The sequence below is a fragment of the Camelina sativa genome, chromosome 15 (assembly GCF_030686135.1).
Source record: "Camelina sativa cultivar CO46 ecotype springtype chromosome 15, ASM3068613v1".
NCBI lineage: Eukaryota > Viridiplantae > Streptophyta > Magnoliopsida > Brassicales > Brassicaceae > Camelina > Camelina sativa.
This window is the reverse complement of record NC_141894.1, coordinates 5255019-5760000: the sequence shown is the minus strand read 5'-3', so window position 1 is coordinate 5760000 and position 504982 is coordinate 5255019. Positions and strand designations below refer to the sequence as shown.

Sequence of the window (504982 nt, the reverse complement as noted above, 5' to 3'; positions counted from 1 at the left end):
AAAACTGAGAAAATTGACTAAGAAAAAATCGAAAAGGGAAAGTAAATTCTATAGTGCAAGATGTATAGGAAAGTAAATTCTAATATTTTTTGGTCTATTTAATTCCTTGAATTTGCCATAAAATGATTGACTAACTCGTAGGATTACGGAAAAGGGCGACTGGGCGAGATACTAGTTTCTTTTCTCTTTTTTTTTTTTTTGTTAAGAATTTAAATATTTCATCGAAAATAAAAATAGTTTAGGAATACAACCAAAGACTATAAACCTATGCAATTGGTCCCATGGCAAGAAAAAGAAAAACATATAACTAATTTGGAAACATATAGTGTAACTGTTAAGCAACAAAGCGAACGGGGTCAAATGAAGAGATATTACTTCTAACACCGAAGCTTTTGGTTGTATGTATTGTAGAAGCTAGAGCGAACGGCGACTCTGATGACTCCGGTGAGGTGGGCTAGTTTTTATTAAGAGTCTACCTTTGTTCCCTTTCCTAACCTTAATTATGTTGTTTACAAAAATGCTATGTCCCATAACCTGATCCCCATTGTCATATCTAAGCTTGCCTTTGGAGTTTGAATTCAAATCGTATATAGATGAAAGGAACATATCAAATTATTTTTCTAGTACTATATAAAAAGATTATAAGTAAAAAAATACAGATAACAAAAATGTTATTATAGAGAGACGTAATTCATCCCAAAAAAAAAACCAATAATTATAGTAAAACTAGATAAGGATCTGCCCGATGCCCGACGTGCGGGTTTAAAGTTTTATAAATAAAATAAAATTTAACAGAAATATATTAAAATTTGTTTTACGTTATTTAGAAGTTTTATTTTTGCTATAATATACTGATCTATGTTCATTTACAAATATTTTATTGATGTTACCATTAAAAACATATTTTTTATACCTAAATATATTGTATGTTAAAAATATATTTTTTACCACCATCTAGAAAATATCTGTATGAATACATCAAGCTAACTATTATGTGTCTCTTTACTTTCACTTTTGCATAGTTTTTTAATTACTAAAATTATTGGCTCAAATAATATTTTGAATAAAAAATATGTTACATAGTATATTAATCAATTATGTATCATCACAATAGTGTATGACCAACCATGGAGAGAACCTCAGCTCTGCACTCCTCCCTTATAGAAAGAACCTTGCGTCCAACCTCCTCCACCATGGAGAGAACCTTGGCTCCACCTTCCTCCCTTGGGAAGATATCCTTGCGTCCAGCCTCCTCCACCTTCCTCTCTTGGGGAGATAATCTTGCGTCCAACTTCCTCCACCATAAAGAGAACCTCGGCTTGCTTCGACAACCAATGAACTAAAGATATTTTTCCAACGTCACAAAATCTTTTGATAGTAACTAATGTTAATTTTTCCAATGTATTTGTGGAAGTGTCTTTGACACACCATGATGTAGCCTTTGTCTCTGGAAAGCCCCGACTGCTACCTTGCTTAGGTGAGCCCCATGTCCACTTCTAGTCCATGGGCTTACCTTCCTCAGTGGGCCCCATATCTACTCTTGGACTAGTCATATCCGACGGTCGGTTTACTACGTCTGGTAGACTTTAAATACTTGTTTATCGACCCTACAAATCACCATATGCTCTTTCCTTGTGTTTTGTCCTCACTCGCATAGTTCCGACAATCACTTCCCGAAAGATCACCCATCCTGAAACTACTTCAGCTCAAGCACGCTTAACTCTGAAGTTCTCTCAGGACCCTTGATCGAAAAGATAAATGCACTTTGGTGACATAGGTGGCCAAATCAATTCTTTTAAACCTATCCGGAAACCAGGGTGTCACAATCTCCGAACTCCTATGGATCTATCAAAAACAGTTAATGTTTTTCTAATCTATCTATTTATGTTTGTTGTAAACTTGTGTTTGATTAGTCTATTTTATGAAACCATTAGGTTGATGAGTTTCTACTCCTTATCTCCCTTTGAGATTAAATGAATGGTAACAATTATGTTTGCACAAAAAAAGAGGGTCTATGACCAATCAATCAAGATTGAGAAATTGAAAGAAAATTAATTTGACATAAATAAAGAAATAATAGAAATTTATAAGCACGATAATATTTGAATCTCAAATAATTCAAAGGTGAAAAGATAAATTAAATAAAACAATCTAAAAATAATACATTAAATTTTGAAATACAGTATTAGAAAAAGAAGACGAAAATATTTAATCTTTTTTTAGGTCAACATATTAATCTTAACTATTATAAACTGAAAGATAAAAAAGTAGCAGAAAATTTGGTTTAAAAATATAAGAAAAATTTACCTTTCCATTAAAAAAGTTTTATCAATAGAACAAAATTGAAAGCAATATTTTGAATAAATTATTTTGTTAGAAAAAATATGAGACTATCTATGTTTATATAGAGTGAGTATTTACAAAATTTAGAATTAATAATTAACTGTATATTTTCCTTAATCCCATTTCTATTTTTTAGAATTAATAACTTAAAATTTAAAATAAGTAAATAATTTTATAATTTTGAATTTTTATGAAATATATATATATATATAATCTCCTAATTATTATTTATAAAAAAACTTCTATTTTTTGTAACTTTTTGATAATTATCTTTTTACATTATTAATATTGTTCAAAACAAAATATTATAATCTTGAATCCTTTCTATTAAATATTAACTTTCACATATGTCAAAATTTCATATTGATATAAACTTGACACATGTCAAAATTTTATTTTGTAATTTCTGTAACTTTTTGATAATTATCTTTTCACATTATTAATATTGTTCAAAACAAAATATTGTAATCTTGAATCCTTCCTATTAAATATTAACTTTCACATATGTCAAAATCTCATATTGATATAAACTTTACAAAATTTTGTTAGTCATATAATAAGATAATGTGATTGTCAAAGTATTTTCTATAATGGTCGAGAATGTTTTTTTAGGTCCTATACGTTATGGTACTACTACTTTGTTAAATTTCTATCTTGTAAAATATTTTTAAATCCAAAATAGCAAAATTTTCCAAGACATGGAAACCAAAAAAACATTAAAAAACAAAAAATAGAGAATTCAAAAAGAAAACACCAAAAATAGGGAGAGGTTAAAAACTTCAAAAGTCTTAACTCACCAAATATGGACGAAAGGAGTAGCGAGATGATAGGAGAACCCAAAGAAGATGAGAGAAAACAGGAAAAACATTTATCTAAGAAAACCCTATAAAAACGCATTCAAACATTTCCACAACTCGAAATTCAAACCCCAAAGCATAATTATATAACAATAAACAATTAGTAGTACCCCACCAAAACACATAAAAATCTAAAATTGTTATCCGAACCAGAAATTGTTTATTGTTATGCGAGGGGTTAAACTCTTGGCCGCGTGCCTCTACCTGGCCGCAGCCGCAACATTGGTGGTCCGAGCAGAAGACCCTTACTTCCATCACGTGTGGAACGTGACCTACGGAACCGTGTCTCCTCTCGGCGTTCCACAACAAGTCATACTCATCAACGGCCAATTCCCTGGTCCCAACATCAACTCAACCTCCAACAACAACATCATCATTAATGTCTTCAATAACCTCGACGAACCTTTCCTCCTCACATGGTAATAACATTAGTTTTCAATCTCTATGCATGTTTTTAATAGAAAATTATTTACCCAAGAGTCCGCTCATTCTCAGATGTTTTATAATTTATATTATTTTGCGTTTTAGGAATGGGATCCAACACAGGAAGAACTGTTGGCAAGATGGGACTCCCGGGACCATGTGTCCAATCATGCCCGGTACCAACTACACTTACCATTTCCAGCCTAAGGATCAGATCGGAAGCTATTTCTACTACCCGAGCACCGCATTGCACCGTTCCGCTGGTGGATTCGGTGGACTCCGTGTGAACAGCCGTCTTCTCATCCCGGTTCCTTACGCTGACCCAGAAGATGACTACACCGTCTTGATCGGTGACTGGTACACTAAGAGCCACACTCAGTTGAAGAAATTCCTTGATGGTGGTCGTACTCTTGGCCGTCCAGATGGTATTCTCATCAATGGAAAGTCCGGGAAAGGCGATGGATCCGATGCCCCCCTCTTTACCTTGAAACCTGGAAAGACCTATAGGGTTAGGATCTGTAACGTGGGTTTGAAGACATCTCTCAACTTTAGGATTCAGAACCACAAGTTGAAGCTAGTTGAGATGGAAGGATCCCACGTTCTCCAGAACGATTATGACTCTCTCGACGTTCATGTCGGTCAGTGTTACGGTACCATCCTTACCGCTGACCAAGAAGCTAAAGATTACTACATGGTTGCATCCTCTAGGTTCTTGAAGTCCGTTATTACCACAACTGGTCTTCTCCGCTACGAGGGAGGAAAAGGCCCCGCCTCTTCGCAGCTACCCGCTGGTCCAGTCGGCTGGGCTTGGTCCTTGAACCAGTTCCGATCTTTCAGGTGGAACTTGACCGCCAGTGCAGCCAGGCCTAACCCTCAGGGATCTTACCATTACGGAAAGATCAACATCACACGTACCATCAAGCTTGTGAACACACAAGGCAAGGTCGATGGAAAGCTCAGGTACGCGTTGAACGGAGTCTCACACACTGACCCGGAAACCCCATTGAAGCTTGCCGAGTACTTTGGTATTGCCGACAAGGTTTTCAAGTACGACACCATCACCGATAACCCAACCCCAGAACAAATCAAGACCATCAAGATCGAGCCAAATGTTCTTAACATCACTCACCGCACCTTCATTGAGGTGGTGTTTGAGAACCACGAGAAGAGTGTTCAGTCTTGGCACTTGGACGGTTACTCCTTCTTTGCCGTCGCGTAAGTGAAATAAACAAACAAATGCAATACTTACGTCTATATATTTCTTTTACAACAAGTAACCCAAATACTTTCTTTTACATCAAGTAACCCTTCATTTTAACATAATTATCAAATTCACTTTGTTTCAAAGTGTCGAGCCAGGGACTTGGACCCCAGAGAAGAGAAAGAACTACAACCTCCTGGACGCAGTGAGCAGACACACAGTCCAAGTCTACCCAAAATGTTGGGCAGCAATCTTGCTCACATTCGACAACTGTGGAATGTGGAACATTCGATCTGAAAACACCGAGAGACGTTACTTAGGACAGCAGCTTTACGCAAGTGTCTTGTCGCCAGAGAAGTCACTGAGAGATGAATACAACATGCCTGAGACAAGCCTCCAATGTGGTCTAGTCAAGGGCACACCTAAGCCTAACCCTTACGCTGGAGCCTAAGTTAAATTTTACCGAGAAAAGCAATACGTTTTAATGCAACAAAAGACTTTGGATTCTTCTGTTGATACAATCGGTTGAGAGACGTTTGGCCAACGGATTAATTTTTCTGGTTTTTTGGGTCTTTTCTTCTTAATTATTTTTATTTAATGAAATTGATTTTTTAAAGTATATGGTTTATTCGTATATACATGACATTGGAATGTATGTATGTCTATCCCTTAAGTAATTTTTTTTCCTTCTTTTATAAAGACGCATTAATTTTCTCCTTTTTGTTTTGGTTTTGTTCTTCACTTTTTTGTAACGCGTATATGTAATGTATCCATATTCTTCAACGAAATAAGCAGAGAGATCTTATTTGTCTGACAATATGACATGAAGTTTTTGTTCCTTAATCGCCAAACTTGAGACCTAAACAAATATCAGATACAAGTGTATTAGTTACCAAGAATCTCCATATAACAGCTTCAAAAATCTTATCTATAGAGTTCAATATCAAATTAAAGAAAGGAACACATGTAGAAAGACTTTCAGTATGTATTGTGAATCATCATCACATATAACATGGCTTAGAAAATAATAACAAAATAGAACGAAGATACAAAAACTATACAAGGAAGGAAGTAATTCTCTGTATCCTAGAACGGTAGAACCGTGTGTGGTAAGTAAAAACCTTCAGTGTCGATGTCTGTCATTCCATTTTTCCACATCTAAAGACTTGGATTGGCTGTACTGTTATTATATACACTGAATCACTAACAACAAAAATCGGAAGAAAATAACAAATATCAAATGTTCTTGATCTTCCTGAATTCTACAATCTCTCATCTTCTTAAGGCTCTTTATCTCGTGATTCTTCGACCAACGGCGTTTCCTTGAGCGAAAACTCGTCGAGGCTATCGTTCTCTGTATCCACCTGAACGAGCTCTTTGAACATTGCCATGACTTGAATCATAGTTGGTCTTTTGAACGGCCGATCATCCAAACACTGAGACGCAATCTTCAAGTAATGAAGTAGCTCAACATCCCCTGATTTGTCTGTTACTAGCTCCGGGTCAAGAATCTCAGCTCCTCTGTTCTCTCTGTAGAGTTGTTTTGCCCATCCCACAAGGTTGTTGTCTTCACCAAACTCCTCTGGATCGATCGGTTTCTTGCCTGAGAGTAGCTCGAGAAGTATAACTCCGTAGCTGTACACATCTCCTTTAGCAGTGCACCGGAAACTCTGGTAATACTCTGGTGGAACATACCCAGGAGTACCTGCGAGCGTACTCACGCTCAAGTGAGTATCTAGAGCGCTCACCAACCTTGCCATACCAAAATCTGAGACACGGGCTACGAAATCTTGGTCTAGAAGAACGTTGCTTGACTTCATATCCCTATGTATAATATGAGGAATGCAGCTATGGTGCAGGAAAGCTAGCCCACGCGCAGCTCCTATTGCAATTTTCTTCCTCGCAGACCAATCCAGAAAGATTCCTCCCTTCTTGGTCTTTTCGTGTAAAACAGTCTCTAAGCTTCCGTATTTCATGTAGTCGTAGACAAGAAGTCTCTCTTCGCCGATCTTACAGTATCCAAGTAACGGTACCAAATTTCGATGTTTGATTTTTCCAATAGTTTCCATCTCCGCCATGAACTCTCTATCCCCTTGTCCCGTGACTTGAATCAGCTTCTTGATCGCAACAACAGATCCATCAGCGAATTGAGCCTTGTAGACATCTCCAAACCCGCCTGAACCAATCATACTATCAGCACTAAACCCATTTGTGGCTTCTAAAAGGTGTGCGAAAGTAAGTTTACGCAACGGCTTCTCAAAGGTTGCTACGTTGATGCTCAACGGTTCAGGAACGCTAGAAAGCTTCCAACTGCTGCTACCAGAGGTTGGAAGGCTCTCAATGTATTTCTCTCTCTGCTTTTCCTTCTTTTGAACCTTGCTTACTTTGTAAAGCGCCATAGTAAGCATCACAATACACATGAAAGAAAACACAATCCCTGTGATCACCCAAGTCGCAATACCCCGTTTCTTAGGGTGAGTATGGGATCCCGTGGGACGAACACCAGAGCTGCAAGGTAGCAGAGGAACCCCGCAGAGGCCAGAGTTGTTGGCGTATTTTGTGACTGGGAACGTTGTAAGTTGGCCTCCGAATGGGATCGGTCCAGTTAGATTGTTGTTAGAGACATCTAAGTCACTAAGAAAAGAGAGCCCTCCAAGTGATCCAGGTAAGAATCCTTGGAGTTCATTGTGAGATAGATCAAGCACCCCAATTGCTTTCAATCCCCCGAAGCTATCAGGTATGGTTCCGGTTAACAGGTTATGTCCAAGATTCAAGACCTGAAGGTACCCCATATCACCATAACCCAAAGGAATAGAACCTGAAACTGCATTGTAAGATAGGTCCAAGTAGATCATACTCCCGTTCTCGGTGAACGTGTACATGGTCATACCTGAGTATATCCTAGTCCTGGGACATGAATGAACCATCGGAAAATGCTCTAACCGTTCTGCACGAATGCCTTCAAACTCAACCAAACCACCTGCACCTCTACAATCCGTCCCACCTTCGTTTCTCACAAACGAAAACTGTTTACCAGAGACGCTTCCAGGCATTACCCGTCCAGCCTGACTTGCAAGTTCAGCTGGGAGATTCCCAGTTAGATTGTTGCTGTTAAGATCAAGCCAGATAAGACTCTTGCATTTCCCAAGCTCATGTGGAACGTTACCAGTCAAAGAATTGTTCCCCAGTTGCAGTATCGCTAACTTCTCGAGATTACCAATAGCTACCGGAATCTCCCCTGTAAGCAAGTTACTAGAAAGAGAGATCCAAAGCATGTTGGTGCATTTGGAGATTGATTCTGGTATAAAACCGGTTAAGAGATTGTTGTTTAAGATTAACGTTTCCAAGTTTCCTCCATCAACACAAATGTCTTCTGGTATCCCACCAGTGAGATTGTTAGCCCACATAACCAAGTCTGAGAGCTTCGGCAACGTCCATATCTCTTTAGGAATCGGACCAGTGAGAGCGTTGAAGCTAAGATCTATCGTCTTCAAGCTCTTGCATGTACCAAGCTCTAAAGGAACAGTTCCTGAGAGGTAGTTATTAGCAATAAGTAACTTCTCAAGAACCGAAGAGCTTTGTAGAGAGCAGAAGCCAGATGGTACTACTTCGCCAGTGAACTCGTTTGAGCTCAAATCAAGAACTCGCAGATTACTACAGTTGGTGAGCGAAATCGGAACAGAGCCTGAGATGTTGTTGAAGGGCAAGTAAAGATGAGAGATTCTTGGAAGCTTACTCACCACGGTGGTTATAAAATCGCCGGTGAGCTTGTTGTTTCCCAAATTCAGGTTTTGTAACGAGCCACAGGAAGTGAAGGTTTGCGGAAGCTGACCAGTGAGACTGTTTCCGGAGAGATCGAGAACCTCTAGAGTTGGACAAAGCAGAGAAAGCTCCGGTGGAATCTCGCCGGTGTAAAGGTTGTGTGCGAGGGAGAGCTGTTTCAGATTCTGGAAACTTCCCCAGTATCCATCGCCGGGGATTTTTCCGGTGAGACTGTTCCGAGATAGGTTTAGCGTTTCGAGGAGTTTACAATTCGAGAGACTGATCGGGAATTTGTGGCCGGAGATGTTGTTCTGCGATATACTGAACACGGTGAGGTTCCCACAGGGTCCGAAACTGAGACGAGAGAAGTCGCCGGAGAAATTATTAGCGGCTAAATCGAGGTGTTTCAGAGACGATATGAAAGTCACCGGAATCTCATCGGAAAAGAGATTGTTGGAGAGATCAACAGTGGTGAGTCTCGTCGACGACGGAGAAGTCTTTAATTTCCCGGCGAGTTTGTTATACGAGACGTTAACAGAGACCAGATCGGAACATGTGGAGAAAACGTAATCCACAATCGAAGAGTCTGTAATCGAGTTTGAAGATAAATCCAAAACCTCGAGAGAACATCTTGAAGAAGATGAAACAGAGGAGTCATCACCAGACGAGAACTCGTTCCCTTGTAAATAAAGATTCCGGAGATTGGACAACGCCGTGAGATTATTGAGATTTAGGGTTCCGGTAAGACCAACGTTTCGTAGATCGAGACCAGTGACTTTACCATCGGTAGAGCAAGAGACGCCTCGCCAAGAACATGGGTGACCCGACCCGTAATTCCAATTACCAAGAAAGTTATTAGGATCCGACTTAACGGAGATTTGTTTAAACGCCGTTAATAGAGCAGCTTCTTTGCTAACGTCGTCTCTGAGTAGCCGTCTACCACGAGCGTCTACTATTAGAAACAATATGAGCAAGGAGAGGAACAAGAACTGCCATTGTTGTTGCTTCATATTATTATTTTAGGCACACCAAGTGTTCGATTCAAATTACTTCGATGAGATAACCCTATCCTCCATTAACCCCACCTGAATCCTTCCTTTCACCCCAACACTGAAATAATCCAAAGTGAAAATTAGTTTTTTTTCTGAAATAAGAGTAAAGAAGTTAGCAAAATCAAGACTTTTTTCTAAGGAAGAAGATGAACATACATGTATATGTGCTTGCTTTTAGAGATTAGTTGTGAAGAAACAACAAAAAAAAAGTGGAATCAAAGGCTGGCAGATACGGAAAAAGAGAAAGGAGAAAGTACAGAGAGACAGAGAGAGTTTTGTTCTCCAAGTGAAGAAGAGAAGACAACGGAGATGGTCTTAAGACAGTGTTGTCTCCCAAAGTACGATGTTGCAGAGATGGTCGGATCCAAAAAAAAAAAAAAAATTTGTTGAATTCAACCATAAAAAAAAGGGGGCAGTGGTTTTAAGATTCCACAGCTTTTAGATACACATAAAGGAAGCGTGTTTAGTACGACCGCTACATAAAAACGAATTTTCCCGGAAGTAAAAAAAAGAAAAAAGAAAAGAAGAGAGTGTTTTTTTTTATTATTTTTAATTTGCTTTGACAAGATGAGAAACTGAGAAATTCTCGTGATAGAATTGAAGAAGAAGAAGAAGTGAATGAATCTTTGCTAGAAAAAATGTAAAAGCAAAAGAGAAGAAAAAATTGGCAAAGAGGAGAAGAAAAAAGCTAAAGAAGACAAAACAAAGAGACTAATCTTACGTGAAAAGAGGATATGCATCATCATTATTATTTAAGACTAATTTTTTCCCACTTAATTATTTAATCTCACATTCCCACCTAATAGTAGTAGTATTCGTGCAATTATAAAAAAATTATAATTACAATAGATCAAACTCCACGTCAATTGGTTTTTAGTGTATATGAATTTTTTTACAAGAATCTTTATAAATCTAACGAAAGTTCTGTTTTCTGTGGGGGACTTTTAGATTTGTGTGCTTTTTTTTCAAGTGGTCTCATGTTAATAATGTCAATGAAATCTAACGCTGTATTTGTGCAACATGTAAAATTAGAATTTGTTCCATGCAAGTATCTATGTATAGTTCGGTTTTCATACTTTTAAATTATTGAGATCTCTTGGAACTAAACTTCTTTTTAAAAAAAATCAAGGAACCATATATGAATTGCAATGATGACGTATAGGATTCAAAATCAGGTATACCAAAAAGCATCAACACATGTCTGAGCTTCGAATTTTACAAGTTACCGCAACTAATAGTTTTGCTTAATCAAACTGCTAGGAATCTTATGAATCCTATGCGGCAATGTTTATCATCGGAGTTATCAGTCTGGCAACAGATCACACTCCCCATCTTTATCTTTTGGGTCTTTAATCCCTTTGTTTTAGCTTTTAAGCCTAGTTATGTTTCTTTCTGTTTTATTTCATGGTTTGTTGTATCATGTGTTGTAAACAACATACCATGGTCAAGTCTCCTCCTATGTAAGTTTACTGGTCTGCGTTCGGCTCCCCTTAGAGGAGAGTTTGTAAACCTGTAACTTAATCTAAAGGAGTGTTTGTCGACAAAAAAAAAAAAAAATAATAGTTTTGCTTAATCATCATAAATTCCTTATGATTTATTTGGGTCTATTGAAGCAAAAATCATATCCTCAGGTTACATTAATAGCTGTATTACTCACTCCGCAGGAACGTCTCTCGCTTCCATAAATGATAATTACCATATAGACCTAATTCCCCACCACCATTCTCGTATTTTTCTACGCGTGTATGTAACTTTATAACCCTACACGCACGAAGCACTAGCTTCGTGATATAAAAAAACAAACATGCTCCTAGTAACTTCTTATATCAGAATTATACGCCCCACCCCCACTGGTATTGTTTGTACTTTATGGCCTCACCCCTAAAATATAACACAACTGTCAAAGACTCAAAGTTTAGAATTGGTTGGACAAATAAATAATCGGATCCATAGTTCCATCAATGTCCAACTTTACCAAATTTTGGTTAATATCTCTCTCTGTACGTTTTATATAAAATACATGCTTGAAACGTAATTAGTGTCCTGACCAAAAGAAAAATGCAAGTGTTTTCAACGATTTTACATGATTATCACTTCAAATGTTGACCAATAATGCATGCAAGAGACGTGACAGCAACTTAATTTTGGTAGGTACGAGATTAAGTTAGAACTATGTATTATCAATGACCCGGACCTGTTAAAACTTTAAATTATCCTTGTTCAACTTTTGAAACCTCAACATATATAATCGAAGTTTTATAAAACTACCAACTATTCGTACTTAGAAATTATTTATTAATTTAAAATATTAACTAATTACGTGCCTTCATATAGTTATTGAAAATTTGGATGTCGTTGATTTGTTTATATGCAATGATGCATCGTGCTTGCGCTACTCGTGCATATAATGAATAAATTTGCACTGCTCGAGTAGTTGCGCAGAACAAACAAAAAGAACTTTAAATTTAGAAAAATCAATTCAAACTTATCTATTTCGTCCATATCTAACTCTCACCTAAAACACAATTATAGGTTAATTAGTCTAAGCTGAAACTCTATTATATAATACTCTTTCTGTCTCACAAAGAGTGTGATTTTGACCAATTATACACAAATTAAGAAAAACTTGAATTATACATATATGTTTCTATTTAATGAGCAATTTATCATTTAAATCTAATAGAAAAAGCTTTGGATTAAGGGTAAATTAGAAAATTTGATATTAAAATTACATTGAAAATATAAAGTGACAGTTTTTGTGAAACAAAAAAAATATTCTAGAACGATTTGTGAAACAGAAGAAATAAGTAAATAAGAGAAACTTAGCTGGATATACAAATTTTTATAGTATAAAGTTTTGAAATCCGTGCCATATTAAGTAGTAAATTAATATTAACCGAGACAACATTAATTAATTATTTATACTATATACTAAATTCTGAAAAAAATATAATAAACAAAACATCAGATTGCAAAATCCTTGACATTAACATATACTATTACGAATAAATTTTGGGGGAAGAGACCAAAATGATATCGAAATCGAATTCCTCCTTTCACGTCTTTGCATATTCTATACATTTTTTAAAAAATTGGTAGATGTTAAAAAGGTCCAAAATCTGTATAATAATACTAAAAAGCGAGGGTCCGGAGAGGATGGATTATTTAACAACTCTTGATACGTTTATAAAGCACTGAATTGAGGGGGTTTATGAAAAATACGAGAGTGCGGTCGGGGGCGGGGCCGTAGTAGGCTTGCATCTTTTTGTCAGTTTCTTCGGCCGCACGAGCGCACATCTTGTGACCCCCAAAGATTCCATTTTTTATGATTTCATTTCATGTTAGATTTATTTTTATATATTAGAGTATTATCTTAGACCAATATAACAGAGAAAAACACTTTGGTCCAAAAATGTATAAAGATTTTTGGTTTTTCATACTTTTTGAAGACATATATACAAATGGGGCCGAAGTCTCGAAGAAAAGACGAAAAGTCGATACGATTTGAAAATCTTACCCGTCACTTTCATGCATTTCATATTGAAAATGATATATTTGTTTTCTTGAAATAGCGGAATCATCGCATTCAAATCTGCCTCATTTTTTGTACAACTGTCCCCTTTTCACGAATACTTGTTCAATTTCTCTCCCTTTTTTTTTCTTTTCTTTTTGGTCACATGCATGATTCACATCTTGTTGTTATTGGACTAAAGTAATACATCTCTAGTAGTCTCGTTTAACTTTTTAACAGCATAGAAATATACAGAGACACTCACGAAGACCTATGTGTATATGTCGTCACAAATTAAGTAAATAAGAAATAAACGATCGATAGTTGTACAAACTTTCAACCAATCGATACTAGAAATTAAAACATCAAACTCGTTAGTTACTAGCGAAAAAAAAAAAAAAAAAAAACCGAAGAAATCTATTTATGATAGTTGATTTGATTTTAATACTAATAGTAGTTGCTTCAAATACAAGGCTTCTCTCTTCGCTGTCCAACATACACAAAAGCCAAAATCGACGTATGATACTGATACTTGCTTACTCACAGATAGGTCCCCATTCAAATGGCTTTCTTCTTCTCAATTGTGTAAAACTAGGCGCGTGGAATTCACACAATTGATTCAACAATCAACGCTCACATGAACCTGATCGTTCTTTTCACGCAACCAACATTGGCAAGATCCAACTAAAACAAAGTAAATAAGAAAAAAATATTCGACCACACGGACACAATTTATGACTAAAAAGATAATATTAATTACGTTTGGCTAAAACATGTGATAAATTATAGGAGTATAAGAGAATATCGAGTTCGTGTTGTCGACCTGTAAAAGACAACACATAATTAATAATTTTACCAAAATATATTTACACTTACTAAAATTGTTTTAAAAAATATTTAAAAAGGTACTCACGTATCTCTAGTTTATGAATTATGATATGTTGTTACGCAATTAGTTTCATGGTCTCTTTTATCTGACCTGTTCTTTTAACCTACTTGTTCACTATCGGTCATTGAAAATTTCAAATAGTGAAATAATTAAGTCGAGGAATCAACTTCTGAATAGTACGTTTGAATCAAGTAAAGTCGATATCTACGAAGATTTATGTTGAAATTTCGTTGCTGGCTATAAATCTAACGTTGAATTTACAGGAAACAGAGCATATATAATAAATAAACGCATGCATCATGCAAAAGATATAAACAAATTGAATATCATTTGAGTCACTATTGGTATTTATTAGAATTAATAAATCAACAAAAGGAAAGTAACATTCTTCGTTGAGAAGTCAATCGTCGACCCACGTTGTGTTGTTGACGACGTAGTAAGCCACTCACTCTTCCTCACGGATCTCTTCTTCGGATTATATGATTGATATGTAATGGTATAGAGGATTAACATCACAATTTTCTGCTTGGAAAATGCCAAGCAAACGCTTCTATGTTTATTCTTATCAAACACTTAAATGATTACAAGAATAAATCTAAGCACTTTTCTCTTTTCTATCTAAACTCTCACCAATATAGATCTAAGAGAATATCTCAACACTCACCTTCTTAGCTTTCTTTGATTAGCCTTGAAGTTACAATCTCTCACAAAAGGTTTTTTCGAAATGTTAAAAAACCTACGTCTAAACCCTCCCGGTCTTTTATACTCGACCTCACAAAATTCTAACTAAAAGATCTTCAAATCTTCGTCTAAGGCAATTGCTTGTTTGCCAAGGTCTCTCTTTCCTTAATCGTCGAAAAGGATATTTTCCAAATATATTTTCTCCCGATTCTGCTTTATCTTCATATTTGACCAACACGGGATTAGACACGTCAGCTGTGCTTCCTTGTCATCCTTCACTCGTCTGTCCTCAGATGCAGAGTCCTGTGTCCTTGCAGCTCCTTGTTCCAAACAACATCCTGCTGCGGTAACTACATCTTCATGATATTCTCTATTGTGAACTAGGAATTTTGAACTACTACTTTTTTCTTTTCAACTTGAAATCAATTTTATTATTGTGTGTCAATTAGGATCAACGATTAAAAAATAATAGACTAATTTTGGTATATCATTTGAGTTGTTGTTTTCTTTTTGTTGAGAATGCGTATATATAATTTGAGTTTTTCTAATACACATAAACATGTATATAAGTGAGGAGGTATACATTTTTATCTGAATGCTAAAGAAATGATGTATGTCTATATAATTTTTTCAGTTTTAGTCTATTTTATTTTTGTATTTACACAAATATGTTCAAGTTGTATTTGAATTTGGGATGGTTTTATCTATGGAAGTTCAAACTTGTAATGATTTGTTTTTTTTGACTATATTCATATTTTCTTTTTATCTGAATGCTAAAGAAATAATATGCCTATAAAATTTTCAGTTTTAGTCTATTTTATTTTTATATTTACACAAATATGTTCGAGTTGTTAAGGATATATTTGAATTTGTGATGACTTTATCCATGGAGATTCAAACTTGTAACGATTTATTTTTCTGACTATATTTAATTATATTCTTATTTTTATAAGGAAATTTAATTAGTTTTAGTTAATGATACTGAAAGAGGCTTATAGTTTGGTTTAACCCTACTATATTATAGTTTTGGTGGTGGTGGTACATCATGACCTCTTCCTCGATCATCAGGTCCACTTTTGTAACTTCCATAGATTGTATCCATCAATATTTTTGGTGGTGGACCTGGTGGGCCTGGTGGCGGTACATTGTGACCTCTTCCTCGCTCGCTAGGTCCACTTTTATAGCTTCCATAAATTGTATCCATCGGTATTTTTGGTGGTGATGGTACATCATAACCTCTTCCTCGATCATCAGGTCTACTTTTGTAACTTCCATAGATTGTATCCATCAATACTTTTGGTGGTGGCGGTACATCGTGACCTCTTCCTCGATCATCAGGTCCACTTTTATAGCTTCTATATATTGTATCCATCGGTACTTTTGGTGGTGGTGGTACATGGCCATGGTGACCTATTCCTCGATGGTGACCTCTTCCTCGATGACTAGGTCCACTTTTATAGCTTCCATAAATTGTATCCATCAGTACTTCGGGTGGTGAAGTCAGATCTCTCATATGGGCATAAGATTCAAGACACATAAAACAAATGAGAAATATGACAAATGTTGCCCGTGCCAATCGAGCCATTTTGATGGAGGCAACGAGTAGAAAAATAATTTTTTTTGTTACTATGACAATGAGAGAAGGGTAGTACAATGTTAAGATGATACAACTAACACAATGTGTATATATATATATATATATATATATGTGTGTTTATGATACTATTAGGTATCTCATCAATATAATATTAATTTTATTTGATTATTATTTAATTTCAAAAAATTTTATTTTGAATTTTGATTCATATATTATAAACATAACAAATTACATCCTAAATATATTCTAGTGTTTTAATTAGTTACATTTTTTATAAAAAAATACAATAATAAATCATAAATATTAATAATCTTAATAAAAATAAATAATTAATAATGCAATCTATTATAATAATACAATAAAGTAGCTATTATGTGTGTTACATGCACAAACAATTAAGCAAATCTAAGAAATGTTATGGAGGTAAATCATGAAGATATGAAGTCTATACTGGTTTTTCTCTCAAACGCCGCTCTCCCCCCCCAAATAGTAAAACCCTAGACTTTTCTCAGATCTGTGACTGGGAAGTCACTCCGGTGGTTGGCGCTTCTCGTCCACGCTGTCAGTGGCTTCCCCTTTCGTTTATGCTGTAGTTTTATGGTTCCGCAATTCTGCTGCCTCTTGTATCTCGTTGGAGAAAAACTTATCTTGGTGGAAATGGTAGATCTTCACGGCGAGGGTGTTTGGTTCTGTCGGTGGTCAGCTTCTCCAGAGAGGGTTGTTGTTGGGTGTCCGAGATCTGTTGATCTGTCGGGTGCTCTGTTTTTGTTGGTGGATCTCAAGGTTTGGTTTTTTCGGGAATCCATGGCCATGGTTTCGTCTGTTTCCATTGTCCGGTAAGCCGGCCTTCTGGCCGTTCTTCTTTGACGTTTTGTTAGAGTGAGATGGAATTGCTTTAGTTGGTTGTTGGTAGTGGTAGCTTTATGGTGGTCTTAGTAATGTCGAGCAGATTTAGTAGCTTTCGTTTGGGATGTCTCGGCTCCTATCTAGGCAGAGGTTTCGTTTTTATTTGATTGTGATGGTAGAACCTTAAGTTTGCGGAGTCCTTTCTTCTTCTTGTTGTGCATAGTGGGTGATAGCTTTCTCCTTTTTCGTCGGTTTCGTTTATGAGATTGGTGTTTCTTCGAGAAGTTAAGCCTTGCTCCTCGCGTTTTGAAGACTTCTATTTTGACGTTCATGGGCGTATCAACGTCGTCGTCACTTCCGGAAGTGAGTGGTCTTGCTTGCCGTGTTATGAAGTCCCTGGTTCTTGGTTAGGAGAGATTGGCTCTCATCTTGTTAGGAGATGGTTGATGTTATTCTTGAGTTGGCCATGGGCATCCTTGGTAAATCTCATCCGTTTGTGCGTTAGAAGAAGAGGTTCTATGCTCTCTTGGTTCTATTGTTTCCCTTAAGGTTTTTTAGCCGGTTGTTTCTGCTCTTAGATTAAGGTTGCTGTCCTCTTTCCTTTTTGTTATCAAATGCTGCTTTTATGTATGGTCTTTCATAGTTTCCGGGGAAATCTTGTTTTCCTTCGGCCTTAGTCTCCGGGGACATATTTGTAGTCCGTCGGCTTAAGCCTCTCCTCTTTTGGGCGTAGTATTCTACCTTGTAACCTACCTTGGTTGGAACCAAGTTTATCAATAACATCAGTTGACAAAAAAAAAATGAAGTCTATACTGTATATCAAATGGAAGATAGTAATATACATGATTTTTATCAAAATACTAAAAATGTTGATAAAATAATATCAAAAACATAATTTTTGGATAAGTCTGAAGTTGAAAACACTCTACTCTTTACTCTCTATCTAGTCTCTAGTGCAAAACTTGGATAGTTTAATGGCCTAAAGAAGCGACTCGATTTGATGGGCCTTAATAGCCCAATAAACTGGGCTCATTTACTTGGGTTCTCCGACATGTTGTTCTGTGTACTCCAGAGTCCAGATCGGACGGCCAGCTGTGCGCGCACTGGGGGGTTTATGTCATGTGGGACCCAGGTCTGTACTATGTTGTCCGTAAATCATTCTGTTCGATCTTCTATCAATCATTTCGTTGATGCCAATTCGCAAGCAGCTTAGCTATTAAGTTCCCTTCCGGTATCCTCTCCAATGTCGGCGGGTTTCTCCGTCGCATGACCCATCCGTTAGATTATTCTGTTACTCGTGGAAGCTCTCGACGTTGGATGAGTTTGTCTACTGATTGTATTTAGGTACGCTTTTTTCGATTCGATTCGATTCCTCTTCTAAGTTAGATTTATTAGAATTTTGATCAGATGAGATTGTTGAATTTGGTTCTTCTCATCGTAGTTCGTAGATGAAGTTTATATTAATTTTTTTGAGCTAAATCTAGTTACTTTAGAGAGATCTTAACGGAGTGGTTATGGATTTAGGCATGAATGACTCAGTCCCTGAATCTGTGGAGGAAGACAATGGTAACTCAGTACTTGCTGATCATACTCCAAATGGAAGTGTTGGATCACCACCTCGAAGATCGAACAGCGTTGATAGTTCTATCAGGGTTGAGTCTCCGGGTGGATCGGCGACGAGGAAAGGTTTCGGATTGAAGAAATGGAGAAGGATCAAAAGAGATGGTCCTGTGAAGGACGATGACGCTGCTACTCCTGTTGATGATGGTAGTAGTAAGTTGCTGAAGCGTAATTTGACTGGTTTAGTGAACCCTCCTTCTAAACATGTGGACTTGTCTTCAGTTGAAGCAAGACAGAGTAGTGAAGGCTCTGTTGGTTCTGTTAATATGGTGCATCACTCCTATTGCGGTAATGCAATAGGAGTGAAGGTTGTTTCAGGTAGCCAAGGGAGAATATGGAGTGGTGGTACCGTGAAGAAGGCTAGTGAAGAGCCGGTGGATATTGAGAAGGAGAAGCCTTGTTCCAGCATGGATTCTGACTTGAGAAGTAGTGATTTTGTGTTTTCGAGTGGTGCGGTTTCTGTTGCTAACTACGGAGAGAAAGATGAGAGATTTCATATTGGCGGATTTAGCAAAGATGGTCAAGTTAGGGAGGAAGTTGAAACGTATAGCCTAAGCGAGAATGGGTATATTAAAGAAGAAGATGGAGATGAGAGTAAGGAAAACAACAATCATTGGGCAGACAAGGATCCTTTTGCAGATTCTATCAAAAGTTTTGCAGCTCTTCAGGAAGCTCTTTGGAAAGGTACTATTGCACACACAAATCTTGATTTCAATTATCAATGTTTATATGATATTTCTATACTAACTATGCAATTGAAACATGTGCAGAGGTTCAAACTTTTTAGGAGTTAGGTAAGGAACCTATACCATTACAGTCGAACATAGATGAACTGAGCTCATCAGACCAGCCAAGAAATGAAAATTGTGGAGAAGATAACTCAACATCCTCAGGGCTAAAGGCATTGATCTTGAAGGAGAAGGTACAACATCTGGAACACAAACTCGAGGAAGCAAGAGCTGCTCTCGAGGAAAAAGAAGCCAAGATCCAAGAACTCGAAAACTTGAAGATGGAATCTGAACTCGAAGACATTTTACAGAGAAAGATCGAAGCCGAAATCGAGCATTTGATGCTCACAGGATCTCTGAGTTCACTACAATTACCCCAAGAACCTAAGAAGTTACATTCTTTGACAGAAGATCCTCCTGAATCAAACCGTGAAGTCATCTTAGGGAAAACATGTAAGCTCAGTATCTATATTTTGACACAATTGATCTTGCTTGTCTCCATGCTTTGGTTTCTCGTCCTTCAGTCCTCTCCTGCTTCACAGTTAGTTATACCAACTTGAAAACAATTGGTCATTGTTGTTGTGGAATTATCAAACATTTTTGTTTCTACAGATTTTTCATTTATTGTAATATGTAATAATAAAATGTCTCTTTACCACATTGTCGGAACAGTTAAGTTACGATTTTTAAATTTTCCCAAAGATAATGTTTTGACAATCGGACCGGATACTGATTGGATCACCGGTTCAAGCGGTTTTAACCAGCGAAATAACTCAATTCCAGTTTACAATCCGGTTTGACGGGTTTGGTCTTGTTATCAAAAAATTAGGCCCATTAACCCGAGGAAGATGCTTTTGTTTATGGGCTCGGCTCTCACAGTTAAACTTAGACCTAATCAAAAGTAATTATTCAACCTTGTATTTTAACGGAGTTGGGTGTATTTCAAAATCCAGAGTTATTCAATAACCTATTTTAAAAAGTACAATAAAATATACAATTAAACATTTGTTGGATGATTTTCAAGCACTTGTAAAATCGATGTTATTCAATTTCCAATGGATTTTGTTTCATTTTAAATTTTAGCGTATTTTACATCTAAAACACGAACAAACATAATCCTAACAATTTTGAAATATTTCATCTTTCTCAGACTTCTCTTGATGAAATCGATAATATCTAGTGATTTCGTCGTCCTCTTCATCATCCTTGTGCTTACCGAATCAACCGTCTTACACAATGTTTTAGAGACTTACCTTTTTCTCAAATCCAGTTCAATTGAAGATTTTTACATTAGGTTTAAGCGCCAGAAATGGCACCAGCGAGTTACAAACTGCCATCATTAGTGACTCTCAATATCGTGCTATATCCCTTCCCCGATCAAGAGATTGCAACAATTCTAGACAATTATAGATATGTTATATTTTTTATTTACTTTCAAAAATAATAATAAAAAGTCCACTAGTAATGTCAAAACCATCAGTAATGCTTATCAAATAACCGAATGACATCCAAATCCACGTTCAATGCATTTACAAAACCATTGTACTATGAAATAGTAAAATCTACTGATACTTTAAATCCATTAAAAGTCTTCATTGAATAACATCCCCTAAATTAACCGAAAAATGAAGTAAATAAAATTGGTCTGACTAAAAAAATAGTATAAAATTATTTTCTTATGTGGGTGATTTAGGGCGAAATCTCTTTATGATAAAAAATCAGCGATTCAACAACTCAAATCCAGTTTAAAATAGACAATCCGGTTTAACCGGTCCGGTCTTGTTATTAAAAAATTAGGCCCATTAACCCGGGGAAGATGCTTTTGTTTATAGGCCTCTCACTATCACAGTTAAACCTAATCAAAAGTAATTAATACTAATTAGCCAAAAAAGGAAGTAAATAACTTTGTCTGACTACAAAAAAGAGAAAATAATTTCCCTATATGATGATTTAGGGAAAAATCTCTTAAGATAAAAATCACTCAAAATTGTGTGGTGAATTTGGTTAAAAACCTTATCTTGTTACTCAATATAAATATAAGTGTAGGATTAATAATAATCTTAAATACGGTCTCTCGCCTCAAACTCAATTGCTCTCTTACCTCTCTTTACCCCAAAGACGGCCAAAAAGAAAAAAAAATGTCGACTGATATTTCACCGAACTCTCAAACTCACGTGGAGCCCGTTAATGGTTATCCTTCAGACAACAACAAGAGATGCGACGATTCCTCTGCTCCTGCCAAATACGATGATCTTGTCCGTAACTCTGCTCTCTTCTGGGAAAAGCTCCGAGCTTTGCTCGGTTTTACCAGCAAGACTTTGAAGTGAGTTATTTTTTTTTTTTTTTTGCTTTCTCGTTTTGTGTGTTTTTGGGTTTTGTGAGACTGTCGCGTTCAGTTCAAGATTGTTTTCAGGTTCTGGGTATTCTATTTGTCTCGTCGTGTCGATTGAAATTGAATGGTGTTTCTTTGTTGTTCTGTGGTTATAGGATTTATATTAGAAGATATATGCAATTATGGTTTGTAATTTACTCTTTGAGATTAATTAGGGTTATAGATTTAAGGGCTGAGTTGTTGATATTTTGCTTGCTAAGATTGAAGCAAAAAGCATTAGATTTTTGTGTTTAGTGCAATGATGGTAAATGTCAATTAGGGTTTTAATAGGAATCTGGATTGGTGAAGTTTGTGTTTCGTTAATGCAGTGAGTGTGTTGTGTTATGTGTATCGCCTGTTGAATTAGGTTTATTATCAAACTGGATTTGGTATTTACTAATCACGATATTGTAATTATGATCTATAAACGAGTTTAGGCTTTTATGTGTTGATTTATCTTTGGTTTCCATTAACTGAAAGATTGGTGAAATATGTTTTCTGTCTGTGTAAAGGGTTCCTACTGTGGGAGGAAACACTCTTGATCTGCATCGGCTTTTCATCGAGGTGACATCTCGAGGTGGCATCGAAAGGGTAGGAGGAGTTCATGTTGCCACTAATCATACGGTTTGGAGATTATTTTTGTTTTTGTTGAGAATTGAAATGTTTGTTTTTTTTGTTTGGTTACTCTAGGTGATTAAGGATAGGAAATGGAAAGAAGTGATTGGTGCATTCAGTTTTCCTACGACGATAACAAGTGCATCGTTTGTCTTGAGGAAGTATTATCTCAAGTTTCTCTTTCAGCTGGAACATGTGTATTACCTTGGAAAACCAGTCTCTTCAATCCAATCAACAGGTCTATTTCTCAAACACTTAGAAAAGTTCTTATCGTTGTCGTGCCTTTTCTTTCATTTATATTTGACATGCTGAGATAACCCTAAATTCTTATTCTTTTTTAGATGAAGCAATGAAGAACCTTGCCAGTGACTCTCCAAACCCTGAGGAAGGTATAAGAAACGTTTCTCTAACTTTGTGGCTTTTGTTTTCTTCCCTTCATATCCCTTGTCCAATGCATCAGCTTGTAGAATGTTGTATTTAGTATTCTGTCCATTGAATAGAGTTCACGATAGCTTCTTTGTAAACAAGTCATAGTCTGATTTGCTTTTAATTCCATATTCGGGTTCATTAGTTTTCTCACGGGTTAATTCATCCTGAGTTAACGTGTCCCAAATATGGCGCCATGGCCAAGCTCTCTTAGTTTCATTCCTTTTTAGTTGTATCAGCTTCTAATCCATTTGGTGAATATAAGCCGCAAAATAAATACACTTGTCTTTCCTTTGATTCCATTCCTTATCTGTGTAAGAAGATTACCGCATAGATTCGCCACGTGTGTCTGTCTAGTTAAATGTTTACGTATGTTATGGGACGTGCAGGTATTGATGAACCACAAGTTGGGTATGAGATTTATGGATGCATTGACGGGAAGTTTGATAACGGCTATCTGGTGACGTTTAAAATTGGTACCCAAGAGCTGAAAGGTGTGCTTTACCACATGCCTCAAACGCCAAGGCAGCCCCAACAAATCATGGAAACACCTTCAGCCATTGTACCATCATCACAACGCCGGCACAGGAAGAAAGCAAAGTTGGCTGTAGTCGACTCTCAGAAGCCCAAGTGCCACAGGAGTGGCTACAACTTCTTCTTTGCTGAGCAGTACGCTAGGCTGAAACCTGAGTACCAAGGACAAGAACGAACCATCACCAAGAAAATAGGACACATGTGGAGCAATCTCACTGAATCTGAGAAACAGGTGTCCGATCGAATCATCATTAAATCAAATACATATTTTATTATTATTATTAAAACCAATGTTTTGATCGCAAGTCTGATCGCCGTTACAGGTTTATCAAGACAAAGGAGTGAAGGATGTGGAGAGGTACAGAAGCGAGATGTTGGAATACAAATCTGCACATGACTCAGGAGCTGCTGCTGCTTTTACAGTGGCTCAGTAGTGTCTCTCCCTTTTGTTGTCACCTGTGTTTGTTGTTGTAACATTATCTCTTTTTCGTCAGAGAACTTGTTTAATTTTACCTTGAATGTTATGTTTTTGATCATCTGCAGAATTTGCCATGTCTATGGTTATAGGGTTTAGTGAAGAGGTTACTAACTGCAGACTTGTGTCTTTCTGTAGTTGTTATAGTAAGGGCCATTTTGTAGTGTTACCGGCATAGCCATATATATCCAGGGAGACCAAGTTCTATGTTTTGACTTTTGACATAAAACTCAACTCAATATTTATATTCTCATGTTTATGTATACACAAACAGTTACCAATTACAATCAGCCAAAGAAGTTGGGATCGTAACCATTGCTAGAAGTAGCTAAGATGTAGTAAGCGACGATGTGTCCGATTGATCCCCAAGCGAGAACATCCACAATGTTGAATCCAACTGGATCGTTCGATTTCAGCAGACTCACGTATTCTTTAACTCGATCATCTCCGGCTTCATAGTGAGTTTTCCCGTTCTGCTCAGGGCAACCCCTATTTTGCCAAGTTTTGCTTTGGAAGTTTGAAGAAGACGAATCGGCCTAGGAAGAGTGAGTCCTGAGCTGAGGCTGATCACGACGGAGAGGGATTGAGTGATAGCCGTAAACAGCAGAAATGTAAAGAAACAAAGATTACTTGTAGTCGAATTCTAACGAACAGGGATTATTATTATTATTATTATAGTTTAATTAAGCATCTCCATATTCTAAACTCAGAACAGGATTTAAACACTCGAGTTCCTACAACAACCACAAATACAAGGAACAAAAACAAAAGACTCACAAGCCACCAAACAGAACAGCAACGATCCTTGTATCCCAAACCGACTTTGAACATGATGAATCCAGCTGTAGCACCACCATCAAGTCCTAATCCAGACTGTGCCACCACTGAACCATCCCTTTTTGTACACATCTTCGAAACCGAGCTTGAATAAGGAAGCAACACACCAGCCGGAAAAATGTAACAAAAGACACTAACTACTAGCATTTGCACAACACATCATTTACACCTTCAAGAGATCCATTATGTCGTCTTCACTGGTTGCTGTATGAGCTCTCTTTTATTCCTTGGAGAGGGTTGTGTATACTTCTTTTTGTGCTTAAAGAAACGAATCAAGGTAGGAATAGTTCCTGCGCCGACCAAACTCAAGGAGGCTACCATAAGTGCGGTCCCATACCCCAATAAAGAGCGCCTCTGTGTCAGGGCTGAAAGATATTCCAGAGATCTCCCCAAAGAAGTCGATTTCCTGCTCTGTTTCATACCCGTTTGAGACATCATAGACATGTACGAAGTCAGCCGGTTCAGCCATGGCCATGTACTTTCCATCAGATGTGTAGCGGATTGACCGGATTGCTCCCAGGTTACCCTTCAAGACAGCAACGGATTGAGATAGATTACGGATGTCCCAAACACGGCAAGTCTTGTCCTGGTTTCCCGTTGAGAACGTGACTCCGTCTGGATGCCATGCCGAGGCAAAGGAAAAGTCCACATGCCCTGATAGTGTTTCCAACGTCTGCAGAGGAAATTCCCAAGAATTGACATTATAAAGCATATGCATGGTGACAAGCCATTTTCATACGCTTATATCCAGGACCACAAATATGTACCTTTCCTGTGTTGGGATCTACTATAAGGCCCTCTGGGTTGTCTCCAACAATAGCCAGTAATTTACCGTTAGGACTCAAAGATGCGTGCTGTATCAACAAATTGAAAACAAAAGAATACCATTTTTGTTAAATGATTCGAGACACATATACATTTATCACTTGGATTTGGTTAATTGGATAATAAATGGGGTTATAAAAGCCTAACTGTAACTCATGCTATTTGCCGCAAGTCTAAGTGATCACGAGTTATGCTAAATCCAAAGCAAAACCGAGAAAGAAGCAAGGACTTTACATTCACAGGCCAAGGAAAACGAAAATGCTTAACAAGCTGGTATCTCTCCATGTCAAAGTCTCTAACACCGCAGTCATTATTTGAGGCAGTAAAGTGAAGTGCACCACTGGCATCAGAGAACAAAAACTAAGTTAGATAGAAGCAGTGACTCTAACAACTTTCTGTGGATCCTTTCAGCAAAAGACAATCACAAACCTGGGTTTGTTGTAGATCTCAATAGCGTTGGTTATAGCATTATCATCGTAAGTCGTACGAGAGCAAAAGCTGACACCCGGTCTATCAAGGTGCTGAACCAATATGGAAACAGATAGGCTTATTAATGAAAATGCACGTTCCTAATGTGATAATCCCGTAATAAATATATCTAGACTTACCTTGCAAATAAGTTCTCCTTGAAACCCACCAGCAACTAGAAAGTCATCTTTTACTGCAAGTGTACTCACTTGAGTCTGCGTAAATCCTTCCAGCAAACTTCCAGGATGTTTCTAAATGCAGCAAAAAACAGTTCAGGACCCCCATATAGTTACATTAAAGTAAAACTTTCTACATTATGGCAAAAACTAACCTCGGATGGTGCAACATGACCACGAACATTGAGAACTTCATTCTTTCCGGACGTTAGAGAAGAATAATGTGTAACCAGGAAATTCGACATAAGATAAACGTCGTGCTTAGAAGTTGCCCATACCAGATTCCTCAACTATGACACAGTAAAAATTCTAGATCAGATAGAGAGTTTTAGTAATAGACAAATGTTATCTCGACAATATAAAAACCAAAATCACAAAGAAAAATACGATCAACTAGTCCAAATTAGCAAACTCTCAAACAAATTAAAAAAAAACCTGGAAATGAAGTATAGTAGATTTAATAGATCTTGAGTTCCTCCAGAAGTCATAAAAGAGTCCCCCTTTCTGTGTGACCTTGCAAACCTGAAACCATACGATAAAATAATGTTATTTAAGTAAATTCACCCACCTGAACACTAACAACAATGGAGGATCTAGAGAATATAAACCCTTAACCTTTTCAGAGGATTCCCCAGAGTTAGGGACATTTTCATAATTCTTATACTGTTCTAATCTAGTTTGTCTGTATTTCTCTCTAGAAATACTAAGCCTGTCCCAAGGAATCCCCTGGATATCTTTCCCTTTCCGAGCTTGCTCCGCCGAGGTATCAGCAACTTTAGTATTCTGAAACCAATTAACACAAAAATTACAACATATAGGTAAACTGAACAAGAAAATATTATAATCAAAGTAGCATAGCCAACAAAAACAGATAAAAGCCAAAGCCATGATCAGGCATATATATATATAGTTACAGAATCAACTTCATCAACATCAGAATCTGAGGCAGCAAGATCATCGCCACGAAACTCCTCATCCATATCATCTTCAACATCTTCCATCTCATCATCTACGTCTTCCATGTACTCAGCATCATCTCCTCGATAATTGGACATTTTTTCTTTTGGTAATTAAAATTACAGGCACCTGCATAATAAACAAAACACAACCATATAACTAAATCCACCATATAAAGAAACACTAAATTCCTTACTCAAAAACAGCTTAAGAGTTAAATAATACACATTAACAAAAAAAAACCAAAACAGAAGAAAACATTAAAACATGCAACTCTCACTAGGCTAATTCAATTCAAATGATTCGATGTATAATTGAGGGACAAAAAAAAGGGGTTAATAACCTATATAAACCAAAGCGGACGAAATTGGAAAAAAGAAGGAGAAAACTCAATTAATTCAGAAACCCTAACAACCACAACATCAAAATTAGGCAGTGAAGAAAAGGACTACAAAAATATTAGATCAAAAGGTGGAGGGGGAACAAACCCTAGGATTAGTAGGAATCAGAACGAAAATGAAATCTCTGTTTTACGATCCAGATACGAGAAATTTCAGCAAATAATCCTGAGATATAGTGATAATTTTGGAAGTCACGTGAAATAATATATCTGAAGAGGTAGAGCGACGGGATCGGCCGCCAGAGAACAGAAACAAAAAAAAAAAAAAGTGAAAACGGGAAGAGAGAGAGAGAGAGATAGGAACAGCAACAAATTTTATCTTTTCCCCTTTCACAGAAGAAGAAGAAGAAGAAGAAGAGCCAATTAAACAAACTTACATGAGTGGGAAAGAGACGGTCCGTTTTTTTTCTTTTTTTTTTTCCTTTACTAGATTTGATTAATTTTTTTTTTTTAGTAATTGTATATATATCTACATGATTGTTTGGGATTAAATATTAATTAACCATATCTAGCTAAAAAATTCTATATAGTATATACTGTATATGCCATTTATTTTAGACATATTCACCCCTGAGAAGATACGAGAAAAGATGAAAGTTTTTGGTTATATGAGGATAGGTTTGTCTTTCTTCTCTTCTATAAGAGATTTTTTTGTTTAACATTATCTTGGGAACACAGACACACACAGTCACACTACTTAATTATTATGATATCAAAAAATATCACGACCTCGTGTTTTATGGTCCCATCCAAAAATACGATATTTTTACACTCATTTTAAGACTCCAAATTCTGAGGCACAAATTCTATCTCTCTATATGATATGAATACTAGTACTAGATAGTTTTATTCAGAGATGCAACTTCGAGAAAATTAACTTACAATAAGAATGTTTAGTTTGGCTGTGAAGTGTGAATCATGAAAGTATGTATTTTTACATAATCTTTAGATGAGAAAACTACCGATCGTAAGCGATCCAACCCTAGTTTCACAATTGTATATCATCATCAAGTGGATCGTTCGTAGATTTTCCCAACAATAGCAAAAAACTAACATGTGTTTGGCATGTTTCCTCTCTTGTGTATGTATGAGATATTAATTAATGAAGATGGTTCTGTATATGTATTTTTGACTATTACTCGGTTTTGCATATTAGGAAAATTAGGTTAATTAGGTTTAGCATTCAGTACCTCTCTATATAAACATGAATATATCATCACCTTCAGTCGTCTATGATAAACATGATTATCATTATGGGAGGTTATCTATAAATTTTTCAGTCTTTATCTCTCATCACTCTTATCATATGGTCGGACATGCTTATATTTTGAGTATTGAGACTCTTGACCACCTAACAGAAAAGATTTTAATTTATGCACACAAATTTACATTAGCATTTAAGAGGACTCTGCCTGCACCATCTAATGCTGCTTCATTATCCTAACCTTGTGTTTAGAGATTCAACAAATGCACAAGACGATATGGTTCATGTTATTTTAGACTCCCTGAGATATACTTATACAAAAGATCAATGCTTTATTTATCATGCATCTTCGTTTTCTCGAGAATTTTTTTTTTAAAAAGAAAAAAAAAAACTCAACACACTTAATTAATTATTTATGGAGAGAGTCCATCATCGGTGGTTTCCCTTTCATCACAGAAATTGCAGTAGGTTTTGCTCTTTCACATAACCGTGTAACTTTCTCTAGCTCATAAAGGCATGAATGTATCACTACATGCTCTATAGCATTGTAAGCTTTGTACGAGTTTGTAAGTGGTTATTCACATTTTGTGTTGGATTTGAAGGAAAATTCGCTCATGTACTTTTTTTTGCTAGATGTGAAAGCATATCAGGAAAAATGTAATATCATGTGATATATTCCGCAAGTAAAAGTTATTATAATAAACCACAGAAATTAAATTACTAATGGAAAAAGCCAAAAATCTTCGTAACTGATGAATGAAATTTCTGTCTGGTTTTGTTTGGGCCTTTAGTAATTATTGGTATGGGTCATATAAATAGGCCTTTAAGTCTTGATTCCAGGCACACAAAAGAAAGGCCTGTTGTGGTCACACAAAATTGGAAAAATAATTCGCCGTTGCCGGGGATCGAACCCGGGTCACCCGCGTGACAGGCGGGAATACTTACCACTATACTACAACGACTTTGTTGCTATTCAAAACAAAAAATATTATAAGTATAAAATCTTCAAAATATAAGGAACAAAAAAAGTTAAAATCGCCGTTGCCGGGGATCGAACCCGGGTCACCCGCGTGACAGGCGGGAATACTTACCACTATACTACAACGACCTTGTTGTTTGCTTAGTCCCTTAAACTAATCTAGAATTCAATACCAATACAAATTAAACTTCAACTGGGAGTATCTTAGTGATAATTAGTCATTTAATAACTTTTTAGTCAGTTATTTAGAACGTGGAATCTTATCAGTTATCACAGCTCCGACCTAACAAAAAAAAGAAAAGAAAACTGCAATGTGAATGTCGTCATCATACATGCAATGTATAAAAATTCGATGAACAATAGCTGCATATAATTCCACCTGTTGACAACAAAATATCCATCTATGCGTATGTGTCACCGTACCACGGTCAGAATTTAATTCACAATTTATTGGCCAGAGAAGATTTACTTGTGTGGACAGTAATGCGTTCCAGCTTAGAAAACAAAATGTTGTACGTACGTAACTAGTAGGGCACAAGTAAAAAAACTTCAAAACCTATGGGAGTAAATAAAATTATAGGTAAAACTTACGGGGCCAATTTGAAATACTTATTAGTCGGTTTCCGTAAATTGGTAATTATTGGTATAATACATACCTGCCGCACCTGTTGCCGGTAGCCAGTCAACGGTAAAGTCAATAAGATAATTAATTTAATTAATTTGTTTCACCAAGCTGTATTTCATTTTCTATCATATTGTGTGTGTGAATTGTGTTCATTGTCCTTTTCCTTGGATATGATTTTTCTTGCTTGGAAAGAAAACAAGAGAAGAAAAAAAAACTGAGAAAAGCAAACGCAGCTATATAATAAATTCAGAGTCCGAGAGAGAAGAGAACTACAATCAAATCAAATCTGCAGAGAAAAATTGAAGAAGGGAGAGAGACTGAGAAGAAGAGATGCATCTGTATAATGAATGGTTACCGCCGCCTGTAGCGGAGGAGACGAAGAAGGAGAAAGAGTCCTTCGCTCGTGTCGTCCGTAGCGTCAAGGAGTTGCACCGACCTGATGATCCTGAGTCTGTTTACGCCACTCTTAAATGGATCTCCGTTATTGAACTGTGAGTTCTCGATTTCGCGGTTTGATTGCAAAAAACCCTCGTTCAATTTTTTTTTTCTTCGTTCGAATTGCTTGCTTCTTATTGCGATTTGAAGATGTGGATGATGAATTTAAGAGACGATTAGCTCAGTTTACAATCGATTCAGTATATCGAAATTTTGTTTGCTGGGGTTTTAGGTGTTCGCAATACACGACTAAGACTGAGTTAAATGAACAGTGTGTTAGGTGTTCCAGTTAATTTCTGGTTATCTCTCTATGTAGCTGGGATTGATTGTGTAGTAGCTTGCATCATGTTGTTTTTCAATTTGTAAGTTGGGCATACTTGGTTCTTATGATGCTGTACTTGGCTATTGTCTGATGACGTTTTTTTTTAATACATTTTGCAGCTTTGTTAGAGCGAAAAGTGAATTGTCCGTGGAAGATGTTACTGACCTCGTGGAAATTGGCTTACAAATTTTTCATTCATCTGAGAATAAGTTGTATGCACAGGTTCGAAAACTAATACCTGAATAATCTCAATAGTTACCTACCCGTTTCCTCATATACCTTTTGCTTTTTTCCACTATATTATGCTTACCTTTTTGAGTGATTGTTTCTGGTACAATAGGTTAGATGGGGTAATGTTTTAGTCAGACTGATCAACAAGTATCGTAAGAAGCTGTCTTTGAAAGTTCCGTGGATGCCCTTGTATGATACCTTGATTCATGCACATTTCAGCAGGTTAGTCCTCTTTAATTATCTGGCAGGCATAGTTTATGGGTCATTTTTTCCTAAATACTCATGGAGGGACTTAATTTTTCTAGCTCCGTTTTTGATGTCTTGGTTTTGTTTCATGTTTAATGTTTTCAAATTTGTATCATCTGAAGGAGCCCGGGTCCTGAAGGTTGGAGATTGAGACAACGACACTTTGGGGCTGTTACTTCTCTCATTCGTTCCTGTAGGAGATTTTTTCCACAAGGGGCTGCATCGGAGATATGGTCCGAATTCATGTAAGTTGTTGGCACGGGATCTTTAAATTCATCATGGTAGTGCTATTACTTCTACAAATGCGTTAGTGTATCTAGTATTGTCAAAGAGCATTATTACGACACTATCATGATCCTGTCTGTTTTATCTTGCATTCCTATATGTGAAAGTTGAAACCACTCTGTTATATTGCTGCATTGGACAAAGAGTTGGGAGAAGGGGGGAAAAGTACTGTAGGAATCATCATGTTCATTATATGTAGATCTCTTATGAGGTTACAAATCTTTTCCCTATGGCCGTCATATTTCTCACCAGTTCACTCCTGTATACCACGTTCCTATGATGGCACGTCAGTCTCTGTGAATCAATGCGTAAAGCATCATATCAAAAACTTACTATTAGGATACCTGTATAGATGTCTTCGCTTAATGAAGGTTGCAGTTCCGAGCAAGTCAAAAGTCGTGCCTTCACTAGTAGGGGAAAATGATTAATTCAAGCTTTTCAGTAGAATCATTACAGAAAATACGATATTTGAGTTAGACAATTTAAGACTATGGCTGTAATTAGAGTATATTAGATGCTATAGTGTGCTCACCTTTTTCTTCTACGCACATTCAGGTCTCTTTTGGAGAACCCTTGGCATAATTCCTCGTTTGAGGGCTCTGGCTTCGTGGCATTGTTTCTTCCTACGAACCCCGAAAATCAGGAGTTCTTCTCTGAGTAAGGACAAACTCTTGTTTTGGTAACCGGTGATATCTCTGGTTTTTTTCACATCTTAACGAAGGAATTACTTTGTTTTTCTTCTTCTGACCTTGTAGAAAATGGATAAAAAACTGTCTAGAGCTCTGGGATTCCATACCAAATTGTCAATTTTGGAATAGTCAGTGGACTGCTGTGCTAGCTCGTGTGATAAAAAACTGCAGCTTTATCGACTGGGAGTCCTACTTTCCCATGCTTTTCAGTAGATTCTTGAATATGTTTGAGGTGCGTGAAGTTTTCCTGGTGTTGCTAGTGATTTTTAAGTCTTTAGAATTCCAACCTAAATGTCAAAAAATCTTGGCTTCTGTTTTATTTTGGAAAACTATATATTTTTTCTCTCACGGAATGTCTGGACAACTGAACTGGAAGATAGAAAATTGGTATGCTTGAAAGCAGCTGGGCATGTATAGTCGTATTAATGGCAAAATTTAAATGAGATTCAGATGCTTCTGTCCTGCCTCCTGTCATCTTCCAGATTCTGTATTACCTTTTCTTCCATACACCGGATTCTTATTTGATTCAGTTTTAGGTTCCTGTTGCAAATGGAAGTGGATCATATCCTTTTTCAGTTGATGTTCCCAGAAACACGAGATTCTTGTTCTCTAACAGGACTAATACTCCATCAAAATCAATTGCACAATCTATTGTAAGTTATTGTACATTTTGATTTTACTGCATTTCTCTGCTGTATCTGACTAATAGATCTTAATGGGATGAATTTTCTGGCTTCTGTTTCAGGTATACTTTCTGAAACCTGGAAGTTTGGCACATGAGCAGTTCAAGAAATTGGTCAACCTCTTAGAACAGTTTGTTGACTTAAACCTATAACGCTCTTTTGTTTATTTATTTCGTAAACTGCAAAGTTACAACTGTTCTCTCTATTGTTTAAATGTAGATATTATCATCCGTCTAATGGTGGCCGTTGGACTTATTCCTTGGAACGGTTTTTGCTCCACCTGGTGATAGCATTCCAAAAGCGTTTACAGCGTGAGCAGCAGTAAGAATACAACAATATCACCATATTTAATGCATATAATCATATTGGCAGTCTCTTGATTAGATCATAATCCTACAGGGATCCAGATAGTCTGTCAGCAGTCTGTTTAGGAAAGCCGGAGAGGATAGCTTTTGTTGACGTGGTGTTGAAGCTGATTGATCGTGGTCAATATAGCAAGAATGAACATCTTTCCGAGACAGTTGCTGCAGCGACATCCATGTTGTCTTATGTGGAGCCCTCTTTGGTCCTTCCTTTTGTGGCGTCTCGGTTCCATTTGGCTTTGGAAACGGTTTGTAGTTTGTGTTAGCTTCGTTATCTTACAGACTTTTGTATCATTATCTTACTATATCTATCTATTTCTTGCAAAATGACAGTTCTCATCTATCAATTAACTTCGTAACAAATGTTTATGTATAGTCAGACAACTGCCACCCACCAGTTGAAAACTGCTATGATGTCCGTAGCATTTGCTGGCCGGTCAATCCTGCAGTCATCCATGTCAACTGCTGAAGCACAAGATCTTGGTGGTGATGTGGATGGTAGGATGTTCCTTGATCTTATCGGGATTTCTCTATCAAATGCATTGCTTGGTATGGATGCCAATGACCCCCCTAAAACCTTGGCAACTATGCAACTGATTGGCTCCATATTTTCCAATGTAAGCTCTTTAACCTTGAAATATTTCAAACATTCACCGTTCAAAATACTTGTTTCTTTAACCGATTTTATCCTTGCATGTTGCAGATGGCTGTATTGGACGATACTTCTGATGACTTATCATTCATGACTATGGCTACCTTCTCTGAGTGGCTGGATGAATTTTTGTGTCGTTTGATCGCTTTGTTACAGCATTTGGAACCCAGCAGTGTTATGTGAGTAATGTATTGCAGTCAGGGTTTATTACAAGCCTGCTTCATAATTGTGGTCTCTTCTTCTTTGTTATATAACATTTGATTTCCCTCTCATCTATTATTAATTATGTTAAGATTTTCTGATGCTGTAGAAATGAAGGCCTAAGTTCATCAGCAACATCAGGAACGTTTTTAGTTGAGGATGGTCCTTATTACTATTGCATGCTTGAAATCCTACTTGGAAGACTATCTGGATCTCTATATAGCCAGGTTAGTTTGTCTCTGTTACTCTAGAAACTCCTTATAATTTTCGGTGAAAGAGAAGTTTAGATGCTTGTTTGCGTTAATCTCTAACAGGCCTTGAAAAAGATATCAAAGTTTGTTCAGACAAATATCCTTCCTGGTGCAATCGCCGAGGTTGGGCTGCTTTGTTGTGCCTGTGTTCATTCAAACCCCGAAGAAGCAGTTTCTCAAATTGTTGAACCAATGCTCCTTGCTGTTATATCTTCTTTGAAAGAAATCCCTGTCACTGGGTATGGAGGAAAAGGAAGTGCAGAGACCCTTGTTGTCAATAAGGTGCTACCAATAGTTTTTGTTTGAAGCTTATGCATTCTCTTCAGTTTGCAAAGTAAATAAATATTTTTGTTGCTTGTATCACCCCTTTTCAGAAAGACAAACAAACACTTTCTCCAGCGCTTGAGGCAGCTATAGATTATCAGCTGAAAGTATTGTCAGTTGCCATCACTTATGGAGGCAGCTCACTTCTTCGGTACAAAGGTCATTTGATCGAAGCTATATCTTCCGCATTTAATTCCTCATCTTGGAAGGTATAGATTTTTCCTGAAATGATATTTATGGACTCAGATTTTTCTTTTTGTACCATTTTTTAGTGATGTGTACACTTGTCTTTTGTATACCATTTTTTAGCATGTATGTTTATCTGGCTTGTTTGATAATGTGATGGTTGCCTTATGAAAAGGTTAATGGAGCTGGGGATCATCTTCTTCGATCTCTCCTCGGAAGTTTGATTCTTTACTATCCTATTGACCAGTACAAGTGCGTAATATCTCAAGAATATTTAGCAATATCCTGGTGTGTTTTTTTTGGTCTCGTTACTTAAAAACAATAACTTTCTGCTCTTGTTAGATGTTTGTCTCGTCACCCAGCTGCTCCTGCTTTGGAGGAATGGATCAGCACCAAGGCTTCTTCCAAGAATGAGCAGGTGGCACACTCCAGGTGGCATGTTCCCACCAAAGAGGAAACTCAGTTTGCCAATGAGCTCTTAGACCTCCATCTTCAGTCAGCACTAGATGATCTTTTGAGTATTTGCCAATCAAACATCCACTCTGATGCAGGTAATTTCGGTCATTGGTTTGTGTGTTTCAGTCTTACTTAAAGGATATATACATATTTATCAATCGTATACCAGTTTGGTTTGCATGTTTCATGTTAAAGCAAGGCTGACATTTCTATATTGCATGGGTGATATTACGCGCCGTATTCATACTTGTTTGCTCCAAATATTTTACATGTGCTTGCCTCATTGATGATATTTGTGGTGCAGGAGACGAGAAAACACACCTTAAAGTGACTCTTTTGCGTATAGATTCGACATTGCAAGGTGTTTTGTCTTGCCTACCTGATTTCAGGCCATCACCTAGACATGATATGGTTGAAGATCCGCCGTTCTTTATTGCTGGAGCATCAGGTTCATGTGTTGGCAGTGCTGAAATACGAGAAAAAACTGCTGAAACTATTCATGCAGCCTGCAAGTAATGTTTGTTCAATAGCTGCTCTGCTTACTTCTCTTTAAAAAGCATATATTACTACTAAAAATATTATTTTTTGATGGTTTTGTTATATGCTGTTTGCAGATACTTGTTAGAGAAAAAGTCAGATGACAGCATCTTGCTGATATTAATAATCCGCATAATGGATGCTCTAGGAAACTATGGTACTGCAGAAAGCTTCTGGCTTGCTTTCTTTCTGTTGACTAGCCGCATGTTTTCTCTCCGTAACACTTGTCTTTTGAATGTTTGCAGGCAGTTTGGAGTATGATGAATGGTCAAATCACAGGCAGGCTTGGAAACTGGAATCTACTGCGATTGTAGAGCCTCCAGCGAACTTTATTACAGAGTTTCATTCTAAGGGCAAGAGAAGGTAATTCTCTCTTTTGTTTAAATAAAATATATACACGTCTTGATTTTAATTTCTTGCAAATCTTCTTGTCTTCCAGGCCTAGATGGGCACTCATTGACAAGGCGTACATGCACAACACATGGAGGTCATCACAATCGTCCTATCATCTGTTTCGCACAGATGCGAACTTCTCTCCACCGGAACCCTTGACACTTCTGGTTGATGATCTTTTGACCCTGTGTCTGCACAACTATGAGACTGTTCGAGTGTGAGTACTTTTGTGTCCATCTGTGGTTAAAATATGCATGTCAATGGTTATATGTCTTAGGTTTTGGAAAGGACTAAACATCTCCTAAAATGTTGTCTGTAAAATTCTCTTCCGGGCTTCTACCCTTCTTTCAATACATTAATGACCTGGCTTTGCTTTAAACTCTGGTGTTATTCAGGCTTGCTGGAAAGTCTTTGCTGAAACTGTTAAAGAGATGGCCCCCGTTGCTTTCAAAGTGTGTTCTGTCCCTTACTGAGAACTTGCGAAATCCGGATGTACCAGAGCATGTAGTCCTTGGTTCTTGTGCCATTCTCTCTTCACAAAGTGTTCTCAAGCATTTGACGACGGTAGTCATTTAGTGTTAGTTGTTCTTTGCTCTATTTCGAATGCAAAAACTAATGTTTGTTCTGCTACTCCAGGATCCAAAATCATTTTCCTCTTTTCTTCTTGGTGTTCTTTCAAGGTAACCATTTTACATTTCTAAGATAAATAACATATATTTCTTGCTAAGGACATATATGCGTGTAAAAGTGATATTAAAATTTGTTTTTAATCTTCTGTAGTTCTCATCATGAATCTATGAAATCCCAAAAAGCAATCATTGAGGTAAAGGTCCAGTCTTTGTTATTAGGGTGAAGGCCTTCTTTTTCCTTCAGTTCCTGGCTAATTTTTTTTATGCTTGCAGCTTTTTGTCAAATATAACATTCACTTTGCGGGACTGTCTAGAAATATACTTCGCTCACTGGAAAGCCGTGTTGACGGGTCTACTTCTGGAGATCTTGTATCTCAGATCGGCTCCATGAGTTTTGATTCTTCTAGCTTGCATTGGCGGTATATCTATCCTACCATTAACCTATTTTTTCCATTGGAAAAGCATTTATGTTGACATAGTTAGACTTTTAGCTCCCCAACTCTCAGTTCATAATTTGGACGGTATGGAGACATTATGTTTTTTTACTTATTCCAGGTACAACTTGATGGCTAACAGAGTGCTCCTTCTGCTAGCTATGTCCTCTAGGATTGACCCAAGCTTCTCCTTCAAAATTCTTGATAAAACTGCTGGTACAGATTTTAGTTGGTGGAATATATTGGAAGGCTTTTTCTTCATATTATTTGAGTTTCTCCTTCCTAACTAAAATTATGGTGGTATTTTACAGGCCACTTCCTCAGAAAATTGAAAAGTCAACTTCCTCAGACAAGAATACTGGCAATTTCAGCTTTAAACACGCTACTTAAAGAGTCACCGCAGAAGATGCAAGGCAAGGATCAACCTTCTGTGTCTTCACAAGAAAATGCCAACTCATCCCTTGATTTAGCATTGAGCCAAATTTTTCAAGAAGAAGGATTCTTCAGGGAGACTTTTGAAAGTCTTTCGCATATCCATATTACTGACACTGATAGTTCCTCTAGAAATCACGGAAGTTCATCCTTCCAGAGCATGGCGGACAAGTCAATCACTCGTTTCTATTTCGAATTTTCGGCTTCATGGCCAAGAACTCCTAGTTGGATATCTTTGTTAGGAAGTGATATATTCGACCCAAGTTTTGCTCGTATCTTCAAGCGATTAGCACAAGAATGTGGAGTGCCTGTGTTGATGGCACTAAAAAGTCCCTTAGAGGAGTTTTGTAATGCCAAGGAGAGACCAAAACAGTGCGTTGCTGCTGAAGCATTAGCAGGTGTTATGCACTCTGATGTTAATGGTCTTCTTAGTGAGTGGGATAGCTGGATAATGGTTCAGTTGCAGAATGTTATTCTTGGCCAATCAGTAGAATCCATACCAGAGTGGGCTGCATGCATACGTTATGCTGTCACAGGGAAAGGGAAACAAGGAACCAAAATTCCTGTCATGAGACAACAAATTTTGGATTGTATAGTGGCACCATTACCACCAAGTGCGACCACCACTGTTGTTGCAAAGCGGTATGCTTTTCTTTCAGCTGCTCTGATAGAACTATCTCCACCAAAGATGCCCATATCAGAAGTGAAGCTGCATATCGTACTTCTTGATGAGTTGATCTGTAATATGTCCCATTCCTCGGCACAAGTAAGATGTCTCACACTCATCTATTGTACTCGGCATCAGTGTCCATTTTGTTTTCATGAAAAATTATGCATTTGAGTGTCTTTTGACAAGCTAAAATATGAGTGTCAAAGTAAAATTCTGAAAACCTGTTTGTTTTGTGTGACAATGAACAGATAAGGGAAGCTATCGGTGTAATTCTTTCAGTATTATGCTCTAACATTCGGCTGCGGATGTCATATCAACAAGAATATCCATCTGAAGAAGGGAGAACAGATGTTGATAGCCGACTTAAGGAGGAAAATTGGTTCACGTTGATTAGTGCACGAGCATCTGAAGCTGTTACAAACATTCAACAAGCTAGCATATCAGACAGCTTAGACACTTCAGCAGATGTAGATATGGATAGTGCTCAATCTAACGGCGATTCTCTAGATGATGTTAAATGGATGGAGACGGTACTGGCTGTCTCAAATTTTTTTCGACCCAGTACTTGAGAGACATTTGATACTAATATTTTTTCTTTTTATCCTATCTTTAGCTCTTCCATTTCATTATCTCATCTTTTAAATCGGGGAGGGCTTCGTATCTGCTCGATGTAATTGCAGGATTCCTCTATCCAGTGATATCCTTACAGGTATAACCATTCTATTTTTTTAACTTTCTTTCATCTCAATCGCTTTTCCATGACTGGGAATCATGGAAGATTTATTTCCATCTAGGAAACATCACATAAAGATCTGTCAACATTGGCTAAAGCAGCCTTTGAGCTGCTAAAGTGGAGACTTTTCCCAGACTCTCATCTACAGAAAGTTATTGGAGTCATTCTTTCTTCTGCTGATGACTCTAACTGGCGTATAAGATCTTCAACCCTGACATATCTGCGAACTTTTATGTACAGGTATCATCTGTTGATTATATATGTTACATGTAGCAAAGTGGCAAGCAAATACGCTTTTTACTAATAAAGATTTTTATTATATAACCTTTTCTACTAGGCATACTTTCATCCTCACTAATGAAGAGAAACAGAAAATCTGGAAAACCGTGGAAAAGCTCCTTGTTGACAGCCAAGTAGAGGCAAGTTCCTAGCTTCGTTTTTTCTCCTCATCACAATTATGTTGTTGTCCATTAGCGTTGTTAGTGATTCAACCTTGTGATTAACTGCATATGGTAAGATCAAGTGCGTAGTTTTTTTAACTCCTCATTGATTTTATCTCATCTTCAGGTACGAGAACATGCTGCAGCAGTTCTAGCAGGCCTAATGAAAGGAGGAGATGAAGACTTTGCTGCAGATTTTCGTGATAGATCATATGCAGAGGCAAACTCATTCCAAAAGAGAAGGAACCGGAGGTTTAACTAACCTTCCCTTCCCTTTTAAGCATTTTTGTGTTAACTTTTGTCGCCCATTGTAAAAACGCAATTAACAAAAAAAGAAGCTGTGATTTGCATATATTTTCTTTCATTTTGTTTTAACATGACCTTAGAGTTGCATCGGGTTGTTTCAGGAAATCAAGTTCAACCAAGTCTATTGCGGAGGTGCATGGAGCAGTTCTTGGTTTGGTAGCTTCAGTTTTGTCTGTTCCTTATGATATGCCCAGGTAACATCTCTACGTCAGAAGTGTGTGGCGCAGAGCTTAAGCTTGAACTTGAACTTGAACGTCTTTAACTAAATCTTAAGCTTTTGTAAATGTTTTCAGCTGGTTGCCGGATCATGTGACATTACTGGCTCGTTTCGCGGGTGAACCTACACCTATAAAATCGACTGTGACAAAAGCAGTGGCTGAGTTCCGACGAACACATGCGGACACATGGAACATCCAGAAAGACTCTTTCACCGAAGATCAGCTTGAGGTAATGAGTTTGAATTTACATTATTTTCCTTGATTTATAAATGCATAAAGAGGAAACTTTCTAAAATATATTTCACTTATTATTAAACAAATTTAGCGAATGTGAGATTTAAAAACGTACAAGTAAAAAAGCTAACATGATATTTTGTCTCCCTACAATTGCAGATATTGGCCGATACATCTTCCTCTTCTTCGTACTTTGCTTGATTTGTGTCGGGGAATAGAGTGAGTTTCGTCACAACGACTGTAATACAACTCTTGTTTAAGGAACCACATCTTTGTAACTCCAACCTTTTATTGATTTTTAGTTTTGTGGCCTATAGATTTTAACAATAACAAGTCATAAAACTCATGGTTTCGGTTTTTATTTCACAAGGAAAATTAGATGAGAATTTTTAGATATGGGTGACATATCATTGTGGCATTGCTACTACGCGTGTATTTGAGTTCTCATGAGCAAAGATGAATCTGTGAAATGTTTTCTGTTTCTCAATCGTAACAAACTATACCAATTGTGTATTATATACACTAAACCGATCTAAACCAATTCCTATTGAACCGGAATTAATCTAATAAGCTTAATCAATATATACAATCCCTCTAATAGTTTGTGCAAGGATGAAATATTGAAATATACAAAACCACATGCACCAAAGGCGCGTTGAGCGCATGATACTAGAATCCGTGGACTATGGGCTTGTTCGTTTGGTTGACGCTGGCGACTGCGGCAGCGGCAGCGATTGCGTTTATGTTTTTAACCGCTGAATTGAAACAACGTTTAAAAATATTAGACGCAGGTCACAGCGTTTACCGCAGCGTCATGACGCAGGTACCTGCGGCAAGCAAACGAACAACCATACCTACGTCTACCGCAGCCGCAGGTACCTGCGGCAGCCAAACGAACAAGCTCTATATAACCCTCCGATTTGGGGATTTTTCGCATAAATGGAAAATTAAGAGGACCTGCAGCGCGTGGGTCTGGATTTTTTTTAATTAACATACGTTTCGTTTTTCTTTCAGTCAATAGCTGAAACAACCCCACACGCGTTTGATTGTTGTCTAGATAGACTTTGCCAATAAGATTTGGTAATTTTAAATCTAGATAGACAACAATTATTTCCGATCAACTTTGCCAGTATATAATTAATTGGTAACTGTTATAAAAAGTGTTTGATTTTATGGTAAATATAAATAATTGAGAGACATTTATATCCACAAAAGATCGGGATAATGAATAAAGAGAGAAAGAGACGAGAAAGAATTTTAACTTCTTTATAATTGGAGTTTGCAATGTTTGTGTGTTTTACAACGATCAAATTTGATCGTTTATATAGAAATTAAAAAGTAAGTTACTATGGGTAGTGACGATGAGCTTCACACAAAATAATAAACAACAACGATTTTAACCATGAGTTTTTGTGTTGCCTCTTTTATTGACTTTCACAACAATAACTTTCAAGAATAGCGTTTTTTTTGTTATTAGTTTCTTTTTGCGTTGTTTCTTTTATTGACTTTCACAACGGTAACTTAAACAATTAACTAATAACAAACAAAAAAAAACGCTATTCTTGATTTTTATACTATTATTTCTTACTATTTCCTGACTATTTTTGTATTGTTTACCATTTTTTCCCCGCTAAATTTTGTTAAACCATTTTGTATGCGAGAGAATTATAAAGATTAGCTTGAAATGTATCTATAATTAGAACAAATAATCCGGATTTTCTAGATCAACAATTTGGTTCGTCCGAGATTCAATTCTCTCACACGAAGAAAGTTGCATTTATGTAGAAAACTGAGACCTGTCTATGTTGCTGTGTAGTTGTGTTTTCTGGTCTTAGTAAAACAAACTGAACCGGCTTCTTCCGCCATGGTGCCTAGCCTTAGTTGCTCCTGTTTGATGTTGATCCGAATCACTCAAATTCTTTCAAACAACCCTAACATTTTTTAAAAATTTAACCTTACATCCATAAATTTAAATATAAATAGTATGTTTTCTTAACTTTAACAACGCTACCAACTTTTTCTAATTTATTTCTATGAAAAATCCTGTCGTCCCTTGCACACTACTTCTCTGAATATCATCATTTCAAGTCAAAATGCGATTGTTTAGCACAACAACAAATCTTCAATCTTTCACAGTATCATTGTAACTTAAACAAAACTTGTAACCTTCTAAGTCACTAAGAATGTTGATTTTGGTGTGGGAGGGAAAGCCAAAAAGGAATATATAAGCTTCACTTGTTCGAACAATATTTTTGCACGAACAAGTAAAGCAACATGTTTAACAGATTCGAGTTTGTGGAAACCACTTTAGAATCAGATTTACATCTTCAAATCTCTCTCCCCAACACTTCGTGTTACTGAGATCATCAGCTTTTAATTAAAGACCTTTATGCTTCACGCCAGACTCTTCCTCGGATTTATATACCATCTAACCAAAACAACACAACGAAAACATAAGCAAATTTTAATTAAAAAAAATGCTCTTCTTGAATGCAACTTAGCTCTTCTGGCTTGTTCTTGTTTCATGTCCATATCATGGAACAAGAACAAGCCAATATACCTGAGAAATTGCAAAGAAACTCAGTATATACAAGTGCACTAACCTTGAGGAGGATCTTCGTGTACAAAGAAACTGGCAGCTACTATCAAATAACAAAGAATGAGCATCAATCCTTTAAAGTAATTCGATGTCCCTTCCTGTGTGCATAACAGAGATCATCATTAGTTATAAGTTTTAGAATTTCGTTGCTCTTTATAAACTATGATTTAGCCTTCAGCATTTTTATCAACCTGGAGGAAAAAAGCTACTACTATAACGGTGATGAACAGCATCGCCGTCTCAAAAAGCTGGAAGTTAAGGTCCATCTGTTGACCCATCATCCATCCAATCACCACGCAGAATGGGACCTAATCAAGTAACACAGAGATTATTGAACACAACTTGTTGTCCATATATGATATATTACTGTTCTTGCAATGTATTGTGGTGCATACCGCAAACATGGAAATCTGGATCGAGGACCCAATAGCCACTCCCAACGACAGATCCTGAAGAAGAGATAAAATGTTTAGCTGTGTCTCAAGGAAAAATCTAGTTTGGAATGAAGAGCCTAAAGTTGTTACAGCTCAAGAATGCTTACCAGCTTGTCTTTCATAGCAAACATGATGGCGCCTGCATGTTCAGCTGCGTTCCCGACTATAGGAAGCAAAATGGTACTGATAAAAGAAATTGGTATGTTCCATGAAACCGAGGCACCCTGAAAAAACGGTACATTCATATCATGGTGTTGTGGTGGTTTTCATGCACGGCCAAGTTAGTATAAGACCAACGAATGAAGGCCAAATTAACGATATTTTAATTAGTAAATTAATAAGATCTTTATTTCTCATATGATAAAATGCAGAAAAATGATCGTTCGTTACCTCTATGGCATCAACAAGATAGCCAGAAAGAAGAGAGACCCAAGCAGTCAAGATTGAGAGCCAAATGATAGCTTCCCACTTGGAGATCTCAGGATCTTCATCTTCGGCAGAAGTCTCTTCGTTCTGATTTGTTTCCTAGAGTTCGCAGCATTTAAACAAGAAGGTAAGTCCAGGTTGAATAGAACTACAAAATCCAACTAGTTTTAGGTCTCTTGTAAATGGAAAGATATATTTATGTTTGAATAAAGGAGGCAAGTACTGGTGGCACACAACAAACCTCATCAAGAGGACTATAAGAATTAGACTGGCTCTTTAACTGAAAGAAGAGATAAGCAGCATAAGCTATAAGCATTATGCAACTGCTGAACCTTGACAGGGCTAGCTCCGATGACCCGGCGTGAACCTCACTATGCGTGTAGTGAAGAACAGCAGGGAAGAGTATCCCCATGACAGCCATCAAAAGCAATCCTGAATTCACAGTCGCAGTTCCCTGAATTGCAAAAGAATAGGGCTTAGAAACAAGGTCAAGAATACCAAGAAAGAAAGAAAAAAGGGAGAATATCATGAAGCAGATAAGGATTCCTACCTTGTCAAAGACTTGGTCTTTTTGGTAAAAGACTAGCCCACCGCAAAAGAAGGCACAGCCAAGTACAAGCAACATGTTAGATAGAATGGAGCCTAGTAACGTCAGCTGAACAACACGTATCATTCCATTTTTCAAAGCGAAAATCGATATGATCAGCTCTGTCACATTCCCGAATGTAGCATTTAGGAGGCCTCCAACTGTGAAATATGTATAACACGTTAAAGAATTATCACAAAACAACAAAAGGAAAAAAGAAAAGGAACCGCCGGTTTTAGAATAACAAAGTCATACCAGTTGGACCCGTGTAACAAGCCAGTTGCCTGTTTCAAAGAATCAATATACTTACATATAAGTCTCCCAAACAGAATAGATGATATGGTAAGTTAGTGCTACAAGTGCTAGCGGGGCTTACTCTGTGGCATATCCTAGACGTTCAGCCAACGGTGTAATGCCTACTAAGGTCAGCAAGAACACCCACCCCTGAACCACAACAAGAATCATTTCTTGAGATTCAGCTTTTAAACATGAAATGAAACTACTAGTATCAGTAAATAGTTTACCTTACTATCTATCATGTAGTGCACCAATATGGCAAGAGGACCGAAAGGTAATAACAGATTGAGTTTATTACAAAAAATAACGATCTTGATGCTATTAAGCACGCTGTTCTTTGGAGATTTAGGCGTGTGTTGGGGGAAACTAGTAGAAAGTGATCCTTGCTCCATTAAAGAAGCTTCTTTAGTTTGTGCTGCATCTTCTTCTTGTCTAAACAGGCTTTTGTGCTCAAGTTCATTAACCGACCCCATCTGTTACAGTAACAAACATATTTTCCATTAATCCCAATACAAACAAAGGAACTCAAGACAATATCTGATCGAAAGAGTCTTGCTATCAAGAAATCAAAGATTGAGTTGCTGAGAAACTAACTTACTTCAACTTGTGCTTCGATAAGAACTGGCACTTTACAACAACTCATACCAGAGTGCTACCAACACATGGACCAAAGATAAACTACACAGAGTCCGCTTCTGCTGCAACCTGGATACAGGGAAACTTCTTGTATGAGAGATCTAAGTCATAACCACTTGTGTTACTTAGCATTAGGGAAACATTCACAAACAGCACGGCGTAGCCTTATACATGATCATCCTACTGAGGAAACAAGTACATTAGCCACTCAAGTATCTTTGGAAAAAAGAGCGAATCCAAAAACAAAAATAGCTAAACAAATCGCGACAACACAGCAAAATGAATGAAGTCAAAACTTGTCTTTCGATTAAAATCGCTAAACCCTAATCTATATGAATCCAAAAGAAATCGGAGACTTGGTTAGAGAAAGAAAGAAAGAAAGACGGCAACTTTATACCTTGCAGTCAACGAAGAGTCAGAGAAGAAGAATCAAACAAGTTGCAGGAACCAAATCGAGCATAACTCAAATAGGAAACTTAAAAAAAAAAACGACTTTGAGGTTTCTACTACTTCTTTGTTGTTGTGAATCTGGTGGAGACAACGAACGCAGAGTATGATGCACCCGCTTGATTGATAATATATATCAAATAATAGAAAACGAGATTTGTGATCTGTAAATAGAAGAAGAAGAAGAAGAAGAAGAAGAATCTCTGGTAGATCTAAGATTGTCAGTAGAGAGCGCGAGCGCGAGGAAGTTTCGTTCTTGGTTGAATTTGTTCTTTCATCATAAATTAGTTCAACATCAAACTCCTCCTTCTTTTCTTTTCTTTTTTTCTTTTTTCCTTTTTTTCTTTTACGTTGAAGAAGACAAGGATAACGACGCCGTTTTGCCCATTTACGACAGTTCTCAAGAGATATAGCCTATTTGTCCTAACTCCTAATAATATAAAGAGGGGTACAAGAATTTCGAATTTATGAAACAAAATCACTATTCATAATTTGGTGTTTTTATCATATGTATAAAAAAAATACTCTCATGTTTTAGGAATTTTTCATGTTTCACAAAAATTGATTTTTTGTAACTTTTTATTAACTAATGCTACAAAATTGTATATTTCAAAACTTATTAATTGAGAATTAAATTTTTATGAACTATTATTGGTTAATAGTTTTCTTTTTAACATCTGACTTTTTATTAGATTGTAAACAAGAAATACAAATTGTTAACCAACCAAACTGGTGGAACTGTATATAATTCATACAATAAATTAATAGAATAAGCATGTCGTGAGAGCTTATCTGCTGTAGAATTTCTTTCACGATTAATGTGGTCAATAGACGATTCCGGAAGATTTTGCCATCCAATATCGAATATCAAATAATAATGTTCCCAGTTTCAAATGGTCGCCACCATTATTGATGAGAGTGATTAGTTCTTTATTGTCGCCTTCAAACCAGATATATCGTAATCCGTATTATTGGTTAATAGTTATGAGAAATATGTTACTATATATAAGACTATATTTATAAATAAATATTAATTGTTTTTTAATCTATGAAAAAAATCTTAAAAGTCATCACTGTTTTTAATACAGAGCGAGCGAGTATTGCGTAGTTATAATAGACACAATAATATTTTGATCAACATTAAAAATAGAAAGATACAAAGATAAACAAAATATTGCATTGTATCTCTATTTCGGACCAATTTGTGATATTGGTCCATGGAGTTGATTATTCTTTCTCACGTTAAGTCGATACTGGTCATGACCGAGTTTCAACCACTCACTTTTATGCTATACACCTTAAATATCAAAATTATACTATATAGTATATGAGTATTAGGATTATTTTGAGTTTGAATTTTTAAAAATTATGGGATAAAAAAAAAATAACGGTGTTAATATAGTTGATAGAGGTCCCCAAAAAAAAAGAGACAATTTTCAACAATTTTCTCTTCACATTTGATTTCCACACAATTTAAGTTGTTTAAACACACAAGGAAAGAAAAAAAAAAACTAATATAAAGGAATGTGAAGAAGTGGAGATACAACAACCCCCATTTTATTTAGAAGGGTCAACCGATTTACTCTTATTAACCGATTTGTTCTCATCAATTCAGTGATAACCACATTATCAAATACTACGTTTTATTTTAAATAATTAATACATGAGTTTTTGTAGATTGATTGTTTTTTCTTTCTGCAACTATCCCAAAGGATAAAAGACATCTAAAAATCATTAAAGAGTTGAGAGATCTCTAGGCCTATGAGTAGGTTTCTGGGCCGTAAGCAATGGTATGTACCCAATATGTTTATGCTCACTAGCAATTAGCCCAATTCCTCATCATAAAGAGAAATAAAAAAAAAGTAAAAATTATGCTATATCCTCTAATTAATTAATTATAGGTTTCTGCAGAATCATTTGAAAAGAAGTTGAGAAGTACTTTTCAGTTAAGCACATGGCCGCCAGGTCGCTTCAGACCGACTTGTCGCTCTATTATACGCAGTGTCATTATAGTTTGCTCGTCTACGTTGCTGTTTTAATTAATTATTTATCCAATACTTCTTATCTTGTATTATAATCTAGATTGATGATTAGTTTTTTTTTATAATCGTACCGTGGCTCCAATCGATGATTTCGAGCAAAATATATATAGTGTGATCAGCTAGAGAGAAATAATAAACAGAGTTGCTACTTGCTATAGAGCCAAAACAAAATATCCAACATATATACAATAAACTATATGTATTTGACAAAAAAAAAGAAGCAACAACGATCTATTATGTTTTGGCACTGGTTGCTTGTGGTGGACCTGTGGTTATTTTTGGTGGTGGTGCTTTTTATGATGATAAAGAAATTTTCACTGTTTCCTTCTTCTTCTTCTTTTTATTTATTTACTATTACTAAGTGGATGCTTTAGAAAATAGATTGCAAGAAAACTAAAATATTAGTAGATGGAAAAAAAAAATATATTAGTAGATGGTAGCCCAATAGAAAAATAATTGGTTACTAATGCATATATATTAAAAAGGGAAAGAAGCAAAGAAGAGTTAGAGAGTTTGTGGAACTTGGAGTACACACAAAACATGACTCCCCCACCAAGTTCCCCAACCAAAGCAGTAGTCCCCACCTTTAACTACACAATTGATAAAATCACCATATAATAAACGTTAATTATTGCGAGAGACACTCATTATAAAATAACTACCAAAGGTAAATTTGATTCATTCACTAATAAAATATTGATTACATGCTTATTAGTCACTTGTAATTACTATCAACCACAGGTCCACCCACAGTCTAGAAGCTTATTTCGACACACTTATATTATAAACAAAGTCAAATTTTCATTCATCCAATACAAATAATAAAAAAATCATCCACGCTTACCTTAGCCTTATTATTACTTATCAACCACATTCTAGAAGCTTTTTGGGAGTCATTCATGAAAAAAATAAGGAAAAAAGATGGTTAACTACACGAAGTATTGGAGAGTGCATGGTCACACATACCAAGTATAATATTGTATCATCAACTACACGAAGTATATGTATTGCATGACCACATGTATGAACTATATGACGTTATGTGGTCAACACCATAGACATATAATCTGGTACACCGGTCGAATAATTCCGGTTAAGACCGACGTTGACTCCGGCGTTGACCAACATTGACCAAAAAAAATTGTATTTTAATTTTTTTCTATGAAAAAACAAAATAATAAATTACTATATTAAATTATTTATGAATTTTCATGATTAGAAAACATTCTATTCAATATCTAAATATCTTAGGTATCTCTAATGTATTTATTCTTATAATTAATTAATTTTTTTTTAAAGCTAAAATAATAGTTAAATAAAAATAATTAATAATTATTTTCAAGATATTAATAGATTTTATCTTGATTTTAGGATATGTTTGCAAAAGGATATAGAATAAGAGGATTTTTGCAAATGCCCTTATGTTATATATTGAAAATAATTATGTATCATTATATTTTATCTATTAAAAGTAAATAGTGTTAATTTTTTTGTTATTGTTTACATGTTATTAGGAGTATGTAAATTTTTTTTATACCAAAGAGTATCTAAAATTTTGTATACTCTTTACCATGCAAATTTTAAAGTAAAGAGTCATATACTCAAATCTTTTGCATATTATTTTCTAATGAAAATAGTTGAATTTGATTTTATTGATTCTTGTAGTATTTAAAATTTTAAATAATATGATGATCAGAGATTTATATATATAAAATCATTAATAATTACATATGTTATATATATATATATATATATATATATATATTTCTTGAAAATAATTATTAATAAGTTTATTTAACTATTAGTTTAGCTTCAAAAATAAAAGTAACTAATTATAAGAATGAATACATTAGAGATATAGAAATAATTAGATATTGAATAGAATGTGTTTTCTAATCATGAAAACCCATATATAATTTAATATAACAATTTATGATTTTGTTTTTTAATAGAAAATATTAAAATACAATTTTTTTTGGTCAATGTTAGTCAATGCCGGAGTCAATGTCGGTCTTTACCGGAATCATTCGACCGGTGTACCGGATTGTATGTCTATAGTGTTGACCACATAACATCATATAGTTCATGCATGTGGCCATGCAATACATATACTTCGTGTAGTTGATGATACAATATTATACTTGGCATGTATGACCATGCATTTTCCAATATTTCAGGTAGCTAGCCATCTTTTTTCCTTTTAAACTAACAAAGTTCATTTCCATGCATTTTTAATGTTATAGGTTAATATAATGTCCATTCATCCAATCCAACATACTAATAAAATATTAATCCCATTTTACATGAATTGTATCCACCGATATCAATACTAATATCAATCAACCACAATTTACAAGCTATGACAATGTATTTTTCTTTTATTAAATTATTTCTTCACCGTAAAATTTTTATTCTATGCAGTAACTTTTTAATTCTCTTATGCTTAGATAATCTAAACGATACTATTTTTTAACAAACAAAATAGGATTAACCACTCTATGGATACGGATAGACCATTCTACATATGTGTTTTTGATAGGATGGACTTATAATTCATTATATGTTGTACTCACAAAAGGTTGCACTAATCTATCCACCGTTTATTTTTTGGGTTCGAAGAAATTTGTGAATGGTAGTAATATCATAAAAAAGGTTGGACTAATCCACCGTTCCTTTTTGTTGAAAGGGAGTGTGTTTGTTACTACTGCGCACAAAATGGAACAGTAAAGAGGTTTCGTTGTCTTCTAGAAGACCTAATCCTATCCGTCTTCGTGTCCTCACCTCACCACCACGTCCTTCGCAGACACTTTTCTCTCTCTCTTGTTTCTATACAATAAAACGACTATATACGTTGACAAAAAAAAAAAAAAAAAACCGACTATGGTTTTGAATGAGAAGATAGAAAAATAGCAGATCATCCTTTATCTGCACTTGAACAACCAAATATTTGATCTATTTTTATTATGTTTAATCTGTTTGAACCATTTGATCTGCTCAGTACATTCAAAAGCATTTATTTGGTCAGCAGATAAAGACAAACAAAAAAATGCTTCTAGAAAGGCTTTGATATTTATTAGTCGACAAGTTTACTTTTCTTTTGTCTGATTATCATGTGACGGTACTCTGTTATATTTGTTGGATCTCTTAAATCTCAGCCGTTGATCTGCTCTGCTGGGCAGGGTTCCTTCTAGAAGAACTTTTGTTATTGTTTATGTCCTAAAAATCGAATATATTCTGTACCAAGTGCTACTAAATATAAATCCTTTATTAAAGATCTAAAACGGTACGTACCAATATTATAAACACTCTAATCTCTCGACAGATTTAAATTAATGGTTATAAGAGTTGACTGTTCAAAAAACGTATCCTCTAATTTTATAATTATCTCTTTTAAAATCATATAAAACATGTAAAATCGAACAACTAATTACAAAACAAAAATAAATAGAGTTTTTATAAATTACAGGTGGATGACATATCATCAGTTGAATCTTTATAAGCGAGCCGATTAAAAAAAATAAAAAAAAGTAAAGCCGAGCCGGAAGAAAGGGGTTCTAGAAGGCGAATCTTATTATGAACTGGATGACACGTCATCATCAATCCCTTCCATTAGAATTTTCTTTCATAAAACTGGTGACTGCCACTCCCCACGGGTTTTACCTTTCTATTTTTTCCTTAATTTTCGCTCCTTTATATTTTAACCTTATTTCCTTTTTAACCCCATTTTCTAAGATTACTTTATTAAAAAATCTTTTCAATTGTAACTTGCATTATTTATATTACACAGTTTATGATATTCAAAATGTCGGTAAAATGCTAAAATATATTCTATCCGTTTCAAAATATTAGATGTTTTGGATAAATTTGTTGTTTCATAATATAAGATATTTTCAAATTTCAATACAACTTTTAGATTAGTTTAATATTTTATATTATGCAGTATTGTTTCTGATTGATTAAACTTGTTAAAAGTAAAGACTTCTTAATCTACGTGTTTTGTTTAAAACATCCTATATTTTAAAACGGAGAGAGTATAATCTTTCGGATCAAATTAATCACGACTTTTCTAAGCTCACTATTAGATATTTTAATTTAATTAATTTTTAAAATTGCTGACCGAAAAAAACAGAATAAGTAGTAGAAGATTTATAGATATTTATGTTGTTGACAAAAAAAAAATTATAGATATTATTTCCATTACATAATTAATTTAATAATGGCTAAAAAAGAACAGACACGGTTTGTAAAACCAATCCAATAAATAATAATACACGGTTTCTAAATAAATAACAACGAAAACTTTTTTTTTTTTTTTTTGGAATTTAGAGGAGGTGTCTTTTATATAAAGCCCTTTCTCAATGTCCCCTCTCTCTCTACTTTGTGATTCAACTTCTCTCCTACGAACCTTTCTCTCTTCTAAATTTTATTACTCTCTTCCGAATTTGCCCCTACGGTTTTTTCTCTAATTTGCTTAAGAAAATGGCCGGGACCCTAGTTTACTCCGCCGGTTGTTTCTCACCGGCAAATTCCCTTCTTCCTCAACAACAACAACCCAAGACGACCAGATCATCATTTAACGGAACCGCACGGTTTCCCAACGGAGCTCGGTCGTCTTTTAGGGTTTCATCAGCTCAGACGCTTAACGCCGAGCCAGCTATGACGGAATCCGTTCGTCGGCGAGTTTCGAGCCTTTACGAATTACTGAAAGTGAATGAAACGGCTTCGTTGACGGAGATCAAGACCGCGTATCGGAGTTTGGCTAAAGTTTACCATCCGGACGCGTCGGAATCGGACGGTCGAGATTTCATGGAGATCCACAAAGCTTACGCGACACTAGCGGATCCGACGACGAGAGCGATCTACGATTCGACGCTGCTTAGAGCACCACGTAGACGGGTACACGCTGGAGCGATGGGTCGGTCGGGTCGGGTTTACGCAACGACCCGGAGATGGGAGACGGATCAGTGTTGGTAGTTTTCTTAGTTTTGATTTCGGGTTTTGCAGCAGCGAAAAGGCACTTTTTGACTTCTTTATTTTTCCCCCTTTTTATTACATTTTTTTTTTCCTTGTTGGAAAATTAAGAAGGGGAAAAAATTAAGTTGTTTTTTTAATCCGCCATTTCTGTGTGTTTTTTTTAACTTAAGAAGTTAACAATGTATAAAAAGAGATAATTATGAATAGAGAGTGTGACATATCTTTTACTCTACTTTTTTCAAGGATAACACAAAGCATTTATTTAGACCAAAGTAAGACATCATTTTATTTTGATGTTGAAATATAATTCCGGATATAATTTTCTCGTGACATTTATTGGAAAGACCCATACAGTTTTCTTACTCTTCTGAGATTCTGGTACTCTTTGTTTTAGTTAAGCAAGTAATGATTTTTCTCTTTAATTTTATTGTTATATAGACAAACTTTTTGTTCACCATAACTTACTAATTAAAAAAGAGAATGAATACAGTAGTTTCCTACAACTAATTATATACTAATCATAATAATGATAAAACACTGTCTGTTAGATATTTTAATCAAATTTGTTTCTGTCTTACAAAAAAAAAATATCATTAAACGTATACTGTATGTGCCTGTGTTTTTTAAGAAACCGTGGGTGACTAAAGACGACAACAAGAAATAATTAGTGGACAAACAACCTGTAAAAAAAAAAAATACAATTTTAAAAGTTACAGCTTTAACAATCCAAACATTCATTTGGCTTTTACATACGATCTTCTTGTGAAGAAGAATCAACAGTATTCGTAATAATATGAAACATGCAGATTTTACATTTTCAAAAGAAAGATGGAAAAAGAAATACAAAAATTCAAACCAAAACTGAAAGAAAAAAAAAAAATCAAAATCTAACAAACGTAGAGAAGAGATACAAAGAAGAGTAGTGATTGTTGTTGTTTTCCTATGTTTTATATAAGCACCGAACAAGAAAGAGAGAAATCGAGAGATAGAGAGATATCACTTGCAGCCCATAAGCATGGAGTTGATGACGTGCATTATCAGCCTGATGGCTGAGACATCGCTGCCCGGTGCGTTTCGGTGATGGTGCAGAATCTGATATACCTGTTCGAAGATTGGGCGAGCGTGTACCGCAATCATCTGATCTGATGGGTTTATGGCTGCCACCACATCAGTCATCCAAGCAAGCTTACGAGATGTGTCTTTGCTGATGTCGCAGGCCAGCTGCTGCAGCAGTGAAAGAAGCACGCCTTGGCTCAGCGGAAGCGGATTCATCGCCAGTAGTCCACGAAGATCCACCTGTATTGGCAAAATAGGATCTTATGTTAAACTGACGGTTATGTGATCTTATGATGAGCGAAATCCAAACAATTTTTTCACCTGTGAACAAAGCCATGATACTATAGAGACATCGCTTCTCTGTAGTGCCGAAGTGAAAGATTCTTCGTACTTGCGTTCAGATATCAACCTTGAAAGTTCTGCTGTTGGGTCCATAGGTGCTTCAACCTGAAAGGACATATGTTGCGATAGTCATAACTCAGAAATTAAATCAACTTAGGATTCGGATAAGAAACAGAAATGGTTCTCTCTTTATTCAATCTCTGATTCAATTACACAAGATTAAGAGAGAATAAACTGAAGCCAAGAACCAAAGATGAACCCTAGGATGAGCACCCTAGACTCTCCAAAGCCCAAACCAGGATCCTAGACATGCTCAATTCTTCTGCCTAAACTTCCTTTTAAGATGTTAGTTCTCTTCTCTAACTAACCGACTCAACTATGATTACTGAGCAGCTACAATCCACTACAAGCCACCAAGAGCAACTAAACCAACACAAGATATATGGTTAGTAATTAGTTCCAGAGATGTGCAAACCTTTTCAAGAAGTCCACCCAAATGTCCGCCACTTAGTTGAGTAATCAAAGGATTTGACCCACCAGAATTTGCTCCAGCAGCTGCGAGAGCTAAGAGATTCCTTTGGCTCTCAGCTAATTCACGGCTTAAGGCTTGAGCAACTGATGATGCAGAAGTAATTGTTTCCTGTAGAACAAGTAGTGGCTTTAGAAATAAGAAAGAAAACTAGATTTAACAACCATAACAATGCTGGAAGAAGAATGACTTTCTCTCATACCCTTAAAGTATGAGCAAGCTGTGAGTGTCCAGAGTCAAGCCGTTGCTGGGCTGCATTTGTATGCTCGGCAATCCCTTTCTGGAAAGCTGAGTCTACTTGCTCAAACATGGTCTTGCATGACCTCTCAAAAGAAGGTATGACTGAGGACTCTAGACCCGACCTAAGAGCTTCCTGAAGTTTACAAATGGCAAAACATAAACGATGAACTCCCTTTCCGTCAATCTATGATGCAGTTCAGACTTCTAGACAGTTCAATGAAGTATCGTAAAACTATAGCAGAGTCGATTGGATTAAGGATAGGTGAAACTCGATATTACCTGGAGGGCTTGCCTGCCAGAGGTCTGAAATTGGGCTTGAATTTGCCTAGCTATGGTTGCTTCAAGCTTTAAATTAACAGATTTGTCAAGCTGATTAACTGCTTTGTCACCAAGTCCTCTCTGTATACAAGAGAAAGAAGTTTTTTTTACAATAATGAACCTTTTCACGAATTAGCTCCACATTTTTAGAAAAAATCTAACCTGGAAGGACTCTGTGATTGCAGAAGATACAGTTTTTTCAATAACTGGTGTCACTGAACGTGCTAGGGCTGGACCAATTGCAGCCAATTCCTTCTTTATCGTTTTCTCAAACATGGTATTTAACTCCTTGCTCATGAAGTTCGTCGTTGCACTCACAATTTGCTGTGCATGATCGCGCAATGCCTTTTCATTCTTAGCTGTCTCCTCTTGGAAGCGGGCCCATAGAGCATCAGCATTTGACTTGCTGGATTTCTCAATCATTCTCCCTAAAGCCACTTCTAGTCTCTTACTTTCTTTTACAATAGGGCCAGTGACAGCATTTGATAGTTGTCTCTGCATCTCCTTCTGTGAAGCCATTATCTGGAAGGGAAGAAATGATTTTAAGTCAACAAATTAACCAAAAATAAAAAATTACCAAGGTACGTCTTAAGATGAAGCGCAATAACTTATCATCGATACATGCCAGTTACGAATCAAACCTGATTTTCGTTTTAAAACGAATGTACCAAAGGAACTCTTATGGGCCAAATCAAGGTAACACCAAATTTTCTAGTGTATCAGTGAAATGGTGCAACAGTACTAATTAGTTTCAAGATCAATATGTCACCTGATTCATTGTTTCTTGCATAGCTAGGAACTGAGGAAGTGAATCTGTCATGGGATGACTTAAGCTCTCACGTTGCTCATTGAAGGATTCAGCAAGATTTGAGGATGTAGATGACAGACCGGGACCTTGTGAATTTTTGGCTTTCTGCTTCTTCCCTTTGCTATTTGTAGCTGAGGACTGTGGAAGCCCACTGGATGAACCCGAGTCAGGAAGCTTTGGAGACACACCACTTTCATCTCCAGCCTGTAAAGGTTGTCCATAAGCCTTAGATTCCCCTGGAATGAAAGTTCCCTCTGTACTGGGATAACAGTCTCTTGCCATCTGGGTGCTGAGATTTGAAGCCTGTGAGCAGAAGACTTTTTCTCTATTTTCTGAAGTGCGATTCGCAGTTTCTTCATGATTATTGCTTTCACCATTCTGTGTCGACCTTGCTTCACTTACTTCTTTCACCTCAACTTCTGCGCCTCTTGCATCATTATTTACGTCCTGAATATTTGTATCTCTATCTCTCTTGTCTTCAGTAGTGGTGGAGGCTTCAGCGGACGAAACGCCCATCAATATCTCTGAAGGAGTTACAAGATGAGTGGGGTGTTTAAAAAAAGCTGATGGGCTTCGCATCCCAGACACATCATCATCAGGCTTAACATTTGAGTCCTTGCTTCTTGAGTTTTCTTCTACGGATGACACATCCATATTTCTTTCTCCAGCAGCATCCATTTGCCTATCAACAGAATAGTCAGCAGAAGGTGCTCTGCCACCAAGCTCATGATGAGGTATAACTGGCTCAACAGCATCTACAGGAGTGTTGTAGCCAGAAAGTTTTCTTGATAGTCTGGGACTTAGAGGAAGTTGGGGTGACATAGCATACGCAGAACCTGCACCACTGGTCTCAGATGGCAGGCCAGAAGTTTTAGGTTCACCGTTGGGTGGAGCAATTGCTTGTGCTGTGGCTTCTGATGATGGAAAATTCAACTTATTAGCACTTTCCGATCTATTCACTATAATAGAAGGTTTTGGCACTGAATCAACTGAAGGTAAGTCTGTAGGCTTAAGTCCAGATGGTTCTGACATGCCTTCAACAAGATTTGCCTCTCGTGATACGCTAGAATCTGACTTCTCCAAACCCATATTCTCTATGGGTGGTGGCAAGCATAAGCTTAAGTCCAATGTATACTGCTGGATTGCTAGAGTCTGAACACAATAAACCTTAACAATAGGCTCTTCCGGAGGATCATTTGTTCCAATAAAACTCAATATGGGCATAGTGACTGTAAATTCTGACAGGTAATCCATCCGCGAATCAACTGGAGAAGAACCATAGTCTAAATGCACAGCATATAAGGCGTTCCTTTTTGCGTTTGCAAGTAAAAGCAATCCTGCTTCAGATAATGCTATGACTTGGTTAAAAAATGCCTCTTCAGCTCGTGGCTCAGTTGAACTTTTCAAGTCAAGTGTCTGGGTACACCTCCATGACTCAGCATCAGCTGGTAGAAGCCACCCTTCTTCCCCGGCAGAGACCCAGATTTTCATTTCTCGATTTAGAGGACCCTACGAAGAAAATTGCCAACAATGTCAGAGTCAGTAATTTAGCAGAAAGGAAAGTTACAACTATAAAATGTAAACCCAACACAGCAAGGCCAAATAACATTAGATAGAGCTGAGAAAAGTAAGTAATATTAAACCAAGAAAATTACCCCTGTGATAAGTATGATGTGATCAGGTCTCTCAGGAGACGTCACGAACGTGGCTGAACTGACTGGATGTCCATCATGAGGCCTCAAAACTACAAGCGGTTGTGCTTTACGATCTTGCCATATCTTGATCTGTAGGTTAGTTACAAGGAAGAAGGAGTGAGACTCACGCACACAAAAATACTATTTGTTGCAAAATGTGTCCTGGTTGAAAAGAGATGATATACAGTGCAAGTCTGAGATGAAACTTAGCAAATCTTCAAAAATTCAAAACGTGCCAGAATAGTTTTTGAATATCAAATGCACTAGCAGGACCAAACTAAGAAGGCTGACTAGTTCTAATTACGAAAATGTAATGATTACACCAAGTTTGCAACGTAATCAGTTTAAACACGAGTTCTTTGGAATGGTTCATTTTCAGAAGGATTTAAAGAAAAGTGATGATTAAAATTGGAAGAACTGAGTGTAGCAAAATGATACAAAGAAACACAAACCGTGCCATCAACAGAAGAAGAAACCAGGCGCGTGGTCATCCATTGGCACATTGACAAATCTGTAACTTCCCCATCATGCTTGCCCACAATCTGAACACCATCAATCAGTTTATCAAGGGGACACTGGAGAGGGGCCTCAGCAGAGAATACTTCACCTCTGCCAACTTTGGTAGTATCAATACGAAGCACATGTTTACCAATAGAAACTACCAAATTTTCCTGGAAAAAATAGATTTTACGCAATCAGAAGTATAGACACAATAGATTGAAAACGTCAAGTTCAAAGAAGCAAAATATGCATCTTCCAATGACAAGTGATCAAATACCTGTTTGTGGCAGTGCCAACAAACACGTGGATGTTTGGTGTCTTGCTCTCCTAGTATCTGAAGAGCACAAACTATCTTCCCAGTTATCTGGGGTTGATCATCTCCCTCAGATCCTTCAGAGATTTTCCACACGAAAACTTTTCCATCTAGACTAACACTGTTTAGAAGAAACAGAAAAGTAGAGGTATAATAAACCACAAAGTAGAAGAAGCTAGCCAAACAAATTCTAATAACCAAAGAAGAACTGACTGAGCCCCCTTGTTCCATATATGTACAAATAGTATAGCCTAATTAGACAACAGTCCCAGAACATTTACCTGGCCAACATATGAACATCCTCGGCAAAGAAAGCCATGTCCGTCACTCTCTGGACATAAAAACGTAGTTAGAATCAGATGGTAACAATGATGATGGCGAAGAAGGCCCAGACGGGTAATTCAATAAGTAATTCACAAATTGAATAAAGTATAAGTAAATGAACCTGAGAATGGCCCCGGAACAGAGACCTTAATGCAGTGTTTATATTGAGAACCCTAATGTTTCCTCCTTTCAAGCCGTAGCATATATAGTCCTTATTCACGGCGATTTGCCGGCCCACTACGAGCTGAGGATCTGACCCGTATTTTGTAATCGGAGTCACCTCGAGCTGCGGCTGAATCTCCCCTTGTAATCTCACATCCACATCGTACACCGCGTGTTCACCAATCAATCGCCTTCCTTTTGGAAGCTTACAGCTCGGGACACGAATAGGACCGGAACCACCGGGAAAAGACCGAGCGATCTCGTTGTGATTCACTACCGGAAGCTGCTGATGCGAAGGCTCTTGGTTAGGCACGGCGCCTCCGTTGTTGTTAAGGAGAGCGAGGATGTGGGTACCGGGATTGTGATTGGAACGGGGAGACTGGAGATTGAGAGGTGGCGTGGGATAAGATAGCGTTCTCTGTGGATGCAAGTTAGTCGCGGAGGAAGATACATCTTGAGTGACCGGCGATGGTTGAGCGGCGGAGATAGGAGGCGGAGCGTAGTGCTGCTGCTGATCGTACTGGTTGTTGTGAAGAAAAGGACCTGTGGGCGGAGGATAAGAAGCCGGCGGGGCCGGATAAGGATTGGATGAAGGTTTGAAGAGAGTACCAAGATCAAAAGGAGGAGGAGGAGGAGGAGGATTGATATTACCAGGTGAAGACGCCATGGATTTGATTTGATGCAGATTTTTTAAGATCGCCGAAGCTAGGGTTTGTGAAATCGGATCAATTAGAGAGGTTTGTATTTTGATTGAAAATACTGAGCCTCCCTTGAAATGATTCCACAAAAAGAAGACTCGGCGGATCTGAAAGTCACATAAACAAAAACAAAAAAAGAGAAGAGAGCAAACGCAATAGAGAGAGAGAGACGATGATGACTTGAAAGTGAGAACAGGTAGAGAACTTTTGGAGACTACTTTTTTTCCTTTTCTTTAATGTAGATTAAATTGGGGGGCATGATCCAGATCACAAAAAGTTATGGGGTGATAATCGTGTATATTACTAAAATATGAGGATGCTTCTGTTAATAATAGATTTAGACTTTACTTGTTTGGGCCGTCATTCCCATTACAGGGCCCAATATATATTTCTAGAGATTCACTTGTTCAAGTGCGTAGCAAGACATAAAGTAGAAAGTATTACGCCTTTAATCGTTTTTTTTTCCCAACCTCTTGCTTTTTTACTCGGAACGTCCAACGAATGGGAGAAGAATAGGATAAGGATTCTGATTCATGGTCAGCTCCTTTTATCTCCAAAAGTAAATGGAAACTGAACCCAAAAGCAAAATATCCATCTTGCTTTGCACTCAATTTCTCTGTTTACTGTCGACCAAGAGCGTGTTCGTTCGTGGCTGCGGCAGCAGCAGCGGCAGCGACTGCGGCAAACGCAACTTTTTTGATCGCCGCAACTAATCGACGTCCAAAATTAGAATCAGCGTTCGCCACAGTGTCTTGCCGCAAGCACCTGCGGCAACCAAACGAACAACAACACATGCGGCTGCCGCATCCGCAGGTACTTGCAGCGACGAAACGAACAAGCTCCAAGACTCCCATAATGTATAATCTTCATGTAACATTGTCTTCAAAATCACGTTCTTTAGTAAAAAATCTATATAGACGTAGAAACCAGATTTTACATTTAAAAGGAAATTTGAACAAAAGACAAAAACCAAAAATGAAAAAAAAAAAAACACTAACAAGAGTAAGATGCAGAGAAGAAACGTTTCCTATTTTTTATGCATGTAACTAACGAACAAGAAGAAAGAGAAAGAGTGATGTCATTTGCAGCTCATAAGCATAGAGTTGATCACGTGCATTATAAGTCTGACGGCAGTGATGTCGCTGCCTGCTGCGTTACGCTGGTGGTGCAAAATCTGATAAACCTGTTCAAAGATTGGACGAGCGTGGACCGCAATCATCTGATCTGATGGGTTTATGGCTGCAACAACATCAGTCATCCAACCTAGCTTACGGGATGTGTCCTTGCTGATGTCACAAGATAGCTGCTGCAGCAGTGAAAGAAGCACGCCTTGGCTTAGCGGAAGCGGATTCATAGCCAGTAGTCCACGAAGATCCACCTGCATTGGTACAATGGGATCTTATGTAAAACTGATGGTTATGTGATCTTATGATGAGCAAAATCCAAACAAAAATTTCACCTGTGAGCAAAGCCATGATACTATAGAGACATCGCTTCTTTGTAGTGCCGAAGTGAAAGATTCTTCGTACTTGCGTTCAGATATCAACCTTGAGAGTTCTGCTGTTGGGTCCATAGGCGCTTCAACCTGAAACAACCAGAATTGCAGTAAGCATATATTATACTTGTCAAAACTCAAAAGAGACAACACCATTCAACGGGTCAGTAAATTACACCAGAGATGTGCAAACCTTTTCAAGAAGAGCACCTAAAGGTCCATTACTTAGTTGAGTAACCAAGGGATTTGATCCAACAGAACTAGCTCCAGCAGCTGCGAGAGCTAAGCGATTCCTTTGACTCTCGGCTAATTCATGATTTAGGGCTTGAGTAACTGATGATGCAGAACTAATGGTTTCCTGTACAAACGAGCAGCAACTTTAACATGCGGAAAACAAAAAAAAGAAGCATTTTGCTACCATAACTGGTGATTAACCAAAAAAAAAAAGCTGGAAGGATGATCTTCCATCATACCTTCAGAGTATGAGCAAGCTGGGAGTGTCCAGAGTCGAACCGTTGCTGGGCTGCACTTGTGTGCTCAGCCATCCCTTTCTGGAAGGTTGAGTCTACTTGCACAAACATGGCCTTGCATGCTCTCTCAAAGGACGGTATGACTGAAGATTCCAGACTTGACCTAAGACCTTCCTGAAGTTTACATTGGAAGAAAAGATATGGATATAAGAGACCAACTTATTTTACACTAAACAATGATGCAGCTGATATTGTATGCAAAGGACTTGCATATACATTTTATAAAGTATCATAAAACTAGGTTAAATTCGAAGTTTTACCTGGAGGGCTTGTCTACCAGACGTCTGAAATTGGGCTTGAATTTGCCTGGCTATGGTTGTTTCAAGCTTTGTAATAACAGATTTATCAAGCTGATTAACTGCTTTGTCACCAATTCCTCTCTGTATGAAAATCAGTTTTCGTTTTCAACAATGAACCTTAAAAATGAACCTTCTCATGAATCAACTCATCATATCTCGTAAATTACTAACCTGAAAGGATTCTGTGATTGCAGAGGAAACAGTTTTTTCAATAACTGGAGTTGCTGCACGTGCTAGGGATGGACCAACGGTAGCAAATTCCTTCTTCACCGTTTTCTCAAACATGGCATTTAACTCCTTGCTCATGAAGTTTGACGTTGCATTCACAATTTGTTGTGCATGGTCACGTAATGCCTTTTCATTCTTAACAGCCTCCTCTTGGAAGCGGGCCAATAAAGCATCAGCATTTGACTTGCTGGATTTCTCTATCATTCTCCCTATAGCCACTTCAAGTCTTTTACCTTCTTTTACAATTGGGCCAGTGACAGCATTTGATAGTTGCCTCTGCATCTCCTTCTGTGAAACCATTATCTGGAAGGGAAATAATATTTCAGTTCAACAGATAAAACAACAACAACATTACCAAGGTACGTCTTTAGATGAAAAGCAATAGCTTATCATTGATAAATGCTAGTTATTAATCAAATCTGACTTTCGTTTTAAAACGAATCTAACAAAGATAACAGTTTTGTGTCCAATCAAGGTTAAAACAAGTTTAGTAGTGTATCAGTGAAATGATGCAAGAGTATAAAAAATGATATTTTTAAGAATAGGGTACTAATTAGTCACCTGATTCATCGTTTCTTGCATAGCTAATAACTGCGGAAGCGAATCTGTCATGGGATTACTTAACCTCTCACATTGCTCACTGACGGATTCAGCCTGATTAGCAACATTTGAGGATGACAAACTGGGACCCTGTGAATTTTTGGCCTTCTGCTTCTTCCCTTTGCTATTTTCAGCTACCAACTGTGGCAGCCCACTAGATGAACCCGACTTGGGAAGGTTTGCAGACACATCTCTTGAGTCAAGACCTCTTTCATCCCCAACTTGTAAAGGTTGTCCATATGCCATAGAGTCCTCTGGAATGACAGTTTCCTCTGTAATAGGATGGCGGACTCTTGCTGTGAGATTGGAAGCCTGTGAGCAGAAAATTTGTTCTCTACTTTCTGAAGTGTGATTCGCAGTTTCTTCATGATAGTTGATTTCACCATTCTGCGTAGACCGTGCTTCACTTACTTCTTTGACCTCAACTTCTGTGCCTCTTGCATCATTATTCACGTCCTGAATATCAGCATTTCTACCCCTCTTGTCTTCAGTAGTAACGGAGGCTTCAGTGGATGAAACACCCATCAATATCTCTGAAGGAGTTACGAGATGAGTAGGGTGTTTAAAAAAAGCTGATGGGCTTCGAATCCCAGACATATCATCATCAGGTTTAACATTCATGTCTTTGCTTCTAGAGCTTTCGTCGACAGAAGATACATTCAAACTATTTTCTCCAACATCATCATTTTGCCTATCAACAAAAGAATCAGAAGGAGTGTGATAGCCAGAAAGTTTACTTGATAGTCTTGGACTTAGAGAATGTTGAGGTGAAGGAGCATACGCAGAACCTGCATCACTGGTCTCAGAAGGCAGCCCAGAAGTTTTAGGCTCACCGTTGGGGGGGACAATTGCTGGTGATGTGGTCTCCGCTGATGCAGAACCCGCTGGAAAATTCAACGTATTAGCACTTTCCGATCTATTCACTAAAATAGATGGTTTAGGCACTGAATTAACTGATGGTAATTTGGTAGGTTTCAGTCCAGATGGTTCAAACATACTTTCAACAAAATTTGCTTCCCGTGACACACTAGAATCTGACTTCTCAAAACCCACATTCTCTGTAGGAGGTGGCAAGCACAAGCATAAGTCTAATGTATACTGCTGGATTGCTAGAGTCTGCACACAATAAACCTTAACAATGGGATCTTCTGGAGGATCATTTGTCCCAATAAAACTCAATATGGGCATAGTGACTGTAAACTCTGACAGGTAATCCATCCGAGAATCAACTGGAGAATAACCATAGTCCAAATGCACAGCATATAAGGCGTTCCTTTTTGCGTTTGCAAGTAAAAGCAAGCCTGCTTCAGATAATGCTATTACTTGGTTAAAAAATGCCTCTTCAGCCCGTGGCTCAGTTGAACTTTTCAATTCAAGTGTCTGGGTACACCTCCATGATTCAGCATCAGCTGGTAAAAGCCACCCTTCTTCCCCAGCAGAGACCCAGATTTTCATTTCTCGATTTAGAGGACCCTGTGAGAAGAACATTGCCAACACTAGCTGAGTTAGCAAATTGGCAGAAAGGAAAGCTACATTTACAAAATGTAAACTTAACACAACAGGGCCAAATAACATTATATAGCACTGTTAAAGGTATGTAATATTGATTTAAGAAAACTACCCCCGTGATAAGTATGATGTGATCAGGTCTTTCCGGGGACGTCACAAATGTGGCTGAGCTGACTGGATGTCCATCATGAGGTCTCAAAACTACGAGTGGTTGTGCCTTATTATCTTGCCATATCTTAACCTGTTGGTATAAAGAAGAAGTAAGACTCAAACACAAATATACTAGCTGTTGTAGAATGTGTTCAGGTTGTGAAGACATGATGCAAATGCAAGTCTATGATGAAACTTAAAAAAAAACTCTTCAACTTAGGATGAGCTAGCAGAACCAAAAAAAGGCTGACGAGTTTCAATTAATTGAACTTGGGGACACCCATTAAGCAGCCAAAACAGTTGAAATTTTAGTTCTTTAAATATATTCAACTAAGGTTATGAATATGAGCAGACGGAAAATGATAAGAACAAACACAAACCGTGCCATCAACAGAAGAAGAAACCAGGCGCGTGGTCATCCATTGGCACATTGACAAATCTGTAACTTCCCCATCATGCTTGCCCACAATCTGAACACCATCAATCAGTTTATCAAGGGGACACTGGAGAGGTGCCTCAGCAGAGAATACTTCACCTCTACCAACTTTTGTAGTATCAATTCGCAGCACATGCTTACCAATTGAAACTACCAAAATTTCCTGGAAAAAAATGTGAATTACGCAATCAGAAGTATAGACACAATAGAGCGTAAATTTGAAAAGGTCATGATGTTCAAAGAAGCAATGTATGCATCTTCCAATGACAAGTGATCAAATACCTGTTTGTGGCAGTGCCAACAAACACGTGGATGTTTGGTGTCTTGCTCTCCTAGTATCTGAAGAGCACAAACTATCTTTCCAGTTATCTGGGGTTGATCATCTCTCTCAGATCCCTCAGAAATTTTCCACACGAAAACTTTTCCATCTAGACTAACACTGTTTTAAAGTAATAGAAAAGTAGTCGGTATGAAAGCAAATGTAAACCACAAAGTAGAAGAAGCTTATAGTTCCAGAACATTACCTAGCCAAGAGATCAACATCTTCGGCAAAGAAAGCCATGTCCGTCACTCTCTGTACACAAAGACGTAGTTAGAACTGGTGGGAACAAAACAGTTCAACAACTTTATTAAAAATGCAAAGTTGAATAACAACCTGAGAATGGCCTCTGAACAAAGACCTCAAAGCACTGTGTATATTAAGAACCCTAATGTTTCCTCCTTTCAATCCATAGCATATGTAGACCTTATTCACGGCGATTTGCCGACCCACGACAAGCTGAGGATCCGACCCGTATTTAGTAATCGGAGTCACCTCCAACTGTGGCTGAATCTCTCCCTGTAATCTCACGTCCACATCGTACACAGCGTGTTCACCAACCAATCGTCTTCCCTTAGGCAGTTTACAGCTGGGAACACGGATAGGACCGGAACCGCCAGGAAAAGACCGAGCCATCTCGTTGTGATTCACTACCGGAAACTGATGCGGAGGCTCTTGGTTAGCCACGGCGCCTCCGTTGTTGTTGTTAAGGAGAGCGAGGATGTGCGTTCCGGGATTGTGATTAACACGGGGAGATTGGGGATTGAGAGGTGGCGTGGGATAAGAAAGCGTTCTCTGCGGAAGCAAGTTAGTCGCCGCCGAGGAAGAGGAAGACACATCCTGTTGCGTCAGAGTCACCGGCGATGGTTGGGGTGAGGTACTCGGCGGCGCGTAGAGTTGCTGATTATACTGGCTGTGAAGAAAAGGACCCGCCGGTGGAGGATAAGATGACGGAGGCGCCGGGTAAGGGTTCGATGAAGGTTTGAAGATAGTACTGAGATCGAACGGAGGAGGAGGATTGTGAGGGTTAGTATTACCGGGTGAAGATGCCATTGATTTCAAAGATCGTCGAATCTAGGGTTTGCGATATCGGTATCTAAAAACAGAGGTGTAATTTGGAATGTAGAAAAGAATCCACAAAAAAGGAAGACTCGGCGGATCTAAGGAAGAAATCGAGAGTCACAAAGAGAGAGAGAGGGAAGCGCGAAAAGCAAGAATAGAGAGACGAGAGAGACGATGATGACTTGAAAGTGAGAACAGCTAAAGAACTTTTGGAGACTTGCTTTTTTGATGCTGGGGATGTAAATTCAATTACTAAAATGTATGGGGTGATAATCGCACTTATATTACAATATGAGGGCGGTTCTGAATAAATTCAAGATCTTATATTTCTCAAAATTAGTTTGGGCCTTGTTTCTATTTATGAAGCCCGATAACTTAATAACAGTCCACGTCAGCACGAAATCATTCTCGTCTGATTCTCTTGTTTTTGATGCAGTGAGTGATATTGGTGACTTGGTGTGCGTAGATGGACATGGCACCTTTTGAAAACCTGACAAAGCAAGTGGTTACCACTTACCACACTAGGTTCTTAAGGAACTAGACCAAACAATAAATATCAAGATTTTGCTCTCTAATTGTTCAATTTCTCTGTTTTAATTAGTGTCGTTTAGATTCAACTGATGTCTCCAAATTCACCTATATACATATGGCTGTATAACGTAATGTCACCTTCTTGACAACATCTAGACTTAAAGACCATTTCAAAAAGTTCTTGAACCCTTTTTTCGCTCATTTGCTTTGTGTACTCAAGCGACATGATTCTCTAATTTTATATGCACCACCACCCACCCCTTCAGAAGCCTCCAATACTTTATGACTTATGATGAATTATAAAACTATCCCTTTCTCCAGTAGTTAGTAGGCAACACCTAGCTGCCATCAACGCTTTTCTCATTCTTAAACTTCTCTTAAGCTTACTAGGGAACGAATTTTCACTGAGTCGAGGCATTTGTATAAATTAACACGGGACATATTTCCAATGCGCACCACCATTTATTCATTCAGAAGCTCCCCATGACTATTCGGACTTTTAGCCAAGTCAAGGCATTTGATAAATCAAGACAAACATATACATATCCTTACCATGCACCGCCACTTATAGACCTCAAATAAGCATATGACAAGATTTTTAGCCGAGCCTGAGGCATATAAAAAACATTTTGGGGACCAAGTTTGTATCATGCACCACCATCCACCCTTTTTTTTCCATTAATAAGCTTGACAGTATGGAATTTTAACTACAAAGAGGCATTTTTTATAATTTTATTGACTTTTGGAACAGAGTATCATGTATCTTTTTCCGCATTATTATTAGCTCTTGATGAGCTGAGGCAATTGTAAAAACTTTTTCGGGACAAATTATCATGCATCACCATAAATTTCCCTTTCATAAGCTCTTGATAAACGTATAATTGGGCTTTTAACCGAGTCTCCACCTTTGTGTAGGACAATTTGGGACAAAATGTCATGCAACAACATCAACCGATTGGCTTAAAATGCGTAATTAACCGAGGCACTTGAATTAGACAATCCAGAAGCAGGTTTCACACACCAGAGTACCAGACCAGTTCCCGTACATAAGTTTAATATGTCTAGCTTACAATGGGTTTTTCTAACCGAGAACATTTGTATCATGAACCATACGCTTTCCCATTAATAAGCGTATTATGATTTGCTTACATTGGGGTTGTAACCGAGGCATTTGTATGGACAATCCCGAACCAAGTATCATGCTCCACAGTCTTTCCCATCCCCAAGCTTCTTAAGATTTTGTTAACCGAAACAGAGGCCTTTTTATAGATACTTGGGACAAAGTCTTACATCTGTTTTCCCATTCATCAGTTCTTGTTTCCTTGATGAGCTGAGGCAATTGTATAAACTTTTATGGGCCAAATATGCATCACCATCTACACTTTCCCATTCTTAAGCTTTTGATGAACTTACATTGCCTGTTTTTAACTGAGTCGTAACCGTTGTATGGACATTATGCAACAATATCCACCGATTGGCTTACAATGCGTTGTTTTAGCCAAGGCACTTAGAATTGACAATCCAGAAGCAAGTAGCACGCACTACACCAGTTCCTGTTCATAAGCTTATTATGATTAGCTTACAATGGTTTTTTTTTTTTTAACAGAGGACATTTGTATAGCTTTATATCATTTCTAATTTATACGCTTATTATAATTAGCTTACGATGGGGCTGTAAGAGGCATCTGTATTGACAATCCGGATCCAGGTATATCATGCACCACACTCTCTCTGTCTTTCACATTCCCAAGTCTTTGAATGGGTTTTTTCAACTTCTTCATCTCTTTAACCAATGCATTTGAATATAGAGAATTCGGGACCTAGTATCTCATGCACCACTCTTTTTCCATTCATGAATGTATTGAAATTAGCTTGCAGTGTGGTTTTTTAACCAAGCAATTGTTTAAACAACGAGGGGCTAGGACCAAATATCATGCACCACACTCTGTCTCTGTCATAAGCTTACTAGCTATGAATAGCTTACAATGGGGTTTTAACCGAGGCATCTGTCTGAACAACACGGGACCAAGTATCATGCACCACAATTTCCTTCCCATTCTCAAACTTATTAAGATTAGCTTCCAATGGGTTTTCAAGTTCTACCAAGGCATTTGAATAGGGAATCCGGGACCTAGTATCATGCATAAAAGCTTACTGGATTTAGCTTGCAATGTGGTCTTTAACCAAGGAAATTCTTTGAACAATCAGGAACTGGGACCAAGTATCATAATTCATAAATACACAACACTCTTTCCCAATCATAATCTTATAGTATATTGTGGTTTTGTAACTGAGGCATTTGTATGTGCAATTCGAGACCAAGAAATATCATGCACCACACTCTTTTCACATCCCCAAGCTTTATAAAGATCATCTTCCAATGGGTTTTTAATTTTTGAACCAAAGCATTAAAGTAGAGAATCAGGGACCTAAGCATTAAAGTATATAAGCACCACAGTCTTTTCAGATTGAGCTTACACTTTAATAACTTGGAATGGGGTTTTTTAAGAACAGTCGGGACCAACTTTTATGGGAGACAGGGACGAGAAATATGTATAGATCGATTCCGGACCAAATAGTATGCACCACCCACCAATATATATTTTTCCCGTTTATAACCAAAGCCGAAGCTTTTCTTTTCCAAACCGATCTGGTATTTAAACCAAGTCAATATATATTGAACCAAATCTGGGACTCTTGTCTTATCGGACCAAGCATCATTTACCACACTTTTCCACAATCATTAGCTTATTGAACATAGGATTAGAATGGGTTGTTTATTAACCGAGGGAATGAGGGACGGGACAATTAGGGATCATATATCGAATCGATTTCGGACCAACAAACCAATTTTTTTCTGTTCATAACTAAGCCGACGCTTTTGTTTATACTTTATACCGATGTGTTTAATTATTGAACAATCTGGGACTAATCGGACCAAGTATATCATGCACCACACTCTACCCCAATCATAAGCATAAGCTTTAGAATGGGTTATTATTTATTAACCGAGGGCATCTGAGAATACAAGGGACCAACTAAACGGGACAAGGAATCACAACCATTCTTTTTCCCTTACCGAGCCGAGGCATTTGTATATTCATGAACCCTAGATCGAAAACGACAGAGACCAGCTGCTAAAAAAAAAACCGGCTGCTAAAAAAAAAGGAAACTAAAGAGCCCTAGAGATCGCAGCCGGAGGAGGATTTGTGTAGGTCTCTGATTAATGACAAAATTTCTCTACACACCCCTATGGCTATATATATATATAGATAACTGGATCGATGACAACCACCGCCTAAGCGAGAAAAAGTGGAAATTTTCCAATTTCACTAATGAGGCCCAAAAATATTAAAGTCTCGCAGTCAAACTAGGTTAATTAAGGAATGAACCAATCAAGAGATAAAGAGAAACCTAAACAGAGGAGGTAAAGGAAAAAAAAAAAAAAAGAGACCGTTGTTGTTATTGGGTTGGGAATTTTATTTTATTTTATTTTGATTAGCTTTAAAAGCAAGAAATACTGAAATAGGCGTGTAACGTCCACACAGCACATCACAGGACAATTCCAATTCTCTTCTTCTTCTTTCTTTATATCATCATCATCTCTATCTCTATCTCTCTTTGCTTTCTCTAACCCACTAAATTTATCATCTCTCTCACTCTCTCTCACCACAATTCTCGCCAACAAAAACAACAAACAAAACTCCCTCTCTTTATATAGATAGAGAGAGAGAGAGAGAGAGAGAGAGAGAGAGAGAGTTGTTCAAACCTAAATCAAAGACGAATCTCGGAATCTCCGGAGACAAACCTTTTCAATAAAAAAAAACAGAGACGAATCGGAGGAGGATTTTTTTTTTTTTTTTTTTTGGGGATCGAAGCAAAAAGATGTGTTGCGGAAGGGTATGCATGATATGCACGTGTTTGGTATTGGTGGTGATCGCGATTGGTTTTGTATTTGGATTCGGCGTTTTCAAGGATGGATTTCACAAGATCCAAAACTCTGTTCATCTCCAATGCGATCCCAGATTTGGTTGCGGCTCTCCTCTTGGACGTCGCGGCGCTTACGGTTTCCCAGCTCCGCCTGGTATTTAACTAGCTATATAGTGTGATGTGATCTCATGATTTTGGTTTTTTGTCGTCTTTGAATTCCAAATCTTGGGTATAATAGTGATCGATTCTTTAGGTTTTTTTTTTTTTTTTTTTTTTTATTAACAACCATTTGTTTTGCTTTTTATCTCTAAGTTTCTCTTCTCACATGGACTACTTGTGCATCCGTGGAATGTTTCATTAAATTAGATTGTAGTTTCTTGACCTTATTATTAAAACTTACGATTCAATATTTTTGTCTTTGTTTCGATTCAATTCCACCCCCAAAAAAAAAAAAAAACGTAACGTACTGTATGTGATTCGTATTCATCATATATATTTAAAAGCTTCCGCACCTTTTAAGCAAAAAAAGTTTTTTAAAAAAGCCAATAAATTTATTTCAGATAATGACCACAATTAAAAAGATGCCTAATAATCTTTTTATTCTTATCTATAAGGAACAGTACGATTCTTTATGACCAGAAAAGTAATTATTCTCGCTCGTTACGGCTAAACCTCTTCCTAATTACATAAATAACCCATCTTTATCAATTGTAATTTTATAAAAATGTAAAGCTAAATCTCAAATCAGTCGATGACATTATAAACGGTCGGGCTACTAAATAAAGAAATAAGTTAATTAATAAACCAGGGGGTAGTTCCGGGACTTATCAGAAGCCTCTGTGTCGAATAGCGGGTTCAGGGTAAATTTGGCTTCTCTGATAAGACAGAGTAAAACCATAAGTAAAGCAATCTCTCCTCAGGGAGTCACAGAGTCTCAAAACAATTGACCAAAACTAAGTAAAAAAAAAAAAAAAAAGAGGAGGCCGAGAAAACCCAAAAAAAAAACAGACGACGATTACAAAGATGAGGATCACTGTTATGACCGCCGGTGAACAAATCATCTCTCTTGATGTCGATTCTAATGAAACCGTAAGTTTGTTTTTTCCTTCTGAGAAAACCCTAAACTTTCCTGATTCCTCGGGTTGTAGTTAATCACAATGTACTTGTCAAAATTGGTCCATGGTGCTTCTTGGGGTTTCACTGATTAGTCGACGTTTACGGAAGTTTTGGTTTTTTCTTTTTGCTGATCCTTTAAGTTGATTTGTTCTGTAGGTTGAGAATGTTAAAGCCTTGCTCGAAGTTGAGGTAAAGGGTTCCTTCTCAGATCTCTTTAGTCGATTTATGTTTTGTCGAATTGTGTTTGGCTCTTGCTACTGAAAAAATAAAAAACTCAAAGATCGAAGCTTTGAATTCTGCTGGGGTTTATGGGTTTTTTTAGAACTTAAAGCTATTTTTTTTTTCCCTTGTATGAATGAGCAGTCCAATGTTCCGATTCAGCAGCAGCAGCTGTTGTATAATGGAAACGAGATGGGGAATTCCGATAAATTGAGTGCCTTGGGTGTTAAAGATGATGATTTATTGATGATGATGGTTTCCACCAATTCCTCTTCTGGGTACACTACTACTACCTCTTGCTTCTCTGTTCTGAAATTTTGTAAATTGATGTTTGTGATATATGATCCCTTTGTTTTTGTCTCTTTCTCAGTGGTGCTGCACCAGCAGCAGGGAGTGATTTGGGCATGAATCCTGATGGGTCAGCTTTGAACCCTGCAGCCTTTCAACAACACGTTAAGGGTGATTCTAATCTTATGGGACAGCTATTTCAGGTTTGTATTGATTGTATTTAGCTTGTAACTATGTTGTTCTTCTTTGGCCTTCGTTTTATGATTCCGATTCCTTGGCTTTTTGAATATTGTGAATTGCAGACTGATCCCGAGCTTGCACAAGTGATTTCTGGAAGTGATTTAAATAAGTTACAAGATGTGTTACGTGCCCGGCATCGTCAGCGATCTGTTTTACAGCGTCAAAAGGAAGAGGAACTCGTAAGCCTTTTCTCTAGATAAATGAGTTTCAGTAAATTACATCTACCACTATCAAAGGATTCTGCTTATGTATTCCCCTCCTTGCAGGCCCTTCTCTATGCAGATCCTTTTGATGTTGAAGCACAGAAGAAAATCGAAGCTGCAATTCGACAGGTTATTGGTTCTTACATAGAGTTACATGTACCGGACTCTTGTATTACTTTAGTTGCAATTTGCAAATAACTCTTGTGATTGGTTAGGTTCTTGTGTTCTCCTATTTTGCTTGTTACCTTTTCAATTTCTGACTTTTGGTGCTGTCTTGATACATTGTTCAGAAAGGAATTGATGAGAACTGGGAAGCTGCCCTTGAACATAATCCTGAAGGTTTTGCTCGGGTGGTATGTACGCTTGCGTTTACTGTTCTGAAACTTCTTAACCTCTTTGTACACAAACATGATTTATTTTTTCTGTTGTTTCTATCATTTCCGTAGATAATGCTGTATGTGGATATGGAGGTCAATGGCGTACCTTTGAAGGTAATCTGGCAACCAGATTATAACTTCCTTTTACCTTGCTATCTATTTTCAATATTTCTCGGTCTCAGTGTGCTTAGAGATGTTATTGATCACTCCTTAAATCATCTTGTTGTTCTGAACCTATATTGTACACCATCTCCAGGCATTTGTTGATAGTGGTGCACAGTCGACAATTATATCGAAGACTTGTGCTGAGAGATGCGGGTAAATTGCATTATATATTTCTTCTGGTACTTCTTTTAAAATAGAATGATGGAAACTCACGAGTCTTGTTAAATATGCACTTTCAGATTGCTGAGACTCATGGATCAGCGTTATAAAGGTATTGCTCAGGGTGTTGGCCAGTCAGAGATATTAGGCCGCATTCATGTTGCTCCAATAAAGGCAAGTACATCCAACTTTTTTCTTATAATGAGTTGCCTCGTTTTTCTGGTTTATTATTCTTTGCAAAAGAAATTAAAGTTTCATAACTTGCAGATTGGGAATAACTTTTACCCATGTTCATTCGTGGTGCTGGACTCACCTAACATGGAATTCCTATTTGGCCTGGATATGCTGCGTAAGCATCAGGTACTTCATCCGAAGTCTCCATCTTTTGACTTCGGATATTTTGGAACCAAATGCAGAGCTGTAACTCTCTTCTTCTCTGTGTAGTGCACTATAGATTTGAAGGAAAACGTCATGACTGTTGGAGGAGGAGAGGTCTCTGTTCCCTTTTTGCAAGGCTAGTTTTCTATTACCATCTCATTCTTGAAAATTATGAGCCTTTTTTATGTTCGTTATCTTTGTTTTCAATTAACCTGAAAAAAAGCTGGACTTACTTCAGAGAAAGACATCCCTTCCCGATTCCTTGATGAAGGACGTGTTCTTAACGAAGCATCTGGCTCTGGAGCAACGGTAAGAGCTTTTGCATACTGTCTTTCTTTATAATTGGTTTTGATGAACTATATTTCTAAATAGTTTTTTGTATAAAACCTTTTGGTCCAATAGGTACCCTCTGGGTTTACAGAGAAGAAGAATAACACGGTTGCAAACCCAACGAGTCAACAACCTAAAAGGCAGAACACATCAGAGGTAAACTTTGTGTTTAAAGACTTAGTCTCACTTCTTTTGATACCTTATTGTCTCCATTAATCATTTCATCATGTAATCCATAGGGACCTGAATTTGAAGCAAAGATTGCAAAGCTTGTGGAGTTAGGGTTCTCCCGCGAAGCAGTGATTCAAGCTCTCAAATTGTTTGAAGGAAACGAAGAACAAGCCGCTGGGTTTCTCTTTGGAGGTTGAGGGTTATATTAAACTGGTCCGATAAACCAATGGCCAACAAGTTGTGATTTAAAAGAGAATCTATCTTCACATTCTGCTTCTTTTTCTCATTTTCCTTTTTTGTATTTTATAGAACAAAACATAGGAAATGCAAAGACCATGTCATATGTTATCTCTCTCCATTGTATGCTGTCGAATAATCAGACTTTAGGGTCTACAAAAATGCAATGCAAGTGTTTGATTTGGTTACTCATAGAAATTGATACAACCTTCAAACGAGTTCTCAAAGCAACAACAGAAATCAAATAACTTTCATATAAAGAACACCATAACATTTTGTTTCTGCAAAATTTCATTACAAAGATCACTCGGACAAAATCAAATTAATGTTCCAAAATCTCGCCTTTAAAATATATCTATTCGTTTAATCTAGCAGAGACATTTCTGAGCTTCGAGTAAACTTTCCCAGCTGGAGATCCCATGATAAGACTGCAAAGCGAACTCCTTGCGACTTTAATATTAGTGAAAGCTCCCAAGATATGAATCCTAGAGTCAGCAATCACAATCCTCGTCTTGGTCGAGTTCTCAATAGCAAACCTTGTCTTCCCTCCTTTCCCAGACAATCTCCCAATGGCACGAGACAAATGCTCACCTTTCAAAGTCTTAACATCCTTAATCTCAAAAGACTCAACATACAGCTCATCCATCCTCAAAAGAGAGATAGCATCAGGGATATCAAAACCAAGCATAAAAGCGTGTACAAAATCAGCAGACTTCTGGAGATTACTAATGTCAGGAGTGTCAGCTCGGGTTTTAAGCTCGACTTTGCGGCCTTTGAGATTCATCCTAATGTCAACCTTCATCTGATCATAAATGGGTGTGTAGATATCTAACCATGCTTTCTTGAGAGGCGAGTAACGGTTTGGTGGGACTGATATTTTCCTGAACTGCACTTTACCATCAGACATTTCATGAGCTTTCAATGGCTTGAAGGTTGGTTTAGCCGGTAACGGTGCAGTTTGTGTTGCTGTCTCAACTTCCATCTGAGTAGACTCTGCCATTTCTTCAATTGGTAACTGTTACCTACAAGCTATGAATAAATAAACATCCATAAGCACTATCAAAACTTAAAAATCATGTCTTTCCTAGTAGTTATTAGTTAATTAAGCAGATCTCATAACTCAAGCTACACCATATTGGTTACCCTAAAAAAAAAAAAGTAAATTGAACATAACCCATATAGATATAACTCGAATCGTTACACTAATATCTGAAATTACAAAAATTTCTGATGCAATTAAAATAAAGCTTTCAAGAGATAGAGATTGATCGAAAAATAGGAAGAGATTGAAAAAGAAGAGTACCCGAAAGTTTGATTGGGATCTGATGGCGGGACGACGGAACAACTGAGAGGAGAGCTGCTGCGACGGATGCAGAGGAAGAAGTTTTCTGTTTTATCAAAGGGTTTTAAAGCTTAGGGTTTTATCCAATGTCGCCGGACTTAAACTACATCGTTTTAGTAAATCCCATTTAAATCTACTTATTGGGTTTGTGAAGCCCATAATAGCTTTCTTTAACTTCGGCCCTGATATAGCCCAATTACATTCATTTAGGAATTAGTGATCTAAAGAATATTCTCTTAACAAGTTCTCAATGTGTTACTAAAGATAGGTAATTAAAGGTCACAAGCTAATACAAAATGAGGGTTTCCGACTTATGAAGATCCAAAATTAGAAGTAATCTAATTATAGTAAACTTCAATCAAACAAAAAACCTTCGGTTTAGTTTAGTTCGTTTCACCAAACATTCTGATTTCTTTAGAGAACAATTCCAAGTTCTCAAATCTCTTGAATCAAAAAATATTCAATAATGAGAATTGTAAACCTGAGGCTACGCCTGTGGGTTTTATTCATGTCTCGTTTGTACCGATAAAAGATTTCAAGAAACAAACGACATTACGAGAGAAATGTTTAATCAGTCCAGCTCTGTCTCGTTAATCTACGTTGTTGAAATCGCCAATACAACGCAAAACATAGACGTCACTTGGTCTAAAACCATCTCATCACATTCCTTAACCATCAAAGCAGAGAATCTCAAGGACGAACAGCAAAATCATCATCAAGAGGTGAAGATAGATCTGTCAGGCTCTTCGTTTTGGGCCAAAAAAGGTCTCAAGAGATTGGAAGCTAACGGGACGAGGGTTGACGTATACTGGGATTTTCGTCAAGCCAAATTCTCCAACTTCCCTGAACCTTCATCAGGCTTCTACGTCTCCCTCGTATCTCAAAACGCCGTGGTTTTAACCATCGGGGATCTAAAGAAGGAAGCTTTGAATAGGACGAAGAAGAAGCCTTCAGCCACAGAAGCTGCCTTGGTCTCTAAGCTAGAACACGTTCACGGGAAACGTGTTTTCTACACGCGCACGGCGTTTGGTGGTGGGGAGTCGCGGCGGGAGAATGAGGTGGTGATCGAGACATCTCTCTCTGGTCCTAACGATCCAGAGATGTGGATCACGGTGGACGGTGTGCCGGCGATTAGGATCATGAATTTGAATTGGAGATTTAGAGGGAACGAGGTTGTGACCGTGAGTGATGGTGTTTCTGTGGAGATCTTTTGGGACGTTCATGATTGGTTGTTCGAAACCTCTGGCTCGTCTAGTGGGTTGTTTGTTTTCAAGCCTAAAGCTGGATTCGAGTCTAGAAGTCTTAGCTATAATGGTGGCTATGATGATGGAGATGGTGGTGATGTTGAGGGTGATGTTAATGTTGTGGAGGATGATTCGTCTCCCAAGTATTGCCATGTTCTGTATGCCGTCAAAGTTTGATTAAGAGTTTGTGGAAGAGTCTTTTATTATGTTTTGATGATATAATTAAGAAGCATCATGTCAACAACTAGAAAGTCCATGTATATGATTTGTTAAAGTCAATATTAGTTTTGTTAGCTACGTAAAAAGTAGTTAACTATTTAGCATGATCCTCCTTTGTGTGTTACCTTAATACTGTCTATTTGTAATGTCTTCATAGTGTAGTAAGATCTGTAGATATTCTTGTGATGGTCGTGCGGTCATGTTGACATGGTCAGAACGTAAATTCAGTTTTTTTTTTTTCCTTTCTCCATAACTATTAGTATATGAGTTTTGGTCGGACTCATTTGTAAATTTGTGTTGGCCTATGATTGAATTTTTGCAAAACCAGTTAAAAATTGTACTTTCCTGTCCGAAGCCGGATCACATAAGCATTTTTTCTATTATTTGATATCACTATATCAGTAATTAGGTTAAATCTCTCTACCTCTTCTATGTAATAATCACTAGAGACAGTAATTCAGAAACTAGATGACTCAAGCGTACGTTAGCAGCTAATGTCCCGCGCGTATGTTAGCAGCTGAATAACCAACGCGCACGCTAGCAGCTCAGAAACTTTGGATGTTTAACCAGGACGACGATTAGGTTTGGGAGATTTCAATTGGGAGATGCTGAAACAATGCTTTTTTAGGTTATCGTTTGGCATTCAACATCGCGTCTTCTTTATTCCATGGTGAGTTACTCTACGAAATCGTCGAAATGAAGCGAAAAATTCACTTTTGGTACTTGATTGTTTTGTATTTGTTCTGTTGATCCTCTTCTACTCCCATGGTGACTGTTACTACTTTGGACCCAAGGCATAGTTTTAATCCATATTCTGATATTTTTTTATAGGGTGAAGAAGAGTCACTATGCGCCGAGAATCTTGTGTTCTGGAGAGCAGAGGGAATACTATTCTTCGGGACTGTTTAAGTATGTTCCAAAGAAATCTCGCAAGACTGGTGAAGATTTGACATCTCAGCCTGTTGTTGATTGTTCTGATAATAAAGGTAGATTGGATCATAGTGTATTGGGATCTCAACTGAATGGTAACAGTGAAGAGGCTAGAGAGGGCACATTTTTGGATCTCAAGGATATAAACGTTGCTGGAAGTTACATGAATGTTGTGTCTAGTGATGACTCTGATGAAGGTATTGTCAATTTGGCCAAGGGTTTAAATGAATGCTAGTAGGTTTTGGCTTCAAACCAATCGTAATTGAGACACTCGTTTCTCTTATCCTTTTGCAGAGTTGGAAGAAAGCATCTACGGAGTTGAATCTAGTTGGAAGAAAGGATCAACGACCAGAAAACACAAACAAGCTTATGATAAAGTCAAAGTAGATATGGAGGAAGCTGAGCAGGCTAAGAGTAGCAAAGAAGCCTGCAAAACCACCCAAGAGGCAGAGAACAGCGCCATTCGCTATCTTGGTTTAAGGTTTTGCTTGGAAATTTTGTTTTGTTGTGTAGCTTTAGTTTTAAAATGTTGCAGAATGGTTTATTTCTTCTGCTTCTCTCCTTGGTACCAGAGCATATTCAGCAGCTGAGCTGAAGAAGAAGCTTATTGGAAAGAAATATCCTCTTGAAATTGTTGACAGGGTGATCAATGATTTTCAGATTCGGTAAGGTTCTTCTTGTTTTTGTTTTCAATGAGGATCCATAGCATCATGTGTTTGTTTTCCTTGAACCTAAGGGACTAGGTTGCTTTTCTTGTTGTACCATTATGCGCTTTACCATAATTGAGTAAGAAGAAGTCTCTCTTTCAACTTTTTGCTTGTTTTGTTTCAGAGGTTTTATCAATGATAGCTTGTACGCTGAGTCATTTGCTCGATCTAGATGGTCTTCTTTAAGTTGGGGACCTAGGCGGATCAAGCAAGTAAGTGTTTCCTTTACATTTATTTTCGTGAGATAAGAATTTTGACTGATCTTTCTCTGCTAAAGTGAAGTGAGTACTTTGCGTGTTGTTGATCAGGCATTGTTTAAGAAAGGCATAAGCAACGAAGACTCGGAGACAGCCATAAAGATGGTTTTTGAGAAAGGCCAATGCAAGGAAGGAGAAGAAGCAGAAGAACCAAAGCATGGGCTGTCCAAGGAAGCAGTGGATCAGCTTTATGTTCAGGCATCGAAGCGGTGGCTCCAAGGCCGAGACTTGCCTATAGAAAATCGTAAAGCTAGAGTCATCCGGTGGCTTCAATACCGGGGATTTAACTGGGGTGTCGTTGCCCAGCTTCTGAACCGGTTAGAGTCTACTCGTGAGTCGTGATTCATATATATTTTTACACATGTATCGTTTTGGCCCCTAGGTTTCCTATTTGTAATATTGTTAAGTTTCACTCGCTTAGTCTACCATGTAAGAGTAAGTTATATTTGAAGTGGTGAATTTTTAGGATTCTTTGATTGTTTAACCTGAATTTCCCCATACGCGGGCGGGTTCTATTGTTGCGGTGTTTCGTCGTACTTGTGGTGCATAACAGTAATACGTTGCAGTGAAAGATTTGATAGCTATTAAAGAGTAGACCAAGTTCACCCTTTAACCTCTATTCATGCATCAATGTTATTGTGAACCCCGCCAAGATCAAGTGATCAACAACACTCACAGAATAAACTTTAAAATTAGTCATCATCAGAACTTAAACTCCTTGCTGCTTTATTAACGTGCTTCTTAGTGAATATCTATGATCATTGAACAAACGTGCTTCATTGTTTGCAAGTAGATAGGAATGGTTTCATTGAATTATAGCCGGAACTCTAAAGAGTATCTGTTCTACCTATTCCCACTGTAAGATTGGGTAGCATCATTGTTTCTCTTGTGATGATGTAAATTTGAATATAGGGTTTTAAGTTTGATTGTTTGTTGAATCGAATTAACAAAAAAGTACATACAGTTGAGAATTTAAGGTTGTAAATTGGTCTGTCCATAACCAAATGGGCATGTCCATTTGGACACATACAATTTATGGTCATTTATGTGTCAAAGGCCTAAATACACCAACACCCAAATATGTCCAAACCAAATAGGACCATGACCAATTAGTTTGTCCATTGTTGCAGATTGAAGCAAAATTCATAATCTCATAAACTCATAATTATAAAGCTAAAGGTTTATAAACTCATAATTATAAAGCTAAAGATTTATAAATTCATAATACACTCATAATACACTCATAATACACTTATAATACTCATAAATACACGAAGAAAGAGAGAAGCGGCGAAAAAAAAAAAAAAATCCCCCAAATAGTAAAAACCCTAATTTTTTAGGATTATTGGACAGCCCACGTCCAAACTAGTTTAGACCATATATAAATGGGCTAAATTGGTTTATGGGAATATGATTATTGGACAGCCCAAGTCCAGCCCACGTCAACTTGAGATTATCTCAGTGATCCTTTTATGGGAATATGAATATCAAAGATGTGTGTAAACCGGGCTGAATTTGGATCGGTCTGATTTAGCAAAACCTTAGTCAATTAAACGACATGCAATGCACAATTTTTTTACAAAAGAAAACCCAAAACGGCACGACGTCTTAGACAGTTAGGCGGCTATACAGGAAACGGCGCCGTTCGATTCGTAATAGAGGTGTTTTTAACCTTCGACGCGACACGAAAGCTTATTCTGGTTTTAAGTTCTTTGGCTGAAAAAACAACGAAGGTTAAGAAGAGAGTCTGTAGAGAGAGAGAGAGAGAGAGAGAGAGAGTAAGAAATCTGATGGGGAAGAGAAAAGAGCGTCGTTTCGCCGCCATGAATAGCACCGGCCGTCGTGTCAAGCTTGATCTCTTTGCGGAACCCTCTGGTATGCTTCTTCGAATCGTTTTCTGCTCTTTTTTGTTCGATTAAATCTATTAGATTGGATTGATTTGTGGATTCGATCTCGTTTCTTAATTGGAGAAAGCTAGTTAATGCATGACTTAGTCCGTGAAGCTGATAAAGATTTTATAGTAGGAATTTTCGGATTTGAGTTTGATATATTTTTGTAGGAGATTTGGGTGGCTCAGATGTGCGTGATGGAGTTAAGCGGGAAGTACAAACAGAGCCTAATGAGTTACCCAATTCACCTTCTTCTTCAGGTGGGTTCCATTCCATCAGCTATCTTCAAAACCTGCTATGTAGCCAACGCCCATAAAGTGCTCCCACATGTTAATCCTGCAAAAAAGAAAAATTTGGGAAAAATTCTTATTTGTGTTCCAACACACATGTTATGTTTTGTTTGTCCTCTATAATTCTTCTCAGAGTAGAGTGGTCTTGAGGACATCGTGTGACATCTCAAGTTCAGGCCAAGACACTGTGATTTTTTGAATGAGTTGCTCTATTTTGCAGCTTCAAGCTTTTCTGGGGACTTTCTTCTGGACTTAGCTCCCTAGCGGTTTGTATGTCTCTGGCTGTTTTTGGCTTGCTACGCTTAACTGATGGCTTTGTCATTTATTGTGACAGGTCGCTGAAAAATCTTCCTCGATGCTATTCTCTATTCTTTTCTACTTTATAATGCTACCTGAAAATATCACATAGTCTAGGTATGTAGTTAAATAGTACAGCTTCCAAATTTTTGACGCTTTCATTTTTCTTGTTTTCAGGTCAGAAAACAGAAAACCCTTTGATTTTACTTGGGCAGTATAGTGATGATGAGGTGGAAGAAGATGCCACTGCAGATAGTTCCTTAGCCAATAAAAATGAGCAGGTAACAATAACTAACTTATATATAACGGAGTATTGATGAGTGATGATGTCTTTGTTAGTCTTGATGTGTTTTTTTATCTATATACCAGGTTGATGGATTAATTCAAGAAGGATCCAAAGATACAAATACTGAATCAGGTGCAGACACCAGTATGCAAATGGCTGACCAACAGCAGACAGGGGAGGATTCTTCTGCACATGATTTTAGAGCTGAAGGAGAAAGTGGTTTTGACACAGTGACTAACTCAGCAATCTCGGATGGATTAAACAAGCAGACAGTTCCCTCAGTTCAAGCATCTGGCAGCGTGTCTTTGGAGCACCATGCTCCCACAGATGTTACTTCGCAGTGGAAGATGATTTTACATGAGGAGAGCAATCAGTATTACTACTGGAATACAGAAACTGGGGAAACTTCGTGGGAAATTCCTGCAGTTTTGACTCAAACTGCCAGTGCATATGGGACAGGCTACAATGAGTTTGGGCCCATGGTTACAGATGTGTCCACCTTGATTTCTGGTGTTGAACCAAGTTATTTGCTACCCGTGCAAAATAGTTTCACAGGAACTGACTGTTCAACTTTTCCAACTGTTGCGCTGGAGGAGAGAAACAAAAGTGAAGATCTATATGTCAAGAGTTTAAGAACTGATGGTCATCATGTTGAATCTGTTGTTAATACCCAACCATGTCAGGAGGACCTTGCAAGGCCAGAAAATTCAGATCATGTGCATACTAACTTTGATACAGAAACGGCTACTGACCTCCCATCTCGCTTGTTGAGTCAAAGCGAAGGCTTACTGGAGAAGCTGAGGTCTCTGAAGAGGTAAGCCATTTTAGTTTGCGTCTTCTTGTGTACACAGATCACACTTCTTTATCTTCTTTAAAATATGATTATCTCTAATTTCTAAAAATTTATAGGTCGCATGGCAACTTTCACAGCAATGAGCAGATATCAAAGTACATTCTGGAGGTTGAAGTCAGACATTCTGATATAAAGGCGCTCATATTGGATACCTCACCTTTACTTTCTTTTTGGCTTCACACTGATAAACAACTTAAGCGTCTCGAAGACAGTGTAAACGATGAGATTTACCAGCTTGCCAAGTCTGCAGTAATGGATGAAATTGCAGAGACGAACAAAAGCCCTCCCAGAGAAAAGTTGGTAGCAGATGCTAATACAGAAAGTGAATCCGAGGACAGTGGGAGAGAAGGAGAGTTTGGCCAGTCTGGAAAATCTCTTCATTCAGATGAATCAGCTGATGTGAGCGGCGATGGATCTCCTAAACACTCCCAAAGTCATCCAGCTGGGCAGTCTGATATTACTCCTTCAACTGAAAAGGTTGGCTCCCCAGATGTTGAAGATATTGACATGGATGTTGATATGGAGGTTGAAGAATCAGTTCCAGTGTCTTATGTTCAAGTGATAGATGCTTCTGATGGTAAGATGTTCACAGAGCCATTAAACCTTCATGCAGATGTTCCACCACCTCCGGGTGAGGAATGGATTCCGCCACCGCCGTCTGAGAGTGAAGATGTTCCTCTACCGCCACCAGACAGTTATAGTGAACCAATTCCTCCACCACCTGAAAATGGCGATGTTCCTCCATCTTTATCCAGTAACTCTCTGGGAGTTCCCTACAGCGTACCTCAATCTTATATGCAGCAATCTTCTGATTATGCGACACAATACAGCTTATCTTATCCAGAGTCCAATTATCAGTATATTGGCAATGCTGTTGCTCTAGATCCTAACACTCAGTTCTATGGCCATGTTGACGGATCCCAAGTTTCTCTTCCGTCGACATTTTATTATGAAACTGTTCCTGGTACAAGTGAAGTTGCTCCTGCAGCTGCCAGTGCCAGTGAAGCTTATTACAATTTCAATGGTGCAGCTCCGCTGTTTCCTGTCATTAGCTCTGGGCAGTCCTCGCTGCATCACAGTGGAGTTGCTTCTGCTAATTACAACATTCCAAGCAATTCTTCTACAGTTGCAGTGCCTAGTTCAAGATCCAGCGACTCCGCTGAGGTTGCATCTTTGGGAACTGCTTCTCAATCCACAGACGTTACAGGTGGATCGTCTCTGTTAGCAAAAGGTCAAACCAAAGGTATGATAATTCTTCACTGATCTCTAATCATAGTTTGAGCGTGCTCTTGAGTTTTTTGCTTATAAGTCTTTGGCTTTGGTAACAGTGAAACGGCCTAAAAAGCAGACAGTAGGTGCTACTACATCCACATTGAGGTCAAATAAAAAGGTTTCGAGTTTGGTTGACAAGGTATGTTATTTATTTCTTGAATCTCGTGACGAACAAACCCCTTTTCTAGATTATCTTAGATCTAAAACTTAAAGGTGTCTTCACTTGTGCTCAGTGGAAAGCTGCGAAAGAGGAGCTAAACGATAGTGAAGAAGAAGATGATGATTACGGAATCCTAGATAGAAAAAGACAACGAGAAATCGAAGAATGGAAATCCCGACAAATTGCGAGTGGAGAGGCTAAAGACAACGCAAATTTCCAACCCATCGTTGGTGACTGGTTAGTTTCTCGGTGTAATGCGTAATTTAATTTATCCCGTCCTCCAATAAAACATGAGTTAATGTGGTTGTATGATATGTTTAGGCGAGAGAAAGTGAAACGGAAGAAAGAACGAGCCGAGAAGTCTCAGAGGAAAGCTGACGAGAATTCTCAAAAGAAGGCTGACGAGAAGCAGCAAAAACCTGATCTAACCAAACTCTCAGCAAATCTTCCCTCTGGATGGCAGGTATAAATTAAGTTGTCACCATTTTACTAGCGCGTTTGTTTTGTAAATAGAAACGCGCAGTCGCTAAAACATTTTCACTTGACTATCTCTCTCGCAGGCGTACTGGGACGAATCTACCAAAAAAGTTTACTATGGGAATACAAGTTCATCTCAAACTAGTTGGACACGACCGACTACCTGAATCTCGACTGCTTTCTCGACCCAATTTTTACAATTTTGTCTGAGATACATTAGTTTGAGATTTTCTTCTCTTATCATTATGTAAATTTACTACAGAGCTAGTGTTGTACTATTTCCCAATGCTAACGTAATATTTTATTATAATTTTTTCTCTTTTCACTCTTAAGAAACTTTTATGTGTTACCACGTGTCTCCAAGCCTATTCTTTGAGGAGAAGTGAATGAATGGGTTCACCCTAGGAGTGAACCCAAGAATTGTTCTTCTTTGAGTGATAAAATTTGGAAACTCAAATTTTCCATCTGTTCAAACTAAACGTTTTAAACGTCCGATTTGCGTCGACTAGATAGGTGGCCATGCTGTTCAAATCTCTACTAACCTTGCCGGCCAAACGCTAGACGGATCTCCTCGGGTATGCAAACAAAAATCACGACACTTGAATTTATTTCATTTGTGCAAACAGCAAAGTGAATATCCAGAGATTTATCTACTTATGCATTTTTCTTTGTTGGTATATACACAGACACATACGAGGAATATAAATTGATGAGAAAGAAAGCACATTATATATTGATGATCACTTAGGAGAGCCAGAATTAGAGTCTCCAACCAACATGGAAAGGTTAGACGGAACGGATATGCCACGTGACATCCCAAGTCCAGCGTTACGACGGTGGTAACGGCACCTGAAGGAGCCAGGGTGTGTCGTTGGCGCGCATAAACAGTTTTGCCTCACGCTTGATGACTTGATCATACCGACTGAGCTACCACCACCACCACCACGAGCACTTGTACGTGGAGACATGTTGTAAGCTTCTTGTCTTTTAATGTCTTCTTGGCTTATGTCTTCTGTCCCCTTAAGCTTGATCTTCATCATCATTCTCCTCTTTGCTTCTTCCCCTTTCCCTTCCATTTGTGTTTTTCCTTCTTCTTCTCTTTCCTTGTTTGTTTCTCTACCTTTTTACGAATAGAGAAAACTATAAAAATAGTCGGAATTGTGAAACTGAAGAATAGTTTTTTTGTAGACTTAAAAAAGAGACGTTAATGTAAAAACCCAACATGTGCCTAAAAATAGTATGTGTCCTTACTTCGCGGTTCTGAATGCCCGAGATTGTCGTTTTCTTTGCAGTAAAATCGTTATTTACATAGACATTTTGGAAAATCGTTTCTGCATTTCAAAAATAGATAGAAATGAGTTCAGACTTGAGAGGACAATATACAACCCCTTTGTTACCAAAACATGCGAACCTACGATGCGCCATACTGCTAGGACCGGCCTTAAATTAAGTATCAACTCAGTTTCTCAAATTAGTATAATAGCTCACTAAACAACCAATTTTAAGTTATCAACTTTTCAGTATTTTGTCAAATCTTTTAAATGTACTGTCAAATCATATTTCACTCAGTCTTTTGTAATATATGAAGTTCGTTTCTGACAAAAAGAATCAACTCATTATATAACTCATTAGACGTCATATTCATTTCTTGACTTTGTCCAAGAATCGACTCTTTGTTGTTTGCAATAGTATACATTTAGTCGTTTAGACTGCAATCTAAATCGCGTTGATGATAAATTATAGAGAACAAAATCCGCGTTATATGGTACAACGAAATATAGAACATATATATGTGACACTTGCCCAAAACGCAAAGGAAACGAAAACCATATGAATTTCAGATATATGATTGTTTGACAAAAAAAATATATATATGTATAAAAGGATTTTCAAAAACATTAATTGATTTTAATAGTTTTAAAATACATACAAATTACGAAATATGTCCAATTTGTAGTTAGAACCTACGCAGTTGACAAATATAGTCCTACTTACACATGCACAAGCTAGAATTAATCCACAACTAACTGCCCTCAAAACTTTGTTCGGAACAACAAAAAATCTACGGAGATAACAAGAGACAAAAATCTACGGAGATGAAGCATTCAGCTTGAGCTCTAAATAAATATGAATGCACATTTTGCAGAGCTTCTTAAGCTAATTCGTATGATTGTGCAAACTAAGCTAAGCGAGTGATTAATCATCTAATACGACTACCAAATGATAAATAGGCTTTAGTCTAAATCATTCTTATGGCAGTGACAAAATAAGCTCCAAACCCAAATATGCTAAAGTCTACATACCACAATCTAAGTTAAGAGATAAGACAACACTTGAACACACTAAAATATGTCTAATAAATTTTTTTTGATGATCTTCCTGTCCTTAGCAATCCTTCCTGATGTTGGCGCTACATGATAACTCTACTTTCCTCTAGAATGCACCTAGAGTGATTGGAACAATCTAGAGAAACCTGTGAGAGAAGCTTCTATAGCGTCTACTGATTGCTATTACCTCGGCCCTATCTTGCATACGGATGGTATCGACTACTGTTACTATAACCCCTCCCATATGGACCACCTGCTCCTTCATAACTGCCACCTGGGCCACCAGATTCAAATGCACCACCATAACCTGGCCCACCATATCCCCCATAGCCTTCCCCTCCTCCACGACCATATCCTCCAGGTCCATAACCTCCACTGCCATAACCCTCGCCACCAAACCCACTCCCATAGGGTGCAAAACGACTGGAATAGCCAAGGGGTGGTTCACTCCGGTAACCTCCTAAATTACCACTCCCATAACCACCATACCCTCCTCCAAATTCAGGGCCTACACTACCAGGTCCACCACGACCATACCCATATCCCCCAGCAAACCTACTGGTAGGGCCTCCATGTGACCTAATGGGACCTGGAGGACCATAGCCTCCATCAAAACCCCCGTAAGGTCCACCGTAACCGCCATAATTATCGTTAAAAGAACGACCTCTAGGGTGACTACCATAAGAAGGAGGTGAACGGTTTGAAGATTTCTTTGGTTCAGCTTTCTTGATCTCCACCTACAACAAAGCAACTTAATTAACCTAGCTACGCTAAGGATGCAAACTATAGCTGAGTACTTCCTAGTTTACTGTGACAACCTCCTTACATTTGGTGGGAAGCTAACGGGTGGAAAACTAACTAAGTTTAACGTGTATAACGAAAGGAACAAGCAGAAAAATTCAAATTGAAACCAAGATATAAATAACTTCATGTACCACAGTTCTAGGAACCATTTGTACAAGCTTACCTGAGTGTCTGCCATATCGATCATGTTTCCTTTGGACAATAATTCATCTACAACATCTTCGCTGTCAAAAATCACGAAACCAAAACCTCTGGACCTGTTTGTTTCATGGTCTCGGATAATCTGGTGCTCCACCACGTTCCCATACTTGGCAAAGAAGTCCTTGAGCTCATCTGATCAACAGAACATACAACTAAGCACAGAACGCCAACATAGTCTCTCATGAAAAAAAAGTAAGAATGTGGCAAGAAGGGAGATATACCTTCTGTAACAGTGGAGGGTATACCACCAACAAAAATCTTCTTTGTTTTGATATCCTTGGACTGATTGCCACCAGCACCTTTCGGAATAGTCCTTTTGATCTCAACCTGTTCCATCAAAACAAGGAAAAAGTAATGATCAAAACAGAGGTATCCACATTCTTAAATCCGTAAGTACTAGATACTACTACAGATTAATCAAATCCACAAAATACATCAATCGAATAACAAAGTGTAGGAAATAAAAAAGAGGCGTAAAGAGACCTGTTTGCCATTGATGACATGATTATCTTCAATGACTTTATCAACAACAGAAGAATCAGCATAGGTGATGAAACCAAAACCCCTAGGTTGCCCAGTATGTCGATCACGCATAATGACAGAATCTGTAATCTCCCCGTACTTGCCAAAGTGCTTGTTGAACACAGCTGCAAGTAAACATCAACATTATGAGCAACAAGGAGGCTAAATCAAGACCTAGAACAATCCCTACCATAAACGAAACCTAGAAACTCGACTTGTAAAAACAAAACAAGCAGAAAAGAGACTTACTACTAGTGGTGTCTTTGTGCAATCCTCCGATGAATATTTTCCTAACAAACACAAAATTCGAAACAAAAAAAAATTAAAAACGAAGATTAAAAGTCACAGATCAGGAGATGTCTCTCTAGTTTGTTTTGTTCAAACTCTATGGATTGAAACATGCAAAGATGGGAGGAGGAGGAGGAGGAGGAGTAAAAACGTACCCAGGACTCGCACCATCGCCGGATTGGAAATTATCATTACGAGATCTGGAACCCATCGCGATTCCTAAATTCAGTCAGTGGTGATTATGTTTTCGAATTGAGGATCTCCCGACAAACTATGCTCCGAGGTTAAGAGGATCGTCGAGAGAGAGAGAGAACGCTAGGGTTTTTGCTGCTTATCGACAAGATCTGAGATAATCTTTTTATTAGTTCGTGACTTCTTGTCATGTCATATATATATATATTTTTCCTTTTTCCTTATATTCGGACAATTAAAAAAAAAAAAGTTACAAAAACGAAAAAAGGAGAATGTTGACAGTGGGATTTGAACCCACGCCCTTTCGGACCAGAACCTTAATCTGGCGCCTTAGACCAACTCGGCCATATCAACTTTGATGTCGATCTTTCCAGCATTATAATATTAAAATAGAATAATAATAAAATAAATTAAAAGATTTGGGAACTAGTGACGTAAGCGTATAAAAATACGGAGAGGTTGTATTTTAGCTAGAGGTTGATTTATACGGGGAAATAAAAAAAAATAGATTTATACATATATTTGGATGAAGTCGTATGTTTCAAGTCCCTCTCTGCCTGACCCCATACCAATACTCTCTCTCTCTCTCTTCTCCCACCCCTTCCGCTTCCCTCTCTCTCTCTCTCTAATATACTAACATGACGAGCAGCAGAGGCGATGGCGGCTCTAGGGTTTCGATTCCGGCCGATCTGCTTAAAACCATTCAAAACATCAGAGAGGTTACCGGAAAACAACATTCCGACGAGGATATCTTCTCTGTCTTTAAGGAGTGTTTCAATGATCCACATGAGACCACTCAGAAGCTCCTCTATTTAGGTTCCTTTTTTTTTTCCTTTACACCAACGCTTCGCCATTTGTTCTTCCTTCTTTCCTTCTAGGGTTTTGTTTGATCTTTGTTTTGTGTGGAAACACAGCCCCTTTGTTGATGTTTTAGAAGATATTGTCTTGTGCCTCTCAATCTGCAATTTTTTTTTTTATGAGATTTCGATTTGGTATGTAATATGCTTGGAATGTTCAAATAAGGAATATTTTTTTTTTTTTAACTGATTGGAATATGCAGATTTTGGGTTCATGATTAGGGGACCTCTCGTTTGAAAAATTGGCCTTTCTGTCTTAATCACTGCTTATAATCTTTACCATTAAGCTTTTTAGATGATGAAGCTGTGGAAATAGGATTTTTTCTTTAGCTCTGATTTGAGGTTTAGTGTATATGGGTTTTTGGATTTTGTCTACTGTTTCAATATCAACGTAATGATGTACTGTTGGTTTTTGTGGCACTAACTCATATCGTTTTTTATCATCTTTTCAGATACATTTCATGAGGTGAGACGCAAAAGGGAGAGAAAGAAAGAGGTATGTTTCCCCTTTGTTGTTTTGAATCCGTTCTCTTTAGCTCAAGTGTTAGACTTGGGTTCTTCTGTTTAGCGTGATTTGTGAATTCACCTAGCAACCCTAAATTTCTGTGTATCACTTCCACTAGTAGCTTACATTATATCGATTCTCTTATTCCTGTGTGTATCCCTGTTGCAGAATTTAGTACTAAATACACAAGGAAGGAGCAGGACTGCACGGAGGAACTTTGGTTCAAGTTATACAGGTCATTGTAGTTTATGTTTTTTTTACTTCTAAACTTCTGTACTATATTTCCTGCTTTGGTTTAAGCTCTTTGTTGATTTGCAGATACCAGCAATGGAAGAAGTGCAGCTTTTAAAAAGCAGAGTGGAGCTAATCACATAAAAGGACGTTCTGGAACTGTTTTCTCTTCTCCCAACAATGCAATAAACGACACAAAACCTTCTTCCATAAAGTATTCATACTTTTCCTGTCTATGCCTTTAATACCGTTTCTGTATATGGGTTTCCTAAAGCATTGTATTCTTTTGCAGGTCCCCTAACCCTATAATTTCTCCAAGTGGAATCAGTAACCATAAAATTCAAGAGGCTTCCATCTCCCCTGTAGACAAGGGAGTCACAGAGGAACAGCCTCTCTCCAAGTCTACTTCTTCTTCTGAGGATGTTGTTGAGCCGGATAAGTCTAAAGCAAGTACTGTACCAGTGGCTGTATCCGATTCTGTTGTAGAAAACGACACTCAATATACCGTAGATGGAACTTCTCAGATCTCACAGCAATCATCTATGATTGTCACTTCTAATTACAGCCAGTCAGAGCAAGGTATAGTTGCTCTTTATCTATATAGCACTATGTTTATTCTGTATTCTTCTAGATAAGTTGTGAATGATACCGATTGTTGCCTGAGCTCAGTTACTACCTCTTATTTGATTTGACCTATGGCTTTTTTGGAACAGTCGGTAAAAGTGATGCTGCAGCCAATAAAGGCAAGAATCAATCGCTTCTCGAGTCAGGTGTTGGTGAACGGTCGCACGTAACATTTCCTGTCCACCTTCAGGTTGCCAAAATGCTTGAAATTGGTCTAACATTTGGGAGTTTCGATTCCAATTTTGTGAAAGAGGCATCTTCTGACAATTGTACTATTGGGTCTGATGACTCCAATATCGAGTCTTCTCATGGGACAGCAACTAGGTTGGTACTGATTAAAACTTTAAGTTAATCTTACGCTTTTGCTTGCTGTATTATCCTGAATTGCTTTAACTGTCTCAGATGAGTGAGTTTCTGATATGACATTGAAATGGGGTGTTTCAATGCCATTATTTGGTTTCCAGGAAAGATATATCAACTATTTCTCAAGATGAGGATCATGAGATTTTAAATTCAGCATCTGAGACTGAGCCATCATTGCAGTCAGATCAAACCCTTCACCCTGTAGAAGGTTCGGAAGGAGATAAACCACTCACAGACACTCATCAGGTTGGTTATGTTCAAGAATCCCCATACAGTGTCTTTTTTTGCTTTTTGCCTGAATATTTAAATACAAGTTTAATCACTGTCTTTTATATTTTGTTGATAATTGCAGGCCCCAAATTGTGATGCTCAACCTATCTCCTATCCTGATCAGTACTCCATAGCAGCCTATCAACAGGCAATGCACCTTTTTAGGCAACAATTCCCTCTAAATTTGTTCCCTTACGGTCCCTATCTTCCACCCTTTTATATGCCGCATCCATACATTCACCAGTTCGTGAGCCCAAACGGGTACCAACAACAGTCTTACTTACCGCCGCCTGGAGATGATGCTTCACCACCTTCAGGGGTTAAACTCCCTCTCACTCACATCAAGTCAGGAAGCGACATTGAAAACTCCCCACCTACCACAATTCCATCCCCATATGATTTGTACGCCTTCAACCACTTCCCATCAGCAGCCACTGTAACCTCTACCAACAAAGAAGAAAAGAAGGAAAACATTTACTCAACTGGACCACCGGTTAGTTTGTCTCTACCTCCTCCCTTCTGTCATTGCATGTTCTGCTATAATTTTTTTAACAGGGCTTATTGCATATATTGGCTGAGCAGAGTCTAGCCAATCTGCAGGCCAGTCCCATGTACAACTTACCCTTTCAGTGTCAACCACTAGCTTTCCCGACCATGCAGGCTGGGTTTACGGGAATATACCAACAATCACAGCCCATTCTGGCGCCTCCTACTATATCTGCGAGGACTGAACCCATAGGACCCTCACATATTACGAATCAGCAACCTCAAGCTGCACTAACAAATCAGGGGAACAACTAATAGGTCAAGGAGAATTACTAGAAAGATGCACATTCAGATTGGTAAGAGATGTTGAAGCCTGGATTTTTGAGTGATTTTGTGTACATACTTAGGATACATCATCCCCCAAGAAGAAATTAGTGTGTGGGCAATTTGAAGAGGGGACAAGAGAATTGGTGCCTTTAGTTTTTTTTTTTGTTTTTGTGAGAACCACAAACAAAGTCTAAAGGATCTCGTTTATCTGTAATTCTTCTGAATTTCACTATATAGACAAGTGATCAGTTTATATGATGAAGTGGTGCATTTCATACGTGATCTTTAATAAGTAAACCAATTAGATAAATGTAAAATTATTTTAACCTACCTCATCAGTAACGAGTAATGATATTGATTTGATTTCATTTTCTCCTTGTGCAAGTCAAAACATGCATATTTAAAGGAACTCAAATTCATTTATACAAAGACATTGAAAGAATGTGGTCTACCAAACTAACACCCTGATAAACAGAGAGAGAAAGAGAACACAAAAAGCAAGAAAGTTTCAGGTTTGACACAGTTGATAAACAGACTTCTTCCGTTATATAACACAACCTTACATTCAGATTAATTTTCTTGTGATACAAGAATAAGAAAAACCATGGAGATCAGAAGAACAACAGAAGAAGTTGAAGAGAATCATGTAATGCAGATTACAGGAAGCAATGGCATAGTTCACAACATGGAGTTCATGCCCCAAGCTTACCTCAGAAACCAATACTCATCTGAGATTGACATTGATGAAGATTTCGTTTCCTCTTATCCTCTTGAAGACGCCCCTCTTCCCATCTTTCTCAAGGTTTCTCTTTCTCTTTGGCTTTTGATTTCCTTCTTCGAGACAAAAGTCATTGATTTCACCTCTTTTTCGTAATCTGCAGTTTGAAGATGTTGAGTATAAGGTGAGAAACAGCAAGGCAAGCTCAACAAACCTGGTGAAAACAATGGTGTCAAAGGTGGTAACACATACGAATTCGGATCAAGATGGGTACAAGCACATTTTGAAAGGCATAACAGGAAGCACGGGTCCTGGCGAGATCCTTGCGCTAATGGGTCCTTCGGGTAGTGGCAAAACAACTCTCTTGAAGATAATGGGAGGAAGATTGACAGATAATGTCAAGGGGAAGCTTACCTATAATGACATTCCTTACAGTCCATCTGTTAAGAGGAGGTTAGATAAAATCCTGAGTGGGATACTTCTCCTAACCTGAATATTATTATGCACTTATCTTTCAGTATTCTCCAGAATTGGTTTCGTGACACAAGATGATGTTCTGTTACCACAACTTACTGTGGAAGAGACCTTAGCATTCGCTGCGTTTTTAAGACTTCCAAGTAGCATGAGCAAGGAACAGAAATACGCCAAAATAGAGATGATCATTAAAGAACTCGGCCTTGAAAGGTACACTTTTTTACTGGAATTAGATAGAATAATCCAACTTATAGTGAGTGAGAACTCGTATACTTTGTTTTTGATGATGTCCAGACACATTTCTTGTAAACACTAAACTAAATTTTTATTGAAACAAAAAAAACCATGAAAGATGCCGTCGCACAAGAGTTGGAGGAGGTTTTGTCAAAGGAATATCAGGTGGAGAAAGAAAAAGAGCGAGTATAGCATACGAGATTTTGGTAGATCCTTCTCTGTTGCTTCTAGACGAGCCAACTTCTGGACTTGACTCCACTTCTGCCACAAAACTTCTTCATATTCTGCAAGGAGTAGCTAAGGTATCAGCATTTCTTCTACAATGCAAATAGATTACTAGCTAATTAAGTTCTTGAATAAGAACCAATATGTCTTTTGCAGGCAGGAAGGACAGTCATCACGACAATTCACCAACCATCAAGCAGAATGTTTCACATGTTCGACAAGCTCTTACTGATCTCAGAAGGCCACCCTGCCTTCTACGGCAAAGCCAGAGAATCTATGGAGTATTTCTCATCTTTGAGAATCTTACCTGAAATTGCAATGAATCCAGCAGAGTTCTTGCTAGACTTGGCAACGGGACAGGTGTCAGACATTAGTTTACCGGAAGAGTTATTGGCTGCCAAAACCGCTCAGCCTGATTCCGAGGAAGTACTAGTGAAAGTAAGGATCACATTAAGTCATAGACTATATACGAATGTATTAAGAGTTATAATGGGACTCCTAATGTTGTGATTTTGCAGTACTTGCAACAAAGGTACAAGACCGACTTGGAGCCAAAAGAGAAGGAAGAAAACCATAGAAATAAAAAGGCCCCAGAGCATCTTCAAGTAGCAATCCAAGTGAAGAAGGACTGGACGCTTTCATGGTGGGATCAGTTCTTGATTATTTCAAGAAGAACATTCAGAGAGCGGCGTAGAGATTACTTTGATAAGCTAAGGCTAGTTCAATCACTTGGCGTGGCCGTTGTGTTGGGTCTTCTCTGGTGGAAATCAAAGACAGACACAGAGGCGCACCTTAGAGACCAAGTAATGAATGAAACTACATAATTTTTGTGATTATACCATAGTTATAAGCCTACTAACTATCTGGTAAGTTTGTACTGCAGGTTGGTTTGATGTTCTATATCTGCATCTTCTGGACATCTTCATCCTTATTTGGAGCAGTATACGTGTTCCCCTTCGAGAAGATCTACCTGGTGAAAGAAAGAAAAGCAGACATGTACAGACTTAGTGTGTATTACGTATGCAGTACACTATGTGATATGGTGGCACACGTTTTATACCCAACATTCTTCATGATCATCGTCTACTTCATGGCTGGGTTCAATAGGACAATCCCCTGCTTCATTTTCACCGTGTTGACAATACTACTGATAGCCATAACTAGCCAAGTAAGCACAGAAAAGATCGAGAACTTGTCTCTCTTTCGAACTTAAAACATGTTTTTTTTTTCCCAATGTAACTGCAGGGTGCAGGAGAGTTCTTGGGAGCTTCAGTACTGAGCATTAAGAGAGCTGGTATGATCGCCTCTTTGGTACTAATGCTATTTCTTCTAACAGGAGGTTACTATGTTCAGGTACCACAACTAATAAATTGGAATATGGATTATTCTTTTTAGTGAATCATAATAACAAAGCTGGTTAATAACTGTTTACGCTCAAACAAAAAGTGATGCACTTTTGAACTCGAAATGCAGCACATACCCAAATTCATGCAGTGGTTGAAGTACTTGTCCTTCATGCACTACGGCTTCAGGCTGCTTCTGAAAGTTCAATACTCAGCGGACCAAGTTTTCGAATGTGGGAGCAAAGGCGGCTGCAGGACAATGCAAAGCTCATCATCCTTTGACACAGTCAACTTGAATGGCGGTTTGCAAGAACTGTGGGTTCTACTAGCCATGGCATTCGGCTACCGTCTCTGTGCATACTTCTGCCTTCGCAAGAAAATAAGCATTTGCCATCTTTGATAACAAGATGTACACCAGAAAATGACAAAAGGAGTTCATACAGCTATTTCCAATTTTGAAGTCTCGTGGTTTGAGTGATGAAAGATGACTAAACTAGAAACAGAGGGAGTCGAAATTATCTGAAATGGTCTTAAATTAGATTATAGTGTCATTTTCACGTTTAGTGTTATCATAATCAATATTCAGGAGAGAAAAGTGTGGCTAAACCTTGATCAATTCTTATTTGAAGCTTGTCATAAGACATCAAAGCCTTTTGCTCGCATATATATGCCTTGCCGAACCTTCTCCATCTGAATCTATATGATTTCTTACTTGTCTGGTTCTTATCAGCATATATATATGTTCCAGTATCATTAGATCAATAATACTAACACCGCAAGAAACATCATCACCTACTACATTATGATAATTTTTAAGCTGGAAGGGTGTTGCATAACACTATGTTAACCACTATAGACTAGACTCATTCCCCAGCTTTAACAACCTTCTGCTTCTTCCAGTTATAAGCAGCTTCAAGAATCTTAAGATTCGTCGTATGTGATTCTTCTGGGAACAAATAATCAATGTATTCTTCATACCTGCCAAAGATTCAAACAATTTTTTTTTACATTAAGCTTTAGCATTCGAATCTTACATTTCAAAGATAAACAAATCGGTGAATTATGCAATGCTTACTCTGTAGAGCCGGCTTCGCCACTGGTTGGCTTTCTCTTCTTGAGCTTCTTAGGGAGTTTTGATTGAACGACACTAACATCCCCAAGTTTACCAAATTCCGTCTCCATGTTAAGCCAATCCTCCAAAAGCGTAGCACGCTCTTCTTTCAGCTCCGGTGTGGAGTCTTTGTAGTATGTGTTGGCTCTATCAAAGATCGCTGAGTAGAAGAAAAAAAAAACAGTCAAAACTAGTCAAAAGGAATCATCAAAATTCATAACATAACATGCAGCTTCCAACCTCTGGCACGTCTGATGCTGTCTTTTTTGCATTCAATAGCATCTTCTTCTTCTTCCTCGTCTTCTTTGTGTTCCGCAGCAGAAGCTTCAAACTTTGCAAAGCTAACCCACACCTTGCAATGCTTTGTACGGCCCAAGAGTCGCTCATATAACACACGTGTCCTCTCTAGTTCCCCTTCTGATATCTCAAAATCAATGTACGTCTGCCAAAAACAATATTAAGAATTTAATGATCCAATCGGTTCCAAAATCTGAGAAATCTTCAATTCTTTGGATGCTTTAGACTGAAAAAAAATTTACCTTCCATAGCAGCTCGGGCATGTCTAGAGCAGGCTGAGATATTGCAAGTTCAAAGATAGCTCTAGCTCGTTCTGTTTCAGAAAGAGACATCTCAAACTCAGCATAGTTTCTCCAAGCATAGCAATTCTCAGGAGACCATTCAAGATAACGCTCGTATATTTTTCTACATCTATCTATGTTTCCCAACCGGAATTCGATCTCAATGTATTTCTTGAATATCTGTTTTTCAGAAAGACAAAGTCACCCCAGTAAGTAAAAAAGATGAGAAATAATGTAGACCATTTCCAAATTAACCGTTGTCAGGCTTACCTTATTTTTTGGAGCTTTCCCAATCGCATTTCCTAATATCTGCCTTGCACCCGTGAGATTCAATTGCCTGATTTCATATTGTGCAGCGAGCAACCATATTTTGCCAAAAGAAAATTTGGTGTGTGGGATAAGCTTGAGGCATTCTCTGTAAAGTAAACACTAAACAGTTAGTCTAACCCTCCATGAGTGAAACGTAGATGCATGTAACTTCAAAATTTTCAGATACCTGTAAACACTTCGGGTACGCTCCACATCCTCGGTCTCAATCTCTTCATACAACGCATAATTAATCCTACAACAGTTAGTCACATCAGTGTCAGTGGTTGAGAAAACCAACAAAAGCTTTCCACCGAATGCAAGAATCTGTTTTAGTAGATATATTTAGTGACCTTAATGTGCTAAAAGATAAACAAAGATGATAGAACTAATAGCGGCCTAAGAAAGCCAAACCCAAACACAGTGAAGTTACACGAAGCTAAACTTGGCCTTCTTATGCAAACCTTGATCAACAGTGTTACCAAAATCTGTAAAGGATACGGATAGAATAAAACTCACCAAAGATATATGTATCTTCGCCAGTATCGTTTCTCTTGAGCAGGTGGAACATTAGCAATAGCCCTCTCATAGATTTCTCTTATCCTATCCTTGTTCTTTAGAGTCTCCTCTAACCCAATGTAATCAAACCACAAATCATAGTTCAAAGGGTTCTTCCTCAATTCATCTTCATACTGTATCTTTGTTTTGCTGACAATGGCATCCTCAATCCCTTCCTTATCACCATATCGTTTCTCAAACGCCACAAACTTACTGTACAAAGTTTCAGCTCTTTCTTTAGGAATACGATCAAGAGCAAACTTGTAAATCAACCTCGCCCGTTCTACTTCCTTGCATCGTTCTTCAAATTCAGCAAACTCCACAAAGAGAATCTCAGCTTCTTCATCATCGTATGCAAGCTCCTTCTCCGCGCATTCGAACACTTTCCTAGCAAGCTCAACTTGACCAAGCTTCATCTCAAACTTTGCATAACGAGTATAAGCAGAAACATTCGGATGACAAAGAACAAATCTCTGGTAGATTGATCTAGCACGATAGATTTCACCATACCTAACTTCGAATTTAGTAAAGCAGAGCCAAGCTTTTTGATCCGGTGACCAATTCATCCACCGCTCGAAGATCTCTCTAGCTCCGACGATATTGCCAAGTTTCTCTTCCATATAGATATACTCATTCCAAAGCTGGTCCACTCGAGGGAGGATCGTAACCGCACGATCCCAAACGTTCCTCGCAAAGTCGACAAACTTGTTCTTCATCTCAAACTCGGCGTACTTGACCCAGAGAGTATGGTTCTTATAATCTACTGCTTCTAAGGCTCGTTCCCACACGCTACGAGCACGTGCGTAATCCATCTGCGATTCTTCCCACTGCGCATACCTGACCCAAATTTGGGTGTTACATCTCCCCCGACGGATCTGGTCCTCGAAATCTTTCCGACGACGGAGTCTGTACTCGGAAAGCTCAGTTGAATTAGTAATTGTCTGCATAGGCTGACGGATTTCAGCATCGTGCCTCTCTCGTGCTTCCCTAAGAATTTGCTCGGCGGTGATTTGCACCGGAGCCGGAGTTTTGTTTTTTACCCCCGTCGTCCGTGGAAGCTGCACTTCCGCATCGTTCCGGTTCATGTACCCTAGTTTACGGTCGGAATCTTCGCCGGAGAGCATGACGATCGCGTTTTAATTTTGGAAAAGAGGGAAGTAAAGGGGTTTTTATGAACACAAAAATATAATGGCTTTTTAATGGGCCTAAATACGTTTAATTCAGAGAAATTTTAAAAAGACCAAAGGCCCAATAGAGAAAGACAAGTCAATAATGACCTTAGCGCTGACCGAGAGCATTAAGCGAAGAAACTAGAGCAGTGCGTAGGAGGATGGATCAATGGACCATTGATTGAGCATTTCAGCTTGTCTTCGTTGCTGCTATCGGTCCTAGTTTCCTTGTCAATCAATAATATTGTGAGCAATTTACTTGTGTGAGACGGCCAAACATTTCTATGTCCGTTTTGTTCTTTCCACAATACATAAAACCTCATCTTTAAAGTTATGCTGCTTTTTTTCCTTTCTGAATAAGAGATAAGCAGGAATCCGAGATGTAGCATTTAAAGTCAAATGATATATAGACCATAAAACAGTTGGTAGTTTTGAGTATTGAGAAACATCATAATCCCAGACAGAATAAAAGCTTTAAATCGTAATCATCATACAGACAAAAGTAGCAACAACAGTATTACTCAACAATCACTTCATGTATCTCTGCAGGAATTTTCTGTGGAAGTCACTCCTGATTGTATCATTGATGAAGCGCTTAGGTGCTTTCATTTCACCACGTGCCTGGTTCTTGAAGACAACATCATCATCCCACCTGAAAAAGAGATATAAGTCGTTTTAACTATCTACCTTCAAACAATCTATATATAATCACAAGATATCATGAAGAAAAAAAAAGATTTCAAAAGATGCTAGCTATCTTACCTCCTTTTGACATTAAACGAAGTTGGAGCATTGAGCAGTGGGTTTCCTTTGAGAAGTTCCTCTTCCTTGGCGTTTAGCTCTTCCATCTGCTCCAGCTTTTCCTGGAAAATGCGCACGACATATCAGTTACCAACAAATAGAACATTAACTGTAACAAGACAAATCTTCCTCATGTCACATATGTTGAAGAAAAACCTATCATATCCATTATTTAATAGTAACCTAAGCAGAAACATCATAGACAATACTAGCAACATTACCTTCCTGAGCCTCTCTTCCACTCTTTCTTTCTTTATCTGGTCGAGTTCAGCCATAAGAGCTTCAGTGTCGTCCTCGTCATCATCGTCACTTTCATCATCACTGACAAAAACAAAAAAAAAAAGATTGTAAGATAACTTTGAAAGAACTAGTCGACATAAGTCGTCAAACATTTTTCGCCAAAATCAATTGTATTTTACCAAACTATGGCCCAGATGAAGAAAAGCAATGAGGCACAGTTAAAGCTTAGGTACCAGATTCCCAACCTTGATACTATTAGCGAAATTTAAAGAACAACTGCAAAGAGGAAGACAAGAGTGGAAGAGATGAAGAATAGGCACCTTTCATCGTCACCTTTGTTATTGATATCACCATCAGAATCATCAGCATCTACATTACGAGCATAAATCCGATCTTCAGGATCCTTTTTAAAGCCTAATCATAAGGACATCCAGGTTAGAAAACATATAACCAAACTATCAAATGTGACACAAATAACGTTCACGACATAAGGTGAAATAAAATAAATGAGTTTCTCTAACCTTCAAGTAAAAGCTGACTTCCTCTTCTGCTATCTCTTTCATCTAAGGATTTAAACACATTAGTCCATATCCAGTTCAACCAAAAGGTAGAAGCTTTATTAGCAAAATCATAATGAAAAAGGCTTGAAATTTTTATTAGCTTACCACTGTATGATTTGTCTTTGGAAGAGAAGTGTCTCCTCTCACGGTCTTCAAGCTCATCACGAAGATTCTTCTTCTTGAGTTCCTCTTGGGTGTGTTGCCCTTCCCTCCTGCCCAAACAACAAAATTGTTTAAGAGACATCATGAGTATAGGAATCTATTGAATTTACTACACATCTCAGTAACCCAAAGACAAAGTACTCTATTGAATTTAATAAACCCTAGATTTCTCGACAATCTCATCAAATAAAAAAAAACCTAATATTTCAATTGAATTCACATGTAATCTTCTAATTCACACCGAATCGAGGGAATAGAGAATAGTTTTCGAAATATTACCTCGGCTTTAAAGTTGTGTGAGCGGCGACATCACGGGACGAATACTTCTGAGACGGACCAAAGATCCGAGCACCACCTTGCTCGTTACCTCCCTTAGCTGGAGCCCAGGTAGGTCTTGCTGCAGTCGTCATCTTTAGAAAACAAAAGCCCTAATTTTTCCGATCAGAGAGCGAAATCAACCAAGATCGAGAGATAAGGGACGACGAAGAGGACTCTCAGGCGCGTTAACGAGAGAGAGAGAAGAAGTGGAAAATAAAAATAAAACGAGCCTTCGATTTATATTTTTACGATCCTTTAATTGTGTATTAACCGACCTTAAGTACTCTTATCTTTTTCCTTTATGTTGATCAACCTTAATTAATTTTATTTATAAAAAATTTGTAATCACCGACTTTTTCACTAGAATAATATTTTATAAGTTTGTAATTTGTTGATAATATAATCAAAATTATTTTTTTGATTAGTTATACAATGATGATCGAACCATACAACCTTATTAGTTAACGAACTTTGACCACTACCAACAAAGTGACCACTTCTTCTCCTTATTATGAGTTTACAGATTATTACAATTACAAAAGTGACTAGAGATTCTTTCTAACACTTGACCAAACAACCTTCTTTTGACGATGATCTCGGTTTCGACTTGAGCACTTCCTTTGTTGATTTGGCACACATTTTGGATTCTGCCCAGATCCTACTCGCTGCTTTACGCCTTCGTTTAAGCTCTACATCCACCACATTTGTAGCTTCTTGAGCCATCTCAGCTTTCTTCAACGCGTCTTGTGTTGCTGCTTTTATATCTTCAATCTCTCTCTCACTCATCTCTAATGTCTTGAGTGTTTCGTCTCTGCAAGCTCTTAACGCTTCTGTCTCGGTTAATTCTTCAGTACCACTTTCTTTCACCTCAGCTGATGATGATCTGAAATCAGATTGTAAAACTGCAACATTCAACTGTTCCCTGGCGTGTTTCTCTGCTGCTTCTGCTTCTTGAGCTTCGAAAACAGCAATCTTAAGCTCTTCTTCTAACAGCTTCAGTTCGGTCTTTGCATCTTTGGTTTCCTTCTTCAGCTTCTCAATGGCTTGATCCCTCTCTCTTTGCTCACTCTCTTTAAGCTCTGAATGTTCTTTCTCCACTTTTTGAAGCTCGGGGTTAAGAGACTCCATTAACAAACACAGTTCACTCTCTTCTTCAGCTACTCTATGAATCGATTCCTTAGCAAAGCCTAACTCTGTAGTCACACCTCTCACACTAGTACTCAAATCTAAATCTTTCTCACCACTTCTCACATTCTGCTTGATTCCCAGCTTCTGACTGAGATGCTCAACCGTTTTCTTAGCTTCCTCAAGCTCTAACAAAGCCTCAATCTTGGTCTTCTCAGCATTCTTTATCTTTTCCTTCAACTTGTTAACCTCTCTGTTCCAGAAACAGAGGTTTGTCTCCTCCACCAATACTCCCTGCAATCACAATTAATTCACAAAATATATCACCTCCAAAGAAACATAGATGTTATATAACTTATAAATAGAAGAAGAAACATATACCTGTTCTTTTCTCTTGTTAAGAGGTTTTCCTCCAGAGAAACCAGCGTCAAAGAGCTTCACCGCATCTTTAACAGTATGAAAAGTAGCCATTCAATCCTAAACTTCAACGAAAAAAAAAGATTTGGCTGTCTCTTAATAATACAGACAAGAGAAGGGACCAAAATAAAACACTGATTATGCCCCCAACCAAGCTTTTAGCAGGAATATTTTGTCTATAAGAACTTAAAGGAAGTAGCAATGACCTGAAAAGAAAGTACCCTTTTTTCTTTAACTTCAAGAACCCCAAGAAAAGAAACTGTGTAGTGTGTACCTTCAGAACACTGTAACTCAGCTCAGTTCGGTAAAGTAATGGAAGGAGGAAAGAGGGCAGCTTCGTCTCTAATGTCCAATCCTGCTCACGTGTCACGTACGTGCAAGTGAGAGAGGTCACGGGTCTCTCTACTTTTTTCTTTTTTTTTTACTTTATCTCTGCGCTGAATGCACGTGAAGTGCCTATTCTGAACCACATGACTTCCTCCTAGTTCAATTCTACTGTAACAAAGTGAGAGTTGTAGAATTTTAACACGTTTGAAAATAGTGTAAAAATTTTACCTTTTTGGAAGGTAATAGGTAAAAAAATAGCACTATACTTTTCTATATAGAAGATTAAAATAAATACTTTACCAAAAGGAGAAATGGAGAAGAGAGAGATCCGAGTAGCTTCAGCCGCCTGCAACAAGGGTTACAAAACCCAAAAAAGAAGAAAAAGCTGGGGAAGACGACTGTTGACGTTATTACGGTTTTGGCCTTGGATTAAAATGTAAATGGAAAATATATAGAGTAGAAGGGCCTAAATTAAATCAAAAGCAAATCCAAAATAATATGGGCTTTAGGCCCATTAATCATTGTTTTGATACTCATCCTCTCCCATCCAGAGGAACCTTCCTTTCGAGAAAGAGTGTCTGTTCTGAAAGTACTAGTATGATAATGTTTTTAATTTTATAATCCAAGGTTTGGCTAGCTAGCTCCAGTCTCCAGATAGAGAGAGCATCCATGGCGCAATTGCTCTCATTTCGCGTTTATCTATCTGCTGAAACGCAGAAAGCTTCTTCAGAGTCGTTGAAGCGAACTCAAAAGACACGTAAACCATTTTCGCCTGGTAAAAGAGGTAAATGGTTCAACTGTGTTTTGTTTCCTTAAGAAACTAGAAAACTAATGGCTGTTTTGCCTGTTCTGTCTTCAATCTCTGTGCTTTACTCGGAAATTTCTCGATATGCAGGTCAGGTGGCTCCGCTGAGGAAACCACAGAATCTGAATTTGGAAGTTTCTCCACATAGAGCTGGTAGAGTAATCCATTGCTTCTGTTACCTTTTTACACGCCACTCTGTATGCTTAGGGGTGATATTGTCATAGGATGAAATAGAATTGTATCGTTTAAACGACTAGTTAGTATTTTAGGCTCTGAGTCTTTTTGTTTCAATATAAGTCGACTGCAATTGAGTTTCCCTCATATCTGATATCAGTTTTTGTTTGTTGGAGGCTTAAACAGTATCTGCAGTTAGATTGATGAGAATTGAGTACGGAGGTGCGTTTGCTGATCTTTTGAATGAGAAAGGAAAAGGCTCTGGGAGCAATGAGATGAGTTACGTTGAAAGGACTATCGGTTTTCGTACTCGCGATTTGGATGACCGGGATCTTAGACTGGTTAGTGTTGCCACTCTTATCTTATCTTGTTCCTGGCCATTTAGTATAACCATTGAAAACTGATAGCAACTACACTCAAGTACTTTTTACAATTTGGAAAAGCTGTGTTTTTCTAAAAGTCAGTTAGTTATCTGCAAATGATTAGGTTACTGATGTTGTTGGAGGAACAATACGATGGAGGAGGTATCTTGATCATTTGATTGGTTCTCTTTGCCACAACGAGAGAACATTTCGAAATATGGAACCTCTTCTATTGCAGGTATCATTCCCTTGTGGATTATGATTGTTGCTGTCAGACTTTGCAGACTGCCAGCAATATGGTCAAACTTATAGCGCATCTCCAACCTTAAACCTTGGTCTCTATTGTAGATTCTCCGCATTGGTGTCTATGAGATCATTAAGCTTGATATGCCGTCATATGCTGTTGTAGATGAGGTATGAGTTATAAGTTTTCTATTTATTTTCGTTCTCAATTTCCTCAATAGATAGTTCCAAAGGTAGTTTTTTTTCATGATAGTCGTTCTTCTTTATTGTTTGTTTACTTGCTCATGTGCAGAACGTAAGGCTTGCAAAGGTTGCCCTCAGACCTGGTGCTGGAGATTTTGTCAATGGGATTCTTCGTAAGCTAGTCTCTCTTAAGGTTTCTCTTTCTTAAACTTGTTTCCGTGTTTTTCTCTTCAGTTGAACTTTAATCAAACAAACTTAAGCTTCTATGAATTCTGACGTAGGGATCTGCAGGAAAAAGACGCCCTTCCATTACCCAAAGTGGAAGGGGATGATCGTGCACAAGCACGTGCACTTGCTACCCTTCATTCACATCCCGTTGTAAGTTCGTCTAGCTATAGCCTCATCTTTTCTTGCGGTTAGAGTTATTTAATGGTGTGAAATTGATTCTTTGAACTTGTCAGGCTCCTAGATTACTTGGTTTAGCTGTGAAAATATCTATGTAGTGCTGAACAACTGCAATGAGGCCTCATTTTTTTCCTTTCCTTACCCAGTGGATGGTTAGGCGATGGGTAAAGTATCTTGGGTTGGATGAAGCCACAAAGCTGATGACATGGAATAACGGTGATCCCGGATTTAGCTTAAGGTTAATCTCCAGATAACATTTTGCTTTCACTGAAGGAAAGATAACTTATCAGCAGTCAGGCAGATAATACTTTTTCTATTGATATCAGGGCCAATACGGGAAGGAACATTACAAGGGCAGACCTTGTCGAGCGTCTAGAAAGTTTAAAGGTGTTTTTTTGGTTTAATCTTTCACGTTCTTTATTCAGTGTGGAATCATTATGTTTGTGTAAAACCAGGCAGATGATTTTTCTTATAAGGCTTACTTTTTTACTTCAATTATGGCTTTCCTGTGCTAAAGGTTCCACACGAGCTATCGTTACATTTGGAGGAATTCGTCCGCATCAAAACAGGCTTGCAGGTGTTATATAATGTAACCCTAAATTGCCTCTTGTCGGCAATTTTCCTCGTTTCTCCTAACTCTACTCTTTGCTTTTTTGGGCTGATAAGTTTCAAAATTGATAATTGGAACAGACTGTGGTGCAAGCTGGTTTACTCAAGGAAGGCTTCTGTTCTGTTCAGGATGAGAGTGCAGGTCAGTTTTAGTTTTGTAATTATTTGGTCTGCTCCTAAGAAAAAATACAGTCTCCTCTTCAAAAATTGTTCATGTGTAAACAGATTTAAGGTTATCCCAAATCCTCTAGTTCTTTTGGTATAAAAATATCTACCCACGTCTGGTACTGCAGGACTAATAGTCTCAGTGGTGAAACCTCAGCCAGGCGAGAGGATAATGGATGCATGTGCTGCTCCTGGAGGAAAGACCCTATTTATGGCATCTTGCTTGAAAGGCCAAGGTCCTTATATCTTACTCTTCATTTTCCTAAATCATCTATTTTGAAAAACTTTCTTGCTATAGTTGACTGGTTCCATCCTCTAACTGGCAAACTCGCATCGGTTATAGGTATGATATATGCTATGGATGTGAACGAAGGACGGCTAAGAATTCTTGGCGAGACAGCAAAATCACACCAAGTTGATGGACTTATCTCAACCATTCACTCCGATCTCCGTGTCTTCGCTGTAAGTTAACACTATTTGAGTACCTGAACTTTTCAAGTTTGTAAGCTACTCACATACAGGGCTTGCTTCTAACTTAATGTATTTTTAGGAAACTAATGAGGTACAATACGATAAAGTTTTGCTTGATGCCCCGTGTTCTGGACTCGGCGTCCTCTCCAAGGTTAACATGAGAAGTTTTATCCAACTGTTTCCGCAGCAAGGTTTTCCTTTGCTAGTTGAATTGAACTGATCTGATAAACCTTTTCCCATCAATCTGTGTTTTGTAGAGAGCGGACTTAAGATGGAACCGTAAACTTGAGGACATGGTAGAGCTCACAAAACTGCAGGATGAGCTTCTTGATTCTGCCTCTAAGTATGCATTCTGTACATACATTTTGGTCAGTCACTAGATTAATTCTGCATACTACTATGTGCGGCTTATCTGATACTTTTCTCTGTGACACTCCTGATTGAAATCTCAAAGACTGGTGAAGCACGATGGGGTCTTGGTATACAGTACTTGCTCTATAGACACCGAAGAAAATGAAGGAAGGGTCGAAGCATTTCTCCAAAGACATCCTGTAAGAATCTTTGTAGTCCATATTTGCTTTTGTTTAGAGATGTTGATATCTAACGACTAGTCTCTCTGCTTTTCACCAGGAGTTCTCCATAGATCCAGTAACTAGTTTTGTACCGTCGAGTTTTGTAACCTCGCAAGGCTTCTTTTTATCCAACCCAGTGAAACACTCCTTGGATGGAGCATTTGCAGCTCGTCTGATTCGAGCCTTATGATGTTAAAAGCTAAGCAACAGCAGAAAGCTTTCTTTTCTCTGCCTCCAAAAAGAGTCTGGATTCCATTTGTCTATGATGAGACTAAGGAGAGTAAAAGAAAACACTCTTTTTTTCTTCGTGCATCTTACTTGTAGAGCTCGAGTTTAGGAGAAAACTGTAAAACTCGTTAGATGCTAAATTGTTTTGTCGATATGTAACCATCAGGCTGTCACAAACAATATGAAGGGAATGGCTCATCGTTTGTGAGAGCTTCCTGTGTTTTTATTTTTTTACAAGTTAATCGTTTAGAAAACTTCATAAAATGTTTTCTTCATCCTTGCCAGATTTCTATGTGATGCACACAACCAATCAAAATGGCCGAAGAACACCAACAACGCCCAATCAATTTAAACCGTATAACTTGTAAGCATTTTTGGTCTACTAATCTATTTTTTTTTTTTTTTTTTTTTACTTTTGTTTTCTTAAAATTAAATTTTATAGTAATTGACAAAGTCAGAGAAACCGGTTTAATCCGGTTCAGTGTGTATAGGGTAATGTTTGATGGTGTTTTCTGAATAAATTATACCATTAGAAAGAAAAAAAATTGACGCTTTGTAAATAGCCTTCCCTCCAACGGCCAATATAAAGGGAACACCGCCACAGAGCCAAGGCTCTCTCAGTCTCGAGAACTAACGAAAGATTCCCCCCAAAGATCACAAGAACTAACAGAATCTTCCACAAAAAGCTACAGTTACTGAAGAATCTCATCAATCGCTTACTCGGAGTAGCCATGGCGAAGCAAAAGTTGATCGTCGGATCTTTGGCGAGCTTCACGTCGAAGAGAACCGGAGCGTTCTTTCAGGGAACGGTTTACTTTTACCGTCAAGAGGATGCTAGTTTCGGGATCGATTGTGGTAAGTTCTTTGACTTACTCTGCGATTACGGAGAACGGAGTTGTGTTTTTTCTCGGGAAAATTTTTGTTTTCTTGAGAAAATTTTTGTTTTTTCTCGGGAAAATTTGGAGGCGAACTGAGTTGCTTGTCCAAGAAGATTGAAAATATCGTTGTTTTGTTAGAGTATTTATGTTTCTATATGAGCGAAACTGTTTATTTATGGAAGGTTTCTTTGTGTTCGTGCGATGGATTTTGGATTTTCTCGGGAAAATGTTGGTTTCTCGGGAAAAAGTTTTGGTTTCTTGATGCGATTTCAGTTGAAGAAACTGTTGTTTATGAGTTTGAGTCTTAATTCTCGGGAAAAATAGTGATTTGTGATTTTGTCTACCAAAAGCCTTAATTCTTCGATTAATAACTCTCTGTTCGTGGTCTCCGGTGAATCTGAGTGTTTTCTTTGGCCTGAATTCTATATTTTTTTTTTCATCTCAAGCTCTTCTTGTTATGTGAATGCAAGTGTAATGGGTTCTCGCCTCTGTTATTGTGCAGTATTGCGTGCGGATGTGTCTGGACGTCCTGGTTTTGTTGAAGGCTGTTACCAATTTCTTACGAGTGACATTGAGGTTGGTAAATATGGATTTAATGTTCTTATATATCATCTAAAGTTCATGGTCAATGAAATAGTTTCTTTTCATAAACCAGGACCTGAGGGTTGTTCCCTTTGAGCCAAATTCTACCATCAACGACACTGAAGATGTAAGACTAAAACCTAGAATTGTGAGGTTCTTATGCATGCAAAAGAGATTTACATGTGGCAAACGCTTTTCTTTGTGTTTTGTTCTCAGGATGATCAGAAAAATAAATCCGGTGATGCATTATCATCATCCACTGTAACTTCAACTTCAAAGTACGGTTTCATTACCTACTAATATGATACATCATGTCTTCTCAGTTGGTCAATTCTTACATGGTTTTCTGTTTTTATAGATGTGTGACGAGTGATGGAACGTATCACTGCATCAATGCTGAGGTGAGTCTAATGGCCCGAGAACTGTATTTCAGATAGATATGTCTCTGATACTACTGGTTCGTTAGAATTCATATTAATTATGGTCCCCTAACTATGATTTCGTAAAACTCCAGTAATTTTTAGGTGGTGTTATTTGAGCTTGTTTTAGTTATATCATATACCGTATATGATACATCGTTATTTCATTGACTCTTGCAGATTCTTCAGAAGCTTACTGATTATATGTTCTTGGAGAAGCTTCTTCGTTCTGAGAGCAAAGACGATGCTTTAGTAGCATTTCAGATCGTTTTCCTTCGTCTCTCGAGTGTTATAGACCGCCTTCCAGCTCCCAAGATCAAGACCGGTCTCATAGAAGCAGCCGCTGAAACCTCCTTTCTTCAGATGCCACCTGATATCACTTTACAGATCCTCGCCAGAATACCGAAATACCATTACCCTATCGTCTCTTGTGTCGCAAAGGATTTACATAATCTTCTTAAGTCGCGTGAGTTACACAATGTCAGGCGTCAGTTAGACAAAGAATACATTTTCCTCTGTTTTACTATTGCACCAACTGTGAGTGGAAACTCTACCAAAGCCTGGTTTACTCTGCGCAAGCACAATGATAAGTCGACTAAAGATGTATTCGTCCCAGCATTTGGTCTACCTACTGATGAAGGATTGTCATTTGGAAATATATTTGCACTTGGTTCAGATATTGTGTTGGTTGAGAAAAAAAAGATTAGGGTCTTGATATATGACAGCCGGTCTTCAACTCTTCGCCAAACTCCTAACATTCCGGTGGACCTAAACTACCGAAACTCGGGGCTAGTAGGCCACAAGCTGTACGTTTTTGGAACCCCATCAACAGCTCAATGTATGAGTGAACGCTATAAGGTTCAACTGATCACGTTCGACTTTAAGTCCCAAACATGGGATAGGCCATACCCAACAAAAATGAGGCAGTCATATTCGACTGCAACAGTGGATAAGAACATCTACTTGATCAGAGGACTGGATAGTGTATACTACCACACTAGAGAAGGTACTTGCTTTCCTTTTGATTTGCCTTAGAGAGAGGATAATATGAAATTGCATACTGGAATGTGTGTGATTGAAAACACATTATATTGTTACGACGTTCATCACGGGGTGTGTTGGTATGACACAAAGATTAAGAAGTGGATAGAGGTTTCTGGGATGACACTCAATAAAGTTAGATACTTCTGCGGAGAGTTGGCGCTTGGGAAGTCTGTTGATGACACTGCAATGAAGGAATACTATGGAAAGTTGGCGCTTTTGTGGACAAAGAGGGATGATGCTCGTGATGACACAGTGGAGGTTTGGTGTACCATGATCGCTCTAGAAAGGACTGAAACAGAGATTCATGGAGAAGTGGAGCAGTTTAAACGTTTGGGGACTCTACCTAGGTTGTATGATTTGGCTCATTGTGTCTCAGTTATGATATAGTTAATATCATGATTGAAAGAGAGATTCATGGAGAAGTGGACTAGTTTAAATGGTATTCGTTGGCTCGTTGACATTGTGTCTCAGTTTTTGGTTACTTGATATCATGACATGAATGTGTTTCATGTTGTTTGAATACTTTTTTCATTCCCTTGGTTATTTTCTAGCTTTACTGATTGTTGTAATTGTAAAAAAGTCTTTTCTTTTTTTACCTCTGTTTGTTGCGGCTATTGGACAATTTGAATGTCATAATCTGAATTTGGATGCATATCATGATGCTGTAGAATCATTTTCCAAAAAAAATTCTTGCTGTTGTAGAATCATTTTCCAAAGCAAAGCTACTAACACTCTTTCCAAAACAGACGACCACACTCTTTGTTCTGTTCCAAGAAACCCGGTTCGTACTATTCAATTGAACCGGTGTCGCAATTTTTGATTAAACTCGGTTTACTCAGACCGGTTCCTTTTATCACATATATATATATATAGTTGTTTTTAGGTTCCCGATGAAGTGAGTGGGAACCCAAAACTAGAAGACGACACCCAAATCGGAGCAGAATGCACGGTCGTCCGAGGAAGGCGGCTTCGAAGCCAGCAGAGGAAGCATCAAAAGACGACACCCTTAAGCTTCGGTCGCTCCAGTCCCAGTTCATGTCCAACCACCATCAAAAGATGTACGTACAGTCTTCTTCTTCTCTGTCCTTTCTCTCAATCAATCAATCATATGTTTTTGGTTTTATACTAGTTACACGCAGGAAGCAATTCAATTAAGCGCGAAACTTCTAGAAAACAATCCGGAGGCCTACACGGCTTGGAACTATCGGAAGCTCGCCGTCGAGGATAACCTTTCTCGAATCGACGACTCTGATCCAAGCTTGGTCAACTCAATTCTCAATGAAGAACTTGAAGTCGTGAGTGGAAAGTTTACTCATTAATTGCTGTGTTGCTTCACATCCAATTCATGTCTCATCGAGAATTGCCTGTGATATATCTTCGTGAATTCAGGTAGCAAAAACCCTCCGGAAAAATCTCAAGTCCTATGGGGCTTGGTATCATCGAAAGTGGGTTTTGAGTAAAGGGCATTCCTCCTTTGAAAAAGAACTGCAACTTTTGAATAATTATCAAACGCTCGATCTCAGGAACTTTCACGCTTGGAACTATCGCAGGTGAGATGAGATTTTTAGGGAATTGCTTCACATTGTCAATCAGATTTTGCATATTTCATATCTCGTCGTCGACTTGTTCCTTTTTTCCAGCTTTGTTGTGGAGCTAACCAAGACGTCAGAACAGGATGAGTTGCAGTATACAACTGATATGATTAATGATAGTTTCAGCAATTATTCTGCGTGGCACAATCGTAGGTATGTATATTTAAAGTTGGCATGTGTGGACTTTTATGATTGATGGTCAGATACATATGATTTGTTTATCAACCATATCAAGTTTACATTTTTTTTTTTGTTTGTTTGGTTGGTAAATACCACCAGAATTTATCTAGTATTAATAGAACTAAAGGTTTTGTTACACTATACCTTCTTGATCCAGTAATTTTTATCCACAGTAACAATCTTTTTTTATTCATTATAATAATTCTGCAGTCTACTTCTTTCAAGTTTAGTCGCAAAAATGGCTGATGGATTTATGCCAAAGGAAACGATTCGTCGTGAATTTGATTATGTTCATAATGCTATTTTTACGGACGAAGGTGACCAAAGTGCTTGGTTTTATTATCTTTGGCTTCTTGACCAGACTGTTAAATTGGAGACTCCTCTTCGCACTTCCTCGTGGCCTTCAAATGGTTCCATTATCATTCTATCTGGACCTGGCTGCTTCACTGGCTCTTCTTCTAAGTTCACTACTTTCTGCTCCGAGTCTGGTTCCTTTCCACTGATTCTTTACTTTGACCAAGCCGTCAGTGGAGTAAACTCGTCTACTGTTACTGTTGATTCTGAACTAAAAGGACATGAGGACCTTGTTTGGGAACCCGTTTCAGATAATAACTCTCAAGTGTTTTCTTGTGTATGGGTTGCTCGTCTGGAATTTGACAGTACAGAACCTTGCTCTCGCACGGAAAACAAAGTGAAGGTCAGCCTTGGGAAGTCTCCAGGAATTGTTTCTTCCAGGGGATGTAACATCAGCACTCCTTATGAGTTTATATTTACAGTGCACATTCATGACACTGTCGGAGTGTCACAAGAAGGCATTGTTTCATGGACGGGGGGTGGTTTTGACAATTGGGATGCACAGTCGAAGGATTTGAATTCTCTTATCTCCTTGAATCATTTAAATGCTGATACGGGTTTTGAGTGGCGTAAGAAAACTATAAAGATGGAGATTGAATGTTTTCGTGATTTGCCTGACAGGTAAAGATAATCATGTAAACTTTATTGATTTAATGGAAAAGAGAAGTTGTAGTCTTGACCTTCTGAGTTCTTCTTTCCCTTTTGTAGCAAATTTGGAAAGCTCATTCTTGCAAGGCTTTTAATGGCTGAGGAAACTCTGATATCGGATGATGCTGGTAAGGGTATCCATTATAAAGAAATCCTCCAGCTGTATAACGATTTGATGGCCCTTGATTCTTCGCATGACCAGTACTACAAGGATGAGCTCAGTGTAGCTCTTCTCCACAAGGTACTTACTACTTAGTCTTCCTTTTAGCTGTGAATCTCATGTTGAGTTTCTGCTCTTAGTTTTTTTTCGGATTTGAATGAGTTTTTCAATGTTTGTAAAGATGCCTATTATTTATTAGTCATAAAGAGAAATGTTGATGCACAGGTGACTTCAAGCACCGAATCCCTGTCCAGACACCTCTTTCGGTACAGGAATATGAACAATATTGTATGTCTAAGGCTCAATAACTTAACACTATCTCGGATGGCCGCTGTCGAGAAGTTGCTATTTGTCCAAATGTTAGATCTCAGTCACAATGAGCTTCATTCAGCTGATGGTATGTAGTGTTTTTCTAACGCTTTGAGTCTTTAATATCAATTGTTGCATCTGTGTGATTAAATATGGGTCCTGCAGGATTGGAGACGATGCAGCTTCTCTGTTGCCTAAATTTGAGTCACAATAGAATCAGGAGCTTTTCAGCGCTTGGCTCTCTAAGACTTCTGAAGCAGCTTAGTGTGTTGGATGTTTCACATAACAACATTGCTGGCAAGCACCCAGTGGACACAACAAGGTACCTTTGCTCTTCTCCGCTCTCTAATTCGGATGAAACTGGAAGAGAGGTGCCTAGTAAATACTGGGATGCGTATTTGGTGCTTGGGGATTTAATGAAACTGAAGCAGTTAGATATAAGAGGCAACGACCTAATTGCAGGGGAAGAGTTCAGCTCCTTAGTCCGCCACGTTGTGCCAAAGCTTGTATGGCTCGATGGCCACAAACTTGCAAGTTAAATTTAGGCCAGTTCTTTTTTACTTAAATCTTTTGTTTTTGGTTTAGACCTGACTAAATATATTAAATTATAGAACTCGTGTGGTTAAGTTTGATCTAAAGTAGTCCGGGTTTGATTTGGTTTGACTTGACAAGCAAGTTGCAAACACCTTAAAAAAAGAAAACACAAATTCATATCGGAAGTATCGAATCTTTTGCCCTCCTTGTGTTTGAGATGCCCAATATCATCAACCTCATGGATTAACATTAATAACAATATTGTATGTCAACGGCCGAATAACTCATGACTATCATCTCGGATAGTTGATGTTTATCTAAATGGTAGATCTCAGATTCTCAGTCACAATGAGCTTCATTCAGCTGAACCTGCTGAAGGCAAGTTGTTGAAAATGTGCTTTTTTCTCATGCTCTGAGCCTTCAATATCAGTTGCTGCATCTGTGAGATTATATATGGTGTGTATGGGTCATAGGATTGGAGGCAATGCAGCCTATCTGTTGTCTATATCTGAATCACAACAGGCATTGATTATGTATTATACACTAGAAAAATATTTCTAATATTTTACTGGCTTTCCTGTGCTACAGGTTCCACACGAGCTATCGTTACATATGGAGGAATATGTCCGCATCAAAACAGGCTTGCGGGTGTTATAATATAACCCTAAATTGCCACTTGTTGGCAATTTTCCTTAATCCTCGTTTCTTCTAGCTCCACACTTCAGCTTTTTTTGGCTTATAAGTTTCAAAATTGATAATTGGAACAGACCGTGGTGCAAGCTGGTTTACTCAAGGAAGGCTTCTGTTCTGTTCAGGATGAGAGTGCAGGTCAGTTTTAGTTTTGTAATTATTTGGTCTGCTCCTCTTCAAAAATTGTTCATGTGTAAACAGATTTAAGTTTTTCACAAATCCTCTAGTTCTTTTGGTCTGCTCCTTTTTGTAATCTATCCACGTCTGGTACTGCAGGACTAATAGTCTCAGTTGTGAAACCTCAGCCAGGCGAGAGGATATTGGATGCATGTGCTGCTCCTGAAGGAAAGACCCTATTCATGGCATCTTGCTTAAAAGGCTAAGGTAATATTACAAAGGCTTGAGGTCCTTATATCTTACTCTTCATTTTCCTAAATCATCTATTTTGAAAAACTTTCTTGCTATACTTGACTGGTTCCGTCCTCTAACTGGCAATCATGTAACTGATAGATTTGTTACATGATTGATCATATAACTGATAAGATTTGTTACAATCATCTTTGTAATAAAAAAGAGTTGTCAAATATTCCCTTTTTATAACATCCCCAAAGTATTCTCAGAATACTTTTCTGTAAGAAAAAGAAAAAAGACAAATCGGGCTATAAAGGCCCATAAAATTGTTTGACAGGCCTAAATATAAAAGTTGATATAAAATCAATCATGCAAAACGGACAAAAGTTAATCTCTCTCTTATCACTATTATTATCTTTGTACGATTTACTATTTGTGTCAGAAAATGTTATATTCTTTGACTTTTACGTAATGTTGTTCATACTGAACCAAAAATAACTTTTAACTCTTGTATACATCTCTAGATTTTAAAGCAGAACAGTAGCATGATTTTTCAAACGCGTTTTCAAAAAAACAAAATAACTTCAGATTTTGACGTTTTCCTTGTCAGCAAAGAATCTTTCCTATTTCTTTACGTATAGACACTTTAAAAGAGGAGAGAGAGAGAGTTAGCATTATCTCTTGGATATCTCTATCTCTCTTCACTCTAGCTATCTTTCTCGTGATAACAACACAAGCGTAACAGAGATCTTGGTCGGTGATCGGAGATGGAGTTCCGGGAGAAGCTTCTGAAGTTCAAGTTCCACATCGTCTTGGCTTTCGTTATATCTCTCCTCACCGTGGCTCTCGTCACTTATTCCCCTGGTTTCCTCACTGTATTATCTTACTTCTGGCCACTATTTGTCTCGACAGCTCTCTTTCTCGCCGCCATTTTCTTCTTCGCACGCACCTCCGACCTTCCGTCTTCATCTACCATCCCCGGCGAAGGCGCCGGCTTAAAGGTGGCGACGGAAGGGATTCTTGACTATGTCGTCGGCGGACAACACGAAGAAACTCTCTTTGGTAGTTTCACCAACCTCGACTAAGATCTCTAGCTCTCTCTGTTTTTTAAATTTCTCAAGTACTTTCGTTAGTTTTTTTTTCTTACTAATACTAGAGTAATATTTACAAATGTAATATTATTAGTTCACGGGGAATAAGAATAAATCTTGCTTTATGCTATTTTTTGAAAAAAGAAAGATTAATATGTGAGGTGCGAGGCTTATTTTTAGGTATCTCTCATTTATTTTCTACGTTACATTTTACATTTCATTGACATGATTTAGTAATCAGATTTAGTTTCAAAATAATTCAAAATTTTCTGATATTTGAAAATGCTGAACGACGTTAAAATCCGTGCCTTAACTTTTTTTTTTTTTACTATATTTCCTAATGAAAAATACAACCCACCGACGCGACAGCTTTCCATTTGTTTACTAATATAACGGAAGAAAACAATTTAAATGTTATCACTGTTTGTATTATAGTCAGAAATACAGGATGAGTCCTTTATTTTTTTTTTTTAAAATACGTATCTGATGATCATTAATACGTTTTCAGATAAAATATATGAAAGTAGTATATTCTTACTTGTTAGATTCTATAAATATTAATTAGGTGAGGGGCTATCAAAGAGAAGAAAAAGATCAAATAATTGAATAGCTATCATATAGTAGATTCGAACATGTTGGTACGTTCCTCACGTGCTCGAGCATGTAGCTCACTCACGAACAAATCTCGACCACTGGACCTAATTCTAAATTATCCAAGCTATCTCCAATACTACCGTATGAATTAAAATATGGTTCATAGGACAGGAGGGTGGAGGGACTACTAGGGAGTATATTGGCAGGCATCACTAGCTAGGCTCATTATCAAACATATAAAGGTAGCTATCCAAGTCCGATATTTTTCTGTTTCTTTCATCGATCCATACTCGCAAAATAACTATGGCTGGTTCAATATCCATTTATTTTGTGTTGTTTCTTCTTCTTCTTCCGCATAATCTCACCACGGTCATATATATACGTTGCCTAGATTAGTGAATAGTAATTACCCATGCGTTTCAAAAATAAATAAAAAAACGCAATAACCATGAGGTTCAGACATAACGCATTATAACGCCCAACGTCACGGAGTATTTTTTATTTTAGACAGAAGAAACAAAACGACACGCATTGTTTTGATTTTAAGCTTATAACGGCAAGCTTTTCGTTTTCGCACACCCTCCCACACTTCTCCCGTCTAAATCGTCGCCGATTTGGCATTTATCGGGTTTGAAAAGAAATTAGAGACGAAAGAGATGGAGGGAAAAATTTCGAGTTCAGAAGATACTAATTTGCTTCAAAGGATCAAAGGTAACCCCAAAATAAAATAAAAATCCCCAGAACTCCGAATCGTACTCTAGATTGAATTCTCTCGCTGGTTGATGATTTCGCTGACTCTTCCTTTGTTTTGTTCATCACCATGATTTGAAATTTGAGCAGAATTTACTCGATCGGTCGTTGAAGATCTTGCCGAGGGAAGATCTCCGAAAATTTCAATCAATCGATTTAGGAACTATTGCATGAATCCTGAATCGGACTGGTTTGTCTCTATCTTTCAATTTCTCTCTTGAATTGTTATATATAGAGAGAAGACGGTGTTTCTTAGCCCTTAGGACTTGGATTATGAGTCTGGACTGATTCATCGATTTTTATGTTGCCTTTATAGCTTTTGCAGCTCTGATAAACCAAAGGGTCAGGACATTCTTACTCTTAAGAGGGAACCTCAAACCTACAGAATCGGTGAGAGTCAGGTTTCACAATTCCAGCTGTGTGTGTGTGTGTGTTATCTCTTGGTTTAGATAGTATCATTACAGTATGCAATTTCCACCTTTCAGATATGTTGCTAAGAGTAATGTTGATATTCCAACAACTTCTTCAAGAAAATAGACATGCATCCAAAAGAGATATCTACTACATGCACCCTTCAGCATTCAAAGGTATTTATTTAGTTATGGATGTATCTGGTGATCTCTTCTATTGATAAATTCAACTTCACATTTAGTATGCTTAACTAATGAGTTTGCGTCACTATTGTTGTCTTTTTGGCGTTACTGTTTTTGTCTGCTTCTTTATAGCTCAATCAGTTGTGGACCGTGCTATTGGTGATATATGCATCCTTTTTCAGTGTAGTCGGTACAACTTGAATGTGGTTAGTACTTGAATACCTTCACTTTCAGTTTTTTTCCTTATAAAGAATTATAATCCTCGTTTTTGAGTCTGTGATTCGTGTGATGTTTTGCAGGTTTCTGTTGGAAACGGGTGGGTACTCAGTTGGTAACAATTACACTGCTTCTATCTTGGGAATGTCACTAGTTTAGGATCCAACTCATCGTTCGTTTGTGTTGTAGGTTGGTGATGGGCTGGTTAAAATTTAGGGAAGCTGGAAGGAAGTTTGATTGTTTAAACAGCTTGAATACTGTAAGATTGGAACTTGAGATTTATTTTTTATGTTGGCATCAGGAAGTGTAACTCTGGAATATGACTTAATTTCAGGCATTTCCCGTTCCTGTTCTTGTAGAGGAAGTCGAAGGTATCTTATATCTGCAATGATTTTATGACTCTCCATAGAAGTCAAATCCCTATTTAAGCTGACAACATTTGTGTTAGGAATGATATTTGGATGTCATCTTCATGCTTGCAGATATTGTTAGCCTAGCAGAGTACATACTGGTGGTGGAAAAAGAAACAGGTAGACTCCTCTATTTATGTTGTAACCAGGATGATGCTTTTTTTTCTTCATTTCACCAACTGATCGATCACTTCATCCATTCTACTGTTTATATATAGTATTCCAGCGTTTAGCAAATGATATGTTTTGCAAGATGAACCGCTGCATCGTTATCACAGTAAGCACTGCAGTTGATTTGTTCTTTCTGATTTCAGTTTTGACTAGTTTTGCTTTCCTTTCTTCCAATTTTTTCGGTAAAGGTATGATTGTTTTTTGGCAGGGAAGAGGCTATCCTGATGTCTCAACAAGAAGGTATATAACTTAATCCCAGGTTCTTGGATTACTACCGTATCAGACATGATCTTCTATTGAGGAAATATACTAGTGAATAACACAGATTATCTCCAGGTTCTTGCGACTCCTCATTGAGAAGTTGCAACTACCTGTGCATTGTCTAGTCGATTGTGATCCATATGGCTTTGAGATCCTAGCCACATACCGTTTTGGCTCCATGGTTAGATTCTGTTACAGAATATTAGATGATTGAACTCGAATTTTTTTACCGCTTGCATTGTTTGGTTGTAATGATCTATATGGCATTGACCCACATCATTTTGAACCATTTTCCTTGTGTCGCTTGTTTTCTTTCTGTAAGCAAATGGCCTATGATATTGAATCATTACGAGCACCAGATATGAAATGGTTGGGAGCTTTTCCTTCAGACTCTGAGATATATAATGTACCCAAACAGTGCCTTTTGCCTTTGACAGAAGAAGGTAAGAGCATTAAACCACCTTATCGTTTTAATCTTTGTATTTTTCATTTTTTCATTGGTTACGTTTATGAGATCGGACTATTTTCACTGACAGATAAGAAAAGAACTGAGGCACTGTTGCTTAGATGCTACCTGAAACGTGAACTGCCACAATGGAGGTATCAACAAACTTCCTTGTCTTTGTGTATTTACATTTCATTCAGAGTACAAAAACTAGTCTTGATCAAAACGATTTTTTTGTCTAAGATTGGAACTTGAAACGATGCTGGAAAGAGGAGTGAAGTTTGAGATCGAAGCACTCTCAGTTCACTCACTGTCTTTTTTGTCAGAGGTTTATATTCCTTCCAAGATTCGTCGTGACTTAAATTCGCCTTGAGCTAGTCTCCAACTCAAGGTATGCTCGTTGTTCTTATGACTCTTTCAAAGCTTTTCTTAGTGACAAACACCAAATGCAGTCGGGATCGGATAGGTACATGGACAAATGAACATAAAATTTAATGGAAAACTACAAGTTATGAAAATTCACAGTTTTATACTTTTTAATGATACAAAGTAATCCCATCCCCAAAGAATATGAGTCAATTGTCATTTAAAAACACTATTTCGGTTGCTTTGTAATACAGAAGTAAGGGTTCATTTATCTTCTAAACATTTCCAAACCTAATTCGAAGTATTAAAGTACCCCTGCCCTGACTAAAAACCTCAGAGCACTCCGATCCAAAAAAAAAAGAAAAGAGAAAAAAACCTTGCACACAGCTAAAAACGATGTCGTCGCTCTCCCGCTTTCTCCTCCGTAGCACCTTCAGCTTCAGCACTCCCACAAACCGCCGCTTTTTCTCCGCCGTTACCGCAGCTGCAACAACAACCTCGCCACCCAAACCTTCATCCCTCATCACTCTCGTAAATGACGAACGTGACCCCAAATTCATCACGGAGAAGTTCAAGAAGGCTTGCGAAGTAGAGTGGTTCCGGAAGAATATAGCCGTCTATGAGAGAACCGTTCGCCGTCTCGCCGCAGCCAAGAAGTTTGAGTGGATCGAGGAGATCCTGGAGGAGCAAAACAAGTACCCAAACATGTCAAAGGAAGGATTCGTGGCCAGGATTATCAATCTCTATGGACGAGTTGGTATGTTTGAGAATGCGCAGAAGGTGTTCGACGAAATGCCTGAGAGAAACTGTAAGGGAACAGTGTTGTCATTCAACGCTTTGCTTAATGCGTGTGTGAACTCTAAGAAGTTCGATTTGGTTGAAGAACTCTTCAAGGAGTTGCCTGGTAAGCTCTCGATTGAACCAGATGTTGCATCTTACAATACTTTGATCAAAGGATTGTGTGGAAAAGGTTCCTTTACTGAAGCTGTTGCTTTGATTGATGAGATTGAGAACAAGGGATTGAAACCTGATCATATCACCTTCAACATACTATTACATGAGTCGTATACAAAAGGGAAGATCCAGGAGGGAGAAAAGATATGGGCTAGAATGGGAGAGAAGAAGGTTAGGAGAGACGTCCGTAGTTACAATGCTCGGTTGTTAGGATTAGCCACAGAGATGAAATCAGATGAGATGGTTAATCTATTTGACGAACTTAAGGTTAATGGGATTAAACCCGATGTTTTCACATACACTGCCATGATTAAAGGAAGCGTCGGTGAAGGAAAACTTGATGAAGCCATAACGTGGTACAAGGAGATTGAGAAGAATGGTCTGCGTCCGATGAAATTCATCTTTACCTCACTACTTCCCGCAATGTGCAAGGCGGGAGATTTAGAGTCTGCTTATGAGCTCTGCAAGGAGATATTCAGTAAGCGTTTACTTGTCGATGGAGCCATCTTGCAGGAGGTAGTTGATGAATTGGTGAAAGGGTCTAAGCAAGATGAAGCTGAAGAGATCGTCGAGCTTGCAAAGACGAATGACTATTTGCAGTGCAAGCTACGTCTCTCTTCCGAAGAGTAGTGTTCGTTCATTGGCTTTTTAGTGTGTCTTATTAGTCCATGTTTCCTCTCTTTAGTGTCTTGTTTCAAACTGCGACTTGCGAGTGAGGTGATTGAATAACAGAACTATCTGTAGCTTTGTCGTTTTTGTTTGTGTGGCCTTTAAAAGTTGAAAATTTTTCCCTTTTTATTTTTCTGATTCGAAAAATGGCATGCAGTTAATGGTTTAAAAGTTAAAACGCTGCGTAGTCAAGAAAAACGGCACGCTGTTCTCTTATGTTAAATTAAGAGGTTTTAACTAAGAAGACCTAGACGGAGCCAAAACCCTAAACCCTCTCCTCAGTCCTCACTCACACTCACATTCGCGATCTGCAAAAAGCTATGAGCAAGGTGGGCTCATCGCTGTACAGTCGTCTCCATGGGATCTTCAAAGGGTCTGCAATCGCCACCGCTAAGTCCACAAAACCTAAACGCCAAACCAAACCCAGTAAATTCCCTAGTAAATTGAAGGCACCCACAGCATCTTCCACCGCCGTAGTAGACGGAGTGGAGTCGTCAAACAACGCCAAGGAATTGAAAACTTCGAAATTGACGAAGAAAGTAGAGAAGTTCAAGAAATCATGCGAGTCAGAGAGTTTCCGGCAAGTCCATGGACTCTACAGTGCGTTTATCCGCCGTCTCAGGGAAGCGAAGAAGTTCTCAACGATCGACGAAGTTCTTCAGTACCAGAAGAAGTTCGATGACATCAAGTCTGAAGATTTCGTTATCCGTATGATGCTTTTGTATGGCTACTCAGGAATGGCGGAGCATGCACACAAGTTGTTCGATGAAATGCCTGAGCTAAACTGTGAACGTACTGTCAAGTCGTTCAATACGCTTTTATCGGCTTATGTTAATTCAGGGAAGCTTGATGAGGCCATGAAGGCTTTCAAGGAGTTGCCGGAGAAGCTAGGTATTACCCCTGATTTGGTTACTTATAATACTATGATCAAAGCACTTTGTCGTAAAGGCTCTATGGATAGTATATTAGCCATCTTTGAGGAGCTGGAGAAGAATGGGTTTGAGCCTGACTTGATTACTTTCAACACACTGTTAGAAGAGTTGTATAGGAGGGAGTTGTTTGTTGAAGGAGATAGGATTTGGGATTTGATGAAATCCAAGAATCTTGCTCCTAACATCAGGAGTTATAACTCGAGGGTGAGAGGTCTGACTCGGAACAAGAAGTTCACTGATGCAATTAACTTGATCGATGTTATGAAAACTGAAGGGATCGTCCCAGATGTTCATACATACAATGCTTTCATCACGGCTTACCGCCTTGATAACAACCTCGAGGAGGTTATGAAATGGTACAATGAGATAAAGGAGAAGGGTCTGACTCCTGATACGGTGACTTACTGTTTGTTAATCCCTCTTCTCTGCAAGAAAGGTGATCTAGATAGAGCGGTTGAGATATCTGAAGAGGCCATCAAACACAAGCTTCTGTCTCGCCCCAACATGTACAAACCCGTGGTTGAGCGTTTGATGGGTGCAGGCAAGATCGATAAAGCAACACAGCTAGTGAAGAATGGTAAGTTACAGAGTTACTTTCGGTACCTACCAGACGTGTCTGGTAAGAAGAAGGCCACTTCCAGTCCGGTCTCGTCAAGTCCGGAAACCTCTTCGAGTCCGTTAAGTCCGGAGACCATTCTGTTGTCTTTAAGTCTGGAGACCTCTTCAAGTCCGGACTCCTCGAGCTCGGTCTCTTCAAATCCGGACTCTTCCAGCTCGGTCTCTTCAAATCGGCCGACTTCTTCGAGTGTGGACTCTTCCAGCTCGGACTCGGACTCTTCCAGTCCGTATTCTTCCAGCTCGGGCTCTTCGGGTCTGCACTCTTCCAGCTCGGATTCTTCCAGCTCGTACACTTCCAGCTCGGGCTCTTCGAGTCCCTACTCTTCCAGCTCAGTCTCTTCGTCTGGCTTGTTGGACGATTAAGAGTGGTTGATCAGCGTTTAGCAACTGGAATGCGTGATGATGTTGGCCTCCTATATCTTGTTATCACTTGTTTAGATTTGGTAACCCAGTGGAAGCATGGTTATATTGGTCTCTCTTGTGATTTTGTTTTCAGTTTTTATTTTTCGGAACGTTACTTTCCTTTCTAAATGTTAAAGATTTCTTTCTTTCTTTTGGGCAAAAAATGTTAGAGATTATGTCTTGAATAAAGTTTTAAAATCTTCTTGATGTCTCATTGTTCATACTCTTCTCCAAGGAGATTTGGTATGTCACTATCCTCTTGTGATCATGATGATCATAAATTTGGTTTCTGTGGCTTTGTTTAATTTGCAACACATATTTTATTAACTGTCCTGAGCTTTCTTTGGTTGCTCCTTGTCTTTTTTGAAATGATATGATCATTAAATCTTTGTTATGTCCTGTTCAGAAATTCAGATTCTGTAGAGAGCCACTTATCATCTGCTGCCTATTATTGACAAAAGATTTGAGATGTATAAAGCCTTTTACATCTTCTCTATGGAACTCACTATGGCTATGGAGATTACTGGGTTTCTTGTGAGGATATCGTCTTCTCTGTTATGGTTTCAGATTTATAGGCTGGGAGCTTCTATTATAGACACTTCATTTCCTCGTCAGTCAGATTCAGATTTACGAAATAGCTTCTTAAAACCTCCTCTTCTAGCAAGGCAACGTTCACGTGATCCAGAATTAAGAAATAGCTTCTTAGAGCCCCCTGCTATACCTAAGCCACGTTCACGTTCGGATGAAATCTTGGGAGATTCTGCTGAAGAACCAGCTTTCTACACTCCTCTCCTTGATGGCTGCCAAAGCAATATCACTACGCCCAATATAACACAGGTCTTTCTATTTTCTACCTATTATTTTCTTAAGTAGTTTATGTACTCATTGTAGATGAGATTTTACACTTGTTTGTCTATGTTTTCTGAAATGCATTTGCAATGGGTTTCTAGATGCTTGGTTACTCTGCCAAGATCTCTCGTTAGTGGATGTAAATACCCTTCATAAATATTTTTTTCTGGCTCTTCTTTTGAAACTGCAGTTGATGCAATATAGTGAGAATTGGATGAACCATCTAGAAAATAACTATGGCTTTTGGGTCTTCGTCACTCTAGTCACAGAGAAACAAGAGCCTTATAGCTTTGATAGAACATAATAGTATGCTGCTTCCCTTGTCTCAAGCACTCCTGTAAAACTTACACAGCCATAGCAAGTAGGTTTTCATCCTTTTGTACCCTTTTGTAGGTGGTTAAAAATATCATTCAGCTGGAGATATATACAAAGGATCCCCATCATCTGCTGCAGAAGCCTCTCGAAATAAGTCTCCTTTCTCCAGATCCTTGGAGGCACTTGATTCAAGTCTCCGTTGATGATATTACATCTATTGACTGTGGCCGGTATTGTACTAAGCCTTTTTTTTTTCTGGTGGATATTATTTGCACACATCTATTAAATAGACATAGAAAGAAGCCTTTTAAGCCTCTTAATTAGTAGTGAAAAATTGCAAGTTTGAACAATCCTACTTTGCAGTATTTGCTCGTCTTAGCTTCTCAGATTTGCCTGGTAGTTTCCAATTCGCAGGAAGATAGCTTATGGCTAGAGGAATCTAAAGGCATTCTTTGATACAGTATAGACTTGAAGAATGCAGATGGGAGTTTTACATAGTGGGGTGACACAATTAAGAACCATTTGCCTTAAATCATCATTGATTCTACTCAGAAACTGTATAGATTTTGGTGTCACATATATGGACTAGGAATGTATATAGCAGCATTCTTTTCTGTACAGGAAAAAATACATTCTTTTGAGGTGTATAATTGGAGGATTAGTACAAAGATCTTCTTTCTTTTAATCCAAATATTTGGTATTCATTGCAATTTTTTAGTTTATGCACAGGGAAGCAAAAGGATTGACAATTTCAGATTATAAAGTATCAACATGATTTGCCAATGGTGAAATACTATTGTAAAATCCTTGAGAAAGAACTACCAGCCATTTTTTTTTACTCAAGTTACCTCCTACACAGGATGATGAGTCCGAGTCTCTGATGTATTATAAAGGGCCTGACGTTAAACGACCAGCAGCCCACATAATGTGGATTGCGAAGTTGCATGGTAGAATTACTAATTATATTAATCTGGCGCAGTTAAAAATAAAATAAAAATGATTTCGTGCAAATTAATTGTTTGACTTTGACCTAAAAAGATACGAAATCTTATCCACGTCTGACTAATTTAATTAGCTTTTTCCTTTTTTGTTTGGGGTTTCGAAGAGGTAATCAAAGTATTGTTCCAAATCCGCTGTTTTTATTTTATTTTGTGGGGGTATCGAAAAGGTAAATGATTTTGTTTTCTCAATCTTATCCTAATCTGGCAATCTCTTAATTAGTTAGCATATATACTATAGAATCCATTTCAAGATTATCCCGATATCAAATGATCTTTTCATTTCCCTTCCTATTGGTCCGTAAATAAACGATTTCGGAATACAGTATCCTTCAAAACGCTATTTTGGGAAATACAATATTCATCTTCGATCAAATATGCAGCATTTGCCTTAACCTATAACAATCTATATAAGTTTCAACCCATTTACCCTCTTTTAATTTAGTTTCAGCTGTTAGACCACCACGCAACCAAAGCAAAAACAAAAAAGAATTCACAAGCTTCATCAATAATGGATTACAATTACTGTGTCGATATGGTTAGCCGAACGATTCTGATTTATTAATCCATTATAATTTTATATGTGTTTTTCTTTTTTTTTTAACGATGTTGTTTAATTTACTCTGTAGAGCTGTGTGATGAAAGTGAACAGAAGCTGCATGCTTTGTACGCAAAAAGTGTCTGAAGTAATGCATTGTCTCTACGGTACGTACGTTTGTTTTTGTTTTGTTTTGTTAGATGATTTGTTTTTTTTGGTGATATTTTTTTTCAAATTTTTCCAATATTGTTACAGCTGTTTACTCAATGGAATTCGTCGGAGACGACAACTCAATAAAACTAAAGGCGAGGGTTAACCCTAGTATATTGATGGCGGTAATGGACCGGTACGGCGAACATGGAAAGATCATCAATCTCCGTTTCGACGGAGAAGTTTTGAATCCCCGCGGCGGCGGTTATTACGGTCATTCAGGCTATTTCCTTCCTGCCATGGCCTCCTCCGGTGGTTATAATCCATATTCGTATCCGCCGTCGTATCCGTGCGCTGGAAACTATGCTCCTTATACGTGTAATCAGCAGCGGCAGACGGATCAGGGACCACGGAACCCGCATACAACACCGCCGGTTTATCCTATGCCGATGCCATCGTCAAGATCGGTTCATAGTTACGCTTACGTAGAACCGCAGTATTATACGGGTTCGTCGGGTGGACTTTGCTCGATCATGTGATGCATGCGATGCGACTCTCTCTCTCGTTTGTCTCAGTGCCGCGTTTTTGGTTTATATTCTTGATCGCTGTTTTTTTTAGCGATTGCGTTTATAGACGTGGATTCTGAACTTTTTTGCGTTTTTGGTTTATATTCCTGATCGCTGTTTTTTTTTAAGCGATTGCGTTTATAGACGTGGAATTCTGAACTTTTTCTTTCATTTGGTTTTAAGAAATAATAACCAAGAGCTATCAAACATATTTATCTTTATATTTTGTTTATTTTTTCTTTAAGTAAAATGAGTAGAGTGTTTCATCATCATATTCATTCGAAATACATATGGTTAGATTTTGCCAATGTTGATGAATTTGTTCTCTCTCGACGCAAAACAAACATGGTACATTGGCCTCATAGATCAATGCAGGCTGGCACCAAATTGAACATACCAGTTCTCTCAAGCCATATTTTCAATTCCTTTTTTTTTCTTGCTTTTTTTTTATCTCTTAAAACTGATTTTTTTCATCACATGAATGAGTGATGGGTCCATGAACCTCCCCGTACACAAACTACCCACAGGGCCCGGTGAGCAAAAGTACTGATTACTTCTTACTTCAAACTTGACCGCTCATTCTCTCATCATTTTGCCTTTTTTCTGATTGTCACCAAAAACTTTTTATTTTTTTAAAAAAGTCTTTAGAGAGAGCAATAAAGAAAGACAAAAGTAGAGAACAATTTTTTTCAATTTTTGAGCTTCGTAGTTCGTACCATAGTTTCTTTTCCTTTTACATACTCGAAAACAATTACATTTTTTTGCTTTTTTTCACTCCACTGTTCCATTTAAACTCAAACAACAGCATCTGTACGCATGATCTTTCCCACAAAATACTGATTTTATCTTAGACTTTAGTCTTGTAACATCCTTACGTCTTTTGTTCTCAGCAATTCACGAATATTGTTTGTTATGGTTTTTTTTTTTCTTGGCTTTAGCTTTGAACATTATTGAGCATAGATATGATTGTTGTATTCTCCATGTATATGATGTGGTTTAATCAAATTTCCTCTCAATAGGAATTGGACCCACTTAATATTAATTGTTATAATTTTGATTCCTTTTTTGTTTGTTTCGTTTCTTTGTGCATTGATTGAGTTTACTGTTCCTTCTCCATGTCTTTCGGTTTTACTTTATTTTAAAATTTTGGATTTTGGTTATGTGTAAATAGCTCCATGATTGATCTATACACTAACATTAATTTCTTCCTTGTTAGGTATTTATGGCTTTTTTGTTTCAATCTCTCGTACGCCATTTGGAACCTGTACATCTTATATGGCCGCCCCAAATTGAAAAGTATTAATCGAAATCGAGTGATATATACAAACTAATTAAGATGCATAACGTCGTTCGTTAAGAATACTTACATGTCAAACATGTTGCGATCAAAGCCTAATATCAATATAAACTGACCCATTTATTTATTATCTTATTTTATTGTGTCATGTTTAGTTTATACATGTGAGTCCATTTATTTATATGAACGCGATCGAGTGGAGTACATGTTCCGTTGTGTCAAAATCGTATAGTTTATCACTATTCGATAGATCTTTCGCTCTCGATCATTTTCTTAACTAATAATTAACCAAGAAAAACTAGATGTGTTTGAAATAATGATTACATATTAGTCAACAGAGTGCCGAATCTTCATTTCCAATGCACTTATCATTCCTGCCTGTTTGATACATGTAAACATTACTAAACTCTTCTTTATAGTTTGGTTATTAATTATTATTTCTTTTTGTTTTGTCAGGTTGATAAATTGAATTAGTCAAAATCAAATTTTCTTTTTGAGTAACAACCTCTCGAAAGGCCTAGAGAAAAGATATTATATATCAAATAAAATGGAACGTGATCGCTAATATAGTTGAAACGGTTATAAAATAAGTGAAATCCTAACGCTATATATGTCGACTAGAAGATTCTAAATAAACTTCACAGTAACTCCATTTTTTAATATTCAAAATAAATATTTATTTTGGAGACTGGTGGTGGATAGGTAGGACTAGCTAGGAAGGATAGTGGAAAAACTGAAAAAAGAGGTATGGAGAAGAAAAAAAAACGTAAAAGCAGAAGAGCCGAGAATCTATGGAGTCTTCAAAGCAAACTCATATATTCCCTTTTTAAAAAAAATAAAAAATAAATAAAGATTCGATTATTCGTTGATAATTGTTTCCACTATTTGCAACATATGGATTGATGGATCATGGGATTAAATATATGAACACACTATACATCATTTTGACGTAACATAAAACATTAATATTGTAATAAGTCTACTACTAAAGTCTCTTGAAGTTATCATTTTAGAGTTGGCTAATAGTAACAGAGATAAATGCATATGTATGTACATTTTAATTTTACCAGAACCGTATTTGCACCATTGTTAGGTGTGCCCCTGATATTTCATAAGATTTCATCGGTTCAATCTTTGGCATCATGGTAACGTAACTGATATTTAAAAAAAAAAACATTTTTCATATTAAAAAAGTTATTATCAGATCAAGAAAAGTAAACATTCAAACGATAATCAACTAGCCAAGAAATGAAATCAGGAATAGATTAAGCCATTAAATGTACAATGTTATACGAAAGCACATCGTCCTGAATCTGAAATATAAATATATCCATCATACATTTTTTTCTTTAAGGTTGAAAATTTATTGGTACACGTGTGCATAGACAACATTATTCCCCGAAACCATCGGGTGCAGACAACGCACCGCTAAAAACATGTAGTACATCAGTCTAGGCTATATAGAATTAATAATGGAGATCGATACATATGTTATATGTGTACATATATAGTTGTATGTTTATGTGTTTATGTATGGTCAAATGTTAAATTAATTGTATATGAATGTGGATCCCTACCCTATTACACATGTTTGTTTGATGATCGTTTCATTTTTTGCACATAGAAATGTATATAACATAAGATAGAATGTTTAATAAAAAATGTAATGCGAGAATTAGATAGAAAAATTATTTCATTATAAGAGATGCCTTTGATCAAAAGTACAAAGGCCAGTAGATGAAGCTAGGAATCTCGCTCTATACGAATGAGCAAGTTGCATGCAATATTTATTTTAACGAAACTAATTTAAACTAAGAACTCAAACAAGGATTAAATGACGTCTAGCTTCGATTCTAAGCTCTTCCTTCATCTTTCTGATAAACTCATCGAACTTCTTATTCATCTCCTCCTCCTCCGTAGATGTCAACAATTCTACGTCATCTTGTTCTTCTTCCTCACGAAGATCACACACTTCATCTCCATCATTATCCGCTAATGTGTCGTCCTCTTCGTCGTCATCTTCTTCGGTTTCTTGATGTTTTGTAACTTCTTCAATAGTTGTAACTTCCTCTGCAAGAAAGGACTCTGTTCCTCCTATTCCATCAGCACAGTTATACTCCAGTTCCAGTATCGTACCGTAACTCTTGAAATCTTGATAATCAAAAGTTTTATTAGCATTACTTGTCTCTATTGGTTTTGACGAAACGTTCAAACCAGAGCACTTTGCAACAACCACTAAGAGACCATTGCAGAGGAGGAACATGTAGTTCTTATCTACTGCATGTGTTACGAGTTGAATCGTGAATCTATATAAATAGAAGTTGTGGGTGACTAAAAGAGATAAAACCCATATCGAAACTACTATGAACTTCGTCAATCTCTTCAGAAACTCCGGTTTTATTTGATCCATCGCTCTCTGGCTTTGTGTTGTGAGTGAATGGTGAAGATTATAAGAAGAAAAAGTAAGAAGGAATGAGCAAAGTTAAGTGTGGTTTGTGCAAAGCTTTACACTCAACGGCTTTTGGTATATATAGAAGTTGATTGGTAGATATTTGTGCCAATGAGCATCTGGGGATGATTTGACCAAGCTACCCCTTGTTCTTCATCTGCATGCCACGTGTGGAGTATGGTTTTCCCAATTATGTGGATCGAAAAGAAAAATATCAATGTTCCTAATTTTGTTTGTTTGTCAACTAATAATCTATGCTTCCTTTTGGCATTTTATTGGCTAAAGATTTCATATAAATTTAGTTTTCCAAACTTGTTATAAGTTTTGATTTAATTCGGAATTATATGTCTAAATCGTCAAAGCTATAGATGACAATTATGCAAGAAGGTATCATGATATATTAACTTGGGTATGAGCTAATGATGAAATATGCTTATGATCGAGACAAGTATGAAGTATATGTATGTATAAGCAGAATACAAACGACTGTGAGGGATGATTGGTCTATGAATAGTAAGGGCGTGTGGACAATAATTCTTAGAAGATGTCATTGTCTCTTTTTTTTTCTTCTTTTTATTGGTTCAAGTCATTTTCTCTTAATTGCATTGCTATCATCATGTTAATTGTTATTTGTTAGGCTTTGGATTTGTAACTTTTTTTTCTTTTTCTTTCAGTATGAGATTATGGATCAAACATGTAACGTAAAATTAAAACATCAGTTGCACACACCATAGGTGGTTTTGAATCGTGGATGTGTAGAGAACTCAAAACTCAAACAAAAAAATGTACATATCAAGAAGACACCTATCAGTCACACGGATGAGTTTTCTACGAATCTCAAATCTAAATTGGTGAGAGACCCCCAACCAAAAGATTGTAGCAATAAAACCATCAATTGCATCATTGTGAGAATAGTGAGGAAAAAGCACTAATTATATTGTTTCCTTGATTTATAGTAATATTTTTAGTGGATTAATATTTTATGATTTTATCCAATATTTATCAACGAGTTGATTGTCTTATATGTACATTCTTTTCCACATCTACTGCATATTTTATTAGATTTATTTGTCGTTTTATTCGAAGAAAATTTTGTGAGTTGAATTTTTCAAAGATATTTGTAGAAAATTTAAAGAAATTTCGAGAAAATACTTTAGTTAACAACAATCCACGACAAAAAAAAAACATCGACCAAAAGAATTTGGTTGTCATTGTTATGGTTTTACTATTGGGCCAACGATTATTAATAATAAATGTAGGCCTTTTTTTTGCTAAATGGGCTTCGGATAAATAATATCTCATCACTTAGAAAATATACAAAAAAAAAAAAAAAAAAAGGTTTTGGATAAAATTGGATAACCCTCGAAACCAAACAAAAACAGCTGAAGAAGAAACCTCACCCTTCAAACCTTAAGAAGAAGAGGAAGAAGAGAAATCGAATCCTTTGTTCGGCTAATTCAATGGCGGTTTCTACTGTATCTTCGCTTCTGTTACCATCATTCGTCATTCCAAACTCTTCGCCTTCTTCTACGAAACTCAAAGTCTCTCTCCTACCTTCATCTTCTTCTACCCATAGCGGCCTTACTTCCTCCGTTCTCACCAAACCTTCCATCTCGTTTTCGAAGCTATTCGCTGTTCCTGAAACCCTAGATCCTACCCCAGAAATTCTCGATGAACCCTCTGAGGTACACTCTTCTTCGATTTGGGAATCAAATTCCGAGCTTTTTTGATGTAATTCTCTTAATACATTCTTTTGTTTGTGTGTCTGTGTGATTATTCTCAGGTTCCGAGTTCTTCCTCCATCAGTGTTGACGCAGATAAGGTAAAAGTCCATTGCTTTTGTAAAGTCCATTGCTTTCAGAGCTCACTTACTAGAGATTGATACTTTATGCATTGGTGTCTTCTAGCTTATCTATGTCCATCTTCGTCAAATCACTAGCCTTTTTTTGTTGGTTTGCTACGTTTTCACAGCGTTATCAATAGTCTTATATAATGTGTGTTGTAACTTTTATGTCTATTGCTGTTAGAGCTCACTACTAATAGAAATTGATACGCAGCAGGTTGTTCCAACGATATGTTATAGTTTGTGTTTTCTATGTCCATCTTTGTCCAATTCATTGACTTTTCTTGGTTCACTTCGTTTTCACAGCACTTAAAAGCCTCATTTGTGTGAATGTTCTTACTGTATTTCAATAGGATTCCCCCACACCAGAGTTTTGTATTTCTTTGGTGAAGTTGATTTGTTTTTGTGTTAGCAGATGGCGCCAAAGCAAAAGATTAGGATCAAGCTTAGATCATACTGGGTGCCTCTTATTGAGGATTCATGCAAGCAGATACTTGACGCTGCGAGAAATACCAATGCTAAGACAATGGGTCCTGTTCCATTGCCAACCAAGAAGCGTATCTACTGTGTTCTCAAGTCTCCTCACGTTCACAAGGACGCTAGGTTCCATTTCGAAATCCGGACACACCAGCGCATGATTGATATTCTCTACCCTACTGCTCAAACTATCGATTCTTTGATGCAACTTGATCTTCCTGCTGGTGTTGATGTTGAAGTGAAGCTCTGAACAACAAACGTAACTATAATGGTAACAATATAAATCTCATTCCTCTTTCCTGCATTCTGAATACAGCCTCAAACTGATGTGTTTAGTTAGTGAAAATTCTGCAAATAGGCTCCAACTGAAACTTGTGTGTACTTACCCACACCAAGAATCTTCATCAAATTACAATCTTGCTCTTCTTGTTCTGAACCAAAATAATGTTTTTTTCTTCCTCAGAGGTGGATGGGCGTTTTGCATTGAATGAATAGACTGTTTCAGAGATCAACCACATTGCTTAGAACTGGTAAGCCTTGTTATCATCTTTTTGAGAGAGAGCCTTTGTAATGAAAAATGTAAGTTGTATTATCTGGTCCTAGCAAAGTTTGGAATCTTTAGCGATGCTTGGTTCTTAGTTGATGAACATATATCTTCAATTAAGCAAGTTCAAAGGAATTTGTTTTTTGTTTTACTAATTGCTGTTATGATCAAATTGTTTTCTTTATTGTATTTGAAGTGGAATCTTTCTTTCAATATAAGTATGACTAAGTAATAATATGATACACACCCAACTTGGAGTTCTTATAAATCAGAACGTTGGAATCTTGAAATTCTTGTAATTAACGCATAAGTTCATTCACAAACTCAATAGGGGAAATTATTTTTTTTCTTTTTCTTTGAGCATTCCAAGCTGGTAGGTCTGCCTTGCTGATCTCTGGGTTGGTACTTGGTAGATAAGGTTGAGTCTATAAATATTATAAAGGTGAGCGAATTTGCTCGTCTTTGAAGCAAAAGCTGGCTAGTCTTTAGGATTAGACTTAGACACCATCTGAATAATACCTATAGTGTGTCACGAGTTGTAAGTGTCATTACCTACATCAAAGTATTCGGTTTAATACTCCGATGATTTTATTGTAAAAAAACAAGGAGGTTCATCGCCCACTCTTGAAGACCTGAACTGAAGCTGTAGAACAACAAACTCAACTAGATGGCCAGTCCGACATAACACATATGGAACTAAGGATACTAAGAGTCAGTGGTTTAGGGCGGCGATACGTCACATTTCTAAGCAGCCAAATCTAACAATCATAGCTTTAAATTGTTTGGATTATGCAGAAATTTTCAACCCCAAAACTTGAAGAATATTCTTTTCCACGCACAGTCATTACATACAACTTTATGATAAATGCCATAGTATTTGGCTTCGTAAGTGATTCAATTCATTCATCGTATGAATCATCTATCATCCCTTGACCTGAAAAAAAGAAAAGAATAGTCGCCAAAATTGAATTTTATTTAGGTAAGTGGATGAGACAATGATGTGGCTGTTATATAATAGTCGCTAAAGTTAAATAAGGCATATTCCCACGATATACCAAACACGGACCGTCCATTTTTATTTAATTTCGACTATAGTTTGAGTTTCTCTTAAAAAACTCGAATAAACCAGTAGTAGTAGTACTACTGGAATGAATCATACATAACCACAGCGTCAATAGTCTTTATATGTACGAGAGATAGATTCTATAATAAAAATTGAAACAGTAGTATCATATTGGGTTGTGCTTCTTGCATTACATAGTGAAATCGTATTTGCATCAACAAATGCTTAAACTTTTGTACATATTGACCGACCCTATAAAGTTTTAGTTAAGATCTTACATTTAAATTGAAGTAAAAAACTGTGCTTTTTTCTTCTTCTTCTTCTTCTTCTTCTACGATTTATATACCAAAATTCTCATTCTGGATTAAATATGTGACGTGACGATACACACTGATATGAACTAGTACTATACTATACTACTATCACCTAAAATTTACTATTTTTGCAACTGTGTATTATGGAATTTAGCTGTAATTGATTCGTGATATATATATATCCTGAAATCAATTCTAATTTAGTAAGTCTTGTTGTTTACTAATAGTCTAATCCCAATCGTTATATAAGAAGCATCAAGCAAACAGAGTTATGTTTTTTCAACACTCGAAGAGACAGTTCTTTCAACGGCTGAAATTGAAAGGAAGCAAAATATATACTCTCGTACGCCCAAAAAAAAAAAACATAAGTTCCATTTTCTTTTTCTTTCTTGTGGTTTTAGCAAACTGTATTATTTTGAGACTCATACATAATTTGTCGGGAAATTATTGGAGGGGTCCTCATTGTCATTGATGTGCCATTTTATATTTATAGCTTTTTTTTTTTGCGTTTTTATAATACCAATTGTTCTTAGAAAAAGAAGAAAAAAAACACACACCTTTGTGTTTTGGGTTTTTTTCCCCTTGTTGTTTGGGATGGCAGTTAGTAAAATAAAATATATTTCTTATCCCATTAAAGATTTTTTAATTTCCTTTTCAAATCATCTCACTTGGATATATATATATATGATTAAGTAAGTCACTAATAGCTAAATATCACTGTCTAATCCTATATTAGTTGAAAACAAATTGATAAGATAAGTGAATTGATTGGAGAGAGAGAGATGATTAAATTCAGCTGACCTTGGCTTGAAAATAGGAAGACAAGAAGAAGAAGATGGCTTCACGGATCTATAGCCAAACTAAATAATGTCATTACATACGTCACTCTTTTTTTTTTCTTTAACATAAAATCACCAAGGTTGGTTCATATTATTCTCGAATTAGTTATAAATTTTGGGAAAATCACATTTTAACCTTCAAAGTATCATCGAGTAGCATTTTAAATCTTAAGATTATTTCACTAACACTATAAACATTTAAAATGTTTTTACTAACGTTTTAAACTTTAAAACTAACATTCTTATTTACACTGCTATTAAAAATGACGGAACAGTTATATCCACCAACGTAAAATAGTTAAACTATGCTTGTTTGATTTAAATATTTGTTTAATTTATTTTCTTTTATTATTTATTACGGTTGATAAAAAAAGTTAAAAAACAAAAAAAATATATCAAAACAAAAAAATAAGAAATCAGAGGTAAGATTCAAACATTTGATAAATGTGTAACTGAAGACGACAACATATTTAGAAGATTTATTGGTTTCCAATGAGAAGTCAATCGATTTAATCAGAATCCAGAGGAAATACATTTATTAAAAAGATTAATAATATGAAGAGTGGCGTTGTAAAAGTTTTGTTTACAATGAAGATGAATACAAATTTATCTTTTTCTCTTTTTATTTATTTATAAAAACTAAAACTAATTAAAATTTAAATTAAACCAACATAGTTTAACCATTTCGCGTTGACGAATATTATTATTCCATTATTTTTTATGGCGGTACAAACATGAAAGTTAGATTGAAGGTTTAAAGTGTTAGTAAAATCATTTTGAAGGTTCAAAGTAGCCCTGGGCATATTACCCGGACCCGAAATCCGAAGCCGAACCCGACCCGAAGTGGATGGTTTGGTTCGGGTTCAGATATTGTATAAAATCCGATCGGGTTTAATACTTCTGAGGTTCGGATTCCCGAACCCGAATGCCCACCCGAACTAACCCGAATTAAATGTAAAAATATGCATTCTAGGGGATTTGAACCCACAACCTTGAACATTTTCAGGTGCATCTTTAACCATTTTGCCACTTCAGTTTCTCTGTCTCAAAAAGAAATGTTAAATATTTATATATATACAAGTTTCTAAAATTTTTTAAAAAATAAAAATTAGTTTTTTTTTTTTGTTCATGGTTCGATTGAGTTTGGGTATATCCGAACCCGAACCCGAAAGTATAGAAAACCCAAACGGGTTCTATATGTCTAAACCCGAAAACCCCAAAAACCCGAAACCCGAATGTCCAGGACTAGTTCAAAGGGTTTGAATGGTAACTGCGGTCAGGGCGGTCAAATCTGTCTGCGGTCTGGACCGCTCTATTTTTGGGGCGGACTACAGACCGCTGCGGACCAGCTCTATTTGTATACAAAAGCGGTCCGCAGTTGGTCCGCAGCAGTCTTATCTCTACTTTATTTGGACCGTACCATTGCGGACTATATTTGTTGAATGGTAAATTAAAAGCGGTCCAGTCCGCAGACAGATTTGGCCGCCCTGACCGCTGCAACCATTCACACCCAAAGTGTTAATAAAATCATTTAAAAAGTTTATAGTATTAATGAAAATTTTTTGAGGTTTAAAATGCTACTCATTTACATTTTGAAGGTTTAAAATATAATTTTCCCTATAAATTTTTGCTAACAATTAGTTTGATTTTTCGTAGTCGACTAGTCGTTGTTATTTTTGGAAAAATAATAAGTAAACAAATAAAAATGGGTAACCAAATAAGTAGGTGTCACATTATGAACATGTGATGAGTGAGCTGATGAGCTTCACTCCCCCCAAAATACCACTATACAATACTATTTTTATATACACAAATAAAACTCTGACCACAATTAAAATGACTAAAAAAACATGTGGTATTATTATAATCTTAACCAAACAAGGTGCTAACTTTATTACGACAGGTCGACATGTATTCAAAATTGATTATTTCATTTGCACGAGGAAAAAAAATATACTCCCCTTCAAAATATATGATGTATTGGAGAAATTTTTTGTTTCATAATATAAGATATTTTCAAATTTCAATGCAAGATTAGTTTAGTATTTTATATTATGGAGTATTGTTTTTGATTGGTTGAACTTGTTAAATATAAAGACTTCTTAATCTGCATGCTTTACTTAAAACATACTATATTTTGAAACGGAAGGAGTATATAAAAAAATTGTCATGCCATTTATTTTTAAAACTAAAAATTACACAACATTTTTTTTTTTTGGTAGGAAAAATTACACAACATTTTTAACTAAATAACACATATTTTTATTTATTCATTTTAATTTATATTTCAGGTTTGTGAATTTCTCATAAATTATTTGCCAGTAGCCAGTCTTCACAGTAAACACATTTTAGTTTTAATACAAATAAAGCATTTTGAAAATGTTAAAAGGAAACAAATCTGAAGGGAAGAGAGAAAGAGAGAGAGACAGATCAAAAGAAGAAAACACCAAAATATATAAATTTGTTTACATCCTTCCATTTTGGTTTCTGATTATGACCTAAACAAACCCAAAATTTTCAACCTTTTTCATAAGCCGAGAGAAATTGCAAAAAAAATGTTGCCGGTCACAAGTCGCCGCCACTTCTCAATGTCCCTATATATGCTCCGTTCATCTTCACCACACATCAATAATCTTCCTCATCGTCACTCTTCCTCCTCTTTCCTTCTCCCTTCTTTTGTTTCCTCCACCTTCAAACAACGACCACAACATCCTCCTCCCTCTCCTCCTCCAATGGCTGCGTGCATCGACACCTGCCGTACCGGTAAACCTCAGATCTCTCGTCGCGATTCCTCCAATCCCACCAACGACGATGTTCGTTACATCAATTACTTCCGCTCATCTTCTGCTTCCTCCTTCAATGGAACCCAAACCAGAACCCTCCACACCCGTCCTTTACTTCAAGACCTAGACCGAGACGCTGAGATCGACGACGTATGGGCCAAGATCCGCGACGAAGCTAAATCCGACATCGAGAGAGAACCAATCGTCTCCGGCTATTACCACGCTTCAATCGTCTCTCAACGTTCCTTAGAAGCTGCGTTAGCCAATACCTTATCCGTTAAACTCAGCAATTTGAATCTCCCAAGCAACACGCTTTTCGATTTGTTCTCAAGTGTTCTCAACGAAAGCCCCGAGATTGTTGAATCTGTGAAACAAGATCTGCTAGCTGTTAAAGAAAGAGACCCAGCTTGTATTAGCTACGTTCATTGTTTCCTTCACTTTAAAGGCTTCTTAGCTTGTCAAGCTCATCGTATTGCTCATGAGCTTTGGACCCAAGACCGCAAAATCTTAGCTTTGTTGATTCAGAACAGAGTCTCTGAAGCCTTCGCCGTTGATTTTCACCCTGGTGCTAAAATCGGTACTGGGATTTTGCTTGATCACGCTACGGCGATTGTGATTGGTGAGACGGCGGTTGTTGGGAACAATGTTTCGATTCTTCATAACGTTACGCTTGGAGGAACTGGGAAACAGTGTGGTGATAGGCATCCTAAGATTGGTGATGGGGTTTTGATTGGAGCTGGGACTTGTATTTTGGGGAATATTAGTATTGGTGAAGGAGCTAAGATTGGTGCTGGATCTGTTGTGTTGAAAGATGTGCCGCCTCGTACGACGGCTGTTGGGAATCCGGCGAGGTTGCTTGGTGGTAAAGATAATCCGAAAACGCATGATAAGGATCCTGGTTTGACTATGGACCAGACATCGCATATATCCGAGTGGTCGGATTATGTAATCTGATTAAAAAAGTTGTTGTTGTTTGTTGTTAATGGCTTTTTCATTGTTCTCTCTCGGCTTCTTCTGTTATTGAAGCTGTAGAACTTATGAAATTTCCATAATCAGATCATTTGTCTCTCTGTATAAGATTTGACTGATTAAGATGGGATTTGAATGTAAAACTCGGAAACCCTAGACTCGAGTTTCCTGTGGTTGGTTTCTGATTAGCAGAGACTTTATGTTTAGTATGTAAGTGTTTATTTGGTTAAACCATGGTTTCTATGATCAGACTTGTTGGGAATAAAACGAAGATTCATCATTTGTCTTGAGTTTTGTTTTGCTAACTACAGCTTTATAGGAAATGACAACAAGACCAGTCAGGATCCTGGATTGCTTTCTACAATCAATTAAAACTCTACCTATTTCTCTGTAAGTGTCATCTGCTTCTGTTGAAAATTGTTGTAGAAAAAACGGTAAAGCGAATACAGAGCCAGGTCCCTTTTGTGACGGTAAGATGAGAGGTCTTGGTCTTCTTGGCTTGTTCCCGGGAAATTAATATTCTGTTCGGAAATTTACTATGAGTTTCTGGGAATTGATTGGTGGACGTTGTTGAGACGTCAAGGAACTATAATTTATTCCCTCTGATGAATTTGTCTTCCAAGTAATATATTTATTGACGAGTGTCTTTCTATATATATATACTATCCATCGTGACAGACTCGAACAATTATTCTCGTTTCCATTGCCTAATGAAACAGAGTTATGCAATGGACATTACTATCCATTTTCTCCTCCTCGACTCCAATTACTTTCCAATGTTCTCCATTTTCTTCAATCTGCTTTTGTTGTTTGTTATGTTTGGTTCCTGTGTTTACAAGAAAAGGGTGGCTTGTGACAATAGTGATGGTTTTACGAGTGAGAGATTTAAGGATATGTCTTTAACATACAAGAAACTGGTCGTTATATGTTGTGAGTCTTTTTCTGCCTTGAATTCAGTCTTGTTGTTGGTAAGTTGCTTCCACCTGCATACAAATGGTTGGGATCGAAGTGAACTGATGGTTATTTTAGATCATCTATTTACAGTCCTTTCTTGGGGTGCCATCTCTTTCTACCTTCGTAGTTTATCCACCAATTCTCATGATCAAAAGTTTCCTATTTTGCTTAGAGTCTGGTGGGTTTTCTATTTTATGTTTTCTTTCTACCGTCTTTTGGTAGACATTTCTCTATACAAGAAGCAAGAACTGGTGTCAGTTCACCTTTTACTGTCTGATGTTGTGGCCGTTAGCATGGGGTTGTTTCTTTGCTATTCATGTTTTCAGAAGCAAAGAGAAGGTGAAAGGATCAACATACTCGAAGAACCCTTCTTGAATGAAGGTGAAACTAGAGCGGCTACTCCTGTGCAGTTGGATAAGGCCGAAGATGATGAGGTTGTTACACCTTTTTCGAACGCTGGGTTTCTAAGCCATGTAAGTTTCTCTTGGATGAGTCCTTTGATTGTCTTAGGAAACGCGAAAATCATAGACAGCGAGGATGTTCCTCAAGTTGACAGTAGTGACAGAGCTGAGAAACTATTTGAGATACTTAGGAGTAAGCTTGAATGGGACGATGGTGAAAGAAGAATCACCACGTTTAAGCTTATTAAGGCACTCTTCTTTTCAGTATGGCGAGATATTCTCTTGTCAACTCTGTTTGCTTTTCTCTACACAGTCTCTTGCTACGTTGCACCGTATCTCATGGATACTTTCGTTCAGTACCTGAACGGTCGAAGACAATATACAAACGAAGGGTTTGTTTTAGTGACAACTTTTTTTGTTGCTAAGCTCGTAGAATGCCAAGCTCGGAGGAATTGGTACTTCAGGTTGCAGAAAGCTGGGATTGGAATGAGATCTGTCCTGGTTACGATGATCTATGAAAAGGGCTTGACACTTCCCTGTTATTCTATGCAAGGACACAGTAGTGGTGAGATCATAAATCTCATGACAGTAGATGCTGAGAGAATCAGTGCTTTCAGTTGGTATATGCATGATCCATGGATACTTGTCTTACAAATCAGTTTAGCCTTACTGATCTTATACAGAAGTCTTGGGCTAGGATCCATTGCTGCTTTTGCTGCAACTTTTTTGGTTATGCTGGGAAACATTCCCTTGGCAAAGTTGGAAGAGAAGTTTCAGGGGAACTTAATGGAATCTAAAGATAACAGGATGAAGAAAACAGCGGAAGTCTTACTGAACATGAGGATTCTTAAACTTCAGGGATGGGAGATGAAGTTTCTTCATAAGATTCTTGACCTTAGACGCATTGAAGCAGGGTGGCTTAAGAAGTTTGTGTATAACTCGGCAGCTATCAGCTCTGTTCTATGGGCTGCACCTTCTTTTGTTTCCGCAACAGCTTTTGGTGCTTGTATGCTTCTGAAGATTCCTCTTGAATCGGGAAAGATAATAGCTGCTCTTGCAACTTTTCGAATTCTGCAAAATCCGATATACAAACTTCCTGATACAATCTCCATGATTGTTCAGACAAAGGTATCTCTTGATAGGATTGCATCTTTCCTTTGTCTTGATGATTTGCAGCAAGATAGTGTGGAGAGAATTCCTAGTGGAAGTTCAAATATGGCTGTAGAAATTAGCAATGGTGCTTTCTCTTGGGATGACTCTTCTACCATCCCGATGCTGAGAGACATAAGTTTCAAAATTTCTCATGGGATGAATATTGCTATTTGTGGTACTGTTGGTTCGGGGAAATCAAGCTTACTCTCATCCATACTAGGTGAAGTTCCCAAAATATCTGGAAATCTTAAGGTTTGTGGAAGAAAGGCATACATTGCACAGTCGCCTTGGATCCAGAGCGGCAAGGTCGAAGATAACATTCTGTTTGGTAAGCCAATGCAGAGAGAATGGTACGAAAGGGTGCTTGAAGCGTGTTCTTTGAATAAGGACTTGAGGGTACTTCCGTTCCGTGATCAGACGGTTATTGGGGAAAGAGGTATCAATCTAAGCGGTGGACAGAAGCAGCGGGTACAGATTGCACGTGCTCTTTACCAAGACGCAGATATATATCTATTTGATGACCCTTTTAGTGCAGTAGACGCTCATACTGGATCACATCTCTTCAAGGTAACAATCATTTTCTTTTCTTTCTAATAACTTTGACTTGAAGTACATATACTCTTACCTTCTACCCTGTTCTGGCTTCTGGCCTTCTTCTATGTATTTTGATATGATCTCTCACGCTCATCGTTTACTGTAACAGGAAGTCCTGCGGGGGCTTCTGAGAAACAAGACAGTCATATACGTCACTCATCAACTTGAATTCTTGCCTGAAGCTGATCTTATACTGGTTTGGACTTGGTCGCTCTACCATCTTTCCAAATCATTTAGCTAATCAGAAATTTATGATCTCAAACAATCGTTTTGATAGGTCATGAAAGATGGGAAGATCACACAAGCGGGAAAGTACAATGAAATTCTTGAGTCAGGAACCGATTTCATGGAACTTGTAGGAGCTCACACTGATGCCTTAGCAGCAGTTGATTCATATGAAAAGGGATCTGCTTCAGCACAATTAACTACAAGCAAAGATAACAAAGTTTCCAACGAAGAAGAAAAACAAGAGGAAGACTTGCCGCCTAACCCGAAAGGACAACTAGTTCAAGAAGAAGAGAGGGAGAAAGGTCAAGTTGGGTTCACTGTATACAAAAAGTATATGGCACTGGCGTATGGTGGAGCACTTGTGCCTATTATATTGGTTGTACAGATTCTCTTTCAGATTTTAAACATTGGGAGTAACTATTGGATGGCTTGGGTAACTCCAGTTTCTCAGGATGTTAAACCTCCAGTGAGTGGCTCTACATTGATTCTAGTCTATGTAGTTCTAGCCACTGCAAGCTCCTTCTGCATACTTGTCAGAGCAATGCTGGCTGCGATGACTGGTTTCAAGATAGCTACTGAACTTTTCAATCAAATGCATCGTTGTATTTTTCGAGCCTCCATGTCATTCTTTGATGCTACACCAATCGGCCGAATTTTGAATAGAGTAAGAACTATCTTTGTAGTGACGATGCCAAAAACTTATCCTGCAAAAGTCCTTTTCTGATCACTGTTGTTTCCATCCTGATTTAGGCTTCTACAGATCAAAGTGCCGTGGATTTGAGATTGCCAAGTCAATTTTCAATTCTTGCTATCACTGTTGTAAACATTTTGGGGATTATTGGAGTGATGGGACAGGTTGCTTGGCAGGTCCTTATTGTCTTCTTCCCTGTCATTGCTGCATGCACCTGGTATCGGGTATTCTTCATGACACAACCGCACCTTGATTATAAAGCTTAACCTGATACTTTGGCTTGTATAACTTTTGGAATCATGATAACATAATCAAGGAGACTTAATTTGATCATTGATACAACTCATACTAACGTTCTTGAGGTTCTCACACCTAAGTCTTAATATTGATTTAACATATGTATGCAGCAATATTACATATCTGCGGCTCGGGAACTCGCAAGATTAGCTGGAATAAGCAGATCGCCTTTGGTGCAGCATTTTTCTGAAACACTTTCAGGGATAACAACTATCAGGAGCTTTGATCAAGAACCAAGATTCCGCACCGACATCATGAGACTCAACGATTGTTATTCTCGGCTGAGGTTCCATGCCATTTCTGCTATGGAGTGGCTCTGCTTCCGTCTTGATCTCTTATCCACCGTAGCATTTGCGCTTTCCCTTGTTATCTTAGTTTCTATCCCCGAAGGAGTCATTAATCCAAGTAAGTCACAACCCTTTAATCAGTGTTTTTGTTTTGGTTCAGATTCACAACTAAAGATCTTCCTCGTCATTCTGCTTCTTAAAAGGCTTTGCAGGATTGGCGGTTACATATGCTCTCAATCTAAATAGCCTGCAGGCCACTTTAATATGGACACTTTGTGATCTTGAGAATAAAATGATATCCGTGGAGAGAATGCTTCAATACATAAACATCCCAAGTGAACCACCTCTTGTGATTGAATCAACCCGGCCTGAGAAATCTTGGCCTTCTCGTGGAGAGATTATTATCTGTAATCTGCAGGTGCGATACGGGCTACATTTGCCTATGGTGCTACATGGACTGACATGCACTTTTCCAGGAGGTCTAAAAACTGGAATAGTTGGAAGAACAGGATGTGGCAAATCCACTCTAATTCAAACCCTTTTTAGGATTGTGGAACCTACTGCCGGAGAAATCAGGATTGACGGAATCAACATCTTGACCATTGGGCTGCATGACCTGCGTTCCAGACTAAGTATCATACCTCAAGATCCAACTATGTTCGAAGGCACGGTTCGTAGTAACTTGGACCCTCTTGAGGAATACGCTGATGACCAGATATGGGAGGTTCGTTGGCTCTCTTTATTCTGTGTTTTTGCAGATAGCAAGAGTAATATTTTTATACAGTTTTGTTGCTCGCATTTCAGGCACTCGACAAGTGTCAACTTGGGGATGAAATAAGGAAGAAAGAACTAAAGCTAGATTCCACTGGTTAGTTAAAAAACTACTTCTAAAATGAGTCATGTTGAATCTCTTAAACATATCTACTTAATCGTCTAGTGAGTGAATGAATGAGGCCTAAGCGTTGTTGTGTATTTCAGTTAGCGAGAATGGACAGAACTGGAGTGTTGGTCAGAGACAACTGGTGTGTCTGGGACGAGTCTTGCTCAAGAGAAGCAAAGTACTGGTTCTTGATGAAGCCACTGCTTCTGTGGATACAGCGACTGATAAACTGATCCAGGAGACACTGAGACAACATTTCTCGGACTGTACAGTGATAACAATCGCACACAGAATATCTTCTGTTATAGACAGCGATATGGTTCTGCTCCTAGACCAAGGTTATTGAACTGGTCATCATAAACTTTTCTATTTTACGTTAATTCTATCAGAAGATCTAAGAATGGTTAATCTATGCAAGTGCAGGGCTTATAGAAGAACACGACTCACCGGGAAGATTGCTGGAAGACAGGTCGTCTTCATTCTCAAAGCTTGTGGCAGAGTACACAGCTAGTTCGGATTCAAGATTCAAAAGAAGCTGTTAGGATTAAAGATCCATCCATAAAAGCTTAGAATGCAACATTGTATCATTATATTAATAGATTAATCATCCTGCTTTTGTCGTGTTTCTATAAAAGAAGCGAAATGTAATTTGTAAAATAACAAAAGTTTACTGTTTATGCAAAAAAAAGAAAGAGAGATTAGTCACACTACCTTTGTTGTAATGTGACTTTGTGATGAGGGATTAATTAATTACACTCTCACTTTACCAGCTTAATTTTACTGCAAAGTTTTTTTTGTTTGTTGTCTAATGTTAAATTATTCTGGCTTGTTTTGGTTAGTGAAAAAAGCCAATTGTTTTTTTTGGTTTAACATTAAAAAGAGAAATTGTTTATTTATTTTCTTATACTTAAAAAATGTAGTAAACATTAAAATCCAAAACTCAGAAGTCAAAATATTCGAAATCTATGTTGGAGCCACAAGTTGTGATGTATGTTGTACATGGAGGAGCTGAATCACACACTTGGTGCTCATACCAATTTTGTTCATCGTGTTGGGTCTCAAGACAAAGCTCTGAGGAAGTCTGAAGATGATATAAGGCGTTCGGGAAACAGTGCGGCCATGGGGTTTCCCGATCAGATCCGCCGCGTACGACCGCGTTGCAAAATCCGGCGAGATTTCCAGGTGATAATTAGATTCTGTGATCAAATTGGTGGGAAAAGTTGAAGACTTTATCATCCTAGAGCACTCAAGGGAGTAGATAGATGCTGCTACCATCAGTAAGTATCATCATCTGTTGTTTCTGTGAAAGTCAATTTTTTTATGGATGTTTCCAAAATTGTTCCTTCGTCGTTTCACACTTTTGTCATACGGGAGTTTCTGCGAAGGTGGTCCAAAAGGCTTTTAAGCATTATTAAATTCATCTTTGTTTAGGTTGCTGCGTCGTGGTATGTATATAATTTTATTTTGTGATTGTCTTGGTCTTGCAAAGTAGTATTATTTATTGACTCAGTAGCCTATAAATACCTTGTCATGCGATTGAACATTTTGGTCAACACTCAAATTTCCTCATGGAAAATCCTATAGATTTTCTTCTCCTTGAGCCAATCTACTTTTCGGTGCTCTCCTTTTTCTTGAATCTGGTGTTGTTGCTTCTTCTTTTTGGTTCATGGGTTTACAAGAAGAAGGTAGCTTGTGAATATAGTGATGGATTCATAAATGAAGGGATTAAGAAAGTTTCTTTCTTGTATAATTATAAACTGGTTCTTCTGTGTTGTGTGTCATTATCTGTGTTTTATTCTGTCTTGTTCTTGTTGAGTTTCTTCCACTGGCATACAAATGGTTGGGTTCTCTTAGATCTTCTGTTTGCTGCGCTTGCTTGGGGTGCCATCTCTATCATCTTGCGTGGCGTGAACAATGATTCTCAGGAGCAAAAGTTACCTTTTTTGTTTAAAGTCTGGTGGGTTTTCTATATCATTGTTTCTTGCTACCGTCTTGTGGCAGAATTCATTCTATACAAGAAGCAAGAACTGGTGTCATTTCACACTGTGATTTCTGATTTGGTGGGCGTTTGCACTGGCTTGTTTCTCTCTTGTTTGTGCTTGTGGAAGAATGGAGAAGGGGAAAGGATCGACCTTCTCGAAGAACCACTCTTGAGTAATGTTGAATCTAGTGAGAATGAAGAGGTCATTACACCTTTTGCAAAAGCTGGGATCCTAAGTCTCATGAGTTTCTCTTGGATGAGTCCTTTGGTTACCTTAGGAAATGAGAAAATCATAGACAGCAAGGATGTTCCTCAAGTTGATCGTAGTGACAGAGCTGAGAGCCTATTTTGGATATTTAGGAGTAAGCTTGAATGGGACGATGGTGAAAGAAGGATCACCACATTTAAGCTAATCATGGCACTCTTCTTCTCAGTGTGGCGAGATATCGTTTTATCAACCCTGTTTGCTTCTGTCTACACGTTGTCTTGCTACGTTGCACCATATCTCATGGATACTTTCGTACAGTACCTGAATGGTAACAGACAATATAAAAACCAAGGTTATGTGTTAGTGACAACTTTTTTTGTTGCTAAGCTTGTGGAATGCCAAACACGGAGGCAATGGTTCTTCAAGGCGCAAAAAGCTGGGCTTGGGATGAGATCTGTCCTGGTTACGATGATCTACGAAAAAGGGTTGACACTTCCATGTTATTCGAAGCAAGGACACACTAGTGGCGAGATTATAAACCTCATGGCAGTAGATGTTGACAGGATCTGTGCTTTCACTTGGTTTATGCATGATCCATTGATACTTATTTTACAAGTTAGTTTGGCTTTATGGATCTTGTACAAAAGCCTCGGGTTGGGATCAATTGCAGCTTTTCCTGCAACTATTTTAGTTATGCTGGCAAATTATCCCTTTGCAAAGTTGGAAGAGAAGTTTCAGAGCAGTTTGATGAAGTCCAAAGACAACAGAATGAAGAAAACAACGGAGGTCTTACTGAACATGAAGATTCTCAAACTTCAGGGATGGGAAATGAAGTTCCTTTCTAAGATTCTTGAACTTAGACATATCGAAGCAGGCTGGCTAAAAAAATTTGTGTATAATTCATCTGCTATCAGCTCTGTTTTGTGGACTGCACCTTCTTTCATATCTGCAACTGGTTTTGGGACGTGTATATTACTGAAGATTCCTCTTGAATCAGGGAAGATACTCGCGGCTCTTGCTACTTTCCGGATTCTGCAAGGCCCAATCTACAAACTTCCGGAAACAATCTCGATGATTGTTCAGACTAAGGTATCTCTTCATAGGATTGCCTCTTTTCTCTGTCTGGATGATTTGCAGCAAGATGTTGTGGAGAGGCTTCCTAGTGAAAGTTCAGAAATGGCTATGGAAATCAGCAATGGTACTTTCTCCTGGGATGACTCTTCCCCAGTCCCGACATTAAGAGACATCAATTTCAAAGTATCTCAGGGCATGAATGTTGCTATTTGTGGTACTGTTGGCTCGGGGAAATCAAGTTTACTCTCATCCATACTGGGTGAAGTGCCCAAAATATCTGGACATCTTAAAGTTTGTGGAAGAAAGGCATACATTGCACAATCACCTTGGATCCAAAGCGGAAAAGTGGAAGAGAACATTCTGTTTGGTAAGCCGATGGAAAGAGAGTGGTACGAGAGGGTGCTTGAAGCATGTTCTTTAAATAAAGACTTGGAGATACTTCCGTTTCATGACCAGACAGTTATTGGGGAAAGAGGTATCAATTTAAGCGGTGGGCAGAAGCAGCGTATACAAATCGCCCGTGCTCTTTACCAAAACGCAGATATTTATCTGTTTGACGACCCTTTTAGTGCAGTAGACGCTCATACTGGATCACATCTCTTCAAGGTAAAAAGCTCCCTTTATTTCTGATTATCTTGACTTGAAGTCCATCAAAATCTTACAATCTACTTTGTGTTGGCATCTGATATATGATATGATCTCTCACGCTTATTTTTTATTCGAACAGGAAGTTCTGCTGGGGCTTCTGAAACACAAGACAGTCATATATGTCACTCATCAAGTTGAATTTTTGCCTGAAGCTGATCTTATACTGGTTTGTGACTTATCGCTCTACCGTCTTTCTGATGCATTGTCTAATTACATGTTTATGAATTTAGAATAACTAGTGTAGGTCATGAAAGATGGCAAGATAACACAAGTGGGGAAATACAATGAGATTCTCGAGTCAGGAACAGATTTTATGGAACTTGTAGGAGCTCACACCGATGCCTTAGCAACAGTTGATTCACATGAAAAGGGATCTGCTTCGGCCGAATCAACTATGAAGAAAGAAAACGAATTACACCATGATGAAGAAAAACACGAGAAAGATTCGGGTCACAAGCCAAGCGGACAACTAGTTCAAGCAGAGGAAAGGGAGAAGGGCAAAGTTGGGTTCACTGTGTACCAAAAATACATGGCACTAGCATACGGAGGAGCAGTTATTCCTTTTATATTGGTAGTACAGATTCTCTTTCAGCTTCTAAACATTGGGAGCAACTACTGGATGACTTGGGTGACTCCTGTTTCCAAGGATATGGAACCTCCAGTGAGCGGCTTCACATTGATTCTAGTCTATGTAGTTCTAGCGATTGCGAGCTCCTTCTGCATACTCGTCAGAGCATTGCTGGTTGCGATGACTGGTTTCAAGATAGCTACTGAACTCTTCACCCAAATGCATCTCAGCATTTTCCGTGCCTCCATGTCATTCTTTGATGCCACCCCAATGGGTCGAATTTTGAATAGAGTAAGTAACTCCAAATGCTTGGTTACTCAAAATCAAAAATAGATCCTACTCGAGCTCTTTCACTTAATGACTCTGTTTTCAATCTTTGGTTTAGGCTTCTACAGACCAAAGTGTCGCAGATTTGAGATTACCCGGTCAATTTGCATATGTTGCTATCGCATCTATCAACATTTTGGGAATTATCGGAGTGATGGTGCAGGTCGCTTGGCAGGTTCTTATTATCTTCATCCCTGTCGTCGCTGCATGTGCTTGGTATCGGGTATTATTCATAATCCATAAGTCTTAAATCACGTTTAGCCTCTTACTTGTTAATATTAAACATACTAATATTTTTGTGGTTCTCACTCTTACTTATTGATTTAATCTTGTACACAGCAATATTACATATCCGCAGCTCGAGAACTTGCAAGATTAGCTGGAATAAGCAGGTCTCCTATGGTACATCATTTCTCTGAAACACTTTCAGGGATAACAACGATCAGGAGCTTTGACCAAGAACCAAGATTCCGTGGTGACATCATGAGACTCTGCGATTGTTTTTCTCGGCTGCGGTTCCATTCGTACGGTGCAATGGAATGGCTCTGTTTCCGCCTTGATCTCTTATCCACTATCGCATTTGCTTGTTCACTTGTTATCTTAGTTTCTGCCCCTGAAGGTGCCATTAATCCTAGTAAGTCACCGCTCTTTATAACTGATTTTGTTTTGGTTCAGATTCACAACTTAATGTCTAACATCTTTCTTGGTATTCTGCTTCTTGAAGGCTTTGCAGGTTTGGCGGTTACATATGCTCTCAATCTGAATAGCCTGCAGTCCACTTTAATCTGGACACTTTGCGATCTCGAAAACAAAATGATATCTGTGGAGAGAATGCTTCAATACATAAATATCTCCAGTGAACCACCTCTCGTTATTGAATCAACTCGGCCTGAGAAATCGTGGCCTTCTCGTGGAGAGATTACTATCTGTAATCTGCAGGTGCGATACGGGCCGCATTTGCCTATGGTGCTGCATGGACTGACATGCACTTTTCCAGGAGGTCTAAAAACTGGAATAGTGGGAAGAACAGGATGTGGCAAATCCACTCTAATTCAGACCCTTTTTAGGATTGTAGAACCTGCAGCTGGAGAAATCAGGATAGATGGAGTAAACATCTTGACCATTGGGCTGCATGACCTGCGTTCTAGACTAAGTATCATACCTCAAGATCCAACCATGTTTGAAGGCACGGTTCGTAGTAACTTGGATCCTCTTGAGGAATACACTGATGACCAAATCTGGGAGGTTCGTTGGCTCTTGTTTCTTTCAGTGTTTTTGCAGATAGCAAAAGGAAGGTTCTCACATGATTTTCTTGTTCTCTTTTCAGGCACTTGACAAGTGTCAACTTGGGGATGAAGTAAGGAAGAAAGAACTAAAGCTATATTCCCCTGGTTAGTACTAATAGAACTATTGTTGAGAAGAGTCATCTTGAATCTCTTAAACACATATAATGAAAGGAATCTTTTTATATATCAGTTAGTGAGAATGGACAGAACTGGAGTGTTGGTCAGAGACAACTGGTATGCCTGGGACGAGTCTTGCTCAAGAGAAGCAAAGTATTGGTTCTTGATGAGGCCACTGCTTCTATCGATACAGCTACTGATAATCTGATCCAGGAGACTCTGAGGCAACAGTTTTCGGATTGTACAGTGATAACAATCGCACACAGAATATCTTCTGTTATAGACAGCGATATGGTCCTGCTCCTAGACCAAGGTCTTCACTTTTGATCATACACTTCTATTTCCAATTTATAATCAGAAGACTTAGTGTTTTAACTGTTTATGTATCCTTATTGAAGGTCTTATCAAAGAACATGATTCACCGGCGAGATTGCTTGAAGACAGGTCGTCATTATTCTCAAAGCTTGTGGCGGAGTACACAGCGAGTTCTGATTCCGGTTCCAAAAGAAACTGTTAGAACCAAAGATCCATAAAAACAGGACCAAACAAGTTTGTTTACCGTCTTGCCTTTCTCGTGTTTCTATGTAATTTGTGTGAGACGTTTGTGCTCTACTTTTTAGCTGATGAAACTTCCATGAAAGTGGCATAATTGAATTGGCAAAAGTAAAAAACTTTGGACAAAAGATTTTAAAAGTAGACTTGGACTTTTTTTTTTTATAGTCCAGTGGCTGTGACCACATACAATCATACATGCACAAGGCTCCATACCGTGGTAAACTAACGGCTTACGGAATAATAACATGATTATTATTAGACTAAAGACTTGGTGGGTATCTTTGAATGGTGACCATATTATAAAAATCATAGTTATGAAAAGTATTATACAATATTAATATAATGAGACTGAGTGTGATGTTGTTGGGACAGGCATTGACTGACAAAATCAGAGACTTATCACTTCCTTGCAGCCCAATCCTCTAGGAATCTTGTTGATTTCCTTCCCAAGAAATTTGTGCACTATGAGACAGACAACTTTTCAACTAAATCTTAATCCCAAAAAATATGATAATTTAGTTGTGGGGCTATGATATGCCTTGTGATTAGCTATGTTAAAAATATATATACATTTCTTAATTGTTGTGTGTCGAATTTCACATTTAAAGAAGCTTAAATTACGTTTTGTTTTGATGTCACAGTCCAATAGTTTCTATACTCAAAGATCTAAAATTATAATTTTAAGAGTTATGTGAAATGTTATACTAATAGATTTTAGGTTTCAACTTCAAGTTAACACAAGTCAAAAGAGTAGATGAATATTCCACGAAATACGAAATTAGTATGTATACGATGAAACCATATAACCTATCGAGTATTATTAATGTATGACTCATCATAATACAGTATGAGTATGACACAACTTTATTTAAAAGGAAAAAACGTACATCATCAGACACACATGGATACTAGTTGAAAGGTCAGCTAAGCACTTTGCTTTAGAAAAAAAGGGAGAGACCTCTCTATCTGTCTATCCTTTGTTACGAGACTTAATTATCAATAAAGATTTTTATTTTTATATTAAAGTTTTAAAAAATCGATTTTTTCTCTTCTTTTTTATTTATCGATTATTAAGGTAATCGATTTTTATTTTTTTTATATTAAAGTTCTAGAGTTGCAAAAGTAGATATGAGGACAAAACTAAGCAAAGTAAGTCAAACTACTTGGAGAGGTGTATAAAGAAGAAAAATACGAAGAAAAGAAAAATTCTATTAACTTGTAAAGGTACCAACTTTTGTTTTTTTTCCTTTTTTCTCAAATCCTTGTTCTTAAAAATTAAAAATTCGTATCAATATGGTACAAAAAAACATGTAAGATTATTATAAAAGCAACAAAATCAAATCAGCTAATACAGTAGAACCTCTATAAATTAATATTCGGTAAATTAATAATCTTTATAAATTAATAAATTTCTCCGGTCCCAAATTGGAACTAGTGTAATTTTGGACAATATTCGATAATATAATATAATAATAACATTTTTGAAATTTATTTGTAAATATATGGTCCCATCAAAATATAAATTAATAATTATATAAAAGTATATAAATATATGTATATATCTACACATTAATTTTTATTAGAGTTCATTTTTAATATTTTTACTATATAAAAATCTTTGAGTGTTATCTTCAAAACATGATAATTGTTATTTTCATTGTAATTGATTTTATAAAAATATTAGTTATAAAAATTAAGTCTTATTTTTAATATTTTTTGCCAAATTAGAAAAATCTCTCTATAAATTAATAATTATTAAATTATCTATAAATTAAAACCTCTGTAAATTAATAAAATTTCATGGTCCCAACTTTATTAATTTATAGAGGTTTTATTGTAGTAATCTTATGATTGGAATAAAAAAAATGGTACTAAAATAGAGAGATATAAAAAAACGAATATCCTTTTTTGGCTTAAAAACAGTAACAAAATTCTGATTTTTTCCAACATTTTAAAATAATTATTAATTAAAAAAATCGAAATTGTCAAAAAAGGACCCGTGAATATGGAAAAATAAAAGGAACCCTCACGTTTCCAAAGTGCTCTGGTGGGGTTTTGAGAGAGGAGAGTTGTCATCTTTCTTCTTCTTCTCCTTCTCCTTCATCCTCTTGGCTTCGTGAGCGTGCTCTCCAAGGGATACTTCTGTCTACATCATCACTCCTGACTTCTCCACACTACTTCTATAAGTTGTCTTCTCCTTTGAGATAAATCAATACCAAATTATTAAATTAACAACCTTTTTCTCAAATCATTGGAAAAACAGAGAGAAGAGAGAGAGATAACAAAGAGCAAAAAAAGACATGGACTTTGGCGGTTCCACGACGGGTAACGGTATGTTAGCAATGTTGTTATCGTTTTCGGAATCTATTTTGCCACCGGATTCTACGTCTTTCCTTCTGAAACCCCTTTTCCTTACATGGGCTTCCGGTTTCTTACACGCGGTTTTGTTGCTGCTCATGTTTTGCTCATTCGTGCGTGATAAAATTAGGGGTAATAGTAATGTTACGGAGAGGTTAAAAGATAGTAGGGGTTTTGGGTTTAACTCGGCTCTGTTTTCTAGTTTAGCCTTATCTCTGCTTAATCTCGTGTTGATGTCGTTGAGTGGTTTCTATTGGTACGATAGTGGTTGGTCAGATCGTGACCAGCTAGTTTTTTTCCTCGGGTTTCTATTGGGATTGGTTTCTTGGGGGGTTTTGTCGATTTGTTTGCATCGCTGTAGGGGTTATGAGGATAAAAAGGCTCCCTTTTTGCTTAGGGTATGGTTGTGCTTCTATCTCGTGGTTTCTTGTTACTCTCTTGTGGTAGACTTTGTTCTGTACAAGAGACATGAAACTGTATCTGGTCACCTTCTAGCGTACGATGTTCTTGCTTTTAGTGCTGCTTTGTTTCTCGGTTATGTGGCTTTCTTCAAGAAAGATAGAAGCAACAGCAATTGGGTTTTGGAAGAGCCTCTATTGAACGGTGGTGATTCTAGTGTTGTTGTTGGTGGTGGTGGCGTTGAGTTGAATAAAACCAATGGGAGTGGTGAGGCTACTCCTTATTCGAGAGCTGGCATTCTCAGTCTTTTGACTTTCTCTTGGATGAGTCCATTGATAGAAGTTGGAAACAAGAAAACCATTGATCTAGAAGATGTTCCGCAGCTTCATGATAACGACAGCGTGGTTGGGTTAGCTCCTAAGTTTAGGAGTATGCTTGAAGCCTCAGATGGGGGCGAGAGAAGTGGCGTTACCACGTTCAAGCTTATAAAGGCGTTGTTTTTTTCGGCTCAGTGGGAGATTCTAGTGACGGCATTCTTTGCTTTCATCTACACGGTCGCGTCATATGTTGGGCCAGCACTCATTGATACTTTCGTTCAATACCTTAATGGACGTAGACTGTACAACCATGAAGGATATGTGCTAGTCATTACTTTCTTTGTTGCTAAGTTTGTGGAGTGCCTTTCACAGAGACATTGGTTCTTTAGGCTACAGAAGGTTGGTATTAGGATGAGATCAGCCTTGGTCGCGATGATATATGATAAGGGTCTGACCCTCTCATGCCAGTCAAAGCAAGGACGCACAAGTGGGGAGATTATAAATTTCATGACGGTGGATGCTGAGAGGATTGGTGATTTTAGTTGGTACATGCATGACCCCTGGATGGTTTTGTTACAAGTCGGTCTGGCTCTGTGGATCTTGTATAGAAATCTTGGACTAGCATCAATAGCGGCTTTAGTTGCTACCATTTTAGTAATGCTTGTGAATTTTCCATTCGGGAGAATGCAAGAGAGGTTTCAGGAGAAGTTAATGAAAGCTAAGGATAGCCGGATGAAATCAACATCTGAGATCTTAAGAAACATGAGGATTCTCAAAATTCAGGGATGGGAAATGAAGTTTCTGTCCAAGATTTTTGAGCTTCGGAAATCTGAGGAAGGGTGGCTGAAAAAGTATGTGTATAACTCGGCTGTTATAAGCTTTGTTTTCTGGGGGGCTCCTACTATTGTGTCAGTCTGCACTTTTGGTGCTTGTATACTTCTCGGTATTCCCCTTGAATCAGGAAAGATACTCTCCGCGCTTGCAACCTTCAGGATTCTACAAGAGCCTATCTACAATCTTCCCGACACTATCTCCATGCTTGTGCAGACAAAAGTCTCTCTTGATAGACTTGCAACCTATCTTTGTCTGGACAATTTACAGCCTGACATTGTAGAGAGTCTCCCCAAGGGAAGTTCAGACATGGCGGTCGAAGTGATCAACAGCACTTTATCTTGGGATGTCTCATCCGCTAACCCAACTCTAAAAGACATAAATTTCAAGATCTCTCCTGGGATGAAGGTTGCAGTTTGTGGTACTGTTGGCTCTGGAAAATCGAGCTTGCTTTCATCTTTATTAGGAGAAGTTCCCAAGATATCTGGAAGTCTTAAGGTTTGTGGGACAAAAGCATATGTTGCACAATCTCCTTGGATTCAGAGCGGTAAAATTGAGGACAACATCTTGTTTGGTAAACCTATGGAAAGAGAACGATATGATAAGGTGCTTGAAGCATGTTCTTTGAGTAAGGATCTGGAAATACTTTCATTCGGTGATCAGACAGTTATTGGAGAACGCGGCATCAATTTGAGTGGTGGACAAAAGCAAAGGATACAGATTGCACGCGCTCTCTACCAAGATGCGGATATATATCTGTTTGATGATCCTTTTAGTGCTGTGGATGCACACACAGGGTCACATCTCTTTAAGGTACGATCTTCTGTCTTAGCTATTAGTGTGATTGTGATCTCTCCTTCTGTAAAACAATCAGGTATCAAATTGATTCTCATGCTCACACTTCTTTCAGGAAGTCTTACTGGGGCTTTTGTCTTCCAAATCGGTTATATATGTAACCCATCAAGTTGAGTTCTTACCTGCTGCTGATCTTATACTGGTATGTAATTAGTTTACTGTCTTTATCTATATAAAATATTGTATTACTTAGAATATGAAATCATCCAAAATCCGATTTTCTTATGCCTCAGGTCATGAAAGATGGGAGAATCAGCCAAGCAGGAAAATACAGTGATATCCTCAACTCTGGAACTGATTTCATGGAGCTTATAGGTGCGCATCAGGAGGCTCTGGCAGTAGTTGGTTCTGTTGATGCCAATTCTGTTTCTGAGAAATCAGTTTTAGGCGAAGAAAATGGTGCTGTGAGAGATGCTCTTGGTTTCGATGGGAAACAAGTAAGTCAAGATCCGAAGAATGATAAAGTAGATTCCGGGGAGCCCCAAAGACAAATTGTTCAAGAGGAAGAGAGGGAGAAAGGTAGCGTCTCTTTGGATGTGTACTGGAAATATATCACACTAGCATACGGAGGAGCTCTTGTGCCTTTCATATTGTTGGCGCAAACTCTCTTTCAGCTTCTACAGATTGGAAGCAACTACTGGATGGCTTGGGCTACTCCTGTTTCTAAGGATGTGCAAGCTCCTGTGAAACTTTCCACGTTAATGATTGTGTATGTGGCTCTGGCCTTTGGAAGTTCCCTCTGCATTCTTGTTAGAGCCACACTTCTTGTCACCGCTGGTTACAAGACTGCTACTGAACTGTTTCATAAAATGCATCGTTGCATTTTCCGTTCTCCTATGTCTTTCTTTGATTCCACTCCAAGTGGAAGAATCATGAGTAGAGTACGTCGCTGGCCACTATAGTTATTTGACGATTCCCATATATTATCTTTTTGGTAATCTATGTGTTTAATTTGTTCTCCTTCTACAGGCTTCTACCGACCAATCTTCAGTGGATTTGGAAATACCGTATCAATTTGGATCAGTTGCTATCACAGTCATTCAGCTTATTGGAATCATTGGAGTAATGTCTCAGGTTTCTTGGATGGTTTTTCTCGTCTTCATCCCTGTGGTTGCTGCCTCTATATGGTTACAGGTACTTCCAATAAATACAATCCAGTCCACCATAAAAGTTGTTGATTCTGTCAAATTTTGGCGAAGTTTGTTTAAGTGATAAAGTTGTGACAAAAAGCTTTCAACTTTGCAGCGGTATTACATAGCTGCAGCACGAGAACTTTCGCGGTTAGTTGGAGTATGCAAAGCCCCTCTGATTCAGCATTTTTCTGAAACGATCTCAGGGGCGACAACCATCAGGAGTTTCAGTCAAGAATCTAGATTCCGTTCTGACAACATGAGGCTAAGTGATGGTTACTCTAGGCCCAAATTCTATACAGCTGGAGCTATGGAATGGCTTTGCTTTCGCCTCGATATGTTATCATCACTTACATTTGTCTTTTCGTTGGTTTTCTTGGTATCCATACCTACTGGAGTGATTGATCCAAGTCTCGCGGGTTTAGCAGTGACTTATGGACTCAATTTGAATACCCTCCAAGCTTGGCTGATCTGGACTCTCTGTGGACTTGAGAACAAAATCATATCGGTAGAGAGGATTCTTCAGTATGCAAGTGTTCCCAGTGAACCACCTCTTGTGATAGAATCAAACCGACCTGAGCAATCATGGCCGTCACGTGGTGAAGTTGATATCCGTGATCTTCAGGTATTGATCTACTATATATACCTTGCTCCTATTATGATTACGTGCTATAGTTCTCGCACTTGTTTCATTTTCCATCTTAACCGTTTGGAAAATCTTGACACATTGTTAGGTCCGATATGCTCCACATATGCCTCTTGTGTTGCGAGGGATAACATGCACATTCAAAGGAGGTTTAAGAACAGGAATTGTTGGAAGGACAGGAAGCGGGAAATCGACTTTGATACAAACTCTGTTCCGCATTGTAGAACCTTCAGCTGGAGAAATCAGGATAGATGGAGTGAATATTTTGACCATTGGGTTGCATGACTTGCGTTTAAGACTAAGTATTATACCTCAAGATCCAACCATGTTTGAAGGAACAGTGAGAAGTAACTTAGACCCTCTTGAAGAGTACACAGATGATCAAATCTGGGAGGTGGGTTGGTTTAATTTGCATTCTTCTTTCTTTATCTAGTTTAAACAATGTTCGTTCAGTCTTGACTAAAGTTTTCACTGTTTTAGGCTCTTGACAAGTGCCAACTAGGAGACGAGGTGAGGAATAAGGAACAAAAGCTCGACTCATCTGTGAGCGAGAATGGAGAGAATTGGAGTATGGGTCAGAGACAACTAGTATGTCTCGGGAGAGTTCTTCTGAAGAGAAGCAAAATCTTGGTGCTTGATGAAGCCACTGCTTCTGTTGACACAGCAACTGACAATCTGATTCAGAAAACTTTAAGAGAACACTTCTCAGACTGTACAGTGATAACCATTGCACACAGGATATCTTCAGTTATTGACAGCGACATGGTTCTGCTTCTAAGCAATGGTTTGTCTGAAAATAAAATAAAAAAACTCAAATTCATTCTCCATTGAACATGTGTGCAGATGAATCAATCATTGAGTTATATCTTTTTTTTTTTTTTTTTTTTTTTTGTTTGTGTGTGCAGGGAGCATTGAGGAGTATGATACGCCGGTAAGACTGTTGGAGGATAAGTCTTCATCTTTTTCTAAACTCGTGGCTGAGTATACAACAAGATTTAGTTCCAGTTTCGAGTGAAGCTAGAAACGTTTATTTTCTTGGTGATGATGACGATGAAAAACAAAAGCATTAGGACGTCTGAATCTGGTTCAACTGCTTCACTAGCTGGATTCTGATTCACTTATTTTAGTCTTGTTAAGAGGTCTCTTTTTTGTTCGTTGTTACTTTAGCTTGTAATGATATGATTCGACATCGCTACATTTAAATTAATAAAAAGATGTTCATTTCATAAACGTTGAAAAACAAACCGGGTTCGTTAATTGAATCACGATCTCGGGTCTACGAACAAACCGGGACGGTTCAGTAAGCTCTTTTTGCGTGGTTGCCTGGTAGGTGGATGCGACAGGGGTATTAATGTCATTTAACCATATCTTCCTGCCACTTGCAGTCGAGTTTGACGGAGGAAAGGCTGCGCCTTTTTGCTCCGCAACATCACCATTTTCGGCTTTTCGCTGCCGGAGGGGGTCTCCCCATTTTTAAGCTATGAACCCTAGTTCTCATTCTCAAACTCACCATTTTGTTTTGACTAAACAGATAACTATCCTTTTAGTGTACCAATCTTAGACGCTTCTGAGTTTAAAGCAGGAGCCGTCTTATCTTTCCTCATACTTCAGCTCGGGGCTTCTATTTTTGTTTTTGTTTTTTGTTTTATCAATAAGATTCTTATGACGGGAATGGCACTTGAGTTATCTGTTCTGGGTCGATCTGTCATTGACACAAAAGCTTTAAACTTGAAGAGATATGGTCAAAAATCGAAGCTTTCAGGAAGACTTCTCCCGAGAGCTGAGCTGCACTGCCCTGTGGTCTTGAGTTCGTCTAGAAACTCCAATTTGAGTTTTAGATTCCGACGAAGTTGTGAATTTAGCTACAGAAGTCGCTTTATGCTGTTTAGCTCGAGTCAGTGTCACGAGGGTAGTCAACAGAACTCCGATTCTGGCGAGAAGGAGCTGGAGTCGATTAAGGTTTTGTTGAAACGTGGAATTGTTCTAGGAGCTGTAGTGTGTGGAGTTTTCTTGTATCGATGCCCAAAAGTTTTAGCATCGGCTGGTGTTGTGGAAGCAGGATATGAGGTGTTTGGTCAGAGTGTAGTCTTGTTTAAGAATGCTTTGCCAAAAATTTACCAGGTTCTTAAGGTTCTTAGAGAGCAAGGTCTTATATTGGCTGCGTTGCTCAGTCTCTCTGCATTTTTCTCTATGGCTGAGACCTCCATTACCACTTTGTGGCCGTGGAAGGTAATTTCATATCGTTTTTTTTTTCTAATTTTGTTTGATCTGATTGTGTTTGAAATATTGCTGTTTTATGTTTGGTTCATCTCAGGTGCGTGAGTTGGCTGAGAAAGAACCAGAGAATGGTGTATTCAGAATGCTCCGGAGTGATGTTACCAGATTCTTGACGACAATACTTATTGGAACAACGTACTACCTTTTTTTCTATATGCAATTTGTATTTAGAGGATTGCTTTAAATTTTGTCTCTTATCTTAGGTCTTGTGGTTGGTCTTAGTGTTGTGAATATTGCGGCAACTGCCCTGGTCACTGAAGCGGCAACAGCTATATTTGGGGAAGCTGGTGTTAGTGCAGCCACTGGATTGATGACAGTAAGTATGGATTTTTCAACACTTTTACCATACCTGTTAACTTTCAAATTCTTTTCTTTGGTTCAGTACAATGCCTCTTTTGTTTCTGTACAAATATTCTTTGATCAGTATTGTTGCTTCCTAAGGATTTGTCATTCTTGAATTACTGTATAGGTGGCTATTTTACTCTTGACTGAGATTACTCCAAAAAGTGTTGCTGTCCACAATGCTCAAGAAGTTGCAAGGCTTGTGGTAAGTTTATACTAATTGGCATTGGTTCACTTAATATATGTGGATACTCATTGGCTTTGCTCACTGTGACCATTCTGATAGGAAATAGCTTTATTGTTCAAATATCTCATATGTGGGTAGTAAAAAGGAATACATGATTTATGTTGTCTGACTGTGCATAGGTCAGGCCAGTGGCGTGGCTTTCCTTAGTATTATATCCTGTGGGAAGAATTGTGACATATCTGTCAATGGGAATACTGAAAATTCTTGGTTTGAAAGGACGGAGGTATGCATCAGCCTAGACTTGTTTTAGTATCTCTTATAGTTTTTGGCATGCTTGAAAAGAATACTTGATTCGATTTTACTGGATTGTCATGCCTTATTCCTTGTTAAAATTTAGCGAATCTTAGTCATAATCTCTTGGCTTTATTTTCTCAGCGAACCATATGTTACTGAAGATGAGTTGAAACTGATGCTACGAGGTGCAGAATTAAGTGGCGCCATTGAAGAAGAGGAGCAGGTATGAGTTTTGTAATATATTAGTCTTTAAGTTTAAAATTTATACATACTTATGTTTATCCTAATGATTGCTCTGCAGGATATGATTGAAAATGTGCTGGAGATAAAGGATACCCATGTCCGAGAGGTGATGACTCCTCTTGTTGATGTAGTTGCTATTGACGCTAGTGGCAGTCTAGTTGATTTCCATAGTATGTGGGTGACCCATCAGTACTCAAGGTAAATAAATTTCCGAAGCCTTCTTTTTCTTTTTGAAGCCATTTCCCTTGGGACTACTCATCACGCTCATGTTTTCTTGCAGGGTGCCTGTTTTTGAGCAGCGTATAGATAACATCGTGGGAATCGCATATGCTATGGATCTCCTAGATTATGTTCAAAAGGTTTGACGGTTTCATTTTCTGTTACTTCTTTCCAGTATTTCTTGGGGTTTCTTTCTGTTAGTCGTGTTGTTTAGAATGATTTATCTTGTCTTGATTTTGAAGGGTGATCTACTAGAAAGTACTTCTGTAGGGGACATGGCACATAAACCTGCATACTTCGTCCCTGGTAATAATCAATGTGTTTGTTTGCTTTTGCATTTGATACCGAGCCCCTAGGCATTTTATTGCTTCGGATTTCTCCATTCCGATTAAATTATTATTCTTATATTACCGACATTAAACACTAATGCTTCACAGAGAAGAAAATCTAATGATATATGTTACACTTGGCAGATTCAATGTCTGTTTGGAATCTTCTTAGAGAATTTCGCATAAGAAAGGTTCACATGGCAGTTGTCCTTAACGAATATGGTGGAACCATTGGAGTATGTGCTGCTCCTCTTTGATCTCTTCTTTTATACTTCTCTACTTTCTCTTATACAAGTAGTTGATCTTTCTCCCATTAATTTGCTTCTGCAGATAGTAACTCTTGAAGATGTGGTCGAAGAGATTGTTGGTGAAATATTTGATGAAAATGATTCAAAAGTAAATGTCCTAGTTTCAATTCTTTTACTAGACCTGTTAATAAGATTAACCTATCTTACATAACTTATTTGCCCATTGGTGAGGCTCTATTCCATTACTTAATTTCTGGTCTCCATGATTTTGGCTCATCAATAGGAGGAGATTCAGAAGAAAACAGGGTATATTGTTATGAGAGATGAGGGGATATATGATGTTGATGCTAATACCTCGATTGACCAGCTATCTGAAGAACTGAATATGAAAATGCCAGAGGTAATTTAATTTTCAGCAGTGTCTTTGATACCCCTTTATTGCGTCACTTTGGAAACAGAACAACATCTTTAAGGTTACTTGTAGGTAGACAAACTTTTATTTTGGCCCTCTGAATATGTTATGTCTCTTTAAAAGTTGAAACCCACAATGTTTGTTCATTTGGGAAGCAGGGCATTCAGTACGAAACAGTCTCAGGATTTGTGTGCGAGGCCTTCGGGTATATCCCAAAAACTGGAGAAAGTGTAAAGGTTGTTCTTGAAAAGGAAAGCTGGGAAGAGGATAATGAAGAAGAGGAAGGTAAACAGGAGAGGCAAGAGCCAAAGGAAAAGCACCAAATTTATAGAGTAGAGGTATTGAGTGACTCATTATCATATCTGACACAAATCAACCTTTAATGTTTTGAACTAATCAAGGTCTTTTTCCGTGAGCAGATACTAGCAGGAAATGCAAGAAAAGTTAGTGCTGTCCGCTTTGAAAGAGTGAACGATATGGATCAAGTGTCGGAGGCAAAAGATGTAAAAAGCATGGTTCCTAAATTTGTAAGGAAATGGAGTAGCGAAGAGGATGATGGGAACTTGTCTGATGAAGACCAACCCGAGAATGCTGTCTTAGATGAACATGTATTGGCTGATAATAGCAAGAAACAGCAATGACACTGAGACACAGTTCCATTTTTTCCTTTTAAGCTGCATTTTTTCTCAATTCTTCTTTGAAAAGGAAAGAAGTAAAGCTCACAAATACAGGAAGCTTTCTTCTTAGCTTAATGTAATAATCAGAATGGATAAAAATAAGAAATTCATGTTAGGTAATAATACCTATACAAGAAAAAGAACCCACAAACGAATCAGGAGATATATGAGACTAGTGATTAGGCTACATTTAATTTTTAATTTCTGTTTAAGAACAGATGAGAGATGATGACTCTGTTTCCGAAAACAGAGCTTTCTGCTTGATTTCTATTCACAGCTTCCCTGGATTTGATTTGTGTGTTTGTAGATGATGAATTGTATGCAAGAAAGCGTGTTATATGTCTTATGTATTGTTCTATGATACTGCTAATTTTCTTTTTCCTTTTCTCAATGATTAAAAGATTAATCTAAATGTTAAGACATGATATGAAACAAAAACCCAAACACTAGAATCTCTGTTCTCTCTTTTCCTCCACCATCTTTACCACCTATGTCTCTCTATACAAACCTGAATCCAATAGCTTTTTGAGTTCCTACTCGAGTTGGCTCAGAAGTTTCTCTGGTTTTAGCCTCAAATCTCCAAAAGAGTTATTCTTCTTCCTTAAATACATTCAAGCACATCAATATAACTTGAGGCAGTAGACTACACTAGCCTCTTCAGTGCCTCCACCACATTTGACACTGGCGGCCGAAGCCCAGGCTCCGTCTGAAAAAAAAAGTAATAACAATCCAACTCTCACAAACCTTTAACCTTAAAACTTTAAATGAACATAATAACACAGTCGAGAATCAACAATGAGCCTACCATTACGCAGATTGACACTATATCCGCAAATGCTGATACAGACTCTGGAGCGTAGAGTCCGCACAGCGCGGGATCCGCCATTTCCACCAGACTGTCCATGTCTTTAAGTTGTGGCTTTGCCCAACGAACTAGAGACTGTTCTGGTTTTGGCCTATCACTGTAGTTCAGAGGCAAGCAAAAAAACCGTTTCAGATACACTTGTATAGTTTTGAGAGTTATATCGAATATTACTGTTTGATCACTGAACCTGTCATAAGGCGTTCGACCAGTTAGCAGCTCCAGCATCACCACACCAAAGCTATAAACATCACTCTTTAGTGTGTAAGCCGAGGGATCTGCGCATTCTGGAGCATTGTATCCAACTCCAAGATTCTGACTTGTGCGCTGCAAATTTCAAGAAAGAAACATTTAAAACTACAGATTGGAAACAACTCTGTATCTCTTTAAGTACTAATTTTCAAAGAGGCTCACGTGGTGAAAGTTTGCCAAGCCGTAGTCTGAGAGGTGAGGATTTAGCTCACTGTCGAGTAAAATGTTCGATGACTTGATGTTCTTGTGAACTAGCGGAGGCGAGCATGTTTCATGAAGGTACCTGACAAAAGAAAGTTTCTTGTCAGCAAATAAAAGGAAAAATTAGAACAGCTAATATATAGCTAAAATGATTTAACTAATTACTCTATAGCTTGCGCAGTTCCAAGAGCGATTCGGATTCTGGTGTTCCAAGTTAATGGTTTGCTAAAATCATCAGAGAGGTGAAGGAATCTGTGAAGTGATCCACTTGTGAAATACGTATAAACAAGCATATTCCTTCCTTGTTCTGAACAATAACCAACGAGTTCTGCCATATTCGGGTGGTGAATACTCGAGATACTCGACACTATGTGTGAAAACTCTTCCGGATTTGCTTTCCCTAACAGTGAAGAATCAATCTCTTTGACTGCAAATTTCTGTTAAATTAAGAAAGAGAACAAGAAAGTGATCTAAACGAAGTTTCTTGAAAAGAATAGGTGAAAAGTGAAATGAAAGAAGAACACAAACCCTTCCATCCTGATATTTAGCTTTGTAAACACGTCCAATGGTTCCTTCACCAAGAAGGCGATTCGGTGAGAAACCAGATGCGGAGTTCTGCAAATCCGTTAGCGTAAACGCTTTCACACCCCGCGTGTCAGGGGATTCTTCAAGGTTGGAGAAACGATCTGGAGTTGCAACGACTTGAGTAGAAGGTATGAGATGAAAAGTAGGAGAATTCTTGAAACTGACAGAAGAAGTTCTTTTAACAGAAGCCTTTGTCTCAATTGATGTGTTGGAATCAACCGTCTTCTGTCCTCTGAAGTCATCCATATTATCGAACTGAAGCATCTGAGAGGGTTGTGGTGTGAAGAGTGGCTTGCTTCGGTTGGTTCCTCCTTTCTCTTCGTCAAAAAAGTGAGAAGAAAGCTGAGCGTTCTTTCTTCGAGTTAACAATGCAATCACTCCTGCAAAGAGAATGAGTCCACCAATACAAGACACCGCTATTATGAGTCCAGTGATCAGAGTCTTGCTCATTCCTCCACCGCCTCCTGAGTTTCTGTCTATGTGACGGGTTCCGGGAGGTGGTGAGGGAGCTCTACTGCTTGACCACTTGTTTCCTCCAGTTCTAGCCAAAGAAATTGAAGAAAAAAAAATCAATGCTTTTGCATCTTTTAATTGTTTTCAAAGAGATAATGAGAGATAAAACTTACTCAAGAGTTCCAATGTTCTTTAGCTCATTTGGGATCCAACCAGTAAATTGATTGTTTGCAACGTTTCTGTCATCGCAAGATTCATAAACAACATTATGAAAGGAAGATCTAATTTCAAGGATAGAAACTCTGTGTAGCCTTCAAAATACTTACACATCATCAATCTGAGGGAGGTCCCTGAGAGCATTTATAGAGCCTTTGAATTGGTTGTCTTGCAAGTGCCTGAAAGTAGACAGTTATAGATGGTAATGTGAGTAACAAAACAAAGGAGTTAGAATTTAACAACTACTTAAAAGTGCATTCTTCTCTTACAGTGTTTTAAGGCCTGTTAGATTGGCAAAACTCTGCGGTAGTTTTCCCGTGAGTTGATTGGAAGACAGATCACTGCAAAACATATACTTGATGAAGTTTATGACATTCGACCAAATTAGCTGTAAGATAAACGCATATGGCTTACATTGTTTCAAGCTTTGGAAGCTTCTGAAACATATCGCTCAGTTCACCATTGAGGTTGTTACGACCAAGGTTTCTGAGCAAATCAAAACAAGAACGGGTATGAAGAAAACACTGATATGGGAAAAGAAAATGCAAAGGGTCTTCTTGGCTTACAGGTAAGTGAGGTCGTTCATGAGAGATACCGAGTATGGCACATTACCGTTGAAGTCATTCTCAGAGCCATCTCTGCATTATTTAAGTAAAGCTCAACACACCGAAACTGTGTAGTAAAGATCAATATCATGGCATTATAAATGGAAGATACTTACAGGTAAGTAAGCTTATCAGGAAGCTGGTAGGGTAAGTTTCCGTTAAGATTGTTCTTGCTTACATCACTGTTACATTGACAAAACAGAACATGTAGCTTCTTAATATCAACCTGAACCTGATCAAGAAGTAAAGATTAAGAAAATGTATTGAAAAAGTGGGAAAATTCTCACAGGTAAGTGAGTGATTTCAAGTTTCCAAGCTGATAACCTAAAGATCCACTGAGTCCACGTCCAGATACTTTTCTACAAAAAACAAAATTAAACCAAATAAAGATCAGAATCTGTGAAGCCAAAACCATTGAAGGGATAGGAGAGGAAGTATCAAACATTTCAGTAACCGATGAGCCCTTGCAAGTAATGCCATCCCATGAGTCACCACAAGGATCGCCTCCGCTCGAAGACCAGCCATTGAGTTTTGATGGAGAGTTCATGCTCTTAAAGGCGTCATTAAGAGCCGATACTACAAAAATCCATAGAAGATCAGGCAGGAATAACGTTGAGCCAAAGATGAAATTTTATAACCATGGACCTCTCTTATTTCAAGATCGGATCACAACTATTTGAATGATTGAATAACAACACTCACCGTCTTGGCTATCGGTTTTTGCAAGAACAAGAGAGGTGAAGATTCCGAAACAAGCAATGAAGAAAAGTATTACCAGCTGCAGATTGGGCGCCATGATTGGCACTTTTGATCTCAGAAATGAAAATCTGTGAAAATGTAAAAGAGATGATCCAAAGAGAAACCCAGGGCTGGTTCCGGGTTTCCTTGGGGGCAAAGGAAACACACGAAAACCGAAGGAGAGGAAAGAAAGATGAAGGTCATGAAAGAAGAAAACTAATTTGGAAATGGTGTGGCAGTAACCAAAAATGGCAAATTCAGTTTCTTCAGTTTTTTTTTTCTTCCTTTTTCTTTTCTTTTTTGAATGACGTTATTGAGTGAAAGGGCGTATAAATCTGGACGTGTGAATAGAGAAATGTACAGCTAAAAATGAAGCAGACAGCGAAACATTAGGAGAGAGACCACAACTGTGTCCAAGTCCGATCTAACTGCAAAACACACATAAACAAAGTTTGTTTCAACGTATATTCAAACATACGTGTGAACCATCAAAACAAACGAAAAGACACCATTTTGTTTCCCGCAGAAACTGGGAGAAATAACATTCAATTTGTCTGGAATTTGGTAAGAAAAAACAAGATCTTGTCCGAATATATATTTTTCTTGGCCACATATCCTTAGGCTTGACTGTGTAAAATACAACTTTTTTACATTCACATTTAACCCATAAATATAGTCTTCCAGGAGATGTATACAAAACTTTGAAGACCCAGAGGTCATGAGATCAGAGCCATTGCAGAAATAGAAGATTTCTATGACAGTATTCACATATTTAATAGACACTCCCCCTATCACACAAGTTTAATCTAAGCTTAGAAGTTGCAGAGTTTCATCAAAACATATTCTATGCATGACTTAAATACCAGCATTTTGGGTGGTTTGGCTCAGTGGAGCTCCACGCTTTCTCATCTTCGACAAGAAGTAAGCAAGGGCAACCTTTGCACCTAAGGCGGAGTGACCACGAGACAGGCAGATTGCACCACCAACTGCACCGCCCACAAGTAATATACTGTTTGCTATCAGCTTCTTTGAAGGCTTTCTCAACAGTTTCTTCCGTTTGGCTCCTTCACTAGTAGTAGTAGTTCCCGAGTTTGTGATGCCACTTGTCTGACTTTCTAACTCCGATGGAATCTATGGGATAAGACAAGGGTGATGACCGCATATTCAGTTTCAGAAAACCAAATTTAAGATTTTACAAACACATATTTTGCAGGGCATAAACTTCCAGCACTAGACCAGAAATCTGAACTCAGATCAGATTAAAACCCACTAACATCTCACCTTTTTCATTAAGCTGACAGCAGATAAAGTTGGGCCTTTGGGTTGATGACTGGTTGCAATGAATTTACGAAGTGCATTTTCCATCTTACAAACGTAACTCCATATGCCTCTTGAGAAAGCAAGCTTTGCCATCTCAACATTTAATCCAGCATCTTCCTGGTGAAACATGTGTATCTCACAAGCGTTCCTGCCATGAACTGCAGCAAGTTTAAGTTATACATAGACAGTATGGAGGATGTAAAACCTTATACACCACTGATAAACCTTATACACCACTAATGAGACATCAAGAGAAGCTTTAACTGAAATATGGATGATGATAAAACTGACAAGAAATACTTGCCTTTCCTGATTCGCCAACCAGATCTGAAGTAACTTACACGTACATACTTCCTCTGTTGCGGCACCATATTGTGATCACATTCCTGATAATAACCAAAGAGCCAAAAACAATAGGTTAAGTGCAATAACAGATAATATATGACATGGTCCAGGTCTGTGATGTCTAGCATATACGAGAAGTACTTAGCAAATTAAAGAGGAGTACATAGGTGCAAATGAATAATGTAAAAACAGGTAATTTAGAAATCATAGCTTCTAGTTAAGGTGAGTGCATAATTAGTTGTTTCAGTAGCATTGTTTTAGTTAATTATACCTTGATGAAACAGTAAAACTCATCGTTCCCCTCCCACAATCTCCAAGCTAATACATACTCTCTTGGTGTCAACAAGGGAAACTTTTTAATAGTGCGACCAATCTCAATTCCGCTACTACTGTCAACCTGCAATTGCTGATGCTCAACCACAGTTTTATCCCATTGTGTCCTGTACTCATTATCCATATAAAAGTCCCTCAAAACCTCCGGCGAGCAGTCCTCAAACACCGTAGTACTTAGGTACTTCATAGGACCACCATCCTAAAAGAAACCAAAAAAATCAACTCAGTTATCAGAGAAAACAGAATCTTACTAGACACTCAAAGGTTGAAGCTTTCGCTATTTACTTTTGGTTTGCAGCATTTAGCAGTGTATGACACGCGAGGGTTGCTTTTCTGAATAACATCTTCCCAAATCTCACCATCTTCGTTTCTTTCCCCCAATTTCTCAATCAGTCCCTTTAGATCTTCATCAGAAACAAGTGTCGAGATTCTGCAAAAACAATATAGTCCATAAATGAAATAAGATCATAGACGATTACAAACTCAAATCATACAAAGGCACACAGTAAAGGAGAAGATACTAAAGTTTATAAATTTACTCAGCAGAAAGAAAAAAAGGAACCAAATTGTGAAAGTCCTAACACAGAACAAGAGATGACAAAAAAGATTAAAAAAAAAAAAACCCTTTACCTTGATTGGGAGTTCTGAGATTGAGAAATCGAGACGGCTGGGGAAGAAGAAGAGGCGTGACTAAAGAAACGAAATTTCCGGGAAACGAGAACTTGGTAGAGAAGAATGAAGACAAGAGCGAGTACGGTAGCCGAGCAATAACAAAAGCCTCCATCAGCATCATCAGCTCGCCGGAAAAACTTATCGGAAGAGGAGATAAACTGAGAAAACGTCGATAAGGTATCGCCACTATTCATCGTTTTTTCCTGAGTAAAACCCTTACTGGAGATGAGATCGGTTCGTCCTATCAAATGGGCTTTAAGACGTTTGTATATATTCGCGCGTGGACTAGGACTAGGACTAGGATTAGGACTAGTCTGGTTCTTGTTGCTGAGTGACAAAGACAACAAACCAATCCTCAAGGGTTCGAGAATATGACCTCTTCTTAACTTTTGTTCTCTTTTTTTTTTTCTTTTTGGCCCTTTTTATGTTTTAGTTATTACAATTTAGCCCCTTTTATTTTTAATGTTTAATTTGGGCCCTCTTGTGTGAACCAATGGCTACTTCTTCCAAACCATTTTTGTTTACAAAAAACGTAAGTAGATCAGATCTGTCTATGTGATATGCACCGCAGGTTTAGACCCGATTAGATCTAGAAACAGGGCAAAATAGACTAATAAGTAAATTACATAGACACACACGTTTGTTAAATAAATTAATGAAACAATTTTATTTGTTTCTCACTAATGGATAATATTAAATACAAGTGAGCCCTTAGCCACATTATGTTAGTGATCCACATCTTCACAGATCTGAATCTGCTTTGCTTGTAGAAAGGGTCATGAATATACTGATTTGGCATGAGTGTGAACCACACAATCCCTTAATTCCTTTTGATGACAATTTCTCAATTTTTAAGTTCAATAAAGAATTATGAAATAATAATGGATAAGGCATTGAATGACTTTCTTGTCACCTTCACATTCACAACCAGACTCCCCTAATCTAAAAGATATGTGTAGGGGGAAAAAAAGACCACAAAGAAACAAAATTTGGAGATGTGGAAAGCTGAGAGCTTTGAATATGATTGATAGGTGTAATCTGCAATTTTATTCATAATAAGAAAAAAACTGCCTGCAAAGATAAATGAGGCATTTCCTTTACAAGAGCAACATTATATTGTCTTTCGTACATTATCTTCATCTTCTTCTTCTAATCAAACCCAGAAGAGTGAGGGGTATTATATAGAAAACATTGAAAAGAGGGAAATGAATCAAATTTTAGCTAAAGACCCTGGAAGCAGAAAAGGGCGAAAAAAAGAAGCTTACTTTACACAAAAACCAGACCCGGTCAGACGTAAAACTTTCATTTGAATACCTTCTTAGAACAAACAAAATATCATATATTATGGAATTGAAAACATAAGTCTTTTGCTAATTCATGTCTTTTACTTACTAGTTGGATTGACCGGAAGAGACTGCTGCTGTTGCTGTAATTGCATCTGGAGATGAACTGGCCTTGCTTGCTTCTTTGCTCCCCTCGTCCAAGCGGACAACTTGTGCAAAACTTTTGGACATGTTCTTGATGAACTCTGTTGGCAATGCAGCAGATGCAGGTTTATGTTCTGTTTCTCCTGCTACTACTAGTCCTGCCGATGGCAAGCTTGGCTGTCTTCTTGCCTTCCTGTCCTGTATAATTTTCTCCCGCTCTTCATAAAACCCGAAATCATCCAAGATTGACGTGTCAGCATCGTAGTTCTTGAAGATCTTCAGCATCTCGATGCCCTGTTCCAGTTTTACCTGCAGTTTTTGGTTGTGGTTATTATTGTGTGGTTTAAAAAGAGGTATCTTATGGACAAGAAAGCTTGAAAATGGTACTACTTACTTCTTGGGTGTCTCGACTATTAGTCACAGGCTTGTTGTCATTGTTTTCCAATATAATGTGGCGGAACTGACTGTTTGGAACATCTTTGATGATGTGCCACTTCACTGGGAACTGTCCACTCCATTTGTCTTGTTGCCAGTAATCAACGCTCTTCTCAAAGTCAACAGGTCCAACCATCTCCGCTACACCACAGAACTGAGAACTCGCATTTACCTGAAATCACAACCCCATAAATAATCTGCAGTAAGAAGAAGAGAACTGGATAACCAACTCTTTTGAATTCATTTTTTTCACTTGATCAAGGATTAGACACGTACAGAGAACAGAAGAAACACTGGGCAGGGTTCTTTCTCATCCTTGGCCTCACGATAAGCAGCGTCAAGCTTTTTGTTGCCATTAGGGGTGCTAGCCCAAACATTGTATTTAATGCTCTTGTGAACATTGTCTTCACTGTAAGACTTGATGATGAACAACTTGGCGTTATCGTAGTCGGTGATAAAATCGGAACTGTTGTTGGATTCCTCGTGTTCCGTTGCACTGCCTTTGGTATTTTTCTTAGAATCAGCAGCAGAATCAAGCTCCTCTGAGACCTGAGTCTTGGGCTTTGAAGCCCTTGGTCCTCGATTTTGCTCGTTCAGGATATCAAAGGTACCATTATAACCGCCACCACCCAGAGATAGATCGCTGACCCTTCCACGCCCTCTAGTGTTGTCAACCCCCATCCAGCCTTGGTTTCCCATACCCACATTAGAAATTAGTCTAGTTCCATAGTTAGAGCCTTGTCCACGACCACCACTATGCATGTAACCTCTGTTATAAGAGTTCGAACCAGATCCAAAACCGTAAAATGATCTTTGTCGCTGTGATCCCTGACAAATGAAAAGAACAGTATCCACTTTCAACATATAGTCCAATATACAACCATTGATAGACCAATGATATCTATGTGTTAGATAAGAATAACAAAGATAAGTGAACTAACCATGGGAACGTTCTGGCCAAATGATCCAAATGAGCCAAGTGGCTGAGGAGATAAAGCTGGTGAAATCGAAGAAGAATGTCTGTGCATATCAGAAGGCTTGGACCAATCTGACCATATCCCCCCGTCAAAACCTTGCTGCCATTCAGGAAAACCAAGGTTTGGCTGGTTTCCATTAAAAGGTCCAATGGGATGAGGATGGTAGGAGGGGCGTGGTCCAATGTTATCACCTTGTTGGTCAACACCGACAAGGCTGGTGAGCTCGGGCTGAGTTGGAGAAGTAATATATTGCATGCTAGGAGGAACTACCTGCTGGTAATACGGCGATGCCCCCGAAAACGGAAACTGCTGTGGCGAATACAACTGCCCCTCTGAAGGTAAGGGACTTGCAGCAGGGGAATATGGCCCATATGGCATTTGAGGGTTATATCCGTATCCCGTTTGGTAGACTAGAGAAGCATTCTCATTGAAGCCAACCTGATTATATCAGAGAAATAATAGTGAACAATTTGACATGTCCTAAAGAAGAAATCTGAAAAAAAGATAGTAAGGTGTACATACAGGAGATGTGATGTCCAACCCTTCAACATTAACATACGAAGAATATTCGTCCCATTCGCCAGAGGGGTTTTCATAACCTAGCTCCCCAACATAGAAAGTAATCTGGATTAGCTTCAAAACGACCCATACTCAGTTCAAGAACTACAGAACTAACTCATGTGTACAGGAAGGCATATATATACTACTCTCTCTTTTCATTGCCTCTAGTATTTATGAAACATCAAAACCAATACACAAAGTCCAAACTCTATGACCTCAGAAGAGAGATACAGACTGAAAATACATGAATCACAAACCAACCTCTATAGTAAAAGCCTTGTGCTTGAGGAGAGAGGATGCTGCTAGGTAAGTGTCCGGCAAAATCACCTGATAAACCATAAGGTCCAGTCAGTGGAGCAACTTTTGCTGGATGAACTACAACAGCAGCTTCCTGAGAGGACTTAAAAGAGGCTGATGTCTCGTTGTTTGCCGGAACAGGCTGCAAAACGAAACAAGGGTTCAAAGATTTGAAGTTATGTTCTCGGTGAATCTTCAATCGGATGGAAATAATAACCAGAGACCACTCAGACAAACTACCTGCTCCTTCATGATGTCCAGACTAGCAGGTTGCTCCTCTGTGTTTCATGCATAACCGGTAAACACAAATAAGTTGGTGGAATCATTCATGAACAAGATCAAGATCGGCAAAAATAAACAAAAGCAGATCCTAATGCAAAAAAATCCAAAATTTGAACTTAAGGAACACTAAAAAATCAAAGAGCTTGGATCCCAGATCCTAACAGAAAGGAGATCGAGATTCTCCAAACTTAAACACTTGCAATTCAATTACGCTACTAGTGAATTCATGAGACCACTACAAAAAAATTTGAAAAAGCAAAAGTAGTAATTCTAAATCCAAACCCAAATCAACGAAACCTAACCTAACAGATCAATATCAATCCGATGTCAGAGGATTTGGACACGAAACCCACTAAGAATTTGAGAAAAAGGAAAGGAAGAGATCAAACGTAAAGGAATCAAATTTAGAAGAGAATATGAAAAATTGAGAGAAGGGTCAGTAAGTGACGTTACCAGAAGTAAGATCTGAGGTGTGTGATTGAGTCGTTGCCATGAATCTGATCGAAAGGGGTCAAGAATAAGGATCTGATTCAAAAAAAAACAAAAACAGAAAAAAAAAAAACTGGAAAAACAGAATCTTTATATGTAGGGAAGGACACAGGATCTTTCCATATATGTATAAATACGTCGTAAGCAATAAGGCCAATACGTAAGTGGTGGTGTTATAGAGAGATTACATTACAGTAAAATAAATAAAGTTTACAAGTTTGTGTTTTTTTTTTGTTTCTATCTGTTTTGATTTTGAAAGAACCACCAAAAAGGAACTTTGTTGCCCTTAATGAGAAGTTTTTTACCTTATTTAATTATTTGTTGTAAAGCGCAAAGTGTTTTACAACATAGATAGAAAAGATAGAAAAGAGCATTGCTTCTTTTTTTAGTGAGAGACCTCTTTTGTGGGAAAAATGGAAATTACGATGATCTCTTTCTTTTCTTTTTGTTGTGCCTTTTCTCTCTCTGTAATTGTTTCCCTTGGAGACTCCGAGAATCTTTTATTTTCCTTCTACTTTTTATTTATTTACTTTACTTATGTTATGTATCTCTTAATTAATCATATTAGATCAAATGCTGGATTTTTTTCTTGTTAATTAACATAATCTGTGATCCTAAATACTATACTGGATCGAGTGACTAAATAATATTTTAATCAGTTTATAGATCCATCCATCCATTTACATTTATGCCCCACCAACCAAAAAAAAAAAGCTAATTCACACACTAAGATAATATAAAATATAAAAAATAGAGGTAGCGAACCAAATTTCAAATAACTTGAGAACGGTAGACAAATTTTATACCTACAGTATATTATAATCCAAACCAAATAAACCAAATTATATCAAATAATCCAGACCAAATAAACCGAATTATATACTAAGATTCCCCGTGTTTCCAATGTAAAGGCGGATTGTCTTGCTTGTTTTTCAAAATCTTTATTTTCTGAAAGATTAATTTTAAATTTTGAATTTAATTTTGAAAGATGAATTTGTGCTAGTTTTAGAATTTTAGAGATGGTGTGCTAAGTTTGGAAAAATACTTATTTTGATGATATTTTTAAGAATCTCCCTAAGTTTTAGTATGTATATTGTCATTTTAAATTACAATTTTATCTTTAAAATAATAATTTATCTATTTATTTAAGTTAACAAACAAAATTAAAAGAAAAATTCAAGCGAAGAACATGGAAATAACAATTAAACAAGGTATTATTTATCCAAATAAAAAAATAAGGAATTTTTAAGTTTTTTTTCTAAAACAAACGTTTCTTCTTTTTTTTAGTGAGAGAGACCTCTTTTGTGGGAAATTGGAAATAACAATGATTTCTTTCTTAGGGGGTGTTATTGAATAATGGATTTTAAAAGAATTTAATGTATTTTGAAATCCAGCGTTATTCAATTTGGTATTTGAAAAAATACATTAAAATTTGCTGTTATTGGATTTAACATTTGTTGGATGATTTTAAATCACTTGTAAAATTGCTGTTATTCTATTTCCAATAGATTTTGTTTCACTTTAGATTTTAAAGTATTTTACATCCAAAACATGAACAAAGACAATCCTAACAATTTTTAAGTATTTCATCTCTCACACTTCTCATAAGTATCTCTCCCGATCGATAACATCTGGTCATTTCGTCATTGTCGTCATCATCGTTCTTGGTCTTCGTCGTCATCATCGTCTTCGTCTTCGTCGTCATCATCGTCAGTCATCACCGTCGTCATCATCGTCATCACCGTCATAACCGTCATCATCGTCATCACGTTCAGTTGAACTTGCCATCCTTAGTTCATCGACGGTATGGGAGATCATTGGAGCTCTGCATCAGTTCATCGACGGTATCATTTAAGAATACGTATAGATCATTGATTAAGAATACATATAGATCATTGGAGCTCTGCATCAACTTTAATATCAAGTATCATTTAACAATACGTATAGATCACTAGAGAGGAAGTATGTCGATCACGACTGTCCAATTTGCCATTCTTCCAGCTGGCACCATTTATGTGATCTTCACCATGCATAGGGACGAGAGGAAGCGTACGTCGATGTTCCACTTACAACACAATTTATAGATAAGTAATATTTTTTATTTACTTTCAAAATTAAAAAAAAAAAATCTATTAGTAGTGACTTTCAAATCCATCAGTTATGCTTTTCAAATCCACCTATAATGACATCAAATCCTCCTCTAATGCATTAGAAATCTATTGAACTTTAAAATCCACTAATAATTCAAATTCATTAAAAACCTCAATCCAATAACACCCCCTTAGTTTTGCCTTTTCTCTCTATGCATTGTTTCTTTTTTTTGGGAGACTCCGAGAATCTTAATTTTCATTCTTTTCTTATATTCATTTACTTACTTATGTTATTTATTTTTTAATAAATCACTAGGTATCCGTGCTATAACACAGAACAAAATATCTTTTTTTTTAATTTATAAAATGACTAAAATTATATTAATTTGGGTGTTATAGTATAAGTGCGCTATTTTCATGTAAATTAAAATATTTTAATCCTAAATGTATTTATTTTGGAATGGAAAATACGTTATGTCCCGTCTCTACCCATCCCCTCCTCCTGTCTCATCTCGTTTCGACTCATCCATCTCATCTCGTCTCGTATCCATCCGAATTTTTTTATCTTATGTTTGTTTTCTTTTAAATAATTATTTATTAGACAATCTTAATACAATTAAAATTGAAGTATATTTTGAAAATGTCTGAAATCACTCAAGATATTTATGAAATGTGCCATTACATGAATCTTAATACAAATTTTTTTCTGCATATCTTGTTATTCGAATTTTTACAAATGGACATGTATTTTAAAAATCATTTATAATTCATGTAACTAAACAGTAGGTCCACAATTTTCTTAAGTAGATCCATATTTTCTCTTGTTTCTTTTTTTATAGAACTGCATAGGGTATTTTTCTTTTTTTAAGTAATTGTGATAGAGATTCTCTAATGGAAAGTGATTTTGTCTAAAGTTGTTAGTCTGTTGCTTTTATTAGTTTAATATAGATTATATGATTAGTTTAATTATGAGTAAGTTATATGAGTTGCTTTAGTGGGATGGTCTTAGAAGAAGCAAAAGAAAAATTACGAATTAAAGAAGAAATAAAGAGAGAAAATAAAAATAAAAAATGGATAATACATCCCAAAAGCACGACAACTAAAGTTACAATATTGGCTCTCATTTTAAGACCATGGTGAGAAACCCTTATGGTTTCTTTCCATTAATGTAAGGGCTATATTAATCTGTACCCTAGTAGAATGAAAAATTAAATTTCTAACCTTTCTTATTTGTTTATTAATTCTCTCTCTTCTCCCTTCTTTTTCTAACCATATTTATCCCTCTATTTTTATATTAACTACCAAAATGCCACTAAACAAAAAACAATTTTAGATTTAGAATACTGGTGCCAGTGACACTGTTCATCCGGCAACATTATTCATAAACCGCTCAGTGACACTGTTCACGACACAGTTCATCAGACAATAGCATAAAATACTTTTTGATTTTAGTGTCTAATTACTTATTTAGCAAGCTAAATATTTTCATATCACGATAACTTTACACATTATGTATCAAATGCATACTTATCGATATAAAATTATGAATCAAAGTTTTCTATTATTAAAAATATGTATATATTAATTTAAATTAAAAAGAACTAGTATTTCTCTTACATAACTAACATGATAACAATTATAGTAACATGTTATTTAGAATGATAACGTGCTAACATATTAAATATTAAATATCAGGATACTATTTGTATTAACACACTAAAATAGTTGATATATGGGTTACATTTATATTAACATATAACTTATATAATGTTAACCCATAAATAATTGAAAACAAGGTTATATGTATGAGAGAAATTATTTATACATATTTATTTTATATGTTTAACAAAATAAAAATTGTATATCCTATAGTATTTGTGTGAATAACTATTTGATTAACTTGTTAACAATTGTAATATCATAAGTTATGCATGGTATCAGGTAAGTTATATATTAATTTGTTTGTATAATTTGTTCCTTATTTCGAACCCTCAAAACCGTCACCGGCCGCCACCGTCTACAATGTCACCGTGTAATCATCAACGCCACTGTATATTATAACCACCGTAACTGTCAATTTTCAGATTATTTTATCATATACAATAACCCCAATTTGGATGTAAGAAAAAATAATGGTCATCTCTTCTTCTCCGAACATACCATCACCAATATAATCATCACCATTCACCACCACCGTAGAAAAATAATATCTGTGTCACCGTCACCGTCACCGTCACCGTTAAGAACCCAGTTATCCAAAATATGAATCAACACCGTTTACAATTCCGCCTAAAAATAATATTACCACTGTTAAATTTGGGCTTATCTTGGGCTTCTAACTAAAAACCAATTGACAATTAGTAGATTGATCCTAACCCTTTATATATTAATTATAGTCTCCTCGAGATGATAACTCCATCTCGAACCGATCTCACTTGGACCGATAATAAACCCCTTCTTGGGCCCCCATTACTTGGGTTAACAAGAAGCATGTTCATATCCACTTTTATAAGTCCACCAGAATTTTTAACCTCGGGCTCTGATACCATGTTAAATTTGAGCTTATCTTGGACTTCTAACTAAAAACCAATTGACAATTAATAGATTGACCCTAACCCTTTATATATTAATTATAGTCTCTTTAAACTTTAGATGTGAGACTTGGATTGTATCCTAACAACCACTCTGATCTCGTTTTCTAATCTTGATCTACTCACTTTCGTATTTACGAAACTGAAAATTCCACTTTTTATTTTATTTTGTCATGTTGTGTTCTGAACTTTTGGATGGAATTAAACGTTTGACCGGAGATAGCGAAGAAGAGAGACAAAAGAAGAAGACATTTAAAATTTAAAATTAAATACATAAGGATAGTAGAGTAACTTTCTCATCTTTATTACTGTTGAAACAGTAGTCATTCTGCCCACCTAATTTTTCAATCTTCCATGGGTGCAGATTGCAATTTCCCTTAATGTAAGTATAAATTTTGAAAAAATAGAAGTTAAGACACCCTTAAGTTGTTCTTATATTTTTTCTCCTCCAATGGCAAAGGGTCTCTTAAAAACAAAGAAAATTCAATTTTTGAAAATTCAAATTTGTTTAACTCGTAATACAAGTTCACCACAAAGCAGCAAACCAACAAACCATCATCTGCAAACAGATAATTAAACACCCATAATGTTGCATTTAGGTTCAAAATAAGCAAAATGAAAGAGAGAGAGAGAGAGAGAGAGAGAGAGAGAGAGAGAGAGAGAGAGAGAGAGAGAAATGGCTTTACCTCGGATCTTGGGCACACCAAGCTTGTGACAGAGTAAATCGCAGAAGTGATTGCAACTTTTTGACAACAAATCATAAGCGTGTCCTTGCCATTCCCTGCTGAGCTCACGCAACAATTCTCACAAACTCATCAGAGATTCCAGTCAATAGTCATCTAAGAAGGCACAAGAAAATAACAAAAACCATGAACAACAACAATAATCCAATATTAATCACATCTACAGACCTAAGACATAGACTTGGATAACGTAAAGTCAAGCACTGGTAGTTTTGTTGATTTAGTACACACCAAATTGCTAACTCGACTAAATTGTCGCAACTCAAATGGAAAAGTGACATATTTTTCCAAGTCAAAAGATCAATTAAAATAAATGTAAACCATCATTGATTTTGTCAAGATGGACACCAGTTCCATGAAAAAACAGCCAAAGAAGAAACCAAAGAGCAATATCAATGGCCAAGCAAACTGAAATCAACAGCCTTAGTCATCAAGCCACCAAATCTACGCTAATTGCGCTAACATCAAAGGACCCTAATTTTCCAAACAACAAATCCCAAATCACATAACCCTAATATTAATCACATCAAACAACCCCTAATTTATCAACAACTACAAACAAATTGAGGTAGAACAAACCTAATCACAGTAATTAATAACCAATAATGCATCAACAATGCATCAATTCAAGCTTAAATTCATGATTACAAAACCAAAAAGTTAGTTTAACCTTAACTAAAGTCTTACAGCAGATAACTCAGAAATCTTCAATTGATCAACATCATATTAAAGATCTCCAGCAGCTTAACAATAGCAATTTATTGGATTCCTGAAATAAACTTACAACTTTAGATATTTGAACTGCTTGCATCTCCGGAATCTTCTTCAAACTAGAAATTCGATGAGAGAGAGAGATAGGAGGAAGAGAGCAGATGGAAATCCCAGGTTAGGTTCATAGCCATTACTCTTCCAATTTCATGACCCAGACGACAGATGACCGAAATCGCAGCATTTATTTTCGATTTCACCATCACCGACTGTCGTTCTTCCGAGTGAGAAAGAGAGAGAAAGTTGCGAGAAAGAAAGAAACGAGTAGTTTTCTTTTTTTCCCCAAAAAATATATAACCAATCAGAATTCTTACCATCTCTTAAATTAAGCCTGTTTCCAATTATAATTAAACTTTAACGTACGTATATAAAAACTATAGATTATATTCATGACTCGAGTTAATAATAGCAACGTGTGCACATCACGTGGAAGAAGAGTCAGAGATTTATAATAGGTTTTAGTTTTTGAAAATCTATATACAAGTTACGTGCATAAGGTTCCACAGAGATAATTTTCTAGGGTTACGCAGAAGAAAAAGAGGGAACGATTGACAATATATGCCATGGAGTTTACGAATCTCTACTTGGGTAACATGGTGGAATTGGATCAGATGTTGTATCTTACTAAGATTCCTGTTCTTTCCTATGAGATTTCCAATGACCTTCTATGTATAGAGGTAAGATGGTTAAAGAAGAAGAAGTATCGACTTCACATGGCTTTTAAAAGCATTAAGCAAATTACAATGCATTCAGCAAAGATTTTAGTACTTTCCGTAACTAAATCTCCTAAGATATTTGAAAAGGAGTACCCCGCAGAGGCTGCTTATTGGGTAAGATGTACCGATTTTACTTCACATTCTTGTATTGGTTAATCTTTTGCGTACTGTTTGCAGTTTCCTACGGAGTCCGATTTTCCTGATGAAGTACGTATGAGATGCAGCGAAAAATTCTCAGACCACGACCCATGCAGTTTTGAGTTACGATTGGGGAACCCTTATTCATCAAGGGCAAACAAGCTTGCTCCTGTTATTGATCCTCCCTCTGGAATCGATTTAACTTTCGAGACTTTGTTTAAACTGAATTCTTTGGTGCAGAATGGGACTCTCCTCGGTCCAGCTCTAAGTACAGATTTCTTTAAACTGGTCAACTCTACAGATATGAAATTTCTAGACGCATCATTTAGAAAACTTCGTCTTTCTGAATGTTATTGCTATGACCCTTTTGCTTGGCTCCTGCAAGAAAAACTGGATTGGGTAGACAATAAAGGGGTTGATGGACCATCCCTGGAAGACTTTTTCTATATCCACCAGGTGAAGGTGACACCAACAAAGGTCTATTTCAGAGGACCAGAGCTCAAAAATTCAAACCGTGTACTTAGACAATTTTCAAATCATATAAATAATTTTCTCTCAGTGTCCTTTGTTGATGAAGATTTTAATAAGCTTCGTTCCCTGGATCTGTGTGCACGGTCAAGGGCAACAACAAAACTATACGATAGGATTTACAGTGTTCTTCGGGATGGCGTTGTCATCAGTAATAAATTGTTCGAATTTTTAGCCTTCTCTAATAGCCAGTTGCGGGAAACTTCTCTTTGGATGTTCTCAGAAAGCGATGATGGGGTAACGTCAGCATCTATAAGAGATTGGATGGGTGATTTTCAGAGTATAAGGAATGTAGCGAAATACGCTGCAAGACTCGGCCAATCTTTTAGCTCCTCTGTAGAGACAGAGGATGTTACAACAGAGGAGATTGAATTAATTCCAGACGTCGAGATCATTTCTCCTACAGGTACACTCTATATATTTTCAGATGGAATCGGTAAGATATCTGCTGAATTTGCAGGGATTGTTGCAAAAAAATGTGGGGTAAATGATTTAGTACCATCTGTTTTTCAAATTCGTTATGCCGGTTATAAAGGTGTTGTATCTATTGATACAACCTTGTCAAAAAAGCTTTCTCTTAGGAACAGTATGAAAAAATACGACTCGAAATGCACTGGTCTTGATGTATTGGCGTGGAGCAAGTACCAACCATGTTATCTCAACAGACAGTTGATTACGCTGTTGTCTACTCTCGGAGTCAAAGATGAAGTCTTTCTAACGAAACAACGAGAAGTAGTGGAACAGTTCAGCTCACTCTTTACGAGTGATCCTATAGAGGCTCTTGATTCAGTGGCTCCGGGGTGGGATACAATAGTTCTCAGGGAACTGATATTGTCCGGTTATAAACCTGATACCGAACCGTTCCTGATGATGATGTTTCAATATTTTATAAAAAACAGATTCTTCGAACTACGTACAAAGTCAAGAATATTTATCCAACTTGGCAGAACGTTGATAGGTTGCCTAGACGAGACCCGTACACTAGAATACGGTCAAGTATTCGTTCAATGTTCGGATCCAACATCAGAGTCTAAGAGTTGCAGTATCATTGAAGGACCGGTCGTTGTTGCCAAGATGCCATGCTTGCATCCGGGGGACATCCGCGTTCTTCAATGTATCAATGTTCCAACTCTACATCATTTAGTAGATTGTGTTGTGTTTCCACAGAAAGGTTCAAGGTAGATATTTCTAATCGTGATTTTTTACAAGTTTTTGTGATTTTTTAATTTCTTTGTTAAAGTCCAGCACATTAACCGGACTCTGTTTTTTTTTAATAGGCCGCACCCGAATGAGTGTTCGGGCAGTGATTTGGATGGCGACACGTATTTTGTATCATGGGACATGGATTTAATACCTCCAGATACTTCTGACCCAATGGATTATACTCCAGAAGAAGCTAAAAATTTGGATCACGATGTTACAATTGAGGTAAAAAGAACTTCAAAACTCACAGCCATTTTAGGTAACTTCTTCTTTGCATTTGGAGACTGATGATTTTTTTCTATGTCTTTTCAGGAAATTAAGGATTATTTCACTGACTTCATTCTAGATGATACCCTGGGAACCATTGCAAACTCCCACCTCGTTCATGCTGATAGAGAAGAGGAGAAGGCCTTCAGTGAGAAATGCATCCAGCTCGCACTTTTGTTTTCAACTGCGGTTGACTCCCCAAAAACAGGTGTTAAAGTGCAGTTTCCTCGAGAGCTTTACGTCAAGGTTTATCCTGATTTCATGGAAAAACCTGGAAGTTCGTATGTGTCCACAAAAGCAATCGGGCAGCTGTTTAGAGAGATTCAAAACTTGCCTCCGCCGATCCCGATGAACTCCTCTACTGGTGATGCGGGCCATGCGGCCTTGGACTCTTTTGATGAAGACATGGTAGTCATTGGATTTAAGGACTATGTTGAAAATGCTATGCTTTACAAGGAAAGATACAGGTCCAAATTACGTCACCTCATGGATTTCTATGGAATTAAAACGGAGGCCGAGATACTTGCTCGCATTATGGAGCCGTTCACCAAGACAGGGGAGACTGTTGGAAGCGAGGTTCGTTCGTTGATAAAAGAAGTTTCTTCGTCGTGGTTCAAAGAATATGCAGAAGAAGAAGAAGCAAAAGCTGCTTCGGCATGGTATCACGTGACTTATAGCCCTAAGTACTGTGGAGTTGATGAATATTTGAGTTTTCCATGGTGCATTTACAATGTACTTCTGAGTATAAAGAAGAAAAATATGGAGAGTCGCAGCAGGGATCGCTGAATAAAAACTGAAACCAAGGTTTTATAACTTAAAGTTTACTTTGAGCTCCTTCTATAACTTAAAGTTTTCGTTGTGAAAAAAAAAACTGAAACCAAGGTTTTATAACTTTTATTTTGTCACATCTCTATTATTGGGCACACAATTATGAATGTTCAATAAAAGGTGGAGTTACAAAGTTGTGATTCCTATTATTGTATATTTGTATTCCCAACTTGTTTGATAAAGAGTGACGTATATATTTAGAAATTTCCTTATATATGCATTAATATGTAAATTCCAAACTCATTACCTCAAGCTGTTCTTCAGTGGAAGAGTCTTCCTGGATGTTCGCCGGAACTCAGCTACTGCTTTAGTCACACTCGATTTTATACGTTCACCAGCAAAATGAGCCAGTAACGTCACATGATCCGGCAACCAGCTGAAAATATTTACAAAAGCTTCAAGATTATTTTTCAAAGATGTCTCGAGCTCTGCATCAAACACTTTGACGTAAAGATGTTAAAACCTGGGTATGTCATAAGGAACAGACAAAACAGACAAAACTGAAGCTACCAAGCCAAGAACGGCTCCATGCACCTTTGCAATGGACTGAGTTGAACTTGATTTACCTGAAACAATTGGATACAATTATCTGTTCATGCTAAAACATAATCAAAGAAAAGATCTGATGAACATATCTTGTTTGTTTTTAAGACAAAGATGCTTAAAAGGGAAGAAGGAAAACCTCCGGTTTCTTCTCTTTTGGATTGAGTTTGCCTCTGAATAGGATCTATCACGAAAATCTGCAGCAAATATTAATCTCCTCCAGAAAATATGCAGCATGCTCTCGTACCTGAAGGCCAGATAACATCATATAAAGTAAAAACTCTACACACTTGGATCTTACCAGATACAGTTAACTAGTCACAAGGTTAATCATTTGAAACAATCCTACTGGACAACATAACCTCTACTGGAGAAAAAGAACCCTAAGAACTTACCTCTCTATTTGGCTGTCAACAAGGAGCTTTTCCACAGATTTCCAGATTCTCTGTTTCTCTTCATGAGTTGACTGTATGCCTAGTACGAAAGGTTAAAATAGAATAAGATAGTTGTATTAACCAACAGCCATTTGCTTGTTACCTTGCTATATAGATGAAATCAACAAATATTACTTCTACATAAAAGCTCGCAGATATGTCGGGGTTGAAGATCTTACCCGCCAATTAGAGTCATGAGCAGAAGAAAGAACTCCAATATCTTTCTGTAGATGAGATTCTGAGAAAACTCGCCACAGCTGGAAGGCTACCAATGTTGACAGATCTTTATGTGATGTTTCCTTCATAGATGGAAATAATACTCCCATGATTCCCAGCCATTGAAAAGAATTTTTTTTTTGAATAAAATATATAAAGGCTATACCAAAAAAACATATAATGGTTGTACCTGTAAGGATATCAACGGATAGAGGGATCCCGCAATTACTTCTATCAGATATGAGATAAGATAAAAATAAAGAAGATTTTTACCAAAAGTCTGTAACAAAGGGAAGAAAAATAAACTCTCCCAACACGTCTCCATCCATTTAACAGCATCTAGAGAATTACCATTTAATTGAGCTTTTCCATAACTACATCTGTTGAAGTGTCCAAGACTCCAAGCTATCTGATATGCTTGCATGTTAAATATCTGTAAAAGCTTCAGATGCTCATGCACTAATCAACTTGAACCAATTTTCTCAAGTCGGCTATCAACATCTATTCTTGTTGATATAACATCCCCACCCGAATGTTAAAGCATAACACTGAAAGATTTACACCGATTGCTTCCCATATCTGATGATTGTCACACAGAAGTATCAGGTTTTTCAGAATCCTCCTTCTCAAAACAGAAGGTTGATCCTTGCCTTGCATCTTATGAGGTGGCTCTAAGTAGAGTGTTTAAAGCTAAAATTGCCAGTATTCTCGTCTGAGGAAGTTGACTTTTCAAGTTTTTCAGGAAGTGGCCTGGAAAATACCAACATGATCTTAGTTAAGAAGGAGAAACACAAATAACATGAATACAAAGCCTTCCCATATATTCTACCAATAAAAATTTGTACCGGCAGTTCTATCAAGGATTTTGAAGGAGAATCTTGGGTCAATCCTAGAGGACAAAGCTAGCAGAAGGAGCACTCTGTTAGCCATCAAGTTGTACCTGGAATAAGTAAAAAAGCATAATGTATCCATACCTTTTCAAAATTATGAATCTAAGAGTTGGGGAGCTACACGTTTCAAAAGATTTTCCAATGAAAATATAGGTTAATGAAATAAATGACTGTAAGAATTTGCAACTGAAATAAAGCAAAGAACAACTAACACTAAATGACTACCGTTGTCAAGCAAGAATGGCGCAATAACCAAGGACAAAATTCTCTGGTGCATCCAGATTTCGCAAGTTTTCAGTAAGGGACAGAACACACTTTTAAAGGCAACAGAAGCCATCTCTTTAACAGTTTCAGCAAAGATTTCCCAGCAAGCCTGAAAACCACCATAATATTTATAGCAAAGCCGGGTTAATTAATGTATTGGGAAGCCCTGTAGAAAATTTTACAGCAAAGAAGGGTAACGCCCTGTAGAAAATTTTACAGAAAGTTCTGATTAAAGAGGGTGTTTAATAATCCTTTCCCAAACTTAAGACCTATATACAATGACATGCATATTTTTACCATAGAGCAGAAAAGTATACTCACACTCGAAGTACCCCATCAAGGCCTGGAAGATAAGAAGATTTGCAAGAAATTAAAATCAAAATGTGTATGTAGAGTTAACTTCTCTTGTCCTTAGAATGTAACTCCGAAGTAAAGTTCGTTGGAGGCTCTACAACAACAGCAGATTCCAATTTCCAAGACTGCCTGTGAATCGACCATTCATCACACTCCAAACTGCCTCCAAACATTTAAAGGAAAAGTGTTAAGAGTAGGAAAAACATGTGGCTAGTCAACTGCAGAAAGCGATTACACCAGAGGCTTTCTGCAGTACCATAGATTTTCAGAGCATCCATTATGTGGTTTATTAATATCAGCAAGATGCTATCATCTTTCTCTAGAATAATCTTTTCAGTAGTACGCATATGCTTTTTTTTGGAGAGACGTAAGCAAGCTGCAACTGAACAAACATTACTTGCAAGCTGCATGAATAGTTTCAGGCATTTCAGCACTGGCAACAGATGAACCTGATGTCTAAGACGAAATCAGGTAGGCAACCTTGCAATGTAAAATCTATACCGGCAAAAGAGTCACTTTAAAGTGTGTTTTCTCATCTCCTGCACCAAAAAATGTGGCAAGCACATGTAAATATTTTGGAGCAAACAAAACTTATAAAAATCACCAATGCAATATAGAATTGTCAGCCTTTAATTCTAACATTTAAAAAAAAAAAAAAAAAAAAAAAACATGTAAACCAAACTGTGGTATAAACTGCATATCTCTTTTTGAAACACATATATAGCAAGCAATAACTGAAATTACCTGCATCAGAGTGGATATTTGATAGGCAAATATACTCCGAAAAGATCATCTAATGCCGACTGAAGATGGAAGTCTAAGAGTAAAGAGCTCACCGGTGGTGGCTCGATTTGTCGGTCTTGTGGTTTCGGGATTTGTTGGGTTTAGGATGACTACGTGGGCTTTTGGATTTCCTACCGATCTCTTCGGATATTTCCAAATTAATTGAGAGATTGTATTTAGTAGCGTAATATATATATACACTGTATTATATGTTATTAATAAACATCACCTTCGTTACAAACCACTTTCAGGCTTCACCAAAGAAGTAAAGAGAGAAACCCTAATTTTCCGTAGATCTCCTCCTCGCCGATCTGCTCTTACACTGTCTGGTACCAGATCCTTCCCTTCTCCTATGAAGTTCAATTGCGTGTTTCGATTTTTTTTTTTTTTTTTTTTTGGTCTGGGTTTGCTTGTCTTCCGTCTCTGGTCGCTCATATGGGTTTATTTAAATTTCTTCCCCTACGAACTTGAATGGCATGATTGGATTGCAATTTATCTCTGATCATGTGGGTTTAAACTAGGATTTCATCTTTGGTTGTCCAGTTCCTACTGCACTCTATATATGTTGTGTCCTTGTGAGATGCGATACTGTTCGATTTTATCAATCATCAATATTTGATAATTCGATTCATTATATACCAAATATATTACTTTATTGATTTTTTCTTTTTTATCATCATATAAGATTTTAACTTTCAAACATACGAATTTAGACAATTTAATCTAAAAACGAATAATGTTTTCGAATCTTGTAGTTTCGACATGAATAATCAATTTTCAGGAGAAGAAGAAAAGAAGAAAAAAAAAACACTATTTTGATGAATGCGTTACCCTCAAGCTAACTGGACACACACTAACTGAGAGATTTTGTTGCAGGTATTCCCTTTCGAAGCTATGATTATTATCAATCTTCCTAGGGTATTGGAGAAAGATACTACGACCCAACGCTATAGGTCCAATGCTTTTAAAATTGCACAAGTTAGCTAATCATTATAAATTGCCTGGTGGAATCTGTTTGATTATCTGTCTTTAGGACTCTAAAAATATATCTCTGACTTGCAGGCTTCCAGTTCCAAGGGTCCTAGGTTTGGTTGGAACAAACGGCATTTGGAAATCAATCGATCTCAAAATCTTGGCAGGAAAACTTCAACCAAATCTTGGCAGATACAATGTAAGTATGGCCTTTCTGATTTTTCTTTACTCTTTATACCCTGAATGCGTCTCTGTACCTGATACATGATTTCCTCTTGGACAGCATCCACCGGACTGGCAAGAAATTTTGACTCACTTCTGCGGGTCAGAAATTCAAAGCTATTTCATCCGAGTGTTAAAAGAGAATCTTAAGGTAGGGTGAATGTTGATCCTTGATACTTTTTTTTGTTCCTACTGAAGCAGCTCTAGCGAGTTTGATACCCCTTTTATGTATGACAGACTGTTATAAAGCCACAACATGTTGGCTACATAAAAATACTTGTTCGAGGCAATCTTGGGAAGTTGCTTGAGAAGCTAGACGAGAGAGGAATGATGGCGCATATCTGTGCTGATTTGGATTTGGACCAGAGTGCAAAAGATGTATTTAGTAGAGTGCTGCAGAGGTTTGTGATTGCCACAGTTTTCATAACGAAGGCTGCGCTGTACACTTTAGAAGAACCATCTAGCTTCCTTGATGTGAGGCAAAAACACAAAGCTGCTCATGGTATAAGCTCGCTTCTCAAGCCTGACAGGTTTGATTCTATCATCTTCTAAATGAATATTCTCATTCCTTTGTTCCTGAGTCTACCGTTTTTGTTTCTCAAATTATACACTCGTTCCTAATTTTTATCTTTTTCACTGTAGCCATTTCTTCAAACCTGGAAGAATGTCAATGTCTGATCTTCCAAGAGATTTGGTAGAGGAGATACTCTCTAGGGTTCCGATGACATCTCTGATGGCAATACGTTCTACTTGCAAAGAGTGGAACGCTTTATCGAAAAGTCGGATCTTTGGTAAAAAAGCAACAGCAGAAAGGAATCAGTACTTTTTAGGGTTCATTATGATGGATTATAGGGTTTGCTCGGTGAAGTTCGATCTCCAAAACTTGGATGATCCATCTATAAAGCCAGTAGGAGGTATACTTAACCAAGTCGAGATAACTAAAGTCTTTCATTGTGAGGGCTTACTCCTCTGCGTCACTAAGGACAACTCAAGGCTTGTGGTATGGAATCCCTATTTGGGGCAAACTAGATGGATCCAACCTAGAATTAACTTCCACAGGTTAGACAGGTATGCTCTCGGATATGACAAGAACCGTAACCACAAAATCTTGAGGCTTTTCTGTGATACAGATTGGAGAAGCCAAGTTTTGTGTTATGAAATCTACAATTTTAGCTCTAATTCATGGAAGGTTTTTTATGACACTCCCGACTGGGATATAGATTTTTGTCAACGTGGCGTGTCTCTGAAAGGAAATACTTATTTCTTGGCTCAAACGAAAATAAGAGATGCAGGAACGAGAGGGGAGATTCTACTCCCTTTTGATTTTACATTGGAAAAATTTGGACCACCGCTGCCTCTGCCGTTTCCCTCCTCTGGTTCAGATACTTTTGTGTCTTTATCTTGTGTCAGAGACGAGCAGCTTGCGGTAATACATGATAGCTGGCGGAAGTTTCGTCGTCACACAGTGGAGATTTGTGTTACGAATCAAATTAGTCTCGGTTCAGTGTCGTGGAGCATGTTTTTGAGTTCGACCTCTAGTTGTAGCGTTAGTATTCTAGCTGGGAGTTTCTTCATTGACGAGGAAAAGAAAGTTGCTGTGTTTTTCGATCTAGACAACGAATTTGAACTGACCAAGACCCGTTTTAACCAAACAGCCAACATAATTGGACAAGATGGATACTTCAAATCTGTGAATATCGGAGAGGCTCCAAATCTCGGAAAACGTACCAGATTTGGCGATATTCCTCGCAAATTTTGTCGCCCACTTGTGTGCTCTTCTTCTTATGTTCCAAGCTTAGTGCACCTGCAAATCAACCAACCTCAGCCTCATGTCATAAAGAAAGAAATTGATGATTCTTAATAAGTGTCATTTTCATTCTTTTATATTTGTGTTTTACATAATATTTTAAAGATTGGTATCTTGCTTTTGGTATGTTACTTCAAACTTATGACTTCTTTTAGAATTAACTCCTTAAGAGCTTTTCCAATGGTGAGAATGCTATTTTGAGGTTTTTAAATTTTTTTAAAAATATATTTTGTACTTTTTTAAAATAAGGACTTGTGAAAGAGTAATTAAAATTTTGCTCCATGGTGAAGCTCTTATTGGAGTTCTTAATTTTGAAAAAAATCTTATTTATGAAATGAAAATATTATAAGTAAAACATAATTACTTTGAATGTTTAAATATTTTAAATTGTATAAAAATGAGAAATAATAGCATTTCATAATTTTTTAAACATTAATTTTTAAACTTACAAATTATAAAAGCATAGTAAAAATAGAAACTGGCTTTCAGGTTAACGTCAGATGTGTCTCAAGAGTACTCATTCCCTTTAGTTGGATCAACCTCTATGCCAATAGAGATTCATCCCCAAAACCATAATTTTCTGATAGCCTACGACCACAGGATTAAAATATCTTAATTCAGTGTATATCTGATATATGTGTATCTCAACACTCTGAGTTGAGATATTTTCTGTTTTTTGTGCTGAAAATTCAAAAGATCTTAGTATTAGCTAAATAACTATGTTCGTTCCTCAATGGTAAGAACTTAAAACCGTCCATGTGTTTCAGTTTCTATCTATATCTCAAGCCAAATCAGTTGCCCCTTAGTCCCCAAACAAATATATTACTAATCTGTGATGTATACAAAATATCTCTAATTGTAATCACTAAGGTTTTTGTACAAGCTTAGTGCACCTGCAAATCAACCAATCTCAGATCATAAGGAAAGAAATAGATGATTATTAATCAGTTCCATTTTCATTATTTTATTTGTTTATTGCATCTTCTTTCATTTTCAGACTTTACACGTGACAGTTAGTTATTAATTTGTGTTACTATTTATCATCTAACTAGATTTTAGTATTAGTTAACTAATACAAATCTAAATGTGTACATAATATTTTAAAGATTATTATCTTGCTCTTCGTATGTTTCTTCAAACTTATCTATTATGTTATGGTTTTATCAAGTAATTCTTTGTTAATATATCCACCAGCAAACAATCCCGCAAGTCCAGTCACATGAATGAATGGTCAACCTTCTACTCTATCTGTCTCTAAAAGATTGATGTTTATAAGCTTTTACACATTTTAAGAAAACAATGGTTACTGAGTTTAAATATATTTTTTTTTTGACTAAAGAGATATTATTTAATTTTAAACCAATAGCAATTCAAAATTTTAAATATTTTCAATGATTACTTATTGAAATTTACAAAACATCAATCTTTGTAGAAAAAAAAAAAATATCCCAAAACATCAATCTTTGTGGGACATAGGGAGTATTATATATCAAATCAATACTTTGAAAATTCAGTAAGACATGGTAGTCATTTAGAGCCTCTCCGATATAAACATCAATCTTTGTGGGACATAGGAAGTATTATATATCAAATCAATCTTTGAAGGATGAGTTGATGATATTTTCTGTTCGTTGATATATCAATACTCTGAAAATTCAAAAAATCCTTTTTGTATGGACTGTGTATCAATTACTATTTACCTAGAAAATTGAAGCAAATAGTAAAAGCTCCATGTCTCTCTTTTACAATCATACATGGATAATTCTCGAACTGCAAAGAGATTGAAAAGTTAATAGAAAGAAAAGTATTTAAGTACTCACGCTAGTATTTTAAAGTATGTTTGATGGTTTCGATTTCAATCTATATCTCAAGCCGAATCAGTTGCCCCTTAGTCTCCAAACAAACAATGTCTTCGTAAAAGAGACTTCGTTTTACAAATTTTCAAGTTTGTATAATAATGTTTACACATGAAATATTAATCATATTAATCATATCTCTGTTTGTAATCGTTTTGTTTTCTTTCCTTCCAATAATTAAATAACTACATTGGTCAAAAAGAATTTGTCTATACAGAGGCTGAAGGTGATTCTTTGGACGCAGAGATACTATCTGTCAGGTCACGACCACTTGTCTCGAAAGGGAATAGGCAAACGCAAATCCCTGAGACAAGAATCACAATCTCAAATAGAAGAACAGCGATCGTCTGATGGCATCCGTGAACTAACCCAACGGCCACCAGTGGACACAAGACTCCTCCAATTCTTCCTACCGAGCTCGCCACTCCTACTCCAGTCGTTCTCACCGCCGTTGGATATATCTCCGGAGCATATATGTAAACAACCGTGAAAGCAGCCGAGATGCATATACGACCGCCAAAGAGAAGAGCAGTAGTTATGAATGGAGATTGATGAGATAACAGAGGAAGAAGGAAAAAGCAACAGGTGAATAACATTGATGCCATTGAAACTTTTCGTCCAAGTCTATCCACCATTGCTGCTGATAACAGTAGACCTGGAACCTCTGAGAGGATGCCACAGATCAAGATAATAAAGATTTAGACTTTTTATCCGATTTGGATTTGCTTGTGCTAAACGAAACTATATATATGCATGTACGTACCTGCAAAACTGGCGATGAAAACGTCTCTGTAGTTAACGTCGTTTGAATTTAGCAACTTTTTTTCGGTTGGATAGCATCTGTTATGGGAACTGGTCAGCTCGGTGGTGAGAAGGACAACGCCGTAATAAGCAAAAGCATTTCCAAAGAACACAACCCATAATAGCAAAGTCCGATTGATTAGCGTTGGAGATAGAAGAGCTAGTAACGAGAAACCTGCTTCCTTATCAGCTGGTAGTACTGTCTTGGACACTAAAACAGCTTCTCCTACTTCTCCAGGCTTAAGGAGAAGAGTTTTTTCTGTTGGAAGGTTTTTATTCTCTTCCAGCTCCGTGTCCAACTCTGAACTGAGATCACCTGGGGGTAGTTGGGTTCCATTCATTCTCGCAATCTTCTCTAATATAGAAAGAGCTTCAGCTTTCCGGCCTTGTAGGATTAAGTAACGAGGAGACTCAGATGTCCACCTATAGAACAGAAGAAGCAACGATGAAGGTATAGAAGAGAATGCAAGTAACCACCTCCAACCCAATCTTGGCATGACTAACTGCAAAAAAATCATCAAGGTGATGTGAAAAGCTAGCGTCCAATGTGTACATGTAAAATAAGCAAAGAAAGCGCATGTGTTGTACCCAAGCGAGGGAAGCCTCAAATATGGTTCCAACGGTCCAGAAAGCTGAGAAAACAACCATCCAAGTCCCTCGGCTTGGTGCAGGTATGAATTCAAGATACCAAGAAGCAAGAACAGGACCTCCTCCCAACCCGAGACCAACCAAACATCGGAGAATGATCAACCACGTGTAGCTTGGTGAAAACGAGCTCAAGAAACCAGCTACAAAAGTCACCACCGCAGTTATAATAAATCCTTTCCTGAGGAAGATAAGGCACAAGCATCAAATCAAATGAAGCCACAATGCGTCATTGGTGAAAATTGATAAGATACATAGAAGAAGCGTCATAGACTGAACATACAACTTCAGAGATAATTCAATTGAAGAGTTACAAGGAATCATATGAACAAATAGAACAATTTCAGACAATCCCCTATTGAGTTGACGGTAACAAGGAATACACAATCTATGAACAAAAAAGGGCACCATACTAGACCAAACAAGATTCAATAAAGAAGTAGTTACCTGCGGCCATGTTTGTCAGAAACAATGCCCCAAGAGTAAGCTCCAATGAGCATACCAGCAAAAACAACGCTGGTAATAAAGCTTTCCTGCCGAGAAGAGAGATTCCAAAGAGACTGAACAGCAGGTCCAACGAAAGAGAGAAGCATCATCTCCATGGCCTCTCCAATCCAACCCATCCCAGCGTAAGCAAGGACGTAGAGTTGGAACTTACCAAATCCCATCGCCACAAGAGCTTCATCAACTGTGAAACTAGGTTTCCCATCTGCCATTGTCAAAAATCTGGAGGAAAAAAACAAAAAAAAAGAACAAGAAACTGACAACCTCATTCAAGAAACTGACAACAAGAACCCATTATAATCACATTGCAAGAGGGGAAGGTTTGATCACGAAGCAAAAAGGGGAAGTAAATCCCAATAATCACATTCCAAGCGGGGAAGGTTTGATCAGGAAGCAAATCCCAAATTTAACAACTCATTCCAGTAAAATCATGAATGTTCACGCATCACACGGATGAGGACATTACTGTGTCTGAATTTCAAAAAGTCTTGTAATTGAAAAAAAAAATAAAAAAATCACAATGAAAATCGAACCTGAAGCAAAAATGCAGATCTTCTTTCTCCGAATTGTCAGGACAATGAAATTAGAATTGTAAGAGAAATTATCACAAAGTCAACGGCATTGAATCAACGAATGGAATAATTAACCGTAAATGAAGGTCACTGGCCTGTTAGGAAAAAGAAAACATGTGAAATGTTGTCAATCTCTGTGGTCTTTGTACGTACACCGAGGCTGACCAAACTAACGTGTGTGAGACAATAACCGAACTTCAAGTCTCCGTTGAATCGTTGTATGTGTCTCTTCTTGTCCGAAACCTTCTTCTTTCTTTCTTTTTTTTTGGCAATAACCAAACTTTTTTTATTTGGGCCTTATTATGAAAACCCAAATATATATAAGGACTCTTTTACAAAGCCCATTTGTTTTTTCTAGTTAAGATGTGTTAAGGAAACTGTACTTGTGTTAAGCTGCTAAATAATTGACTAATGTGAGTGGACCCAACTCTTGAACAAGACTAAACCCAAACATAGGACAAAAGTGGTCACCTTTTGTGGGACTATATAGTCGTCTATAGAGATAGATTGAGATGTTGGCCAAAATGCAAATTGTGAATTGGATTTATCAAACCTTTAGTGAAAAATACACTTTTATTCTGTTATACTAAAAATATATATAACTAGTATTATGAGATTCGAGAATTAGGGAAGTAAATAAGATAGGATGTGTTAAAGTGATTGAAGGTTACCCCACCAACCAATTATTACTTAGAAGGATTGAGACGTTCTACCACTTGATGATCCCTCGAGTTTTTCTTCACTTCCCACTCTATCTTTGTCTTGTTTCGAAATTGCTTTCAATAGTCTAAAAACTCATAATTTTTGCAAGAAGAGAACTACAAGTTTCAATTTCATTACCATTTTTCACATAAAATCTTTACCTTTATATATAGAAAAACAACCAGAATATTGTATTTGTAGATTAGACACACATATCATTCTATACTAGAAAAAGCTCAGCAAAATGATGTACTGTAAAAGTATAATCTATTAAAGTTATCCAGATGGTATATTATTAGATGGAGCAATGCTTTAAATTTAATTCTTCTAGTTGTCAATAAACGAAGTCGTTTGTTTATTTGTTTTTTATTTGTTCATAATTCTTCTAAGTATTTTGCCCATGCCTAAATGAAAGCATGATTGGTAAAATTTTAGCTTTTAAAACTTTAAATTAATTTTAAAGCCTTTAAAGTCTCTATCAATGAAAGTCATAATATATACGAAACTATAAATTCTTTCCCTCTCTGAATCTTGAGTACGAGTATGAGCCACGGCGATTTGAGTTAAGTTCGTTTAATTCTTTAGGGCCTTTTTGGTCAATTGACATGACAACATTATTATATTTGTGTTTGTCCCTCTTCTTAGGAGTTGGATTTGAGTGTCCAGGGTGCTTGCGAATATTATTTGGGTGATCCGCTACACCAACTTCCCAACCACGATAACTGCTGGTTTATTTCATTTGTCCGCCCATCTATCCTATCTACAGCAATTTAGTTAACAATGTAAACTAATAAAATAATAGATTTAGAATCTAAATTATGAAAATAATTTTTTATATTACTATTTTGTGATTTTATATACAATAATAAAAATGGTATTTAATTTTTTTTTGGCGTAAGGCATCGAAAATTGTCGGACCGGTCCTGCACGTGTTATCATGCTCTACTGGCGGTAGCAATATACATCATCAATGGTGACCGGGTCTTACTTTGCTTTGCCAAGACTGCTATGGGACAAACTGGGGATACGGAGGTTACGTATTCATCTCCATTAACATGGTCTTGGCGCACTTCAAAGTTCTTTGATATTTTTGAATTTAGTTTATAGTTTTTCTAATGTGAGTGTAAAAACTGATTTAGTCATGATGATGTGTATACGTTTAGCTTTTGGGCTTTTGGATAGGTTTGAATCTTAATATAAAGTATTTAAAGTATTATTTTCAAGAAAAGTAATATTGAGCTAATAAGCCCTATAAAATATATATATATACATATATAATGGTTTGAATGTATCTCCTAGTTATGGCCCTGTTTGTTTGATAAAGTGTTATTTTAATCTAGATGATTTATTCAGATAATCAAGTGGTTTGTTTGTTCTATTTTTTATCGTGTTTAGATGAATCATTTAAATCTAAATGTATTTGTTTTGTTGGTTTTTATTTTTATTCAAATAATTTTATTAAAAGAAAAACCTAAAATACTTATCCTTTCATCTAATCAAAGTTTAATTATGTTTTAGTTTTTGAATTTAGTTACATCAATTTTTCAATTTAGATAATTTATTTAACACAATAATGTTAGTAGTTTTTTTTAATTTTATAAAACTAAATAACTCGATGACATAGGTTGGTTCTGGTTGACGATATAGGGCCTGAAGTAAATTGAAGACCCAACGGGTTGTTTTGAGATATACAAGTTACCTGCCCAAACCAAAATAATAATAAAAGGAACGGAAAGGAAAAAAAAAAGAGAATTATATACCTTCATCCTCACGGAGGAAGACCTAAATCCCTAGAACCGAAAAGGATCTTTTTACGCCCTCGAAAACCTAGCGCAATCGCATCTTCTCAACTTCTCAATGGACGCATCCGCCATCAAAGTAATCTATTCTTCGATCCTTAATTATGGTTTCCTATAATCTCTCTGTTTCTCAGTTCGAAGTTTCTGATTAGATCTGTTGTACCCTAGGGTGTGGAATTGAACGATAGTGATGTAGGCAGGTACGTACAAAATTGATTTTTGTTGTTGTTGAGATGTGCACCTGTAAGATGTCTTGTGTGTCATGTTAATAATATTAGTAACTGCAATTCGCAGTAGCATGATGAGCGAGTGCAATTGCAGTAGGATGTTGAGCAGGATTTACGTTGAGGGATACGACACTTCGCTCTCTGGCTATGATTTCGTTGAGGGTATGAGAAAACACTTCGCTTCATGTGGAGATGATACATGTTCATATTCCCGGATACGTTAGCGTCCCCAGTATTATTCTCAACAGGTTTATTTGTGGCGTCTTTCCTCCACTTCTTTCACAAAAGTTGAAATGCAATTTGCTTAATTATAAACACTCTTTGTATTTGTTTTTACAGTTTTGCCTTGGTTTATCTTCGGGGAGAAGGTGCAGAAGAGAAAGCGTTGAAACTTAGTGGGAGTGACATGGGAGGACACAAGGTAGTCGCTAAGCCTTGCCCGTTTAACGCCACTGACCTTGACCCTGTGCTCTCTCTTACAAGAGACTCAGACAATAGCCGACAGTTCACGTAACTTGTTTCGTTTTAACTTTTTTTTTATTTAATTTTTTCTTTTTTTTTGGATCTGTAAGATATGTTGCTGTCATGTTAATAATATGCAATCAAATTACTAGGATGGTAGTTAGGGGATATGACATTTCGCTTCATGCGAGTCATGTCGAGTATGCGCTGATTGAACATTTCTCTCAATGTGGACGTGTCCTGAGTGCTTGTGCTCCTCCTGCTGACATAGAAGAATGCGAAGGTGTTCTGGACAGGTTTGTGGCCTCTTTCTCCCAATGTTTTTTTTTTTTTTTTCCCAACTCTCATATGTTATCAAATGCTAACCAAAGATTTGTTTTTGTACGTTGGTTTTTTATAGCATAGCTACCGTTACTTTACTGGGACAAGCTGCCGTAGAGAAGGCGCTGCAACTATGTGGATGTGCTGCCGTAGAGAAAGCGCTGCAACTATGTGGATGTGATGTGAAAGGATTGGGGTTTTTTCAAGTTACTCGGGTTGTGCCGCCCATAAAAAATATGCTCCCCTTCATGGCGCCACCCGGGATGTGGACGAGTCCAAGAACGGACGGCAGCCTTATGATTCGTCATCCCGATATGTACATGAATTTGATTCCTGATCCTGTATTCTTGGTAACAAAGGAAAACCTCTCGTTAATTCGTTCGTGCTTTGTTTTATTTTTAGGCGGCCAAGGATCAGTCGAAGAACGGACGGCAGCTTCGTGTTTACTCCTCCTCTCCGCATGTACATGAATTAGATTCTTGATCTTTTATTCTGGGCAAGAATATATAGGAAATCCTCTCATTAATTCGTTCTTGCTTTGTTTTAGGCCAAATAATGGAGAAGAAAAGATGACGGCGAGTGAGAAGAAGAAGGCTGCTTGGGCGAAAGTTCTCCTTCTCCTGGGATTAGACGATGATGCTATAGTATAGTTTTGTCTTTCTTTTTTGGAAGGTTAATGATCATTAATTTGCTATATATAAAGGACTCTTTTACATAGCCCATTTGTTTTTTCTAGTTAAGATGTGTTAAGGAAATGTACTTGTGTTAAGTTGCTAAATAATTGACTAATTGTGAGTGGACCCAACTCTTGAACAAGACTAAACCAAAACATAGGACAAAAGTGGGTCACCTTTTGTGGGACTATAGTCTACAGATACATATTGAGGTGTATTGGCAAAATGCAAATTGTGAATTGGATTTATCAAACCTTTAGTGAAAATTACACTTTTATTCTATTATACTAAAAATATATATAAACTAGAATGATGAGATTCGAGAATTAGGGAAGTAATAAGATAGGATGTGTTATAGTGATGGTTACCCCCACCAACCAATTATGACTTAGAAGCGTTTTTGAATTATTGATGTTGCCTAAAAGAAATATATATAAGGATTGAGACGTTCTACCACTTGATGATCCTTCGAGTTTTTCTTCACTTCCCACTCTATCTTGTCTTCTTTCGAAATTGCTTTCAATAGTCTTATAAACTCGTAATTTTTGCAAGTAGAGAACTACAAGTTTCATTGCCAGTTTTCACATAATTTTGTTTTCATATAGAGAGAAAAAAAAACAATCAGAATATTCTATTTGTAGATTAGACACAATTCACACAATCATGTGTATATTAGAAAAAAAAAGTTTCAGCAAATTGATGTACTCTAATACTAGTATAATATTTGTTTGTTAAGTTATTTATCCAGCTGGTATATAGATGGAGCAACGCTTTAATTCTAGACTCTAGTTGTCGAAAAACCAAAAACCAAGTCGCTTGTTTTATTTAGATCATAATATCTGCCCAAATATGTTAATTCTAATTGAAAACATGTAATATGTTGTTATTTTTCAGCTTCATGTTAGTTTATACTTCCAAACCCCTCAGAGATTACAAGATCTGATAGTACCATTTAAAATTTAATACTAATTATATTAATTTATAGGGGTGAATCAAAACGTAAGCCTCAGCCTTTCACTTCATTAATATATACGTTCAAGATATAATAAAACAGGTAAAAAGCATTTGGTGAGCTCATTCTCTCTAATCTCTATGATGAGCTTTAGATTTCAACATTATCTTAATTATGTGGTAAAGAATAGAAACAAAAACGAAAGTGGATCGGTCTGTGTGGTTGAGGCTTTAGATATATATCTCTAATATGTCCCACATCTTAGGGGGTGATGCTCTAGTATAGTTTTGTCTTTCTTTTCGGAAGGTTAATGATCATTAATTTGCTACTTAAAGAAATCATATTTTACTAAAATGCAATAGAGATCCGTCACTATCATTTTTGCCCACCACTTGTACAGTTGTACTCACTATTCGCTTCTCAATTAATTGCTATTAGGCTTAATATGTGTTTTTCTTTTAGTTTCACGTTTGTTCTTAGAAAACTACCAAAAATATTTATCAATAAGCAACTTTTTGTAAAATCATCACTTAATATATTATTGTGTCGTTCGTATTTGAGGTACACACAGAAGACCCATTCGTATTTAACTACACATCGAATATAAAAGTAATGTATTTTTGTTTGTTTGTTAATTAATAAATTAAAATCAAAGTTGACATTTAGAAGATACTCAGCTTCCTTGTACTACTAGAGAACTCCAATCCTTTGCAAAAGAAGTTGTGTTGAACTTAAATAATTACTTATCAAATTTTAAACGTAAGGAACATCTCCTCTTTGTAAAATACACACACATACATACATAAAATACCTCCAACTATTAGTCTATTATGATAAAAAAAATGTAAAACATTCAGAACTAACTGAACCAAAAAAACAAAAATAAAAAATAAAGCTTGCAAAGTAGAATCGACCAGATGAATCATCAATTAAGAAAATTTTGATAAAATTTCCCTCAATATAATTCAATTTAACACAATAATGTAGTAGTTTATAAAACTAATGATTGACCAACGATGATTAGGAAGAGAAAATGAAAGAGAGTTAATAATAAGTGACGACATCAAATTTATTATTAAAAACAAAAAAAAAACATAAGATAAAATAAAATAAAAAGAAGCGTGTGGCAAAACGCACGACCACTTGGCTCCTACGTGGAAGATGAGCTAACGGATCGAATTGGTACGTAAGCCACACGCGACGCAATCACGCGTGGGAAGGTCCAGCGAGACGGAGACCAATGAAGGAAAGCCAACAGTACACTTCTCTCTACTCTTCCTCGATGGCGATTCGTCTAGGCCAAATCGTCGTCGTCTTCTTCTTCTTCTCCTTCCATTAAACCCATCTCTTCTTCTTCTTTTTTTTTGCTAGGGATTTAACTTCATCTCTTGTTATGTGTTCTCTCTGATTTTGCCTGTTTACCCTCGAGAAAAGTTTCAATTTTTTTCTTGCTTCTGATGTCACATTTAGTGTTTTTTTAAGGGATGATCCCTAGTTCCCTATGACCCTATGCTATGAAGGGGTTAGGAGGCAGGAAGTATAAAAAAAGTTGAAGACTTTATCATCTTCTCAGGTCCGTTTCTATTTGCCTTGTCTTCCTTCGCTTAAATTTGCTTTTCGATTTATCTCTGTGACTCGTACTACTACTACTTCTCAGTCTCTCAGCATTCTGGATTTAGATTTGCTTTTTTAAAAACCTTATTTCTCTTCTCAATACCTGATTTGATTCCTCTATGCGAGTTTTAAAGGTTTCATCATGTGTCGGTTCCTCGTTTTGCATTTTCTTGAATATTAACCACATTTAATCGTTGCTCCTTTCAATGTCTGTTATGTTATATGATGAATCTCAATCTCGGGAGTCTAAGTCTTAACAAATAAAAAATTATCCTTTTATTGTTGCTCCGCTTCCACAGTTTGAGTTCCCAAGTAACATTTTAATTTGTCAAGTTTTCTTGGATTTAGATCCGGTTTGGTGTGACTCAGCCAAGATGGATCACTGTATGATTCTGTATTCCTTGTTCTGAAAGTTAACTTAACTAACTGAACTCAATCATGTTTATTGACTCACACATTCTTATGCTAATTATCTTCCTCTATTAATGTTTTGCTTCACAGCGGCTTGAAGGCTAACACTGCAAACTTATGGCGGATCTTGATTGTTGATGTAAGAAACTGATTCGGCAAGTCTATCAAAGCAACCATGAACAGACATAGCCTTGTGTCAACGACACCAAATGATAAAGGAGTTGGTCAAGCTTGCTTGTCTTCTCTACCTCCGGTGCATAACTTTCTGAATGTCCAACCAGAAACCAGGAAATCTCCCTTCATAAGATCACAATCTCCAGATTCACCTGGTCAGCTTTGGTCAAAGAATACTTCTCAGAGCACCTTCTCTCGCTCTTCAACCTTCTGCACAAACCTTTACCTGTCATCATCTTCAACCTCTGAGACTCAAAAACATCTAGGAAACAGTCTTCCTTTCCTCCCTGATCCTTCCTCTTACAGCCACTCAGCCTCTGGAGTTGAGTCTGCAAGATCTCCATCTGTTTTCAGTGAGGATTTGGGAAATCAATATGGTGGAGGAGACAACTCTGGATCGCTTGTCAAAGATTTCCTTAATCTTTCCGGGGATGCTTGTTCCGATGGCGGTTTTCATGATTTTGGCTGTTCGAATGACAGCTATTGTTTATCAGATCAAATGGAGTTGCAGTTCCTGTCTGATGAACTTGAGCTGGCCATCACAGACCGTGCTGAAACTCCCAGGCTTGATGTAAGTTAATCTCGGTCTTGTACATCTCTTATGAGTTGTTTGCATCAGTTACTTTGCATAGCTATGACAAATAGTGTGAAAATTTTACGACTTTCGGCCTTTGTTGTTGATACCTAGAGTGTGAAAATTTTATTGCTACTTGAACACTTAGTTTCTGGTTGATACAGGAGATCTATGAAACGCCATTGGCTTCGTCAAATCCAGTTACCAGGTTGAGTCCAAGCCAAAGCTGTGTTGCTGGAGCATTGTCTGTTGACGTAGTTTCATCTCACCCTTCTCCGGGATCAGCAGCCAATCACAAGCCGAGAATGAGATGGACTCCTGAGCTCCACGAGTCTTTTGTAAAGTCGGTGATCAAACTTGAAGGTCCCGAAAGTGAGTTTTTAGATTTATGAGATACGAGTAGGCACTTATAAATTAGAACTCTATCTACTCTTGTGCTTCTCGTTGGTTCTTATTTCATCTTTTTGTCGATAATGCTTAATACGGTGTTGCTTCAAACATGTAGAGGCCACCCCAAAGGCTGTTCTGAAGCTCATGAATGTTGAGGGCTTGACAATCTATCACGTAAAAAGCCACTTGCAGGTACTAAATCAGTTCGAATCTGACTAAGTTTACAAGTACATAATACCGAATCATCTGAATATCTGTGAAAATTATGAATTTGCAGAAGTATAGACTAGCCAAGTATATGCCAGAGAAAAAAGAAGGTAAAGCCTCCAAGTTGTTATCGTGATTGCACAGATTCTCTGTTCCTGCATGATCATCTAGCAGAAAGTTTTACATCCTATTCTTTTCTCGTTTATTTCGCAGAGAAAAAGAATGAGACCTCAGAAGAAAGGAAACTGGCTTTGAGTAACAGTGAAGCTGACGAGAAAAAGAAAGGGTAAAGCATTGTGTTTATCTGCTTCCATGTTCAATCCGCAGACATTTTAAACATAATCCCTAAAGTAACTTTCTTTTTCCATGGACAGGGCCATACAGTTAACTGAAGCTCTGCGTATGCAGATGGAAGTTCAGAAGCAATTGCATGAACAGCTAGAGGTAAAACTGACTTTTACTTCAGCCAAAGAATTATTTGAGATTTTTTACTATAACCAATCCGGTAAATTGATCAATTTGCAGGTGCAACGGGTGCTTCAGCTGCGAATTGAAGAACATGCTAAATACTTGGAAAAGATGTTGGAAGAACAACGCAAAACCGGAAGGTTTATATGTTCTTCTCCTTCTCAGACAGTGTTATCACCTAGTGATGACTCTATACAAGATTCTCAAAACATGTCTAAAACCGGAGCAACTTCTCCTCAGCCGTCACCATCTAAAAAGAAAAAAGCTTCTGACACCGAAGTCAACAAATGTGAAAGCCCTCAGAAACGTCCCAGGCTTGAGAACAAAGCTGATCTTGAAAGGTCCTAATAGGTAGCAAGATTCTTCAAGTATGTAAATATTGTATGTTTTGTGTAATTTGGTTATAGAGAGAATGAGAGATGGTGGTGATCTCTCAAAGTAGATGTTTGTAATGTAGTTCTTTATCGTGTAAACTTATAAAGGATCTTGAGGATGTTCCTTTTTTTTTTTGCTTGTTAGAATTGAAAGTTTGGTCTTTTTAGTTGTCTGTTTCAATCAAAAACATATGATTATCTGAAGGGTCTCCAAAGAGTGATTCTTTTTCTGGTTAACGAAAAAAAAAGAGAGAGAGAGAGAGAGAGTACGATACTAAAATAGACCTTTCATGTATGCAATTACTTACAGGAAGCAAAATAACAAAAGTTCTTCACTATATATATATACTCACACCTCTCGCTTGGAAATATCAAAATCAAGGGTTTCGTCGTCTCTTGTAACCGACCACTCGCTTTGACTCGCTTGGACTCGCTTTGACTCGCTTGGACTCGCTTGGACTCGCTTTGACTCGCTTGGACTCGCTTTGACTCAGGTATTCTAACAATGTGTGTGTGTGTGTTTTTGTTTTTGAGTTTTTGGTTGGTTCTTCTGTATAAAAGTTGTTTGCTTTGAGCTTCTGTGTTACCATGGAGGAGATGGTGATGAATAATTTTGATAGTTCCTTGAGATGACTATATGGGTTTACCATTTTCGTTTGACTTGTTTAAGCATTCAAGCTGGTTTCGTTTTTCGTCATTGTAGAGATATTAAAGTTTCGTTTTTTTTTTCTTCTTCTCTCTCTGTCTCTTTGATGAACATGAATGATTTCAATCTTTGAGATAAAGTTAGTGAAATCTGTGTTAAATTAAAGCCATTTAGTATTCGATTGTGATATGCATGTTCCTGTTTGTTTCAAAAACTGTATTGGATTGAATTGCAGGTAACGGGCAGGAATCTGAGTTTGTGAAAAGCCAGAAATGCTTCCTCTGTATTTTTCTGATTTGAATGGCTGGTACCTTCATGGATGTTCATGACCATGAAATCTGTATGGACAAGAAGAAGATTCTGGTTCAATGCAGCTACTGTAAGAAACATATGACTTCCTTCCATTGTCTGAAACACTTGGTTGGTCCCCGTGAACAAGTTCTTATAAAGACGTTTTGAAAGATGTTGATGGAGGAAACATCTGGTCATACTCCTAACAGAGTTGGGGAAGTCCAAATGGGTAATGGTCATAAGCGTGAAAGAAGTGAAGAGGCTGATAAGCAGGATTTGGTGTCAAACAAAGCCCAAAAGTGGTTCTTCCAAAAATGTGTCAATTTTTCAGCTGTTGATTCCCCAAGTTTCAAAGAAGCATTGAAGGAAGTGCAAGATCGTGTGAAGAAGATTAAAGATTCATGGGCGATGACTGGTTGCAGCATCTTGTTGGATGCTTGGGTTGACCAGAAAGGCCATAATTTGGTTTCTTTTGTTGCAGATTGTCCAGCTGGGGCAGTGTATCTGACATCCTTTGATGTTTCAGATATTAAAAACGATGTCATTGCCTTAACATCGCTAGTAAATGGGCTCATTGAGGAAGTCGGAGTGCGTAATGTAACTCAGATCGTTGCATGTTCAACCTCTGGTTGGGTTGGTGAATTGGGAGAACAATTTGCGAGTCACAACAATGAAGTTTTCTGGTCTGTGAGTCTATCCCACTGTTTTGAGCTTATGCTGGTGAACATTGTGAAAATGTATTCCTTTGGAGACATACTTGGAAAGGTCAATAGTATCTGGGAGTTCATCAACAATAGTCCCTCGGTTTTGAAAATCTTCAGAGAGCAAGGTCATGGAAAAGACATAACAGTCTCCTCCTCCGAGTTCGAGTTTGTGACGCCATATTTAATACTAGAGAGTATTTTCAAGGCGAAGAAAAGCTTGGCAGCCATGTTTGCTTTATCTGATTGGAAGAAAAACTTGAAAGCAATGTCCAATTTGGTGAAAGATTCCTCTTTTTGGAAAAAAGTTGAAAGAGTTGTGAAATGTACATCTCCTCTGATTCACGGTCTACTCTTGTTTTCTACTGCAAACAACCAGCATGTTGGATATATTTATGACACTATGGACAGGATAAAGGAGAGTGTCGCGAGGGAACTTAATCACAGTAAACAATGTTACAAGCCGTTTTGGGATGTGCTTGATGATGTCTGGGACAAGCACCTTCACAATCCTCTTCATGCTGCTGGCTACTTTCTGAACCCGAGTGCTTTCTATTCAACTGATTTTCATCTTGATCCAGAAGTTGCAACTGGTCTTATCTTCTCTCTGCTTCATATGGAACAAGAACGTCACATTCAAGTGAAAATTGCCGCACAGCTTGATATGTACAGACTCGGTCTAGATTGCTTTAACGAGGCCAGTCAAGCTGATCAAATCTCTGAAATATCTCCAGGTTAGTGTACTTCTTGAGGTAGTTGTTTAATTTGCAAACACTTGTGTTGTTGAATTGGTAAGCAAAAGGGTTTTGTCGTTTTTCTCTTTTGCAGCTGAGTGGTGGGCTCAAAAGGCAAGCCATCATCCAGAACTACAGAATTTTGCATTTAAGATTCTGAGCCAGACATGTGAAGGTGCTTCAAGGTACAAACTGAAGAGAAGCTTAGCAGAGAAGCTGTTGCTCACTGAAGGAATGAGCCATTGTGAACGAAAACATCTGGAAGAGTTGGCGTTTGTTCATTACAATCTTCATCTACAAAGCCAAACTTAAGTGAAGAGCATTGAAGATATTGTGATGCACATGTTTGTATGGATTGACCCGTTCAGCTTTTGTCACTGCGCAGATTCAGTTTTGTAGTTTGTATATTCATCAAGGCTCATGTTTAGAACCATTATTGGTAAATCGAGCAGAATTAGGCATCATTGTTCATGTATGCTTTAGTGAGAAACATATGATAGAACCCGAAATCAAAGATTCACCAGGAACAAATGATCTTTTATGTAGTTGTTTTTTCTTCCAAAAAGCAGTACTTTTTAGGGTTCATTATGATGGATTATAGGGTTTGCTCGTTGAGATTCGATCTCCAAAACTTGGTTGATCCATTTAGTATAAAGCAAGTAGGAGGTATACTTAACCAAGTCGAGATATCTCAAGTCTTTCATTGTGACGGCTTACTCCTATGCGTCACTAAGGACAACTCAAGGCTTGTGGTATGGAATCCCTATTTGGGGCAAACTAGATGGATCCAACCAAGAATTAACTTCCACAGGGTAGACAGGTATGCTCTCGGGTATGATAAGAACCGTAACCACAAAATCTTGAGGCTTTCCGGTGATACAAATAGCAAAAGCCAAGTTTTGTGTTATGAAATCTACAATTTTAGCTCTGATTCATGGAAGGTTTTTTATGACACTCCCGACTGGGATATATAAGTTTTTTCAACGCGGCGTGTCTTTGAAAGGAAATACTTATTTCTTGGCTCTAACGAAAATAAGTGATGCAGGAACGAAAGGGGAGATTCTACTCCCTTTTGATTTTACATTGGAAAAATTTGGACCACCGCTGCCTCTGCCGTTTCCCTCATATGTTCCAGAGAGGTTTATATCTATATCTTGTGTCAGAGACGAGCAGCTTGCGGTATTACATCAAGGCTTGTGGAAGTTTCGTCATGTCATCCCACAGTGGAGATTTGGGTTACGAATCAAATTAGTCTCGGTTCAGTTTTTGAGTTCGACCTCTAGCTGTAGCGTTAGTAATCTAGGTGGGAGTTTCTTTATTGACGAGGAGAAGAAAGTTTCTGTGTTTTTCGATCTAGACAACGAATTTCAACTGTTCAAGACCCGTTGCAACCAAACAGCCAACATAATTAGACAAGATGGATACTTCAAATCTGTGAATATCGGAGAGGCTCCCAAAAATCAGAAAACGTGACAGATTTGGAGATATTGCGCCCAAATATAGTCGCCCACTTGTGTGCTCTTCTTCTTATGTTCCAAGTTTAGTGGACCTGCAAATCAACCAACCTCAGCCTCAGGTCATTAGGAAAGAGATCGATTCTTATCATCTAAATTTGTAAAGAATTCAGCTTTTTTTCAAGTTTTTAGGCTCGTTTCAACTCTTCACGTCAACATTGTTCAATAATAAACTTAAATTTATATACCACAACTCTTTTTGGTTTAGCCGCATGAACAATTGAATCATATTTTTTTCAGCTGCTTATATTACTTGTTTGAATCATACTGTGGTTACTGTAGGGGAGTTCATGTGGACTAGCTCTGGTGTAATCATAATTATGACACTAAGGACAGCATAAAGGAGACTTAGCTTGATACTTGATTTTATCTACACATTGTGAAATTTATGTTCCTTCTTCTCTAGGCCATGACATGGATGCTTGAGTTTTGGCGTCCCCTGTTCAAGAAATCAAATCCTTCTAACAGCTACTGGCTTCACTCCAAACTTCATTCTATATCTCCTTTGACACGAGCAACGTGCATCTTGAGCTAACAAATGATACTTCTACAAACTTATGTCCAAACCAAAGAAACCAAAGAAGACTCTGGGGCAGACAGAGTCTGTCAACACGGAAGTCTCTGAGGCAGGCAGAGTCTCTCAACAAAGCAAAGGGATTCAGATAAATTTAGAAGCCAAATTAAGGCGTCGTCGACGTCGTCCCTTTCATTGATCCGCGGAGTCAAAAACAAGTACTTCAGTTTCCCTCTCGCTCTGGGGAAAGGAGAAAAACAAGGGTTTTGATTCTGTCTCTCTTCCAGGTTTCATCGTCTCCTGTAAAACAAATTCTTCACTTTGACTCGCTTTGACACAGCTACCGAGGTACTCTCTCATCCCTTACCAAAGCAATGTGTTTTGTTCTCTGTTAGAAAAGCTGCTCCTTGCTGTGTCACCCATGGAGAAGGCATCTTTGAAAGTCGACTTTTTTCTTTTTTTCTTTCTGAGTGATGATAATTTGTATGGGTCTTCTACCTTTCGTTTGCTGGTTATTTTAGGTTTTTGGTATAAAAAAAAAGTTTCTTTTTTTAATTCATCTCTATGAATTCAATTGCTCTGAGATGAAATTAAGTGAATTCTGTGTCAAAAACTCAAAATTTGATTTTGATGCTTGTTCCTGTTAGTTTGTAGGTAAACGGCTGAGGATCTGAGTTGTGAGAATCGAACAAATGCTGCCAAGTCTGATTCATTAATCTGTGTGTTTTGTGAATTAAAAAAAAAACGAAACCTTGAGAATGGCTGGTTCTGTCACGGATATTCATGAGCATGGAGTTTTTGTGGACGAAAAGAAATGTCGGGTTAAATGCAATCACTGTGGGAAAGAAATGAACAGCTTTTATCGTCTCAAGTTTCACTTGGGTGGTGTAGGTAGTGATGTAACTCACTGTGACCAGGTTTCACTTATTGTTAGAGATATGTTTCGGAAGATACTTATGGAGGGAAATGCTGGTCATACTAGTACTGCTAAGAGAGTTGGGAATTTCCAAATTGGTAAGCGTCAGAAAAGGCAAGACTCGTCAAGCAAGAGTGTTTCTCCTCCTGATAAACTGACAGGATTTGTTGACATAGTTGTGGAATCTGACAGACAGGATTTGTTGTTAAACAAAGCCCAAATGTCCATTGGTCGGTTCTTTTATGAACACTGTGTCGACCTTTCAGCTGTGGATTCCCCATGTTTCAAAGAAATGATGACGGCAGTTGGTGGTTGTCAGATGAGGCTTAAGACCCCTGACTCTCGTGATTTAAACGGCTGGATGCTTCAAGAAGCATTGAAAGAAGCGCAAGATTATGTGAAGAAGATTAAAGATTCCTGGGAGATCACTGGGTGCAGCATCTTGTTGGATGCTTGGATTGACCAGAAAGGCCGCCATCTGGTTTCTTTTGTTGCTGACTGTCCTGCGGGTCCAATCTATCTGAAGTCCTTTGATGTTTCGTATATTAAAGACAATGTCACTGCCTTGCTATCGCTAGTCAATGGGCTCTTAGAGGATGTTGGAGTGCGTAACGCCACTCAAATTATTGCTTGTTCGACTTCTGGTTGGGTTGGTGAATTGGGAAAGCTTTTTGCTGGTCACGACAGGGAAGTTTTCTGGTCTGCGAGTCTATCCCATTGTTTCGAGCTTATGCTGGTAAATATTGTGAAAATGCATTCCTTTGGAGACATACTTGAAAAGGTCAATAGCATTTGGGAGTTCATCAACAACAACAAATTTTGCAGAGATCACAGTCATGGAATAGTCACAACTGTTTCCTCCTCCTCCTCTGAGTTTGAGTTTGTTAAGCCGTATCTAACTCTAGAGAATATCTTCAAGGCGAAGGAAATCTTGGCAGCAATGTTTGCTTCATTTGATTGGAAGAAAGAAGAAGGGGGCACAGCTATATTCAATTTGATGAATGATTCCTCTTTTTGGGAAAATGTTGAAAGAGTTTGGAAATGTACATCTTCTCTGATTCATGGTCTACTCTTGTTTTCAACTGCCAACAATCAGCATGTAGGATATATCTATGACACTATGGACAGCATAAAGGAGAATATCGCGAGTGAATTCAATCACGAGAAACAATGTTATGAGATGTTATGGGATGTGATAGATGACGTTTGGAACAATCGACTTCACAATCCTCTTCATGCTACTGGTTACTTTCTGAATCCGGCTTCTTTCTACTCAACTGATTTCCATCTTGATCCAGAAGTTGCCACAGGTCTTACCCACTCTCTGGTTCATGTGGCAAAAGAAGGTCACAGTAAAATTGCCGCACAGCTTGATAAGTACAGACTCGGTAAAGATTGCTTTAACGAGGCCAGTCAAGCTGATGAGATCTCTGGAATAACTCCAAGTGAGTGAACTTCTTGACGTTTTGATTTAGTTGTTTTGTTTGTAGACACTTGAGCAAAAGGTTTTGTTGTTTCCAAATTTCTTTTTGCAGCTGAGTGGTGGGCTCAAACGGCAAGCCAGTATCCAGAACTGCAGAGTTTTGCAATTAAAATTCTGAGCCAGACATGTGAAGGTGCTTCAAGGTACAAGCTGAAGAGAAGCTTAGCAGAGAAACTGTTGCTCACTGAAGGAATGAGCCATTGTGAACGAAAACATCTGGAAGAATTGGCGTTTGTTCATTACAATCTTCATCTACAAAGCTGCAAAGCTAAACTTAAGTGAAGAGCAGTGAAGATATTGTGATGCACATGTTTATATGGATTGACCCGTTCAGCTTTTGTCACTGCGCAGATTCAGTTTTGTAGTTTGTATATTCATCAAGGCTCGTCTTTAGATCAATGCTGGTAAATCGAGCAGATATATCGAAATGTTGCTGCACTTATTTTGTTTAATTATAAGGAGATTTGTTCTTATTAGATGTTCATAGATACAGATTGCATTGTCTTCTCTTTCCTTTTTCCATCTTGTACTTGACTCATGTGCTGAGAAAAGCCGTTGTCGTAAGTTCTAAAGATGAGGTTGCTTGCTTGATATGTAGAGAGGCATAGAGTAGAAAGCTGGCAAGACTCCACAAGTGGTGAATCATTTTGTAACGTTCACTTGATAATTAATCAATCAAATAATGGTGGAAAGAAAATGTAATTATTTATGAGTGAAAAAAAAAATCACTCACTTTCAAACTCAAATTCACTTCTTCTGCATATAATCAAAAATACTTTATCCCAATTAACCTTAATTCACATTTTTATCTATATTTTTTTTATTAATTACCTGAAACCCAATATATATTAAATTTAACAAAAATATATTAAAATTTGTTGTACATTATTTATAAGTTTTATTTTTATTATAATATACTGATCTATATCTATTTACAAATCTTTTATGTATGTTACCATTAAAAACGTATTTTTTTACACCTATATAATGTATGTTACAAATATATTTTTACCACCACAGAAAATATATGTATGAACACATTAAACCAACTATTATATTTTTTTTACTTTTACTTTTGCATAGTTTTTTTAATTACTAAAACATTTTGAATAAAAATAGTGTATAACCAACTATGGAGAGAACCTCGGCTCCGCCCTCATCCCTTATGGAGAGAACCTTGCGTCCAACCTCCTCCACCATGATGAAAACCTTGGCTCCACCTTCCTCCTTTGGGGAGATAACCTTGGGTCCAACCTCCTCCACCATAGAGAGAACCTTGCTCTGCTCTTCTCATGTGTGGAGAGAACATGTTCATGTCTTTTAGCTATCTCAAAATGGCTTGCTCCAACCACCAATGATACTAAAGACCATTTTCTAACATCACAAAATCTTTTAATAGTAACTAATGTTAAATTTTCTAATGTATTGGGGGAAGTTTATTTGACACACCATAATGTAGCTTTTGTCTCTAGAACGCCCCGACTGCCACATTGCTTAGTGAGCCTTATGTCCACAGGCCCACCTTCTTTAGTGGTCCACGGCCCATATTTCTTAGTGGGCCCCACGTATACTCTTGGCCGACCCATATCCGACGGCCGGTTTGTTACGTCCGAGAGGCTTTAAATACTTGTTTACAGACCCTACAAATCACTATATGATATTTTCTTGTGTTTTGTCCCCACTCGCACATTTCCGACAATCAGTTCCCGAAAGATCATCCATACTGAAACTACTCCAGCTCAAGCACGCTTCACAAACCAGGGTGTCACAATCTCCGAACTCCTATGGATCTATTAACAACAATTTATGTTTTTTTAATCTATCTATCTATGTTTGTTGTAAGATTGTGTTTGATAAGTCTATTTTGTCTAACCATTAGGTTGATGAGCTTCTATTCCTTATCTCCCTTTGGTATTGAATGAATGGTAACAATTATGTTTGCACAAATAGGGTATATGACCAACCAATCAAGGTTGAGAAATTAAAAGAAAATTAAGTTGACATAAATATAGAAATAATAGAAAATTATAAGCACAATAATATATGAATCCCTAATAATTTAAAAGTGAAAAGATAAATTAAATAAAACAATCAAAAATATTATATTAAATTTTAAAATACAGTATAAGAAAAAGAGACACATATATTAATCTTTTTTTGGGTCAACATATTTATCTTACCTCTACATTAATTTTTTTTTACCAATAAACAAAGTTGAAAGTAATATTTTTTAGTAAATTATTTTTTTAGATGGAAAATATGAGATGATCTATGTTTAATTGTTTATATAGAAGTGAGTATTTACAAAATTTAGAATTAATAATTAACTTTATATTTTCCTTAATCTCATTTCTATTTTTTGTAGAATTAATAACTTAAAATTAGAAATAAGTAAATAATATTAGAATTTCAAATTTATGAAATATATATATAGCCTCCTTATAATTATTTAAAAAACTTTAATTTTTTTCTATTTTTTGATAATTATCTTTTTATATTATTAATATTGTTTAAAACAAAATATTTTGTTTTTTATTGTAATCTCAAATCCTTCCTATTAAATATTAACTTTTACACATGTCAAATCTCAGATAATTTTTTTGATAATTATCTTTTCACATTATTAATATTGTTTAAAACAAAATATTTTGTTTTTTATTGCAATCTCAAATCCTTCCTATTAAATATTAACGTTTACACATGTCAAAATCTCAGATTGATATAAATTTTGACATATGTCAAAATCTTGCCTTTTAATAAGATTGCCTTTTAATATTTTTAAAACTGTTAATAAGATTGCCTTTTAATATTTTTAAGATTGCCTTTTAATAAGATTGCCTTTTAATACTTTTGGAAGTTTACAAAGGTTTTTTTCTTAAAAAGATTTTAAATAAAATTTGGTTTTCTTTTCTCTATTTTAATTTTATAAAAATATTATAATGACAAGTTTTTTACTTTTACATTTTTAAGATTTTTTTTAATAAATTTAGAATTGACACGTGTCAACATCTTAATGATACAGTTGACATGTGTCGCAATCTTGTTAATGAGTAATTTTAACATCAAGCTTTATATAATAAGATATATATATATATATATATATATATATATATATATATATATATATTCTAAAAGCAAAAAAAGAAATGTTATGATTGCATAATACAACACTTCAAAGTGTAAAATAACCTACCGTAAAACATACGCATAACACGCGGAAAATTATCTAATTGAAAATTTAAAGATAAAATATTTATTTCCCATTATCGTCTTTTGTTCAATAACGAAAAACTAATGTTCGGCACACAATATCACTTTACAGTGTAAAAATAACTTGTCGTAGAATACACGCATACACCGCGGGAAATTATCTAGTATAAAACTCTGAAAAAAAAAGAAAAAAAAAATTGTTAGAAACCTAACAAATACAATGAGAGAGAGGCTAGTGGCCAACATAATTGTATTCAACATAAGAAAATTACTTTCCTTTTAAATTAATAGATTTCTTATCTTTTTTGACTAATGAAAGAGAGACTAATTAATGTTAATGTTATGTTAAATATCCAACAAATGAAAGAGAGACTAATGGTCTCATGTACACACAATTATTTAAGGTGTCAAAAACAAATCCATCTCGTTCTCTCTCCCAACAAAGAGTTTGTGACTTCGATAACTCTTCCTAGTCTCGTTGGTCTCTCTGTGGGTTAGGCTCCGTTTGACAAACCCACTCAGGTAATTCACTCTCTCGTCAAGTTCTAATAACAATGAGTCCTGTGTTTTTTTTTTTTGTTGTTGTGTGGAATCGATCGTTACTGAAAACTGGAAGTGTCTCTCTTGCCGGTTCTTGAATAAAAACTTGTTTGCTTTTTGATCTTGTGTGTCACCCATGGATGTAACTGATGATGAACAATTTCGATAATTCTTAAAAAAACACCCAAAAAAGCAAAAACAAATTTCGATACTACTTAGGATAAAGTTATATCTATGGTCTGATACTCTGATCCATTTCGTTTGACTCGTTTGCTGGTTGTGTGAACGTTATATATGGTCGGTTTAATCCGTCTTCATTGTTGGATTTAAAGTTTAGGGTTTTTTTTTTCTCTTCTCTTAGTTTGACCAAAGTTGGTTAATAATATACGTAAAATAAATTAACCTTGTTTTATCCGCGGAGTCAAAAACAAGTTCTTCAGTTTCCCTCTCTCTCTGGAGAAAGGAGAAAAACAAGGGTTTTGATTCTGTCTTTCTTTTCCAGGTTTCGTTGCCTCCTGTAGAACAAATTCTTCACTTTGACTCGCTTTGACACAGCTACAGAGGTACTCTCTCATCCCTTACCAAAGCAATGTGTTTTATTCTCTGTTAGAAAAGCTGTTCCTTGCTGTGTCACCAATGGAGGATGCGTCTTTGAAAGTCGACTTTTTTTTTTTCCTTTCATTTGCTGGTTATTTAGGGTTTTGGTAAAAAAAGTTTTTTTTTATAAAAAATTCATCTCTATGTTATATGATTTCAATTACTCTGAGATCAAATTAGTGGATTCTGTGTTAAAAACTCAATATTTGATTTTGATGCATGTTCCTGTTAGGTTGTAGGTAACGTCTGGGGATCTGAGTTGTATCTTACTGTGACCAAGTTTCACTTGCTGTTAGAGATACGTTTCGGACGATGCTTGTGAAGAGAAAAGCTGGTCATGGTCATGGTCATACTACTAGTGCTAAGAGAGTTGTGAATTCCCAAATTGGTAAGCGTCAGAAAAGCCAAGCCTCGTCAAGCAAGAGTGTTTCTCCTCCTGATATACTGACAGGATTAGTTGACATAGCTGTGGAAGCTGACAGACAGGATTTGTTGTTAAACAAAGCCCAAATGTGCATTGGTCGGTTCTTTTATGAACACTGTGTCGACCTTTCAGCTGTGGATTCCCCATGTTTCAAAGAAATGATGATGGCTGTTGGTGGTGGTGAGATGGAGCCAAAGATCCCTGATTCTCGTGATTTAAACGGCTGGATGCTTCAAGAAGCTTTGAAAGAAGCGAAAGATTATGTGAAGAGGAGTAAAGATTCCTGGGAGATCACTGGGTGCAGCATCTTGTTGGATGCTTGGATTGACCAGAAAGGCCGCGATCTGGTTTCTTTTGTTGCTGACTGTCCAGCGGGTCCAATCTATCTGAAGTCCTTTGATGTTTCGGATATTAAAGACAATGTCACTGCCTTGCTATCGCTAGTCAATGGGCTCTTGGAGGATGTTGGAGTGCGTAACGTCACTCAAATTATTGCATGTTCGACCTCTGGTTGGGTTGGTGAATTAGGCAAGCTTTATGAAGATCACGACAGGGAAGTTTTCTGGTCTGCGAGTCTGTCCCATTGTATCGAACTTATGCTGGTGAATATTGTGAAAACGCATTCCTTTGGAAGCATACTTGACAAGGTCAATAGCATTTGGGAGTTCATCAACAACAACAAATTTTGCAGAGATCACAGTCATGGAATAGTCACAACTGTTTCCTCCTCCTCCTCTGAGTTTGAGTTTGTTAAGCCGTATCTAACTCTAGAGAATATCTTCAAGGCGAAGGAAATCTTGGCAGCAATGTTTGCTTCATTTGATTGGAAGAAAGAAGAAGGGGGCACAGCTATATTCAATTTGATGAATGATTCCTCTTTTTGGGAAAATGTTGAAAGAGTTTGGAAATGTACATCTTCTCTGATTCATGGTCTTCTGCTCTTATTTTCATCTGCTGACAGTCTGCATGTTGGATATATCTATGACACTATTGATGGTATAAAGGAGAATATCGCGAGGGAATTCAATCACGAGGAAAAATGTTATCGGCCGTTATGGTATGTGATAGAGGAAGTCTGGAACTATCGACTTCACAATCCTCTTCATGCTACTGGTTACTTTCTGAATCCGGCTTCTTTCTACTCAACTGAGTTACGTATTGATCCAGAAGATTCCATCGGTCTTACCCACTCTGTGGTTCAAGTGGCAAAAGAAGGTCACAGTAAAATTGTCACACAGCTTCATAAGTACAGACTCCGCAAAGATTGCTTTAACGAGGCCAGTCGAGCTGATGAGATCTTTGGAAAAACTCCAAGTGAGTGAACTTCTTGACTTTTTGATTTAGTTGTTTGGTTGTTGTTTGGTTTGTATACACTTGTGTAGTTGAATCAGTTAGCAAAAGGTTTTGTTCATTCTAAATTTCTTTTTGCAGCTGAGTGGTGGGCTCAAACGGCGAGCCAGTATCCAGAACTTCAGAGTTTTGCAATCAAAATTCTGAGCCAGACATGTGAAGGTGCTTCAAGGTACAAACTGAAGAGAGGCTTAGCAGAGAAGCTGTTGCTCACTGAAGGAATGAGCCATTGTGAACGAAAACATCTGGAAGACTTGGCGTTTGTTCATTACAATCTTCATCTACAAAGCTGCAAAGCCAAACTTAAGTGAAAAGCAGTAAAGATATTGTCATGCACATATTTATATGGAATGACCCGTTCAGCTTTTGTCTCTGCGCAGATTCAGTTTGTAATTTTTATATATTTATCAAGGCTCATCTTTAGAACCATTACTGGTAAATCGAGCGTATTATTTTGTTTGATTATAAGGAGATTATTTCTTATTCTATAATTACATTTGTACTAGACTCCATGTGCTGAGAGAAGTCGTTGTCGTAGTTTCTAAAGATGAGGTTGCTTGCTTATAATATCTACAGAGGCATAGAGAAAGCTGGCAAGAGTCGACAAGTGGTGAATCATTTTGTAACGTTCACTTGATAGAGTCCACATGCAAGTGGTGAATCATTTTGTAACGTTCACTTGATAATTAATCAATCAAACAATGGTGGAAAGAAGTTGAAGTACGTAAATCTTTAATTCAAAATTACCAGAAAAGTGAGTACATATGTCTTACAATACACTCTCTTTTGAAATATGATATACTACTTTCAAATGTAATTATTTACTGAGTGAAAACAAATCATTCACTTTCAAACTCAAATTCACTTCTTCTGTATATAATCAAATATTTATCCCAATTAACCTTAGATCACATTTTTATCTATAATTTTTTTTTATCTACCTAGATATATAGCAACCATAAATATATATTTTTAAGGTTATAGATAAAATTGTGATCTAAAGTATTACAAAAAAAATCTTAGATCACATTTTTATCTATGTATAATAAATGTTAGATCACATTTTGCTTTTAACTTTATGTATGTTAAAAGCAAAAAAAAAATGTCATGGTTGCATAATACAACACTTCAAAGTGTAAAATAACCTACCGTAAAACACACGCATAGCACGCGGGAAATTACCTAATTGAAAATTTAAAGATAAAATATTTACTTTCCATTATCTTCTTTTGTTTAACAAAAATAAACTAATGTTCAATATATGGCATATAACAACATCACTTTAGAATTTAAAGATAACTTGCCGTAAAATACACACATACACTGCGGGAAATTATCTAATTTAAAAATTTGAAAGTAAAAAATTTATTTTGTTTAATAAAGAGAAACTAATGTTCAATATATAGCATATAACATTACTTTAGAATGTAAAGATAACTTGCCGTAGAATACACGCATACACCGCGGGAAATTATCTAATTTAAAATTTTAAAAGTTAAAATTTTATTTTTTGTTAGAAGCCTAAGAAATACATTTATTACCTTTTTTACTATTGAGAGAGAGACTACTGGCCAATATAATTCAACATTAGTAAGTATAAAAATTACCTACGGTAAAATACACGAGAAATTACTTTAGTTTAAAGCTTAAAAATAAAAAATCTAGTTACTTTCCTTTTAAAGCCAATTTAATAGATTTCTTATCTTTTTTTGACTAATGAAAGAGAGACTAATGTTCATGTTTAAAATATCCTACAAATAGGCTAATGGTCTCATGTACACACAATTATTTACGGTGTCAAAAACAAATCCACCTCTTTCTCTCTCTCCCAACAAAGAGTTTTGTGACTTCGATCACTCCTCCTAGTCTCGTTGTCTCTCTGAGGCTTAGGCTCCCTTTGCCAAAGCCACTCAGGTAATTCACTCTCTCGTCAACATCAATGAGTCTGTTTATTTGTTTTTTGTGATCTCTCTTCCCGGTTCTTGAATAAAACCTTGTTTGCTTTTTGATCTTGTGTGTCACCCATGGACGTAACTCATGATGATGAACAATTTGGATAAATTCTTCACAAAAAAACCCAAAAAAGCAAAAACAAATTTCGATACTACTTAGGATAAAGTTACATATATATATGGTCTTCCGATCCATTTCGTTTTTGACTCGTTTGCTGGTTGTGTGAACGTTATATTTGGTCGGTTTAATCTGTCGTCATTTGTTGGATTTAAAGTTTAGGGTTTTTTTCTTTTCTTCTCTTAGTCGATCGACATGCATTTGTTTCATTTACTCTGAGATCAAGTTGAGTAATTCTCTGTGAAACTAAAGCCATGCATTCAAATATTTTGGATATTGGTGCAGCTGGTTCATTTCTTTCTGCGTTAAAGTGAATCTTAAAATGGCTGGTACCGTCTTGAATGTTCATGAGCATGGATTTTGGGTGGAGGGGAGAACTCGTGTTGAGTGCAAGCACTGTGGAAAGAGAATGAGTAACTTTTTTCGTCTCAAATTGCATTTGGCTAATACAGGTAAAGACGTAACCCACTGCGGAGTAGTTGATCCTACAATTAAAGTGGCGTTTTTTGCGATGATTATGAAGATGCGATCTAGGAGTGGTCGTGGTTTGCCCGGAAGACCCAAAAGAAGTCGTGCTTGTAAGGACATGAAAGCAGCTGCGGAAGCTAACAAACAATTCCAAAGGTGCGTTGCTCGGTTCATTTATGAAAACGGTGTCGACTTCTCAGCTGCGGAGTCAACAAATTTCAAAGAGATGATAATATCGATGATGGCAGTAGCTGGTGGTAAGGATAACATGTGGATAAAGTTCCCTGACTCTCGTGATCTAAAAGGCTGGATGCTTCAAGAAGCATTGAAGGAAGTGCAAGATCGGGTGAATGAGATTAAAGTAACATGGGAGATCACCGGGTGCAGCATCCTTTTGGATGCTTGGATCGACCAGAGAGGCCGAGATCTGGTTTCTTTCGTTGCTGACTGTCCAGCTGGGCCAGTCTATCTGAACTCCTATGATGTTTCGGGTATCAGAACCAATGTCACTGCCTTAAAATCGCTTGTAAAAGGGATCGTTGAGGAAGTTGGGGTGCAAAATGTGATTCAGATTGTTGCATGTTCGACCACTGGTTGGGTTGGTGACCTAAACAAGCTACTTGGGGGTGAAGACATGAAACTTTTCTGGTCAGTGAGCTTATCTCATTGCATCGAGCTTATGCTGTTGGAGATTGGGAAATTGTATTCCTTTGGAGACATACTTGACAGGGTCAATATCATTCAGGAGTTCATCAATAACAAACCCTCGCTTCTGAGAATCTTCAGAGCTCACAGTCATGGAGTCTACGCAACTGCACTTGTCTCCGAGTTTGGTTTTCTTACGCCTTATCTAACTGTAGAGAATATGCTCAGGGCGATGATGGCAGGAATGTTTGCTTCTCCTGATTGGAAGAAAGAAGAGTGCACCGTAGCAGTTGCCAGTTTGGTGTATAATTCCTCTTTTTGGGAAGCTGTTGGAATATCTGTGAGAGGTACATCTGCTCTTGTTCATGGAGTGCGTCTGTTTGCAACTGCCAAGAACAAGCACGTTGGATATATCTATGACATTATAAGGAGCATCAAGGTGAGCACCGCAAGTAATTTCCAGAAGAAGAAAGAGTTTTACAAGCCGGTATGGGATGTTATTGATGATGTGTGGAACCAACACTTTGGCAACCCTCTTCATGCTACTGGTTACTTTCTCAATCCAGCGTCTTACTACTCAGGTCATTTCCATTTTGGTCGAGATGTATGCACCGGTCTTGTCCTCTCTCTGGCTCACATGGTTAAAGGACTTCGCCAGGAAGTAACAATTTCCGAACAGGTTAATATGTACAAATCCGGTGAATCTTGCTATAAGGAGGCAAGTCAAGCTGATCAGATCTCTGGAATATCTCCAAGTGAGTCAATTATTTTCTTGAAATTTTTGAAATACTTGTTCTGTTTGCTTTGCATATATACATTTGATTTTGTTCATTGCAGTTGAATGGTGGACTAAAAACGGGAGCCAACACCCAGAGCTGAAGAGTTTTGCCATTAAGATTCTGAGTCAGACATGTGAAGGAGCTTCAAAGTACAAACTGAAGAGAAGCTTAGCAGAGAAGCTATTGGCCGCTGAATGGATGAGCTACTATGATAAAAAGCGTCTGGAAGAATTGGCGTATGTTCATTACAATCTCCATCTACAAACCTGGCAAAACCAGAGTATCTGAAGATCAGCAGTGATCGAGTTGTGTATCGACTATAATCAACTTTTTAAGTTTATTTAGCATTTTCATATACAAAGATGCAAAGCCAAACCTAATTATGCTAGTGTATCGACTATAATCAACTTTTTATATATTTGGATATGAAATATGTATTTGCATTATTATTTGTCTATTTTATCTATTTATTTCCTCCTTTTAAACGAAGTATCAGTTCAAAAGTGAAAAGATTTAGAGAAAAATACGCAAGAATCTAAACAGATTAAAAAGACAAACAAAAAACTCGTGATGAGTACACAACACAATTATTTCAACACAAAATAACACCATGATTTTCTGGGAAAGTGGATTTCTTTTTTTTTTTTTTTAATTATAACTCGTTTGGTTTTTTCAAATTTTTGAATATTAAATTGTTAAAAATAATAATACATAAAAATATCAAATTGTCAACAAAAGAAAACAAAAACTCAAAAAAAGGAATCAGGCTCCAGTCCACTAAGCTCTGACTAGAAAGCGACAAAAAAAAATGTATAAACATACGTTATATCGCTTGCTTGCATGTGATAATGGGGTGCTTGATGCTACACGAGTTTGGTTCTTTTGCTTCTCTCCTTTTAAGATTTTTACTTTACTTTAGAAATAGGTTAGAAATATCCAATTTTGTTTTTTGGGAGAAAAAGACGTCAAAATCTAAGTGCCCGTGTAAATTGAAACTAGTGTTACAGATTCTCCACTGTTCTGTTCGACTGTACAAATCTTTGTCTTGTACTTCTGGCCCAATTCCTAACTCATTTTTTTTTTTTTTTAATAATAATAATAATTGGATAATAATTATAAAAATACGAGTCTTTTTTCTAGTTAAGCATTAAATGCTGACACACATTTGAGAAGTTTTTTGAATTTCAAATTGAGAAACTTTTTTCTAAGTTTGGTAAATAAATAAAGAGGGTTCCGTCTCTGCTCTTTGTACTCTTAATAAGGCAGAGAGAGTTTAAGATTTTTTCTTTTGGGGGAGAGAATCTAGCAGAAGAAGAAGTCTAGGGTTACCGAATCCACATAAATCTTTCTTCATCTTCTCTATCTCTCTCAGATTCTTTCTTGAATGTTCTCTTTCAGTCATTGCAAGAACTAGAAAAAAAAAGGTTTGCTTTTGTCCCCACTGCTCATATCTCTTTCTCTTTGTTTCCAACTTTTTTTTGTTGCAAAATTATTTAAAGTTTCAATCTTTTTTTTTATATCTGTTCCTGACCCAATGATTTTGCGTTATTCATTCTTTTGTTCAAGTCACAATTAGAAAGATTTGTTATTTCAGAGACCACTTGATCTGTCTTTTAGGGATAGGAGTCTTTAGCTTCTTCTTTCTTTTATCTCTTCTCTTTTCATCAATTTTGTATGATTTGAATACTTATGATTGAATTATCTTAGCTTTCAGACAAATCACCATATGAAAATCAAACTTTTGATTACACACAGTCGCCAACAAATCTAGAATTGCATCTTCTTGTTTTTCAGCTTGTGTTATCCGGAACCAGTAACTGATTAACCTGTCAAAACCTTTCAATGTGAAATTTTGACCATGTGGACTGGTTTTGCTGTCCGGTCGATTTTTGAAAAGGACATGTTGCTGCGCTTATTTTGTATAATTATAATTAGATTTGTCGTTATTAGATGTTCACAGGTGTAACAGTGTCTTCTCTTGCCTCTTCCTCTTGTACTTGGACTCGACTCCATGTGCCATTGTCAACCTCCAAAATTTGTTTAATGTCTTGTGCTTAGTAGACAACAACATTAGTCTTTGCCTCTAAATGTTATCTTATCTCATTTATTATGTGAATCTGATTTGTGCAGGGACTTTGTAATTTAACTCTTTTGTACTTGAGAGAAGAAGCTGAAGTACATTTGGCTTTTATGGTAATAACTGCCAAACTCCAGAGGATGTATGACTCTCAAGTTTTGAAATCTAAGTAAGTATTTACCATTTCTTCTTCTTCTTTCTACAACTCCTGGATTTTGTTTTTGCATCTCCTTACTAGTTGTTGACTTAATTTTCTTCAGATCCAATCCATTTCTCAGACGTTCGAATTCTATAAAGAAATCTCAGGGCACAGTAATCATGCCAGAGGTATGAACATTTACACTGAATTTATATTCAGAAACTTACTGTTGAAGTTCTTGAAAAAATAATAAGAGCTTGCTTACTTAATCTGTTCAGCGCATAGAAGAAGCTTGCCAAGAATCTACAAGTGGTGAATCTTTTCCATATAGATTTCAACTTGAAGAGGATGTGAGCTTCCTGAACTCAATAAGAGCAGTGATGATTATTATGTGGAATGTTTATAGTGCTGAAAGAGTTTTTATTGTTGCAGGTAAAAAGATTGCAACTGCAACTCCAAGAAGAAATAGATCTGCACACCTTTTTAGAGAGTGTCATGGAGAAAGATCCTTGGGAGTTATCTGCTTCTTCTAGTGTTCCACATCCTGTTTGTTCCTTCAACTCATGCTATTGTGATTGCATTTTTGAAAACTACCGTTTTGTTTTTCACTGATGATTCTGAAAAATTGGGCAGGCTCAGGAACTTTTCTCCAATATAGTTACGCTAGAGACTGCAGTCACGAAGCTCGAGCAAGAAATGATGTCACTAAATTTCCAACTTAGCCAAGAACGAAATGAGAGGAGGCTCGCGGAATACCATTTGACACATTCGGCTTCTCCACCAGTATGTATCTCACTTTTTTTTTATTCATCATGCATTTTTATTTTAGTTGTAATCTTTTGTTAGTGTTTAACTATGTCTTAGTTATGCAGAACCCTTCCTCTTCCTTAAGATATTTGAATCCTTCAGATTCCGAATTCCATCAATCAGCAGAAGACAGTAGTCCATGTCAAGACCAGACAGCTCAAAACCAAGAATCTTCATCTGAATCATCTCCAGGAGAATCAATTTTTGAGGTACTGACATAGTGTTAGTCTTCTTTTCCTGGATACCTTTAGGTTTGGTTCTGTCTATCACTTAGTATCTGACATTTTTGCACTTACTAATCCAGAAAACATTGGACTCAAGTAATGACTTTCTTGAAAAGAGGATAATGAGAAAGACAAATGCGAAGAAACTGCCTCGAGGAATGCCACCAAAGTACCTGTGGGATCATCCTAATCTATTGTCTGAAGAAATGGTGAGATGTATGAAGAACATCTTCATGTCTCTGGCTGATCCGAAAGCAACCTCAAAAGCATCTTCAAACGAGAGCCAACTCTCACCAGTATCACCTCGCGGGCATCTATCAAGCTCAGCGTCCTGGTGGCCTTCAACAGAACGTTCAATGATCTCATCATGGGTGCAAAGCCCCCAAATAGATATCCAAAACAACGCCAGTGTTTTGGCCACAGGAGATGTCTTTGATCCTTATAGAGTTCGTGGGAAGTTAAGCTGGGCGGAGATTGGAAACTATAGTTTGGCATCCGAGGTTTCTTGGATGTCTGTTGGAAAGAAACAGCTGGAATATGCTTCTGGGGCATTGAGGAAGTTCAGGTAATGGAGTTTCCTTTTATGGTTTTTGTCAAATATGATTTAACTGTTAAGACTCAAAAACATGAACTTGGCTGATTCTGTGAATAGGACACTGGTGGAGCAATTGGCTAGGGTAAACCCTATTCATCTTAGCTGCAACGAGAAGCTAGCTTTCTGGATTAACCTTTACAATGCGTTGATTATGCATGTTAGTCCCTTCTTCCCCTCTTCTTATCAAGAACCATTGTTAATGAATTGAATGCTTATGAGAGTTATGGTATTTTATATGTATGTAGGCGTATTTGGCTTATGGTGTCCCAAAAAGCGACCTGAAGCTTTTCTCATTGATGCAAAAGGTAATATCAGTTGACATAAGTTTTGTTCTGTTCATCTCATCCTTCTCATTTCTTTTTTGCCTTATTTTATTCCTTTGTGCTGGCTCTACAGGCAGCCTATACAGTTGGAGGGCACTCATATACTGCAGCGGCAATGGAATATGTGATACTGAAGATGAAACCGCCTATGCACAGGCCACAAATTGTATGAGCTTTGAACCCAGCTTCATCTTCGGGGCTCTTTTGTTCTCCTCTTACAGAATCAGTTAAACAATTTACTTTGCTTTCTGATGCAGGCACTGCTTCTTGCCATCCACAAGATGAAAGTATCAGAAGAACAGCGCAGGGCAAGCATTGATACACATGAACCTCTTCTCGGCTTTGCTCTGAGCTGTGGAATGTACTCATCCCCTGCGGTAACTAACTAACTATAATGTCTCCTCTTTTGATGTCAGAGTGTAATAATGTGAAGTCTAAAAGATTGGAGACTTTTATCTTTTGTTGCAGGTGAGGATCTACACAGCGAAAGGAGTGAAGGAAGAGCTACTAGAAGCTCAGAGGGACTTTATACAAGCATCAGTAGGACTGAGTAGCAAAGGGAAGCTCTTAGTACCCAAAATGCTCCAGTGTTATGCCAAGAGTTTGGTGGAGGATTCGAACTTGGGGGTCTGGATATCGAGGTACCTTCCTCCACATCAAGCGGCTTTTGTGGAGCAATGCATCTCTCAGAGAAGACAAAGCCTTCTCGCCTCACGTAACTGCGGAATACTACCCTTCGATTCTCGTTTCAGATACCTGTTTCTCCCAGACAACAACATCTCGTTGTAATTACATTTTGAAAACTGTCATTTGTAAAAAAGCTTTAACCGACTTCATAAGAATGAACAGCAGGTGGTAGCTGTTCATAATCAACGTAATGACATTTTGAAAACTGTCATTTTAATCATATTAACGTTTCTACTAGTGTTGCTGATCCGACATCTACAACTAAAATCTTTACCGCCAAAAAGTTACAATCAACCACCACAGCCATAACCAAACATGCATATATGCAGCTTTTTCCTGCCCTGGGGACTTCTTTGGTTGTTGTCTCTTCCTAAACAACTACAATAGGTCCAGAAACTTCAGACTTAGCCAAAGTATGATGTCGCTTCACCTTCTGTAAGCTCCTCTCACGGTTGTATGCTTCAACCTACACCATGATAACAAAGCACAACAAAATCGATTTCTTAAAATCAAAACAAATCGATCCAAAAGGAAAACGCTCTGGATAATGAAACCCTACTGCTTCTCTTATTATCTTTGTTGTTGCAGCAGCTCTTGAAGATGCAAGACGCAGGCAATGAAGGACTACACTCTGGTTCACGCCTTCTTCTCCCGGTTTTTGGATTGCGCAAATATCGCCATTGGCATTAACTGTCACTGTCATTCTCCCACACATAACAGCTTCTTCAACATAAGTTGGGTCCATCACCTGAATAAGAACACAGCACACTTATCACATACTTCTTATCTCGGGAATAAGAAAAAGTAGTAAACTAAATTATCTATAAAAAAGCACAATTCTATTACCAAGATGCTGCCTTTATTAAAAAATCCAAACGTGAAGGCTATTGGGAGATGATGTATTATCAACGGAAGTGGTTCCCTTTCCTGTAAAAGAGACCACATATAGAACAAACAGTTGAAGTTGAGAACCTCCTTGTCTCTAGTTATCAAGTTCTTACAAGTTCATCAACTAAACTGAAAATTTCGAATGACTAACCTCGGGTGGATGTACAATCACTTCTTGACTGTTCTCCCCTCCTACAGTGCAATCAGGTCTCCTGAATGTCATGAGTGCAGCTAAAGCAGCGATATTTGCAGCATCAACCAAGTTCCTGTAAGAGAACGAGCAACAAAATACACATAAAAGATCATTGTTACAACAAGAACCTACACATGAAGAAGAAATGCAGCCAATCGAACTTACCCTCCATTGTCCAAAATGTGAAGATCAATGCGGACAGACCAGACCAGCTTTCCAGCTAGAACACAGAGCGACTCTGTATCTACTGCACGGCTTTCTCTGCAACCACCAAGACAAAGACACATCAATCCAGCCACAACATCCAAAAGTTTTCGTTTGTAGCATCAACAACAGAGATGAATCCAAAAGAGATGTTTACCTTAGAGCACGGTCTATAATGCGGCCCAGCCCAACAGCAGATTCGCCAGGATGACCTGGCTCAAACGATGGATCAGCCATTGGAGAAAATTCCGTGAAGATAGAGAAGGAGCCTTCATTAGGTCTGTCTTTGTAAGGTTGTGCTAGCTGAGCAGTCACAAAACCCATTACATGAGTCTGACCAAGTTGAACTTCTGAGCTACCATATTCCCTATTAAAACTCACACAGTTAACAATAGTACACAAACCAGAGAAATCAAAAGTACAAGGAAGGAAACAAAAGCATAAGCTGGTATGCATTCTAACAGAGGTAATAAACTGAAGAGACCCAAATGCATGAAATCAAAGGAGCAAGGCAAATATATTCAAACATATGACAAAAATCGAAGATTTAAAGCTAAACAACACCAATGTATATATATACGAGAAAAGTGTAAGAACTAACTTGCCAAACTTGATAGTAAGCTTGCGGTAATCATAAAGGCCACGACCATCGACTCTGAGCTCAGATTGCAACGCAGATTCCACGAATTTACTCTCATTCACAGTCAACCTCCACAAATTAGCAAACCTCCCCTCCATTCTTGTGCTATCGAATTTGAGAATGACAAACAAAGAAAAAGAAAAAAATCAAAACTTTGAAGAATATACAAAGCGTAGAATCAAAATAAGAAAGAAGCTATCCGAGGGGGAGAGAAACAACTAACCCTTCCGTTAGCCTCAACGAGTAGTAGCAGCGGGAAGGAGAAAGCTAGGGTTTTGTGGCGCGAGGTTTTTAGGAATAGAGAGAGAAAGAGAGATTGATTTGGATCAATCGAATTTTCAGTTTAACCCCTCGTCTTTTCAATCTTTTGCACTAAAGCCCGTATGTTTTTTTATATTTTACCATACCATTCAATTTTCTTGGTTCTCTTTCCTTATGATTAAACAAATGCACTTTCTTAAAAAACTTATTTACTTAGGTAGTGTAGTAAACAGTATATTTACATTACTTTCATTCAATTGAATATATTAACCCGCACGTCTAATATAACAACTGAAAATCGGGAATTTATTAGTTTATATAGTTTCGCCAAAAATAATTCAATAGGACTGTATCCAATTATCCATAGAGTCCATACATAAAATGATTGTATCATTTTCTTAATACAAAATGATATTAACTATTAAGGTTCAACACAGACAACCTGCGGTTTTGGTACTCATGAATATAAAATTAAAACCTGCAATTATATACTCTCTCACTAGCACTTTTGCACTTCTATAGTATATTAATAACTAGGAAAAATCTCACATGTTGCGTGATTTATATTATTTTCATAAGTTATATGAATATAATAATACATATACAATATTATACAACAATTCCCTATTTTAAAATATTTTTTTAAAGTAATTATAAATTGTTCACGGTATAATATCAGAAAAGCAATTATTTATTAAATTAAATTAAATTTTTGGAAAACAATTTTTTGTAAGATATAATTTATTTCCTTAAACAGAAAATAGTTATATACATAATTTCTATTTTAAAATTTTGATAGGTTAAAAATAAATTTTGACATGTTTAATCCAACAACATTATTTAATAGTGTTATAATTATTAGAGCAATAAGAAAAGTGTCGATATATATATATATATATATGTTGTAAACATTAACATATTACTGATAATACAAAAAACTGACCACCATTTATATTTTAGTTAACTAAAAATTATCTGGTATAAAATGATCTAAAAATATGTGGGATTAAATAATAGAACAATATCTAAACTATATTAGCCAAAATATCTATTAAATTACATTTTTATATTGTTTTAAATGTAGCTTAACTTTTAGAAAAAGAATAGAATACAACAAAAGAAGTTAGAAAAAAAAAAGATATTCAAAACTTATAATCCTTTTCAAGATGTTTAAGAAGGGTTCTTATTTTTTCAGTTTTTTGATGATAAACTTAAAATATTTTATTAAAGAAAACTTAAATCCTAAACAAAAGTATCCTTGAAATAAAATGATGTGAATTTTACTGTTAATTTTTGGTGAGGTAAAAAATGCAATCGTATTAGTCCCTCATCATATAATTTCTTCTTTATACATTTGAATACAAAAAATTGGTTTGTACAAATTTTGATAATGAAAATGAATCTAAGTATATAAAGTTATTAAAAAAAAATTACTCTAAGCATTTTGGATGAATATAAAAATGCAATAGTTATACTCCATCTTTATCATAAATGCAATAGAATAATACAAATAATCATTTTATCATATCTTCTTAGAGGAAAAAAGTTAGAATATTTTAATGTTAAATTTCATAATAATAAAGTTTCTTAGAAGGTAAACTATTATATGTGGAAGTGAAAAATGTTATGTAAATGTTTTTTGTTCTTTTATTTTTAAGATGGGTAACTATTTGATACTAAGATGCCTAACAATATATGATACTAATATACAATTAGCATATAATGTACTAATCTAAAAAAACATAAAATCAAAACAATAGAAGTCAAATTAATCAAATATAGTATAGAAACATGCAATTCATATTTTACCATGATATTAAAAGACATCATAAGGTTGACAACATGATTTTTTAATCATATGAGAGCAAAAATACAATTTTGATTGTTTTTCATAATCGTTAAGTGAAATACGCTTTTTGTTAAAAATGAAGATACAAGCTAATAAAAAGCTAAATTTACAGTGGAAAGTCTCATAGTGGAAAGTCTCATATGCATCTTTCAATTAAAAAATGTTAAGCATATCTTACCATAATTATGCCCAAAGAAAAAATATAAATTCTAAAATGTAAGAAAAGAAAAAAAAAACCTAACATATTACAACATATTGAATCACGATAGTTCATTTTTTATGATGTAGTAGTACTAACACAACCTACAAACACAATAAAACTGAAATAAAAATAATATATTTAGCTATGGAAGACATACATAAAAGATCTAATGAATAAATAAATTGGTCAAATAGTATCACATAATTTCTTTTCTCTATGTAATGCTAACAACATGAAAATCTTCAAAAAAAAATATAAGAAATTAATTTTGTAAGCTTGTAGTTGATTTTGTTTAAGTGGTACTCAAATAAATTAATTTTGTAAGCTTGTAGTTGATCTTATTATATAAGATTGACAATCAGGAATTTATTAGCTTATAGCTTTGCCAAAAATTCTACAATATACAATACGAAGGGATCAAACAGTAAATTAGATCCAATTCAGCTGAGGCGAATTCAATAGGATTCCAATTAATTGAATCACCAAAAAAATAGAAGTGAAAATCACAATTCACATATGCACACGTCTCTATACCTTAGAATACAATGTAAGAAAAAATATCTATGTACCTCCCTGGTGAAACCTAAATTAGCAGTTGACGCATCTGCTCATTTTCTCATGAGCTCTCCTAAACTGGCTTCTTGTATCTCCAAATTAGTCTACCAAAAATATCTCATTTTTTCTTGATTCGCCTGCCATTTGCATCCTAACTTCTGGCACGAACCGTTGACCCCATTGATAGAAAAATAATAATAACATGTATCTGTTCATCAGTCAGGAGTGGGGGCTGTTGCATCAGCAGCTCTCTGCCGCACCATCTCCATCACCGCTGCTCTGCGTCTTGAATCTGCTTGTTGCTGCTTTCTACTAAAATGAGCTCTCAATTCTCTGCAAACAAGTGTCAGATAGATAAATCAACTTCTTGCAGAATATATCTACTGCGCAAGGACAAGTTTCTTTCAAGTTATTTAGATTACGTACTTGCATTTGGCTACTTTGCATTGGGGATCTCTGCAGTTTCGGGCATGCAGTCGGAAGAGGCCCCACATTTTCTTACAATGTGGGCAACCTCTGGTCTTGCATGCAAGACCATGCCTGACGAGAAGCTTAGTCATGCGACACCTTGGATACTGGCACTGGCCACTAACGCATGTCATCACGTGTAGCAACAGCTCTCTCAACTGCAGTACAACAAGCCAAACCGTATTTAGCAATTAGGAAAAGAGAAGCCAAGGGATGCAAACTCGATTTTCTAAACATATGTTAACCGATTTTCTAAACATACCTGGGCAGCCTGAATTTGATTGGTTTGTGTGTTTTGTACAACAGAATCTGTCGCAGATGGACGGCTAATGAGGCTATGTGGATGGTTGATGCCTTTTGAGTAGCAAGCATTGCAAACATCATAGTCAGGGCAAACTTCGCAACGCCAACCTTGAGCAGTTTCAAGTTCTTGCTGGCAGATGACACATGCCGTTGCAAATGCAGGGACGGTTGGATTGTGAAGATGATAGAGAATCATCATAGAAGAGTGTTTTGCCCGCCTTAGTGTGTCATACTGATAGTGATTACCTTGGCAAAGACTCAGAAAAGCTTGCCTAGTATCAAAGAATTCGCTCTCGAGGATGTCATCATTGTCCTTAATTACAGTAGGAACGTCATCAATGGTAACCTGCAGAGACCAAAACCTTATCATTTTCCAACCCACCATCTAGAAGATACCAAGTTTCTTAGAGCTCTATCGCCGTAGAAACTTACAGGATATAGTGCATGCTTCTCCTTCTGATTGACGGGATGTTTCTCCTTTTCCACACGGTTCTCTTCCACTTCATGACACCTGTAGTAAAAGAAAGCTTGTGAGATGCAGTTAAAGAATGTATATACACCTCCCAGGCACAGCTATCAGATCTAATCTACCAAACTCAGAATACGACAAGTGCATAAAAGATAACACTGGCTCCCATTATAAAACTAGACACCCCCTCCAGCACACGTACTGGAATTTGCTTTTTAGTTCAGCGAAGACTATTCATTTTGCTGGATATTTTAACAGTATTTTGGAGATTTTGAATTTATATTGCACCCAAAATCCCAATATAGTTGATCTAATTAAACTATACAAGTATGAAATAAACAAAGCGACTAAGCGAGCCAATACGTAAAACTTACTTGTCACAAATCTGGAAATTTTTACACTGGTTGCACACCCAACGATTTCCAGACACCATGAGAGTGCAACAATGTTTGCAACAATGTTGCAAATGAACCATGATGAAATCTTCCTTCATTGGGAGAATGATCTCACCCAGCTACAGAGAAGAAAAAAAAAATGAAAAGTTGGCGACCGAGATATTATCACTTTCTTCAACAGAAACATGAACAGAAAGAAAAAAATAGAAAACACAAGATTATCAGTGTAACAATTTTAACGAACGAAGAGTATAAAAAGTTACTTTATGCATCAGCAGGAGATCCTTCGAGGCATTAACAGAAAGGTCCAACTGACCTACTGCTTTTAGAGCTCTTTTCGATATGACCTTTTTGGGCATTAATTTTCGATTAGACCTTTTGCCATCCTCTTCTTGGCTCATTTGATCTATTAAATCCTCAGCGGCACCTGGCCAGTAGTCGCCATCAAAATATGGCAACCTTGCTGCTGTTACCTTAGCTCTACATTCACCAGACTGGACGAAAAAATGGTCATAGAAGTTTGTACACTCAACGACCACTTTTTCCTTGGAAGCTTTCTTTAGCATTGCTAAATACCTGAAAAAGAAGTATTAGGCATCATATAATGATGTAATATTCTCTCTTACACGTGAGAAACAGAAATTAAGAAAATATGTATTCCATACCATTCCCTAAGTTTGTCAGTCTTTGGCGTTTTCTGAATTTCAGGATGGCAATATAGAATATAATCTTCACCCTTAAGAGGAGGGCATGCCCATATATAGCAGCTTGAAAACCCACGTTTCTTACAGTAATCAAGGTAACCAATCTGCAATTCAAAAAAGCCACTCTTGATAAGACTTGTGCAGCAACATAGGTGCCTGAAAGCAACTTGGATCAGAAAAAAGCGGCTCACCAGAATTTCATGGTATACGAACGTACGGAGGGCTTCTCCAGACACTGTTTTAACGTCAGGTCTGAAGTACTTAACTGAGTCCAGATAGGAAAGGTATACCCGTCGTTGATTGGGAGACGCAGAATCTGTTCCAAATTCCTGGACGTACATGCCAAATAAGCATACTTCAACACCTTCAATCTTTTGAAACAACAGAACGGCCTGAAAGAAAGAAAGATTTAGGTTTGTTAGTACGAAAAGAGATGGTTAACGGATATCATGTAGTAGAAGGACAGCATAATTAGAAAACATGACAGGAATAAAGAACCAAGCATATGTAATCTGTACCTTAGACTTATAAGGGAATTCTGATGAGTAATTATCTTCTCGAAAAATGTCAAGGAAACGTGGCTTTACTTCTAGTATTTTGTCGACAGATGCCACAACTCTGATAACAAGCGAGTCGGCTCCTGGGACCTGATATATCAACAAAAATGGAAACTTGATTGTTATCTTACTTAGCTTTATTATAGGAAAGAGCAGTCTAAGAAATAAGGCGTCAAAACATATAGGTTAATTTTCTAACAATAGAGGCCATAAACTAGCTAATTTCGTATCTTTATGTTTGTCATACTCCCGTGTGTAAGCCCAACTTGATATGTCTATCAAAAATCAACATTATATCTTTAAATGTGTTTAAAAACCCCGGGAGCAGTCAGAACAGAGATGCAGAGGAAAATCAGCCCAAGATTTATCGGAAAAGTTAATAATCACCTCCTCATAGCTTTTTCCTTGAAGTCTAGCCCTCTCCTGTCTTTCCTGCTTCAATTTCTTGAACAACCGCTGTTCTAAATGGTTGCTAAGAGTACTGGCTGGCAAGCTATTTGCTCCCAGAATAACACTTTGCGATACTGGTTTCCTTTCTCCTTGTTCCACTTCTTGTATATAGCAATTAGGGCAAGTGTACTCTGCTTGCCCATGATTCCTACGGCCGTTGAACAAAGCACAGATTTGATGCTGCCATGCTTGACATTTATCACACTGCACCCACTGCACGGAATCATAGGTTCAGAAAAAAAGAGTAGATCATCTAAATATAAAATGGGTAATTCAATAATGCAATTGCAGAACTCCAGTAAGTGAAGAGGCTTACCGATTCTTCAACCTCTTCATCATTTTTCTTCTTCTCAAACCTTGACTTCGGCACAGAAGTTCCATCAACAGAAACAGTGTTTGCACGCGCTTCGTTGTAACAAGGAATGCAGACATAATGCCGTGACTCACCAACCACAACCGTATAGTGCATAGCATTTCTCTTGACACGTGCACCACAAGGTGTGCAGTAAATAGGTGTTGGCTCAAATGCAAGCCTCTCAACAGCACATAACTGGCAAGAGTTCTCAGACATGGAGAGTCCCATTGCTTTATTTTTTTCTGCCTTGGTTTTACTCTGAAATAAAATAACAAAGAAAAAATAACTAGCATTATCCACTGTTACCGGCCACGTGCAAAATCATTTATCAACGAAAAGGTATGCATAAAGTGATAGAAAAATTCCGACAATACTAAAGAGACCTAAAGAAAGTAAAGAAGGATAAACTGAAAATATTTCTTGGTCGAACTCAATCTTTCATATCAAACAAGATTTGTGTCTAAAACTTTGTTAGCTTACCTGGCCTACCCACTGACGAAGACCACGGATATGCTCCTCTACTTGCTCTGGAGTGAACAGCTCAATCAGTGAGACTCCTTTGATCTTTGATTTCCCGTTATTAGACACAGATACAACACCCACAGACTGTTCCGCTTTCTCTTCTTTGGGTGCGCTTATTTCGTTTGTACGCTTTGGTTTTTCTTGCTCTGAGAAAACATTTTTAACATCTAGTGCAGAGTCACCACCACCACGTCTTCCCATGGGAGTATCGTTGCAAACAGGCTTTTCCAGCTCACGTGAAACTGGAACAAGCCTCCTTGAAGAATCAGAACTATCTGCATTCATAGGCACATTTGTTCTGACCGTTTTACTAACATCACTTTGTAGCCTATCCTTCTCTTGCGAACCCATTGAAAAATGACCTTCACTTACACCAGCAGACATTGTCGCTGGGATGCTCTGTGTGTCATGATAAGCAAATTGGGAGGGTTTCTCTACTTTCAGGCGCTTCGGAGCAGGTTGCAAATCATCAACAACAAACGCAGCTTTAGAGTCTCTTCCATTAGAAGTACGCATAGACTCAAAAGATTCCTTGGGTCCATGGTTTGAACTAGCTGGGGTAGGCTCAGCTCTTTGGAGGAACGTAAATTTTTCTTTTTGTTTCTCCTTGAAGCTTTTGACAAAAACACAGACTGGGCATGCTTCATCCCTGCAGTGCTTGTAATGATGAATCAATTTTCGGGTTTGAAGACAAAATTGATATGCGCAAGCAGGGGACTTGCAGTCATTGATATGTTTCAGTAGCGTTTTGGTAGTAAAACAATACTTGCTTTCACAGTTATCTTCTGCAGCATTGCATTTTCGTACATGTAGCAGGAACAAAAGCCACCGCCTCTGATTTTTGTAACTTAGACCACTATCTCCATTCAGCTGTTTACTCAAGGCGTTGCTTCCTTCTAGGAGATGTGGAGCCTCCAAGGTGCCTTTAGGAGCAACATTCTGGCAGTTTGTAGACTCTCTTACAAACGAACTATTATTAGTTCCTTCATGCTGCATAGGAAATCTTACCCCAAAACGTTCTCTCTCTTCACTAGAATTTTTTGATATATGGGTCACGTTTTGCGAAGATGAATGCCACTGACCCAAACCTGATACTGGCTGCACTCCAGCTGAAAGGTTGCTCAAATCTTTCCATTGTGACATCTGCGGCGTCTGTTGAGTTCGTGGTGGAAATGATGGAGAAATCTTTAGCTGGCTACTACAAACCGGTGCACTCTGAGCACCAACATACTCGTCTTTGACAGCGTTCTGCTTGTACTGGTTTTGCAGCGTGGATGGTTCTACTTTGTTTATAGCCTGCATCTGAAAAGCTTCATTGTAGTATTCCACGCGAGGTTCATGCTTAACTTGACTAACTAAATTTGAATCTAGCTGAGATTGACGATAAGCTTCATTGTTCATTAAGTGCTCTTGTTGCTGGTATTGAGCATGATGAGCTTGTTGGTTGAATTGATGTTCTAATGGTCGATGACTCACCTGAGCCAAATTTTCTTTGGAATTGGAAGAAGATTGGAAATTCCCATTCTCGAACTGATGATATGGTTGAGATTTTAGCAATGGATTGTTTTCCACTACTTGCAGGCTTGACTGGTTACTACCGAAGGAAGCATCAACTCTCCGCATAGGATTTACGCTCACTGAATTCATATCCACAGGAGTTTCCATTGAGCCAGATGATGTTATAACTCCGTAGAGATCCCCAGACGCAAAAGTATTAGCGTTGCTCATTGAGTATCCTTCACATGATGAAAGCAACTTCCAATTAGCATACCACAATGAGTAACCTACTCGCCAATCAAGAGAAGCATTGAAATTTGAAAAGAAAAGGAAAATTAGAGAGATTTACTGTTCACATGTGACACCTTCAACTGATCGACAGGCTGCTGTAAGGGTTGGGATAAAGTTGAAAAATTCGTAGAACTGAGGACCCCTTCAGAACTCCTGGCCCCAGTAGCAAGGTGTACATTGTTCCCGCCCATCCCTACACCAGCATTTAGAGGAATATTGGTCATCCCAGATGTATTTTGGTGAAGATTTGACCTGAAACCACCTCCCAACTGGTGATCAGTGTTGTAAAGCATACGGTCATTTGAACCAGTAGGACGTTGCCTCTGCAGCTGAGATGGATTTCCAAATTCAGAGCCAGCAGCCAGATGCTTGCCAGAATCTCTAGAATATTCTTCATTTCGATGAGACTGATATACATCAGTATTAGCACTACTGTCAAATCCAGGAGTAGGAATCATCTGGCCAACTGCAGATAATTGCTGACGACCATAATTTATTGAACCTGTCGATGTAAAATGTAATGAAGAAAAGAATCAGGACAGGCTCTTCGACTGTTTGTGTGGTCAAACTTACAGGGACACAATAGAATCGAACATAAGGTAAGACCGATATTACCTCCGTTCATGCGATTATTTGGCAATAGCCTTCCAGTTTCGCTAGTTGCATCTGATAAGTGATTACTACTACTATTGACTGTACTCATATCCACCATAGGGGTGGCCGTATGACTCTGACCCCATCCATGCGAAACCCCAGGTGTCTGAACCATCGTACTGACCGAGCTTGAAGCATTAGCGAGGCGCTGGCTAGTTAGTAGTTTCAAAGTAGACTCTACGCGAAGCTCAAAATTTCTAAAATCTAAGTAGTCCTCCTGCGAAAAGAAAATTACCAACAATGACCACCAGTGCAACACTAAAGAATCTCCAAGTGCTTTCTGGAATCCAAGTATAAACTGCGACTAGCTAGGAAAAATTTAAGAAACTGAAGCAATGAGGAAGATTAAGAACCTTAGACTTAGCCATTCTCAACATTGCATGCTCTAACCGTTTGGCAATCTCAAATAACTTAGCCTTGGAGACCTCATCAGTCTTTGAAGGTTGCCTCTGCTGTAACCAAGCGTAGCTGTGTAGAATAAGAAATCACGCATAACAATCAAATAAATAAGAGTGTTCTCCACCAACATAGACTTACACAAATGAAGAGTACAGTTAATGCAGTTGCATATCACGAGAATAAGAGATGGTTCTTTTAGCGAAAAACAATGAAGTGTTGGAACCATTAAAACAAAAGTAAACAAGTAATGTCAAAAAACAAAAAAAAAAAATGCAACAGAGAAACATTACATTTTGTTGAGCACATCCTGCCGTACGCCGAGATTATCACGAGATGTGGTGGCATTAGGCTGAGAAGAAACACTGGAAGCAGGATTCTGCATCTGTCCTGGCTGAAGAACATTCCTATTCTGCCCCTGAGCCATTATTCTCACTCAATAATGAGCTCAAACGCTTGCACAGCAGAAGAATATGGAGCAAATGCACTCAAAACAATGGAGCTAAAAGCCCCGCCATCAAAGACACACGATCATCACCACCACCACCATTAGCTACCAGTCTACAATTAACAAAAGAAAAAAAAAAAAAAAAAAGATTTGAGTTCGAGAATATAATGTAATCATAAAGAACGCGTAATACACAACTCTTCAATTACACCCAAGTTTTTTTTTTTTTTTTTAACAAATCGAATAGCCTGGATTCGTGAAACCATCAAATTGAATCAAATTTGGGGGAAATTATGTAAATTCAACACCAACCCTAGCTCAAGATCAAATCCAATTAATGAATGGAACAATACAATCGATAACCCAAAAAAAAACCCTAAACCTGAAATAATTGGGGGTGGAATCAGCAATTCGGATCTGAAGAAAGGCAATTCGCAATAACAAGAAGGAGAAGGGAGGATCAACGCCGGAAAAATTAAGATAACTGAATAAGGAAACAAACGGCGAAAGACAAAAGAAGGAAGGACGACGGAGAACGGGGGAAAAGGTCGGTGCGCCTTGGATAATGACGCGCTTATACAAAATATCCTTTTTTGGTTGCAAAAATCCGTATTTTTCTTTCTTTCTTTCTTTCTTTTTACTGACTAAAATATTCTTGATTTTATTTATTATGGAAATCAAAAAAAAAAAAAAAAATCCCTTATTCCTTAAGTAAGAAACAGGAAATATGAAATCCAACGGACAGAACACAACAACCGGAGCTTCTTTTTTTTACCCAATCAAAATATTCAGACCGAAGCCTTTGAATTTTTTTTTTATCTCTCTCTCTCATCCACAAAGTCAATCACGTATACAACAACAAAAAAAAAAGCCAAGTGGAAATTACTTATTATGGTATGCGTTTCATCGAGGGGTAAATTACCAAAGATTTTTTCCCCTATTCATTCGAGAATGATAAGACTACTTTAGTAATTTTGTCTACAGACGACGACTTGCCCTTTTTTGGACTTCCGTAACGGTACGAAGATGCATAGCCTCAACAGTAACCGCGATGAACAACTCTTATTAACTTTACACATTTCAAATCATAACGTACAAGGTTATTAAAGATAATTATAACGTAAAATTTCATTAATTTTTTCTCTTGTGTTCTATAAGATTTTTTAAGATTGGATTACTAATATTAACAGCAATGTCTTTCGATGACTTCTCTTTTTAGCTATGTTCATTTTATTCGTATATATATGTCAATGTGTGTGTACTATGAATGATCCATAAATCATAATGGTATAAAAGTTTACACAAGAGGGGTGAATAAATGTTTCTAATCATGAATATGATATGATTCTTGTACATAGTTATACAGATTCTCGTAAGCCTAAACCACATAATTAGTAATTCCATGTGTGGCTTGTGATGGGGCTCAATTGGCTCTCCGAGCTTCCTTCTCCGTAACTCTGCGATTTTCAACATTTTTAGGGAGCTGACTTAAATAGGCTCGGAGAACCAGTTGATCCGAGGAAGCATTATACAACGGGTTGGAGCTCTTGGAGATTAAACCCGATTGGTTGGTTTGGTTTTGTGATACATTGGAGAAGCAGGGTACGTTCTGATTGCTGATGATGTTGTGATGATCAAAAATGATGTAAGAGTCCATCAATGCAGAATTTCTTTCATGAGATAAGCAGCTTCTTGTGTTGCCGTCACTTTCAGTTATGCTGCTGTTCTTGTGGAAAACTCTACACAATACCCACTCTTCCTGTTTTAATTTGTCCCAACAAAGCAAATTTGTCAAAATTATGGTTAAGAGCAGATATGTGTGCCAAGTCAAAGATATATCATCTTAGATTAGCTACAAATAAATCTTTTTTAGAATCGTCAGCAAAAACCCTTAATAAACATTTAACATTCAGGTTGAATGTGAAACAAAGATACAAAGATAAAAGTCAAAACCTTTGCCTTAAGTCATGGGATAATATGATTGTGACATCTCTCTGGCCGTTTCCTTAATTCATGCTTAAATTTGTTATTGTTATTTATATCCAAAATCACATACTATACGATAAAAATTGAACCTCCGAGTGTATATCATGATCACATGAGCCTCACAACATCTAAGAAAGAGTATATAATTTATGAGCAAAAATATAATTGATGTAGTATATATACTACGTAGCTCGGTTTCACTACAAATGATAATTTTGATTATCCAAAACGTTATTTAAAATTTCTGAAACAAGAAAGAGACTAAAAGGAGGGAATAATACCTTAAGAGAATTAGGAGGGTGATGAAGAAGTGAACCTTGGAGCCGAAACTCGTGCATGACCCAGTCGGTTTTACGACCTTTAGGGGCTCGACCTTGGTAAAACACAAGTGTCTTTCTCATACCAACAATGCTACCATTTCTTTGGATTACTCTATCTTTCCCGGTTGCTTTCCAATAACCGATGGCCGTAGCCCGGTTTGTTCTTTGGCCCGTTGCGTATTTCCGATCTTTTTGGCTGTAAAAATACCATTCTTTCCTTCCCACTCTCGCCGTTTCTGAAAATGACCTTCTTTTTATGTACTATCGAACTTAAATATTGATAACAAGTCAGGCCTTGAATGTTATTTTCTGTTAGTGGCGTTGAATTTTTTGAAATAGTATAAAGTGAATTCTCTTTTTCTTATAATGACATATTCAATAATAACCAAATGATTTCTATCCGCATCATATCTTAAACCAAACCAGGTTCCTAATTACCAAGCATCCAGTAGGCATCCAACACGTCTGCATGATTAGGATGATTTGGTTTTTTATGGACAAGTGGTGATCATCTTGTACTCTATTATATAGAAGAAACAATCGAATGGTTTAATCTACATGAGTGATGAGTCATAAGATATTTGTAGACACATATAACAACATTCTGGATCATTTAATTTGAATCCACGAGTAAAAGAGATAGATGAACCACACAAAAGTACTTACGAGGAATATTCCAAGGCTCGCACTTGTTGAGATCGACGTCGATCAAGACAACTGGTTGATAGAGGCTGCGAACGGTTCTTCTCATTAAGTAGTCGCAAACGAGCTCGTCGTCTCTCGGATGGAATCTAAACCCAGGAGGTAAGTTGGCCTCAACCATACTTATACTGCCCTTCTTCTCTTCTTTATTCTCCATTTCCATATATCTGAAAATTTGCTTAGCTATAATAGTGTTTTTTATCATCTGATGATAGAGAGAGGGAGATGTAGAGGAATTCAGGACTCAGGAGTTTTGAGCACAAGAGGAAAGAGGAGCGGTGGTATAAATAATTAGCTAACAAGCAATAAAGTCAACTTCAATATACGCTGTAATCCTCCATGTAACTCTATACTGTTAACATAATTTTTCTTTTTCTAACCACTATTTTGTATTAAATGCCAAAATAAAATGATATGTCCCAAAATGATGTAGCTTTCAGTTTGATTTTTCTTCTAAGGCTAAAAATTCATTATATCTTCCGATCAAGTTTTGAAAGATTTCACACCGAAAATATAGGAAAAATATTTTTTAGCTGAAAAAATATACACCCATTCGGCCATTCAAAGGCCATATTTTATGCTCAATCTTATATGATATGAGAAGTATTTTTCTAACTTTTACTCACATTGTGATATTTGGCATTCTTTTTTAGTGACAACTGTCATTCTTTATTTTTATTTTATTTTTTAAAAACAAATTTATATCATTTTCAATTCCAAATAATTATTCTTTTCTAATCAATGTTGGTACAATTGACATATATTTTTAAATCCACTTTTATATCTTAAGTTCTTTTGTCAAACAAAATTAGATATATATATATATGATACAAAATCTAATATTCTATAACATTTACTAATAAATAACTAATATTTGATACATCTACTTTACACAATTTTCCTACATTTTATTTAATTTTTTTTTCATCCTTTAAAGTGAAAAACACACACTATTTTATAATAATAAAAATATCATAATAAAAACCATATCTTGGATGAGAAATAAAATAGTTTAAATACATAATTATGATTATGTCTTTATGTAATTTTATAAACCTTAATACACGTTTTAAAACCATATAATATTTTCTTCCATTAATTAAGTAGGCTATAAAATTAGTCAGTTCCACTAAAATTCTATTAAATTATGATAAATTACATAATTTTTTATTAAATAATAAATAATAAAAACGAATTAAGTAACATAAATAAAATTTTCAAATAGTAAAAATGATACTATAACTTTGTATTAGTAATAATGTTATTATTCAAATTTTGACCCAAAAATGATCAATTCCAAAATTTAGAATGGGTTAATGAGTGTTAGAATGGAAGTAAGATTTTAATACATGATGGAGTAAAAAAATTATGTAATTGTATTTATAAAATTCTAAAAAAAAAGAAATTGAACAGCCCTAACGAAAGAGGATGGTGAAGGTGGAACCTATATATCGTCGGGTCGATTGCTGGATGACGTTCCTCACCGCGATTTCTCGGCAATCTTGGAGATTCACCATTGTTACCAAACCCTAATTGCTTGTGCGATAAATTTTTCTTATTTTACAAAACAACCCTCAACTTTGTTTCGCTTAGTGATTCTCTCCCGTAAACTTTTTTTTACCAGCAAAAGTTGTATTTATAATATGGATGAAACAGCCATCGTACCGAAGTAATATAATATGGATGTAACCTTCCCTTTTCCTCCTTCAAGTTTACAGATTTTCTTGTTTGTAATATAGTATCGAGATTTTTTTTTGTTTTTGGCTGTGTGAAAATAAAAGAGACACAGTGTACTGTAAATCAACAGGCCATATTAATTCCATGGTTGTTTTTGGCATCTTTAATTCCATAGCTGTTTTTGTTCTGAGCATTGAATATTAAAATGATGTACGATATGATTCGTGTTGCCACAAAAACAGTAAATATTTGTCTGAACAAGCAAAAGTACACAGAAGTAATATCGAGTCGGACCATTTATAGTTTTACGACTAAAGTCACGTTTCGTTATGGGCCAAAACTTTACGACATTGAGTTATCTGGTGCTGTCATTTGTAATTAAGTTGAGGTGAATCGGTAAATCTATGGAAGCGATGAACCTATCGTGCCAACTTAATTATGGGAGATAAAACAAAAATTATAATCTTTGACTTGCCTAAATTTCAATCCATGCTTTTCATTTTATTCTGAAGGAAAGACAAAAATAATAATCCATTTCGTTTTCGTTTAATGTACCTTTTTGAATGAAATTTGTCTATTCTATTGGATTGGATGTAACATAAATCTTTTGGAGAATGTGGGTGTGACCGTGTGAGTGTGAGGTACAACAGTCCATACAAAATGCTCCAATATGTTAGACACAGATATTAACTTGTAAAATTGGAAATTCCGAAGTATAATTGACAAAATATTCATCATTCCATCTAAAAAAATCCATAGAAACAGAGTCTCGAGTCTATAAGTTACAATAATTTTATTTGATATTTTTAAAAATAATAAAAATTCCTTACCAGATGTAACATATTTTAAACGCGCGTGTACTTATGAATAGACTCGATTGTACTGTACGTGGTATTCGAATTGACCATACATATACCAATGGACTGATCAAGTAGTATATGTTTCTCATATATACGAGGAAAAATCTAAAATGAATCGAATATTTCCCTAAATTTTCATCTTGAAAGAGTTCAGTATCTTTGCAAAATATCTAACATTCAATATCGTTTCCATACAAGGATGAAATAATATAACCAAACAATTTGTTTTGTTTGGTTAAATTCAAACCCGACCCGAATCTTTACCCAAAAGCGAGTGAATGAAGTTATAAAAAACACGTGTCTGTGTTTAGACGTGAGAATCTAAAGCTGAGCTGTATAAATTGCTTGTCTCTGTCATTGCCACTTCTCTACAAACCCTAAAGAGAAGAGACCGCCAAAAAAATAAAAAAATAAAACTATTTTTTCTTTCTCTCTCTCTGTCTCTCTCGATATCGACGGTAAATGGCGTCGGGTTGCGTTAAAAATGTTGGTACTTCGGCGAGTCACTCTTGGACGAGTTCCTCCAAAATGTCATTGACCCGTGAATCTCAACCGTTGGATCCGCAGATGGAAGATCTTGCGGACGACTTTGAGTTTCTTCTCGAAGATCCCGTCACAATGCTGTCCGCCGACGAGCTTTTCTCCGACGGGAAGCTAGTCCCGCTTAAGTTTTCCGGCGTGACTAATTCGGAAGAGAAGCCTATGGCTATAATAACAACGTCGGCGGTTAACACAACTGTGAAACCATGCCGAAGAATAGAGATGGAGATCTCAACCGGAGTCGCTGATCCTTATCTCTTCTCTCCAAGAGCTCCTCGTTGCACTGTGAGATGGCGTGAGCTTCTAGGTCTTAAGAGACTCGCTAAAACGCAAGAAGAAGCGTCAGCTTCGTCTTCATCGTCACGTTTGTCTTCTTCTTCTCCAAACCCGAAAACGGCATCGTTTAGACATTTTCTCAACCGAGGTTCCAAATCCACCGCTCAACCACCGTCTCCTCCGCCGTTAGGAAAAGACTCAGACGTCTTGGAGTCATCGTCAACGTCGATCTCCTCCTCACGTCTCTCACTCTCGTCGTCTTCTTCCTCCGGTCACGAGCTCGACGACCTTCCAAGACTATCTCTAGATCTTGACAACAACAAACCCGGAACACCAAACCCCTTCGCTCGGTCACGTGCCCACCACCACCACCACTTACGTAACCCGAACCAACCGAGGAAGCCAAGACGTCACACACAGGCTGATGAATCGACAGAGAGTAGTATCGAGTCAAGGGGAATGACTGTAACGGCTGATAGTCCAAGACTCAATGCTTCAGGGAAGATCGTGTTTCATGGACTAGAGAGAAGCTCAAGTAGTCCCGGTAACTTCACCGGAGGACCAAGGATGAAGCTTCACCATGGCATGCCGAGATCTCACTCTGCTAATGTCAGAATCACTCCTGTTCTCAATGTTCCTGTCTCTTCTCTCCGTAGCGGACCTAAGTCAGGTCTCTTCTTCGGCCAGCTTTTCGCTTCTTCTTCTTCTTCTTCTTCTTCTTCTTCTTCTTCCTCGTCATCGTCTTCGTATTCGTCGTCTGGAAACAGAGCACAGTTACAGAGCATCAACACGAAGAACCGTACAAATCGAACCAGACTTGAACCGACCAGTGAACTGTAAGAACCGAACCGAATTCTAATTGTACCGGCTTTATTAGTTTTGTTATTGGGGCTGTTTCGTTAGATGAGATTATATTTGGGGTCAGAATGTAAATAAGGTGAAGTATTTGAATTTTTTTTTGTTTTGATGTTGAGGCTCTTCTACGTAGAGCGGGTTGTTCGATACCCAAAGTGAGTCAGTCACATTAATTACTGTAGCGAGAGTGAGAAGTGCTTCCCATGTTCAGAGATCGATTCCGAAAGATATTAACCACATGCTTAGATAATATAAACAAGTTTTTGACTCATTAGCACAGTGTACTTTATCATCAAATTAATTTTGTATTTACACTTTAGAGAGCGACAGCTTTTGTTTCTCTTTTGCTATATACTATAGTTTTTTACACAATTAATAAGTAATGATTTTGCATGTTAATAGAGAGACACAATCCAAAATGCAAATCCTCTCCGTATCGGCTTACTGGCTTAGTTAGTTCATCTACTACACCGGTTTAATTATTTTAATCAGTGTCAACTTAATTAGTGTAATAATTTAAGGATAAAGAGACAGCTTTTTCTTGTTGGCTCAGATTAAGAATTACTAGAGATCTCTATTTATAAATCGTGTAGATATGTGACTTCAAGCTTTGATTGGATAATAATAGTAATAACTGAATTTGTTTATGAAGTATGAAGAAAAGAAAACAACATTGTATTTCTGGTTAAAGTTATGAAATCATAAAATTTAAACCAAAAAGAAGAAACCAAAATTAAAAACAAACTGAAGGGTAAAATGGTGAATGATTTAAAGCGTGAAGAAAGATGTCAGTAATTTTCTCGAGTAAAATGAATTTGGCTCCAATAATTTATCTTTTCAAAATATTTTACGTACATGCATAAATAAATAGAAAGACTACATCACAAATAAAAGTTGCTGGTCGTTCTCGAACACTGTGTTTTCAATCCCGTCCGTTGGATTATTCCTTCGTCCTCACCTCAATTTAGTGACCACAATAATATAAATCCATTTACAGTTAGACACACACATCACATAAAAGAACAAGTTTATGTTTATCATTTGTTGGCTAAACTAATACATCGACAACAAGTTATATTTCTCAAACTTTTTTTTAACCTACGATATGTTTACAGAGTGGTTGGCTTTTTTTTACATCTTATAAAGAGTTTTTTTGCACAACTATGTAAACATTTTCTAAATAACCTCATATTTATATGACTTATAAGTTGTGTTTGATATATAAGTTTTTAGAGTTGTTTTGTTTGATGCACCATTCAGTGTCAGTATTTCAAAAAATAAATACTCATATAAATTTGTGTCAAGTTTTGTTATTGGTTGGTGACAAACTAACCATATAACAAGTCTAGTAGTAATTACTTAATATGTAGAAATGTTTTTAGAAAGATTTTGATTCAAACTTTCAACCGAGATTGTAAACATAAAAGATAATGATAAAAGATTACATAGCTAAAGCATGAAATTTGCTGTATCCCTTTATTATTTTGTTAAGTTCTTGATTTAATTTTCAGTATGCTATAAAACAAAACAGAGTCCAAAAACAAAATCTGCGATGGTCTTTTTGACCGGTCTCGAATTTATGAGGACCCATCGTCCTCTTGCCAATTATTTGGATTTGGGACGTACAACATATAAAAACAGTGTTAGACACTGATTACTACATTTTTCTTTTTTCAATCACTGAACCACATATTTAAATTAAATTTTTTTTCGTTAAAGTTTTTCAACCACATATTACTACAATTTACTCACGAATTTCAAGGGATGTTTTCTCTAACGAGTCGCCTTCAATCCAAATGGTGTAGAATAATTGAATTGGCTAGATATTTATGCTTTAACGAGTTAAAAAGTAACACACTAACACTGATCGATTTTATAGATTTTTTTATAGTTTACTTACATAAATATATTGTTGTTATGTATTATAAACTTGTAAACATAAAACAAATATAAAATTAGAACTAATGAATCATCTATACAACTTAATAAAGCCTAAAAAAACCCGACAGAAGTAGGAATTTTTTTTCTTCTATATACATATATATATATATATATATGTGCTGTAACTAAACCTATTTCATATGGGGTTCTTGTAGGCTTGTAGCATTTTTGGGATTACTCGATCAATAAGACATTCTAGCAGAACATGTAGATTTTAAATCAACTAGAACAAATATACTAGCTGATTCATTTGAATCCTGAGACAAATGTGTAAAAAGGAAAAAAAAAATAGTGGTAAAAAACACTTTTGAAAAATAAATAATATATTTAACAAATTAAAAGTAAAATAATATAACTTATAAGGATAGAAAAGTTAGAGTAAGAGGTGGGGAAAATGAAGAAGAGAACGTGATGCTTCCCAGTCTTGCGCCCTCTGATAGATTCTCTATCTCTTATTTGATTCTCATGATGCTTTTATTCATATGTCTCTTTGTTCTTTCTATATATATTTCCACATTCATATTTATTGTTTATACCGGGATAACGAGCCACGACAAGTGGCCTTAGCAGGAAAGGCCGACAAGAAAGGAGGAATTAGTTAGGAATAGATAACCGAGTTTAGTACGTCAAATGGACATTATTAACATGTCATAAGTCTTCACATTTCATAGGACAAAATAATCCACAGATAAAACTAATTTGAAAAACCCTATAAACCTACGTCTTGTTGTTTATGCTAGGCAGGCTTGTTCAGTCATGAAACTTTTAACTCTCGGATTTTGTTGCATGTGTGAGTTAATAATATAAGAAGGCATATAATAAGAACAATGAATTCGATTGTAGAAAAGAATCGACAATAGTGTATATGTATATGTAATGTATAAATATATAAATCACAATTATGCAAACAGAATTGAAAATGTTATGTTACACATTAATAATGCTCGTGACGACAAACACCCACTCTATACAAATTGATACAATGCACGTCCTTATCCTAAATTCCTAATTTGGCAACAATTGCTATAGTGTAGATAGTGTGATAAAAGACACAGCTAGGATGCTATAATGCAGAAAATGGTAATAATACCATTGCAATAAATCATGTTGGTGGTAGTCCCTCTCGTTTGACCATATTATATATGTGTTTATGAGCATGGAACATCTCTCTCACTCTATCTCCTCTCTCTTCTCTCTTCTATAGTTGAATTGGCATTAAGTGAAGGTGAATGTGAATGGAACAAGGGGACATACATATTGGCTGCAGAAAAAAGAGAGGGCAGCTTGAGCTGTGTTCTTAGCTGTTCGTTACAGTGAACCAAATGCGACATAAGTATAATTTAATAGTGTACTATTTTACTTACTTTTATAAAAAAAAGAGCACAGAAAGCAGCAAACATACAAAAATCAAGTATGAATTTATGTACATACTATATGTGCGATTGCAATGGGCAACAATAATGAGGACATATATGAGTTTGCATCACTGTTAAAGTCAAAATTGGAAGTATGTGTTGATGGGTAAGAAGAAGAAGCAGCACTTTTGTTTTCTATTGTCTTATTCTCTCTCACAATCTCGCTGTACTATATACATCATCTATGTACTTTTTCTTCTTCTTTGTTCTTTTTCTTTAATCTCCTTTACTAACAACTTAATCCAATAATCTCAAGTCCGTTACATGGGCCTTAAGTTTTTAGGCCCATTAAAAAAATATCACGGCCTTATCAAATTTTGAGTAAGTGGGGAAACCCTAGCTATATATTTGGGAGACTCTTCTCTTCCGTAAAGTGGAGAGAAAGACGGCGAACGAAACGACGATTGCAAGATGAGAGCCAAGGTTTGATCATTTCCTCTGTGATGTTTCTTAGATTCTTCGATTTACAGATTGTTTATTTGTATGATATTGCTGCTCTATAGATCTCATTGTCATTTTTTTACTCTCTATTGAATTGGTTCTTTTACATATTTAGAGCAAATCTAACTTCCTACGTTATTGAATTGGTTACTGAGTTGTTAGACGCAAAAGTAGGTTTGAAATAAATTGGTAATCTCTGGTTTTTGCTTTGCTTATCGATTCCAATGCGATCTACTTAGATGAGTGATGATTTTGTTCCATAATATCAACTTGGTTATGTTATTGTTCATACAAGTTTGTAGAAGCTTTTGATCATTATTAGGAATTCTTAGTCTTGATGATACTGTCATTGCTTGTGGTGTATTAATTTGTTATTGAACATTATCTTGGACAGTGGAAGAAGAAGCGTATGAGGAGACTAAAGAGGAAGCGCCGAAAGATGAGACAGCGATCTAAGTAGTTCAATCAAGGGACTTGTCTCTAAATCTATCTCTATTATGTAATCCTACCTTTATCTAGTTTCTTGACTTTGAAGCAGCAGTTTATCGAATCAGTATTTTGAACCTTTTGTGATCTTTTGCTTTTAAGCTTTTGAACTATCTCAGTCCCTGTATTTCATAACTTGGTTCATTCCTTTATATTCTAGATGCAGTGCTGGCTAAACATAGTTTTGTTTCTGAGCAATTTGACAAGTTTGTTTGAGGTTAGAGATTCAACTTTAAGAACATGCTTAAGTCTGTTTTTATTTAGAGAACATCATATGTCTAAAGATCTCGAACATAACAAACCCATATAACTACACTGTTGGTTCAACGGCGACTATCATCTGTTCGTGTTCCGGGGACATCTTTGACGTCACGTTGCATCTGTGTTTGGCCGCCAGAGACTGACTGGCCTTTGCCCTGTTCGATCCTTTGAGCACTTGAGAACAGCTCTACAGGCTCGGACTCTGCAATCTTGCCTCCCTCTAATGGTGTCCCGTGTTTGTAGCTTACACGAATTGGTTCATCTTCCGATAGCTTTGCTTGAGCCGTTGCGTACTCTATATCGTCCTTGTTCTTTGCCATTTTTAGATTTTTAGGTATCACGAGTGGGACACATGAGACGAGATGTCGTATATAAAAGGAGACAGGTTCGACGTGTCCCTTTCCGGAGTTTCGTGCTGGCTTTTATATCTTGTTCTTCGTTTCTCTTTGCTTGACACGTTCTCTCTAAATTGCAATGCCAACACATGCAATTTCTTTGTGTGCAAGTATATAATTTGGTGGATAAGATGAAAACCGTACAGAAATAATAATGATAATGATACTATTTTGGTTGTACATGTACCTGAACGAGAAAAGTAATCTTCAAGCTTATGACTTAAGTGAAAAAAAATTAGTCACAAACCCTCATTATAAATTAAATGGTTAAGAATTGAGAGACGTAGCACCTAACCTTCTCTCGCTCCTCTTTTAATACTCTTTTCTCTCTTTGTGAGTATGTTTCAAGTATCTTCTTGAAACAGCAAAATAAAAAGAGAGATTGAGAGAGGGAGAGATAAAGGAGAGCTCTAATAGATACAATGATGAAGAGGATGAGGTTGATGATGATGCTAAGGAGATGCAAGAGCGTGTCCACACAATTTGGACGTTCATTTTCTTACACAAGTCTCAGATCCCAATCGGCCAGGAGAGATAACCAAGACCATCTCCATGACGTCGACCAAGGCCCTACACCGTCCTTGTACCAGACAGTGTTGGTTGGACGTACGAAGAAACCTTACTTGATCAGTAAGCAACACCTGAATCACCCTCTGCTCAACGCCCTCGTAGAGAAGCAACAGAGATACGAAGAAGACGATAATGAAGATGGAAGTTGTATAATCACTGTGAAATGTGAGGTCGTTTTGTTCGACCATCTTCTGTGGATGCTCGAAAACGGAGACCAGAGTCACATATTGGAGTCTCTAGATGACTTTGCCCATCTCTATCTCTCACCTTGATTTGGAGGTTTCCACTTGCTTATCGTTTTTCCGTATTAAAACTTTAAATCCTTGTTCTTTTCCCTTGAAATGTAAAGATTACCAACAGGTGACAGGTTAGTGACTTCTGTTGGTGAAATAACAAGACATCTTACCAAAGTGTGTTGTTTATACGTTTTTTGCTGTGCGTCACATTTCCAAAATCCAAATTATGGCACATACTCGTCGTACAAACAAATTAAACCATTACTTTGTGGTAAGTTTCGTCAAAACAATAAAGATTTTGATAACGAACCTGTCTATTCTTAATTACTCGAAGATTTGTTTTCTTGGGTTACACTTACATGTTTTAGAAGTGCAAAGAAATCAGCAAATATACACAATGGCCCAAAATGAGGTTCAAAGCTAATGAAACATAAAGTTGCCATAAACAAAGATGTCTAAATCAGAACCAGAAAATCTTTAAGGTTTCTGACATGAAAGCACTAACCCATAATTAAATCACATCCAAAACAAAAGTGCTTTATTTTTAAGTTCCTACAAAGAAAAAGTTGCAAACTTTCGAAAACTTTACCCATAAAGATAGAAGTTTTGATTTTTTTTTTTTTTTTTTTTTTTTTTTTTTTTTTTTAATTTTAAGCTTAAAAAAATAGAAAAGCTCTTAACTTTACTCTGTTCATGTGCCATTGAACTAAACAGAGGAACACTTATGGCCGCGGTTCGTTTACTGCTTCAACTACGATTTCCGCAGTTGCAGAGACATCATCGCACATCCTTCGAAACCGAGTTTTGGGTATTGAGTAACTTATCGTGAGAATTCAAGAAACCATATTTTCTCCGGTTAGTATGTGGTAGTCTTAGTGTTCGTCTCTCGGATCAATTTTTTTGGAATTAGTCTTCCTTAGTTTCTCTGATTACTTGTGTAGATGTGATTACCCATTAACCCGAATATAAAATAGGCGTGATTTTTTTGTGATTACTCCGGTGTTTAGAATGCATCAGTATGGGTCAACCGGTCAACACTGCGAGTTCACGGCGGCGTCTTACTTCTCTTGGCCGACGTCAAGCAGGCTGAGCAACGCTGCGGAGGAAAGAGCTAACTATTTCTCAAACTTGCAGAAGGAGGAGGATGATGATGATGATGATGATGAGGTTTCTCCTTTACCAGCCTCTACAGAGCCTAAAGGGCCACGAGCCACCACTTTGCTCGAGCTCATGACTATTAGAGCCTTCCACAGTAAGATCTTGCGTTGTTACAGTCTTGGAACTGCTATAGGGTTTAGGATCCGGAGAGGGGTTCTTACTGATATCCCGGCGATTATTGTGTTTGTGTCTCGGAAAGTGCATAAGCAATGGCTTAGCCCTCTTCAGTGTCTTCCTACTGCTCTTGAGGTACAACATTGAATTTCAAAAGTTTTGTTGGTATTGGAATGGAAGTTGTGTGGTTTGTGAATTTGTGACTTTTGGGGTTTGAATCAGGGAGCAGGAGGGATATGGTGTGATGTGGATGTGGTGGAGTTTTCTTATTTTGGAGAACCTGATCATCAGCCCACTCCTAAACAGACATTTACCACTGACATTGTTGATCATCTCCAAGGGTCTGATCCTTTCATTGGATCAGGCTCTCAGGTATAATCACTCATTGTAATCTGGTGTTGTGGAAACGATTGAAAAGTCCATAACTTTGTGATTGTCTTGCTGCTAACCTCAATCAGGTGGCAAGCCAAGAGACTTGTGGGACTTTGGGGGCAATAGTGAGGAGTCAGACCGGAGGTAGACAAGTTGGATTTGTGACTAACCGCCATGTTGCTGTTAACTTAGACTACCCGAGCCAGAAGATGTTTCATCCTCTCCCTCCAGCCCTCGGCCCTGGTGTCTACCTTGGAGCAGTCGAGAGAGCTACTTCCTTCATCACTGACGATCTCTGGTTTGGCATTTTTGCTGGCACCAATCCAGGTTTAGAAACATCATAGTTTTTTGAGTTTTAGCATCAAAGAAGCAGCAACTTCCTCGCAATAACTTTACCTTATTTTGCAGAGACGTTTGTGAGAGCAGACGGTGCATTCATCCCCTTTGCAGACGACTATGACTTGTCACGAGTAACGACATCTGTCAAAGGTGGAGTTGGAGAGATTGGAGAAGTGAAAGCCATAGAGCTGCAGTCTCCAGTTGGCAGTTTAGTGGGTAAACAGGTGGTGAAAGTCGGGAGAAGCTCTGGCTTGACTACAGGAACAGTGCTGGCTTACGCACTGGAGTACAATGATGAGAAAGGAGTCTGCTTCCTCACTGATTTTCTTGTTGTTGGGGAGAACCATCGCAGTCCGTTTGATCTTGAGGGAGACAGTGGAAGTCTCATAGTGATGAAAGGAGAGGAGATTGCAAGGCCCATTGGGATCATATGGGGAGGCACTGGAAGCCGTGGGAGGCTGAAACTGAAGGTGGGGGAGTGTCCAGAGAGCTGGACCACTGGTGTAGATCTGGGCAGGCTTCTTACACATCTACAGCTTGATCTCATCACCACTGATGAAGGGTTAAAGGGTAATGATTCCTTGATCCTTTTCTTTTACTTTTTCAAGGACTTGAGCATGTAAAAGAACCGAATTGTTGTTGTATTTGTTCAGCGGCTGTGCGGGAACAACGAGCAGCCTCAACAACGGGGATGAGCTCAATGGTTTCAGACTCATCACCTCCGTATGTGAATCTCAAGAAAGAGAAGAGAAGCCCAGAAGAGAAGTTAGAGGCATCATTAGGACCTCTTCAAGTCCAACATATTGATCTTGAAGAGAGAATGGAAACAAAAGGAGGTACTCCTAGTGTGGAACACCAGTTCATGCCGACCTTCAGTGGTCAATGTTCCGCTTCTGCTTGGCCTGAGGCTGTTAGGGAGGATATTGTTGTCAGCCTTACGAATGGTGGTGGCTGCGATGGGGATTTATGTGTTGGACTGCGTTTAGGGGACGATGGAGCTAAACGCAGACGCACTCAAGTGACCATGGAAAGAATGAGACCCGCCGAATAGATTAAAAAGAAAAGGCTAACCAACTTTGAAGATTGGTCCTCCTCTCTCTTCCCACAACATCCGTTGGAGATTTAGATTGGATATGTTGTCAATATACCCCCTTTGTGTTGTCTACTTCATGTAATGCAACCGAACAACGAGGCACCATTGATTAACGAAAAATTGCAGTTTGTGTTTTCTAAACAAATTGCTATCTTCCACAGCTTAGTAAAGATCATAATCCAAGATTTTTTTTGTTTTACAATTTTTGTTATTGTATCAGTCAATTTATTTTCCCCAAAAACACATGTAGCAATTAAATCTTTAAGTAGCTCAAAAGTTCAAAGCGTACTAAGGGGTTTAAGAGAGGTTTTTAGATCGGATTGTGATCTAAGACTAGAGAAACCTTGTAGACTACGAAAACAATACAAGCGAATACATGAAAGGAACAAGAAAATTGATACAGAACCGTACGTGTGGGTGGCACGTGAGAAGAAATCAAATAAAAGTGGCTTATCTCAAGCGCTACACGTGGAGGGTCGAGATTATGCGGCTATGAGGCCGTTGAGAGAAACATTAAAACTGTGTGATTGTTTCATTTTCATTTTTTCATCGTTGAATCTTATCAGAAAATTTGTAAAACTCTCTAAAAAGATACTTGCTGGGTTTCTCCCATTTTGGGAGCTGGCTTATTGATTCAGTGTTTCATGAATACTCAATCAATTGTTATTTGATTCTACTGGTTTGTTGTGCGATTGTGGATTTGTTTGTATCAAAGGTATCAGAGCAAAGACGATTCTCGGATCAAGATGGTGGGTACTAGATCTCAAGCTGGTGATGCGATGAAGGCAGAAACGGTGGTTCCGGAGACGGAGGATGATTTGTTGGAAGAGAGAATGTCGAGGTTGGAAGCTAGGGTTGACGAACAGCATCAGGAGACTCTACAACGTTTTACGGAGCTGTACGAGCTGCTGAGGCGTGTGACAACTCAACCAGCGTTGGATGCGTCGGTCAAGGGGAAATCGGTACAGATCTCGCCGGAGGTTTCTCCGAAAGCGAAACCAGAAGGATCGGTGTTTTCTCCAACCGTAGCTGAAGGATCTGGGCTCAGGGAAGCGAGGAGAGATGTTCGATCTGAACATGTAAGAAATGAGGCTCAGTATTACTATGGTGGGGTTACTAGGTTGGGAAAAATCGACTTTCCTCGTTTTGATGGATCGCGGATTAAAGAATGGTTGTTTAAGGCTGAGGAATTTTTTGGAATTGATTTCACTCCGAATGATATGAAAGTGAAAACAGCTGCAATTCATTTTGATGGACACGCAGCGGCTTGGCATCACTCGTTCATACAAACTGGGATTGGATTGGAAGTTTTATATGATTGGAGGAGTTATGTGATGTTGTTAAAGGAACAGTTTGAAGATGTTTGTGATGATCTGATGGCTGAGCTCAAGCAACTACAAGAAACTGATGGAATTGTGGATTATCACCAAAAGTTCACTCTGATTAAGATAAGGCTGAATCTATCAGAAGCATATTTGGTGAGCGTGTTTTTAGCAGGATTACGGTTGGACACACAGATGCACGTGAGGATGTTCCAGCCAATGACGGTGCGCCATTGCTTCTTGTTAGGCAGGTTGTACGAAAAGGCACACCCAAAGAAGCCTCCTCATACAGCTTGGTCTCCTAAACAGAGCATGGTTAGCAAAGGTAGTAGCGAAATGGAAGTTAAAGCTGATCAGGGAGGAAGAACTCGTTCAAAGCACAGGGGAATCCAGCTAAAAAGCTATCTCAACAAGAAATGAGTGAAAGGAGAGCTAAAGACCTTTGTTATTTCTGTGATGAGAAGTATACCCCAGAACATTACTTAGTCCATAAAAAGACTCAGTTATTTCGCATGGATGTCGAGGAAGAATTTGAAGATGCGTTGGAGGAGTTGGGAGAAGAAGATGAAACCAATATGCCACGTATTTCAGTCAATGCAGTTTCAGGTATTTCGGACTACAAAACCATGAGGGTGAAAGGAACTTGTGAGAAGAAGATCATTTTTATGTTGGTGGATTCAGGTTCGACTCACAATTTTGTGGATCCGCGAGTAGCAGCACGGTTGGGGTGTGTGGTAGAATCTGCTGGTCTCACTCGAGTGTCTGTGGCTGATGGTAGGAAACTGAGAGTGGAGGGAACGGTCAAGAACTTCAAGTGGAAGCTCAACTCAACTCAGTTTCAATCAGATGTCTTGCTTATACCACTTCAGGGAATTGATATGGTGCTTGGGATTCAATGGCTAGAGACGTTGGGCATCATTAACTGGGATTTCTTGAATTTGGAGATGAGGTTCAAGTACAACAAGCAACGGGTGTTACTGAATGGCATCAAAAAGGGGTCAGTTCGAGACGTCAAGGCACAAAAATTGAAGAAGTTGCAGGAGGAACAGGCCCAATTCGCGATGGTTTGTGTGCAAGAAACCAAGGCAGGAGAAGAGCTTACTGCTTGTACACTTAGTGCTATGTCTTGCGACACTAAAGAAGAGACAATTGTGGGGGACATTGTCCATGAGTTTCCAGATGTGTTTGCTGAGCCAACTGAACTGCCCCCGTTCAGGGATAGTCATGATCACAGAATCAAGTTGATGGAAGGTTCTAATCCAGTTAACCAACGACCATATTGTTATGCGTTACATCAGAAGAATGAGATTGACAAAATTGTGGAAGAGATGTTAACTGGTGGCACCATTCAGATCAGTTCAAGCCCATATGCTTCACCTGTGGTTTTGGTTAAGAAGAAGGATGGGACGTGGCGTCTATGTGTTGACTACAGAGAGCTCAACGGTATGACGGTGAAGGATAGATTTCCGATCCCTCTCATTGAGGACCTCATGGATGAGCTTGGTGGATCTACGGTGTATTCCAAGATCGACTTACATGCGGGTTATCATCAAGTGCGTATGACACCATCAGACATTCATAAGACAGCGTTCAAAACTCATAGTGGACACTATGAGTATTTGGTGATGCCTTTTGGCCTCACAAACGCACCCGCTACTTTTCAGAGCTTGATGAACTCGGTATTCAAGGCATTTCTGAGGAAATTTGTCCTTGTTTTCTTTGATGATATTCTAATTTACAGTTCATCCATTGAAGAACATATGAAGCATCTCCAGAGTGTTTTTGAAGTTATGAGGTCACACAAATTGTTTGCTAAGATGAGCAAATGTGCTTTTGCGGTGACTAGGGTGGAGTATCTTGGTCATTTCATTAGCAAGGAAGGTATTGCTACTGACCCAGCGAAGATACAAGCAGTAATGGATTGGCCTACGCCTAGTACTGTGAAGCAAGTGCGAGGTTTTTTGGGGCTTGCGGGTTATTATCGGAGGTTTATCAGGGGTTTCGGTGTTATTGCGGCTCCATTGCATGCTTTAACAAAACATGATGCATTTGACTGGAATGAAAAGGCACAGTGTGCATTTCAGGATCTTAAGGTTGCGTTGTGTCAAGCTCCGGTTCTGGCATTACCCTTATTTGATAAGCCGTTTGTGGTGGAGACTGATGCATGTGGTCAGGGAATTGGCGCCGTGCTTATGCAGGATGGTCATCCATTGGCGTTTATAAGTAGACAACTGAAAGGGAGGCAGCTTCATCTCTCAATCTACGAAAAAGAGCTTTTGGCGGTCATATTTGCAGTCCGGAAATGGCGACATTACCTGTTATCAAAGCATTTTGTTATCAAGACTGACCAGCGAAGCTTGAAGTATCTGTTAGAGCAGCGGTTAAACACACCAATTCAGCAGCAATGGCTTCCCAAGTTATTAGAGTTTGATTATGAGATCCAATACAGACAAGGTAAGGAGAACATTGTTGCGGATGCCTTGTCTCGCGTGGAGGGGTCAGAAGTGTTGAATATGGCAATGTCGACTGTAGAATGTGATTTAATGCGAGACATTCAAGCAGGATATGCTGTAGATAAAGATATTCAGGACATTATCAAGTTGTTGGAGCAGAAACCAGATTCAAAGAAGCATTACTCATGGAGTCAGAACATACTGAGACGTAAAAATAAGATTGTGATTCCAGCTGTTGTGTCTTTGAAGAAGACGATACTGGAGTGGCTACATTGTTCCGGAGTTGGTGGTCATTCAGGTCGAGAGGTGACTCATCAGCGAGTAAAGGGGTTGTTCTATTGGCGAGGATGGTGAAGGACATCCAAGCTTTCATTCGGGGCTGTGTTGTTTGTCAACAGTGTAAAAGTGATAATGCAGCTTCTCCCGGACTGCTTCAACCTTTACCCATTCCGGAGGTTATTTGGAGTGATGTGTCAATGGACTTCATTGACGGTTTGCCGGATTCAGCTGGCAAGACGGTTATTATGGTGGTAGTCGACCGTTTGAGCAAAGCTGCCCATTTTATTGCATTGTCACACCCATATAGTGCTTTGTCAGTTGCTCAGGCTTATTTGGATAACGTTTTCAAACTTCATGGTTGCCCAACATCGATTGTGAGTGATAGGGATGCGGTATTCACCAGTGAGTTTTGGAAAGAGTTTTTCACGTTGCAGGGTGTTTCCTTGAAGATGTCAAGTGCTTATCATCCTCAAAGCGATGGCCAGACTGAAGTGGTCAACAGGTGTCTCGAGAATTACTTGCGTTGTATGTGTCATGCTCATCCGCATTTGTGGTGTAAGTGGCTGGCTTTGGCTGAGTATTGGTATAATACCAATTACCATACTTCTACCACTATGACACCATTTGAAGCGGTGTATGGTCGAGCACCCCCTGTTCATCTTCCGTATCTTCCTGGTGAAAGTAAAGTAGCTGTGGTTGCTCGTTCGTTGCAAGAGAGGGAAAACATGTTGCAGTTTCTGAAGTTCCATTTGCTCCGAGCCCAGCACAGGATGAAACAATTTGCTGATCAGCACCGTACGGAGAGGGTGTTTGCGATTGGAGATTATGTGTATGTTAAATTGCAGCCTTATCGTCAGAAGTCAGTGGTCTCTAGGGCGAATCAGAAGCTCTCCCCTAGGTATTATGGTCCCTATAAGATTCTTGACAAGGTTGGAGCTGTGGCTTACAAGCTGGAACTGCCATCCTCTTCTTTCGTCCATCCGGTCTTTCATGTTTCACAGTTGCGTGTTCTTGTTGGTAATGTTCATACGTCTACTTAGTTACCAACCGTAATGCCGGAGGTGTTTGTTAAGGAACCTGAGTTGATTGTGGAACGCAAGATGGTGAACCGCCAAGGACGAGCAGCTACTAAGGTTTTGGTGAAGTGGGTTGGGGAACCATTGGAGGAGGCTACTTGGGAGTTTTTGTTTGACCTTCAGAAGAAGTTTCCGGAGTTTGGTGTTTGAAACCTTGAGGTCAAGGTTCTGTTAGGAGGGGAAGTTGTGATACAGAACCGTACGTGTGGGTGGCACGTGAGAAGAAATCAAATAAATCAAATAAAAGTGGCTTATCTCAAGCGCTACACGTGGAGGGTCGAGATTATGCGGCTATGAGGCCGTTGAGAGAAACATTAAAACTGTGTGATTGTTTCATTTTCATTTTTTCATCGTTGAATCTTATCAGAAAATTTGTAAAACTCTCTAAAAAGATACTTGCTGGGTTTCTCCCATTTTGGGAGCTGGCTTATTGATTCAGTGTTTCATGAATACTCAATCAATTGTTATTTGATTCTACTGGTTTGTTGTGCGATTGTGGATTTGTTTGTATCAAAAATCTGTAAAGTTGAAGGAGGAAAGGGAAGGTTACATCGATCCTCATCAATGTCGAATCTCGCAAGGGATTTTTCGTATGGTCGACGCGTTAGTTAATAAGGTCGACGACCACTTGGTGTGTAGTGTGGTTTTGATGATCGTATAAACTTTAAAAACGGAAAATTTTTTTTAAAAAAAATTGATGATTTGTATTATATTGTCAACAAATTACAAACTTAAAAATATACTGGCTAGTGAAAAAGTAGGTTATTATAACATATTAGACAAAAAAAAAAAAAAACAAATTTGATGATTTGTATTATATTATCAACAAATTTCAAACTTAAGATACTTGAAAAAGTCGGTAGTTACAACATATTAAAAAAAAATAATAATAATAATAAATAAGGTCGAGCAACAAAAAAAAAAATAAATAAAGGTCGGTTAATACAATCTTTGTCAAAACAATTCGCTGTTTCATCCATATTATAAATACAACATTTGCTGGTTAAAAAAAGTTTATAGGAGAGAATCACTAAAGCAAAAAAAAAGCTGAGGTTTTTTTTGTAAAATAAGAAAAAGTTATCACGCAAGCAATTAGGATTTGGTAACAATAGCGAATCTCCAAGATTGCCGAGAAATCGCGGTGAGGCACGTCATCCAGCGATCGACCCGACGATTTCTGACGGCCGGCGAAGTCCTCAGTATATATAGATTCCACCTTCGCCATCCTCTTCTGTTATCAGGAAACGACGGTGAGCGTCCTGGGCCTCTTCCGAGGGAAGAAGGGCTGTTCTTTTTTGATGCATGTCTCTACAAAGACGAGTACGTATGGGACTCGGTGCAAGGTTTGTTCAATTTTTTTTATGTTTAGAATTTTATAAATACAATTACATAAATTATTATTTTTTATTCCACCATGCATTAAAATCTTACTTCCATTCTAAAACTCATTAACCCATTCTAAATTTTAGAATTGATAATTTTTGGGTTAAAATTTGAATAATAACATTATTACTAATACAAAGTCATAGTATTATTTTTACTATTTGAAAAATTTATTTATGTTTAATTCGTTTTTATTTAATAAAAAATTATGTAATTTATCATAATTTAATGTGATTTTAGTGGAACTGACTAACTTTATAGCCTACTCAATTAATGAAAGAAAATATATGGTTTTAAAACGTGTATTAAGATTTATAAAATTACATAAAGGCATAATCATTATTATGTATTTAAACTATTTCATTTTTCATCCAAGATATGGTTTTTATTATGATATTTTATTATTATTATAAAATTGTGTGTGTTTGTTCACTTTAAAGGATGAAAAACAAATTAAATAAATTGTAGGAAAATTGTTTAAAGTAGATCTATCAAATATTATTTATTTATTAGTAAATGTGTAACATCCGCAAACCAAAAATTGGTTTTTGGGGATGGGTGTCGATCGACACCAAGGGGGTGTCGGTCGACACCACTTATTTTTCGGTTCGATCAGAATGAGTTTTTAATCGATTTGGTTCGGTTTGGTTTAAGGAAACCATTGAACCGGGTCTTAAAAGGAAGGAAACGACCTAGGTCGTGTTCCAGAGGTTGTGGTCGCCGTTTTTGTTTGAAAAAGAGGAAAAAGAGAGAAAACAAGTGTTCTTGAGATTGTGAGTGAGATTGGGAGATTTCTTGGCTGTTCTTGAGAGATTGGAGGCTGGGAAGGTGCTAGAAGCTTGCTAGGAGTGAGGGATTCGTCCTTATTGGTCAGAAACTTCCTGCAAAGAGGTGAGTGCATGACCATGGCTTATCTAAGCTAAGATCTCTAGATTCTATGTGATTTGGTGCTTATGTGGTTGTTTCTTTGAGTTCTCTATGATATTTCGTTGCTGTCTGGGCTGGGTTTGGCTTCTGGGAGTGCAAGGAGCGGATTGGAGAAGTTTGGAGGCGAGATTCGAAGTTTCTGATCGAGGGAAATCGCTGCTCGGCATCGGTGTCGGTCGACACCAGTTGGGTATTGTTTTGTTTTCTACTTGATAGCCTCTGTTCTTGGAAGATCAGTGGTTAAGGTGTTTGAGTTGTTGGTTGTGGACGGGGACGTGGTTGTGGTCATTTTCGGGCGGGTCCCGAGGCCAGCGAGTGTGTGGTCCAGAGTTCCACGAGGAGGTACGTCAGAGGGTCGCAAGCGTATCAGGAGGGACCAGAGGGGGTTAGCCGGTGAGCGTGCCGGGGGTGCTGGGAACCCAGGTGTGGGGTTGCAGTAGGTGGAGCCCAGGGTCGAGATGATCGCTTGGCGGATCTGTTGGCGTGCTGTTGGAGCGGCTACCGAGAGGGGTACCAGTGTAGGCTCCAGTTGTGCTGCATATGGTGGGGTGCAGTCGAGGGCTGCGGATGTTGAGGACTTTCCACCTTATGTTAAGAGGATGGAGCGGTTGTAGATGACTGGTATGAGATTATTCTCAAGAGGTATCGGGCCTAGAGAGGCGGATAGGTGGACATATGCAGTTGGAGCATATATTTTTTCTGCTTGGTGGTTAATCCAGTTGGATATTATAAGTTGAGTGGACAGGTGTAACATTGCAATGTTATACTCGGACCACAGGAGGTAGTTGTGTCGGGAGATGTTTATAGTCGTTAAAGATTGTTGCTCCTGAGGGGATGGTGATTCCCCTGAATACCGATAGCTCGAGGGCTGAGGGCTCCAAGAGTGGCAGAGGGGATGTTGTTCTCCTGAGGGGATGAGTAGTTTCTCTGATACCGAGATCTTGAGGATTGTGGTCCAAGAGTGAGACGGTATAACTCGAAGACGCTGGTCTGAGAGTGAGATTGGTATGACTCGAAGGTTGCGACCTAAGAGTGGAAGAGGTGGGAGCAAGCAATGTATAGAACGTGAGTATAAACACAACGACGGAATGTAGACCTCGAGAGTGATGGTGGTTTAATCTTGGATTTTAGGATTATGTTGGCCGATGGGCCAGGGTTTTATGAACCAGAGCGGTTATGAATGTGTGGCTGTTGTGCCAGGATTGTGAGGCCGGTGGTGCCGGAGTCCCGGGAAGGGGAGTTACAGCAGGTTTGAGCTGGGAAAGGCATGTTTGCCAGATACATAAGTTCACGAGAAGCCTTCATGGCAGGATAAACTAATCGTTACGACGATGTTGGATGAAGTTCATTGGAGATGGACAGGGTTGCTAGATTCAAGGTTTTGGTAAGCTTGTTGGAGGGAATAAGTCAAGTGGTTTGAGTTAGCGGCCTGTAAAGCATTTGAAGCGGTGAATCAGAATATGCGAACGTATGGTACTTGTTTGTTTTATTACGTTCGTATTGATGATTTGCTGTGAAGAATTGCCAAGCGGAAAGCTATCTTTGGAATAAGCTAACTTGTGGAAGTTTCCCTAACTGGCAAGTTACTAGAGGTTCTTGGAGGAACAAGAGGGTTGATATTCAGGTGGGGGCGAGTTGATGTCGGCATACTTGAGTGTTGGTTTAGTTGAGCTGAAGAAGTAACGAGAGGATTTATGGAGCAAGAGATTCATACGTTCTAGTGTATCACAGTGGAGAGCGCCGGAGTCGTTTGTGAAGAAGAAGGATGGGAGTTTCAGGTTGTGTATCGATTATCGGGGTTTGAACCGGGTCACTGTGAAGAACAAGTATCCTCTTCCTAGGATCGGGTTATCATCAGATACCGATAGATGAGGCAGATGTGAGGAAGACTGCTTTCAGTTCTAGGTATGGGCACTATGAGTTTGTGGTGATGCCCTTCGGATTGACTAACGCACTAGCAGCGTTTATGAGATTGATGAACAGTGTGTTTCAGGAGTTTCTGGATGTATCTGTCATCATTTTCATCGACGATATCCTGGTCTATTCTAAGAGTCCTGAGGAGCATGCAGTGCATTTGAGGGCAGTTATGGAGAAGCTGCGGGAGCAGAAGTTGTTTGCCAAGTTGAGCAAGTGTAGTTTTTGGCAGCGTGAGATGGGCTTTCTGGGTCACATTGTTTCTGCAGAGGGGGTTTCTGTAGATCCAGAGAAGATTCAGGCTATCAGAGATTGGCTTAGACCGCAGAATGCCACAGAGATCAGGAGTTTCCTTGGATTGGCAGGGTACTACAGGAGATTTGTGCAGGGGTTTGCAAGCAGAGCACGTCCCATGACTAAGTTGACAGGGAAGGATGTTCCTTTTGTCTGGTCAGAAGAGTGTGAGGAAGGCTTTGCAAGCCTGAAGGAGATGTTGACTACTGCGCCAGTGTTGGCTTTGCCTGAGCAGGGAGAACCCTATGTGGTTTATACAGATGCATCTAGAGTTGGGTTGGGTTGTGTTCTGATGCAGCATGGGAAGGTGATTGCTTATGCTTCGCGGCAGTTGCGGGTGCATGAAGGCAACTATCCTACTCATGATTTGGAGATGGGTGCTGTAGTTTTTGCCCTGAAGATTTGGAGATCTTATCTTTATGGTGCAAAGGTACAGGTGTTTACAGATCATAAGAGCCTGAAGTATATATTCACTCAGCCTGAGCTGAATTTGAGGCAGAGGCGGTGGATGGAGCTTGTGGCAGATTATGATTTGGAGATAGCCTATCATCCTGGTAAGGCTAACACGGTTGCAGATGCTCTGAGTCGGAAGAGGGTAGCTTCGGCTCAGGAGCAGGAGATGGAGTCTCTTGTAGGGGAGATCAGTGCTTTGAGCTTATGTGCTGTTTCACAGGAACCGTTGGGTTTAGAAGCAGTAGATAGAGCAGATATTCTGAGTAGAGTGCGGTTGGCTCAGGAGAAGGATTTGGGGCTGGTGAATGCCTCTAAGGATGTGGATTCAGAGTATCAGGTCTCAGATAATGGTACCATCTTGGTGCACGGTCGTGTGTGTGTGCCCAAGGATGAGGAGTTGAGACAGGAGATTCTGAGAGAGGCTCATGCGAGCAAGTTATCCATTCATTCAGGAGCGACCAAGATGTACCGTGACCTCAAGAGGTACTATCATTGGGTCGGGATGAAGAAGGATGTGGCTAGTTGGGTTTCGAGGTGTGATGTGTGTCAGCTAGTGAAGGCTGAGCATCAGGTTCCTGGCGGGTTACTGAAGAGTTTACCCATTCCTGAGTGGAAGTGGGATATGATCACTATGGATTTTGTGGTAGGATTGCCAGTGTCACGGACCTTTGATGCTATTTGGGTCATTGTGGACCGGTTGACTAAGTCAGCACATTTTCTGGCCATTAAGAAGACTGATGGAGCAGCGGTCTTGGCTAAGAAGTATGTGAGGGAGATAGTCAGGTTGCATGGGGTGCCAGCGAGCATTGTGTCTGATAGGGATTCTAAGTTCACTTCAGTGTTCTGGAAGGCATTTCAGGCAGAGATGGGCACTAAGGTGCATATAAGTACAGCTTATCATCCCCAGACTGATGGACAGTCAGAGAGGACGATCCAGACGCTGGAGGATTTGCTGAGGATGTGTGTGTTGGATTGGGGTGGCCATTGGGCAGATCACCTGAACCTGGTAGAGTTTGCTTACAACAACAGCTATCAGGCGAGTATTAAGATGGCTCCTTATGAGGCTTTGTATGGGAGGCCATGTCGTACACCATTATGCTGGACTCATGTGGGGGAGAGGAGCATGTTTGGTGCTAGTTTTGTTCAGGAGACCTCTAAGAAGATTCGGGTTCTCAAGCTGAACATGAAGGAGGCTCAGGATAGACAGAGGAGTTATGCAGATAGGAGGAGGAGAGATCTTGAGTTTCAGGTAGGAGACAGAGTGTACCTCAAGATGGCCATGTTGCGGGGTCCGAACAGGTCATTGTCAGAGACTAAGTTGAGTCCGAGGTATATGGGTCCATTCAGAGTGATTGAGCGGGTTGGACCAGTGGCATATAGATTGGAGTTACCTGAGGTGATGCGTGCATTCCATAAGGTTTTCCATGTGTCTATGTTGCGGAAGTGTCTCCGTGAGGGAGAGGAGGTGTTGGTTAAGATTCCTGAGGAGGGATGGTTGGTTGTGCGGCTCAGTAACAAGATGAGGTGGTGTTGGGGTACAAAGTTTCCGTGAGGCGGGGTTGTGAAGGAAAGTTTCCTGAAAGAGAAGTTTCCAAAAATGGAAAGTGCTAAATATGGAAAGTTTTATGGGAGTTAGAATTTGTCCATTTTAGCGGTGGAGAGCCTTAAAGGGGGCTTGTGTGTGGCCTTAGTGGCAGACTTTCGAGTCAGTGTGCCGTGTGCGGCGGTCTTTTTAGACAATGTGTGGTCTTTGTGACGGGCTTTTTAGCCAGAGCGTCTTTGTGACGGTCCTCTTTAGGACATTTGTGTGGCCTTAGTGGCGGTCCTTTTTAGGATATTTGTTTGGCCTTTGTGGCGGGCTGTTTAGCCAGAGTGTCTTTGTGACGGTCCTTCGGGACAGATGGCCTTTGTGGCGGGCTGTTTAGCCAGAGTGTCTTTGTGACGGTCCTTCGGGACAGATGGTCTTTGTGACGGTCCTTCGGGACAGATGGCCTTTGTGGCGGGCTGTTTAGCCAGAGTGCCTTGGTGGCGGTCCGCTTTAGGACATTTGTTTGGCCTTGGTGGCGGTCCTCTTTAGGACATTTGTTTGGCCTTGGTGGCGGTCCTCTTTAGGACATTTTGTTTGGCCTTTGTGGCGGCCCTTGTGGCGTGTATATGATCCTTGTGTAGTCATGAGGTATTCCAGTGAGGGAATATGTGGTTGGTAGGACATTGAGATGTTTTTACGCGAGCCACGGGAGGGAAACCTGGATAGGGATAGGACTCAGACGTGTTCAGAATCGTTTGCTCGCGACTCTTGGGGGACTTAGGTTCTCCTAGTACTGCCATATTCAGAGACTTTGTGGCTCGGGAGTATGGTTGGTATATCGACTTCGGATGACGATCCGGGGGCGCGCTGTAGGGTGGCAACCCGAGAGACGAGTTGGACTTTTCCTTATATATTATGGCATGCGGGCTTCGGCCTGATGAGGAGCCAACATTTGGCATGCAGACTTAGGTCTGATGAGGAGCCAATAAAAACTCAAGGTTTAGGCCTATGAGTAAAGGAAAGTCCAAAAAGTCAAGAGCAAATGACGCCTGGAGCGTGAGTCTATCGCCTAGAGGTGACCTTCTGTAGATCGGTCGGAGGAGTGTAGGCCGTGGAGACGGTTGCACGGGAGTCCTTGACTGATGGTTGTTCGAGATTCGAGGACGAATCTAGATTGGTGGGGGGGGGAATTGTAACATCCGCAAACCAAAAATTGGTTTTTGGGGATGGGTGTCGATCGACACCAAGGGGGTGTCGGTCGACACCACTTATTTTTCGGTTCGATCAGAATGAGTTTTTAATCGATTTGGTTCGGTTTGGTTTAAGGAAACCATTGAACCGGGTCTTAAAAGGAAGGAAACGACCTAGGTCGTGTTCCAGAGGTTGTGGTCGCCGTTTTTGTTTGAAGAAGAGGAAAAAGAGAGAAAACAAGTGTTCTTGAGATTGTGAGTGAGATTGGGAGATTTCTTGGCTGTTCTTGAGAGATAGGAGGCTGGGAAGGTGCTAGAAGCTTGCTAGGAGTGAGGGATTCGTCCTTATTGGTTAGAAACTTCCTGCAAAGAGGTGAGTGCATGACCATGGCTTATCTAAGCTAAGATCTCTAGATTCTATGTGATTTGGTGCTTATGTGGTTGTTTCTTTGAGTTCTCTATGATATTTCGTTGCTGTCTGGGCTGGGTTTGGCTTCTGGGAGTGCAAGGAGCGGATTGGAGAAGCTTGGAGGCGAGATTCGGAGTTTCTGATCGAGGGAAATCGCTGCTCGGCATCGGTGTCGGTCGACACCAACGCGAGGACGGCTCGGGACTTTGGCGAGTGTCGAACGATGCCATGTGGAGGTGCCGGTCGACGCAAACTAGGGTTTTCGGGAGTGTCGGGCAGGGTGTCGGTCGATACCATTATGGTGTCGGTCGACACCATCTGGTGTCGGTCGACACCACCTGGTGTCGGTCGACACCCCTTGTTCAGTTACGATGGATGTTGCATGCTATGTATATTGCCTGGTTTGTTTTATTGATTGTTGTTTGTGGCATGTAGAGATCTTATTGCTTGTGTGTATAGCCCAGTAGATGGGAGGATTGCCTCACTGAGTGTTTATCAAATACTCATGCATCTCAATTTGTGTTTGTGGTGCAGGTAAAGGCAAAGTGTGATCGTGGAATCAAAGGCAATGAAGAGGAGGATGTTCTAGGGACTTGATTGTATGGTTACCTGGCATTGTTAGGTTGCTAGAATTGAGTCTTAGAGCATTGTTAGGATTGCTGGTTGTTTGATTTATGCTGTTTGGGATTAATGCTGGATATTACTTATTTGGTTATTGGTTATTGTTTTATTGGATATTTATTGGTATGTTGTTCCGCTGTTGGATTGTGAATGTGGTTAGGTGGCTAGTGGGTATGGGACCACTAGTTGTAGTTAACTATTATATTATTATTTATTATTTATTTATTAAAAAAAAAGAAGGTCGGTCGTTTCAAAATGTTATAGAATATTAGATTTTGTATCATATATATAATATGAAATTTTATTATAAAATAATCTGATTTTGTTTGACAAAAGAACTTAAGATATAAAAGTGGATTTAAAAATATATGTCAATTGTACCAACATTGATAAAAAAAATATAATTATTTGGAATTGAAAATGATATAAATTTGTTTTTAAAAAATAAAATAAAAATAAAGAATGACAGGTGTCACTAAAAGAGAATGTCAAATGTCTCAGTGAGAGCAACGAAAACCAGACTTACCTCCTGTGCAGTTATGTCTTCAAGGTCACTGGCTGCAACCCACTCTATGACAAGCTTTTTGTGACATGGAACAGAAGCCTGCAAAAGGGTCTGCAGTGAAAAAGAAGCGAGAGACAGAAGCCATTTTATCAAATATTAGACACGGTTTGTAACGAAAATATATATATACATTTTTTTGAGACATTTATGAAATGAATCCTGAAGTTCATACTTATTTACAAGCATACCATTAATATTAATTATTAATTTGTTTTTATTTAATTAATTAATATTAAGTTTCCATTTTTGAAAAAAAGATTTTTATCCTAAATAAATTTCCAAAACAATCAGAACTACTCCCTTTAACATTAATTATTAAGTTTATAATTAATTTAATTAATATCAAGTTTCCAATTTTACAAAACAATATTTTCTCCATACACAATTCAGATTGTTTGTAGAAACTAATTGTTTTACCTAAATTAAATTCGGTTAACTGTTATAAGAGCAAATGCCATTAATTTTACATAAATTTGGTTAACTGTTATAGGAGCAAATGCCATTAATTTTACATAAATCCGGTTATTTGTTATAGGAGAAAATGCCATTAATTTTGGTGTAATTGTTCTACATAAATTCTGAATTTAAACAATCATTCAAAAAAACTAACTGTATGATTTTAAAAGTTAACAAACATATTTACCATTCAATTTGATATCTTATTCAAGGAATAATAATAAAATATAAAAAATATTGCTTGCTCACATATTTATTTTTATTACGTATTTAAAACTAATTTTTACTTTCACGGATTTCGTATGATGAATTTTTGCGGATTAAAAGCCTTTGAACATGTTGCCTCACCCGCCTAGCATGACAGGTTTGGACTATAGAACCAACACTAAAACTATTAGTTTATCACATCTATACTATATATAGATTTGTAATCATAGTTTTCAAAATTAACTTATAAATTATTTAGTATATGAACTACAAAATATTACACATACTATAACACATTCTTAATATTTAAAACACATAAAAATATACACTAACATACCATATATGCATATACCTCTGTTTGATTCTATAGAACAAAACAAATCTAGAATTTTATATTCTATCTAATAACAAATTTAATGTAATTAGGTTATAAACTTTATAAAACGTAAGAAGAAGAAGGAAAATAAAATTCTAAACAAAATTCTAAATTAATTAGACAAAAGTTAATTAATTGAGAATTAGAAAACTAAATAAATTAAAATTTATTATTTAAAATACAATAATTTATAATTTAGTTCCGCGGTGTACCGCGGGTGAAATCCTAATATATATATATATATATATATATATATTTGAAATGAATGTAACAAAGCAAAAAGACTGTTTTTACAATGGATGTGTACTGGTTTTTAAAGTGATTTTGAAATATATTTATATATTTAACTTTAAGGGCTCAAATGGTTAGAGAGATTAGTCATTAGTCAAAACCGAGATTCATATGTCTTCTCTAATTTGCCTTCATCATTAGTTTAAACCGAGATCATATCTTCTTTCATTTTTCGTTCTAATTAGAGGTTTTTGGTTTTCCAAGTCCCAATTGATTCTAGATTTCGGTAGTTTAAACAAATAAATTGATTTGGATTAGTTCGAACTAATCTGCTCCGACCTCGCTACACCAAAACTAATCTGTTCATCATGGATGGTTCCTTTCAATTGTATTAAGTTTCAAATCTCGCTCTCGCTACACTAAAACTAATACATAGTTTCTTGTTTGTGTTCAGGCGCTACAAGGAGAGGAGGCTCGTGGTCTAGAGCGATCGACATTTGCATTGTTCATGCAACCTGACTGGTATTATTCTGAACTTAAGATAATTTTAATTGGTTTAACACTGGAAAATCTTATTGTTGTACAAATATCAATAACAAAAAAAACTGTGAATGTGGTGTTTGTAGGGATCAGAAGCTAACATTCCCAAAGGAAGTTACAATCGATGAAAGAGTTATCTCTCTCTGATAGCGTCCTGACGTTTGGAGAATATACAGAGAAACTGCTTAACAAATACTACGATACAAAACCATAAGACCCTCCCCTTTTAATTCACTCTGTAAATGACGATTCCATTGGTGTAAGATATAAGATACAATCTCACCAACTTAGTACGTTATTTGATTTTTAATATATGGTTTTAGTTTGAAGTTTGAACCATATAGAACTTTACAGAAAGTACAAATAACTGGTAAATGGATTCTGTACCATGAACGCATTTGGTTCAATGTTTATTGAAGAGCGTACAAAATACTACAATACTACAATGAACATCAAATGGAGACATCGCTTTTTAGTCCTCATGGGACGAATGGATAAGGTAAGAAAAAGAAACGAGTACTACATTCAGACAAAAGTTAGGAGACGTGGCTGTATGTTGTTTATAGAGGGTCACTCTTACTAGTACAATAAGAATTTTGCTAGTGGTTAATAATATCTCTAATCTCTTTAATTACACGGCTACACGCTTTTAACTCTCTCTAGTGGCCTTTCGGAGTTCCTAGTAGTTTGCTCTTTTCTTATTAGATTCTATCACTTCGCCGATAAGGAAACCATACCTCTAAGTTATAAAGAAACATATACTGAATATGTCTCTGCTTGTGATATCCAAAAGTTATGGGAAGATTCTAATGCATGCACTAAGGGAGGAAAAAAAAAGTAGAGAATGATATCGATAACGCAAAATTAGACAAATTGCTATACGTATATTATATGGTCCAAAGTCTGCGCTTCATAAGGTAGAAGAGTCAGATAAAAGTAAGTATGTCATGGCTTGATTCTAAAACATTTTGAATAATACATGGAGAGTAGTATAATAAGATTGGATCCACTCGATTCGAATCAAGTAGTCCTCATCTTCTCTTTACTTATTATATAAAATGATTCATTCGATTCGTGGAGATAAGATATTGTTCATAATTGTTACTTTGAAAATATTGATGGTTTCCAGTTATATGTAACATTTGACATGGTCAATCAAATTTTAAACAATTTATTCGTGTCCACCTCTAATAGTAATAACAGAATTATATGAATCCAAGATCAAAACTCACAAGAATACGAAAGTGTTATAATTAGAAACTAGATAATAATCCGTGCTGGTAGCGTGGATAATTTTTTTTTATTTTGTGATTTGTTAATATTATGTTTATATTGTATCATTCGTTTACATGTTATATAATATAGTACTATATGGTGAATTTTGATTCATATTAAACTACTAATAGGTAAGCATGGAAACTACTACGTATTGGACCCGTTTTTCGATTTATAAAACAATAAATAGAGTTTTATTATTTTATAAACAAATCTAAACTTTTCTTTTGTTAGTTATTAGAATAATTAAAATATAATAGCATTTTCGTAATATGTCACATCAGAACTGATTAAATTTTTAACAACATAGCTTAAATAAGTATATAGATATATTTTAAAAATATAAACAATGTTGTATCCTAATTTTAATATATATTTCTTATTATTAAATGATTTAGATATGTAAATATTTAATCTTAGTTTTATAAATAAATTTAAATTTTATAATTTTCTAAATAGTTTTTTATTGTTTCCTAAGATTTCTGAAACAATAAATAGAATCTGTTTAATTATTTTATTACATAATTTCGAAATAATTTTATTATTATTTTATTAAATAATTTCGAAATTATTTTATTAATGATTTCTTGTAATCTAATAAATTAATAATTATTATTTTTTTGGATAATCAAATTTTCAGGTTACAACAAATTAATATTAAAATTATATTATTATATTTTGTATTAAAATACAGTGGTATTTTGTATAATATTTTACACGGAATAGGGTTATTTGTTTAAAGGTGGCTTAAATAAGTATATAGATGCAATAGAATGATTAAGAATTGGATATTTTGTATAAACATTAGAAGGGCAATAACGTCATAAGCAACGAATCTATACTAATAAAAAAACGTGTTGGGTAAGGAAGAAAAAAGATGAGATTCGCAGAAACAACAAAAGCCGTAGGACCACGTACGTAGCAGCCGCGTCCGACTTCATCATCACACACACACGCTCTTTTCCTATAAATACTTTTCACGTCACTCAGACACTCACTCATCATCAATTCTCCCATTCCTTCTCTTTTCACAATTCACATCCTCCAGAAAAAAAGAATCGATCTTACTCTCTCTCTCTCTCTCTCTCACGTATATGCCCAATCCTTTGATACGATTCTTCATAAGGAAGTAAGTGAAAAAGAGGATGACGTGGACAGAGATAAAGAAGAGAGCAAATACTTGGAACGAGAAAGAGGCTTAGCGGTTAAGGAATCAACTTAAAAGAGTCGTGAAGCTCTTCTTCTGGATTATGCTTATTGTTGTTGAATGTTAGCGATGTGCTAAGTGAGAGAGTGATGTGCTCTCTGATGGTTAGAGCGAGAGTGATGTGCTCACGTTTCTGATCTTGTTACAGAGGTGAAGAGCTTGTGATGTGCTTGCCTTCATCTATGGTGTGTAGTCGTTTGGTTTATCAATAAAGGAGATAGAGGTTTGTTATCATTACGGAGTTAGCGATATCGTAAATCTATCATCGGTATTCTACGAACATAAGACAGAAAAGGAGTTAGAGGTTTGTTATCTTAATCTGAAGGTCGCGTGTTCGATCCACGCTCACCGCACCAATGATAGATTTACGATATCGCTAACTCCGTAATGATAACAAACCTCTATCTCCTTTATTGATAAACCAAACGACTACACACCATAGATGAAGGCAAGCACATCACAAGCTCTTCACCTCTGTAACAAGATCAGAAACGTGAGCACATCACTCTCGCTCTAACCATCAGAGAGCACATCACTCTCTCACTTAGCACATCGCTAACATTCAACAACATAAGCATAATCAAGAAGAAGAGCTTCACGACTCTTTTAAGTTGATTCCTTAACAGCCAAGCCTCTTTCTCGTTCCAAGTATTTGCTCTCTTCTTTATCTCTGTCCACGTCATCCTCTTCTTCACTTACTTTCTTATGAAGAATCGTATCAATACTTCCCCCTTTCGGAGAAGCTTGTCCTCAAGCTTCTAAAAGAAAAGAAACTACCAGCGTTTGAATCATGTGTGTCCTCTCCTTTTGTTGTGTTGCTGGTTTGTACTGAGCTAAATGCATTGGGAATGCTGCAAGAAAAATCAAATGCACTGTACTCCTCGGCATCTCTACATTGCAAAGTTTGTTGTGTCGCAGCTGCCCAGTCATATGTCTTAGAAAGCTTTCTCTTTTTCTGTTGTTGATGCAGTAAAACGTGTAACAAGATTTCTTGGAGATGAATCAATAAACGGGTCTGGCTTTCTAGCCATAGATGAGCCCATACTTGAACTTTCTGTCTCGTATCCATCCCAAGAACAACCGTGTACCCAATTCCCAGCTTGTGGTGAATCTGAAACAATAGTATCAGTAGCTGCAGTTCCTTATGTCTCCATCTATGCTTTACTTGGAAGTTAGACACCATAGCCTCTATTGCTTGTCCTGCCCCATAGTCCACTCCAATATGAAAAACCACACTGTCTTTATGAATTCTGGAAATTGGAGAAGTTGCAGGCTTTGTCTTATGAACAAACTGAATGCAGATCAAGCTCCCAACTATAAGTGGTTTACTTCTCCACTTGTGATACACTTGAAACTGTGCATCGCCATGGATAAACCATGTCATGAGTGTTGCATCTCGGTCTTGAAAAGTTGTGTTGACTGTAGGAACCCTTGTTAGGCTAACTGCATACTCTGGAATATCCATTGCTAGTCTATTTTGTAACTGAAGCTTCCCATACTCCTTTGGATACGCTGTTAAGACCTTGAATCCTTGAAAAATCAACTCAGACACAGCTTGCATCCCAGGGCCTGCATCCGTTTTTGCTTCCTTGAGCGTGAGTGTTGTCGCTTCCCCTGTCTCCACTTGACACAAGAACATGAGCTTCTTATCCCCATGCAGAAGCTGCTTCATGCCTCTTGGATCATGCAACATCCTCAGCTTACACATAACCCGTGACATGTGAGCTTGTTTATGTAGTCTCGGGTGTTGAGTTCTACTCTTCCTCACCAATCCAATGTTAGCACTAGAACAATGATATCGAGACTTGATAGTACTTGATTCAATGACTTGAAGTAGATCCATTTGTGTCCTCTTTCTCAGCATAGTCTTGTTTTTGAACTTAAATTTCCATGACTTAGGAGATAAACCCAGTTTCTTCTTTTGCTGAAGTTTGTGGCTTCTAAGGAACAATCCATCAAACACCTTGTGTGCACTGTTCTTGTTCTTTAAACATTCAAAACCAGATTGTGGATGTTCCCAATTTCTCCACACAATTTCAGATTCTCCCAAAACAGTCAATGGTTCATTGCAGAATTTAAGGCTAGGTTCCAATTCTGAATTCGATACCTTAGGTTGTGCAACACCATCAGTCTCCATGTTTGTTTCATTTGTCTCCGCTTCAAGCTCTGAAATCGATTCTGCTGCTTCTTGAACGGATGATTCTTTTGGAACCAGTTCATGAACACAAAACAATTCGACCTTGGATGGAGAACAATGATTTACCGGAGCAAATCGAGCCAACAATCTCTGCTTAAAGACACTCCAATCCATGATTTTCTCTTTATTCATCTCTCGCATAAACCATGTCAATGCAACTCCGTCTAAATACAAGAAGACAAGATCAAGCTTCGCATCATCTGCGTAACGGCCACGATTGAAAAGCCTCTCCACTTTTGGAATCCACAGCGACGGAGCTGTTCCGGTGAACATAGGTACATCCTTACAACCATCATCTTCAGAGATCACAGAGTCCATTATCGCGTTGAAGCTCCGATCTCAGTTTCACCGCACCAATGATAGATTTACGATATCGCTAACTCCGTAATGATAACAAACCTCTATCTCCTTTATTGATAAACCAAACGACTACACACCATAGATGAAGGCAAGCACATCACAAGCTCTTCACCTCTGTAACAAGATCAGAAACGTGAGCACATCACTCTCGCTCTAACCATCAGAGAGCACATCACTCTCTCACTTAGCACATCGCTAACATTCAACAACATAAGCATAATCAAGAAGAAGAGCTTCACGACTCTTTTAAGTTGATTCCTTAACAGCCAAGCCTCTTTCTCGTTCCAAGTATTTGCTCTCTTCTTTATCTCTGTCCACGTCATCCTCTTCTTCACTTACTTCCTTATGAAGAATCGTATCATCCTTGTGCTCAGACTAAACCGAACCGGAAAACCAGCTTCGGAGATCGGTGTTTATTGATGGCTAAGCAGCAACGAACTCGGCTTTACATCCTTCGACGATGTGTCTCTATGCTGCTTTGTTGGCACGACCACTCTGATTAGGACGAAAATCTCTGTCGGAATCACGAAACCGGAACTGACCAAAGAAGTAGAAATCAGAAGAATGCGTTTTTTGATCTAGAGTTTTCTTTTAGTTTTATGGTTTTTTTGCTTTTTAGAATCCTTTTTTTTGCCCAAAAAAAAGAATCCTTGGAGAATCTTTTTGTAATTTGACAAAGATTCTAATGATTAGGCCTTTTGGGTCTTTGAACATACTTTGAATACCATATGAGCCTTTTTTTCTACTCAATGCCTAATTTTCTATGTCATTAATCATCATACTAGTAAGTTTTTTTTATATCAATTTATCATCATAAGAAAGATAAAGAAGTATTAGGATCATTGGAGCCAAAAAAAAGGGAAGAGTCCAAACACTTATAGATTGATATGTGATATTGTCTATTGGGTTTAAGTTCTTTCAGTGTTCTATATTGTATTTGTTAGGATAAAAAAAAACAAAAAATGTAATATTCGGGAGGGTATTAGATGGTTTGTAATCTGTAAAAGTTAATGAAATCGAGTTTTAGGACGAGAAAATAGTTTTTTTTTTAATTAGTATTTTGTAAAATTATATTAATGGAATGCATTTAAATGATAAAGCTTATACTAAAAATTGAAAATTAAACCAAACTATTACTTTTTTCCATTATATTATATCAAGGTAAAGAAAATAACAAAGCATCATCAAATAAATATAATCCATTATTCATGCCATGTTTCTTTACTATATTTCATTACGAAATAGAACATGCACTAGGATTTTCATCACTAAACATCATATATTTGGTCATCTCTTTTTAAGCTACTTGGATGGATATAAATACCTCCATCCATTTCAATTTCTTCATTTAAAAAAAAAAAGATTTTTGTTCTTTTTTTTCTTCTCCATTTTGTTTATCCTTTTACGCATTTTTTCTTAAGTTTTTTCAATAATTTCACCTTATCAAAATCGCATGTGATTACAACTTTTTGATTTCTCTATCGACCACACATGTCTTGACTCCTGTCCATACACCATTTGAAAGAAATGAATACAAGACACATTTTGCTGTATTTCTTATTTCATTAATATAAATAGAAGTGCTGAAAAATATATATATAGATAGATATATCTAAGTATTTATTATTTACCTTTGAATTTAGAAATAATTTTTCTGAAGTCTACCTCGAATTTTTCACATAGAAGTGCCATATGAATTTCGACTTCTGTTGTACTACAAAAAAAGGTATGAAGAGTTAGAACATGTAATATCCTAAGAAAGTAGTTTTTGTGGAACTTTCGTAATTAATCAAAACTATTAACTAGTAAGAAGTGATACACCTTGTTTGAGCCCTGTTTAAAAAATCCCCGCCTAGCACCAATTACAACACACAAAATCTCTAAGTCCATCCTCGCCCGCCTCGATTAATGACTAATCCCCGCCTAGCATCAATTATTCGATTATGTCTATTTAATTCAACATGTTTAATTCGATTATAACTCACCTAATCCGACTATTCCCAACTTAATTTTGTGAATACCGGTTATTTTTTTGGCCAAATATAAATCAAATATTTTTTTTTTTAGAAATCTAAACTAAGAGTTTGTGATGTTTTATAGTAACTAATGTACAAACTTTTAATGTAAATCAGAAAATTTTATTTGTAAATAACGAATTCAAATGTTTACCGTAATTTTTAAGACAATACTATAGTTTTATAGTTTATTTGATAGATATTTTTTAACATAAATAGAGTTATATATATATTTAATACTATATATTTATATTTTATTATTTATTTAATAAAATAATCCTAAAACTAGTCTCCGATTAATCCTCGTTTAATCTTCGATTTTTTTTGCTAGGCGCTAGGGCCACCCCAACCGCCCGACTAGCGCCTAGCGATTTTTCTTGTTCTTTTTTGTTTTTTTTTGTTTTTCATTATTCTGTATAATTGTCTCATCTTCATCATTTTCTTCCTGAACTACTTCAGGTTCATCATGTTCTTTCTCAACCATATAAGCTTTCTCATTCACCTTCAAGATTTCGGCCTTTTTGCCAGTTTTTTCTTGAGAGTTTTCAATAGCTCCTCCAAATTAAAAAAGCCACTAACCATAACTTTTTGATTAATCATATCTGTTGTACATGCTTCAACTCCACTAATCATATAATTTAAATTTATTATTATAACATTATTAGTATGTTATCCTTAATAATATATTTGACGGTCCAAACATTACAAAATATCCAAAGCTTTGTGACCAAATTTCATCATGATATCTTAACTTTGTTCCTACAATTCCAATAATTCATAATTTTTCTAGAAAAAAGCAAATATATAATATGTAAAACGTAAATAAATAAATAAATAATAATCAGCAAAAACACTTTTTGAGAAAAAATAAAACCAAAAAGATAATTATAAATTAATAATTACACCAAAATATAAAAATATAAAGTATTCAAAAATATATAATTCAATGCAAAAGCGAAATGTATAATTGTATCACAAATACGATCTATATGGTATATTGAGAATATGAACTATAAATCTATAACATATATATAGTTTGCTTGCCTTCAAATTTTTAAATAGCTCTTTTGACTTTTTTTACGCAGTTTTCACAATGCATCCAAATCTTTAACTTGGCTTCAGTTGTATTATTGAACATATTTTCAAAAGAGAAAACAGATAGCATCATAAGAACATATAAAAGACACAACTCTTATTTAATTTACATAGATTGAAGAAATTAAAACTATTATGTCATTCTACTTTTCAGGAATATTCCATCGTGACCGCTTTGAAAAAAAAAACCATGGCTATCTAATTCTATATAAACTATAATAATTGTTTTAGAATTATCTCAGCCTAAGTTTGTAAGAAATTAAACACTTAAGAAATAAGAGAAGAAATTTTTTGCTGATCAATCTTTTTTTGCTAGCAGAAAAATAATAATTTACAAGGGATTTATATAGAAATTATTTTCCTTCAAAGATTTCACAAAAATTTACCTCAATACAGATATAAGAAAAATATATACTTTTCTACATTTTCTTATTTGTTTGTTTCTAACAATTTAATCGTCATTTAGGGAAATAAAATAAATATCTTGCTTTCCTATTAATAAATATTTAATTTTAAATCTAAAATATTCCCATTTTATTTTACCTTTTCTAAAATAACTCATTTTATTTTATTTCTATGGTGTTTTTAAGTAAAAAAGAAATAGTACTTTTATTATCTTTTTATTTACTTTCATATAATTTAAAACATGTCAGATTTGTGGAATATGTAAAAATAAGACTATATATAAGTATTGGAGAAAGTTAAAGAAACAATACATGAGTGATTTATTATGAAAAGGGTCTTTCCACAAAATTACAAATTAATTATCTTTTTTTTTTGTGAAAATCACAATTGTTTGAAAAAAATCGTTGAAACAATTTTTACCTATTAAAAGTCCAAAAAATTGTTATTAACGATTGTATTAGTTGCATTGATTTATTTAATTGGGCCTTGTAATTTGAAACGACCCGACCTTTTTTTTTTATAGAATAATAATTAACTAGTGGTCTAATACCAACTAGCCACCTGACCACAACCAAACCAAACAACGGAAAATAACCAACAGCTAGCATTAAACCAATAACCAATAATTCAACAACAATAATAAACCAACCAACAATATCATAAACATCAACCAGCAACCTAGCGTAATCTAGTGACCTAACTCTAACAACCTAACAGAAGTCAGACCACATCAACGAGCCACTAGAACATCCTCATCTTCATTGTCTTGATTCCACGATCACACTTTGCCTTTACCTACACCACAACACATATGAGATGGGTGAGTATTTTATAAACACTCAGTGAGGCAATCCTCCCATCTACTGGGTTATACACACAAACAATTGAGATATCTCTAACCATCAAACAACAATCAACAAACAAAACAGGAACTGCATCGGCCGACACCAATCATCATAAGAAAGATAAATAAGTATAAGGATCACTGAGCCAAAAAAGGGAAGAGTCCAAACACTTAAAGATTGATATGTGATATCGTCTATTGGGTTCAAGTTCTTTTAGTGTTCTATATTGTATTTATTAGGATGAAAAAAAAAAAACAAAAAAAATGTAATATTCGGAAGGGTATTTTATGGTTCGTAATCTACAAACAATGTCTTGAGGAGTGGATGCTCTATCGTGCCTTCTTGGTAAGAAACTTCACGTTTTGGCTAAAGCAGATATCTCTTTCTCAATAAGATACAAATTTTGAGCCAACCGAGTAATTATATCAAACTTGTCAAGCTGCATTGATTAAGTTTTGGGATCTTTTACAAATCATTTACTAACGGAGTTGGAGTTGAACTTGAATTATATGTTGGGACAGTATTTGTCTAATTGAAACTTGAATTGAAATCTTAACAACTAAAAGTTATTGAAATCAAGTTCTAGGATGATAAAACTATCTTTGATTAACATTTGTTCAAATTATTAACTAAAAATGATATTAACTGAATGCATTTAAAAGATAAAGCTTATACTAAAAAGGGAAATTGAAACCAAACTATTATTTTTCCATTATATTATTTCAAGGTAAAGAAAATAACAAAGTATCACCAAATAAATACAATCCATTATCATATCAAGTTTCTCATGATAGATATTAGTTTGACTATATTTCATTACGAAATAGAACATGCATTAGGATTTTCATCACTAAACATCATATATCTGGACATCTCCTTTTCATCAACACTACTTGGGTTGATATAAATATCTCTATCGATTTCAATTTTTTCATCTTTCTTTATAGGTTCTTTGTCCTTTTTCTTCTGCTCCATTTTGTTTATACTTTTACTCAATTTTTTCTTAAGTGTTTTCAATAACTGTTCCTTATCAAAATCGCCTGTGATTACAACTTTTTGATTTTCTATATCGACCGCACATGTTTTAACTCCTATACATACACCATCGAAAGAAATGAATACAATGCACATTTTGTTGTATTTGTTATTTCATTAATATAAATATAAGTATTTACCTTCAAATTTAGAAATAACTTTTCCGACGTCTACCTCAAAATTCTCACATAGAAATGTCATATGAATTTCGACTTCTGTTGTACTACAAAAAAAAAACATGAAGAGTTAGAACACATGCTACTTTTTTTGAAACTTAGTACGAAGTGATACACCTTGTTTGAGGGGTTTCAATTTTTTTTTCATCTTCATTATTCTCTATAATTGTTTCATGTTCCTCATTTTCTTCCAGAACTACTTCAGGTTCATCATCTTCTTTCTCAACCATATCAGCTTTCTCATTCACCATCAAGATTTCTGCCTTTTTACCTGTTTTTTTCTTGAGAGTTTTCAATAGCTTCTCCAAATTAAAATTACCACTGACCGTAACCTTTTGATTAAGTATATCTGTTGTATATGCTTCAACTCCTAGCAATCACATATAATTTAAATGTATTATTAATTATAACATAACTACTATATTATCCTTAATAATATATGTGATTGTTCCAAACGTTATAAAATATCCAAAGCTTTGTGACAAATGGTTGTCCTGCAATTCAATCAACTTATAATTTTCCTAAGAAATTTAATTATAGGAAATGCAAAACGTAAAAATTAGATTAAAAAAAATAAGCAAAATGTGATTTCCTGAGCCAAAAAAACCATGAAAATATTTTTAAATCATCAATAACTAAATATTCAAGAAATTATAATTCAGTGCAGAAGTGAGAGGTAGAATTTGTTCCACAAATACAATATATATATATATATATAGTATATAAGGAATATGAACTAAATATTCAAGTTTGCTTGCCTTCTAATTTGGAAATAGCTCTTTTAACATCTTTTTCGCAATTTTCACAATGCATCCAAATCTTCAACTCGGCTTCAATTGAATTGCTGAACAGATTTTCAAAGAGAAAATAGATGTAGCATCACAAGAACATATAAAAGACACAGCTCTTTTTTACATAGATATGAAGAAATTAAAATTATCATGTCACTTTACTTTTCAGGAATATCTCGTCGTGAGCGCTTTGACAAACATTTCATTGAAAAACAACCCATGGTTGTCTAACTCTACATAAAATATACTAATTTTTTAAGAATTATCTCAGCTAAATTTATAAGAAAATAAACACTTAGGAAATAAGAGAAGAAAAATTTTAAAGACATAAAAATAATTTTTGTTGTTTATCAATCTTTTTTTTGCTATCAGAAAAATAATAATTTGTCAATCTAAACAAAGGAATTATATAGGAAATATTTTCCTTAGAAGATTACACAAGAAAAATTGCCTTAATACATATGTCAAATATATATATATATATATATATATATATATATATATATATATATATATTATCTAACAATTTAATCATTATTAAGGGAAATAAATAACTATGTTGCTCTTCAATTAATAATTTTAAAGTTTTTAAAGTTTTACCTCTCAAATTTTCCATTTAACTTTTATTTTATTTAAAATAACTCACTGTATTAATTATCTATGGTGTTCTTAAGTAAAGAAAAATGTACTTTTATTATCTTGTAATTTACTTTCATATCATTAACAAATGTTGGATTTGTGAAATATGTGACATATGTAAAAATAAGATTATAAATATGAATTGGAGAAAGGTTAAAGAAACAATAAATATGAGATTTATCATATGGAAAAGGGCTTTTGAATAGATTACAAATTAATTATGCTTTTGTGAAATTATATGTTCATATAATTAAACACATGTCAAAATTTTGAAGTATCTGACATATTTAAAAACAAGACTACATATATTTAACTAAGTAAGCATTCTAATAAAAAGTGGATGAGAGATTTCTTTGTTGAAAAGAGTCTTCTACAAGATTACTTTAATTAAAAAAAAAACTAAGAAACACCATCCATAGGTATTTCATTAATTTGCTATTTTAAAAAGGGAATTTTGCAAAAATAACTATAAAAAACTATATTTAACTAAGTAAGCATTCTAATCATTTATCTATCATACACCATGTATTATCTATACTAAGGGCATCTCCAACCCATATCTCCATTTTTTTTCTTCAAAATTGAGTTGGGTTTTATTCCAATCCTACTCAATTTTGGAGTAAAAAATAGAGATCTCCCAAATTGTAGTGTAAAGAAAAAAGAGAAGTCTCCAAATATAGAGAAAAAAATGGAGATCTCTATTTTGGAGATGAAAATGAAGATGAGTTGGAGCAAAATTGACTCTAAACTCTATTATAAAGATGAAAACGGAGATGGGTTGGAGTTGGTCTAATAACATGTTTGTCTTCTATGCCATAAGGATAAATAATAGGGAGATTCTCAAATATAGCACTAAATAGGAAGATGAGGCTTGAGGGAAGAAGCTCATCACTTCAAAGATTAAGAATTCCTAGCAATTGAATCTTTAAGTAGCTAAAAGGTTCAAAGCGTGCTAAGAGGTCGGAGATTGTGATCTAAAGAAGCCGGTCCGATATTATTAGGTGCTACAGCCCTAGGCATAACCCGGTTTAGAGGTCTTAGAACAACTTTTTTATTGTACCCCTTATATTAAAGGAAAAAAAATATGCACATCTTTTTAATAGATTCACACTAAAAGTTCAATTTCTTTGTTCCAAATTTATACTAAAATCTGATTTTGGAGCAAAAATCTATTTATTTTCTATAAAATTGAACATTATTCTACTTGACTTAGATAAAACTTTTAAAAGGCCTTAATTACTAAAAAAAAAGGAAAAATTTTTGGGGCCTAAGCCTTGGCTTGAGAAACCTTGTAGACTACGAAAACAATTCAAGCGAATACATGAAACGAACAAGAAAATCTGTAAACTTGAAGGAGGAAAAGGGAAGGTTACATCGATCCTCATCAATGTCCAATCTCTCAAGGGATTTTTCGGATCTTCCGAGGGATTTGGCGGAGGAGGTGCTCTCTAAAGTTCCGGTGACATCTATGAGAAGAGTCCGGTCTACTTGCAAAAAGTGGAACACATTGTCCAGAAGTAGGAGCTTTAAAGAGAAGCACCTCGGTGTTCGAGCCAAACTAGCAACAAAGAAAAGAGAGTTTATGGTGGTCATGATGATAGATTATAAGGTTGATTTGATGAGCGTAAATCTTAATGGTGAATTATGCATGAAACGTCAAGGTACACTTGTTACCCCAGACGCTTCAGATCAAACCTAGGTACGTCAAGTCATTCACTGCGACGGCTTATTGTTATGCGTCCTGAAAGACAACCCTAGGGTCTTGGTTTTTAACCCGTATTGTGGGCAACCCCGGTGGTTCCCCCCGATCACAGATTATTCTCCTTACATAAACGAATATTCGTATGCTCTCGGATACAGCAACAATAGCATCGCCAAATCCCACAAAATCTTGAGTTTTGCTATGGTAGCTTATGGCGAACCCAAAATTGTTGACTTCAAAATCTACGACTTTAACTCCTCTTCATGGAGGGTTCTTGATTTCACTCCAGATTGGTATATATATATTCTTATAGCCATAGCCATGGTGTCTCTCTCAAGGGGAATACATATTGGTTTGCTCATGCCGGGTATCCAGAAACCCTTAGCCAAGGAGTAGACCGTGGTTTCTTACTCTGTTTTGATTTCACAAGTGAGGCATTTGGCCCGCGTTTGCCTCTGCCCTTTGGCTGGTGGTATAAAGATACTGTCAGTCTATCTAATGCTAGAGATGACCAGCTTGCCGTGTTATTTCAGCGTGAGGATACATTACACATGGAGATCTGGGTTACAACTAAGGTTGAGCCCAACACGGTCTCGTGGAGCACCAAGCTCTTATCAGCGGATATGAGAAAACTCACCGCATCCATTAAGTTTATGTTTTGCTATTGTGGTCCAACTTTCTTCATTGATGAGGAGAAGAAAGTCGTTGTGGTTTTCGATAAAAGCAAAGACAGGACGAGCACGCGCAATGCAGCTTACATTATTGGAGAGGATGGATCCTCCTTGAAAGAAGTCGATCTTGGAGAATCTCCAAACAAAGATCTTGAACCACTTGTGTGCCCTTATCGCCCAAGTTCTGTGCTACTTAAATAATTCATTATTTCACAATCCACACACTATCATATCATAATCTTCTTCTTGCACTTTTACTTTTTTTTCATCTACTTCTTTGAACAATATAATATGTTCCAAGTTCTGTGCTCTTTTGTTACCATTCTCATTACTTGTGTTTTGTCCGATCCCATTTCTCAGTATTCATTGTATCATTTATGTCCCAAAGTGAACAAGTTATGAAAAAAAGTTGATATATAAAGTTTGCGTCATTATGTATGAATAAAAAACATATCCAATACATAGCTTTTGAAATCGAAGAACACAATCGCAGATTCATGAAAGCTTTGAGCTTTAAAAAAAAAACACAAAGGGTCCGATTGGTCATCTTCTTGTCCTAAAGGAAACAGATTGGTTCATCTTCTTGTCCTAAAAACTGTTACCAATCACACCCAAAATCGCACCCAAAATGACAAAGCTTTTAGAAACTGTTACCAATCACACCCAAAATCGCACAGAAACAGATTGGTTCATCTTCTTGTCCTAAAGGAAACACCTTTACTTTGGTCTGTTCTGTTAGGAGACGGTCATCTTTTACTTCTTGCAGAAGAGATTCGCTTCGATTGCTTCTCTTCTCTTCGATTCGACTCTAGGGTTTCTCTCGTGATTGAAAGTTTCAGTTTTTTTTTGGTTTGGGGTATCAAAGAGGGTTCTGATTTCATTCCGTTGCTTCAATCATTACAAACGCTTCTGTGTCTCACTTTTAAGATATCAGAAGCTATCGAATGCCCCCTTCTGCTTTCTCCATCTTCCTTCATCAATGTTCAACCTCCTGTAAAAGCTTGTTATGAGCCAATTGTGTTTTCTCTGAATTAGTTTGATGGCAGGAAATGGAATGCCTACATTGGGTCGTGTAAAGGTTTGTGATTTAGCTCCTAGTGAAGGTCTACCTTCTGATTCTTACAAGTTGGCCGTGACTACATTATCTCAATCTCTCGCTCAGTACTCTGCTGCCATCATTCAGTTTCCAACTAGCGATGGAGCTCTTCTTAGATCTGGTCTTGATTCTGCTCGGCTCTATTTTCATCAGAGAGATTCATATCCAGCCGCTAATAATAATATGATCCACACAAATGATTCAAGTGATTGGTGCAAGACCTCTGGCTACTATGCTGATCCTCAGTCTTGGCAAGAGAGTTACGAGTATAGACCCGGTTTGAGTCCCACTGAGCCAACCAATTCTATGGAGTTCCCACCATCTGGTTTGCCTGATATTTTTGCTTTACTAGGCAAAGCTGCTCGTGTAGTTCTTGATGCCATTGGTTACTACTTGAACTTGAGAAGCTGTCCTTTTACTGAGATTCTTGATAATGTTCCTTTGAGGAATAATGAGATATCGTCCTCTGTGTTGTCTGTTTGCTGTTATGCTAGGCCGTCATTTCATGGAGCACAGCACCATAACTTAACAGAAGACGAGCAGCTTATCTTGTATTCAGACCATGATCACCAGCTTGATAAGAGTCTGATCTCGTTTGTGAAATCAGATAAGGCAGGGTTGCACATTAGGGACATGCATGGGCAATGGATTTTAGTTGATATGGATCTTGGTCCTCAAGAGGCTGTTGTATACCCGGGGCTAGCTCTTTATCAGGCTACAGCAGGGTATGTGAGTCCTGCAGTTCACAGAACCGATTTAAACAGTATGCAAGGAAGTATAGAAGGGAGGTTCTCCTTGGCTTTCAAACTCATGCCAAAATCAATGACCAATCTGAGTTGCTCTGAGATGAGAGCTGCAGGTCATGGTGTTGAAGCTCAGTTTCAGCTCCCTGTTTCAGTCGATGACTTCATGCAGAGACCTCACTCAAATGATGAGCTCTTTAACAGACAGACTTTGCAAAGCTTCAGCGTCCCTCAATCCCAGGATGGTATAAGAGTTTACCTTTTTAGTCTTACAGTTTAATTTCCATCTTTGTTCTTTCATAGTATTTTAGAAGGATTCAGATTGAAGAAAGTTGTAGTTCATAGTGCATGTGATGTTAAGTTACTCCTTAGTTAGAAGTTTTGATCGATCAGTAGGTCCTTCCTTATGGTACAGGGTCAATGAAGCAGATGAAAAAGCGGAGGAAGAGCGACTCCAGATGCAAACCACTACCACCATCAAAGCGGCTGAGATTAGAAGCGCAGAGAGTTCTCAAGGAACGAGTTCAGGAGATTGCAGACAAAAAGGGAATCAAGCTCAGATTCTGCAACCTCAAGGAGTGCGAGAACAACCACAATGTAATGAACAGCCCTTGTGCGAATATAAAAAGGGAGATTGGGTGGCCGCATGGAGTTCCATTTGTTCATCCTCACGACCTCCCCAATAAAGCTAAAATCGGTTTCCTTGAGACATATGAACCAGGATGGTCTGAAACACATGACATGGAGCTCAGTCTCTCTGAAACCGCTCAGGGGAACCAACATGTGACTAACTGTAACCATTCTTTCACCCAATAACTCCTGGTCCTTCCACTGAAACTTAATTCCGAGGTTACCAGTTCATTTAATTTGATTGCAGGAGATGAGACAATGAGAGTTCCAGTTTTGGTCCCTTGTGTTCCTTAATTGTTCAGGTCAGGTTTCAGTGTCAGTGGTTGCAGACGCTGTGTATGAGCTAGGAACAGCAAGACAAGATAGAGCTATGTGAATTACTCTTGTTATTTGACTCATTGTACATTGTGTTTTTGTATGGTATACAAGTATAGCATGTACGGAGATTCTCATCTATGCTCAAAACTCATCTCATGTGGTATATTATTCAGTGATTTTGATGACTAAGATTGAGTTCCTTTATTTGGTTATTGAACGAAAATTAATCTAAATACAGGAATCTTGTTGCTGTGAAAAGCAAATTAGCTTAGAGTCTTGGTCAGTGTGTGTTCCATAACATGAAGAATCATCCTAAAGCATACATTACATAAAGCTGCAAACACAGTTTTGTCTAACTCTATCCAACAAACAAATTAAAGCATGTCTGAGATCTCCTGACTGTTGTTTAACCATCTTAGCCAGCAAAATTCATCAACCCCTCACGCCCAGAGCTGTGTAAAAGCAACAGAGCATTGCGTGGACAAACAAAATGAAATCTCACAGCCTTCTTGTGTCATGCCTCATTGGAGAGCCGTAAAGAGAATCAACAAATTTCTCCTTCCAAGACTGTTTACTTTTTTGCTTTTGCTTTTTGGAACAGAGAGTGCATCATCAGTTCCTTGGTGGTAACTGATCCTCAAAGGGAAGTTCAATTTGCATTGCATTCCCATAAAAGTCTTCCAAGTTGTAGAATGTCCTTTGTGGAGGTAAGAATAAATGGATCACCACATCACCTGAAACCATATCAATAAAACTGTCAGTTTTTACACCCCCACATGACATATCGAGAGGCAGGACAGGAATGCAAAAAGAAACTCACCAAAATCCAACAATGTCCATGAATTTGGCTTTACATCTCCATTAGCAACTTTACCATACTTCTGCTCAGCCAGGTCTCTCATCCTCGATCTGCATACGCGGTTCATAATGAGAAAGACAGTTTATGATGTTTTTGCAACTATGTTCAATAAATCCAAAACAGTTGTCTACCCAATTGCATCGATTTGAGGGCGGGAAAACGCAGTAGCGATGATGAAAAACCGAGTCCAGTAGACAAGAGGCTTCACAAAGAGGACCTTAATGTCTCCAGCTTTCACGTCACTCGCAACTTTAGCCAATTCAACAGCAACTGCAGCAAATAGATAACAACGACCAATATCAATAATTTCACATTCTTTCAATTGCTAAAGCCAAGTAAGTCAGAAGTATACTGCAAATGAAAATAAGTTTTTGTGGCATACAAGCTAAACTTTCAGCATCATCATCAACCTCAGCTGTTGGAGACTTAACATCGTTGCTCTTGAAAACAACCTTGCCATATTTATTGAACAAGTCGTCGAACATCTCATCGGTATCTTCACTTATATTCTGCACAAGACAAATGTTTAAACTCATCTTTCCAAGTGTTAACATAGTCAAACCAAGACAACTCAACTCAGAAATCCATAAGTAGTCAAAGGAACTAAGCACGAATGTGAAAAGGTTGAAACTTTGAAACTTAAGCCAAAAAAGTTCCAATCTTTTCTCGAATTTGTTAGCAAACAAACAAACCTTGGAAACTATATCTCCCTTTGATTTCAAATTAGCAAGTAACTCACACCTAATCACTTCCTACAACGAACACAGGGGAAATTGGAATACGAAAACGAAACGAGGTTAGGATTTGACTGTACCGAGAGAAACCCATCTTCAGCTTCCTTCCCCACAGCAAATCTCCGTGAGTTACTCAGACAAGTCAAAGTTTTGCCTCGCCAACAGCAATTGTATGGTAGCGGTAATGACAATGAAGAAGAAGTCTTTCTAGGTATTAGAGAGGACAAAGCTGGTAATCGAAAATCTCCGGCAAGCAAAGCTCCTGCGACGGTGAGACCGGTGAGAGATGTCATTGATCGCTCTGGTAAGGGGAGAGTTTGCGGCAGTTTCGAAAACTCTCTTGTTCGTCGTTGAGAAGCGGATAAGATAATTATAATCCTAAAACCCTTTGGTGTTTAGTTTCTCTCCTTTAATGATTGAATAATTATATGATTAATTCTCTTATCAGATTTTTTATATGGTTAGCGTTTGGAATGTTAAATTGTAAGGTCCTATGCAATTTTCTCTTAATTGGGCCTCTCATGGGCTTATATTTCATTATTGGGCCTCTCATGGCTCGCCACAATATCGTAGAAGAAATAAATCATAAATGGGCCGATTTCGAAGAACCATATCAGACAGATAACAAACATGTTCTCTCTAATATCATCATCATGTGTGGTGTTTAAATTTTGTTAAAAAGATCAAGCAAACTTGATTGGTTGGATTAATACGCCCAGGCAAGATTGTTGAGAATGGAATAAATGAGATATGAAATTATCGAAAAGATAAGACTTGAAATGGGGGTGGACCACTAAAAAGCATACTTACTAGAGTTCCCAAATTGGCATTGATCATTAATCATATACATATAAAAAACAAATGTCGCATTCTATGATGAGTACATAACACAGAGGGCCAAAAAACTCAAATGTCACAGTCTCACATAGGTCATAATCCCACGGAATCAATCGATATGATTTATGAGAAAAGAAGGTAGCTACTAGCCTAGACAGACACACACATGTCTCTGCCTGCATATATATATATGTTTATATAAAAAAAATTATACGAAGCAAACAAGTTTGGTTGGGGAAGTGTGATGAATTGGACAAGTTTGTGTAATTATAGAGGAAGAGAGGGACATTGCAAATAATACAACCGCACATCTACCTTCCTGTCAACATTTTTATTATTAATATCTCTCACCTTTTCTTTTATGAGGGTACCATTTATTTTTCTGTTCATTACAATTCTGACAAATTTGTTTTGTTATATCACATCTACTCAATTACTAAACCATATAATTATTTTTCTTCAAAGATATTGACATAAAAAAAAAATCCCCACGAAAAAATGTGGTGTAATGGAATTGGAGGGGACGAGCCATTCATTGTTTTGCCGACCCCTTTTTTCTCTCTACTACACATTTTCATGCATTCTCTTAAAAGTTGACAGTGAATTCACGTCTTCTCTTGGTCTCACATTTTTTTTTTAAATTCTGAATATTATATAATCAAAATCTATATTTTATTGAGAAAAAGAGAAAGACCTGATCGATTTCACTTGTTTTCTGTTTATATGCGTAGTGGGTGGGAGGGTGAGGTGATTCCTTATCTTCACCCAAAACTTTTATATTTTTCAACCATATGCTAATCAATCTTGGCAGCTAATTAACACACTAGTTTAATTAATTTAATTAAATATGACAACTTAGTCAATCTGTAGCTATCGACAGGGGATAATACGACTCATATCAAACATGGAAAGAGAGATTAGTTGTGGCATCTGATTCCAATTATATATGAAGAACGTTAACGTGGGGGATGGGATCATATTAGGTGAAAGGATGAGTACTGAGTAAACATATAATAGAGGGAGGCTTTCTTTTGTTTTGTTTTATACGTTATAGTAATAGTAGTTATACTATATGCGTCCTCGATAATTACGGCCCCGTCTCGATCTACAAATTGCCTTGGATCCACGTAACGTGTAAGACTTGAAAAATTCATGAGTTTTTTGCTGCTCTACTCAATTATCACTTTATCAGATAGATTAGGCGGGTCCACATGGGTGCATGAAATCAAGTGCAACGGTCAAAAATATCGTGGACTATGTTAAAGAATATGGGTAGAAGAGACTAGCGAGGGCAAAAAGAAAAAAGGAAGTGTTGTTGTAATAAGAAATAGGAGTTGTGATGAGTGGAGAGATTAAAGTCATTGTTTAGTGTGTTTCCTACAGAAGTAATTAGATGTTGAATGTTGTTGACAATGGCTCGATTGATCTATATATGTCAACCTCCCTTCTCCACCAAAATCTCCCACTAAATTAAACTAACACAACGCATAAATTCCATCTTTTAATTCTTGTAACAATATATTTTGACAAAAACGATTATCAATTAATATTAAGTGGTTGTTTGATTTAAAACGATCGATGTACTATGAATCTACACTCGTGAAATGAATCCATTCTTCATAATGTGTAAAGAGTAAAAACTCTGTTTGGTTTTGGTATATGGAAGTATTAAAAAAGTGGACACATATTATTGAGGTTTATGGGATTGTAATGACACATCGCTCCACTTTTTCCAATACATGTGATGCCATCTCGAGCCGTATCCAATTCTTTGCTCAACCAACTTTTCTGATGCCAATGCTTTCATGTATTTTACGTATATCGATATCTAAACATGCCAATGGACAATGGTGCCATATTACCATATGCATAAATGCCCATATTCTCTACTTTAATATATATATACATTTATACGTATGGTATATATGACGTGTATTGGGAATATATATGGTAGAGGACGTTACAAACACTACAAAATCAATTATGAATATAGGGATGATGAAAACGAGATTCCCTCGAGAAAAAAGAATACTAATAAAGTTTGTTACGGAGTATACAAAACTAGAGGTACGATTATTATGTGACATTGAGATTCTCTCATTATGGTGAGCGGTTGAGATGATGTGCGGAAAATAATAGATCAACGACTTTTGGGTTAAGTTCAACTAAAGAAAAAGAAAAGAAAAGAAACTACTTTTATCAACTCAATGGAGTCATGCCTTTGCCCTCAAAAGCAGGCACGCCAAAACCATCACACCTACATTTATATTCTTTACTTCTTTGCAAAACCAATATCAGTTTTAGTACTAGTATTTGATACTATTTTCTTTCATGATTTCCTCACTGGCACACTTCCTGGTAAAGTTAAAGAAATCAAACCATACGTTGAAATGTGCACGGAAGTACACTGTCATGAAAAGAAAATAGAGTTATGATTAGTCAAGAAAGACTCAAGAAATTTTTTTTTTTTTTAGTTTCATTCTTTTGCACCATTTTTCTCAAAATTACGACTCTTAGGTTTTCTATTCAGGGTTAACCAGATAAAGAAACTTGAATCTCAATCTAAACTTTAAAAAAATGAGATGATGATGAGCATGTGGTTAGCATTAGACCACTTTTGTTGCCCCAAAGTTCTTAAAATTAAGTAGTTCAGACGTGAGACTCATTCAAATGATCTTTTATTTTTCCGTTGGTTATGCAAATTTTATAGTTTAATCCCACGGGAGAATATATCTCGACTGCTTATTTACGACTCTTTAATACTAGTAGTAATAGATTTTGGAATGAGCCTCGACTTTTGCTATTAGGGGCAACTTGTATTTTATTTATATCATTATAATAACAATATTTTTGAGTTGTCAGCAAAAAATAAAGAAATAATAGTTGTACGATGTCAGATCGACCCAAATAATAAGAAAATGCCTGATACGACTAAACATTAAAATAATGGTAGAGATAATGTCTGAAAAGCAAGCAAAAGGCATGCCCATCTTAATGCGTTTGCTATGCTAACCTCGTGATTCTATGCCTCTCTTCGTGCTCTACCATTTCCAAGATAACTTAGTTTATCTGGCGGTGGCTTTTTATATATAAACATGATGATAGTGTCCGACTAATATAATTTAAACTTTAAAGTGTAATAATTCGACATTAGTTTTGAATCGTCAAAGAAACAAGGTGTACACATGCATTAGATATTAACAAAGACAAAAGCTGTAATCCCCTATAAATCATGACAGATTAAAAGTTAAATATGTACTAGCTTAATTATATTTAGACGGATACAATAAAAAAAATTATCACAAAACTAGAAAAGAACATCTTTATAACCTAATCCGATTAATTACATAGCATATAGAGGTAAAATAACTTTTTGTGGGGGAATGGGTACCGATTCAATTCTCCACCTAGACGAAGTATAGGACAATGCAAACACTTCCTTCTGATAAAAAAAGCATTCATAAAAGAAATAAGAAACCAAAATAAAAAGTTGACAAAAGAAGTTAAAGAACAAAAAAAATAAAAACGTCATCAATCTAATTTTTATTAGGGATTGTGAGTATACGCCAAAAACTAACAAAAGAGAAGACTACTAGTATTAAGTATAACTAGTTTTATCCTATTAATTAATGTTGGCAATGACACTAGTCGTAATAAGGAAGAGAGGTTTGTGTGACACGTGGAACGTTGTTAGTTTCAAACAGACGTGGCAAAGAGGAACCATGAAAGTAACAGACAAAACCATAATCAAATTTAATAAATTACAAAAACTGAATAAAGGTAAAGAAGCAGCGCTGGGTACACCGTACCTTTCTCAACGGCTGCAATTTTTTTAATTTGAAAAAAAATAAGAAAAAAAGAGGATAGTGCCAAGCTGGCAGTACACACGTGCCCATGCGACCCTCGTATCCCGGCAACTCAATCACACGTGGACCATATGTCCCACAACTTTAGGTTTTGTCTGTATTGACACGTGGCATTGTCCTCGACCGTCTGTTGTTTCTATCTTATGTGGCTCTTTTTACGGATTCGTCCCCGTTGGAATCTTACGGGCTTTTGTCCTCCTCCTACTCTCAACGGATAAGCCACTCAATTCGATATACAGTATTTTTTTTTCTTTTTCCTAAACAATTAATAACTGTTTCAGAAATTTTCTGAGCCTCTGAAATTTCAAAACTCATGCATGCGAAGCAAATTAAATGATAAGCAGAGTAATAATAATACTACACCGATTCACTTCAGAGAGGATATTGTTATATTAGCGTAATTGGCATGTCTTTTAATTTTTAATATTCTTGATCTTGATCTTATTTCAAGTGATGAAATTTGGTTCGTTTTTGAAAAGGATACGGCAATTAATAATTTAAGATAGTCACAAGACTCAGAACTCTTTTTTTTTTTTGGTCACATGAGCCACCTCTATTGTAGTACCATTATTTTTCTTTTGGCGTTTATATACACATTTCGTCGTAAATGCATTTCACGCATGTATACAATGAATCTTACACGGTGGAAGTAACTTACTTATACAGTTATACCAAACATTTTTGTTACCAATAGATCCTCCTATTAGTTGTCAGGTTTGACCAGTAAAAATATTAAAGACGAGAGAAGAGTTCGGCCAAAAAGAAGAGATAAATAAAAAAAAGAAACAACCAGAGAAAGTAAAAAAGAGCAGATATAGATATTATGATTTTGACCGTGATTCTGAACCAAAGATTTTACAGCTGTCCTTGTCAAAGTTTTTATTAGTATTATTATAGCTCATGAAGAAACGCTGAAAAAGGCAACTACTTTAATGGTCACTGGTCAGCCGGATAACCGAAGAATCCTCCTCATGCTTAATGTTTTCTTTAAACAAGAAAAAAAACTAATAAAAGAATCAAGAAAACAACAAAATACAATTAAAGTATTAAAAAAAAAACATCACATCTTCCTCTCTGTTCTCTATAAATTGGCAGACAAGAGTGTGTTGTGGTTCTGCTTTGATATTTGTTTTCTAGTTTCCCCCCTCCTCTCTCTCTCTCAAAACCTCTTCACATAACTTCTTCTCCTTCCATCTTTCGTTGCATTCACGTTTCCCTGAATCACCCATTAAATAGAGAGCTTTGAACAAGTTTATCTTTATAGTCAACAAAACATCAATACAGAGATGGCCGTTGAAGCTCACCATCTAAACACTCTGTTCTCTTCTAACAGGTAAAACATTTTGTTTCTATTTTTTTTTGTTTTCCTCTGTTTCCTTTGTTCTTTCCAACATCTTAACGTTACTCGTCATTTTTTTTTTAACAGAGAAATGATTCATCCTAATCCTATTGAAGCAAACGGCTTAGTTTATAGCAACCAGATGAGATACGGCACCGTTCCGACGTTTAACCCCACCATGGAGTATCAAACTTCTCTGTTTAATCCAGTATACAACAACATCGCACCAGTTGGTGGTTTGATTCATCAACCCATGAAACCAACGATACAATCCGTTGATAGTTCGGTCACATTCAACAGCGATAATAATGGTAACAACAACGTCGATTTCATTCGTCCTGTGTCGTCGAGAAAACGTTCCAGAGAAGAATCCGTTGTTTTGAGTACTCCGGCTTATATGCAAACCCACAAAACTTCCACCGATCCTCTCATGTTTCTTGGCCAAGACTTGTCTTCTAACGTTCAACAACATCACTTCGATATCGATCGTTTGATCTCTAGTCACGTAAGTTTCATTTGATTGTTACAAAGTATTTAAGTTTTTGTGTTTTTTGTTGGTTCACATCGATTGATCGGTCTTGTCATTTATTTTCATTATCAGGTTGAGAGAATGAGATTGGAGATTGAGGAGAAGAGAAAAACTCAAGGTAGGAGGATAGTGGAAGCAGTTGAACAAGGGCTGATGAAAGCACTGAGAGCCAAAGACGAAGAGATAAATCACATCGGGAAGCTAAACCTCTTTCTAGAAGAAAAAGTCAAGTCTTTGTGCGTAGAGAATCAGATATGGCGTGACGTGGCACAGTCTAATGAAGCAACCGTAAACGCACTCCGTTCCAACTTGCAACAAGTTCTCGCCGCCGTGGAGCGTAACAGGTGGGAAGAGCCGCCCACGGTGGCTGAAGACGCACAGTCTTGTTGCGGGAGCAGCGACAAGGGTGATAGCGAGGAAGAGCGGTGGAAGTTAGCGGGAGAAGCGCAGGATACGAAAAGGATGCGTAGGGTAGCGACGACGACGACTATGTGTAGAAACTGTGGAAAAGGAGAAGCAAGTGTGTTACTGTTACCGTGCAGACACATGTGTCTATGTACTGTGTGTGGTTCTTCACTCAACACTTGTCCAATCTGTAATACTCCTAAGAACGCTAGTCTACATGTTAATCTTTCCTCTTAGAGGGGGATCCCTAACCAATACCAGTAAAATTGTAAATGTTCTAAAAAGAAAAGTAAATAGTTGCTAAAAGAATCTATCAATCTTTTGGTCTAAAAAATTAAAAATACTCTTCATTCTTTATTTTAATTTATGTATTTTTCTCTGGATGGATGGTGATGATGATGATGATGGAACACGAATCTTTGACATATGTGTCAGTATCTTTAAATTTCGTAAGGGGTTCACGAGGAGGGACCTCTGTTGGCTAGAAATCGTGGGTTAGGTTTACACACCCACTTTCAATGTCATTTCCCATCTTTGTATGAAAATTTCACCAAAAAAAAGTGGGAAAGTTATGTGTGTGGTTCAACTACTAGTCTTTTAACATTGTAGTAGTAGGGGTATAACGTCACTTCTCACAAGCTTTGGTTTATCTTTTGTCGAATCGTTATTATATTTTGTGTTTTTCTAGGAAATTTGTTTATATTCGATACCAAAAATATAAAAAGTGAAGTGGTCGAAATCGTGGGTTATGCGTGACAGACAGACCATTAAACCAAAAGCAAAAAAATAAAACAAAAAGCCAAATCAACTGTTCCTCTATACCCGAGAGAGAAAGAGAGAACTGATGCCAAACAAACAAAGAAGAAGACTTGAAGGAGTGGGTTGGTGCAAGTTAGCCAGCCAGTAGCAGATTTTTTAAAGCGCAAGTTAGAATAGCGAACAAGGTTTGACTAGCCGTTAGGACTGGCGCGTGGAGAAATAACGGTGGTGGCGGATGGCTAAAGCTGACGTGGAGAGCGCGCGCAAATGTCGCTGAACAGAATGGAATTCCAAAAATACCCTTGTTGTGTTGTGTTATAAAAGTAAACTCGCAAGTCCAAAAGATCTCGTCTTCTGTTCTGTCTGTTCCACTTCTTCCGGCGTTTTTTCTTACTTCCCAAAATGGTTCTTTTTACTAAACTCTTATTACTATTCTTTAGGTTTAAATAGTACCAAATTATTCAAGAATTCATGTAAGAATAAAGAAGTATATTTTATTTTGTGACCCAAATATTCGAAATACTCGAGATAAGGAACACAAAATGTAGTAGATTCATTCGCACGTCGGTATAAAAAATAATAAAAAATGATAAGATAGGGTTAAACAACAGTTTAGATTTGAACGTATTAAAAGGCCCATGATGAAACTGATAGATTTGGCTTAGCTAGGTGAGGAGAAAAATTAGAGGATCGAGACGCGTGAAGAACACGTCCGTGAGTAGTCGCTTTCGTATCAAAGAGATGCGAATTTTTTTTTTTATAAATAAAATATTTAAGTATTTGACTGCCTCCATTCCACCCAACACAATCACCACCTTCCTTTCGTATTAAACATAATAATTAAAATACTCTTCTCTTTTTTCGTCTTTGTTCTAAAATATTGGAATGTCAATATATTTGTTGTGTTAATCATTCAATCAACCACGTCATCATTATATTAAGTAACCGGGTTATTACTTACTGTATTAGAGATTATGAAGTGGAAGGTTGAATGAATTAGTGGTAATTAATTTAACGTTTTGTTACGCGTTAGGGTGACGAGGGTTCGAGGAAATTAGAGACCGGTTTTATCAGTATTTTTATTTGTTTCGAAGCATGTGAAATGCAGTTGGTTCACGTTCTCTTTCAAGCCACTTTTATAATAGTAGTAATATTTTTATCATGATTTATTTATTTGTCCTTTTTGTTTACATCTTTTTGAATACAGAGTTCTGAAAATTATTCAAAAACAAATTCTGAAAACATTTATATCGATAGAAAGAGTATCGTATAAAATTCACCGCTAAAATAAAACACTTTGTCATTGATTGTGTCGTATATAGATATAGTACATATAATTTGGGCACGACTCTGAACTTATCGTGGAATGGTCCCGGGGGTTGGATTCATCAACATTCACATTATTATTGCCGTCCCTTCACGCTACTTTTGTAGTTTTGTGCCATTAACTTATCTATGTTATCAATAAAGATAATATACGGACGTTGCAATTGTGATCATCAAGTCACGTCAAACTATTGCTCCCTCGATCTCGTTCTATTATTTGTTTTCTTTTTAAAAAAATCTTAGCTGTACCGGTACAGCTTACACTTTCGATTATATTTTTTATATATCCACAACACAAGGAAAATGAAATACTAATAATGAATGACTTAGCTTTCCTCTTAGCAATAACACATGTTAGATACCTCCACTATCTTCTGATTAGGTTAGTTCATGTATGGCGACGCAATACGCAATACGCAATACGCAATACGCAACTACGCACCACCTATTAGTAAAACTCGCGAATTTGTGAATGGGAAGGAGGAGGAGGAGGAGGAGAAACGAAATGGTAAAAAGAACATTGTCGGTAGAGAAAGAGATTATTTTTAATTTAGGGAACAGCCCCAATCTTAAAAGTGGACTCCACAAGAACAAAAAAAAAAAAGACAGAAGAAAAGCTAAAAATCGGCATTTAAAAAAGTATTATTAAAAAAAAAACATAACACAAGCACATCCACATCGCACCGCCGGGCCCACAAATTCATTTCCTCTTTTCTTCTTTAAAATTAAAACAGTATTTGGGCCGTTAATGGCCCACTGAGGGGGACCGTTTTTTTTTTTTTTTTTCTTTTTTAATTTTATTTTGCAGCTTCGTCCAACACGTGAATTTTGATTCCACACTTGGAACTTTCCTCAACTTCCATTAGAGTATCAAACAAAAACTACGTACCCATCTTACACACGTTATCGTATTTTAAAACCATCAGTTAAATAGTAGTTTAATCTTGATTATTTCATGTAATCTATACAAAGTTCATGTAACGTATGCATCCAGGCAGTGTGACATGCTAATAAAATTCCACGCATATATTTTATAGATATCTCGCATAGTTTATTTGACCGGTTGGATGCGTTTTGGAGCCGATCGACGACTATCATATATTTTAACTACAATATTCAAATGAAGAAAATGGGCTACATTGTCATGAAAGAGCTAATTAACCTTCTATGTTGTTGTTGTCTGAGTCACCTTCACCATCTGATAGAGCCATTGAACAATAGATTATTTTGTTCTTTCACAAAAGTCAATACAGTGGCACATTATACACTCCATTACTCCAAACAATATAGTAAACAGGAATAGTACTAGAAGAAATTTGTTAGATTTCCGAGTGGGGTCACGATGGGTAAAGTTTTTATTCATTTTGGAATGGAAACTATCTAAGTCATTTTTTTTACTTTCCATGTATCAAGATGAATGAATATGATTCCTCTTTTATATAAAGAGTAATAATATATTCCACAACTTGATTTTTATGTTATCTAAGAAAAAGAAAAAAATAAAAGAGAAGAAATTTCCAAGGGAAAGACGGCACTAAACCAAAAAAAATTAATGTCATCATGATTTCGAAATTGATTGATTTGTGGGTCGGTTTTCATTTGTTCTCTAGTCCCTCTAACCTCTAACAATCAACGTCCCTACTTCATTAGTTATTATATATTTCATGTATATTAAAGAAATCAAATATAAATGCTTTTCGAGAAACTTGGATGAGACCTCATCATATTCATAAAGAATGGTGTACCATGTCAACCATGGAACAACGATGATATTGATGGCCCTTTCTTTCTTTATCTTTTTCTTCTTTCTCACAACTCTTTACTAAATATTCTACTTTTCATACCAAAGTGGAAAACCCAACTTTCGGTTTACATCAAAGTCGTTCATAGCCTTTGACGCAGTCGAAAAATTTTGTTTATTGTGATTACGATGTTGATTATATCTCATCTTTCGGTTGAAAATGGTTGCATTTGCCTTGTTTGTGATTGTGTATACATATAATATTATTATATATGTTCATTGGCGTTTGCTTTTACAATCCGCAAAAAGAATCGATAGAAAAAAAAACCACTCAAAGTATATAATGCCTTTTTTTTTCTAATGCCAAACAAAAGTTAAATCAAATCCCTAACGATAGAAATTGAATCACTACTATTGGACTGAAGGATCAGAAAATTACTAGGTGTCATCAAATAACCTTAATTAGGGTATAACATAGGCCAAGTAGTGGAACACATTTAGTATTTTACATTTAAAATTACGAGATGAATCGTACGTGTTAATATAAAAAGGGTAAATAATCCTCACTTCCGCACTCTATAATTAGCCTGATCATTCCCTGTTTTATTGTGTGGGACATATATGCATAATAAGTATAAGTCTATTTGATCATATGAATATATGATAATTTGTATCAATTTGCTAAAGCCACGATATAAAATGTCTTGTTTGTCAGATCTTGGATCCATCACATACTAGTAACAATTTAAAACATTATAGTGACAGATCTAAATGGACAACACAAAGATGAATTTGAAAAAGAGAAGGTGATCAGAGGATATCAAGGGTTAAAAGTAAAAGGAGTAGTCTATAGTATACCACTATTAAGCCCACTTGACCTAATCTATTTTGTTTTTCTGATTAAATATTGTACCTATGCAAAGATCATCCTCTCACCCACTAAATGGTACAAAAATATCAAAACACCATGTGGTTTAGATGAGAGATATAATTAGAAGTTTATGTTACTGTCAAGAGACAAAAAACCAATATATGGTTGAGACATGACATTGATATATCGGATAGAAACAAGACATGAAACATTTACAAGTAAAGACTGTACTTTCGTATGGATGAAAAAAGGTGAGAAAATAGTTTGGTTATTGTCCACATTAGGAATAACCCACTAAAAAAAATAAAAATCTAACTATTAATAATATCAATTTTGGTTCTTTAGTGGGAGCAAGTGGGAACGTATATATTACAGTATGGAATTTCAAATATGTCGATAGATTTAGAAATAATTGGACTCTTCATTTCAAACAATTATCATGACATATGAATTTCAAAACAAGAGTAAAGCAACGCAATGATGGTATGACGAAGAATCAATTCACAAGATAGAGAATAATGGAATAGCAAAGAAAAAAAAGAGTGATGGGAAAAAACAAGATGTGCGTCGGCTACTTTTTGTCAAAGGAGAAAAAATAGTAAAAGACAGACTTGAGGTCGAAGATGGCACTATAATCAAAAGATAGTAGTAACTAACAACAACTCATTATTATCCTATACACATGGATTATTCTTTTTATTTGTTTGTTAAAACAAAACAATGAAGGTCGCTATAGATTATTATGATTTATGGAATTTAAGATTCAATAAGTGTTTATTTGTTTTTTTTGTCAAAGTAATAATAGTATTGATGATTATAGAAGATGAATGATGTGAAGTGATGGATGAATGGTGTCCTTAGTGTCCAGCAGGCCAAGACAACAACGGAACACGATTACTTAATTGAATCAAGAAAGCAAATAGGGACCCCATCCACCACAAAAATGGACCATTAAGATTGAGTCCCTACAAAATCAAGATGCCTAAGTTGGATGATTGTGACACAGAGTTATTTCATCTGCAGGATCCAATCAATCGTATCTTTGTTCACATTTTAAAACTAAGCATTTAACAAGTGAGTGGGAAAATTAGTGCTGATCTAACTTCGTAAGGCAATGATAAACTTGAAAACTTTTATAACATGTATTTTCACATATTTCTTTTCACTCAAACAGTCACATGTCACTATTATTTATATCTCCACTACGTGGGAGGCGATTCAACGTTCTTCTAGTTGAGCTGAAATGTTTTTGGTTTATGGATACAGATTATCCAAGACAAAAAAATGAGCACATCTTGAAATCAAAGAAGAAGAAAAAAGACAACATTGTAAATGGGCCGAAAAAGAGACAAGAAAATGAGCTAGGACACACAATACCAGTAAGCTCAATGTATATCATGTAACATCCTTATGGTTTTGTTAAATGCATAAGGTTAGCCAGTGAGACCACCCGCAAACCAAACCAGGTGACACAATCTTCTAAGTAGACTGAACCAAAACTTGATATTATTAGGGCCTAAAGAGACATCTATTGAACAAACCAACCAAACTGCAGGTTAAGTTTTTTTTTTTTTCAGCAGTTAATGATTTAATAAATCATCACTCTTTGCTTGATATTTAACGTAGATTGTCATAAAAATGATAAGTGGCTGCTTGATTCCGGTGCAAATGATCATATAGTATTACTGTTTCTGATTTTTCACAAGCTGTTAACCAAAACGAAAATTCATTATTTCTGATGTGTCCGGGGCCGACTACATAACCATGGATTTCACATTTGTGGAAACAAATATGTTGGCTGAGTTGTTGTTGGCATGAAAGCATTGATATTCTTTGTCTTGAGAAATCAGTAGACAAATTAAAAATCAAATATTCTGGCTGAAAGATGGAGATCAAGACACAACGGTATCAGATCCTATTAGAGGTACAGAGCAAAGTCAATAAGAAAAAACATGGGAAGAGAGACTTTTCAAAACAATCTCATAATTGTTGAAACAGAAAATGTTAAAATCCAAAACAACCATGACGACACGTTAGCAAGGCATTCCTGATGTAATACCATGACTTACAGTTACAGTTAAATGAAAAAACTAGAACTGTGTGTAAGCTTAGCAAAATGCTTTTATGAAGCTGTGGTAGCGCAAAAGATTGGTCATAATGGATCCGGGATGAAGTGAATTGGCAGTGATATTCACACCTTGTTCCTGTTTTAAGCATAAATAAAACGTCTTTCCTTTAGCTTTCTCTTTGGCCTTTTGAATTTGTTAAAAATTTTCAAAATGACCTGCAAAATTAAAATACTATTTTACTTTCAACTGCCTCGCTAGCTCAGTAGCGTGCAATATATTTTAGAGCTATGACTGACCATATGCTTGCAAAGTATTGAACAATTCTCCCTTCTCTATTGCTTTCATTAGCTATTTTCTTCATTGTCTCCAAAAGAAGTTGGCCAACAGAATATGATCTGCAAAGAATTAGATATAAGCAGAAACCATCTAACATAGAAAGGTTCCTCATCATATTTCAAAAATCGTCTGTTAACAAGTGAAGTAAAAGCAACAAACAAAAATTCTACAAAGAAGCAAAAATGGATAATAATGTTCTTCTAGACTAAACATAACCAAATGATTGGTTGCAAACTGTAATTCAAATTTGTCACTTGAAAGCGTGAAGGTACATGCCATAATCCCTTCATCAGTGCTACAAAAAACAAGAACAAAGATTCTAAGAATGCCAGATCTAAGTCAGCGACTCTGCATTATGAAATCTCCTGCAGTTTGCAATAATCTCCTGCAGAAGGTTAATATTCTCTTTTTGTCCAAGTCTAAGGGTTTATGAAACCTCCTGCAGTTTCAGGATCTTCCAAGAGTTAAAAGAGAATAATTCAAATACACCATGAATTCAAATCTAAGGGTTTAAGAAACTTAATTATGTACACGTAATTGTATTGTATGGAGGCCAAGTTCATGAATTAACTGCTTTTATGGGCGTTTAAACAGAAAATATAGGTTGAAATTGATGAGACTGAGACTGAGACTAAAAAAGACATGAATCTTTGTGATAAATTTAAGAGAGAATAACTTCAAACCTATCAAAGAAAATTGAACAAGGCTGAAAATTCTAAAGCACTGCCTCATCCATCAGTCAGTTCCAATCAATATTGAAGCTGAAGTTGTTGTGGCTTAAAGTGAAAGCTTTGACGATAAAAAAAACACCAAAATACTAATAAAGCTTTGCACAAGTTAAGAGCAAAAGCATATTATTTGACGTTTTAAAGGTTGCCATCTAAAGAGAGAAAAAAACAAGTTATAAAACAGAGAGTAACTAATTGATTCCATTGTCAAAGCTTAAAAACGGCTTGTTTCAGATCATACAACTCCTTCGAAGTAAATCAGCTTCGGTTCACAGAGGCGTGTGGTAAAGCATCCCGATGGTGTGGCAGAGAAGGTTCATGTATGTAGAGTATTCCTGAGATCTTGGCTTTGCACTTTAACATTATTTGTAGTTTCTATATATATCTGAAAAATCCACTTTTGCTAACATCATGTGAGAAGCATCAATGACCTATGAAACCATTGACTCTAATCTCTGCAACTGAAACTGGTTCCCCATGACTTGGCTTTTTAAATCGGTATAGCTAGGGAATTCTCACAGCAAAGTTTGTATTTATTATTTTTGTTCTTCATGAACTATGATGGTTCTAAAACTGTCTCTCTTTATATATTATAGAGGCAGCAACAGAAGCCTAAGCGCCTCAAGGTTTTACGATGAGTTATATTTCTGTTTTGTAACTTGTTCAGACAACACGGAAGGAAAGAGGACACTGTCTTGAAGACTCAGAGTTTTACGATGGGATCAAAGCCAAAGCATATTAAGCTTGTCATCGAAAGAGAAAAACCAAGTTAAAACAGAAAAAAATAATTCAACTACAAACAAAACTTGATTGATCTTTCTATGATGTTAAAAGAGCAAACACATTTGTCTTCAATAAACACAGGGCGGAATAATGCTAGATCAAAAAAAGTGAACTATAAACGAGCCTAAGAGGGAGAACAGAGTCATTAAGAGTAAGAGTCAGTAATGGTCCGATTACAATTTGTCTTCAAAATCGGAGAGTGGAGTCATCTGTAGCTTCAAACCTTTTCTCTTCCTGATATCAGCAACCAATGTAGCAGCCTGTGAACCAGCCTCGAGCGGATCAGAAGACATCATGTCCCAATGGTCAAACACACACTAAGGAAAGGCTTGTCCTGAGGTTGCAGCCCTTAGCTGACCTGAGAAACCAAACGACTCCACCACAGGAAGGTAGGCTTTGATGTTGTAGAGAGGTGTTCTTGGCCTTTGCATTTCTTCAAACACGTGTCCACGCTTCTGATTCAACACACTGTAGATTCCTCCCAAAGCTCCCTCAGGTGCTTGGATCTCGACCATGTAAACCGGCTCAAGAAGTCTTGGCTTGGCGGTGAGCTGCGATGCGTAGATGACTCTTCTTGCTGTTGAAATCATCTGACCACCTCCTCTGTGGATTGCATCAGCATGGAGCACAACATCACATACCTCATAACAGATCCCTCTCATGTTTTCATCTGCTAAAGGACCTTCCTTTGAAGCCCATTGGAACCCAGCAACCCCTGAGTCCTTGATTTCATTCAAGTACTGCACTCCCTTACACATATCAACCACCATGTTGGGCCCTGTCGTGTCAGGTCCAAACGCCCAGATTTTCTTGGCAAGATCCTTGTCCCACCCAAACTCTTCTGCAAGAATCTTGGATCGAACCTTGGGGTCATCAGATGGACCAATGCGGCCTTCATCAATGGCTTCTGCTAAACCATCCTCCACTGGTCTGGCTTCCATGTAAAGACGGTTGTGTTTGTTTGGGGACTTACTCATCACAGTGCGGCTAGACCTCTCAAGGACTGTCTCTCGCAACGAAACAATAGGATCTGACACTATGATCTCAGCACCACCCATAAAATCTTGAAGATCCTTAACACAAATTTCAATGTGGAGTTCTCCAGCACCAGCTACAATGTGCTCACCAGACTCTTCCATTGTGCATAGAACCATAGGGTCAGACTTGGCCAGCCTCTTGAGACCTTCCACAAGCTTGGGAAGATCAGATGCAACCTTGCATTTTACTGCAACACGAACAACGGGTGAGACAGAAAACTTCATGGCACGAAGCGGGTGTGCGTCCACTTCCTTCTCATTAGTCAAGGTAGCATTCTTGGTGATGAACTGATCCAACCCAACCATAGCAACAGTGTTACCACAGGGAACATCCTCAACTGTCTCTTGCTTCTTACCCATCCAAATGACAGTCCTCTGCACACTCTTGACATATAAATCTTTCTTCTCACCAGGGACATAGTTGGGACCCATGATCCTGACTTTCAAACCAGTGGAAACGGTACCAGAAAAGACACGACCGAAAGCAAAGAACCTGCCCTTGTCAGATGCAGGAATCATCTTAGAGACATAGAGCATCAGAGGACCTTCTGGATCACAGTTTCTGATAGCTGCAGCATACTTATCATCAAGAGGACCTTCATACAAGTTCTCAACACGGTACCTCTGCGCAGTGTAGGGTGATGGTAAGTGAAAGATCATCATTTCAAGCAGAGCGGTACTGGCAGGGAGCCATGTTTGCATGACACGCTTCATCAAAGGCTTACCCATCAACTCTTTCTCATCGGGCTTCATCTGGACTCCAACTTTCTCTAACATCTTCCACAGCTTATCCTTCTGGTCATTCATACAAGTGTTGATGATCTGCTTAATGGGCTCATAACATAACTGAACAAACCCACGCTTGCAGCCTTGCAGGTCGCTGAACCAGTGTTTTTTGTGGTCCATTTTTTGGTTTCAGTATCATAGAAGTTCTCACCCCACAGCCTCTGCATCATTTTAGATTCAAAACATTTAAACTTGGAAGCATACATCTTAGCAAAATTGGTCAGAGTGAAAGCCCAACCGTGGAGACCAGCAGAGAAAGCCACTGTCCCCTTTTCAGGGTAAACCTGAACATCACCGAGGAGAGGATCCTCATACGTGGCCATGATGACATTAGCATTCTCAATCACCCTCTGGAAATTCTGATAAGCCTCTTCACCATCAACCTTGAGCTCAAGGAAACACCTGTCCATTTTGTTCACAGTCAAAACAGGCCTAATCCTTTCACCAAGAGCTTGCCTTAGCACAGTCTCGGTCTGAACACAGACACCTTCGATGCAGTCAACAACCACAAGTGCACCATCAGTAATACGGAGAGCAGCTGTGACTTCTGATGAAAAGTCGACATGTCCAGGAGAGTCAATGAGGTTGATGAGATACTCATTGCCGTCTCTAGCTCCAGTGAAACTCTTTAAAGAGTCATCGGTCATCTCATAGTAGAGAGAGATACCAGTAGACTTGATGGTGATACCACGTTCTGCCTCATCAGCACGGGTATCAGTCATACGCACATCACCAGCAGATTCTTGAGCAATAATGCCAGCAGCAGCAACAAGTGAATCCGTAAGTGTAGATTTTCCTGTCATCAAAAGATCAAAACTTTTTATTTCAGAATATATTTTTGATAGAAAACAGAACAACATGAACAACCGATTATAATGAAACAGAACAATACTATAAACGCTTCACGTTTTTAAATAAAAGCATAGGAATATGAGAAACACAAAAGCTTCATAAATCATCAGAGAAACGATTAAAAAAATAAAAGTAAACAAAAAAATATATATATACCATGATCGACATGGGCAATGACAGACATGTTACGGATGTTGTGTTTACGATCCATAATTTTCTGTTGCTCTTCAACTGTAAACTTCACCTGCAAGTAACAAACAAACAAAAAAAAAGGAGAACAAACCCGTTAGATTAATATCACACAAACGAATAAAAACAAAGCGTTAGAATCGATACTACAAAAAAGAAGAAGAAGAAGCCTTTACCATTGTCACTTGATTTGTTTCTCACGATTACCAAAGTCTGCAGGGAATTGCTTTGTTTTTCACGATTGCCAAATTCTCTGCAGGAAAAAAAAAGAGAGATATAAGAGTGTTTTAGATAACTAGCACGCGCGATCGGGAACACATATAATATTGAAATCAAAGGTAGAATTCATAGATGAGTCAAGAACAACAGAAGATAGTTTAGACGGAGAAGAATCATAACAACTAACCTAACTAGCCTGGGGGAAAGATTTTGACACGCCGAGTAGAAGGAGAAGCAAAAGAAGTGAAACCTCTTCTTTATATATATAACCTAGGGTTTGCCACTTTTGCCCTTAATATCAATTACCGACTTTAAATTGTAACTAGGTAACAATCCGCACTATGTGCGATATAAAATAATTATTAAATATTCTTACTATAATTTTTATTCACAAAATCTATAATATTTATCGGTAATTAGAATCTAAAATTTTTCTGTGTAGTATATATATATATATATTTAGAAAAATATATATAAATTTTGTATAATAATTAAAATTTAACCCATGAAATTTTTTATAATATCAATATTATATTACCATATCATATGAACAAAGAATTCTTAAAATTTCTTTTAAAGATTTTATGAAAATGTAATTAAAGGTTATAATTAAGTTTAAAAGAGAATATAAGAATTTAATTTTGGGTGTTAATTATATTTTTGGAAAACTGATGTAAATATTATCAAAAACTAATGACAAATAAAGGAAATAGTGTCTGGAGCTCTGTGAATGCGACACGTCAGCATTTTGCGTCAGCATTTTGTGTGAGAATGTTTCTCTTTTAAGGGATTTGTAACACCCCAATTTCTTAACTCTAATTGGGCCGGGTTGTTTTGTTATTAAATCTAGCCTTAAGACCTAATTAAGTTGATCAAAACGACAAGATTATATGTGTATTGTGTGTGTGCTCGTGGATACATAGGTATGTATACGCATCTATCGCCGTCGCTGTTTTTACAAAGGGAAGAGATCTTGAGCAAAACCCTAAGTCAATAAGAGTGAGATTGTTGTAGCCGTCGTGGTCCTCTACTGTTTCCGTGAGTCTCGTGGAGGAGAAGCGTGGGTAAAGGTCTGTTGTTCTCGTTGGTCTCCGTCGGCAATGCCGGCCCAGCATAATATGAGGCCCAATACCAAAACAATTTTTTTTAATGGGTTTTACCTATAATATTTAAAACTTAAAACCAAATTTTCAAAATGCATAAAATAGGAGCCTATTTTTGCAATAATAAATAGATAAAATTAAAAAAATTGAGGTCAAAACTTATATTTTTAGAAAAACGAGGCCTATATTTGCAATAATTTTCTTTTTAGAGGCCTAATTGTAATACCAAAAAAAAAAAAAAAAAACTGAGGCCCAATACAAATGTGTCTTAGGAATGTGTCGCGGGCCGGGCCTGTCCGTCGGTCACCACCGGTCACCACCGATCGCCACCGTTGGTCAGTCAACCATCATCTTTCACCGGAGATGTCACCCGCTGACACCGGAGCAGCCGTAGCCCATCATCGAGGCCATTATAAGTAAGGAAACCTAGATTTGTTTTACAACTTGGGCTGTAAGTTACTGACTGTTGAAGACCAAATCCTTGATTTGTTGCTTGCTTGTGATGTATGTTGCTGAGCCATGGGAATGAGGAAGTAGCCACCGTGTGACTAAACCGTCACGTGAAGCCTTCGAGGAGATCCGCCGAGAAAAGTTGGAGAGAGAGGTAAACGGCAAAGCTTAGTCTCGTGCATGTTTGTGTTGTGTTGTTTTGTTGATTATTGAACTGAAAACTAAACCAGCCTAAACCAAGAGATCCTTAGAGTAGTTTAATTCCCTGAACCGAGACTTAATTATCGTGAACGAAGGAAATGGTTTGTGGTGTGTGTGATTAGTGTTATATGGGATTGTCGAACCTGAAAGCATGTAATACGTGGTCACGTGAATTGGGTTATGGAGTTGGTGTAGCATTACGTCTTGTGGTGGTTAATATTAATTAAATTGTTAGTTTTGGTTTAGTTTAATTATTAAATCATTCTAATTACTTTAATCGGAGGAATACCAGTTTATCAAGACTTAGAAGTTGGTTTGGATATTAGATTAAAGTCATGGATTATTGTTTGGAAATAATCATTGATCGGTTAAACTCAACCGTTGCAGATTGAGGATTGTTGCTATTTCTAAACCGTGGATTCAATCCAATAGCTAAGGTGAGGGTGGTATTTGCGGATAACAGTAACCTCTTTCCTTATGTACTCTTCGATAGTTGCTGAGTATAGACTCAAGAATTGTTTGTTATTTGAATGTGTTTGCGTGGATTTGTGTGCAAAGTAAAGTAGGTTGTTAGTAACATGATATATGTGAAGCACATTTAGCTACATGATATGATGTTATGAATTAACTTATATATTATATTATAAATATAATTATGAACATACACGAGAATGAGAATGAGAAAGGATAAGATATTTGAGGATGTTGGACTGTAATGAACCGACGGGTTCATTGCAGGTCATAAACCGCTGACGAGCAGGGGAAGAATCGAGCTATGGGCCGTGGTCTTCTAAGAAAAGGGGGTTTGGGAGCCATAAAAAGTGTTAATGGCCAAACCTATAAGTAAAGTAAAACTTCTTAAGTAATGTAAAGAAACAGAAATGTTTGCGTGTGGTAGTCGCCACAAAAGTGCATAAAATAAGATGAGAATTATTAAGGAGAAACAAGATGTTTGTTTGTTTGTTTGCTTGATAGACATTCTGAATCTATGCTAAGTAATGGTTGTTGATTATATTTGTAACGTGATTATTGTATGTCCAGTGGGCAGAGTTTGATCTCCTCACTGAGTAAACTTGTTTACTCACCCCCTTTTTCCTTTTTCCCAGGTTAGTAAGTTTAAGAGTTGCAGTTTAAAGTTTGTTCGTTGGTGAATCTTAAAGAAAGAAACGTTTTTGGCCAGACCGGATGGATTACATGTTGTTCCGTCTTTTGCGACGGTACGGGTGTTACATTTGGTATCAGAGCCAGATTAAGGCCACTCCGGTGCTGACCCGGAGGGTCAAGATTTCAAAAACGATTTTTGTTTTAAAAAAAAAAATGTTTTCAAAGAAAGTTTCTGGAAACGAGTTTTGTTTTGTATAAAGATTTTGAATTCACCAACAACAAACTTGTTCTTGACTTTCATTGTGAAAGTTAGTAGGATTCTAATCTTATGCTTGATTTTGTGGCGAGTGGAAATCAATCCTTAGAAGCGGTGTAAGAACCTAAACCGCAATTGCGCGTGAAGCCAAAAAGTGTGTGATGAATGTTTTTTTTTAAGAGGAAGGGTGAGGAGTCAATACCATGCGAGATTGCTAGGGATAATTCCTCCAGTGGGGAAGATCGTTTTTTTTCCAAGGTCGGTGATGAAGAAGACGAAGACTTGAACCATGTCTTATGTTTGTGTGCTTTGTTTGATTTGATTGATATTGAATGTTGCCTTATTTCTTTGATTGAATTGCGTGTTTGGTTTATAGGTTTAGGGATTCTTGATTGTATTTTTTTTTGGTTTTTGTAAATGAAATCTGAGGCCCTTGTGTGCAAGCTTAAAGGAGTTGGTAAGAAGTTCCAAGTGAAGATTAGTTCGTCAAGATAGTCAGAAAAGTATGGTGAAAATTTTAAGAGGGACGGAACACCCTAAGATATGTGTGGCGACATTAAAGTGACAAACAACGTGGGAAGGAGCCCTATAAACTGTAGAGGAAAAAAAATGGGAAGGAATCTCATATGGATGATAATACCATTTAAGTCGATATGGTGTTGGCAAGAATGTATACTTGTGCGACATGTAGTAAGATTAAACAAACTACTCAACTAATTGGAACGTGAATCGACGAAAGAGTGTGGGAATTGTTTCTAAAAGTTGGAATGTCAGTTGACTTGTAGAAGTTAATGTTGAGGACCACTAATGCAATTAAGGTCGGTAGTTTTCGGTAGTTTTCTCGGAGTAGTAGATCACAAACAGAAGTTTGGTACATGATATGCTAGTATGGCTAAACCAGTTATTTAATTCACATGGAAGGACGTGTTGTTCGAGTGGACGGGGGTGTGAGATACTAGCTTATAAAATTCAAATGGACATTTGACGAATACCTAAGTTAATATTTTTGAATGATGTTTATCGGGGTTGGCCACAAAGTTTAAAGATGAAGTATTGTATAAAGATCACTAGTCAAAGTTATCCTAGTGCTTGGAGAGCACAAAAAGGAATTGCAGCGGAGGAAGTGGAAAAGAGCAGTGTGGGAGGACACCACACATTAATGTGGATTATGGATTTTTACAGAGTATTGTAGACGAATAAAAAAAAAAATGTGTCATGACAATGGAGATATGTTGTTTATAATTTGAAGTTGTCTTAACCCGAATGGAAAAGGGTATGGTAAAAAATAGAGATTGTTGGTGGATTGATGCGGACTACTAGCAGTACAGAGGCAATTTGGGTAGTTGTAGAGCAGGATGAGTCAAGACAAAAAAATTTGAGAAAAAAAAAAGTGATTGATTCAATGTTGGGGCTTTGGAGGGAGCTTTAGGCAATGATTGTTATTCTAAGTGGAAAAAAAAAAGGAATTGTAGAAGAGAAAAACACTAAGTGTACAACGTATGAAGTTTGATAGGTGGTATAGGATTCCACTAAGGATAGCTAAATGGAGATCACTAAGAACAATGAGGAGGCAACATTAATTTGATTTGGTGTTTGAGTAATGCAGAATGGTCATTGTGTGGCGAATGAGGATTATATGGAAAGTACTACTTTGATAGGGATAAAAAAAAAAAAGATGGAAGTGTGAAACCCAAAAGGAACCAAAACCGTAAGAGAGTGTTAGGGTAAATTTAGCATTGGAAAACTTTCAAAGGGATGTCAACTTTACCAAGTTAGAGCAACGGAAGCTTGGTGGATCATTTAGCTCTGTATTGCACAAAACCGTAATGGTCATGGTGGATGGGTACACTTCAACACATTGTTTGACAATGTCGTATGTTGATGAAATGGTTATTTTCACAAGTCAAGGTAATGGAAAGACCTTTTGTTGGAAATTGGAGTATTCTATTTAAATTTTAGATCTTATTTGAAGGATGTGTATTATGTCTAAGCGATGGAAAGTTAAAGGAATTATGACACTTGACGTCCCATGTTGTAATACTGCTAAACATCGGAACTAACCGTAGTAATGGAAGAATTAGTTTTGTCTTGGTTAAAAAGCTGAAAATGAGAAGCATGAAGAGATTATTTCTAGTAAATGGAAACAAGAGTGGTTACAAGATAACCAAGTGAAAACCTGCGGTTCATTGGTGATCGAAAAGTTTGGAAAGAAGTCAAAACAAACATATAGGAGAAGGACACTCCAAATTGGATTGGATAATCTAAAACGCTAAAGATTAAAGAGTAAGATACTCCTGAGTTGGGATGAAAACTAAGTAGGGGAGACATTAATTCACAAATTCGAGGACGAATTTATTTTAAGTGGGGGAGAATTGTAACACCCCAATTTCTTAACTCTAATTGGGCCGGGTTGTTTTGTTATTAAATCTAGCCTTAAGACCTAATTAAGTTGATCAAAACGACAAGATTAGATGTGTATTGTGTGTGTGCTCGTGGATACATAGGTATGTATACGCATCTATCGCCGTCGCTGTTTTTACAAAGGGAAGAGATCTTGAGCAAAACCCTAAGTCAATAAGAGTGAGATTGTTGTAGCCGTCGTGGTCCTCTACTGTTTCCGTGAGTCTCGTGGAGGAGAAGCGTGGGTAAAGGTCTGTTGTTCTCGTTGGTCTCCGTCGGTCACCACCGGTCACCACCGATCGCCACCGTTGGTCAGTCAACCATCATCTTTCACCGGAGATGTCACCCGCTGACACCGGAGCAGCCGTAGCCCATCATCGAGGCCATTATAAGTAAGGAAACCTAGATTTGTTTTATAACTTGGGCTGTAAGTTACTGACTGTTGAAGACCAAATCCTTGATTTGTTGCTTGCTTGTGATGTATGTTGCTGAGCCATGGGAATGAGGAAGTAGCCACCGTGTGACTAAACCGTCACGTGAAGCCTTCGAGGAGATCCGCCGAGAAAAGTTGGAGAGAGAGGTAAATGGCGAAGCTTAGTCTCGTGCATGTTTGTGTTGTGTTGTTTTGTTGATTATTGAACTGAAAACTAAACCAGCCTAAACCAAGAGATCCTTAGAGTAGTTTAATTCCCTGAACCGAGACTTAATTATCGTGAACGAAGGAAATGGTTTGTGGTGTGTGTGATTAGTGTTATATGGGATTGTCGAACCTGAAAGCATGTAATACGTGGTCACGTGAATTGGGTTATGGAGTTGGTGTAGCATTACGTCTTGTGGTGGTTAATATTAATTAAATTGTTAGTTTTGGTTTAGTTTAGTTATTAAATCATTCTAATTAATTTAATCGGAGGAATACCAGTTTATCAAGTCTTAGAAGTTGGTTTGGATATTAGATTAAAGTCATGGATTATTGTTTGGAAATAATCATTGATCGGTTAAACTCAACCGTTGCAGATTGAGGATTGTTGCTATTTCTAAACCGTGGATTCAATCCAATAGCTAAGGTGAGGGTGGTATTTGCGGATAACAGTAACCTTTTTCTTTATGTACTCTTCGATAGTTGCTGAGTATAGACTCAAGAATTGTTTGTTATTTGAATGTGTTTGCGTGGATTTGTGTGCAAAGTAAAGTAGGTTGTTAGTAACATGATATATGTGAAGCACATTTAGCTACATGATATGATGTTATGAATTAACTTATATATTATATTATAAATATAATTATGAACATACAAGAGAATGAGAATGAGAAAGGATAAGATATTTGAGGATGTTGGACTGTAATGAACCGACGGGTTCATTGCAGGTCATAAACCGCTGACGAGCAGGGGAAGAATCGAGCTATGGGCCGTGGTCTTCTAAGAAAAGGGGGTTTGGGAGCCATAAAAAGTGTTAATGGCCAAACCTATAAGTAAAGTAAAACTTATTAAGTAATGTAAAGAAACAGAAATGTTTGCGTGTGGTAGTCGCTACAAAAGTGCATAAAATAAGATGAGAATTATTAAGGAGAAATAAGATGTTTGTTTGTTTGTTTGCTTGATAGACATTCTGAATCTATGCTAAGTAATGGTTGTTGATTATATTTGGAACGTGATTATTGTATGTCCAGTGGGCAGAGTTTGATCTCCTCAGTGAGTAAACTTGTTTACTCACTCCATTTTTCCTTTTTCCTAGGTTAGTAAGTTTAAGAGTTGCAGTTTGAAGTTTGTTCGTTGGTAAATCTTAAAGAAAGAAATGTTTTTGGTCATACCGGATGGATTACATGTTGTTCTGTCTTTTGTGACGGTACGGGTGTTACAGGATTATTTTTAATTCTTTTGGGTTTCTTCCTAATGGGCTATTGAAAACTAAGCCCAATACTATATAGACTTGTGTGATATTATTATTATCAACCGTCTAAAGTTCTAAACGAGTTTTTTCCACTTTTATTATCAACCGTAATTCTTTAATTATATATATTATTTTTTGTCATCACATATTCACATGTAACGATGAGATATTTATATACCAAAGATAAAATATGCAAATAATAATATAAGCCATTCCGTGAATATAGGCCAATACAAATATATATAGTCAGGCGCATTCATATACATACATACAAAAGATCCATGTTTATAAATAGAGAATACAAAACGTCCAAGTAAACAGATAGATATGCTAGTAAGTTAACTACTAGTGGTTTAGTGATCTAACTAAAAGAAGAAGGTGGGAAAGCAAATTCCACAACCGATCGAAGCTCGTCCCAGTTTTCGTAGCTCTCATAGTCAATGTTATCGTTGGAGAATTGTTGAAGCGAATCAACCTGTGTGGCGGTGTCCATGGGAATTGGCTGGTCTTGATGTTGATGTTGATGATGCGTTTGGTGAAGCTGGAAAGCGCTCCTCTCGTAGCTCCCTTTAATCACGTTGGTACTACTACTACTTTCATTGTCACCAAAATTGATATATGCTTCTTGGTAATTAGATTGTTGCGGCTTCACCCGTTTGCCATTTGCTAATTCTCTCCAGTCCGAAGTGTATTTTCGACTAGACACATTTCTCTTGAATATCCGGCATAACGTCCACACTTCCTGCAATTATTTATATTAAGAATCAAAAACTTGTCGAAAAAAGGAAACATGCATGCTAGATATCATCATGAACGAGTAGATCATTAGAAACTTACTGCTTGTAGTGCGGAAGTTGGAGTAGGGTTAGAGTGTGTAGGGCCACCGGGGATAGTGTCATTGGCTGTAGGAAGACGAAACTCGTGCATCATCCAATCTGTCTTGCTTCCTTTCCCGGCGCTTCCAAGGTAATACACGAGTGTCTTCTTTAGACCGATCACTGTTTTATTAGGTCCATCCGAATAGACAGGTTTGTCTATTCCCGTGGCTTTCCAAAAACCGGAACCAGTCACTCGGTTTGGTCTTATGCTGTTTCTATATTTCCTTCCTCTCTTGCAAAAGAAGTAGTTTTCCTTCTCCGTGTTCCTCGACCCTTCAAAACAAACATTACATTTTAGCATCAGTTTGGTTACAATAATTAATGTACTAGTTTTTTACTTCACAACCATGCATTCAAGTGATCTCTACTAATTTTCTCTTTTCTAAAAAATAGTAATTAAGACCTAAAGATGTAAATGAACAAATTAACAAGAGGGAGTAAAACAAAACTTACTTGGAAGATCCCAGGGATCAAATTTATAGATATCGATTTGGCTGACAATCTCATCGATCTTGCTCGGTTTCTTGAGGAGTACTTTTTTAGAAAGATAATATCCTACGAGCTCCTCGTCCGTAGGGTGAAACCTAAACCCTGGAAGCTTTACCACTTCTTCCTCATCTTCTTTTGATTCTCTTATGTTGTCCCGTAACCCCATCATCTTCTCCATGGCTTTGGTTTTACTATTCCCTCCTCCTTTTGCTCTCTTTATATAAAGAGAGAGTTTGTGTCGTGTGTGTCTTATTAATCCCTTTATAATCAATGATCCGATTTGGTCAAGTCATTTCTGTTGACTTATAAATCCTTCATAATCAATGATCCGACCCGGTAAAAGTCTTTTTGGGCTTGAGATTTTGGAATCAGTCTCTTCGCATCACAATATGTGGACCCAATGCATATATATGACGCTTTTACCTTTCATATCATAGGGACGCAAAGGAAAATGCCAGGGAGAGGACTGACTTTTCAAGCCAAGATTTAATTTTTGTGTGTTTGTTTACTCTTCCAAAGTGTCTGACGAGGATTCATTAACTTCTTATATGATGATTATATTACCGCGCTCACCACGAAACATCTATTAATCATCATGACGTTAAACGCATAACTCCGACTTTGTGCTCGTAAAGGTAAGATTTGTATTGCTTCGTTTGAAAATTTTAACTTGGGGAGATCAACAAAAGAAAAAATGAAAAAACATGAGTAATGTTACATTTTTCTATTTGGTAGTTTCTCTGAAATTGACAATGACAAAGCCACCTAATCAAAAACCGAATATTACCCGTCAGTTCCTTTCTCACTTCAAAATATGTTCAGCTTACTTTTGTGGACATGAAGTACTAACTGGTCTCTTCTTTAACACAAACAAAAGGTTTAGTCGTTTCTTGTCACTGTTTTTCATTACTTGCAAGTTGCAACTACAGTTACGGGATAGTTCACAAACCGTCGTTAGCAGCCAACCAATCCCATGAATCTTTTAATTATTCTAAGTTAACTGTTATTTAGGAAAAAAATATAAGAGTCACATGTTTTTCTTATAACAACTGTGGAATGATTTAGTTTCCACCACACTCTGTTGGATATTTTCCCACTACAATTTACAACCAGAAATTTCTGAAATTCTCTGAGTGGGATGATTTTTTAAAAATTACAATTATAATTTATTTGAATTGGTCAAATTTGTTTATAATTTCAAAATTTTATCATTCATATTTTTTTCTTTCTAAAATAGAATTGACTCCTATTTAGTGATAATCGTGTAATTCAGTCAATTACCACATTTACGCATAAATTTGAAGATACATATAGATATAATAATTAAAATAATTAACAAAATAATATTATTATAAAGATTCACATTCACATATATGATTTCTTCACTTATGTTAATCTTACACCTCTTCATTCGCATTGATATCTCAATAATTAATTAATTAAGTATATACATTCTATCATAACTTAAAATCGTTATAATGAGGATAATTAATGACCTAATCCCAACGTCTTACCGGTCGACCTCTTTTTTGGAGAATGCCTTTCCTTTTTTGGAGAATTCCTTAATATACATACCATATTTTTCTGTTTTATTTTCAAATACCAAAGAAACTATTGAATATAGTGGTGATTGTTTGTAATTCTCTTTGCAAACCATGAGGCGAAAGTTTGATCCGATGAGGGTGTGTAAAGCTGTGGAAATATGCCGCCAATTAAAAAGTAGTGGAAATACTGATAATTATTACCATAATTATAAATCACAATTTCAACTGCACTAAAGAGTCTCCCATTAATCCACTGCTCATTGTCAAAACTCACTCTTGGAAAGCTATTGACTTTTTTGTCCAAATCTTTACCACATCTTTGGATAAGCTTTTGGTAAAGGAATCATTCTCTAGCACAAACATTTACCTTTCAACAAATTACATTGGAATGTTAGGAAGAAACTAGCTAGTACTACTATAAACTATTCTAATTCTGATGTCAAATACAAGTAACAAAAATAGGGAACCATGGAAAGAAGAGTAATCTAATATGATATTTGTTTTTCAGATACTCATTTTTGCATAACAAAAAATGATATTTGTTTATAAAATCATTTGTAAGGAAGATAGAATAAATAAAAAAATTGAAGAATGAATCAATATAGCATCCTCTATATACTGTTTGTTTCAATTTATTGAGTCAATTCGTAGCAGCTGGTCAAGTCAATGGATCATTCAACCAGAGTCATCAATGGTTGACCCCAAGTTGTTCTTGTTGGACATCTTCCTCTCCATCTATTCTAAACCTTTTTGTCCTATTACATATATATATATATATATATATATATATCTTATTTAATTAATTATGTTTTATAAAACTAATTTATCATTTATTAAAAAAAAAACTTACAAGGAAAAAAACATTGTCGCGGAAAAGTATTAGGTTTTTTTATGACATATTACATATATATCTGTCTTATGTATCGGTATATATGACATATTTAATCATATATTCCAAAAGTTTGGTCCATTATCATTCGTACGTCTCCAATATAGAAGAAACACTGAAATTTGTAACTAGCTCGAAGCATATAATGCATGCGCGCGCGATGGGAGTCATGGGACGCCAGAGGCAAGTGGGAAAAGAAAACAAAATGAAACGATTCGATGGTTAAACCTAGTATATAGAACTGTCAAATGGGTGGACCATGGACTATTGGGCGTGTCCACTTGGTCTTTTTTTTTATGGGCGAAACTTGGACAAGCCCAAGTGGTCCATGGTCCGAAATGTGTCCAAACCCAAAAAGACCATGTCCAGATGGTATTATCTATGGACAGCCCAATTTTATTTTTGTGGTTTTTCACTTATAATGTATGAGTTTTATTTCTGTTATTTTTTTTTTATGAAAACTGAGTTTTATTTTTGTTATTTTTCACTTATAAAATCTGAGTTTTATTTTTGTTATTTTTCACTTATAAAATCTGAGTTTTATTTTTGTTATTTTTTAATAAAATCTGAATTTTATTTTTGTTATTTTCACTTATAAAATCTACTAAATTTGGTTGTAATGTTCTTTATTTTTGTTATTTTGTTGTTTTTTCTTATAAAATCTGAATTTTATTTTGTTGTTTCCCCTTATAAAATCTGAATTTTATTTTGTTGTTTTCCCTTATAAAATCTGAATTTTATTTTGTTGTTTTTCCTTATAAAATCTGAATTTTATCACAGCTTACAGACCTGACAACGTCTTTGTTTCACTAACTCTGATTCATTAACCGAGAGCAACACCTAGAATCACTAAAGTTTCATCATTCATCATCAATCATCAGCTTGAAATCATGAAACCCCAAACATTGAAACCCAGAGAACGAACACAAATATCACTACAATTCAAAACACAGAAACCTTAGCTAAAGCCTAAACAACGAGAAACCACTCACTACAATTCCAAAAATCAGAGAATTTCGAACTAGAAAACACAAAAAACGAATGACCCATTAACCCAAATTCAGATATCTAATTAGCTTAACAATACCTAAGGGTGCTTCTCAATACCTAAGATGGGTGCAAATTGCGATGAGATTGACAGAGAAGAGAGTATCTTATACTAGTAGTATATATATATTATGAGAGGAAAAGACGTGCATGGTTAATCAAAATGGGTCGTCGGATCGTTGATACTAAAAAAAAAGAAGCTAGTCCCTGACTCCCTCGTTTTATCCTATCGTGGATATATATTGACTTTTAAAAGACAGAAAGAGACATTATAGTTGCCTAACTTGCCTTAAATTGTTTCATGTAAAAACTTAGATTTGAGTAGACGCTGGCAGGATAAGCAATAGGATTTTATCGTTTTTGGATTAATGTTAGTAATAATCAATATGAATTTGGTCATAGTAAACGATGTGATCGACCATAATATAATGTAAGATATAGGTAAAAAAAAGTTACTTTTAAGTTTTAACAAAGTGGTTTAAGGTTCTTTAAACACGTTTATGGAATATTATTCTAATCCGTGGTGTCTGGTGAGTTAACGAACGAGTTCTAATTGGGCGTAAGTGGAAATTTACTCTTCTACAAGTAAAAAAGGAAAATTTGACGAAGGAAGCAAAAATCACGAGGTTTGAATAATCCGTAAACATATAACGTCACATTGTTTGAAGTACACGATTCACGTCATAACTTGAAAGTCTCAGAATCCCCTACCGCTTACGTCACACCGACTTTCTTTAAAATTGCACCATATAATTTGCATTTTTAATAAACATTGTAGTTTTAAAATATGATTATTGTTCTCTTCTTCTAATAGTCAACGAAAATTTGTGAAGGACCTCCTAGAACCCGATAAGTCTAAATCGTAAATATAGTATGCCATGAAAGCGAGATGAAATATGGAAATAATAATGGAAATTCAAATTCTAATATTATAAATGAGGCGAAAAGTCCAGAGATTGGAAATCCATGGAGGAATTGGTAAAAAAAAATCATTGCAGTAAAAAAAATCAATAGGTAGGTCAGCAGACTCTGGGACTTTAGAAATTCTTGGTTAAAAAAAAAACCATTCAACCTAATATGCATGAAAAATTTCATAAAGATTCATCAAGTTTAAGGATTCCCCCAAAGAAGGCAGATTTTATTAATTTATAGATTGTACCAAAACAAAAAGTCAAAAACATGGGGATCGAGAAGGATTAAAAAAAAATTACATCAAAAAAGAAAAACAAAAAAGAGAAACAACAACTCAGTTTAACGTGGGACTAAGGATAAAAATAAAAAAAAGGACAAAGGATAAAAAGGAGAAACATGGTCGTTGTGGTTGATTTAATACGTGACAACTGCTGATAGTATCACTCGGCACGTGCGAAGTCGAGAGATTTTTTGCCGTCGTGTGGTTGGCCGAAGAAGTTATTCATGTAGTCTTGAAACAACAACTCCTTGTATCTAGCCACTCCATCGCGTTTCACAACTTCCGGCAACGGTCCTATCTTCTCTGAGGGATTAGGTGCCGTGAAAATGGGCACAGAGACTCTTGATCCGATGTTTGTGGTTCGAACCCTATGCTCGGCACTTTTGTACTTCCCATTGCTCAAAATCTGTTGAAATTTTTATATATTTGTATTAGAATATCATAAATAAATATGGATACCACATTTATAGTATATAAAATATATGTATAAGTCCATTCATTGTAAATTCGTTTTGACAAACCTGCATAGTGTCGCCGATGTTGATGACTAAAGCTCCGTGGACAGGAGGGATCTCGGCCCATTCACCGTTGTCTAGTTTAACGTATAGACCACCAATGCCGTCTTGTAATAAAACAGTCAACATACCCATGTCGGAGTGACGGCCAACGCCAATGGTCAGCTCGGGGCTCGGACAGGTGGGGTAGTAATTCATGTTGACCATCTTGGTTCCCATCAAACCATTCATCCTCTCTTCTTCTAGTTTCACTCCTACATTTTCCATCAGAATGTTGACTACATTTTTCACCATTTCCATGGATGACTTCATGAACTTAAGTGCCACATCTCTGTCGTCACACATATATTATATGTTAAATTTTGTAAATTTATGATTCAAATATAAGTCTATTATGATTCAAATATAAGTCTATATATTATTTTACATTTCATCTTATTTCCAACATGAATTTCTTAACATTTATACTCTATTTATATAATACAAGTTTGATGTATAAATGTTAATATAGATTTAGTTCATGTATATACCTGCATGGTTGAGGCCAGTGTTGAAGAGCCTCATGGTCACTGGTGTACATCATGCTCACATAATCCTTCCACTCAATCGCCTTCTCCTTATCTGGCACGAAGCTCGTTCCGTACTTAACCAGCTTGCTTGGACTCACTTCTTTTAGGTATATCGCTTTTTCCTCAGGAGCTTGTGCGAAAAACTCATGAGCCGACGTTTTCAGCGATTCGAGCAGCTCCACTGAAACACCATGGTTCACCACCTGTCATTTGCATTTCATCCTCAAATTATACAGTTTTTTCTTATTATAAACATGCATGTATGTAACAGATTGTCAGATTGATAAAGACACTCAATATTATATGTAAGCATTTATAATATATGTAATATCTTTTGAACATTAACGTCAGTTCAAATTTACATGTTTATACAGGAATATATTGCTCCTTTCTACACCAACCCATATGATATGTGTCGACCATTATTTACCTGGAAGAAGCCAAGCGTCTCAGCAGCTTCAACGATCTGTTTGGCCACCTCCTTGTGGTGTGGGCCGTTTAGATGGGAAAGATCGATCGGCTGGGAAGCCTCACAAGTAAGGGCGTTTTGGGTCGGGATTCTCTCAGAGATAGGCTGGACGAAGGGCTTTGGAACAATGGAGAGGCCCGAGTCTATCATACCTTTCACGCCGTTACCTTCTTTGACCACGAAATTGTACAATGTGGTTTGATCCTCGAAATTGATGATAGCCATTGTCTCTAAACTTCTGCTTGAAAACTGAATGCTTTTATGTTTTTGTTAGATTGAAAACTGAATGTTGAGAAGTAACAAAGTGAAGTGGGTACTATAAATAGTAACGAAAATAGCTAGTATTTGTCTAATGACAAGCGTGCATAATGCCAAGATCATTTATGTAGTACGTAACGTATCGAAAGAAGAGTTTTAATATATCTCAACTACCCACATATCTCTCATTTATATTTGATTTGATGTTTTATCAATTAGTATGTTGGCATTTACCAACCCCCTCTATATGAAAAAGTTTGATGCATGGTGATACAAATAAAGTAAACGTTAAATTAATTCATTTTCTGCGTATAAAAATGGTTCAACCATTAAATGTTATATTTAAATAAACAACTCTTACGTTAGGGTTTTCTAGCTAGTTTTCTTACAAAGAGAACATTTGTGCCTTTGTGGTGTGCGTCTTGCCATGAAACACAAAGACATTCAAATACCAGAATTATAAAATATAAAAAGATATTCAAATACATCTTTTAAGTGTGTATATACTATATACGTAAGCAAATTCTTGAAGCTCTTTAAACTCTAGGAGACTTTCATTCATTTTTTTTGCCTTTTAACACATTTTGTTTAATACTTAAAATCCACGCCTGGTACTACTTAACGGCTGTGTATCGTGAGCCATGCCCCTCTTTCAATGTCAACGCCTTGGGCTATGTCTATTTATTATGGCCTAAAATTTGAAGCCCAATAAGTTGAGAGCTAGATTGCCTCAATAAAGCGGATGCCTACGTTCTCAATCAATAATTCTCAGATAAATTAGCTCCTTTAACAACAACAAAAATGACTATGTCGGTATGTCCTATACATATAAGTGTTACCTTTTTTTTTTTTGGATTACCGATTTTTTGTTTCTTTAGTACATGCATTGATTATGAATCAATGACATTATTTTCTGTTTCTTTCAAGAAAGAAAAAAAACTCAAATTTAAAATTTATTAGCTGTATATGGGTTTACTCACTACCTAAGAAAATGCTACTGCTCAAGCTAGGTGATTATATGTTTTGAAGTTAATTTTTGCACTATCACCTTTTTGTTTCGAGGTGTTTCAAAAATGCAAAAGTTAATGTGAAAGAAAAATTGAAAGTATTAAAAGAAGATATAGGAGAGGGATATATGTCTTGTCTCGAAGACAAAATTTGTGAAAGAGACAGCGGAAGTGAATTCTCACATTTGGGTTACAAGATCGCTATTGTTACACAGTTGCATGCAATAAGAAGCTTAACTACGTCCCTATTTAAATTAGCTTCCTCAAAAGAAGATTACTTATTTCCACTTTATCCTTGTTAATCGTTTTCATGATTGGATTTTTTAAGTGCTTTCAAATTACATAGAAAAAGGAAAAGGGTCAGATTTTCCCAGTTTAGTGGGAAAGGTCAACCCATCTAGTCTAGTAATGTAAAATTTTCTATAAAGATTCTGTCGGATCGATCGGACCCTGTCGTGTGGCCATCGTTGCATGATCTTATTTTCCAAATCCCCACGAACCACATGTACAGTGTGTTTACTTGTATATATATATGTGTGTCAATATTTATTTATTTATCTTGAACATGTTAGATTCAATTGCTGCATGATTAGAAAACACGTGGCTCTGTTGATCTCAACGTAGACTCTTTGTTGGCTGCAACATCACTTTGATCAGCTGCTTAATCCTATGTTTGACGATTCCCCTAATTAAACTACCTCGTCTCATAATAAAATTGAATAATCATCAATCGACCAATCTTCTTACCAAAATGCATAATTATACCAAATAGTTGCACTTTCTCTGACTGCTTATTACAAAGAAGACACCGATACAAGTTTCTCTTTCTACAATCATAAATATACAAAATACAATATTTTGATCCTTAAAAATGCACGAAAGAACATAATCGTTGACATAAACATATTATTATATTTGGAAGAAAAAAAACATAAGAAAAAAAATTATCCCTAATTGCTATCATTTTCAAAAAAAAAAAAGGTATGGAATATTAGAAATGAATATAAACTCAAATATCATTTTCCAAAAAGATATATAGGAATATCAGAAATGCGTAGAAAACACAAATTATATTAGGTCGAGGCTTCGCATTAGACATATTATATAGCTCCCCCTCCCATTGAAGGGGTAAGTTGTTAATTGTAGCTTTCGTTTTCAACATGCATAGAGAGCGACCTTCACTGCTCTAACGGTAACACATGCTTTATAAAAAATTTGGAAAATCCAACACCGAATCTTTGTAACATTTTGTTGAAGTGGACAAAAGCATTTTGTATTACTTAATTTCAACGCATCATAACAATATGTGAAGGCGCAATTCCTCCGACATATATTGTACTATTTTTTTTTTTTTTTTTTTTTTTGACAAACACATATATTGTACTATATGTATACAATTGGTAATTTTATTAATCAGTGTCTTTCAAGTACTAAAGTTACGTTGCAACATTATTTACTTTTTTTTTTTTTTTTTGTCAAACATCTTGGTATCATTACACTAAAATCTCAACCTTTAGAAATACATTCTAAGCAAAGGAAATACAAATTAGTAAGGCAACAAGTGCCAAAAAAAAACCCCAAAAATGGTTAAATAAGGGTTATACAAAGTAGTAACTAATTAAGTGCTTAACCACGTGAACATTATACTGAATACTTGTATCACTTGAATTTTAGAAAACTGAATTAAGGCCTATATTGCCTTTTGCCTGTTCAAGTTGACCAGTTATATATAGAAGACAAAAAAAAGTTTGAGATAGTGGGAATTTACCGAAATTATTGAAAATATATGTGAAACACTTATATCTTTCTTGATAGTAAGAAGACTGGCAAATGAAGATAAACAACTAATGATTACTTGATGCAATCTTTATTATCTTGTTTTGACCTAAGCATATGCGATAGATTGTATCATATATGTGCCCAACGTCAAAAAGCAGGGTCAACACACTTCAGTGACATAAATATATAATTTTCTATGGTAGATCCAAATCGTGAGACTTAATACTACTTCAATACTATTATAGATTCCAGAAATCAATACTAATATACGTTTAGAATTTTTTTTGGAAAAATATACACATATATATAAATTTTTGTTTTAGGTACATAAGTTTCATTTATTTATCATTAGAAGTGTGTCGAGAAGAAAAAGGTGGAAAAGTAAAAAGCAAATGAGAGGGCTTCAGCCTTCATCTTCACATATATTCGTCAAAGCAGAAAATAAAGGGGACAAATTTCAGAGAATATAATTTGCAGATTTTGAAGCCTTATTATGTTTGTTATAAGAATTATATGTCTTAAAAAGTGATTGGAACTTGGTTCCGTATCATGTCTTTCATCTCCATCCTCTCTCTATATTTTCATGCATCAATAATAATAAAACCTATAATGAATAATTGGATGCTTTAATTAATTAATTTGTAGACATCATTCTTTAGCTCCTTGCCTATCATTGCAAGAATTTCATGTACAACTTATCATGTTTCTCTGTTTTGTTGTGACCAATATATAAGTCGGCATTATTCTTTATATCCATTCATATGTAAGCATCGGAAGAAAGATAAAAGAAAGGCCACAAGCTATTTTACGTTTAGTCATTCCGTCTTATGATTAAAATTGCATCACATATTCCTTAATACACAATTGTTCCACGAATCCACTAGTTAATTAATCTCTTATCGACTCACCCAATTTATTCGCATCGTAATCAAAGATGTTGTTTGCCTTAAATAATCTCAACAAACTTTTCACCCCTCTTAGAATCGTCCTTTTGGTTTTCATATTAACTTTTGATTTACCGTAAAAAGGTAAAGTAGATGAAAGAAACCATAATAACTTGATCTTGATTGCCATTGGCTAAAATTATTCTCACGTAATAATTAGATATGATGATAAAAAGTGAAGTTCTTTTATTTTATTCACTTAGACAGAATCTTCATGTTCATTAACCCCAGGAATAATTAAGTACATTATGATAAATCTACCATGAAAATATATATATATATATATAAATAAGTTGCTTAAGTAAACTAAACTAACTGATCAAATTCAATAGCTAGCGACATGAATTGATTCGGAATTAAGTAAATTTGATAGGTAGTAGTAATTAAGATCAGAAGGTCCACGTGTTTGGATGATGAGCATCTCCAGGTGTGTCAAATTCACAAGGAAAAGGAATGAGGTTGGACATTGCTTCGTGAAGCCATCCGTCATCATGTTCCATCTGCTGAAAATTGTGATGCATTAGATTTACAAATTACAAGTAATGATGGCATATAATAATAATACATGCTGTCTTGGAATAATTAAGTAATACCTGCATTAGATAGTCGTCCGATCCTGAAAACATATCTTCGTCTTTTTCAGAATGGTTGTTGTGATTCTTAGACATGTGAGATTGTTCTTCACATGTTTCATTGTTTCTGGCAAATCGTCCCCGAACTCGAACACGCCGGTCGGCTAAGGTTTTACGACAAACATACTGCATATACATATAACATAATTCATGAACATTCAATAACCAAATAGTACAATTAACTAAATAAGAATGAGAGTGTATATGTATACGTACCTTGATGGTCTTATTGAAGTTGCGTTGGTTCTTTTTCTTCAAGTACCTCATAATTCTGTCTTTACGTTCCTCCACCGAATAACGTCCCACTTTTATGTTTGGCTGATCAGCTTGTATCCCTCCTTCACTATTTCCCTGCTCCAAATAAATATTTTCTTTGATTTCAATTGTTATGTGTTTTAATAATCATTTATAATAATATAGTACTACATGCATGTCTCTCTTATTAGTAAATGATTTTGAGACGTGTATACGTACCCAAGATTGCTCTCCTGTGGCCGGACGGAACAAGGGCTTGATCTCCGGTGAAAATCCGTAGTATTCTTGATCTCCACCGTGAAAGTATTGTGTGGCATTATTCACACTCATTTTCTGGTAGTAATTGTTGTATTCAGGCACAGAGACGGCGTCAGAAATCCCAAAAACTTGGGGTACAAAGATGGATTCAGCTGGATTAGAAGAGGTGTTAAAGGAACCATAACATTCGTCAAGGTAGCTAGATAACGCAGAGTCTACGTCAGGACATGAAGAAGAGCCGTGAAACTGTGAAGAAGTCTCGCCGGAAAATGTTGTGAAATCACCGCCGTAGAAGTGAGGAAGAGATGATGATGCCATTTTGTTTAATTAGGTTGGGGTTGTTTGGGAGGAAATGAGAGTGTGTGCAAGTGTGTATATATATAGGAAACGTTGAGAGGAGTTTTTGTGTGGGGATGTTACAAGTTGTTGAGTTGGGGCAGGCTGACCGTAACACAAATTGGGCAGACCGAACACACCAGACTTACAGTTAGTGTGAGACTCTCTATGCTCTGTTAATAACTTCTTACACTCTCTTTTCATGCTGTCAAAGCCATTTTCTTAACTTAACATCTTAACAACTACATGTGATTATAATTATCAGTTGAGACTTGAGATGGTCCTTTTAAATATTTAGTTCACCCTGTGCTTGTTTTATTCGAAAGTTTGTTGTAACAAATGGTAAAATTGTAACTACTAGCTATAATATAAAAACTATAAACAGCTTCACTAATCGAATATAAAATTTTGAAATATACTAAGATACATTTGTCGAATGGTGATACGTTAGATAATATATGGAGCACACGCGAATAATTAGATATCTAATTTAAGCCACACCAGTTGTCCTCAGTTGCCAATGTTCTTGTCTCGTCTTTTTTCATTAAACAGAAAAAAGAGAATTTATAAAAATGAGAATAAATGTTTTCGCGTTATTTTTCAAAAGGCCGTACACAAATACTCACGCTATGAAAACTACGTAAAGAGAAACCCTACGCCTAGCCCCAGAATCTTAACACATGTTCTTCCAATATTTTGCACCATTTTAGTTTATTAATTACTTTTATGTGCAAAACAGCCCCTACGACTTGAATGAATCTCTACCTATAAATATTTACGATATTGTCTACGAACTTAGATTTGTGTCTATTTACCCATCTTTCCACAGTCCAATTGATATGCCCTGCAGAAGTAGAATTAATAATAGTGCTTTTGCATGACAACCATGTATGCGTATTACACAAGATTTGATATCGAAACTTTAGTCGGCAATGCTTCTAATATATAAGTATATAACCACCAACGTCGGTAATCTCTGGGATCTGTGAAGATTCTTGCCATGATTCAAATTCCTTAAGTTGTATATATTACATATTTTTCAACCTCTAAATCACCACGAATTGGTTTGTTTTGAAAAAATGAAGACAATGCTAAAAATCAAATATGGCTAGTGGGACTGATACGAGATCATAAGCGTAGATATCAAATACGAATGGCTGCCTCAAAACATGTTCTGTGAGATAGGAGATTCGAAGAAAGATGATGGATGGGTCATGACATGACTGAATATGCATTCAAAGACTAAAGTGAGACATGTTTTTCTTTCCTTTATCTTGTTTTCTGTGAAGTTGTACAACTTCATAATATTAGATTCTCTGTCCATGATCTGCTAAACTTCAAACTCGGTCTCGTGGACTAGACAATGAAATATTTTATGAGAAAAAAAGAAGATCTTCCAAAATATCTCAAACTATATACATCATAACATGCCAGTTAACTGTCATCTATTGTAATAAAATCAACATGAGAATTGGGTATTAATTATTAACAAGTAAAAAAAAAAAGTTACGAAATTGCCATGCATACATGCATAAGAATAGAATATCATTTTATTTCGAAATCTACTATCCGATCTTATCCTATTTGTGGATTTCATTATGCTCTTCCAAAAAAACATTCATCAGCTATCTCTAACAGCAGTGAATTAACAATATCTGAAACTCTGCGTCGTGTTGCCTTTCAAAGTACTGATACCTTTTTTACTGAATTGTTTATATATAATTTTTTGAGTTTTTGGTTGCTTTTCGTTCAAACTTAAAAAAAAGTTGTTCTTGGAAATCTTACTCTCATGTGTTCTGTTAAGCTAAAGCGAAACTGATATCTTAGTTCGATCTTTTATTTGTTATCAGAAAAGATTCCTACCTTTAGTTATCCTACACTTTGAAAGAAGCATTCATTCTTCTCAAAAAGACTGATCTATACAGTCTAACTGTAACTCTTACAAAAATGTATTATAAACTGTCACAAAATTTCAAACCTTTTTTTTTTTTTGTTGAAGCAAAAAAAAAAAAAAAAGGTTTTTATGGGAAGAATTCTGAGAGAGATAAATATGTAAAATTAAGATGAAATGAGAAGAAAAGAAAAGAAGAAAGCTTAACTTGAAATTGTTGCAAGTTGTGTTTGGCTATTGTTATTGGTGCATGTTGCCTGAAGAATGAATCTTTAGGCATGTAGCTGTTTCCTTGAAGAATCAAAAAAAAAGAAGAAGTTAAAAAGTTGTTTTCCAACTATTTTCACATAAAATTTAATCCACTTTAGAAGAGTATTCTTTCCCCACATAGTTACATTTACTATTGTATATGCTGCCAAAAAAGAGAAGATATGTCCTGATTTTGTTCTGCATGCTTAGGCAACCGGGCTCGAGTTGCTGCCTAAACATCATCTCTATCTTTTATCCTAGAGAACAGAATACAAAGTTTTCTGTTAATTTCTCATTCAGTTCTAAAAGATATTGATCACCATAAGCAGAGATAAATGATGAATTTCTTATTTGGCTCTTGGAACTTAGAAACTCTGTTTCGTTAAACAGAGTAGGTAAATAAACATTTCGATCCTTCATCTCCGGCAATATGTGGCTTGAAATGATTTTGTTCTCAAACAACTCATAAGTTCTCTATTTTATACTCTGTGATGATTTTGACTATCTTGATGTTATGATCTAACTCCTTAATTCATCTATATTTGGAGTATTCTCGAGAGGTTTGACCCATTGACTAGGATTAATGAAGCTTATATCAGTGCAAAATAAATAAATAAATAAATAACAGAACCATATAAAAATATCAGCTACTTTGTTTTTAGCTTCATAACACGAACAAGCAAATTTGGATTTTAATTTTGAGGCCTAGACATAATTAAAGACTCTGATAATATAAGGATAATAAGAAAATGGCTTGATGGAGAAACATAAACTATCTAGAAGCGATCAACGATCCTGAGGAGAGCTTGAGTCAACGCCAAGTAAACCTCCATATGGTAACGGAAACTTGAGGGCACTTGGATGTTGAGTGTCTCGAGATTGGTTTTGCATGAAAACGGAGGATCCACCACTTTGACGCTGACGTCATACGCAGCCTTGTCGTAATCTCCGACTGACAAGTGAGCGTCGGCCTCTCCCACACCACGCTTAGCCGTCGAGAAGCCCAAACCGCACTGCTTCAACGCTGCTTCAGCCTTGGGATTTCGGTAGTAGTGCTCGGAGCCCAAAGTGGAGACATTCTTGGTAAGGGTGATGAGGTGAGAGTTGATGCATCTGAGGATGATTCGAGCCAGTGCAAATTTGTCGGCTTTAGGAGAAGCGGGGTCGGAGCTTAGACAGCGAAGACACAAGGTGGGATTGTCAGAGTTGTGACATTGTTGCATCATCAGCTCTTCATCGGCTCTGGTGATTACTGATATTGTTGTTACAAGTGTGGTTAGAAGAAGAAGCTTTCCAAGCAAAGCCATTTTCTTGTTCATATGTTTTATTGCTCTTCTCACTTTTTGTAGGTAAGTGTGAATCATCACCACACCACCATTGTCTACGTTCTTACCTCCTTAAGTGCTGTTACGATTTCGTAACGTTCGGAGATAAAAATTCGATTGGTTGCAGATGACACGTGGTTCAAGCGTTAGTTAACACAAATATAACGTGAGTGGTAGACGTCTTTATTTCTTTCTGTTATTATGGGCCATAAATGGGCCTAATTTACAGTGGGCCAGTTTAAGAACGTTCGACGGTGCCAAGTCGAGCTGTATTTTAATGACCGTTAGAGACGCTGAGGGCAAATCTGTAAATTCACATAAAATTTAAAAAAATAAAACCCAAAAGAGCCGTTACGAAAGAGCCTTGACGTTATTAATAAAATCCACATTTTCTTCTCCTCAGCGAATCAATCACACAAACTTACATTTCTCTATCTCTGTTTCTCTATATTATCACATCAATGGCGTCAGATCAGAGCACGATCATGGAGGCGAAGACGAGACATCCTCTTCACCAGATAGCAGATACACCAACACACAAGCTTCTCCTGAAACAATGGTTAAAAGAAGAAGAGCTCATCCTCAGCCGCGTCTCCCACAAAGAATCTCAGATCGACTCTGTTCGTAGAGAAATCACTCAGCTTTACATTTTCTTCTTTCTCTTCCACTCCATTTCTCTGCTACTCCTCTTCCACGCTTCTTCTTCTTCATCTGTCGCTGCTGCTTCCAGTGCCTGTAAAAGATCTTGGATCCCTTCACTCTGCGCTCTCTTGTCTTCGTTGGGGATCATTTGGGCGGTACGGTACAAATCTGAAGTGGAGTCTCATCTTGAGAAGCTGTTAGAGAGGGAGAAAGAAGATGGGAAGCTTCTGCGTAAGTGCGTTGAGGAGTTGAAGAAGAAAGGTATCGAATTTGATTTGCTTAAGGAAGTGGACGCGCTTCGTAGAGCAAAGAGTTTGAGAGTTGAGTCGAAGCCTGTGAGGAAATGGTCTGCTAGGGATTTTGTAACGCTCTTCTTCTTCTCTGTATCGTGTTTGGTTCTTGCGATGATTAGACTCATTCTCTGCGATTAAAGATTCTCTTATTATGCTCTTTTGATTTCGCATTTGTAATGAATGAGTCACAGCAGAACTCTCTGGTTTCTGCAATTTTAGCTTTTTGTTTCAGATAATAAAGAACATGTTTGATTCATCTTCTTCAATCCTTATCTGTAGTGTTTTTTAATTTGTTTAATCATTTTCAAAGAACAGAACACATAAATATATGTACTTGAAAAAGATCCGTTTCAAGATTTTGATTTTCAATTTGACCTGAAAATTAATAATAACCAACCTGAAAATCTGATATATAATTTCTCCATGTTTAAAAGCTGTTTTAAAGTCAAAAACAGAGCCATGTGGGGAAAAAGAACTAGTTTGAGACAGGCTCAATAGTAAATTAGTAATCAAAAGCTATGTGGAAGAAAGAAAACTAAAAACTAGTGCATTACTACTACTCAGACTTGTTTGTTTATTCATCATCTTGTGACTTGGTTTTCTTCTTCTTCTTCTTCTTCTTGCTGTCACCATTATCTGTTGTTGTCAACTCCTCTTCTTCTACTGCTTTGCTTTTCTTCTTCTTTTTCTTTGATTTCTCCTCTTCCTTGTCCTCTGTCTTTCTCTTCTTTTTCTTCTCTGAGACTTCTACTGTTGCTTCTCCCTCGTCTAGAAAAAGAGAGAACAACCCATCAAACAAAACCGTTTTAGCTCAAAAGATCAGAGAGCTTTGTTGGTTCATTAGAGAGAGAGTCATATGTACCTTTCTTTTCAAGATTTTCCAGCACTTCTTTCATTACGTCAACATTCTTACGTGGGGCAACACCTTTGTCATAAAACTCAAGTCGTTCCTCCACTTGCTCCCTTAGTTTCTCACCGAAAGCTGTAGTGCTGCTATCTGCATACGACAACACCACAGTTTTAAACAGCAATGCATTATCTCACTATTCCAAACAACTCTTTCTTATTTAGGGGAGTCTAGATATTTACCAGCGAAACAATCAATCCGGGATGCAATGGAACACTTGTTTGCAAGGTAACGAGCAATACGGCCCTTGTTTTTGGCAGATGCACGCCCGATGAATGACGAATGGAATATAAGACCATATTTGGGTGTGTTTCCACGTGTTTTCAGCGCCCTGAAATTTACATAAAAGTCAGTCACTGCAGTGAAATTGAACCTTCATAACAGAAACAAAGCTTGAAAATGCACCTGAAAAGAGCCTTCTCAGCACCGAGAATCTGGAGAGTTGACGATGGGCACTTGGCAAGATTTGTAAGACTTCCTGCATGTGAAATCAACCTAGCACCAACCATCTCTCCGATCAAGGCTGCCAAATTTGGAGCAATGTCGCTCATTTTAGTAACAAGATAATCATGGAGCTTCTTCCTGTAATCAGCGAGGTCCATAACTCTCTGAGCAAAGGTCTGGACGTTGATCAGATCAACGGGTGATAAATCCTGGCCTTCAGATAGGGAAAACAAGCAATGGCTTAGAACAAGACAAACTAATAGATAAATTGTACGAAATCATCAAACAAGCTCCAACAGTTTCTTACCCATGGATGCTTTTCCAGCTTCAACAACCTCTCTTGCCTTATCTTCATCCCCCAAGACTTCAGTAAGCATTGGGATATGCTCTTCAGACAACTTCGACTTGTCCTCGATAATCTTTGAAACTCTGGCATAAAGGTAATTATCATTGACTATCTTGACAAGTTCAGGGAAGTGCCACGAGTACCATTCTCTGCAAAAACATTACATATACTGCTCTCAGAAACCATTTTCTCTCACGGTAAACAGAGAACAAGACATAATCTTAAAGGCAAAAACAAACCTGACTCTCATAGCAAAGGAATTGACATCCTTATCAAGCGTGTCAAGTAGGAAAATAGCTTGAATAACCATGTTATCCACCCGGTTAACATTGAACTTCACCTTTGCTCTACTGTAACTGTGAGCTAGTCCAAGTTGAGCTTTTTCCAAATCACCAGGCTACATTTATAAGAAATTGAATTGATATTGAGCATAAAATAGCGATAAACATCAGCAGAGATATAAGTATAAGGTAAATCATAAAAAAAAGTTGTCACCTTTAGGTCTTTGATGAACCTATCAAAATGCTGGCGCACACCTCTAAGAAGCTCATGGATGAACTCATTGCTCTGGCAAGGAATGTTAGTGGCTTCAAATATGCAAGACCCGATTTTTGGCTCAGCCACTCCCAAACTAAACTTGGGCTTCTTCCCTTCCTTCACTTTCGGGAGATTCAGCTCCAGAAAACTTCTCAGCTCATCACTCATATACCCTACAAGTTTAAAAGGTGTAGAACCAATACAAAGATCAACACTTGTTATCAAAACCGCAAGCAAAAAAAAACTAAAACAAAACAGAATAAGCAGATTCCAACTGTGTTCTTTCAAGACAAAATCCCAATTATGTAAGAGCTCAATTCTAGAATTAAAAAAGCTATTTCAAAGCATGAACATAATAGAGTATATGAGAGCTGTAATTTAGTGGAGAGTTAACCTTCAGAGACGGCGCTGGTTTGGTTGAGAGCATCGAGTGCAGACTGGAACGGTTGAAACGCAGTGAGCTGGACGACCCGCCCGAACCGACTAAGGTCCGAGACGGAGCTCCGAACCGCCTCCGCGTTCTGTCCAATCTCATCTATACCGTGTGCCGAGTACAGTCCGAAGCCGGAGGCTGATTCGGAAAGAAGATACAACGCCATTGTAGAGAGAAGCAATAAACCCTAGCCGTCTCTTTTAAAAAATTGAAAGTCGAGTATTTATTTATGCAGCAGCTTCTGTTTCGGAGAAGAATTAGAGAGATTAGGGTTTAAGGTTTTTACGCAGGGAAGATGATGACGGCTTTTGCTCTAACATTAACTAAATGGGCCTGGCCCATTAAGTAATCTCGGAGAATAAAAACTGTGCAGAGTAGTATTTTCTCAATTGGGTTTTCCAATTCACTTTTTGTTTATTTCCTATTTGGGACTTGGGAGGGTTTGGTTTCCTTGTACTGTATGATTTATGATCCTTCACCAATGGGATGGGACTTGGGAGGGTTTGGTTTTCTGTGAATATAAATATGAATATATATATATATATCTAGTTCTTCACTCAGTGTTTTAAAAAACTAATATGCCTAATTGGCATGCTATTAAAAATCAGATTCGACCCTTGGAAGTCGGAACAATTGTTTTCTCTGGTTGAAAACTCCCCTCCTAATTTGCTATATATAGTTTCTCTTACAGAAGAAGTCATCTCCTATTCCTTCCATTTGCAAAATCTGTCGCTTAGCAAGATGGCCAATGAGGTAAGTTTTAAACCAGTTTTTTTGTTTGATACTTGCTTTCTTATTCTAGCTCAACTTCTTTTGCAACTGGCATTCACTTTCTTTTAGGATCAAGAGGATGTTTGTTACATGGATGTTCAAGAATACGCAATAAGCTACATGGAAAGAAATCAAATACTAAGGCATGTGCATATCGCCAACCATTGCTTTGGTGATATGTTTTACGGAGACTTCATGGAGATGCGATCCGATTGGCGCATGGTCTCTTACGTTGGGGAAGATATGTTTGTGACATATCTTTGTACCTCCAGGTTGTAAACCAAATTAATGGGAGATTAGGAGAAGACTATCTTGCAGACAGACTATACGCTGGGAGGTGTACAAGGTCTATACAACGGATTCGACGATTAATTCCACCACCCTGTTATATTTATATACTAGATAATGTCCCATGCGTTGCATGGATTTGAAATTAATATAACAAAATATAATTATATACTTTTAAAGCAGTTTAATAATTTATTGAATAAATTGATTAATTAATAGTTTATATTACATAAATATTCTTTTAAATACGTATCTTCAAAACTTGTACAAAAATTATAGAAAATTTCCCTTAATTATGGTTTTATAGCTTTCTTAGTTCCTTCAATAGTTTTTCCACTGTCCAACAAATACAAGAAAACTTACCTATTATTTATTATGTTATTTAGATTCATTATGAAAAAAAATATTATTCGAGATGATTAATCGAAACTAAAGATGATTTTCCGAGATGATTGATAAAGTCATATATAAAAATCATATGGAAAATTCAATTATACCAGTATAAGTGAGACCAAAAACTAAGTTATATATATTTACAATTCACAATAATTTGGTTTTAATACATTAATATAAACATAGTATATATATATATATATATATGTTAATTAAATATATACTGATAAATGATATATGATTAGAATAATATTAATAAGTGACTAGAAATTGAAAATAGTTACATAATAATTTCATGTGAATTATTTATCTTAAAATAAATAATAAATAAAAGCAAAATATAAAATATGCAACATATCTTAAGGATGACAAGTAAAATTAAAAATAAACTATACATCTTGATGTTCATAATATAGGAATAATATATATGTAGTACTAATATCCCAAAAAAAAATTAAGAACAATTTAGATGATAGAAAAGTTAAATATTTCATCATATTTTAAAACAAAAATATATATATATATACATATATATATATCATATCTTACATATATATATATATATCATATCTTACATATATATATATATATATCATACACACATGTTGAAATATTACATAAAGTATATAAGAATTACAAAAATACAATAATTAAATATTAATATCTTTTATTATTTATTCTATTTTTAATTGTCATTATCATTCATTAGAATGCTATTAATACTATGGAGGTGAAAAAAATAACATAAACACAAATAAATAATTGCAATTAATTAAAATTTAGTGCCTTAAAATATAAATGTGATTATAAATATGAGAGTTACAAAATATTTGATAGAATATGGAAGTTAATACAATATGTAAAAAATTCTTTAAAATAAAGTTATTGTGAATAAAGAACTGATTTTTTGGTTTGAATATAAAAATTTGAAATTACTATAAATATAAATATAAATATATGACAGGAACTTCAAGCTAATCAAATTGTAATTTTTCATATACATTTTGTTCTCTCTTAAAACGAAATATGTATTCAGCTCTTTCTCTATAAATATTTATAAATTTTATATATTAAAATATATTTTAGTTTATTATAATTAGAGTGAAATTACAAAACAAATTAATAATCATATTATGTGAATTATTTATATTAAAGTGAAGAAATGGAACAAAAATTTATTATTAGAAATTATGGTTAAAAAGTAGAAGAATAATTGAACATCTTATGATATATTACTTTGATTCAAGTTGTTTTTTTACAGATATTAACTATTTAGGTGACAAGTGTCAAGTTCTAGATGAAAGGTTTAAATAAACTCTATATTAAAAAAAATTTAGTTTATTATAATTAGAATAAAATTACAAAATAAATTAATAATCCTATTATGTGAATTATTTCTATTAAAGTGATAAAATAAAACAGAAAATTATTATTGGAAATTATAATTAAAAAGTAGAAAAAAAATTGAACATATTATAATATATTACTTTGAATCAAGTTGTTTTTTTACAGATAATAACTTTTTAGGTAAATAATAACTCGTTAGGTGACATGTGTCAAGTTCTGGAATAAAATTTTAGAATGAACTCTTCTTTATTATATAAGATAGTATATTATTTTGTGATTATATTTATGTTTCTGTATATATAATAAACACCATCAATGTTTATGTTTCCCAGTCTCAACATGAAAAGGATCAGCTTTCATTTCTTCATGACTATATGTGCTATCATATTGGATCTATAACTAATTTCACGCTGTTCTATCAACGGGCTCAACAGATTGAGGCTTCCATGTTTACCATTTTGGTTGCGCTGGAGACCAAGGAATTCAGCGAGGCTAGATACCGAACAATGATCCAAATCGCCTATTACAATTAGAGTGAACAATATAAGTTCAAGCTAGACTGTGCTTCGTCATTAGCAGATCTTGGCGAAGGAAAATACAATAATGCTGCTGAAGGGGTAAGTTAACTTCATACCTTATATACACTACAACGTCTTCATGTATTATATAATCCAATCTCTTGATTTCTTTGTTTATATTTTGGTAGTTTCTCAAACTTATCAAAGATGTCAATAAGTACGATTACAGTGAGGTACTCTCGTCCGAGGACGTTGTAGCATATGGACTCTTGTGTGCCATGGCTAACTTTGATCAAGATAAACTTCGGGTATGATACGTTTCTCATCTGATTCTAGTTTGACCGTTCAGAATTAACTTATTACTCTATATATTTACAATTTGTAGGAAGCTCTTCAAGAGGTCATTGAACCTCTTTATGGGGTAGTTGATCATCTCAAGGAGATCATCCACCCTTACAGTGTAGTTTTTTTTTATCTCACAGACATTATCAAGCACCTACTTAATGAGTAAGTTTAGTACAATTAATACATATAATAGATATTATACCTTTTTAGCTGTATTTAATTATGCAAATTGATCTTTTAAGTGCAGGCAATTTGCTACTTGTATGAAACTGTTGGAAAAACAAAAGCCAAGACTGTGTTTAGACATTTACCTCTGCCCGTATGTGGAGTCTTTAGTTTCCCAGATCAAGGATGTAGCGGTAGCTGGGTACCTACAAATTTTTTTATCAGTGATGCTTGACCACTACACACTGGGCTGGGTTGACTCCCAAAATGAGGTGAAGAGAGTCATGTTTGATTCCGGATGGTTAGTAGTTCCCAAATCACAAGCTATCTGATTGATTGAAGAAGGAAAAAATAAAGTATTTAATACACGTTGATTATTAGAAGCAATATATAAAAATTAACTTTTGAGGTGGCATCCTACTATATTAGGAAGTACAAATATGAAACTAATATTAAAATATATAAAAATTTACATTCAGTTGCCATTAAAAAAGTTTGATTAATTAACTAATCTTTATTAATTATTAATAAACAAAAAAATTGTAGACATATCAAATTAAATAAAATCTATTAGAATCTAAACTAATTCGTACTTGAAAAAAAAATATTATTAAAAAATTAGCAGCTAAGATTTTAAAAATCTAATTTAATAAAATCTACAGCTACAAATTTTATCAACATTTAATACCAGAACAGGTTAATTTTTTTTATCAAAAATCTAATCGACTTAACAAATTAAATTTTAAAAATAATAAATAATATAATAACAAAATAAATTATTACAAATATTTATTAGAAAAAAATTCAGTCCGCGGTTGTCGGCGGGTTAGTACCCAGTGCTTATATTATTAATAGTTTAATACACGCTGTATACCTGCAGATGAAAAAAAACAAGTATAATACACGCTGTATACCTGCAGTGTATAGAAAATTAAGTACCGATACAGGCTGTTGCATCAGGTTAACATAAGAGCATTTATACAGATGCAACAGGACGCACTTTTTTCAAATCCGAGTAAAAGTCAGGAGAGCTACTTCATCACAGAACATAGAACATAGTTGCTTCTATTTCTTTTTGTATCCTTCTTCATGTTAATGAAACCAACTAAGTTTCTACTTAATTTTCTATAAAAACACAATTGAAGTTTTTGTTAGACATTTTTAAGAAAAACTTGAGTTTCTTACCTTTCTTCACTTTTGGTGGATTCAAACTCCAGGAAACTTCTCAGCTCATCACTCATACACCCTACAAATTTTAAGGTGTAAAAGTAAAACCAACGTAAAATATCAAGACTAATCATTAAAACCACAGGCAAAAACTTGAACAGAAAAGAAGTGATTCTAACTATAGTAAGAAGTGTAATAAGCTGTGTTCCAATACACAGTCAAAAGAGAAAACTCGACTATATAATCCCAATTACACACAAGCTCATTTTCTAAAAAGAATGTAAATGTACACCTTTGAACTTCTCGTATTATGACTCTGAGGTTTGGAGATAAATTCTTGTGGAAACCTGGCAATCAGGTTCTCATTCTCAGCCTCTGCGCAACTTGGGAATATCTGCATCTTTAGGCTCATGTCTCCTCAATCTGGTTCGAAAATATGAATCCTTAAACATTCATTTATTTGCTAGGTTCGGCGATAATCAGGTTGCATCATTGAAGAGACAGATTAAGGAATTGGTCCAAATGCCTTCCTCATCTGAGTCTGCCCGTATAGCACAGAGGTAAGGTCTTTGTTCATAAGGTAAGCGAATATAAGCTCCGAGGCCGGACAAGAACGTATCCGTCATCATAAATCTTGGTGTTCCGAAACACAGGAGACCAACTCACAATTGCTTCATCCTCAAGGAATGTAATCCATTGCCGGGCTTATTTCTCAACCAGATCGACGTCGTCTCTGAAGGTGACCCTCTCCACCACCATTCATTCTCTGATTAATCAATTCGTTTTTGTTTTACAATTAGACCATTTGTAAAGATTACAGAGTTAAAAATATTATTTCGGGTTCGGCAGAGACAGAGTCACTGTAACAGAGGATTCTCTGTTTCGACACATTTCTTGAGGATGGGTGTAATGTGGATGGAAAGAAGGATCATCTTGAACTTTATGATTGACTTAACTAGATAACATAATTTTTATCTGTTTTTGAAAGATCATATATACCGTATTCGTCCCTTGCAGATACCATAATATATGGAAGGACCAGAAACCCTGCAGAAGGTGTATACTATGATACTTAATAGGAGAAAAAAACGAAAAGCACCCATAAATGGTAGAGACAAAGAAGGATGATATGTAAACTAAAACATACTTCATTTCACTAGGTACTGTGATGTTTGTAGCTTTGCTAGTGGCAGGCAGGGCAGTTCTAGAACCTCTTGTTGCATGAGCAGCTCCATTTTCCCTTTTAAAAGATGCACTACTTCTTCCATTACCTGTATAGGAATGTCAACAAAGAGCTTAAAAAAAGGGAAGAGCATGACAATTGTTGTTTCTAAGATATGAAAAAAAGAAAACAAACAACCTTGATAAGTTTACTTGAACTTGAAGCAAAGTTCCTCCGACCACCTCTGCCACTTGTTTGGATAATTGGCACTATATTCTGCAGGCAGTCAGAGAGTGATCATATGAGATAAGGGAAAGCTATTATAAGAGCAATTGGTGCACACACAGTAGTATAAGGATTGGTATGTGAATCACAAATCATGCAACCTGTTGAATCTAAAGACAAATAATAACTGAAAGAAAGAAGAAGACTTGCCTCCTTCCTTTTCTCCTTTTTACTTCTCACCTCATGAAATGTATAAAAGGACATGGTTCTTAAAGAATTTTGAAACTTCCATGTCTTGATTTATCAAGGAATCTTTGGTTAATGCCACTACTATCAAATAGTACTACAATACCAGACGCAGATACCAAAAAGTTGCAAGTCCCAATGTCAAAACATATCTTGGGTACGTTTTGCTGACATTTAAAATTTCAGTTTGCTTTTTCTTTCCTTACCATTCCATGGTAAACAAAAAGAATCGAGTTTTCCTAGTAATGCATTGTAGGAGAATAGAGCTATTGTAGTGGATGAACTTGGAGTTACTATATATATGGATCTCGATTGTATGGTAGGTCGTATTGGGGTGATCAAGATTTAGTGATGGTAGACACAGGGGAGTCATGACTGTTTCAAAGTCACCATCTGGTGTCATGGAAGAGCTGAATGTATCAACCACCATGGCCATGATTGGCACGAAAGGTATTACACAAAGTTCAGAGAAAACAGCCTTCAACATATAACTATGAATTTGGTTGCTGTGTTATTTTTTCTTAGATTTGTAGTAGCTAAAATATACTATATATGAATTTGGGTGTGAGTTGGTTATTTGTGAGATATTCTTTTGAGAAATTAGCCAATTATGCCATGAACAGTGTCCATCTTTCTCACCAATGCCATTTTTGTGTTTGTCTTTTCCCACCTGCCACAAAGGGAATGTAAGAATACCCTTGTGCCTTTCTCCCATGGATTTCATTTTTTTCTCTCTTCTTCTCTTACTTCTCTCATTTCTCTCGATCTCTCTCTATCTCTTTCTAATTCACCATTTTTGTTTTCCTCAAAACCTCTAAAACTTCATTGGTTTTTCTCAAAACCTCTAAAACTTCATTGTCTTTCTCTAAACCCACATCTCTACACATATCCAATTCTCTCTTTCTCCAAATTTTCATCTCTCTTTCAAACCTCTATATGATTCACCTGCCCAGAATTTGCGATTCAAAGAACACATTTAATGCATCTCCGGTGGACCAGATCCACAGTCCGGTGGACAAGACTTCTTTTGTCTCTCGATGGACTAAATAGGCATGATTCATGTCCATCACAACCATGTCTCCATTTACATATTCATATATGTTTGGTCATCCATTGTTGATTGTGAAAATTGTTATTCAAAACCTGTTTGTCTATCGATTAACTAACATATTCATTTCTTGTTACTGTAGTAATGTTGTTGGAGTACTCACTGACAATGATGTGGCCATGGTGGACCAGATCAGACAGACAAGGTAGATGTCCACTCGCTGATGGACCATTCACAAGTCACACAATAATTATTAGTCCATTTTTGTACAAACAACACTTAATGTTTGTCCTATGTGGTGAAAATTGTATATTTGCTGTTTTTGTCTACCGTTTCTTCTACCATTATCCTAGTCGATGGACATGTATTCATGTTGTTTGTGTCTACCTTTAATATGGTTGTACAACTAATGCAGTGTTTTTTGGTCTACCTTATTGTCATCTCTCTATTACAATATGACCAGAGCCAATATAATGAAACTTGTCCATACACAATCGGCGATAGGCATTCTAATGCTGATGGACATGTCTTTCTGTTGTTTTTGTCTACCTCCCCTATATTAGATCGAAGGCAAATTCGTCTTTAGTCATCTCTTCCAAACCCAAAAAATGGCATTTCTCACGAACTCAACCAAAACTAGCATTTTTGACAAGTTTTTAAGTAAAATGGCATTATTGACCAAAATCCCTATTCTTTTTAGTATTTCTTGTTTAGTGGAAGATATTATCATATAGTCAAGAAAACTGTGACTTATTATTAGAATCTACTAAAAGTTAATTTTGTGAAGTGTTTCACTGTAAAGCCCAATTGTTATCATGCCATGTCATTGATATATCCATCAGCACCATGTGCTAGTGTGGAAATTTCGGAAGTACTACTCTCATAAGTATATCATAGCCATAGGAGTGATTCTGTTCTCTACATATGTGGTTAAGGGTAGGTAAGAATGTGCTAAACATAGTTAGCTTTTTTTGATTTAGTGTTTAGACTGTCTACAATTACGAGTGTGTCATTGGATCTGGGCCTTAGTAAAGAAGAACAGGCGGCCCAACTTGAAGCAACTCTTTTGTGTGTAAAACAATAAAATTAAACTGGAACTCATCATTAATCAGCTAATTAAAACTAATAATTTCTAATCAGTATTGATGAATATGGATAGAATCGCATTAAAAAAAACATATAAAAAGTGAACCAAGAGAAAACCAATTCACCCAAAACAAAAGTAAATCAAACAAAGGTGGATTTCAAAGGTTCAATTACTACATGGTTTCAATCTTCTTAAAAAGAAAAACAAACAGACAGATTCTTCACTACTGAGATTTGTACAGTATACCATACTTGTGTTGAATTAATTATGTTTCCATTTATACTAATACATTAGGATCGGATCCGCGCTACAGCGCGGGGGAATATTTATGGATATATACGATTCATAACAGATTGAAATATGTTACATTTTTATTTTGCTATATCACGGTTGATTATTGGAAACTATATATTTGTGTAAAGAGTTAGGATAAAATAGTATTAAATAATAAAAAAAATATAATAAATAATAATATAATGAGTTTTGATATAACAAAAAGAAATAAAATGAAAAAAAAATAGCACTACGAAGAATATTTGCGGATACTACGATCCATAACAGATTGTATATACTATTCATTTTCATTTTCATTTCCAATATTATTGTAAGAAGTTTGAATAAAATAAAAGATAAAAAAACAATCTGAGTAAATGGTATTATGATGAGTTAGGATTAGAAGAAGAAATTAAACATATTTAATATTAAAAATTTTAAGAGTACAATTGAGAGTAAAATAATTACGTAAGAACATCATACAATATAAATGAGAATGAAAATTACCAAAATTTCATTTAGAAAAACCATAATACCGACTAAAAAGAAACTTGTGTGACACATGCAAGTATTATTTCCCTTAAGTAAGAAAATACATAGTATTTGGCTCAATAAAATATATAAATAGTATAGTTAACTATAGTTGTCTCCAAGATAATATTTTTCACATTTAAAAATTCTAATTACTTAGTTCTTTTTTTCTATGTGTGGCCATTCCCCTTAGTTCTCATCATCCAGAATTCCTTTGCTCCATTGCTTCTTGCTTGGAAGAAAATGTAGTTGCATCAACAATAAAATTTTCTTGAACCTGTTGTAAATAAATAAGAGCATAGATTGTATAAGAAACTTAACAATTTGACCATTATAAGAATAAAATTTTGTATAGTTGCAATTTCTCAAATGAGTCCCAATCCTGTAAAATAAGAACAATTTACCTTTTAAACATGGTTAGGATAATTTAATCTTTAAACATCTCAATATAATATATTTTTTTAAACATATGAATATGATATATAACATCTGAATATGCTAATGAAGGTAGTGATGGAATTAGTTTAGAAAATCTGTGATAATAAGATAATTTGGAAATTAAGATTGTATATATAAAGAATATGATTCCAAAAAGAATATGATTCCAATTGTGCTTTTGGGATTGACGCAATTGCAAACTAAATAATGGAATATATTTATGATATTATGAGATTTGTATCATTTCTATTAATTATTAATTATGCTAATTAAAGAATATATTTAAAAAGTTTGAAAGAATTGTAGTTAGTATAAATTCGAATGTGCTATTATATTCACTCAAAAGATTATATTAATTGTAATAGTTTCCAAAATCTAGGACAGTAGGAACTATCAATATTTGCTAAATCAATATCCGATGTTTCTGAAATATTTTTGTTAAGTCTGTTCTAGCAGTTAATGATGATTTGATTTAATTTTTATTGTTAACATTTTAGTAAATGTTAATTTTATACGATTAATCTATAATAAGTACTTAATTTTATAAGTTACCAAAACTTTAGGACAAAACAATATCTTTGAAATTAATATGTCATATTGATAGAATATTTTGTTAAGATTTTTTACGGCAATTAATGATAATTTTATTTATATTTTTATCAGTTGTGATGGTGAATATATAGTTTGTTTTTAACCCATTCTGTATAATTTAGCATAGTTTGGTGGTGAGAGAGGCTGAGTTCGATGTACGACTTGGTCTTGGGTTCGAACCCACTCAATTTTTTTTAGTTAAGAGTAAATTACTAAATTATCCTTATCTTCTTCCTTAAGATTGGATTTTTGCAGATTCCATTTCTGCAAAATCACGCTAGCACTTGATTTTTTTCATGATTTTATGAGTTTTGCACAGAACTGTATGTTAGATCCATCAATTAATTATTAAAAACAAAAACCATTTTATTTATCTCATTTTTTTATCGAACATGGCATAATTCCGGTGAATCCCCACCGGCAAGCGCCTTCTCCAACGTTGTTATTTGTCCAGCAAAGGATTATGAGGGAAACAAATTGAATTCTCCAATACACATATGAGATTCTAAAATTATGTTCATCGGGGGAAAAAATTGGAAAAAAACAAAAAAAGCTCACTTGTTAAAAATGTGAAACCCATTTATGATTCTACTTAGGATTCTATTGTCGTAATTGGCTATAACTACAAAATACAAACTATCCGATTGATAACTTTCGGGTAATTTAAAAAATTAAACCCGACTAAGACATGATTAAGTACTAATCTACCCTTAATGACAATATTTTCTAGTCTAAGTCCGATGGCAATTTTGGTAGTGGGAGAAGTTGTACTTCTCTTTTACTATAATAGAGATTTTTTTGTCCCAATACACGAAAACGAAGCCGTTTTTGAATAAATAACATTGCGAAAGAAGCTCTTTGATGATGAACCTATCAAAATGCGTTCTGACGTTTTTGGGAAACAATGTCTTTGATGAACCTATCAAAATGCTGGCGCACACCTCTAAGAAGCTCATGGATGAACTCATTGCTCTGGCAAGGAGTTTTAGTGGCTTCAAATATGCAAGACCCGAGTTTTGGCTCACCCACTCCCAAACTAAACTTGGGCTTCTCTCCTTCCTTCACTTTCGGGAGATTCAGCTCCAGAAAACTTCTTAGCTCATCACTCATGTTTCCTACACACCAATACAAATATCAATACTTGTTATCAAGAACCTCAAACAAAAACTAAAACAAAACAGAATAAGCAGATTCCAACTGTGGTCTTTCAAGACAAAATCCCAATTATGTAAGTGCTCGATTTCTAGAATACAAAAATGCTCTTTCAAGCATAAACATAATAGAAAGCAAGTAATACAGTAAAAGAGAGCTGTAACTTAGTGGAGAGTTAACCTTCAGAGACGGCGTTGACTTGGTTGAGAGCATCGAGTGCAGACTGGAACGGTTGAAACGCAGTGAGCTGGACGACCCGCCCGAACCGACTAAGGTCCGAGACGGAGCTCCGAACCGCCTCCGCGTTCTGTCCAATCTCCTCTATACCGTGTGCCTCGTACAGTCCGTAGCCGGAGGGTGATTCGGAAAGAATATACAACGCCATTGTAGAGAGAAGCAAAGAAAACCCTAGCCGTCTGTTTTAAAATTGAAAGGCGAGTATCTATTTATGCTGCAGTTTTCCGTTTCGGAGAAGAATCAAAGAGATTAGGGTTTAAGGTTTTACGCAGGGAAGATGATGACGGCGTTTGTTCTAACATTAGCTAGATGGGGCTGGCCCATTAATTCTATCGGGCTCAACCAAACCACGCAAAATGACTAACATGTGCCAATATTGTTCATGTAAAAAAGCAAACAAACAAACAATAGTTTTATATATTTTACAGTTTTCTTTGTAAATAAAAAAATACAATGAATCTTTGACAAAAAAAAAAAAAAAAATACAATGAATCTATTTTTCTAAAAGGAAAAGAAAATCCCAGTTTCTCACCTTTTGGTATAAATTGTGATCTCTTTAAATAATTTGTGTCTATCTATGAAACATTCTAAAATTTAGGGGTTCAACAGTCAACATAACTTCATAAAATTATCTCTTTATTTTTATTGTCAATTTTATATTTTAGAAACTAGTTTTTATAACGCAGAGTTTTAGAGAGGTCTCGAGTGAAGTATATATAATCAGTTAAAAGAGTTGAGCGAAATCGTCTTTTTCTTCAATTCGTCCGACATGCGTTCTTGAGATTCTTGAGATCAATACAGATTCAATTTGGGAAATCTCTCTAAGGATTAAAAACTGAGTTCATCTCTTATTTCTTACCACATCGGGAAAAGTTCTCATTGAATCTTTTGATTTTGGTGAATGCATGGGTGGTTTTTGTTTGTATTGTAAAATTGTTTTGCATAAACTGAGATTCATTTATCATGCTATTAAATGAGATGTCTCTCTTGGAACTGTTAATTTTTGTTGTTGCATGGACCTTTCTCTAACGTTCTTTTTGTTTCTTGTTTCTTGTATAGGAAGTAATCGTCGTTTAGAGTTATTAATTGTAAGAGTTTCAATTTGGATTAAGTATCTCGATAACTAGTGTATAAAAGTTTTTTGATAAGGTAATAAGATAATAATTTTTTTTGAAGTTTGATAAGGTGATAAGATAATAGTTTTTTGATAAGGTAATTTTTTTAAAATTTGATAAGGTAATAAGATAATAGTCGGACTAGTGCAAAAAATAGCAAAATTTGATAAGATAATAAGATAATAATTTTTTTGAAATTATTTTGTAAAATATGGTCCCAATAATATTATAAATTAATAATCATGTAATTTTCATATATATATATATATGCTGATATAATAATGTATGCTTTAAAATTTTGATTTTTTCCAATAGCTCATATTTATAAAACAATTGTTATGTTGTATTTCAAACTATAACGATATAAAATACTCTATAACATGTTATAAAATAACTATTTTCAGTTTTCAAATATCTAGATATGCATCATTTTCATTTTTATAGTTTTATAGGCTATTAACATACGACAATTGATATTATTATCCACAAATTTGAATTTATGTATATCATGTATAAGTGATATTGTTTATAGTATTTGTAATTTATGGTCAATAATCTTTTCTAAATATGACAAATTCAATTCTAAAACCATAAAATTTATAAATCCGAAAGTCTAATCTTATTTAAACAATCAAAATATATATATATATATATATATATATATATATATAAATTAATAATTAGTAGTTTACATTGTAAATTAATAATTATTAATTTACATTATAAATTAATATCACTATAAATTAATAAAATTTCATGGTCCCAACATTATTAATTTATAGAGGTTTTACTGCTTCTATTTCAGTTTGCATCCTAGTTCATGTTAATATGTTAATGAAACCAAGTAAGTAGCTAGATTCTACTTAATTTTGCATATATCATACTTAATTTTCTATGAAATCAGAACTGAAGTTTTTGTATAGCCATAAAGAAAAAATAATAATATGGGCCTGGCTCATTAATTTTGGGCTTATTCCTAATACATAAATAATAAAAATATAAATTAATTCACATAGGTTTATTTACGTTTGTAAGAAATAATAAACACGTAAGTATCTAAAATAATTTTTTTTAAACATAGCCTAAACGTCCATCGAATTTTGTAACCTCAATCAAAGCCCTTTCTGATTAAATAAATACTTCTCTAATTGTATGGTCAATGTTGTTGGTAATGCACTAGATTAGTCTAATTTAGAGGGCACTAGGGCAGGGCAATTTGCAACATCAAAAACAGAAAAAGGCACGGAGGATAAAGCAAATGATCATAATCCACCTTTAATTAAAACACGAGCACACGACCGACCATAACATCTCACTAAGAAGGATAAAACGAAAGAATCATATGGCATTATCAATCTACCATAATATATAATGAATGGTGGGATATTTAAAATATGGCAAGGCTTAGTCATGGAAAGGATGTAAAGGAGGAGGATGAGTCATTAAACGTCATTTCTAAACCAAAAGTTTGAAAAAGAAAAAACAAAAAGACAAAGGTGGAGCCAAGAGGGAAAAGAGTGAGGTCAGTATACCCTAAAAGCTAAGACCAATGTGCAATGTGGGCACCCTCCACTTTGAAATCGAATCATCTAAATGGACCACATTGGAACATTGCATTTATATTTTCTATTCCGTTTAATGCAGAGACATATAACTACTAATGGAGTTATGACTCTCCGTATTTTTTTCATTAAGCAAATTAATGTGTAAGACACGGAAAAGTAGGAACGAGAGTGTCGTGTGGCTGTCCTGCGGTACGGCTGGTCCCTTGAGGCTTGTTTCATTAACTTGGAGTCAAATCTTTTTGACTTTCTTTGATATAGAGTTTAGTTTAATTTCTTTGCAATCAAAAACTCTATTAGCCATTGCTATTATTCCAAAAGATTTACGTTTCTTCGTTCACCAACCGCTACTCAATAGTCAATAGTCTCAATACATAGATAAATGAGTAAAATTATTTTCTTTCTACAACTAATTAAACCAAATTTTGTCAGACTTTTTTCTCTGTCTAAATATGTAGTGGAGTATTTGATATACACAACAACAGTTGTATTCAATTTTCAGTTTACATAATTTTTACAACGAATTTAATATTATTTTTTGTCACCAACATATATATATTCAGCTAATTACATCTTAATTGAAAATTCTATTTGAATTTTTTTTGTCACCAATAAACAAAGTCACTTGACTTAATGGTAGGTTGCTAATGTCAAATATATATCGAGTGAGTTCAAGTGTTTAACTGAAGTATTGATGAAATTTACTCACTTTTAAACCAGATTTTTTGCATATAAAATTATAATTTGAGGACAATGTGACCATAGGAAGCATATATAGAGTAACAACATACAAATAAAAATACAAAGAGGATATATATTTTGATTACATTTTTTTATTTTGTCATTCCAAATTGTGCAAAGTGCATTGATTACATTTTTTGATTTTGGTGAATGAATTTTTGATATAATTTTAACTTAATAGGTTCATCAATAAACTACGATGTATCATATATATTTATAAAAATAATTTGTAGTTTAAAAAGCTCGTCAAAGATCTTAAGATCTATGATCACAAATTTTGTTAGTTAATCTATTGATTGAGTTCAATAGAAACAAAAATTTACCAACAATTTTCAACCAAAATTTGGCCAGTACAAATTACATAATACAGGGAAAACGTGGCCATATATATGATAAAAAGGAGAATCTGATGGTTTTAATTTTATTAATTTTCCAAAAGAGTACAAGATGAGTCCAGTTTAAATACAGTTTTAGTGATTTTTAGCCGACTAATTGAGATTGACGTTAATAATAAACAAATCAATTTTTTTAAAAAAAAATTGTGGCGTGTAAACGCGCATTTGTGAATAGTGGAGAATAAATAGGTCTCATACAGTATTTATTTTTTGTTTGATATTTTTGAATTAAAAAACTATTAATTTAAAAATTGTCAAGAAAAGTCAAGTTGGTTTGTACGGTATGACACGTAAGAGCAGCATCAACCCAAAGAAAATAAAAAAGAGGTGGGAGTGGGTAGGTTATCCTGTACCGTACGGACTTTTCTATTTCATTCTTTTCATTTACTACATTAATAATTCCCACCAAGTTTCACGTGACTACTCCTACTCATTCCACTTTTTTTTTTATTACTGTTCCAACTCTCTTTTTTTTTTTTTTTTTTTTTTATCCCATGCTTTGCTTTTACGACTAGCAGCAACAGTACAAATATAGCCGCTTATGCTTTTCCTTAATAGAATAAAATAATAAATAAATCTCAAAGGTTTAATTAAAGGTTAGCATCAGTCAAGAACTTAAGTACTTTTTTTTTTGTTACATTTCGGAGATAGCAGTTGTAATTAGTACTACTACTATATGGTTAAAGCGGTGACATATTATTTTCATTATAGTAGTATTAATGATGGATGCAATAGCGCGTAACGCGTTACAGCTATAAACCAAATCAGAGTGTTTAGGAGTTTCAATCTTTTGACGTGTTTCTTAATCATTTGGAGGTCGTCATGGCCTCTTACTAAACCTTTGCCGTTGGAAGAATATTCTCTTAGCTCTTCTATCTATCTCTGTTTTATTTTTGTTTTATTTTGCTTAATAATTTTTTATATATGATCAGCTGTCTTTTATTATTTCTTAATCGCATCATTTGATCATCCTTTTTCTTCCTCATTATTTTTTATTTTATTTTATACCATGTATTTTGAGCATCAGATGCTTGTTTTCTATACATATGTTTATATATATATATATCTGTTTATATTTGATTTTTTATTCCTTTGAAATGTAATACTACCTAATTATTTATTAATCAAATATCAATCACTAACGACCATTAGAAATGTAACCGATTCTTAATTTGCATCATTTTATTATTAGGACACATATAACAACGCAGCAATTAGGTTATTTAGGTATTGATTCTAGTCATTCTTTAATTAGAAACTATTGTGTTTAATGCCTTAGGTGTGGATTTTTCTTATAGTGGATAAAGATATATAGACAGATCTATACTTACTAAATTAGTAATACTGCATGGAGTTGTTGTTTCCGTTTGGAATGAGCTTTAATAAAAAAAAAAAAATTCAGTTCATGATTTTATCCAAACTTTAAGTAGTGAAGATATTGAGAATGGGTGACTACGTACGTGACGGTTGACACTTCCAGTTCTACAAGAAATCACTAAAAAATCATCTAAATTGTATTACGAGAGGAGTTCCACGGAAACTTGAGTAGGAGTCGTAAGGGAATTAACCACTTGAGAGTTTGTTTTACTAAAACACTCCATCAACCCTTAAACTAGTTTGCTTCTTTGCCTTTATTATTTCCGATCTCCCACATCAAACTACTTTATGATCAATCTTATACTTATAGTTATATGTATATATCTTCGTGTTGATATTTATCTAGTTGTGACGTAAGACGGTAAGAGTATGACTTTAGACCAAGTTGGAAGTTCGAAATTTCTATATTGGATGAAACATACCCAGGGCCGGCCCATAGGGCAATCAACTCAAGCAAAGGATTAGGACATCAAAAAAATTAGGGCATTTTTTTGTAAAATTATTATAGAGTTTTTATATATATCTAAAGATTTTTACAAAAATGTGGACTTTAATATAAGTGCAAATCATAGTTTTTGAGGTTAATTGTTAGTTTTAGTTTTGATTTTTTCTATTTTGAGGTTAATAGGTTGCTTTGTTAAACTATTAGATAAATCTTTTCATCAAAACTAATGCTTTGGCTTTGGTTTGTGTTAATAAATTTTCAAAACACTAAACATAAAGTCTTATATACCATTAGTTATAATTTTTTGGTAATATATAAAAAGGCATGTTTTTTAGTTCGGCATAAGGCACTAATAATTGTCGGACCGGCACTGAACATACCAAAGATGCTTGGCAGTATATAATATAGATAACTCTTGTACGAGAGTACTTTAATTTTATTAATCTATATGTGGACTAGTCTTATATGTATAAATCAAAATAAAGTTAAGAGTCTAAAAGGGGTCTAAAGTTGCAACCCCCCAAGATAAGTTGAGGGACAGACACTTTTTTAATAACCAGAGAAAATGAGGTCACATCATATCTTTGTCTTTAAAGTTTTAACCTTTACAGAATGGAGAATGATCCTTCAACATTTCTGCTTTACGATTTCTCTCTCTATCTAAGTCACACACACATGGTGATGGTCCTTCCTTCATGATATCCACGCACGGCATTAATTTATATGCATGACGCTGTATAATACAATTTAACGCGCCAATTTTTTTTTATATAGATAATGGGAAGAGATGTGCTGAAAGTCACGAAACTGAACTGTGTATTAAAATTTTGGACAATATAGGTTTTTGAAATCCCATCATAAACCTATAGTTAACTAGTCATAATTTAAGGTTAGAGTAGTAAACTTTTCATAGTCGGATGCTTCTTCTATAGGGTTACAAGTTACTATATATTATCAACATTGATTAGTGTCGAATATCGTCAATTATATAATGAAGTTTGGTTTAATCAAGTATGCACCACTATATATATTTTGTAGTCTTTTGATTAAATTATGTCACATTAAACTTTGAATGGCTTGTGTTTATATTATGAAAGTGATAGATTTTCATGTTTACACACTGAAAACGATAACATGTTACCATTTTAATTAATTATAATCTGAAACTAATAGAACTACAATGATTAATCTAGAGAAATACATTACATAATGGAAACTTACAAGTAACTTAAGATTGGTTCTAGTTTTCAATGATGTTTACTGGAGGGTATGAATATGACCAAGGAGAAACAAAACGAATATCGAAGTCTTTGAAGTCGTCGAGGTGTGAGTATGGACTTATTTGTATAAGGGACCTTATTATTCAAAGAAAATAGAAAAATCGTAATGTTACACAAATGGCTCATATTTAAATTTACTTGGTCCAAGTTCTAGAAGCCATTATGTCATCTTTTGGGGTCAGCAGAAGTTGAAGCTCCACATTTTTGTTTCGTATTTTTTCCTACCAGAATAATTTGTATGTCATAAATATAAAATCCAGCCTATATATTAGACTTTGTGTTACCAAATGAAGGCTTCATTTATTCGTAAGAAATATGGTTATGAGACATAGGTCATATGATAAATCATTAGCGAAATTATAATAGATCTCACATGCATACATAATCAATAAAAAGCATTAGTATTTAATTTAGCGGAATTTATAATAGATCTCACATGCATATATATATATATATATATATTAATATATATAATTAATAAAAAGCATTAATTAGGATTGTTATGATTATGGAATCATATAGTTAGAGAGCTGATTTAATGAAGACCAGCTTAAATGAATGAATATATATGATACCTTAAAAAGTTACAATATAAATTAACTACTTCCACAAACAAAAAATAATAATTATTACCCCACACTTCATCAGTATTTTCTATCTTTTTATCATATTGTTGAAAATATAATTATAAACGTACGAGGCGGTCTATATTCTACCCTTTTATATATTTAACTAGATGAGGACCCGCCCGTTGTGCGGGTTTAAAATTTTATAAATTAAATTAAATTTAACAAAATGATATTAAAATTTGTTTTATGTTATTTATAAATTTTATTTTTGTTATAATACACTGATTTATATCCCTTAACAAATCTTTTATGTATGTTACTATTAAAAATATTTTTTACATCTATATATACTCTATGTTACCAATATATTCTTTATCACCACCTAGAAAATGTCTATATAAGTACATTAAGCTAACTATTTTACTTTCACTTCTGCATAGTTTTTTAATTACGAAAATTGTTGGCTCAAAAAACATTTTGAATAAAAAATATATTACATAATATACTTATCAATAATGTGTTATCACAATAATGTATGACCACCATGGAGAAAAACTCGGCTCCGCCTTCATCCCTTATGGAGAGAACCTTGTGTCCAACCTCCTCTACCATGGAGAGAACCTTGGCTCTGCCTTCCTCCATTGGGGAGATAACTTTGCATCCAACCTCCTCCACCTTCCTCCCTTGGGGAGATAATCTTGTGTCCAACCTTCTCCACCATAGAGAGGACCTCCGCTCTACCCTTCTCCTACGTGGAAGAACATGTTCACGTCTTTTTGCTATCTAAAAATAGTTTGCTTCGACAACCAATGAAAGTAAAATCCTTTTCTAACGTCACAAAATCTTTTGATAATAACTAATGTTAAATTTCCTAATGTATTCGTGATAGTAACTATGCCAAAGTGAAAGTAAAATAGTTGGCTTAATGTGTTTATATATTATATAATATACTAATCAATAAAGTATCATTACAATAATGTATGACTCACATGGAAAAGACCTCGGCTCCGTCCTCATCCTTTATAGAGAGAACCTTGCGTCCAACCTCCTCCACCATTGAGAGAATCTTGGCTCTGCTTTTCTTCCTTGGGAAGATAACCTTGCGTCCAACCTCCTCCACCTTCCTCCCTTGGGTAGATAACCTTGTGTCCAACCTTCTCCACCATAGAGAGAACCTCGACTCTGCCCTCCTCCTGTGTAGAGAGAAAATGTTCACGTCTTTTTGCTATCTAAAAATGGCTTGCTCCAACAACAAATAAAAGTAAAAACCTTTTTCTAACGTCACAAAATCTTTTGATAGTAACTAATGTTCAATTTTCCAATGTATTTGTAGAAGTATCTTTGACACACCATGATGTAGCCTCTGTCTCTGAAACGCCTCAACCGCCCCCTTGCTTAGTGAGCCCATGTCCACTCTCAGTCTATGGGTCCACCTTTCTAAGTGGCCCTACATCTACTCCCGGCTTGTGGACCTACCCATATTTGATGGCCGGTTTGTTACGTCTGGGAGGCTTTAAAAACTTGTTACTTACAAATCAACAAATGATATTTTCCTGTGTTTTGTTCTCACTTGCACAGTTCCAACAATCAGTTCCAGGAAGGTCATCCATCATGAAGTTCTCTCAGGACCCTTGACCAAAAAATAAGTGTATTTGGTGACATATGTGGTCAAATCAATTATTTTAAACCTTTCCGCAAACCATGGTGTCAGAGTCTTTGAGCTCCTATGGATCTATCAACAGCGATTTATGTTTTTCCAATCTATCTATGTTTTTTGTACGCTTTTGTTTGATTAGCCTACTTTATCCATTCATTAGGTTGATGAGCTTCAACGCGTTATCTCACTTGGAATTGAATGAATAATAATAACAATTATGTTTGAAAAAAAAAAGTGTTTATGACCAACCAATCAAGGTTGAGAAATTAGAATAAAATTAGTTTGGCATAATTAATGAAACAGTAGAAAATTATAATCATGGTAATATATGAATCTCAAATAATTCAAAGATGAAAATATAAATTAAATTAAACAATCTAAAAATACTACAATAAATTTTAAAATACAGTATTAGGAAAAGAAAACGCATATATTAATCTTTTTGGGTCAACATATTAATCTTACGTATTCCCAACTGAAAAAGTAGAAAACAGGAGAAATTTTTGGTTTTAAAAAATAATTATTTATCTTCCCATTAAAAAAAAATTCTCAACTAAACAAAGTCGAAAGCAGTATTTTTGAATAAATTATTTAAATATGAGACATATCTATGTTTATATAGAAGTGAGTTTTTACAAAATTTAGAATTTATAATTAATTGTATATTTTCCTTAATCTCTTTTTCTATATTTTTTTGTAGAATTAACAACTTAAAATTAAAAATAAGTAAATAATATTATAATTTTGAATTTTATGAAATATATATATTAAATCTCCTTATAATTATTTAAAAAATTTTGTATTTTTTTATATAAATTTTGTACTTTTTGATAATTTTATATTATTAATATTTTTTAAAACAAAATATTTTATTTTTCTTGTAATCAAATTTTTCCTATTAAATATTAACTTTGACACTTGTTAAAATCTGAGATTGATAACTTGACACATGTCAAAATCTTGTTAATGGCTAACTTTCAAAACCGAACTTTATATAATAAGATAGGATATATGATAAGAGAAAGAATCAGAAATTGGATATCTAAAATTTTTCCAAAGTGGGATTGGATTTATTCAATCTTAAGTTATTAAACTACAAAATATATAGGATTACAACGCATGGAACTATAAGGATGCATTTAAACAAAGATATTATTTAATAAGTATTTTTTTTCTTAGAATGAATTATAATCAAATTTATTTACCATGAAGAAAGTTATATTTTTTTAAAAAAGATAAACAACTTAAAATAATATTACAGCATAGGGAAGGATATTTTTTTTGAGTTGCTTGCTTCATGAACCTCGCGTGTTTTATATAACTCACAATATATAAAGGAAAAGAAAACATATATCTGATAAAATTCTAATAATTGATAGGGAATATAAATAACCAAGCTAAATGAATTGGTATATCTAAATCCTATCATTAAGAGGATATAATATCATCACTATAATTTAATTTTGCATTATGCTTAAGATAATGCAGGAATATAGTTAATGAAAATCCAAACAGTTATCTAAAAAGATTAAAAAAATCATGAAACAATAATTTAATTAAACCAATCACATCAATGAATTATAGAGGTAAAATCAATCGTTAGTTATTGTTTTCTTAAGAAAAATCAAAGATCTTTTCCCTCTTTTAATAAAAAATTTATTTTTTTACAAATTTTAAAATAATTATTTTATGTTTAAAAATAAAAATAAAAAAGTCAGTGGAAAATTACGAGTAAAGTGTGTGTACCTGGCAAGTACTCCTTCCCCGTACCTACTTTTATCAAAATAAACGAAATTCCCAAAGTACCCTCGCCTCGATATATATTCAGAATCCTTCCCCTTCACTTCTTCACAAACAAAAAAAAAATCTCTCAATTCAATTCGAAGCAAAAAAAAGAGTTTTAAGCTCTCTCAAAGCTAAACAACACGAAGACGATGAAGCAACTAATCCGCCGTCTATCTCGCGTGGCTGATTCAGCTCAATACAGTCTCCTCCGTTCAGATTCACAACGACCACCTAGTAATAGTAACCGCCGCCGTACAGAATCATTCCTCCGCTCTTCAATGGCTCGTAGATCAAAGAAGCAGAACTCATCCGTTCCAGAAGGACACGTACCTGTATACGTAGGTGACGAGATGGAGAGGTTCGTCGTAAGCGCGGAGTTGCTTAACCATCCGGTTTTTATCGGTTTATTAAACCGATCTGCTCAAGAGTATGGATACGAGCAAAAAGGAGGTTTACAAATCCCTTGCCATGTGCTTGTCTTTGAACGAATCATGGAGTCGTTTCGTCTTGGTCTTCCGGTTTCTATTGATTTAATCGGAGACGAGTCGATTTGAAGATGAAGAAGAAGACGAAGCTTTTTTTAGAAGAAATCTTGGGGTAGTTTAGTCAAGGTTTTTTTTTTTTTTTTTTAAATTTTCTTTAGATCTGGTGGTTTTAGTTCAGATACTTGAGTAATATTTCGTCGTTTTGGGATGTAAATAGGTATATAATTTTTTTTTCGTTTGATAGATGATGATGATGAAGAAGACATAGAGTTCTTTTTTTAAAATTTGTTTGTTGCAAAATTCTCTAATTTTTTTTCGCCGGTTTTAAGAATCGGTTTGAAATTCTTGTGAAGATATTATTATATATATGGAAGTTTTTGCATCAAATTTGTTATCTTTTTGTGTATGGAGTAGTGATTTCTGGGTTTATATGTGACATGAAATTTGATTTGATTCAATTATTTTGGATTTTTTGAGTCAGAAAACAAAAAAGATCGGATTTTGATGTTTTACCGACATTACCGGAAGGGTATATACGTCAATTTGTGTGTTACATAACATAGAGAGAGAGAGGATAATGATACATTCTGCGGCCGTTACTAGAATATTTTTTACCCGTTACTAAACCTCTTTTTGCAGTAGTTTATCTGTTATTTTTTAGTTAGCTTTAAAAGAAAAATAAAGGTTAGATTCTCTTTCTCTTTTTCTTTTTATAAAAGATAAATAAGTACGGTCTAATGCTAAAAATGTATAGTAGTAATATATAAAACAAAATAATTGATGAGAATTATGGGGAAAAAAAAGTAATAAAAGACCATGTGGGTTTGCATCTCTTGTTTACATTCTTTCAGATCCAAAACACACAAAGCTTGTTGTTTCCAAGCCCGATATGCCTTGGCCACAAAGCTGTATATTACAACCATTATGGTTTTACATTAATCAAGTTCAACCATTATGGCATATTGTATAGTTAGTTACACATAATTGGTTTAGTACATTTTCAGGTAACCTTCGTTTTATGTTTAATGAAATCAAAGATCTATATATATAAACACCAGCAGCACATGTGTGTATATTTGCTTTATATACGACCCGAGGCCGAGTGAACTACATGTGGAGGTTTAACTGTCCCACATCTATGGATTCTCTTAATGATATAATTGTGTATCTCATAATATATAAGTCTTCATAGTTTAATCCGAGATTATAATTATTACTTGTGTGACCAATCTGATGAATAAACGGGTAATATCAATCATAGAGTTTGGAATTTTTTTCTTCCATTTATAATGATTTTCCCATGTTGCCATCACCTGCACCACCACATGCGAGTTATATATATAGCAAATTCACAGTCAATCATTAACTTCCCTGTTTCTTTTGTTTTGTTCTATTTATTGTCAATTAAGACGATTGATCCACAACTATCCAAGGTTACCATAAATTTTTTAAAGGTCGGTGTCTCCACATTTACATCATCAGTATATATGTATCGTGGTGTCATTAGATCTACTACACTTATATATAGCATCATAAATGTAGTCAAAAGTCATCGAGCCACATAGATGGATCCATCAATTTCGTTTGAATATAATGTGTAAGAGAACTTTGATTATAGTTAGTTTGAATATAATGTGTAAGAGTACATTAATTATGATGACTATCCAAGTGTGAAATCGAATTTTTCTTCATGAATCATGACTAGAAATAAGAAGTCATACTTCCATTCATTTTTTTTTTTCATTATCAAGTACCTCTCAACGGGAAACATACATGTGTATCTATAAAAATGATCAGGAACTATAATATAAAACTCATTTGTTGTTAAGATTCTCTTGAATGAGGTCGAAATGACAACGTTTTAACATGTACTTATATTTTTTTTAAAAGGAACATTCGTCGTAAATTGGAATTGCAAGGACATATATAGTAGTAAGCATGAGGACTTAGGCAGCTCATTTCAAGTATGAATCGGATTGTTGCTTAGGAGGACACGGCTCAGCTCACCTCATGATTGATTCGATTCTTTAGTTTTTAAATCAATCTCTTTTGGGATCACGTTGTGATTATTGTTATCACTATTCTTCAACAGATATGGATTATACTATTTTTCTTCGTGACACATAATTAAATAAGAAACGAAGTAATGTTCAATTATTAATTTTTTTGGTAGTAATGCAGTAATCCCAACCAATCCATAAATGAGTGAGCGACTATTCTATCACATAAAAGCCAAACACACAAATAAAAACTTGAGCTGTATGCCAAAAATTTGTTATCGTATTTCTCAAATTCATGTTTAATTTGTTTGTTTTCAACCAAGAAATTGGAAGGATTTGTGTTAAAATGACTAATCTCGTCTTCTTAATCATGAGTTTTAACAGTTTTTGTAAAATATGGTGTTATTTGAAATATGTAAACTAACATAATGTATGGTGGTCTTGAGACTTTTTTTATGTTAATGTCTGCTAAATTACATTCACCAGAAATCATCTCAAAAAAAAAAAAAAAAAAAAAAAACTCAAATCATTCAACAACTTTGAGTGATTACAGCTATAGAATAAACACAAACATTTAGACTATATATTTGATGGGCTTCTGTTGTTTAGAGCCTCCCTAAACAAGATTAGTTTAGGACCCAGTTTTGTTTCAAAGCCCATAAAACCTAAACAAGATTTTCTTCTAATTTTTTATTATGTTATTTAAATATAAAATACTGTAATTGTAAAACGAAATATTAATAAATTTATACCACATTATTTAAAAAATTAAGAATTTACTAAGATGATAATGATAATGAAAAAATTGAAATTTTGTTTTTATTATGAAATCATGAATATGAAGTAACAACATTTAAGTTTTAAAGTATCAAATCATACACTTTCATTAAAATGTGTATTTTTCTTCAAAATCAAAAAAATTTCAGAATCAACTTTTTTTTTTTTTGTTATTGAGATTTTTGGCCTTTGAAAACTCAAATCATTGTAAACAATTCAACTGTGGGGCAAGCACGTGGAGACTTGAACAAGCGATACGACGTCGTGTGTACTGTTCAAAGAAGACACAACACAAAGTACAAATCACTAATAATAGTTTGGTAGAATTGACAAAAAAAACTCATATCATATTTTTTTCTCCATCATTTCAAATTTTGTTTATTGAAGTGTTGATGATATATTCCCTACGTGCATTCAGCCAGTTGTTGTTATGTAAGTTGATTTACAGGTTAATATTTCGCTGTCAATTGTATAAACGGAAGTTCAAGACGAAACCACGTATTTACTTATTTTAATTACTTTTAGAATGAAATCTTACAAATTTTAACGCTTCCTTTAAAATGCATATATACTTTGTAAAAAAAAAGAGAAAAGATTTCTACATTAATCGTCTTTGCATAAATAACATAAATTCAAGTTGCAGATCCAATTATAGTCAATGGTGACAACTAATACTAGTCAATATTTACTATTGTGAACAAAGAATAATATTTTTCCCTTATATTTTTCCTAAAAATGAAAAAAATACCTTTTTATCTTTTAGTCTGAAAAATTGAAATCCGAATTTTCACAGTATAAATATTAAGTAAAGAAAAAATATATTTAATTAATTAAGATACTTTTAAAACCTTTGAGATTTGAATATGAAAAGAAAGTTGATTTTAGATTTGAGAAAATAGTGCCAGAAAAAAAAAAATTGTAGGAATACAAGGACTAATTAAGGCAGGACAAAAATTGTCATTATGAAAAATAAAGTCAAAATTTAATTAATAGAAAAGTATGAGGATATATTAATTAATTTATTAAAGTAGGTTTATTTGTACATGAATTAGTGGCATGGCCCTTGTGGTCTCTCGTAATTAACCCTTATATATATATGATGATGATGATGATAAGTAGTAGTTAAGTACATAAAGATTCTCTAAAAAAATTAAAGTCGGTGTGATGGGGAAAAGAAGAGCACCATGCTGTGACAAAAGCCAAGTGAGGAGAGGACCATGGAGTGATGAAGAAAGTGAAAGACTCAGAGCTTTTATCGAAAAAAATGGTCACCCGAATTGGAGATCTCTTCCCAAACTCGCTGGTATGTTCTCTACATATGACACTGCATGCTTCACTCTCTTTCTCATTTTCATTATCTCTTTCTCTCTAGTGCATAATGTTCTTTGATCTGATAAGATGCAAGATGCACTCTTTTCTTTTTCGTTAATGATGCATTTCGGTCTTGAATAAACCTTATTTTCTCTCTTTCATCGATTATTCTAATTCTAAATACTTTCTACATATTCGAACAGGTAGAAGTTACGAATTAGTGAATGTTTTGGGTCTCAATTACAATTTTGGTGACTATTTCATAAAGGTGGCATATATTTCTTTGATGAATAATAGAATATGAAGAGATGTTTAACCAGAATCTGTAACGTTCGTGTTTAATACCAAGTAATTTTCTGCTAAAAGTTAAAAGTTGAATAGGTTAGTCTCATACAAAATCTTTCGGAAGATGGGGTGAAATATCGAAATAAATGGTTAAATTGCTCAATTTTAAAAATTATTGTAAATTAAAATTTTGGTGGAACTTAAACCTCTTCCTAGTCTTATTATATGTTAAAACTTGTAGTTTATCTGGTGTTCAAAATTAATAGTGTTGTAACTTATTAATAGGATTGATGAGATGCGGAAAGAGTTGTCGTCTAAGATGGATAAACTATCTGAGACCAGGTCTCAAACGAGGCAACTTCACCAAAGAAGAGGAAGATACCATTATCCACCTTCACCAAGCTCATGGAAACAAGTAATCATGTCTCCTGTTATCTCAAATCATCATTTTCTGTGTGTGTGTGTGTACATACATTTTTAAGCAAAAAGTAGTATAATTAACAGTAGTGCATTATTTGATCAGGTGGTCTAAGATAGCATCCCACTTTCCGGGAAGAACAGACAACGAGATCAAGAATGTGTGGAACACTCATCTCAAGAAGCGATTGATGAAGAGAAAATCATCATCATTATCATCATCAGAAGATGTTACCAATCATTCAGTGTCCTCTACCTCTTCTTCCTCTTCCTCAGTATCATCAGTCTTGAAGGATGTTATTATAAACAGCGTGAAGCCTAACCAGGAAGAGGAGTTTGAGGAAATCTTTGTGGCGCAAATGGCATGCGGATTTGAGGTGAATGCACCACAATCACTAGAATGTGTCTTTGGAGATAGCCTTATCCTTCCTCCTATATCTAAACCAGACTTACTAGAGATCCATGGGAAATCAGATCACGAGTTTTGGAGCAGACTGGTTGAACCTGGGTTTGATGACTACAATGAGTGGCTCAATTTCTTGGATAACCAAACTTGCTAGAACACAGAAGGAGTTGATCCATCATGTACTGTTGCATTGTCTTTTTCTTTCTTTTAGATTAATTTAGACTACACTGAGAACTCACTGTTTTTCTAAAAGCTAGAGAATTTGGAAACTAGAATGTAAACGAGTCAGAAGCTAAATTGTTGGCATTATTATACAGTACGGTGGGGATAAAAATCATATTTGAGATTAGATATTTTGATGAAACACAAAAACCTACGAAGCTGTCACTTTCTGCTTTACAAAAGATTTTGCCCCATCAAAAGTGGTTAAGAAAATGATCATCCACAATCATCAGCAGTTTTACTTTTACAAAAAGGCTTTTACTACTCTATTTCTGAGATTTCCGAAGCTAATGAGCAATCATCAAGGCCTGAGGTAAAGAATGGATCATACCACTGTGAACAACTTATCATCTCTATCTCTTCTTCTAAAACCGCCTTCTCCTCAACCTCCTCATCCTCCCTATCCGCAGGTGTGAAATCAAACTTGAGATTTGGGTCATTTGGCCTAACCCATGCCACTTCTGTTTGCTCTGCTAAGAGCTTGCGCTGTTTGCTTTTTGAAGACTTGGCTGAGTCTGCGACGGATAGCTTATGTTTCCCCAGGGACTGTGCTTTCGTGCCTGTTCTTGACTTCAGATCATTGGCTGGGAACGTGTTTGAAGCCCATCCAAGTGAATCTTCAATACAAGCATTTGCAGCATTCCTACAAAACAAGATCATCAATTCGTTAGTGACTAATTACTGCTCTCAAAATTATCAGAGGACAAATCGAACATATCAGCTTTCCAAACCTGTAACGGTTCTCTGCAGCAACCCTAGAACCTTTTAGAACATCTTCCCCTGGGGGTTCGTTCACATAATTTAATGAATCTGACCCATCAATGGACACACTTATCATGGGTGGAAACTGCGTCAGGGAATCATCATAACCACGTGGGGGGAATTCCAAGGTTAAGTCTAACTCCACTTTATTGATAGGTTGATCCTCCTGCAACCTCGAACGGGAAGCAGTATTGTTTGGCTGACTCGTGCTGGAATCCTGGAGAGCGGCTTCTAACAACTTTCTACTTAAGCTGGTGATCTTCATCCCCTGCCAAGGCTTTCTAGCTATATCCTGAGAGTGATTCACGGAGCCGATAAACTGTCTATTGAAAATGGGATTGCTTAAGGAGAGCAGTTGTTCATTCCCTGTCCGGGTCGACGTCCTCCAAATTGATGACAGCAAGCAAGAAAAATGTTTTTGTAGGAGCATCTCTGTATCTGGCTGCTCAGCTGCAACATTTAAGAGTGTCCGAATATTTTCCTGCAACAAAAGTGTGATATTAGTGAAAAGCATCTCCTTTCCATTATCATTGTCTTCACTTGATTAAAAAGGACCAAACTGTTTTGATCTTTCCCAAATTCATCACTACTTTAATGCCTGTTAGTGAGAAGCTAACCTAACGCTATGCCATAATCAACCTTACCTCAGTGACTTTCAGGAGTGCCTTCCCAGAACCTGTGTTGAGGTTCTTCTCGTTCACTGCACTGTCGGAAGCAGACATAATATGTCGTTGGATAAGCTCTCTATATCTCTCACAACAAAATGCAGGATGGCGATACCGTCCCCTGTAAGCCCCACCAGCTGTCATTCCATAAAGAGTTCCGCTAACAAAACTCCAATTAGGCCCATATTCATGAACCATGGCACACAATATAGCATCTTCCTGGGGCAGCCAAGAATCAGGCGAGGGAACACAGTCTCTAGACCACAGATTCCCTTTCTTTAGCTTCTCTGGCTTGATCATAAGAACACGCTTTATTGGCATGGAAGTGATGGATTTTTTCCCTATAGTTTTACCCCTGCTCGTCAGTTTCATTTCATTATCAACAACCATACTGTCAGGCGGCTTTGATGGTTCCAGTTCATCATGTAGAGCACTTGGTTGTTTGTATTTGATATCTGAATTCGGAAGAGATTTCTTGTGCTTCTTTGCTTTCTTCTTCGAAGTATTCTCTTCTTCGGTGTCAACAATTAAATCTCTTTTCTTGCCTTTCATATGCATCCGCGAAAGCGGTGTAACCATATCTGAGTCACTGCTACTCACATAGGAGAATTCATCATTATCATCATCAGTCGAATCTTCAACTTTCACAATGGACTTCACATGTTTTGGTTCGGCAGCCAGTGATCCTTTCTTCAGGGATTTATATTTGGCTTTCTTCGCTTTTTTCTTCTTCTTAGACTTTGGTACATGAGGAGTTTCATTCCTGAGGAAAAGAATGGTTTAATTAATCTACTTGTTTTGATTACTTGTTTTATCAATGATGAAATATAATTTTCAACAGCAATGTCATAAATAAATCATATTGACAATGAACTGTGTGGACTCAGAAGTGTCTTACTGTATCAAATCCATTTCAGCCATCTCAGCAGCTTCCCTCTCTCTAGCTTCATTTTCCAAATCTTCCATCAACTACAAACATATAAGTAAATACGTGAACAAGCTGAAATTCATGACACACGGTAGATGCAGTAATTAATCTCACCTGATGCTGAGCTAAGACTTCCACTTGCTGCCTGTATGCTTCGGTTGCAAAATCAGCATCCCATTCTGAAAATAGCATTAACATCTCATGTGAGCTAAAAACCAGGTCATGGATTAACATTATACAAATTGTCAGTTAAGTAGGAATACTATTATTGGATTGAATGTGCAAAAAAGGGTACACTTACTCTCATAAACAAGAGGCTCTTCCCCATCATCAATCTCAGCTTCCATTTCGTCCTTGTACTTTTCAATGTGGTCAAGTTCCCATTCTTTCTCTTCGAACCCCGCTTCATTTTCCATTGCCGAATCACCAATGATGGGGTCCCAAAGCTCTAAAAATCTAATTGCATATCTATCAATTGGACGTAGCTGATTCTCAAAAGATGAGATAGCTTGTCCAGCAGCAGCGGCTGCTGCAGCCATTTGCTTGACATCATCTAATACATCAGTGTCATCTTCTTGGCTTGAAGTAGTGATGACAGCTCTCTCATCCCTGGTATCACTATGTAACAATGGAATATCTTCTTTTGTCGACCCTGATGCAACTAAACCTTGATCAACAGGCTCATCAGCCTTTAGGTCATCTTCATTTACTAGCTCATCGTCTTCTGGTCTCTCAACAGGTTCTTCTGTAAACTCTTGATTGTCCACAGCTTCTTCTTGTTCTACTCTTTTGAGAGCCATATAATCTGCCTCATCTTCCGCCTGTTTTAAAGCAGCCTCAACATCTGCATTTGACAGAGGTACCTCCGCCCCACAATTCTTGCTTGTTTCCTTTTCATCCTTTGTAGTCAGAGCCTTATGCCCAGTGAACAACTCCATGGGATCAAGCTTCTTAAAAAATTCGGTGTTATACTCACCGTTTTGAATTACTAGGTTATCAAGCGCACGCTTCTGGTTTGCTTTCTTTAAGATATTCTCCTCAATGGTGCTCTCACTTATCAACCGGTATATATGGACTTCACGTGTCTGACCTATCCTGTGGCACCGATCTTGAGCTTGTTGGTCCATAGCAGGATTCCAGTCACTGTCATAGAATATAACTGTGTCCGCACCCACAAGATTGATGCCAACACCCCCACTTCGGGTTGACAAAATGAAAAGAAAGATTTTGGGATTTGTATTAAACCGCTGCATTAACGTCTGCCTCTCTTCTGGAGGGGTAGAACCATCAAGACGCATGTAGGTATAACCATATAAATTAATGAAAGCCTCCAAGATGTCAAGCATCTTGGTCATTTGCGTGAATATCAACGCCCTGTGACCCCCAAATTTTAATTTCCTCAATAACATAGCAAGCTCCTGCAGCTTACCACAATCAAACTGTATCAGTCGCCTATCTGGAAAATATACTTGGCTCCGAACAATTGCAGGTCTAATCGGAGACAAAAGAGGTGACAATAAATCTGTAACTTTTTCCTTGTATGATGGACTAAGAAAAACAGGAGAGTCACTACGGCTGCACCAGCAAGCAGGTGAAGGTACTCGTGCAGCTGGAATCGCAAATGTGAAAGCTTCAACTAGCTCAATTATCTTCTGAAAGCGCTCGATCGGTGAAAGAACTATGTCAGCGAGGGTTGAGGAATACATGTAAGATGAACGATTAGCTTTAAGATGGTGTATATCATCGAGAGGACCCTTAATAGTTAAAAGAGTTCTCAGAGATGTAGAGTAAGTCGGCTTTCTCTGGCATCTCAAAGAATTCCACCATGCAATGGCTGCTGCCCGATCCTTAGTTTCTTTAACCCTTTCCTCAAAGATGGCCTTACGTATTTCTTCAAAAATATTCGTCCCTTGCAGATTTTTGCGGTTTTTCGAACTCAAAGGGATTGCTTCTGGATCATCTTTCAAGTCCACACGCTGCTTGATTAATTCTGAGGGAGTTGAAATAGCTTTAATCTCATCCCCTTCCCAAGAAGTCATCGAAAAATCAAGATGTGTGAATAAGAATCCCAAAGCCTCAAGATCAACCTTGGAAAACGGACTTTCCAAAAGCAGCGAACAGATTGTTGAACTCAACTGCATATCAATGCCAGCCATATCAAAAGAACTTACAATAGGACGACCCTCAAAGAGATCAGGATGATTACACACTTTCCGTAACTGCATAATGATACTTATCATCCCAAAAAAGCTTCCACTGTTAAGTGTAGCCTGTGTTTCTGTGCTTGCTATGAAGTCTTCATACAAGTTGCGCTGCCTCTTAGACAGTCTACAGAAAATAACATGCTCATGTTTTGAAGGAAGTTGCTTCTCCACGTCCCTTTTTAAGCGCCGTAGAAGAAAAGGACGGAGGACATTATGTAAGCGATCAATAACTTCTTTGTTGATTTTCTCTTGTCCCTCAACCATCCCTGCTATCGGGTTACAGAACCAATCTTTGAATTCCTGGTGAGACTGAAAGACATGTGGCATCAGGAAATGCATAAGTGACCACAATTCCATAAGATCATTCTGCAGCGGTGTACCAGTCAACAAAATTCTGCGTTTAGAATTGAAGTTCAATAGTGTTTGCCATCTCTGAGACTTCCAATTCTTAATTAAATGGGCTTCGTCAAGAATCAAGTATTTCCACTTCTTGCGCTTGAACATTTTACTGTCCTGAATAACTAGCCTATAGGTTGTTATGCATACATGAAATGAGTTAAGCTTCATCCATCCTTGTCTCTTGAGTTTCCGCTCCTTTGCACTCCCAAAGTAGGTGAGTATCTTAAATGCAGGACACCACTTAAGAAACTCAGTTTCCCAATTAAGCATCACACTTGTTGGAACCACAATCAGATGGGGACCCCATATCCCCTTATCACATGCAAGGTGTGCTAGAAGAGCAATGGTCATAATTGTCTTTCCAAGACCCATTTCATCAGCTAGAATCCCGTTCAATCTTTTCTCATACATCGTGACAAGCCAGTCCAAACCAATGTGTTGGTACTCACGCAGAGAATGCTTGAGCAGAAACGGCAGTTTCGTTCGAACTTTTGTTGTAGAGTACGTAAATCCAGTTGGCTGCGCAGATCTTGCTGCTGCTGCTGCATCAGCAATTTTATCACTACTGTCTTTACCATTGTCTTCTGTTATTTCATGGGATGTGCCATCAACTATTTCTGCGCAAGGATTTGGATCTGGCTTACATTCTGTTGAATCAACGTTTTCATCATCTGAATTAGCTTGCTGCTTATTTTCGTGAGAGTCTACACCAGAATCTTCAGACTGAGCACATGAATACTCAGATTCATCCTCAGAAATATCCTTGTCACCGCAATCCTATCACAGGAAACTTGAGTTTCAGAAAAAAAAAAAAAAAAAAACAGTAAACACTACTGAAAACATGCACACAGGAGACTTAAAAGCATACCTCCTTATACCTTGCGAGCAGCTCTTCAATAGGCATTTCACTCTCTTTTTGCAGCAGAGAAATCTGCAGTACAAGGGGAAATTTCTGTTTGTAAACTCTCTAGCTAATAACGTTTTTCATGTTACAAGAAAACAGAATAATTAATAGATTTGTCACCTCTTCGACATGGTCTTCATTATCTGCTTTCGCTAATTCCTCTTCGACAGAAAGTGTTGTCTCATCATCCTGCACCAAAAGAGCAGATATACAACTTTGAATCTATATGCTTGTTCAAAACTTTCTTCCACAAGAGCCTAGGCTAAGAGGATCAAGTTAAAAGAGAAAAGTTTTAAAATGACTGATCTCTGGCATTTGATGAGATGACTGACCTTTTCCTCACCAGTGGCAACAACAAAGTCGACATCTTCCTGCACATATTACAATCAGTGACACATCAAGTTTGTCATTAGTCAGAACCAGATGCTAATTGCAACGAAGAACATCATTAAGGTCTCCTGACAAATGATCCACAAATGAGATCAGATCCAGTTACCTGTTCATCGTTAAAATCGTAAGTATGATCTTCCTTTCTGGACTTCGCAGAAGCAGTCGTCGTGCCTGGCTCGAGGTCATGAGAATGGGTCTTGGGTATTGCCAAACGACCGCAGCTATCATTCTGCAAATAAAGGATATATATTACATTTGAGCCAGAATTTCGATGACAAATCAGATAATGGGATTTTAAAAAGACATACAACTTACAGAACGACGAACACTTGGGCTCTTTTCAGTTTCTTCAGAAGCAGTAAGATTGTTCATGTCTTCTGCAAATGTCAAATGGGAAGAGGAAGTCAAAGAGAAGTTGCATTGCTTTCAATACATTATAGGGACTTAATACCACTCACCCTCTCCATGATCTTGATCTACTGAGGCCAGTTTGTCTCCACTTTCATCATTTTCTGGGCTGGTTTCTCGGCTGACTGAGGGATCAAAATAAATTAAACAAAAAGAGGATGCAATTCAAATAGTTGACAGTTATTGAGGATACATCAAAATATATAAGGAAAAAAAAAAGGTCAACGAATAAAAAGCAGAGTTATCCCAACCTCTCCCAGCAGTATAACGTCTGAGCAGCTCCTCAACCGGTAGATCCACTTCATCTCGCAAAGCTTCCAACTCTTCCTGTCTTTCCCGTTTGGTAAAGTGTTTTTCATCCTCCTCAATAGTATTTTCATCATCTTCCTAAGTGTAATTGTGGGTTTAAAATGAGATATGGAACATATCACTCCTCAAAGATAAGAGATAAATGAGCAAACAATAATCACTTCTATCTCCACAGAAACTATTCAAAACTAGAATATAGCCTATATGTTGGGTGCAGGCTAGTGTCATGACAAAACGTAAAAATTTCCTTGACAACAAGATCAAGCTATTCCTTACTTTTCTCTGAGGTGCTGGTAGATTCAAACTGTGATACACAGTAATTTCAAATAAGTAGTAAAACAAAAATAAAAAGAAGATTAAGTGAAACTCACGGTCTCATCCTCGGATTTTAGATCATAATCCTCATCGATTTCAGGACTTTCTGATTCAAGACCTGCAGCTACTGCGTCAAAAGATTGTTAGGATCCACTTACACTTGACAATAATGCTGTGTGAGTAATAGGGTGCTCACAACAATTTATCTCTGGAGGTATCTGTTCTGCCATCTCCTCATCACTTTTCAACTCCATAGCCGGCAGAGTTTTTGGAGGACTACTATGTCCTTCTTTATAAGGTTCCACTAAATTTTCTGCCAACATGGTTGAGTACCTAACATAACCAAACAGGTTAAATTTAGTTCTTTTAAATATGTTCCAGAATATATAAAAAACTGTGTAAGAAACATTCCGTAGTAACCTCTCGGTTTGGCCTAACAGAAACTCAAGTTGCTTGTCCATCGCCTTCTTCTTTTTCTCATTGCGTACCAGCTGATGCTTGTAAAGCACCTATAAAGTTGCCAGACCACACAGAACAACAGGTTTCAGAAACACAGAAGTTATATCAAACCTTAAATTTCAAGTCCAGGGAAGAGAAAAGTAAAAGAATTACCAGCTTCTCAACTTTCATCCAAAACTTTTTCATGTCTTTCGAGATATTAAGAGCTACTTTTCGTAACCGCTGCTCTTCTTCCTGTAAGAAGCAATAATGTCAACTAAAAACTAATGCTAGAGAGTGTAAGTACTCTTTCAGAGAAAAGAGAGAAAGAGAAAAGAACCTTTAGCTTCCTTTCTTCCCTAGATTCCTGATCAAGCATGCCTTTACTAGCCCTCAAAGCAACCTTCTTCGCCTGCGCCAGCTTCCACTTCCTCTCGGACTCAAAGTCCTAAACAAAAACGTCACCAATTAGAAGAGAATAGAAACAGCATGCATGCATACCAATCCTAGCTGAATGATAACAAAGTAGCACTCTTTCTACTAACCTTTGAAAGCCAAGCCATCTCTTCCAAAACATGGTCCCAATGAGTTTTAGCGCGACGTGGTTCTTTAGGAGCTTCGAGCGTCTGTAAAACAAAAAACCGTCAACACACTAAGCTCAAAGACTGGAAGAAAGAAGATGAACTCAAAAAGCGTAAAGATGAAAACTTGGAAACTAACCTTCTGGCGCTTAGCTTTATACTCATTATCAGGTTTAGATTTCCCACTTTTGGAAGCCATTACTATATCAGGTTTAGATTTCCCACCTTTAGACGCCATTACTAACGCCCTCAGAAGAAGAAGAAGACTAGAGACTGCAGAATGCAAACAGAGACACTCCACAAGGTCCCCGAAATTAGGGTTTCAACTTCAACGCGATAAAACCAACGCAACGATTTCATCACTCACCAAAAACATCACAGGGTTTCCAAATCTCAAAACTTTAACCGACTAATCTTAGCTGAACCCAAAAAAAAAAAAAAAAAAAAAGTTATCTCGAAATCGAAAGGGGAAGAACGAATTAGGTTTCTTTTATCAAATTTATTTCTCACTTCATTCTTTACTTAAAAGAAAGATGTGATTTTTGAGATCGAGATAACAACAATGACAGAGATACGAAAATAGGTTGAAGCTTTGGTTGTGAGAATCTTTAATAGTTAATCGAAGAAGGAGCTTTGAGAGAGAGAGACGAAGCGAGCTCGCGGCGCAGATAGATCAACTCATAACCAAAAAAAAAACACCCTTTTTCTATTTTACTTTAAATTAAATTATTTATTAATAATTATTTTTAAAAAATATATATTTAAAAATAATTAAATAGTATTAGTTTTGGGTTATTATTATTAAATCTTTGCGAGAGATAACGAAAAAGCTGACTGTGAATCGTCGTCATTAGGTAACAAATTTGTGATTAGAGAAAGATGATATTTTTCTAATTTTGTAATTAAATCAGAATGTTTGGTAAAAGGTGAGTAAGAAGGAGACACGCAAGAGCGAGTGGCTCTAAATTTGTTTTGTTGCCATTTTCCGAATTTGCGAGTGTGTGTGTGTGTGTGTGTGGTGGTAATGGAGTCTCCGTTCAAACCTGATGTGATCAAAGGTAAGGTAGCTCTAATCACCGGCGGCGGATCCGGTATCGGTTTTGAGATCTCTTCTCAGTTCGGCAAACATGGAGGTTCTATCGCTATCATGGGACGCCGGAAGCAAGTTCTCGACGATGCTGTTAACGCTCTCCGATCTCTTGGGATTCAGGTAATTGTAATTCTCTCTCTCTCTCTCTCTCTTTCTTGATTTGTATTGAGGATTTTTGTCTGATGTTTGTATATATATATATAAGGCTATTGGATTGGAAGGTGATGTTCGTAAGCATGAGGATGCGAAAAGAGTTGTGGAATCAACTTTTCAGCAATTTAGTAAAATTGATGTTCTTGTTAACGCTGCTGCTGGCAATTTCTTGGCTGCTGCTGAGGATTTGTCTCCTAATGGCTTCAGAACAGGTTCAACTTTTTGATTAATGATTTGAGATGAATTGTGCCTGAGATTTTGAGTGTTGTGTTAGCTGAAGGAAACGTTTTTGTTTATGTGTGTAGTCTTGGACATTGATGCAGTAGGAACATTCAACATGTGTCACGCAGCACTTAAGTATCTTAAGAAAGATGGCCCTGGGAGAGACTCATCCAGTGGTGGTGGTTCGATTATTAACATAAGTGCTACTTTGCACTACACCGCTTCTTGGTACCAAATTCATGTTTCTGCTGCCAAGGTAATTCCTTTTTCTGGTTAGGAAATCAAGAACTGAGTAACTGGAATGTAGCAAATGTAGCAAATGGGAATCTTAGGAGTTTTGAAACTTGGAAACAGGCTGCAGTTGATGCAACGACAAGAAACTTGGCATTGGAGTGGGGAACTGACTACGATATTAGAGTGAACGGGATTGCACCAGGTCCCATTGGAGGTACACCGGGAATGAGTAAACTTGTACCTGAAGAGATTGAAAACAAAACCCGAGAGTACATGCCTCTTTATAAACTCGGAGACAAGTGGGATATCGCAATGGCTGCGCTCTACCTCAGCTGTGATTCTGGTATGCTGCTGAGTTAAAATCACTGTCTTTTAGTATAAAACATATAAATGGGTAGATGCTGATTATAATACATTGCCTGATTTGTTTAAACAGGGAAATATGTGAACGGACTGACAATGGTGGTAGATGGAGGACTGTGGCTTAGCAAACCTCGCCATTTGCCCAAAGAAGCTGTGAAGCAACTCTCTCGTGCGGTGGAGAAGAGGTCCAGGGCCAAGCCTGTTGGTCTGCCAACCAGCAAGCTTTAGTTCATTTGTGTGTCTGATCTCATATAAAATTGTATTGGGTTATTGAATTACATTTGGAAACAGAGAAAATGGTATTATGATTACGCACAATAAAATAGTATTCTTTTACAAAATGTAGAAAAATAGTGCCAAAACAGTAAACAAATCTGTGAGCATAAAGGTGAAAGCTTTAGAACCTCTCATCAGTGATAAGACAAAAAATATTCCAATCTCTCTCTCCCTAAAAACCCAATAGCCAAGAGAACATTGTGAGTCACTCTCTCTCTCTCTGTTTCTCATCTTCTCCTCATCTTTTGTTTATCTCCTTTGTGATCCACATGGCTTCAGCCGCCGCAAGTCCCGCATTTTCACTCCTTAAGTCAACCAGCGGCGTTGCTTCCTCCGCCGCAACTCGTGCGCGCGCCTCCCTTTTGCCGATCCCATCCACCTCTGTTTCCGCGCGTCCTCTTGGCTTCTCCGCCACTCTCGATGCCCGTCGTTTCTCTCTCCACGTTGCTTCAAAGGTTGAATCAGTACGCGGTAAAGGGAGCAGAGGAGTTGTTTCTATGGCGAAGAAGAGCGTTGGAGATCTGACCTCAGCTGATTTGAAAGGGAAGAAGGTTTTCGTGAGAGCTGATCTCAATGTACCTCTCGATGATAACCAGACTATCACCGATGATACTAGAATCCGTGCAGCTATTCCAACGATCAAGTATCTGATTGACAATGGTGCTAAAGTCATCCTCTCCACTCATCTGGTAACATTCCCACACACACACTCTATGCATTTGAATTCTCCATTGACCGAACTAAATTTGAAAACTTTATACGTTTTGATCTTTCAGGGAAGGCCAAAGGGAGTCACACCAAAGTTTAGTTTGGCTCCACTTGTGCCTAGACTCTCTGAGCTTCTTGGTATTCAGGTAAAAGTTCGTGTTTTTGTCTCGCTAATGAATCATCTTCCATGGCTTGAGAGAGTTTTGTTGACGGTGAATTTTGCAGGTCACGAAAGCTGATGATTGTATTGGTCCGGAAGTGGAAAGCTTGGTGGCTGCTCTTCCTGAAGGTGGAGTTTTGCTTCTTGAGAACGTCAGGTTTTACAAGGAGGAAGAGAAGAACGATCCTGAGTTTGCCAAGAAGCTTGCTGCATTAGCTGACCTCTATGTCAATGATGCTTTCGGAACTGCTCACAGAGCTCATGCTTCTACCGAAGGAGTCACTAAGTTCTTGAAGCCTTCGGTTGCTGGTTTCCTTCTACAAAAGGTTATTTATTGATAGAGAGATTCTACTTTTTCTTTGATTGCCAATTCAGCATGAAAGCATCGTTGCTACATTGATACCATGAACTTATTTGTTTACTTCTTTCTATAACTACAGGAGCTAGACTACCTTGTGGGCGCTGTTTCATCCCCAAAGAGACCATTTGCAGCCATAGTGGGTGGATCCAAGGTCTCATCCAAGATTGGAGTTATTGAATCGCTTCTGGAGAAGTGTGATATCCTTCTTCTTGGTGGTGGAATGATCTTTACATTCTACAAGGCACAAGGTCTTTCAGTTGGTTCGTCCCTTGTTGAAGAAGACAAACTCGAATTGGCTACAGAACTCCTTGCCAAAGCTAAGGCCAAAGGAGTGTCTCTTTTGTTGCCAACAGATGTTGTTGTTGCTGACAAATTTGCTCCTGATGCCAACAGCAAGGTCTGTCTCTCTCATCTCTCAATTGCTTAAAGCTTGGCAGTTTACTAGTTTATATTATGGGTGATGATAGTGAAAAGAAAAATGGGAATGGGGTTTTTGTAAGACTTTTCTCTGCTTAGATTGTTAGACAAACTCTTTTGACTGGTCTACTACTTAATCTAAAAGAACAAAGAGAAAAAGATTTGCTCCTTCAAAAGCTGAATTTTAAACTCTAAGAGTAAAAGAGATTTGGTAAGCCAGAGAGATTTGGGAAGCCAGTAAGTTGTGCTCCTGTTTAAGCATGGTGCTCTATGTAAACTCGTTTGGTTTGTTCTTGCTTGATGATCTAAAAGAGATGTGTGAGAAGTAGAATTATTAAATATTTGATTTTTCTAAAGCTTTGTGTTCTGAGCAAAGAATGTGATGTGGATGTCTGTAGATCGTGCCTGCATCAGGCATTGAAGACGGATGGATGGGATTGGACATCGGTCCAGACTCTATCAAAACTTTCAACGAAGCTCTGGACACAACACAAACAGTCATTTGGAATGGACCTATGGGAGTTTTCGAGATGGAAAAGTTTGCAGCTGGAACAGAGGTAAGAAAGTGATTCCTCGTATAGAATAAACATATGGTAGATGAATAATAGATTTTTAAGTTGTGGATTATGGTTGTTGCAGGCGGTAGCGAATAAACTAGCAGAGCTAAGTGGAAAGGGAGTGACAACAATAATAGGAGGAGGAGACTCAGTGGCTGCAGTGGAGAAAGTAGGAGTAGCAGGAGTCATGAGTCACATCTCCACTGGTGGTGGAGCCAGCTTGGAGCTGTTGGAAGGCAAAGTACTTCCCGGTGTTACCGCCCTTGATGAAGCTATCCCAGTCACCGTTTAGAAACCCTTACCATTGATGAGGCAAACACTGTATACTTACAGAGTTTCTTTCGCTGTAAATCTACATATTCAACGCTTGACTTTTTAATTTTTATCAGAGACAGAGACTCGTTCCCCGAAATAAAAAAAAACTCATTAAATATCTGAAAAATTACAAAAAGGTAAGAAAAGAGATAGAGCAGACACTAATAATCGAAAGGCAAGTACTTGCTCAAGAAGCTAAGGTTTTTGGATGTCTTCTTGATACCATCGGACTTTTTAGTGTAGGTTGGGTAGTAGGGAGATGTAGAACCATAGTAGTAATCGCTTAAGGTATACTCTTTCTCTTTCATCTTCTCCAGCTCTGCTTTCAGTTCACTGTTGAGAAGATGCTCACAATAAGCTTTATTGTCTACAAACGCAGTGTACACCTTCCAGAACATTTTCTTGTCCCTCTCCTTTTCCATGTCAAACTCTTCCATCAAGTTCCGCAGAATCAACGGCCCCTTCTTCCTAAAGAAACCTTTTACGAAATCTTGAAACCCAGCGAGCGGCCGTTCCATCATATCTAGCATCTGGTGACATGACTTGTTGGTGTTCATCAACACAATGTCTTGAATGTGGAGAAACACATCTAAGATGTTGTAGCGGAGCTTTACTCTCAATGACCTTTGGGAGTCAAGAGTGGTCAAAGGAAGGCCATACGGATGGTAATAGAAACTCGGTGCTCCATATGGATACTCGGTAGGGAACAAGAGGTCGAAGAAGTACAAACTGTGATAATGATGAGAATCAGTCACGGTTACAGCAACCCTCATGAGCTCTTTTCTTTCTTGATAAGTTCTCACGAAGAAGCTGACTCCTTTCTTCTCCTTCAAGGCTAATCCTCTCTCAAGAATCACCAACTCTCGCTCCACGGCCCCGGTCGAGCAAACGCAGCAGCAAGAATTGTAACAGCAACGGTACTTGTAGAAGTGATGGTCTCGTGGAGCGTCTCCATCAACAGCTTCCAACTTTCTGAATCTTTTGAAGTTCAGATCCACTTTGTCTCCCAACTCCATGATCTCTTTCTCGAAGATATCAACCACGAAGTAACTGTTCTTCCCAAAAAGAACGACGTCACCCACCTTTTCTTCTTCTGGTTCCGGTTTAGACTCACGTACACGTTTTAGGGATTCAACTTTTTCCTCCTCTGTAGTAGAAGGAAAAGCCCAAACTTTCTCCGCACGTCTCATGAAGTTATGAGCAGATCTTGACCTTAACTTGTCTGAATGTAGCACTCTAGGTTTATCTCCTGCTCGATCATCATCATCATGATCAGAGTCACAGCTGATACCTTGTTCGTGTGGCTCTTGGGAAAGATTAATAACACCAGCTCGATCATCATCATAATCATGATTAGAGTCACTGCCTTGTTCGTATGGCTCTCCGAAGAGATTAGTAATAAAAAAACTCATGATTTTGCTTTCTCTAACTTAAGTTCTTTAAGCCCTCTCCTAAATATATTTATCTTGGAGAGAGCTAAAATAAACAAATTTTCATATCTGATCAGGAAAAAAAAAAGAGTAAAACCCTAAGAATTAAAGGATAACATTGGGATCTTATTTATGTAGATCCTGAACAAAATTGTCAAATTGTCAAATATGATTTTGAGCCTTATTTTTAGCGTGTTTTAGCGTGTTTCTCTAATTGATAACTTTATTAACAAAACTTGTTATGATTTACTTTCCTTAATATCATTATTTAGCTATACATTAAAATTCTTATCTTTCAATTTTAATTGATTTTATTTCAATTTGGTTTTCTTATCCCCAATATTAGCACTCATCTAGTTATTATTTTTTTCCCTCAATTATACATTTAGATTTTTAAAATTGGTATTATAATTATCCTCGGAATATCTTTTTTAACTGAATACAAAAAAAAAAAAAAAAAAAATCGTTCCACGGGCTTTAGAAGTCTTGCGTTTGGGGAATTAGGAGAATAGGCCCAAGCCCAACAATAAAAAGTTTACAAAAAAATTCACATAAATAAAATAAATTTTCAGAAAAATATAAATAGAATTCAAAATCGATTTATGAAAATGTAAACTCTGAAGGAAACAAAGACAAATAACTAAACGAAGAATGAAAAAGAAATGAGGCAGCAATGTCGGCGGAAGCATCTCTTCTTGCTTCTCCTTTACTCTACAGTAAGAAGAAGAACTCTCAATTTGCTGTTTTCTATCCCCAAAAACAAAACTCTCATGATGTGAAACTCTGTTGCTGTTCTGTTTTTTTTTTGTTGCAGCTAATTCGGGAATCCACTCAGATTCTTTCTACGCGTCGCTTATAGATAGCTCGACTCGTAAATCTCATCTGAGGCAAATCCACGCACGTTTACTAGTTCTTGGTTTGCAGTTCAGTGGTTTCTTGATCACCAAACTCATTCAAGCAAGCTCTTCTTTTGGTGACGTTACTTTCGCACGCCAGGTGTTCGACGGTTTACCTCACCCACAAATATACCCTTGGAATGCTATCATCAGAGGTTATTCCAGAAACAATTACTTCCAAGATGCACTTCTCATGTATTCCAAGATGCACCTCGCTCGTGTTTCTCCTGATTCTTTCACTTTCCCTCATCTTCTTAAAGCTTGCGGCGGTTTGTCTCACCTTCCCATGGGTCGGGTCGTTCACGCTCAGGTGTTTAGGCTTGGATTTGAAGATGATGTGTTTGTTCAGAACGGTCTTATTGCCTTGTACGCAAAATGTAAGCGTTTGGGGTTTGCGAGAACTGTGTTTGAAGGGGTGCCATTGACCGAGAGAACGATTGTCTCATGGACGGCTATCGTTTCAGGTTATGCTCAGAACGGTGAGCCTGTGGAAGCTCTTGAGATTTTCAGTCAGATGAGGAAGATGGGTGTGAAGCCAGACTGGGTAGCTCTCGTTAGTGTTCTCAATGCTTTCACTTGCTTACAGGGTTTGGAGCAAGGGAGATCTGTTCATGCTTCTGTTGTGAAGATGGGTCTTGAAACAGAGCCTGACTTGCTTATCTCTCTTAACACCATGTATGCAAAATGTGGACAAGTCGCAACTGCTAAAGTTCTGTTTGATAAGATGACGTCACCCAATCTTATTTTGTGGAACGCAATGATCTCTGGCTATGCTAAGAACGGTTATGCCAAGGATGCTATTGATATGTTTCATGAGATGATTGATAAAGATGTCAGACCCGACACCATCTCTATAACTTCTGCCGTTTCAGCTTGCGCTCAAGTTGGTTCTCTTGAGCAGGCTCGCTGGATGGATGAATATGTAGGCAGGACAGAGTACAGGGATGACGTTTTCATTAGCAGCGCTCTAATCGATATGTTTGCTAAATGCGGTAGTGTAGAGTGTGCAAGATCGGTTTTTGACCGAACTCTTGACAGGGATGTTGTGGTGTGGAGTGCTATGATTGTTGGTTATGGATTGCACGGGCGGGCAAAAGAAGCAATCAGTCTGTACCGTATAATGGAACGTGATGGAGTGTATCCCAATGACATCACTTTTCTGGGGCTCCTCATGGCCTGTAACCATTCAGGCTTGGTAAGAGAAGGCTGGTGGTTCTTCAACAGGATGACAGATCACAAAATAAATCCGCAGCAGCAACACTATGCGTGCGTAATTGATCTTCTCGGGAGGGCTGGTCATATGGATCAAGCTTATGAAGTGATCAAATGTATGCCAGTCCAGCCCGGTGTAACAGTTTGGGGAGCACTCCTAAGCGCGTGCAAAAAGCATCGCCATGTGGAACTGGGAGAATATGCAGCTCAACAGCTTTTTGCTATAGATCCATCCAACACAGGCCATTACGTGCAGCTCTCAAATCTATATGCTGCAGCTCGTTTGTGGGAGCGTGTTGCAGAGGTGCGGGTGAAAATGAAGGAGAAAGGATTGAGCAAAGACGTTGGATGCAGCTGGGTTGAAGTAAGGGGAAGGTTGGAGGCTTTTCGAGTGGGTGATAAGTCACATCCGAGATACAAAGAGATAGAGAGACAAGTAGAGTGGATAGAGAGTAGACTAAAGGAAGGTGGATTTGTGGCATACAAGGATGCTTCATTGCACGATCTCAACGATGAAGAAGCTGAAGAGACTCTGTGCAACCACAGTGAGAGGATAGCGATCGCATATGGGCTTATAAGTACACCCCAAGGGACAACACTGCGGATCACAAAGAATCTAAGAGCGTGTGTTAACTGTCACGCTGCAACAAAGCTTATCTCAAAGCTTGTAGGCAGAGAGATTGTCGTGAGAGACACGAATCGGTTCCATCATTTTAAGGATGGAGTTTGTTCGTGCAATGATTATTGGTAAACAACAGATAGAGGAGCAATTTTGGTTTCATTATACTAGAAACTAAGACCAAGTCTTAAAAGTTGAAAAGCTGACTTATTTAATAATCAATTTCAAGATTCTGACCAGAAACACAATAGAAATCTGTAAGATAAGTAAAGTCTATTAGAATAATGAGACGAAAGGAACATTGTAAGATAGAACAAATTACATCTCCCAGTTGGCTGATCACTTCTCAACGACATTCTTGTCATACAGGTACTCAACGAATTCATCAATGAGGTAAGGCCATGCTCCTTCTGCATCATAATTCGACAGCACAGGGTCGACCATCTGCATCACAAAATATTGTCTCAATCCATATGTATCAACGCTACTCCATAGTTGCAATCAATGAAAACTAAATGACAATTGTGTCTACTTTTTCTCTTACCCTTGAAAATTCTAGGAGCTGTGCCCATGTGTCCTTAGATATGGCCTTGTTATGACGGTCCTGATTTTTGGGAAACAAAATTGTATCAGAAGCAACAAATAAGATAGAACATGCCTTGATGATATATTATACTCAAGTGTTTACCTGCAAGAAATCACACCAGTGAGTTACCAACGGCCACTCTCTTTCTGCAAAGAGCAACTGCCACATCCCGATCGCCGTATCTAGAGCAAGAGATTTTTGCCCCTGAAAAAATTTACCATTAAAAGATTTGTCACTAGCCCAGAAAAAAGAAACAACATCTCCCAAGAGCAAATACCTCAAATCAAGCTTTTTACCTTCTCTTTCGCCCACCCAAACGCAAAGTTGTATATATCATGGAACTTTTCTGAACAAGATAAATGCACAAGAAGAAAATTACACAAATGTCAGCTAACATAGGACAATCAAATTGTGAACCAGATAAAGAATGGCCACTCATTTTTCTACTTACGTTCATCTTTTAGCTCAGAACGCATAAATGGCAGCTTTTCGCGCAACTTCGCAACTGAATCTACACTGCCATCAGAAAAGACCCTCATCAGGTAAAAATGCTACAAAAATCGAAAAACATAAAGGCTAGTTAACTCACCCTAACGCCTGTAATCCAGTGATAAATTCTTGCTTGGAAAATTCACACGCTGTGCCAGCATTCATATGCCACGAAAGAACCAACTGAAATTGGAATAAGTACTCATTTAAGTAAATATCCAGAAGATGAATAAGAAAGCCCAGAAACCAATGATTTAAAAAGTCTACTTTCAATCTGTTCCTCTATCCATAGAAATGGCAAATTCTCATCTATCTTTTAGTTCACTCATACTGGGTGGTTTTTTGGTATCCCTAAGGCAAAAGTAAAAACCAGATACACTCAAGCAAGTTGTAGGAAATGTTTCAGAATAAACATACCGTGACTATGTCTTGTGGTTCCACCTGGAGATTGATTTCAAGAAAGTTTTAATTAATACTAATGTAAGATAAACCACATCATTCTTAAGCATTTATTCAAGAAGACAAAACTATAATACCTCAAGATCATTACACAGATTCGAGATACCCTCTGCTAGAATCATATCAGAATATTGGTCTGCAAAATGTAACACAACATGTTTAATGCAAAAGGAACACAAATGATATCAAACAATGGCTTGGATCAACTCAGAGAACAACAAGTAGCTTGCCTTTATATCTATTGTAGAGCTCCTCCAAGCGTCTTACATCGGAAGAATTGGTTCTTGGGTGAGGCTGGCTGTAAAACACATCAAAGGCTGCTTCAAGGTGCCAATCAGTGGCTTTAAGAGCCTGAAGAGCACTCTTCTCACTGCCCGAATACAATTAAACAGGTCAAACCAAAACACAAACCCAACAAATGTTACAAAGTACGTTTGCTATCATCAAACTACAGATACAGTTCCTTGTATTGGCCTTATGTAACAACAAATCTACAGTAAAACTAAGCCTAGCTCATGGGGATAGATCCAGTTACCTAGCTCCTGTGATATCCACGAACTGCTGAAGTTTGTCACGGTTGTTTCTATTCAACTTATGCTGCAGAAACAAAAGAGATCATACACGATTATATACTCACAAAGTTGTTAATCATCACTGAAATCGCAAAATTAAAGGAGCCTTGTTCGTTTCTACTAAACTTTGAAATGAAACTCCACACACAACAACAAAAAAAAAGCAGAGACGCCATAAGAGGATCCGTAAACCTAAAGCAGAACAAAAACAAAGAAGTGGATGAAGGAGAAAGCGCGTACCATTGTGAAGAAGAATCAAGAACACGAAATACAAAACCCTAACAAGGTAATTGAAGGGGAAGAAGATGTTGTTTGCTCTCTTTATCTTCTGCCAAATTCGCCGTCGTCGCGGAAGCAAAAGAGGTGTGAGAGGAGAGGGGAGTGACTCAGGAAGACTCGAGAGAGTCTCTCAACGATTGCTTCTTCTTCTTTCCTCTCTCTCTCTCTCTCTCTCTCTCTCTCTCGCCTCTCTCTCTTGCTCAATGCAAATGTTTTTTTTTGTTTTTTACTTTTCTTTCTTATAAATAAAATGTTCAATTATGTAAAAGACTCGGTTCACTAAACCGGTACATCGTAAAAATATCTCAGTATACAAAAACCGGACCGGAGGACATATTTCTGCAAGTAAACCACCCGGTATATGTTATAATCACTTTTGCTAGTTTAATAGAGGAGGATATAAATGTTTTGTATAGCTTATATATAATCCTGATGTTGTAGAATTATTTTAAAGAGAGAGTTCGATTTGTGACAAATAATGTCGTATTGATTTTTTAACGATAAAGAAAAACTGGAAGTATGTTTTGGCTATCGGTTCTAGTACCATTAACCCAGTGAATCATGTACCAAAAGTTACCACTCAAATTAAGAAAGTGAATGTCTTAAAAATATTAAAAATTAATTAGGGAAATAAATCTAGCAAAATACAAAATTTGGAGATATGAGATCACCAATTAGGCAGTGTTTTTAAAGTTAAAAAGTAAATTATGATTTAGGTTATTTTTATTGATATCACAAAGATTATGAAATCTAATGAAGATTATGGGCTATAATTATAAAGTTGGTGTATTAAAGTTTTTTCTTTTTTTGGTGTATCTATATACTTATTTAAGCAATCCTTTAAACAAATAACTCTACTCCATGTAAAATTTTACACAAAATGCCACTATATTTTAATACAAAATATAATAATAGAATCTTAATATTAATTTGTTGTAACCTGAAAATGATTATCAAAAAAATAGTAATTATTAATTTATTAGATTACAAGAAATCATTAATAAAATAATTTCAAAATTATTTAATAAAATAATAATAAAATTATTTCGAAATTATGTAATAAAATAATTAAACAGATTCTATTTATTGTTTCATAAATCTTAGAAAACAATAACAAACTATTTAGAAAATTATAAAACTTAAATTTATTTATAAAACTAAGATTAAATATTTACATATCTAAATCATTTAATAATAACAAATATATATTAAAATTAGGATACAACATTGTTTATATTTTTCAAAAATATATATATATATATACTTATTTAAGCTATGTTGTTAAAAATTTAACCAATTCTGATGTGACATATTACGAAAATGCTATTGTATTTTAATTATTCTAATAACTAACAAAAGAAAAGTTTAGATTTGTTTACAAAATAATAAAACTCTATTTATTGTTTCATAAATCTTAGGAAATAATAACAAACTATTTAATTGGCTAAAACTTAATTGTTTATACATAATATTCACTATATAAACAATACTAAGTATATAATATTGATAATATACATAACCTAATTGTAATTTTCACCTATAAAATTAATATACAACATGTTATACCAATAACTTCAATTTGTAAATTTGGTATATTAAGATCTTTAAACACGATCACATCAATTTGTAATACCAAATCACGGGTCAATACATGTTTTGTTGGATTTTTTTGGCTTTGCCGAATGTATAATTAACGAATTTGATATTGTACCAAACCAAAATAGTAGTACCAACTACAGGTCGAAATGAGTATGACCTTAAGTAAATTAAATATATGATTTTACAAAATGTATAGAATTAATAAATTTTCTACTATTATTTTGTAACAAACAAATCCAAATTTACATAAATATTTTCTCACGCTGGTAACATTATTCTACAAAATATTAACGTGTATTTATGAGTCGGGTAATAAAACGGGTAATGAGACGGGTAACGAGACGCTCAAAAATTAAATTAATATCTGATACTCGATCATTATTCATAGATAATATAATTATTATACCCTTCACTCGACCCTAAAGATGTAGGTACCTTTTTCGGGATGGATACAAACTGAAAAACGGGTCCAATATGGGTATCGGTAGTAGTTTCCAGGCCTACCTATTAGTAGTTTAATATGAATCAAAATTCACCATATAGTACTATATTATATAACATGTAAATGAATGATACAACATAAACATAATATTAACAAATAACAAAATAAATAAAAATTCTCTGCGCTACCAGCGCGGATTATTATCTAGTTGAAGTTATTAGGATAATGTTGGGCTTAATTCATTGTGGATATTTATTGTGGATAATTATAATTTAATTTTTATGGTTTGTGTGTATATATAAATTACGGGAAAATCATTATATTGATGGTACTAAGCAAATGAAATGTACAATCGTCAAAAATATAATATGTACATCACTTCATCGACATTTTCTTCGTTTCCATCTGATTATTTACATGGAATGTAAAATATTAGTGATAAATTTTTGATAGGAAAAGAGAAAGAAAACAAAAGGAGTGAATGCGTTCATGTTAAAATCGAATAGGCAATGCACATGTAGATGTTTGTGAACGATTGATTGATACTCGATATTTTTTCTTCATATATAAATAAAATATAAATATCAATTATATTTAAATATTTTTTTCTTTTCGTGAACAATGCTTTTTACATGTTTAAACTTAGCACAACTAACACAAACCATTTTGGTAAATATCCTAATGAAGTATTAGATTAAAAGATCAAATTTAAGGGTAGAAAGTGATACAAAAATCTAGTCAAGTGTCGTGATCAAACATTGATGTTTTGGGATCAGTTCTGTCCTATTTCTCTTCTTATAAAACCCAATAATTGTTTCCTCAAACGTCTATATCTGAATTATATAGTTCAGAGTTTTTAGTACTTGAAACCAAGAGAAACAAAAGGCCAAAAAATCATTAGGTTCAGGTAACCATCACACTCAAGTGGAGATGGTGAAAATCTGAATTCGAAACACGTGGCTTGATTGGCCCAGCATTACCCACCCATTCCCACCTTGAGAGGAAGATGAGACCATCGTAAATTTCTTGAACCCAAAAAGTAAACTAAAGAATTCAAATTAAAATCACTCACCTCACGGTTCACAGGCTCACAGACTAACATGACGACATTCTGTCTTCACATTTTTACTTTCTTGTTTAAAAAAAAAAAAGTCTTTCACATTTTCAATTCATATATTTAGTCATCTATTTTTTTGCTTTTGATAAAGTGAAAAAAGCTAGAGATCATGTACTATTAAACTTGACAACTAATAGTTACAAGGATTATATAATTCACAGCTAATCTCCTTCCTACTTTATCATAATCGTAAAATGGTTCCATTCAATGCCTACTCGAAAAGAAAACAGTACGCTCCATGTTGTTCCTTAAATATACATATATACTTTGCATTGGTCATCGTCCTAGTTTAATTAGTGAATATCTCAAGAGAACGTATAAATAGATATAAGTAATGATTAGAAGAGATCGAAAGGGCGTCTTGTTTGAGCCATCCATACACTACAATCTAAGATGCTTGAAGAATTTCTTATAGTAACCAATGAATTCTCTGGCCGCCTTTTTCCATAAATGTTCCTTTCTGTTTGTATCTAGACTAGACTTTGTTTGAATGACTTAGTGATATACAATAAGAGTAATAAGAGAATTTCAAATTCTTTTGTGCGCGACAAAACAAAGAAATATTGTGTATAGTGCTAAACTCTACGTATAGTGGTCAACTCTACGTAATATATAGATTCTGCTATTAACATATATGGACCACTCGCTTATTAAAAAGTTAAGGTTCTCTCTCGCTTTCTCTCTATAAAAAGCTTCCGTTTCTTCACCATAACTCTTCACACACTTTACTCTCTTACAAAATAATAGCAAAAAATATCTAAAATATTAAACCCCATGTCTGAATGCGGCTGTTCTTCAGCAACTATGTTGAGAGTTTGTGTAGTATTAATATTAATATGTTTACATATGTGTTGTGCCTCGAGTGATTGTACAAGTCACGATGATCGTGACGCTGTTTCTAAAGATGAAGCAGAGAAAGCGACGAAGTTGAAGCTTGGTTCGATCGCTTTGCTTCTTGTGGCTGGAGGACTCGGCGTCAGTCTACCGTTGATCGGGAAAAAGATTCCGGCGTTACAGCCGGAAAACGATATCTTCTTTATGGTCAAAGCTTTCGCTGCGGGGGTGATCCTCTGCACAGGTTTCGTCCATATACTACCAGACGCGTTCGAGAGATTGAGCTCACCTTGTCTTGAGGACACGACAGCTGGCAAGTTCCCGTTCGCGGGTTTTGTAGCGATGCTGTCGGCGATGGGAACTCTTATGATTGATACTTTTGCCACGGGGTATTACAAGAGGCAACAACATTTTAGCAATAACAGCGGGAGCAAGCAAGTAAACGTAGTAGAAGACGAAGAAGAGCATGCGGGTCATGTTCACGTGCACACGCACGCGAGTCACGGACACGCGCATGGCTCGACTGAGGTGATCAGGAGACGCATAGTGGCACAAGTGCTTGAGATTGGCATAGTTGTACATTCGGTTATTATAGGGATATCACTTGGAGCTTCACATAGTATAGACACCATAAAGCCACTCATGGCTGCTCTTTCGTTTCATCAGTTCTTTGAAGGTCTTGGCCTCGGTGGCTGCATCTCTCTTGTAAGTCTCTTCCACGAATCTTTACTTCCTATTACCCCCGGACGTGTGGTTTAGTTTAGACAAATCTTTTAGTGTCAGAGGTAACTTACATTAGTTAAGGCGAACCGTGTCACAACAATCATATTTTTCTTCATGATTAATAGTTCAATTGATTGATAATAGCATACTGCTGTTGTGTGTGTATGTATAGGCGGAGTTGAAGTCGAAATCAACGGTGATAATGGCAACATTTTTCTCGGTGACAGCACCTGTTGGGATAGGGATAGGGATGGGGATGTCGAGTGGTTTAGGATACAGGAAAGAGAGCAAAGAGGCAATAATGGTGGAAGGAATGTTGAACGCTGCATCAGCTGGGATTCTCATTTACATGTCACTCGTTGATCTTCTTGCTCCTGATTTTATGAATCCAAGATTGCAATCCAATCTCTGGCTTCACTTGGCCGCTTACCTCTCTCTCATCCTCGGCGCTGCTTCCATGTCCCTCCTCGCCATCTGGGCCTGATTATATTGAACTGTAGCTAACAAACAAAACAAACCAAACGCCGCTCTTTTTTGTCGAATCTGTAATGGTGTTTCTAATCTCGGAATCAAATACTATTCTATTTGAAACGCAATGAGTGCTATTGATTGATACAAACCATATAGTTAAAAAGGCAGAGAGAGTCCAGCTAATAAATCCATTTCGAGGGAGTTGCTTTTTCCGAAGAGAAAAAGGTAATGAGCATGATAGGGAGCATCAATCGTTCTATGTAATGAGCATCTTTTAACTGTAACATCTTACATACATTTCACATGAATAATAAGAAAACCATCACTTGCAGTTTTGAATCAGATTACAACCACGGATAAGTAGATTTACAAACTTAGATGATGCAGAGTCTTTGTTTACCGACCTCCAGGAATTCTGTTCCAGGACAAGTAGGTAGGATCACCAAGTCGCCTGCACAAACCCAACACCACACCAAATCAACATCTACCTACACTTTTTGCTGTTTATCTTTGAATAATACATTTAAAAGGTCAAGGATAAGATACAAACCTGGGTTTCACAAGGTACATGACGGTAAATGCAAGTGCTAGGACGAAACATATCCCCCCAACTGTGAGGTAAGCAATGCCGAGGAAGTCGTTCTTTCCACCAAGCCAACTTGTTGTGGACAGGACAAGCTTCTTCTTCCCACTGAAACTGTATGTGTTGTAGTTGTTCTGCAGATTCACTTCTATGGTATCACCCTTATGCAAATCAGTCTCTATCTTCCCGTATAATTTTCTAAATGTTGGCAAAGCTGCAGTCCTCATCCACACAATCAGATCCTCTTGCTCACTCAACTGAAAGATATAAGAGAGAAAGGGAGACCAAGTCAAGTGTTTTGCAAAGGATATGACCCTGTTTAAGACTGTACCATGTTATTAAAGGCTTACTGGTATTTTTGGATTTAGTGTGGCACCACCGGTGATATTACCCTTCTGGAAGTTCTTTGGAAACACATTTTTCCCAAACTTGTGTTCCTTGTCACTCTTCCATGCTATTCCTTTCTTGTTAACAGCTAAAGGCTGGTTCTTTCTTGATAGAGTGTATGTGTCATTAAATAAACTCCAAGCAATTAGACCACATGGTACAATCGGCTGCCCACCAAAATCATCCTCAGGCTTGCATGCGTCTATTTGATTCTCATCTTTCACACTTCTCAATTGCGAATCACTTCGGCTTTTCACATACCTGTAACATCAAAGATGACAACGACAAAACTTAAGAATTTCTTTCCTTGCACCCTGGCTACTTTGTGATGTCAATGTAGCCGTTCACTCTAGTTCTAGCAGACTAGCACTGAAACCCCAATACAAATACAAAATATTATAACAAAGATAGAAGTTCTCAACACATACCTGCGGTGATTCTGGTAGAAGTTCTCAAGCTGGTAATATACGTAGATAGGCTGCTTCATTTCCTTAGGCACCTAAAAATATACCAAGGATACAAAAAAAGAGTCAGTAAACAAAAACATTCAGAGACTAATCAAATCTCCCCCAAGAACGAAACACTTGCATAGGGAAAAAAACTCACAGTTAGTGTCCGATTACAAGATTTATTTGCAGCTCCTTGAATGTAAGCAACCTTGTTAGCCCTATCAGACGGAGGTATGCATGCAGTATCATACCGATCAACAATCTCAACAACCTACATCACAAGAGTTGAAACATTTGAGATTAAAGAACCCATATAGTGAAGACCTCAGTAAGTATTGGATCATCCTCACTTACATCTTGAGAAGCAAAAAGCGAAATAACTCCGAGTGGAATGAAAATGACACTAATGATCAAAAATGTCGAAATCACCTGCAGAACAAAAAGATAAATTCAATAGAGCGTTTCAAAGCTATTGAATATGCTATCAAGAAGCTAACTCTTACCCAACCAGGGGTAAGTATTGGCTTGCAAGCTGGAAGCTCCTGCTGTGTAAATTTTGAATCTGCAAAATCAAATCATAATTACTCTTTTAGCTAAAACTTCCAAATAAAAATAAAAATCAAGTCTTTTCAATGAATAAAGTAAGAACCCTAATAATATATCAACCCACTAGAGTAAATCTAATAAAGACATGGAGAGAATACTGAATCGAATCGAAGAGTCAAACAAGAATCGTAAAGAAGATGAAGATGAGGGAAACAAGAAATATACACTTGGGTCGTTTGGAATTTCTCCGGGCGGCGGAAGGATCTACCGATCCGGCAGCAGCAGCGGCGGCGCTAGAAGATGGTGTATTAGAAGACATCTGTCTCTATGTGTGTAGAGGAGGAAGAGAATAAAGAATGGGAGAGAATGAAAAAAGAGAAAAAAAAGTAGAAGGAGGCTAGAAGATGAAGAAGAAGTAATGGTCGTCGTAGTCGTCAATGGCGGCTGGTAAGACTCGTTTCCTCCGATCTAGAAGGAGAAGGAGAAGAAGAAGAAGACTAGAGAATGAAAACCCCAAAATTGAAGTTTCCTAGGATGGATCGTGGCAGTTGCCCAATTGGCAAACACTGTCCTTTTTTTATTTTTTCTTTTGTTCTCTTCTGCTTTGTTTTTTTAAAGATATTTTAGCAGAAGAAAATATGATAAAAATACAACTGAATATTACCAAATTAATGCATGGCCAAATTATATATGATTTTTGTTATGGACTTATTATATGTATGATCACAGCATGAATAATTGAGAATAAGCAGAAGAAGAAAAACAAAGAAAAATACCTAATCTGCTGCACAATTGTTTAATTATTTTAATGAATTGATGATGTAGGTGGACTGTTTTAGAGTGGTCAAGAAAATTGAAAAATCTATGCACATGTCAGGTTAGTTTGACCAAATCATAATACTCAAACTAATTGGGCCTTTAATATATATTTGGGCTTCAACTGTGTTGAAAAGGGCCTCCGCCTATTGATCTTTAGCTGGATCAAATACAAGTTGCGTAGTATTGGTTTGGTCAGATACTTAACGGACTTGGTTGAGTTTTAAGCATAAAATTGAGTTGTGTCATATAATGAGTGGTGTGTGTGATTTGAAATGGAATATATTTATCTCTGTAAGAAGAAGAATCCATAAAATAAAAAAGAGAGACAAGAGGCTGCTTGAAAATTAAGCTAACAAAACAATTGCTTTCCTTTCTTTCTTTTTTCTTTTCCAACCTGCATGATTCCTATTTACATACATATATCTTAATTGATGAGCTAAAAGTTAAACATCAGCTTTGTTCCACTTGTCTTCTTTATTGAAAGTTACAAAGCACACGAATCTTTTCATCTAGATTAATTAAACAAATTTTAACTAAAACGAATTAGATGCCTTTCTTCCTTGGTTATTCCCATGCATGTGCATATATTTAAACGAAAAAGCAATTTCGTATCGTATGTAATTGTAGTGTGTAAGGCCACACGCGTCAATGCATCGGAAATAGAAGGAGTTAGACATGTAAATTTGGATTTGTTTTCGTATTTAGACATGTGTGGATGCCAAAAAAAAGCTTGCATGGGTTACTTACAACTTCAAAGCCTAAAACCCTACTGCGTTTATTATAGATATGTCTCCCTTTTTATATTATATTAAAATTTTATTTATGTCAATGTCACTCTATAATTTATTCTTATAATTTGGAAGACGTCGTGTGCTTCCTTTTTTCACCTTTCATAAATACTAATATTCTCTTGTTGAATAAGCATCATCGATCGGCATTAATTTAGTTTTATTCCTTCAGTTAAATGATGCAGTCGAGGGAGGAGATGAGAGATGATTCATCATCAGGTCTCGTCCTCACTACTGACCCTAAGCCTCGCCTTCGCTGGACGGCAGAGCTTCATGAACGCTTCGTTGACGCCGTCACCCACCTTGGAGGCCCTGATAGTACGTTTTCATCATCATCATCATCATTTGTATCTCTATATGTATAAACTCTAGCTAGAGCCTAGAGCTATATTAATTGTGATATATATCAGCAGAGGCCACACCAAAGACGATAATGAGAGTGATGGGTGTGAAGGGTCTTACGCTTTATCATCTCAAGAGCCATCTCCAGGTCTCTACCCTCATGTTCTTCTTCCTCAGTTTCCTCTTCATTCATTTTTTCTTCTTCTTAGTTAGTTTCCTATCTATTCGTGGCGTTTAGGATTTTTAAAATATGCGTGTGTTTTAACTACAGAAGTTCAGACTTGGGAAGCAGCCTCACAAGGAGCATAATCAAAATCACTCCATCAATATTAGGGATACTAATAGAGGTCCGTCATAATTCATCAGCCTTTTTAAATAATTTATATGTGCTCCGAAAAAAATGATACCATAATTGGTTAATTGTTGATTGAGTTATGAATATATGTTAACCAATATCATGCATGCAGCTTCCATGTTGGATCTTCGAAGAAATGCTGTATTTACTACTAGTCCGCTGATCATTGGTCGCAATATGAACGAGTATGCGCTTTGAATTCCAAATCCTAATTAATTATATTCGAATAGATAGATATGTACTCAAAATCTAATGATATAGAAATGGTAATTATGGATGGCGATGAAGGATGCAAATGGAAGTGCAAAGAAGGATAGAGGAAGAAGTAGAATTAGAGAGACAAGTGAATCAAAGGATAGAAGCACAAGGGAAATACATGGAGAGCATGTTGGAGAAAGCATGTGAAACCCAAGAAGCAAGCCTTACCAAAGACTACTCTACTCTTTTCTTCGACCGCACCAATATTTGTAACAACACATCGGCACTCCCAATCCCATGGTTCGAGGATCATTTTCCTTCCTCTTCCTCCATGGACTCTACGTTGATTCTCCCTGACATCAATTCCAGCTTCACCCTGCAAGATTCTCGGAGTTCCATCACTAAGGGCCGTACGGTTTGTCTCGGTTAGAGAGTACATATATAGATCTAGCTAAGCTATTTGACTCTTTCTACTCTAGTTTCTGATGCGCACTTGGTGTATAACTGCGCAAATTTACTCGTAATAACTTCTGCCAAACATGAAGTCTTCGCTATTCGCTTGATATAAAAATGTGCTGATAACATATGGTGAAGTAGGCTGCCTCATGATGCCTATATGTTTTATTATGTGTTTAATTGCAAAATGCTTTAAAGATTATGGGGTGAGTGGTAAGTAAAATTTAAAGGTTTTACACTTTTACCCTATCGACTTTAAAACATTTTTATAGTCCTCCTAAATACGATCCTAATTCTCCAAAAACCTAATTCTTCTTATTTGTTTTTGTTCTTTCGATGGTTTTGTTCTAAAGCTTATGATATCTGACTTTTTTTTTTTTTAAGTCACATCCATTTACATACAAACCTAATTCTTCTTATTTTTGTAAGAAAGTCTACATGCACAATTATAACCGATCAAATCGTATTTCTTTCTACTAGTCACTTTTCTAGCCATCATCACCATCCGACGATACTTGGCCTGTTAACCACTCCAGTCATAATCTATCTCTCATAAATCATAATTTCCTTACAAGAAAATATCACTGCAAAAAAATAATACTTGCAATTGCAGGGTTTTGTGAAAAGTTTTGTCAGTTAATTTTCCAATTGCCCACATTCCAAAATATTCTTGCTAGTGTCCAATAATTGAAATTTGGGCCAAAAGCGTAAAACTAGAAAGTGTATTCTTATATTTTGAAGTGGTGAGATTGTCCTACGATTAAAGGTCAGTATATTGGAGGCTTCATACTTAATTCATATTCTTTAATTCATACTTCATAGACTAGCAAGAGTATTGTAATTTTATAGTCTCGACTCTCGAGTCTGTCGGTTGATGAGTCAATGTAAGTCTTTTGGGTCTGAAGCGGTCAAAAATGGATGTGTTTTTAAAAGTTTTCTGTAAGGACTTATACATAACTTAAAGATAAGATTGGACGATGGAGTAATTGTGTTGTTTGTTTTCTCTCACACTTCACCAGCTTTCAGAAATCCAGATTTTTATTATTATTCGTTCTTCTCACCTTTTTCTAACAACAAAAAAGGTTAATATGTAAATATCTTTCCCGTCCAAAGATTTGTTCATATCTCCTTTTTAAGCTGATTTGTTTTTTTTTTAATATAAATATACTTTAAAAAAGAAACAGAATATAAACTCCCCAGAATCGTTATTGTAATGTTTGTCACGTTGATAAATGTAAGTTAAACTAAACATTTGGTCGTTAAAAAAAAAAAAAAAAAAAATCTTGAACCAAGAAAGATAACACCCAGAAAAGAGCTAGCTATACGTATAAAAGAGCTTCTTTGCTACTACTCTTACAATTGCTAAATCACATACGTGTCTTGGAACATGAATCATGATTACCCAATTATTGTAAGATTTAGAAAAATGAATTGTGTTGCATCATTCTGACTTCATGATGTCAAACTAATACCAGAATGGCCCAACTATTGCCTCTTTTTTCTATAATTTTAGATTTTTAAAGATAATATATATAAAGAGTACCTAGTGGTCTATTCCATCAGTTTACCCATGGTTAGGGTTTATCAATAAAGCAAATATTATATAAGAAGAAAAAAGGACTGAAAGAGAGGACTACGTTATATTAATGGAAAACCAAAACAAGAGTCTAGTTAAAATATTTGTAGCTTCATCTAGACAAAGATTTTTTACAATATACGGTAATTAACAGCGACGGCTGTATATTATTTATGTTAATTAACCACTTTCTCCCCACCCATTAATTAGTTTATTCTTACGTTTAACTTGACGGGTTCAAATAAACGTTGCGTTGTAGAACTATATCTACATTAAGCTTGACGCGTACGTGGCTTACTTAAGCAGAAAATGTTATTCGGAAGGTTTATGGAATGATTCAAGTTTCTAGTTGTTGAGATTAGGTCGGAATTTTTATGCATTCGTGATCCCTACTTTACCTCTAATTTTAACTAATTTGTTAGTAAATGAAACGTATGTACGGGTAATAATATTATTTGTGATTCCCATAATATATCCAAACTCACTGCAAAAGTTGGTGTTGCTTGCTTCCTCGATTATATCAACAAAAACTAACAAACTTGCAAAGATATGTAGTCTCCCCTTATGACGATAAAACTACCCGGTTGGGACTAGTTACCTTATGTTTTTGTTCATATTGGTTTCCACGATACAGCCGATCGATCGAATCCTATAGTGGGTTGGGTTCGCCCTGGATTGAGATGATCTGAATACTTTTATAGCGATTTACTATATATATTGCAATCATAATTACTGTATATAGATACAAATTTTAAATGAAAATACTTGATTTGTCCATAGTCTCCGAAAATTAGCTTGTGTTTAGTCTAGAGTCATCTGTATATATAAATGAAAAAAAAAAATCTTTACGCTATGTCGAAGTTTACATGGTAAAAAAGTGGGATGAAACTTAATCTAGTAGATAGCTAACTTTTTCAAATCAAAATATAAAATATGAATAATTATATGATCATCTAAATAGTTGACGACTCTAGTACTGCATTTAACCATACACATATGTTATATTATATAGGTTAATGAAGCTAGTGAAGGGCAACGCTCGTATAAATGATGCTTTTTTTTATTTTTCTTTATAGCGTTTATGCGTATATTATATCTTGTTCACAAAGAAGCGTGAAAGGTCTGAAACCCCAACGAGTCATTAATCCAAAATAACGTAACACCATGATCCCATGACAATAACTTGTGTTATATTCTAGTACTATTTTTCTTACCAATGTTCCGAAGTATTTTGAAGTCCAGTATACAACAATTTAATGAGTGTCCGTTAAAGCATACTATATAAGATCATTAAAACCATTGCATTAAACTAAACTGATAATTACAGGATGCAAACATGCAAATGTATGGCAATAACGAGAATCACAAGTTAACTAGATACAAAGATGATTTTGTTAAGGAAAGTGACGTGAACAACCATTGTCTCTAATCAGTCTTCCGTTTGAAGACAGAAAAAAGAGAAGCAACACAAGTTTGGTTAATCATATAGATTAATTATCCCAAGGAAGAAATTAGTACTAATGTGGGTTAATCAATTAAATAATGAACCTGCTGGTTTATAAACACCAAGAGACTCTGTATATATAAAATTACGAAGATGAGAGAGAAATGGGAAATGAAAAGAGATGATATGGGACATCGATGCTGCGGGAAACACAAAGTGAAAAGAGGGCTCTGGTCTCCAGAGGAAGACGAGAAGCTTCTTCGTTATATCACCACTCATGGGCATCCTAGTTGGAGTTCCGTTCCAAAGCTAGCCGGTTTTGTATCTTCTATCTCCAACTCTTTTTACTATTTTTGTTTTCATATATTTGTGAGAAATTCAAAACTAATTAGCAATGAGTGAACTAGCCTATGTACGTGGCTATGTTCTTTTTATATACACTTTTGCTAACAGTATGTATATATGTGTGTAAATAGGGTTGCAAAGATGTGGGAAGAGTTGTAGATTAAGGTGGATAAACTATCTGAGGCCTGATCTGAAGAGAGGTTCCTTTAACGAAGAGGAAGAGCAAATCATAATCGATGTCCATCGTATTCTTGGTAACAAATGGGCTCAGATTGCAAAGCACTTACCTGGACGCACTGATAATGAAGTCAAGAACTTTTGGAACTCATGCATTAAGAAGAAACTTCTTTCTCAAGGCTTAGACCCTTCTACGCATAACCTTATGCCTTCACATAAAAGATCTTCTTCTTCCTCTTCTTCTAATAATAATATTTCCAAGTCAAGAAAGACGACGTCCATCATGAAGAACCCTAGTGATCTTGATCAAACAACCACTGCTTTTTCAATCACAAACATCAATCCTCCCACTTCCACTAAACCAAACAGACTTAAATCTCCTGTCCGGACTTTAATCCCTTCTCAAACCATGATCCCTACCAACGATACCATGTCAAGTCTTTTGGATGATGAGAATATGATTCCTAACTGGTCAAATGTTGATGAAATGGCGATCCACCACGAAGCTCCGATGTTGCCGGGTGATAAGTCAGTAGTAGGAGTTGATGATGATGATCTCAACATGGATGTTTTGTTTAGTACTCCTTCTTCTTCTGCTTTTGATCCTGATTTTGCTTCCATTTTCTCCTCTGCAATGTCTATTGATTTCAACCCCTTGGATGATCTTGGCTGGACCTTTTAGCTTAATTACTCTACAATATTTTTCATTTTCTCAAGTGTATATATATAAGTATATGAATTTGCCACTTTCTCCTTTTCACTAGTTTTGAAAAGCTGAGAATTTTTCCAAATCAAATCAGTGTGTCATTTTTTCCCCTCGTTAATGTAAGAGTAGTTTTCACGTAATTAATTAAGGGCTTTTTCGGCTTTAGTATCATCGTTTTATACTTGCGCAGCATCAGGTGGGCTAAGTATGTTGAAAAATATGGTGTTAGATTCTTACCAATAAACAAAGTTAGCCCAATAAAGGCCCAATAAATTCAATAATGTTCTTGCATCGTTCGCACTATGATTGACGACGAGACTATACGGCGATATTCCTTCCGTTGATTACTTGATTGGTACGGAAATAATAATGCTACAGTTTTTAATGAAACTTCGTGGGAAGAGCAACGGCAAAAGAGGGAACATGTTACATTGCCACATGGTCCTCTCACCTGTTACTTACTTACATTCTTCTGATTAAATTGCGGACTTACACTTTGTACATGAATATATGAACAGGTGTTGAAACTGTCGGTTATATTAATCACAAAACGGCAATCCAATTATTACGTTCCGATCCGCGTTAGAAAATATTGATTGAAATGAAACAAAACGGATGACGCAAACATAATAATAATCTCATGTATATTGAAATGATTGACGAGCAACACGGAGACGACACCGAGGCACAGTAGATCGAGAATAAAGGATATGGTATTAACTACGTAGTGTTTGTTATAATTATAGTATTGGTAATAATGGATAGAGAGGATAAGTGGAACCACATGGTCTGTCTCTTACCTTATCTCCTTTCATCGTAAACACTTTGATTAATTACTTGGTTTTGGTCCTTTTTTTAACTTCATCCCAATTTCTCTAAAAATTGCATTCCATAAAAAGAAAAAAAGAAATTGTGCATGAAGAGAAAAAATTATGTATGACAAAGGCAAAAGATGCGAGGAAGTTAGAAGATGCGGTGACATACAAATAATTACAATTGAACAAAACAAAAACACTTTAATTGTTTTTCTTGTAAGTTGTAAATTAAACTGCTTTTGTAAATATGATTTAAATGTGTGTGTGACAAAAATTACAAAAATATCAGAAGATAAATAGGAAAAGCAGCCTAAAATAATAGTACAAGAAAGAATATGGAAGTAGCAAAAGAAAAGTAAACACAAATAGTTAGGGGAAGACTTAAAAGGTCACATGGGATGATTTGGTGGCATCTTTGCATCAAATCCCGCACATGCTCTGCCTCTCTTCTCTTTTCTATATTCCTTCTCTCTCTTTTTTTTTTTTGTTATTACTTGTTGAACTAATCCAATAATATCCACACGGTTTTAGTTTTAGAATAATGTTCACTTTGTAAGAATGTTTACATATTGCCCTTACTTCAACTCTCCTTGCCCTTCACAATTATATATATACGTACACAATCACTTCTCTTCTCTAATTCATCACCATCGTTATCTCAACCATTCTCTCTCTCTCTCTCTTCCTCTTTACTAATACAGCTTCCATCATCCATAATATCTTAAGAATTGATATAAGAGAATATGAGCAATACGGAGGCAATCAGTTTGACCAAAAGAGGAATGTTGCCGCCAAGTAATTGCAATCGTCTAATGGACCGATCTGAGTCCCTCAAGAGAGACAGTGTGATGAGCAATAATGGTGCTGCCAAAACGAGAGGAATCTTAGAGCGCAAGAAATCAAAGAGTTTTAAGGAAGGAGAGAGCTATTCTTCCTGGCTCATAACTGAGGCTCCTGGAAGTATAGCAGCCGTGAGGAGAGAACAAGTGGCGGCACAACAAGCCCTAAGGAAACTAAAGATTGCTCATTACGGCAGATCCAAATCAACCATTAATTTCACTTCTTCTAAAGTCGTCCCTCTTCTTATTTCTAACCCTAACCCTCATCCTCAGAGGTGCAGCTTCCTCACCCCCACTTCTGGTATAAATCCATTTATCTCTTTGTTACTATTTTTTTTTTGTGTTCTCTCTTCAACTCTAATTTTACTAAGTTTCAATTCAAAATCAAATACTCAAAAATCAATTAATAATAATGTCTAAATTAGCTCATGACTCATATAGGATTATTATAGTAGTTTTGAAGTTTTTTTTTGGTTTAACTTTAATATAGGTTCATCTTAATTTATATTATACATATAGTTTTTAACAGATTCTTTTGGTTATCTTCAGATCCTATTTACGTGGCCTACCATGATGAAGAATGGGGAGTTCCAGTTCATGATGACAAGTGCGTACATAACACTTCTTTCCATATATATAAAAGGCTAATTGATATTTCATTTAATTCTCATCAAATAGTAAATTAAATATCTTTAATTCTTTATTTCAGGATGTTGTTCGAACTGCTGACCCTCAGCGGGGCACAAGTAGGCTCCGACTGGACTTCAACCTTAAGAAAACGCCATGACTACAGGAAGGCGTTTATGGAGTTTGAGGCGGAAGCGGTTGCCAAACTCACCGAGAAAGAGATGAGTGCAATAAGCATCGAATACAAAATAGAGATGAGCAAAGTGAGAGGTGTTGTGGAGAACGCTACAAAGATCGTAGAGATCAAGAAAGCGTTCGGCTCACTAGGGAAATACCTTTGGGGATTTGTGAACCACAAGCCCATCTCCACGAACTACAAGATTGGACACAAGATTCCGGTCAAGACATCGAAGTCTGAAAGCATCAGCAAAGACATGGTTCGTAGAGGCTTCCGGTTTGTTGGTCCAACTGTGGTTCACTCATTCATGCAAGCCGCTGGTCTTACTAACGACCACTTGCTCACTTGCTGTCGCCACATTCCTTGCACTATCCTCGCAAACAATCCCTAATTATTAAATTTTTAGTTTAAGTGAAAGTGTTGTTTTCATTTAACTTTCGAGTGCAAAATATAGGTGTAGGAAAAAAGATATCGCGGGTTTTTTTTTTTTTTTTTTTTTTAATTTGGCTATGTAAGATAAGCCTCGTTTGATTATTTTCTGTTGTGTGAGGTTTTCTAAAATCACATGTATAAGGTTTTTTTGATGTATGTGTGGTGTGACAAATTGAAATAGTAATTGATTTTCATTGGATTTATCTATTGTTCAAAAATTCTATAACGTCAAAATTAGACGTTCGAGAATGGTGTGACGCCTAGCAAATTGATCTGAGATTAAGCAAAAACCATCGATAGTTTGTTTATTGTATCCTTATATGTTTAATTGGTGTAAAATTGTATACATAATGTTATATAACTTTTCATGATATTGGTGAAAAGGATTAAAACATAATTAACCGAACATCTAAAGACCAAAAGCAATTTAACTTTTCCACTGATCAATTTTAAACATATTAGACCAAAAATTAACTTGCCAGACGATTTTGGCCGCCTAAACGACCGGATGGAAAAATTGAGCATCTTCTTGGTTCCCATACGTATTATTTATCATCATTCGATGGTCTATGATATTTTATTTACATTTGTACTATTGAAAGAAGAGTAAGTAGTGATTGATTCTCGTAGAAGCAAATGTCATGATGATGCAGCATGTGATGCTTCTCTGTCACCAATAATGATTGGATCATTTTAGTGGATGCCATGAACATGATGGGATTGGTCATTGGGTATGTGACTATGTGTTTCCCCCCATCTCCCAAATTTAACTTATTTTCTACAATCTATATTCCCACTCTTTTATAGTTTTATTCATTTCACAAGTTCCAACAACAACGCTCCTTCTTCACTCTATATGTTTATTCAATCTATATTTTCCTTTTAGTAGGTTTTAATTTTTGGTGTGTTGAAGATGATGTGATCTTTAAGCAAAGATGGGTTACTTTTGGTACAAAACAGAGTACTCTACAAGCGTTACTAATGTTCCATAAGTGACAGAGTGGTAAAAATGAAAAGAGAAATATGCTCTGTGAAGAGAGCGCATGAGATACAGTATAATACAACGATGCATAAGATTCCTATTGTCAGAAACAGCCTAGTCTTGTCAGAGTATAAAACTTATTAGGAATGGGCTTCTGAGCCCAATCTTTATTACAATTAAACTCATTTTATCTGCTCTATGTACAGCCCTTTTAACGGTATAAGTGTGCCTTATCTTCTAAAGGCCCAACGATGACGAATTTTGTAAAGGATTATGAACGATTTACAAGAAGATCAAGATAAACAGAAGTGTATTAAAAAGCTAACTGTATTGCAATTTTTACAACAAACATGTTTTTATTTCAATCACTAACAAAACAATATAGTATATTTCAATTAATCAAAGTATAATAAACACAAGAATATGGCCAAGACAGAGCTAAGTGCAAGAAGAGGGAGCAAAAGACAAAGTTGAGGCCCTAAGATCAAACTCCCACAAATAATTCTGCTGCATTATATTCCCAACCACATTAATCGCCGGCGTTCCCGCCGCCATAAACCCTAAACACTTGACTCCAGGCGCAGCATCTACCAGGTAACTTTTACGATGCGGCTCAAAACGTGCACCACCCTTCATATGAAACGTCAGTTGCGGTAACTTGCTCTCGTTGAACCCGGCCTTGGAACTAAAACAATACTCAATCGGTACTCCTTCTGGTTTGACTCTTTTCAACTCGACAAGGTAACGTGCAAGCCCCGTAACCACCGGTTTATACGCGGCTTCGGACAATAACGTGAGGCTAGTTCCTGAGTCCAAGATAGTCCCACCACCGGCTGTTGCGTCCCATACTTGCGCGGGGATATTGAGCATTTCGTCTCCGAGGGAGATTCCTATGACGTTGATCGCGTAGAAGGGTGGAATGACTCTAAGATCAAGCGGGGTGGTTCGTCCGGGGGCGTTTTTGGTGGCAGAGGAGGAAGAGCCAAAGATGAGATAATTAGAGACGTTTTTGTGTGAGAGATGATCAACGAGGCAGTAAGAGAATTTGGCACCAAAGAGACTAGTGGCTGTTGAAGTGAAGGAGAAATCACTAAAGGCTAAACCAAGAACCCCATCAGCTCCGGTAAAGCTCTGTCCACTAAAGGAGCTACTGCAACCGATGAGGAGACCGTGGAGTCTAGCTTTACGACCAGTTGTTAGACCAACTGTGATTGTCTCTTTTGCAAATACGCCTTGTGCCGCTGACCCATCCGCATATCTATTCCAAACCCATCAATTCAATGTTAATTTCAGATCATTAACAATTTTTTACATTAGGTTAACTGTCGTAAGAGAGGTTTGAAAATTTATGTATGCTCAAACGTCAAACCTAACTCACAAGTCACAATAAGTGACATTTATGTATAGTGCTGAATTGTAGCTCAACTCACATTTAATTTCACCCTCCCTTTACATACACTTGCATCTAATCTATGCCACCCCAAGAGTTCTCTAAATCTACATATGCTGATGAGAAGAGACAATGATATAGTGACAAGAGATAGAGACCTAGAGAGAGAGGTCCATGTTCCCCTCTTCTCTCTCATTGATTGACCACCAAACTTTTTCTCTCTAAAATATCTTGTCTGAAAACACAAACAATTCCTTAAACAGTTGTTGTTCCTCCATTAAAATGTTCTGTAAATTCCACCATCACCATCACTACAAAATTTCAATAATCAAACCTAACCTAATCACATTTGACTCTGTCTTCAAATAATTGAGAAAAAGTGTGTTACCTGTAATCGTAGGAGCAAGGAGTTGAAGGAGTAGGACAAGTAGAAAGTGAGAAAAGATTCATCAAATCAACTTTACAAGTCTGAGTAGAGCATCCAACTGTTCTAAAACTCTTAGACTCTTCAGCTCTAAACACTCTACGATCCTCAGCTTTACCTTTGCCTCTCCCACGGTACCTACAATTCACCCAAGTGAGCTCGCTCCCTGTATCAACCACCACTCTGAACGTCTTAGCCGGAGTACCGACCCTTATCTCCGTGAAGTACTGAGCCGTTCTGTAATCAATCCCTGATCCCAGAGGCATTTTAACTCCTCCTTTGTACATAGTACGCTTCCGAGATATCAAACTGTGACGCTTATGGTCGGCGCCGATACTGTCCCCAATGCGGCTGAGAGGATTAGGCCAGAGAGTGTCTCGGTGCGTTAATTCGAGCCGCACCGACGTGGCTTTAGTGGAATCTGCGGCGGCGATTAGGAGGAGCATCGTCGTGATGAGACAGGAGAGCACTAGTCTCTTCTTGTTTCTCTGCATTTTTTTTTCTTTTCGTCTTCTTGTTTTTGCCCCTTTTGGGTTCTGTTTCCAAAACAGAGTATTTATATACACATTGATGAAACGCTTCTCTCTCTCTTCCTTTTTTATTTATTTTATAATTATCAGTTATTGTAAAGGATAAGTTATTGGTTTGATATTTGGGTAGAGTTTTAAATATTTAGAATGTTATTTAGAATCTGTTGTTAGATAAGATTTCATTAAACTTATTTAAAGTTTATTGTTATTAGTTTGTGATTTGTAAAAATTCATATAAAATTTTAACAAATCTGGGTTATTGGATTCAGATTTTTATAAAGTCATTAAAAGTTTTGTGTTATTCAGTTAAGACAAAAAATATAAGATTGTTAATGAATTTAAAGGATGACTATTGGTTTTGTGATTTGAATAGAGTTTTAAAGGCTTAAAATGTTATGTAGAATTTGTTGTTATTAGATAAGATTTTACTAAACTCTGTTGTTATTATTTTGTAATTTGTAAAAGTTCATTTAAAATCTTAACAAATATGGTTTATTGGATTCAGACTTTTATAATGTCATTAAAATTTTGTGTTATTCAAATAAAATAAATAAATCTATGATTGTTAATAAATTCAATTATTATGTTATTGGTTCATGATTATACATTTTATTCACAAAATAAAATTATGGAAAGTATCAGAAAAATACAGAGATTATTTAAAATATTTTACAAGATTTTTTAAAACTAAACAGTAAAATTAGTATTGAATAATCTTTAGCAATCTTTAGAAGTCTTTCACCACAAATTTAACGGCTTTAAGGCCTTGATTGGTAACGGCTGTTACTTTTGGCTGTAAAAACTTTGACTTTAAAATTTTAGCTGTAGAGAATTTGGCTGTAGATGCTTTGACTGTAGAAACTTTAACTGTTAAAATCTGATTGTTTACCAATAACTTTTAAAGCTGTAGCTGTTATTTTTATTATTATTATAAATATTAATAATAAATATATATTATGTCAAAAATTAATTTATATAACATTTTAATGACAAAATAAATTTTATTAATGATAAATTAAAATTTTAAAAAATATAAATCAATCAAATATGAAATTTTGTTTGAAAACTAATTAAAAACAAACAACTATAAGAATAAGAAATAAATAATTGAAGTTGTAGACATCAATTTATTAACTTATTAAATTTTAAATAATGCAAAAAAAAAAACTAGTCAATGCATTGTTTGAATGTTATTCTCTTATTAATGATGAATTTCATAAACTCTTTTATAGTATTATTAGTACTGATGATGAAAAAATAAAATTTATTATTGAAATGGGTCTTAAAAAAAGAGAAAAAAATGAGAATAATTAATTTATAAAAATAAAATATATAAAAACTAGTCAAAAATCTAGTCACAAAAATCTAGAATAATTCATTAATTTATAAAAACTAGTCAAAAATCTATTAACCACTAATCAATGCATTGTTTGAATGTTATTCTCTTATTAATGATGAATTTCATAAACTCTTTTATAATATTATTAGTGATGATGATGAAAAAATAAAATTTATTATTGAAATGGGTCTTAAAAAAAAGAGAAAAAAATGAGAATAATTAATTTATAAAAATAAAGTATATAAAATATTTATATATACTTTTGAAGAGCTTTTAAATATAAAAGGGTGAAAAAAAGAATGCTTTAAAAATTGTTTTGTTTTAAAGCATGAATTTGACGCTTTAAAAAATAAAGGAAAACAAGGAAGAGAAAAAAAAAAGTGACTTTTAAAACTTTAAAAAAATTAAAAGCCAAAAAAGCCTGATTGGTAAAAAAATAACTGTCATGACTTTAAAAAATTTTAAAGTCTTAAAAATAGCTTACCAATCAGGGCCTAAATACTTGTAACGATTTAGGAAAAAATTAGTGTTTACTTAAAGACGAAACGGGACATGTCCACGTTTGTATTTCCCACGTACAAGCTTTATGGTGATTTGTTCATAAACGCTTGTACATAACAGTACAGAACAGTATTAAAACCAAAACACTTCTTAAATTTGTTTTATTAATCTAAATACTATTAAAATAAAATAAAATGGACTAGTATTAGTCTATTAGATATTCAACACGTAAATATTTAGTTTAGAGAACATAGTTTCACATTTTTTTTCTTCGTGGTCTTTTTAATTAGTTCATTCAACAAGAAAACAAAAGTAAACCTTTTGCAATGTAGCTAAATGGTCAACAATGACAGATATTGTGAGATCTATTCTCAAAATTATTGAGTTTCTTACTTATTTTTTTGACAATTAATGTTTACTATGTTGGATCCTCCTCCAATAACTTTTGATACAATTCGAAACATAAATTTTCATTTACACAATGTTCTTTCTTAGTTTTCTTTCAGAAAAAAATAAAAATAATAAGATGAATGCATTTAATCCAAATTCCAACAATTGAAGTCGGTTATTTTTTTTACTTAATTGAGACCACTAGGAAGAAACCGAAGGTATGCTAACGTATTCAAGAAGGGTGATGAAACTGATCTTACATCATAAATTGTTTTATAACAAAAAGAAAAACACAAAATACGTTCCATATGATTGAAAGGGTTAGGTATATAATATATGTATGGATGAATTGTACGCGAGGACAAGAGGGGGAGAGGCCAAAGAGAGTCAAAGTCGTCACCATGGGCGAGAGTAAAGATGTATAGCTGTCATATCCTCATTGGCTGTCTTTTGCAAAGTTGGATTTCTTAGATTTTTTTTTTCATTTATACTAGAATTTGTACCCGCGCACGCACGGGATTTTAATCGAAAATATTAATATGTATCATCCGCAAACCAAATATTGTAGTTATGGTGTGGGTTTCGATCGATACACAACGATCGACACCATGAATTTCGGTTTTGTCGGGTTTGTTTTAATTGCTGTTTGGTTCGGTTTGGTTCAATTAGAAATCCCTAAATCGCTTTTATAAGGGAAGAATTGACGAATTAAGGGTTTTGGGAGTTTCACTTGTCGCCGTTAAGTGAGAAAAAGGGAGAAAAAGAGAGAAAACGTTTCTGTAAGTTTCTGGGCTTGTTCTTGGTATTTTGGAGAGATCTGTGACTGTAGAAGGGATAGCTGTTGCTGGGAACGAAGGAGAAGCTCCTGGAGGTGTTGATTCCATCGATTTCTCAACCCAATCTTCCTATTTTTGAGGTGAGTGCTTGACCATGGTTGATCTAAGCATGAAATCTCTTTTGTTTGGCTGTTCTTTGTCTATTTGTGGTGTTTGCTTGCTTGGGTGTGTTGTTTTCGAGTTTCCCATAGGTTTTTGTGTCATTTGGGTGAGTTTGGGGACGAAATCAAGATGATTGGAATCGGGATTCGACGTTCGTGTTCGTGCAGTTCGCGTCTGCAGGTATGGCATCGATCGACACCGTTCGAGCATCGGTCGACACTGTTTGTGTCAGCATTGGTCGACACCGTTCAAGCATCGGTCGACACCATGGTTCCTAGCATCGATCGACACCGGTTTAGCATCGGTCGACACCAGTCTCATCCGAGACTTGTTTTCCTGGTTTGATGTATTGCTTGTGTTTTGTTTGCTTGCTTAAACATGAGGGTCTCATATGCTTGTGTGTAGAACCTAGTAGATGGGAGGATGGCCTCACTAAGTATTTATGATAATACTTACGCATCTCAATTGTTGTTTGTGGTGTGCAGGTAAAGGCAAAGTATGATCGTGGAATCATGGCGATGAGGAGGAGGATGATCTAGGGTCTCGTTTGTGTGTTATTGGATTTATTGGTTATGTTGTTGGAACCTTGGTTAGTGTTATGTTAGGTTGCTGGATAGAATGATTAGAAATGTTATAGAATGATTAAACTTTTGAATATAAATCTATATAAACACTAAACTTACTTTACTACATAATATACAACATATATATTGTTGAAAATAATATTTTTTTGTTATATCTATTTGCGCGTGATTTTTATTGAATAGAAATATAATCATTTGAAGTTTAAAACATAAATCTATATAAAAGCTATACGTATTTTACTAATCTATATATAACATATATTGTCTATTGTCGCAATAATGTTTTCTTGGCAAATCAACAATATATCACATGGTAACAAAAAAAATTACTTAAAAAACCTCACTCGAAGAGTCTACCGTCTTCTGACCTATTAGCCCTAGAAGAGTTCATTTTATATTCATATCTCATGAAAATATCTTTTTAAAAGTTCTAATGTCGACTGTTGATCGTTGATTATATAGAGATCATTTTAACATATTGATATCACACATTAAATGTTAATATACAAAGTTTTATAAACATTTTTAGTGTTATTTCGCTACAATGGAGTTGTCCAAATACATCACCTCCAATAATAGAATTTTCGACCAAGTCAAGAATTCTTAGATGGTGAAACCATTAAACCCGACAATGAATATATGTTCTCTAATCCAAATTACATATCTTCTAAAACTTCATATGCTGTTTCCAGATGTTAATTTAATGATGCATTCTCATCTTCGTCTTTTCAAAAAAAAAACATAGTGTTCTTTAAATATGTTGTTTCTCCCAATGTTTTGGGTTAAAAGTATATGAGAAAATTAATAAAATCTCAAGCTTGTTTTATATTTAAATTTTTTTATCATGTTATAGAATTGTAGCTTCAGTTGATAATATATCTTCTGAGATATGCTACACAAATCATATGTCACTTTTGTAACAGTTTACATATCATTTTTTCTATATTTTGTGATCATTGATTTTGTCTCTTTAGACAGATTATTTTTTTCAAAAGTCTTTTTCATAGTTTTCCCAAAAAAGTGTGACTATTACAATGTCTTCATTTTTGATCAAAACTTTTAAGTTGAACTGAGTAATTAAGCTTTTATTTTTCTTTAAGTAAAATTTAATAATAAATCTTTGTAGAATATGTTTCTAATTAAAAACTAATATTTCATTTCAATTTTATTTTTATGTTTAGAATTTTATAAATAAAATTACATAAATTGTTTTTTACTCCACCATGCATTAAAATCTTACTTCCATTCTAAAACTCACTAATCCATTCTAAATTTTGGAATATGAAATTTTTTTGGTTAAAATTTGAATAATAACATTACTACTAATACAATTCATAGTATTATTTTTACTATTTGAAATTTTTATTTATGCACTTTATTCATTTTTATTTTTTATTATTTAATAAAAAATTATGTAATTTATCATAATTTAATAGGATTTAACTGACTAACTTTATTGCCTACTCAATTAATGAAAGAAAATATTGTATGGTTTGAAAACGTGTAAAAGTTAAGGTTTATAAAACTACATAAAGGCATAATCATAATCATGTATTTAAACTATTTCATTTCTCATCCAAGATATGGTTTTTATTATGATAGGTGTCGCTAAAAGAGAATGCCAAATGTCACACTGTTAGTAAAAATTAAAAAAAACTTTCTCATATTATATAAGATATGCTTTGACAGTTCATTTTTAATAAATAATTTTTTTTTACAAAACACTATTCTAGTTTATTGGTGTTATAACATTTTGATGATTCAATACAAATAATTTTAGATCAACTTTAAGTAATATCAATTAATTTTAATAGATAATTTAAATTTATACATAAGAGATCTTAATAAATAAGATAAGTTTATTTTATTATTTATAAAAATAATATCTGACCTAATTAATTAATATTATAAGATCAAATATTATCTATATTTCAAATATAATATATTTTTCTCATATGACCAAAAATAGTATTTCAAATCTAAAAAGTATTAAATATTATCTTGTGATAAAAAAAAAACTGTGAATCAATAACAAAAAAGCATATGAGAAACATATCTAGTTATATGTTTTGATGAGAGAGAGGGTCTCTCATTTGAGAAACAACATATCTATTTATCTAGCCATTTTCAATTAATATATATTTTTAGTTTTAGTTTATTTTTAAGACGGCTTTCTCATTGACAGACTTGAGACTCCAATAGAAGTGCTTTAAAAGCCACAACGTGACAAATCTAAGTACGAGATACAAACTAAATACATAGGTCTGAATCTTTTCAAAAGAGAATTGTTAGAGACTATTTTTTGTTTTGTTTTTTCTTCTGGGAGGAACGAGGAAGTATTGTTGCTTCACAAAAACGTTTGGTAATAAGTTTTTGTGTATGATGTTAACATTAGTTTAGAGTTTAGCTAGACTCGAAATCATTAGTAATAATACTAATAGTTAAGCTATGATATTACCGCCTTTCTATTTTCTTAGCCTGCCACATAAATAATCGTTTTCAATATGTGACATGCTTTCTACTATAAAAAATATCGAATTTTGTATATTTAATATACGATTCTCAATTTTGGAAAGCGTTTAAACCTAACATGGCATGTTTAGGATACGCTTATATATTGAATATACGTGTTTAAGATAAGCATTTAAACCTCAGTTTTTTTTTTGGGTCCTAAAAGGTCAATATCCTTTTACTCGCTCAATAATTTACCATTTCTCTTTAGATTCAATTAACTAATTGTATCAACGTTTTCCATTATTTTTTGGTCATCAAAATTTTCCATTCATTGTTTTGGAAGCTAATTAACTTATATAAGACATCTTCTTCTTGATTGAATATACTCTATTTCTTTTTTCAGCTTTCAATACAAACAAAGATTATAATAGAGAAGAATGGAGGGCCCGTCGCCACTAGTGTTAATAGTCGTCTTTGCCCTTTTTGCAATTTTGATAGTCTTCGGCATGTGTTTTACGCGTATCTTAAAAGAGACAAATAATGATCCTTCATAATCGGTGATTATACGTCAATTCGACTATGTCTATCTAAGATACTTTTTATTGTTTTCTAATAAACATAATGTAATCTATGTTTATAGTTTCGGTTTCTATTAATCTAAATTCTTGAGCTCAAATATATTTATTCAAAATTTTAAGTATAAATCTATATAAACACTAAACTTACTTTACTAAGTGATATACAACAAATGTATTGTTGAAGATAATGTTTCATTGTTATATTTATTTGGTTGAGATTTTAGTTTAATTATTTTAGGAATAAGAATCATTTAATATAAAAATAAATAATCATTTGAAGTTTAAAAGATTAATCCATATAAAAGTCATTTTTATTTTACTAATTTATATATAACATATATTGTCTAGTATCACAATAATGTTTTTTTGGCAAATCAACAATATATCACGTAGTAACAAAAAATGACTTAAAAACCTCCCTAGAAGAGTTTATTCCACATTCATATCCCACAAAAACATCTTTTTAAAATTTCTAACATCGAAAGTCGATGGTTGACCTAATTATAGAGATTATTTAAACATAGCGATATCACATTAAATGCAAATATACAAAATTTCATTAACATTTTTATTGCTATGTCACTACAATGGAGTTTTCCAAGTGCATTACCTGCCATAATGGAACTTCCGACCAAGTTAAGAATGCTTAGATGGTGAAACGATTAAACCCGACAATGAATATCTGTTCACTAATCTAAGTTACATATTTGTCTAAAACCCTTATATGTATGTTATTTTCAGATGTTAATTTTGTGATACAACCTTAGATTCATCTTCTCAAAAAAACATGGTGTACTTTAAATATGTTGTTTCTGCCAATTTTTTCGGTTAAGAGCATTTAATAGAATTGATGAAATCTCAAGCATGTTTTATATTTTATATTTTATCATGTTATAGAATTGTAGCTCCGGTTGATAATATGCATTGTAAGATATGTTATACAAATCAAATGTCACTTTTTTGTACGGCTTACATATCATTTTTTCTATATTTTATGACCATTGATTTTGTTTTTTTAGATGAATTATTTTTCCAAGATTCTTTTTCATAGTTTTCCCAAAAAAAAAAGTGTGACCCTTTTAATGTCTTCGTTTTAGATCAAAACTTTAAGTTGAGGTGAGTAATTAATCTTTTATTTTTCTACAAGTGAAATTTCATAATAAATCTTTGTAATATATGTTTCTTAGAAACAAATGTTTCACTTCAATTTTATTTTTATGTTTAGAATTTTATAAATACAACTACATAAATTGTTTTTTTACTCCACCATACATTAAAATCTTACTTCTATTCTACAACTCATTAACCCATTCTAAATTTTGGAATATAATCATTTTTTAGTTAAAAGTTAAATAATAACATTACTACTAAATTAAATCCACAGTATTATTTTTACTATTTTAAAATATTCATTTATTTTACTTTTATTATTTACTAAAACAAATTTTATTATTGTATTTACTATTTAAAATTTTAAGTAATCTTACTTAATTTGTTTTTATTTAATTTTTATATTATTAATTATGAGTAATAAATATGCAATGAATAAATATTTAAAATATTATTTTTAATGCAAAAATATATATATCATTGCTTAGGTGGATGATGATGTGGAGGAATGAGAAGAGAGAAAAGTTAACTTTATATATATAGATTCGTCGGTTCAAATTTAAAACTAAAAAAACTGTATTATGGAGGTGATAGAGACACAAAACATGACATAATGTGTAGTATTTATATATTGGAGTATATCCGAATCGAAAGAGCTGCGTGCACACTGTGTTGCGTTAAACTCCAATCCAAGCTACGCTGGCCTCATCTCAAAAAAAGTATAAACAGTTTAAAATCAAATACTATATCGTATATTCGTAGTGTCACCGCTTGATACTGTGTATATACGGATTGAGCAAACAGTGAAATGTTTTGTTTTTTTTGGTAAAAATGGTTTGTTATTTTATTCACTGGTGTAATATATAGTTAGTATCACCGAACCTTTTAATTTAAGATTATAAACTAATTAAAAGTAATAAAACTATAGATAGTAGAATATCCTAACTGCTCGAGAAATATGAAACGAACGACAAAGACAGTGGATGATGAAAGGGAGATTAATTCAAACTGCCAGTTTGCACTTTGCACACAATAAAGTTATACGCTTAAAACAATCTTAAGGTGACGACAAAAGAAAAATATTATAACAACCCTAAGGAGACTTCATGGACGGCTTACAATGCTATTTCCATTATCTCCTTAATTCATATCAATTGCACATACAAAGAAGAAAGAAAAAGCTATATATTTACATAGCAAATTACCAATTTTTTTGGTCCAGACCAGGGATCAATTCTCCCCAGATACGTAATTGCTATTCATTTACTATGTGGCCACATGGATATGAGTCCTTGCTTACGGTCTATTTGAATATCCGGAGACAGGATCTATCTGTGGGCTGCATCTCCTCTAAAAATTAGTTTCGGGCTCTTCCATTGATATGGGGATTTATTCTGAATTATAAAAAAGAAAAAAAAAATTACCAATTTCTGCATTGTGATTCAATAAGTTCGATAGGTTATGTAGCTCAGTAGCGTAGACTACTGCATGACGGCGTTCTACTATGTTTTTTTTTTTTTCCATCTGTCATAATAAGTCGACAGTGCTGAATAATACAGGGAGGTGTATTGACTATTTATTTGGTTTAATCACGGGTCTTTTCGGTGATTTTAATAAAATTAAATGTTGGTAACACTAACAAGTTACAAGGCTTTGCTGATTCAGTGAATTATATCTTCAACCATGCATAGAGATTAAAATGAATACATAATAGCGAATATTTGAAACTGTTTTGTTTTATAATTGGGTAGATTTGAACTGTTTTATTTTATTGTGAGAAGAACAAGTAATTGTATTGAGAAGATGATATGGTAAAAGGATAAAGGCATGAAAGGCCGGTGTTGATTGATTCTCTGCCGCAAGTATAGAGAAAAAACGACTTATACCATAATAATTACAAGCAAGTAGCCACATGACGATATTTATTTTGTGCGCTAGTCATTTATAACCATTTGTATGATAAACGTGAATACGAATAGGCCAGGCAAAGAAAACATGAAGACAGAATATGCTATTTAAACCAAATTGAATTTTTCTTTCTAAAAATAAAGAAAATATATATTCATTTTGTTATTAGGATCATAGAAGAGGGTAACTAATATCGTCGTCGTTAGTGTGGATGTACTCTACTATGATATTGGTTGGTTAAACTAAAAGACTAACAAGTAACAATCTGTGATATCACCAAACGCCTCATTGTTGCCAACGATTTGTTGGGAGTTGGGACCCCACGTATGTCAAACAACTCACCCCTAGCGATGTAGCAATGGGCCAAACCGTTGCGGTTTGTATCCAATATGATTTGGTCCGTCAATCACGGATCGGTCCACACTAAAGTATATATAGAAGAAAAAAGAGTGGTTTAATTTGGACGGATGGGCCATTGCAAACTTAATCTTAAACAAGCTGAATCAGGTTTGCGAGTAGTTGTTATGCAGTCAATCATTTTGTAACCGCATATACCTATTACTATGTAAGTTTCGTTTTCATCTCTATACAAAAACCAGTTTTTATAGCTAGATCTTGAAGAAGAAAAACCAAAAGAGTCGTCAATACTATACTTTTGACATGAAATCACTTGATTAGTGTATATATTTGCCAGTGTTCAAGAAAGCGCTAGGCGGTATCTGGGCGGTGACCCAGCGTCTAGCGCCTAGAACGCCTAATCGAGACCTAAACGGTTTTTAGGCGGTTTAGGCGTTTACAACATAAAACATTATATATATAAAATTATGTACAAATATATGTTAGAAAAATAAAATAAAAATTATAAATTATAAACAAAATTAACAAAAATACATTTATTTAAGTTATATTAACAACATATAAACATTTATAATTACGTATACAAATATAAAACTTAATAATTTAAATCTATATAGTTAAAAATCAAAAATAAATATTAAAATTAAATTAATGTAATTTTAAGCGGTTTAGGCGGTCATCTAGGCGTCTACTGAGCGCCTAGCGCTTAGACGGCGCCTAGGCGGCCGCCTAGACCGTTTTCTTGAACACTGATATTTGCTAGACTAACTGAAATAATACTGCATTGTAGGTTTATACATGTATGTGTACAAACACACGTCAAAAAAAAGAATGACCGTATCTATACTTGCACCTTCGTTAAGTAAGTGGTGTATACATGTACGTATGGTACAAGGAAAGGAGGGGAGATGGTGTATAATGTTATCATGACATCATCCATATGCCCCGCCATTGCTTGATTTCCGGATCATCTATCTTATAATTGGTTTTTTTGTATTTATCCCATAATTGATTTCTTTTTGTATTCATCTCTTTGACATACAGTATACAACAAACACACAACTCACGGAATTCAGAAAAAGAGAACTTTTGCATTTCAATTGAAGATATTAAATAATAAGATTATAATTTTACTCTAAAAGAAGCAAACAGAATTATATGCTTAACCATAAAGCTACTTATCCTAGTTGTGTAATTTGTGGGTTATTTGATTATCTTCTCCAGTCCCAACGTTTATTAATTATTGTAAGATAAACATCTAGCAATGCAATTCTTCTACTCATACAAATCTATTAGAAAAGAGAACGTATGCATTATTTTTCACAAAATAAAAGAAAAAACTATTTTTTCTTAGAAAGAGGAGCAAAGTGTATATTAAGATGGGCCTAAGTTTTGTACGGGCTTATGATAATTCTAACTAAAATGGGCTTTAATAAATAAGCCCATGAGTCGTAAATAAACAAATTCGCGGTCGGTCTCCCGTGTTTCTGGGTCGCTGCTGTTATTCGTCGGCGATGGAATCGGAGAGGAAAGACAAATACTTTGCAACTCCTTTGACTTGGTATCCCAGAGTCATGCTTCTTTTTCGAAAAACCGTTGCTAACGGTTCGAACCCACTACCTTGGACGCCATCAAGAACAGTTCAATTGGAAACATCACTTTCTTCTCCCTTGGTCAGAAGAAGAGGAGAGACCAGGTTAGCTATTTACTGTAACTAAGCTCTTCATATGTCTTCTGTCGATGAACCAAATTAGGTAAAAATGATTAATTTAGACAAAAAAATATGGAATTAGGGAGAGAGAGAGGAATAAACGGCAATGTATGCGTAAGAGAGGGATGAGAGGCTAAGAAAGTTTCCCTCTCTCCATCTCTTTTGCATCTCCTCTTGTCTCTCCTCCTTTGAAAATGTTCTCTCTCTCTCTCTGCTTTTCCAGGTTGAGATACTATTAAGGGGATTTTTTTATACGTTTACAAAGACAGGACATTTCAACTCCCTCTTTCTTCATTTCTGGATTTCGAATCTTGGAACTTATTTTTTTTGTCTTTGTTTTAGAGTTTGAGAATTGCATTATGGGAACTACATACTCTTATCTCTAAACATGGTTCGCATTCTTGATTTTTCGTAACCTGTTTCAAGATTTTCACTTTTTTCGTTTCTCTGACGCATTACAATCTCTTTCTTTTTGTATGTGTGTTGTTCCTTGCTTTCTGGTGGCAGTTTCTTCGGTTTGACATGGTTTGATTCTCCTCAGCTTGTTCTTTTATATCAGCAAGGAAGCGTGATCATCTCAGGTAAAGCGGGATTTTAATGTTTCTTGTTGTTGTCTTCATGTTACATAGCAACAACGGATATTTAAGGTGATGTCTTTGATGATGTTCGTAGGTGAGCTACTTTATTATAACCGAAGAACCATCATCATCAACCTGGAGACGTTCTGAAAAATGGACTTAGCTTCCAAGAAGAACACAGCTAATGTCGGCTCCAAGGAGATTGACCCAAACGTAAAACCTAAGTCGCCTCGTGCAAACCTCTCTCCATTTTCACTTAAACTAGGAGACAATGTTCCCAGGAACCCTCATTTCGATCCCAAGAAGATGGATCCTCTTGTCAAACATCAACCACCAAAGTCTCATGAACCTCCTCCCACTGCAACGAGAGCTGCCAACAACGAGGGTGATTTAAAGCATAACCCCTATTCTAGCGATGGTGATAGCTTACCTATGCGGAAGAATCCTCTTAAAAATCTTCATTATGATCCCAAGAAGATTGTTCCTTTAACCACCCCTGAGATACAATCACCAAGCGGCAGAAATCATCACCACCCTAGGACTAAGTCCCCAGACAACAAGAGAGCCCCTAGAAATAATGCGGACTATACCTATGGTGATAACTCGGTCGGTCCATCAGCTACACCTTTCAAGCCTCACACAGGAGGTGACGTGAGATGGGATGCCATTAACTCAGTCGCTTCAAGAGGTCCTCAAATAGGTCTTGACAATTTCAGGCTTCTGAAACGTCTAGGGTATGGTGACATAGGCAGCGTTTATCTTGCGGACCTGCGAGGGACAAATGCAGTTTTTGCGATGAAGGTCATGGATAAGGCCTCCTTGGCTAGCAGAAACAAGTTGCTGAGGGCGCAGACCGAAAGAGAAATCCTATCTCTGCTTGATCATCCTTTCTTACCGACACTCTATTCTTACTTTGAGACCGATAAATTCTACTGTCTGGTCATGGAGTTCTGCAGCGGCGGAAATCTCCATTCTCTCAGACAGAAGCAGCCCAGCAGGCGTTTCACAGAAGAGGCTGCGAGGTTAGTAAAAACATTCTATGTATTTGGCGTTGGAGCTTACATATTATCTTCTCTGATGAGTTTGTTGACAGGTTCTACGCGTCTGAAGTGCTATTGGCTTTGGAATATCTACACATGCTGGGGATTGTGTACAGAGACTTAAAACCAGAGAACATCCTTGTTCGAGATGAAGGCCACATAATGCTCTCTGACTTCGACCTTTCCCTCCGTTGCACTTTTAATCCAACCCTCGTCAAGTCCTCCTCAGTCTGCAGCGGGGGAGGTGCTATCCTCAACGAGGAGTTTGCCGTCAATGGCTGCATGCATCCATCTGCCTTTCTTCCCCGCCTCCTCCCTTCCAAGAAAACCCGTAAAGCCAAATCCGACTCTGGCCTCGGTGGCCTCTCTATGCCAGAGCTCATGGCTGAGCCAACAGATGTGCGGTCAATGTCCTTTGTGGGCACGCACGAGTACCTTGCTCCAGAAATCATTCGTGGCGAAGGACATGGCAGTGCTGTGGACTGGTGGACGTTCGGGATCTTCCTCTACGAGCTTCTCCATGGGACCACACCGTTCAAGGGGCAAGGAAACAGAGCCACGCTGCACAATGTGGTGGGTCAGCCACTGAAGTTCCCGGATAGCCCGCATGTGAGCTCAGCGGCACGTGATCTCATCCGTGGACTTCTAGTGAAGGATCCTCACAGAAGGATTGCTTACACACGGGGAGCCACAGAGATAAAGCAACACCCTTTCTTTGAAGGAGTGAATTGGGCTCTGGTGCGCAGTGCTTCCCCTCCTCACATTCCTGACCCTGTTGACTTGGGACCATACACTGCCTCTAAAGGGAAGGCCAAGAACCATGGAGTTGGTGATCACGGTAGCTCAATGAAGCCTGAGCCTCTGGTCGCCTGTGCTGCTGGTCCAACCGATGATACGGCATATATAGATTTCGAGTACTTTTAGACTAAAAACTTCACAAAGCTGAAAAACTTCTATGTGTTTTTTTGTTCATATTCTTAATTTTTGACCAATACAAATTGTGATTGATAAACAAGGACAAATTACTTGGTTTAAGAGACATGAGTTTTTACTAAAAGGGTTAAAGCATATTTTGTTTGTAAGATAACATTTGTCATTGTGAAAAATCTACAAAAAGCTTCTTTGAGTCAAAATGTCCCAAGAGACAACCTTGTCGACATAACAAAGCCATTGGTTCCCAATATCTCGCTGCCCCTTTCTTATCATCATCCGTACAAAATAACTCTCAAGTTCCTTCCTTTAACACTGAGCAGAGATGTTGAAGCACTGTTTTTTATCTCATAACGCCGCCAGTGATCTCTATTTCCCTTTCTCCAACTCCAGATTCAACCCTGCAAGTTGCCGAAAGAAGCCACCTCGTCTCACCTCCTGCGTTGTCAATGTTGGATTCCAAGATATCGCTGAGGTCATCCACAACAAGGTTTCACCTTTTTTCTCTTCTTTCATTCCTTTTTTCTTTTTCTTGGGAGGGTCATCGTTACTTACTTTTAGATTTCACCGGCGTAAAGGTACTCATAGCTGCTGGGACTTCTGCTGTGATTGGGCAGCTCTCTAAGCCCTTCACTTCTGTGGTTTTGTATGGGAAAAAATTGGACTTTAGAAGTGTCTTTCAAGCTGGTGGTTTCCCTTCAACACATTCATCTGTAAGCTCTGCTCTTTCTTACTCTTTGTTGCCTCTTATAACCGTGTTTGTCTACTTCTCTGATATTGTGGCCTGATTCCTGAAAAAAATCAGTCTGTTGTGGCTGCAGCAACTGCAATTGCTTTTGAAAGGTGCTTAGCTTGAAAACCTTTCTTTTCTCAATTCCCCCAAATTGTATATTCACTTTATGTAATTTCCTATGGTTTGGTTTCAGGGGTTTTGCTGATTCCATTTTTGGTCTAACTGTGGTTTATGCTGGCCTTATCATGTATGATGCCCAGGTACTTTTCCCCTTTTTCCCCAAAATTCCAACTTGCATTCCACAAGTAGCTTTTGAATTGAAGTCTCAGTAAACCTCTTGTATCTATAGATCTTGGTTGGTTCTCCTCAGTGTCTGATTCATGCTTTTAGTTATTGCTTGTATAGGATATGAATTAATGTCTCATATCTCATATTTGATTGGTACAATCACAGGGGGTGAGGAGAGAAGTTGGAAAACATGCGAAAGTGTTGAACAAACTAACAGCTAATGCTAGTAGAAGTGAAGTGATGAGTTTAAAGGGCAACAAATCTAATAAGGTTTTACAAGCAGACGAGATCAGTGAGGAAGTTGTTCCACCATTGAAAGAATCAATAGGACACACTGAAGTTGAAGTCATAGCAGGGGCTTTCTTCGGTTTCTTAGTTACCTTCAGTGTTTATTCCCTTCTGTAATAAAAAAAAAAAAAGCTCCAAACTTTTATAAACTATATATACATTTTTGTATTGTGATAAGAAAGAAAGAGAATTTAATAATGTTGAAATTGCAATTAAACAGAATCAGTGGTAATGTCAAAATCAGTTTTGATAGATCTGAGAGAATTGTTCTGTTTTCGTTGGTTGGTTTGCTTAGACTTGGAACAATAAAAAAGTAGAGAAACCCCACAAACACAACACACACAATAGAGTTTGACACCAAAAAGTAGAAAGCTTTCCTTTAGGGTTTCTCTTTTTTTCCCTTTCAATCGAATGGCACATCGTCAATTGTACAGCTACGCTCTTCATCAACCTTCCTACACTGCTGCCTCTGCCTCTGCCGTATCTCCAGCTCCTCCGCCGCAACCGCCAATTACTGCTCTTTCCTCTCTCTACGGTTCTTCTTCCTCTGCTGCTGACCATTATTATCCAGATACCACGTTTCGTTTCTTAGTTCGTGACGGATCCGAAGCTTTGAGCAACTACAACAATTCAGGGACTCTTGCATCGTCTTCCGCTATGTATCACCACCATCTGCCTAACACGACGGCATCGCATTTGGCGTATCCGCAACTGCTTCAGCATCAGGATGCTTCTTCTTGGCCGCCTGGTGTCGAAGTTCCAGGTGCTGCTTCCGCCGTCGAGCCTCTTCCTCCTGGTGTCAAACGCACATCTGAAGGTATGCTCTTTTTCTTACTATTCTGAGATCTGCATCATTTTCTTATTTATTGCTTGGTATAACTAACTATGCCTCATAATTTGGAAATTTAAAGACTTTAGCTTTACTCTTTTCTCTGCTCATCGTGATTCTAGTTCTGGTCATAGCGGAGACTTTAAACTTCAGGTCTCTTCAATTGCAGCATAAAAAACACAGCTTTAATGATGGTCTCTACTCTAGCTTGATTTTTTTCTAGGAGAGATCTTACTTTACATTTACATTAGCACAGTTATTGTTGGGTTGTATTCATTTGTGCTTTCTAGTTAGCTAGAATTGAGGTTTGCATTGGTTTGCCCAGCTGCTTTGTTTTGTGTTTGGACATTTAAGTTAGAATCATCTCTCTAAGGAGATGCAATTCAGATCGAATTACACCTATGTATAAACTATAAAGCTTATTGTAGTGTTCTTGTTTTAAGTCTTTGTTGCTTTAGAAGTGCCTGAAGACAATTGTTTTTAAACTTGACCTCAATGTTTTGAGTTGAACACCTTAGTGATTATGCAGTATTAATTGATGCACTCTATGGTTTTCAATAGACTTTAAGAAATGATTGTGTGTAAACCATAATTTCTTACTGGAAGTTTAACTTAAGATACGATTGATGCTATATTTTGGTTTCAGCTGTAAGTATCTCCTACATTTATTACCCCAAATTTATTTTCAAAGTATACTTATACTCAGTACATATATTCTCATTTCGTTGTATATTATTGTTTATTATGTAATCTAGCGCTCTACTATCCGACTCTGTTGGGTGCCCATAATACAATTGGTCAAACCGAAGCTTGGTATACAACAGACTATTTTACCAAGCGCCCTAAGTTGGAGAGTACGAGCCATTTGCCTGTATATCCACAGAGGGCAGGGGAGAAGGATTGTACCCACTATATGCAAACAAGAACATGTAAATTTGGAGATAGCTGCAAGTTTGATCATCCTATTTGGGTTCCTGAGGGCGGAATCCCAGATTGGAAAGAGGTGATCGTTTACTACTATCTAAGTATTTCTTATGCCCTCATATGATATTTACATTACTATTATAACGTTTTTCTATATTGTGGTATGTACTTATATGTTTTATACTGCGGGAGTTTGTGCCTAATTACTTTTTAACTATATATATTGTTTTTGCTTGGTCTCGGAGGTCATAGATTTACTACATTATTATAAAAGTAAAGACATGACATATGGTATCTTGATTGTGAGTCAACACTTGAGCTTCTGCGACCATGTTTGTCATCCGTGCTCTTACCTTTGTCAGATCATTCCTTGAATTGGAAGAGACAACATACTCATTGTCTAGGCATTCCATGATAAAAATGATATGATTGTTTTTGCTTATGAATATCTATCTTTTTAATTCAGGCACCAGTTGTTCCAAATGAAGAGTACCCTGAGAGGCCAGGAGAACCAGATTGTCCTGTAAGCTGTTCGTGAAAACTTTTCGAGCTATATTATTTCTGTTTTGCCTGAGGATCTGATTATCTTTTGTATTTCACTGCTGTCTAGTACTACATAAAAACACAACGCTGCAAATATGCTTCAAGGTGCAAGTTTAATCATCCGAGAGCTGAGGCTGCAGTAAGTGACTTTTCCATTTTGCCCATAAAATCTAGTGCTTGTAATATGTGCTGGTTTAGTTTTTTCTTGGATTGTGCATGCACATAAAAGCATTATGCTCTTATGTATTTCAGGTTAGTGTTGAGAATCAAGATGTATTGCCTGAGAGGCCTTCTGAACCTATGTGCACAGTAAGATATACACATAGTAGACTCATTAATACATATCCGCTTTTTGTAAATTCCCTTACAGATGAAACTGATTTTGATTAGTAATTTGACAATGTTTCGTTTCTGCATCAGTTCTACATGAAGACTGGAAAATGTAAATTTGGTTTAACATGCAAGTTCCACCATCCAAAGGATATCCAGCTACCATCATCTAGTCAAGATAATGGTAGCAGTGAGGTGTTAACCAGTGATCCTGATGCCACAAACAATCCGCATGTCACATTTACCCCAGCGTTGTATCACAACTCGAAAGGATTACCTGTTAGACCGGTAATGAATACATCACTTTGCCTTTCTACTGATCTATTATCTTATAGGCACAATTGGTGAACTTTTTAGTGTCTCGTATGCACTATACTTAGAACTGATGAAGATGGTTTGTTAGCATTATATGCTGGCATGTTCTGAGATCTGAGAATGAAGTTTCACTAACTAGACTGTAGCTTTTGCAGGGTGAAGCGGACTGTCCATTCTATCTCAAAACTGGAAGGTGAATATCTGTTGTACAATACTAGTTCGTTGGTTACAACCTTGCTAATAAAACTGTGACATTAACGTTTTAACTGGTTTTCCGTTTCCACAATCAGCTGCAAGTATGGCGCCACTTGTCGCTACAATCACCCTGAGAGGACTGGTTTGTGATCATATCAATATTTGTCGTTCTTAGAAGCTTTAACGTATCACTTTCATCTCTTAATTCTTGTGATGTGCGATGTTTTGATTTTGTGCACAGCATTCATCCCCCAAGTCATCCCCCAAGCTGCTGGGATAAACTATTCTCTACTTTCGTCGAACGCTGCGAATTTAAACCTTGGGATGGTTACACCAGCTACCTCCCTCTATCAGACTTTGTCTCAACCCACGGTAAATGCCTTATATTCATGTTGTAGGAAATTTTCAAAAGCTCCTCCCTAAGTTGCTAGAGGTTTACAAAGTTGAGCTTGTTGCAGCTTGGAGCGGTTTCAGCAACTTATCCCCAAAGACCTGGACAATCAGAATGTGACGTGGGTATTCTTGTTTCTTCTTGAGATAGTTGAGCTGTGCTTCTACATGTCTGTTGGACTTACCAAAAAGTCTTCTTCTCCAATATTACAGTACTACATGAAGACAGGGGAGTGCAAGTTTGGAGAGAGATGCAGGTTCCATCACCCAGCAGATAGGTTAAGTGCAACGACCAAACAAGCTTCTCAACAACCGAATGTAAAGCTGAGCCTTGCAGGGTATCCCAGAAGAGAGGTACCTACAAGTACAAAGTGTGTATCGTTTGAAGCGTGCATGTTATGAGTTTGTGTGCTAATGCCATAGAATTAAAAAAAAACTGTTGCAGGGTGCGCTTAATTGCCCTTATTACATGAAGACAGGGACTTGCAAATATGGGGCAACATGCAAGTTTGACCATCCTCCTCCAGGTGAGGTGATGGCTAAGACCACTTCAGAAGCTGATGCTGCTGGAGCAACAACAGACACTACTCAATGAGTATCCCCAGCTTTGTGTACGATAAGATGATAATGTGTTCAGGCTGATTGTGTTGTAATCTTAGTTTACTTTGTATGTTCTTTATCTGTTTCGTTTCAAAATGCTTCTCCCCCCTCCCTGGGTTCTCCATATCATCGTAAAACGAAAAGAAAAGCTTGAGCGAGTATTCTTTTACTGAGTAAAAAATTCCTATCTTACTATTTTTGCTCAGTTGAGCTAATATAAAGTCAAAGGTGTTCCACTACTGTGTTCTCAATGATTCAATACTGTAATCGGATTGATCCTCCGTTGATTTGGTCCCCTTGGTAAATGCCGTTTCCCTTGTGATTTTTTGTTGATGGCAATTATTATCAGTAAACTCCAACCAATCACCCCAGTAAGATGAATCAATACGTATCAACAAAGATGTGACAGTTTGACAGAGAGCCAGTGCATGTAACATGCTTCTTCAGCAAGAAACACGTCGGTGCTAACTGCTAAATCATAAAAGGTGGGGTCCTAAATTTTGTTCTTGTAAGTTGAAGAAGAGGACATGAAACATAAGGCAAAAGGAGAGGAATACAAGGACTCATTTGACTGCACAAGTTTTTGTTCCTTTGATGAAACATGTGAACACCTCTATTAATGATAAAACGACAAATCATGAAGGTTTGTCAAAAGGAGGAAGGAAGACTCAAAAGTTTGATACCTTTCCCTTTGTCTTTCTTTTCAACTTGGATCATTTTAAATTGTGGGGGGGGGGGGGGGGGGTAAAAAAATATGTGTGTGCACAGTGCACACTATCCAAAACGCTCTTTTTGGACCTATGTTACCAAAATTAAGCAACCTTCCACAAAACAAACACGAGTGTCTGTCATCTCGGAAACCCTAAATTTTTAGTTTTAATTTCAAGATTCTGTGAAGGAACAAAAGAGTAAAGTGAATAACAACAGTAAAATAAAATTGACCGTATTGACAGTTTCAGTCCCTTTTTTTATATTGTTGTTACTCAATCAAACCCTATTTTTGTTGATGTGTAACAAACAAAAATAAATAATTGTTGATGTTGAGATATCGCAAATAATAATAATATTAAACTTATTTTTAATTGGTTTCGTTTTGGGTTTAAATATAAGAGTGAGGAGAGGGTCTCGCACTCGCAGGTTACAAAGCTTAGCCGCCGCCTTGAGAAAAAATCCTGAAGGCCAAATTTTGTTGGAGCAAAGGTAGGATTCGTTAATTTCGTCTCTCACTTCCTTGTTTTTCGACTCATACCCAATAATCTTCTCTTTGTTGCCAAGAGATATCTTGTTTCAAAGTTTCATCTTTGCTTTACCGTGTTCTGTTCTGTATTCTCGATGTTTTCAGGTGAAGAAGAAGACGACGCAGGGACAGACAAATATGAAGTACGTTTTGGTAACAGGAGGAGTGGTGAGTGGTCTTGGCAAAGGTGTCACTGCTAGTAGCATTGGACTTCTCCTTCAAGCGTGTGGTCTTCGTGTTACTTCCATCAAAATTGGTTAGATTCTTGCAATTTGTTTTCACCACTTTTAGATTGCATGTAACACGCTGTTTTATTATTCTTCTCCGACCAAGAATCCGGCACAAAAAAAGACACCTTGTTGTTGTATAACGACTTGTATTGTTTAGCCAATTTGAGTGGATTTTTGTAGCTATGCGATACTTTTTTTTTTCAACAGTTACATTTTCTTATTATATATGCAGATCCTTATCTTAACACTGATGCTGGAACAATGTCTCCGTTTGAGCATGGAGAAGTATTTGTATTGGATGATGGTGGTGAGGTATGTCATATTTTGATTTATGTCCTGGATTTTCTAATTATCTCAATTAGTGCCCCTCAAATTGATTAGCACTGTGACCCCTTTTCAGGTGGATCTTGACCTTGGAAACTATGAACGGTTTTTAGACAGTACATTGACCCGTGACAACAATATAACAACTGGAAAGATTTACCAGGTATATCTACCTCAGTAGTTATCTCTTGTTATATCTACCTCAGTAGTTATCTCTTAAGGTTACAAATTTCTGTGCCCTCATTTTTGCAGTCAGTCATTGACAAGGAAAGGAAGGGGGACTACCTAGGAAGAACAGTACAGGTTCATTTCATTATGTTCTTGTGTTCTTACTTGACTTCCTCTCGTTCTCATTTGGTTGAGTGTTTTGAACAAAGCTTTTAATTTTTCTTTTTAGGTGGTTCCTCATATTACTGATGCAATCCAAGATTGGATTGAGCGTGTTGCTAATGTTCCTGTTGATGGGAAGGAAGGTCCTCCTGATGTCTGTGTCATCGAATTAGGCGGGACTATAGGTACTATTTGTTGTCTTGTATTACTTTTACTGACAATTGCTCACAAGATTGGCTTTTATTAATTTATGTTCTGTACAGGTGATATTGAATCTATGCCCTTTATTGAGGCCCTTGGTCAATTCTCGTATAAAGTTGGTGAGTCGTGCATTAATATATAATAACTTTTGAAGTTTCAGTAATTTTATTAGGCTATTACTTATCAGCTCCATCACCGCATCTGTCTTTTGTTCTTAGGACCTGGTAATTTCTGCTTGGTTCATGTCAGCCTTGTGCCTGTTCTCAGTGTTGTTGGTGAACAGGTAATTGCCTTTATAATTGATATCTTCCATGGAGGTTCTATTTTATTAGTTTCTAACAACTATGCTATGAACATCTGTATTGCAGAAGACTAAGCCAACCCAGCACAGTGTGCGAGGACTCAGGAGCCTTGGTTTGACACCAAATATTCTAGCATGTCGCAGCACGAAGGTAATGGGAGCTCCAATATTTTCATGTGCTTTAAGTGTTGATGTTAACTATGGATTTGGTTTTTAACCTATCAGTTCTTGTTTTGTAACAGGCACTTGAAGAAAATGTCAAGACAAAACTATCTCAATTTTGCCATGTGCCGGTATATATTGTTCAATTTCTGGTTTTCATTTCCTCTTCTTAGATCAGGGAGGTCAGATCTCTCTTCAAAAGACCGATGTCCGCATAAACTTTCTGTCTGCTTTTCTATGGTTTCTTAGGAAGTGAATATTGTAACGCTCTATGATGTTCCAAACATTTGGCATGTTCCGCTGATGTTAAGGGTAAGCACATTTTTCTTGAATAGTTTCTTACTATACTTAACGAAAGCAAATGAGCTTATTCCCATACTGAATTTGTTTTTCTTATCATTCTTTTGGTGTTAACTTCTCTAAAATAGGATCAAAAGGCTCATGAAGCGATCTTAAAAGAGTTGAACCTTCTTAGGTTTGTCTCTGAACAAATTTTTTTTTTTTTCGTCTCTACGTGTAAATTTAATTTTCCTGCCCCAGCAAGCACATACTCAGTTTTAAATAAAAAAAGCGTGAATTTACTAAACCTGAGATCCATCCTTTGTTCCCTCCGGTCAATGGATGTTTTCTCTAGGCTCCACTATAGCTTGTCGGTGTTGACTTTTCTCTTGTCTGACATTTGCTTCTTCTGCAGTAATGCTGTAAAGCCTGACTTGGCCGAATGGACTGCAAGAACTAAAATTTATGACACACTGCACGTTCCTGTTAGTCACCTTTTTCTAAATAATTTTTTTGAATACCAGCGTGTCTATATAATTGGAACCATTGTTCATTCTCATGGTCTTCTCTTCAGGTGAGAATAGCTATGGTTGGAAAGTACACTGGCCTTACTGATTCATACCTTTCCGTGTTGAAGGTAATTGGGTCTTGTGTTCTTAAACAAACCAAAAGTTGTTATGCATTTACTTCATTTCTCTAACAACCGTGTCTAATATTGAGGATTTTTAAAAATGGCTTCTGTCTCGTGTCCTTTTCACTGCAGGCCCTTTTGCATGCTTCTGTTGCATGTCACAAAAAGCTTGTCATAGAGTGGGTTGCAGCCAGTGACCTTGAAGAGATAACTGCACAGGAGGTGAGTCTTGCTTTCGTTACTCTCAGGGTACGGCAAAGGTATATAGTCTCATGAGCTTTTGTATGACTTACTGTTGCAGACGCCAGATGTCCATAAAGCTGCATGGGATCTTTTGAAGGTATGTCAATTTTAATGGAGCCTGGCATACCAATTCGGTAAATATCTTTGACTCAAAATTTCGCTTGTTGCAGGGTGCTGATGGTATCCTAGTACCAGGAGGATTTGGTGATAGAGGAGTGCAAGGGAAGATACTTGCTACAAAGTACGCCCGCGAAAATCAAGTTCCTTTCCTTGGCATATGCCTGGGAATGCAGCTGGCTGTTGTTGAATTTGCCCGTTCCATTCTCGGTTTTCATGATGCAAACAGCACAGAGTTTGAACCAGAAACTTCAAGCCCATGCGTCATATTTATGCCAGAGGTACTTGACATTTAATGGATTACATGCTTTCCATGTATCGAGTATCTACTTATACTTGTTCAATCTCTTTTTAGGGATCCACAACTCATATGGGGGGCACAATGCGCTTAGGGTCAAGGAGGACTTACTTCCAGGTTGCTGATTGCAAGTCTGCAAAGCTGTAAGCACAGAACTCATTTAAGATACAGTAGCACAGGATCACTCATAGGATTCATATCCAAAACCTATATAACTTCTTCTTCTTGTTCATTCAGGTACGGCAATGCAAAGTTTGTTGATGAGCGACACCGGCACAGATATGAGGTAATATTTCAGCTTCTTGTATTTAATATTGTTCTTTTCCTTAAGATTTCTCCTTAGTTGTTGAAAGTGAAATATATGAAATTTTGGCAGGTCAATCCAGATATGATATCAGAAATTGAGAAGGCTGGCCTTTCTTTTGTTGGGAAAGATGAGACTGGGTGTCGTATGGAGGTAATATGCTCATGGAAAATCTGTTGAATATGTGACTCAGTTTGAGATTGAACAATATATAAATGCTTTCGTGATGTTGTGCTTCATTGTTCTACTGGCTTGATGTGCAGATTGTAGAACTACCAAGCCATCCATACTTTGTGGGTGCTCAGTTCCATCCTGAGTTTAAGTCCAGACCAGGAAAACCTTCTGCATTGTTTCTAGGTAAATTCTAGGTTATAGTTCGACAGCTTTTGAGCACATTTGTAAGATTCTGTGTTGATGGTGTTTGTGGCTTACTAAGAAACACGTTGATACCACAGGTCTTATCGCAGCAGCGTCTGGGTGTCTAGAATCAGTTTTGCAAACAGGTGGCAAGGTGAACAAAGTTACGATAAATGGAATGGCCAATGGAACTGCAATGGGGAAAGTTCACCAGAACGGCAATGTGTACAGCAATGGAAACGGGCTTCACCACTGACTCAAGAAAGGAACAATTTTACTGCATTTTCTAAAGTCTTTTTTTTCTTGCTTTTAATCAAAGCTTTCTTCAAGCCAGTTTGCATGTATAGTCCCTGAGTTTTGTTTACTTGTCTTAAAGACTTGTTAAGTTTCGTTGTTAGGGTATGGGAAAAGACATGGATATGAATGTGCTTCCTGTTCTTGGGTTGCTTTTTGCCTTTCATAGCTAAAGATTAATAAAGATCGATAAACTAGTTTCTTCAGAACTACACAATGTTTCTCCCCTTCTTTGTGTCATCCATTTCATGTAATGCAACCAAACAACGAGGCTCCATTGATTAACAAACATTGATATCCAAGAATTATCGAGTCTTACAATTTTTTCCACATCTTTTATTGTATCAGTCAATTTATTCTCCCCAAAAAACTTCTCATGCTTCGTCTTTTAATTTAGTGTTCTTGTTTTTTTGCTGTCAACCGAGCTGAGTCTGTTTTATATATTTTTTGGCTTTCCTTCCAATACCTGAACTAATCTTGTTTAGTTCTTGCACTCTGTTTCTCATCCGTCTTCAAGCCATGAACCACCAAATGGATGACATCAACAGCGTAAAGGCCAACGCAGGCAGAGAATTGATCCTTGAAACTCCGCTGGCTGAGTCTGCGCTTTTGGAAGGTCCATGAGCAGCGGCCCTCGGAGCAGAGGATGGTGGTGATGGTGGCTCGTCATAATCATAATCATCATCATTAGGTGGTTGTGCAGGGCGTGGTGGAGGTGATACCGGTGCCAAAGGAGAACCAGGAGGTGCATTATCAGCATTAACATTAATCATTATAGCACTACTAATATGAAGCACCGAGATGTTAAATGGTAGTGACGCTACAGAGTCTAGAAGCTCAGCGTTCACATCAGGCCCGGGAACGGCAGATCCAAATAACACGTCTCCGTCTTTCGTAACTGTTGCGTTCAAGAACCCTTGTTGGCCTCTAGCTTGGCCGCTTGATTGGAAAAGAGTGGTGAGGAGTACTGACTTCTTGTTCAGATTCTTGAGCTTCTTCTCGTCGTAGTAATCTAAAATAATGTGGAGGCTGAGGATCTTCTTGATGAGGTTGATTGGTTGGCCGGAGAGGGAGGAGAGTCCGCCGTTGGAAACCACAAGGACGGTTATTGTTTGACGACTGTTGATGGTAGAAGCGAGTTGAGTTTCGGTGAGAAGTTTGTTGAAAGTGGAGAAATCATCGTGCTCGTTTAAAATGTTAGTGATGTTGAATGAATTTGATGAAGTGTAGAGGAATGTGGAAACAAAGAAGAAGAAGAGAGTTAGTGAAGAAGACATGATTGTAGTTGTATTGATGAGATTTTAAATAAAAATTGTGGCTTTTGGTAGTGAGCTTTATAAAGAGTGCAAGACATTGATATGTGTGTTTCTTTATTAAGGCATGAGGAAGAGAGTGTGTTTCTCCAAACTTTGAGGAGAACATTGTGTTGTTGTCTTGGATTGACAGCACTTGTCGGAACCGATAATACTGCTCAATTAGTGTTACCGATATTCACTTTAGAGTAAGCCACTTGTTGCACATCGAGTTACCAAGACAGAGTAATCAAACCAGAATGTCTGATTTGGTTAATATCGACGTTGGACAGAATAAACTAAAGGATCCGGTTAAAATTGATCTAAACCGTTGACTTGTCTAGTATGGATTAGAGAGCTATAAAAGAGTGAGCCACCAAAATTGGCAATAAGAAGAAACCCTAAAATCACGTTGAGCTTCTTCTCTGTATCGAATTCGGCGACGACGATGATGATCTCTCGTCGATTGGTTTCTAAATTCCTTAAACCTTTGTCTTCTCAAACACTCCACGTCACTCCCCGTCAACTCCAATCCTCATCATCTCCCATAAGAAACCATCTGATCCACGGATCGGTGACTCTGGAGCTAGGTCTGTTAAGATCCTTTTCTTCTTTCAACATCGACACCAAGCTTCGATCTGAAACATGGTCACCGAGGTATTTCTCGACACCAAGCGGAGATGTTGAGCCGAAGAAGCCAGAGGAGCCGAAGAAGCCAGAGGAGCCGAAGAAGTTCGAAGAGATGAAGCACCAAGAGATCGAAGGACCAACGGTGGAACGCGATTTGTCGGCGTTGGGAAATGAGACGAGACAAGTGTTGGAAGGGATGATGAAGAACATGTACAGTTTAAGTGGAGCTATGGGTGCTCTGGGTTTAACTCAGCTGATCGTGGGGGCTACGATTTTGTATGCGACTAGATCAGATCCGATGAAGGAAATGACAATTCAGAGCTGTATTGCTTTTGGATTCCCGTTTGCTATGGCGTTGATGGTGAGACGATCGTTGAAGCCAATGTATTTCTTCAAGAAGATGGAAGAGTTAGGGAGGTTGCAGATTCTTACTTTGTCACTTCAGGTTGCTAAGAATCTCAATTTGTTGTTCGTTAGAGCTCGTCTTGTTTCAATCTTGTGCGTTCTTGGTTTGTGTCTTGGAAACCTGTTCCTCTTGTTATCACCATGAGAGAGAGCTGAGAGCTATTGAAATACAATTTCTCTATATTTTGTTTTCTTCTTCAATATTATATAATCCAAAGATTTTTAAAAGAGCATTATAAAAAAAAAAAGTCGATACAAAGTTTTAGAGTAGCTTTTTTAAGAGACAAAAAGAAAAAAACCAATTTGAGAATAATATCCGAAAGGCAGAGATGATGAAACTCATCTTCCTTCTTTTTACCTAAGCTCTTGACTCTCTATTTTTGTCTTTCAATCGTCTGATTTTGAATCTGTTCGGACGTATGTGAGACTACGAGCATTGTTGGGGGCTACACCTACAGCGTTGTTGTTTCCAGTCTCAGCTGAATCGCGCTTCCATTGCATACTCCTGCCTCCAGCCCTCGCAACTGAACGGCCTCTTAATGCACCACCTCTAAAGTATGCGGGTGCTCTTGCAAATCTTCCACCTCGAGACCATGTCATGCTTGATGCAGCCTCCTGCTGTTGCCCGCTGCTTCCTTTCACAATCTGCATCCATCATACATACACACTACTGAGTCCTTATATCCCATCTAAGATTCTAACCAATCCTAAAGATCATAACAGACGATAATTGCTATGGTAAAACAGAGGTAAAACAGAATTGAACATTGGTTTCCATTTGTACCTTGAGAATCCGAGACATGAAAGAGGTACCGTCCAGAGACAACGCATTCTCTGCAGCTTCTTTGCGTGTGAACTCGATATACGCTGATCTGCAAAGGGCATTCAACTAAGGTTCCCCATGACTGAACTATGACATATTAAGACAATAATAATTGAGGTCATAAATTCAGAAAACTTACCCACTTGGTTGTCCTGTTGCTGGATCTGTAACTATGATAGCTTTAAGCACTTCACCACACTTGTTAAAATGCCTTGAAAGGCTATCCTTGGTAGCACCAAAATGAACCTGTTTACGACCAATCACATTCAAATCAATACATCTAATTGACAAGTTTTGCCTCAATTCCAGTGCAAGGGTAAATAAACATAAACAATTATTACATTGGCGACAAAGATTGTCCGAGAGCTAGCATCTTCCAACGGGCGGGTCGTGGATAATGTCCCTGCAAATGCCAGCATATCATCTTAGATCAACTTATTCATTAGAATTACATCAACAGGAACGAAATAAGTGAGTTTGCCAAGGAAAGAAAGAAACTTCAATCCCATGAATCTTCAAAAAGCTTAAGACTAATATAATTTAACAACTCACCAGGAACAGATTTATTGGTTGTTGAATCTTCTTTCGCATTGACAGCACGTTTTATCTGTCAAAGAACAACAAGACAGCTTGTATTAGGAGTCATGTTGCTGTCACTCTTACAAACGAAATAAAACGTCACAACATAGCCATGACGGGTAAATATTAGCAAGAAACTTTCAAGATGTTTTATATTTCATGGCTAACAAATTTTGGAAGAAGACTGTCATTGAAAAAGCTAGTAAGAGCATGCATTTATAACCTGAAACTTACATTTCCATTCCCTATTGTATCACTCTGCGTAGCTGATTGTGTGATAGTTTCACTAGAAACCATTCTGCCTTCGTCCATATATCTTTGCAGACCCATATCTGGTACTTCCATCTGCCCCTCTAACTTTACTGTTTTCCCTGTATCTACATTGCCGGAGAAACTTGCTATCTTTTGCCTGGTTGCACCTTCAGTAAGGTGATTTTGATAATTCATCCCTTTAACTCTTTTAGGGTCATCGACTAAACGATGCTGCAGACTATTTGGATTGTTAATTCTGTTCCCAAGGAAAGTGCTCGGGTGAGGAAAATTAGCACTTGAACTGAGTCTGCCTCGATCAGAGGCAAATTTCAAGCCAGTGTCAAAAGTTGGCATGTTCTCAACATACACTCCATTGTTGTCAAGACGGTGCGTGTATTGATGATGTACCCCTTCCGGATCATCGCTAATATTCCTACATTCTTCATTCTTAGGAGAAACTTTACCAAGTACCATATGTCGGTCCAGGGTCTCAGAAGTAGACTGACTAATTCTGTCAAAGACACTTCTCCCAGGTTTTGGTTTTTTGGCATCTTCGGCTGCTTCGGCAACAGCTTTCCTTACAGAGGCCATGGGGTTCACAACCCTCGCAACAGATCGAATTTTCCGAGCTGGGTTGGGGTCAGATGATTCTTGAGTAGATGTGGACACCACTGAACGAAGACGTTTTAATGAGGATTCAGTCGAACTATTTGCTGGCTTGGGTATAGCTAGAGCATCTCGCACAGCAAACTGAAGCAGCCGGCGAGAGACATCAGGTTTAGCTGGCGGTTTAGCTTCCCTCTATCAAACAAGTCAAAGAAAGCAAAATCAGAAAACTATAACCAGTATTCGTACAATAGCTTTACCGCAGAACATGCATTAAAATACTGGAACAAGGCATCTCCACGACACTAAGTTAATAGTAATTAAAAATGTCAGACATGTTAGTCCCATAAAAATCAGAACGCAAAAGTGGTCTCTACCCCAAATTTTACTCTTAGAACGTCATCACAATAAGATATGACATCCTATCCAGTAAACTATAGATATGATATTCAATAGACAAGTACAAAACACAGACCTGTTCATTACGCGAGTCATCAGTTCTAGACCTTTTCCTGTCGGATTGAGACTGGGGAGATGGAGACCTCTTATTATGTCGGTGTTTGTGATCTTCCTTCTCATAGTTATGAATTTTATGAACCTCAGAACTCAGAAGAGGAGGAATCTCAGAGACATTAGTTGGCTGGCTTTTCCATAGTCTACCACGGCGTGATCGTCCCTTTTCAGGTTCAGAATCCATAACCACAACTGCTTTATCCTCATTCTGACTGCTTATCAGTGAGCTTTTTACAGTAGTTTTCTCAACACGAGAATTAAAATACTCATCTCCACTTTCAGAGATATGATCCCACAACCTGCATATATACATACTCCAAGTAAATATGAATTTCTAGATACACAAAAGCAATAAAACTTCGTATTCACAAGGGGTAAGAAATATATAAAATACCAGGCCACAAAAGAATCGCTATCATCTCCAAGAAATATCTTCAATTCATTATTTGCTTCCTCTTTTCTCCTCCCATTCCTAAGCAAAACTATCACATATTCCTGCAAGCAATGTCATTTGAATTGTAAGAGCATCATCAAGGCACACTAATGTTATATTCCAAAAAAAATCAGCAATTCTAGCTACAAGGAACACGAAGAACACCACCACAATTCAGCTAAACTAAAAAACAAAGAGAGCAATCGTAGTAAAATTACAGACCAAAAAGCGATACCAAATTAAGGGAAGAACAGAGAGTTGGAATCAGAATCGTACCACGAGAGTGTCATCCGTGTAATCGCCCATATACTCCTTGAGTTTATCCATGACAATCTCTTTCAACTTCACCACTCCTCCATCACTGAAATCACCATTGAAGGTCCGATCATCGACTAGATCAGCGCTTCCCATCTCCTCTGAATTTTTCCCCTTACGAGAGATTATATTAAGAACAAAAGAACCCAAATTTGCCACCGGATTGAGAATACCACTAAAACCCTAACCTACGCGCGATTCAATTCGAGAACAGATATAATCTAGGAGCTCCGAGGGTTTGGTGGTGGTGCTAGGGTTTGGGTTTCTGTCGGAGAAATCCAGAGAACCGAGTCGATTCGTGATTAAGGGATTTGCTTCGACGGACGGAACTAATTATAAACTGGGGACCTTTTGCGTTTCAATTTAATTTGCTTTCATTTATATTTTTCATAATTGGGTTGGGCCAAAATAAAATTGCGTTTCAATTTAATTTGCTCCAACTTTTAGATTTTCCTCTTAATTTAATTTAATTTGTCCAGTGACTTCTTTTTCTTAACACAATTTACTAAAAAGTGTCAAATATGTTCGAGTAATTGTACTGTCACGCGTTACAAAAATAATGTTGGTCTACAAAGGTTCATAATTAATTCGTACTGCTACGAAATAAGTATAAACTTGTTGAAAATATCGAAATTTTTACGAAGATATTAATAAATTTCACGAGCTTATTATACACACTTTACAATTCATCTTCATTCTTTGAATGAATTTTTCATATGTAAACCAATGGATCATAAATTTTAATCCCCGTCTTAAACTTTTTCAAATAATTTAGCAAAAAAAAAAAAAAAAAAATTCAAATTATAAAAAGCTTTGAACATAAAAACACTAAACTCCATCTCTGTATGGTCTGATCCTTGGATTCCGACTTAATCCCCGAGACCAACTTTGCATTATGGATCGCCTTCCTATGCTTCGAGTTAAAACCTTCATTGACAGAAGTTCAAACTCCTGGGATATGGCGTTGCTTTCGGCCACTTTTAAGCCGGAAGATGTTGCCATCATCTCGGCCTTACCTTTGGGTAATCTTGATTCCCCGGATAGATTGGGTTGGCATTTGACCAAAACTGGAGTCTATTCGGTGAAATCGGGATATAATGCATTACGCCAGGCTCAGGTTTTTACTCTGGATTCCACAGTTTCTGGTCCAAATATTATTCCTTTACAAGCTTTTGTATGGAAAATCTGGTGTCCCCAAAAATTCGGCATTTCTTGTGGCAAGCAATCACTGGTTGTGTCGTAACAACGGCTAATCTTTGAAAACGTGGAATAAGCTGTGATAGCGAGTGTGCTCTTTGTGGTTTTGTGGAAGAGACAATTAATCATGCTCTGTTTGAATGTCCTCCCACGCGACACGTCTGGGCATTATCTACCTTTCCGACGGCCCCTAGGTTTTTCCCAACGGGGTCTATCTATGCCAATATGGACTTTTTATTCTGGAGATTTCACGACGTTCCTTTGGCAGATATTTATCCTTGGATTATCTGGTATATTTGGAAGGCCCGGATTGATAATTGTTTAGCAACATGGACTCTAATCCACAAGCGATTTTGCGGTTGGCGGAAGAGGAAGCCAAACTTTGGACCTCGGCACAGGAGGCTGCTGTTGAGAATCCTCCTATAGCTAGCAATCAAGTTCTTTCAGATCTTAGGATTCCTGCTGCCTTTGGAACAACTCGGTGTACACACAGTTACCGTTGTTTTGTGGATGGTTCTTGGAAGGCGACAGACCAATATGCTGGTAGAGGTTGGTTTTGCATTTCCCCTTCGGGGGAGCTCCCCACTATGGGTGCATCTAACTTCCGTCGCAGTCTTACCCCTCTTCATGCAGAGGTAGAAGCTTTGGTTTGGGCAATGCGGTGTATGATTGGTGCGGATAATCAGGATGTTGTGTTCCTGACAGACTGTTCGGATTTAGTGAAGATGGTGTCTTCGCCTGCTGTCGGCCTGCATTCAAGACTTATTTGGACGACATTGAAGTGGATAAGGAGGAATTTCTCTCCTTTTCAGTAGTTAATCCCTTGTTCACAAAATGGTAAAGCGGATAATCTGGCACGGCGTGTTCGTGTAGTTTCGCACCGAGTTACCTATGTAAACGATTTTCCTTTCAATTGGCTCGTTTGAGTTGATCTTGTACTTGTTGACAAAAAAAAAACACTAAACTCCTACTAGTAAACCTTTTAATCTTTACCGTCGTTAAAACGTTGTCGACACTCATATATTACATCCCTCACCCAAGCCTCATCTTCCAAGCAATTTTAAATATGAAAATCAAGTTAGCCTTTATATAGTTTAAACAATTTTTTGAAGGTTTTTGTTAGTTTCTGTTACGAATCTCTGAAACAGTTCTGAGTTCTGAGTCTTCTGCCTACACTAATAGTTGCATGAGAACTGAGGTATACAAGTAATTTGTTGTTCATACACAGTAACTTGTTGTTTATAGCTTACAAATCCTACAATAATGCATCGCAACTAAAGATTGTTAAGTTGACAATAAAATAAAAATCGTTCTACATCGGCATTGGTTGGTTGGTGTTACGTACTACGTAGCCATTTTTTTCTGTAAAAATCGCTAAGATATTTTCTAATGCATTGAAAACAATTATTCAAAAAGATATTTGAGAAAATACGTAACCTCTTGTTATGTACTATACTATTAAAAAACCCATACAACTCAAACACGTTTATTGGTTGCTGCTGCTTTATATTATACGCCAAGTAAAGTTTTGTCGAGAGAGAGAGATCTGGCGTTTGTGAGTTGTGTGAATATAGCAAATCGATACGATATACTAAGATGTAATTAATTGGGTGACAAGGGTTTATAACTTCTTAGAGTACGAATTCCCCATAACAATAGTTTCTAATGAGTTAAGAGTCAAAAGATTAAAAAAGAATCCCAAAGAGACGATAAAGGGGAGAGAAATAATACAAATCAATAGATATCGAAGTCGTCAAAATCATCCTCAAATTTGTTGAAGAAGTAAGAGTCTTTTAGACACCAATCGGTGGATAAAAATCCTCCACCGTCGCTTAACATATCCGTAGACTCGTAGTAGTCATCATCGACGTCCATCGCCGTATCCGTATCCATCGAAGATTCTGCATATTCCATCTCTGCGAAATAGTCACGGGGCATCATCATTGACGGCATCATCATCCCCTGTCGCCAACCTCTATTCATCATTGCTTAAGAAAAAAAAAGATGTGTGTTTTTAGGTTTTAAGGGTTAGGGCACCCTTATATAATATCCGGTACATTCATTATAAAGGCCCATTAATTAGGAGAGTAGATTGGGCCCATCTTTTCTATTTTATTTTCATAAATAGTTTACAAAAATATAAAATAGAAATTTTACAGATTTGTGACGCATAATGGACTAATCGTTGATAAGTAGAGCTAAACCACACGAAACGTAACCAGAGAGTCAGAGACACGTTGCTAAAAATGACCAAACCACCCCTTTTCGTTTCTACCGAATCCTACATACACATTTCTCGATGGATCATCAAGAAGAAGATCATACATCCGAAAGAAAGCAAATTCATGAATTCGTAAAGCCACAATAATGATAATTATAATAATAATCATTCACTAATATATAATTAAGCAAATTAAATAAAATAAAAAGAGAAAAAAAAATGAGGTTCAGATTTTGATTGAACAGAGGAGGGAGGAGGAAGCTCTCTCTCTGATCTTTCGTTTTACAACACAGCCACCACCATATCAATCAAATCGATGTCTCTCCGAGCATCTCTTAGATCGGAGCTTTTTGAACCACCGGCCACCACAAGTTTTTTTTAAATCAATCAATCAAACGGTTTTTGAGATCGAATAAAAATTCAAACTTTGACCATCTTAGCCGCCTTGACGACCGGGTTTTCTCTAGCGATCGCCTCACGTCCGGCGGTTTTGTAGTCGTAGCTACAATCATGACGACCGGAGTAACGGTGTTCGGAACAGAAAAGTTCACCGCAACGACACCTGAATCCGGTCAACCCGACTTTCTTCCGACAACCGGAACATCGGTTAACGATCTGTTGATCTCTCTTAACCGGATCGATCTCTCGTGGACGAATCACGACTTTAGCTGGCGACGACCGGAGATTAACGGATCTAGCTGATCTCTTCAAGACCGAAGAAGAACCGGAATCAACGACAACAACACCGGTTGTCGCGGAGACGAGGGAAGCGTTGAAACATTTCTGACACATGTTGTTGTTCGTCGCTGGATTTGCTGTAACGCCGCAGTTATTGGTACATAGCGTCGCCGCCGTTGTTGTTGGTGTTGTTGTCGTCGTCAAGGTTTCGAGTACTTTGAACTCCGTCTCTTCTTTCTCTGTTCTCTGCGCCATCGAGTCTTTATTGAATTGAATCTCTCTCCTTTGCTTGCTTCTTCCTCCGGCGAGTTCACAGATCGAATTAAGGAGAGAGGAAGAGGAGAGAGAGATGAAATGGGGGGGGGGGAGAATATGGATGGGCCTCATAGAGACGCGTTACCATCTCTTATCATCTCTCCTTCCACCATCCCCACTTTCTCGTCTTCTTGGTGAGTTTACGTTAGTACCCTCTTTGCTTTTTTGTAATTACTGACGATTTTTTTTTTTAATGTATTTCAATGATTCTAGAATGGCTTATGACGCCATTCAGCGGCCAACATGTTTCTTTCTCTTTCCATCATCTCTCTTTCTTTTTTCTGCTTTTTTTTTTTTTTGTTATTTTGGGTATTTTCTGATTTTTCTTTGAGTATACTCTAATTTATTAGTATGATGACTTTTTTTTTTTAGTATAATTGAGAGATATGAAGGAGGGAGATGGGAAATCGCTGGAATATGGGCCAAGTTGTTTCTCTCCCAACCAAAAAAAAAATAACATATTTATGTATAGGTGGTGTTATTGTGTTAACTAAAGAGTCTAGGACCGAACACATGTTATGTTATGTTTGGGTTCGTCTTCGGACATGTTATTTTTTTTAATTTAGGAAATTCAGAAAAAAAGAAGAGATTTTGCGGGTTAAAACTGTCATACAAAACACGAGCTGTGAGGTTGTAAAAAGCTGCGCGTACAACATGTCCTGTCAACATGCCAATTTGCAAACTTCAGTTGATTTTTTTTTAATATACTGTATGTAAAACTAAATTTTAACGATAAAAATGTTTTTGGGTTAATTACCACTAGTATTTTTATTTGGTCTTAAAGGCTTTGTTGGAGGTTGATGAAAGTGTGAAGGCGGTGGTGGACCGTGGACCTGGTGGTGACATGGTTTTGCGCTTAAGGTCTTTATTTTCCTGACCATTATCAAACAACCCAGAACTCAGAAGTGGCTTGTATTGCGGAAAATACTTATCTTTTTCTCATTGTATAATAAAATAAGAAATTTTTAAATTTTATTTAATCTCTGTAACATGTAAAGAAAAGTCAAATACATATTTCAGTCATTTGATTTGTCAAACTAACTAACCAGAGTTCAACCAACAGTGGAAAAATACTCAAATTTGTTTTTTTCTTTTTCAACCAACCAGATAAATCATTTGATTGGACAAGTCCGAATTCGTACTTTTCATTATTTTTTTTGGTTTCATTAGGATTTTTTTGAAAAAGATTAATCTATATTTATGATAAGTATTAATAATTTCTTGAAAAATGGAGAAACGTTGCTAAATTTGGGAGAAAAAGCTGCCTAAAACGTCGGGTTTGTTTCTAAGGTCAATGGCCTAAACAGCTAAACTCGAAAGCAAAATGAACAAAAAAATTAAAAATTAAAAAAAAAAAGTATCGAAAAAAATAAAAGAAAGAGAAATTTCAGAGAAAATGGAACCCCCAAATATGGAATTCTGACAGAGTCGCGCTGCTAAGATTTTTTTTTTTTTTTTTTTTTTTTGGGTTTGCCATTACTCTCTCTCTCTCTCTCTCTCTCTCTCTCTCTCTCTCTCTCTATTTCCCTCTTTTGTAATCCAACCGGAGTTACGATTCCCTCTTATCGTAACTCCTGCTTCTTCCCGATCTCGATCCTCTTCATCGGACCCTGTAAATCATTTCGCGGGCTTTTCTTTTTTTCTTCTTGCGATCCCACAAAAGGTAATTGCTTTAACAAGATCGATCCTTTATATATGCAGCAATGTAGATTGATTGATTCGTTATTCGTTTGTTTTTTTAGGGAAGGAGGAATAAGCAAATTATTTTGAGATTTGATTTGATTCCGTTTTGGGTGGTGGTGTTTAGTGAGAGATCCTTTTTTAGATGAAGTGAACTTTTTTTTTTATATTTTGAGGGGATTTATTATGTGAGTTATGGTATCATCATCAACTATATTGCGGATGGTAGTACCATGTTGGAGACGACCTTCTGTGAAAGGTGATCATTCAACTAGAAACGACGCTAATGGACGTTGTGATGGTCTTCTTTGGTATAAAGATTCTGGTAACCATGTTGCTGGCGAGTTCTCTATGTCTGTTATTCAAGCCAATAATCTTCTTGAAGATCATAGCAAGCTTGAGTCTGGTCCCGTTAGTTTGTTTGATTCTGGTCCTCAAGCTACTTTTGTTGGTGTCTATGATGGTCATGGTGGTCCTGAAGCTGCCCGTTTTGTTAATAAACACCTCTTCGACAACATCAGGAGTATGCTCTTTCCTTTATACATGTATGTTTATATTGAGGACTAGTTAGCTAATGTGCTGACACTTTTTCTGATTTTGCAGAGTTTACATCAGAGAATCATGGAATGTCTGCTTCTGTTATAACCAAAGCTTTTTTAGCTACGGAAGAGGATTTTCTTTCTCTTGTGCGGCGGCAGTGGCAGATTAAACCACAGATTGCTTCTGTTGGAGCGTGTTGTCTGGTAGGGATCATATGTAGTGGATTGTTGTACATTGCAAACGCTGGTGATTCTCGGGTTGTGCTAGGAAGACTGGAAAAAGCTTTTAAAATTGTTAAAGCCGTTCAGTTATCATCCGAGCACAATGCAAGTCTTGAATCTGTGAGAGAGGAGTTGCGCTCGTTGCATCCAGATGATCCTCAGATTGTGGTCTTGAAGCACAAAGTTTGGCGAGTTAAAGGTATTATACAGGTAAAAAAACTCTTCACGGTAATGCGTGTTGCTGTTTTAATAGATTCTTTTCTTGCAAGTAGCTCTTGCAAGAGAAGTAAAAGAAGATAATAGAGGGTTTCTCGCTAGATATATATAACCTTTGGCTGGTTCTTGAAGGTCTCGCGGTCGATTGGTGATGCCTACTTAAAGAAAGCAGAATTCAACCGGGAACCGCTGTTGGCAAAGTTCAGGGTCCCTGAGGTTTTCCATAAGCCCATACTATTAGCAGAGCCGGCAATTACAGTACACAAAATCCATCCAGAGGATCAGTTTCTTATATTTGCATCAGACGGCTTGTGGGAGCACTTAACTAATCAGGAAGCTGTTGACATTGTGAACACATCCCCTCGCAATGTATGATTGCCTCTTGCTCTCTCCTTCTCTCTCTTTCCTTGTTTCGTTTTGTGTGCAAATAGATAGATAGATTGAGAAATGAGAACATGTGGGTGTTGTGCAGGGAATTGCAAGGAAGCTCATAAAAACAGCTCTAAGAGAGGCAGCAAAGAAGAGAGAGATGAGATATTCGGATCTAAAAAAGATTGATAGAGGAGTGAGGAGACATTTTCATGATGATATAACAGTCATAGTTGTGTTTCTTGATTCAAATCTTGTCAGTCGCAGTGTCTCACGCCGACCTCTCCTCTCCATCTCAGGCGGTGGTGACTTGGCTGGACCTTCCACTTGACTCAACTCTCACCACAATCTATATATATTATATATATATATATACACATATCCACTATATATAAACACATTGCAAAAACGCAATTCAAATTCCTTCTTTTTTTAACTTTATATAAAAAAAAATTCCTTTTTAACTCTGTTTTTAATTCATCCCAAAAAAAAAAAAAAATTGAAGAGTTGAAAACCAATGTATAGGTCTTTTGGCAAACTGAGTTTGATTATGGATAATATAAAGAGATCACTTGTTGGAAAGATTTCTACTTCTTGAGTACAGAGTACTGACTGCATTGCATCATCTATATCTGTTGTCTTTTTTAATGTATTAGCATGAACATACGTGAATGTGTCAGTGATGCACTATAGACCGAGACTGTTACAAATTCGTCTTTTATGCCAAAGACAAAAAAACACATTGCTTTCCAAGGCCTGAGAATTCAAATTATCTTGTCAAGTAGTAATAGATAAATTAATCCTAAAATATAACTGAAAACAGTTCCCAAGATTTTGAAAAATCTTATGATCTAGACATGCATATAAACGTAATTTGAATTCTTGTGGTGTTGATTTCACAAACACAGGACAATTGGTATTCTACCGTTATGATTGAGATTATATCGTTGTGGTATTGAGCAAGACCATAGAAAATTAATAGTACTAATACATTAAAGAAAAAGACAGCTCCAGAAAAATGGATCTTGACTCCTGAGCATGTGATCGGAGTTGAATCATGTCCAAACCAAAACAACGCAAATTCCGATGTTTAGGTCATAAATGCTGGAAATGCCCTAATAATTTTTATCATAAAATATTATTATCTCATGAAGGTTATACTGTATGTGATTTGTTAAAAAAAATTACATGTATAATTATAAACTAACATGTAAAGAATTTTAACAATGATAGGTTTAGGATAAGAAATTAGGAAAATAAAATAAAATCAAAATTTGGACAGAGAGATGCGATAAATGCTTCTGTAGTTCTGTAGTAGGACCACATGAGTCACATGTAAAAGTATTTATGGAGGACCAACCATATTCGGTTTATTAAATGCTGTCTCTAATAATTGGTAAAAATGATCAAATCATAATTAGTCATACAATAAAGCTTTTATTGATGTGAAGTTTTGGCGTTTCAGTAAAATCGAAAATCATAATCACTGCTGTAATATGGCAAACAACCTTAGGCTAAATAGGCAATTCACGGTCCATAATCAGTGCTTTGATATTGATCGTATAGCCTCTGAATACATACGTCTAAGAATATGCATATTAGTTAATAAATGTCTATGATAATCAAGGAATCAATATACATACTGATACTACCGTTGAAACAAATCAACGTGATTAACTTATATTTTACCGGATCATGGTTGGATACTCGATCCATTCGAATAAATCAGTTTTAAAGAAGTAAAAAACTGACACACACACATGATCCCCCTCTTTAGTACAATAGATTTAAAGGTATAAGAATACATTCATAAGATAAATTAAAATTATACATAACAATAGTAGTAACATGCACATGCCCATGATACCATGCACATGCAATGTCTCTCTCTCTCTCCTTTGCTTATACATCTCTTGACGTTTCTATATAATCCAAAGGTTCATTTACGCAACACCACTCTCTCTTCACTATCATCAAATATATTTATTGCAAAAACATGAGGAAGTTGGTGGCGTCGCCGTTTAGTTCATTACTCGTCGTCGTTTTGATCATCTCTGCTATCACCGTCGTCCGATGCTGCTCTCCTAAAGATCAGACGGCTCTCAATGCTTTCAAATCGTCACTGAGCGAACCAAACCTCGGCATCTTCAACACTTGGTCTGAAAACACTGACTGTTGCAAGGAGTGGTACGGTATTAGCTGCGATCCTGATTCGGGTCGGGTCACTGATATCTCTCTCCGAGGCGAATCCGAAGACGCCATTTTCCAAAAGGCAGGCCGGTCCGGTTATATGTCCGGTTCGATTGATCCAGCGGTTTGCGACTTAACCGCACTCACTTCCTTCGTCCTCGCTGACTGGAAAGGAATCACCGGCGAGATTCCTCCGTGCGTTACCTCCTTAGCCTCGCTCCGTATCCTCGATCTCGCCGGTAACAGAATCACCGGAGAGATTCCCGCGGAAATCGGCAAACTCTCCAAACTCACTGTTCTGAACCTTGCCGAGAATCAAATGTCCGGCGAGATTCCGGCGTCGTTGACGTCACTCTCCGAGTTGAAGCATCTTGAACTAACGGAGAACGGAATCACCGGCGTGATCCCGGCCGATTTCGGATCGTTGAAGATGTTGAGCAGAGCTTTACTGGGCCGTAACGAGCTAACCGGGTCAATTCCAGATTCTATCTCGGGTATGCAGCGGTTAGCGGATCTGGATCTATCCAGGAACCATATCGAAGGTCCGTTACCGGAATGGGTGGGTAACATGAAGGTACTCTCACTTTTGAATCTCGATTGCAACTCGTTAACCGGTCCAATTCCCGCTTCGCTTCTTAGCAATTCCGGTTTCGGTGTTTTGAATTTGAGCCGGAATGCGTTTGAAGGATCCATACCCGACGTTTTCGGGTCTACGACTTACTTCGTGTCGCTTGATCTGTCACACAATAGTTTATCGGGTCGGATCCCGGATTCGTTGTCGTCAGCTAAGTTCGTGGGCCATTTGGATATTAGTCACAACAAGCTTTGTGGGCGTATTCCAACGGGTTCTCCTTTTGATCACCTTGAAGCTACGTCGTTTAGTGACAATCAATGCTTGTGCGGTGGTCCGTTAATGAAGTCATGTTGATAATAATGAATGACATGGTTCCGGTTTAGCTGAACCGGAGGATATCTCAAGTTTCTTATTTTACTCTTTTTTTCTTTTTCTTTATCTTTTCTTTCAAATTTTAAGTTCTACAGCTACAAGCTAATATGTTCTATTGGCAACGAATGGGGGTACACTGATTCAATGTGTTTCAGGGTGTATGGAATATGTAAGCGCATGTATAATCAAAAGCAATGTTATAGATCTTAAAATAGTGATGATGTGAAAAAACAAAGAAAAGCTATGGAGGAGATGGCGTGATGCAATTCATTTGGAATCATTCATCCGAACTTCTAGTATCATTTTAATAAGGGTCACAGATTTCCAACTTTAGTGTATCTTCTTGCAGATCTCAATTTCAGTATGAGATACTTACTATACCAAAACTCATAATTATATGACAACTAATCATGTTAGAGCCAGCTTTATAGTATACTCAATTGAGCTTAGAAGTACAAGCAAATAATTTCTTCGACAGAAACAGCAAACAATTTCTTAAACCTGATTTTGATTAAACGAGATTGTCAAGAGCTGTCATTTTCTTTTCTCAAAATTATTGCAAAATGATGAAGACAGCTGTGAGAAACAGGGAAATAATTGAACTTAAGAAACTTTGAAACTCTTATGTTTCGCAGTCACAGATTCTCCGGAGCAGATGACTTTAAAAAGGTAAAAACAAAATCGAAAAGGAATGAAAAACCAACATCTCAGAATTTATGCACACTTACTTCAAATCTTCATCTATGATCTCTCCTTTTTCCATCTTCTCCTTATGCCATTTACAGAAACCATCCACCAAGGCGTCCTTCATCCATGCGTGCCTGCAACTCTCTACCGCTTCTTCAATTGTCAGCCAAGTCCGTGTTCTCGTCTTTTGTTCCGGCCACATCTCTAGCTCTTCCTTCACATGCAACGCGTACATTGCTGCTTTACATAAGCCTTCTGGACTAAACTCATCTTGGTGTGTTTTGCTCTTAAACTCATAATCTCCCAAAAAATCCTGCAAAAGTTCCCAAGTTTTCCACATTCAGCACCAACAGCCTAAACAATAAACAAAGGGATAGACACACTAGAGACAGTTTGCAGGAAGGTGTGTTTTACCATTAAAGTCCCACGAACTCCTGCTTCTTCCACTGCTTCCCTCACTGCAGCCTCCCTGACCGTTTCATCATTCTCCCATCCTCCCTATATAAACCGGAGATACGTTACTTCGTTTCCAAACAAAAGGGAAAGCAAGAAGATAACAGCATTTCAATTTGTACCTTGGGAAACAAAAGCCCCGGCCCACTAGATGAGCTGATCATCAACACTTGAATCACTTTCCCAGATTCAGAATTACCATCTTCCTCAGAGTTTATGTACCTAAACGGAATACACCTATAAAAACACGCCAACGATTGACCATTACAACCAAAACAAGGGCTAAGCATGTCAATCACTACAAAAATCCTCAAAGCATGATTCTGAGACAAAAACCTTCAATAGAGATTTAAACAAGGATACAACAAGGTGACGTGAATTCTTGATTTACAAATTCTAGGAAATGAAACCAGTCATAATACCTCAAAATCACGAAAACAAATCTCCCAACATTTCACAATCTTAGCCACCAACAATCACATTATACAGAGCAAAGCACGAGTTCCAGAGAGAGACGATACAAACGCATAACAGAAAAAGAGGAACAAAGGTTCGATTAAGAAAAAAGCGGTTACCCGGCTACGAGACGAGAGCCATGCTCGTAACGCTGCTGGAGTCGACCCGTACGCGCGACCAAATCACACATGACCGAGAAAAATAAAAAAGAGAAAAAAAAATATATTCTATCTAGAGGAAATTGGATTTGTTGTTCTTGGCCATCAAGATGAGAAAACACCCAACTTGGAGATAATCCTAACGCCTCTTTTGGATACCCACAAATACGATTCTACCTCTACCATTGCTGCCTTCCTCCTAAAAGATTCCAACGGTCTAGAAGCGATTGCCCGATCTATTTGATCTGACGGCTGGGGTTAGATCTAGGGTTTGAGGTGAGTCTCTCTCTCGCTCTGTTAAGGATCAAAGGCTGATAGATACAGATTTGTTTCTTTTTTTTTTAGGTCAGTCAACAACAACAATGTACAGATTTGTTATATGAAAGAGAAAGCAAAAGAAAAAGAAAAGAGGAAAATGTAATTAAAAAGATATATTTCATTTTATTCGGGCCATTGGGGAAGGAGCAAACCGTGAGCGTGAACAACGGATCGACACAGTCAGCAACTCACGTGGGTTATGGGACTGCTTATTGGGCCCATTCTCTTTCGGTTTATGGGCCCACTTCTTTTATAGTATTGTTTCGCGACCTTATCAAGAGAGTTTCAAACCTTGCAAATTTTAGTTTGTTTAGGCATTTTAAGTGAAGTGCTGTGAGACATCTTTACGAGTTTCTTACAATTAAAGATTCAACTTTATCATCTCCAAAAAGTTTTGTATATGTGATAGTGATATATGGCTATTACCCTAGATCCTAACATGGTATCCGAGTCATTAACCGTGACCAACTTATGTTCATGTTCGACAATTGTAACTGCAAAACATAATAGTATATGTATGAATTCGACCGTAAAATATCACAATACCAAAGTATTTTCTTCTTATTTGGACGGACACATGTGACAACGCAGATCTTATCGGGATTTTCGGACCAATACGTATTAAATAAAGTTATGATGCTGAATTAGGAATTATTAAAACATGGGGGACCAGATTGCAAAAACCATGTCTCCGTCATTAGATTCCACCATGGATTCAAAACGGAGAGAAGCTTTGACAGCTCATCTCTGTGATGTGAAGCACACGACGTTAGCCAGCAACAGAACCAAATCGAAAAAGAAAAGAAAAAAAAAAAGAAGTCTTTTACTCCTCGCAGCAAGAGTGGCGCAACTCCGGCGAGATTTGATTCATGTCTTCCACTTTTAGCCCCGGTCAAAGCCCCGGAAGCTCCCGGTTGCTACAGCTGGGCGTTGCCGGCTCTGCCTCGCGCCTTAGATCTTCTTCCTCCAAGAAGCCGCCTGAGCCGTTGCGCCGAGCCGTGGCGGACTGCCTCTCATCCTCCCCTCCTCCGGCTAACTCTCACCATGGCGCGATCCCTTCCATGGCTCCGTCTGAAGCTCTCAGGAATCTCCGGGTGTGTACCACTACCCCACCTTCGCTATGCTTGCTTTATTTTTCCTTTTACTGTGAAATGGGATTATCTCTCGTCTAGGTATTTCCGTTTTTGCGTTTAATTTAGAGGTAATTTGATCCTCTGCTTTGATTGTGGAAAGAGAGGAGGAACTGAGTATCTAGGGCTTTTTTTTTGTTTTCCACTGATATATGAGTTCTGTGCGGCGTAAAGGGATATTAAGCGGATAGCAGAGTCTACATTTGCGTTTCCTTTGAGTAGTGTTGGCGTCGTAATTGATTTTTAAAGCTGGGAATGTTCAATTCTATTCTGGTACCAGTACTACTGGTTGCCATGTTTAATTTTTGTGAAAGACCTTGTGCTATATGTATCAGACATTACTCCTCTTGTTCAGTAGCCATTGCATTTGAGGCCTAATGTAGATGAAGATTTGGGTAAAGAGATATGTAATGGAGATGCCTGTTTTTTATTGTCTGTTTTCTTGGCTTGATAGGACCTTGGTAGTTGATTGGTAATATTTGATCTGCGTCTTTAGGGAATTGCATGACCTCACACAATTACTTGGTGATTACAGGATTATCTATCAGCCTCTGCCACGACTGACCTGGCCTACAACATGCTGTTAGAGCATACTGTAGCAGAAAGAGATCGCAGGTAATTGATTGGTACTTTATATGTTTTTCATCATCCTGTGAAATTTTGACTCTTTTGAATAATAGTTTGGATAGGCGACATGTATGTTCGGTATTTTGGTAATACTCGCAAGTCTGATACTGAAACTGTATTATAAGGATTGAGCTTAAGTTCAGTGAAATAAAGGTCTTCAAATCTGGAAGCCTGAACTCATAGAAAAATTTGAGTGAGAGGAAATGAGCTCATTATTTTGCTCCCTCATGATGCGGAAACTGGGGCTTTAATTGCGGAAGTGGGAGATTTTGACCAAATATGGGATGTCATAAAGGCAGATGTATTTCTCTGTGGGTATAGTCATTTAGCTTGATCCCAAAGGATAATGAAGTATGATAGTGATAGCTTTCTATAATTCTATATGAACACAAAATGTAGTTTTGTAATTCTCTTGTTGGTTTAACTATGAAGTTTACTTAAAGGCGCTTGTAGAATAAATGGTTATCTGAGCAGATGTCTTAGAAGTGTGTGGGGAAGGACTCTTAGAAGTAAGCGAGCAAAGTCGGAAAAGTCCCTGCATAGATATATTATCAGCCCAGGTTGACTATTAAAAGTACTTGAGGACTTATGTCTACGTGGACCTATTGTTGAATGGAATCTGATTTAGCTAGGATCCAGATTGCTATAATCTAGATATTTCTCAAGTAGCATGGTTTTAACTATTTGTTGTTGCTAATGTTCATATCAATTTTCTGCAGCCCAGCTGTGGTTACGAGGTGTGTAGCACTACTGAAACGGTATCTCTTAAGGTAAATTCTTCTAGTCCAAGATGAAAATTAGTTATTTTCATCTGTTTCTTTGAACGAGCATCTCTTCACTTGTCAATGTCCCTAAGCTCGCCCTTCTCACTATAAGCATACTTTGCGCTCTGTTTATGGAGAACACTATATTTGGTAGATCAGTTGTATATGAAAGGGGTCATAATGGATGTTTAAACCTAGAGAATAAGTGTGCAAATTTTTGCTATATTATGTGGTCTGTCTGTAATATGTTATACAGGTCTTTCAATGTTTTCCATGGATTGTATTTTACATAATAATGATCCCTATGTTTTACAACACTACAGATATAAGCCTGGTGAAGAGACACTACTGCAGGTCGATAAATTTTGTGTGAACCTGATTTCTGAGTGCGATGCTAGCTTGAAGCAAAAATCCTTGCCTGTTTTATCAGCACCAGCGGGTGCTTCTCCTTTACCAGTGTCCAGTTTTGCTTCTGCAGCTCTGGTGAAGTCATTGCATTATGTGCGTTCCCTTGTGGCTTTACATATCCCAAGGCGATCCTTTCAACCTGCAGCATTTGCAGGAGCTACTCTTGCATCAAGACAGTTATTGCCATCTCTATCCTCTTTGTTGAGCAAATCATTCAACTCCCAATTAAGTCCTGCAAATGCCGCAGAATCTCCACAGAAAAAAGATGCTGCAAATCTGTCTGTTTCAAACTTGTCAAATATACAAGAAATTAATGCTATGGAAGACATTGAATACATATCATCAGACTTGCTGAATTGGCGTTGGGTTGGGGAGCTCCAGTTATCATCAGCTTCTTCTGAAAGGTACATTGTACATGATTTGGATTCTTACAAATGTTCAAACACATCTTTGATTCTTTTATAGCACTTGACTATCGGTGATCATTTTCTCTGTATGGTTAGTGAACGCCCTGTTAATCTCCAAGACATGAACAATTGTAATCTTCTGGAAGTTGGTGCTGCCGGCTTGCTTGTGGGAGATATGGAAGCTAAAATGAAAGGCCAGCACTGGAAATATTTTGGTACCACAGAGATGCCTTACTTAGAACAACTGCTGCAGCCAGCTTCTGTTACGATGATAACAAACTCAGCCTCAGCTCGCTCTCACTTAAGAGCAATAACAGCTTCCAAACGCACTAGAGCTGGCCCTCAGCAGATCTGGTATGTATTCTACCGTGGTTTTGTGAAGTAATTTGCTGAGTGTTGGCTTAGGATTATACTTGCCTGGTATCCGTTGCGAGCTTTCTCATGGCTCTTCTATGGTTTGAAAACTAGCATTCTATTGAGAACAAAAACTCCATTATGATCCCTTCTGTCTAGTTAGAGACTTCCACCATTTGAAGAATGTAATTTCTGGATTGTTTCACATAATGGTGCTATTTAGAATAGATACAGGGACTGCATTTTGAAATGATTGTACCTAAGGAAAGTGGTGTTTTCGGGAAAGTTATTACATTCAAGTATAATGAAAGTTAATGTGAGTTCTTAGATTGATGATTTGCATGATATGCAGGGATGATTCCACTGTAAACACATTTCGGCCACGCGCCAGACCGCTTTTTCAGTATCGTCATTACAGGTATTTTGGCTGTGTATAACCTAATAGCTTTAATGTGAATACGTTTCTGATTAGTAGCACGTAACGATTGCCTTTTGAACATTTACCATAATGCCTAATGCTAGCTTCTCTAAGGATCACATCTTGTAAGCGTATTGACAAATACTAGCTGCAATTGAATAAACTTTCTACGATCCATATATCTTATTTCACTGTAATTTATGAGTGGTTTCAGACTGACTCTTCTACTATTGTGTATGTGGATGTTTAATCACCTTATTTTGTGTAAATAACTGTATCTGTTGCGAATGAAAGGGGATTCTATGCACTGGATCATCTTTATGCAAAATTTTAGCTTTCACCTTTATCACACAAATCAATCTCGTTCCTTGCATGATTTTTCAGTGAACAACAACCACTGCGCCTAAATACAGCCGAGGTAGGTGAGGTGATCGCCGCTGTTTGTTCTGAGGCATCATCCACCCCTTCAAATCAAATGACTGTATCACCCCAATTAACTAGCAAGACTGGAAAGCCGTCGATGGATGTGGCTGTGAGCGTCCTAATTAAGCTTGTTATCGACATGTAAGCTCTTTTTTTAATAACATGTTATCTTATGTAGCATGTTAATTTGCTGCCAACCGAACCATGTTGTCTCAATAAAGACTTATAATCATCCTTTCCTTCTTTTAATTACCGTTGATAAGCTTATCGTACAACCATTTTTCAAAACTTGTTCTTGTAGGTATGTATTGGACGCTAGAATTGCTGCTCCTCTTACTCTGTCCATGCTTGAGGTGTGACTTTTGACACTCAGATATATTATTGTGATATTTAAACAGCTTACTAATTTATCTAGCCATTGATGCAAATTTATTTCAGGAAATGCTATGCTCCACAAAAGCAGCTTGTAGGATTCGTGTATTTGATTTAATTCTTAATTTAGGAGTTCATGCACAATTATTAGAGCCAATGGTAAGTGATAGCGCGACAACCATTGAAGAAGAATACGCCCAAGAAACATATATCGACAATGAAAATAGGCTACTGCTGCAAGGGACAAGAACGAAAGACTTGCCGAAGATGTCAAGCACTTCGTCAGCTATTGAGAACTTTGAGTCTTGGATATTGAAAATCTTATTTGAAATACTTCTTCTCCTAGTTCAGGTGTCTTACCCTCTTCTTGTTTTTCGCTTGACGTCTAAACTAGACTTGTTTGGGATCTATACCTACAAAATTGTTTTCGTAGGTTGAGGAAAAAGAAGAATGCGTTTGGGCTTCTGCTCTCAGCTGCTTACTCTATTTTATCTGTGATAGAGGCAGAATACGGAGAAACCAGCTAAATGGTCTGGACATAAGGGTATGTTAGTCTTATAAGGCTGAATATTATCATCGCCCTCTGCTATGTGGATTATTCCTTCTTCCGTTCCCTTCCTACTCTCATTTGGACCCGTCCTTTGTCCTGCTGCATGCTACCATTGAATTGGTTCTCGTGCTAACTTGTACTTGCTAATGAGCCAGTCACTTTCCATGAACCAGGTTATCAAAGCTCTTCTAGGAACTAGCAAAAGGAATTCTTGGTCAGAGGTTGTTCATTCCAAGCTTATTTGTATCATGACGAATATGTTTTATCGATCTCCAGAACCAGAGGGATCTACCTTAGCAATTTCAAGTGCCTCGAATTTTCTTATCGACCAGGTCGATCTGATTGGTGGTGTGGAGTACATTTTCTTGGAGGTACTGCAAAAATGTATTAAAGGATTTTCTTTGAGACACTTTGAGCCCTAATAATTTTTTAGTGTATTAAAGGACATTTTATTGGTACAGTACTCTTTGGCAACCACTAGAGAAGAAAGAAGAAATCTCTACTCGGTTTTATTTGACTATGTCCTGCATCAAATTAATGAGGCATGTTCAGCTGCTGGTCTTTCTGAGTACACTGACGATGAGATTCAACCTTTGGCTGTTCGGCTTGCTCTAGCTGATGCTCCTGAAGCTTTTTACATTTCTGTTAAGCTTGGTGTTGAAGGCATAGGGGAAATCCTGCGAAGATCGATTGCTGCAGCATTGTCTGGGTTCAACAACAGCGAACGACTAAACCAGGTAGGTTTGTTCTTGTTAGAATATGTTGCAAATGGTCTTATGAGGCTCTTGCAAAGACTCTTATATTGAATTGTTTGCCAGTCAAAGCTCTTCTCTAACTCTTTAATTTTTTTTTATTCTTGCAGCTTTTGGCAAATATAACAGAAAAGTTCGACACGATAATAGGTTCATTTACTCACTTGGACAAAGAGTTCCTGCATCTCAAACAGATAACCAAATCTTCCAAGTTCATGGAAAGCATTCAAGATTTAAGAAATGATTTAAGTATGTCAGTGAATCTAGCTTGGGCTACTCTGCACTCTCTTCTTCATTCAGAAAGGACTACATACCGTCAAAATGGATATATCTGGTTGGGGGATCTTCTGATTGCGGAAATTAGTGAAGAGAGCAGTGGAAGTATATGGCTGAGCATAAAAGATCTGCAACAAAAGATTGCCCATTGTGGTACCTCAGACTCTCTGGTTACTTCTGATGTACCTGTTTCCATTCATCTTCTATGTGGACTCTTAAAGTCAAGGAACAGTGTTATCAGATGGGGTTTCTTATTTATTCTGGAGAGGCTTCTTATGCGTTCCAAGTTCTTACTAGATGAGAATGAGACTCAACGATCAACTGGTGGAGTTGCTACTCAGGATCATAAAGACAAACGCCTAGAGAAAGCAAATGCTGTTATAGACATAATGAGCAGTGCTTTGTCTTTGATGGCACAAATAAATGAAACTGACCGCATAAATATCTTAAAGGTATATCTCTTAGAATCCTTTTGTTTGTTAAATTTCTTACCAAAAACCACTCTGAAATTTGCTGATATTTGTAGTAAATGCTGTTCTATATTTCGAATAAATGGCAAAATGATAACTATATGTATTTCTCTTATTCAAATTATCACCCAGATGAAGATTAATTTCACTTTGTGTCTTCTCTCTGTTGTTTCCAAGCAGATGTGTGACATTCTCTTCTCGCAATTGTGCTTGAAAGTTTTGTCTACTGACGATGATGCAGTCCCCAGTTCTGCTGATAGAAATAGCAAATTTGAAACTGCTCAGCGTAACAGCTATAAAGAAGGTATGGATGAAGCTGACACCAGGCCTCGGTACAACAATGTCTCTGTTTCAACGTGCGAGACAGCTTCAATGGCAGCGATGCTTCTTCGTGGACAGGCAATCGTTCCTATGCAATTGGTTGCGCGTGTGCCAGCGGCTTTGTTTTATTGGCCATTGATTCAACTAGCAGGTGCAGCAACTGACAACATTGCACTTGGTGTAGCCGTTGGAAGCAAAGGAAGAGGAAATATTCCAGGGGCAACCTCTGATATTCGAGCCACCTTGCTATTACTTCTCATTGGTAAATGCACCGCCGATACAATTGCTTTTCAAGAAGTTGGCGGAGAGGAGTTCTTTAGGTAATTGATGGACTATTCATACTTCCAAAACCAAAGGATATATCTGTGCAAACATGTTTCATGGCATTTACAAACTTATGTTTTTCTTTGCAGGGAACTCCTGGATGATACTGACTCAAGGGTGGCTTATTACTCTTCCGCATTTCTTCTGAAGGCAAGAGGATTTCTCACATTCACACTTTTGATTTTGGAAAGACATACGAAAGATACGTTTCCTAATGTATTTTTCGCTCACCGGTTAAAATTTGGATTTTTCAGAGGATGATGACGGAGGAACCAGAGAAATACCAAAACATGCTTCAGAAGCTAGTCTTTAAGGCTCAACAGGTGACTCTCTCGTAATAATTCAGTGTGTAGAGTCCTAGAGCCTCAAATATCATAGAGCTTGTCCTTTGTATTGTGCCATATATGATAATAAGCCGCACTGAAGTATTATTGTTTGTGCAGAGCAATAACGAGAAACTGCTGGAGAATCCATACCTGCAGATGTGTGGTATACTTCAGCTATCAAATGAGCTTTGAACTTGTGGCTCTCATTAGTCTTCAGTTTCTTATAAATGGCTTCTGTAAGTTCCTCGGTTTCAGAAAATTTAAGTGAGTTACTTTAGCACCACCCTAATCATCCACTTCCTGCGGTGAAAGAAGAAGAAATATTAGTTAAAGTAAAGGACAAGTCGTAGATGCTGGACTCGTCGGTCAAAGTAACAGGGGAATCTGCAAGTGAATTCAGATATGGTTCCCTGTGTGAAAAGAGTTTGGTGAGTTTATCTGGCATCAGTTAGGTTATCTTGCACTGTCTGGTATCTAATCTTTCCCAAGTTTTGGTTGAGATATGAAGGTTCTGAAGAAAGGTGTTGATAGTAAAGAGGTTGGCTGAACAGGTCAAGAGGAATGTGATATAATTCATCCGCTTTCTCCTTTTTCCGTGGGAATGGCGCGATTTTAAGGAACTTACAGACACTAAGCGTCTGATCATTTTTTGGGCTAACAAACTGAAGCTTCTTTTTTTTTTTATCTTGTGCTCTGTGTGTAAAACAAAACATGAACAGAGGCTGGAGCTTCAGAAATTTTAATTTTCTTGGAGCTCTGCTTTTGTACAGCCAGGAGCAAAACTAATTAGGGGTTGTGTTGTGTAGAGAATTAGAGATAGAGGCTTTTTAGCCTTTTGGGTGCCTAAATGTTTTGCATTTAAAATGGTTATGTGAAAAGGGTGAGCCTAACCGGTGCTTTTGTAATCTAAAAAATTTTCTTGTCCATTTTGGCTGTCACTATTTGATCTGAGAAGACGAGAAGGTGTAGAAGTTACAGACTTACAGTTGTTAAAACTCAAAACTCTGAAAAGCCAAGAAGTTTACTAACAACTATTGATCCACATGTAAAACGACGTCGTTAAAAAGTATTGGGCCAAGCTTGTAAATAAAAACCCTCAAGAGATGGAGAAACCCAGAGATCCAAATTACTTTGCTTCTGTTCTGTAAATCGCATTTGTGTCTCTGGAGATCTCGTCCGACCGTCCTGATAAAACGGTAAATCCCACTCAATTTTAAATTTCTACGCATATCTTCTTTGTTAGATCTGATCCAACAAGTGTGTGTGTTTTTTGAGAGTTTTGATCTGGTCAGTCTCTGTATTAGTTGTGTTGTTGTGTTTTTAGAGTTTGTTTCTGTGGCGGCCATCTGTGTGATATGGTCCTTTGAATCTCCCGTCTCTGTCGACGAGAGAGAAAGGTGCCAAATTCTCTTGTCGGATTGTGTCACGTTTTAGGTTTTAGATGATTGAATTCTCAGTTTCTTCTACAATGTGATCCCATAGCGGAGTGGATATCGCGTTAGACTCCGAATCTAAAGGTCGTGGGTTCGATTCCCACTGGGATCATCCTCTTTTGATCTTTTTTTTTTCTTCTTAATTCTTCTATCGTTTTGTTGTTTTAACAATAATAACTAAGTGAGTTTAAGTATTGGGATAGGAGCTATATATGTCCTTGTGTCTGTTTGTTGATGAGATAAGAATCGGTTGCTCAAAGTATTGTTGTTTTCATTTGTGTTGGGTGGCAGATGATCGATGATCAAGACTTGGGGTTTATTGTCAATTTTCTTGGCATCTTCATCTTCGGATTGGTAATTGCTTATCACTACGTAGCTGCTGATCCCAAGTTTGAAGCGACCTGAGTGATGGAAACTTTAGAATGGATTGATGTAAGGCTTTCTATTAGTTTATAGTATTATTTATTACCTGCTTCAAACTGAAAAGAGATAATAACAGTCTTTGTTGAGGAGATGATAATGTTGTTTAAGATGTTTCTAAATCCATTTCCAATTTTTCATTATCCCACTCTTGCGGGAGATTCAACTCTTCTTATCTGCATTTTTCATCTTTATCCCATTCGCATCTTTGATGAAATTGCTAAACACCAAACTCCGAGAGAGAGGCTCTTTGTACATTGAAAGGCGTTGATTTTACAGTAAATAATGGTTTTAGGTTGTCTCAGCTTCACTAATCATGCTTCTTAGTCCTTACCACAACCGACCAACCTAAACTGCGCGGTTCTGACCCCCAAAGCATATTATTACTGTTTACAATTAAAGACGAATCAAACCGGATTGAGCTTTTGAATTAAAGAAAATTAGTAATCTATCTCGTTCCACTTACTATAAATACTAGATTTTAACCTGCGATAGATGATTTTTTTACTAAAATCATTAAATTTCAAATTGTAATTATTAGTTAATTTTTTACTTTTTATTTTAAATTTAAGATTGTATATTGTATTTTGATTGTTAATTCTACAATTTAATCTGCGGTTTATATACAACACAATAATTATTTTTGTTATAAATTAATTTCACCAATCCAAGATAAAAATATTCGGAGGATGAGCCAGAATTCATTACAAAATTTATTAATATCCGCTTATATTATTAAGTTGTACCAGTTTGTTTATAATAATCATGTATATAGATGTGTCAAACAGGTCAGTCCACATTTCTTTTTTCTTGGACTGCAGCGGGTCAACCCGCTAAGATCGTGGTCATTGAAGTTATGTCCAAGCATGTCCTCAACCTAAATTTTATATTAATTATTCTTAAAAAATTTAGTGGCAAAGAAAAAATAAAAAAATTTTTAAAATAACTTATAATATTAATATTTTGTAAATATCTTGATTGGTATAAATTAAATCTCCTCACATTATCACATATTTCATGTATTATATATACATAACTATGTAAAAATATATTTATTTTAATAGTTTTTGGGACAACCCATCACAACCCATCAACCGCAGACATACCTTGCTAAAATCTGTAATCCCGATAGACTTAATTGTAAGGACCATTTTTTAACGGTACACCACAGCCATATATTTTCTATATAAATTATATCTTTAGAAATTTATTTTTTAGTATAAAATACCGATGGTCGTAGCGATGAATTATTGACATTTTAAATTTATAAGAATATCGATCATAACCCGTCCTATAATAATTTAAATTTATTAAAGTTTATTAAATAATATATTTAAAACATTTATAAAAATTAATTGCTATACAGAAATCTGACTGTTTAGGAATTTAAGATTTTTTGTTTTATGTATTTTTCAGGGATTTTATTTGGTAATGTTACTTTAAATCTTGTTATAGATTAAATATTTTACATTTAGTAGAGGAACTCTTTAGATTTTCTATATATTTAAGACTGGAAATCTGGAGGAATTTTCTTTTAAATTTAAAATTTTTTAGTAATTGAATATGATGGATTGAAATAAATATAGAGTAAAAGCGAAAATTTTGTTTAGTTTTGCAGAAAATTAGGTTCAGAGTGGGATAATTTAGGAAAATTATACTAGATTGATAAGAGTATATTTTATTCTTTTTTGTCGGAAGAGCATATTTAATTAACATACCCTTTTTGCATATTTCGATTTTTTTTTTTTTTAAAGTATTTTAATGGTAATGACATTGGCTGTAAATACCTTTGAACTCCAAGCTTTATTCTCAAAAATGATGTGAAAATAATAATATAGATATGTCCCAAGAATGATCATAAACTTTATTGAATTAATGCTATGCAATGAATTATTTTCCAAGTTTAGTAATTTTTCCTAGTAAGATTACCGCCTCATACTTGCCTGAATACAATAAAATCTGCACAGTAGACAGTCAAGTTATACTTTATAAAATTAAACTAAGTAACAACCCGCACTATATGCGGGATAAATCAACTCAAATAAAATTATTACAAGTAAAATTATTATTTGGAATATAAAGTGTCACAATAATAGTTTTACACATATATTTGCTTATTTTATTCAAATTTACATTTAATTATTTTGTGTAAAAATATGTTTCACCTGTAAAATGTGGAAAAGAATATTAATTATTGTGATAATTGTGATAATGTTATTTATTTTTAAGATTATTGTGATAATCAATTTTTAATATATATTTCTTTTGTTTCATAAATAGTGTCATTTTAGAATTTTATTTTTGGTTCACAAATAGTGTCATTTTACATTTCCAATGCACTATTTTATATTTTCAATGCATCTTTTTCATTAGATTTTCTTGTTTTACCATTAATCTATGACTAAATTAACCTATTAAACATTTATTAAATAAGAGCATATATGTATATTTTAATATTTTTTTAATTTGTGTGAAATGTGTTAAAATGACACTTATTGTGAAACAGAAGGAGTACTTGAATAATCATCAAATTTTTTAATATCGGAGAATAACTTTTGTATTTCAAAAATTTAAATAGATGAATAAAGTTTTTAATAGTTTATGACATGTAATTTACTTGAAATAATTAAATATATTATGAAAATGATAATTAAATTGTTAACTATATTTTATTTTTTTAATAGTTGATGAAGATTTTCATTTTAAAAAACTAATAGAAAGAAATATTACCTTATATATTCTAATGACACATTTATGTAAATAATGTAAATAATAATAAAATAAATATTTACTTATATATTTTAGTGGTATATTTAATAACTCAAAAGACTTATTTTATAAATATGTTTAATTTTATAAAGTATAACTTGACTGTCTACTGTGCAGATTTTATTAATTAACTTTTTGATTAACTTTTTTAGAAATATGTAAAAAAACAAAAATTCCAAAAAGAAAAGGTAAAAGAAAAAAATGTTAATTGGGTCACCTGACTTTTCTTTTTTTTTCCTTTTTCAAAACGAGAGTTCCTTTTTTGAGTTAATTGACATATTTGAAAGACCACTCTCGAAGGAGCGAGAAGAAGCCGATAGACAATTAAAAAAAAAAAGGAAACAATAAAACTAAAAGACGCAAAAAAATAAGATCCAACGGCTGAGATTTACACTCGTGAACATTCTCGAAGCCTCTTTTACCGACCCATCCTCCATCCGTATATAAGACCTCGTCCTTGCCCCTTGTCCTTCCTCACACCATAATCGAAACGAACGAACAAAACACTCGCAAATTTCTCATCAAGCTCAAACACAAATTACTTTCTATTTTTTCTTTGATCTCTAAATAATGGCGGGTAAAGGTGAAGGTCCAGCTATCGGTATCGATCTCGGTACTACCTACTCTTGCGTCGGTGTTTGGCAACACGACCGCGTCGAAATCATCGCCAACGATCAAGGCAACCGTACCACTCCTTCCTACGTTGCTTTCACTGACTCCGAGCGTCTCATCGGTGATGCCGCCAAAAATCAAGTCGCCATGAACCCTACCAACACCGTCTTCGGTATGATTCCTCTGCTCTCTTTTTGAATCTAACTCTGCTTTACTTTTCCCCAACTTAGTTGCATGCCTAGTGATTTTGATTTAGGTCTAATCTAAATATAGAAGGTTTTGATATTTTCATATATGGATCTTGCTTTTGTGTTTCGTTAGGATGAATGATTTGACTTGTTTGTGATGTTTTTGCAGATGCTAAACGTCTGATTGGGAGAAGATACAGTGATCCGTCGGTTCAATCGGATTTAAAGCACTGGCCATTCACGGTTAAATCCGGTCCAGCTGAGAAGCCTATGATCACAGTCAACTACAAGGGAGAGGAGAAACAGTTCTCTGCCGAGGAGATCTCTTCCATGGTTCTCATTAAGATGCGGGAGATTGCTGAAGCTTTCCTTGGCTCTCCTGTTAAGAACGCTGTTGTTACCGTACCTGCTTATTTCAACGACTCTCAGCGTCAGGCGACTAAGGACGCTGGTGTCATCTCTGGTCTCAACGTGATGCGTATCATCAACGAGCCAACCGCTGCTGCGATTGCTTACGGTCTTGATAAAAAGGCGTCGAGTGTTGGCGAGAAGAATGTTTTGATCTTTGATTTGGGAGGTGGTACTTTTGATGTTTCTTTGCTTACGATTGAGGAAGGTATCTTTGAAGTGAAGGCCACGGCTGGTGACACGCATCTTGGTGGTGAGGACTTCGACAACAGGATGGTTAATCATTTTGTTCAGGAGTTTAAGAGGAAGAACAAGAAGGATATCACTGGTAACCCGAGAGCTTTGAGGAGGCTTAGGACAGCTTGTGAGAGGGCTAAGAGAACTCTTTCTTCTACTGCTCAGACGACTATTGAAATCGACTCTTTGTACGAGGGTATTGATTTCTACACAACCATCACTCGTGCTAGGTTCGAGGAGCTCAACATGGATTTGTTTAGGAAGTGTATGGAGCCAGTGGAGAAGTGTTTGAGAGATGCTAAGATGGATAAGAGCAGTGTTCATGATGTTGTACTTGTTGGTGGCTCTACAAGAATCCCTAAAGTGCAGCAGTTGTTACAAGACTTTTTCAATGGGAAAGAGCTCTGTAAAAGCATTAACCCGGATGAAGCTGTTGCTTATGGAGCTGCTGTCCAAGCTGCGATCTTGAGCGGGGAAGGGAACGAGAAGGTCCAAGACTTGTTACTTCTTGATGTTACTCCTCTGTCCTTGGGTTTGGAAACCGCCGGTGGGGTTATGACTGTTCTGATTCCGAGGAACACAACTATTCCGACGAAGAAAGAGCAGATCTTCTCTACCTATTCAGACAACCAGCCTGGTGTTCTGATCCAAGTCTACGAAGGGGAGAGAGCAAGGACGAAGGACAACAACCTTTTGGGAAAGTTCGAGCTCAGCGGTATACCACCTGCTCCACGAGGTGTTCCCCAAATTACGGTCTGCTTCGACATTGACGCCAATGGTATCCTAAACGTGTCGGCTGAGGACAAGACGACTGGTCAGAAGAACAAGATCACAATCACAAACGACAAGGGAAGGCTATCAAAGGAAGAGATCGAGAAGATGGTACAGGAAGCAGAGAAGTACAAGGCTGAGGATGAAGAACACAAGAAGAAGGTTGATGCAAAGAACGCTCTCGAGAACTATGCATACAACATGAGGAACACGATCAAGGACGAGAAGATAGCATCTAAGCTTGATGCAGCTGACAAGAAGAAGATTGAAGATGCGATCGACCAAGCTATTGAATGGTTGGATGGTAACCAGCTGGCGGAGGCAGATGAGTTCGACGATAAGATGAAGGAGCTCGAGTCTCTTTGCAACCCTATCATTGCTAGGATGTACCAAGGCGCTGGACCTGATATGGGTGGTGCTGGGGGAATGGACGAAGATGCTCCTGCTGGTGGTAGCGGCGGTGCTGGCCCCAAGATTGAAGAAGTTGATTAAGCTTTTTTAAGATTCTCTTGTTGTACTCTGTTCACTTTTAATTTTCTAGTTGGTGTAACCTAGTTTATCTTTCTGTGTTACTCTGAACCTGCCTGCTTTATGATCAATTTGATGTTTTAAGATTTTTGCTTTTAGTTTTGAAAATTTACCATTCAGTTTCGAACTTAAAGTGATCTTCAAACTAGGAACCGAGATTAAATAGGAACCGAGAGGGTTAAAAAAAAGTAATAAATGGGGTAAATATGATTAAATATGAATAATCCAATGATACATGAACCAATAAAATCCTTTAAGAAGTTATGCACTACAATCTCACTCTAGCACGAACGGACGGAGACAGACGCGAACCTCATGCTCCTCGGGTCCCATTCGGTGTTTAGGCACTAAAACCTCTAGCGTTGTTCCGGTTTCATCCCGGTAAGCTTCAAGCTTGGCGTCATCTGGAATCCTGTTCGGCAGGGAGACTTCGCGGACAAACTCTCCCGGTGGGCAATGCTCTGGTGTCGGATCTGTTAGCTTAAATGTTCTATCATGTCTCTTGATGAATGGCTCACATGCTGTACTTACACATGATATCTTCACTATACCATGTGTTGGTGTATTCCTCCATGTCACCTTCACCCTTCCCGAATCAACAAATGGCAGACTCATAACTATTAAGAACCCCTTGTCGTCTTCATATATCGTTTTCGCAGCTGTGACTGGACCGTACACGTTCTTCATCACCCCGCTGAAGTCATTTGACCAAGGCAGCTCCGTTGCATGGATTTTCATGTCCAGGGATTTCTCACTTGAGCTCGAGTCATCGCAGTTTCCTAGAGCAAGACAATCCCTTTTGCGCTTATTGCTAGATCCGGGTCGAACTTCCACTGTATCAGCTACATGGTCCGGGGAATGTGTTGACAGGTTCAGGCAGGTACCGTTCAGTTTCTTCAGGTGGGTTGTGTGCCCGTTAGCTTTAGCCAGAGGAAGAGGACGCTCAGCCTCGAACTCAGTGGTTGGTAGGTTCCTCCATGAACCATAATCACTAGCTTCAGCTGGAATAGCAAAGTTGACATCCCGGCCTGTGAGTTCTGTCCACTTCTTTTTTTCATCCTCGTTGAGTACAGAAAGATTGGGTGAATGAACAACTTCGATTCCATGGAGGCACTGCGGGTTAGAGAGACCACGGTAATGCTTCCTCTGCATCCTATGAGAGCGAACAAAACCTTTGTCCACACTAAAAGGGAAAGGACGCTCACCCTCACGTGAGTGTCCGTTCATGTAACTGCGCAGCTGCATCTTGCCAAGTGCATTTTCAGGCTTCTCCTTGAACACCCACATATACATATTCTCCATATCATGCTGAACCAAGAAAGAGTCAAGCTGCAAATCAGATTTATCATAACCAGACAAGCCATTACTATCCCTGGTCAACTTATTTTTAGACTTGTCATCCAAAACAGGTTTAAAGTAGAAACTAAAGAAAAGCCAAGCACCCCAAGCACTATCAACACGCTTGTTGTACTTCTTGGCAACCTTAGGCACATGAACAACAGCCTCAGCAGGCTCATATAACTGAGGACCAAGTCCAACTTCTAAAATATCACAGTGCTCGTTCCAAAGAAGCAGAGATGGGCTTGCTTCAGATGAGAGTGGAAGATTGATATCAGGAGGTCCAGTAAGTATGAGGGAACGGTTAGTCTCCCTCTCTGATTCTTCATGAGTGAAAGCACCAGAATCCATTGAAAGAAGTGTTGACGGGTGATAGTTCTCCATAGACAGTGTTGTGATGAGAGTCTCACCCATATCTCCCTCTCTCTCTCTAACCAACTTTATTAAAATTTCCACAGATCCTTAGGTAGCAAGAGAATTAGAACATCAATCGACAAAGCCATAGATGCAAGTCAAGGATATTTTCATCTTTACAGGATCTTCTCTCACTGATTACCACTTCTAAAGTTTTTTGCTATTAAAGCTCCAAAAACAACGGCCAGCTAAGAAGAGAGAGTTAGTTACTCACAACAACACATGGAGAGCTACCTATAACAACCGCCACCTGAAAAATATCAATCGAGAGAGAGCAAAGAAGAGAGAATTAATAGAGGGAAATAGGGATCTGGAACAAGTTCATCAATCAACAATCGAATCCACGAATCTGTAGTTTATTCAGAGATTCGACAAGATCAAACAGTGATTTCTTCCTCGTTTAATTGGGAAAAAAACAGATAAACAAATTCAAATACGATCATCGAAGAATATGAAGGAGAAATCTAACCCGATGGATCAAGCTTGGAGACGAGACGATTGCGTTATCGGCGGCGAAAGGATTAGAGTCGCTTCTCTTCTATCAAAATAATGATCCCAACCTTTTTTTTTTTTTCTTTTTTTTTGAGAGAAGCGAGAAAAAGAGAGAGAGAGAGAGACTCGTAAATTTTAAGACAGGGGACGCCGTTTGTTTTGTTAACGTCGTTTATGTTTGACGGAGCTACGAGGATTTGCCGTTTGCGTTTAGTCAATATATGCGGTCCACTCATGGGCTTGCTGCTGCTCTTTGATTTTCCAAGTGGTTTGTTACTTACTTGTTTAGTTAACAAAAGTTAATTACCATTGACTCCAAAATTTAATGACTATTACTTGGATAATCATTTTTTGGTTTACTAGCGTTTAGGTGTTAGTTGTTTTTCTTCTATTTTAAGTATGACTTTATTATTTTATAAGCAAGTGTAATTGAATAATGTTAATAAAAAGATATTGACCCATATGTCAAAACAAATTTATTTAAAAGTATTTTTTTGATAATTGAAAAGTTAAATTTTAGTATAACATCAACCTTGATTTACGAGTACTGCAAATATATTATGCTCCATCTAACTAAAAATATAAATCCTTTCCTCTGTATATCTTCTTTTTGCGGCGACATTTACTAGATATGTTCAATTTACACTTCTCGACTACTCATTGAATTTGGGAACATTAACAAATTTTGTCTTCGGAATTAACCTGTGGTATGGGAGTCTTCTCGTCTGGTTCCTTTTCATTACATGCTACAGTATATCACAAAGCACATATACGGGAAATCATTTGGTTCCAAGCAGCAGGATGGGACTCGTAATTAATACAAAACCCTCCATCGTATATATATTACAAACATAAGGTTTTTTTTTTCTTTTTGTTATGATGTAAATAACATTTACTTTTGGTTGAGCAGTAAACTTTACAACCAAGAAAAAAGAAGAAAAAGTCACGTCAATGAAATATATATACACTTGTATAGTCAGTAGTCACTCATCCTAAAATTCGTTTAAAAAAAATTTAGCAAAGTAACTCAAAATTAACTTTATTAATATATAATCATCATAAAAGTAAGAAATACTGTTATAAATTATTCTCCTAATATGGCACCACACGTTTTCAAGGTTCTATAGTGTATAAAAGCATAATGCAAATCAAAATATAGAATAAAGCATATGGATTTTTTCTGTAAATCTTTAAGCTCCATATACTATCTTACATTTCCGTGCGTGGACCTCTTTTGGTGCTATGTTTTTTTCTCCTCATAAAATGTTTGTGAATTGTATGCAATTCAATTTGTGTGATGTTCATGCCCACGAGGCTCAACCATGCGACCATGCGATCGTGCAATATTATATGAGTCTCTTGTCTTCTGAATTTTATTTATTTTTTTGTTATCTTGTAAATTTGGCCCAATTTTTTCCATTTACATACAAAACTCAGACTATTGAGTGACATACGCCTAATTAATAGCATAAGTGTGGCCATGAATCTCTACATATATATAACATATCCAAAAGAAGAGTAAAGTGAAACGAGGATACGAACGTTCTCCCTGTAACGTCTATATGTAGAAGTAGAACTATGAAACCGTAACCAACGATAGTTGCCTAATAATCATGAATGCAAACAAGAAAACTTTATTAGAGAATGGTCGGAGGAGCTTTTTTCTCGAGGAATGTGTACCTTCCTTCTACTTTCCAATAGAATTGTCCGACCCGACCCGACCCATTCATCAATTGTCATGAGGCCCATAATCACAAAAGTTACAGCAACTAACAAGGGTCCAAAGACCAGCCACATATCATGTGTTGTAGACAAGCTCAGAGAAGTCCAACACGACATAAACAAAGTATTAATCGATTCAACACTTGGCCATAAATTTATGTTAAGAAGTTAAGATTCAACACATCTCAGTTCTTATAGGTAGTCAAGCATATGCTTATTTAACACAAGAACATGATCATTAAATCAACAAAATACACCAAATACATTAAACACAATATCACGTTCATATTTGGCCCCATTTGCACATGCTTCATCAACATGTCTAAGATATATGTATATAGCTCATAAAAACAATTACTATCAAGAAATTCATATTATCAATCCAGTTTGTTTCTTTTTCTTTTTTGGTGGGGATGAATTATCACTCAAGTTAGTAAACAAAAGAGTTTAAAAAAACCTTGTGACGTTATTACCAAAGCAATAAGAAGAAGACTTGGTTGTCTCACTCTAAACCACGTGGAAGAGATAGACAACTCTTGTTGTTTGTATAGTAGTACTGTATTACAAAGACCCCACTCCAATCAGAGAACACTACTAATATTCAATTGTTTTTTTTGTTTATATCCGATCCCTAAAAATTAAAGATTCTTTCTGACAAAACCTATCTTGTTTTAAGGGGTTATGAAGTGATCCCCCTACACCGAGGGAGAGAGAGAGGGTGACCCTCAATAGCCAGTTAACCGGAGAGAGGGGTTTACCACATACTAATTCACAAAAGAGTGACCGTCAATAGCCCGTTTCCTTCAACTGCCTCATCATCTCTCATCTCAAACCCATTGTTATTTGTGTGGTCATTAAAAAAAAAAAAACTTTTTAATTTATTTATTTAATTTATGATAATAAAATAAATAAATATTTTTCTGTTTAGGCTAGATGGGGCTTTTCACGTCTTCTTCCTTCTTTCTTTTCTAAGGACAACGACGGATTCTTACCGCACATACCAAAAACCCAAACCCAACCAAAACAAAAACTCGTAGAATTGTTCATTTTCTTGTATAGATCGAATTCTAACTTTTTCCTTTCTTGTACATTTTTTTTTTTCTTTTCTATACACGTAAACAAAAGATAAAATTGGGGTTTTAGTTATATAAGTTTGCGTGATCTGTAAATCATAAGTGGTGGTTTTTGGATCGTGATCAAGAAACTGGTGGCTGATAGGTGAGTCGTCTTTTGATCGCAATTGATTTATATGCACTTACCGATCTGTAAAATTCTTTCGGGGGGTTTTGGGGTCAATTTTGTTGATTTTTTTTCATCCTTTGACTCTCTCTCTCTCTCTCTCTCTCTCTGCTGATCCGGATTTCAAATTTCCATTACATTCTTTCGCGGGTCTGTCAGAAATTTGTGATTTTTGTTTCGAGATCTGATCGGTAGCATCATCAGGTGTTTACTGTTTCGTTTCATCTTCTTGATCGGAGTTTGTAAGCAGCTTCTTAGCATTTTTGAGTCTTTTTCTTCAATGATCTACTTATTATGCTTTTGCATTTCCGTGATCCATGTCTTGAATTTAAGAGGCTCGAATTTTGCTGTGTTGATCTGATCTAAATTGGTTTACTGATTAATGTTGATCTCATCATGCTCAATCTAATGATGATCATTTGTTTGGTCTTAACACAGTGATATGCATATTTGAGAAGACATGGTGTTCAAGAGGAAGTTAGATTGCCTTTCCGTTGGCTTTGACTTTCCCAATATCCCCAGAGCTCCTCGTTCATGCAGGGTATGTTCTCATTGTGATCTGGTGGTTAGCTTAATGTCATGACTTGCGTTCTTATGACTCTTTGGTTGTTGTTTTTTTTCTCCTTTCAGAGGAAGGTCCTAAACAAGAAGATTGATGATGATTACGACACTAAGATCTGTGCTATTGACTTACTCGCTTTGGCTGGGAAGTTGCTACAGGAAAAGGAAAGCGAGAGTTCTTCAGCGTCTTCCAATGCATTTGAAGGGATTAATCACGATGTTAAACAAGAACAAGATGATAAACGCAAGCCTGTCAAATCTGAATTTTCCGACCAAGGAAACTCTGTGTCAAGGCCTACTACTACATATCACAACTCTACTGAGAAGTGTGTGGTGAACAGTTTCTCGTTTCCGGATAACGACGGCGTTTTGGAGCGAACTCCAATGTCTGATTACAAAATGACTCATGGTTCGATGGCTTTAGGGTGTGACACCAAGAATGCTAATTGTGACTCTTACGTTAAATCTGGAGGCATCAATGGGGAGACAGGTGATGTTAATAATGTGAATAAACAAGGAGAAGCAACCGATCCCTTGGGAGATGGAGGGTTAATCACTGATGATGCTTGCAACTTAGAGGATGCAACTGCTTTAGGTGTGCAGTTTCCTAAATTAGTTCGTGTGGGTGGTGATTTAAAATTGCCATCCAGCATGGATATGACTCCTAATGGTTCCTTTGCTAAACATGGGAATCATACTAACTTAGTTAGAAAAGATGATGATGAAAAATTCTTTAGTTATCATAAGCTTAGCAATAAATTTAAGTCGTATAGGTCTCCATCAGTTCGAAGAATAAGAAAGTCGCTGTCGTCTAAATACTGGAAGCAAGTTTCCAAAGATTTTGGACACAGTAGAGCTGGTAAGTATCTTTGAATATTTCTTCTCTTTTTTTTTTTTGGTCATTTGCCCTGTTCTTACTTTGGTCATTGATGATGTCTAGATGTGGGTGTAAAGACTCTTTATCGCAAAAGAAAACCGTGTTATGGATACAACGCATGGCAACGTGATATCATATATAAGAGGAGAAGATCACCTGACAGAAGCTCGGTCGTAACTTCTGATGGAGGACTCAGTAGTGGAAGTGTTTCCAAGTTACCCGAGAAGGGAGATACAGGTGGTTATTGTAGTCTATATCAAAACTCTTCAGTAAATCTTATCTTAGCTGTTGTGGTTCTCTCAAAGGGCTCCCTTGGTACTTGACCGGATGGTATACGATACTGAGACATTTATCCTGAGACTGGATAATGAGGTTCTCATGTATTTTTATCTCTGGTGCAGTAAAGCTAAGCATTAAGTCCTTTAGGATTCCAGAGCTTTTTATTGAAGTTCCAGAAACTGCATCAGTAGGATCACTAAAGGTACACGTCAATATGTATTTTCTTTCGTTCCCTCACTTATGTTTGGTTCTCTTGTGTGGTGTTAACATAATACCGTTTTGATCTTTGACCCTTTTGGTTCCAGAGGACGGTGATGGAGGCTGTCGGTGTTTTACTCAGCGGAGGAATACGTGTTGGGGTGTTGATGCATGGGAAGAAGGTCAGAGATGACAGGAAAACTCTCTCACAGACTGGGATATCATGTGATGAAAATCTGGACAACCTTGGGTTCACCTTGGAGCCTGGCCCCGGCAAAGTTCCCCTACCTTTGTGTTCCGAAGATCCTGCTGTGCCAACCGACCCTACGAATTTGTCTGAACGGTACTAAGATCATATCCTTGTGCTGCTTTAGTTGAATATCACTGGTGTTCATTCTTCTTGAAGATACCTAAGCAAAAGCGGTTCTGAATGATCATCCCAGGTCTCCGGCTTCTCCCACGTTAGATTCTGGAGTTCCTCATGCAGATGACGTGATTGATTCAGGAAATATTGTGGACAGTAACCTCGAAGTAGTTCCATATCAGAGTGTCATAGCTGTTGATGAACCTTCATCAGATTCAAAAGCGCTTGTTCCACTTCCATCCTTGGAAGTTAAGGCGCTTGCCATAGTTCCGTTGAATCAGAAACCTAAGCGTAGTGAGCTTGCCCAGCGCAGAACCAGGAGACCCTTTTCTGTGACAGAGGTAGAAGCTCTTGTACAAGCAGTTGAGGAACTCGGGACTGGAAGGTAAATAACACTAGTTCCACCATAACTCATGTGGTTTGGTAGTCGGTTCATGTCAAAATTCAAAAGCTAATGGTCGATATATATCATCCACACAGATGGCGTGATGTGAAATTGCGTGCTTTTGAGAACGCAGAACATCGGACTTACGTGGACTTGAAGGTAAATACATTAAACAAGAACATGTAATCTGGAACATATAACGTCCCACAATAGCCTATTCCAATAGCATGTGAATTTGCAGGACAAATGGAAGACGCTGGTTCACACAGCAAGTATATCACCGCAGCAACGAAGAGGAGAGCCGGTGCCACAAGATCTCCTAGACAGAGTCTTGAGGGCATATGGGTATTGGTCGCAGCACCAAGGAAAACATCAAGCAAGAGGAGCATCTAAAGATCCAGACATGAACAGAGGTAGAGCTCTTGAATCAGGTGTTTCAGTGTAAAAAAAAAAGGAGGTACGCATTGGTGGGTGGGTGTACAGAAGCAAACAACAATAATGGAAAACTCTCTGCAAAGATTAATTGTCTTTATTTCTCATTTTTTCTCTCTTAAATACACTTTTTTTTTCCTGCTTTCGTCATCTGTAAATGACTCCAACTGGGATGAGATTCGTCCCTAACCAACTTTTTAGGTTTTCTAAACTTGTGTTTTTTTAATATCTTTTTCACATTGATTACTTTCTGTAATATTGTCACGGTCCATAAAAGGAGTATTGTAATTTTTAGACGTTCGTTCCTGTCTGACAAATGACAAGTCAGCGTTCTTCTTTCATTGTTTTCGTTTATTTTCAGCTACAAACGAGAGAATAACCCAATTTGAATGAAAGATATAAAATACTGCTCTTGACTATGGAATAGGAATACAAGACATAGTGGAGTGTTTCTTATTCTTATTGGTGAAAGACTCTAATTGACTAATTCAGTTAAAAGTGTTCATTTCTTCATAAATTTAAAGACCTTCTCTAAAGGTTTAGAAGCTTCTACCAATGTTAGTTACTTTACTTTCCTACAATGGTGAACCGTCGTGTTGAAACGGTTCCAATTCCGATCCACATCCCAATTTGAAGCCATCCTCCTGTACTTTCCACCTACTTACCAAACCTGAGACCCATACAGCTTCAAAGATGATACACTTATTGGATTTGGCATCTTGATATCCTTTATGCAGATAACTTATTTCCAATCTCCTGCAACTGCAGAGTAAAGACCTCAGATTAGCAAAATTTGAAAAATCAACAATATAAGCAAGTAGGCAAAATTCGAAAGAGCTAGGAAATTTTGGTAGTTAGTGTACCGGGTAAATACAATAATTTTTAAGGCTTATGACGTTTCGCCTGATTCCATTGCTCCAGGAGACTAGTAACACCTTCCTCAAGCGTAGCCTTCCTGTCTTCTCTGAAGTTCCACAGCTCTGAAGAGATGTACCTTCCACTCGGATTGTACTCGTTTATTTCCAGCAATGCATTTGCCACTGCTTGGTACGCATTATCCCCCAATTCATTCTTCAGGTTTCTTAACTTCTCGTCATCCTCATCTATTACTTCCTGCCAAAAGATATCAACAGCTTCAGGTTTCTATATATCATCCACCAATTTATAAAACCACGTCCAAAATGCATATAACCACATCTGCATATGCAGTTGTACACATGCCCATGAATGCATGTCTGGTAACCAACTTTTTGAAACTTACTATTTAGGATGGAAGATAAGAACAAAATCGATTTAGATTAGTGATATACAGGAGAAGCAATACCACTACAGTTTCTTCAGTCTCAAGCTTTATCCGTTTAAACGGATGCCAATCTGGGTCCTTAAGATATTCCTCCCAAAGCTGGATAACTTCAACTGCCCAATCCTCCAGATCTTCTTGACAATATTTTATTTTCATTGCTTCCATGAACGGTTTGGTGTCAAGCTCCCCCATTCTCCTAACACCAATATGCGATCTCGTCTCTCTCAAATTCTATAAATATAATCAATTTAAGAAAAAAATCAAAGGGTGTCTTTCTGTTGTTAATGCATCCAACCATGTAACCACTCAAGCCTACCATGTCCAGTATAATCCGAGTTTATAATAATGGAAACTCACTATATGCAAAGAGTCACCTAGCTCCTCTATGAGACTGATAAGTTTCACAAAAAAATCTGTTCGACTATAAGAGATCTACTTACGCTTATCAATGCTCTTCGAGCTTCTTGAAGCTCATCATTGGTCTTCCGCTCTTGTACAACAAGATCTTGATTAAATTTATTTAAGCGCGCAAGCTCTCCTTCTTGCTCACTAAGGTCTCTGAGGAACGTCTCCACCTTGTTCACAATTTCAGAACCACCGTCCAGTTCCATGTGTCTCATCAGTCCCAGCTGTCTTTTCAGTTGCTCGACCTCCAGTTCAAGCTCTTGTTTCTGTTCAAGCTGTCTTTCTAGTGCAGCAATTCTCTTATGAAGCTTTTCCTTTTGCATCTAAGGTTAAAAACACGGCAGGACCCTGTCACATAAAGTTAAAGAGCCAGCCTTTTTTAAAGAAGGAAGCATTCCCAGACCTTGTGATCTACAGCCAATTTTTGCACTTTCTCTCTGGTCTTTTGTTGTTCCACGGCAGCTAGTTGAACGTAACTATATATAGCAGCACTCTGATAATAATGCCATTGAACAAATTTTAGAAGAAGAAAGAGGCAGTCCAGAAATTAGTTTTTAAACGAAGATGTTAGCATATACCTGTTCAAACTCTTTTGCCAATAATTTCCTTTGTGTTTCATTCTTTGCCTCACGTTTTGCTAACTCCAATTCTTTGATTTCAAGTTCTTTCATCTGAGACTCCAGCTGCACCTTTTGCTTTTCATGATCAGCAAAGATCCTATTGAAGTGATCAGTCGATTTTTGTTGTCTTCCCGTCAGATCTTCAGATGAAAAACCAAAATATGTAAAACGAAAAGAAATATGTATAGTTAGGTGATGCAACGATACTTTCTCAAAGGGATATAGTTGTTGAAGCTAGTAGGAAAATCCCACCTTCATTGTAAGCACGGAGAATCTTTTCTTTTTCTTCAGTCTCATACTTAAGTTTAATCGAATCCTTTGAATATTTTTCCTCTAACTTCTTCAACCGATTTGTTTTGCTCTCAACCATTACGTTTAGAGAGTTCATAAGCTTTTGTTCTTTCCTGGCCTCTTCTTCTGCAAACCTAGAAATACTTTTGAGGTCACCCGTCTTCCGCAAGTTTTCTCCTAAATAGTCAGCCTTATAGTAATCATCTGCATTGGCAAGCCATGCATAAAGGCTTGAGTCAGCATCACCACACAGCCAATCCTTTCTGCCATGACCATCAGCTTCATAAGCCTTCTTGAACACCAAAGCATCGTGAAGTCCATTCCAGTCTCTATTAAACTCCACTATTCCGGTTCCAGAATGACCAAAACGGTCCCACACAGTACGAACTCTTATCGGGTTGAACCCTCTTCGTATCAATTCATCCTTAAGTCTTGGTCCACTCTCTCCAGTACAAGTTAGGCCATCTTGTGACAACGTTGTGGGAATATTAACCAAAACGCCTATCCCAGCAACAGACACAAACTTCAGTTAGTAGAGAGACTATAGTGGTAAGGAGATAGGAGGACTTAACAAAAGTAAGGGTGCCAATACCTTTCCAAGGCCAGACAAGTTTCTCGAACTGATCATCATAAACCGGAAGAGTAATGCCGCCGCCGAGGGTTTCAGCAGCTCTTCTGGCTTGTAAACGCTTGGAAATTCTAGTAGTAGCGTAATGAGAAAGATCTTTAATAAGGTATTTGGCAAGAGCACGGTGGCTAGCTTTCTCAGTGAGACTTCTTTTCTTGGAATTGCTATTACCAACACCAGAAGCATGCTGAAGGATGTCAAGATAAAGACCAACCTTCTTCTTGTTGTCAGGGCAATAAGGACAGAGGAAAGTACGGTAAGAGACTTTCACTTCGAGCTTTCCACTCTTGAGCTTTTTGTACAAACTTTTCTCAAAATTACTCAAGTTGTCCTTCATCACCGCCTCCCTCACACTGTTTGTTTTTTACATCTAAGAGCTGCATAATACATTGTTATATATAAGCCTCAACCAAACACATGTTGAGCTTTGATTAGATAGATCCGAAAAAAAAACATGTTCACTGACTTCTCTAGTTAACACATCTCTATTAGTTCCACTTTCTATGAAACATGAAACATGCATGTTTGATTTCTGGGGAAATTATGAACAATGGTGGGAGTGGGATTATAATATCTCCGTAGTGGTCACTATCGGACTTGTGAAAATAGTCAAATTGATTGGAAAAAAAAGAGAAATTGGGAGAGAAAAGTTGAATCGAAGAAGACTGTTACCTGAGGAATCGGGTATAGAAGGAAGAAGAGAGAGATATGGTTAGCTCTCTCGAGAAACTTCAGCAGCTGATTCTGGAGATCATAAGATAAGGAGTATTTTATTTTTGTTATTACCAAAAAAAAATAATTTCGATTTCCTTTTTTTTTCATTGCCGAGTGAGAGAGGAGAGAAGCAGCAAGAGAAGAGAAGAGAACCTCTGTTTGTTTTACACGCGCCATGGTCGCACGTTGAAGTCGTCGCGAGAAGAAGGGATTTGTGAACCGGAGTTGAAATCATTTGATTTGCTGATTTTTCGGTTCGGTTTATCATAATTCCAGGGTTTTTTAGAATTTTTTTTTAAAAATTCTACAAGTTATTCGGTTTATTGAACAAGTCAATTGCTTTGTAAATAAAAATAGAATGTAATATTTTCCTTAAACAAAAAAAAAATAATAATTGATTCCAACGATTCATATTGATTCCAGTTTCCTATTTAGTAAAAAATACCTAGCTAAAAAAACAAAACAGCCAAAGCATTTTCTGCAAAACTACGTATCTTATATACTGATTGGGATTTTTTTGTTACGTTGTTGACCAGTTTGTTAGACATGAAGATCGTTACTTTAATGCTCATTGCCTTCGTGACCATACTCTTCTTGTCAGCTCCGATCAAAGTTGCTGGTGATTATAACATGATGGTCAAATGCATCGATGAGATTGGAATTTGCAATCGTGCCATTCATAAAGGAACCAAATTGCCTGGTTACTGTTGTGGAAAACTCGTTAAGCCACAACCATGTGCTTGTAAGTATTTTATCCAGAACCCTGTGCTACTCCCCAGACTTCTCATTGCTTGTCGCGTTCCTCATCCCAAATGTTAAAATATGTATCTACAAAATTATATAACAATAATATAGCATACTTGCAGCTTCCGATACTATTTTGTTCATGATTGTAATCAAAACTCACTAATTAATAAACCAGTCCTTTCTTTAAAAACACACACACACACACATAGAACAATTGTCTTTTTTCAAGGCTTCAAATACTACAAATTAATGAAGATTTTACAACGGAAAGAGATATCGAAACTCGTATTCGTGAGCCCTCACTTCTACCAATTTTTTCATTTGAGATTCGGTACCTTTCTTGTTCAACCACTCCATCGCTGTCTCCTTGAGCTGCAAGCAACGTTGGACTGGTGGTAACTGGCTGCATATCCATTCAACTAATGAACCTTCATTCTCTGCGAAATCCCGCAGACGCTTGTGCAAGAAGCTCGGAATCATTATCTTTTTCCTTCCCGATATACCAATGGAAGCTTCTAGATACTCTGTTCTTGCTTTGATTAGCTCGTTCACTACATCTTCTGCTGTATAGACTCTCAACTGTATCGTGTAATGTATATCAGGTGATTATGAAGAAGCATGCTTTGTTAGTTACTACGTACCTTTAGAGCAATACTTATACTTATCAAATAGGATTTGAGTGAACTTACAGCAGGTGAGGACCAATCTCCACGACAAAGCACGAACATTAGGTTCGGTTCTACGCATCTGAATCCGTACCGTTTCTGTATCCTCGCTTCGCTTTCACCAGTTGAAACCTTAAAGAAGAAAAATACATTTTAAAGATCGGTTATTACAACGCCACAAGATTACGATGTATACGAACATCCATCAGTATGAATTCTTACAGATTCCCTAGGTTCGCATGGACTCTGCAAGATAGAGTCTTCAATATCTAGAGCAGACAGTTGCATGCCTCCCACGTCAATTGTTGCCTACAACAACACAAGTCAATTAACTAATTTTGAAGTATGAACAATTTAAAAATATTTATTGTTACATATGTGTTATTTACCATGTTACTAAAAACACAATAAGCAAATATGGTCAATTTGATTAATTAAGTTTTAAGTATGAGAAATTTAATAATGTTTGTTGTTATGTATTATTTACCATTTTGAGGAGGGTAAGTAGCTTATCCTTTGATGAAGGTAGTCCGTGTTCCAGAAACCCCTGCAAACAAACAAAGTTTCAGTTCTGGAATCTTGATTTTAATTCTTTCAACTAAAGATGAATTGAGTTTTATGGAGTTACATTCATGACGCAGGCGTTATATGTATTGATCCAGAATGCCATCTTTTTCTTGTGGTTCAAGAAACTCAAATCTACTCTGCTCAACTTCTCCTTCAAAACCCTACATGTAACATGCATGGGTGTTTATATTATACAGAGATCATGGAAATAGTGTGATGATCTTACAGATAATTAATAAGTACTTTGATATTTAAGTACCTCAAATTGACAAGAGAAGTGGAACAATCGGATAAACGGCTAACATCAATGGAGGTTCGAGTGATGTGGATGAAGTTCTTGTACTCTCCTATGTCTCTAAGAGAAGCCCCCATCACAGCTCCATAAGGATCAAGATTTGAAGCGTTATGGTCATACACCGATTTGCGTTTGAAAGAAGCGTTCTTGAGGTGTGTGAGGCTCAGCTTCGAAACAGTTTTTGAACCTTCTCGTTCCCGCGATGACCTGTTGAGTTCTAAATATATTCCCATCAAGCACTTCACCAGATCCTCCGATACTACGTTTGCTGTCGTCTCTTGCACATTATTTTTCTCTTGCGTTCTTGTTCCATCGGAAAAGGTCGAAGAATGGATTCTTGATGAGAACTCCATGGCTGATCCAACTGACGCATGAGTACGAGGACTGTTCGTTTGAATATCCTTGGCAACGCGATGACCTTCATAACTCTGGGACTTGGATCTGTGTTTTATATCCTCAGATCTCATCTTTATAATGTCATTGTCAGCGTCGCAAGGTAGATGATTCTGCCTTTGTAGTAGTTTTTTAGGATTCATCATCTTCTCTTCTTCTCCTTCATCAATACTGGCTTCAAGCACTTCATTCTCTTTTTTCTCACTATACACATCAAGTTTCAAGTCTTGAATTCTTTGCTCAAGACAGAGTATCTCTGCCTCAACCGTCGCTAGCTCCTCTATCAGCTCTTGAACCTACACAAACCTAACTTATATAATCAGGTTTCTAAATTCATATTCCATTTTTATTTTCAAAACGCTGCGTGTTACATACTATATATAACACTAGAGAAATGGACTTGCCTGAGGAGGAAGAAGCAGTAAAGAGAGACGAGGCTGAGACATGACGGGACCACGGTGCATATCACGTAGAGCCTTGTTTAATGCCTGCTCGTCCTCTAGCTCTCCTTGCATTTTCATCACTTCTTTTTGAAGAGTTCGCTTTTGCTTCTTCTTGATCAAATCATTCTTCTCTTCTTCGCTCTTCTGCTCATTCAGTTTTGATGATGGCTGCAACCAAACCGATCAGAACAAAAGTATATATTCTTCTCTTCTTGATCAATTCAAAATCAATTGCCAACGAAGGGATTTAATTATGCATAATTTAGGTTCATCTCTTTGTTGAGTTTCAAATACCACCAGATATATGAGTTTGACTTACTTGCGGTAGGAGCTGAGGGTGACGACGATGATGATCAAGAAGAGCCGCGACGCTAACGCCATTTTGATCTTTGGTTTCGTCTTCCACAAGTAAGTCTTCCAGCTTCATTTTTGTGTTGTTTTGGAAATCGAGATAAATGAAGATAATGATGAGAAGATATATAACAGTCGTGCCTGCAATCAAGTCTTGTGTTGTTGATTCACCTACCTATTGGTTTGGGTCTTTTGTTTTTTAAGGATTATTATGAGAAAGTCGTCATGACGTGAAAGCCATGATGAACACAAATTAAAAGAGTCTGATTCTGGTTAGAGAAGAAATTTCAAATTTTTAATAAAATAAAAACCTTTTTTCCTTATTCTTTAATAATACAGCTCAACATTGGTTTACCAATTTTCGTTTGACTAATTATAAAATTTTTAGTCTTGACTTCTTTAATTCTTATAAACATATCAATTAGAATAAAACTTTGTATTAGGTTAACAATTTCGGTCTTGGTTTGAGATCGGTTAAATTAAAATTCCGGTCCAACCGAAACCTATTACAATAGCGTTACACAGTAGTCCATTTTAGTTTCCCGCTATACTGAAACTGGATTTCCCGCCAACGTAAAAAGCCGCAATCCGATAACTCTCACTCTTTGAGGATTTCAGTCGCTTTCCGATTGTAGAAGATCGGAAGAGATTAATCTGATCGTCAAGGAATCACCCAAAATCTAACCAGGTAAACTCGAACTCATATCACAAATCTAGAACTAGGGTTTCTCTCTTTACTTACTGTAATTGTCCCCAGATTTTGCGAAATTTTGCTTGTTAGATTAGTTGATATGTTTTGAATTATACCCTTTTTTTTGCTGATTCATGATGCTGCTGAAATTGGAAATGGATATGTTCTAGAAAAAGAAAAAAAACGAAGAGAAATTTTCGTGTAGACAAGGTGTTTGATTAAATGTCTCTACGAATGATAATTTTAAACTCTTTTGTTTTTGGGCTACTGAGACGAGCTAGGTTTTACGCCCTTTGATAATTTTGAAACTTCCTCAGCTTTGTTTTAACATGCTCTTTAGATTTTAGATGGTTTTTGCATTTTGTCTCTATTTTTTATCTGAGTTTCTCTGCCTTCTCTGTATTATCCCACAAGTTAGTAATCTTATACAGTCGTTTCTATTTCCATTTAGATCGGAAAGCTGAGATTTTTTTTTAGATACAACCATGGCTGGCCAGACTGATCCTCATATCTCACTATTTTCTCCACAAGAGGTTCTTCTTCTCTCCTCTATGCTTGTATGTGTTCCTTCATGAACTGTCTGCAATGGTATAATTGGTTAGCTATTCATACCAGGTTGAGTTTATGGCAGAGGACGAACTTGTGGAGATTGTTCCCAATATGAACATGGAGCAACTCAATTTCATCAGTGTAATAATCTCTCTTGTTTTTATACAATCCACTGCCATCGAAACCTTTTTGTTAACCATGTGCTTAATATGTGACTTAATAATGACAGGGGGATTTCGGCCTGTTCATTCCTCAGATTCCGACCAAGGTGCCTCTGTGGCTTGCAGTGGCACTGAAGAGGAGAGGAAAATGCTCTTTCCGGCCTCCGGGATGGATGTCTGTTGGTAAGACACAAAACTGCACATTTATCAGATTAAAAATTTCAATGTTAAAAGGGAATGTAGATAGATGCTTAAGTGTTGTTAACTATTGTTGTTGCTTCTTTGATTGTGAACTAGACAATTTGACTCAGATCTTGGAAGCAGAACGGGAGTCTCAGTCGACTTTTCAGGCATTACCATTTAGTTACGTGGAAATTGCCAGACTACTTTTTGACCAGTAGGTTCTTAAACTCTTCTTGTTTCTTTGCTCTCCCCCCTTGCATTTATAACATCCGGATTTGCTGATGAGTATTTTAAAAATCTCACTCTTGGCAGTGCACATGACGATATTCCAGACAAATACATGGTAATTTCGTACATCTGCTGGGTTTTGTCTTCCATTCTAACCATGTGTTTTGAATCTTCGAAGCGTTTACAGCTGTTGATGATATTTGTATAGGTGAGATCCCTGGTTGAGGATATCAGAGATGTGCGGCTTCACAAACTTGAGACTAACTTAGGATCATTTCAAGGTACATCTGCAGTAAAGGTAATTGTTTTTTTTTATTGCTTCTTCTTGCCGTTACCTTTAACTCATTACCTCTCTCTAAAGTGATTCCAATAATAAGCGTATCCGTAATTTGAGAATGTAGATCTCTAATGTATCGGCAATGGAAGTGAACATAGTCCGCCCATTTGTGAGAAGAGCCTTAGAAGCTTTTTATAAGCATGACAAGCCTGAGGCTGATGTAGGCAGAGATACTAGAAGTAGCAGACAACAGCGTGAAGCCAACAATGAACCAAGGGTAAGGCTCTTCACACTCCTCACTCAATTTTTTCTCTTTTTAAAAAAAAGACAAATACAAACCGCAACACATGTTTTACAGAGACCTCTAAGGCAACGCTAGAGAGCTTCCTACGTCCTTGCCTAAGTGAGATAAAGTCAGGTATCTTCTGTGCCAATGTTGGTCGAGCTCCAACACCAGCAACATGTATTAGTATAATATAAATGTATGCCTTGTTTCTCCTCTGAACTGGTACATACTCTTGGTATTAAGCTCATCTTTGCGTTCACAACTAAATATTCACTTTAATGTAGAGGTAAGATGGAAAATGAGTTTGTTTGGGTAAAAAATGGTAACAAGATGGTTTTCATATTGTTTCATTTAAAGTACGTGGAATAAACCAATGTTAGCAATATCGACCAGCATACGTCTGCAGACTGCAAATATGAGTCCAGTGAACCACCTGGTTTAATGAGAATATGAGATCATCTAATTATGAAACTGAAGGATTTTTCGAATTGAAGAGAATATTTAGGGATGGTTCTGATTTAGATAACCATATGTTGAAAACTTCACATGTGGAGTCAAAGTTTTATACTAAAAATAGTAAACATACTGATTTACTAAGACACGCAATCATATAATTAAGCATTCATTTCAGTTAAGATTAATAATGAACGTAGCCGCCTTTTCGTCCATATCCATCACAAACTGGAACTACGCTTCTCTGTTTCTTCATGCTACAATCAGTGATAGATACGTACTCCCTCTTCTTCACGTTGATCTCATTCTTCTCTATCCTTCCACCTATTCCGATGTCCGTCGCCGTCAAGAATCTCTCCGCCGCTTCATCCTCTTCATCTCCGGCGATTCCGGTTAAAGTCATCCCTCTCCAGCATCCCGATTCCACCTCTTCTGATCCTCGCTGTCACTCAGTTCCCTTCAATAATTTCTTCTCCCGATGGACGGCGAAGATTAAGCGTATGACGTTAGTCGACTGGATTGATACGATTTTTCCTTGCTTCCTTTGGATTCGGACTTACCGTTGGCAACAATACTTTAAGCTTGATCTTATGGCTGGTATCACCGTCGGTATCATGCTTGTTCCTCAGGTAATTTTCTGTTTCTTTGTTCTCTATTGATTCATATACTTACTCTTTTTTTTTTGGTTTTGTTGGTTCTATTGATTTCTTTGATGGATTTGAGCAGGCAATGTCGTATGCAAGGTTAGCTGGGCTTCAACCAATATACGGTTTATGTGAGTTCATTGTGATACAAACCCTTTTTATGAATTCATCATTGTTATACTAAAGTTACTCCCACCTTTTTGCTTTTAGTTATTAATCTTGTTTTGATGCAGACTCCTCATTTGTGCCGGTATTTGTGTATGCTGTGTTCGGTTCATCCCGTCAGCTAGCAGTTGGACCTGTAGCATTAGTTTCCCTTCTAGTCTCTAATGCCTTGAGTGGTATTGCTGATCCATCTGAAGAGTTATACACTGAGCTTGCCATTTTGTTGGCTCTTCTCGTTGGAATATTTGAATGCATCATGGGGCTCTTGAGGTAATTTTATAGTCTTTTTATAACTTACTTGTGCAAGTAAGTCGTGTGTTTATTGTAGTGTGTTAGAACAAGCAAGTCGTTCGTTTGTTTTTTCCAACTCCAGGCTTGGATGGCTTATTCGTTTCATAAGCCACTCAGTCATATCTGGATTTACAACTGCTTCAGCTGTTGTGATTGGGTTATCCCAACTGAAATACTTCCTGGGATATAGCGTTTCTCGGAGCAGCAAGATTGTGCCTTTAATTGAGAGTATAATTGCTGGAGCTGATCAGGTGAAACTTTGTCTCAGCTGATATTTAGATACTCTGTTACTTTTTTTCTTAATGTCTTTAAATTGGTATGTATCAGTCTGATCTACACTTTTATTTTCGTTTTTCGTCTTTCTCAAAATTACTAGAGATATGGTCTGCAGATTCATTTTGGGGTTGCAATTCTTTGTGGTTCAACATACTTCTACTTGCATAACTTTATCTATCTTTTCTGTTTTGCAGTTTAAGTGGCCACCTTTCTTGTTGGGATCCACCATTCTGGTGATCCTTTTAGTAATGAAGCATGTGGTATGAGCATTTTTTCTTCACTGTGTTAGCAAGATAGTTCGTGCTTTCCCTTACTTTTATTATGCTAAGGCATTGTGTTCAAACTGCAGGGAAAAGCAAAGAAAGAACTTCAGTTTGTACGAGCAGCAGGACCACTCACAGGGCTTGCTCTTGGTACAACCATTGCAAAAGTGTTCCATCCACCTTCCATCTCGCTGGTCCGATTGCTAAAGAATCAACTGTTCTTATACTTTTCCTCATTGAAGGAAGCTTCATATATTGTTGTGTTTGCAGTAATTGCAAAGTTTATAGGATTTCTCAGGTGGGAGATATACCTCAGGGCCTTCCAGAGTTTTCATTCCCAAAAAGTTTTGATCATGCAAAATTATTGCTTCCAACAGCGGCTCTCATTACTGGTGTTGCCATCTTGGTGAGACATCATCGTCACTAACTTCTTCCTTGTGGACTTATGCGAAGTGCAGCTGAGCCTAAATCATGAAATTTGTCAATGGATGGATATGGCTTAAGACATGGAGTAATCTGACTTCTTGAGAAACATGAGAGCGAGTTTCTTGATTAGGTTTAGCTGCAGTTTGCGCATGTTTTGTGTTTCCTGATGTGCTAGTTTGATTTTTTATCCAGGAATCTGTAGGCATTGCGAAAGCACTAGCTGCGAAAAATAGATACGAGTTGGATTCAAATTCAGAGGTATTAACCCTATAGAATAACGAAAGTTAAGTACTAGCCCATTTGATTCCTTTAAAATTGTTGTTGTACTTGGTTCTTTTAATCTCAACATTTCATCTAACTATTTCTCCCGTGACTTAACAGTTGTTTGGTCTTGGTGTTGCAAATATATTTGGGTCATTATTTTCTGCGTATCCGACTACAGGTATGTTTATCTTAACTCTTGAGATGAGCAAAGCCATAACCAGTAAATGTAATGTGTGTTCTTTTTCTATTAATAACTTCAAAATATAAGTGATGATATCAACTTCTCAGACTAAATTTGATGAATCTGCTAATGCTTTCCTATATGTATCATATAGGATCCTTTTCTAGGTCAGCGGTGAATAGCGAAAGTGAAGCTAAGACTGGCCTATCAGGCCTTATAACAGGAACCATCATTGGATGTTCTCTATTGTTCTTGACCCCAATGTTTAAATATATACCACAGGTAAGTCTAGGATCTAATTTTCTTCTACTTCACATGAAATTTCTTAAAATCTGAAACTCTGGAAAACACTGAAACTGAAATATGGCTTCTAACTCCTTCCTGTTTCTCAAATTTTTAGTGTGCTTTAGCAGCAATAGTGATATCTGCAGTAAGTGGCTTGGTAAGTTCAAATCAACCCACCAGAAAGAATCTAGCATGTGTACCGCTGCCGTTGGTTACTGAGCAATAAATATTCACATTTACTCTTTCTGGATGGTTTACCATATATTAGGTGGACTATGAAGGGGCAATCTTTCTGTGGCGTGTGGACAAGAGAGATTTTACTCTCTGGACCATCACTAGCACCACCACTTTGTTCTTTGGAATAGAGATAGGGGTCCTCATTGGTGTGAGTATGTTCAGATTCACTTAACTTTATATCTTCAGCCGATCATGTCTCTTTGTTATATGAAGGAGCGATGGTTGAAAAGTACGATAAACTATATGAACTGTGCAACGCTCTCTAAGAACTCACAGAGTTGCAATGCTTGGAATTTCAGGTTGGTTTTTCACTTGCATTTGTTATCCACGAGTCTGCAAACCCCCATATCGGTAAATTAAGTTTATGTGCAATTACCTCTCTGTCTAAATTTCAGTGTTTTGTTTCTTAGAATGGCTTTAAACTCATCTTCTTGATTACACTTCATTACATATGATTTGGCAGCTGTCTTGGGGCGTCTTCAAGGGACCACTATATACAGAAACATAAAGCAGTATCCGGAGGCATACACTTACAACGGGATTGTGATTGTTCGAATCGATGCTCCCATATATTTTGCAAACATAAGCTACATCAAGGACAGGTGAAACTGACATTTAGTTCCTGAAACGCCTTGTGTTATGATCCACATTTTTGTGAGTTAAAGACAACAACAACACCGTGTATCAAAATTGCAGGCTACGAGAATATGAAGTAGCTATCGACAAACGCACAAACAAGGGGCCAGATTTGGAGAGGATATACTTTGTTATCCTGGAATTGTCTCGTAAGTCCAACGTTTTTTGAATCAGGTTCCTTACGTGGTTAATCGATAATGGTTTTGGGATGTAACGCAGCTGTCACATACATAGACTCAAGCGCCGTGGAAGCTATTAAAAAATTGTACGAGGAGTATAAAACAAGAGACATTCAGGTTCGAACCTGAAACCATCATCATTCTTGTTCCTTATTTGGAAACAAAAAAAAAAACCTTGACGATATTTGTCAATGGAGCCAGCTTGCGATATCGAACCCGAACAAAGAGGTTCTATTGATTCTGGCAAGATCAGGCATTGTGGAACTTATTGGCAGAGAATGGTTCTACGTGAGAGTACATGATGCAGTCCAAGTTTGTCTTCATTACGTCGAGACACCACCCACAAATGTTGAAGAAGAAAGCAGCAATAATACAAGCTTATGGAGAAGGAGTAGCGCTAAAAACTCATCATCACCCGACACAAACCTTTTGAAGGAACCATTGGTGTAAAGAGAGAACTAAGACATTCAATACTCATTGTTTCTTAAGCATATATATGTATAGAAAACAACAATGGAAATTGGAAGCCATAAGATTCATTCATTGATGTTAAAATCTGAAGCCATAAGATAAGATTCATTGATGTTAAAACGAAGCCATAAGCGATAAGATGATTAGAAATTAACCTAATCTCGAATCGAAACTCCTATTACGAAAAAAAAAAGCTATAATTACGGGCAAAAGTAGACTTGGAAATGCATCAGCCGCCTTAATTAGGGTTTGGGTTTGGGTTGAGCATCTTTGTCGTTGGGAAGAAGAAGATCCTCCTCCTGCTGATTCCCAGAATCATGAGCTAGTTTCAATTTGGCCTCGTCGTCTAATTGGAGAACCATACGGTCCCTCAGCCTCGACAACCTATCATACGAGGCTTGTAACTCCTCCGCATTCATCGAATGGATTCGCTTCATACCTTCCTCCCACCAAAACCCTTTAGACGAGCCATCCTCTTCCTCCACCGCATCATCCTCTTCCTCCTCCGCATCATCCTCATCCTCGTCTTCTTCATTTTTCGCTGGATCAGAATCCGCGAGGAAAGTTTTAACAACGCCGTCGACAGAGGGATAGCCGAAGGAACACATAGATCCATCCGAAGAAGATGGAGGAGTGAAGAAAATGGCGATTTTGGTGGAGGGATCTTCGGAGACGAGTTTTGCTGCTTCACGGAAGAGATCGTCACGTAGTTCTTCGAAATTGACGGATCCTGCTGTTTCTTCTTTGTTGTTGTTGTCGACCTTGTCCATCTCCGTCGTCTTCTCGACCTTCTCCTCTACCTTCGCCGTCTCCGTCGTCTTCTGTCTCTTGGCATCTCTATCTCCTCCCATTGTTTGTTGTACCGTTTCGAATATTCGATTTCTAACACTCTATTTTCTTTTTGTTTGCTTTCATACTGTTTATATATAAAGATGATCATGACACACTAACCGACTTCAAAGCGGAACAACACATCCAAATCGTTCGATGCTCCCTCCATTCATCCACGTGGACGGTTGAGATGATTTTTGTGACTGAAGTCGGTTAGATTAAATTAAAATGGTAATATAAATCCAAAAAAAATAAACATGAGATAATCTACGTTTTGATCAGATGTTAAAAAAAAAAAAAAAAATCTTATTATATCTGTCCAAAAAAAAAAAATCTTATTATATCAAAGATAGGATTGGTGTAACGGTAGTAGTAGTATTTAATTACTAAAATTATTAACTTTTCCCTTACCATATCAAAGATACTAATTTTTTTTCTCAAAACCAAATTCGAACCGGACTGGAAGTCCAAGTGCAACATGTAACAAGGCCAGGGTATACACAATATTAGAAAAATTAGTTCATTGTATAAAAAGGTAATATTATTAGTCAAATCCCTTTCCACCATTTCGACTTGTTACGGGAGTAAGAGAAGTAATTGACGTAAATTGTTTTGGTTGGATAATTAACAAAGGTTTCTAGTTAGAATTGTGGTCAGCAAATAAAAAATACCTAGTCATAGTTATATTACAACTAGGTAAACAAAATAAAGCATTCACTATCAGTGGGTGTTTCAAGTTGTATTTGCATGTGCATGTATAATACAAGATGTCGAGATTGTTTTTTTTTTTTTTTTTTTTTTTAACTTATAGAATAAATCTTCAGACCTTTGGAGGGGTCTGAGACTAATCTCTTTGGGGAAGGGCATCTCACGGGTAGGATCTTCCGGTTATGCAAATGGGCCATAAGCAATGGGCCCATATCCATGTGACCAAAGGGATAAAGCTAAGCAATTTTGCGCTTGAGGAGAATCGATCTCTTGCCTAGACCAACATGACGACTCTTCCACCAAGGCTAGAACCACTAGCCCACCACCTCATGGTTTAGATGTGGAGATTGTTGCTTCCAATAAATTGTTTGTTACTTGAAGGGTGTGTCATCTTTGATATAATTTGTGGGATGCTATCATTGTAGTACTATTATCATGTGACCAAGAAGATGCAACTGCCTAAATTTGGTAAGTTCTTCACTTGTTTCTACGAATAAAAGTCAAGTTAGTGCCTATCAGAGCTTGTTTATCGGGGGGTTCATAAGAGAGTTTTTAGTGTTTTGTTGGAAAAAAATTAATCAGAAAAAAAGAAAAAATGCAAGGGAGCCTCTTATATAGAAACCCCAATTCTGTTCTAAGAGACGAAACGTGTCAACCTGCTGTTGGCCAGGAAAAATAATAGAGAAGGGGAAAAAAATTTGGCTTGCAATTAATTTTAGATTTTATTTGTTTCGTCTCTCTCCCTCTTTCTCTCGCTATCGAAGACTCGAAACGACAAAGGCGAGAATTTGGAGTCGAAGGTTCTGGAGGAAGAGGAGATGCGTAACGGAGGCGAAGGAATGACTCGGCTGTGTCCCATCGTGATGCTTGAATCGTCTCCGTGACATGAAGCAGGCGATTTGAATTCGGAGTCCACTCAATCGGAAGAGATTGAGTCAATTGGAATCAGAGGGTAAGTTTCTCAATACAATAGATTGTAATCCCGATTAGTGTTTTATGATTAGGGTTCTTTGATTTCGGATCCCAATTTATGGTTATTTTAAGTGATGCCTTTGATCGATGATCACGATCTCCTTGGAAGAGACAGTTTTTGATATTCTTGTGATCGCCTTATATTATTAGCAAATGATGTTCTCTCTTTGGTGTTGTTGTTGATGGTTCTGTTCTGATATGGGTGTGTGTTAATGTTATGATCTCGTTTTGATTCTGTCTTTCATGTGTGTTGATGTTATCTGATTGATTTATCATCAGTGTCTTGTGGGGACTTCCTTTTCTCCTTGTTTTTTGTCAACCGGTGGTCTTCATGGTTAACCTCCTGGTCGTCTCGGATGCAGAGGGATTTGAAGTTCTCCTCAAGAAAACGATCAATGTCGGACAAGGTGGCGGCGTGAGCGGAGTCCTGGTAAACGGGTTTGTCTTTGTTGAACCTGGTCTTGCTGTTGCGTCGTCTGTGCTTGAAGGAGAAGGAGAGCTTCTTGGGATGCTTACTAAGCACCCAATTCTTAGAGGATGAGAAAGAATGGGAAGACGAGAGTTGCAGCTTCTCTGTCTCTCGTTTGATCTTTGACAGGTAACCATGCAGCGATTTCTGCAACGGGTTTGGCATATCTATCCTCGGATTGGTTTGCTCTACAAACAACTACGCATGATGAAAACAATCTCTCAGATTCTATTCTCTTTTTCTTTGGTGATTGATATACGCAGGAAGGGAGGAATGGTAGCGGGGTTAATTAGTCAAAATCTGAAACTGTTGTTCAACGCTTTTACGTTGTTGGTAATCTCATTAATTAATAGCAAGTTATTTTCTTCATTCTTTGTGGTGCATATGTCTACTCTAATGATATGCGCAGGAAGGGAGGAATGATCAATGCAACGTCTCCCTCGTCTCCAGCCTAATTAGTGTCTTCTCTTAATACTTTACTCTAATGATCTCTTTTAAACTCTTTGCTTGTAAAGAAGAGGAAACATGTAGTTGTTGGTTTTATTGGGCTTATTCTGTTATCAAGTTTGCATATTCTCATTTGTATAAGTTAGAGAAAACAAAAAATGAGAGTAGTAAAAAAAAACATAAATGGCCGCCCATATATCTCTCCACCAAAATTTACTTATTTCTTTCTTCACAACAATAGTCAAGAAATCTCAAATATTGCTAAACCATTGTCAATTCGTGGTTTTCTATAAACATTGTTAATGTTGCTGTAATGTTTTCTCACCATTTTGTGTAATATATGTGCTCTATATTAGTTGCCTATGATTCTCATTTACAAATCTTTAACAAAACAGATGAAGAACCTCTGTTTTCAAAGTTTTTCAGAAACAAAAAATATAATTCTAGTTTTGTATCTTTGAAAATTAATTAAAATGCAATATTTTTAAATTTTATAAAATCTTAAATGTTTACATATTTATACCATTTCTGTTCTATTTAAAATTTAAAAAAACAATATTTTAAAAAATAAGAGACCCAAAATAAGAACCTACCAATAAAAGAGAAAATTTTATCTAAGAGATCATGGATTCTTATATTCCAAACAGTACACAATTAATTCATAAAAAAATTAAGAACTCCCCTTATATGAACCTCCCAATAAACTTGCTCTCACTATCATATATATTGTTTTACCTGAAAGTGACTGCAACGCGCAGCCCACAGTGATGGAGATTAAAGACTCCGTCAACGTGTAATGTGTAGTTTTACTATAAAATTAAGAAGGTTTCGTCGATGTTTTGGACTTTTCATAGTTTGTAAAAATAGACACGTACGTTGGATAAAACATTAAAATAGGAAGAGAGAGAGAGAGAGAAAGTCTTCACGAGTAGTTGGAAATTTTCAATGCCATGAATTAATATTTGAGTCATTATAACATTAACGCTATACGCTACCTTATAATTCGTTCTCGAAATCTTGATTTCCTTTTAAAAAAAAGTTGATCATGACCCAGCCGCCTCGTATCTATAATTGAAGTTAAATTTTGTTTTGTCAACATTCAAAGAATCATAGTTAAAGATTTGGACACGTCTATTTCCATGTCTCCCACGTTATACATATTCTTGACTATTTTTGCAACTCCTGTGACCTGTCATAGAAAAAGTCAAGCATTGTGTATACAGTACATCAAAATAAGAGGTAGAGAATATGATTGATTAGTGCACACCGTTTAATTCCGCAACTCGAGCAACGTATTTTCAGACGACCACCAAAACTTCCACGGCCTTATGTCCATTCATCACGTAAAGATATATTTACAAAAGTGTTTTATTTTGAGTTCTCACCGCTTACATAAAGAATTAAAACTCAAAAAATAATAGTGTACTTTGTGATGCTTATATGGTCTTCTAAAACTAGTGTTCTTCTACCAAATTTAGCACACAGTTTCATACGTAGAAAATTATATTATTACTATTCACTAGCTTGTAGATATGGATAATTCCCAACACAAATCAACATCTAACCTAACATTGACAGAAAAGGAATATAAAATTTTAAAACAAACCTTCAAAAATACTGTTTCTTTCCCATAGCCATACTCCACAGACATATCAAACTATAAACTATCAGAAAACTTGACGTGATTTAACACACATATTAATTGAATATTGGATACTAGCTACTATATATATATCCTTGATGCGTACAAAAAAATGGAAAAAGAAAACCATTCGAGGAAAATGAAGACTAATCTTTTGCTGTTTCTCCTCTTCTCACTTCTTTTATCACTTTCATCAGCCGAGCAATGTGGTCGTCAAGCCGGAGGAGCACTCTGTCCCAACGGTCTATGCTGCAGTGAGTTCGGATGGTGCGGTAACACCGAACCATACTGTAAGCAGCCTGGCTGTCAAAGCCAGTGCACTCCCGGCGGTACTCCTCCCGGCGGCGACCTTTCTGGTATCATTTCAAGATCTCAATTCGAAGATATGCTTAAGCATAGGAACGACGCTGCTTGTCTTGCTAAAGGTTTCTACACTTACGACGCCTTTATCAACGCTGCAAAGTCCTTCCCTGGCTTCGGTACCACCGGAGACACAGCCGCAAGGAAGAAGGAGGTCGCCGCCTTCTTCGGCCAGACTTCCCACGAAACCACAGGTAAGTTTTGATTAACAATTAGATCTATCTAGAAAAGATCTACAGACTACATAATTAAACGCAAATAAACAATCAAGAAACTTACGAATATTCCTCCAAATTAATTACATTACTAAATAATGTAAAGTTGTGACTATTTATTGATGAAACGGATGGTTACATTACACGTGTAGGTGGGTGGCCAACAGCACCGGACGGACCATATTCATGGGGCTACTGTTTCAAGCAAGAACGTGATCCTTCTTCAAACTACTGTGAACCAAGTGCCGCGTGGCCATGCGCACGAGACAAACGCTACTACGGACGAGGACCGATGCAGCTGACGTGGAACTACAACTACGGTCAATGCGGAAGAGCCATAGGAGTTGACTTACTCAACAACCCTGACCTCGTAGCCAACGACGCAGTGATCGCTTTCAAAGCCGCGATTTGGTTCTGGATGACTGCTCAGCCTCCAAAACCGTCGTGCCACGCCGTTATCGCCGGCCAATGGCAGCCGTCAGATGCTGACCGTGCCGCCGGGAGATTACCAGGTTACGGGGTGATTACGAACATCATTAACGGTGGATTGGAGTGCGGACGTGGTCAAGACGGGAGAGTAGCGGATCGTATAGGGTTTTATCAGAGGTATTGTAACATATTTGGGGTTAATCCTGGAGGCAACCTTGATTGTTACAACCAAAGGTCCTTTGTTAATGGCCTCCTCGACGCTGCTATATAATAAGTAAGGAGTATTGTATTGTATCCAATACAGATAAAATATCAGACGAATAAAACTCTTTTCCACGAAGTTACCATTATTTATATGACTGCTGCAATAACTTGGTTTGTCTTTCCAATAACAGTAGTTTTGTTGCAATTTTGTTATATGTGGGCCTTTAAATGGGCTCTGGTAGATGAGATTGCATAGACAAAAAAAAGTGTGTAGATAGATATACTTCGAATACAAGTAAAGGTGTTTGACAATTTCTATGCAACTCTGCCGACACGTTTCGTAGAACGTGCCACTATCTCCAGCATCATTTTCGAGTGTAAAAGATAGGCGGTGGCTTAACCACACCGGTTGAGGCCGAATCAAACCAATCTAAAACTCAAATCGATACTTTTTTTTTTTTTTTTTTTTTTTTGTTCAAAAAAAAAAAAAAAAAATGCATCCCAGTCAAATAGTAAGTAGTAAAAAATGTGTTCACTAATTGAAGTAAAATTAAAACAGTGTACCAACTAAACCAGCACCAAACCAATTTGAACAAATTTTATCCGGTACACGGCGAATTAACTGTAGATGGATAAATTCCAAACATTTACGAATTGACATGTCGACGACTGAAACGAAAAATATCTAAAAATACAGCACCGAACCCAAATAAAGGTTGCGAATAATGAGAAGCCGTTTCTTACTCTTTTTCTTCATCGTTGTTTCTTTTATTTCTGTTGTAAGTTATTTACACATGACAAAAATGCTAATCAGTTATTCTTCTTTAGTTGTATTTCTAACTCCATCCAATTAGACATATATATGATATGTTTATGACTTTTTCATGTTCCTTGAACATTTGTGTAATATTTCTCCAATTACTATATCCAACATATTTTTGTCATGTGTAAATAACTTGCAACAAAAATAAAAGATCTTACATTTTATTTTTGAGTAAACTAACCATTGCCTATCTTGCATCTCTCCATTCATTATTCTTCTTGTATAATATGAATGAGAGAAACATCTTCTAATATGATCTCTTGGAAAATGATAATCAGTTGGAAGTTTTGTCACTGGATCTTTTTCAACCAAAAAATCTCTCAGCTTATTATCAATTTTTTCTCAATTTTCAGGATTACTAACATTCCGTGAGATTTGATATTCCTTAAAATCACCAGCTTTCTTATCTTCATTTTTATTCTCTTTCCTATTTTCATTATCATTCATATTCTCTTCACAATGATGTTCATCTCTGACTGCATGTTCACTAATATTTCTATCTTGGATATTTTCAGGTACAACATCCTCATTACTGTTGTTTTTGTTGATCTCCTCTGAAGTCTCATCAATTTTAGAAGTTTCAGTTCGTTTAATATACCTTAACATCGAATTGGCTAGAGACTTTGTAAGTGCTTCTTGTCTCTTCTTTTCTCTTATTTTTTTAGCACCACCTTTCTCACTTCTTATTATTTTAGAAGACATTTTACTGAAAAAATATATATTAATTAGCATAAACATACTTAAATGAAGAAGAATGTAACTAAGATGCACACGATACAACAATATTTATATAATTGAGGTGTCGACTGGTTCTCCCGCTACTTCCCGCAAACGCTGCGTTTGCGAGTGGTAGCGGTTGCTAGCGATTGATGCCAATCACACAAACCACTTCCAATCGCTCCCACCCGCTCCCAATCGCTCCCAACCACTGAATTCCAAAAGCTGCTTTCCGCAAGTGTTTGCGGTTGCGGGCGTTTGCGTTTGAAATTTTTTTTTTCTGAAAAAACTTGAAACAAATCAGTGATAATGATATATTTTTTATATATATCTTTTACCTAACTATTTTATTCATTAAGTATGAGAGAAAATGAACTACAGATACGATTGAGAATATTAAAAAATAAACAATTGGAAGAAAATAAGATTTCAATTAACAATAACCCGGAAAACTTGATGTAAATTTAATGGCACATCGCACATAAGTTCAAAAAAATCTAAATAAATATAATATTTCATCAGAAATTTAAGAAAATAAGATTATTTGTGAAAAATATAAAAACAAATCACGAGTGACTCTTCTCAACTCTCGCTTGATCATAACTACTGATGCAAATACTGCCCCACGGAACTTATTGAGTGTGTGAGATTTAAGAAAGAAGATCTACGATCTAAAACATATGTTTAGTCATTTATCAAATTACTTGATTAAAGTTTTGGTAAAAATTCAAATGCATAAAGTAATAATCACTATGAAATTTATTTGTTTTTTTAATAATTATTTTAGTATTTTTAATGAATTTTAATTATAAATCAAGTTTAATAAAGTTTTTGATATTTTAAAACATATATATAATTATATATCACATTTATTTATGTTCCAACCGCTATTGCACCCGCTGGTCAACCAGTCGTAAACCTCCCGCAAATGCACCAATTTTAAACCGCTAAATCAATCGTTCAAAACGCTTAATAACGCTTAAAACCGCAATCGTCTGCTTCTGCAATCTCCCGCAACCGCAACCGCAACCGCAGCGTTTGAACCAGTCAAGCCCTGAATATGGGGCTCTGGTCGCAAAACGTTAAAACTATATCATAGATAATCACAATAAAAAGAAAAAACTTACCTAATAAAATCCAAATTTATATGATGAATTCTTAAATAGGTATAGGATCTAGAGGCAAAATTGATTATTTGAGAACGAAAAGAATGGTGAATTCAAAACCAGAGAAAGAAATAGATAATATTGTACAAGAAGAGAAAGGATGTTCAGTAGAGAGGATAGAGGAAGAACATAAGATGGAAGAAGGAAGAAGAATCTATGATTGCTATTTGCTAGGGTTAATTGATTATTTCTTTTTTCTATATTCGTTTTCTAAACACTAATAATTTATAAGATACTAGGTAGAAGCATTACGCCGCATGCATAGGCCATAGCTCTCCTTCAATCTAAGGATAGCATAAGTAGGAAAAACAGCTAGTTCCCCTACAAACTAAGTTACTTTGAATCTATTATATACACTTTTAAAATATGGCAAAAGCCAATAAATCTATGGATGTCGTTAGTTAAACCATTAATGTAGCTAACTAGGATACTACATCGATATATCGACAACACCACGTCAGTAATTATTTATTTTTTTTAAAAAAAATTTTATTCTACTTATTAGAAAAGGAAACAGGATAGGGGGAGCGTTGATTTGTTCCCAATATATAGTTGGCGGCCACAAGAGAGATTTGTGCCAGTGGCGGACCTACGTACAACCAAGGTAGTTCATATGACCTGGGTAAATTTTCAAATTTCCCTTATGGTTATTAAGAAGAAAAACACATTTACCCTCATCAAAAAATTTTTTTACTTATGTTTGACCTGGTTTAAAATTCATCTTGGGTCCGCTATTGATTTGTGCAATGGTCTGGTCACCACCACATATCAAACCGACTAGCCAGAACAGCCGTCTCCGGGACCGGTAAGCGAGCTGAAGATTGGCAGCAAGCCCGACCACCATGCAGCAATATCTAACCCATTCGAAGAAACTATCGATTCGTCCCGAACAAGACAAATAAGGACGGTACAGTGTTTCACGTGTGGAATATTTTATTAAGTAAAGACACCAAACTTACATATGGTCCAACCGTCCAACTATTAAACATCGTACATATGGTCATAAATGAGACAAAATAAACATTATTTTCCAAATCGAAGGAGGTCGCTGCAGAGAGTTAGTAAAAAGACTTTAATAATTTAAAACGAGTTGGTCTCTAGTTATTTAACCAGTCAAAACAGTCGTGCAAAGTTACAGCTAGAAATCATAATAATAGGATTTCAAGCTTCCATGCGCAATGCATGGTACGACGACGATGTCGTGCAAAGACATGATTATTTTGAATAACTTCATTTTATGAATTTTATAAAACCCCATAATCTGAACAATTTAATGCTTCCATGTTCCTCATGTGCATATAACAGCTAACCTCTGTATAATATCTAATCATTCATTCAAGTGTATAATATTTTATCACACACGAGAGTAAACATAACTATAATTTTTTTATTTAATTTGAGTTTGCAATTTTTAACTGTTGACATATAAATATTATACGCTACAAATATTTTATTTTCTTGATTATATTAGTATTGCCAATTACATACAATATAACCTCTATAAATTAATATTTAGTAAATTAATAATTTCTGTAAATTAATATATTTTTCTAGTCTCAAGTTAGACTAATGTAATTTTGGACACAATTTAATAATATAATAAAATAATAATTTTTTTTGAAAATTCTTTGAACAACATACACTACAAGAAAACATGGTGAAATCCTACCAAATTTCCTACCAAAATTTTAGTAGAAAAAATTTCCTACAAAAAACTTACGATTATTCTACAAAAAGGAGTTGTCGTAGAAAATTAGTCAGAAATTTCCTACAAAATATATTCATAAGAAAGTCGTAGAAAAGTTCCTACAAAATTCCTTCGAAACGTAGAATCGTAGGAAAATTCGTAGGAAAATAGAAGCAACTAAATAGGAATTTGGTAGGAAAATTTCCTTCCAATTTCCTACGAAAACTGTACCGAAGCAATTTCGTAGGAAACTCGTAGGAAACATTTCCTTCCAAATGCCTTCAAAATTTATTTCCTACCAATTGAATGAATGTTTACCACCAATTTCCTACCAAATGTTTTATGTTTTAAACTCATTTACTTATAAATTTAAAATCTCTTACATTACTTTACATTCACAAAATAAACTTTTTAATCTATATACATGTAAATTTAAAATAATTTATTTTTAGATTTACAAAATATTGTATTAATCTATTTACTTACTTTTTCAAACATATGTTTCATTATGTTTTTCTTTTCTTTCCTTATGTTTTCCACTAAAATTTATATTATTTAAACTTTCTCACACTAATAGAAGAAATATATATTTACGTAAATGCATATATATTTGTTTCTTTTTAAATTTAGGGAACAAATAAATAATTATTAATACTACCAAAGGCCCAAAACAAAAAAAAAAGACGGTGAGATAAAAAAAATCAGAAGGACAAAGATCTCATCCCTTCGTCTTCTTGGGGAATCAAAGAAGCGTAAGAAAAAAAAAAGCTCAGATGCAAAGCCATCACAATAGAAACAGAAGCACATGCTCAGCTTCACCACTCTTCTTTTTTGTCTTCGCTGCCGTCCCTCTTCCGATCTGTTTTTTCGGTTTACTCAGCGAGATCTCTTCGCTTCAGTTATGGTGTGTTCCTCTTTCTCGAATTTGTTTTTTCATGTCATTGTTTTCTGTTTGTTCTGAGATTTGATGATGATGAGATGATTTACTAATTGTGTTTTTTCATATCTCAATTCTATCTTAGCTTTCCGTCACCTTACTCCTCTTATATTTCAGATCTAACTTTTTTTTTTCCAGATCTCGCCGCCATTAACACTTGTCCATGCTTAAAAAGTAAATCTTATGATTCAACAAAGAAAAGCAAAAAGAGAAGAAGATATTTGGTGATGGCCGGAGAGAATTATAATTGTTTTTGGTTTATTTTGTTTTAAAGAAAAAAAAATTGTAATTCTATTTAATTAATTTAATAAAACTCTTTAATTAACAATTATTGTTTTTTTTTATAAAATTTCATTTAATTTTCGAAATTAATGAATTAATTTTATCTTTTAATTAGTAGGAAAATAGTAAGAATTACTTGGTAGGGAAATAGTAGGAATTTGTTTCTTACTAACATTTTGGTAGGAAAACTGTTAGAAAGCGTCTTTCCATTTTTCTACAAAATTCTTACGAAAATGTTTTCGTAAGAAATTGGTAGGAAATTTCCTACTAAATTTCTTCCAAAACTGATTTCCTTCGGGCTATTACCTCCATTATTTTTCGTAAGAAAATGGTAAGAAACAGGTGTTTCCTTCCAATTTCCTTCAAAATCTGCTGTAGAAAATCACAATGTTTTCTTGTAGTGATAGTCCTATCAATAATATAAATTAACTAGATAAGAACCGGTCTGATGTGTGGGTTTAAAATTTTGTAAATAAAAGAAAATTTAATAAAAATATATTAAAATTTAGTGTAGATTATTTATAATTTTCTTTTTGCTATAATACAATAATTTATATCCATATACATATACATAGATCTTTTATGTATGTTACCATTAAAAGTGTATTTTTACACCTAGATATATTGTATTTTACAAATACATTATTTACCACCACATAGAAAATGTCTATATGAAACTAAGTCAACTATTATATGTCTCTTTACTTTCACTTTTGCATAGTTTCTTTAATCACTAAAATTGTTGGTTCAAAAAATTTTGAATAAAAAATAAATTACATCACAATAGTGTATGACTAACCATAGAGAGAACCTTGGTTCTGCCCTCCTCCCTTATGGAAGGAACCTTGGTTCTGCCCTCCTTCCTTATGGAAGGAACCTTGCGTCCAACCTCCTCCACCATAGAGAGAATCTCGGCTCTGCCCTCCTCCTGTGTGGAGAGAACATGTTCACGTCTTTTAGCTATCTCAAAGTGGTTTGCTCCAGCAACCAATGAAACTAAAGACCCTTTTCCAACGTCACAAAATCTTTTGATAGTAACTAATGTCAAATTTCTCAATGTATTCATGAAAGTTTCTTTGACACACCATGATGTAGCCTCTGGCTCTAAGCTCCTATGGGTCTATCAACAACAAATTATATTTTTCCAATCTATTTATGTTTGTTGTAGGCTTGTGTTTGATTAGCCTAATTTATCCAACCATTAGGTAATTTAGGTTGATGACATTCTCCTCTTTATATCCTTTTGAGATTGAACGAATAGTAACAATTATGTTTACAAAAAAGGTCTATGACCAACTAATCAAGGTTGAAAAATTAGAATAAAATTAATTTGACATAATTAATAAAATAATAGAAAATTATAAGCACGGTAATATATGAATCTCAAATAATTCAGAGATGAAAATATAAATTAAATAAAATAATCTAAAACTACTACAATAAATTTTAAAATACAGTATTAGAAAAAGAAGATGCATATATTAATCTTCTATTTTTTTTTGGATCAACATATTAATCTTACCTATTCCAAACTGAAAAAGTAGAAAGTAGGAGTATATTTTGATTTAAAAAAGGGAAAAAGACACCAAAACCCACTTTGATGGTGAGTTCTTCCACCAAAACCCACTTTCCACTCATGCTATACTTTCTCAAGTTTTTGCCTTATGTGGCCATATTCCTATTACATTTTTGCCCCTCTCCTCTTTCTCTCCTTCTTTTCTCTCTTTTTCTCTTTTTTTGTTGTTGTTAACACTTTAAATGGTTATCATAAAACAAATTGTCTATTTATTTATATAAATAAATGTTATGATTATATATTTTCTACATTTTAAGATACATATTGCTATATTTTTTATGAATTTTTAGATTATACAGTATCCATTTGTCGTTGAACATTTGTTCAATGATAAGTGGATAATCAATTGCAGTATTGTTAATAGATAGTTAATTGTGTTTATTCATATAAAATATACATACATAAATTTGGTTAGATCTTTATCTATAGCATATTATCCATAGACACCATGAGCTCCTTGCTTCATGTTTTGTGTTGGTCCAGAAACATATACACTCATAAGTGGTTAATAAACAAAATAAAAATTAACAACATTAATTTATTTAGAACATTGAATATCAATCATGTGGATTAGTAGTTATGGATACTTATCTTATAATATCTTGCTCATTCTTTACATGAGCAGAAATTTGTCCAAGATAAATTAGCCACATAGATTTCGTTTAGCTAAATGTTTTTGTACTATTTTCAGCTAGAAGTAGGTATATTAGAACTTAGAAGTGTCACTAGAAGCATACTACACAATAAACATGGTCATTATTAATCTCAAAGCCTATCCATCAAACTCTGACCACGTGGACAAGCAATCCAGATGAAATTTATTGACAAGTTTGTTGCATGTTCAAACATCACCATAGTAGTGGCACTTAGATGTCTTTTAGCCAAATATTTTTGTACTATTTTTAAGCTAGAAGTAGAGATATTAGAACTTAGAAGTGTCACTAGAAGCATACTACACAATAAACATGGTCATTATTAATCTCTAAGCCTATCCACCAAACTCTGACCACGTGGACAACCAATCCAGATGAAATTTATTGACAAGTTTGTTGCATGTTCAAACATCACCATAGTTTAGGGTTTAGACTTTAGATGGTATATAGATTCAATGTCTATGTTTTGAGTTCAAGTTGTATTGTCTAAAGTTCAAGGTGTAGGATTTAGGGGTTAAGGTTAAAAGTTTAGGGTTTAGGTATGTGGATGATGTGTCTATATTTTTAATTCATGGTTTAGGATTTAGGGTTCAAGGTGTATGGTTTAGGGTTTAGGATTTAAGATTTAGGGTATAGAGTTTACGTTTTTGGGCTTATATGGATTTAGTGTCTATGTGGTGTTATGGTTACGAGCTAAGTATATATCTAACCAAATTTTAATGGTAGAAAAGGTGGATGGACTTTAAAGTAAACCCTAAACATGGTGATGTTTTAGGGTTTAGAGTTTAGGATTTATGACTTATGTGGATTTAGGGTTTAAGATACAGCGACAACATCAAATCCATATATTCATGGTTATGTGGATACCAATAAAATTTGGGGGTTCTAGAGATTTAGGGTTTAGGATACAACGACAATATCAAATCCATGTATTCGTAGTCATGTGGATACCAATAGAATTTTTGGGTTATAGAGATTTATGGTTTATGATACAACGATAGTATCAAATCCATATATTTGTGGTCATGTAGATACCCATAGAATTTGTGGATTCTAGAGATTTAGGGTTTAGGATCAACAACAACATCAAATACATATACTCATGGTCATGTGGATACCAATAGAACTTGTGGGTACTAGTAACACATGACCATAAATGTGGGTATTAATAACACATCAAAGTTTGTTATCAAATCCATAATACATGACCATAATTATGGTACTAGCAACACATCAAATCCATATATTCATAGTTATGTGGATACCAACTGAATTTGCGGGTTCTAGAGATTTAGGGTTTATGATACAACGACAAAATCAAATCCATATATTCATGTTCATGTGGATACCAATAGAATTTTGGGGTACTGGTAACAAATCAAAGTTTTCTTAAAACTTATCCAAATAGATAACTATTTATGAATGCAATATTTTGTTAATCCATTATGCATCTAATTTAAGCTTAAAGTATGTGGACAAACAATATATTTCATATTGAAATTTTAGTTAAATAAATTTATTAATTTCTAAATTATTTAATTAATTTAGTTTGAACTTAGAAATTGTTGATTTGACTATGAACACCAATTCAATTGTATTTGATTTAGATTAGATTCATGAATTTTTTTTTGTGGAATGAAAAAATATTGAAAGGTGCAAAAAATATTTATTTACAAGTTGCTTAACTTTTTTTTTGTTTGTCAACAACTAAAGTTACTAAACTTAAAATTTAGTAATGAAAATGAAAAAAAATGTTAAAGAAAAAAAATATTAAAAAAGAAAGAGAAAAGTTAGAGAGAGAGATGAGAAGGAAATAAAAAGAAAAAGTAGAAAGAGAATGTTAGTTTAGTTAAAGGGTGTAAGATGTAATTTTACATGTAGAAAGTATAGAGAGAGTGGAAAGTGGGTTTTGGTGGTATTTGTTTGTGTCAAAGTGGGTGTGGGTGGAAATATCCCTTTAAAAAAATAAGAAAAACTTGTCTTTCCACTAAAAAAGTTTGACCAATAGAACAAAGTTGAAAGTAATATTTTTGAATAAATTATTTTGTTAGATGAATAATATGAGACGATCTATGTTTATATAGAAGAGAGTATTTACATTTTTTAGAATTAATAATTTTCTATATATTTTCCTTAATATATCCTTTTTCTATTTTATGAGATAATTTATTCCAATGAGCTCATTGTGTTTTTAAAAATTTCTTGCTTTCCACTTCCTTGTAAGACGTACTATCGTTCGATGATAAGAACGCTTTTTGTTTAGTTGATCTAGTGTTATATAATCTATGTTGTTATCTTGCATTTGTGTATTCATCTTTTTTTTATGATACATGTCCTGCAAATTAATATAAATAATAATAACACCATGAGAAATTTGTTAATCCTAAAAATCTTAGTTATTATGCATAAGAAACTTTGTTAACACTTCAAAGTCAAAGATTGCACATTATGAAATTGAGAAACGAAACAAAATTCAAAGAAACGATGACGAAAACACGTGGTAATATCTATGAATCTTTTTATATAGTTGCTTCGATTAGACAACAAATAAACTGCCTTCAATACTTGTTCAAGAACAATGATTTGTCAAACAAAAGGTTAATAAAAAACAAAAAAGAAAAATTTACCAAGAAAAACAAAGCTAGTCGAAATTATTTTGAAAAATATGTCATCATTTCTTCGCTTATATAGAGGGGTGTATTTACAATCATTTTCCTTTAGGATTAACAAAGTTTTTTTTTAATATAATAAGATTACAATTATCTTATGCATCGTTTTACCAAGCTTGAAAACTGTGATTTCTGATCGTTAAAATTGACATGTGTCATGATCTGATAAGTTACTAACTTGGATATTTAATCGTTAAAACTGACACATGTCACAATCTGGTGAGTTTTTAACTTTGATCTCTGATCGTTAAAACTAACATTTGTCACGATCTGATGACTTACTAACTTTGAGAAGTAAGCTTTATATAATAAGATATATATATATATATATATATATATATCTTTAAATAGTTGTCAAAAATATATCTATATATATATTATATAATTAAAAACCATAAT

The 504982-nt window shown here is 36.6% G+C and overlaps 107 protein-coding genes, 5 long non-coding RNA genes, 4 other non-coding genes and 10 pseudogenes across 203 annotated transcripts; 75 read left to right on the top strand and 51 right to left on the bottom strand.

Annotated features, from left to right (window-relative positions):
* The first annotated feature begins 2902 nt into the window (after nucleotides 1–2902).
* SKS11 (SKU5 similar 11) lies at nucleotides 2903–5641 on the top strand. Its single transcript, XM_010466870.2, has 3 exons — nucleotides 2903–3619; nucleotides 3729–4838; nucleotides 4972–5641. The coding sequence occupies exons 1-3, from the start codon at nucleotides 3369–3371 to the stop codon at nucleotides 5273–5275; spliced, it is 1665 nt and encodes a 554-aa protein (XP_010465172.1). The 5' UTR covers nucleotides 2903–3368; the 3' UTR covers nucleotides 5276–5641.
* A 293-nt stretch (nucleotides 5642–5934) lies between these two features.
* On the bottom strand, nucleotides 5935–10409 carry LOC104745582 (receptor-like protein kinase BRI1-like 3). The gene is made up of 2 exons (XM_010466869.2): nucleotides 9795–10409; nucleotides 5935–9696 (listed from the first exon to the last, which is right to left on the bottom strand). Exon 2 carries the CDS (start codon nucleotides 9594–9596, stop codon nucleotides 6105–6107), a length of 3492 nt encoding a protein of 1163 aa, XP_010465171.2. The 5' UTR covers nucleotides 9597–9696; nucleotides 9795–10409; the 3' UTR covers nucleotides 5935–6104.
* Nucleotides 10410–15608: 5199 nt separating this feature from the next.
* Nucleotides 15609–16390, bottom strand: LOC104745580 (uncharacterized). Its single transcript, XM_010466866.3, has one exon. It carries the CDS (start codon nucleotides 16302–16304, stop codon nucleotides 15738–15740), a length of 567 nt encoding a protein of 188 aa, XP_010465168.2. The 5' UTR covers nucleotides 16305–16390; the 3' UTR covers nucleotides 15609–15737.
* Nucleotides 16391–18671: 2281 nt separating this feature from the next.
* On the top strand, nucleotides 18672–20168 carry LOC104745579 (WPP domain-interacting protein 3). The gene is given in 2 exon segments (XM_019236656.2): nucleotides 18672–19466; nucleotides 19553–20168. Coding segments are annotated over 2 exon segments (1308 nt in total). The 5' UTR covers nucleotides 18672–18676; the 3' UTR covers nucleotides 20071–20168.
* A 1383-nt stretch (nucleotides 20169–21551) lies between these two features.
* LOC104745577 (high mobility group B protein 10) lies at nucleotides 21552–24142 on the top strand. The gene is made up of 6 exons (XM_010466864.3): nucleotides 21552–21833; nucleotides 22394–22472; nucleotides 22572–22734; nucleotides 22838–22885; nucleotides 23312–23688; nucleotides 23780–24142. Exons 1-6 carry the CDS (start codon nucleotides 21649–21651, stop codon nucleotides 23888–23890), a joined length of 963 nt encoding a protein of 320 aa, XP_010465166.1. The 5' UTR covers nucleotides 21552–21648; the 3' UTR covers nucleotides 23891–24142.
* A 430-nt stretch (nucleotides 24143–24572) lies between these two features.
* Nucleotides 24573–28270, bottom strand: LOC104745576 (putative WD repeat-containing protein C2A9.03). Of its 7 annotated transcripts, none has more exons than XR_015582297.1 (10): nucleotides 27972–28058; nucleotides 27152–27323; nucleotides 26853–27020; nucleotides 26673–26759; nucleotides 26393–26527; nucleotides 26202–26312; nucleotides 26023–26114; nucleotides 25741–25933; nucleotides 25536–25622; nucleotides 24573–25441 (listed from the first exon to the last, which is right to left on the bottom strand). XR_015582297.1 is itself a non-coding variant. In XM_010466861.3 (10 exons), the coding sequence occupies exons 2-10, from the start codon at nucleotides 27290–27292 to the stop codon at nucleotides 25028–25030; spliced, it is 1341 nt and encodes a 446-aa protein (XP_010465163.1). In that variant the 5' UTR covers nucleotides 27293–27323; nucleotides 27683–28270; the 3' UTR covers nucleotides 24573–25027. The 7 variants fall into 7 exon arrangements, 4 of the variants coding, with proteins under 4 accessions (XP_010465163.1, XP_010465164.1, XP_087344690.1 ...); XR_015582296.1 differs by having other exon boundaries at nucleotides 27683–27973; XR_015582298.1 differs by having other exon boundaries at nucleotides 27161–27323; nucleotides 27683–27973.
* A 1418-nt stretch (nucleotides 28271–29688) lies between these two features.
* Nucleotides 29689–29760, bottom strand: TRNAD-GUC (transfer RNA aspartic acid (anticodon GUC)). Its single transcript has one exon. It is a non-coding gene; the product is annotated as a tRNA-Asp (tRNA).
* Nucleotides 29761–29834: 74 nt separating this feature from the next.
* TRNAD-GUC (transfer RNA aspartic acid (anticodon GUC)) lies at nucleotides 29835–29906 on the bottom strand. The gene has a single exon. It is a non-coding gene; the product is annotated as a tRNA-Asp (tRNA).
* A 608-nt stretch (nucleotides 29907–30514) lies between these two features.
* On the top strand, nucleotides 30515–41145 carry LOC104748168 (proteasome activator subunit 4). Of its 2 annotated transcripts, none has more exons than XM_087488562.1 (35): nucleotides 30515–30893; nucleotides 31279–31381; nucleotides 31500–31612; nucleotides 31759–31881; nucleotides 32477–32578; nucleotides 32677–32842; nucleotides 33147–33263; nucleotides 33356–33423; nucleotides 33513–33614; nucleotides 33693–33903; nucleotides 34036–34272; nucleotides 34359–34486; nucleotides 34618–34735; nucleotides 34823–35041; nucleotides 35134–35292; nucleotides 35445–35521; nucleotides 35612–35820; nucleotides 36030–36237; nucleotides 36340–36419; nucleotides 36508–36625; nucleotides 36702–36872; nucleotides 37051–37219; nucleotides 37292–37335; nucleotides 37436–37478; nucleotides 37558–37703; nucleotides 37840–37934; nucleotides 38030–38916; nucleotides 39069–39350; nucleotides 39434–39529; nucleotides 39615–39793; nucleotides 39891–39972; nucleotides 40121–40245; nucleotides 40401–40493; nucleotides 40593–40746; nucleotides 40911–41145. In XM_087488562.1, the coding sequence occupies exons 1-35, from the start codon at nucleotides 30733–30735 to the stop codon at nucleotides 40950–40952; spliced, it is 5427 nt and encodes a 1808-aa protein (XP_087344688.1). In that variant the 5' UTR covers nucleotides 30515–30732; the 3' UTR covers nucleotides 40953–41145. The 2 variants fall into 2 exon arrangements, with proteins under 2 accessions (XP_087344688.1, XP_087344689.1); XM_087488563.1 differs by having other exon boundaries at nucleotides 30527–30893; nucleotides 34032–34272.
* Nucleotides 41146–42815: 1670 nt separating this feature from the next.
* Nucleotides 42816–46587, bottom strand: LOC104745575 (vacuolar cation/proton exchanger 2). Of its 2 annotated transcripts, XM_087488560.1 has the most exons (13): nucleotides 46127–46587; nucleotides 45692–45798; nucleotides 45321–45566; nucleotides 45173–45240; nucleotides 45052–45080; nucleotides 44761–44957; nucleotides 44452–44664; nucleotides 44175–44309; nucleotides 43892–44008; nucleotides 43746–43799; nucleotides 43542–43658; nucleotides 43355–43448; nucleotides 42816–43179 (listed from the first exon to the last, which is right to left on the bottom strand). In XM_087488560.1, the coding sequence occupies exons 2-13, from the start codon at nucleotides 45734–45736 to the stop codon at nucleotides 43169–43171; spliced, it is 1326 nt and encodes a 441-aa protein (XP_087344686.1). In that variant the 5' UTR covers nucleotides 45737–45798; nucleotides 46127–46587; the 3' UTR covers nucleotides 42816–43168. The 2 variants fall into 2 exon arrangements, with proteins under 2 accessions (XP_087344686.1, XP_087344687.1); XM_087488561.1 differs by lacking the exon at nucleotides 42816–43179 and having other exon boundaries at nucleotides 43350–43448; nucleotides 46127–46504.
* A 5991-nt stretch (nucleotides 46588–52578) lies between these two features.
* LOC104745574 (chaperone protein dnaJ 11, chloroplastic) lies at nucleotides 52579–53424 on the top strand. The gene has a single exon (XM_010466858.3). The coding sequence runs from the start codon at nucleotides 52698–52700 to the stop codon at nucleotides 53190–53192; it is 495 nt and encodes a 164-aa protein (XP_010465160.1). The 5' UTR covers nucleotides 52579–52697; the 3' UTR covers nucleotides 53193–53424.
* Nucleotides 53425–53893: 469 nt separating this feature from the next.
* On the bottom strand, nucleotides 53894–60448 carry LOC104745573 (enhancer of mRNA-decapping protein 4). 2 transcript variants are annotated; one of them, XM_010466857.3, is made up of 13 exons: nucleotides 60131–60448; nucleotides 59439–60022; nucleotides 59275–59324; nucleotides 58958–59114; nucleotides 58632–58850; nucleotides 58141–58269; nucleotides 56447–57994; nucleotides 55840–56199; nucleotides 55639–55758; nucleotides 55322–55492; nucleotides 55066–55230; nucleotides 54570–54695; nucleotides 53894–54488 (listed from the first exon to the last, which is right to left on the bottom strand). In XM_010466857.3, the coding sequence occupies exons 1-13, from the start codon at nucleotides 60144–60146 to the stop codon at nucleotides 54189–54191; spliced, it is 3945 nt and encodes a 1314-aa protein (XP_010465159.2). In that variant the 5' UTR covers nucleotides 60147–60448; the 3' UTR covers nucleotides 53894–54188. The 2 variants fall into 2 exon arrangements, with proteins under 2 accessions (XP_010465159.2, XP_010465157.2); XM_010466855.3 differs by having other exon boundaries at nucleotides 59439–60427.
* A 625-nt stretch (nucleotides 60449–61073) lies between these two features.
* On the bottom strand, nucleotides 61074–67098 carry LOC104745572 (enhancer of mRNA-decapping protein 4). Of its 2 annotated transcripts, XM_010466854.3 has the most exons (13): nucleotides 66080–67053; nucleotides 65949–65998; nucleotides 65707–65863; nucleotides 65369–65587; nucleotides 64951–65079; nucleotides 64328–64802; nucleotides 63291–64213; nucleotides 62673–63032; nucleotides 62463–62582; nucleotides 62146–62316; nucleotides 61866–62030; nucleotides 61637–61762; nucleotides 61074–61555 (listed from the first exon to the last, which is right to left on the bottom strand). In XM_010466854.3, exons 1-13 carry the CDS (start codon nucleotides 66794–66796, stop codon nucleotides 61256–61258), a joined length of 3912 nt encoding a protein of 1303 aa, XP_010465156.2. In that variant the 5' UTR covers nucleotides 66797–67053; the 3' UTR covers nucleotides 61074–61255. The 2 variants fall into 2 exon arrangements, with proteins under 2 accessions (XP_010465156.2, XP_010465155.2); XM_010466853.3 differs by having other exon boundaries at nucleotides 63291–64802; nucleotides 66080–67098.
* Nucleotides 67099–71221: 4123 nt separating this feature from the next.
* On the top strand, nucleotides 71222–71675 carry LOC147926299 (uncharacterized). The gene has a single exon (XM_087488559.1). The coding sequence runs from the start codon at nucleotides 71222–71224 to the stop codon at nucleotides 71426–71428; it is 207 nt and encodes a 68-aa protein (XP_087344685.1). The 3' UTR covers nucleotides 71429–71675.
* On the top strand, nucleotides 71579–75341 carry LOC104745571 (protein DNA-DAMAGE INDUCIBLE 1). Its single transcript, XM_010466852.3, has 15 exons — nucleotides 71579–72355; nucleotides 72539–72571; nucleotides 72746–72879; nucleotides 72972–73092; nucleotides 73192–73308; nucleotides 73396–73461; nucleotides 73623–73685; nucleotides 73779–73823; nucleotides 73966–74027; nucleotides 74114–74207; nucleotides 74301–74393; nucleotides 74478–74547; nucleotides 74650–74720; nucleotides 74814–74897; nucleotides 74981–75341. Exons 1-15 carry the CDS (start codon nucleotides 72290–72292, stop codon nucleotides 75107–75109), a joined length of 1248 nt encoding a protein of 415 aa, XP_010465154.1. The 5' UTR covers nucleotides 71579–72289; the 3' UTR covers nucleotides 75110–75341.
* A 40-nt stretch (nucleotides 75342–75381) lies between these two features.
* LOC104745570 (uncharacterized) lies at nucleotides 75382–76583 on the bottom strand. The gene is made up of 2 exons (XM_010466850.3): nucleotides 76453–76583; nucleotides 75382–76178 (listed from the first exon to the last, which is right to left on the bottom strand). Exon 2 carries the CDS (start codon nucleotides 76147–76149, stop codon nucleotides 75505–75507), a length of 645 nt encoding a protein of 214 aa, XP_010465152.1. The 5' UTR covers nucleotides 76150–76178; nucleotides 76453–76583; the 3' UTR covers nucleotides 75382–75504.
* A 464-nt stretch (nucleotides 76584–77047) lies between these two features.
* On the top strand, nucleotides 77048–80319 carry LOC104745568 (uncharacterized). Of its 2 annotated transcripts, none has more exons than XM_010466846.3 (6): nucleotides 77048–78624; nucleotides 78786–79081; nucleotides 79179–79365; nucleotides 79457–79549; nucleotides 79716–79803; nucleotides 79900–80319. In XM_010466846.3, the coding sequence occupies exons 1-6, from the start codon at nucleotides 78560–78562 to the stop codon at nucleotides 80188–80190; spliced, it is 1020 nt and encodes a 339-aa protein (XP_010465148.1). In that variant the 5' UTR covers nucleotides 77048–78559; the 3' UTR covers nucleotides 80191–80319. The 2 variants fall into 2 exon arrangements, with proteins under 2 accessions (XP_010465148.1, XP_010465150.1); XM_010466848.2 differs by having other exon boundaries at nucleotides 78535–78673.
* LOC104745569 (uncharacterized) lies at nucleotides 77055–78058 on the top strand. Its single transcript, XM_010466849.2, has one exon. The coding sequence runs from the start codon at nucleotides 77055–77057 to the stop codon at nucleotides 77910–77912; it is 858 nt and encodes a 285-aa protein (XP_010465151.1). The 3' UTR covers nucleotides 77913–78058.
* A 1186-nt stretch (nucleotides 80320–81505) lies between the features above and the next one.
* Nucleotides 81506–85708, top strand: LOC104745566 (uncharacterized). Of its 4 annotated transcripts, none has more exons than XM_087488558.1 (10): nucleotides 81543–81723; nucleotides 81908–81997; nucleotides 82248–82297; nucleotides 82502–82605; nucleotides 82694–83424; nucleotides 83520–84706; nucleotides 84792–84874; nucleotides 84969–85132; nucleotides 85217–85358; nucleotides 85456–85708. In XM_087488558.1, the coding sequence occupies exons 5-10, from the start codon at nucleotides 82757–82759 to the stop codon at nucleotides 85537–85539; spliced, it is 2328 nt and encodes a 775-aa protein (XP_087344684.1). In that variant the 5' UTR covers nucleotides 81543–81723; nucleotides 81908–81997; nucleotides 82248–82297; nucleotides 82502–82605; nucleotides 82694–82756; the 3' UTR covers nucleotides 85540–85708. The 4 variants fall into 4 exon arrangements, with proteins under 4 accessions (XP_010465144.2, XP_087344684.1, XP_087344683.1 ...); XM_087488557.1 differs by having other exon boundaries at nucleotides 82248–82361; XM_010466842.3 differs by having other exon boundaries at nucleotides 81506–81723; nucleotides 81908–82361.
* A 254-nt stretch (nucleotides 85709–85962) lies between these two features.
* LOC104745565 (uncharacterized) lies at nucleotides 85963–86707 on the bottom strand. Of its 2 annotated transcripts, none has more exons than XM_010466840.2 (2): nucleotides 86624–86707; nucleotides 85963–86492 (listed from the first exon to the last, which is right to left on the bottom strand). In XM_010466840.2, exon 2 carries the CDS (start codon nucleotides 86446–86448, stop codon nucleotides 86113–86115), a length of 336 nt encoding a protein of 111 aa, XP_010465142.1. In that variant the 5' UTR covers nucleotides 86449–86492; nucleotides 86624–86707; the 3' UTR covers nucleotides 85963–86112. The 2 variants fall into 2 exon arrangements, with proteins under 2 accessions (XP_010465142.1, XP_087344682.1); XM_087488556.1 differs by having other exon boundaries at nucleotides 85963–86512; nucleotides 86624–86703.
* An 886-nt stretch (nucleotides 86708–87593) lies between these two features.
* On the bottom strand, nucleotides 87594–90057 carry LOC104745564 (heterogeneous nuclear ribonucleoprotein 1). Its single transcript, XM_010466839.3, has 6 exons — nucleotides 89670–90057; nucleotides 89476–89516; nucleotides 89188–89351; nucleotides 88926–89031; nucleotides 88667–88836; nucleotides 87594–88436 (listed from the first exon to the last, which is right to left on the bottom strand). The coding sequence occupies exons 1-6, from the start codon at nucleotides 89723–89725 to the stop codon at nucleotides 87894–87896; spliced, it is 1080 nt and encodes a 359-aa protein (XP_010465141.2). The 5' UTR covers nucleotides 89726–90057; the 3' UTR covers nucleotides 87594–87893.
* Nucleotides 89980–90060, bottom strand: TRNAL-AAG (transfer RNA leucine (anticodon AAG)). The gene has a single exon. It is a non-coding gene; the product is annotated as a tRNA-Leu (tRNA).
* Nucleotides 90061–90178: 118 nt separating this feature from the next.
* Nucleotides 90179–93646, top strand: LOC104745563 (GBF-interacting protein 1). The gene is made up of 9 exons (XM_010466838.3): nucleotides 90179–90522; nucleotides 91016–91059; nucleotides 91237–91303; nucleotides 91387–91513; nucleotides 91592–91878; nucleotides 92013–92247; nucleotides 92388–92532; nucleotides 92639–93049; nucleotides 93139–93646. The coding sequence occupies exons 1-9, from the start codon at nucleotides 90345–90347 to the stop codon at nucleotides 93355–93357; spliced, it is 1713 nt and encodes a 570-aa protein (XP_010465140.2). The 5' UTR covers nucleotides 90179–90344; the 3' UTR covers nucleotides 93358–93646.
* Nucleotides 93647–93881: 235 nt separating this feature from the next.
* LOC104745562 (ABC transporter G family member 26) lies at nucleotides 93882–97025 on the top strand. Its single transcript, XM_010466837.3, has 9 exons — nucleotides 93882–94171; nucleotides 94251–94540; nucleotides 94616–94771; nucleotides 94914–95097; nucleotides 95177–95458; nucleotides 95539–95823; nucleotides 95904–96188; nucleotides 96266–96373; nucleotides 96494–97025. Exons 1-9 carry the CDS (start codon nucleotides 93974–93976, stop codon nucleotides 96761–96763), a joined length of 2058 nt encoding a protein of 685 aa, XP_010465139.2. The 5' UTR covers nucleotides 93882–93973; the 3' UTR covers nucleotides 96764–97025.
* On the bottom strand, nucleotides 96962–100073 carry LOC104745561 (uncharacterized; annotated as a pseudogene). Its single transcript, XR_015582294.1, has 7 exons — nucleotides 98878–100073; nucleotides 98549–98614; nucleotides 98323–98467; nucleotides 98014–98232; nucleotides 97715–97916; nucleotides 97439–97634; nucleotides 96962–97341 (listed from the first exon to the last, which is right to left on the bottom strand). The product of XR_015582294.1 is annotated as an uncharacterized LOC104745561 (transcript).
* On the bottom strand, nucleotides 97227–98351 carry LOC147926298 (pre-mRNA-splicing factor CLF1-like). Its single transcript, XM_087489189.1, has 6 exons — nucleotides 98323–98351; nucleotides 98201–98232; nucleotides 98014–98084; nucleotides 97715–97916; nucleotides 97439–97634; nucleotides 97227–97341 (listed from the first exon to the last, which is right to left on the bottom strand). Exons 1-6 carry the CDS (start codon nucleotides 98349–98351, stop codon nucleotides 97227–97229), a joined length of 645 nt encoding a protein of 214 aa, XP_087345315.1.
* Nucleotides 100074–100468: 395 nt separating the features above from the next.
* LOC104745560 (uncharacterized) lies at nucleotides 100469–102469 on the bottom strand. Its single transcript, XM_010466833.3, has 7 exons — nucleotides 102128–102469; nucleotides 101792–101898; nucleotides 101648–101689; nucleotides 101447–101540; nucleotides 101108–101207; nucleotides 100848–100948; nucleotides 100469–100737 (listed from the first exon to the last, which is right to left on the bottom strand). Exons 1-7 carry the CDS (start codon nucleotides 102256–102258, stop codon nucleotides 100614–100616), a joined length of 699 nt encoding a protein of 232 aa, XP_010465135.1. The 5' UTR covers nucleotides 102259–102469; the 3' UTR covers nucleotides 100469–100613.
* Nucleotides 102470–102566: 97 nt separating this feature from the next.
* LOC104745558 (WEB family protein At3g13190) lies at nucleotides 102567–104459 on the bottom strand. Of its 8 annotated transcripts, none has more exons than XM_010466830.3 (4): nucleotides 104336–104459; nucleotides 103983–104203; nucleotides 103673–103773; nucleotides 102567–103585 (listed from the first exon to the last, which is right to left on the bottom strand). In XM_010466830.3, the coding sequence occupies exons 3-4, from the start codon at nucleotides 103760–103762 to the stop codon at nucleotides 102725–102727; spliced, it is 951 nt and encodes a 316-aa protein (XP_010465132.1). In that variant the 5' UTR covers nucleotides 103763–103773; nucleotides 103983–104203; nucleotides 104336–104459; the 3' UTR covers nucleotides 102567–102724. The 8 variants fall into 8 exon arrangements, with proteins under 8 accessions (XP_010465132.1, XP_010465130.1, XP_010465133.1 ...); XM_010466828.3 differs by having other exon boundaries at nucleotides 103673–103768; XM_010466831.3 differs by having other exon boundaries at nucleotides 103915–104203; nucleotides 104336–104455.
* A 142-nt stretch (nucleotides 104460–104601) lies between these two features.
* LOC104748167 (uncharacterized) lies at nucleotides 104602–108516 on the top strand. Of its 3 annotated transcripts, XM_010469848.3 has the most exons (17): nucleotides 104602–104819; nucleotides 104931–104993; nucleotides 105201–105355; nucleotides 105501–105614; nucleotides 105725–105790; nucleotides 105912–105995; nucleotides 106094–106180; nucleotides 106354–106445; nucleotides 106534–106594; nucleotides 106725–106784; nucleotides 106898–106958; nucleotides 107110–107217; nucleotides 107325–107443; nucleotides 107532–107603; nucleotides 107710–107795; nucleotides 107907–108003; nucleotides 108083–108516. In XM_010469848.3, exons 1-17 carry the CDS (start codon nucleotides 104705–104707, stop codon nucleotides 108212–108214), a joined length of 1572 nt encoding a protein of 523 aa, XP_010468150.2. In that variant the 5' UTR covers nucleotides 104602–104704; the 3' UTR covers nucleotides 108215–108516. The 3 variants fall into 3 exon arrangements, with proteins under 3 accessions (XP_010468150.2, XP_087344980.1, XP_087344979.1); XM_087488854.1 differs by lacking the exons at nucleotides 104602–104819; nucleotides 104931–104993; nucleotides 105201–105355; nucleotides 105501–105614; nucleotides 105725–105790 and having other exon boundaries at nucleotides 105959–105995; nucleotides 106084–106180; XM_087488853.1 differs by lacking the exons at nucleotides 104602–104819; nucleotides 104931–104993; nucleotides 105201–105355; ... (1 more) ...; nucleotides 105725–105790; nucleotides 105912–105995 and having other exon boundaries at nucleotides 106264–106445.
* Nucleotides 108517–108609: 93 nt separating this feature from the next.
* Nucleotides 108610–111789, top strand: LOC104745557 (F-box/kelch-repeat protein At2g44630-like). Its single transcript, XM_010466827.3, has 6 exons — nucleotides 108610–109107; nucleotides 109633–109706; nucleotides 109786–109839; nucleotides 109929–109990; nucleotides 110071–110113; nucleotides 110312–111789. The coding sequence occupies exons 1-6, from the start codon at nucleotides 108984–108986 to the stop codon at nucleotides 111164–111166; spliced, it is 1212 nt and encodes a 403-aa protein (XP_010465129.1). The 5' UTR covers nucleotides 108610–108983; the 3' UTR covers nucleotides 111167–111789.
* LOC147926297 (F-box/kelch-repeat protein At2g44630-like) lies at nucleotides 111179–111562 on the top strand. Its single transcript, XM_087489188.1, has one exon. It carries the CDS (start codon nucleotides 111179–111181, stop codon nucleotides 111560–111562), a length of 384 nt encoding a protein of 127 aa, XP_087345314.1.
* A 275-nt stretch (nucleotides 111790–112064) lies between the features above and the next one.
* On the top strand, nucleotides 112065–116226 carry LOC104745556 (geranylgeranyl transferase type-2 subunit alpha 2-like). 3 transcript variants are annotated; one of them, XM_087488552.1, is made up of 11 exons: nucleotides 112074–112233; nucleotides 112305–112470; nucleotides 112565–112725; nucleotides 112816–112920; nucleotides 113158–113922; nucleotides 114010–114190; nucleotides 114335–114506; nucleotides 114584–114740; nucleotides 115541–115600; nucleotides 115720–115780; nucleotides 115919–116226. In XM_087488552.1, exons 1-11 carry the CDS (start codon nucleotides 112118–112120, stop codon nucleotides 115922–115924), a joined length of 1950 nt encoding a protein of 649 aa, XP_087344678.1. In that variant the 5' UTR covers nucleotides 112074–112117; the 3' UTR covers nucleotides 115925–116226. The 3 variants fall into 3 exon arrangements, with proteins under 3 accessions (XP_087344679.1, XP_010465127.2, XP_087344678.1); XM_087488553.1 differs by lacking the exons at nucleotides 115541–115600; nucleotides 115720–115780; nucleotides 115919–116226 and having other exon boundaries at nucleotides 112065–112233; nucleotides 112315–112470; nucleotides 114584–115086; XM_010466825.3 differs by lacking the exons at nucleotides 115541–115600; nucleotides 115720–115780; nucleotides 115919–116226 and having other exon boundaries at nucleotides 112071–112233; nucleotides 114584–115086.
* A 321-nt stretch (nucleotides 116227–116547) lies between these two features.
* LOC104745555 (uncharacterized) lies at nucleotides 116548–117214 on the top strand. Its single transcript, XM_010466824.3, has one exon. The coding sequence runs from the start codon at nucleotides 116761–116763 to the stop codon at nucleotides 117076–117078; it is 318 nt and encodes a 105-aa protein (XP_010465126.1). The 5' UTR covers nucleotides 116548–116760; the 3' UTR covers nucleotides 117079–117214.
* Nucleotides 117215–118241: 1027 nt separating this feature from the next.
* LOC104745551 (meiotic recombination protein SPO11-1-like) lies at nucleotides 118242–122642 on the top strand. Of its 2 annotated transcripts, XM_087489237.1 has the most exons (16): nucleotides 118242–118389; nucleotides 118519–118618; nucleotides 118745–118818; nucleotides 118914–119015; nucleotides 119154–119227; nucleotides 119321–119337; nucleotides 119427–119496; nucleotides 119572–119608; nucleotides 119720–119767; nucleotides 119866–119924; nucleotides 120027–120058; nucleotides 120155–120260; nucleotides 120402–120522; nucleotides 120616–120679; nucleotides 120768–120915; nucleotides 121145–122642. In XM_087489237.1, the coding sequence occupies exons 1-15, from the start codon at nucleotides 118335–118337 to the stop codon at nucleotides 120895–120897; spliced, it is 1089 nt and encodes a 362-aa protein (XP_087345363.1). In that variant the 5' UTR covers nucleotides 118242–118334; the 3' UTR covers nucleotides 120898–120915; nucleotides 121145–122642. The 2 variants fall into 2 exon arrangements, with proteins under 2 accessions (XP_087345363.1, XP_010465121.1); XM_010466819.3 differs by having other exon boundaries at nucleotides 120768–122642.
* LOC104745552 (small ribosomal subunit protein mS79 (rPPR3b)) lies at nucleotides 121287–122642 on the top strand. Its single transcript, XM_010466820.2, has one exon. The coding sequence runs from the start codon at nucleotides 121287–121289 to the stop codon at nucleotides 122472–122474; it is 1188 nt and encodes a 395-aa protein (XP_010465122.1). The 3' UTR covers nucleotides 122475–122642.
* A 191-nt stretch (nucleotides 122643–122833) lies between these two features.
* LOC104745553 (pentatricopeptide repeat-containing protein At3g13150 pseudogene) lies at nucleotides 122834–124672 on the top strand (annotated as a pseudogene). The gene has a single exon (XR_015582627.1). The product of XR_015582627.1 is annotated as a pentatricopeptide repeat-containing protein At3g13150 pseudogene (transcript).
* A 199-nt stretch (nucleotides 124673–124871) lies between these two features.
* On the top strand, nucleotides 124872–126337 carry LOC104745554 (uncharacterized). Of its 2 annotated transcripts, none has more exons than XM_010466823.2 (3): nucleotides 124872–125302; nucleotides 125708–125859; nucleotides 126044–126337. In XM_010466823.2, the coding sequence occupies exons 1-3, from the start codon at nucleotides 124934–124936 to the stop codon at nucleotides 126060–126062; spliced, it is 540 nt and encodes a 179-aa protein (XP_010465125.2). In that variant the 5' UTR covers nucleotides 124872–124933; the 3' UTR covers nucleotides 126063–126337. The 2 variants fall into 2 exon arrangements, 1 of the variants encoding a protein (XP_010465125.2); XR_015582628.1 differs by lacking the exon at nucleotides 124872–125302 and adding an exon at nucleotides 125502–125620.
* A 547-nt stretch (nucleotides 126338–126884) lies between these two features.
* Nucleotides 126885–128154, top strand: LOC104745549 (uncharacterized). Its single transcript, XM_010466815.3, has 3 exons — nucleotides 126885–127165; nucleotides 127257–127332; nucleotides 127421–128154. The coding sequence occupies exons 1-3, from the start codon at nucleotides 127139–127141 to the stop codon at nucleotides 127852–127854; spliced, it is 537 nt and encodes a 178-aa protein (XP_010465117.1). The 5' UTR covers nucleotides 126885–127138; the 3' UTR covers nucleotides 127855–128154.
* Nucleotides 128155–130853: 2699 nt separating this feature from the next.
* Nucleotides 130854–131671, bottom strand: LOC104745548 (uncharacterized). Its single transcript, XM_010466814.3, has one exon. The coding sequence runs from the start codon at nucleotides 131586–131588 to the stop codon at nucleotides 130998–131000; it is 591 nt and encodes a 196-aa protein (XP_010465116.1). The 5' UTR covers nucleotides 131589–131671; the 3' UTR covers nucleotides 130854–130997.
* A 1215-nt stretch (nucleotides 131672–132886) lies between these two features.
* On the top strand, nucleotides 132887–134642 carry LOC104745547 (small ribosomal subunit protein uS10c). Its single transcript, XM_010466813.3, has 4 exons — nucleotides 132887–133312; nucleotides 133411–133449; nucleotides 133886–134218; nucleotides 134411–134642. Exons 1-3 carry the CDS (start codon nucleotides 133088–133090, stop codon nucleotides 134195–134197), a joined length of 576 nt encoding a protein of 191 aa, XP_010465115.1. The 5' UTR covers nucleotides 132887–133087; the 3' UTR covers nucleotides 134198–134218; nucleotides 134411–134642.
* Nucleotides 134643–139072: 4430 nt separating this feature from the next.
* On the top strand, nucleotides 139073–140739 carry LOC104745542 (serine acetyltransferase 3, mitochondrial). The gene has a single exon (XM_010466808.3). The coding sequence runs from the start codon at nucleotides 139263–139265 to the stop codon at nucleotides 140442–140444; it is 1182 nt and encodes a 393-aa protein (XP_010465110.1). The 5' UTR covers nucleotides 139073–139262; the 3' UTR covers nucleotides 140445–140739.
* Nucleotides 140740–141079: 340 nt separating this feature from the next.
* LOC104745543 (ABC transporter C family member 7-like) lies at nucleotides 141080–146650 on the top strand. The gene is made up of 9 exons (XM_087488551.1): nucleotides 141080–143533; nucleotides 143670–143756; nucleotides 143838–144452; nucleotides 144539–144703; nucleotides 144887–145181; nucleotides 145267–145787; nucleotides 145868–145931; nucleotides 146042–146281; nucleotides 146367–146650. Exons 1-9 carry the CDS (start codon nucleotides 141170–141172, stop codon nucleotides 146483–146485), a joined length of 4470 nt encoding a protein of 1489 aa, XP_087344677.1. The 5' UTR covers nucleotides 141080–141169; the 3' UTR covers nucleotides 146486–146650.
* A 196-nt stretch (nucleotides 146651–146846) lies between these two features.
* LOC104745545 (ABC transporter C family member 6) lies at nucleotides 146847–152845 on the top strand. 2 transcript variants are annotated; one of them, XM_087488550.1, is made up of 10 exons: nucleotides 146847–147220; nucleotides 147945–149812; nucleotides 149934–150020; nucleotides 150099–150713; nucleotides 150808–150972; nucleotides 151089–151383; nucleotides 151474–151994; nucleotides 152077–152140; nucleotides 152226–152465; nucleotides 152551–152845. In XM_087488550.1, exons 2-10 carry the CDS (start codon nucleotides 148166–148168, stop codon nucleotides 152667–152669), a joined length of 3753 nt encoding a protein of 1250 aa, XP_087344676.1. In that variant the 5' UTR covers nucleotides 146847–147220; nucleotides 147945–148165; the 3' UTR covers nucleotides 152670–152845. The 2 variants fall into 2 exon arrangements, with proteins under 2 accessions (XP_087344676.1, XP_010465113.2); XM_010466811.2 differs by having other exon boundaries at nucleotides 146847–149812.
* Nucleotides 152846–154706: 1861 nt separating this feature from the next.
* On the top strand, nucleotides 154707–160473 carry LOC104745546 (ABC transporter C family member 3). Its single transcript, XM_087488547.1, has 8 exons — nucleotides 154707–157425; nucleotides 157523–157609; nucleotides 157701–158348; nucleotides 158437–158601; nucleotides 158713–159222; nucleotides 159332–159637; nucleotides 159724–160027; nucleotides 160149–160473. The coding sequence occupies exons 1-8, from the start codon at nucleotides 155008–155010 to the stop codon at nucleotides 160256–160258; spliced, it is 4548 nt and encodes a 1515-aa protein (XP_087344673.1). The 5' UTR covers nucleotides 154707–155007; the 3' UTR covers nucleotides 160259–160473.
* Nucleotides 160474–160584: 111 nt separating this feature from the next.
* Nucleotides 160585–164611, top strand: LOC104745541 (putative DUF21 domain-containing protein At3g13070, chloroplastic). Of its 2 annotated transcripts, none has more exons than XM_010466807.3 (14): nucleotides 160585–161472; nucleotides 161558–161655; nucleotides 161743–161836; nucleotides 161990–162067; nucleotides 162229–162332; nucleotides 162485–162566; nucleotides 162645–162784; nucleotides 162867–162945; nucleotides 163048–163111; nucleotides 163279–163370; nucleotides 163465–163530; nucleotides 163666–163782; nucleotides 163953–164132; nucleotides 164214–164611. In XM_010466807.3, the coding sequence occupies exons 1-14, from the start codon at nucleotides 160906–160908 to the stop codon at nucleotides 164433–164435; spliced, it is 1983 nt and encodes a 660-aa protein (XP_010465109.1). In that variant the 5' UTR covers nucleotides 160585–160905; the 3' UTR covers nucleotides 164436–164611. The 2 variants fall into 2 exon arrangements, with proteins under 2 accessions (XP_010465109.1, XP_087344674.1); XM_087488548.1 differs by having other exon boundaries at nucleotides 160625–161472; nucleotides 162234–162332.
* Nucleotides 164612–164841: 230 nt separating this feature from the next.
* Nucleotides 164842–168798, bottom strand: LOC104745539 (protein STRUBBELIG-RECEPTOR FAMILY 4). Its single transcript, XM_010466805.3, has 15 exons — nucleotides 168348–168798; nucleotides 168089–168221; nucleotides 167933–168004; nucleotides 167762–167827; nucleotides 167607–167678; nucleotides 167455–167526; nucleotides 167310–167381; nucleotides 167151–167219; nucleotides 166998–167063; nucleotides 166315–166912; nucleotides 165952–166223; nucleotides 165748–165868; nucleotides 165524–165660; nucleotides 165277–165433; nucleotides 164842–165177 (listed from the first exon to the last, which is right to left on the bottom strand). Exons 1-15 carry the CDS (start codon nucleotides 168439–168441, stop codon nucleotides 165115–165117), a joined length of 2064 nt encoding a protein of 687 aa, XP_010465107.2. The 5' UTR covers nucleotides 168442–168798; the 3' UTR covers nucleotides 164842–165114.
* Nucleotides 168617–171672, bottom strand: LOC104745540 (uncharacterized). Of its 2 annotated transcripts, XM_010466806.2 has the most exons (7): nucleotides 171012–171473; nucleotides 170667–170811; nucleotides 170320–170580; nucleotides 170008–170089; nucleotides 169665–169861; nucleotides 169247–169514; nucleotides 168617–168811 (listed from the first exon to the last, which is right to left on the bottom strand). In XM_010466806.2, the coding sequence occupies exons 1-7, from the start codon at nucleotides 171245–171247 to the stop codon at nucleotides 168747–168749; spliced, it is 1254 nt and encodes a 417-aa protein (XP_010465108.2). In that variant the 5' UTR covers nucleotides 171248–171473; the 3' UTR covers nucleotides 168617–168746. The 2 variants fall into 2 exon arrangements, with proteins under 2 accessions (XP_010465108.2, XP_087344675.1); XM_087488549.1 differs by lacking the exon at nucleotides 168617–168811 and having other exon boundaries at nucleotides 168966–169514; nucleotides 171012–171672.
* A 409-nt stretch (nucleotides 171673–172081) lies between these two features.
* Nucleotides 172082–175952, bottom strand: LOC104745538 (YTH domain-containing protein ECT4). The gene is made up of 8 exons (XM_010466804.3): nucleotides 175486–175952; nucleotides 174991–175028; nucleotides 174715–174892; nucleotides 174415–174491; nucleotides 173857–174330; nucleotides 173192–173743; nucleotides 172875–173087; nucleotides 172082–172789 (listed from the first exon to the last, which is right to left on the bottom strand). Exons 1-8 carry the CDS (start codon nucleotides 175523–175525, stop codon nucleotides 172445–172447), a joined length of 1917 nt encoding a protein of 638 aa, XP_010465106.2. The 5' UTR covers nucleotides 175526–175952; the 3' UTR covers nucleotides 172082–172444.
* A 4481-nt stretch (nucleotides 175953–180433) lies between these two features.
* On the bottom strand, nucleotides 180434–182028 carry LOC104745537 (uncharacterized). 2 transcript variants are annotated; one of them, XR_760759.2, is made up of 3 exons: nucleotides 181730–182028; nucleotides 180889–181041; nucleotides 180434–180761 (listed from the first exon to the last, which is right to left on the bottom strand). It is a non-coding gene; the product is annotated as an uncharacterized LOC104745537 (long non-coding RNA). The 2 variants fall into 2 exon arrangements; XR_015581416.1 differs by having other exon boundaries at nucleotides 180889–180986; nucleotides 181730–182008.
* A 248-nt stretch (nucleotides 182029–182276) lies between these two features.
* On the top strand, nucleotides 182277–185526 carry LOC104748164 (RNA-dependent RNA polymerase 1 pseudogene; annotated as a pseudogene). The gene is made up of 3 exons (XR_015582613.1): nucleotides 182277–184273; nucleotides 184373–184523; nucleotides 184611–185526. The product of XR_015582613.1 is annotated as an RNA-dependent RNA polymerase 1 pseudogene (transcript).
* On the bottom strand, nucleotides 185449–191905 carry LOC104745536 (proteasome activator subunit 4-like). 7 transcript variants are annotated; one of them, XM_087488666.1, is made up of 13 exons: nucleotides 188839–188978; nucleotides 188596–188633; nucleotides 188351–188498; nucleotides 188062–188253; nucleotides 187702–187849; nucleotides 187432–187526; nucleotides 186938–187336; nucleotides 186777–186817; nucleotides 186550–186669; nucleotides 186332–186410; nucleotides 186076–186183; nucleotides 185857–185959; nucleotides 185449–185769 (listed from the first exon to the last, which is right to left on the bottom strand). In XM_087488666.1, exons 7-10 carry the CDS (start codon nucleotides 187008–187010, stop codon nucleotides 186336–186338), a joined length of 309 nt encoding a protein of 102 aa, XP_087344792.1. In that variant the 5' UTR covers nucleotides 187011–187336; nucleotides 187432–187526; nucleotides 187702–187849; nucleotides 188062–188253; nucleotides 188351–188498; nucleotides 188596–188633; nucleotides 188839–188978; the 3' UTR covers nucleotides 185449–185769; nucleotides 185857–185959; nucleotides 186076–186183; nucleotides 186332–186335. The 7 variants fall into 7 exon arrangements, with proteins under 7 accessions (XP_087344792.1, XP_087344793.1, XP_087344789.1 ...); XM_087488667.1 differs by lacking the exon at nucleotides 188839–188978 and adding an exon at nucleotides 191800–191894 and having other exon boundaries at nucleotides 188492–188633; XM_087488663.1 differs by having other exon boundaries at nucleotides 188492–188633.
* LOC104745534 (F-box/kelch-repeat protein At3g13680-like) lies at nucleotides 188841–192059 on the top strand. Of its 3 annotated transcripts, none has more exons than XM_087488657.1 (6): nucleotides 188841–189206; nucleotides 189754–189830; nucleotides 189940–190048; nucleotides 190133–190222; nucleotides 190309–190601; nucleotides 190714–192059. In XM_087488657.1, the coding sequence occupies exons 2-6, from the start codon at nucleotides 189772–189774 to the stop codon at nucleotides 191930–191932; spliced, it is 1770 nt and encodes a 589-aa protein (XP_087344783.1). In that variant the 5' UTR covers nucleotides 188841–189206; nucleotides 189754–189771; the 3' UTR covers nucleotides 191933–192059. The 3 variants fall into 3 exon arrangements, with proteins under 3 accessions (XP_087344783.1, XP_087344785.1, XP_087344784.1); XM_087488659.1 differs by lacking the exon at nucleotides 189754–189830 and adding an exon at nucleotides 189633–189753 and having other exon boundaries at nucleotides 188846–189206; XM_087488658.1 differs by having other exon boundaries at nucleotides 189070–189206; nucleotides 189754–189855.
* Nucleotides 192060–193838: 1779 nt separating this feature from the next.
* LOC104745533 (organic cation/carnitine transporter 7) lies at nucleotides 193839–196626 on the bottom strand. Its single transcript, XM_010466799.2, has 5 exons — nucleotides 196218–196626; nucleotides 195628–195906; nucleotides 195124–195361; nucleotides 194498–195038; nucleotides 193839–194398 (listed from the first exon to the last, which is right to left on the bottom strand). Exons 2-5 carry the CDS (start codon nucleotides 195894–195896, stop codon nucleotides 193944–193946), a joined length of 1503 nt encoding a protein of 500 aa, XP_010465101.1. The 5' UTR covers nucleotides 195897–195906; nucleotides 196218–196626; the 3' UTR covers nucleotides 193839–193943.
* A 2020-nt stretch (nucleotides 196627–198646) lies between these two features.
* On the top strand, nucleotides 198647–200572 carry LOC104745532 (uncharacterized). 2 transcript variants are annotated; one of them, XM_087488661.1, is made up of 8 exons: nucleotides 198647–198836; nucleotides 198926–198957; nucleotides 199052–199232; nucleotides 199324–199494; nucleotides 199599–199742; nucleotides 199847–200083; nucleotides 200170–200229; nucleotides 200315–200572. In XM_087488661.1, exons 3-8 carry the CDS (start codon nucleotides 199177–199179, stop codon nucleotides 200415–200417), a joined length of 771 nt encoding a protein of 256 aa, XP_087344787.1. In that variant the 5' UTR covers nucleotides 198647–198836; nucleotides 198926–198957; nucleotides 199052–199176; the 3' UTR covers nucleotides 200418–200572. The 2 variants fall into 2 exon arrangements, with proteins under 2 accessions (XP_087344787.1, XP_087344786.1); XM_087488660.1 differs by having other exon boundaries at nucleotides 198706–198836; nucleotides 199847–200229.
* Nucleotides 200573–202538: 1966 nt separating this feature from the next.
* On the top strand, nucleotides 202539–205772 carry LOC104745527 (myb family transcription factor PHL6). Of its 2 annotated transcripts, none has more exons than XM_010466791.3 (8): nucleotides 202539–202966; nucleotides 203509–204163; nucleotides 204331–204538; nucleotides 204672–204748; nucleotides 204834–204873; nucleotides 204977–205049; nucleotides 205138–205207; nucleotides 205289–205772. In XM_010466791.3, the coding sequence occupies exons 2-8, from the start codon at nucleotides 203594–203596 to the stop codon at nucleotides 205577–205579; spliced, it is 1329 nt and encodes a 442-aa protein (XP_010465093.2). In that variant the 5' UTR covers nucleotides 202539–202966; nucleotides 203509–203593; the 3' UTR covers nucleotides 205580–205772. The 2 variants fall into 2 exon arrangements, with proteins under 2 accessions (XP_010465093.2, XP_010465094.2); XM_010466792.3 differs by having other exon boundaries at nucleotides 202678–203391.
* Nucleotides 205773–205861: 89 nt separating this feature from the next.
* Nucleotides 205862–208542, top strand: LOC104745528 (uncharacterized). Its single transcript, XM_010466794.3, has 3 exons — nucleotides 205862–206099; nucleotides 206487–207977; nucleotides 208072–208542. The coding sequence occupies exons 2-3, from the start codon at nucleotides 206714–206716 to the stop codon at nucleotides 208287–208289; spliced, it is 1482 nt and encodes a 493-aa protein (XP_010465096.2). The 5' UTR covers nucleotides 205862–206099; nucleotides 206487–206713; the 3' UTR covers nucleotides 208290–208542.
* A 1531-nt stretch (nucleotides 208543–210073) lies between these two features.
* On the top strand, nucleotides 210074–212877 carry LOC104745529 (uncharacterized). 2 transcript variants are annotated; one of them, XM_010466795.3, is made up of 3 exons: nucleotides 210074–210353; nucleotides 210653–212366; nucleotides 212457–212877. In XM_010466795.3, exons 2-3 carry the CDS (start codon nucleotides 210764–210766, stop codon nucleotides 212684–212686), a joined length of 1833 nt encoding a protein of 610 aa, XP_010465097.2. In that variant the 5' UTR covers nucleotides 210074–210353; nucleotides 210653–210763; the 3' UTR covers nucleotides 212687–212877. The 2 variants fall into 2 exon arrangements, with proteins under 2 accessions (XP_010465097.2, XP_010465098.2); XM_010466796.3 differs by having other exon boundaries at nucleotides 210137–210353; nucleotides 210660–212366.
* Nucleotides 212878–215529: 2652 nt separating this feature from the next.
* Nucleotides 215530–219030, top strand: LOC104745530 (uncharacterized). 3 transcript variants are annotated; one of them, XM_010466797.3, is made up of 4 exons: nucleotides 215530–216136; nucleotides 216657–216717; nucleotides 216984–218489; nucleotides 218607–219030. In XM_010466797.3, the coding sequence occupies exons 3-4, from the start codon at nucleotides 217064–217066 to the stop codon at nucleotides 218834–218836; spliced, it is 1656 nt and encodes a 551-aa protein (XP_010465099.1). In that variant the 5' UTR covers nucleotides 215530–216136; nucleotides 216657–216717; nucleotides 216984–217063; the 3' UTR covers nucleotides 218837–219030. The 3 variants fall into 3 exon arrangements, with proteins under 3 accessions (XP_010465099.1, XP_087343075.1, XP_019092197.1); XM_087486949.1 differs by having other exon boundaries at nucleotides 215989–216136; nucleotides 216991–218489; XM_019236652.2 differs by lacking the exon at nucleotides 216657–216717 and having other exon boundaries at nucleotides 216021–216136.
* Nucleotides 219031–220236: 1206 nt separating this feature from the next.
* Nucleotides 220237–222933, top strand: LOC104745526 (uncharacterized). Of its 2 annotated transcripts, none has more exons than XM_010466789.3 (3): nucleotides 220237–220439; nucleotides 220881–222463; nucleotides 222546–222933. In XM_010466789.3, the coding sequence occupies exons 1-3, from the start codon at nucleotides 220291–220293 to the stop codon at nucleotides 222773–222775; spliced, it is 1962 nt and encodes a 653-aa protein (XP_010465091.2). In that variant the 5' UTR covers nucleotides 220237–220290; the 3' UTR covers nucleotides 222776–222933. The 2 variants fall into 2 exon arrangements, with proteins under 2 accessions (XP_010465091.2, XP_010465092.1); XM_010466790.3 differs by having other exon boundaries at nucleotides 220274–220439; nucleotides 221048–222463.
* Nucleotides 222934–223438: 505 nt separating this feature from the next.
* LOC104745524 (uncharacterized) lies at nucleotides 223439–227576 on the top strand. Of its 3 annotated transcripts, none has more exons than XM_010466786.3 (13): nucleotides 223439–223911; nucleotides 224618–224733; nucleotides 224825–224891; nucleotides 224982–225053; nucleotides 225136–225249; nucleotides 225337–225486; nucleotides 225576–225719; nucleotides 225815–226299; nucleotides 226387–226486; nucleotides 226575–226634; nucleotides 226726–226818; nucleotides 226910–227029; nucleotides 227121–227576. In XM_010466786.3, exons 2-13 carry the CDS (start codon nucleotides 224678–224680, stop codon nucleotides 227439–227441), a joined length of 1782 nt encoding a protein of 593 aa, XP_010465088.1. In that variant the 5' UTR covers nucleotides 223439–223911; nucleotides 224618–224677; the 3' UTR covers nucleotides 227442–227576. The 3 variants fall into 3 exon arrangements, with proteins under 3 accessions (XP_010465088.1, XP_087344814.1, XP_087344813.1); XM_087488688.1 differs by having other exon boundaries at nucleotides 223630–223911; nucleotides 225568–225719; XM_087488687.1 differs by lacking the exon at nucleotides 223439–223911 and having other exon boundaries at nucleotides 223962–224733.
* Nucleotides 227536–229612, bottom strand: LOC104745525 (exosome complex component RRP45A). The gene is made up of 8 exons (XM_010466787.2): nucleotides 229488–229612; nucleotides 229226–229369; nucleotides 228782–228991; nucleotides 228586–228681; nucleotides 228379–228493; nucleotides 228186–228266; nucleotides 227899–228087; nucleotides 227536–227805 (listed from the first exon to the last, which is right to left on the bottom strand). The coding sequence occupies exons 2-8, from the start codon at nucleotides 229360–229362 to the stop codon at nucleotides 227710–227712; spliced, it is 924 nt and encodes a 307-aa protein (XP_010465089.1). The 5' UTR covers nucleotides 229363–229369; nucleotides 229488–229612; the 3' UTR covers nucleotides 227536–227709.
* Nucleotides 229613–231922: 2310 nt separating this feature from the next.
* Nucleotides 231923–240336, bottom strand: LOC104745523 (histone acetyltransferase HAC5). 2 transcript variants are annotated; one of them, XM_087489377.1, is made up of 17 exons: nucleotides 240023–240336; nucleotides 239486–239753; nucleotides 239150–239264; nucleotides 238758–239013; nucleotides 238201–238644; nucleotides 236313–238090; nucleotides 235794–236090; nucleotides 235415–235690; nucleotides 234989–235117; nucleotides 234662–234862; nucleotides 234432–234574; nucleotides 234030–234342; nucleotides 233746–233885; nucleotides 233335–233413; nucleotides 232862–233248; nucleotides 232558–232757; nucleotides 231923–232464 (listed from the first exon to the last, which is right to left on the bottom strand). In XM_087489377.1, exons 2-17 carry the CDS (start codon nucleotides 239617–239619, stop codon nucleotides 232347–232349), a joined length of 5010 nt encoding a protein of 1669 aa, XP_087345503.1. In that variant the 5' UTR covers nucleotides 239620–239753; nucleotides 240023–240336; the 3' UTR covers nucleotides 231923–232346. The 2 variants fall into 2 exon arrangements, with proteins under 2 accessions (XP_087345503.1, XP_087345504.1); XM_087489378.1 differs by having other exon boundaries at nucleotides 238217–238644; nucleotides 240023–240251.
* A 565-nt stretch (nucleotides 240337–240901) lies between these two features.
* Nucleotides 240902–242842, bottom strand: LOC104745522 (NAC domain-containing protein 21/22-like; annotated as a pseudogene). Its single transcript, XR_015582714.1, has 3 exons — nucleotides 242613–242842; nucleotides 241908–242182; nucleotides 240902–241399 (listed from the first exon to the last, which is right to left on the bottom strand). The product of XR_015582714.1 is annotated as an NAC domain-containing protein 21/22-like (transcript).
* LOC147926296 (uncharacterized) lies at nucleotides 242505–243121 on the top strand. Its single transcript, XR_015582715.1, has 2 exons — nucleotides 242505–242750; nucleotides 242864–243121. It is a non-coding gene; the product is annotated as an uncharacterized LOC147926296 (long non-coding RNA).
* A 2424-nt stretch (nucleotides 243122–245545) lies between these two features.
* On the top strand, nucleotides 245546–247127 carry LOC104745521 (uncharacterized). The gene has a single exon (XM_010466781.2). It carries the CDS (start codon nucleotides 245648–245650, stop codon nucleotides 246839–246841), a length of 1194 nt encoding a protein of 397 aa, XP_010465083.2. The 5' UTR covers nucleotides 245546–245647; the 3' UTR covers nucleotides 246842–247127.
* Nucleotides 247128–250417: 3290 nt separating this feature from the next.
* On the top strand, nucleotides 250418–251316 carry LOC109129074 (uncharacterized). Its single transcript, XR_002035382.2, has 2 exons — nucleotides 250418–250635; nucleotides 251048–251316. It is a non-coding gene; the product is annotated as an uncharacterized LOC109129074 (long non-coding RNA).
* Nucleotides 251317–251370: 54 nt separating this feature from the next.
* LOC109129071 (SEED MATURATION PROTEIN 1-like) lies at nucleotides 251371–251720 on the bottom strand. Its single transcript, XM_019236661.2, has one exon. It carries the CDS (start codon nucleotides 251718–251720, stop codon nucleotides 251463–251465), a length of 258 nt encoding a protein of 85 aa, XP_019092206.1. The 3' UTR covers nucleotides 251371–251462.
* Nucleotides 251721–252080: 360 nt separating this feature from the next.
* On the top strand, nucleotides 252081–255822 carry LOC104745520 (protein NARROW LEAF 1). 3 transcript variants are annotated; one of them, XM_010466778.2, is made up of 8 exons: nucleotides 252081–252644; nucleotides 252726–252872; nucleotides 253316–253456; nucleotides 253609–254008; nucleotides 254096–254245; nucleotides 254332–254572; nucleotides 254654–255154; nucleotides 255238–255822. In XM_010466778.2, exons 4-8 carry the CDS (start codon nucleotides 253610–253612, stop codon nucleotides 255633–255635), a joined length of 1689 nt encoding a protein of 562 aa, XP_010465080.1. In that variant the 5' UTR covers nucleotides 252081–252644; nucleotides 252726–252872; nucleotides 253316–253456; nucleotide 253609; the 3' UTR covers nucleotides 255636–255822. The 3 variants fall into 3 exon arrangements, with proteins under 3 accessions (XP_010465080.1, XP_010465081.1, XP_087345505.1); XM_010466779.2 differs by lacking the exon at nucleotides 252081–252644 and having other exon boundaries at nucleotides 252734–252872; nucleotides 253543–254008; XM_087489379.1 differs by lacking the exons at nucleotides 252081–252644; nucleotides 252726–252872 and having other exon boundaries at nucleotides 253170–253456.
* Nucleotides 252218–252775, top strand: LOC104745519 (auxin-responsive protein SAUR78). The gene is made up of 2 exons (XM_010466777.3): nucleotides 252218–252644; nucleotides 252726–252775. Exon 1 carries the CDS (start codon nucleotides 252218–252220, stop codon nucleotides 252635–252637), a length of 420 nt encoding a protein of 139 aa, XP_010465079.2. The 3' UTR covers nucleotides 252638–252644; nucleotides 252726–252775.
* Nucleotides 255823–274771: 18949 nt separating the features above from the next.
* On the bottom strand, nucleotides 274772–277212 carry LOC109129067 (uncharacterized). Its single transcript, XM_019236651.2, has one exon. The coding sequence runs from the start codon at nucleotides 276896–276898 to the stop codon at nucleotides 275102–275104; it is 1797 nt and encodes a 598-aa protein (XP_019092196.2). The 5' UTR covers nucleotides 276899–277212; the 3' UTR covers nucleotides 274772–275101.
* Nucleotides 277204–277690, top strand: LOC104745518 (small polypeptide DEVIL 10; the record flags this gene model as incomplete). The annotated part of the gene is made up of 1 exon (XM_019236670.2): nucleotides 277204–277690. A coding segment is annotated over one exon (240 nt), but the record flags the coding sequence as incomplete, so codon positions are not given.
* A 4297-nt stretch (nucleotides 277691–281987) lies between these two features.
* Nucleotides 281988–283768, bottom strand: LOC104748163 (heavy metal-associated isoprenylated plant protein 18-like). Its single transcript, XM_010469845.2, has 5 exons — nucleotides 283465–283768; nucleotides 283270–283355; nucleotides 282629–282881; nucleotides 282476–282558; nucleotides 281988–282391 (listed from the first exon to the last, which is right to left on the bottom strand). The coding sequence occupies exons 1-5, from the start codon at nucleotides 283521–283523 to the stop codon at nucleotides 282117–282119; spliced, it is 756 nt and encodes a 251-aa protein (XP_010468147.2). The 5' UTR covers nucleotides 283524–283768; the 3' UTR covers nucleotides 281988–282116.
* Nucleotides 283769–285315: 1547 nt separating this feature from the next.
* LOC104745517 (putative F-box protein At3g23420 pseudogene) lies at nucleotides 285316–286039 on the top strand (annotated as a pseudogene).
* Nucleotides 285947–286790, top strand: LOC147926295 (putative F-box protein At3g17620 pseudogene; annotated as a pseudogene). Its single transcript, XR_015582713.1, has one exon. The product of XR_015582713.1 is annotated as a putative F-box protein At3g17620 pseudogene (transcript).
* Nucleotides 286743–289290, top strand: LOC104745515 (uncharacterized). 3 transcript variants are annotated; one of them, XR_015582712.1, is made up of 3 exons: nucleotides 286743–288398; nucleotides 288550–288946; nucleotides 289031–289290. XR_015582712.1 is itself a non-coding variant. In XM_087489382.1 (3 exons), coding segments are annotated over exons 1-3 (1425 nt in total). In that variant the 5' UTR covers nucleotides 286761–287353; the 3' UTR covers nucleotides 289033–289290. The 3 variants fall into 3 exon arrangements, 2 of the variants coding, with proteins under 2 accessions (XP_087345507.1, XP_087345508.1); XM_087489382.1 differs by having other exon boundaries at nucleotides 286761–288398; nucleotides 288569–288946; XM_087489381.1 differs by having other exon boundaries at nucleotides 288569–289117.
* Nucleotides 289291–289347: 57 nt separating this feature from the next.
* Nucleotides 289348–291191, bottom strand: LOC104745514 (protein Iojap, chloroplastic). The gene is made up of 5 exons (XM_010466771.3): nucleotides 290775–291191; nucleotides 290343–290469; nucleotides 290092–290230; nucleotides 289922–290010; nucleotides 289348–289835 (listed from the first exon to the last, which is right to left on the bottom strand). Exons 1-5 carry the CDS (start codon nucleotides 290985–290987, stop codon nucleotides 289714–289716), a joined length of 690 nt encoding a protein of 229 aa, XP_010465073.1. The 5' UTR covers nucleotides 290988–291191; the 3' UTR covers nucleotides 289348–289713.
* A 5128-nt stretch (nucleotides 291192–296319) lies between these two features.
* On the top strand, nucleotides 296320–298011 carry LOC104745513 (putative BOI-related E3 ubiquitin-protein ligase 3). The gene is made up of 3 exons (XM_010466770.2): nucleotides 296320–296730; nucleotides 296824–297241; nucleotides 297338–298011. The coding sequence occupies exons 1-3, from the start codon at nucleotides 296684–296686 to the stop codon at nucleotides 297905–297907; spliced, it is 1035 nt and encodes a 344-aa protein (XP_010465072.1). The 5' UTR covers nucleotides 296320–296683; the 3' UTR covers nucleotides 297908–298011.
* An 8274-nt stretch (nucleotides 298012–306285) lies between these two features.
* LOC104745512 (elongation factor 2-like) lies at nucleotides 306286–309202 on the bottom strand (annotated as a pseudogene).
* A 7756-nt stretch (nucleotides 309203–316958) lies between these two features.
* Nucleotides 316959–318407, bottom strand: LOC104745511 (transcription factor JUNGBRUNNEN 1). The gene is made up of 3 exons (XM_087489383.1): nucleotides 318101–318407; nucleotides 317607–317920; nucleotides 316959–317511 (listed from the first exon to the last, which is right to left on the bottom strand). The coding sequence occupies exons 1-3, from the start codon at nucleotides 318312–318314 to the stop codon at nucleotides 317131–317133; spliced, it is 909 nt and encodes a 302-aa protein (XP_087345509.1). The 5' UTR covers nucleotides 318315–318407; the 3' UTR covers nucleotides 316959–317130.
* Nucleotides 318408–322725: 4318 nt separating this feature from the next.
* On the bottom strand, nucleotides 322726–324755 carry LOC109129070 (scopoletin 8-hydroxylase-like). Its single transcript, XM_019236660.2, has 4 exons — nucleotides 324323–324755; nucleotides 323854–324095; nucleotides 323330–323654; nucleotides 322726–323214 (listed from the first exon to the last, which is right to left on the bottom strand). Exons 1-4 carry the CDS (start codon nucleotides 324584–324586, stop codon nucleotides 322969–322971), a joined length of 1077 nt encoding a protein of 358 aa, XP_019092205.2. The 5' UTR covers nucleotides 324587–324755; the 3' UTR covers nucleotides 322726–322968.
* Nucleotides 324756–328512: 3757 nt separating this feature from the next.
* On the bottom strand, nucleotides 328513–329867 carry LOC104745509 (uncharacterized). Of its 2 annotated transcripts, none has more exons than XM_010466767.3 (4): nucleotides 329456–329867; nucleotides 329198–329332; nucleotides 328943–329107; nucleotides 328513–328849 (listed from the first exon to the last, which is right to left on the bottom strand). In XM_010466767.3, exons 1-4 carry the CDS (start codon nucleotides 329810–329812, stop codon nucleotides 328739–328741), a joined length of 768 nt encoding a protein of 255 aa, XP_010465069.1. In that variant the 5' UTR covers nucleotides 329813–329867; the 3' UTR covers nucleotides 328513–328738. The 2 variants fall into 2 exon arrangements, with proteins under 2 accessions (XP_010465069.1, XP_010465068.1); XM_010466766.3 differs by having other exon boundaries at nucleotides 328513–328852; nucleotides 329456–329851.
* A 2738-nt stretch (nucleotides 329868–332605) lies between these two features.
* LOC104745508 (pectinesterase inhibitor-like) lies at nucleotides 332606–333368 on the bottom strand. The gene has a single exon (XM_010466764.3). The coding sequence runs from the start codon at nucleotides 333332–333334 to the stop codon at nucleotides 332747–332749; it is 588 nt and encodes a 195-aa protein (XP_010465066.1). The 5' UTR covers nucleotides 333335–333368; the 3' UTR covers nucleotides 332606–332746.
* Nucleotides 333369–333664: 296 nt separating this feature from the next.
* On the top strand, nucleotides 333665–334486 carry LOC104745507 (uncharacterized). Its single transcript, XM_010466763.3, has one exon. The coding sequence runs from the start codon at nucleotides 333757–333759 to the stop codon at nucleotides 334366–334368; it is 612 nt and encodes a 203-aa protein (XP_010465065.1). The 5' UTR covers nucleotides 333665–333756; the 3' UTR covers nucleotides 334369–334486.
* Nucleotides 334487–334616: 130 nt separating this feature from the next.
* LOC104745506 (nucleolar protein 56-like) lies at nucleotides 334617–337178 on the bottom strand. The gene is made up of 8 exons (XM_010466762.3): nucleotides 336859–337178; nucleotides 336423–336637; nucleotides 336167–336324; nucleotides 335889–336076; nucleotides 335543–335795; nucleotides 335320–335468; nucleotides 335093–335227; nucleotides 334617–334998 (listed from the first exon to the last, which is right to left on the bottom strand). Exons 1-8 carry the CDS (start codon nucleotides 337061–337063, stop codon nucleotides 334805–334807), a joined length of 1497 nt encoding a protein of 498 aa, XP_010465064.1. The 5' UTR covers nucleotides 337064–337178; the 3' UTR covers nucleotides 334617–334804.
* An 11070-nt stretch (nucleotides 337179–348248) lies between these two features.
* On the bottom strand, nucleotides 348249–349138 carry LOC147926294 (nucleolar protein 56-like). The gene is made up of 2 exons (XM_087489728.1): nucleotides 348825–349138; nucleotides 348249–348607 (listed from the first exon to the last, which is right to left on the bottom strand). Exons 1-2 carry the CDS (start codon nucleotides 349027–349029, stop codon nucleotides 348366–348368), a joined length of 447 nt encoding a protein of 148 aa, XP_087345854.1. The 5' UTR covers nucleotides 349030–349138; the 3' UTR covers nucleotides 348249–348365.
* Nucleotides 349139–359878: 10740 nt separating this feature from the next.
* On the top strand, nucleotides 359879–360576 carry LOC104745503 (auxin-responsive protein SAUR72). The gene has a single exon (XM_010466760.3). The coding sequence runs from the start codon at nucleotides 359957–359959 to the stop codon at nucleotides 360359–360361; it is 405 nt and encodes a 134-aa protein (XP_010465062.1). The 5' UTR covers nucleotides 359879–359956; the 3' UTR covers nucleotides 360362–360576.
* A 3556-nt stretch (nucleotides 360577–364132) lies between these two features.
* Nucleotides 364133–365838, top strand: LOC104745502 (transcription factor MYB10). Its single transcript, XM_010466759.3, has 3 exons — nucleotides 364133–364372; nucleotides 364951–365080; nucleotides 365189–365838. Exons 1-3 carry the CDS (start codon nucleotides 364234–364236, stop codon nucleotides 365640–365642), a joined length of 723 nt encoding a protein of 240 aa, XP_010465061.1. The 5' UTR covers nucleotides 364133–364233; the 3' UTR covers nucleotides 365643–365838.
* Nucleotides 365811–374707, bottom strand: LOC104748160 (protein PHOTOPERIOD-INDEPENDENT EARLY FLOWERING 1). Of its 5 annotated transcripts, none has more exons than XM_087489719.1 (21): nucleotides 374524–374707; nucleotides 374153–374432; nucleotides 373978–374058; nucleotides 373773–373880; nucleotides 373607–373687; nucleotides 373415–373503; nucleotides 373191–373327; nucleotides 373051–373121; nucleotides 372622–372757; nucleotides 372421–372495; nucleotides 372278–372339; nucleotides 372069–372191; nucleotides 371905–371943; nucleotides 371693–371761; nucleotides 371537–371599; nucleotides 368367–371445; nucleotides 368180–368244; nucleotides 368036–368106; nucleotides 367117–367900; nucleotides 366442–366953; nucleotides 365811–366353 (listed from the first exon to the last, which is right to left on the bottom strand). In XM_087489719.1, exons 2-21 carry the CDS (start codon nucleotides 374249–374251, stop codon nucleotides 365972–365974), a joined length of 6126 nt encoding a protein of 2041 aa, XP_087345845.1. In that variant the 5' UTR covers nucleotides 374252–374432; nucleotides 374524–374707; the 3' UTR covers nucleotides 365811–365971. The 5 variants fall into 5 exon arrangements, with proteins under 5 accessions (XP_087345845.1, XP_087345847.1, XP_087345846.1 ...); XM_087489721.1 differs by having other exon boundaries at nucleotides 373051–373118; nucleotides 374524–374679; XM_087489720.1 differs by lacking the exon at nucleotides 374524–374707 and having other exon boundaries at nucleotides 373051–373118; nucleotides 374153–374465.
* Nucleotides 374708–374802: 95 nt separating this feature from the next.
* LOC104745501 (peroxisomal 2,4-dienoyl-CoA reductase [(3E)-enoyl-CoA-producing]) lies at nucleotides 374803–376416 on the top strand. 2 transcript variants are annotated; one of them, XM_087489727.1, is made up of 6 exons: nucleotides 374803–374867; nucleotides 374940–375223; nucleotides 375309–375468; nucleotides 375562–375734; nucleotides 375833–376055; nucleotides 376149–376416. In XM_087489727.1, exons 2-6 carry the CDS (start codon nucleotides 375038–375040, stop codon nucleotides 376301–376303), a joined length of 897 nt encoding a protein of 298 aa, XP_087345853.1. In that variant the 5' UTR covers nucleotides 374803–374867; nucleotides 374940–375037; the 3' UTR covers nucleotides 376304–376416. The 2 variants fall into 2 exon arrangements, with proteins under 2 accessions (XP_087345853.1, XP_087345852.1); XM_087489726.1 differs by lacking the exon at nucleotides 374803–374867 and having other exon boundaries at nucleotides 374895–375223.
* Nucleotides 376417–376490: 74 nt separating this feature from the next.
* LOC147926293 (phosphoglycerate kinase 1, chloroplastic-like) lies at nucleotides 376491–379157 on the top strand. The gene is made up of 6 exons (XM_087489725.1): nucleotides 376491–377040; nucleotides 377128–377205; nucleotides 377285–377545; nucleotides 377660–377977; nucleotides 378396–378554; nucleotides 378637–379157. The coding sequence occupies exons 1-6, from the start codon at nucleotides 376621–376623 to the stop codon at nucleotides 378844–378846; spliced, it is 1446 nt and encodes a 481-aa protein (XP_087345851.1). The 5' UTR covers nucleotides 376491–376620; the 3' UTR covers nucleotides 378847–379157.
* On the bottom strand, nucleotides 378967–380368 carry LOC104767473 (uncharacterized). Its single transcript, XM_010491493.2, has one exon. It carries the CDS (start codon nucleotides 380279–380281, stop codon nucleotides 379031–379033), a length of 1251 nt encoding a protein of 416 aa, XP_010489795.2. The 5' UTR covers nucleotides 380282–380368; the 3' UTR covers nucleotides 378967–379030.
* Nucleotides 380369–380873: 505 nt separating this feature from the next.
* Nucleotides 380874–383557, top strand: LOC104765045 (pentatricopeptide repeat-containing protein At3g12770-like). The gene is made up of 2 exons (XM_010488701.3): nucleotides 380874–381015; nucleotides 381114–383557. The coding sequence occupies exons 1-2, from the start codon at nucleotides 380973–380975 to the stop codon at nucleotides 383156–383158; spliced, it is 2088 nt and encodes a 695-aa protein (XP_010487003.2). The 5' UTR covers nucleotides 380874–380972; the 3' UTR covers nucleotides 383159–383557.
* LOC104745497 (uncharacterized) lies at nucleotides 383214–386072 on the bottom strand. The gene is made up of 11 exons (XM_010466753.2): nucleotides 385373–386072; nucleotides 385096–385157; nucleotides 384791–384930; nucleotides 384638–384696; nucleotides 384519–384542; nucleotides 384202–384284; nucleotides 384064–384128; nucleotides 383909–383958; nucleotides 383715–383816; nucleotides 383571–383630; nucleotides 383214–383470 (listed from the first exon to the last, which is right to left on the bottom strand). Exons 1-11 carry the CDS (start codon nucleotides 385373–385375, stop codon nucleotides 383366–383368), a joined length of 753 nt encoding a protein of 250 aa, XP_010465055.1. The 5' UTR covers nucleotides 385376–386072; the 3' UTR covers nucleotides 383214–383365.
* A 2771-nt stretch (nucleotides 386073–388843) lies between these two features.
* On the top strand, nucleotides 388844–390722 carry LOC104745496 (zinc transporter 1). The gene is made up of 2 exons (XM_010466752.3): nucleotides 388844–390108; nucleotides 390299–390722. The coding sequence occupies exons 1-2, from the start codon at nucleotides 389344–389346 to the stop codon at nucleotides 390608–390610; spliced, it is 1077 nt and encodes a 358-aa protein (XP_010465054.1). The 5' UTR covers nucleotides 388844–389343; the 3' UTR covers nucleotides 390611–390722.
* A 115-nt stretch (nucleotides 390723–390837) lies between these two features.
* Nucleotides 390838–393426, bottom strand: LOC104748159 (ALA-interacting subunit 1). Its single transcript, XM_010469841.3, has 8 exons — nucleotides 392788–393426; nucleotides 392520–392578; nucleotides 392371–392445; nucleotides 392174–392287; nucleotides 391996–392066; nucleotides 391531–391828; nucleotides 391148–391437; nucleotides 390838–391048 (listed from the first exon to the last, which is right to left on the bottom strand). The coding sequence occupies exons 1-8, from the start codon at nucleotides 392879–392881 to the stop codon at nucleotides 390994–390996; spliced, it is 1056 nt and encodes a 351-aa protein (XP_010468143.2). The 5' UTR covers nucleotides 392882–393426; the 3' UTR covers nucleotides 390838–390993.
* A 568-nt stretch (nucleotides 393427–393994) lies between these two features.
* LOC104745494 (myb family transcription factor PHL12) lies at nucleotides 393995–395722 on the top strand. Its single transcript, XM_087489718.1, has 5 exons — nucleotides 393995–394487; nucleotides 394583–394659; nucleotides 394783–394858; nucleotides 394979–395051; nucleotides 395155–395722. Exons 1-5 carry the CDS (start codon nucleotides 394346–394348, stop codon nucleotides 395492–395494), a joined length of 708 nt encoding a protein of 235 aa, XP_087345844.1. The 5' UTR covers nucleotides 393995–394345; the 3' UTR covers nucleotides 395495–395722.
* Nucleotides 395723–398687: 2965 nt separating this feature from the next.
* On the top strand, nucleotides 398688–399858 carry LOC104745493 (uncharacterized). The gene is made up of 2 exons (XM_010466748.3): nucleotides 398688–398856; nucleotides 399017–399858. The coding sequence occupies exons 1-2, from the start codon at nucleotides 398694–398696 to the stop codon at nucleotides 399742–399744; spliced, it is 891 nt and encodes a 296-aa protein (XP_010465050.1). The 5' UTR covers nucleotides 398688–398693; the 3' UTR covers nucleotides 399745–399858.
* A 1048-nt stretch (nucleotides 399859–400906) lies between these two features.
* Nucleotides 400907–402860, top strand: LOC104745492 (uncharacterized). Its single transcript, XM_010466746.3, has 3 exons — nucleotides 400907–401723; nucleotides 401972–402029; nucleotides 402132–402860. The coding sequence occupies exons 1-3, from the start codon at nucleotides 401327–401329 to the stop codon at nucleotides 402616–402618; spliced, it is 942 nt and encodes a 313-aa protein (XP_010465048.2). The 5' UTR covers nucleotides 400907–401326; the 3' UTR covers nucleotides 402619–402860.
* A 1117-nt stretch (nucleotides 402861–403977) lies between these two features.
* LOC104748158 (aspartic proteinase NANA, chloroplast-like) lies at nucleotides 403978–406082 on the bottom strand. Its single transcript, XM_019236667.2, has 2 exons — nucleotides 405420–406082; nucleotides 403978–404899 (listed from the first exon to the last, which is right to left on the bottom strand). Exons 1-2 carry the CDS (start codon nucleotides 405947–405949, stop codon nucleotides 404080–404082), a joined length of 1350 nt encoding a protein of 449 aa, XP_019092212.2. The 5' UTR covers nucleotides 405950–406082; the 3' UTR covers nucleotides 403978–404079.
* Nucleotides 406083–411757: 5675 nt separating this feature from the next.
* LOC147926292 (uncharacterized) lies at nucleotides 411758–412895 on the top strand. Of its 2 annotated transcripts, none has more exons than XR_015582778.1 (2): nucleotides 411758–411999; nucleotides 412595–412895. It is a non-coding gene; the product is annotated as an uncharacterized LOC147926292 (long non-coding RNA). The 2 variants fall into 2 exon arrangements; XR_015582779.1 differs by having other exon boundaries at nucleotides 411885–412099.
* Nucleotides 412896–415386: 2491 nt separating this feature from the next.
* Nucleotides 415387–465025, top strand: LOC104745477 (heat shock 70 kDa protein 4). Its single transcript, XM_010466730.2, has 3 exons — nucleotides 415387–415422; nucleotides 462596–462967; nucleotides 463153–465025. The coding sequence occupies exons 2-3, from the start codon at nucleotides 462754–462756 to the stop codon at nucleotides 464889–464891; spliced, it is 1953 nt and encodes a 650-aa protein (XP_010465032.1). The 5' UTR covers nucleotides 415387–415422; nucleotides 462596–462753; the 3' UTR covers nucleotides 464892–465025.
* LOC104748157 (serine/threonine-protein kinase AGC1-5) lies at nucleotides 417612–420530 on the top strand. 4 transcript variants are annotated; one of them, XM_087489712.1, is made up of 5 exons: nucleotides 417634–417840; nucleotides 418198–418246; nucleotides 418363–418436; nucleotides 418528–419455; nucleotides 419527–420530. In XM_087489712.1, exons 4-5 carry the CDS (start codon nucleotides 418587–418589, stop codon nucleotides 420395–420397), a joined length of 1740 nt encoding a protein of 579 aa, XP_087345838.1. In that variant the 5' UTR covers nucleotides 417634–417840; nucleotides 418198–418246; nucleotides 418363–418436; nucleotides 418528–418586; the 3' UTR covers nucleotides 420398–420530. The 4 variants fall into 4 exon arrangements, with proteins under 4 accessions (XP_010468141.3, XP_087345838.1, XP_019092885.2 ...); XM_087489713.1 differs by lacking the exon at nucleotides 417634–417840 and adding an exon at nucleotides 417947–418078; XM_010469839.3 differs by lacking the exon at nucleotides 418198–418246 and having other exon boundaries at nucleotides 417612–417840.
* LOC104745490 (uncharacterized) lies at nucleotides 420554–421910 on the top strand. The gene is made up of 5 exons (XM_010466743.3): nucleotides 420554–420893; nucleotides 420982–421116; nucleotides 421209–421246; nucleotides 421330–421396; nucleotides 421590–421910. Exons 1-5 carry the CDS (start codon nucleotides 420729–420731, stop codon nucleotides 421827–421829), a joined length of 645 nt encoding a protein of 214 aa, XP_010465045.1. The 5' UTR covers nucleotides 420554–420728; the 3' UTR covers nucleotides 421830–421910.
* Nucleotides 421892–426077, top strand: LOC104745488 (zinc finger CCCH domain-containing protein 37). 4 transcript variants are annotated; one of them, XM_010466742.3, is made up of 12 exons: nucleotides 421892–422529; nucleotides 423297–423544; nucleotides 423932–423988; nucleotides 424076–424147; nucleotides 424261–424317; nucleotides 424429–424626; nucleotides 424809–424846; nucleotides 424944–424990; nucleotides 425090–425220; nucleotides 425307–425360; nucleotides 425452–425592; nucleotides 425684–426077. In XM_010466742.3, the coding sequence occupies exons 1-12, from the start codon at nucleotides 422124–422126 to the stop codon at nucleotides 425831–425833; spliced, it is 1599 nt and encodes a 532-aa protein (XP_010465044.1). In that variant the 5' UTR covers nucleotides 421892–422123; the 3' UTR covers nucleotides 425834–426077. The 4 variants fall into 4 exon arrangements, with proteins under 4 accessions (XP_010465044.1, XP_010465043.1, XP_087345841.1 ...); XM_010466741.3 differs by having other exon boundaries at nucleotides 421894–422529; nucleotides 424800–424846; XM_087489715.1 differs by lacking the exon at nucleotides 423297–423544 and having other exon boundaries at nucleotides 421921–422529.
* Nucleotides 426486–431355, top strand: LOC104745486 (uncharacterized). Its single transcript, XM_010466739.3, has 22 exons — nucleotides 426486–427038; nucleotides 427181–427331; nucleotides 427538–427617; nucleotides 427706–427792; nucleotides 427882–427932; nucleotides 428027–428144; nucleotides 428223–428279; nucleotides 428379–428443; nucleotides 428529–428612; nucleotides 428704–428754; nucleotides 428873–428935; nucleotides 429052–429098; nucleotides 429318–429387; nucleotides 429477–429539; nucleotides 429666–429755; nucleotides 429835–429873; nucleotides 429947–430174; nucleotides 430249–430334; nucleotides 430429–430477; nucleotides 430568–430648; nucleotides 430759–430852; nucleotides 430951–431355. The coding sequence occupies exons 2-22, from the start codon at nucleotides 427214–427216 to the stop codon at nucleotides 431106–431108; spliced, it is 1779 nt and encodes a 592-aa protein (XP_010465041.1). The 5' UTR covers nucleotides 426486–427038; nucleotides 427181–427213; the 3' UTR covers nucleotides 431109–431355.
* On the bottom strand, nucleotides 431398–432457 carry LOC104745487 (fasciclin-like arabinogalactan protein 14 pseudogene; annotated as a pseudogene). Its single transcript, XR_015583015.1, has one exon. The product of XR_015583015.1 is annotated as a fasciclin-like arabinogalactan protein 14 pseudogene (transcript).
* On the top strand, nucleotides 432887–433835 carry LOC104745485 (uncharacterized). The gene has a single exon (XM_010466738.3). The coding sequence runs from the start codon at nucleotides 432887–432889 to the stop codon at nucleotides 433616–433618; it is 732 nt and encodes a 243-aa protein (XP_010465040.1). The 3' UTR covers nucleotides 433619–433835.
* Nucleotides 433693–437385, bottom strand: LOC104745484 (uncharacterized). 2 transcript variants are annotated; one of them, XR_015583012.1, is made up of 9 exons: nucleotides 436956–437376; nucleotides 436641–436741; nucleotides 436209–436545; nucleotides 435110–435928; nucleotides 434849–434903; nucleotides 434638–434699; nucleotides 434436–434542; nucleotides 434258–434362; nucleotides 433693–434118 (listed from the first exon to the last, which is right to left on the bottom strand). XR_015583012.1 is itself a non-coding variant. In XM_010466737.3 (9 exons), exons 1-9 carry the CDS (start codon nucleotides 437088–437090, stop codon nucleotides 433861–433863), a joined length of 1962 nt encoding a protein of 653 aa, XP_010465039.1. In that variant the 5' UTR covers nucleotides 437091–437385; the 3' UTR covers nucleotides 433693–433860. The 2 variants fall into 2 exon arrangements, 1 of the variants encoding a protein (XP_010465039.1); XM_010466737.3 differs by having other exon boundaries at nucleotides 434258–434345; nucleotides 436956–437385.
* On the top strand, nucleotides 438521–439006 carry LOC147926291 (uncharacterized). The gene has a single exon (XM_087489187.1). It carries the CDS (start codon nucleotides 438521–438523, stop codon nucleotides 439004–439006), a length of 486 nt encoding a protein of 161 aa, XP_087345313.1.
* Nucleotides 440439–441681, bottom strand: LOC104745483 (zinc finger A20 and AN1 domain-containing stress-associated protein 5). The gene has a single exon (XM_010466736.3). The coding sequence runs from the start codon at nucleotides 441475–441477 to the stop codon at nucleotides 440833–440835; it is 645 nt and encodes a 214-aa protein (XP_010465038.3). The 5' UTR covers nucleotides 441478–441681; the 3' UTR covers nucleotides 440439–440832.
* Nucleotides 442631–445015, top strand: LOC104745482 (putative protein phosphatase 2C 38). The gene is made up of 5 exons (XM_010466734.2): nucleotides 442631–443068; nucleotides 443148–443608; nucleotides 443689–444056; nucleotides 444195–444431; nucleotides 444535–445015. The coding sequence occupies exons 2-5, from the start codon at nucleotides 443281–443283 to the stop codon at nucleotides 444760–444762; spliced, it is 1161 nt and encodes a 386-aa protein (XP_010465036.1). The 5' UTR covers nucleotides 442631–443068; nucleotides 443148–443280; the 3' UTR covers nucleotides 444763–445015.
* On the top strand, nucleotides 446199–447781 carry LOC104748156 (uncharacterized). Its single transcript, XM_019237369.2, has one exon. It carries the CDS (start codon nucleotides 446428–446430, stop codon nucleotides 447547–447549), a length of 1122 nt encoding a protein of 373 aa, XP_019092914.2. The 5' UTR covers nucleotides 446199–446427; the 3' UTR covers nucleotides 447550–447781.
* LOC104745481 (nudix hydrolase 16, mitochondrial) lies at nucleotides 448059–449846 on the bottom strand. The gene is made up of 4 exons (XM_010466733.3): nucleotides 449283–449846; nucleotides 448830–448944; nucleotides 448669–448752; nucleotides 448059–448567 (listed from the first exon to the last, which is right to left on the bottom strand). The coding sequence occupies exons 1-4, from the start codon at nucleotides 449351–449353 to the stop codon at nucleotides 448292–448294; spliced, it is 546 nt and encodes a 181-aa protein (XP_010465035.1). The 5' UTR covers nucleotides 449354–449846; the 3' UTR covers nucleotides 448059–448291.
* On the top strand, nucleotides 450351–459557 carry LOC104745479 (uncharacterized). Of its 3 annotated transcripts, none has more exons than XM_087489709.1 (18): nucleotides 450351–450733; nucleotides 451305–451384; nucleotides 452116–452166; nucleotides 452484–452972; nucleotides 453072–453329; nucleotides 453682–453747; nucleotides 454132–454311; nucleotides 454472–454523; nucleotides 454609–454893; nucleotides 454976–455086; nucleotides 455266–455463; nucleotides 455554–455829; nucleotides 455955–456572; nucleotides 456771–457231; nucleotides 457325–457385; nucleotides 457490–457558; nucleotides 457679–458757; nucleotides 459286–459557. In XM_087489709.1, the coding sequence occupies exons 1-17, from the start codon at nucleotides 450509–450511 to the stop codon at nucleotides 457751–457753; spliced, it is 3555 nt and encodes a 1184-aa protein (XP_087345835.1). In that variant the 5' UTR covers nucleotides 450351–450508; the 3' UTR covers nucleotides 457754–458757; nucleotides 459286–459557. The 3 variants fall into 3 exon arrangements, with proteins under 3 accessions (XP_087345835.1, XP_087345836.1, XP_087345837.1); XM_087489710.1 differs by lacking the exon at nucleotides 459286–459557 and having other exon boundaries at nucleotides 450362–450733; nucleotides 457679–457989; nucleotides 458070–458487; XM_087489711.1 differs by having other exon boundaries at nucleotides 450389–450733; nucleotides 451305–451956.
* TRNAR-CCG (transfer RNA arginine (anticodon CCG)) lies at nucleotides 459034–459106 on the top strand. Its single transcript has one exon. It is a non-coding gene; the product is annotated as a tRNA-Arg (tRNA).
* Nucleotides 459286–459557, top strand: LOC104745478 (dolichyl-diphosphooligosaccharide--protein glycosyltransferase subunit 4A pseudogene; annotated as a pseudogene). Its single transcript, XR_015583016.1, has one exon. The product of XR_015583016.1 is annotated as a dolichyl-diphosphooligosaccharide--protein glycosyltransferase subunit 4A pseudogene (transcript).
* Nucleotides 465026–465114: 89 nt separating the features above from the next.
* Nucleotides 465115–467362, bottom strand: LOC104745476 (uncharacterized). Its single transcript, XM_010466729.3, has 2 exons — nucleotides 467149–467362; nucleotides 465115–466929 (listed from the first exon to the last, which is right to left on the bottom strand). The coding sequence occupies exon 2, from the start codon at nucleotides 466677–466679 to the stop codon at nucleotides 465204–465206; it is 1476 nt and encodes a 491-aa protein (XP_010465031.2). The 5' UTR covers nucleotides 466680–466929; nucleotides 467149–467362; the 3' UTR covers nucleotides 465115–465203.
* A 2233-nt stretch (nucleotides 467363–469595) lies between these two features.
* On the top strand, nucleotides 469596–473569 carry LOC104745475 (telomere repeat-binding protein 3). Of its 2 annotated transcripts, none has more exons than XM_087489707.1 (9): nucleotides 469596–470111; nucleotides 470571–470673; nucleotides 470763–471552; nucleotides 471634–471807; nucleotides 471972–472051; nucleotides 472155–472390; nucleotides 472491–472796; nucleotides 472892–472955; nucleotides 473038–473569. In XM_087489707.1, the coding sequence occupies exons 2-9, from the start codon at nucleotides 470593–470595 to the stop codon at nucleotides 473239–473241; spliced, it is 1935 nt and encodes a 644-aa protein (XP_087345833.1). In that variant the 5' UTR covers nucleotides 469596–470111; nucleotides 470571–470592; the 3' UTR covers nucleotides 473242–473569. The 2 variants fall into 2 exon arrangements, with proteins under 2 accessions (XP_087345833.1, XP_087345834.1); XM_087489708.1 differs by having other exon boundaries at nucleotides 469947–470374.
* A 43-nt stretch (nucleotides 473570–473612) lies between these two features.
* Nucleotides 473613–477364, bottom strand: LOC104745474 (factor of DNA methylation 3). Its single transcript, XM_010466726.3, has 9 exons — nucleotides 477148–477364; nucleotides 476440–476852; nucleotides 475809–476348; nucleotides 475515–475696; nucleotides 475340–475429; nucleotides 474972–475259; nucleotides 474553–474762; nucleotides 474092–474341; nucleotides 473613–473990 (listed from the first exon to the last, which is right to left on the bottom strand). Exons 2-8 carry the CDS (start codon nucleotides 476810–476812, stop codon nucleotides 474111–474113), a joined length of 1914 nt encoding a protein of 637 aa, XP_010465028.1. The 5' UTR covers nucleotides 476813–476852; nucleotides 477148–477364; the 3' UTR covers nucleotides 473613–473990; nucleotides 474092–474110.
* Nucleotides 477365–478099: 735 nt separating this feature from the next.
* On the bottom strand, nucleotides 478100–480875 carry LOC104745473 (uncharacterized). The gene is made up of 8 exons (XM_010466725.2): nucleotides 480619–480875; nucleotides 480261–480467; nucleotides 479428–480152; nucleotides 479230–479329; nucleotides 479089–479148; nucleotides 478824–478910; nucleotides 478626–478733; nucleotides 478100–478515 (listed from the first exon to the last, which is right to left on the bottom strand). The coding sequence occupies exons 1-8, from the start codon at nucleotides 480724–480726 to the stop codon at nucleotides 478195–478197; spliced, it is 1716 nt and encodes a 571-aa protein (XP_010465027.1). The 5' UTR covers nucleotides 480727–480875; the 3' UTR covers nucleotides 478100–478194.
* Nucleotides 480876–481186: 311 nt separating this feature from the next.
* LOC104745472 (DNA replication complex GINS protein PSF2-like) lies at nucleotides 481187–483239 on the top strand. Its single transcript, XM_010466723.3, has 9 exons — nucleotides 481187–481338; nucleotides 481793–481874; nucleotides 481957–482031; nucleotides 482120–482234; nucleotides 482349–482448; nucleotides 482547–482577; nucleotides 482671–482760; nucleotides 482864–483016; nucleotides 483098–483239. The coding sequence occupies exons 2-9, from the start codon at nucleotides 481827–481829 to the stop codon at nucleotides 483116–483118; spliced, it is 633 nt and encodes a 210-aa protein (XP_010465025.1). The 5' UTR covers nucleotides 481187–481338; nucleotides 481793–481826; the 3' UTR covers nucleotides 483119–483239.
* Nucleotides 483240–483672: 433 nt separating this feature from the next.
* Nucleotides 483673–488688, top strand: LOC104745470 (putative sulfate transporter 4.2). 11 transcript variants are annotated; one of them, XR_015582520.1, is made up of 17 exons: nucleotides 483673–484107; nucleotides 484205–484253; nucleotides 484356–484557; nucleotides 484661–484829; nucleotides 485049–485114; nucleotides 485204–485311; nucleotides 485416–485523; nucleotides 485736–485801; nucleotides 485925–485985; nucleotides 486143–486270; nucleotides 486389–486430; nucleotides 486542–486662; nucleotides 486810–486861; nucleotides 486974–487112; nucleotides 487207–487295; nucleotides 487381–487442; nucleotides 487527–487880. XR_015582520.1 is itself a non-coding variant. In XM_087489047.1 (17 exons), exons 1-17 carry the CDS (start codon nucleotides 483733–483735, stop codon nucleotides 487773–487775), a joined length of 2082 nt encoding a protein of 693 aa, XP_087345173.1. In that variant the 5' UTR covers nucleotides 483673–483732; the 3' UTR covers nucleotides 487776–488688. The 11 variants fall into 11 exon arrangements, 5 of the variants coding, with proteins under 5 accessions (XP_087345173.1, XP_087345172.1, XP_019092032.1 ...); XR_015582519.1 differs by having other exon boundaries at nucleotides 487366–487442; XM_087489047.1 differs by having other exon boundaries at nucleotides 486542–486658; nucleotides 487527–488688.
* On the bottom strand, nucleotides 487846–488647 carry LOC104745469 (uncharacterized). Its single transcript, XM_010466718.3, has one exon. The coding sequence runs from the start codon at nucleotides 488645–488647 to the stop codon at nucleotides 488039–488041; it is 609 nt and encodes a 202-aa protein (XP_010465020.1). The 3' UTR covers nucleotides 487846–488038.
* Nucleotides 488689–490563: 1875 nt separating the features above from the next.
* On the bottom strand, nucleotides 490564–490941 carry LOC147926290 (transcription repressor OFP14 pseudogene; annotated as a pseudogene).
* Nucleotides 490942–492844: 1903 nt separating this feature from the next.
* Nucleotides 492845–494209, top strand: LOC104745468 (basic endochitinase B). Its single transcript, XM_019237265.2, has 2 exons — nucleotides 492845–493419; nucleotides 493593–494209. Exons 1-2 carry the CDS (start codon nucleotides 492978–492980, stop codon nucleotides 494138–494140), a joined length of 990 nt encoding a protein of 329 aa, XP_019092810.2. The 5' UTR covers nucleotides 492845–492977; the 3' UTR covers nucleotides 494141–494209.
* Nucleotides 494210–499094: 4885 nt separating this feature from the next.
* On the top strand, nucleotides 499095–499731 carry LOC147926289 (uncharacterized). Its single transcript, XR_015583008.1, has 2 exons — nucleotides 499095–499370; nucleotides 499542–499731. It is a non-coding gene; the product is annotated as an uncharacterized LOC147926289 (long non-coding RNA).
* Nucleotides 499732–504982: the final 5251 nt, after the last annotated feature.

Bases quoted from the DNA above. Each gene is read 5' to 3' on its own strand.
- SKS11 (XM_010466870.2), top strand. From the start codon at position 3,369: ATGCGAGGGGTTAAACTCTTGGCCGCGTGCCTCTACCTGGCCGCAGCC. The intron at 3,620-3,728 runs GTAATAACATTA...TTTGCGTTTTAG, and splicing joins GAACCTTTCCTCCTCACATG to GAATGGGATCCAACACAGGA. The intron at 4,839-4,971 runs GTAAGTGAAATA...TTTGTTTCAAAG, and splicing joins TACTCCTTCTTTGCCGTCGC to TGTCGAGCCAGGGACTTGGA.
- LOC104745582 (XM_010466869.2), bottom strand. From the start codon at position 9,596: ATGAAGCAACAACAATGGCAGTTCTTGTTCCTCTCCTTGCTCATATTG.
- LOC104745580 (XM_010466866.3), bottom strand. From the start codon at position 16,304: ATGGCTCGATTGGCACGGGCAACATTTGTCATATTTCTCATTTGTTTT.
- LOC104745577 (XM_010466864.3), top strand. From the start codon at position 21,649: ATGTCGACTGATATTTCACCGAACTCTCAAACTCACGTGGAGCCCGTT. The intron at 22,473-22,571 runs GTAGGAGGAGTT...TGGTTACTCTAG, and splicing joins CTCGAGGTGGCATCGAAAGG to GTGATTAAGGATAGGAAATG. The intron at 23,689-23,779 runs GTGTCCGATCGA...TCGCCGTTACAG, and splicing joins TCACTGAATCTGAGAAACAG to GTTTATCAAGACAAAGGAGT.
- LOC104745576 (XM_010466861.3), bottom strand. From the start codon at position 27,292: ATGTCCAATTATCGAGGAGATGATGCTGAGTACATGGAAGACGTAGAT. The intron at 27,021-27,151 runs GTAACTATATAT...AATTGGTTTCAG, and splicing joins ATGTTGATGAAGTTGATTCT to AATACTAAAGTTGCTGATAC. The intron at 25,623-25,827 runs GTAAAGTCCTTG...TTGTTGATACAG, and splicing joins GTTTTCCTTGGCCTGTGAAT to CACGCATCTTTGAGTCCTAA.
- LOC104748168 (XM_087488562.1), top strand. From the start codon at position 30,733: ATGCATCTGTATAATGAATGGTTACCGCCGCCTGTAGCGGAGGAGACG. The intron at 36,873-37,050 runs GTGAGTACTTTT...GGTGTTATTCAG, and splicing joins AACTATGAGACTGTTCGAGT to GCTTGCTGGAAAGTCTTTGC. The intron at 37,704-37,839 runs GTATATCTATCC...TACTTATTCCAG, and splicing joins TCTTCTAGCTTGCATTGGCG to GTACAACTTGATGGCTAACA.
- LOC104745575 (XM_087488560.1), bottom strand. From the start codon at position 45,736: ATGAGTTGTTGTAAAGTGCCAGTTCTTATCGAAGCACAAGTTGAA. The intron at 45,567-45,691 runs GTAAGTTAGTTT...TTACTGTAACAG, and splicing joins TTATCGAAGCACAAGTTGAA to ATGGGGTCGGTTAATGAACT. The intron at 44,009-44,174 runs GTAACGAACGAT...CCGTTTTTTCAG, and splicing joins ATCTTGTTGATGCCATAGAG to GGTGCCTCGGTTTCATGGAA.
- LOC104745574 (XM_010466858.3), top strand. From the start codon at position 52,698: ATGGCCGGGACCCTAGTTTACTCCGCCGGTTGTTTCTCACCGGCAAAT.
- LOC104745573 (XM_010466855.3), bottom strand. From the start codon at position 60,146: ATGGCGTCTTCACCTGGTAATATCAATCCTCCTCCTCCTCCTCCTCCT. The intron at 59,115-59,274 runs GTAAATGTTCTG...TCTTCTAAACAG, and splicing joins GATGTTCATATGTTGGCCAG to TGTTAGTCTAGATGGAAAAG. The intron at 55,493-55,638 runs GTAATATCGAGT...TGTAAACTTCAG, and splicing joins CTGGCAGGCAAGCCCTCCAG to GAAGCTCTTAGGTCGGGTCT.
- LOC104745572 (XM_010466853.3), bottom strand. From the start codon at position 66,796: ATGGCATCTTCACCCGGTAATACTAACCCTCACAATCCTCCTCCTCCG. The intron at 62,317-62,462 runs GTAAAACTTCGA...TGTAAACTTCAG, and splicing joins CTGGTAGACAAGCCCTCCAG to GAAGGTCTTAGGTCAAGTCT. The intron at 61,556-61,636 runs GTGAAATTTTTG...GTACCAATGCAG, and splicing joins TATCATGGCTTTGCTCACAG to GTGGATCTTCGTGGACTACT.
- LOC147926299 (XM_087488559.1), top strand. From the start codon at position 71,222: ATGTGTTGCGGAAGGGTATGCATGATATGCACGTGTTTGGTATTGGTG.
- LOC104745571 (XM_010466852.3), top strand. From the start codon at position 72,290: ATGAGGATCACTGTTATGACCGCCGGTGAACAAATCATCTCTCTTGAT. The intron at 73,462-73,622 runs GTTATTGGTTCT...TACATTGTTCAG, and splicing joins TCGAAGCTGCAATTCGACAG to AAAGGAATTGATGAGAACTG. The intron at 74,028-74,113 runs GTAAATTGCATT...ATGCACTTTCAG, and splicing joins ACTTGTGCTGAGAGATGCGG to ATTGCTGAGACTCATGGATC.
- LOC104745570 (XM_010466850.3), bottom strand. From the start codon at position 76,149: ATGGCAGAGTCTACTCAGATGGAAGTTGAGACAGCAACACAAACTGCA.
- LOC104745569 (XM_010466849.2), top strand. From the start codon at position 77,055: ATGTTTAATCAGTCCAGCTCTGTCTCGTTAATCTACGTTGTTGAAATC.
- LOC104745568 (XM_010466846.3), top strand. From the start codon at position 78,560: ATGCTGAAACAATGCTTTTTTAGGTTATCGTTTGGCATTCAACATCGC. The intron at 78,625-78,785 runs GTGAGTTACTCT...ATTTTTTTATAG, and splicing joins CGCGTCTTCTTTATTCCATG to GGTGAAGAAGAGTCACTATG. The intron at 79,366-79,456 runs GTTTTGCTTGGA...CCTTGGTACCAG, and splicing joins ATTCGCTATCTTGGTTTAAG to AGCATATTCAGCAGCTGAGC.
- LOC104745566 (XM_010466841.3), top strand. From the start codon at position 81,639: ATGGGGAAGAGAAAAGAGCGTCGTTTCGCCGCCATGAATAGCACCGGC. The intron at 82,606-82,693 runs GTAACAATAACT...TCTATATACCAG, and splicing joins TAGCCAATAAAAATGAGCAG to GTTGATGGATTAATTCAAGA. The intron at 83,425-83,519 runs GTAAGCCATTTT...AAAAATTTATAG, and splicing joins AAGCTGAGGTCTCTGAAGAG to GTCGCATGGCAACTTTCACA.
- LOC104745565 (XM_010466840.2), bottom strand. From the start codon at position 86,448: ATGGAAGGGAAAGGGGAAGAAGCAAAGAGGAGAATGATGATGAAGATC.
- LOC104745564 (XM_010466839.3), bottom strand. From the start codon at position 89,725: ATGGGTTCCAGATCTCGTAATGATAATTTCCAATCCGGCGATGGTGCG. The intron at 89,352-89,475 runs GTAAGTCTCTTT...GTTTACTTGCAG, and splicing joins GCACAAAGACACCACTAGTA to CTGTGTTCAACAAGCACTTT. The intron at 89,032-89,187 runs GTCTCTTTACGC...TTGATGGAACAG, and splicing joins ATGTCATCAATGGCAAACAG to GTTGAGATCAAAAGGACTAT.
- LOC104745563 (XM_010466838.3), top strand. From the start codon at position 90,345: ATGACGAGCAGCAGAGGCGATGGCGGCTCTAGGGTTTCGATTCCGGCC. The intron at 91,060-91,236 runs GTATGTTTCCCC...TCCCTGTTGCAG, and splicing joins AAAGGGAGAGAAAGAAAGAG to AATTTAGTACTAAATACACA. The intron at 91,304-91,386 runs GTCATTGTAGTT...GTTGATTTGCAG, and splicing joins CTTTGGTTCAAGTTATACAG to ATACCAGCAATGGAAGAAGT.
- LOC104745562 (XM_010466837.3), top strand. From the start codon at position 93,974: ATGGAGATCAGAAGAACAACAGAAGAAGTTGAAGAGAATCATGTAATG. The intron at 94,541-94,615 runs GTTAGATAAAAT...AGTATTCTCCAG, and splicing joins AGTCCATCTGTTAAGAGGAG to AATTGGTTTCGTGACACAAG. The intron at 95,459-95,538 runs GTAAGGATCACA...GTGATTTTGCAG, and splicing joins CCGAGGAAGTACTAGTGAAA to TACTTGCAACAAAGGTACAA.
- LOC147926298 (XM_087489189.1), bottom strand. From the start codon at position 98,351: ATGCGATTGGGAAAGCTCCAAAAAATAAG. The intron at 98,085-98,200 runs GTTGGGAAACAT...TTTCTGAAACAG, and splicing joins TACATTGAGATCGAATTCCG to AACGAGCTAGAGCTATCTTT. The intron at 97,635-97,714 runs GTTGGAAGCTGC...TCTTCTACTCAG, and splicing joins CAGCATCAGACGTGCCAGAG to CGATCTTTGATAGAGCCAAC.
- LOC104745560 (XM_010466833.3), bottom strand. From the start codon at position 102,258: ATGACGACTGCAGCAAGACCTACCTGGGCTCCAGCTAAGGGAGGTAAC. The intron at 101,541-101,647 runs GTTAGAGAAACT...CCTTATGATTAG, and splicing joins AAGTCAGCTTTTACTTGAAG to GCTTTAAAAAGGATCCTGAA. The intron at 100,949-101,107 runs GTAATGTTGCTA...CGCATTTTCCAG, and splicing joins TGGAAGAGAGGCTCAGGAAG to GAAAAGCTGGAGCAGATGGA.
- LOC104745558 (XM_010466830.3), bottom strand. From the start codon at position 103,762: ATGGCTACTTTTCATACTGTTAAAGATGCGGTGAAGCTCTTTGACGCT. The intron at 103,586-103,672 runs GTATATGTTTCT...TTGTGATTGCAG, and splicing joins TTAACAAGAGAAAAGAACAG to GGAGTATTGGTGGAGGAGAC.
- LOC104748167 (XM_010469848.3), top strand. From the start codon at position 104,705: ATGGCGCAATTGCTCTCATTTCGCGTTTATCTATCTGCTGAAACGCAG. The intron at 107,218-107,324 runs GTCCTTATATCT...CATCGGTTATAG, and splicing joins ATCTTGCTTGAAAGGCCAAG to GTATGATATATGCTATGGAT. The intron at 107,604-107,709 runs GTTAACATGAGA...TGTGTTTTGTAG, and splicing joins GACTCGGCGTCCTCTCCAAG to AGAGCGGACTTAAGATGGAA.
- LOC104745557 (XM_010466827.3), top strand. From the start codon at position 108,984: ATGGCGAAGCAAAAGTTGATCGTCGGATCTTTGGCGAGCTTCACGTCG. The intron at 109,108-109,632 runs GTAAGTTCTTTG...GTTATTGTGCAG, and splicing joins TAGTTTCGGGATCGATTGTG to TATTGCGTGCGGATGTGTCT. The intron at 109,707-109,785 runs GTTGGTAAATAT...TTCATAAACCAG, and splicing joins TTCTTACGAGTGACATTGAG to GACCTGAGGGTTGTTCCCTT.
- LOC147926297 (XM_087489188.1), top strand. From the start codon at position 111,179: ATGAAATTGCATACTGGAATGTGTGTGATTGAAAACACATTATATTGT.
- LOC104745556 (XM_010466825.3), top strand. From the start codon at position 112,118: ATGCACGGTCGTCCGAGGAAGGCGGCTTCGAAGCCAGCAGAGGAAGCA. The intron at 112,726-112,815 runs GTGAGATGAGAT...CCTTTTTTCCAG, and splicing joins CACGCTTGGAACTATCGCAG to CTTTGTTGTGGAGCTAACCA. The intron at 112,921-113,157 runs GTATGTATATTT...ATAATTCTGCAG, and splicing joins TCTGCGTGGCACAATCGTAG to TCTACTTCTTTCAAGTTTAG.
- LOC104745555 (XM_010466824.3), top strand. From the start codon at position 116,761: ATGGAGTTCCGGGAGAAGCTTCTGAAGTTCAAGTTCCACATCGTCTTG.
- LOC104745551 (XM_087489237.1), top strand. From the start codon at position 118,335: ATGGAGGGAAAAATTTCGAGTTCAGAAGATACTAATTTGCTTCAAAGG. The intron at 120,059-120,154 runs GTATATAACTTA...GATTATCTCCAG, and splicing joins CCTGATGTCTCAACAAGAAG to GTTCTTGCGACTCCTCATTG. The intron at 120,523-120,615 runs GTAAGAGCATTA...TTTCACTGACAG, and splicing joins TTTGCCTTTGACAGAAGAAG to ATAAGAAAAGAACTGAGGCA.
- LOC104745552 (XM_010466820.2), top strand. From the start codon at position 121,287: ATGTCGTCGCTCTCCCGCTTTCTCCTCCGTAGCACCTTCAGCTTCAGC.
- LOC104745554 (XM_010466823.2), top strand. From the start codon at position 124,934: ATGTATAAAGCCTTTTACATCTTCTCTATGGAACTCACTATGGCTATG. The intron at 125,303-125,707 runs GTCTTTCTATTT...ACCCTTTTGTAG, and splicing joins CTACGCCCAATATAACACAG to GTGGTTAAAAATATCATTCA.
- LOC104745549 (XM_010466815.3), top strand. From the start codon at position 127,139: ATGGATTACAATTACTGTGTCGATATG. The intron at 127,166-127,256 runs GTTAGCCGAACG...TTTACTCTGTAG, and splicing joins ACAATTACTGTGTCGATATG to AGCTGTGTGATGAAAGTGAA. The intron at 127,333-127,420 runs GTACGTACGTTT...ATATTGTTACAG, and splicing joins AGTAATGCATTGTCTCTACG to CTGTTTACTCAATGGAATTC.
- LOC104745548 (XM_010466814.3), bottom strand. From the start codon at position 131,588: ATGGATCAAATAAAACCGGAGTTTCTGAAGAGATTGACGAAGTTCATA.
- LOC104745547 (XM_010466813.3), top strand. From the start codon at position 133,088: ATGGCGGTTTCTACTGTATCTTCGCTTCTGTTACCATCATTCGTCATT. The intron at 133,313-133,410 runs GTACACTCTTCT...GATTATTCTCAG, and splicing joins TTCTCGATGAACCCTCTGAG to GTTCCGAGTTCTTCCTCCAT. The intron at 133,450-133,885 runs GTAAAAGTCCAT...TTGTGTTAGCAG, and splicing joins TCAGTGTTGACGCAGATAAG to ATGGCGCCAAAGCAAAAGAT.
- LOC104745542 (XM_010466808.3), top strand. From the start codon at position 139,263: ATGTTGCCGGTCACAAGTCGCCGCCACTTCTCAATGTCCCTATATATG.
- LOC104745543 (XM_087488551.1), top strand. From the start codon at position 141,170: ATGAAACAGAGTTATGCAATGGACATTACTATCCATTTTCTCCTCCTC. The intron at 145,182-145,266 runs GTAAGTCACAAC...GCTTCTTAAAAG, and splicing joins CGAAGGAGTCATTAATCCAA to GCTTTGCAGGATTGGCGGTT. The intron at 146,282-146,366 runs GTTATTGAACTG...ATGCAAGTGCAG, and splicing joins GGTTCTGCTCCTAGACCAAG to GGCTTATAGAAGAACACGAC.
- LOC104745545 (XM_010466811.2), top strand. From the start codon at position 147,512: ATGGAAAATCCTATAGATTTTCTTCTCCTTGAGCCAATCTACTTTTCG. The intron at 152,141-152,225 runs GTTAGTACTAAT...TTTATATATCAG, and splicing joins ACTAAAGCTATATTCCCCTG to TTAGTGAGAATGGACAGAAC. The intron at 152,466-152,550 runs GTCTTCACTTTT...TCCTTATTGAAG, and splicing joins GGTCCTGCTCCTAGACCAAG to GTCTTATCAAAGAACATGAT.
- LOC104745546 (XM_087488547.1), top strand. From the start codon at position 155,008: ATGGACTTTGGCGGTTCCACGACGGGTAACGGTATGTTAGCAATGTTG. The intron at 157,426-157,522 runs GTACGATCTTCT...CACTTCTTTCAG, and splicing joins CAGGGTCACATCTCTTTAAG to GAAGTCTTACTGGGGCTTTT. The intron at 157,610-157,700 runs GTATGTAATTAG...CTTATGCCTCAG, and splicing joins CTGCTGCTGATCTTATACTG to GTCATGAAAGATGGGAGAAT.
- LOC104745541 (XM_010466807.3), top strand. From the start codon at position 160,906: ATGACGGGAATGGCACTTGAGTTATCTGTTCTGGGTCGATCTGTCATT. The intron at 161,473-161,557 runs GTAATTTCATAT...GGTTCATCTCAG, and splicing joins CCACTTTGTGGCCGTGGAAG to GTGCGTGAGTTGGCTGAGAA. The intron at 162,333-162,484 runs GTATGCATCAGC...TTATTTTCTCAG, and splicing joins CTTGGTTTGAAAGGACGGAG to CGAACCATATGTTACTGAAG.
- LOC104745539 (XM_010466805.3), bottom strand. From the start codon at position 168,441: ATGGCGCCCAATCTGCAGCTGGTAATACTTTTCTTCATTGCTTGTTTC. The intron at 167,220-167,309 runs GTAAGAGAAGAA...GTCTACTTTCAG, and splicing joins CTAACAGGCCTTAAAACACT to GCACTTGCAAGACAACCAAT. The intron at 165,661-165,747 runs GTGAGCCTCTTT...TGAAATTTGCAG, and splicing joins GCTTGGCAAACTTTCACCAC to CGCACAAGTCAGAATCTTGG.
- LOC104745540 (XM_010466806.2), bottom strand. From the start codon at position 171,247: ATGAATAGTGGCGATACCTTATCGACGTTTTCTCAGTTTATCTCCTCT. The intron at 170,812-171,011 runs GTAAAGGGTTTT...TTGTTTTTGCAG, and splicing joins TCTCAGAACTCCCAATCAAG to AATCTCGACACTTGTTTCTG. The intron at 169,515-169,664 runs GTGAGATGTTAG...CTTATCCCATAG, and splicing joins CTGTCAGCTTAATGAAAAAG to ATTCCATCGGAGTTAGAAAG.
- LOC104745538 (XM_010466804.3), bottom strand. From the start codon at position 175,525: ATGGCAACGACTCAATCACACACCTCAGATCTTACTTCTG. The intron at 174,893-174,990 runs GTAGTTTGTCTG...TTCGTTTTGCAG, and splicing joins TGGACATCATGAAGGAGCAG to CCTGTTCCGGCAAACAACGA. The intron at 174,331-174,414 runs GTATGTACACCT...TGATATAATCAG, and splicing joins GGTTGGACATCACATCTCCT to GTTGGCTTCAATGAGAATGC.
- LOC104745536 (XM_087488665.1), bottom strand. From the start codon at position 187,010: ATGCAAGCATATCAGATAGCTTGGAGTCTTGGACACTTCAACAGATGT. The intron at 186,670-186,776 runs GTACAACCATTA...CCATCTATGAAG, and splicing joins ATCCGTTGATATCCTTACAG to GAAACATCACATAAAGATCT. The intron at 186,411-186,549 runs GTAAGATCTTCA...CTTTCGTACTAG, and splicing joins CTCATGACTCTAATTGGCGG to GCATACAGTCAACTCATGAA.
- LOC104745534 (XM_087488657.1), top strand. From the start codon at position 189,772: ATGATTATTATCAATCTTCCTAGGGTATTGGAGAAAGATACTACGACC. The intron at 190,049-190,132 runs GTAAGTATGGCC...CCTCTTGGACAG, and splicing joins CAAATCTTGGCAGATACAAT to CATCCACCGGACTGGCAAGA. The intron at 190,602-190,713 runs GTTTGATTCTAT...TTTTCACTGTAG, and splicing joins TCGCTTCTCAAGCCTGACAG to CCATTTCTTCAAACCTGGAA.
- LOC104745533 (XM_010466799.2), bottom strand. From the start codon at position 195,896: ATGGCAGATGGGAAACCTAGTTTCACAGTTGATGAAGCTCTTGTGGCG. The intron at 195,362-195,627 runs GTAACTACTTCT...TATCTTCCTCAG, and splicing joins TCTGACAAACATGGCCGCAG to GAAAGGATTTATTATAACTG. The intron at 194,399-194,497 runs GTACGTACATGC...GCATCCTCTCAG, and splicing joins TTTCATCGCCAGTTTTGCAG to AGGTTCCAGGTCTACTGTTA.
- LOC104745532 (XM_087488660.1), top strand. From the start codon at position 199,177: ATGATACATGTTCATATTCCCGGATACGTTAGCGTCCCCAGTATTATT. The intron at 199,233-199,323 runs GTTTATTTGTGG...TTGTTTTTACAG, and splicing joins CCCAGTATTATTCTCAACAG to TTTTGCCTTGGTTTATCTTC. The intron at 199,743-199,846 runs GTTTGTGGCCTC...GGTTTTTTATAG, and splicing joins TGCGAAGGTGTTCTGGACAG to CATAGCTACCGTTACTTTAC.
- LOC104745527 (XM_010466791.3), top strand. From the start codon at position 203,594: ATGAACAGACATAGCCTTGTGTCAACGACACCAAATGATAAAGGAGTT. The intron at 204,539-204,671 runs GTGAGTTTTTAG...TCAAACATGTAG, and splicing joins CAAACTTGAAGGTCCCGAAA to AGGCCACCCCAAAGGCTGTT. The intron at 204,874-204,976 runs GTAAAGCCTCCA...TTTATTTCGCAG, and splicing joins TATGCCAGAGAAAAAAGAAG to AGAAAAAGAATGAGACCTCA.
- LOC104745528 (XM_010466794.3), top strand. From the start codon at position 206,714: ATGTTGATGGAGGAAACATCTGGTCATACTCCTAACAGAGTTGGGGAA. The intron at 207,978-208,071 runs GTTAGTGTACTT...TCTCTTTTGCAG, and splicing joins AATCTCTGAAATATCTCCAG to CTGAGTGGTGGGCTCAAAAG.
- LOC104745529 (XM_010466795.3), top strand. From the start codon at position 210,764: ATGGCTGGTTCTGTCACGGATATTCATGAGCATGGAGTTTTTGTGGAC. The intron at 212,367-212,456 runs GTGAGTGAACTT...TTCTTTTTGCAG, and splicing joins GATCTCTGGAATAACTCCAA to CTGAGTGGTGGGCTCAAACG.
- LOC104745530 (XM_010466797.3), top strand. From the start codon at position 217,064: ATGCTTGTGAAGAGAAAAGCTGGTCATGGTCATGGTCATACTACTAGT. The intron at 218,490-218,606 runs GTGAGTGAACTT...TTCTTTTTGCAG, and splicing joins GATCTTTGGAAAAACTCCAA to CTGAGTGGTGGGCTCAAACG.
- LOC104745526 (XM_010466789.3), top strand. From the start codon at position 220,291: ATGGTCTCATGTACACACAATTATTTACGGTGTCAAAAACAAATCCAC. The intron at 220,440-220,880 runs GTAATTCACTCT...ATATTGGTGCAG, and splicing joins CCTTTGCCAAAGCCACTCAG to CTGGTTCATTTCTTTCTGCG. The intron at 222,464-222,545 runs GTGAGTCAATTA...TGTTCATTGCAG, and splicing joins GATCTCTGGAATATCTCCAA to TTGAATGGTGGACTAAAAAC.
- LOC104745524 (XM_010466786.3), top strand. From the start codon at position 224,678: ATGGTAATAACTGCCAAACTCCAGAGGATGTATGACTCTCAAGTTTTG. The intron at 224,892-224,981 runs GTATGAACATTT...TAATCTGTTCAG, and splicing joins GCACAGTAATCATGCCAGAG to CGCATAGAAGAAGCTTGCCA. The intron at 225,054-225,135 runs GTGAGCTTCCTG...TTATTGTTGCAG, and splicing joins GATTTCAACTTGAAGAGGAT to GTAAAAAGATTGCAACTGCA.
- LOC104745525 (XM_010466787.2), bottom strand. From the start codon at position 229,362: ATGGAGGGGAGGTTTGCTAATTTGTGGAGGTTGACTGTGAATGAGAGT. The intron at 228,992-229,225 runs GTTAGTTCTTAC...GAGTTTTAATAG, and splicing joins CTTACTATCAAGTTTGGCAA to GGAATATGGTAGCTCAGAAG. The intron at 227,806-227,898 runs GTAGGGTTTCAT...ATCATGGTGTAG, and splicing joins CAAAGATAATAAGAGAAGCA to GTTGAAGCATACAACCGTGA.
- LOC104745523 (XM_087489377.1), bottom strand. From the start codon at position 239,619: ATGGCTCAGGGGCAGAATAGGAATGTTCTTCAGCCAGGACAGATGCAG. The intron at 234,863-234,988 runs GTACAGATTACA...TCTTTCTTTCAG, and splicing joins AATTCCCTTATAAGTCTAAG to GCCGTTCTGTTGTTTCAAAA. The intron at 234,575-234,661 runs GTGAGCCGCTTT...TTTGAATTGCAG, and splicing joins TCGTATACCATGAAATTCTG to ATTGGTTACCTTGATTACTG.
- LOC104745521 (XM_010466781.2), top strand. From the start codon at position 245,648: ATGGCGTCGGGTTGCGTTAAAAATGTTGGTACTTCGGCGAGTCACTCT.
- LOC109129071 (XM_019236661.2), bottom strand. From the start codon at position 251,720: ATGGCAAAGAACAAGGACGATATAGAGTACGCAACGGCTCAAGCAAAG.
- LOC104745519 (XM_010466777.3), top strand. From the start codon at position 252,218: ATGATGAAGAGGATGAGGTTGATGATGATGCTAAGGAGATGCAAGAGC.
- LOC104745520 (XM_010466778.2), top strand. From the start codon at position 253,610: ATGCATCAGTATGGGTCAACCGGTCAACACTGCGAGTTCACGGCGGCG. The intron at 254,009-254,095 runs GTACAACATTGA...GGTTTGAATCAG, and splicing joins GTCTTCCTACTGCTCTTGAG to GGAGCAGGAGGGATATGGTG. The intron at 254,573-254,653 runs GTTTAGAAACAT...CTTATTTTGCAG, and splicing joins TTTTGCTGGCACCAATCCAG to AGACGTTTGTGAGAGCAGAC.
- LOC109129067 (XM_019236651.2), bottom strand. From the start codon at position 276,898: ATGGACTCTGTGATCTCTGAAGATGATGGTTGTAAGGATGTACCTATG.
- LOC104748163 (XM_010469845.2), bottom strand. From the start codon at position 283,523: ATGGGTTGTTTTTCAATGAAATGTTTGTCAAAGCGCTCACGACGAGAT. The intron at 282,559-282,628 runs GTGTATCACTTC...TTTTTTTTGTAG, and splicing joins ATTGAAACCCCTCAAACAAG to TACAACAGAAGTCGAAATTC. The intron at 282,392-282,475 runs GTAAATACTTAT...GTGTATGTATAG, and splicing joins AGTTATTTCTAAATTTGAAG to GAGTTAAAACATGTGCGGTC.
- LOC104745515 (XM_087489381.1), top strand. From the start codon at position 287,354: ATGGCAGGAAATGGAATGCCTACATTGGGTCGTGTAAAGGTTTGTGAT. The intron at 288,399-288,568 runs GTATAAGAGTTT...CTTATGGTACAG, and splicing joins CGTCCCTCAATCCCAGGATG to GGTCAATGAAGCAGATGAAA.
- LOC104745514 (XM_010466771.3), bottom strand. From the start codon at position 290,987: ATGACATCTCTCACCGGTCTCACCGTCGCAGGAGCTTTGCTTGCCGGA. The intron at 290,231-290,342 runs GTATGCCACAAA...TATTTGCTGCAG, and splicing joins TGATGCTGAAAGTTTAGCTT to TTGCTGTTGAATTGGCTAAA. The intron at 289,836-289,921 runs GTGAGTTTCTTT...ATATGGTTTCAG, and splicing joins ATGGACATTGTTGGATTTTG to GTGATGTGGTGATCCATTTA.
- LOC104745513 (XM_010466770.2), top strand. From the start codon at position 296,684: ATGGCCGTTGAAGCTCACCATCTAAACACTCTGTTCTCTTCTAACAG. The intron at 296,731-296,823 runs GTAAAACATTTT...TTTTTTTAACAG, and splicing joins ACTCTGTTCTCTTCTAACAG to AGAAATGATTCATCCTAATC. The intron at 297,242-297,337 runs GTAAGTTTCATT...TTTCATTATCAG, and splicing joins ATCGTTTGATCTCTAGTCAC to GTTGAGAGAATGAGATTGGA.
- LOC104745511 (XM_087489383.1), bottom strand. From the start codon at position 318,314: ATGGAGAAGATGATGGGGTTACGGGACAACATAAGAGAATCAAAAGAA. The intron at 317,921-318,100 runs GTAAGTTTTGTT...TTTGTTTTGAAG, and splicing joins TGATCCCTGGGATCTTCCAA to GGTCGAGGAACACGGAGAAG. The intron at 317,512-317,606 runs GTAAGTTTCTAA...AAATAATTGCAG, and splicing joins CAACTTCCGCACTACAAGCA to GAAGTGTGGACGTTATGCCG.
- LOC109129070 (XM_019236660.2), bottom strand. From the start codon at position 324,586: ATGGCTATCATCAATTTCGAGGATCAAACCACATTGTACAATTTCGTG. The intron at 323,655-323,853 runs GTATATACATGA...GTGTGACGACAG, and splicing joins CACTGGCCTCAACCATGCAG to AGATGTGGCACTTAAGTTCA. The intron at 323,215-323,329 runs GTTTGTCAAAAC...AAATTTCAACAG, and splicing joins ACATCGGCGACACTATGCAG to ATTTTGAGCAATGGGAAGTA.
- LOC104745509 (XM_010466766.3), bottom strand. From the start codon at position 329,812: ATGGCATCATCATCTCTTCCTCACTTCTACGGCGGTGATTTCACAACA. The intron at 329,333-329,455 runs GTACGTATACAC...TATTTGGAGCAG, and splicing joins CCACAGGAGAGCAATCTTGG to GGAAATAGTGAAGGAGGGAT. The intron at 328,853-328,942 runs GTATTACTTAAT...CACAATTTTCAG, and splicing joins CGGACGACTATCTAATGCAG to CAGATGGAACATGATGACGG.
- LOC104745508 (XM_010466764.3), bottom strand. From the start codon at position 333,334: ATGATTCACACTTACCTACAAAAAGTGAGAAGAGCAATAAAACATATG.
- LOC104745507 (XM_010466763.3), top strand. From the start codon at position 333,757: ATGGCGTCAGATCAGAGCACGATCATGGAGGCGAAGACGAGACATCCT.
- LOC104745506 (XM_010466762.3), bottom strand. From the start codon at position 337,063: ATGGCGTTGTATCTTCTTTCCGAATCAGCCTCCGGCTTCGGACTGTAC. The intron at 335,796-335,888 runs GTAAGAAACTGT...CCCTATCTGAAG, and splicing joins AGCTGGAAAAGCATCCATGG to GCCAGGATTTATCACCCGTT. The intron at 335,469-335,542 runs GTGCATTTTCAA...TGTAAATTTCAG, and splicing joins GCTGAGAAGGCTCTTTTCAG to GGCGCTGAAAACACGTGGAA.
- LOC147926294 (XM_087489728.1), bottom strand. From the start codon at position 349,029: ATGGCGTTGTATATTCTTTCCGAATCACCCTCCGGCTACGGACTGTAC. The intron at 348,608-348,824 runs GTTAACTCTCCA...ATTGGTGTGTAG, and splicing joins AGTCAACGCCGTCTCTGAAG to GAAACATGAGTGATGAGCTA.
- LOC104745503 (XM_010466760.3), top strand. From the start codon at position 359,957: ATGAAGCAACTAATCCGCCGTCTATCTCGCGTGGCTGATTCAGCTCAA.
- LOC104745502 (XM_010466759.3), top strand. From the start codon at position 364,234: ATGGGGAAAAGAAGAGCACCATGCTGTGACAAAAGCCAAGTGAGGAGA. The intron at 364,373-364,950 runs GTATGTTCTCTA...ACTTATTAATAG, and splicing joins ATCTCTTCCCAAACTCGCTG to GATTGATGAGATGCGGAAAG. The intron at 365,081-365,188 runs GTAATCATGTCT...TTATTTGATCAG, and splicing joins CACCAAGCTCATGGAAACAA to GTGGTCTAAGATAGCATCCC.
- LOC104748160 (XM_087489719.1), bottom strand. From the start codon at position 374,251: ATGGCGTCTAAAGGTGGGAAATCTAAACCTGATATAGTAATGGCTTCC. The intron at 372,496-372,621 runs GTTGGGATAACT...TTGATCCCTCAG, and splicing joins ACGTTATACTGCTGGGAGAG to TCAGCCGAGAAACCAGCCCA. The intron at 367,901-368,035 runs GTAAGACACTTC...TCTTTTCCTCAG, and splicing joins GCTGAAATGGATTTGATACA to GAATGAAACTCCTCATGTAC.
- LOC104745501 (XM_087489727.1), top strand. From the start codon at position 375,038: ATGGAGTCTCCGTTCAAACCTGATGTGATCAAAGGTAAGGTAGCTCTA. The intron at 375,224-375,308 runs GTAATTGTAATT...TATATATATAAG, and splicing joins TCCGATCTCTTGGGATTCAG to GCTATTGGATTGGAAGGTGA. The intron at 376,056-376,148 runs GTATGCTGCTGA...TTGTTTAAACAG, and splicing joins CTACCTCAGCTGTGATTCTG to GGAAATATGTGAACGGACTG.
- LOC147926293 (XM_087489725.1), top strand. From the start codon at position 376,621: ATGGCTTCAGCCGCCGCAAGTCCCGCATTTTCACTCCTTAAGTCAACC. The intron at 377,041-377,127 runs GTAACATTCCCA...TTGATCTTTCAG, and splicing joins TCATCCTCTCCACTCATCTG to GGAAGGCCAAAGGGAGTCAC. The intron at 378,555-378,636 runs GTAAGAAAGTGA...TGGTTGTTGCAG, and splicing joins AGTTTGCAGCTGGAACAGAG to GCGGTAGCGAATAAACTAGC.
- LOC104767473 (XM_010491493.2), bottom strand. From the start codon at position 380,281: ATGAGTTTTTTTATTACTAATCTCTTCGGAGAGCCATACGAACAAGGC.
- LOC104765045 (XM_010488701.3), top strand. From the start codon at position 380,973: ATGTCGGCGGAAGCATCTCTTCTTGCTTCTCCTTTACTCTACA. The intron at 381,016-381,113 runs GTAAGAAGAAGA...TTTTTGTTGCAG, and splicing joins TGCTTCTCCTTTACTCTACA to CTAATTCGGGAATCCACTCA.
- LOC104745497 (XM_010466753.2), bottom strand. The intron at 384,129-384,201 runs GTGAGTTAACTA...TTCTGATGGCAG, and splicing joins ACTGGATTACAGGCGTTAGG to TGTAGATTCAGTTGCGAAGT. The intron at 383,631-383,714 runs GTAAACACTTGA...CCCAAAAATCAG, and splicing joins ACTGGTGTGATTTCTTGCAG to GACCGTCATAACAAGGCCAT.
- LOC104745496 (XM_010466752.3), top strand. From the start codon at position 389,344: ATGTCTGAATGCGGCTGTTCTTCAGCAACTATGTTGAGAGTTTGTGTA. The intron at 390,109-390,298 runs GTAAGTCTCTTC...GTGTATGTATAG, and splicing joins TCGGTGGCTGCATCTCTCTT to GCGGAGTTGAAGTCGAAATC.
- LOC104748159 (XM_010469841.3), bottom strand. From the start codon at position 392,881: ATGTCTTCTAATACACCATCTTCTAGCGCCGCCGCTGCTGCTGCCGGA. The intron at 392,446-392,519 runs GTAAGAGTTAGC...TTTGTTCTGCAG, and splicing joins CAATACTTACCCCTGGTTGG to GTGATTTCGACATTTTTGAT. The intron at 391,829-391,995 runs GTATGTGTTGAG...TTGATGTTACAG, and splicing joins TTCTACCAGAATCACCGCAG to GTATGTGAAAAGCCGAAGTG.
- LOC104745494 (XM_087489718.1), top strand. From the start codon at position 394,346: ATGATGCAGTCGAGGGAGGAGATGAGAGATGATTCATCATCAGGTCTC. The intron at 394,660-394,782 runs GTCTCTACCCTC...TTTTAACTACAG, and splicing joins ATCTCAAGAGCCATCTCCAG to AAGTTCAGACTTGGGAAGCA. The intron at 395,052-395,154 runs GTATGCGCTTTG...ATGGCGATGAAG, and splicing joins ATTGGTCGCAATATGAACGA to GATGCAAATGGAAGTGCAAA.
- LOC104745493 (XM_010466748.3), top strand. From the start codon at position 398,694: ATGAGAGAGAAATGGGAAATGAAAAGAGATGATATGGGACATCGATGC. The intron at 398,857-399,016 runs GTTTTGTATCTT...GTGTGTAAATAG, and splicing joins TTCCGTTCCAAAGCTAGCCG to GGTTGCAAAGATGTGGGAAG.
- LOC104745492 (XM_010466746.3), top strand. From the start codon at position 401,327: ATGAGCAATACGGAGGCAATCAGTTTGACCAAAAGAGGAATGTTGCCG. The intron at 401,724-401,971 runs GTATAAATCCAT...GGTTATCTTCAG, and splicing joins CTTCCTCACCCCCACTTCTG to ATCCTATTTACGTGGCCTAC. The intron at 402,030-402,131 runs GTGCGTACATAA...TCTTTATTTCAG, and splicing joins GTTCCAGTTCATGATGACAA to GATGTTGTTCGAACTGCTGA.
- LOC104748158 (XM_019236667.2), bottom strand. From the start codon at position 405,949: ATGCAGAGAAACAAGAAGAGACTAGTGCTCTCCTGTCTCATCACGACG. The intron at 404,900-405,419 runs GTAACACACTTT...GGTTTGGAATAG, and splicing joins CCTTGCTCCTACGATTACAG to ATATGCGGATGGGTCAGCGG.
- LOC104748157 (XM_010469839.3), top strand. From the start codon at position 418,587: ATGGACTTAGCTTCCAAGAAGAACACAGCTAATGTCGGCTCCAAGGAG. The intron at 419,456-419,526 runs GTTAGTAAAAAC...GTTTGTTGACAG, and splicing joins TTCACAGAAGAGGCTGCGAG to GTTCTACGCGTCTGAAGTGC.
- LOC104745490 (XM_010466743.3), top strand. From the start codon at position 420,729: ATGTTGAAGCACTGTTTTTTATCTCATAACGCCGCCAGTGATCTCTAT. The intron at 421,117-421,208 runs GTAAGCTCTGCT...GAAAAAAATCAG, and splicing joins TCCCTTCAACACATTCATCT to TCTGTTGTGGCTGCAGCAAC. The intron at 421,247-421,329 runs GTGCTTAGCTTG...GTTTGGTTTCAG, and splicing joins ACTGCAATTGCTTTTGAAAG to GGGTTTTGCTGATTCCATTT.
- LOC104745488 (XM_010466741.3), top strand. From the start codon at position 422,124: ATGGCACATCGTCAATTGTACAGCTACGCTCTTCATCAACCTTCCTAC. The intron at 423,545-423,931 runs GTGATCGTTTAC...TTTTTAATTCAG, and splicing joins GAATCCCAGATTGGAAAGAG to GCACCAGTTGTTCCAAATGA. The intron at 425,221-425,306 runs GTAAATGCCTTA...AGCTTGTTGCAG, and splicing joins AGACTTTGTCTCAACCCACG to CTTGGAGCGGTTTCAGCAAC.
- LOC104745486 (XM_010466739.3), top strand. From the start codon at position 427,214: ATGAAGTACGTTTTGGTAACAGGAGGAGTGGTGAGTGGTCTTGGCAAA. The intron at 429,099-429,317 runs GTTTGTCTCTGA...CTTCTTCTGCAG, and splicing joins AAAGAGTTGAACCTTCTTAG to TAATGCTGTAAAGCCTGACT. The intron at 430,478-430,567 runs GTAATATTTCAG...AAATTTTGGCAG, and splicing joins GACACCGGCACAGATATGAG to GTCAATCCAGATATGATATC.
- LOC104745485 (XM_010466738.3), top strand. From the start codon at position 432,887: ATGATGATCTCTCGTCGATTGGTTTCTAAATTCCTTAAACCTTTGTCT.
- LOC104745484 (XM_010466737.3), bottom strand. From the start codon at position 437,090: ATGGGAAGCGCTGATCTAGTCGATGATCGGACCTTCAATGGTGATTTC. The intron at 434,904-435,109 runs GTAAGTTTCAGG...GTTCTTTGACAG, and splicing joins ATACAATAGGGAATGGAAAT to ATAAAACGTGCTGTCAATGC. The intron at 434,346-434,435 runs GTAAGTTTTCTG...TGCCCTTTGCAG, and splicing joins GCAACAGGACAACCAAGTGG to ATCAGCGTATATCGAGTTCA.
- LOC147926291 (XM_087489187.1), top strand. From the start codon at position 438,521: ATGGACTCTAATCCACAAGCGATTTTGCGGTTGGCGGAAGAGGAAGCC.
- LOC104745483 (XM_010466736.3), bottom strand. From the start codon at position 441,477: ATGAGGCCCATCCATATTCTCCCCCCCCCCCATTTCATCTCTCTCTCC.
- LOC104745482 (XM_010466734.2), top strand. From the start codon at position 443,281: ATGGTATCATCATCAACTATATTGCGGATGGTAGTACCATGTTGGAGA. The intron at 444,057-444,194 runs GTAAAAAAACTC...TGGTTCTTGAAG, and splicing joins GAGTTAAAGGTATTATACAG to GTCTCGCGGTCGATTGGTGA. The intron at 444,432-444,534 runs GTATGATTGCCT...GGTGTTGTGCAG, and splicing joins TGAACACATCCCCTCGCAAT to GGAATTGCAAGGAAGCTCAT.
- LOC104748156 (XM_019237369.2), top strand. From the start codon at position 446,428: ATGAGGAAGTTGGTGGCGTCGCCGTTTAGTTCATTACTCGTCGTCGTT.
- LOC104745481 (XM_010466733.3), bottom strand. From the start codon at position 449,353: ATGTGTGATTTGGTCGCGCGTACGGGTCGACTCCAGCAGCGTTACGAG. The intron at 448,945-449,282 runs GTAACCGCTTTT...GTGTTTTTATAG, and splicing joins GGCTCTCGTCTCGTAGCCGG to GTGTATTCCGTTTAGGTACA. The intron at 448,753-448,829 runs GTACAAATTGAA...CGGTTTATATAG, and splicing joins CGGGGCTTTTGTTTCCCAAG to GGAGGATGGGAGAATGATGA.
- LOC104745479 (XM_087489709.1), top strand. From the start codon at position 450,509: ATGTCTTCCACTTTTAGCCCCGGTCAAAGCCCCGGAAGCTCCCGGTTG. The intron at 451,385-452,115 runs GTAATTGATTGG...AATTTTCTGCAG, and splicing joins GTAGCAGAAAGAGATCGCAG to CCCAGCTGTGGTTACGAGGT. The intron at 457,559-457,678 runs GTGACTCTCTCG...TTGTTTGTGCAG, and splicing joins TAGTCTTTAAGGCTCAACAG to AGCAATAACGAGAAACTGCT.
- LOC104745477 (XM_010466730.2), top strand. From the start codon at position 462,754: ATGGCGGGTAAAGGTGAAGGTCCAGCTATCGGTATCGATCTCGGTACT. The intron at 462,968-463,152 runs GTATGATTCCTC...ATGTTTTTGCAG, and splicing joins CCCTACCAACACCGTCTTCG to ATGCTAAACGTCTGATTGGG.
- LOC104745476 (XM_010466729.3), bottom strand. From the start codon at position 466,679: ATGGGTGAGACTCTCATCACAACACTGTCTATGGAGAACTATCACCCG.
- LOC104745475 (XM_087489707.1), top strand. From the start codon at position 470,593: ATGGTGTTCAAGAGGAAGTTAGATTGCCTTTCCGTTGGCTTTGACTTT. The intron at 472,052-472,154 runs GTACACGTCAAT...TTTTGGTTCCAG, and splicing joins CATCAGTAGGATCACTAAAG to AGGACGGTGATGGAGGCTGT. The intron at 472,797-472,891 runs GTAAATAACACT...TCATCCACACAG, and splicing joins GAGGAACTCGGGACTGGAAG to ATGGCGTGATGTGAAATTGC.
- LOC104745474 (XM_010466726.3), bottom strand. From the start codon at position 476,812: ATGAAGGACAACTTGAGTAATTTTGAGAAAAGTTTGTACAAAAAGCTC. The intron at 475,697-475,808 runs GTGGGATTTTCC...TTTCATCTGAAG, and splicing joins TCTCCGTGCTTACAATGAAG to ATCTGACGGGAAGACAACAA. The intron at 475,430-475,514 runs GTATATGCTAAC...CATTATTATCAG, and splicing joins TGGCAAAAGAGTTTGAACAG to AGTGCTGCTATATATAGTTA.
- LOC104745473 (XM_010466725.2), bottom strand. From the start codon at position 480,726: ATGAAGCTGGAAGACTTACTTGTGGAAGACGAAACCAAAGATCAAAAT. The intron at 480,153-480,260 runs GCAAGTCCATTT...AGGTTTGTGTAG, and splicing joins TACTGCTTCTTCCTCCTCAG to GTTCAAGAGCTGATAGAGGA. The intron at 478,911-479,088 runs GTAAATAATACA...GTGTTGTTGTAG, and splicing joins TACTTACCCTCCTCAAAATG to GCAACAATTGACGTGGGAGG.
- LOC104745472 (XM_010466723.3), top strand. From the start codon at position 481,827: ATGGCTGGCCAGACTGATCCTCATATCTCACTATTTTCTCCACAAGAG. The intron at 482,032-482,119 runs GTAATAATCTCT...TAATAATGACAG, and splicing joins AGCAACTCAATTTCATCAGT to GGGGATTTCGGCCTGTTCAT. The intron at 482,578-482,670 runs GTAATTTCGTAC...ATATTTGTATAG, and splicing joins ATATTCCAGACAAATACATG to GTGAGATCCCTGGTTGAGGA.
- LOC104745470 (XM_087489046.1), top strand. From the start codon at position 483,733: ATGCTACAATCAGTGATAGATACGTACTCCCTCTTCTTCACGTTGATC. The intron at 484,254-484,355 runs GTGAGTTCATTG...GTTTTGATGCAG, and splicing joins TCAACCAATATACGGTTTAT to ACTCCTCATTTGTGCCGGTA. The intron at 487,296-487,365 runs GTAAGTCCAACG...GATGTAACGCAG, and splicing joins TGTTATCCTGGAATTGTCTC to CTGTCACATACATAGACTCA.
- LOC104745469 (XM_010466718.3), bottom strand. From the start codon at position 488,647: ATGGGAGGAGATAGAGATGCCAAGAGACAGAAGACGACGGAGACGGCG.
- LOC104745468 (XM_019237265.2), top strand. From the start codon at position 492,978: ATGGAAAAAGAAAACCATTCGAGGAAAATGAAGACTAATCTTTTGCTG. The intron at 493,420-493,592 runs GTAAGTTTTGAT...TTACACGTGTAG, and splicing joins GACTTCCCACGAAACCACAG to GTGGGTGGCCAACAGCACCG.